We start from the raw sequence: 576,716 nt of genomic DNA, 5'->3' as shown, positions 1-576,716 counted from the left end.
TATTAAGATAAAACACTCAGCACCCACCATTTAAAGGATGAGAGACTGGTTTTAGCTTGCTGCTTCAGGATTTGTAGTCTGTGGCTGAGTCCATGTCTCCAAGGCTGAAATATCATGGCCTCGCGGAGGAAACCTGCTTATGTTATGGCGGCCAGGAAGCAGCAAGAGATGAGAGGGGCCAGAGACAGAAGCACACCCTCCCAGGTTGGACCCCATTGAGTGCCCCATTGAGACCATCCACTGGACCGTCTGAAACACTAAACAAAAATAAACATTGCCTCCTTCAAGATCTGTATACCAGGTATTTGTCCATAGTGATGAAAACCTAACTAATGCATCCCCATTCACTGGTGTATCTATTTGCCCATTTTATTTCTGAGGTGGCCAGCTGTACCTTTGCTGAAATATTTTCACAGCTAACTGGAGTCTTGTGCAAAGACATTCTGGGAAACACCCAACCAGGTAAACATACACTCTTCAAGTTTAAATCTAGGAGAAGATAAAATAAAAGTTTTCTTTAAAATTAAATGACACACTCACCTCTCCTGCTTCTACAATACATCCTAAGGGATGCACACCTTGTCAATATTTATTTTGCAATAAATGAGAGAGTCTTTGATTTCCAATAATGAACAGGAATATGGTGTTACTCCACCATGCTTAACATTCAGTCAGGGCTAATTAGCATTGCTGAAAATTAGTAATGATATCATATTAATGATTTAGGTTTACACGATGAAAGAGACCAGTTTGCATTCATGAAAAACGTCAATTTCCACTATGCCCGTTTGCAAATTGAATAATCAATGTATTTGTCCATGATCATGAAGAAAATCTGTTCATTTCTAATTGTCAATTATGCTCAAACCCGTAACCTTTCATTTTTTTTTCTTTCTTTGCCAACTGGTCTACCCCAATTCAGCTTTGTAGCAGGACTCAGACCCTCAGGATATAAGACCTGCTCGCAAAACTGCCTGTCAGGTGCCGCCTTACACTGAAGGTCAACTCTGCCAAAAGGACAAATATTTATTAGTCCACAGACACATTTTGATGAACCCAAGAAAATCTTCAGACACAAGACCTTTTCACAAAAGACATACATCACAATGCAAAAGCGATATTCAGATGGTGAGATTCGGCGTGTTTTGGGCACAAGTCTCATTTAAAGTATGTACAGGAGGACAAAAACATGTTGCAAAGTACTTAACCCTGATTGTAGACCAATCATAACCAGGTGGAGAAACCCAGTGCTCGAGTCTTGGCATTCAGCCCCACGTGAGTTTATTATGTGTATTTCTTTACGGTCACCAAAGCAAGTGATCCCAAAGTCCAGTGCTGAAAACAATGCCCATTTTCTTATGGCTCTGTGGAAATTCAATCCAGCCTGCAAGTCAGTGGGTAATACCAGCTTGGAGTGGATTCTCTTCCTTTGGGTGGCCAGTGGACAGTGAGCATCCCCCCCCCACCCTTGGCTTTTTCCACAATTAAGCCCTCCCTCCCTTCCTGCCTTCCTCTTCCCTTCCTCACATCCTAGTAATTGAATCACTTTTCTGCTCTTTTACACTTTCAAACACTGTACCATCAGGCCCTCTTGGGGAATCCAGGGTAGTCCCCCTAATTGAAAAGTCAGCAAAATGCATTTATGTGCATCTGTGAGCGCCTCGTTGCACATATTAAGAAGCTCCTGGGTTCTCAGAATGAGGATGTGAGAAGCTTTGCAGAAGGCGGTGCACGTTACTGTGCCTGCCCTGTGGTCCAACAGTGCTGTCTCCTCACCATTCACATCGCCAAGGAACAAAAGATTTCTAATACCTTTTACAGCAACACAGTGTCTGTGGTCAATTTCAAGCTTCCTTTTATCCCTTTGCTTCTTCTCCAACCTTTCTTCTTTCCACCCTTCCTTCTTTCCTTCATTTTGACTGATGACTACCAAACCTACAGCTTCACACATGTCAGGCAACTTCTCACTCGAAGCCACATTCCCCATTCAGAACTGTGTGTCTGATTAATGTACTTAAAATGCTAAACGTCTGCACTGTGCTATGCTCAGGCAAATCTGTACTGTGAAGGGAATGGAATTTGAATTCCCAGAACTCTGGGAGGCAGAGGCAGGAGAGTCACAACCCAGGAAACGTGTAACTTAGTGATATCCTATCTCATAAGAAGAAAACTAAAGAAAGAAAAAGTTCAGGAAAGAAAGGAAAGCAAAGAGTTGAGAATCTAGTTTAGTGTGAAGGTTCCAGGTTCAGCCCCTAGTACTAGTACATAAAAACGGGAAATGTAAACTGAAAGCTTAAATTACTTGCTAAAAATCATAAATACTGCATAGGCAGCGATAGACAGAGACAGGACATAATTTTTCTACATCGCAGTCAAGATCTGTAGCAAATCACTATGCTCTCTCCTTTGCTTCTGAGAGTATCCTGAAAGATATTTAATCTCAAATTATAAAATATGAATGCACCATAATAAGACAGTATGTAAAATTCTTTAAATACGAGCAATTAGTCCATCACACTGATGCCTGAAGAGAAATTTCCTCTGGTACCTCACGGAGTTTATTTAGCAGGCACTACAAACAGATGTAAGCCCAAGAGTGTGTGGCCAATAGATGCCAGTCTCCTGGGCAGAGGGTCGGAAAGATGCACTTAAAGTTGTGGTTAAAAAGGGACCAAGAAATCCGCTCTAACTAGGGGTGACAATGTGTGTATTCTTGAACATGCAATGTGGTTAACTGTACGGAAAAATGGGCAGCTTGTTACGTCTCTATGGCAACCCTGTGGTTTCTGTGTGATGCTTAATGTGGAAATCAAACCAGTAGTGGTCAGAAATAGAGGAAACCTTTGTGACCGGCTTCTGGGTCTGAAACTACCAGACGTGATTCAGAAGCCATCTGAGTGCGGGAAAATATGGAGTCTATACCCACGACACTGACATTACCATCACGCAATGCGCCTTTCCTAGATCTCTACCTAAACAGATGGTAAATATTTTGGTTTATCGCAGCAGGCACTCAAGTCAGTCTGCGGAGATGTGAACTTTGATGGAAACCCCCGAACTAAGAATTCAGGTAGAATGTCGTCACAGCAGCCACAAGACATTCCATGTTTTATTAGCTCCATTTATGAGCTTCATTTAACAGATGAGGAAACTCATCTGGTAAATTTACAAGATAAGGATTACCAGATAAGGATGTACCAGATAAGGGTTAAAAAGTTTAGCAGCTTATATAAATTTCTGTGGTTAGAAGACGCCAACATCAGTCTCTGTCTAGTGCCTCCTGATCTCTTTCTATTCTACCAAAGACATTTCTTTCCAGTTAAAATGATAGGTCTATATTGTTTTCTGCTTCTTGAAATATATAATATATAATGTATATATTACATATTATAATATATAATACATAATATATCACAATATATATTATATTATATCATATGTTATTTATGTAATATAATATAACACAAAATATATAATCCATTGCAATATAATATAATATAATATACATTATGTATAATTATATATGATATATATAACATTATATATAGCTGTATATATGTAGTATCATATATAATTATATAATTTAGTATGTAATACATTATATTATATTGTATATGACATATATTATGTCATATATAATATGTAATATATTGTACCTAATATTATATATAATTGTATATATGTAATATTATATACAATTATATAATATATTTTGTAATATACATTATAATATATTATATTATATATTATATATAATTGTATATATGTAATATATAATACATAATATAATATGTAAATACATATTGTATTGTATATATTAATATATAATATATAAATGTATAATATATAATATAATATATATATAATATATATATATTGCTAGGTTATATATATTATGTATTTTATATATAAATATATGTATAATATATATATATTATACATATATATAACATATAATATATGTTAATATATATGTTAATATATATGTTTATATATATATATAACATATTATATATATATATTATATATATATATATATATATAACATATTATATATATATATTATATATATATATATATATATATATATATAAAACCTAGGTGAGAGCCCCAATATAAAACAAAGATTTTTCTACATGGTTTTGGGGGATCCAGTTCATGGTCACTTGCTTCTAAGGCAGAAACATCATGGTGGATTGGACTGGTGGAAGAAAGCTGCTCACATCATGACATCCCGGAAGCAGAGGGAGAAGGGAAGAACTAAGAAATGGGCATGTGCTCTTGGAGGTAATACCCTAAGTGACCCACCTCCAAGGATGCTATCCTCCACCCAAAATTTGATTAGACTGCTCAACTTCAAAATGGGTTAATCGTGCGATAAGCATTTCTCAGGATCCCATCACTTGCTCACAGCGTTATCTCTGCATACTTGAAACATTTGGCAAGCATTACGAATCTAAACCGTACACTCACGGTTTCAGAGGCATCAGTCCATGGTATGCTTGCTCCATACCAGGATCATGGTGGTGGAATGGTGCAGGACAAGACAGCTGCTTAAATCTTGGCAGCCAGAAAGCAGACTGAGGAAAGAAAGCCAGAGAGAAGAGAGTCAGGAACCAGACTTGGTATCCACGGCCTCACCTCCACAGCTCCCCTAGACACATTCCGAAGTGCTAGGACCCTAGGATTTATTAATCCCGTCTATTTGATGTATCACAAAGAACCATTACATACGACTGTACAGTTTCTACCTACATATTTGGTGGCAAAAGCTTTGTCACAGGCCTCTCTGGCCTTAAGAAGTTCTCTTTTTTATCACAAAGTTGCCTCAATGGGTTTGTAAGAATAAGGGGACATAGCGTTTGCTTTCAAGAAAAATCCTAAGACAACAGTTGAAATTCAGCCAGGGATTAAAAGGTTATGATGTCTGTCCCCATAGAAAATCTATCCTAGATCATAACTTTTTTTCCAAGTGACCTGCCTAATTCCAGGTTCAGAATATATCTTTTTCCTAATGAGTTTCCTACTAGGGTGATGAAACAGTCCACAAAATCCAGCTCAATGGTAGTAAGTTCTACTATTGACTCAGTAAACTAGGCTTCTGCTCCAAAGAAATTCTACTTGCATGTCAGGGATGGTAGTACAAAGCATGAAATTTTTTCACGGCTTTAGACCCAGCTTTGCTTAGAATACCTAAGCAAGAATTCCAGAAATAAAAGGATCAGTATTTGAAAGAAATATGAAGACCGATGTCCAAATTTGTTGCCATGTTAAATCAAGACCAGACCCAAGACTAGTAAAGAATGCAGACTAAAAATCTGTGCTTAGCAGATGTCAGGTTGGAAGTAGAGGATTAGAAACAAGAAAGATGGGTCACTGGTGGTTGACTGACTAAGAAAAAAACACATACATAGAGAGAAAGACAGAGACAAAGAATTTTGAAAAAGGAAGAGTGACATTACTAATTATAAAAGGAAAAAGATAAGTTGTCCTACATCTTCATGGCATTTCATAGCCAAGAACAATAATTTGGAGAAAGTGGACAGATGTGAAGTACTACGAACTCTGGTGATGATCTACTCCACAATGCTGCTTAATAATTAACTCAGAAGTGATGCCTTTGGTGCACACCATGAGTAGCTGATGGGGCTGTTCTGTCTCAAGTTCCTTAACTGGTACAGCTGAATATAATGTTTTTCTGTGTTCTTCAATATTCCAAATCACTGTCAGGCAAGAAGTTATTCTTTCAAATATCAACAAAAAAGTCTCTTTGATTTAACTATGTTGTTTCATGTAATGCAGCCCACAGACATTTGAATAGTTCAACAAAAGATATACATCTTCAACAGAGCCAAATCAATAGTTAAATAGAATGAGCTTCTTGACTAATTCGAGAATTTCACATTGCAACATTTCTGCAACGTTATTAAATATTCACTGCGTTCTCCATAAAATTAAAGTACCCAATTCCAGTTGTTTGATAGGATAGATGATCTTGTTGAGTATACATTGACTTTCTGCAAATTGGAAGTCCCCGAGGTTTTTTTGGTGATGGAATTACAGAGAAATCAGGGACTCAGTGTGAACTTTAGGTCTTTCTACCAATGTATCAGTGTATTGGTCATATTTCCCTTATTGAGATAGAATGTCTAATATGCAGAGGAAGATAGGTTTAATACAGCTTTAGTTTTATCTGGACTCTATTACCCAAAGGCAGAGGCATCATTGCGGAAGGTTTTGATAGAAGAAGGATGTTCACATCATGGCAACTGGGAAACAAAGGGAAAAGATAAGAGCCTAGCAACAGAATACATCCTTCTGGGTCATCTCCCTAGTGACCTACCTCTTCTAAACAGAGCCCTTCATTCTAACAACATATCCAGCTATAAATTCATTAGTGGATTCATCCAGCATGGTGGTATGATCTAGTCATGATCCAATCATATTTCACAGGCCACAGTTCTGATCATATCAGACTCTGCAGAGATATTTTAGAGATAAATGGTAACAGTAGGTCAATTGCATTTTATATCTTTTAAATTTGCCTTGTTTTCAACTTATGAGAGTTATAGGAACATGATCTCATTTTATGTCAAAGATCCCCAGAACTTGGAGTTACCTAAGATATACTGGTTAGAAAGGCCATGTTGATCAGTTTCTCCATCACTGTGACACAGTACTCTATACTGCAATAAGGGGATCTTTAATTTGGTTCACTATTTCCGGGGATTCAGTCCATGGTTTACTGGCTTCATGGAAGAAAATTCATGGCAGACAAGCTTAGTTCAGCAAAGATGTGAAACAGAGCATAGGAACAATACCACAGGAGGAGACAGGGAGACCATATACAGTCCCTAGGAACACACATTCATGACCCGCCAAGACACACACTAGGTGACGCCCAATGCACTCATTCTGACAAAGGCTTAATCTCTTCAACAGTAAGTAGCACTGAAACACAGAATCACTTTTCTTGATGCTCTTTTTAAGCTCTAACAGAATCAGTTCATTCTTTGCAAAAAGAAGAGGAGGTATTGTACAAATCCATCTTCTCCAAAACAAAAATATTAAACAGTGCTAAAGGAAGCAAGTGATCGAAATATTTGCCTGGGTTCTTGAGCAATCACCTAAGCAAGGCAGAGAGCCCTTTTCTAGTGCTAGAGGTCATTCAAGGTGAGTTTTTATTATCCAGTCTTGGTAGGACCATGCAGAATTACTGAAGATTCTCTTTTCTTTTGTCTCTTCTCTTCTCTTTCTTTTCTTTGTTGTGATAAACACAGAAGCAGGTTGATATTCTTCAGTTCACCTCTAAAATACTTGCAAACTCTTCCTGTTTGTGCAGTTTCTGGCAGAGAACTTCCCCCGGCCCCACACAATGGTACCACGCACCACTCCGTGAACTTCAGTGTGGTGCAAATCATGTGGATAATTTTCTTTGTCACCCAGATCTTTTACTGATTGCTGGCCTTAAATCTCACACAGGAGGCTTTTGTTCAGAACCGGTCCGGTGGGTTTTCAGAAAAGAATGTTTTCATTCCATTATTTCAAGCTTGATCAGTCGTCAGCATTATTCACTTTAGGTAGATATGAGCTCCAGGAAGGCACACGTGTGCACTTACTATAGGCAAAGGGAAGTTAAAAGGATTTCAGTGTTTATCCAGCTGGATTTATAATTGATCCAATAGTCACTTTAATGCTGGTACATAATTCAGAGTGCATCGTCATTGTCTTTGTCTGTCTCTGTCTCTACCTCTCCCTGTCTGTCTGTCTCATTCTGTTTCTCTTCCTCTCTTTCTCCCCTCCCTTTTCTCTCTGATAGTCCCACACATCTCAGTACTTGTAGATCAAGTTAAAACCTCAAGGGCTGGCCGAACAAGCAAACTGTAAACACAAGGGCCTTTTGTTGTCCTTGCTTACTGAATCCAGCATTGGCATTGTGTGGGTATTTGCACAGTAGACTCTAATTCCAAACACAATTCAAGATCTGTCTGACTGGCCGCCCTTTTAAGAAGAACATTGCTCAAAGCAACTCCATCAACTCGGTAAGAATAAGCTATTAAAGCCACCGTGTTCCTGATAAATGATCCCCAAGAAGCACTGTAAGTTTGCTGGGAAAAATCATCCAGTGGGTGACCCAAATCTGTACAGCTCCCTTGCAGAAAACACATGGGAAGTCTTGGTGTGGCTCACAACCACAATTCCCAGTGTGCTCTCAGACACCTTCAGAGTGTGACTAGTCATTTGTCATGCAGTGAATTGCATGAAAGAATTCATGATTGAGTGGTGCTCCAATCTGCATGTGCTGCAATGCTGTTTCCAAGATCTGACACTGGGGCCTTATTTAAAGATATGGTGAGATTAAGGTACACTTAGACCCTAAGATGTAGCTGGAACGTAGCAGGAATCATTTCTTTGTAAGATGATGATACAGCCATGGCCAGGGGAACCGTGACACAAGACAAAGACAGCATCTCCAACTTGAGGAGAGAGACAAATCAGAAGCAATAGCCATGCACATGTCTGGACTTTGGAGATCCAACTGACAAAGCTTCCTTGTTTTCCGTATGGTTCATTTTTCTACACCAAAAACAATTGAAGAGAAATGTTTTCAACCTTTGCATTTTCCTCAAGCTCATGTTTTGTAAATTGACAAGAGAAATATGGTCCACGATGGTTTGTCAACTTGTTCAGTGACAGATGATTATCTCAGATGACTTGGATAAACCAACATTCCTTCCCCCAAAAAAGCAGCTTTTGTTAACTGTGTTACTCTAGTTTACCAAAATTCAGTCCGATATAATAGTAAGTTTCTGATGGATCCCAATTGGCTTTTCAAGTTAGAATTATTAACTGACAATCACATTATAGAATGTAGTCTGATTCTTGCTCTTTGCTGAAGCATATTTCCCAGTACAAATAAGTGTTTGCCAGAAAATTTAAACTAATGCACATAATACCTCATATCACTGAACTGATCTGAGGTTTAACATGCTTTAATATATATTACTTGATCCCAAAAATATTATGAAAGAAAGCAGAATATTATTTTTAACCTAGAAACAGGTGACAGAGAGAACTGAACAAATTTAAGGAGCATATAGGAATATTTCAGAGCATGATTTTGGAGCTGATTCAACTTTCTGCAAATACCCTATTCCAGCAGCCCCATTCATCCACCTAAGTTTGAATTTCTTCATCTGCCAATTGAAAGGAAAATCAAAATACAGTTTTGTTGCTCCAAAATGATGAGATAGTTGAATGGACACATTTTCAACTTAAAAACTGGAAAAGAGTCAGTGAATCCTTTTTTTGAGGGGGTCTTTACCCAGGTTATGCGTGAAAATGTCATAAAGCTGACTTCTGAACAGTGCCACTTGAGTCTTTTCTCCCTATGTTTCATTCTCTGATTGTGTGTGACATGACGAACACTTCAGTTCATGACAGACTGCATGAAAAAGTGCAGGACCTTAGCACATTGTGGAGCTGTAAATTTTCAGTGCATTTCTCATGTTTGTGGGGATACTGCTGTAAGCAAGTTAAATACACTGCCACCCTTGCACAGATAAAGCACACAGTTGTGTTCACTGGGTATAATTCCTGGTGGGGATTATAAGCGGTTCTTCCTGGTTTATGAATTCAGCATGCTATTCTTTTTATTGTTATTTTAGAGTACAGGCTTTCTACTGATAAATGGAAATTTTGCTCTAAATTCTGGTTTTGATCTAAAATGGTTGCTAAGCCCTCATGTGCCTGGAATATGACTGGGTTATGAGAGCTTGGGGTGCTTTGTTCTTAGGAGGTTCGGACGTGTCAGGAGAGGAAAACCACTGTGTGTGCGACCCAGTAGGTCATGTCTCTCTTTCTGGCTTTTCCTTTATCTTGGTTACTTTTCTCTTGTTCCTGGGACAAAACATGCACCATCCAAAATGAAAGAGGAAAGGTTGATTTAGCTCACTGTTTGTGCAAGTTTCAGTCCATAATCAGCTGGCTCCAAGGCAGGGTGGCTTAGCACTGGGGCAACACTTCAAGGCAATAATCAGAAGAAAATGGGGGAAACAAGCCTCTTCTCCTCCCTTATAGTGTACACCCAGGGTGAGTGTAGCACTCACAAAATCTCTGTGAACTCCTCTTGCACAGGCTGACTCCTCTTGCAAACTAAGGACTCTGGCTCCCTGCTGAGTCTCTTAGCTAAACCTCTAAACTTCTCAAGTTGACACAGTTATCAACCATAGCACCCTTGAATGTCTCTGCTCACAGATCCCATGGGATGAGAACTTTCCTTCTCCAGACTATGCACCCTATCTTCCTGCCTTGGGGCTGGCCAACTACGGACTGAAATGTGAACCAAAATAAGCCACTCTCTGTTACATTGTGGGCGGCGGGTATTTTGTCTCAGAGATGATGAAAGCGAATAAGGCCCTGAAAAAGCTATGCTGTGTTAGCCAAACATAAGGTCATGCATATTGTGTCTATTGCCCTTGGTGGCATGAGTTGTTTGCGCCCCATGATTGAGCTGTACTCTCTAGATTTGCTTGAGTACCGTATCACAGTAAAATCATTGAGCATTGCCCTGCTCACAATGCATCCACATCAAGATAGAAGACACAGCTATATGTTAACCATGCATTTGAGGCTTGTTCCTGGGAAGTGACTTCTTGGATACCAACCTCACCTAAGTCACTTGAAAAGCTATTCTTGTCATGCTATACACACAAAGCCATCAAAAATGGGATTAGCCTACTGTATTTATAAACATACTTAACACTTCAAATGTTCATTTCCAAAATATTAATCTCTGGAAGGTCATCCATCAGAACACTGAATTCATTGTCCTACTTAGAATTACCTATACACACAGAAAGACAAAATATAAACTTGGCAGACTCAACTAGATTTGCCATCTGGATTTGAGACTCTCTGGTTTCAAATCTCAAATGTAATGTATTTATTTCAAATATACTTTGCAGTTCTTTTGGGATGTGTTTTTGGGCTTTTGAAGACAGTTTCTTTTTCATTTTCGTTTGCACAGTCTGAGTTCATATTTAGACCAGTACCCAGGTTTCCTGGAGACACATGTCCCTAGAAACCAGTAATAAGTCGAATGAACTCTTCACTTATGTTTGCCATCCAACTTGGGAGCTGTTGATGCTGTGTGTGTTCCATTTTTTGTTTTTTTCACGCTCAACTTGTACTTCACATCGATTCTAATCATCTGACCCTTGGTGACACTTGAATTTGAGATCCCTGCCTCAGAGTTCCTGAGTGTCACTTCAGAAGAAAACCAATTTGGATATGTCAAAGAAGGAGCAAGGAGAAGGCAGAAATAAATGAGAGTTTGGAAGAGGAGGAATGCAGCAACCAACATGGATCGTGAGGTTCCTCGTGTGAAGGACCTTGAGAGGATGAGGAAATAAAGAAAAAAATGAAAGCTTGGGTCATTTGGGGCCTTGTTTGCCTGATGGAAGGACAGGGACTGCCCCCTTACTGTAGGGGCATTTGTTTATACATTTAGCAACTTAATGTCATGTGATGGCCTGTTGCCTAGTAATCTCATGTATGGCAACCTAAGGGCCCGAGTCTTGGGGTTTGGAGTCACTTGTTTCTGCAGCTCATCCTGGCACTCTTTCTTCTCAGACCTGGCAAGCAGCTCCTGCAGGTGTGGTGAATTTCCAGCTTCAGTGGCTCCCAACAGCTGAAGCCTCTGATGGACTTAAAAGTACATAAAATAAAGTCAAAAGAGTAAGTGATGGATGAACTGTAGTTTGTATAACAAATCAAAAGATAGTTGGAATAATCTTCGAGCTGGGAAGGGACTGTACAGCCGCCCCCCAAAATGAAAGAAAAATATTAAAAAACGGAATAGCTGAGCTTCTGCAATTGACAAAAATCAGAGAAATTGAAAGAAAATTGTGGAACGTTTTTCAACTATTACTTTCCAGGTCTATGTTATTTTATTTCAGCAAGCAATTTTTTTAGAAATAAACGTTGGCATTCTTTTTGTTTTGTATATATATATATATATACACACACACACACACACACACAAGATAGATAACTATACACACACACACACAAGATAGATAACTATACTACTAATCTCTGTAAGTTCATAAAAAAGAACAGTTTGTTGTGTTTTGCTTGGTCATTTTTTAATGCCTAAATCTTGTAATATGAACATCTACTTTTAAGGTATCAATATGCACGTTGTGATTTATGTTTGTGGCCCCCAGGCCTCATGAGTTTGCATTGTGCATTTGAGATTGGCAATTATCTAGATATTGGATTGGTGGTGTCAGTGCTACACCCACCTAGGGGTGGAGTCAGCATACGATGTAATGGCAGGAAGAAGGTGTGTCTCTCTCTCTTGCAGGTTTCTGCCTTGCTGTTTGCAGCCACCATAAACTGTGGCCCTGCCATGCCACCCTGCCTTGGAGCCAGCTGAGTGTGGACTGAAACCTCCAAAACCTGTAAGAAATAAACCTTTCCCTTTCCAGCTTTGGGCTTCAGGTATTTTGTCTCAACAATGAGTAAAAAGGAACTAAGACAATGCAGTATATTAATTAGTGCTGATTTCCTACTGTTTTTAAATGCTGTAATGATTTTATCTTTTTGTTGTTTTGTTTTTAACATAAAATTTAAAAAGCTATGGTCTCTGTTCTTGTCAGAGGGCTCCTTGCTTGGGGAACCCTGCTTGAGAGCAGGCTGGAAGATTAAGTTGCTCTGGTTTGTGTGGATGGTGTAGGAATTTAAGAGTCAAGGTTCAAAACGTCCGAGTCACAATCATAGAGTCCGGGCTGCCATCTTGCTTTCACAGATGCAATGAACACATATCATTTACAGAAATTTCCTAGAGAAACTGGGGTAAAGAGGATCTTCTTCCCTCAGCCTAACACAACTGTTGACAAAATTGGAATATGTTTTACCCTGCTCATGCATGACTTAATGTTTAATATATTTGTCTGTTGTTCGGGTTTCTGTGATTTGACTACACACATGTTATGGAAAGTAACTCCTTTTCCTGAATAGCACTGGTTTCCTGCTATAAGCAGCAGAGCCTAGAACAATCATCAGGAAGTAGGGAGAGAGATCTTTCTCAGATGAAAAGGGGATTGAGGGATAGAAGGCATGGGAGAGAAGAGAGAGAAAGGGCATGAAATAGGGAATTAAATGTGTGATGTGCACCCTACCAGCTGCACACAAGGAATGCAAACCTGTGCTTCAAACATGTAGTAATAAATACAAAAGATTATACAGCCTAGCTGTGCACGGATGGTCACTTTGGAGACCCCCACCCATATAATTCCATGCTACGGAAAACAAATCAAAAGAAACGAAAGACAGCAGATGTTTGTCAGTAAAATATTGTGAGCTGAGTGTAGCAGATTTACTTGTAATTCTTGCTACTGAGGAGGTTGGGGCTGGTGAATTACAAGTTCTAATCCAACCTGGGTAACTAAAAAAACCTTGTTCCAGAATAACAAATAGAGATAGATAGATAGATAGATAGATAGATACATAGATACATAGATAGACAGATAGACTAATAGATAGATAGATAGATAGATAGATAGATAGATAGATAGACGGATAGACAGACTAATAGATAGATAGATAGATAGATAGATAGATAGATAGATAGATAGACAGACAGACAGTGTTATGGGTTTATCTCAGTGGTAGAACGTTAGCCTGGAACACACAAGGCTGTGGATTCAACTTTTAGTACTGCAAAGAAAGAAAGAAAGGAAGGGAGGCAAGGAGAGAAAGAAAAAGTAGAAATATAGAGAGACAGAGAAAAGGAGAGGAAAGTAGCCAACGAGACAGAGAGAGAGAGAGCAAGGAAAATGTAAGAGAAGAAAAAAAAAAGGATATTATGTGAAGCTAGACCTAAAACTAGCTAAATATCGCGAGAACCTGAGGAAGGAGACCCTGCTGAGGAATTTGTTATATTAAGCAGCAATTCTTCCACGTAGGGGGTGCATTCTGCGCTAAGCCATTATGATGCCAGTGTTCTAATTCCCTCTGGGCCCTTCTTTCTCTGTCACGTAGCAATACTCACGACACCTGGATTCTACATGCAGCCATGTGTGATTCTGAGCCTGAAAACTGATAAGTTGAGAAATTTTGCAGCAAGAGAGACTGTAAAGAAGACAGTGCTTATCTGTACGAGATACAAAGCCATGAGCTGAAATGGGAAAAATAAAGTAAGAGGTGTCCTAGCAAAAGCACACCATTGTGATCATTTCCTCTTCTTCAAAATGTGGAGGTCACTCCACGGAGTTAGACAGGAGCAAGCTTGGGGACGTGTGATAAACAGATTACGTAGTCACATCGTTGAGACATGTTGCCAGCTTTGAATGCAACAGGTCACGTCACTAGCAATGGCATTTAAATGCAACAGGTCACTAGCAATGGCATTTAAATGCAACAGGTCACTAGCAATGGCATTTAAATGCAACAGGTCACTAGCAATGGCATTTAAATGCAACAGGTCACGTCACTAGCATTGGCATTTAAAGGATTGGAGGCATATTTTGGAGTAACAATGGTATTTTCTTTTTATCCTGATGAAACCACCACTGTAGGCTACACAGCCATGGATGTGTGGTTGTGGTCCAAGGTAAAAACACCTGGCGATCTTAGATTGGGTTCAGAACACTGTATCATGTTTGCACAATGATGAAATTGCTTAAACTTAAAGCTCATTTCTCAGAATCTAGTCCCAGTGTGAAGGGACATGTGGTTGTATGAAGACATGGAATTCCTGGCAGTAAAGTTTGTGGGACTCAGAATCCTTTAAGGAGAGTTTCTTGGACAAGTTAGTTTCTTGGACAACATACATCTTATGTACCAAAGATGCCTACACACACTCAAGGGCAATCTCAGCTCACAGCATGTAATGCAGGCATATAATTCCTGGTTAGAAATCGAGATAGTTTGGAAGCACAGGGACATAAAATTGTTTTTGAAGGGCATGAAGATCATGAATAATGCTTGCAACTCAGTAAAGAGCAGAGGAGGAAGTAGGGAAAACCTCTCAGACAAAGATGAAGGAATCCAGAAAGAGAGATGCCACAAAAAACGCAGAGCAGAATGCATTTCAGAGAGCAAAGCAGAATCATAGAGAATATCAACAAGAGGGTGTTCTTACAAACATTTTGGACACTTTTCATTTAGGATTTAGTTTCACAGAGGTGATGGGGGTTCCTTTTCCAGAGACGTGAACATTACTGGGTTGTTGTTTATTAAATGGCAGAGGTTGGAGAGAGAAGAGAACACAATGCAGAGCTTCTGACTGTGTATGCATCCTCCCTCCTGGTCAGCCACCCAGGCCACTTGCCTGCAAATGCATGTGGGACAAAGCAATCATTTCTCCCTGCTCTCGAATCAGGGAGGCTTTCCCCTTGGTGAATGTTTGACTCAGCCCACCCATTACTGGCTTAAGAAAAAGATGCAAATGTTTTAAAATGATGGAGCTTCCCAAAAGCCATGCTAATCTCTACAAAAATCACATGTACCATGCATTCAAGTGCCAGAACTATGTTTTCATGTCTGGTGGCAAGATGAGAAAACCCAATGTAGGATGCTATCGATCTTTGCATCATCGTAAAAAGGAGGCATAAGTGGTAGCTTATGAAGAACAGAGACTTATAGCTTGCGGTCCTAAGGACCAGAAAATCCACATAAACAGACCCATGTGTGATGAGGGTCTTCTTATTGTGGAAGAGCCTGAGAGAACATGGAAGTACCACCGTGTTCTTCCACAAGGGAGCCCGTATCAATCTGCTCAGGAGAGAAGAGGTTGGTCATGAATCCACACCTCCCAAAGCCATTTTATGGAGATTAATTTCCCAATGAATCTTTCTGAAGGAACACATTCAACTCACAGCAGGAGAAAGATGGAAGCCACAGAGAATGTGGCACAGAAGAAATCACCTTTATTGAGGAGCTTCTGCACATTATGGTTTAGACCTCAGATGCCCTCCAGAACTGTCCTGCTCCCAGAAGTGAGCTCAGCAATTGAATATATGATCAGAAAGTGAGGCCATGTCAAAAGAGGGGGGTCATGGAGGTGTCATCTGGTACGGTTTATGTCTAACTCTGGCTCTTCCTCCTCTCTCTGCTCCTGGCTGCCATGACATAAGTAGTTTCCTCCCCTGTGTCCTTCCACCATGCCTTTCCTGCCTTGGAACCAGTCAACCATGGACTACACCAGGAGCCAACATACACCTCTCCAGCCCTGTGTCCCATTGGCCAAGAAAGTGACTGGGACAATATGGTTTATGTGCATCCTCAGAGCTTCATGTGTTGGAAGCTTGGCCACCAGCATAGAGGTGGTGATGAGACGTCCAACCTTGAAGATCTGGAGCCCCCAGGAGACATCTGGTCAGTAGGATATGCCCTTAAAAAGGGAGATACTTTGCTATAGCAACAGAAATCTGTTGGATATATGGCCTTTCATTTTGCTTTGATGTATGTACAGTTTCTGGATTTGAGGACTTTTTGCTGTCTTATCTGTCCAGTAGGAAAATCATGTTGGATGATGAACTTCTCTACCTTGCCATACTGAACATCTTTTGAGGCTCACCTCATTCTTCTTAGTACTGTACTTAGTACTGTTTTCCTTTTGATACCCAATGTGACAAAGAAAGATAATTTCTTTGATTGTAGCATACAGGCATCACATCTAACTCTGATTGAACAATAATCTCAGAGCATGTAAGACTTAATTGAATCATAGGTGCTGAAAAAAATGGTAATTTTGGTGACACAAAAATACGCTAATAACCCTCAGGAAGCAAAGCATTAACTACAAGGCTTTTTTTCTGACGTTTATACTAGTAGTTGAAAAATTAATCCATCTTTGCGTTACCCAAGGGAATTATAAGAAGTTTAGCTACTGTAGATAAAAATAAAATATTCCAGAGTAATTATAAATAGACAGACACATCAATCAATTTTCCTAAAGGGTTGATATTTGCATTCTGGTTCCTTAATTAATTGATACTGTGCACTGATAATATCATTTTAATTTATTCTCAAAGAATAAACATACATGCAAAGATCAAGAAGCCCTCAAATCCATCATTATTTCTTCTTGCTTTATTGTCTGACTTCACTTTTTCAAACCAAACACGTTTTATTATCTTATTGTGCACGCTTTTCATTTTGATCCTCTCTATTGCTGGTACTGGATGTTTAATCTTTAAATTTTCCCATTTTTATTCCAAGGCCGGGATGTGTTCATTGTATTATTTTGACAAGCATTTTATTTGTGGATGGGAGATGCAGGCTTTTTTTCTTCTTTTTAAAAATATTATCTAAATATGAAACAATAACACATCAAGTAATTAGGGAGTAACCTAACTCCTGAAATTTCTCAATCACTCTGTAAATTTTTGAGAACATTAACATTTTCCAAATTGATTTTAAAATATGCCTATTAATTTTTTATCAAGTAAGTTTCTCAATCACTATGTTTCTCTTATAAAATACCTATAATTTATGGAATCCACAAATACATAAATTTTGAGTAATGATCTCAGTAGTAAATGGACATATTTATTTGGGCTCCTTGGCTCTTGGAATGTGTAGAGGTCACACAAATTTCTCAAAGCCACAGCTCTCAAGACAGTGTTTTCCTTCTGTGGTGATTATTTTATATCACCTCAAGGTGGGCAAAACTTGGCAGAAACTTATACAAATTTTGCTTTGTCCTAACAGTTTAAAAATCAACTTTGAGTATTTCCAATTCACAGTGATAGTGTTATATACACATATTTTTGTTTACTTAGAATTAATTTGAGCATTTTCCTGAAATAATAAGCATTGGCGTTGGTGCTGAAGCCTTTGGAATTCATGGCCTGTTTGATAAACCAGACCTTGCTCCCTGTGACAACTGGTTTTGGAGTCAGTTATGCAGGACAAAGAACAAACAAGACCACCATTAAATCACTGTTGTCTTAGCTAATGCAAGTCCTGTATATTTATATTGATATTTTTTTTTAAATTGCATACCATTGTATCTCTAGGTAATTTTCAAACACAGTTGGGATTCTTGAGTCTGTCTAGGTTTGGATTTCTAAGTGGACGATTCTTTTGTTAAATAATAGTAAAAATGCTCCATACAGATAGACAACCAAACTGTGCTTGCTAACTTCAGTCTGTGTATTTATCTAACTATTATCTATCTGTCTATCTATTTATCTATCTATCTATCTATCTATCTATCTATCTATCTATCTATCTGTGTATGTATGTATGTATATATCAATCGATCCATCCACCCTATGTATCTATCTATCCATCTATCCTATCTATCCATCTGTATATCTATCCATCCTCCCTATGTATATATGTATCTATCTATATCCATCTATGTATGTATGTATGTATGCATCAATCTATCCATCCATCCACCCTATGTATCTATCTATCCATCTATCTATCCTATCTATCCATCTGTATATCTATCCATCCACCCTATGTATATATGTATGTATCTATCTATTATCTATCTATCTATCTATCTACCTATCTATCTCAGTATCTATGTGCAGTACAGGGGTTTGATTCTGGGGCTTTTTCTCTAAGCTACCACCACAGCTATCTTTTTGCTTTTCTTTTGAGACAGCTTCTTGGTAAGTCACTAAATTCTCAAGGCTGGACTTGAACTTGGGATCCTGCAGCCTCAGTCTGCTCAAGTGCTGGGCTTAGTAGTATCGGCCACAATGACCAGCTAAAAGTTTATAATTTCCATTAAAAATTAGAGCCTGTGTTCATAGAATGAGTAAATCTCATTTTTAAATCTAGATTGGACCTGTGAACTCCATGCAGCGAAGGGACTTTGTATCTCTAAATCCCATAAAATTTAAGCAGGCAGAGCAAAATAGTGACCTTACTGAGCAACTGGAAAAATTATCACAGAATTAAGAAATATGATGCATGCATGAGTTGCAAACACAATTTCAGTTCAACAGAGAGTGTTTTTAACTAGGAAAAAGTGATAAGATTAGAAATCCAATTAGCCAAATGTTATATAGCCATGAACGCAAGCCCCACAGTTTAATTTTTCACATGTAAAAAACAGCAAGAGATGGTCAACGTGGAGAAAAGTTAAAGAAGGCACAACTTGCATAGTATGCCACAAACAGAATGTGAGGTATTATTTTGATATGACCTTAAATTTTCTAATTATCTTTATTTAACACACTCATGCTATCTTGTACTTATTAGAGGAGAAATATTTTGAAAAAGCAAGAGTTGATTTAGACATATGTTTACAGAGACAAAGAGAGAGAGAGAGAGACAAACAGACAGATAGACAAATTTGGAATACATGTCAAAAGTGGAAGAATTCTTTTGGAAGAGGAAATGGTATCCACAATTTGGAGAAGTGCAGTGCTTCACATGTAAGTGTATTCAGAAGGAGTTGCACAGTCCAGAAAAACATTAAATAGAGAGCAAAAAAGAAAAATATTAGGGAATATCTATTCCTCATAAATCACACGAATATGATAGAAAGAAAGTCTGCCTGAAAACAGTCAAGACAGGACCAAGAAGACACTATCAATATTATCTGTGGGCATTGATCTTAGGAGCCCTACTTTCCTGAAGATTAGTGGTAGTTACAAAATCACTGAATACAAATTAGATAAGCCATGAGCAGCATGCCTAGGGCATCCCAGCCAACTGTCCCTTTTTGGAAAACTAAATAAACAAGTTGAATGTAAAATAATGCCTTTCTGAACTTGCATACCAGGCCATGTTTTTGGTACCGCTAATCTCTACGGGAGAGGAGAGAAGGAAGAAAAAGGAGATTTAAAAATCACAGAGAACTGAAGGGAAAAATGAAGAAAATGAGCTTTCCCAATGCTAAAGGAAGAAGCACGGATTGATGTGACTGGGGAGAGAGGGGATTTAAAAAGATAAAGAAGAGATGTGTCATGGTTTGCACCAGTGACCAGTGATGAAAGTGATAATTGTGCACTGTAAGAATGTATTACTAAGAGAAACAAATTCCTGGGAGCCATCTGTATTCTGAAACACGAAGCTGCAGACGCAGTCCCCTGTGCCTGGAAGTGGCCCTGCAGTTCCTTCCTGAGTGTCACCCTGAAACACAAAACAGCATTCACACAAAACCTGGCCGCCTTCATCCTCTCTGTCACCTCTGAGGTTTTCAGAAGGAATTCCTCCTCCTGACCCACCGTGTACTCCTGGACTCTGGGTTTGGGCGGGATGCCTTCCTCCACTAGGAGAATCTCCAGCATCACCCCACTTGGGTGACACAGCAGCCCAGGAATTTTGTCAACAGCCAAGTGGAGCCAGGTATGTGTTTTTTCTTTGCCTGGCAGCAAGGCACATAAAACCCTGGCGGGGTGGCCTGAGCGGCACTCAGGGTCTGTGGGAAATGCTGCAGGGATCAACTCACTGAACCAGAGCCATCAGCATGACAAAGGACTCAGGGAATCCACCTTCTTTTTTCCTCGTGGAAAAGCTTGGCAGTCAGGAACCACCAGTCTGCAAGGATCCTGCTGCAACCTAGAGACACTTAGCAAACAGCACTCTTTTCTCCCCCTGTTTCAAGAGCAGCGGCTGTGACTGAGGGTGTTTCTGAGTGCCAGGCAGGGCTGCGGCTTCCACCTCCAAGCGTGATCTTTGGAATCAGGAAAGCTGGTTTCCTGTAGGCCCTACTCTGTCTCTGATGGTCCACAGAGGATCCGCTGCCCTTAGAGAATTGACACAAATGAGATCGAACAGAACTGCATATCAGCCCCAGCTCGGTCAGCACCAGGTACCACAGATGCCCCGTCCGGTGCCTGCTGGGTGTAAGAATATATTCTTGGGGCTAAAAGCATTGCAGAATATGCACACCAATGTCTACCGTGGTGCAATTAATAATAGCTAAATCTTGGAAACAACCCATAACCCCATCGACAGATGAATGAAAAAGCAAATATAATTTTCATATACAGTAGAGTACTCCTCTGCCAGGAAGGAGGATAAATTTGCATATCTTTTATTTATTTGTTTTATTCTTTTTTAACTTTTTATTTTAAAGAGATTAAGACAAAAGAGGATATAACAAAACAGATCAGATCAGAACAATGTAAGCAACACAGTACTTCACCACAAGACAACCTGTAATTAACAGTAACTACCATAATGTCTCTTTCTTTGAAGTAGTTGAGCATAACTTCGTATACAATAGTATCAAACATAACAAAATAGTACAAACCCATTCAAGAGAATGAAACTATTACAGGGCATTCAGTACCAAATAACAGAGAATGAACAATGGCTACTATATTATCTCATTTTCCATAGAAAATTTGTTTATACTATCATACATAATAAAATCCAGTAAGATACAATATGATAGAACCAATGGAAACAGTGAAACAAAAGCATGGTAGGACTGGTTATTATAATGTCTTGTTTTCTTCAAGATACCTGTTCATACTATCAAAGATAATAAAATCCAACAAACCAGGATAAACCCATTCCAACTAATGAATGCAAACATTATAAGGCTTCAAAGCAATGTAATGGGGAATCAAGATTACCATAAACTCTTATGTACTCTTACCATTTCTTACACTAGGGAGACTATTCAGTATTCATACACGTGAATTTGATTTATTTTTCTAATGAGTATGGTCTCAAGCTGTGTCCATTTATTTATAAATATCTCAATGTGATCCTTCTTTATGGCTGAGTAGTACTCCATTGTATAAAAATAGGACAACTTTTTTATCCATTCCTCAGTTGATGGACACAGGTTGTTTCCAAGATCTGGCTATTACAAATTGTGCTGCTATAAATATGAGTGCACATATATCACTGTGGTACGATGTTTTCAGTTCCTTTGGGAATATGCCTACAAGTGGAATAGCTGGAACAAATGGGACATCCAATCCCAGCTTTTTGAGTAATTTCCAGACTGATCTCCACAGTGGTTGCACCAGTCTACACTCCCACCGACAGTGCAGGAGAGTTCCTTTTTCCTCACAGCCTCTCAAGCATTTGTTGTTGGTAGTTTTCCTGATCCTGGAATTCTTTCTGCAGTGAGATGGAATCTCAGTGCTGTTTTAATTTGCATTTCTCTAATGACCAGTGATGATGAACATTTTTTCATGTATTTATTTGCCATTTGTGTGTCTTCGTCTGAGTACTGTGTATTTATCTCAGATACCCACTTTTGGATTGGGTCTTTGGATTGTGGGGGTCTGAGTTTTTAAAAATTCTTTATATGTTTTAAACAGAAGTCCTTTGTCCGAGGGACAGTTCACTAAGATTTTTTCCCAGTTTGTGGGTATTCTTGCACAAAACCGAATTTTGCGAATCGAGAGGGGAAACAGGGTTTTAGTGAGGGAAAGAGACCGAAAAAAAAAAAAAAAAAGAATTAATATATATTACGCACAGGGTCAAATTCTCTATGATGCATGTGACTATTATGCTAGCAAATACGTACCAATAAAAAGCAACTTAGTAAAAGAAAGGAAAACACTTTTGGAAAGAGGCCATTTGCACACCCAGCGATGGATGGGATTTTGCTTGTCTTCAGTCCACAGTTTCTTTCCCTCGTGGAGATAATGAACTCTCTGGCATCAATCTTCACTTGGGATGGTGGTCGAACTGGATGCTCTGGGAAGCTGTGATGTTTGTAGGCTTTGTAGAAAGCCATAAAACTAGGTACCGCGCCCCCATTTTTTTTCTTGCATTTTTTGCCTTGCAGCCAAACAGAAAGATTTGGCACCGTCAAGCATGGGAGAGATTTTTGATAACCCTGCTGGGGGTGATTTCTCTTTGGTCCCTAATCAGCCCCCCAGTGTCTTCTCCTCCCCTAACACAGCTTGACCTCGGAACCCTGGAGTGAAGTTTGTAGGGCACAATGCCAGGACTTCAGCAGGGACTGGCGAGCCTTACAGCACACAGCTGGACTCTGCATCCTCTGTGAAGCTCCAATATCCTCCCGGCATCTGAGCGCTCCTCACGTCTATCTGGAATCTTGCAATCCAGCCTAGACAAACACACGGTGGGTGATTCACCCATGATTAGATGGGTGCTGGTCAGAACAGAAAAGCAACACATTTTACCTAATGGTTCCTCTGCAGAGTCAAGGACAGATTCCTCAGAGTCAGCAAAGCATCTCATTGGGAGGTCTACATGTCTTCTATGTGTCAAGAGGCAAGGAGCAGCCACAGATCCAAAGCCAGGCAAAGGCACGAGGAGACCAGCTGACTCTTGGAGCAGACTAGATGCCCTGTAGTGTGTGACATTCACTCTCCCCAAAGAAGCTGCCCCATGGAGCTTGAACCTCAATCAGCCTTGCAAAGCATCCCATATGGGCTCTTGGGAAGACTGCGCCTTGGCTTGGCTGACTGCGAAGATTGATATCGTGTGTGTGAAAAGTGTGTGCTGTGGACATTACAGGACCAGAAGGCCAATTACTACACCCAGGGGACCCAAAGGGAATGAGGGAGGTGAAGGAATTTTACAGGGAGGGGTTCCACTTCATGCCTTACACTGGAGGGGCATTCTATCCCTGAGGGCTTTCGAGTTACATTAAGAGCCCTCTTTATATAACGCAGCTTTAATGGAAAATCCTGCAACCCAGGAGCCACGGCTCTTAGATCCTAAGACACAGTTTGCCTTCATACATTTTCACAGCTCTATCATTAGCCTGTGAGATAAAGTTTGCTATTTAAAACTTATGTCTCTAATTTTGTTTTAAGTGCAGCACACGTGTAAAAACCAATAAAAAGCCTGCTAGATCAATAGCTATCTCTCAACAGGACCCGCTGGCCAATCGATATCTCCAGGAAGGGCATGTCTTAAATGTAAAGTAACTGGCTTATTTTTCCACACAGTATTGCACCATAAAACTGAAGGAAACCTATTTCCCAAAGCCATTGACACTCCTATGCAAAACAGGAGCTTCGCCTAGAAGGTATGAGCCGGTGATCACTTTGGGCTTCTTTTGGAGCTCCTGATGGTGTGAACTGTGCCAGACAGGACAAAGGCTGCCTCATTTCTGCTAGAGAATTAAGAGAAAAGCCAGCATCCTCTACTTTTGCTCAGAGGAAGATTAGATAAGAAAAATTTACCAGGAGCACAGGGGTAGCGTTGTTCAGTTTTTTACTGTGTTTTTTTTTTTTTTTTTTTTTTTTTTCCAATTGCTCCTGGTTCCATCTGCTTGTATTTTTTACCACGCTCTGATGTTCCAAATGTTATTGGAATAAGTGGGTGATTTAAAGAAGGCTATAAGTAGCACGAGAAAGATGCTCCTTTTATTATCCGCGAGAATACTTTTGAGACTCCAGAGGCACGTGATCACAGAAGGACAGAAAGTATACAACAGAGATGGTCTCTCTTTCTTATTTTGTTTCCAATAAGATTAGACCCGATTGCTGGGTATCGGGAGAATTGCCAAATATTTATTTTTAAACATTGCAGCTCTTGGCATCCAAGCTGCTATAAATAAGCGCTTCTTTGGAAAATGAAACATAAAGAAAATCTTAAGGAAAAACCTGCACAGTTAGAATCTACTTGAGCCCAGCGGGAGGAGAGCAGAGGTAGACCAGGTGATAATCTGGCTGCCTTGGCATACGATGGCACCTCATTAGGGGGCTGCTTCTCATATCAATTGTTATCAAAAAAGCCTTATTAGCTGTCATTAAAAACTAGAGCGATTCAAAGCAACACAGGCAGACAAAGCATATAGAATAGAGTTTCTTGGATTGATGTTTTGTTATTATTTCTTTATCTTGATTAGCTGGTATTTGCAATATGCAATGTTTCCATTCCTCTTGGAGGATTGGTTCATGCCCACTGCACATCAAAAACCTCTTTCTATTTTTCCCCTTACCCCTCTCCCCGTCTGTTATTCTGTGGCCCATTTGAGAAAGCTCAGTCTCCCTGATCCTCATAATTTAACCTTTATTTTTCTCTTTATTTATAACTTGAGTTTCTCGTATAAGACAAATCGTGAGATATTTAAGTTGAGGTATCTGATTTATTTCACTTAATATTAAGGCTCCAGGGTTTATATAGTTTCCTCCAAACATTTCAAGTTTCTTTCTCTTTAGGGCAGAACAGGATGATTGGGAAGATTACACAGAATCCTTCTACCGTTTGTTGGCAATATATTTCTGAAGATTTATGGGTGGAAGGTTTCCTTTGCAGTGTAGCAATGTTCGTAGGTGAATTTTGGAATATGATTGCACCAGGGAATTTTTAACTCCATAAATGGTTTAATCCATCCTTGAATTCATAGTTCAGTGGACTTTTCTAGATGGTGAGGCCCAATTATATGATACGGTTATGGTGAGTGTGCCTAAGAGGGATGCACTAGCCCCTGGTCTTTTCTTTCTTGGCTTTTCTGCTCTGTTTTCTCCCTCATTCCCATCTACCTGGCTAACATGAAATGAGCACCTTTCATCCACCATGAGCTGCCACCATGACACCTGACTTGGAGACCGGTGATTATGGGCTGAGTCTTCTGAAACCGTGAGGTAAATTAAGCTTTTCCTCTTTTGAGTGGATATCTTTAAGTATTTTGTTACAATACCAGAAAGTTGACTAACATAGAGTTATGGTTAGAGTCATACTTACAGAGATAAGTGACCATTTAGAGCTCCCAGAATATGTGTGGGATGTTAACATTTTTTTTTTTAAAAGAACGTATTAGTGGCAGCCAAAAAGATGGAGGAAACATTTTGAAGAAGTCTAACAGGTGGATGATACCCCAGGATGTGACTGCTGATTAAACTCTTAGGAAAAGAAGAAGGAGAAGGAAGAGGGGGGAGTGGAGAGGAGAGGAGAGGAGAGGAGAGGACAGGAGAGGAGAGGAGAGGAGAATGGATGAGTGGAGAGGAGAGGAGAGGAGAGGAGAGGAGAGGAGAGGAGAGGACAGGAGAGGACAGGAGAGGACAGGAGAGGAGGGGAGAGGAGAACGGAGGAGAGGAGAGGAGAGGAGATGAGACAGGAGGAGAGGGGAGAGAGGAGAGGAGAGGAGAGGAGAGGAGAGTGGAGGAGAGGAGAGGATAGGAGAGGAGAGGAGAGTGGAGGAGAGGGGAAGAGAGGAGAGAATCAGGAGAAATATTGCACTATTTTGGTATGCACCATCCCCACTCATCTCTGGTGTTATTTTTACCAGTCTCAGTTACCTGTTTTCTGAAGATGAGAAATGCAAAATTCCACAAGTACATTGTTCACTAGTTTTAAATTGCAATAGAGCATGGTGAACTCTCACATCTTCCTTCCCTTTGTGGGAATGATTGTGAGCCATGGCTCTTGTGTAGTGTGTCCACACTGTATATGCTACCTGCCTGGTAGTTATTTAGTTACCTTGTTCATTGTCACCATATTTCAATGTTGTTATATAGGGAACACTTATTTTACTTAATAATGATGCCAAACCATAAGAATAGTGGTATGACCATTAGGATATGCCAAACAGAAGCCATAAGTACTTCCATAAGTGAAAAGGTGAATGTTCTCAACTAAGAGAAACAACCATAGACAGAACAGATTTTATAATGCAAGATGTAATGAACAGATACTCTGAAGAAGAAGAGATACTAAGAAACCCAGTGCTAATTCTGTAGCATTATGCTATAAAATCTAGCAATACTATTATTCACTGATCAGAGTGATATTAGTCTAATCTCTTAAGTTCAATTTCAGCATACGTAAAGATAAGGACAGCTACAACAAAGAGAATGAGATAAACTATGGTAGTCATTATTGTCTTCCCCAATGTAAAATCTTGAAGTCCTAAAAAGCCTTCATCATCCTGTAATGATTTGATTAGTTCTATAATATGAAGTATGCATTTAATGTGTTTGAAGATGGGGACAACTATTTGGAAGAAACTAGAGACAATTAGATAAATAGTGAAGATCTCCAGTGGACTTGCTTTGAAATCTGTATTTCTTTAAATTGTTTTTTTTTTTTTGAACTGTTTTGTTCTGTTTTGATATGTTTAATCTTACCTCTTTAAGATATAAAACAAGTGTGTAGGACTGATAATCATATTACTGAGTTTTTGTTAGATCATTGAGCAGAACTGTTGGCAGTGTCATTATTTGAATGTCACTTTACATACTTTAATTTTGTAACCTGAACAGCTATTGCTTTTTTTTTTTTTTGGTCTTTTTCCTTTTTATCGGTACTGGGGATCGAACTCACGACTGCCTGCTTGCAAGGCAGGTGCTTATGCCGCTGAGCTAAATCCCCAGCCCCCTGAACAGGTATTTCTAAGATGCCAATATGTACCTTATCAACTGGTGATTTCTTACCGTTTATTTTACTGTAATTCTGTATTATTTATACCCTTTTTTATATCCATGTATTTTTTGTTTCTTTCTCTTTAAATAAAAAAAGTTCTACATAGCAAAAAAAAAAAAAGAATTTACTAAGAACTATAGTAAGAATGAGACTTTCTATGCATAATATTATAAGGAACAAAAAAAATGAATTTTTGTGAGCTTTTCTGTCTTCTCAAATTGCAAGTTGTGTGTATATGAGAGAGACCACATTTATATAATTTTCTTTCTAATGCATTGTTACAATTATCTTACATTTCATCATATTTTGTTGTTACTGCACCAAATCTACAAATTAACTGTTATCATAGATGTGTGTGTGTGTGTGTGTGTGTGTGTAAGAATACACATCATGCTGGATGCTAGGCACAACTTTAGCTATTCAGCGAGGTCTTCATTCATAAAGAGGGGTGACCAGGCTGGCCATTTCTCAGTTTTGATGGATGGCAGATTTCTACCTCTCTGAAGGACAGATTTTGGTGAAAGATGGAGACCCTTTGAGGAAAGCTAGAGTCTTGAGCTCAAATTGAGGGATTAGAAATGTTGAAAAGATGAATTGTGATGCACTAATGAGGAACAAGGTTGAAGTCAGCTCTTCTTTGTGAAGTTTGAGCAGGCAGGTACGAGAGGGAAGCTTAGTTACGCTTAATGAAGACTGTGTCTGTCCTTATAGATGCCTTCATGGGATCACCAAACCTCACACCATAAAAGATAGAAAGAACTTCTGAACCAGAGGAGCAGGGGGAAATGCAGTGGAAATCCTAACCTTAAAACTAAGGTCCAGGGTCTTCCATTTGTCTCAGCTGACTCTGGTTCCATCGATCCAGTATTGTCACTCTAACTCCTACAACATACAAATGTGATCTTATTTTGAAAAAACTCCACTGCAGATACACTTAATGATTAACCATGAGATGAGGTCATCCTGCATTCTGGTGAATCCATGTCATGTGCCTAAATGGTACAGAAGATGGTACAGAGGAAAAGAGGAGAAGCCATGTGAAGATGGAGGCAGGAGGTGAGTGATGGGGCCACAGCCCAAGGGCAACTGGAGTCTCAGGAAGTGGAAGAGCCGGGAAGATTCTCCTCTGGAGCCTGCGGAGGGAGCTGGAGATCATTGGAATGGGTGGAGTGGTTTCCATCACAACATTACGTTCTTATTCTGGGCCTAAGAACACATGAATGGAACCTTATTTGGAAATAAAGTCTTTGAAGATTTAATCATACTAATAGGAGATCATGTTGAGGTAGATATGTGATTCCAATCTCTCTCTCTCTCTCTCTCTGTCTCTCTCTGTCTCTCTCTGTCTCTCTCTGTTTCTCTCTCTCTGTCTTTCTCTCTCTCTCTGTCTTTCTCTCTCTGTCTCTCTGTCTCTCTCTCTGACTCTCTGTCTCTGTCTCTCTGTCTCTGTCTCTCTCTCTGACTCTCTCTGTCTCTCTGTCTCTCTTTTTCTATCTCTCTGTCTCTGTCTCTCTGTCTCTGTCTTTCTCTGTGTCTGTGACTCTGTCTCTCTCTCTGTCTGTCTCTGTCTCTCTCTGTGTCTCTCTCTGTGTGTGTGTCTCTCTCTCTATCTGTCTCTCTCTGTATCTCTGTATCTCTCTCTGTCTCTCTCTCTGTCTCTCTCTCTCTCTGTCTCTGCCTGTCTGTCCCTGTCTTTCTCTCTGTCTCTCTCTGTCTCTCTGTCTCTCTCTGACTCTCTATCTCTCTTTGTCTCTCTCTGCCTGTCTGTCTCTCTGTCTCTCTATCTCTCTCTGACTCTCTCTCTGTCTCTCTCTGTGTCTCTCTCTGTCTGTCTCTGTCTCTCTCTGTCTCTCTCTCTGTCTCTCTGTCCCTCTCTCTGTCTCTGTCTCTCTCTGTCTCTCTGTCTCTCTCTCTCTGATGCTCTGTCTGTCTGTCTCTCTCTCTGTCTCTCACTCTGATGCTCTGTCTCTCTCTCTGTCTCTGTCTCTCTATGACTCTCTCTCTCACTGTCTATCTCTGTCTCTCTCTCTGTCTCTCTCTCTCTCTGATGCTCTGTCTCTCTCTTTGTCTGTCTGTCTCTCTCTCTCTCTGTCTGTCTCTGTCTCTGTCTCTCTGTCTCTCTCTCAAAACCTAATCACTTGCAAAGATTCTTCTGTGTGTCTAAACTTGTTATACTTCTGGAAGATAAAATTAGGTGATTTTGAATTGCTTCTGCCATATATTTTTTAATCTCTTTTCTATCGGAGAAATAGAAACCCACAGAAGCCCATCAGTAGGGGTCTTCCCACCCCAAACTCTTGTCTTTTTGCTTCCATATCTCCTTTGGTCCTTTTGTTTCTTTCTTTTCCACTCCAATTTATTCATTCTAACATGGGGCTCTTGTTTGAAATCATCTTACCACATTGTACCACAGTGTGTGATACTCAGTGAGCTCTGGATCTCTATAGTATAGTCTCTATAGTAACAATTAGCAGGTCACATTTACTAAAAGAACTGATGTCTGTAAAAAATGACAAGAAAAATCTCAGCAGATCTTCAGGTCAGATGTGCTCATGCAGATTCCATTTGAAACAGACCACGTACATTTTCTGGAAGCTTAATGCATGTCGCTTAATATGTTCTTTTGCAAGAACAGTGCTTTTGCCTTCATTTCTTTGAGTACAGTGGGTATTTTCACACTCACGGGAGAAAATGTGGATTGAGGGAAGTTGGATCCAGGAAATCCTCTGCGAATATTTGCTAATTGGAAGCCAGGAGCCTAGGCAAGGCGCTGAAATCACACATGCTTGGCTTTTGCTCTAAAGTGGGTCCCAAATCATTAAAGCACGGTCCATCTCTCCCCACCCTCTTTCAGAAAGTTGTCAGGCTGATGCCTTAATCAGATTCAGGCAAACAGCGTTATGAAAATGACTTTCAAAACCACTTCCACTTGAACACTTACTGGACACCCATGCAATGTATTTAGCTACTCATTATTTGAAAGGACAATTTCCAATTGAGTGAGATAGAACTGAAATTCATTAAGTCACAGCTTGTCTTTTGTGGACTCTAAAAGAGAACCCATTTATAAACATGTACTTTTTCTTTTTAAATAATTATACAACATCATTGTCGTTAACGTAAAAAAACTGATAACCACTTCATGATTGTCATTGACATATTTGTAATACCCTCCCTTTTAAGGGAAATTCTTTGAGGCTCACTCTGAAATTGAATATATATATATTTGTAAACTCAGGATTATCAGCCTGTCTTCTGCAAAATCTCTTGTAAAGAGCAACAAGGTGGATGTTTTACAGTTTGCCTGAAAGAAGCAAAGTTAAAAAATACAATGTAGTAGCTAGACAAACATTTAAGCTATACCATTAAAAATTACTGTGTCTCCTTCAACAGCCATGAAGAACAAATGCCTATCCAGGCATGGTGGTGCACTCCTGTAATCCCAGCACTTGGGAGGCTGAGGCAGGAGAGCTGTTTGCAAGTTCGAGACCAGCCTGGGCTAAAAAGTGAGCCCAAGACCAGCCTGAACTGTATAGCAAGACCCTGTCTCAAAAAGACACACACACACACACACACACACACACACACACACACAACCAAACAAACAATAAAAAAATCAAATGCATGGGTGCCAATCCCCATGATGAATATAGTCATCATACCTTATGAATATTCACTAATTAATCTGTATGACATTTACAAAAATACCCAAACCCTCACACGAATGGAGGCAACTCCTCAGGTTAAGACCTTGGGACATAAAGTGCAGCTGTGTGCGTTCAGAATTGAAAATAATCTAGATTATCTCTTTGTAGAGACTTTATTCATATCGGTAATACGAATACAATCGTAATAATTGGCATTTACGTAGTAAAGTGTATGCAACAACTTCACCTGCTCTGTGTTGCTTGATTTCCCCTGGTTTCCTCTCCCCAAGGTGTAATCTAAGTGCTATGGTCATTTTGGACAATGAAGGATACTGGGTGATTTAACTGAATGAGGATCAAATGATTTTTGTCAGAGATTCTCCCAAATTTGACATGATTAGTTCAATCACCTGCTGAGCACAAGACTGAACAGCATTGTTTTGGTTTTACTGACATCATCTGCCATGAGACAGGGATGCTTAACAGAGAAACAATAGTGCATGTATAATACCACTTAATACCAATAATACCAAAGGATAGTAGAAGATAAAAGATACAGAGCCTGGCTTCTAGTAGGAAATTTTCACTTCTTATTTTTTCTTTTAATTCTCTGTACACAAAATCACAGGTTAACTATTGCTGGAAAAGAAGTACAAATTCCATCATAGACACTTTTTCTGCATATTTTTGGATGGTTCTAACGAAAAGAAGATTGAGCTCCTTTTGCAAAAGTTCTGCTCACAGGCCAGACCACAGACACTGACAGTTAAATATTAAATGTCACCAAAATATAGTTGCTTGGAGAATGTTTGCCCTACTCAAAATCATAATGATTTCATACAGAAAAACGATCAGGCTGATGTCCAATGAGACACAGACCTACACGGGAAGATAAGAAATCATTAACTATCATGGCGGAAGACACACGATTAGTTCCTTTGCAATGAACTGGAGAGAAGTTGAATCCTTAGGTATGAATATCCAGCTGTTTTGAAATGTTAGGAACCCAAATCAACCCGATATTACCAATATGTCTTTCTTCCTGTCCCCTACACATGAGACTTCAAGATGAACTGGGAATGTCTGTATACTTTTACCAAGCTAGAAAAATTCTTGCAATGTGCATCTCATTTCCAAGCATTATATTTAAAATTAAATTCACAGGCCACTTGGTTTGCATCACCTGATTTATTCTTCTTTGCTACCACTATGAAGATTATTAAACAGAGAGTCTTGGTGATTATTACAGTAGTTCATTTTAAAAAAGTGAGACATCATAAAATATGAATTATAGATAATGCAAATAATTCTTTGGGTAATAACATTTGTTCTTGGTTATTCTAAATACTTTGTACATGGATCAGCTTTGAGATAAAGGGAGTTTTGTGCTGTTTTTAAAACTACAGTAAAATTTTAAAAAATTATAACAAAATAAATGCCACCTCATTTAGCACTTAACTCTTTTGAGGTGAAGGATTCACTAGGACTGAGCAGCTTGCCTTAATCCATACTTTCCAGAGTTCTTTTGATCTTGCCAATCTGAGTAAAAGCTATTCTATTGCATAGATCCAAGCATACCCATGTTTATAGCAGCACAACCCATGATATCTGAATCTTGGATATAGGACATAAGTCCATCAGGGGATAAATGGATAAAGAAAATGTGGCATTTGCACACAATGGATTACTACTCTGCCATAAAGAAGAATGAACTTGAGATATTTGTATGTAAATAGATGAATCTTGGAACCACAGCTTTAGCTGAAATTCAGGGTATACATAATCTTGAATGTGGCCTGATTTTTTCTTTTTCTTCCTTCCTTTCTTTGTTTCTTTGTTTGTTTGTTTGTTTGTTTCTTTTTCCTTTTTTTGTTTTCTGGTACCAGGGATTGAACTCAAGACCTTGCACTTGTCAGGCAGGCATTTATGCCACTGAGCTAAATCCCTGGCCCATGGCCTGGTTTTTCTAGTATGAGAAATGCAAAGAGCAAAAGAAAATATGGATAATAGGAAGTATTATGATAGTTTTTTTTTTCTTAGAGAGGAAGGTGACCAGAAGACAGAAAGAAGACAGGCTGACAGGATAAGAAAAGACCAGAGACCTGGTGTGAACATATACCAACTTCCCATAATAGAATTTTTTCCCACACTGCAACCATGTACTAATAAAAACAAAAACTGAAAAAAACCTAAAACAAAGCAACAACAGCAAAACCAAACACTTGAGACTCATTTAACAACATGCTCTAGACCCTGGAAGCTTAATTTTATTCTCAGAATGAATTTTGCTCTACAAAATGGATTTGCTTGGTAATTTGTATTTTTTTCCTTTAAAGAAAATAAAACCAAACAAAATGAAAGAGAGCCCATCAAAACAAAACAGTGAAAATGATACAGTACTTCAAAACAAGATAATAGCCAATCAACAACAGCTACCATAATGCCCCTTGATTTCTTCAAAGTAGCTGCCTATGCCATCAGATGTAATCAAATCAAGCAAAACAAAGTAAGAATTAATCAAAACAAAACAATGAAAGTGATACAGTGAAAGTTCAGGATAATAGAAAGTCAACTATGAGTATCATAATATATTTTGTTATCCTTGAAATAGCTGCCCATACCATCAGATATAATGAAATCCAGCAAACCCAAACAGGATAAAACCAAACCACACAAAACAATGAAAATAACACAGGGGTTCACAACAGGACAATAGGAAATTCACAATGGCTACCACTTTCCCTTTTTAGATGTTTCCTCCCCTTTCACCTTCACAGTATATTGTACCTTTTAGTTACTGATAATGTCTTCAGGTTTTTATGCTACTGAGACAACGCAGTATTCACCGACATGAGTCCAGACCATTTTACCCATGATCGCGATCTCAAGTTGAATCTATCCATCTACAGAAGCAGATACCCTTCTTTATAGCTGTGTGATTATCCTTCTTTATAGCTGAGTATAAAGACTTTCTTTATAGCGTAATGTCATAATTTGTAAAGTGATGTCATAATACTAACACTCAGCCTGTCCTTCAATATTGGATTATTTCTGGCAGCTTTACATCCTTGGTGTGTGTTAGAGGCGTTTTTTATGAGCACAAACATGACTTTTGTCTGTATATTTATGATCCATCATAAGTAGATCCATCTTGATGGCTGGGATATAAACATATTGGATCTTAATAATTTTTCTCCTTTTGTTCCATACTATCTTACCTTCCCTTACTCCCTAGATCCTTTTTCCCTTTTAGTTGACATAGTGATTTTTGGGGACACTTGTTTCATAAAACTTAAAACTATAGGACACAGTGACTCCTAAACTCCTACTGAACACCCTGTAGACCCAGCCTGCGGAGAATTTATTTTTCTAAACTTCAGAAATTGGCTTCTCACCTTGCAGAGAGGAACACCGTAATTAAAATTCATGTATTTCCCTCTTGAAATGGTTTTCACTGGATATAAAAAGAGGGAGCACTTTTCACAGTTGAATCTGAGGACTAACTACAAACAGAGCAATTGAGAGAATTTCTGCCAATTAAAAAGTAGGGCACAGTGTAATAACCAATAAAAATAATTTAGAAGTTCTTGGGTCGCACACCCTAACATATCTCTGCAACATGATAATGGTAATGCTAGTAGTTACAGGGAAATTCTTTCCAAGAATAGTCAAAAGGGCTCAGTCCAATAGAACACAATAAGTTGCCTTTTAATGTTAGTTAGCATCTAAATGATTATTCTGCCTTGTCCCACCTTCATAACAAAAGTCCCCTCAGGTGCATTTTAAGGAAGATATCAAACAACTGAAAAATGACATCGTGAAGGAGCCCTTCTTTTTCTCTCCCAAGTATTTTTACCTTTCCCTACGTCATAGCTCCTTGCCTTGTGGTTAATTTTAAAGAGGACCAATGAATCCCATCATGCGTAAAGAGTCTTGCCTTTCAGGCAGGCTACCCAACGACATGATGTGCTTCAAATTACCCTATAGATATAGAAAGGGAATCAAAGGAAGAGAATCACAGGACACCTGGAATTGAGTTCAGATTGTCTTTTCAATCCAGTAACCTCGGAGGAGACAGGACACTTCTATCTAACATGTAAGGAGAGAGTTACACGTGTCAGGAGCCTGACAGTGAAATCATAGCTGGGCTGAAGCAAACAATCCAGAAACAACCATAAATGTGTTCTGGCAGACTCAGGGTCCCTCTCCTACTTCTGGCATCTTAAGAGCACAGTTTGAAACCCCCCGTGTCACACCATTGCTAATGTGTCACCTGCATCAATTGAACATTCTATGAAGTGACAATGTAAGGGTAAGTTTAGGAAACATTTGCTGGAAATGAGGTAAAAATGAAAATCGTATTTGAAAGATGACAGTAGCAATTCATGGCCTTTCTTTCTTATTTGGAACTTGACCCAAAAGTGGAGATAAATGAGAACACGGTAAGGCATGTGGGGATTGGGGTTGAATCTACGGAGACTTTCTCTGGTGTGGAGGACCGATATCTTGCAGGAGCTCATGAAGCCAGTGAGTGCTGGCTCTTGAGTGGGCTTATGTTTGCATCTGCGAGGCAAACAATGCACATTTGCTGATCATACTGCTTTCAATCCCTGTCTGCATCCTGCCTGGGAGGAGATGAATATTTCCCTTGGTAACACTTACACAGCTACAGAATCAGAAGTCTCCCATTGCCTGGTAGAAAAGGTATGCTTCAAGTTGAACGGGGTGCCATCTTTTGAACTGTTCATTGACCCCATTTTTATCCCTCTAAAGAATGAGAGCCATGCAGAACCTCTTCTCTTTGGTGCAATGGGAAAAAATGTCATTGAATTCAAGAGAAATCAGTAAGTCACATTGTCAGGGGCACAATCAGCTTTGTGGAAATGGATCTTGTGTGGGATAAAGCACTCATAAAATATCAGGAGGCCATCAAGGAGATGAAATTTAAAAAAAAAAAAAACCTCTTAAACACTTTCTGCTAATTAAGAACAACACAGGTAATATTATAAATCTCCTAGTACAAGAATGTTGAGAGGTAGGGAAGGCATGCATGCAGACTTAGATGTTAGGACTTTGCTTTCTATGGATGACAAATACATGATAACTTGGAATACCTTATGACGATAACAAACTAACTGGAAATGCTCCTTTCAATAAAAAACAGAGGTCTCTCCAAGGCAAAGAGTCAGCATACTTAAAAGAATGAGAGAAAGAGAGAGAGAAAGACAGGTACATGTGTGATTTTAGGGCTAGAAAGAGTATCTTAGGCTCCTTCTCAGGGATCTAAAGACCTAGAAAACAGACACCAACTCTAAGCGAGATCCTTCAAGCAAACATAGTCTAGCAAAGGAAAAGTTTCTCCCACAGTAGAGGGACTTGGAAAAAAGTGTGTTTGTCTTATGTTGATCTATAAAAATTATATCAGATTAAATTAATAATGATTATGTATGATACAGATCTGTTTGATTCCTTTGACATGAAATAAAGAAAAAAAATGGCATCAAGAAGGGTTAACACTATTTTTCATCTGAAAGCCATTTAGTAATCTGCGGGAAGGACTTTTTTGAAGAGTGCCTATGATTCCCAAGAATAAAACTTGTTTAGAGATGAATTCACAAGCAAAAATCACAATGTATGTGAAGACATCACACAGCTGTCATGAGGGTTGAAAGACCCATAACATGGTTAGACCCACAGTAACATAAATTTGAATTATAAAATTTTTAGTTTCATAAAAGAGAACAGACAGCAGATATACTGTGAGGGAACAACAGATAGATAAGAAAATACTGTGGTCCTATATGTCTTTTTCATTTCATGTTTTTCTAGGAATTTATTTTGTTGTCTTGTTTTGATCTATTTTTCCCTATAATACAGAAAGGATAGATATACATGTGTAGATTCACACATGGGAAGAATTTCTAAACTATTTATGGGAACATATTATATAATACACAATGAAGAAGAGCCACTAAGAAACCTAGAGCTAATTCTGTAGTGTTATGATACAAAATCTAGCAATACTATTGTTCACTGTTCAGAGTGATTTTAGTCTAGTATATTATGTTCAATCTCAGCATACGTAAAGGACAGCTACTATGAAGAGAATGAGAGACATTATGGTAGTCATTATTGACTTCCCCAATATCAGATCTTGAAGACCTAAAAAAGCTTCATCATCCTGTAATGATTTGATTAGTTCCATAATATGCAGTATGTATTTAACGTGTGTGAAGATGGGGACAACTATTTGGAAGAAAACTAAAGAAAATAAGATAGACAGTGAAGATCTCCAGGGAACTTGCTTTGAAACCTGTGTTTCTTTAAATTGTTTCCTTATAAGCTGTTTTGTTATGTTTAATCTCACCCTCTTTAAGATAAAAAACAAGTGTGTAGGACTGATAACCATATTACTAAGTTCTAGTTGGATCATTGAGCAGAACTGTTTGCAGTGTCATTGCTTGAATATCACTCTGTATGCTTTAATTTTGCAACTCGAGCAACTATTTCTAAGATGACAATATGTAACATCGACTGGTGATTTCTTACGGTTTATTTTTCTGAAATTCTGTATTGTTTCTACCCATTTTTTTTCTTTAAATAAAAAAAAGAAAATAGAACTTGGGAAATTGTAAAGCAAATCTTGAAAATTCAACCTCAAGGAGCAGAGGAAATGTCAAATCACACAAGGCTGAATAAAGGAATTATGAATTGGAGGAGTGTGACTACTATATAGAAAGCAGTATGGAGATATCAACAGACAAGCTATGCAAAGAAGGTTTACAATAATAGAGGATGAGCGGAGATTTAACAGCTGATGAAACAAAAGTCTATTGGGATACTAACATGCTGCTATAAAATTTTCCATAGGTTAATCCATAGGAATTTCCCAGAATCAATGTGAGATAATATAACTACTATCAAAAATGCTATATATATATATATATATATATATATATATATATATAATGAATAATGCTATATATATATACTATCAATAATGCAATAGATCGATATAGATATAGGTATAACTATACACCTATACATGTTCTGAGTACAGGGATCTCCTTGTGGTACTCATTAATTGGTTTCAGGAGGTCACCTGAACTCTAGAAATGACAAGGACCAGACAGACCCCTCCCCCACTGGACAGGATACCCAATCATTAGCTAACCGAAACCATCAATTTTTTAATTGTGCATTCAATATCAAACTCAGTCCAAAGGCCGATTAAAATTTTCCTATCAAGTACATGGAGAACTAAATTTGCATAGCTTCAAAGCAATTGATTAGCAAGGGTACAGTATAGGTAGTATAAGACACTTACTGCATAATGTTTCCCATCTTAGAATTACTTTACATTAATCTCAAGGAAAGGCAAAAGCTACATTTTGACATTCCATAATGAAATTGCACAAAACAGAGCAAAGAAAAAAGATCACAGAAGCAAACAAAATAAATAAAATATTATATGCAAAACATAAGAATTATGGAAACACCACCATTCACTGTGGGAATAACAGGAGCTGACAAGCAAAGATTTATTTTTATTGAGTAAATTACTCTTAGAATTTTATATTTAATACTTGTTGAAGAAGAATGACAATAGAACAATGTACTCGACTTGTCAAGATGTATTAGGAAGCCATCAGATTAAGGATGTAACAATGGCATTATACTTTTAAAACTGGAAGAGTAAAATTGCACCAAGAGACAGAATTTAATTCACACATGTATGGAGATATATTAGAGACAGCATGGTCAAAAATTAACTAAGAAAAGTATGAATAAATAAAAATTTTTGTGGAGTGTTTATTCACCAATAATGAAAGAATAGATTTTTGTCTTACACTCTACAAAAAATTTAAATTAATTAATACCTAGGGAGCTTAAAACTGTGAAGAAAACATTTTAAAAATTCAGAAGCAAATGTAAAATATTCATTTTGTGGGCATATAATATTTTTATGATATAAACACAAAAAGAATAAATTATTTTAAAACAACATCAATTAATTTGAGGGGAAAATGATTAATATTCATGCACATCAAAGCTATTATCCACAGAGCACAGACTAGTGCAATCACTGTGGAAATCAGTGTGTAGATTCCTCAAAAAGTTAGGATTAGAGGACCCGTTCAATCCAGCTATTCCCCTTCTGATATCTTCCCAGAAGAGTTAGATACACCTCTCCTCAGTGATACATGTGCACCCATGTTTATAACAACACAGTTTACAATAGCTAAATCTTGGAGATAACCCAAATGATCATCAACAGAGGAATGGATTAAAAAAAAAAAAGATGTGGCATTTTTATACAATGGGATATTACTTGACCATAAAGGAGCATAAGCCGGAGACTTTGATAGGTAAATTGATGTATCATGAGACCGTACTGGTAAGTGAAATAAAGCAATGTCATCTGTGCAAATATCGTATTGTTCCTCTAGTGTGAGAAACTGAAAGAGTAAATAAGGTGTGGAATGCACAACAGATGCTGTGAGGTGGGAAATAATTGCTTCAAAGGAAAAAGGAGCTAGCAAGGAGGAAAGGGGAAAGGAGGGAGAACAAGAGGAATAGAAATGCAGTGGAAATCTTGTTAGTGTGTCTTCATTTATTGAAAAGGCAAATTCATGCTGATAGCAATTGGAGAATATTTTTATGCTCACATTTTGTACTCTGACAATATGCAACATGTTCAGTATTGTTGTTCTCCTATTACTTATGGAATTCTGATTTACCTTTCCTAAGTAAAATAAAGTAAAATAGATACTATCCAAAAAGAAAAAGCTAAATCAATTTGAAGGAAATTTATATTAGAGTATGCTATTTATGTTGCAACTCTATATAATCAAAATGATTAATATAAAAATAATTAGAATATATATGTGCATTCATGTAAAATTACATAACATATATAAATATATTGAGTATGCATAGTGATGTAACTGTATTTATTACTGTTGTCTATTCATATTTATCAGTGAATCTGTTATTTATGTCTTCTAGCACACGTCTGTGGATTTATTCATCTTTCCAGCTTTATAGATCAAAAGATAAATGCATAGCTTCATTTTTAAAAATTCAATAAATCGTGGATTGCTGAAGATAATCCACAGCTTTCAGTATGAAGGATCTAATCTAGGGCACTCACAGTAAGCCAACTCCCCAGTGTTTTTTATTTTTATTTTGAGACACGATCTTGCTGATTTGCCCAGGCAGGGCTCAGATTGTGATCCTCCTGCCTCAGTCTCACAGAGTGCCAAATTACAGGATGAAGGTCATATTTTATTGTAATTAAAATTTAAAATGGTTTGATTGAAGCTTGTGACTACAGTTTATTCACTTTAATTACTGATTATTCTTCTTCCTGAATTGATGCATATACATGTAGAAATAGAAGCATAGATACATACACATATCTGTGTTTGTGTGTACATATAGCATATGTAAAACCCCACAAATTAATAAAAGAATAGCAAAAACTCATTTAGGACCTATGAAGCAAAATGAAACAATGGATGTTTGAAGCTGAAAACCAACCATAGCAATTGCACATGGAGAGATGAGTTGTAGCCATGGGTACTGAAATTCATATTCAAGCAGTAATGAAACTCCTATACAGTGAACAAAATTAAACTACTGCAGCAATGATCGTGAAAAAATTGGCAAGCGACTGCAGAGAGTGTGATGGGACCCAGCCCCTTTGAGAACGAGCTTAAAGATTCTGCAGAGTTAAGAATGCATTATGCTCACCAGTCAGTAGAAGAAAGAGAGACATTTCTACCAGGTGGAAAGAATGCAGGCAACAGTGTCCACTGTGACTTGAGAAATCTAAAGTATAAATGAAGAGCAAAATAAAAGATAGATAATAGGAAGTGGTGAGATAACTCTTTCTCAAAGGTGAAAAGGATCAAGAGATAGCATGAAGGAAAAGAGAAGAGTAGGAGAAAGGGGGGGGGAAGGAATTGAAATGTACCAGCTATACAAAAGGAATGTAAACATGATGTAATGCAAGTATGTACCAAGAGAAAGAAGAAAAAGTAAAAGAAGAAGAAGAAGAAGAAGAAGAAGAAGAAGAAGAAGAAGAAGAAGAAGAAGAAGAAGAAGAAGAAGAAGAAGAAGAAGAAGAAGAAGAAGAAGAAGAAGAAGAAGAAGAAGAAGAAAGAGAAGAAGAAGAAGGAGAAAAAGAAGAAGAAGAAGAAGAAGAAGAAGAAGAAGAAGAAGAAGAAGAAGAAGAAGAAGAAGAAGAAGGGGTGGAGGAGGAAGAGGAAGAGGAAGGGGAAGAATAAAGGGAAGAAAAAGTAGAGAAAGTAGGAGAAGAAGAAAATAAATTAAAAGAAAAAGAAGAGGAAGATGAAGATGAAGAAGGTGATGAAGAAGGAGAAGAAGGTGCAGGGGAGAGAGAAGAAAATCAAGACATGGATAGAGGAGGGAGGGATGGAAAGGGGAAATGATGCAGTAATTTTTGATTTCCAAATGTCCCCCAAAGCCTCATATGGGCATGGGGATAAGCTTTTCAGAGGAAGCTGAATCCAGAGTTTGTGAACAGCTCCTTGTCGAGTGCTGGGATTGGGGATATGAGTGCTACATTCACCCTAGCGTGGGTAGTTTATAGAAAATATAAGGCAGGAAAAGATTTTTTTTTAATAATTTTGCTGTCTTTCACCTTCATGAAATGTTGCCCCTCTGCCACATCACCCTGCGTTGGAGCCAACTGGTTATGGATTGAAACCTCCACAAACTGTGAGCTAAATAAACCTTAGCCCTTTAGCTTTGGGTGTTGGGTATTTTCTCTCAGCAACAAAAGTAACTAAAACTGATGCCAACAGTAATTAAGATGTACTATGCACCCGTGTCAACTCTACATAAAGACTGCAATGGTATGTACTACAAAGATGTATTAATAACAAAATAATGATAATTAAATACTGAATTAAAATGAATAAACTAGGGTGACAGGCACCATGAGAGCCACTCTCAAATTTAATTCTGAATGAAAATCGAGTTTCAGTGTGATGTTAGTTAGGTTTTAAGTATTGATGCTTTGAAAAAGAAATTGTGAATTTATGTGTAAATCGCAAGGTGGATGGATGGGTGAGGGGTAGATAGGATACAGGCCACAAGATTGAAAGAGAGAAATGAGATTCACAGACATAGATTGATGTTAGAAGTAAAGAGAAATGAAGACAGATAGGTAGATAGTTGATAAGTAGATATAAGGTGCAAAGATAAATAAGAAGTAGATAGATAATAGAAAGATGGTTGAAAAAATAGGTAAGTAGCTAGATAAATAGATGGATACATGTTGATGGGTAGATTAAAAATGATTAATAGATAAATGAGATAGAAAGATACATAAGTGGATAGATAGATAAATAGATAGGTAGTTGAGCAGAGAGATATGTAGATGAATGGATGGATGGATGGATGGATGGATGGATAGATGGATTCCTGAATGAATTGATAGAGAGAAAGAAAGAAAGAAAGAAAAAGAAAGAGATGTACTATGCACCTGTGTCAACTCTACATGAGAAGTAAAGAAAGAAAGAATGAAAAAAAGAAAGACACAGAAAACAGATGAATAGGAGACCTGTAGTTGTTAATTCACCTTCCTTGCCTCTTCCATCAGCCAGCAACCACCACAACCTCCCACATCGTGACGTTTAATGGCATCAAAGCACTAACTATCTCTTTCAAAAGCTTGTTTTAGAACATCAAGAAAATTTCACAGGGACATAATTTCCCTCGTGTAACCTGGTTGCTCATTAACTTCAACTATTAACGAGAAATACTCAATGAATAATTTATTGCGGTTTTTTTTGCTTTGTTCACTCATTTTCTTGCCTTTGAAAGTGACCTTTTGTCCTTCTCAATAAACGCAGTGTTTAGCAATACATAATAGAAACATTGTAACTTGTGAATCTGGACTTTTGAGATTCATTGGGAATCATGGGCACATGTTAAGATATACACTTTTCTCATATAGAGAAAAAATTGGGTTATGGCAATTAGGGTGATTTTGTACATCTATTCCAACAGTATCACTAATGTTTCCTAATTTCAACAAGTAACCCTTTTAGGCAGAGGAAGAAAGGAGGGGGAGGTTCATTGTCAGTGCATTTAAATAAATATACCATTTATCCATAAAACCTACTTGTATCTATATATATCAAAGATACATTGATAACTGATAGATGATTAATATAACAGGTAAGTGACAGATGATACATTATAAATGGATAGATACACATAATATAGACATTAAATAGAAACTTATACACCCCACAGTCTTTTACTGTATGCTTTCTTTCACTTGGCTTTCTAAGTAAACCGTATTTGCTATATTTCTATCTTATTTTTGCAGTGATGAGAACCAAATCCCTAACACAGGCTAGGCAAGAGCCTTACCACTGACTGGAATCCCAACCTCATTTTTATGTTTTGAAACAAAGTCTTGCTAAATTGCCCTAATTGATCTCAAACATGATTTTTCAAATAGCTGAGATTGCAGCCATGTGCCACCATCATCTTCTGGAACTTTCCAATTTAATCTTCAAAACAGCTGTGAGGAACAAAGCTTTCATTATACCTATCTTACATGACACTGATTCACAGAGAGGCAAATTGCCCAGTGATGCATAGCTAACAAAAAGTACAGTGATGACTTGAGCCAAGGTAGCCTATTAACACTAGAACTTACCATCATTTCCAGATTTATTCTGTAAGTAGAAGAGCATATCTCAAAAGCCCATGAATGTCCAAAGAGATGGTCACACAAACCCGCCATATTGAATTTAGTTTTGTGTGTTGTGTTTGTCAGCTTTCTGTGGCTATCACAAATAACTCAAAGAGTCCACTTGTGAAGAAATTTTCACATTGTGTAATGATTTTAGAGGCTTTGTTCCTTACTAATTGACCTTACTTTGGGCTTAGGTCAGGCAATCCACAATGGATGTGGACTAATTATATTCACATAATGGCCAAAGGAAGACACAGTGACTGGGGTCCCACATTATCTCTTTCAAGGATACCCCTCCAATTCAATAACTTCCTCCCACTAGATTGTCACTCGTAATAGTGACACTGTGGAAAAAGAACCATGAACTCATGCTCCTTTGGGGTACATTCAAGGTCTGTATGATAACATGTCTCTAAAGATTAATCATCAGCACCTAAATGCAATCCATCTCTGCTGCTCTAAAGACTGAATCAAATCTACCCCACGATGGGTGCATTTACCCTTCCAAGCCATGAGAGGAAAATGAAGGATTTTGCAGAAATGTTGCTTTACTTGCTAGTGATATAGGTATTGCAAAGGAAAACTCTGAGATACATCTAAGTTAATCACCCAGGAGCCACGCTAATAGCTTTGAATCTATTTAAGTAGCTCCTACGTGGAGCGATCTTTATGTCTTGAATATTTTAAGCCCATTATTATCCTCACCAGCTACATTTGTCATCATTCGTAAGTAATGGAAAATGTTTTGCTAACTCCCAAGGTCCCCCGAGCTCCTCTGGAAGCAGCTTGTGTCTTTAATGCTCTTCTTACAAAGGGTTCCAAGTCATGGAGGGGAGCAGGGATTTGGGAAATCAGAAATCCAGGAGTCGGTTTCCCTGAAGGCCTCCCTGCCTACCTTAAAACACACACTGATACACAGGGCTCCAGTCTCTAAGGCCACACTTGATATTAACAAGATAAAATATTGGCACATTAAATATACAGTACATTACTGGGAGAGAGGAAAGGAGGAAACAAGGGAAAAGAAAAATCACATAAATTTGTACATATATATATATATATATGCACTACTAATTCTATTAGTTCGAAAAGATCAGTTAATCCTCATGATCAGATCAATTTTGCATCTCTCTATATGCTAATCTGAGCAACCCCTTTTGAAGGTAACACTATGCAAGCTGACAACCATTGTTAAATTCCTAGCGTCTTGTTCTGAACATCAATACTCTTACTGTCTTGGGTTTGCTGTTGTTGTTTGTTTGTCTCTTTTGCTTTCTGCTTCTCTGGGTCTTTTTGTATCTCAAATAGATAAATATGCAATACATTTTAAGACAACTACAATGCACACAACCACCAATAGCTTCTGCACGAGCAAACACAACATGGAAACGTGGTACGATGCCATGGATGGATGCTCAACTCTGACCAAGCCAATGCAATATACAGTCAGAAGATGAAGAATCCCAACAGTAGATGAGATTCTGCTCATCTGCATCTGTAGTTAGCAAGCCCAGTGACGTAGATGACATTTTTGTGGGATGCTTCATTACAGTAGCTACAGACTCCTGTCATGTTTCCTGGAAGTCAACCTCGAGATCAGCTTTGGGTAAAAGGGATTATTTGATGAATAAGCCAGCTGCTTGCATGTCAAGAAGTCTTTGGCTGTGGGCTTTCTTGGGTGGGGAGGTTATGAACCACACGTTGCTGTCAAGCGAAAATGAATAGCCGCCTTGCACACTCTGTAAAGAAAAGATACTGACAGCATACTGAAATAGCGTTTCCTTGCCCACTGACTTCTGTGAGAAGAAAGCTCTCCAAATTTCCCTTTAAAATAATCCCTCTCTTTAAATTCTGCATCTAAATATGTACTACTTGGCAATTTTAATGTGTTAAAATCAGACTACGCAGTGGTTTATTAGCCTAAATACACACGATCAGGGTTATAGTTTCTAAATCTTTTAATCTTTCCCATATGCAAGGCAAAGATTTATAAACAAAAGACTGGTCACCCTTCCACAAGATTTACTGGTGTAACTTCGAAATCTGTGGCTGGTTTTGCACACATATTTTCCTGGCATCTATATAAATTCTTACGCTTAGCAAGAGCTGATGCATTGCATAATGATTTCTCAATGAGAAATTGAACTGGATTTATTAGCAGGTTTTATAAATCAAACACAAACAATATATAGTTTAAAGTTCTAAAAGTACACATTTATGTACCATTGCTATAAATCATAAGTATCCATACAATCCTTGTCTTGTTTTTTTTTTTTTTTTTGCACTAATCTGGCGAATTTCTGGGTAAATACTTCGTGACTCTTAGTGCATTTCATCTTCATAATTAGAACTCATTATTTTAGTAAATATCTGTCGATTTATGGTGATCTTGACTGCAACCCTTTAGAGGAGCTTGGAAGCCTGCCTGCATATTAAGACTTCTGAGGAGTAAGGGAATGCCCATTACCATAAGAATGTGCAAAACTTGTACAGCAATCATGTGGAATCCCATGTGGAATGCATAAGCCGGAATTTAAACCAACGCCCTTCCCACTGTGAAAAAAGCATCCCTTAACAACTTTTAGGTGGTCATAAAGTCCTACTTTCTGATTGTATGGTGTTTTATAAATGACTGAACCATTTTAATTCAGGCTTCTCTATTTTATTCTCACACTAAGCAAAACAAGACACATAAAAAATGGATTTTTCAAACACAGCGATGAAACCAAAGCTCAGAAACTCAGTGCATCACAGGGATGGGTTGGCAATGGATCTCTTCTCCACTGAGTATTGCACACAAGTGCAGTCAGAATCCAGTCCAAATCAACACACTGTAGCATGACCTGCATTGTAACTGTACCACGGAATTTCTCCGTATGGCCCCTTTGGTTATCCTCTGCAATGTCTCCACACTCAGAGAATTGTTACTAAAGTTTAAAACTTTGAAATTCCATTCTCTTATGCCATCATTCCTGTGTACTATCATTGCTCAATGGTGAGAAACATTTGGACAACATACAGGCAAACAGCACTTTCCTAATTATCCATGCATCTTGCATTTATTGTTATACAAATGACCACTGCTCAGAGAAAATCTCCTGATCTCAGTTAGAAGGAGTAACACACATCCACCTTGGTGGACTTAGACCAGTCTTGTCATCCTTAAAACTGGGCTGTGAGTTTGACAGCTCTCACAATACTCTCAAAGGTCTTATTTTCTACAGTGAATTCAATGCATTGTTCACATCATGAATCATTACAATGACCTATTTAAAATGTCATCGAGTATTAATCCCATCAGGGGAAAGTTCAGGGCAAGGAAACTGTCCAAAAGATATTCAACTTGCAGGACACAGGCACAGTGGAATGTTATCCAGCAGTCCAAATGCACGATGCAGTCCACTTGCAGGAAAATGGACAGAACTTGAGATCACCATGTTCATTGCAGTCTCAGAAGGGTATCACACAGTTTCCTTATTATATGGTATTGGAGAGAGGGATAAGGGAGGGAGAGGTAAGGTGAGTGGGGAAGGGAGAATTCAAGTAGAAGTTTACTAGAAAAGAAGAAGATAATGAAATCAGGCAGGAGAGAAGGGAAAATGGAGCGATAGGGAATAGAACAATCATCTTACCTTCTATGCAGGAAGCATGAAAAGCCAACTGAAATTCAATATCCTGTGTGACTAAGATGCACTATTAAAAATAATGCAAAGGTGTTCAACACACTACACAAACAGCTAACTCCGAATTTCAAAGCACAAAGCAAGGACAGGAAATTTGCAAGTTCAGAATGACAAAGTCAGGCAGAGATTCCTTAAGCTGAATAAACACTTTGTTCATTCAGTGCAAATTCTTGAGAGAAAGAATTCAAGCTATTGGTGATTATATAACATTTACAATTAAAAAAAAATCTTTACAATAGATTTTATGGACTTGGAACTATAAATTATTAAAAGTGTTTTTCTACACATGCATATTTCATTTATGAATTCTTTGCACTCTGGTTTATGATACAGTGGTGTACTGCTTAAAGAAATATTTTTTCCAATTAAGGAGACCGAAATCCCCTGGTTCTGATGTGGAAAACTTTAGTATCTTCCAAGGCCTCTGTCTTGGCTATTAGACAAGACACCTACTGTGTGTTTTCACAGCCATCCCTTGTTATCCTCAAATGTCCTTGTAAGAAAAAAGCCAGTCTTCTGCATCAGGACCACCCCAGTGAGCCCTCATTCATTGAATTACCTATGAAAAGGTCCTATTTCCAAACATGCACATTTTTGAAGGGCTGGGTGCAGCCTCCAGCGTATGACTTTGGAAAGAAATCAGTACAGCCCATGAGCTGAGGCCAGTTCACTGTACCCTGATCTTCCCAATAAATGAATACCTATAAATACCAATAAATAAATGAAACCCTAGGTGGGATGCATGGAACTTCTAGATGAAGACTCTTAAAACTAAATTTGTATAATCAATGAAGTGACATAGCCAAAGCCCCCCAAATTGCCTACATCTAATAAAGGAGAAATTGTGGACCAGTAAGAATTCTCCTTTGCCAAAGGAGGGTATGCACAATGGGGCTGAAATTCTGCAAGACAGCTTAGCAATTTCCTACAAAATTATACATGCTCTTAGCATATGACCAAGCAATTGTGCTCCTAATTATATACCCACATGAGATAAGAACTTTATGTTCACAGAAAGAAAATGCAAGAAAACACATTTGAAAGAATGTTAGGAGTCCTTCTAAAGGTCTTCTGTGTTCTCCTTCTCCTGTGGTCTCCTCCCTGCCAAGTTGTATAAGCAGTGTATCAGTCAGGGTTGACTAGACAAGCATGTAAAATGAGATATTCAAATGGATACAAAATTATAAGATTGGCTTACAGTGGTCAGATAGAGTCGGATGAGGGAGCATGCAGAGGGTTTCAGCATGCCACAGACGGAAGCATCCAGCTCAAGGGCAGGAACTCACTGCAATGTCCCATGCAAATCCATATCAGGAGGCTGATGGATCTGAAAGCTGAACAGTCTATGACCAAAGCTGAAGAGTCTGTGCCAGAAGCCAGGAAAAGACATCCAAGCTGAGGGCGAAGACTGGAGCTCCTCCAAAGAAGCAGCCATCAGCCACTCCTCATTTGCCTTTTATTGTATGTCGGTTGCTCCTCTGAGGTGGGTATAGCACTCACACCGTCTGTGCCCTCCTCCTGCACAGGCTGAGGGTGTTACAAACCAGGGAACCTGGCTCCCTGCTGATCAAACTTCTGATCTTCTCAAATTGACACACTGAACAATATCCTAGAATGGAAAGGGCTGGTCCTCCACCCCAGGAAGCAGACCTGCTTCTAGATTTCTCAAGTGGACACAGTCTATCAACCATCAAAAGCAGACATCAAAATTATTTGCTTATCAACATGGTGATGTCCATAAGAACATGCCAAAACAGCAGTTCTGGTGGAGTTGAATGCATCTGCATTCCTAGGAAATCTCAGAGAGATGTGGGTGAATGGAAGCACAGGTCCTGAGGGGCAGGTTGCAAAGCCTCTGACCCTCTGACAACAGATAGGAACAGCAGACTTGGTAACCACAGATTTCAAGGATATTCACTTGAATGCCTGGGGTGAGACTACCATTTGCAGTGAGATTCTGTCAATTTGCTTTTGTCAGAACAAAAATATTATTCAACACCGGAAGAAAAACATATCTCTCATAATGATAATCCTTTCTTCTAATCTTTAGTAGTTGAAATCAATAGTCTTGATACACTACACGGATCAGGGAAGCCGATTTAATTTGTTGAAAGTTATGAGTACAGTTAGGGTTTCTTTTCTAGTTGAGGGGAACATTTCGAGAATACCAAAATTGTTTTTCAAAGTTCATCTAGCTCATTTTATAAACTGTGTGCACAAGCTATTCAAGTTTGCAGGCAGATGACAAACTCAAAATTCAATTTTAAACCTTCTTCCTTCTATTTAACTTATTGCTTATCATACAGTTTGCATTTTATTTATATATCAAGTTTCTCATGTAAGAGATTACAATAACTGAAATTTAGCAAGGACAATGTTTCTGTAAGTGTGCGTTGATTTTAGTAGAATTATCTTACAGTTTTCTATGCCTTCGATCTGCTAGTCTCGCTGATAATCTGTATTTATGACAGTCAATCAGGACTTATAAAAATGAAACACTAATTTGATGCTAGAATGAAGTTATTTAAAAGAGGAGAAAGATTTGTTATGTGTAATGTATACAAACTGACTCTACAATGAATTTAATCACTAGGTAGTATAAATAAAAATATTTTTACATTTAATTCTTAATTATTATTAAGTACATTTTCATGTTGTCTGAGCTCGTTTCTGTCGAAATGGTCCACTGCAATATTTTTCATGTCTGAGCTACCATGATCATAAACAGCTGCTGACTGGCCCTGTAGTATAAATTACAAAACTACTATTCCCAGAACATTCAGGCAGCTCCCTATGTGGATCATTTTGCTTTCTTCCAAAACATATAACATGCACAGTGTCTTTTTGTTAACAACCTCATGTTTTTAGAAATTTTGCATTTTATTTATGCATCGAGCCATGTGTTGACTGACATACCAGAAGACCAAGAGTATCAAATTCCATCACTGGAGAGAGAGATGCACTCTGGGGGTGCCTGCCTTTTTTTGTTCCAATATATTTTGGTACATTGCTGAACCCCTAGAACATTGTCCTCAAAGGACAGTGTTACTTATTTTGTGCCTGGAAAGGATAAGTCCAAGATGTGATGTTGTCAGTGTTTAGATAAAATTATCTGTGGAAATGACAACTCCAGTGCCATGTATCAGTGCGCAGATTGTCAGAGAAAACCACTAAAGTTGCAGATTCAGGGCAGTGCACTGCCCCATAGATCTTGGCTCAGTTTCACACAACTAAGATAATGGCAGAGTTAACTAAAAATTAAACCAATGTGCTGTGAAGGTCCCACTCAATCCAGCTATTCCTCCTCTGGGTATTTTCCAAGAATAATTGAAAACATCATATTGTAGCAGTATATGTGTCCCCACATTTATAACAGCACAATTTTTTTTTCTTTTTTTAAAATTTTATTTAAAAGGAAAAAGAGAAAAACACAGAACAAAACAAAGTGGTGTAAGGGTACACGTAATACAGAACTACAAAAAAAAAAAAAGACAGTAAGAAATCACAGTTAATAGATTACATATTATCATCTTAGAAATAGTTGCTCAAATCACAGTATCAAAGAATACAAAGTGGACATTCAAACAGTGAGACTGCAAACAGTTGTGTTCAGTGATCCAACCAAAAACATTAATATGGTCAGCTATTTAACACCCCTAAACACACTTGCTGTTGTATCCTTTAGAGCTCTTTTTTTTCCCTCTCTTATTTACAACAAAATTTATACATTTTGGGTTTTATTACTCCTTAGTTCTTATTACTTTTTTGGGGGGGGGAGAATACAGTCAAATATGGCAAAACAAAGCTGTCAGTCAAAACCAAGGATAGACATAGCATATGATGTAAAACAGAGTACAAGGTTATCAACAATGGTTATCAACCATGTCTCTTGTTTCCTTAAAAAGAATTGTCTATCTCATTAGATATTATAAAGTTGGATAAAACAGTAGAGAACAAGACCAATAAAACTTAGGCATTGTAAACATTACAGGACTTCCAAAGAAGACAATAGTCAAACCAGAATGGGCATCTTAGTGAATCTTATTGCCTTCAAAGTAGTTGCCTATACCCTCAGACTTGATACTATCGCACAGAATGGAACAGAGTCTAATCAGTCAAAACAAGATCGTGGGAGTATTACATTTCTTCAAAACAAGTTAATAGGAAATCAAAATAAGTTACTATTATACCTCCTGCTAATTTTTTAAATTTTTCCCCTTAATTAAAACAAACATAAGAAATAACTAAATAATTTTTTTAAAGAATAAGGGAGAGATTGAGATAAAACAGGACATAACAATATAACAATACAGGTCAAAGCATGACTGTTTCAGCAACCTAGTGCTTCACCACCAAATAACCCGACTTAATAGTAGTTACCATAGTGTCTAACAGCACAATTTGTAATACCTAAATCTTGGAGAGAACCCAAATGCCTGTCAATCACGTAATGATAAAGAAGACTGATGTTTCCTTACAATGGAATATTACTCAGCTATAAGGAAGGATAAACTTGAGGCTTTAATAGGTAAATGGACACAACTCAAGTCCATATTCATAAGTGAAATAAATCAGACTCACATGTGTAGATATCATAATTATCTCCCTAGTGTAAAAAAATCTGAAAAATTAACGAGATCCAAAATGTACAATAGATATTGTGAAAACAAAAGGGAAAGAAAGTGGTCCAAAGGAAGGAGCAAAGGGATACAGGAAAGGAAGAAGGGACAGATTGTATGTATACAGGTGTACGTGTGTGTGTGTGTGTGTGTGTGTGTGTGTGTGTGTGTGTGAGTGTACAAGATAGATAGCTTTATGTTATAGATTAAAAACTGGTGGTCAACTGAACACTATCAGAATTAAATCACCTTGGTGTTGAGCATAGATGCTCCACCAGAGGAAAATTGCCAGCATACATAGAGACATGGAAAAGGAGAAGAGAGGCTTTGAGGCATTGTGGGTTTTCTCTAAGTGTTGCTGTTTGAGCTGTTGGTTGACCTGAAGGAGCTCTGGTCCTTATATCAAGCATCACTTCCTGACTCCAGAGGAAAGATGCGTGCTGTTTAATCTCCAGGACAACTTGTGACACTAGCTTCCTTGCATGTACTTAACTATTCTTATTGTCAGAGGAGCTCAGGGCCTCCATGTTGCTGAGGATGGCTGTCGTGCTTTTCAGGACAGCCCTGGTCTTTATTATGAGCATTACTTCTTGACTACGCTGTAGAACCCTCATCCCACCAGCACAGCTCCTTCACCCCGCTGGCATGGACTCTCTGGCTTCCAACACTGACCTTTGGGACTTCCCGGCATGGATCCGTAAAAGAGACTGGCGTGAGTCCTTACTGTGGGCTCTGCACCTCCAGTTGGACTCATGGGAGGCATTGTCAGGAGCTCTGGGTCTTCATCTGGACTCATGTGGGACATTGCTGTGGGATTCAGGCCCTTGGCTGAATATTCTGTCTTTAGTATTATGGATAGATTTCCTGCACTTTCTTGTATTAACTCTGGGTGACCATCATAAAACAATATTATAAATCCCTTGTTCATAATATAAATTCCAGATTCTATTTGTTCCCTGCCCAATCCCTGACTATAACACTATACTACTAATTTCTTTTGGTTCATCAAAAAGAACAGTTTGTGCTTTCCTTGTTTGATTGTTGGATAATTTTCTTTTCATGCCTAAATCTTGTATCTGAACAACTGTTTTTAACATAATAACATGTAATACATTAATGAGTGTTGATTTCCTACCTTTTAAAAAAATTCTTTACTGTTACTCCCCTTCTCCTGTTTTGTTTTTAAAATTAAAAAAAAAAAACTAGAAACAAGAGATTGTTCAAGAAGCAGAAACATGCATGCTTGACATATGTAAAAGTGTCTCATGAAAGTCAACCTGTGAGATTACAAAGCAGATTATAAAACTGTGAATGTCACGGATCCTCCAAAATCCATGGGACTTCAGCTTTTGGAATTTGAGCCATTTGACAATGAACTAAATGCTGTCAACAACCTCTCCTCCAAAATGTGCCAATGCAGAATGTATTTCATTGAATTTCAGAGTTTAAGGAGGACCTAAATTGAACTGATGGATGTGCTGTAACTGTAATTTTAAAAAGAAAATTCTAGCTCCCTTTAGGGATGTTATGAGATTATCATACATTTCTTTCTCATTTTATTGTTACTGTTATTATACTGAATTAGTATCACGCCCATGATTTGATGTACAGAAGTCAGGAACAATAGAAACTTCAATAGAAACTTGAAACTAGAACCCAAATCTATTTTATATTTAAATCCAAGGATTACTTTATTTTTCTTTTGCATAGTTTTAATAGACACTGAACTTTTCAGGAAACAGCTGCCAAGTAATTAGAGGAAAAATTGTAGTTTATTTATTTGGAAACTTACCAAGAGTTGTTAACAATTTCAGAAAAATTCTAGCAGTACTCAGGGTATTTGAATGCTTGGCACCCATGTTATTTTCTATCTTTCTAAACTTTTTAGGGGCACTTTTTAGTGTTATACAGCATGTTGATTCTTCGTACGTGTATATATTTTGGGTGTCTTCCTTACATGAAAGACACACATTACATTTTTGCTTATTGTTTTCCATTTACTTTGCCTTTAGATCATACTTAAAGAAGTATATGGGTGTCTTAGTTACTTTTTACTCATCACTGACACAAAATACCTGATTCCCAAGTTGGGAAAGGAAAGGTTTATTTCTTACAGTTTGTGGAGGTTTCAGTCCATACTCAGTTGGCTTTAAGGCAGGGTGGCATGGCAGGGCTACAAATAGCAAGGCAGAAACCCGCAAGAGAGAGAGAGACACACCTTCTTCCTGCCATTACATCACATCCTGGCTCCACCCCTATGTGGGTGTAGCACTGACATCATCAATCCAAGCGCTAGACTATGAACCAATCACAGATGCACAATGCAAATGCATGAGGCCTGGGGGCCACAGACATAAAGTATGACAATTGGAAAGTCTTTGCATCTCACAAATGTTAGACGTAGTGTCTACTACTATGTGTTTTATGTACTTTGCATACTATGTCTAGTGTCTAAAGTGTCTACTGTAATTTCATTACCACAATTAACACCTGTGTCTGTTGCCGATGATCCTAGTTTATGTGTTTGTTGTGTAACTGAAGGATTTGTGATTTTTATAGTTAAGAGCAATCTTCCTCCACATTTAGGTAGCTCAGGTGGAGAAGAGAAAGGAATATTGCTTCCAAATCAGACTCTTAATATTAACTTTTACTTTTAAAATGATAGGTGTGGCTTACTCCTTTGAGCAAATGGGCTCTATTCCTGTCATGAGTGAAATACTCTTGCAAAGTAGCAAAGAAATTCTCAGGGTACTTACAATTTTAGGCAAATTATATTTTATGCCTTACTACACTCAGTATGAGCAGTCCACTTCCTTCCCATTATTTAAAGGTCGTTGAATAAACTGACTGTCAGACAACTCTTTCCCTTCCATTCTTGAATGCTCTTTTTGCTCAGAAAAAAAGGAATTTCATTAAATATCATCACAAATAGTCTTTTCAGTGGATATTTCTGAGGTCCTTGATTACAAAGCCTGCTTTTTCTACTCCTACAGAGTTTGCAAGTTGCTTCATCAACATCTATGCTTAAGAGAAAACTTTCCTTTCCAAATGATTTCCTACAGATCTGAATGCAATGAATCCAACCAAAGGAATGCTATTTTAGCTTCTTGTGTGTCTCAAGTCACCTTACTGAACACCAAATAAGTTTTATTTCTTCTCACAAAAGCTGGAAAATAGGAGAGTAAAGAGAATCTGAAAAGGGGCACAGATGTGCCAACTGGTTCAAATAAAAATTCTTGCCCTATATTTTGATTCTATTTCTGAGAAGAAAACCATGGGTTCTTAGGAGCTATATACACAGTACTACCTTGGATTGTGAATAATTTGTTCTTGGAGTGCTCCACAAGATAGTAAGCATTAAAAATAGATTTTAACATGAATTGGCAATATCTTGTAATATGAGTCGTACACGATGCCAAATGTCACCTGATCACAGCGGAGTCAACTGTTACTTTCTCCTCACCTTATCCTTGTTTCTGTGCCCGCCACCTCAGTGTCCCTTCCCTCCCCTCCCTTCCTTTCCCTTCCCTTCCTTTTCTTTTTTCTTTGTCCTTCCCTTCTCTTCTGTCTCTATCCTCTGGCTTCTCTCTCCTCTCTCCTCTCTGCTCTCTGCCATCTCTATGCAGGATTATGGGTGATCACCTCTCAACAGCAACAGTTTATGGAGGAAATCTCAACTGCAGAGGAGGAAGAGACAAAGTGTGAGGAATCCCTCACTTCAAATGAGATTAGGGAGATGTGAAAAATGGTGTCAAATTTTGTAGCAAACACCACCACAAGAAGACTGTAGCAGTTGGAGTAGTAAATCTGTTTAGTGACAATACGTTGTCAGATTTCTGCAAAATCCTCCAAAGGAGGAAAAGCATCATTGGATAGGCTCCTTGCTAAAACTGCATGAAAAGAGAACGCTTTCATGGCACCATCAGAGAGCGATGATTCTCTTATGGAAAGTGAAAGTCATCCTACACAGTAACCCTCCTCTCCCTTGCTTACCAGTCACAAAGGTTTTCAAAGTTAAGTGCAGCCTAGTTTATTTTTCTATATAATTTGTATATTCTGTATCATTTTATAATACACAACAGTAAGTATTTTCATTAAATATTTTTGCATTGTGGAATGAATCATTTGAGCTTCCATTATTACTTATGGGGAAACTTGCTTTGCTATGCAAGTGCTTTCGATCATAATCATGTATGTGGAGGGAACCTATGATCACAAACAAAGCCATTTCTGTACAGTACTTTCTTTCTCAAATGTATGTAGATGGCTTCTAGGTTGCATTGATTTTCTTGTGGGGTGCTGAGGATCCAACTCATGGTCTTTTTCACGCAAGACAAGAGAGCTACCACTGATCCATCCCACTAGAAGGCTTGACTCTCTTTGTCCTCCTGAAACCAGTGTCTGTTGATTTTCTTTCCTGCTAGTTTCTGCAATATCAGAAATTGTGCATGTGAAAAATCTCTTCTGGCCATCACCAACAGAAGTCAACTTTAGGTTAGATTCTCTATTATACACATGTACTAAAACATGGACAAATCCTTGATTGAAACCATGCTTTGACCAATGTTAACCATTCTATCACTGACTGCCACCATGATAAAACCTACCCCAAAATTATAGCCTTGCATTCTAAAGATTTTTTTTTCTTTTCCTTGAATCGCAAAATGAAATATGGACCCCATTGTTATGAATACAATTCTCCTGACCTGTGTTTCATGTGTCATCATAGGACTTATAATAAGTGTAAGATAAGGGCTGGGGATTTAGCTCAGCTGCATAAGTGCCTGCCTTGTAAGCAGGCAGTTGTGAGTTCAATCCCTGGTACCAATATAAAGGAAAAAGATCAAAAGAAAAAAAAAAGTGCAAGATATATCATCATAGGCTGGGGATTTAAGTCAGTGGCATAGCACCTGCCTGGCAAGTGTGAGGTCAGGAAATTGCTCCAGTGCCAAAAAACAAAAAAAGATACGTCATCATTAACTGATACTATTTTTAGCACTTCATCTCCTTATAACTTTCATAACAATTTTTTGATGTTTGGAATGAATCCTCTGACATTGGGAGTCAATAACTGTCTCCTAAGGATGCAAAGAATCCCTCCTGTACCAAGCTCAGGGCCATATCTTGGAATTTATCTCATCCCTCCCAAACCTCTTTCCCATGTTCAGAGTGGAAACTGAGAATATATCAGATCTCCCCGCCTAAAAAGAGGTACTCACATACTCTCTTAGGAGAGATGGGATCTAGCATAGAACCCACTACTCTACCTTCAAGGGAAAATTTCAGCCATCGACAACAGCCAGTTTTAGAAGACAGGTATCACACTTTTCCATTACTCTGACAAAGCACCTGAGAAAATCAGCTTAATAGAGAAAAAAAAATATCCAGAACTCTGAGAGACAGAGACAAGGGAATGGAAAGTTTGAACCCAGCCTAAGTAACTTAGTGACTGAGTAACACCTCATTTCAAAGTCAAAAAGAGAAAATAATCTGAAATTAGGCTAGGTATGTAACTCAATGCAAAGGAGTTGGATCCAGTCTACCATACTGTCTTAGTTACTTCTTACTGGTCGCTGAGACAGAATACCTGATGCCCAAAGTTGGGAAAGGAAAGGTTTGTTTCTTACAGTTTTTGGAGGTTTCAGTCGATACTCAGTTGGCTCCAAGGCAGGGTGGCATGGCAGGGCCACAGTCCATGGTGGCTGCAAATAGCAAGGCAAAAACCGTCAAAAGAGCGAGACAAGCCTTCTTACTGCCATTAAGCCACATCCTGGCTCCACCACTAGGTGCGTGTAGCACTGGCACCATCAATCCAATCATTAGAAAGTGAGCCAATCATAAATGCATAATGCAAATGCATGAGGCCTGGGGGCCAGCAACATAAAGTATGACACATACTAGGAATAAAGAAAACCCTGACTACAAGGTAAAAATAAAAGAAAAAGGAAGGACTTCTCCTGGCTCATGGCTTCAGGGTGGTAAGTCCATGGCCACTTAGATCCATTACTTTAGGTCCGTGTTACATCATCATAGAGAGCAGCATGTTTGAGGATCATTGGTTCTTTTCATGATGGTCAGGAACCACAGAAGTAAGGGGGAAGTTTAAGGATGCAGATATCTACCTCAAGGACACAACAGCAGTCCCTCTTCTGGATTTTCCTTACCCCTCTAAAATCATTTAAGAAACCATTAGTATTTTTAATCCATCAATGACATTATAGCCCTAGTGATCCAACCAGCTCCCAAAGCTCCAAATCTGAAGAGCAGTCTACAAAGAACCAAGTCTCAGTGTGTGAAGTTTTGGGGGGCATATTCCAGACCCCAACTCTCATAGCAGGAAGTGAAATGCTAATGCCACCTGCAGAAAAAAAAATTTCTTAAGTTTTTCATCTCTAGTCTTTCTCTATAGACTTTGGAATTGAAAAACAGAAAGAACAACTACCAAGCACAAGAGATAAGAAGACCAAGTCAGAGAAGTAACTCTACTTCCTACTAGAAAATAACGATGATTGGTTAGTCCACAGAGTCCAACTATGGAAGCAAAACATTGCAGATGTTACTTGTTTTATTGATATTAAGTCCTTCACAGGACAAATTAGAAAACAGAATTCAGAACAGATAGTGAGTCTCAGGTATACTGATGGGGAAGATGCTGCCCTCAAGGAGGGAGACCCAATGTTAATGTGGACTTCACTTATAGATGAAGAATTCTAGAAACAGAAAGAGTGCAATGTGCTTCATGAATATGTACCATGATCTGACTAAAGCCATAGACAGTGTTGAGGCATCATGTATTTGCTGAAGAGCAGATGGTCTTATAGAGAAATACAGAGATCTGGGAGCACAGAGATGCTTTATCTCTTTGTATTTCATGGCAGAGGTCCCACCGCGTATGAACTCAGTGGTCTCTAGCTTTAGCAGGAAGAATCATAATTTAATTGAAAAATTAATGTTGTGTTCTACAGCTTCAGAAAAAAGCATAATTAAGAGAATATTAAATTGACTTTAAAAGGACCGTTCTGCAGGTATTTCCTCTGTGACTACTTGATTAAGTACAATGATCATTATTGTGGGCTCCTTGGGATTAATGGATCGTTTTTTAAAAAAATTCTTTGCGACAATCGAAAGTACTTGTGAAGCAAAGGAGAGTGTCAGGAAGATGAAGAACAGTACAACTCTGCATATATTTACCTTTTTCCTCAATGCAATTACAACAAATGCTGCAGGTTTTGATTAGGATTAGAGCCACCATGATTAGCAAAAGGTAAATCACGAAGAATGATTCGGATTTTTCCCTACATAAGGAAGAAAGGAAGTGGCTCATAGGAGAAAAGGACAAAATGAATGAAAACAGAAAGAGTCAGAAGAGATTGTAGGGCCAGGCTTGCTGAAACCACTCGATAAAAGTAGTCTGCATAAGAGCCACGATGAATCTGTAAAGTTAGAGACCTAAACTATGAGAAATGCTGAGCATCAGAAGAAAGCTCCAGTCCTAACTGAACAACAGAACACTCTCCTACCACTGGAGCAGGGAATCATAAGATATATAAACCATGTATAAACCATGTAAAATGCAGCTCTCTCTCATCCACGGAGGCCAAATACACGGTGTCCGTAACTTAAGAAAGAACAGGCTTATGTTTTTCCTTAACTTATCCATAACTTGAGGAAGAAGAGTGGCAGTTCATAACCAGCTGGCTCCAGGGCCAAAGCATCATGGCGGAAGGGCTTGGCAAAGGACAACTGCTCATGTCGTGGAACTCAGAAAACAGAGGGAAAAGGGAGGAGACAGTGATGGAGAAATAGATCTTTCGCAAATTGAGAGGTGATCTAGAGATAAGGGAGAGGGGAAGGGGAAGAAACAAGAATTAGGTGTGTTATGGGCATGAACCAACTCACCATGATGAATGCAATCATTATACACTGCCCTTGAGGATAAATAGGTTTTTTATAACTTTAAAATGAATACCACCTTCCATATCATGCTCCCCGGGTGCCTCACCTCCTAAAGGTGCATTCAGCTACTGAACTTATCAATAGATGGATCCACTGATGGATTTGTCTCCTGTGATCCAATCACCCTCTAAACATATGAGACTTTGGAGGACATTTCTGACATGACCTATATAGCAATTTATAGAAGTAATTGGGAATGTGTTAAACTGTGACCTCTAGTTAATATGCTGATTTACAGCTTCCAACATGGTCCAGTTATCAGATACAAAGCAAAAGGAATAAAAAGAAAGATGTGTAGGATTATTTTCCAACCAATATGGCAGATTCATCATAACTGATCAATATTCTCCCTTGAAAGGAAACGGACATGGAAGAGACACGACATTCTTTTAAGAGACACCAGATTGTGATTAAAGAGAATTACAATAATTTCTAGGTGTAGAAATGCAATAAACCAGATGACCAGAGTATGAATGGAGCCTGTGTTATTATGAACACACACGCCTAAATTTGAAATCATGAACCCTCAAGCCATAAAATATGAGCTACTGTAGAAGAACACAGCTTAGACCTTGAATGATTTTCAATTTCATAAGGGCCTAGTGTAGAATTAGCAACGAAATAAAATACAACATCATCTTTTTATTTAATGATACAAAGTTGGGGAAAAATAATAGAAATGATTGAATGAAATATCTACAACTATGTAAAATTAAATATTGATATATGTATACATATGCTAAATAAAAGCTTAAATACAAGTATGGACAATTGGAAGTGTGTATTGGGATACAAATGAAAGATGATCCAAATCTATAAAAGATAATTAACTAATTAATTAATTAATTTGTATTTTTGAGATACAGTCTCAGTACGCAATTCGGACTGGCCTTGAGTTCACTTTGTAGCCCAGGCTGGCCTCAAACTTGCAAACAGTCCTCCTGCCTCAGCCTGGTAAATGCTGCAGTGCTGGGATTACCACCGTGCCCGGCTGAAAGTGAATTTAAATAATTGATTTACAATAAAAGATCTCTTGCCATTAACCTTCCTCAAAGAACTCCTCACTTGATTGGAACACATTTACCTCATCAGTTTTGCTATTTTGTAAGTAAACTCCTTCCTAAGTAAACAGTGGTGGTTGATGCCACTTTCTGAGCAAATCGGAAATCCTCTTTCTGGGCTATCTCCAGCTCCACAAACAGGGCTGCTTCAGTGTCCTGAAAGGATTCAAGATGTTGACCTTCTGTGGTCATCCTGACTTTGAAGAAGAGTCAGAAGTCACGCAGTACAGACTCTGGTTCATATGGGCAGACAGCACAGGATTTTTATCAGTCCTCAATGACATAGAATGGCAGTGTCCAGGGACATTCCCCACATTCATTTTTTCATTGCTCTTCTCAAAGATGCTGAGGAAAGAGGACTTCTTGAAACTCCTCACAAAGTGACAAAGACATCAGGATAAGTGTATCCCAATGCGGGAAATATTTGAGGAGGGCTCGTGGCAATATGACATATACTATTTACCAATATTTTATTTGATTTTAAATGTAAGCATACACTATCCATTTCAATTAAATCCTTGTGCAGTTAGGGTAGAGGCACAGGATGCTAAAGAGGAAAAATAAAGAAAAAAATTACTCCTGACATATATGGAATCAAAATCCTGAGGGGAAAAATAAACAAGAAAATCAATAACGAGGAAAGGATACTGTTTGGAGAGATCTCATCTTTATGAAAGATAAGAACCTTCAAAGTGATAAAAGCACCATGATTCACAAACTGAATTATCTCAGAAGAAATTTACACTTAGAAACAATAGAGCGGCCTTAGAGATCACAGAAGTCATAGAGATAATATTAGAAGAAAAATCCAGGAGTAGAGAAGGGGCCATGATTTATAAAAACCAATAATTATACCTCCTTTTCACCAATAAGGGAAGCCAGGAGACAGAAAGGAAGCCACTTGCAAATCCTAAAGGAAAGTTGCTGTGTACCTACAGCTGGGCCCTGAGCAGCAGTGGAAATACTATGCTCATCACTCAGGAAAAACAGAAAGCCAATTTCAGGCTGTGTAAGGTGCTTACTTCAGAAAGAAGGAAAACAAGTTGGAATAGACAAAAACAAGAGAAGGGAACTTGTACACATCATGAAACCTAAACAAACGATACCAAGTCAAAGTAATAATTTCTACTTTGGGGAGTATGAAAATTCGCGTAGAAAGGTAAACGGGAGGAGGGACGAACAGGGACAGGAAGGCTTCATGGTCCATGGTAGTTCACGGTAATTCATTCATTCACTTAACGCTTTGGTAGGATTTGTAGATTTCACTTGTAACACTGGGTAAGTCTGTGTTCAATACGCAGCTGTGTCGAGTGGGTCAGTCCAAAGTTCTGATGATTTCCATGTTGTAGAGAAAAGTCCTCTCACAATGTTGTGGTCAGTTTGCTGCCCATTGAACTCTGAGTGCTGATGATTTGTGGTAGAAAGCGGTAGCAGGGACGGATGCATTACTGTAGCAGTGATGGATAGTGTGGAGTCTTGATATGGCAGAACTGGAAGACACCTAGCCGATGAGTAATAGCACACCTCTGGCCGGCTCTGTGTGGGGATGCTGGCCTGGATGACTGCACACAGCCCAGGAAATCGAGCAGTAATGACCTGCCCTGATTCTGTGTAGCACCGTCCTCCTGGCTTGCAGCCTGGGCAGAATAACGCCATGGGTAAGAAGCAGGAAAGCTGAAGCCAACCTGTACTGGAGAAACTCCTTTCTGCTTGAAAAGGAGCATCTTTAGCTATGGGAGTCACCTGTGCACATAATCGTGAGACACCAATTCTTTCAGACTTTCAAGTGAAATCCTAGAGCAACTCTCTCTGGTGAGTCCCGGGTGTTGGGTTTTGGTGCTGTTGAGAGAGAGAGAGAGAGAGAGAGAGAGAGAGAGAGAGAGACACAGAGACAGAGACAGAGAGACAGAGAGAGACAGAGACAGAGAGAGACAGAGACAGAGAGAGACAGAGACAGAGAGACAGAGACAGAGACAGAGAGACAGACAGAGAGACAGAGAGAGACAGAGACAGAGAGACAGACAGAGAGAGAGACAGAGACAGAGATAGAGAGAGAGACAGAGACAGAGAGACAGAGAGGCAGAGACAGAATCAGAGAAAGAGACAGAAAAGACTGAGAGAGAACATAGAGAGAGAGAGACAGAGAGAGAGACAGAGAGACAGAGAGAGACAGAGAGAGAGACAGAGACAGAGAGACAGAGAGGCAGAGACAGAGAGAGACAGAGAGACAGACAGAGAGAGACAGAGATAGAGAGAGAGACAGAGACAGACAGAGAGAGAGACAGAGACAGAGACAGAGAGAGACAGAGACAGAGAGAGACAGAGACAGAGAGAGACAGAGAGGCAGAGAGACACAGAGAGAGACAGACAGAGAATCAGAGAGAGAAAGACTGAGAGAACACACACACACACACACACACACACACACACACAGAGAGAGAGAGAGAGAGAGAGAGAGAGAGAGAGAGAGAGGACTTTACTGAGGCTCAGGAGGCCTGCAGAAGAGTGTCAGATTCCCTGTGGAGTGGCTTTCATGGGGTTGGGATAGGGTGCAGACTATGTGAGCAGATGGACCATCATCTTTGGAGAGGTCTGGAGGGTTTTTTTGGCGCAGGGGATAGAGACTACCTATGTGGATGGTGATGGGGGGGGTGATGGGAGGACCTTAGGTACATTCACAAAAGGGAGCCAGAAGGTTTATTATTTTGGGACCAGAAGAGAACATGGGAGTTAGTGTAGGCGAGATATGCTGTTAAGGGTGAGCGCCATGATGGACTGGCGCCATGTGGATCCCGGCAGAGTGTCACGTGAAAGGAACTCACCACCGGGCCTTCGGTCTCCAACTTGTGCTGCACACTTAATTAATGTGTCCATAGTGTAGAAGGTGTTCAAACTGACTGTAGTTAAGCTTCTACATTTCTCATCATAGGTGAACAAAAAAGCCAGAAAAACCAACCGCATTTTACTCTCTATATCTGAGTCTTAAAACCATAAGACTCTATATCTGAGTCTTATGGTTAATGGATAATAGAACAGAAATAAAGTAGAAGCTTCAAAACTAATAGAAGTACTTCTTATGAAAAAAAAAAAGTCCTCAGAAAGCATACATAGAAATAAACGTGGAAGGGAAAAATAAAAATTGGGAAATATAGTGTAAGTCACAAGAAGCAAGATGGGGAAATTTAAGATGAAATAGAATACACAAGCTTGGGGAAAGCTATTCGCTCATGAAGCTTTACACATGGATTAGTCCATCAATGAGCATGAAACTTGATTTCATTGTTGAGCAGGAAAGAAAGAACAGGTCAGGCCTAGCTGGAGATGGATCACAGGCTGTGGCCTTGGAGACTAATCTGGTCCACTCTGCTTTCTCCCTGCCTCTCTCACTCTGGTTCCTGGACACCCTCAGGTGAGCATCTTCCCGCCACCATGCCTTTCTTCTGCCATATTGTTTCTGCCTCGGAACTAGCCAACCATGGACTGAACCCCCTGAAACCATTAGCCAAAATCAACTTGTCTTCCTTCTGGTTATTCATGACAGGTATGCTGTCATAGCAGGGCAAAACAAACACACTCTGAAAGAGAGATTTTTGAGCTATGCTTCATTAAACATATCTTCCTATGCAGGGAACTCATTAAAACATAAAGGTTCAGACAATACCTGTTCATAAAAAAGAGCAGAAAAGAGAAAAAGTTGTACCATGAAAATAAGACTTGGAACCACAGCATTGTACAGCTATAAATATTACAAAATCTGAACCCAAAATCACAAGAGAGTTAACCCTGGAATACAACAATGATTAATTTACTAGGAAAATACTGAAAAATAATTCTAGTTGATGGACACTGATGTGGACCCAGGAAGATAAATACTACTGAGTGAAAAATGCAGGAACGTAAGACTATTTCACCATTGAGGTGAAAATTGGTAAAGAGTCATAAGTCATTGATAATGGTATGCAGTGTAAGTGTATGATGTCAGATTTAAAAGAAAAAAAAATCAAAGTCACATCAAAATGGCCCCAGGGGAAAAAATCAACAACAGTACATTTCTGGGTGGGTTCATATAATTATTTGACCACTTAAAATGCCAGATTGTGATTCAGATTATCTCCTGAATATTGTATTCCATCAAGACAGCAAAGTTCATCTCTGGTCTTAGGCATAAAGCTTATTTTATTTGTAAAGCCATTGACTGCAAGTCATTTGTTGCTACATTTATGGAATAATTATATTTTCCTATATTCAACGAAGTCAAACTAGAATATTAATTGTATGAAATTTTTCAAATGGCACAATATTCATGACATCAATGGTGTGGGTGATACAGAAAAATACAAAAAGTATGTGAAGAAAATATAGAAAAACATGTTTGAAAAAACTGAAATGACTGAAACTTTCTATTTCCAGACAAGTTCCAGGGTTTTCTGTATACAGGTGCAATCAGCAATGTTCAAGTGCCCGTTAAAGTTAAGAAAATCTGCCACAAACACATTACGTACAGCCTCACCCTAAACATCTCATGATTGTTAAATCGAGTTTAAGTTTACCCATGAAATGCAAACAAAACAGAACATTTAAGGCGGATTAAATTCTAAATCTGAAGCTACATTAATTCATCTTTTTATAAGAGGTTGGTACACCCCTTGTATGCTCAAAACTTGTCCAAAGACGTGCTTTCTCTCGCAATGCCGTGGAGAAACTGGTAAGAATTCGGATGAATTATGTGGTTCCAGTGATTCAGGATTGCATATCTGGTCAAAAGAAAAATTGATTTGTATCCAGCTATGGTGACACTCTCTAGTAAACCCAGCACTTGGGAGGCTGAGGCAGGAGGATCGTTGTGAATTTGAGACCAGCTTGGGCTACAAAGTGAGCTCAAAGCTAGCCTGAACTGCATAGCGAAACTTTATCATAAAAAGACAAAAAAAAAAAAAATTATAGTGATGTGAATGTATTAGGTCATAATTAAAATATTTTCCCATTTGTTAAATTAAGAGACTTTAGTATTTCAAGTCACAGACAAATAAGCTGAGAGACTATGTTTTCTATGATTTGCTGACATTATTACTGAGAATTTGTACGGGTCAGGAAACATCATGCATCCATCTGTATGGTTCTATTCCTAAAAGATACGCGTGTGTCATGGCCACGCAAGTAACATCTCTCATAAATTCATGGAGAAGTTCTGTGACACAGGAACAAAGCAGTAGGTGATATGGCCTCGCAAGTTAAAAGACTGTTTGATGCTGAGCTGCTATGGAGTGTGCTATTCTGAGGAACACAGGCCTCGAGGACTTAATCAGCATTTAACAAAAACGGCAGGTCTCCGATTAAGGGGATGGTGCCAATCAACTTTTGAACTCTGGCCCCTTTTTTCAATTTAATGCAATTCCCTTAACTTGGTGGGGTAATGAGGCATAAATCCATGCAGAGCAGGCACTGGCATGGATATTAGGCATAACCAGAATAAAACTTTTAAATGAGGTTCCTTGATATTTCTTTCTGTACGTATCTTATTATCCTAAGACTTGACCCGCCCTTCTGTGGGTTATCTTAGACTCCCATGGACACTAAATGGACTGAATAAGAAAAAAAAAATTCTCGACAAGAAACCCAAGAATAGCTTTTGCTTGGGAGATTTTTTTTTTAATGCCAGAAATTTCACTGTATCGTACATGACTCAGCCTAAAGCTTCTGAGATGGGTGGCAATTTTTCTTTTTCTTTTATTCCCCCAATACATTCAAGAGTATTCTGACACTGTCATCTATAAATGTCATAAAACACCACTTATTAAACTCAAATGCAAAAATTTCTATACCTGATTCTATTTCAATTTTTTAAAAAAAAACATGAACTTAAATTGGGAATGTTTCTCTGAACACCAACTTGCTTAGAAGGATATGCCATACACTTTTTACCAATATTTTTTTAAGTATTCATATGAGCCAATTATCATTTATTCATGAACTAATATCAGGATACAGACAAAATCTATATGTGTCATTGACATCTGTTTTCCAACATAAAAGTAAGGTCTAGGATTTGCAGACTTGCAATAAATTGTTGCAGGACTTGGGAGTAAATTTAAAATTCTGGTAAGACTGTGAATCTCCAAAAAAGGCAGGTGGACATTAGCATAGCCACACAACAGGTTTCTGGGAATTTCCATGTGTTGGCCCTTGCATTCACTTTAGGGAAAGTTATGTTTCCAAAACATCAATTCGCCCATTAATGCATATATTCATGCATGCATCCATCTATCTGTCCATCCTTTCCTCCACTCGTCCATTGATCTGTGAATGTATCTATAAATCCATGCAGTCATCCATCCATCTATGCATCCACTACGTATGTTTTGAGTCACAGCTCTATGGTGGCCAGCATGCAGACAACCTATGACTGTAAGACTTATGTCATCACTTGTAACATTCTTTTTATGATTAGAGTCTTTCATATTAAATAAGTAGCAAAATGAATAATCAATCTGTAAGACTCTCTAAACAAAACTGTCTCCTAACTGTATTGGTTTGCATATGAAAGTCAGTATTTTTTAAAATTTTTCATGGAAGCCAAGGCACACAGAATATTGACACTCTATTAAAGTGGAAATATTTTCAGAAAAGCAGGACATGAAAGTCTCTACACTCTTTAGTTCAAAATCAAACATATGCCTTTCTACCACATGATCCATAATAAACTATTCACACCAACCTTCTACAGTCTATGTACAATAAATATTTATACCAAATTCTATCCAACTCTTAATGAACTACTTATAGTAACCTTACTATCCAACTTCCTAATAAACTATTTATACCACCTCCTACCATGACATGCCAATAAATATTTATCACTTCTATCACACTATCCCCAATAAACTATAAAGCACCCTTTACTTCATTCCTTATGAAGCATTATTCCAAATTCCTGCATCAGGTACCCAATAAATATTTATACCACATCCATCATCCTATCCCCAAATAAGCTGTGTCCATGCCCTTCATCCTATAATCCATAAAATGCTTACATTTATTCTTTTACTCTATAGCAAATAAATATTTATTCCAACATCCATCATGTTTATCCCAATAAACAACTTCTAGCCACTTTCCTCTCACTGCATTTCAATCAAATATTACTTTGAATTCCTTCCTATTATCAGTAAGCTGTTTGTCTTGATGATAGATCCATGACTTATTTGATACTCATTTTGTGGTAGTGACTTTTTGCCACTCTTACATAAGAGAGAAAGAGAGACAGAGACAGAGACAGCCAGAGAAGAAGGAAGAGGAGGAGGAGAAAGAAAGGGATATGAAGAGGAATAGCAGAAGGAGAAAGGAAACAAGGAACATGAGAAGGAATTGGAAGAAAAAGAGAACAGAGCAAACATGTCCCCTTCAAAGCCATGTCCCCAGTGACTTCATTCATCCAATTGAGACCCACCTTTTATCAGAAGGCACCACCTCCTGATAAACTCATTGAACTATGAAGCTCATTGGAGGATTAGGCATTGATGAGGTCAGAACCCTCACGACCCAATCACATCCGAAATGCTCTTCAGTTCAGAGTCCAGTCTTTAGCAAAACGAACCTTACGGGTACCATTTTGGATCCTAAAAGCAATACTGTTGTTTGCTGTAAAACACATGCTTTGCATTGCTGATGAAGATAGGCTGGCTAATTTCTCCTCTGATTTACTTTATTGAGAAAGATTGCTGGACTGGGCTCAATAAATAAGGGCTAAAGTGAACTTGAGGCCTGGGCACCTTGCAAGTTGCCTGCTGATGGATGACTGTCCCCTGAAAAGACAGTGATCCTCTTGCATTGATTTTTGCATCAATAAAACCAACTGGCATCCAATTCCACATCCAGCCTGCCCTGGAGCTGGTGTCCAGTCTATGAAGTTCAGCCAGGGATTTAAAGGGAAGTCATGTATTTGGCTTTGACAAATACGTCTTAACAAGAAATAGACTTGTTTGCCAAAGCAAAATAATGGATCATTTTGCTGCTTATGATTTTAGCTATGCGTTACCAATCTGACCTTCAAAAATAATGAGTGGATGAAGATGGGATATGTTTGTGTACCAGTTCCTCATGATGGATATATTCATTAAGCAAAATGTCATCAGACATGCAGATGTATACAAAACAATCCAAAGGTGATCTATAGAGGGTTTGACACCATCCACAAGCACAGTCATTCCCAGTGAGGTGGGTGACTTTGTACTGAGTACCTTATGGATAACTGTTGGTTGTATATATAATGTATATTATAATTTTTATCTGCCAATTAAAAATCAATAGGATTACCAGGTAGGGTGATATATTGGTAATCCCAATGCTTTAAGAAGGAGGGTCACAATTTCAAGTGAATCCTATGCAGCTTGCTAATCTAACAGCTTCTGTGACCAGGGAGTTTATAGCCACCCACCATATCCATCCAAGCAAATTTCTGAATTAAATAATTTATTTCAGCTTCATCTTTATGGCCAATTGGGGAAATACTGCTGTTTGGGGGAATGATGGTACCTTCCTCATTTTCCAAAAGGTAGACTTGCTGTTTCTCCTCTCACCATTTCATATGGCTACTTCGGTTACCCCCCAAAACCTGTCTTGACTCCCCCAACCTGTGCCAGTTCTACATCATGGCTGTGCTCGGTAATGGAAGGGGACTTGTGAATTATTAACATTATTTGAATATTGAGCATTAATGAACTTATGTCCCGCCCTTGGGTGAGTCAACTTAGATGCTAGAGGGGGATGAGAAGGGACAAGAGATGTGAAGATTGGAGACAAGACTGGATTCTGATCAAGTCTTGTTTATTCAAAGAAAGAATAACGAATACATAGGGTATTGGGGGAGGAGGGATTTGGGTTCTAAATGTCAGCAGGTAACTTAGCAACAGTGGCGACACGGAGGGTTATAGGTTATAGGTTGTAGGTTATAGGTTATAGGTTATAGGTTAATTTAAATCTCCCAAGCTCAGAAGGCAGGCTGACTAACATAAACCCTGAATGGGCCAAACAGGCTAGGCAAGGAGACTTGGTCTTTCTCCTCTTACCATTTCATACTTAACTACCAAATGGAGACTTAACTCCTAGAGGTTAAGGTGGCTACTGCCTGTTAATATAAGGTGGCAGCTAATTACAGGGCTTCCCACACACTTATACTAAAAAAAACACTGAAGTAACACATTGGGATTATTTTGGTGAGGGTGGTGCTATGGATATATACATTTCTCCAATCTCTCGCTCTCTGAAAGACCTGTCTAGAGAAAAAAATAAACTCCTAAAAGGGCTGAAGAGTTACCAAGTCTTTTCAAGAATCGTTTGAAGGACTCCAAATTCATGCTGATGGTTTCCCCAGCATCTGTGTCTGCCATCTTCCTTTTCCTAATCTCTAGAGAAAGCTGAATGCCACAGCTGTGCCCAGTCACGGCTCTCCCACAGGTTCATTCAAGCATGCAGGTCACACACGTTTATTCAAGAATGCAGGTCACACAGGTTTCATTTTCTCCAACTGTCCGTGCACGGAACAGATTTAGTTGTTCCCCAGCCTCACTCCCCTGATCCCCACATTCCACACCTGGTACCACATATATTTTCAGTGGAGGAGTCTGTCTCTGTGGTATATTTTGTTCATATGACCCTGTTTCCTGCCTGTTCACTTCTGAATGTGGTTTTTCTTGCAAAGTACGCAGCCATTCACACACAGCAGCAGCTAAAATTTTGGATAGTGGTTCAAACACTCAATGGCATTTTGTAAAGAAACAGTTCTCTGTGAAGCTGACAAAGAGAAACACTGATTGAAACCTATTTTTCTTAGCATCAAGCATACAATTATTTATGAAGATGTCACCGAACCATGTACCAATAAAAAGATGCCTCGGAATGGCTATGTCAGATATGCCACTTATTACGGGGTAGGGCGTATTCAATGGTTACTTATTTTAATCTCAAATGCCCAAGGAACAGACTGTGAGTATAGTTTGCAATGCAAGTGAAAGGCTCAGAGAATTCGATAAGGGCTTGCACAGCGACAGAAATACCCATCCACCGATTTGCTCCACGTAACCTCGCCATCAGAAAGTCAGGTATTCTCTGAAACCCGCTGGTATTTTATCATTTTGTGTGATATATGGTAAAATGTAAGATGCAATAACATGTGGTAATTTTTCCGCAAACACTGAAATTGATTTCTAATTTATGAAAAAATGAACACAAAATTTGAGCATTGTAGTATGACAATACGTATCCTGTTTGCACAGGTGACAGTCACACCTGACAGATGTCAAAATGCTGTCGTGCACATCCTATGTAGACATTTCACTGGAAAATTAGTTCACAGCCTAAAACCTGCATGGTAAGGTGCTCTCTTTCCAAAATCCTTTTAAGTTTACATTACTTTTGTGAATTTGAATCTCCCATTTCTTTCTCAAAGAGGATGTGATAATCAATCATTTTGATTTTATTTCTGAATATATTGCCTGGCAATCAAAATTAAATCAGGTTACTGCATGCTGATAATCTCTTGGCAATTCAAGTAACTGGATTTTCACTTCCATTTTGAATTAAAAATGAATTTTTATTGTTCTCAACAATGCATTTCACCGGAATCTTGTGTCTCCAAGATCAGACATTTTTATTCTTCAAGTCTTAAACAGGGAGAAGAGTTGTACAAATTTAATACCTAGGAAGTTATTATCTGAGCAATGTTGACACCACCACTCAACTTTTTCATCTCTGCTGTGTCATAGTGATTAAATAATTCACAATAAACTCATAAGCATTAAAATATAAATGCTGCACATTACATTGTATGCAGTGTATAAATGATAAGCTATGCATTTTATGTAAAAAACATTTACAAAGATTGCAAGCTTAAAACTATATGAAATTCTCTATCACCTGCATCATCATAGAATTAAATAGGTAGAGACAAAAGACATCTTTTAGTTTCAGAGAGATTGAACATACTCTTCTAAAAAATGAAAAGTCACATTAAAAAGAGACATTCATGCATGGGTCATGACTCATAAGAGATAAGCATTTCAACTTAAATATCGACATCAATGCAAGTCTCTTTTTGTGGTTGATTTTTTTGCTCCTTTTCTGTTTGTGATTAATTTTATTGATACATTTTAGAGATGTATAATGTTCACATTCATCAGAGAGTTATACGTGTACACGATATATCTCACCCTTTTGTTTTTTTCTCTCCTCCTCTCAATCTCTCTTCATCTCTTTATTAGCAAAATATTTATTTCCTTTCTTCTATTGTCCCCCTCTTCCTTTCCCTCTCTCCTACTCTTTTTCCCCTTCCGGTTTGAACAGTTTTTTCCTATTCCCCGGTATCGATTATACATTGTGGTCCTCACTTACCCTTTGGTTTCCTCCCAAATCGATGCAAGTCTTGAAAAACAGAAAAAACTGTAAAGATAGACAGCACAGACCAAGTAGCTTCACAAATAGAGAACCTCACACTAACCACCAAACAATGCTCCTGTGCGTTAACAGGTCACCAAATGACAGAGAAATACAAAACTTGAAATTTAAGAGAATGTGGGGTACTGGTACAGGTACTTCTTTGCTTTGGAGAAAGTCAGGAAACGATCCCTTTACACTCATGTTCTAGGGACACTGCTTACTCATGTTTATAGAAGGTCAACTCCTAGAACCTACGTCTTGCAAGTGACCTCTTGGCTGGTCTACTGCTGAGTGGGTGAGGAAAATGTTTTATTTTTACACCATAGCGCGTTTTTACTGTGCCACCATCAAACTTGAGCCATTTCCAGGAAAACGGATGCATGCTGAGACCATCATGTTAAATGAACTCAATCAGATGCAGAAGGTTAAGGGTTACATAATTTCTCGTATGTGACTCAAATATAAGAAGAATTAAAAACAAAGTGAAAAACAGAGGACAAGAAAGAGGCAAGCAGACTTTGTGAAATGGGAGGGAGAAAGAGAACTAAGTAAAAGTGGTTAAGTTGTAATATGTATATGCACCAAATCCCCGAGGAGAATGTGATCACTGTGAATCACAAACATATACCGATAAAAATCTTAAAACGTGAAAGGGAGAAAGAAACACATCCTGCTGAAGAAATACACAAATCCTAACTTCAACCTCTCCACCACTACGAGGAAAGTTCATTACAAGACACAAAATGTGACCTTTGTAATAGAAGAATGTGGGCCTGAGCCAGAAATTCGGCTTACTGCAGGCCCCTGAAATGGGAGGAAATGACCACCCATACCAAATGACGCCACTGTATTTAAAAAAATGAATGAGATGCTAGCAACAGTATTCTAGAGAGTGTAAATCCTCCATTGCAGCAGGAAAAAAAAAATTAAAAGCAGGAAAATTCAGAATTCTATCAGGAAAAAAATAAGTTAAAAGCATAGAATCAACAAAATTTCTACAAAACATAGCAAATTGTTCTAAGGAAAATTGAAAAATCTCAGTGTTTGAGGGTATCACCCACTGGCTAGCAAATATTCAAGTGATCACAGCTTCGTGAGTTGGCCTTAGAGTCTCTCTAAGAGAGAACTTCTCCAAGTACAAAAAAAAAAAAAAATCCAACAATTTGAGGAGAAAAATCTAAAAGAGGTAAACCTCAAAATGTCTCACCTGGTTTTAACTAGAAAACAAAACTCAGGGCAATACACAAAAACCATGAAAAATAAGTATCATATAAGTGTAAATTCATATTGGGTATGAGAACATAAAAATGAGATAATGAAACAATTAAAATTATTGTACCTGAGTTGATCATTACTCAATATGTACAAAAATAAAAACCACATATTATATCCTATGAATATGTGCACATATTTTCATTTGTAAACTTAAAAAAAAAATCACTCCAAACCACTGATCTACATTGAAACTCTATTTATGAACATGTGATACCATTATTTATCAATAAAAGTAATCTTTTTTGTTTTATTCACAGTCTCTTTGACCTGAATTGTTATAAAGAAATATATCTTGAACCAAGAATTCTATGTCAAAGTTGTCAAAATATGTAATTTGGACACTTAAGATTTTTAAAGGGTAGAAATTTCTAGACAATTCTAGACAACTAGAAATTTCTCTTACTAACTTATACCTTTAACTGTCATCAGTTGATTTTTTGGGGTACCATATGGATAATAATGAAGTGTCATTAAATCATTCTGAAAACTCCTTTATGAGTAAGGTAACTTAACTTTTATTTTCCAAATGTTCTAGTCAAGATATCATAGAAAGCTTTTCATACATTTTCTGGTGATAATACCAAGGAATAGATAAACCTTATATAATCTGGACTAATGCAATATCACTGATCAATACAGATATTTATTAACAAAAATATACTTTTAAAAAATAAGAACCTAAACCGGGCGTGGTACACACTCTTGTAATCCCAGCACTCAGGAGGCTGAGGCAGGAGGATCATTGCAATTTCAAGAGACCAGCCGAGGCTACAAAGTGAGCTCAAGGCCAGCCTGCCCTGCATAGAAAGGTCTCCAAAAAGGCAAAAAACAAAAACAAAGAAAACAACAGACCCTAAAGAAAGTCAAAGTAGTCTTCTCTATTTCTTAGTTTTCATAATATTATTTTGTTTCTTTCTTTTCTTATTTTTCCCCTAGAATTGCTAAAGACTGTATCCAGGGCCTCAGGACTGGCAGATAAATACGCTATCAGTGTGTTATTTTTATAGCCCCCTCATTTTTGTCTGCTATGAAAAGATTGAAAAATAATTTTATTATGAACTTATTGTAAGTAAATAGAGATGTTTAATGGTTTGCAAATGAATATAGAATTGCTATAACGTATCTTCATTTTGCAAATATATTTTAGCTGTATTCTATAAACAATTTTAAGTGTACTTAATGATCTGACATAATTTTGAAATAGAATATTGTCTTAGTTACTTTTTACTGAGATAAAATACCTGATGCCCAAAGCTAGGAAAGGAAAGGTTTATATCTTACAGCTTTTGGAGGCTTCAGTCCATACTCAGTTGGCTCCAAGGCAGAGTGGCATAGCCGGGCTGCAAATAGCAAGGTGGAACGGACACACCTTCTTCCTGCCATTACATCACATCCTGGCTCCACCCCTAGGTGGATGTAGCACTGACATCATCAATCCAAGTTAGCAATGGACCAATCACAAATGCACATTGCAAATGCATGAGGCCTGGGGGCCACGACTGTTGTACACAGAGAACAATTCAGATCAGGACATGGAGTTTATATTTTTATAATGGTCACCGGAAGTTAATACAGGAGAATGCAGGAAATCTATCCGCAACACCAACAACATAGATTATTTAGTCAAGAGTCTAAACCCCACGGCAATGTCCCAAATGAGTCCAGATAAAAACCCAGAGCTCAGAACAACGCCTCCACGAGTCCAACTGGAAGTCCAGAGCCCACAAGAAGGACTCACGCCAGTCTCTTTTACAGATTCGTGCCGGGAAGACCCAAGGGTCAGCAGTGGAAGCCAGAAAGTCTATGCCAGCAGGATGAAGGAGCTGTGCTAGTGGGATGAGGGTTCTACACTGGAGCTGAGAAGTCACACTCACAACAAAGACCAGGGCTGTCCTGAAAGGCACCACAGCTGTCCTTAGCGACACAGAGGTCCCGAGCTCCTCTGATGACAAGCACAGTTGGGTACATGCCAGGAAGCAGCGTGACGAGTTCATCCTGGAGACCAGGCAGCACATGTCTTCCCCTCCAGAGCCAGGAAGCAATGCTCGGTGTGAGGACCAGAGCTTCTCCAGGAGAACCAACGGCTCAGACAGCAACTCGTAGGAGAACCAACAATGCCTTCATAACGCCTCAATCTCTCTCCATACCTCCCTTCTTCTCCACCTATTTATCCTGGGATCCCTCCTCAGGTGGAGTATCTTCGCTCAATGCATGCTGATGTAATCCAGCTGGCATTAAGTTGACCACTAGTTATCAAACCATAACAATCCACGACATAAACCATGACAAATATCAACAAGAATAAATAAGGATAAACATGAATCTTAAACATTCTGAAACACAGCTTATGAAATTGGAAAACCAGCTGATACCCTGAAACAACAGAAACGTAAGATAATTCATTTTGAATGTTACCCTCTTTCCTGATGCAGTATTAGGACTTCTCATATGTTTTCATAAATATATTGGATCTCAGAAACCAACTAGGCAGCCAGATTTTGAAGCTGGAATCTGGGAGTTTGTATCCCGGACCCCAAAGTTACCTACTGCATTTTTTTGGGAAGGTTACACAAGTTTTTCAACCCACCCCCCTATTGACTTAGACATGACGCAGAGGTTATAATAGTCCAGATCTATGGGATCTTTGTGAAGAGTAAATGCACAAGATCGTTGGGACACAGCCTGGCACCTAAAATGCACCAGATGTGATCATTAAAAATACTTGTAAATCCATAAAGGAACTCTAAATGCTGCAGGGAAATAATAGGAAAGTATTATCTGAGATTTCAGGAACCATTATGTAGACAAATAGCTCCCTCGTTCCAGTTCTAATGGTTTTATCAATGAATCATGCCTAAATCTTTCATAGCATTATATCATATTCAGTATTTTTAAATAGGTCATCCTGACAAGATTGAAATTAAATCATTCATCTTATTTTTTAATTCAGAATCCTAATGATACTTGCCACTAAGTACATACAGAGTAATTATCAGTCTGCTAGCTATTTACTAACAAAAGACTTTTAAAAAACAAAGACAAGGAGATACGTGTGATTAACAGAAAAATATTACACAATATAATGAAAGACTTAAGCTAATGTCCAGAAAATAAATCATGTATCAGATGCTGGGGAACTTATGCTAGATATCAATTTGAACTGGTGAAGTTTTTCAAGTCAACCAAATGAGAAGCTAGTGGTAGCATTTTATTAACTCTATCTTGAACTCATTTTTTTTTGTTTCCTACAGAAATGGTTATAATGTCATTTCCAGCACTCCTCTGCAAGTTCATTTCAATATTTATCCTCTGAAATGATCCATATGTAGGTAGCTTTGTGGTTTAAAGCACTCATGAGTCTTCATGAATGATCACAAAGGCTCAGAACTAGATACATAATATGGGGGACCCTGTTGTTTTCATGGGATGCTTGACTGAGCATTTCACAGTCTTTGTGTTCAGAAAGGTCACTTGTCTGACAGCAGAGAGTTTTGGTTTTGACTAGGTTATGACTTACTCGTCTTCCCTGTTGAGATGCTGGTTATTAAACACTATATAAATTCAGAGAGAGAAGACAGATGTAGTAGCCTTGGAATAGATCAACTTGAATTTGCCTGATTGCATTTTTTCTGTTTTTCTTTTTTTTTATTTAAAGAAAAGGAAACGAAAAAAAAATACATGGAGATTAAAGAAAAAAAGGGTAGAAAAATAATACTAAATTACAGACAAACAAAAGGTAAGAAATTGCCAGTTGATAAGTTACAAATTGTCTTCTTCGAAATGGCTGTTTAGGTTATAGAATTAAAGTATTTAGAATGACATTCAAAAAAGTGACCCTACAAACCATTCTGCTCTATGGCCGAACAAAAGCTCCGTAATATGATTATCAGTCCCACCTATTTGTTTTACATCTCTAAGAGGATAAGGTTAACCATATCAAAACAGAACAGAACATTTAAAAAAAAATAAAAAACAATTTAAAGAAATACAGATTTCAAAGCAAGTCCACTGGAGATCTACCTTATCTAACTGTCTCTAGCTTCTTACAGATAGTTGTCCCTAACTTCACCCACTTTCTATACTTATTACATATTATAGAACTAATCAAATCATTACAGGATGATGGAGTCTTTTTAGGTCCTCAAGTTCCAAATTAGGGAAGACATTTCCAACTACCATCGCATCTCTCATTCTCTTTGTGATAGCCGTCCCCATCTCTGCATATGCTGAAGTTGAGCTGAAGAAACCAGTCCAGAGTCATTTTAATCAGCAAGCAATAGATTGCTAGAATTTATATTATAATGCTACAAAATAAGCCTCGGGTTTTTCAGGTCTCTTCCTCAGAGTATTTGTTCCTATCCTCTCTGTATTATAGGGAAAACCAAGTCATAACAAGACAGCGAAACAATTTCCTAGATAAACATGCAATGGATAAGACTTACAAAACTATAATATAAATGATCTTCCGTAGCTACTATGTTTTCTCTTGTTATTTTCAATAGATTTGTCGACAACACTGGCTTATTATAGTTAAATATACTATCACCTATTTTTATAAAAACTTATCTTTGACTGCATTGTAGTATTTGAGAGCTGTTACTGATTCATACCAGTATGGATATCCTTTACATCCTGTCATGCTCAGAGTAGTTTCCTCTACTTTTAGGGTTGATTCTAACAGGCATACGGATTTCAAATAGGATCAGTCAAGGCCAACCAATAGTCTTATGATTCAGATACAATTAAGATCAGTCATAGTAAGACAATGTAAGTAATACAGGATTTCAGCTTAAGTCAATAGGAAAGTAAGGATGGTTACCATGGTATAACCTGCTATTTTTGGTTCTAGAGGTCTGTGTCCTCAAATCTGATATGAGTGGACAGACCAGAACAAATTTAATTCAATCTAAATATGGCACTAGGACTACTGTGTCTTTTAAATCGTTATACACCATTAGCAATGACCTCTGCTTTTTTTTTTTAAATATAGTTTCAGAGCTGTCTCTACCAAAGACTAGCTTACCGTCTCTGCCTCCTGTCTGCTACTCCACTTTTCTGCTATAATTTGTCCACCTTATTCCCTCATTCCATGGTCTGCCCCGTACACTGAGGCCTCTCTGCCACTGTAGCTGTAATCCTGATATTTCTTCCTCTCTTTCTCTGTAATGTCCTTCAGCGCTCTCTGTAGGGTTGGATTGGTGGCCACGAACTCCCACAGTTCCTCCTTGTCTTGAAAGTATCTTATTTCTTCATTAATTTTTAGAGAGAGTTTTGATGGATATATGAACTTAGGTTGCATATTTTTTTCCTTCAGGACTTGGAATATTTCTCCCCACTCCCTTCTTGACTTAAGAGTTTGTGTTGATAAGTCTGCCGTTATTTTGATAGATTTCCCGTTATAGGTAACCTGCATCTTTTCTCTGGCTGCTTTTAATATTCTGTTTTTTTGGTGGATTTCTGGGATCTCGATTATTATATGCCTAGGCGTAGATCTGTTTTGGTTGTAGGTAGCTGGCGTTCTGTATGCTTCTTTTATCTGGATATCATTTCTTTTTGCTATACATGGGAAATTTTGCTTTAATATCTCTGTGAATATTTTTTGTATTTCATTTTTGGATGTTCCTGCTTCCTCACTCACATTCTTTATTCTTAGGTTATGCATCTTTTTATCATCTTCCAGTTTTAGAATTGCTTCTTTCTGGTTCCTTGTTATTTTTAAGAGGCTTTTTCTTTCACGTTCATAAGCCCTAAATCTCTCTTCAAGTTTCAGAAGGTTGTCTTTAGTTTCTGTCAAGGCATTTTGCCAATATTCAATGGAGTTTTTAGTTTCCTGATTTTCTCTTTGGATCTGTTTCATGTATTCTAAGTTATGCTTAAATTCTTCAGATGCTTCTCTTTCTTTTCTGATTTCCTCAGTTCTTCCATCTGTGTTCTCTTGGGCAGGGCTTGTCATTTCTTTAATTAATCTCTTTATATCTTGCCTCACTTGGATCAGGAGTACATCTTTAAATTCCTCTATGAGATCATGTAAATATTTTTTAATTTCGGCTGATGCTGAGTCGAGCAATGGATGGTTACTGTGCTTGTTCTCTTCAGTGTTTAGTTCTCTTGGGTTTAATTTCTCCTGTTGAACAGCTGGAGATTTTTTTTTATTTTTATCTCTTGTCATGTTTCTGGTTTCTTTCAGACTGTCCTGGAGTTCTCTGGCCCTCTCCAAATTGCTTAGGGCCTTTCAGAAGCGTGCCGGCTTGAGTTTTTGCTGTCCTCCCCAATTTGCTGTTATCTGGGGTAGGCTGGGATGTAGGGGCGGTACAGTCTAGTCTCTAGCCTCTGTGTCAGTTAGTTCATAAATTAGGCTGTACTTTCTAGTTGTCACTGAGTTGTGACCATTCTGCATCCGCCCATTGGGCCCCAAGCAGAGGCCTGATCTAGCCCCAACAGCTCCTGCCAGTTCTCCCTGAATCAGAAGCAGCTGGGTAATGGCACAGGATTCTGCCCAGGTCCCAGCCGTTCTCTTCCAAACCTCTCTGTGATAGGAGCTCTAGAAAAGCAGATCTGCCCAAAACCAAGATGGCTCCCACTAAGTTCTCCATGCGGAGCTGAAGCCAGCAAGCAATCAGACTCTGCCAGGACTCAAGATGTCTTCCACCAGCCCTCCCTACAGGGGGTCCTGGTGATGTCACCAAGCTGCGATTTCTGCCACCAGGCTAATATGTCTGCACCAGATTCTGTGTTATTGATTTCCCCGTGGTGGCGGGCCAGCTGTTCTCTGGCCAAACCCAGCCGCCGCGGGGTTTTCTATACTCACCAGAGTCCGGTGCAAGTCCCCGCTCAGGGACCGCCACACACCAAGCCGTCCACTTTTCCCCACCTCGCGGCTCAGCGCTGACTGGTCAGATTTCTGTGCACCGTTTAGATTCGAAACGCCAGAGCTCTGTACATCTGCGCTGGTGCAGCGGTGCAGAACTGGCTGCCGCCTGGAGTCTCGATCTGGGTCTCAGTTTCCGCAGTCCCCAAAAGCAACTCAGCTTTTCGTGTTGGGTCCACGAGTCTGTTCGTTGATTTAAGGGTGCGGGATTTGCAGCCTCCGGTCTCAGCACGACTTTAAATCCTCCAGCTGTACTGTCTTGGTTGATAAGGATCGCTATGGATTTGTCTGGTCCTCTCCATGCTGTCTTTTTTTTTTTTTTTTTTTTTTTTTTTTTTTTTTTTTTTTAGCTTTGAGTTTGAATTCTCTGGAGAGATTCTTCGCTCTATCCCCTAGCACGCCGCCATTTTCTCTCCTCCCACATTTTTTCTTATACATTTCCTTTGGATTCTTCAGAATACTCTAGACACAAGAGTGAGAGGCCACAAGAAGATGCAAGTTTTAGGCCAGCTTCCATGGTCCATTGGGGGTTAATGCAATATGATGGATAAGGTATGTTATATAACAGATATTGATTATTACCCATCAAAGGGGCTGGGAATCCAGTACCAGCACATGGCAGATCCCATGTCTTATGAGGGCTGGTTCCTGGTGCATGGCTGACATCTTCTCCATGGGTCTTCACATGGTTAAAGCAGTAGAGAGCTCTCTCGGGTAATTTTGTAAGACTGCCATTCCATCTGTTAGGTTCCACTCACATAATCTCCTCACCTCCTAAAGACTCCACCTCCAAAGATCATAACCATGGAGGTTAGCATTTATCATATGCATTGGATAAATTGAGACACAGCTAATTTATTGTAATTGTGACTGATTGGCTTGGACTTCCAAAACAAAATTGCACTCACTGAGTTATTGGAAGAACAGACTTTGCTTTTTCTTAGTCTTGAAAGTCTGCAATCAAGGCATGGAAGATTCAGTGTCTGCTTAAACCTTTCTTATGCATATATGGTGCCTTCTTGCTGTGTCTTCACATGGTAGAAGGGCCATGGATCTCTCCAGGACCTCTTCTGTAAAGACAGTGATCCCACTCATGAGTCTCAACTCTAATGATCTCATCACTTCTCAGGGGCTCTACTTTTTCTCCCTATCACCTTGAGGACGAAGGTTAAACATAGGAATTTGAGGACACACATTCAATTCATTGCACTGGGGAAAGGTTTGGTAATAAATTGCAGGATCAGTTATCACAGGTCACCATATGCAATCTCATAGCCTGAGTAACTGATAGATAACAGACCTTGGTGCTTCCTGTCCTGGAGGCTGGAGGTGTGCGGTCAAAACATGGGACATCCTGCATCTGGAGGAATTACTTTATGCTTCATAGATGATGTTTTCTCCCTTTGCCCTTGCATAATGGAAATGAAGCTGCTCTCCTGGGTCCTTTGCAAGGATCCTTATGTGCAATCACCTCATCACAGCACTTCCTAGAATCTCCACCTTCTAACACCATTTTCTTTGGGGTTAGAATTTCAATACATGATTTTGAAAGACCATGAATACTCCAAGCACAGCACCAAATTTTAGTAGGTCCTGGTGACATTTGCAGGTGCCAGAGTGTGATCAGTCTTACCCACTTTAATTTTTCTTCTTTTCCTCACCAGTTGCCCATAAAAGCAATTCTCTTTCAGCATTAAAAGCAAAGACAAGAGCCTTACAGAGACTGTTAAATCAACTTCTTACGGGGTGAAATCACTATGACACATATAAGCACATAGTCTAGGGATTCTGCGTCTGTTGCAGTTACTTGATTCATCTGCAAGAACCTGGAAAAATTGGCAAGATAAACACTGTATGCTACAGAGGTATGTTTTTTTGTTTTTTGTTTTTTTTTTTTTTTTTTTTTTTTTTTGGTTGTAATGGTTCAGCTTGCTTGTAAACCCAATTGGGATGAGAGATACCTAGGAGATTATTAAAGCATCCTTCTGGTTATGTCTAAGTCAGTCATGGAGGGTTGATCTTGGGAATTACGTGTGGCCCCAGGTCACTTCCCCCCACTCTTCTGCTTCTCTTGGTCTCCTGGCCACCATGATGTGAGCAGATTTCTTCCAGCATACACTTCTGCCATGATGTTCCTGCTTCAGGCCAGACATCCACACCCCGAAACTCTGCAACCATGAGCCTAATTCATTGTTTTTTATTTACATTATATATTTCAGATATTCTGTCTCAGAGCAAAGCTAGTCAATACATGTGTGATGACATGCAAATCTTTATTAATTTCAGATGTCCAATCAACATATTGTACAGGGTTGGTGTGTTTCTCCTCCATTTATAGAAATAAATCATTACCATTGGAGTTTAAAGGGGTTCCCTTTAGGTTAATAATTAACTTCAGAAAAAATATTGTTAATCTGAAAAATGCATATACTTTTCTGTGTATATTATTCTCTGTAGATAGCAAAAAAATGGGATTTTCTCTGTTTTGTTTTCGAAATAAAAACATAGAAAAACTAATACAATAATGAATTATTAATTTTAAAAAAGAACTATGACCTTATATTGTGATAATGCTCCTCTCAAAGGATTTTGCTCCTTTTGCAATGCTTAAAAGTAAAATAAAATAGAAAATAAATAAGGAGGTTTGAATTTTAGAAGGAAGATTTAGCTTTGCTATTTCAGGGAATGGTGCCCTTTAAAGCCTTGTTTGTCAATATTTAATGGGTATGTGAAACTTGTTCAAATGGAGATTCTATAACGGTCCATATTGGTTTCTGAGATTTTCTATTTCCCACAATGAGAACATTATTCGTCCAAGGCACTGAAAAATGTTATTGGTCATAGACTCTCATGTCAAGTGGCCAGATTTTAAGACGTGTGTAAAAAATAAAATACAATAAAGTATGTACTTTGTTGTGAACAACCAGTATTATGTTGAGGCTGAATTATAAGTGTCTCAATGTCTTCAAAACATGTTTATCTACCAATGTTGGTGCCATGCTGTGCTCCTAAGAGTAAGCTTTATTTATCTCAGTCATTTCATCAATAACGAGTTTTGAAGATAAAGGATAGCTAAGACATTCTTTAATTCCTTGCAATATCAAACAAATATGCATTACAAAATTTTACCTGTAATTTTCAGTACAGCTACTGTGTACCTGGACTCTCCAGGTAAGGAGTCTATGCCATGCAGATTATACAAAAGGCAAGTTGAAAAGAAATGGTCATAAACTGTGTTTGATTTCAAAATACATTTCAGTTATATTCTCACATCCCACAGTGAAATGGAAATTTAGCAATTATCCTATTAATTCAAAAGCGAAGCCATGTTGGTCCTGAATAATATGGTAAGGTTATTTTGACATTGAACAAATTAGAATCTGAAGCATTAAAAGGAGAAAGAGAAATCACGGATTAGTCATGCAAAAGCAGAAGGAAAAATTCTAAAGTGGTTTAATAAAGGACATGAAAGAACACAAATTTAAGAACAATACTGATATTTGCAGTTAATAATATTAAAAATAAAAATATATCCAAACCAAGCTGTTCACCTAATCTCTTGGATTTATATTTAGCATATAACACTAATGAGTTATAAAATTGTTTTGCAATACACATGTTCTCTAACACTTTTTTCTTTGTAAATATAATAAGGCACATGTGATTTTCTGAGTTTCAGTGTTTTGCAACCAGCTAATTAGAAAGCATAAAAATGTATTTGTTAGAAACATTTCATAATACTCAAGACTGTGAAATGATAATTGGATTAAAGATATTTATATAATTTGTCTATCATGTTTGTCCCATTATCTATTAGCACTCTATTTATTAATATTTCATCTGTTATCCATGTATCTCACTATGTATATTTCCACCCATCACTATATCCTGTTTCTCATGTATTTATCCATCTCATTTCTCTCCCACTATCATCCTCTATTCAATTTATCTGTGTATCTCTCTGTTATGGTTCATGTCTGTGGCCCCCAGGCCTCATGAATTTGCATTGTGCATCTGTGATTGGTTCAGTGTCCAGTACTTGGATTGATGGTGTCAGTGCTCCATCCACAAAGGGGTGGAGCCAGGATGTGATGTAATGGCAGGAAGAAGGTGTGTCTTGCTCTTTGCTGGTTCCTGCTTGCTGTTTGCAGCCGCCATGAGCTGCGGCCCAGCCATGCCCGCCTGCCTTGGAGCCAACTGAGTGTGGACTGAAACCTCCAAAAACTGTAAGAAATAAACCTTTCCTTTCCCAACTTGAGCTTCAGGTATTTTGTCTCAGTGACGAGTAAAAAGTAACTAAGTAACTTTCTATGTCTTATCTATTTGTCATCTAAGTCTCTTACCTACTTATCTATCACTTATCCAAACCTTCTCTAACTCTGAAGATGCAAGTAAACTATGTTGACAAATAAATTAAATAATGTTAATTCTCCTTCAATTACAAAGAAAAGGATAATCCCAGGGTTTTTATTTTGTTGGTGTGAGTGGAAAATACAGAATTCCAAGATGTGATATCATGTTCATTTTTCTTTCATGACCACATCAGAAAAAAACCACAGGACTCAGCATTTACCTTGCAGATAATTGTGTTCTGCTACTTTTAATTAAGATTCATTTTCCCTTTCAATTCTATGACTTCTACGCAGTAACTCTGAGGGGAATCTGATGTTTTGTTTTAAAAGCAAATCCCCGAGTCATTCTGTCCTTGTTGGTTTCTGGTTCATAATTTGAGAGTTACTGTCTTACATACCACAGTGCCCTCAACCTGTTGATGATCAATCAGATATTCCCAATTTTCAGCATCTTGCTTTTTCTTATGCAGCACCAATTATGAACACATACATATGTGCAATTTCAAAACGAATAAGAGGAAAAAGACCACAACAGATCATTTCAGTTAGAAATCTCTTTGTGTTGGAAATACATAAATTGATCACTGAGCCCATGCGTGTTGGTTGTTTCTCTTGTCGATGAGATAAAATACCTGACACCCAGAATGAAGGAAGGAAAGGTTTATTTAGCTCACAGTTCGTGGAAATTTCCATCTGTATTCAGCTGGCTCCACGGCCAGGTGACATCATTGAGGGGCAACTGTTCATGGTGACAGAAGTCAGCAAAAGCAATACGAACAAAAATAAGCAAGCCTCTTTCTTTCCCTTGTAGTGTATGCAGGTTTCCTGCTCCAGGGCAGGTGTAAGCACTCACACGGCCAATCCCAGCACCAGGCAATGAACCAGACTCAATCTCTAGATTCAGCTGTTTTCAAAAGGCAAGCCCCTCTACCACGACCACGTGAGATTTGAGGAGGGAGACATTCAGACACAAACCACAGCACTAAACATCAGAGAACTTCCAGACATTTTTATAATGATTTGTAACCAGGAGGAGAAAATAACGCTCTAGTTTGGATTTCAGATGTGAGGTAGTAGTCACTTTTAGCACGCCACTTTTGTTATTAAAATAGCTTCTCTTTAGTTAAGAGATCTGGTGTGACCCTACACAGGATCAAGGGCTGGAAAATGAAGCACAGGCTGACTCCCAAGGACTTGTGAGCAGGCTTCTGACCAAGACACTGACTTGAACAGCAACTGTGGTCAGAAGGTGCCCAGCTTCGTTTAGCTGGATAAAGGAAAAGGGCTATGATGGCTGACTTTCTAGAATTTTTATCCTTTTACAGAAATGAGAGTACCCTAAGTAAGACATTGAAACAATGCAACGGAGAATTAAACTCAACTTGGTGCCTATTCCTCTCTTAACAAATCACCTTGCATTTACCAGAGTAAAACACCACATGTATTATCACTTGGTCTGGAGGTCAAGATCTCACAGCAGGTCTCACTGGACCAAAACGAGCCATTTAGCAGGATTGACTTTCTGTTTGCAATGCTAGTGCATAGGCACAGAAGGTCTTTTTGGGGGCATATTTCAGCTCCTACATTATAACAGCCAGTCAGAGCAAACTGAGTCTTTCTGACATGAAAATCATCTTCCAATCACAGGGACACTAGTGATTACCATGTCCATACATCAGGATTCCTGCTACTAGAGCTAAATATGCCCTGCGTCCACAACTCAAAGGTGCAGAGATATGAACTTTGTATCACTGCTATGGTTTATATCTTGAGTGTTCCCCCAAATCCAAATGTGTTTTGAAGAAGACTAGGCCATGAGGGAGCTATACTGATTAGTGAATTTGTCCACCGATGAGTTCATAGCTGACGTGGGCTTAGGAGGTGCGGGCTGGTTAGATGGGTCACTGGGGACACGACCAGTGTGAGTATATCTTTCTCCCAATCTTTTCTTTCTCTGTCTGCTTCCTGATTACCATGAGGTGAGCATCTTTCTTCCGCCAGACCCATTCCAACTCACTGTATCTGTCACATAGTGAGCTAACCATGGACTCTACCCATGATGCAAAATATAACATTCCCTTTTAAATTGTGGGTGCCATATACTGTATCTCAGCAACAAGGAAATTAAAGGAAGAGACCAAGGACCAGACATCATCCCCAAAGTCTTTCTTTTTTGCCAACTTCCTTCAACTGGGTTCTAACTCCTAATAAGCGCATTTAGCTATGAGCTCATCCATAGGTTAAACCATTGATTAGTAAATGCGTTCTCTATATGTCTCTGCGAGTCTCTGAACCCACCATGTTCACAGTGAAGCCTAACAAACACGTACTCACTACACTTGTATAATTCAAGATCATCTCCTTATCACAAATTTACACAGTGTATTTACACACTAAGCTCTGGTCACCTAGAGGTGGCCACGTAATTATCTGCATCACTCTCCAAAACCCGGACATCCATCCTTCAGAAAGGAAATCACAAAAAGAAAAATATCTTGTCTTCTCCCCTTTAAACACAGAATGGAAATAAATAGGTAAAATTAAATTTAATTTTTCCCTTCCTACCTAATTTGACCTCTCCCTATGCCTTTTGGGAAGATGCTGTGCTCTTCCCTTTAAAAAATATTTCTAAGTTGTTATGTTATGATAGAAAATATAGGAAATACAAATAAACACAGGCAATTAAATTCAGTGTATTTGGCCTGGCTCAAATTTAATAATGTCTAACGATCTACATAAGCTGCCAAAATTTCATTTATGTCACATAAATATGTTTTCCTGGATATATGTACTTTTTAAAAATTGAATGAGACACTAGACACTATATTTTACTTATTTCCTTCACTTAATGTATTCTCAGGGTCCTTGTCAGTTTGTGTCTATATCACTATTGCTATGAGGGTAGCATATTCTATTCTATATCTGTGTAAAATATACAGAAAAATGAATTCTCCCTTGCTTCCCGCATTGCATAGTGGTTATTTTGCATTTAGAAAATATCTGTACATCTGAAAACAAAAATGTTTCATGGTTTTATTTTTCAGAAAACATTTTGAATTACCACAAGCCATATTCCACCAGAAGAATTGTTAAAAGCATTTCCTTTAAAGGCACTGATATTTTGACTACCTTTGGATTTTTTTCTTTGAGAAACAGCTAGTACTTACATAATATATAATGGTCACATTATAAAGGCTATTTCTGGAGTGTCTTCTACTGAGTTGAGGAAGGCTATATTTCTTTATAAAAATCCAGAAACTTAGCCAGGCTCTTGCCTGTAATGAAGATCACTGAAAATCTGAGGCCATCCTGAGCTGCAGAGTGGAACCCTGTCTCAAAGAGACATAACGTAAGTAAGTAAATTAATTAATTAATAAGGGTCCCAGATCCTTGCATTAATTATTTTCTTTCCTATTTTTGCATTTTTATTTGTTGTACAAGCTTTTCAGTGTTATATTCCCTAATTTGTTATAGCTGACATGTAACAACAACAACAAAAAATTGTCCAATTTATTCTTGGACTCATATCCCTTGTTATTTATTTTAATTTGCTTCTGTTAGGGTCTGTAGGCAAAGAGACATATCTGCAAGTATCAACTCCACCTGCTTTTCTTCAAACTTAGAAACGCTTTATAGTATTGTAAAAATTATACTGGCTACATGTATGAAAGCACTATAGTAGTCTAAAAATACTTATGATATTTACACTTTTATGTATCAGTTTAAAATTGCATTCAATTTGAATTGAAAGCCACAAATGTGCTTTATTATGTGTCCTGAAGAAAACTCTGAATTATGACGAGATGCAAATTTCTGTAATATTGTTGACATTGAGAAGAAACACCTAACTCTCTGTCTCTGTTTTGAAAAATTATCCTTTTATCATGTCAGAATTCCCTTCTCATTTAACTTAGAACTATTAGGTATGAATACCGACTTTCATCCATTTCATGTGTGCTATCTAACTCATCAGGGTCATTATTATTTCCACCTCATGACATTAATACAATGAATTATATATTTGGATTTATAATATTGAGTGGCGCTTACATTCCTGAAATTTGTCATGAGAGCTGGTTCTTTTCTCCTCCTCCACCTCCTCCTCCTCCTCCTCCTCCTCCTATTCCTCCTCCTTCTCCTCCTCCAACTCCTCCTCATCCATCTCCTCCTTTTCCATTTCTTCCTCCATGTCCTCCTCCTCCTCCATCTCCTCCTCCTCCATGTCTTCCTCCTCCTCCATCTCCTCCTCCTCCTCTACCTCCTCCTCCTCCTTCTCCTCCTTCTCCTCTTCCACCTCCTCCTTCTCCTCCTTCTTCTCCTCCTCCATCTCCTCCACCTTCTCCTTCTCCTCCTCCTCCATCTCCTCCTCCTCCACCTTCTCCTTCTCCTCCTCCTCCTTTTCACCTCCTTCTCCTCCTCCTCTTCCATCTCCTCCTTCTCCTCCTCCTCCTCTCCTCCATCTCCTCCTCCTCCATCTCCTCCTCCTCCCCCATCTCCTCCTCCATCTCCTCCTCTTCCATCTCCTCCTCCTCCATCTCCTCCTCCTCCATCTCCTCCTCCTCCATCTCCTCCATCTCCTCCTCCTCTTCCATCTCCTCCTCCTCCTCCTCCTCTCCTCCATCTCCTCCTCCTCCATCTCCTCCTCCTCCATCTCCTCCTCCTCCATCTCCTCCTCCTCCTCCATCTCCTCCTCCTCCATCTCCTCCTCCTCCTCCATCTCATCCTCCTCCTTCATCCCCTCCTCCTCCATTTCCTCCTCCTCCTTCTCCTCCTCCTCATTCTTCTCCTTCTCCTCCTCCTCTTCCTCCTTCTCCTCCTCTTCCATCTCCTCCTCCTCCACCTCCTCCTCCTCCTTCTTCTCCTTCTCCTCCTCCTCCATCTCCTCCTCCTCCACCTTCTCCTTCTCCTCCTCCTCCTTTACACCTCCTTCTCCTCCTCCTCTTCCATCTCCTCCTTCTCCTCCTCCTTCTCCTCCTCCTCTTTCTCCTCCTCCTCTTCCTCTTCCTCCTCTTTCTCCTCCTCCTCCTTCTGCTTCTTCTTTCTCTCTGCCTTTCAAAAATTGCAAAGGCAAAGGAATCTTGTGTTGTTTTGACATTTTAAAAACTCCATTTTTATTATGATGTAATTCTTTGAAACACTTCTCAATGTTCTTAGGATCCATTGGCCTAAGAAGCTTACTTCTTTTGAGTCAGTTTTGATCACTTAGGTTTTGCATGAATAACACTTCGGCCTCATTTTCAAATACTATGGAGCTATAGCCCTATCTCCAGGAACCCATCTTAATCATAATAAAGATACATTTGATGTCTTCTAACTTTCTTCCTTCATTTTTGATGCTTGAAATTTTTTAGAATGCATTTCTTAGTTATATAGTTGACCCTATATTTTTATGTTCCCTAGAATATCATATACAGCCTGATTTTATTTTTTTAGATAGATGTGTTCTATTCCATTAACTTCCACTGCTTTTTCTGTGAACCAATTTTTTTCTATTTGCCCTGATCTATACTTACATTTAAAGGTGACTCTTTTCCCATCTTTATCATTTTTAGCAAAAATTATTTGAAAGCTCTTATTTTCCTTAGCATAAAAGACAAGCACACAATGAGATGAAGATACACTATTAGTCGTGTGGACTTTTGTTTTGCAGGCATGATTTGAATATCAACTTTGTTTCTAACCCTAGTGATTTACTTTTTTTTTTACATTTCTGCTTGAAATGTTAATAAAATTTTAATGACTCTGGGTAATACTTGTGCATTCATCATGATGCAGAAAACACGGTTTGAATTCTTTAGCGCGGTACACAGTGTTCTTTCTGACCTTATCCGATGCTGCTTGACCTTCAAACCTCTTGAGGGAACAAATTTGTGATTTCTCAAATGAATCACAAAGCCTCTCTCACACATTTCCACTTGGAAGAATCCACCTCATTCTTCAAGATTTGCTGCATTTTCCTCTCTTGCCTGAATTCTTCCCTGATGCTCTGAATTAGACCAAAACATTTTAGTTTTTCCGGATTTGATCAGAAATTTCTTAGCCTTTGGTGCTAATTTCATAGTGTCCATTAATCATCCTCCCCTCCCCTCCCCTCCCCTCCACCCTGCCCTGCCTTGCCCTGCTCTTATTCCCTTCCCTTCCTTCCCCTTCCCTTCCTTAAATCTTTTTAACTTTTACATATTTATTAGATGCCATATTATGTTTCAGTGCATGTATATTTTGTGTACTTTTTGAATCAAGTTAAACATTTTTCTCCTCAGACATCATTTCTTCATGGCAAAGAAGTTGAAAATCCTGTCTTCTGGTGTTGTGAAATGTATAGCACTTTGTTATTGATAGTCACTCTAATTATAATAATACAGAAATCCTCTATTTAAACTCAGTGTTACATTGATCCTGTGCCCCCACAGGTTAGGCAGAATTGAAAGAAAGGCCAGAAAATAAGAAATAGAATTCAAAGAAAGACCAGAAAATATGGAACACAAAGGGAGGAAAAAAGCCTAAGAAATGCTTGGGAGCAGAGATTACAGTTAAAATTATACCTAAAACAAGTGATACTTCTGACTAAGACCCTATTTCTGGTCTGATACTGTGACAGACTGCTGGAAAACATTGCATTACTTTGGAGTAACATAAATGCATAAATTCTAAGCTTTCTGCTAGTGATTCTACAATCCATTCTAAATGTAAACATTTGGGCAGGAGCACACAGTTGGCAAGTTACACACCCCAGCGATCAGTTTGGAGAAAAGAAACCACCTTTCCCTTTCTTCTGGTTCTGTACTTTCTTCCATTCTTTCAATGGGTCCTCCACTCCAAACATAGAACCCGACTCTGAGAGACTGTTGGATTCGTTTCCCTTGAACTAACAAAGCAATCGTGCATACACAACCACCCTCTACCACCACACTTTTCCAGATCTCTTCCTTTAACCCTTCTGTCCAGCCATCAATCCTTCCCATGAATGAATGAATCCTTAAGATACAAACAACTGGAGAATGGGATTCCCATGGTAATGAAATCCCATAGCACCTTGAACTTCTTGTTGATTTAACTGCTCTGCGGAACACAGCACAACCAACTTCGGGCATCAGTGCATAGGTTATGGAGACCAGTAGGCATATATCAGAACCAGTGGGGAATTTCAAGGTGACTAGTTGAGTCCTCTCAGTCCAGGAGAGAAATATGGAGCCTGTTGAATACTGTGCCTCACAGATACCATCATGGTGTAGGCATCTCAAGAAATAAACCCAATCTCCTAAAACATACTTGGATATTGTTCCCCTTCCTCAATCACTATTCAGCCTCTGCCTCCACTTTTTTTTCTGTAACCCTTCCTTTGACATGATTTTCTGGGGCTGCTATAGTTGCCATATTGGACACACATCTGTCTCAGAAACCCCACCCAGATATAATGAGCTCGCAAAGGTCAAAAACATGCTAAAAGACCATGGAAGAACAGAGATAAAGTTTAGACACTCCCTTACCTCTGTAGCTGATTGGAATCCAGTTGCCAGTTCTTGGCCTAAGGGATTCAGCCACTGAGAAACCAGAAGATCCACAGTTACCAACTTGGGGATAATTCAAAGGGCTCATTTCATGGATGTGATTTCTTGGCCTCCTTGGGGGAAAGATTGATATCACAGACAAAGCATTATGACATCATAGTGGGCGGGGACTCTCTCTAGTGGGTAGGGACTATCAGTAGTGGGCGGAGCTATCACTAGTGGGCAGGGCTATCAGTAGTGGGCGGGGACTCACACTAGTTGTTAAGTAAGCATATCTGTGTCCCCTGAATCCTGATGCTTGGTTACAAGGTGAAGATTAAGGACAGCCATCAGTGCCATTGAGCCGTAAGATACTACAGGAAATCGAAATGAACACAGAAACAAGTATCTCCTACTTCTTCACCTGCTTGTAAGTGATGAAGTCCCCTGAGTGTGTAGAAAGAACGTTTACTAGAGAAAAAAATGTGCTTCTGGATAAAGGTGAGGGCTAAAATGTGACACATTCCATAAAAATGTTGTTATATTTTGCCTCTCAGAAAAAAAAAATAATAACCCTGAAGTTTTATATGCAAAGTTCCCTATTGGGATAGAGTTCACAGTTGCAGATATGGGGAAATGAATCAATCATGGGGGCTCTGACCTAGTCTGGATCAATTCATTGACAGAGTCATAATTTTATGACATTAGCCCAGCAAGGGGATGCAGTCCTAGCATCCTGGGACTTGGAGAGTCTTAGGGAATAGGAATCAGAGTCTGAGGCCACTCTAGGTAATGTCATGGTTGAGTAAGAACCTGCCTCAAAAGAAAAATTAAAACTAAGGCCAGGCATGAAGGTCAGTGCACAGGACTGAATTTAATTCCCCATATGTAAAATATTATCAAGGCTAATGATTTTGATAGTAATAACTTGATGTAATTATTGGGAGGTGATAAATATTTAAGATGGGATGCCTAGTTTAAAGGAATGAGCTTTACAGGGAACTTGGGGACTCTCTGTCTCTCTCTCTCTCTGTCTCTCTCTCTGTCTCTCTCTCTGTCTCTCTCTCTCATGAAGCAAGCAGCTTTCTCCACCCTGACTTCCCATCGTGATGATACTGCCTGACCACAGACCTAAAACAATGGATCAACCAACCACGCAGTGAACCCACAAGATCGTGAGTCCAAGTAAACCCTTTCTCCTTCTTGTTACTTACCTCAGGTGTTTGGTTATAGTCATAGAAAGCTGAAGAGAATAATTTCTTTTCTTGAATTCTGGGAAAAGCTGCATCCCTAGTTCTATGAACAAGAATGGCAAGGTGGAGAAAAGTTTAAAACTAAAAATAAATAAATAAACAACAAAAAAACTAAGATTGATAAATAGACTCACTCTGTTAAAGTCCCTCATGCTGAGAAAATTCTTCACAAAGGTTCAGGGTGTTTCTCACACTCAACAGACCAACACTGATACGCTGTCGTTACCTAAAACCAACACGTGGTTCAGATTTCCTTAGGTTTTATTTGACTATCCGTTCTATTTTCCCAGACCCCATTCATTTCCTGTTATGTCCTTTAACTTCCTTTGCCTTTGAAAGATTCTCATACTCTCTTTGGCTTGGATGACTTTGGCAGATTTGAAGGTATTGCCCGGGTTTATGTGGAATGTTCTTCAGTTGTGCTGTGTCTAATGTTTCTGTCCATTTACACTGGATTCTAGTTGTCTGCAGGTGCAGATAGAGGCAAAGGACCATTTGCCATTTGGTCACACCATAGCAGGGGTTGTGATTAGTGCTGCAGGGTTATCTTTGATCAGCTGCCCAAAGAACTGTTGGTCCTGTTCTTCTCCTGAAAAAATGCAGTTCTGTTTAGTAATAACTTTCATGTATGATTCACACAGATATGTGCAAAGAAAGAAATTCTTATAATTTTACCAATATAATTTTCATGTCCATTGACCATATACTTATATTTATTTATCTGTATCTATAGCTAAACTGGGTCTATAGCTCTTTTTAAAAGACACAGACAGGATAGCTGGGTGAAATGGAATTCACATTTTCATTTTTGGGGCGACTCGACAGAGATTTCTATGGTGGTTTGGTGCTCTACATACCCATAAATCACCTAGAAGAGTTCCTTTTGAGCCACATGCTCCCATTAGAGGGTTCCAGGCACATGCAAGTTTAGAGCACAATTTATAGTAGATAGATCTTGGAAACAATATACATGTCCATCAGCAGATAAATGCATAAGGAAATGTGCATTTATACACAAAATAGTACTACTCTGCCATAAATATAAACTTGAGGCTTTCATGGGCAAAGGGATGCAACCTGAGAACATGTTGAATAAGTCAGACACACAATGTTAAATATTTCATGGTTTCTCTAAGTAGTATTTATGTCTCTGTTTCTCTCTCTCTGTCTCTCCCTCTCTGTCTCTGTCTCTCTCTGTCTCTGTGTCTCTGTCTCTCTCTCTGTCTCTCTGTCTCTCTCTCTGTCTCTGTCTCTGTCTCTCTCTCTCTCTCTCTCTCTCTCTCTCTCTCTCCCAATTTCTCTAGTTATATTCATAACTGTACCTTTTGGTAATATCTTCAGATACAGGTATATCTATATCTCTATTTATCTAGAAATCTAAGAGTTCATAATCCTATATATAGATATTTATATCTGTATCTACAAAATATTGGTATCCACAACACATATTGACTTATTTTACTAATTTATATGTTACTGCCATGGTCACCTGTCATCTGCTGTCTAAAATACCATTAATAAATGGATGCTAGAGATTCAAAATCATTTTTATTCTTGTATCATTTGGGGCATTTAGCTTGTGCCTGTTCCTTTATTCCTAAGTGGAATTTGGTTGGGCATCACATACAATCTTTACAACACATAAGTTCTGTAATATGAGTTTCTAGGAATGGGTTTCTGATGTCACAAGTTGTTATGGATCAAATCTAAGACATCTTCTTAAAGTTTCCTGTTCGGAGTTTGAAAGGTGACTGAATCTTGGAGGTGCTGTATGTGCCATGGTAATTTAGTCCTCCAATGAATTTAAAGCTGACTGTGCTATTATGAATCAAGCTTCATTCAGAAGTGGGACTGTGTCCTGAGCAAGGCATGTATTTTTGTACCCAGCTCCTACCTTGTCTCTCTGCTTCCTGGCTGCCATGAAGTAAACATCTTCCCCCATCATGAAATTCTTTCATAATATTTCTGCCTTGGTGACAGGTGACCATGGACTGAACACACTGAACTGATGAGCCAAAATAAACGTCTCCCTTGTTTCTGTATATGCTTTTTCATTTTGCATAGACAATTTGTTTTCCCTCATTTCTCCCCTTTTTGCTATTCAAATTACTTGATGCTCCTTAGATAGTTTTCTCAGCTGAGCCATTTAATAGTATATATCTCTTAGGCCAGCTATAGGGTAGAGGTCATTCTGTAAGCTCATGTCAAGATGGTGCTTTGAAGATACTTTATGAGTAAGATTAATGTTTCCAGTCAGTAGAATTTGAAGAAGTACAGAATGTTGTTGATCATGTGGGTAGGTTTCTTATTGCAAAGAGGCCCCTGGAACAAAAATATGACTACAGACTGGGAATTTAATAGATAGTAACTCTTGATGGCTCCTAATCCTGGAGGTTAAGTCCAAGGTCCAGGTATGACAGAGGTATGTCTGGAGAGGCTGCTTTCTGAGTCCCTTTGCTAATTTTCTTTCATCATGGAGACAAAATACCCGAGGCTCAAAATTAAGGAAGAAAAGGTTTATTTATCTCACAGTCTGTAGAGGTTTCAGTCCATACCCAGCTGTCTCCAAGTCAGTGTAGTGTGGCTAAGGGGCAATCATTCATGGTAGCTGCAAGCACCCAGAGCAAAAGGGTCCAAAAAAGTCAAAATGGAGGAGCAAGCTACTTGCTCTCCCTTATATTGTGTGCAAGATACCTTCCCCTGGGCAGGTGCAGCACTCCAGCACTAGGCAATGAACTAATCACAAATGCCAGATTCAGCCACCTTTGACAGTCCCATGCCCCATGACCACTTGAGGCTTTGGGGGGACATCCAGACACAAACCATAACACTGGATCATACATGGTGATTTCTTGCTGTGTCTTCACATGGTCAAAGGATCAAGGTGTTCTATTAGGTCTCTTGTTCTAGACAGAGATCCCTTCCACTAAGCTCCACCTTTGGAATCTCATCTGTTCTCAGAATCCCTACATTCTCACATCTCCAACGAGAGAGAGAGGATGCCAATATGAGAATTGGGGAGAGATACAAATATTAAGCTATATCACATGTCAACACCCTGGTCGTGCTACAATGCTATAGCTTTGTAAGATATTAATATTTCAAAAAACATTGATGACTGTAGGTTGTTTGTGTAACAGCTTATGACTGTGCATTGATGTACATTTATCTCAAACATTACTTTTTAAGTTCTTGTCAATCCATGTCTGCAGTAGAGTGGCACCTTGGTTCACAAACTTAATTCTTCCCACAATTTTGGTCACAAGCTGACGTGGATGAAAACTGAGTCAAATTTAATGGCTAGGTTCTATGTTGACCACATAGGGAAATTTATTTTGATTCTCACACTGTTCAGTGTGTGAGCAGCATCACAGCAAGAATGAAGTTTGTGAATCAATACACTGCTGTACATAATGTTGGTATCATTACTGGTAGTTGGTGCATGTATGTAACACATCATAATTCTTTTATCTATTTCCTTTTCTTCTCCTTCCCTGCTTCCTCCACCTGTTGGTCATCTCCCCTTTCATAAAAGATCTTTCTCCCTGTCCCTTCTTGTCTATGCCTATTTCTATAACTGAATTTTTAAAGGGTTGAAAAATGCACTTACTGATGAATGAAAGAGATAAAGGAAAGAAGGGGCAGAGAGAGGAAGGAAACAAGGAAGGAAGAATTGAAAGAAGGAGAGAGATATAAAGGAAATGTAGACGGAATGTAGAAAAGAGAAAGAAAGCCTGGAAGAAAAAAGCAGTGTGACCTCCTTTAGAGACCGGAGCTCAGGGCTGAATTAACACAATCCCATAGCTTAAGAGGTGGCAGATATCAGACACTGACAGCTCACAGACCTAAAGACTGAATCTAAGATCCAGGCATGGCAGATTCATTCTGGTGAGGGCTGTTCCTGGTTTGCAGATGGCACCTTGGTTCTCCTTTACATCACCAATCTCATTCAGGAAGGCTCTACCGCCATGGCTTGAGCGTTTCCCAAGGGTCCCTTCTGCCACCGACCTCATCACATGGGGGGCTGGAATTGAACCTTGTAATTGTGCAGAGACTCATTCAAGGGAAAGACTTAGAAGCAAAAATGATGGTTTCTTGTAAAGGAGAGTATTTTGTCAAAAAATCATAACATTTCTGGCCTTTGGATTGTAGACTGCATCAAAAAATTCTGGTGGCATTTCATATAGCTTAACATCCATCATTTCTCTCTCTCTCTCTCTCTCTCTCTCTCTCTCTCTCTCTCTCTCTCTCTCCTTTCTCTCTCCTGTTTCTCCAGTCAACCCAATTGCTAGGACTCTTGTACCCTTTAAACTATGAGCTTTTGCTAATCATATCCCAGAATGCGACTTCGGTGGGCTGAATAACCATAAAATCCAGGCAAACCTGCAGAACTATGGAAGACAGCATGGGCCAACTGCATCATCGAAGTTTTCAGATCAGCTCAGGTTGCAAAACAAAGAGCTAATAATCAGTCTAGGAATGATTCCTCACTGGATCTCACAACAATTTCAAAATGAAATCAAGCCTTGTTACTATGAGCTAGTTAGATCTGTAAAAGATGATCTGTAAAAGATGATGAGGAATGTGACAACACATGTTAAGATGCATAAAGCGTCTACAATTTCAGTGCAAATGCTGAACTTCTTGCATCAAGCACTTCTTAGAATTGCATTCCTGGGTCCCTAAAATGTATGTGTCTCTGGTCTGTTCAATTGTTCCCAGGAGAAGAGCACTTGCTGTGTAACCAGAAAAGTAGCTGAAAGGATTTCTGTAGTTGTCATGGGTAATTCAAATGAAAATGTATTTAGGAGATGTGGACACAAATCATACCAGAGGATTATCAGCTGGTTTTCAGATTGATCATTCACCTTGCCAGTAAGAAAATATGTGCCTTTACAGTCTTGCTACAATTAATACAAAATATGCCTTTGCATTTTGTACAATTCTATCATCAGGGTGTAGCTGTCATCATCTAAATGCCCCTCCTCTTTAAATTCACTAGCCCATTTTTTCTTGTAGTCCATGGTAACAGTTGCAGTCTGATTTTTACAAGGATAGTCCTTAGTAAAAAAAAAATCTGGTTTTGAAATATCTAATAGGATTCTTTAATTTGAATTTAATATCTTTATATTACCTGGACAAGACTATATACAGAGTTTTTGCTACTCCAGAGATTGTATCATTCTTCAAATATTCTTAGATCTGTGGAAAGTTGGAGATTACAAGGACTTTTTAATTTTTAAAGTTTTCCCAGCACTATGGGAATCTTTCTCTCAGGTCATTGCACAATGTAGGCAAGGACTCCATAACTAAGCTACATCCCTAGCATTTTATTAATCTTCATCTGGAGAAAAGACTTTGCTAAATTGTCTTATTTGCCCTTAAATTTGTAATTCTCATGTCTCCCCTTTATGAGTAGCTGTAATTAACAGTGTGTGCTTCTCCTCATGGTCCCAGAGAGAGGAAAGGAGAGGAGAGGAGAGGAGAGGAGAGGAGAGGAGAGGAGAGGAGAGGAGAGGAGAGGGGAGGGGAGGGGAGGAGAGGGGAGGGGAGGGGAGGGGAGAAGAGGAGAGGGGAGGGGAGGAAAGGAGAGGAGAGGAGAGGAGAGGAGAAGACAAGAGGGGGGAGGAGAGGGGAGGGGAGGAGAGGGGAGTAGAGGAGAGGGGAGGGGAGGGGAGGACAGGAGAGGAGAGGAGAGGAGAAGACAAGAGAGGGGAGGAGAAGGGAGGGGAGGGGAGGGGAGGAGAGGGGAGGATAGGGGAGTAGAGGAGAGGGCAGGGGAGGGGAGGGGAGGGGAGGAGATGGGAGGGGAGAGGAGGGGAGGGGAGGAGAGGTCCACTCTGGAATTTGGAGCAGTTTTACCTTAAATCTGTTTAGAAAAATTTGAAACTTGCATTGCATATCAACTGACACTACTGAATCACCTGAGTATCAGAAATAAATTAATATTAATTAGTGCCAACGGCTCATAATCATGTTTTTAAATATTTTTTAAAAATTCTCAGTGGCATGTGATAACTGGTTGTTCTTTACAATTTTGCTTCTTTCTTTTAAAAACTCAACTATTTTAATTTTTGCCCACAATGCTGAAACTGAGAAGTGTTGTGAGATTGTCAAGCAATCCAGAAAGAATGGAAAGCAAGGCTTTGGAGAACAGAATTAGAGGATGCATTTTTTTATAGAAACTACACCAACAAATAGTCATATTGCTAGACAGGGACCCGTATATGACCTGAGAAGTTTCTCTCGTTCCTCAAATGACTATACATTGTACATATCTCCAAATGTAGATCAAGATGAGGTAATGGTCATGTACCAATTATGCCCATGAATGTACTCATCACATACTACAAACATGCTAATAAAAATAAAATAATTATAGTAATGATAATGCAAGCCCTTTGTACAATGAAAAATGTTTCAGAATTGGAAAGTAGACTTATTTTTTAATGAAATTCATAATCCAATTAAGCTCCTAGTGAAATTTAAAAACACCTTTTTACTTAATATATATTCAATTATTCCAAAGATTATTTAATTATTCGTTACATTTGACTAATACTACCACATTAGCATGCAAATTTGAACATGCCATTCAAATATTGCTTTGCATACATGAGGTTGCTCTAGATTTTTGGAATTTTGTTCTGACATGAATACTAAAATTGAGTTTATAGTTTGTTGAATGTGAAATTCCAAAATGTCAACTGGAAACTGGCAATTTTCTATTGATCTTACTGTGAGACATCTATTTATAAAGAGCAGAATGCCAGTTATTGTATTTTGTAGACAATGAGTCATAGTATATTTGTTCAATTTTTGGATACATATACATTTGGACTTTATTACCTTTTCTTACATAAATAAACTGACTTTAGCATTCTTTCTGCTTTTATAGGCAGCCAATAAAACCTTATATGGACATTTATTTAAAAAGCAACAGGAAACATCACATTAATGATAAAAGACTGGCTATTTCTCCCCTATTATCAAGGAGAAGATAATTTTTAATTTCACCACTACTAGTTGATAATATATTATCAGTTCTAACCAGGGCAGTTAGGTAAGTAAAAACAATAATATAACATAAAATAAAATAAAAAGCATGCATTCTGAGAAAAAGGAAATAAAAGGGTATTGTTCACAGACATCGTGATGATTTTGCACATAGAAAATTCTAAGGCAACAATATCTTCATCCAAACATCTGCTGAATTTGTACACACTTGCAAGGAACTGTCTAAAACTAAAATTAAGAAGGTCAGTGTTTTTACAAGTGTAGAAAATGTCTAAATACAAAAGAATAAAATACAGAATGAGACACGAAGGTTATACTCTGAAAAAGATGAAGCATGGCTCCAAGTAACTCAAGACAACTCAAGTATGCAGAGAAGCATCTTGTGTTTGTGATTTGCAAGACTTTTGTTAAGGGCGCAAGATTGTGCTCAGCCATCTCTAGATACTTTGTGACCCCCATGGGCATTCCCATTCGTTCCAAAATAAAAAAGCTGATCCTATCATTCATATTGGCTCACAAAGGATCTTGAGTAGCCTAATTATTCCTGGAAAAAAATACAATGTTGAGGAACTTGCATTTCTATTAATTATAAAATGACAAGAAAATGAATCCCTGTCATACACTTCCACAGTGGACCACAAAATGAGAGGAAATATTTTCAGTTGCTGTGGCATGCAAGGATCTCAAAAACATTTCACTCAGTAAAATTAAATGTCATAAACTAGCCCATATTTTACGATTGCATTAGTGCAAAGCATCTTATATAGACACATCTCTGGGATTCAAACCACACTTAGGTCTGTCTAACCATACATGGCAAGATGCGTGAACTGTAGAGTTAAAGGTAAAATTCACAGAGTTATTTTGACAGGTGTTGAAAATACCTGACAATATTTTGTCACGATAGTTTATATAATTGTCTTCCTACTAAAGCCCATTAAAATTTGCAGTTGAGATGGCTCAGTAATGCATCCCATAAATTGTATCTTAAAAAGACCCCTAAGGGAAAAAAAATACAAGCAAACACATCTCTCCATCAATTAAATAGTTCTGTAGCTTTAATTAATTTTCATAACTGAATCATTATCCAGGTAATGTTTACTTCTCTCCCCTTGTACTTTATAGCTTCTGTTCTAGGGAGGAAAAACACAAATTCTGGGAATTTTGATTTTCCTTCCCTAAGATAAAAGAATCAATAAATGAATCAATTCTATACTATCTGCATGCACAGCAAAATTTCAAGTTTGATACTATATAATTTTTCTTCTTGTTTCCCAGAATTTGGGGTTAAACCCAGGGCCTACACACTAAAAATTATCTACAATTCTTTTATTAAAATATTTTTTAGTTATTAAATTTTTAAACAGGACCTTATTTAGTTGCTAAGTGGTCCACTTGAGTTTGAGTGACCCTTCCCCTTCAGCCTCCCATAATGCTAGGATTGTGGGCTTGTGCCCTAATCTCTTATGTTATCCAGATAGTATAAAGTGATGATTAGCACAATCAAATCTAATCCTCTTGTAATGGTTGATGCATTGTGTCAATTTGAGTTTAGAAGTTTAAGTGACTCAGCCAGAGACCTGGATCCTCACTTTGTAAACGTCCTGACCTTGTTCAAGAGGTTCATGATGATGCTGTGATGCTACATCTACCTGAAGGAGGTATCTTGCTTACAATTCACAGGAGGAAAAGAGACTTTGCTCTCACCAATTTTTGCTCTAGTTGCTTTGCTGTCTTCTGCCACCTTGAACAGGTCCTCCTCATTCATACCACCTGGCTTTTGAGCCAGCTGATTACAGGCAGAAACCTCCACAAACTGTTAAATAACCTTTCTTTCCTTAATTTGGGGCATTGGGTATTTTGTCTCAGCCACTGGAGAAAAGTAACTAAAACAGAATTTGGTATCAGGAGTGGGGTCTTTGTGACTACTCCTGACCACGGGTTTGGAGAGCCTTTGAGAATGGCTTATGGGAAGAGATTTGAAAAGTTGGAAGATGTTATCTGAAACAATTGTACCAGAATGCCTTAGTTTGTTCTTTATGGGAGATTACAGTCAGAGTTCAGAAGACCATAAAACTGGTAAAGACCAGGCTTGGAAGGTTTCTGCTGGGAAGGACTACACTGGATGCTAGACTCCAGGAGATATGTGTTATGGCTTGGCAGACAGTGTGTCTGCATTTTGCTCATGTTCAATGACTTTGCCTGAGATTAAGGGCAATGGTCTAAATAATCTGGCAGAAGAAATTTCAAGGAAGTCTAATGTTGAGCTGGTAGCATAGCTATTTATGTTGAGAATCAAGAGCAGAGAGCCCAGAAGTATGATTTAAAATGTAATAAGTTTGGCCAGAAGGGCAGCTCCAGTAAAGAGAGAGCAGAGGAGGACTCAATTGCTGAGAAGGACTGGAAAATGAAAAAAAATGATAGCCTGGGGGGCATCATATGAAGAAGTAAGTTTTAACACTTCATAGCTTCAAGACTGCAAAGTAAAAAAAAAAAGTTGCTTTAAGGAGAAAGACACAAAGCACCATGTTCTAGAATAGTGGCAACATAGGAAATTTGTTCCCTTATATACAGAATGCCCAGCAACCCAGGCACTTAACCCCTAGAGTCAAAAGAGAGGAAAGCCTGGCTACTGCTCCAGCTGGCAACTGACCTTGGCATCATCCATGTAGAACTGACTTTATGTGCATGCAGAATGCGAGAGTTGTGGGGCTAAGAAGGCTTCCATCCCAATTTCAGAGGGCCTCATAGGCCAGACAGTATACCCCTGAGAGGGCAGTGTGTGAAGCTCTTAAGGTGAAGCCAGAAATGCAAAGGAGATACCAGAAGTTTGGATGAGCCAGGAAGATGAATTTTCTAACAAAAGCTACAAGGATGGAGCAAATCTAGCCCATGAGAGAAGTAGGAGCCACTACCACCAGAAGTGTCATTGGGGTGGAGCCCCACAAGTCCTTGTAGGGGGTTCACAACTTATTACAGACTGCTGACATGGAAGTAGAGGAGTTAATGTTTGCCCTGCTGAATTTTAGGTTTTTTTTGTTCTCAGTCATTAGTCTCCCCATGTGTAACTTTTGGAACGGAAATACTTACATTGTGCCACTGAATGCTGGAAGTGTTTATCTTTCCATTTGTACTCCTGTAGCTTAGGTTTGCTTTACATCTCAGGGAGATGTGGGGATTTTACTTTTCAGCTACGCTGAAACTATTATGCTTTGGCAACTCTTGTAGATGTACTAAATAGATTTTTCAAAAAAGGGTTTGCATAATTATTTGAGGGACTAGGTTAGAATATTGGTTCTAATGGAATATAATATTAATAGACTTAATATTGGTTCTTAAGGATTGTTAAACTGGTGTTCAAGTTGTGAAATGATAAAGAGTAAGCTTGTCTTTGCATCTGGAACCTGGTTTAAAGAAACATGACTGGTTTCCAAGTTGACAAAGGGGTGAATTGTAATGGTTGACACAGTGTGCACACTGGAGAAGTTTATGACTAAGCAGGGGTGAGTCCTCACTTTGCAAACATCTTCATCCTGTACCACAGGAGGGCACCAGATTATGTGAGTGCTATATCAAGCCTAAAGGGTTTAGTCTGCTTACAATATAAAGGAGGAAAAGAGCCTTTTCTCCACTTTTAATCTTATTAATTTTTATGTCTTCTTCCATTCCTATGAACCTCCATTTCTATGCCACCCTGCCTTAGAATCAGCTGATTATGGACTGAAACCTTCACAAACTGCAAACCAAATAAACCATTCCTTCCTAATTTGGGGCATCAGGTATTTTGTCTCAGCAATGAGAGAAAAGTAACTAAGACAATTCCTAGAGTAATTTCTTATATGACACCCACAGTCCAGTTCTTTGACGGTATGAAATACTCAAATTAAAAGGAGCCTTCCTATCTTCATTGCCAGTTATATTTTTTATAAGGTGTGTTTTGATCTTTATTTACACTGTGTTTTTGTACACACAAGCTGTACACTTATATTTGGCCAAATTAATCAACTTTCATGGCACCCAGAGTTTCTATTTTCCTTTGAAACATCTTCCTCATATCAACACTGTGTTTGTAAAGTAAACTCTGCTGCATTGCATAATTTTTACCTTGCAATTTAGTGGAGTAAGAGGTTAACTAAGATAGGTAGAAATGTGTACCCATCTATGTAAGCATACACATGTATGATTAATTATATTTAGTGAAGGATATATACACAACATGTATCCTTCTAGCGTCAACACTGAGAAGCTTTTATAAATGTTGCTTTACAGTATATCTGTCTGTGTGGATGCCCTACGCTTCTCCCTTACTTTAAATCTGCTTTTCTAGTAGGCAAAGAAATTCTCTTGGCACTTGTATGGAGAATGCCTCCAATGTACAAATCAATTTTATGGTGTTTGATATCTTTACAATATCAAGTGTTCCTCATCAAGAAAAAATAACATGTTTTCCCACGCACTTAATTCTGAATTAATGTAAATCAATAAGGCTTCAACATTTTCTCTAAATTTACTTTGTACATGGCTTATTAAGTTAATTTCAAGATACGTTATTTGCATTTTGTTTATTAGGTAATGCAGATGTCTTGTTTTCCTTCTGTCTGTTCCCTAAACAGTTATTACACTGATACAGAGAAACCGCCCAATGTGGGTGTTAATTTCACAGCTAATCATATTACTTGACTAACTTAATGTCTCTCTTCTTGTTCTCTGCTTTTTTTTTTTTAATTGCAAAGCTAGCCCTCCTGAATATAACAAGTCTGTCACTTCCTTGGTGAGGAATATCTATTTCTTTATCCTACTTCCTGCATTGGAGAGAAAGCCTAGAATGTCATAAAACATTGATACTCTGAAATGCATTATCAGGTAATGTTATCCTGAAAGCAACCCAACAAAATGTCACTAAAAGTGGGCGAGGTAACAAAGGCAGATGAAACAACAGGGAAATCGATTAAGCCCCACAAAACATGGAAATAAGGGAAATTTGCAGAAGAAGGAAATTTGACTCTGTGCTGGTTTGGACAACATGGCAATGGATCTACCAATATGAGATGAATCAACTCAAGATGTTTTTATTCTTTTCTTTTTTTTTTTTTCTGTCAGGACTTTATGGCTATTTTGGATGATCCATAGGATGACACTTCACATGTAGTGCACTCAGGGATCAGATTGAATTTTGAGGATCTCCCTCAAATAAAAAAATGCTTGCCAATGGTGTTTTTTTGGATCATTTCAGTAGTGTAAGTCAATATAAAACCCAATATACAGTTACTCATCTGTTAAATGAAAATCAGTAAAATGATTCATTAAGTATCCATGAGTCAGTTCTTCCAAACAATGAAAATACTAGAATCTGGCTTATCAATGTGCTCATTTTCATTAGAATAAATATATTTCTAAACCTTTAATGAACAGAACAGGGCAGGCACTCCAAATTTAACCACCGAGTTCTGTTCCCATGACTAAGTCATTAACTGAATTGGTCATTAGTTCAAGAGTTGTATACAATATATACATTACAATATTCAGAAGAAAGAAATGGTCAAAGAAATCTCCTTGATAACTTGGATTTCATTTGCATAAATACAACATGCAGTATTGCGATGCATACCAGAGCGCAATTTACGCAGTATAATCAGCAAAAAATACAATGTTGTATAAACAAGGTGTAGTGTATTCAAAAAAACACATAAAGAAGATGTACAGACAGTACAAAAAGTTTAAAATGGTCATGAGTCTGAACAGCACATCTTGGTGGACAGTAAACGTATGCCATTAAATGAGAACTATCTGTACTTACAAATATCACTCCTGTACACACACACATAGACACATACACACACACACACAAACACACACACTGATAGCTATACTGTGCTCATTTTCAAAAACACTGTATAGGGGCAGGCGGTAGTGCAGTCTTTTGAAAGCCAGCTGGCGGTGGCGGCTGCAGGCTAGGAGCTGACGCAGCTTGGCCCGCTTTGAGAGTCTCCAGGGATCGAACTCACAACTGAAATTTAACTTCTTTAAATATACCAGTTTTAAAAAATGAGAGGCTGTTAGAAGGAATAAAAAGGTTGGGACAAATGTATTTTTCCGCATACCTCATTGTAGGTTAAAAGTAAAAGGATGGTAAAGTATATGTTATGCAAACACTAAAACAGACAAAGTATACTCCAAGCAAAATCTGAGGATGCACAAGCATTATATAATAATAGAGGATCAGTTTACCAAGAAGACATTCCTATTCTAAATATAATTTTAAAAACGAACATGAAAGAAGTAAAAGGCACCTAAGTTGGAAAAGAAGAAATTATATTGTCCTTGGTTTTAGATACATTAACTCATACAGAGAAAATTCTACCCAAAAATCTATCAGAATGAACAAATTCAATAAAGTTGCAGGATATAAAATCAACATGCAAAAAATATCAAGGAGGAGGAAGAAAATGGCGGCTTGCTAGAGGATCGGGCGGAGAGTCTCTCCGGAGAAATCATATTAGAAGCTAGAATATGACAACATGGAGAGGGCCAGACAAATGGATAACGATTCTTATTAACCAAGACAGTGCAGCTGGAGGATATAAAGTTGTGCTGAGACTGTGAAGGCTGAAAATGGGAGGCTGCAAATCCCGCGCCTTTAAATCAACAATTTAACCTGTGGACCCAACAGGAAAAGCTGTGTCGGCTTTTGACTGCCCCGCTACACCAGAGGAGATCGTAAAAGACTCTCGAGCTCCAAAGCTAAACACTGTTCCGCACTGTGCTGAGAGTGCACGCCGCGCGGGTTTCTGACCATTCCGCACTGTGCCGGGAGTGCACGCCACGTGGATTTCTGACTGCTCCACGCTGTGCCGGGAGTGCACGCAGCGCGGATTTCTGACCATTCTGCATTGTACCAGGTGCTGCGCGGATTTCTGACCCATCCACGCTGTGCCAGGAGCGCGGGAATGGTGGGCGGCGTGGACCCTGGTGAGTACTGGGGACCCCGTGGCTGCTGGGGTTGGACAGAGAACATCTTGGAACGGGGCAGTGCCTGTCGATGTCGCTCCCGGCCGGCAGGAAGGACACACGACAAAGTCTGGCAGTGGACAACCTTTTCTTTTATTTTCTCTCCGTACAGCCTGCCCTGGGATCGCTCCCAGCCGAAGCCTCCTCTGGTCCGCTCCCCGCGGCTCCTTCCGTGCTTCGCTCCGAAGCCTCTACCGGTCCGCTCTCCACGGCTCCTTCCGGGCTTCTACTTCCCCCCAGGGGTGGCACCAGTATATATACGGATACAGTGTCCAATCATATTAAAGTAAGCAAGGCAAGCTGATTGGCTAACATATTATTGAGCGGGTTGTTTACGCGGTAAGCAGGAAACTAACGTGCTCGATGGGAGGGGTAATCTAACTCAGGCTTTGCTCTTTACCACAGGCTGCATGATCGCTATATGCGGCGGCTCGGCAATGTGGTGGCTCCCAACAAGTGCCCGCCACCACGGGGACATCAATAACACAGAGTCTCGTGGCAGACATTTTACAGTGGGGCAGAACCTATAGCTCAGTGGCATCACTGAGCCCCCTGTAGGGAGGGCTAGTGGAAGGCATCTTGAAATTGGGCAGAGCCTGAGTACGTGTTGGCTTCAGCCTCACACAGAGAATTGGTGGGAGACATCTTGAGTTTGGGCAGTTCTTCTGTGCTGGTGCTCCTGTCACAGAGAGGTCCGGAAGAGAATAGCTGGGATTTGGGCAGGACCCTGTGCCATAGTGACATTAGTCAGCTGCTTCTGGTACAAAGAGAACCGGCAGGAGCTACTGGGGCTAAACCCAGACTCTGATTGGGGCCCAGCAAGTAGATACAAAATAGTCACAACTCAGTGACATCCAGAAAGTACAGTCTAATTTATGGACTGACTGGCGCAGAGGCTGGAGACTAGCCTGTACCGCCCCTGCATCCCAGCCTACCCCAGATAACAGCATGGGGAAGACAGCAAAAACTCAAGTCAGCACGCTTCTGAAAGGCCCTAAGCAATTCGGAGAGGGACAGAGAACCCCAAGACAGTGTGAAAGAAACCAGAAGCATGACAAGAGATAAAAAAAAAAATCTCCAGCTGCCCAACATGAGAAAATAAGCCCAGGAGAAGTAAACACCGAAGAGAACAAGCACAGTAACCATCCATTGCTCAACACAGCATCAGCCGAAATTAAAAAGTACCTTCATGATCTCATAGAAGAATTTAAAGCTGTACTCCTGATCCAAGTGAGGCAAGATATAAAGAGATTAATTAAACAAATGACAAGCCCCGCCCAAGAGAACACAGATGGAAGAACCGAGGAAATCAGAAAAGAAAGAGAAATTTCTGAAGAAGAATTTAAACATAACTTAGAATACATTAAACAGATCCAAAGAGAATACCAGGAAACTAAAAACTCCATTGAACACTGGCAAAATGCCTTGACAGAAACTAAAGACAGCCTTCTGAAACTTGAAGAGAGATTTATGGCATATGATCGTGAAAGAAAAAGCCTCTTAAAAATAATAAGAAATCAGAATGAAGCAATTCAAAAACTAGAAGATGACAAAAAGATACATAACTTAAGAATAAAGAATGAGAGTAAGGAAGCAGGAGCAACCAAAAATGAAATACAAAGAATATTCACAGATATATTAAAGCAAAATTTCCCATTTATAGCAAAAAGAAATGATATCCAGATACAAGAGGCATACAGAACACCAGCTACCTACAACCAAAACAGATCTACGCCTAGACATATAATAATAAAGATTCCAGACATCCACCAAAAGAACAGAATATTAAAAACAGCCAAAGAAAAGATGCAGATTACCTACAATGGGAAAACTATCAAAATAACAGCAGACCTATCAACACAAACTCTTAAGTCAAGAAGGGAGTGGGGAGAAATATCCCAAGTCCTGAAGGAAAATAATATGCAACCGAAGCTCATATACCCGTCAAAACTCTGTCTCTCAAAATTAATGGAGAAGTAAAATATTTTCAAGACAAGGAGGAACTGTGGGAGTTCATAGCCACCAATCCAACCCTACAGAGAGCGCTGAAGGACATTACAGAGAAAGAGAGGAAGAGATACCAGGATTCCAGCAACAGTGACAAAGAGGCCTCAGTGAACGGGGCAGACAGTGGAATGAGGGAATAAGGTGGACAAAATATAGTAGAAAAGTGGAGTAGCAGACATGAGGCAGAGACGGTAAGCTATAGTCTTTAGTATAGACAGTGCTGAAACTCTATAAAAAAAAAAGAAAAAGGCAGAGGTCATTGTTAATGGTGTATAAGGATTTAAAAGACATAGTAGTCTTATGGACATATTTAGTTTGAATTTAATATATACTGGTCTGTCCACTCATGTCAGATTTGAGGGCACAGACATCTTGACCCAAAAATAGCAGGTTATACCATGGTAACTATCCTTACTTTCCTATTAACTTAAACTGAAATCCTATAATACTTACATTGTCTTACTATGACTGATCTTAATTGAATCTGACTCATAAGACTATGGGTTGGCCATGGCTGATTTTATTTGAAATTGGTATGCTTGTTAGTATCAACCCTAAAAGTAGAGGCAACTACTCTGAGGATGACAAGATGTAAAGAATATCCATACTGGTATTAATTAGTAACAGCTTCCAAATCCTACAATGCTGTCAAAGTGAAGTTTTTATAAAAGTAGGTGATACTATATTTAACTATAATAAGCCAGTGTGGTGGTCAAATCTATTGAAAATAACAAGAGGAAACATAGTAACTACGGAAGATCATCTATAGTGTGGTCTTATATGTTTTATCCATTGCATGTTTTTCTAGGAAATTGTTTTGCTGTCTTGCTATGACTTGGTATTCCCTATAACACAGAGAGGATAGATATATATGTAGAAATTCACACATGGGTTTTTTTTTTCTTTTTAATTATTTACGGGAACAGATTATATAATGTAAGATGTAATGAACAGATACTCTGAGGAAGAGACGCTAAGAAACCCGAGGCTAATTTAGTAGCATTATGATAGAAATTCTAGCAAAACTAATGTTTGCTGGTTAGAATGACATTGGACTGGTTTCTTGAGTTCAGTTTCAGCATACGTAGAGATGGGGACAGCTATCACAAAGAGAATGAGAGATGCGTTGGTAGTTACTATTGTCTTTCCTAATTTGGTACTTGAGGACCTAAAAAGTCTCCAATGATTTGATTAGTTCTATAACATACAATAAGTATATAAGGTGGGTGAAGATGGGGACAATTATTTGTAAGAAACTAGAGACAGTTAGATAGACAATGAAGATCTCCAGTGGGCTTGCTACAAAATCTGTATATCTTTAAATTGTTTTTTTAACTGCTATGTTCTGGTTTGATATGTTTAATCTTGCCCTCTTTGAGAAGTAAAACAAATGTGTAGGACTGATAACCATATTACTGAGCTCTTGTTCGATCATAGAGCAGAAGGGTTTGTAGTGTCACTTTATGAATGTCATTCTAAATGCTTTAATTCTATAACATGAACAGCTATTTCTAACATGGCAATGTGTAACTTATCAACCAGCAATTTCTTACCTTTTGTTTTTCTGTAAGTTTGTATTATTTCTACCCTTTTTAAAAATCTCCATGTATTCTTTTGTTTCCTTTTCTTTAAATAAAAAATATTTTTAAAAACCCACTGTATTAAAAACAATCAGTTCCTGACAGTACCTCTAATTCCACCTCCATGCTGTCACTTTTTTCCTGACTCTGTCTTTAATTTTAAACTCCTCCTCTGCATAAATCTCCTTCCCATGTTCACAGTGGACGTGAATATTTCTCCATGTCCATCCTGAGGTATGAATCCAATCCTTCATCCTTGCTGTTGCATCAGTTTTCTAGAGCAGGTGCCCTCTCCTCTCCTCCAGATATGAGCTCCTCACACTAGGTAGCCCTTCTGTGGGTCTCTTTCTATTCCTCGTCCTTCTGTGAATCAATAGAGCTTTTTTCTCTGTCCTTTTATGGAGACCTGTCTACTTCAATCCCATTCTATCCATTAAGGAATGAGTTGACTTGGAAAGAGAAAAAGGAAATATAAGAGTGTTCAATATATTTTAACTTTAATATGAGATGAATGTGATTTGTAAGGAAAATATATAAATCTATTTTCCATAATGAAGGACAAACTATGTGTTATGTTTGGTAAGGCGACACTTGCTGCTGAAATAAATCCCACAATGTGCAAAGGCTCACAGCCCAAGGAGGATATCTCTCTTCCATGTTGGTCAAACAGCACTATTTAGTCTTATTTTGAATGATTCTCTTTCAAGACGAATTAAGGAGTCTGTCCATGTAGGATTGTGACCCATATTTTTGCATCATAGCTGAGCGAGAGAGGGATGATACACTTTACAGGGAAGATTCTAGGAAATATAAATGAAAGGAATTCCTATGCATAACGTATAGTTTCACCATAAGGAAAGTTTCATGCCTGCAATCCACATGCACCGAAAATGAAAACCTTGTCTACATGAGTTCTGGCTGGTGAAGATATACGTTAATTCTAATTAAGAATGTCCTACAGACAATCATAAAAAGTCCATGATATTACTTACCTTAAAATTATGTTCTATTAATATTATGATCTAAATGTGCATATAGGTTCAAGTTTTTATCTTTTCAACAGAAACGTGTCTGTTGTATTTTCTTACTTTCTTTATTCACATTGATCAACGTATTTTCCTTCTCCATCTCTTACCTCCCCCAATTTCCCTCATGACCTTTCGTACACACCAAAAAGTCTTAAAGGAACCATTCACCCACTTTATATCCTCGTCTTAAAGAAGGAAAAAATGTAGCTTAGCCCCATAATTATTTTATTTAAAATCCAGGTTTCATATTCAATCAGCAACAAAGATTCATTTCTGGTGATTGGATTCCTGGCATTTTATTTTTTATGTTACGGAAGACAGAAGTGATTTTCTCACCTGGTTTTCATTATTTCACTTGCTTATGGTTAAATTAAACTCAGGGGGTAAAAAACTATATCTGTATTCAAATATCTTTGCCACAGATTTAGCAAGCACTAGTTGGATAAACATAGAATCAGATTCTTTTTGAATAAACTTAACGTGCTTATTGTAAAGAAGATGATCAGAAAAGTACTAATTGGGTAAAAATCACAATTCTGGTAGTTTGCAATCACCAGAAGTGATTGGAATGCAATGCAACATTGAAAGATAAAGATGATATCCTGAAAGATCTAATGTGTTTTCTTGACAGCACAGTGTAAAATTAATGCTTTTGTGAAACCAACTTCATCTACACACTGTTAAATGCATATACCTAGAAAAGGGGGCAAAATGTAAAACATGATAATAGTCACCTTTCTTGAGTTTCCTTAGCTGTACTGCAGTTGAGTTTTATTTCTGTGGCGTCAACATCACTTGAGCAAGAACCGCAGAGCTGATTAGAAAAGCACAATTGTGGGTGTGTCTGTAAATGACTGACACATAAACCTGCAAACTGATAGGGGAATACCCACCGGGAAGTGGGTGACACCGACCAATAGGCTTGCACCTTGGGCAACCACAGAGAAAGGAGGAGGAAGCATCTCCATTTTGAAACAGCTCTGCTCTTACCATTTACTTTTGGACACTGGTCTGTAGTTTCTTCAGTCTTTAGGAAAGATTTACCACTGTATCTACAGTGAGCTTTCAGGTCTCTGATGGTGAACTGGTGTTGCATCCTTGATCTCTCACTCCATGGTTTACATCTTCCTGGACTGGATTCTCAGCCTCTTCAGTGCACAGATAATCATAGCCAACTCTCTCCAGCCTTTGATGCTGTCAGCATTCCTAATAAATCTTTTTCCATAATTATACATGTTTTCTCTTAGTTCCTATACAGGACCTTAACTAATACAGGATTCTATACCATACAGCAAGCCTATATTCATGGACACTGTCCCTCACATTTCTTTGAGTAGATCTTTTGATGTCTCTTGGTAAATTTTCCACTTTTTTTTTTACAAAATAATGGAAACCTACAATGCAGATCAGCTTTACCTGTTGATCTTTCTAGCTGCTCAGGAAAGAAATAGAGGAGTGAAAATTTCAGGACTCCTTAAATCATCTAGAAAGTCCGGGCTGACCAAATACTGCCCATAAGAAAGTCAAGGCTGTGTGAGGTATGAGGTATGAGCTGGTCAGGTGAAAAACTCTAGATAACTTGAAGAAACCTGATGCTCTGGGACGAATGCCAGCACCACTCAAGTTGAGGTGTTGAAGTCTTGATCCCCTATGGGATGACGTTCAAAGTTAAACCTTGGGAATTATGGTTGGTAAGTTTCATTATGTCAACTTGATTGGCTTGGGGACTACCAAGGAGATTAGGGAACTCTTCTGGGGTTGCATGGGTGGGCATGGCGGTGTAATTCTGCTTTCTACAGATGCTTCTTTGGCCCTTCCCCTCTGCAGCTGTTCACTGCTCCGTCTCTTGGCCACCAAGCAGGGAGCAGCTATCTTCCACCATTGCCATGTTAGTTTTATACAAGCAATTGTCTTTCTTTTTCTTTTACATCACCAAAGCTACTCTATTATTTCCCGCAGGTACCCATTTTGTTGATCAAAGTCATTTCCTTTCAACTAACATTAATAGAAAGAGGAATATGGTGTAAAATTTAAAGTTCAAAGAAGTTACTGTCCCTGCAGTTTGTTATGCGATGGCTGTGGACTTGGAAATTTGCTGATCGCTCCTTGTGCACGCGTGAGGGTTCTCACAGCCATCTAGAATATTCTGAGCTCTGCCTGGCATCATTCTTGGAACCGGTGTTGTTGTTAGAAACAAACTGGTTGGCATTGTGCAGCGAAAAAATGCCACTGGAAGAAATATCTTCATCAGTAGTAGAGAGAAACGAGGAAGATTTCCATCTGAGAATTTATCTGCCACATTGCATACTGCTGTGTTAAACTTGGAAATAATCACACAGACCAGTGGCAACCTGGACGTGTAATAGAGATTGAGAATACAAGAGAGAAAAGGCTAATTCTCAAATCAAGGGAGGCTCTCAAAAGACTGCATTTAAAACTTTGTATGGAAGTAGAATGTGTGGATCAGCCAACTCCATAAACACACCCTGACATAAAGCAAGAATTGTACCTCTTGGGCCACAGTTGGTGAAATGTCCCAGGAGCACGATAATGCTCGGTATTAGTCTCCCTGTTAATTTCCAAACGGGACCACTAAGAGCTATTCTACATGGTACATGTAAAGAGGGAGATGAACAAATTTGAAAAACCCTTTCGTGGACATCCATGACTCAGGAAAAGAAAAGCTGCCTCACCCCTTTCCTGGCATCCTGGAAATCTCTTCCAAAAAAATGTTGATTGGGTTCAACACAATTCTTGGAAGTTGCATTACATAATTTCATAATATCCATTGCATTTTGAAAAAAAAAATCCAATGATTAGGCTCTAACTTGGTGAATTATCTGCAAGCATCGGGCTTTCAGGAATCTTACCTCACTCTAGTGCTTACCTCATTCAAAGAGATTATTATTAAATAATTGATGGGAGCAAGAGATAGAAGGAATCATTATTGTTTAGACAGCACTGGGATCCTGTGCCAGGCAATGACAATAAACGGTGAATGAAGCCTATTTCGCTTTGCATTTTTAGAGCTTGATAAAGGACTGGGGAATTGTGCTAGGTTAGGAAGAGAGCATTCGGGAATATCTAGGAGCACATCTTGGAAAATTCTCTGGAGAAATAGGAAAGGCTTCCTGGTAAAGGTCGTACAAAAATGAACAAAGATGTGGACCTGTAAAGGAGTGCTGTTGGATGTCACTATCATATGGAATAAGAAATGGGAAGGAAGCCTTGTATACTTCTGGAATGGCAGTGAAGAACACATGAAATCCAGTTCTACATGAGATACACTTGGACAGACAGACTACAAGGAACAGTTCCTTCTTTGCAATAGAAGAATGATGTAAGGATTAGGACAAACTTACGTATCACTAGAAAGTGGTGAAAACGCTTAGTAGGATGCCTCAGGAGTAAATTTGGAAGACAGGAAAACCACTAGGAACCTGTAGCTTCATGCAGTTAAGTGCAAAATTAGATTGTTTAGCTGGCCATGATGGTTTACGCCTGTAAATCCCAGTATTCAGGTCTCTGAGGCCGAGGTCAAGGTGGGTTACATAAGAGATCAAGGCCACCCTGGACTCCAGAGTGAGACCTTGTCTTAGTAAAGGAAAAAGAAGGAAACTATCTAGATTGCTTGTGTGAGGAATATTACTGACTGCTAAAGGGCAGAGTGGGTTTAAATGGATAAATCAAAGAACAAGGAGCAGAGAAATTGGGGGTGGGCAGAGGTGAAAATGTCTAATGAAATGAACTGTTTAAAAATAAAAGAAAATTGCAAATCTCTGTGAGATCCATCCTGTAATATGCAAAGGTAGTTGGAGAGCGCGGGTATAAACACAATGGAAAGAAATCCAACATTTTTAATAAAAAAGAAATTTGCTAAAATACTCGAGGCAAAATAATCCTGCAGGATCTTCTAGTAAGATACAGAAAAAGATAGTTGGGAATTAAGGAAGTGTAAATGAACAGTGCAGAGGAAAATATCAAAAACATCATAGAAAAAAAACTAAGTTTGCAAAGGCAAAAATATTAAAGGAGTTTAGTGTGCTTCTTATGAATTTCACGGAAAAGACAAGAATCGGATATATAATATAAGTGGGAAAGATAACTGACCTAAAAAAAAGAAAAAATAGATTATGCCCAGGGTTTTTTCCACAACAAATGCTGAAAGATGATTTTAAAAAAATAATGCACACATTTTAAGGGAAATGCCAGTGGGATATTATTTTGTGGCATATTTCACTCCTATCTGAAAGGGAAGCCAAGTTACTAATAATGAAAAAGCAATGATCATTTAAATATTTACTGTTGATTCACATCAAAAGAAGATACGTGACTTCAAGCTAGTGGAGAATTACAATTCAAAAATAAAGATCCTCATACAAACACATTGACTTAGGAAAAGACTGTCATCTATCTAATAGGAACTAATAAAATACGATTTGACATAAATAAAATCACAATGCATGAAATATACTTGAAAAATGTCAGAAGCAATGCAGCCAGATTTTTGTTAATAGTGACACACTTTGGAGAATCTCAACAGGATGCATTTATTTCTTTTCATTCTTTGACATGAAATTCTGCAGTTTTTCAGCTGTGTGCATTTTGAACTTTGACAATCAACATTGTTATTTGATTATATTAATGTTTTGTTCATCACTATCTAACAGAGTTTTACCTAAATAACCTAAAAAATAAACACCACGGCCGGATGTGCGATGTACCCCTGTAATTCCAGCACTTGGGAGGCTGAGGCAGGAGGATCACTGTGAGTTTGAGGCCAGTCTGGGTATTCAGCAAGTTTAAAGCCAGCTTGGACAACACAGACAAATCCTGCCTCAAAAATGAATAAATAAATAACCAAAAGAAGTACAGGGCATGTTGTCTGGTACTGAACTCCGACAAAAATACCTGCACAAGGTCACGAATGCTGATGGAATCCCCATATTTCTTTGTTTAAAGTCGTGGAACCTATTTTCCTTGTCATGTCTGGTTTTCCCTGAACCAAGTAACTGCTGTCTAGCTTCTGCTCAGGGAATCCCCTTTCTCCCTTGGTCTTCCTAGGGTCCCTATCTATGAAGGTCACTTCAGGGACACCACCATGAAAACATTTCCATGACTTGCTTTTTGTTTTCCTCATCTTTCTACAAGTTTTTTTTTTTTTTAATTATTTCATGTTTACAGCAGAAAAATGATTGCATTTACTGTGGAACGTTCATACATGGTAAAAACATATATTCGCTCTTTTATCTCCCACAAATCTTCTTCTTGGTCTATCCAACTCTTCCCCCGCTTTACAAAACTTACTTTTCCAACATTTTCCCCTTCAATTCTGTTATCCCATCCGCTTTCCCTAAACTCCCTCTCCCCTGCCCATAACCTTTCTTCCCCTAGCTTCTGTGGTTTCTGTCTTTGAGACAGGGTCTCACTATGCAGCTCAGGTTGGCCTTGAGCTCCCACTGTAGCCCAGGCTGGTCTCGAACTCTCAAAGATCCTCCTGCCTCAGCCTCCCGAGTGAGTGCTGGGAGGGTGGAGACTACCACCGCGCCTGGCTGTTTCTACGTTTCTAAATTTATTTTGCTTCATCTTTATTTGCAGTGTATAACTGTAGGGGGTTCAGGGAGACAATTCCATGCAACCAAGGTCATTAAAATTTCTCTCTCTAAACTTCTTCTTTTTTTAAAAAAAAGAGCTTTAGCTTATTAAATAGTATTAAAGCATCATTGTAGGTTACAGTGTGATATTTCGGTGCACATCTTGAATCTGCACTGCTGACGTCAGGCTGGATAAAATTTCCATCTTGCCTATATATTCTTCTCAGATCCTTTGAATCCCTTTCATCTGGTGACCCATCACATACGCAACAAGTCGTTGTGAACAATAGTCTATTTGCTCTTTTGGACAAGAGAGGGAGGGACTTGTGTGTTTGTGAATGTTCCCACACCCTTTTTCCAACTTACCTCCTGGTTGGTTTTTTTTTTTTTTTTTTTTTTTTTTTTTTTTTTTTTTTTTTTTTTGTACCATCCAACTGCAGGAAGGCTTCTAAGTGTTTTCTGGTTGGTACTTCTACAACAAACATATCCTAACTTGCTTTAGATTTTCATGAAAAAAAAAAGTCTCAAAATTCCAAGTGGTCATTTACAAGAGTTGTTTTCCCTTTGAGGCACTCCTCAGGTTCATGGAAAACCTAAGCATAAAAGCAAGGCTTTCCATGATATTTACTTCTTCCAGGATAAACACACCAATCAACGTGATTGGAAATCAATAGGTAAAACCATCAGCCGCTTTAATAACGGACTTCTGGTTGATTGCCTCTATGCGTCATGATTCACTGTTCAAACCACTGCTCTGTGGGTGAGGGTACTTTGATCTTCCTTCCCATCAAATCTCTTTTTTTTTTATGCTGGGCCAATTTCCCCTGAAACCAGCAGTGTGTTATAAAACGCATGTTTATGAAAAACACGAGTTGGTGAAAACCACTATGATAATGCTCTTTAGAAAGACATACGCTTTGAGTTTGTCACTCAGATGCTGACTATAACCATCTGCGAGGCTGCTGTGATTATTATTATATTACGCATAAAGGCAGGACAGCTCAGAAGTATCCATGTGTGACGTCAGGGTTAAGGCTTTGTAGCCTCTCTAGGAGCCCATCATCAGAATGCATCATGGTAGAAAAAAAAAATACACACATATCTTAGACTTTCCATGGTTTTCTGTACACTCCAGGTGATAGAAAATGAATTCACTAATGCCTTTCCTAGAAAATAAAATAATGCATGTCCCGAAACACAATAGAGCCTAATTGTAAAACACAGGTCCCGGATACACTCATAATTAACCATATCTATTAATACAGAAAAAATTCATCTCCGTAGCTTCGTGTTCTTTGGTTTATGGTCATAAAAAGAGAGTTTGGACTTTAAATACCCCTTACTTCCTGCCTTCAGTTTGTCAGAGGTGGAATATGAAAATATTCCAGATTTTATTCTAGAGTCTTTTCTACTCATGACAAAGTAAAACCAAAGAATAGCACAGTACAACATCAGATTCAGGTCATCCGTAGAAGAAAATATTCTTAGACAGCATGCACAGAAACCGGTGGGAATTAGCTAAATTGTATGGGATTAAATTCTAAAGTGTAGAGATTCAATATTTGAGGTGATATCCTGTGTAGCTCTGCATAGTATACAATTGGAGACAATTATGATAATTTGATGCAAGAAAAATACTTTGGCCAAAATTGCATGTTTGGCATTTGTGTTCTTCTGGTGTGGATGTGTTTTATCCAAAAGATAACAAACACATCCATAGAAATATGAAATTATCTTCTAACACTGGAAAAAAAGGGAGCTATTGTCTCCCACTACTATTTAACCACCAGCACAATGGTAAAAATGAACAACAACAACAAAAAAACAACAACAGCAAAAACTCCACAAGAACCATGCATCCTAAAGACATTAAAGAACTTTGGAGAGCACAGAGAAATGGAATTCCCCGGATTGGGGTACGGGAATATCTTTTAAGGAACAAAAAAAAAAAAAAAAGTAATGAGATCATTTTGAAGATAAGGTAAGAACAACCCATCCTTGGACAAACCACAACTCTGGTGTGGAAAACATTTAACCAAACCCAAGACAGACTGAAGCTGAACTAGCATGCCTCAGCCCGACTTTCTAGGTGAATATCCAATTTATTTCTGTGTTTGCAATGTCCACATTCATGGATACAATGCAAGTCACACTTTGAAGGTGATTTCAGTTGGAAAAATGTTCTGGTTTGAGCTCAAAATGAATATGGCTTTCCCAAGAAGGGATTCAGCATAGTCTCTTGAAATAGTGAATGTAAGCATGGTTCTTACTGTTCTGCGTGTGGCTGTTCAGGTCTCTGCAAATTGGAGCAGAACTGATTGCGTCTTGGGAAACTCTGAAAGTTGACAGGACCCTACCTAGGAATCTTTAGGGTTAAAAGTACTTTCATGTTAGACCTCAGACACCGCGACCTACTCCTCTCCCAGACTCTCATGAGTTAAATGTTAAAATTTTCCACGAGCTGCGTGCGTGACAGGTGGTATTACCATGGATTGAATGCAGACACAGATAAGAGAATCCAGCTGTCTTTAATCAGGCTTACTAAAAAGATTTGCAAGTCTGCAAAACAATGCCATCCACTTGCTTTTGAAAAAAGAAAAAACAAAGCCCCATTAATAAATCTGTTTTGTAGATTATGATTATTTTAATAAAATATTTGGTTACATGTGTATTTTAGTGAAAATATTTTGTACTCTATACTCATTAGTAATAAAAATGTTATGCACCTCATGACGATTGTTAGTAAGAATGATTTACATCACCATACAAAGGGTTTATCATAATTTAAATTTAATATGATAGAAAATAATTCAAATGGCTTCTAGTTTGAGAAATACAACATATACTTAAATGTTCTTTGAGTTTCCCCATTGTTTTGCCCTGAAGAATAAACCCCAAGCTTTTGCACTGAGCTATATCCACAGCCTTTTGTAGATCATATTTTGAGACAGGCTGTCCCCCAATACTCATTTGCTCCAGTGGCATCCACCCTTCGTTCCTCCTGCTCAGCGTCCTAGTATGAGGTGAGCAGGCCTGCAGGACTATTCCTTGCTTACAGTTTACTATCTAGGGCTCCAGGGATGTAGCTCAGTCACACAGCACCTACCTGGCAAGCGGGAAGTCCTGAGTTCCATCCCTGGTACCAAAAAAGATTTATTATTATTTATGGACCATAGTGCGAAAATTCACTATAAGCATAAAATGGGACCATCTCAAATCGGGGCAATTAGCATTTTAATGCCATTAAATATTTATTTTTTTGTAGCTAAAGACTGTGGTCTCTCATCTAGATATTTTTTTTAAAAAAATGCACAGTAAAGTACTGTAGTGTACTCTTCTAAGAAGAGAAAGTTGCTATAATGCTAATATTTTGACAACTGGCGAGTTACATTATATCACTTCCTATTTGCTGCTCCCCATGGAGAAAACTCAAAGTTGAAAACCCTCTCTTGCTAGCTTGATATATTTGACTTGAGGATTCCTAGATGAATTGCACTCTGGATACTCTGTGAGTTCTAAAGATCAGTGACCAAAAAGTGATACTCCGAGATCTTTCAGAATGTTTTCACATTTCTGTGTTCTCAGGCAAATTCTATGAGGACGATAATACGTATCAAGAGCAGACCCAAGGAGAAAAAAATGCATCTTGGAAAGTCCACTTATCTGCAGGGGATTGGTTCCAAGCTTACCAGCGGGTGCCTGAAACCATCGTACTAAAGCTATGTATTACATTTTTCGTATATTCCAACCACCATCACCACACAGTACCAAACTGATCCAGCTTTCTGTGTTTTGCGCCCTTCAGAGCAAGACTCTTAGACTTTAAGACTTTGGAGAAAAGTAAAGGGTTATTAGAACGTAAGCTCAGAGATTCTGTGTCCATCCAATAACCACGATGGATACCAAGTGCCAGATGGAGGTGTAGCATGTCTGGTTTGTATATACTCAAAACAGGGATAATTCATGCCCCAGGTGGTGCGGAGTGGGCTGCAGGGGGATTTTGCAATGCCTCTCAGACAGGTGTGCTGTTTCAAACTTATGCATTATTTATTTCAGGAAGATTCTGTGCGCTATTTTCAGACTATGGTTGACCACAAGGAAAATGAATCATTAAATGCAATTGTATACCAAGAGAAAGAAGGTAAGGTTTTATGTGTACATAAATATGATTTGTTTCCTACAGCAAGACAGGTAATTAGAGGTGGAAAATTATGTGACAATCCTACGTTTTACCAAGGATTGTTGAGGATTTTTCAGACCAGTTGCATTGAGCAAGGCTGTGTCTTGTTGCTTTAGAACAATCTACGTTCCATTCTTCCTGAAAAGAGGTCCAGCGGTTAGGATTTGGAGCAGTGGCTCTACAAGGCTGCTTGTGTTTTAAAATGCGAATGATTCCCATGGAGGTACTAGCACAAGACAGGCTCTGACTAAGCAAGTTGAAATCACGTTGTAATTTCCCACAGATCCTTAGATGGTTGTAGATGCTTTAGGTCCATCGATGAGACACTGATGAGCCCATGAACCAGCTGTGAGGGTCTCAGATAATGAGCATCTTCCATGTTGTGCCCCTAGTAAATGTTGGCTTGATGCATTCAAGCCACGTCCTGCAGAACTTACATATTTGGGTATAGATATGTATTTACATGGATTTTCTTTTGTTTCCCTTAAGATGCATTATATGCATTTATTTGGAAAAGACATTTTGTCTACTTTGCAAAACTTTTTAATTTTATGAAGGGTAGTTCAAGAACCCAGTGCAAAATCTTGCTAAGCTTAACCTTATTACACCATCTTTCCAAGAACTTGCCCTCAGCCCAAAGCATTTTCCATAGCATTTAAATATACTCAGAACATTTCCTCTAAGAAATGTGTCATCTCATTGCCAAAGAGTAAGGATTTCAGGGTCTGTCTTGCAACTACAGAAGCTAAATTAATTAGAAGGCCAACATGAGAAAATTATTTTAATCCACATTTGTTATGATAGTCTAAAACATTATTCCATTTTGTAAAACATAAAATTAAATACGGATGATCGCTAAAGTGAACTATTTACTTCTAAATTCATTTAAATATAATTTTAAGTGATTTACATCTTATTTTCCTATCTAAGCACCCAAAGATTTGATTAAAATTTTATCTACTTTGCAATGTGCCATTTTATGCAATTACTGCCTGTTCTCTTTTTACGATTCCTTAAAGGAAAAAAAAATGATGATAATAGATGGATAAAATTGGAGAATTTCATGACCAGGGAATTTCCTCAGTTTTAAAATGCTTACACTTTTTCAAAAGTTGGAGTCAACAACATCAAAAGTCGCAGGCTCAGGGAGAAATGTCAAATTGTATGGTTGATGCTCACCACATCAGATCAGCATGTTAGAATATTATAATACACAGAAAGAAACACATCTACACACACACACACACACACACACACACACACACACACAACACCCCACGTCATCAATTGTTCTGATGGCGTGCTTTATCAGCCATGATGTATTCTGTATTTCTGAGATATCCTTAATATAATATAAATATAACACATCTACAACAGTAAGAATGAATGGATCTGTATGAGGTTACACAGGAACAATTTTAAGTCATATAGAACAGGATACTTTGGTACCCACGATCTTTGGCTCCAAGCTGCATATTCCATGAAGGGATGGTATGTTGCATGCCTTACATTGTCACCTTGGTTGTCACAGCATGAAGCAAGATCCAATGTTTCCAGAAGTGGACCAAGATATTCCCACCCTGGAGCCAGCCATGGACTGTCCCTACTGAACCCATAAGCCAACTCAACTGACCCTCTTTTAAATTGTATATTTCCCATATTTTGTCTCAGCACTAAACTCTAAGGAACACATAAGGCTTTTTTCTTGCATACATCCTCAGTGTTGAACATATATACAGTTATATCCTTTAGAGCCTTCTCTTAGCTTTGCTAGTTCATGGAACAGAATGGTTTGAACTGCCATTGATTGATTGTCGGTCTGTTGTTTACACTTTGATTTTGTAACTTGAACAACTGCTTCTAAGATAACAATATGGAATTTATCAACTTTTGATTTCTTACTGTTATTTTTTGGATTAGTCATTTCTTACTGCTATTGCTTTTGAAATTCTGAGTTATTTCTACCCTTTTATACTTTTTTCCTCTAAATAAACAATAAATAAATAAATTCTCAGAAGCTGGGAATTCTGCCTTAGGAGGGGAAACCTAACAGCATTGAAAAGGAAACATGTGAACATTTGCATTTCATTATCTGTTAGATAGATAGATAGATAGATAGATAGATAGGGAAAATTATTAAAATATCTACAAGAGGGGAGAAGATGCATCATTCCCTTTCAGGAGGAATCTTTAGTTTATTTCAGGGGTCTGAAGATGAAGGAGAACTTTCTAGAGAAGCAAATGGCGAAATCGTGCCATAAGAGGAAATTGAAGAAATACGAGGCAGATTAACCTGACTTTAAGTGACAAGCTTTGTCAATTCAGGAATGAAACATATCCAACTCAAATTGAATTTCATAAGGTGGTGAACATTTCAAAGGAAAACCAAACTGCTAAACTTAAAATAAAAGACTTTCTAGTGCAGTCATATGCCAAAGAGAAGCATTTATACTTCGTGATTATACTTCATGTTGACAAAGTGTAAAGAAAATGAATGTTCTTACGACAGAGAATTTAAGGCATCTTGAATCACTCAGTAACCGGTGCAGAAAAGAACATGATTGGAGAAATGAACAAGGAGGAAATGTGTTAAAGCCCATGACACACACCTCAATGAAGAAAACTTTAAAGTCCCAGTCTTTACCTAGATGCTATTTTGCAGGGCAAGGCTGTAATTGTGTTGATTTAAAACTCAAAGAATTTATTGGTAGATGCATATAGAATGCAGACTGTGACACTGCTTTTAATTGATGTAAGCAGATATTGCTTCTAAACTAAATACTAAGAATCTATAAGAGAAAAGTAAACCTATACATACTAGTAAAGGAAATATGAATCTATAATGCCAAAATCAGTGATAAACAGTTTTTTTTTAAGAATATACGGTGGCCCAGACCTGTGATCCCAACACTCAGGAGGCTGAAGCAGGAGGATCCCCACAAATTCAAGGTCAACTAGGACTATACAGTGAGATTTTATCTCAAAAAAAAAAAAAGAGTTTTCTTCAGCAAAGAAAAATCTTGAAGGACACCATTCCAGCCTTTTACATTTAAACTTTAATTCTGCTCTTCTTAAAGGCCCATATGTATGACAGATGCATACAGAATATGTTAGGGTGATGCTGTTTTTCATCTCATTGAGGGATTTTCACCTTTGTCTTAATCTTATTAACTTTGGGAACATATTTCATATTTTAGTGGCAGCAAACGTGTTGTTCCATTTCCTGACCTTTCAAGAAATGAAACCGTAAAGGCAGAATCAGTGAGGTATTCAAATCAGCTTCTCAGTACAGCTCCATAAAGAAGAAGCATCTGTCAGGAAGATAGCACTGTCCAGAGATGACTCTGTTCTCCACAGTCCTGTGGTTCATGGGGCCAGGTGAGACACAAAAGCACAATTTTGCACAATCTTGTTACAAAATACAAATAGGTACAGAGGGCAACATAGATGTATGAATATTGAAATATATTTATATGTATATATTCTTAAAATTATTGCCATGCTGGGGCTGGGGATTTAGCTCAGTGGCATAAGCGCCTGCCCTGCAAGTATGTGGTTGTGAGTTCAATCCCCAGTACCGATAAAAAAGAAAAAGACAAAAAAAAAAATATTGCCATGTTAAATAGAAAGTGTATACAGTGTTCTTAGGAATAGCGTTGACTTGTATAGGATTTGCTACTTGAATGTGGCTAAAGTTGTTCATTCTTTTTTTTTTTTTTTAATTGGTACCAGGGATCGAACTCATGACTCTGCACTTGCAAAGCAGGCGCTTATGCCTCTGAGCTAAATCCCCACCCTCTAATTTGTTAATTCTTTAGTGGGGATTGAACTCAGGACCTTTACCTGTATCTGCATCCCAGCCCATACTGTATCTATTTTTTTTTTGACACAAAGACTCATTGAGTTTTCCAAAATACGTTCCAACTTGCTATCCTCCTGCCTCAGCCTCCCATTCCCTGCAGAAAGCTGGGATTGCAAGCATGTGCCACCCCCACATGGTTTATTTACAATTTTTTTTTGTCTCTGTGGCCAGTGACTGTGAGCTCCTGGTTGTTAATCACACGACAGATTATATTATGTATGATGAAATGAACAGCTATTTTGAAAAAAAAAAAAAAAGAGAGACATTATGGTACCCATTGATGATTCTGTCTCATCATGCTGTGAAATCCAGTAATGCTTTTATTTTTGTTTAGAGTGGTTTTAGTCTGTTTTGTATTATTTAATTTCAACATACATGAAGGTAGGAACAGCTATTTTGAAGAGAACGAGAGACATTACGGCAGCCATTGTTGAGTTTCCTATTGTCTGCTTTTGAAGGCCTGTAATATCTTTATCACTCTTTTCTGATCAGTTTTATACCATTTTGCTTTGTATTAATTCATTGCGTGTGAAGATTTGGACTATCTAGAAGAAAACAAGAGACATTATGGTAGCCACATAGATCTCCTGTTGTCTTGCTTTGAAATCTGTGTCACTTACATTGTTTTATTCTGATCTGCTTTGTTCTATTTTGTTATGTTTAGTTTTTCCCTTTTTAAAATTAAATTTTAAAAAAAATCTGAGCAAGTCTCATTCCTCTACCATATTGCAAGCAGGCTTGTCTCCTTAGGGTGGGTTTGTCATATCCTATGGTGCAAACAGCCACCCTAGGGCAGGTCCTCTACATTCCTGAATCACTTAATTAAGCATCTAAACTTCTCAAACTCACACAATGAATCCATCACCAAGTCTAGATTCAGGGACCTCTGAAGAGCCCCCTCCTTACCCCATGACTGCATGAGTCTTTGGGGACCCATAACAGGAAGGATGGGCTTAAATACAAGCATTGGCCATTCTGCAAATAGTAGCCATGACAGGAGTAAAGGTTCATGCCGTACATGGGAAAAATAAACTAAATAAACCAACCAGCGACAGAGAAATGAACAAAGCCCTAAACCACTGTTTTGATAGCTGGATTTTTTTTCCTCTTGGACCACATGATCTCCACAGTGAAAGCTGTGTCCTGCTCTGCTCAACACTGATGGATTCCAACAAACTGTGAGTGATTTAACCGATTTTCTAGAATACTCAACCTGCAGTGCTTTTTGCTGATATGTTTTCCCCACGATAATGGCTGAATTATAGTCCTAATCTTCTGCCCGAAATTTGCCACAAAATATACCACTTTTATTATTCTTTCCACTTTATTTTAACACATGGGTAGTCTGGAAATAAAAGGCATCTTTTTATCCATCCCATTCTGGTCTTAGTAAGGTTTATCCATTTAGGGGTTACAGTTCACTGAAAAGCTAGCAAATGCTGCCAGAAACTCAGTGTTTGTTTTTCTAAATAGAATTAAGGATAATGTTTTTTCTGCCAGTTTCTGCTGTATTTTTAAGCTAATTTAGAGGTGCATTTGACTTGGTGTACGACCTCTGAAACAGTGAAGGTGGCGATACATCCTGATTTGAGAGGGGAAGAAATTTCTTACGATTACAACCTGCAGCAATCAGTTGGGAAAAAAAGAAAAAGTGTTGAAAATTTGGGTGCATCATGAAAGAAGGGACAAGAATAAGAAATGTACAGGAAGAGGGTGCGTGGATTAAAGAGCAAGGGCTTGGAAAGGTAGTTCACATCCAAGTGCTGGACAAGCTGAACTCCAACTTTGGAGAGTTAAACCTCCTTTAAGATTGTCTCTTTCACAAACTACGTCTCAAAGTAGCTTTTATTTTGCTGCATAAAGAACAAATTACTGGTGGTCGACTGGAGCTTGCTTATCTCTTTTATGGATACTTCCAACACCTAATTCCTGCTGCAAAAATCACATTATTAACTAAACTGTCAGGACAGATAGCCAATCAGCTCAGCTTCTATCAAATAAATTACCCACATGATCAATGAAGTATGCTCTGATATCTGCTCTACTCTAAGGCGGATAATATCAAATATAAACCCAAAGATGCATGAACAGGCTAAGTTTCTTTCACAGTGTCTTCTTTATCTTCTCAACCCTGAGATACAATATCTGATGCTCATAACTTAAAGGAAGGAAGGTGTATTTTGGCTCAGGTTTTGCAGTCTGTCACTGGCTGGCCCCAAGGCAGAGAGATAATGGAGGGAGAGTTTGGAAAAGAATTGTTCACATCATGGTGGCCCGGAAATTGAGTGATGGGAGGAGCCAGGGAGGCAGATTCACTGCTTCTACTCCATCTCTTCTGATCAGATTGCCCCCTCCTAATAAAAGCAAGCCTAGTACAGTCCCCTAGTACCTGATTAGCTTTCAAAGGCCCCACCTATTGAGCCCATGAGGTTTTTTTTGGGGGGGAAGTCCAGGTGCAAATCATAACATGCAGTTTGAAAGACAAGATAGATATTCCTTACCTAGCCAAAGTTAAATGTACTTTTAAAATTTTCTCTATTTTCTGGTATGCAGAACAATCCCTACCTAATCACTCTTCAGAATAACCACCTGTCCTATAAAGGAGCACAGACAGATTTATAAGCCATTATGCATACAAACACAGCAATGTGATTTACAGACTGGAAATAGATGGCAATCATACACGAAAATGAAAAAAAAATCTGAATAGAAACATAAGGTGAGAGGGGGGAGCTTTGGCTTTTAACATTCTTTTTCATAAAAAAAAGCCTAAGAAAAAATGAAAAATACAGAAACCATGTCAGGTGACACAAATATAGGAAGAAAAGTAAGAGATTAAGAAATCATACCCAAACACAGGCATAGTGTATAGTATTTATTCTGGGTTTTTTCATTGTTACTGTTTTTCATTTTTGCAGTACTAGGAAATGAATCATGATTTTTATACTAAGCTATACCCCAATCTATAATTTATTTTATTTTGAGACCTTACTGGTTTAGAACTTATAATCCTCCTGCTTTGGCTACCCAGAGTTCTGACATTACAAATATGTCCCAATCTTCCTGGTTTCCAATATTATTTTTTTTTACTCACAAGGGAAAAACTGCAAGGAAGAGAAAATTTAGGTGATTCTGCAGAGAAGAAAATCATCCTACTTTATGAGGATAGAAAAAGATAAGTATTGACAGTTATTTGACTCAGAGTTTCATAATAAAGCAACGCAAATTTTCAGGATGAATATATTATAACACTGGTAAGGATTGTGTCTGAATATCTCTCTAAGGCCTCATGGAATCCTGCAGCTTTTTCAGAGGTGGCCGGATCTTTACTGTGTGATGCAGAGATTAGATGCATGTGAGTAGCAAATCAGTGCTCTGATTGGTTGGTCATCGTCCTATAGGATTAAGCGCACGAGTGCTACTTCCGCATCAGTGCAGAAGCATCCAACATAAGGACCAGAAAGAGTCCTGTCTCCTTCCTCCCTTTGTTGCTTTTGTGATCTTGTGGGCTCTGAAATTTTCTCCTCTGTGATGCTCCTCTTCGGAGCCAGCCAATTATGAACTGAAACCTCTACCCTGCTTCAGAGCCAGCCAATTATGAACTGAAACCTCTACACACTGCGAGTTAAAGAACCCTTTCCCCTTATGTTCAGATGTTTTAGTGGTTTGAATGCTTATTTCTTTATGAAAGAAAATGTGGAAGCTGGCTGTCGTTGTGGCTGCCTGTCATCCCAGCAATCAAGAGGCTGAGGCAGTAGGATCACCATGAGTTCAAGCCCAGTCTGAACTACATAGAGAGATCCTGTCCAAAAAAAAAAAAAAAAAGTACCGAGTAAACCAAAAAATTCCAGGGTTCATCCAAATAAATTGTGTATGTTATGAACTAAACATGCCTTGATGTGTTTCTCTATGTGCAGATTGTAACAATCAAGATTGCCGTGTATCTAAAGAATCTGAATGTATTTAAGGAGAATGACTGTAGGCATGGTTGTTTCAGACTTTAATCTATCATTCCAAAGATCATTCGAACTTGTGGTCCTGGCTTAAAGTAAGATGATGCAATTGTATTTATTTTATTTTAAAGAACATAAAACAGAATAAAATCAATCAAAACAAACCAGTGTAAAAGATACAAGACTTCAAGACATTAAAATATCACACACTAGCTCCCCTAATGCTTTTGATGTCTTCAACATAGCTGCAAATGAACTTTGGACATAGTGAAAATCAAACAAAACAGGGTAGAATAGAAACAAAAACAAAACAGGGGGTTCAGTAAATGACTTCGAAACAAGCCTATAGTAAATCCAAAATCACTACCATAATGCATCTTGCTATCTTTAAAACATCTGCTCCTTCCATCGGATTTGACATAATCAAATAAAACAAAAGAGAATAAAAACCAACCCCCCAAAAATAATAGAAATGATACATGACTTCCAAAACAAGACCATAGGGAATCAACAATGGCTACAGCCCTGAGGAGATCCCCCAGATGTCACACTGCATACTGCTATCCTCCGAACTCATGATCAGACCACTGGCCTCAGACTTGCAATGTTAGTGAAACACCAAAGCACCACTGGCATCTAATTACATTTCACCCCCATAGCAATTGTGACAGCCTGTGCTTCTCTGAATAAGCAGGTCACTCACGGTGAGATTGGGGGAAGTTGGTACTTCTTGTTTGCCATCCTGCATGCCAGAGGGGCTAGAGTCTGTGTGTTTCAGTCTGGCAGTGGTCTGCACATGGTGCTGATTCCCAGACTGGACTTCCGTGCTGATGTGGCTTTATTCTCTCTACCTCTGGTCCTCAAGGGGTGCTGACTCAAGGGGAGAGGCTGGGTTCTGTCTGTTTCAGGTTGGTGGTGGCCCACGCATGGAGCTGGTCTCCAGAACAAATAATTTTTAGATTTGAAAGTTTTTATTCTCACTGAACTTTACTTTTTAAAATCAATATGATGTGAACAATGGGTTTCTTCTGAAATATAAACATATACTCTGGTTTCTCTTCAGATTATATAGATCTTTCACCTTTTACTAAAATATCAATGTCAGTTCTATTGGTTGATCTTATGTGTGGTGGGTAGTTAATGAATACAGACATATTATTAACACCCTTAGAATCCATTCCTTCAGGGTAGGCAATCAATAAATGCAGATGAGTTGTTGGCATCCGTACTAGCACCAGCTCTTTGAAGATATTCCTCACAGGGAATATTTAACAAATAGAGGTGTTCAATGCGTAAGAACAAAGATTATCCATAGATGCTGAATTTAGCCACAGTTTGCAATTTTGTAAGTAGAATAGAGAAAAAGAACAAAAGAGAGAAGCCAATTTTTAACTGACCAAATCATAAAGTAATATTAAAATAATGTCTAAAATAATGTGAAATAAAGTAATATTAAAATAATGTCTAAAATAATGTGAAACTCCCAGATTTCTTTTGAAAGTCCTAAATTTTAAATACCTGTTTTCAGGGCTGGGGGTTTAGCTCAGCGGCATAAGCACCTGCCTTGCAAGCAGGCGGTCGTGAGTTCGATCCCCGGTACCGATAAAAAGGAAAAAGAAAAAAGAGAGAGAGAGAGAGAGTAAATACCTGTTTTCTTCTAGAAATACACACACACACACACACACACACACACACACACATATGTAGTACAGGATGTAGAGATGACTTTATCAAAGCAATTGAAATAAAATTTTGAAGGCATCAGAAATCTCAATTGACTAACAAAAGTAACAGATCATTCTTCCCAGTATTGCAATTATTCTGATTCCCATCACAGACACATCAGACAGTTACATCTACCATTGGCAAAGGGTAGAAATAGTTTCCATTGATTCTGGGATAACCACTCATGTTTGTAAAGTACCTGCCTATTGCCTATGTGTATAATTGTCCATCTGTCTATGCCACATGGCCTTGGAATGCTGTCACCTCTTATATTTTCTTCTAGTATTATAGTAGACGTTTTGTTCATTGCATAATTTTTAAAACATTTCTACCGTCTCTGTGGTTATGCACGTTTTTCTACGTTTACATCGCAATATTCACCATGGTTTCTCAGCTCAAATGATCTGGTCATTTTTGGCCAGTTCCTGTGCTGGACATATGTGAACATAACCTCCAAAGATCTTTACTGTCTAACATTCATGCCCATAAATTTTCCATCCATTGAGTGTGCCCAGAAATATAGAATATGACTTCTGTTTTTAGAGTACATACACCTCCGTCTTACTAATAAAATGCCGCTGGAGATTTTCTTGCCAATTTTGAAGAATATAGCATTTATATTCTTAGGGCCACTGAGATGTCTTAGGGTCATTAATTCTCAGGACCACTGAGAATTGAGATTGTGAAAGCTACAAGAATTTAGAATCTTAGGTCTACAGATATGGGGTATGATCAAACTACACGGTAAATGTTTAAATTTTTCAGTATTTATTACTGTGATAGACACGTAGCTATGAGTGTCATAGATCTTTTCCTTGTCTCAAACACACTTATCCCATTTTTACTGCCAGTTTCTAAAGCAGTTCTGTAAGTATTCGTTCTTAAGTATCCTTTCCTGGCCTCCTAAAGTGGGCCTGAATGGATTCAAAAAGTTCACAACGATTTGAAAAAATCAAGGCATCTGTTCATTCACCTTATTCAGCAGATTTGGGACCATGGGACTTCTGCTTCACACCCAAAGTTAAAAGGATTATGAACAGTCAAGACTTAGAATGCATTCAGGATGTCATGGCATCCATCCAACAGGAACGAAACGGCTCGTGAAAGAGGACTTCTCAGAACTGCTTCAGAAAGTGGCCAGAATGATGAGACAAGTATACTCAATGAGCCAAAATTGGGGGAAGGGGATACATGACAACGTGTCTCTTACTGTAATCTTTTTTAAAAAGCTTAATCACTCAACATATTTTTAGAACAATTATCATGCAAAGAAATGAGCTCTGACAAATTAATCTCAGTCGCCTTGTGGTCCTTTGCTCTTCCTACAAAGGAGATCTCAACCCCACCAACACCTCGATAGAAGCATTGGTGGATGCTAAGCAAAAGAGCCTCCCAGGACCTAAACTCCTGGGCTGCAGAAGTGTGCATTTTTATCATCTTTTCTGGGCATGTGGACCATCTACTTTGCTGACAACTACCTGGTCAGTTCAAGACATGCATGAAGCATTTGAAACACCAGAAAATACACCTTGAATGAAAGGCTGAAGGATTTCAATGAAGACAGAACAATAAAATAGTGAATGTGACACACGTGACTTTTTCTCTGGCAAGGAGTTATGCTTGACATCTGAATTTTTCCCTACATGTTAAAGGGTTGGTTCCAAGTACAGCTTTTGGGACGCGATTGGGACACAGCACTGTCATTTCATCAGTAAGTTAATTGTGTTGGAATCATAATTCTAAGGCCCAAGTGAGAGTTTGTGTAAACTGCAGGACATGGATGCCGTTTGGAGGGTGTAAGCCATCACGGGCACTCAGCAGTCTCCTGCATCTGCTTTCCCGTGTGCCATAACATGAGGAGATTTCTTGTCTCCACACACATCCAGCAAGATGCTTCTGCCTTGCCCTAGGTCTAAGAGCGAGAGGTCACTTTACATGGGACCTACACCTCAGAAAACTTAAGCCTCCCCCCACCCCCCGCCAAATCATTCTCCCTTTAAATTGTTTTTCTTGGGTATTTTGTCATCACGGAAAGCAGACTAATAGACAAGACTTCCTTGATCAGAGTTGCTGGCAATGATGTCTAAAACTAAGACAATTAGACCAAAACTGGAGTCTGGAACACTCTTCAGATAAACAAGAGCACAAGATCAGTTAGATCACAGCTGTCACAGTGCTGTCATTTTCCACCTGCTAATACCTCCAAAGCGTTTAACTGTGTTTAGCCTTGACTTCCTTATTTAAAAGCTGCATGATACAACACTTCCAGAGCTCAGATTCTACAACATATGCAATGGAACGACAGCTTTTCAAATCCTTCTCAAAGGTCTCTGTGTCTTAAGCCCTTGGTCATGGAATTCGACTTCCTCTCTAGCTTGCCATAGATCTTGAAGTATTGTATTAATCAGTTGCAGCCTAAATTATGATTCTTATGAACATAAAGTCAATCAATGAATTCTATTGTTCTTCTAGGTAAGTGATCTACCCCTGAGCTACACACTGAACCCTCTAGTCTATTATTTTTCTGATTATAATTTTCATTACTCTGATGGGGAAAAAGCAATACATCCTGGACCATTTGCCATCATCGAGGTTGGGGTAGATAGAGATCTCTCTGTCTCTGTCTCTCTGTCTCTCTGTCTCTCTGTCTCTCTGTCTCTCTGTCTCTCTCTGTCTCTGTCTCTCTCTCTCTGTCTCTCTCTGTCTCTCTCTCTCTCTCTCTCTCTCTCTCTCTCTCTCTCTTTCCCTCTGTCTCTCTCTGTTTCTCCCTTCCTTTCTCTCTGTTTCTTCTTTTCCATGACAGGCATTCCTCCTAATGAGTAGGCACCTGTATTTTTCATATAGGTTACGTTCATTCATTTAGACATCCATTCAACAAACGTATATAACCGAGACTATCATTTCTCCCAAATAGGCTGTTGAAAACTGAGATATTTATTATTTATTTTTAATTTTTAAGTGAATCTGATACTTCCAAAAGGCTCCAGAAGAACTTGTGGTTGTACCAGTCATAAAATTCTACAGCCTGACTGATAAAGAGCCACATCATTCTCATTTATAAAAATGAACAATCATTTAATGGTAAAATAATTTATCGCCCTGTACCTGTAGCAAGCATTGAACAAAGAAATTTTGCCTTTTCCTCTCAGATTTTGCCTGGAATTACGGTGACTATGTTTTTTATAGATAGTCAATGATCTTTTACATTAACATTAGTTTACAATGTACACTCTTAGAAATCAGACGTCTAAGAGTTGAAGTCAGTGGAATAGTACATGTTTAATTCCAACTAACTCCTTAAAGGGAAAGTTTAATTAAGCCTGGAAAATGCATCAACTTAATTAACATTGTGGATTCACACAAGTAGATTCCTACCTTTATCAATTTGCATTAACATATTTAACACAGCCGAGGAATTTTAAAAACGTATTTGATACACTGAGAAGCCATAATTAAATCATTAGAAGAGACAGATTTTAAACACTCAACGTATCCTTCTTCCCAACTATTCTCCACATCCTGCTACTAAATAGATTCCCTGAGTTCACTTTCCATAATACAAAACATTAAGTAAATCTGGTCATCATTTGTGAACCAGCAGATTGTTCATAAGATTTAAAAGAAAATCACAATTACATCACAGACTCTAGCACTGGAAACGGGAGAGACCAGTTATTTTTCTTGCAGATGTCCAGGTAGTCCTGGACCAGCATAGTTTTGGATCCATTATGACTTCATCATACAGTGCCAGTGTAACAAACAATGTACATTATTTTTTATGGTAACTGTGAATTTAACAACAATATAGGCTTTTGTCCACAAATTAAAGAGGAATAATGTTGAGTAAATCCAACAAAGGATGGCTAAATGTGAAGTCATACACCCACTCAGCATGGCGCAAAGGGTTGGAGATACAAAGGGACATAAGATCCATCTCCCCATTCTCAAAACTACTCAGTCTATTCTCAGAAAGGGACTCGGAGAAATTTGGTTCAGTCTGTAACAGTGTCAAGTAGATTTACAAGGACTGTACTTATTCTGCTTAGAGGTCAACCTTTAAGAGGGTTTTTTTTTTTTTTTTCTCTAATAAAGACAGGTTTGCAGCGTCTTCAATATGAAATGTTACAGCTACACAGACAAAGATATAAGTTCACATTCTATTCGGTACCTTTACCCCAACCTGCTTCAAAGGGGGATTTAGTTCGCTTTAACTCATGCAGTTCTCACCAAGGTACTTTTGAGAGAAATTTGACAAGTGTTATGGATTAAAAACTGATGGTCAACTAAATGCCAACTGGATTAAATCAGCATGGAGCTGAGCAGAGATGTTCCACCTAAGGGAAGTTGCCAGCATAAATAGATACGTGGAGAACACAAGTGAGGCATTGTGGGTTTCTCTAAGTGTTGCTGTTTGAGCCGTTGGTTGTCCTGGAGGAGCTGGTCATGAGCAGCTTCCACAGTGTGAGTTCAACCATTGTCATCGGAGGAGCTCGGGACCTTGTTGGTGAGAGTGGCTGTGGTGCACTTTGGGTGAGCTCTGGTCCTTACATCGAGCATCGCTTCCTGGCTCTGGAGGGGAAGAGGTGTGTCGTTTAATCTCCAGGAGAAGCTTGCCACTCTGGCTTTCTGGCATGTACTCCACTGTTCTTATCATCACAGGGACTTGGGACTTCTGTGTCCCTGAGCATGGCTGTGGTGCCTTTCAGGACAGCCCTGGTGTTTATTATGAACATGACTTCTTTGCTGCAGCATAGAACCCTCATCCCAGCAGCACAGCTCCTTCACCCCGCTGGCATGGACCTTCTGGCTTCCACCACTGACCCTTGGGTCTTCCCGCCACGGATCCGTAAAAGAGACTGCTATGAGTCCTTCCTGTGGGCTCTGGACCTCCAGTTGGACTTGTGGGAGACATTGTCATGAGCTGTAGGTGTTCATCTGGACTCAAGCAGGACATTGCTGTGGGATTCAGGCCCTTGGATGAATATTCTATGTCTTTACTATTGTGGACAGATTTCCAGCCCTTTCTTGTGTTAACTCTGGGTGACATCATAAAATAATATTATAAGTTCTGTGTCCTGATTCTTTTTTTTTTTTTTTTTTTTTTTTTTGTCTTTTTCATTTTTATCGGTACCAGGGATCGAACTCACAACCGCCTGCTTGCAAGGCAGGTGCTTATGCCGATGAGCTAAATCCCCAGCTCCCTGTGTCCTGATTCTAATTGTTCTCTGCACAATCCCTGACTAGAACAAGAATTTCCTTTCCAGACTTTTCTTTACTGAAAGCATTAGACAACAATATCCTTCCAAATATGTCACAGTGGCAATTTCAGATTTTGTTCCATGAATACTTGATTTTATTTTATTGTACACAAATGCAAAAACAGTTGTGAAAGCAGCATGATTGCACAACGATGAGAAGATATTAAATGTTACATCCTGACTTCCGGATTGTACGGTGCCACCAAACATCATCTGGATTCTCTCTGCTAGAAGCCGGGAGCCGACCTGAAAGGTCTGTCCAAAGAGCGGCATTTCCCCCTAGCTAGCCAGCTTCTCTGTATCTCTTTTCCTGATCCTTTGATTCTAGCTTGAACTGTGATATCCCTCAAAATAATATCTCAGTTTCATCCCCCTCTTCTAGCTTTCTCAGCAAAGTAGGTTACAGAAATGCAGTAAAAACATTGACATCTAACTTCTAGAGCCCTGGATATTGAAAAATTCCTTTTACAACTTAACCCACGGCTTAAAAGTTCCTGCCAAGATTGCAGAGATTAAAATCATAACCCTCCGGAGCGTCGGCGGTCTAGAAGTTAATGAAGACAGGACTCAAACCCGTAAGGTGTCTTTTCAATTGCTAGCAGCCGGAACAGCTCAGGGTGCATCCATGTGAAGGAACCTTTAAAGAAACAAAACAAAATTTAAAAAAAAAGAAGGGAACAAAACAAAAAGAAGCAGAGAAAGCCACAGTATTATAGCAAAGGAGAGTTGCATAATCCTGTGTTATTTTTAGTCATTTCCACAGCATGAAAAAAATAATAACTAAGGAAAGACTTGAATTAATAGTGTGTGTCTAGCTTCTTAGCAACACGGCCGGCTTTGTAAAATGTGGGGTGTGAGTTCTTGCTTACACATTGCTTGTCTGACAGTACAACAGCAAATGTCCAGCTTTTACTGGGCAGCTTGGGAGGCAGGCAGGGCAGAGAGCGCTGATTCCAGCCTCCCCAAGATCACTTAAAGGGCTTCTCTTCCTCCCCACCCACTCATCAGGCTGCAGAATGTGCCTTTCGTAGCATCCACGCTGAAGAAATGTCACCGCAAAGTTTCTCTGCCTGTCTTTCACCCTCTCTTCTCCCCATGAGACAAAATCGCAAATATCAGTGGGATTGCCCATTTTGTTCTATTCCCACTGGTCGTTGCTATTTTTCCCCTGAAAATCACCTTCTGCTGAATGCAACCTGATTCTTTTTGGCAGGGAATTTCTTCTTTGGGTTTTACATGAGTTGTTCTTTTTTAGAGGGGTACCAGGTGGTGTCTGCCGTGTGACTACATACTGTTTAATAATCAAACCACAGGACTTCTCGTCACCAATTTGCCAAGCACTGACCTTTCCCTGCAGCCAGGACACTCGAAAACCTTCTTTCTAATTATTTTGAAATATACAACAGGATATTATGAACCATGTTCGTTGCACTGTGTGGCAAAGACTCAGAACTAATTCCTCAAATTACATTATAATTTTGTGCCCTTTGACTAATCTGTGGATTTTTTTCCCCCTAAATCCGACGGTCTAAATCAGCAAAAAACCATTCCCTGGCCAAATTTCCTTGTAGGATGTTGCAGAAAAAAAAACACCAATTAGAGTAACAATTGGTGAATTACTAAAACTTCTTGTTGTTGTGTTGTTGATTAATTTTTAAAGTTTTTGATTTTCAATGCTTCCTTTTCCTGATTTAGGGTTAAGAAAATCAAAGAGATAGGAAATATACTAGTTAAGAAAACCAGGCATTTTTTTTTCTTTAGGCAAAACAGAAAAGAAGATAAAAATGATACAGAGTTTCAAAAAGTATGGTAGGAAATTAACACCAGTTAATATTTTGCATACTGTTATCTTAGAAGTAGTTGGATTCAGAAGAGCAATTTGTAATGGCAAAATCTTGAAAACAACCCAAATGCCCATCAACTGCAGAATGGATAAAAAAGATGTGCTATTTTTAATACAATAGAATATTACTCAGCTATAGAAAATGATAATCCTGAGGCTTTTATAGGTAAATGAAGGCAACTTGAGACCATACTCATAAGTGAAATATATCAAATTCACATTTATAAATATTGTACTCTTTCCCTAGTGTAAAATACAAATAAAAATAACTAAAGAGTAGTAAGATTTTTTTTTTTTTCTGCAGACTTTCAAGACACATAATTCTGCAGAGCAAGAACCCCTTCTCATGTTCGGAATTTTGTGGCAGACAGGTCTAGTGAATGTTGTCGAATAGTCCTAGTGAGTTCTGCAAAAGAAATCTGCACACCCTGGCCATGGTTATGACATTGAAGATTTTTATACGACGGGGATTTTGAGGGGAAAATTTATACAGTCTCTTTCCCATGCTGGGACTGTGAGAAGCATCAAAAGGGCTGCTTGCACTAGGATTTCACAGCTCTTCTCTGAAATTATGTGGTACTGAAAAGAATAAAAGTTTGGTTAACAAAATCTTATTCCCTGCCGTGCTATCTTCCCTATGTTTAAGTCACATATCAATACTGGGTCCTGCACTGGTGTGCTTCTTCTAAGACTGTCTCTTCCTAGTATAGATCTTGCAGCCCTGGCTTCAAGCTTCCTACCCAATGGCTCATTCTTAATTGATCGTTTACTTTGTAACTTAATTTTAACGGTGCACACTCTTTGTCACTCCCATATCTCTGCAGTTTATTTAAAAGATCCTCCTACTTTTTGTGGTATTTCCAACCATCTTTGGGTTTTATTCATTTCCTATTGAGTTCATCAGTACACATATGCAGTACCCAATGTTTACACTCTGCGAATTAAGATGAAATAACACATCTTGCTTTCTTTCTTCATCCAATTTCCTTCCTCTCCCTCACTCTTATACTAATTGAATATTCTTCCTTTTCTTTTCTTTTAAATGTTTGCAATATGTGATATCATTTTTAAGCACGCCGAGTGGTTAAGAATCATCTGTAAAATGTGCTGATCTTATCTAGGGCTGAATAGTCCAGAATATTACTCCGGAGATCATGTCCTATATTGTGACAATCTTTCTTTTTCCTTGGCTTTTGTGGGCTCTAATGATCTTTGTTCAAAACTGTCTTGTTAGTTTTCTATCACTGTAACAAAATACCTGAGACATCAGCTTATAAAGTAAAAAGGATTGTGATTCTGAAGGTTACATTCCATGATCATTTGGTCCCACTGGCTCTTTGTTGCAAACTTTGTTTCTTCACAAAGGAACAGTCTCCTCTTGCTTTTTATTTTCTCACATTGTCTTGCAAACTTTATTTTGTTTCTTTACAAAGGCACTGTGTCATCCTGGATTTTTTCCATTGGCTTTTTGGTCTGTAGCAATGCATCATGGGGGAAGTTCACGGCCTCTGGGGCAAGAATTCTCCACTTCCCACAAGCAGGAAATGTCAAGAAAAACAGGAAGAGGCCACTGTCCTATTATACACCAAGTCCCTAAGTTAGCAACAAGTTGTGTTTTGGAAGAGCCCTGCAAAGTCAAGCCCATTCATTGGTCAGACAAAGTGAGTCTGCTACACCTTTGCCACTAGTACACAATATAGAGCTTCTTCTCTTGCTTCTGGTTATCTCGGCTCTGACTGAGCTCTGTACTGGTGTACACTATCCTGCTGCTCAGTGAGCACACAGCACAAGGCGGCAAGGCACAGACCACGTCCTGCACACACCTGAGCTGCTTCTGCTGTGTGTTTGCATCTTCCAAACGTTTTTAAAAAAAATTTTTTTATTTAAAGAGAAAAAAAAAAAAAACACAAAACGAAACGTAAAATGGTACAAGTAATACAGAATTTCAAAAAAATAAACAGTAAGAAATCACTAGTTAACAGATTACATAGTGTCATCTTAGAAATAGTTGTTCAACTTACAATACTAAAGAATACAGAGTGGACATTCAGACAGTGAGACTGCAAACAGTTGTAATCAATGATCCAAAAAAATTTAGTAATATGGTCATCTATCTTACACACTTAAACATACATGCAGTTGTATCCTTTAGAGCACTTTCTTTTCCTTTCTTTTGTACAATGACAATTACACATTTTGGGTTTTATTACTCCCACAGTTCTTATTACTTTTTTTTTAAAGTGAGTACAACCAAATGTGACATAACAGAACAGAGTCAGTCAAATCAAAAGGATGGACATAGTACATGATGTAAAAACAGAATACCAGGTGATCAGCAATGGTTACCATAATACCTCTTGCTATCTTAAAAAGAGTTGCCTATATCATCAGTTATAATAGAATTGAACAAAACAGTACAGAACAAAACCAATAAAACCTAAACATTGGAGACCTTACAGACTTCAAAAGAAGGTAATAGTCAAACCAGAATGGGCGTCATAGTGAATCTTATTGCCTTCAAAGTTGTTGTCTATACCCTCAAACCTGATACTATCAAACAAAACAGAATAGAATAAAATCAGTCAATACAAGATGGGGAGAGCAATACAGGGATTCAAAACATTTGCTTAAATTGTTCTGTTCTAACTTGTGTTATTATGTTGGTATGTCTTCTTTTATCTCAACCTCCCTTTTTTTTAAAATTATTTTTTTATTATTTTGTAAGGGAAAAATTTAAAAATAGCAGGATATATCATAGTAACTTTTTGTTTTTCTATTAACTGCATTTTCCAATCTTGATAAACAGAGGTCCACACCCATCTGTGAAAGTCTGCACCTCGAATGTTCCTAAGGCAGGGACCCCTGTCCTTCCTAATTATGTGCTCTAATGATCTAACTTTCCCCCATTAGGCCCCTCCCAGCAGCTTCTAAAACTGAGCATAAAGTCATTGCCATATGGTCTTTGGGGCACATTCAATTGAAAACCCAAACTATGGCAGCCATCAGGTTATCAAAGGATTCGGAGAAAACCCGCTGTATTCCCTGACTACCCTTCTTCTGGGAGCTCTCACATGTCCCCCCAAATTTATAGATCCACATCCTGATGGCCAGGAACTCAACTATGACTGCAGAGTGGACTCTTGACTGAGAAACTCCAATTCATTTGCAAAGGCTGCTTGTACCTCAAGTTAGTTGTAAGTCCAGACCACCTTTCCCGTAAGAAATAACAGAAATAACTAGAAGGCATTCTCCACCTCCCAAAGCACTCCTTAAGTAACCCTTAATAATAAAAAAGGATTGAATAATATGCATCATCTACCAAAAACATCAATAGTGTTCCTAGCAGTGCCATGACCTAGTAAGTTCTTGAGGTTCCTGGGGTGAAGGACCACAAGAGGATGAGAAAATAGAGAGAGAAAGCTGGGGTTGGTGGATCCCCTTACTCTCCTGATGAAAGAAACTGCTCAAGCAGTGCAACCTGTTTATTTATGCACACAGAAGCATGATGCCAATTTCAACCCCACTGTCTACCAACCCATTGCTCCTTATTGTCTAGGGGCTTGGTGTTTCTCTGGGCTGAAGCAACTTCTTTACATGGGTTGCCCTGGGTGCTTCTTGCTTTTGGGATGGTCATGCCCCAGCCATGCTGCACCTCTGCACGTGTGACCAACGTCCAGCTTCAATAGCTCCCAACATAGCACATCCACCACAATGTTATAAACATAATTTACCAGAACTTACCATTCAAGGTGGCCGACGGGATGGGAGGATGAAGTGGAAGGGGCTTATTGTTTGGAAGGAGAGTTTCCTTCCATAAGTACATCGGGCATAGCAGCTCAGGATGACGCTTGCAAAGGCTTACACATTCTTTTCTGGCATCATGAGTCTTTGTTTACAAGGGGCTAGCACTCAGGTTATAACTCAACATTTTGGTGTTAACGTTAAACCTCAATTCAGTTTGTAATGTGAATTGTTCATATGCAAGGCCACTTGTAACTTAAGGGTCCCGTGTATTTGTAGATGGGGTCTTTGAAGAGGTGGTGGTTACTAGGGTGACTGAGACCCAATAGTCTCAGGGTCAGTATACAAAGAAGACAGAACATAGACACCCAGAAGGGCAACCTTGTGAGGACACAGGTAGCAGTTGACATCTCCCAGCCAAAGGGAGTGTCCTCAGAAGCAACCACCTCTACCTGCACCAAGACCTTGGGCTTGCAGCTTCTAGAATTAGGGTCAGTAAGTGTCTGGAGTTACAGAAACCCAGGCTGTGGGAGTTTATTATAAGACATGACAATGCAACATATAAATGACCCTTCACCACAGATACCAGAGCAAGGCAATCATGCTTAAAATACATCCGGAACATAAAGTTCAAAGCAGAGATGGAGCAAAGAGGTTCTCTTTGGCGGGACTCTGTTGAAGGAATGGAAAGAGAAATAAATTTAAATCATTAAGCCACTATCAACCCACCTATTAAACACACGTACATCAAAGTCAGGCTAAGTGTCCATTTTTTTTTTTTTTTAACACACTGGCTGCATTTCAGTAGATGCAGCACGAACAGGGTATTTCCTTGAGTGAAGAAGACAGCAGATTGGAACCGCACCCGGCTTCCCACTCACAGCTATTTTGACTCTCAAAAGTGCATCTTGAGAGAGACACTCCCTTCCGGTACACTCAGGCTGATGGGCGTTCATACGACAGAACTATTCATCATATTTGGTGAGTAGAAGAAGAAGTCCTAAAATACCCATTTACAGAATTTAGTTAAATGTTTTAAATCCGTGCATGGAATACTGGATGGTCACAAAGCAGCTAATGTGCAGAAGCTTTGCTAATTTTCTGCACGCAGGTGCATGTGCTGGTGTGTATGAATGCACGTGCATTCTGACACGCAAACTGAGTACTTGGAAGTTTAAGAAAAAGTATAGCAGTGATCACTAGAAAATTATGGTCCCGTATCAGATCTCCAAGAATCCCTACTAATTTTGAGTTAATACTTATAAGTCAGTGGCCACTTCATATTGATTCCAATCATCTCCCAGCGATGCTGAACTCTGCAGGGGCTAAAATAACTCACACAGAACTTAGAGAGTCTGAATGGAACCTGCAAATGTCATCCCATCATATATATTGCCCCTTGTTTACCTGCAATGCCTAACACAATGCATGTCCTAAACACTTAGTTGTTTTCATCTACATTATGGGGAGAAATGGGAAAAAAATCTCTGTGCATGGTCAGACAAAAATACGTTTTTAAATACAGTTATGTCCACCTGGGGTTTAGCTCAGCAGCATAAGCGCCTGCCTGGCAAGCCTGAGGTCGTGAGTTCGATCCCCAGTACCAAAAGAACAACAACAAAAATACATAATTATGTCAATCCTCTGGCAGGGGACCCACGGATACTGAGAACTGGCTGTCTTTGACTTTTAATTTATTTAAGAGAAAAAAGACACAGAAAGGAACAACAGAAAGCAAAAGAGACAAACAACAACAAACCCAAAACATTGACAGTATAAGTGTTCGAAACAAGATGATAGGAATTTGACAATGTTGGTTGTGTTGCATATTGTTACCTTCAGAAGGGTTGCTTAGATTACCAGGTATAAACATGGAAAATTGATCTGATCACATGAGTATTAACTGTTCTTTTCCAAGAAATAGTAGTATAGTCATCTTAACGATCTTGCATACACACACACACACACACACACACACACACACACACATATTTATATACAAATTTCTGATTTTTTTTCCTTCTGCCTTTCCTCCTTCCCCTGTCTCAGTTACTTTTCCTCTTTGAGCAGATCTGTCTTATGATACTCTCGGAATTTCTCCCTGTACACTCTGACTTTGCCTAAAAATCACCGGCTAACTGTTCTCTGATTCTTTCTCTTGCGTTATCACAATGCTGCTTTGGACATGACTCCTCCAAAAGAAGCAGAGACTTGGTGAGAAACAGCAACTGGACCGAATGGGCTTGCATTCTGTATGTTGATGTGCCTTGTTCATTCTGTTTAACTCGAGGAAGTTGTTCAAAGTTCACTGAGAATCGATATGCCAATCGTGGTAACATCAACAAGGAGTCAAGTTTCTGCACCAAAGAAGAAATGTTCATCTTTGCGTAAAGATATAAAATAAACAGGCATTCATTTTTTTTTTTACCAGCAATCGAATTCAGAGCCCTGTGCTTGCAAAGCAGGTGGTTGTACCACTGAGCTAAACCCCAGCCCATGGCATTTATTTTTTACCTAAGACACAGACGATGTTGCAGGTGGGGTTAAAACTTGCCCTATGCAAGCAGATGTTTACAGAAGTGTGGATTTCATTACTGAGCATCTCTTAAATCTGTGTATTGTGCTGATAAATACGAACACATCACCCATAGTAATACAAGTATGGCCCAGAGAATGCATATCCTGTGCCCGCTAGGAGAAAAGTCTGAGATTTTCAGGTGCGCAAACTTCAATCTGAATTCTAAACACTTCCCGAGGATGGTGATACTCTTATAATATCCCCCAAGAGCCAGGGATTCCCAGCAGCACTGAGCAGACAAGCTGTAATTGTGAAGAGCACACTTGAACAATTCAAAGCAAAAGGCTTGACGTCTATTTAATTGTGCAGAGTTACCAAAGTGGATATCACATTGATCAGAAGTGGATGTGTTTGTGTTAGGCGGATCTGAATTGGAACTCATAACCTTTTGGACTCATCAACCTCTCTTTGTTGAGCTAGCGTTGGAATTACAGGCAGATACCAAGTTATCTATATGTGGAATTTCTTCTAGTGGAATTTTAATAACCTGACAGCTCCTTACTCCAGAAGCAAGCAATGTCTTTCAAAAGTGGAGCTGATTTTTGTCATGGAATTGAGTCACACTTTACCAAGTTTTGAGTGTTACTGTGTCCTAAGGATAAACTTATAATGATACAGTTGAATTCCATGTGAGCAATTGCCTAATGTTAGGAGTCCAATTTCATTCTCCTCCACTTGAGACGCAGAAGACACAACCTACCGTTTTTCATAACACACCTTTTTTTGGAAAGGAGACAATGGTAGAATCATGCAATGAATTCAAAAGAAGCGCATAGGGTGAGTTATGTGCTGATAGGACTAAGTCTTTATAAAAGGGCATCCTTAGAGACAGGGATGCCCAGTGGAAGGATGCAGGGGGAAGACGGAGACAGAGCTGGGCCAGCTGTTCTAAAAACTGAGAACTACTAAAGACGACCTTCAAAAACAATCTGAAATTTACAAGAAGGCCATAAGCAGATTCTTCCTCACTGTATTTAAACAGGCCTAGTCTTACCCATGACTTGATTTGGAATTCCTGTCTTCCTAAATGATGATATACATACATTTCAGGCAAGATTTATCTAACTCAGGGAATGGAAATAAATATTTCTATGACAAAGAGAGAGGCAGAAAATGTCGCTTTGCTCTGGGGTGTCAAAGCACCAGAATTGCATATGGCTGAATACAAGGAATTTCCCATCACAGACTGGACTTCTACTGAAATGACATTTCTCAGAAGTACAGATGGCCAACGAGAACAAGAAAAAATACTCTATATCTTTGGTCATTACAGAATTGCAAATTAGAGTAATACTGAGATTCCATCTCACCCCAGAAAGAATATCATCGATACACCAAATAGTAATAAATCCTAGTAAAGCTTTAGGGAAAGGGAACCATTTTGTTGTTGGTGGTAAAGCAAAGTGCTACAACCACTAGGGAGATTATTATGGGAAAATAATAAAAAAACTTAAAATACTCAAAACTCAAAAAAAATTAAAATAGGAATTTTATCCTACCCACCTGTTCCCCTTTGGATATCTTCTCGGAAGAGCTAAAGACATCATATTACAGTGGTCCATGCAAACCCACGTTTATAGCAGCACAATTCATAACAGCCAGATCTTGGCAGCATCTCCACAGCTATGAACGGATGCATGGATAAAAAAGAGAGAACTTGAGGCATTTTTAGGAAAATCATTTCACCTTGAGACAGTATTTGTATGAAATAACTCATGTGCACAATTGGAAAATCACTTGGTTTCTCTTTTCTAAGAAACTCAAAATATAAATGAGGAGCAAATTAATAGATAGTAGAAAAAGGGAGAGAGACCTTTTGTAACTGGGGAGATCTAAAGATGGAAAAGAACTGAGATACAAAAATAATTAAGATGTATAATGCACATATATCAACTCTGCAGGAGAAATGTAATGATTATTAAAGCAAATATGGACTAATAAAATATAAAATACAGAAGAAGAAGAAGAAGAAGAAGAAGAAGAAGAAGAAGAAGAAGAAGAAAAAGAAGAAGAAGAAGACAAAAGAAATCACAAATAAATAAGAAGCAGAATAGTAATTACCAAGAGATAGAAATGGGAGAAGAGAGGGGATAGTGATGAGTGGGTAAACTGTTACTCATGGAAGAAATGAATTTGATGGCCTATTACTCATATGGCCTTAGTTACTTTTTACTCATCACTGAGACAAAATAGCTGATGCCCAAAGTTGGGAAAGGAAAGGCTTATTCTAACAGTTTTTGGAGGTTTCAGTCTATGCTCAGTTGGTTCTGAGGCAGGGTGGCATGGTGGGGCTGCAGTTCATGGCAGCTGCCAACAGCAAGGCAGAAACCAGCAAGAGAGAGAGACACACCTTCTTCCTGCCATTACACTGTATGCTGGCTCCACCCCTATGTGGGTGTAGCACTGACATCATCAATCCAAGCTCCAGACAATGAACCAATCTCAAATGCACAATGCAAATGCAGGAGGCCTGGGGGCCACAGACATAAACCATGACACATATGTTGCCCATAGCTAACAATACAATATTGTGTTTTTTAAAATAGCTACAAAGTGTTTTTTTTTTATTATCTCCCTTTAAAGAAACTACAAATGCATGGTATAATGAACATGGTAAATACCTTGATTTGGTCACTACATGATTTTCATGTATATTATAACATCATATCCTATCCCAGAAACATAGTGTATTAGTCAGCTTTTCTACTGAATAAGACACAACAGTCAATGCCCACAGGAATGGTTACCTGGTTCAAGGTTTGAGGGGATTCAGTCCATGGTGGGTCAGTCAAGGCAGAAGGGTTTAGGTAGCAAAGATGCTTGGTTCATGGTAGCCAGGAAGAAGAGCAGGAGAAAATTACCAGAGAGGAAGGAGTCAGAGACCATCTAGCACTAAGCTAACAGCCTTATGACCTACTCAGCCATATGCAAAAGTGTGCTTTGCCAATTTCTCCAGGGGATACCAAAGCAAATCAAGTTGACATAAGTAAGGTTAAACTCTATATATCAACCATGTTGTATGTGCCCATTAAATAATTGTTTAGAGAAGAAACTTTAAAGAAATGCAGTAAACCTCCCAAGAGAAATTGAATTGTATTGTATCCTGGACCTGAAAATTAATCATTACAATTGAAATAGACCCAAGTGCCCAGTTATCACCCAGTGAAGAAACTACCACAAAAATCCCTAGAAAAATACCACAGCCCATGCTCCATTAGGTTACAGCTAAATTTTACTGGAAGTTTGCGATTTTATTTTTTTCCAGGGAACACAATTTTGTAACACGATTCAGGCAAAGTTTCTCATTGACAAAAGTGATTTTCTCACTTGGGGCAAAAAGCAGGCTTGAAAACAAATTGTAAAGAGGAAGAGTCATACATGAAAGATCACAGTCCCTATTGGGTGGGGTGGGAATGCCAATTTTAATCCTTTTTCCTGGAATCACATGCTGAGCCCTCAGCCCAAACCTTTATTGGGTGGCCTCCATGAGCAAACCCATCCCTGCCAGCCCAGCGCACATTCAAGCATGAATACTCCACAAAACTGACCTGCAAGCTGTTTAGACTGGCAACACCAACAGAGATAAACCTCAGAACACATTTCTAAGTATCTCTATTTTGCAATTTCATACTGGGTTCTTGGAAACAAATCCTTGGGACCAAATGTCTCTAGTGTAGCATTTCATGAGGTGGCAATCTTGTTTTCAAGCTCTGAAAACAGTTCACCAAGAGATTGAGCTAAGTGGCTCTGAGAAGTCTGACTCCAGGTTCAATGAAATCAGACTTCCCCTCCCTTCCCCTCCATAGACTAATTTACTGCAAGGACCCACATGGCAGGAACACAGGCAGGTTTGTCTCCTGGAAGACACAGATCTTGTCTGCTGACCACAGGGTTAGTTTGGGGAACCAGGACCAACTTTTCCCATCTTTCTGTTCTCATCTCATTTCCTCAGACCCACATTAGGGCTGGGCATTTAGCTCAGTGGCATAAGCACCTGCCTGGCAAGCGCATGGTTGTGAGTTCAACCCTGGGTAGAGAAAATCAAACTGAGCTCTAGTGAGTTTCCAAGCATTTCTGGGATAACAGTGGTCAGCATTTTCCCTATGGCACTCTCTGGCCACTTAATCGCAGCAGGGATCTGTCTTGTGATCATGGAATCAGGTCAAATACAAGCATCCTAAATGTCTATCCACAGTTGTATATTACCCAGAAAGTGGAGTACAACTTTACTGTACAGAATATACTTCTGTCAGTCATAAGAAAATGGATCCACTGTGAGACTACAATGTTAGGCGACACAGAGCAGACACACGAGCTTAAATATAACATGTTTTCTCCTGTGCAGAAAACCCAAAGCATCAATTAATTGGAGAGCAAAATAAAAGATAGATAATAGGAAAAAAAGAGAAAGGTCTTTTGCAAACAAGAGAATGACAAAGAGAAGCAGCTATAAAGATCAGAACCATAAAATTGAGGATACAGCATACACAGATGCAATGCAGTGAAGAACTATTTCTTTGAAAGGGAAAACACAATTAAAGAAACTTTATCCAGGCTTACCAGGAAAAAAAGGAAAGAAATCATCCATTTAGCACCAATGACCAAAGGAAACTAATTAAGCAAAGTCTGAAACTCTAATACCTTAAGCCAAAATAAACCTTCAGTCTTTGTAAGTTCATTATCCCAGATAGTTTCTTACAGCAAATGAAATCTGACTGAACCAGATCCAAGCTCTCCAAATAACTCTTCTGGCTTCCTATCCGCACAGAAAATGTATGTGACAGTTTTCGGGATTTTTATTTTTCAGGACAAAAAGTCACTTAGATAATGGCTGAATATAGAAAAACATAATTTGATTGGCAGAATCAACACTAAATAAGAGCTAAAAAAAAAAAAAAAAAAAAAAAAAAAAACAGAGCCCAGGTTATAATGCATCATGATTTATATAGTATTTTTTCTTTCTTTTTTTGAGTTTGCTCCTAAGCCGTCCCACATACATGTATTTAGGTCAAAAACTAGATTCTGTCACCGAGTGAAATCCGGGTTGAGCTGACATTAAGTTGACCTGTATAGCATTTTTTTTTAAATGCTGGATTCAACTCAAAGAAGTCTTTATTTAGCTGGCAGCTGGGTTATCAGAGTTTTTTATCCACAGTGTCACTTACATTATGCATGGGTGATGCAGCTGAAAAACACGTAGAAATTAGAATCGGAATTCACGGCACCTCAAAGGCAGCCTACCTCTGCGGCTTTTGTGTTTACAGTCGTGATTACCTAAGCTGCTTCTCAGGACTGTAGGCATCCAACCCTAACCAGTGCAGATAAATAGACTATTTGCTTTGTCTCTTCCCCCAGAATAGACAATGTGCCCATAGTCATTGGGTTTATGAATATATTAACAAAGATGTCGGTTGCTTTTCATGTTTTATTCAATCGGTGATTTTATCAATCTACACTCTAGTATAATATTGCCAAGAAAAGGTACTTATGTGTTAGCGTGAAAATTTCTGAAGGTCATCATCACTGCTTTAGAATAATCTTTATAATAATTAAAAAAAATAATCAGTCCAAGCACAACTGATTGTGCAAGTCGACCTAAGGGATGTGAGTGTATTGTTCCACTGAATGTTTGTAACAAATATTTTGGGCGAGTGTGTTAAGGAACATCTGTATCTGATACAAAAGTTGAAACAGTCTGCTGTGATTTTTACGTGTAGTTCATTATCTTTATAAAAGCCGTTATCATGGATCCAGTTGAAATAAAGAAATAAAATGAAACATACAAATAAGGAATAGTAAATAAGTTTTTATATATAAATATAAAAAACCTAAAGAATGAGTAAAGAATATAAATTTTAAAATGTGCAAAGATGAACGTTTTCTTCAGACAACCAGAGGCTCAAATCAGTGACTGTTGCATTGACTGCCATGGAAACTAAGCTGCATGGGCCTTGCTCTGACAAGGTGAAAACCCTTTGGTAGCCTGATCAATACTCTGATGAGAAACTCTTTTTGCAAGCTTGATGAGATAAGGGCTTGTATTGGAGAATCTTCCAAATCGGGAAAAAGCATGGGCGTCCTCTCTCTCCAGGTGTGAGCAGTTTCAGCAAAACAAGTCTGGTGATCTCAAGCCCACGGCCAGCAAAAGAAATGTGTCTTCCAGTTGTCCAGCTCAAAGGGAACGGTTGTGTGATGAACCCCACCTCAAAGTGCTTTGCAGTGGAAGTTTGCATATCGGAGCTTGTGGCAATGAACACAGCTGGACCACCAGCTTCATTGATCCTTTATGGACTTACCAGAAAAAAAAAAAAAAAAAAAAAAAACAGTTAAGCTGAACTTTGACCAGGGACACAAACCAATTTTGAAATAATAATAGTATGCTGTTTGGAGACTGAATATTGGAGATAGTAATCCCTTAATACCAGAGGGGGTGGACTTTGGGGGCCACTAACTCGGCTGTTAGTTCCATTTAAAAAAGGGCTCGCACTTGATGAAACCGAGCCCACCTGACAGCTCGTCTATTGCAGTCAACTTGGTCTATAACTATTCTTTCACATACTTTATATCAGTTTTTGGTGACTCATAATTACTTACCACATCACAAATGCTTTTTAAGAAGTGTATTTCTTTTGATAAGGAATTCCAGCAACTGGCAAAATCTGTACAGGTATAGTGCACATCTAATATTTCCTTCAATACATTCCCACTGCAATGGATTTGAATCCACAGATGTATCACTGGTAAAGTGCAGAATAGAAACTGATTGTTACATTGCAGTGATAACCGACACGCTATTTCAAACTTTCACCAAACGTGCTGTTATCAATATCGATCATCTGAAAATGTAAGATCGTTTATTAAATTTCAGACTTGTATCATACAACAGAGTCAGGAGAAGGAATGTGACGATTGAAGATCAAACAGTACTTGCAACACAGAAATCTAATCTCTGATTTATTCATTTTAAAGAGAATTAAAGAGCAATAAAATGATGAAGAATTTCAAAGCAAGAAAATAGGAAATTTACAATGCTTATTATATTGCATATTGTTGCCTTCAAATAGTCGCTCAGATTACATGCAATATTTGATTCACTTTGATCGAATTATTTCAAAGAATATGAAGATTTCTTTCCTTATACATACTTGGGTCCCCCAAAATATCAATGAATCACAAAACACTAATAATGTTTATCAGAACCTTAATGTTTGACAGATGACTGTTAAACGTGTTGCATTGTGTGCTCTCCAGATACAGAGAACTATCATTTTATTTCTCTTAGGAATCACACAGTAAAAATTGATAGCATCTTAGGACCAAGACTGGCCATGCCACGCTCTTATAAACAGTTTGCTTATGTGTCAAGATGATGTCTTAATTACTGCCTTATCGTGGCAAATTCTGTTAGCTCACATAAAGGCCACAGCTCATTTATTAAAAGCCATTGCCATTATGATGTGTGTGAGAGAGATAAAAATCAATGTGCTAACTACAAAAATCAATAGATTACCGAGGTTTGGGGGTGAGTGAAAAAAGCATGCAACTAGGGAGCTCTCAGAGGAAGAATGATCTAATATTCAATCTTGTCACACAAGCAAGGTGGCAAGTTTTGAGCACATGAATATGCAAGCCAAGTACTTCCTAAACAGTGTCTACATTTGGGCTCACTGGTGGAAAATACAGTAGTTACAGAACATGAATTGATCAGCAGGATTAATGCAATGGAAGAAAAAATAATCACAAGAGCAATAATGACAGTTTAATTACATATTTACACCAACATATCCACATTGTTTCTTGGCATTAAGTACACAATGTATGCATTTATTAAAACAAAACTAAAGGGGCTATTTATTAAAATAGTTAATAGGTGGGCAGAATAAGTCAGAGAAAAAATATCGGTTTAGGTGTCCATCCAGAGCTTTTAACGCTACACATTCATACACATCATCCTGGTAGAGGGCAAGTCTTAGTTATCTCTCGCTGTGCTGAATTACATAAAAGCCAAGCACTTACAGTCACCGTGCAGGTCCGCTAATGGTCACCACAGATCAGATGTTTCAGAGTGGCTTTGATGAGTCAAAGGCTCCACAGATGTAGTCAAGGAGTTGATGGGTTGTGTTAATGTCTTGATATTCAACAGCAGAAGAATGCCATGTTAAACTCACCCAGGATGTTGGTGGAATGAAGCATATTGGTGATACAAGACGGGAAGCTCTGGGTATCTCTGCCTAGCAAGTAGGGAACAATTTCACGCCCAAGACCATCTGCTATGAAAGGTACCAATGGAGTACTCCACACGACCAATGACATTTTCAAATTCAATCAAGAATTTGAGGTAATATTGGGGAGGTCTTACTGTTGGTGAGCACATTCTCCCCCTCTCAAAAGGGGGAGAAGTTAGACCCTCCCTAGATAATATCCTTCCATATTTGATGAAAATCAATTGATTGAGGATTACTAACCACTCCTACAATCTGTGTAACGTTCTCTAAATCCTGCGTTTTAGTAGCAATATCAAGGCCAATGTTAGGAGCTCTCATGTAGGTCCTAATGCCTAAGGGGAAGTTATCAGGCACCCCTTGGAAATATATTATCTGTCACAAGATATTTGAAATGTGTATGCTTGATGTCTGAGTATATACAACTTCAAATAAAATCATCAAATATCTATTCATAAAAGAAAGACATTTTCTCATGCAAAAATGACTCCACTTGCACAAATATCAATGAGAAAATGATATTATTGAACACAAATGATTAATGCATATATTTTTTTGTTTGTTTTGTTTATTTATTGGTACTAGGAATCAAACTGAGGACCTTGTGCTTGCCCGGGAGGTGCTGTGACACTCAGCTCTGTGCCCAGACCTAATGGATTTAAAAACTAAGAAATCTTATGCTTTAATCTCCAAGGTGAACCATACTGATAATCCTACAGATATCCATTGCAAAATGATAACAACATTATATTAAAATGTTACACTAGAAAACAAATAGGAAGAGACAAATCGAACCACCCCAGTAGGGGTTGGGGAGCGGATAACATACCTGACTTGCTGGAATACATCAGCATGATCATGGTAAGGGAAAATAATGTGATTCTGAACCATTTTATAAACCAAAGAGAAAACGAAAGAAAACATTAGAAGATACAAACAGAAAGTTTGGATTTAGGACAAAACTCATAGTCTTGAAGACCAAAGTGAGGAACAGAGAACAGGGTTACAACATGATAACAAACACACATGACTAAAATATCATAATAATGCCCAACTTGTAGGTAATGCTGAATTATTTATTCCTGTAGTACATAGCTTGAAGTGACAGAATTATACAAGGGTACTTCAAAACCAAGTGTGTCAAGCCGGCTATCTAGTACCATAACAAATATCTCATGTACTGAATTTATAAGATGTAAATGTTAGGTTTAGCTCACCGTTTCAGAGGGATCAGGCTGTGATTAACTCTCTCCAAGGCAGATTCCACGAGGTATCTTTTCCTAAAAGTTTCACCTGCTTCCAAAATTTCCACAATTGAGGACCAAGGCATTTTCCACAGGGGCATTTAGACGACACTTAAAAACCCAGCAACATCTCTTTGGCACCTCTGTTAATAAATGAAGGTGACCAAAAAGAAATAAAAAAGAAGGAAATCATAAAATATGTAGTGTGGTAATTAGTGAGTTTCATCTACCTGATAGGTCATAAAAATAATTAAATCTACACCAAGAGGGACACTGTGTTTTATTCTAAAGGGTTTGTGAATCACTTTCTTCCTCTACTGAAAAGTGAATCAGACCATTTGCACTGAACTATATCCCCAGTCCTTTGGATTTTGCTTTGAGACAGGCTCTTATTTATCCAGGCTATATGTGGGCAGTCTCTAGTTACATTTCAGTCATTTTTAAAAGCTTAACCTCTATACTGCAAAAAAGAAAAAGCTCCCAAATTTCCAGAGCATCTAAACCACAGAGACAATGTGCTCTGACTTTGGTGAAATCACATCAGACATCAGCAATAAAAAGAGAATAAAGAAATACGAAATCTTTATCACCATGCCTGTGACACTAAATTCAGGCATAAGCTACAAAAGACTACATTGACGTATAAGAAATCTAACTATCTAAACAATGACACTGAGACACTTTAAAACATGGGGGAGGCATTAGGTGTATGGGAAACACACAAGCTTCAAAGTGATTGTTAGAAAACTTTGGAAAATGAGTTTAAATCTTTGCCTTACGAAGCAAAGTAAAAGAAATTAGTAAATACTCTGTTTTCTTAACCCAGTTGTAGCTAAACTCTACTGTGACTTGTGAGACGCACACTAGTAGTCCCCAGCTCTTTCAATGGATTCTGACTTCTGATGGGTCAAACAATTCTTTCTTTTCTATAGACAGCATTTTTGAGTTTTGTATTAGTGCATATTTGCAGTGCGTAATGATCTCTTTCCTCTCGGCAAGTTAGAACATGCACAAAACCCTCCCCTCTCCAGCTCTTGATCTGTCTTTCTGGTCACTATTTATGTACTATTTTGCTTTTTATTTGTTGTTTGGGGTCTGTCACGCGAGAACATACACATGCTGCTTAAGCCTCACTGATTTATCTCACCTAACATTATGTTCTCAAGGTGACTCCACTTTACCCTTCTTTTTGGCACAGTAATATTTTATTGTGTATCATCATACATTTTCTTTACACATTCATCTGTTGGTTGGCACACAGGCTGCTTCTAACGCTTAGTTATTACAACCTACGCTGCTATAAACATGGGTATCCATGGATTACTGTAACATGATGCCTTTACACTTTTTTGGGAAAATAATCAGAAGAATAGCTCCTCCCACAACATTTCTAGTTTTAGTTTTTTGAGAACTCTGCATACTAATTTTCATAATGGTGGTGCCAGTTGACACTCCCACCAACAATCTTGAAGTGTTTCTCCAAGCTACCCCATTCCGGCCTCACCAGTGTTTGTTACTAGGTCCTGGGCAATGACATCATTTATGAAAAAAGGGCTTCATAGCTCTTATTGGTACACATGTTGTTCATTTTCCTCCGAATTTTGAGTCACCTCTCCTTCATAACTTCCTTCTCAGCATGCTTCCATTTATAGTATTTCCACCGGCAAAGAAGAGTGACTCTCAGAATGTCATGGTTCATGTCTGTGTCCCCAGGCCTCATGAGTTTGCATTGTGCATTTGTGATTGGTTCATTGGCTACTGCTTGGATTGATGGTGTCAGTGCCCCACCCACAAAGGGGTGGAGCCAGGATGTGATGTAATGGCAGGAAGAAGGTGTGTCTTGCTCTTTGCTGGTTCCTGCTTGCTGTTTGCAGCCACCATGAACTGTGGCCCAGCCATGCCTGGCTGTCTTGGAGCCAACTAAATGTCCACTGAAACCTCCAAAAACTGTAAGAAATAAACCTTTCCTTTCCCAACTTTGGGCTTCAGGTATTTTGTCTCAGCAATGAGTAAAAAGTAACTAAGACATAGAATCACCTTGATTACCACACAAACCTGGCCTGAGAGAATCCAGTAGCCATATGGTACACACAGCTCTGTTGATTTACAACTTCCCTCAAGCACCATGGTATGAGTTTAAGAGGAGCACAATAGGAGCAGGAGGAAATCACTGATGATTCTTTCAGTATATCGATGTTGGAACGCCAGTGTAACCTTCCAGAAAGCATTCTAAGTTGAAAATGGATTCCATAACACCTGCCAAGGAGAACAAATCTAATTCAATGTCTGAAAGCTAAAAAATTAATAATAGTTAAAAGCACCCATCTTCACGTTAGCACAAGTATAGTGAGTGAGCTGCCGCTAATGCCCTGCTTGTAAAAAATCACACCTTACAAGGATTCACCAAGAAGCAAGCCGTCCCTGTGAAGCAGCACCATACCTGGGCCACCAGTGGTGGGGGAACAGCCAGACCCCAGCCACTTCCAAGGTGTGGGCTGGCAAACAAGAATCTATACCCTCTCCCCTTCCCCAATCCCATATGCAACCATGATGGAGAAACAGGCTGGGTGATAGCTACTGAGGTGAAATGCAATTTGATGCTTGTGGTGTTTGGTGTTTTACTGACCTTGCAGGTCTAGGGCTGGTGGGCTGATCATCTTTTCAGAGGAAGCAGTCCACAAAATGGCATCTATTCAGGTCCTATTTTTGAAAGTGATAGCCATTGTTAATTCCCTATTATCTTGTTTTGAAGTCCTGTATCATTTTCATTGTTCCATTGGGTTGGGTTTTATTCCTCTGTTTTATTTGATTTTGTTATATCTGATGGCATGGGCACCTGTTTCAAAGACAGCAAGATATATGATGCTAGCCATGTTGGATTTACTATTGTCTTGTTTTGAAGTCCTTTATTGCATTCATTATTTTGTTTTTATTGGTTCTATTCTGTTCCGTTTGGCTTTTATTTAGTCTGAAAGTCTCTGCAGCTATTTCGAAGACAGCAAGAGGCATTATGGTAACCATTGTGGATTTCATATTGTTTTGAAGTCCTGTGTCACTTAAGCTGGTTTATTTTGATTGATTTTATTCTGTTTTGTTTTCCCTGTTTTTATCCTGTTTAAAATTTTAAAAAAATCACACCTTAATTGATTGGTGAAGGTATAAATTCAACTCCTGACTTTATGTTCTTAAACTGCTTGCTGCAATGTAACTCTTGGGAAAGTGGTTTGCAACTGGACAGCACAAATTAGTTACTGACCTGTGTGACTGTGGCAGCTCCAGCGTGAGATGGTCGCTAGGTTTGGGGTTTGGAAGCAGAGAGGAACATAACAAGATTTGAAGGTGACCTCAATAAATACTGTGGTTGCCTCTTCTCCGACATTATAATTTAATCTAACAATGTAATAATCACATTGAAAGCAGCACCTTTTCCATAGAAGGAGTCTCCTAATAAAATGGACTATGAAAATTCAATTAGAAGCACAAAAAAATTCACCTGAGTATCTTGGGTCTTCCCCGCCAAGCAATTAAAAAAGAACAACATTCATTTAATTATTTTCCCCCCAAATAAGATTATCTGCACAATCCATTTGGCACTCTGCAAACACATTATTGTTTTTAACTCTGCGCTTCCGGTACCCAAATATACATTTGGAGAGCGATTAGGGCGATGAGACTCTGAACATTTAATAGTAGCTAGAATTGGGTGCATTAAAGTTCATAATTGGAAGGCTGGTAGGTAATCATTGGAATCCTTGGTGATTACCGAACGCTGCCAGAGCCCAAGGGTCAACACAATTCTGTGCATTCAGATTCTCTTATAGACACCTTTGGGAAGAGGGGCACCTATAGGCATGCATTTTAGTTAGATGTCATATCAGCATCTTTAAGGACTTGTACTCCTCAATCGCTCTGCTGATCTTTCAGGGGAATTCTTACAAAACCATGCAAGATTTGAAGCAATCCTAGGAGTTCAATGCTTACCAGTCCCTCCTATAGCAAGGTCGTTTAGTTAGGGTTCCCCCTGTGTGGATCAGAAATGCAGAAATCACTCTTTATACCCAATTGAGCATTTGTTAAATTCTGCTTTTTTTTTAATGCAGTGCTGGTGTGTGATACACACAGGTGATGCTTGGAATTGTACCCTGGGTTAGGTTTCCAAGACTCACCATTCATGATGAGAATCTCCTTGGTGTCACTCAGGTGTAGAGCTTTTGCTTAACATGGTCAAGACCCTGGGTTGTGTCTCCAGCACTGGAAAAAAGAGAGAGAGAGAGAGAGAGAGAGAGAGAGAGAGAGAGAGAGAGAGAGAGAGAGAGAGATCTCTTTTGCTTTGATTCCTGACTTTCCTCTACCATGTGTGAAGTGCCACAGATTTCTTACACCATTTTTATAACATTTTGTACTACTTTAAGAGAGTCATCGGCAGAGAATCTGGAATTGCATCTCGGGTGCATTTAAAGAACAGTGTCAAGGACCGATACCTTATCTCCAGTTTTCCTTGGGTAAGAAACCACAATAATTCTGCATGGTCTCTTTCAGTTTCATTGCAAGCAGCACAGCTAGAATGATAAAGTGGGCTTGGCTATATGATACAGCCTCTCTCTTTGCAGGAGGAATTCGAGTTTAATTCTTGCAAAGCAGCTTCTTTGGTTTGCACTCTGTATGTTTTACAAACATTTTTTTTTTGGTCTTTTTCATTTTTATCAGTACCAGGGATCAAACTCACAACCACCTGCTTGCAAGGCAACAAACATTTTTTTTTTTAAATTTCCATTTTAATGATTAACTTCAATGTTTCACTTTGTGGTGGATTCATAATGCTTATATTAATCAACTTGTAACACTCACCTGAACTGATTCAGCGTGATGCTGAGTGTGCAAGGCCTACCTGAGGACTGATCCCAAGAGCTTAAGAAGAGAATTGGAGAAGATGGTGAGCTTTTAATTCTTCTGGAGGAGTTGGTTGTGTTGGTTTTCCTCATATGAACTTGGCTGTTCTCATTGTCAGAGGAGCTCAGGTCCTTGCTGTCACTGAGGATGTCTGTGGTTCTTTTTGGGGGAGCTCTGGTCTTTAGCTTAAGCATCCCTTCCTGTGTTGATACCTCAGGCTGCTGGCACGGATTCTTCATCTCACTGGTGCAGACTTTCTAGTGTCCTCCGCTGACCTTTGGCCTTCCCAGTGTAGATCCTTGATGTAGCCTTGCATGAGACACTGCCATGGGCTCTGGGCCTCCAGCTGCACTCTCGGAAGACATTGTGGTCTCTAGGTCTTTAGCTGGACTCGTGCAAGACGCTGCTGTGGGATCCAGGTCCTCAGCTGGATTCTTGGCATCTTAGTGTGTGGACGGATCCCTGGACTCTTCTACACTTGACTCTGGATAAATACAATAAAGTAATCCTCTAAGTTATGTATCCTGCATGAAATCTTTTACCTTGTAACCCCTGACTACAATAGTCTTTATCATTTAATGCTTTAATGTCAAAAATCAAACATTTGTCATACATTAGTAAGTTTTCCTAGATGTTTTGTGCACTTAATCTCTAAGACAGTTGGGCCAGATAGGTATGGTGCTATGGACCAACCTTTATCTCAATTGTTTTAAATTTAATTTTTAAACCCAAGAATTGATCATATCTGAAGATTTGTCCTGGTGCTAGTTTGGGCTTGCTATACATAATAAGTGTGGTCATTATGAGGAGTCATTACTGTATATATCACATCCTATTTTTTTTTTTTTTGTTCTGTTATATCTCCCCATCACCCTCTCCCTGGATTGCTTGCCCTTCTCCATGAAGTCTTCTTCCCTCTGTCTGATAATCTGATAATCTGGCCTTTATTTTGCCCTTTACTCATGCATTGGGTTTGTCATACAAGAAAAAAACCTGGAATTTAATCTTCAGTGTCTGATTTATTCCAGTTAGCATTAGCATCTCTAGGTGCATCCATTTTTCTACAGATGACCCAAACGGAGCACACAGTGGTGATGGACATTCTCTATTTGTGAATTCATGCCATTAGCCAAGCCCCAAAATCATATGCTCAAGTACTTAGTTAGGTAACATACAGTGTCACAAAGAGACTGAAAAGTTATATTCCATTTGGTATAGGCTGTGTGTTGTAGTTAGGAGTTGTGCAGAGAACAATTAGAATCAGGACATAGAGTTTATAATATTATTTTTATAATGGTCACCAGGAGTTAACACAAGAAAATGCAGGAAATCTATCCGCAACACCAAAGACATAGAATGTTTAGTCAAGGCCTAAGTCCCACAGCAGTGTCCCACTGGAGTCCAGATAAAAATCCAGAGCTCAGGACAATGCCTCCCACGAGTCCAACTGGAGGTCCAGAGCCCACAAGAAGGACTCACGCCAGTCTCTTTTACGGATCCGTGCTAGGAAGGCCCGAGGGTCAGCTGTGGAAGCCAGAAAGTCCATGCCCAGCAAGGTGAAGGAGCTGTGCTGGTGAGATGAGGGTTCTTTGCTGGAGCCGAGAAGTCACACTCACAACAAAGAGCGGGGCTGTCCTGAAAGGCACCACAGACATCCTCAGCGACATGGAGGCCCCGAGGTCCTTCGATGACAAGCACAATCGGGTACATGCCAGGAACCCAGCCTGACGAGTTTATCCTGGAGATCAAGAGGCACACATCTTCCGCTCCAGGAAGCAATGCTCCATGTGAGGACCAGAGCTTCTCCAGGAGAACCAACAGCTCAAACAGCAACTCATAGGAGAACCCACAATGCCTCCATGCAACAACGCATTAATGCCTCAAAGCCTTCTTCTTCTCCACCTATTTATGCTGGCAACTTTCCTCAGGTGGAGCATCTTGGCTCAGTGCATGCTGATGTAATCCAGCTGGCGCTAAATTGACCACCAGTTCTTAATCCATAACACTGTGATAGTGTCACTACATTCTAAGTAAGAAACAAACTGCCTTCATACTTGTCTACCACGCTAACTAAAAATTATTTTTGTCTCAAATGAATGTCTTGATTATTTAACACCTTAGGGAAGCTCAGGGGAAAAAAATTTTTTTTTTTTCATTCTGTTGTTGAGATTTAAGAAAGAGACGGAGGAAGAAATTTCCAGGTATAAAAAAAGCTCATGATATCAACCTGGAGATTAAAAAAAATTACATAAGCTTCTTCCCTAGAGTCTTTTTTTTTTTTTGTCTTTTTCATTTTTATCGATACCAGGGATCGAACTCACAACCACCTGCTTGCAAGGCAGTTGCTTATGCCGCTGAGCTAAATCCCCAGCCCTTCCTAGAGTCTTTTATACTTCAGATTACCAAATGTAGCTGTGATTAGATTCTTTATTGTCACTTCCAAATCAAAACTTTCCTAAAAGGTATCACACAGTGGGTTGCAAAGTTGCTTAACACACACACACACACACACACACACACACACACACAAAATCCAAAGTGGTTCAAGCTTGTCTTCATGCTTGGGTGAAATGGAGGCGGACTTAATAGCTGAGTTCAATTTCAAGGTCTACTGAAAGAGACTGAAGGAGATTTCTATTCAGATAACTGCGGAGCTAGTAGGCCGCCCAATCTAGTTCTCAAAGAGAAAAAAAAGAAGGAAAGAAAGAGAAAGAAAAAAATAATTCCAAACTCTAACCAGAAATAAAAACTGCCATCTGCCTTTCTCTGATGTTAGGGGCAAGTCCACATTATCCTTTACGAATATCTTTCTTTCACGGTATGTGTCTTTGTTTACAGAGGTGAGCTTGCTTATTTCAACACACGCTGTAGTAAAGAAACACCTCGCTTGTGAGGTGAGACTCTGAAAAATAATTTGTGTTTTTGTTCTCATTTTCCAAGTGGAAGAGAAAAAAGAAAAACCCTCAGGGAAGACATCTTTCCAAATGTGCATATGTAGTCATGTATTTGTTAATCTTTTCAACAAACATTGCTAGGAAAAAAATAAAGAGTTCCTGACTTATGAATGTGGTCTGTTCCCCAAGGATGTTCTTAAGTCAGATATTCATTCATGAGTGCATAGAATGAGCCTTATATACCTGTGCCACAAATATACAGTGTAAAGCATAAAATGCGTGCGCACACACACACACACACACACACACACACACACACACAAAATACATGGGTGCTCTTACTGCCCTGTCCTACTTCTGTACACTATCACACTACAGAGTGAGCACACAACCTCACACTGTGACAATCTGTGGCACACAGAGGAGCTAACTTCCTGATGTGTTTGCATCTCTAAATGTCCCCAATGTGTGGTCCGTTCACATCTGCAAAAGCTCCTGTTCTGTGACACTTTTTTCCTAAGGTTGGTATTTCTGGATCATATTCTGACACTGTCTTAACATAGGTGGGATTCAGACAGCTGAACTCAGAGGCCAGATGCCACCAATTCCATCAGAGAGATCCTAGCACGAACCGTGCATAGACTTTTGGTTTTTAAATTAAAAAAGGTATGTTTATTTATTTATTTATTTTTTTGTTTTAAAAACAGAGGAAATTAAAAAGGATAGAAATGATAGAGAATTTCAAAAATAGTAGGAAATCAACACTAGTTAGTACATGAAAAAAATGATCAATCAGGCAATCAAAGCACAAACATTTCTTCTGGATGAACTATCAGAGAATAGCAGCACAGGTATCTATGTTGTGTATACCTACACAGTCATATAGATGAATATTAATATACAAGCAATCTTTTCCCTTCCTCCTTCCCTTCTTTTCCCCTATCCCAGTTTTTCTTTCTTTTTAAGCACTTTCTTTCCCTGTCATTACCACAGTGTCTCTTGGATCTTATTATCCTTTCAATTTTATTTCTTACGCTAGGGAGACAATACGATATTTACACATGTGAGCTTGATTTATTTCACTTATGACTCAAGAACCTCATTGCTGAGTAATCACAATGACTTGTATTTGGAGCCAGTTCTCCAACTTGAGGTCAAGATGAGTGATCTGTAATGTGAAGACCAATTCTACAGTGAAGGGTGTCATTCTGGGAATAATCAAAATGTCAGCACCGCTGATTGGCTCTGGGCCATCAGCACACACACAAAAATCCAAAATAAGTCGTAGTCCAGTATTATTTAAATCAGCATACTCTCTTCATTGCTAGTTCTCTGTTTTTTATCCACAGTAAAATTATTAGACACATCCCATAAATTATAGCTAAATGAGAACACATTGAAAGAAATCATAAGCTCACCATGATAACCATGGCACAGACATCTTTCAAGAATCTCTTAGGCTGGAAAGCCAAAAGTCCTGCATAACTTTTAAAAAAAAATACAGGTTACATAATTTTCATAAATGTTTCAAAACATCAAACTTGAACAACAATGCATTCAGACTACCAGACTTTGAATTAACCTTGGATAAGTAGGGCCTGCCAGTCTGAGCACAAGCCTGAGGATTCGTGGAGAGACAGTCTACGTTTTCTTCTGTCTGTAACTGCGTGGAAGAAATCAACGCTGCGCACACATGGAGTTTACTGAACTCTTTCTTGCTTTTCTTTTTTTCCCATAAAATAAAATATTTATCCATAACCTGCTTCAAATCCAATTGATACATTACTTTACTACAATGTCTAATTCAGCAAGAAGCAGCAAGCGATACTGAAATACCCCAGTCTTCAAAAGGATTTTGTTAAACCTGGCAGAAATGTGGGTTCAGTATATTAAATCCCATCAAAGGGTGAGGTAAATATTTCAAGTCTTTTTCTCTGACCAAGGATGGCAACTGCAAAACCTTCCATGAAATTCACCAAGAAAAGCTGGCTTGGCTTTGGTCTGATTCGTCCTTAATTGGGGAATAAGTGTGGCTTTCTGTAATTTTTCTATTGGATCATGACGGTTAGTGGTTGCCGTTCTATTCCTTGGTATCTGGGATTTTTTTTAAAATTTTATTTAAAAGGAAAAAGAGAAAAACACAAAACAAAACAAAACAAAGCGGTGTAAGGGTTCAAGTAATACAGAACTACAAAAAAACCAGTAAGAAATCACAAGTTAATAGATTACATATTATCATCTTAGAAACAGTTGCTCAAATCACAGTATCAAAGCATACAAAGTGGATATTCAAACAGTGAGACTGCAAACAGTTGTGTTCAATGATCCAACCAAAAACATTAATATGGTCAGCTACTTAACACCCCTAAACACACTTGCTGTTGTATCCTTTAGAGCTGTTTTTTTTTCCCTCTCTTTTTACTATAAAATTTACACATTTTGGGTTTTATTATTCCTTAGTTCTTATTACTTTTTTGGGGGGAGAGAATAAAGTCAAATATGGCAAAACAAAGCTGTCAGTCAAACCAAGGATAGACATAGCACATGATGTAGAACAGAGTACAAGGTTATCAACAATGTCTCTTGTTTCCTTAAAAAGAATTGTCTATCTCATTAGATATTATAAAGTTGAACAAAACAGTAGAGAACAAGACCAATAAATCTTAAGCATTGTAAACATTACAGGACTTCCAAAGGAGAAAATAGTCAAACCAGAATGGGCATCTTAGTGAATCTTATTGCCTTCAAAGTAGTTGCCTATACCCTCAAACTTGATACCATCATACAGAATGGAACAGAGTCTAATCAGTCAAAACAAGATCGTGGGAGTGTTACAGGACTTCAAAACAAGTTAATAGGCAATCAAAAAAGTTACTATTATATATCCTGCTAAATTTTTTTAAATTTTTCCCCTTAATTTAAACAAAGACAAGAAATAACTAAATAATTTTTTTTAATGAATAAGGGAGAGATTGAGATAAAACAGGACATAACAATATAACAATATAGGTCAAAGCGGAATTTTTTTTTTTAATGTGTGCCAAGGACTCATAGAGTATGCATTTAATTTATTGCCCGTTTTCTTGAAGTTGAAACTTATTTAGCAAGTTATAAAGTCTTTTAAATATGATTAATAAAATAAAGCTATAAACTGTAAGAACACATTATCTAAATGCTTCATAATATGCAGGAATCACTAATCCTTTTCCTTACACATTGTATTTTAAACCCTTGACCAAAGTCTAAATTTCTCTTATAATCATCTTTCTTTGACCAAAGATCCTAAGAATCAGAAACTATCAAAGAGGACAGTTGCCAGTCATCACCAGCATTCTAGGCAAAATTTGAAAATTTTAGTTCTCATTTCTACATAGTAGATTGAAAAGTGATGATTCTGAATTGTTATTAAAGGTGTAAATACTAAGAGATCTATAACATAATGGCATGAAAGCTTGGTGTCTTTGAAATGGATCAGATTCTTTGCTGGTATGGTTTCTCATCTAAAAGACACCAAAAATGTAAATAAAAATGAAATAAAAGATAGATAATAAAGAATAGAGAGATAGATTTTTGCAAATAGGAAGCAAGAGATGGGGGGGGTGTAAGTTCAGGAGAGGTTGGTGTGTTGAGTTTGAAATCCCACACAAGAGGTTTCATATCATGTACTGCCAACATGGACAAATCAAATATTAAAAACAAAAATAATAAAATAAAGGAGAGATCCCTATTTAGAAAACAGGTTAATTAGCTTTTCCTTAACTAGGCACAATAACTTCGGGATTTTACATGCATTAATAAATCAAGGGGAAGAACATGACTTAAGGAAAACTCATCAAACATAACCAACCCATAGCTTTTGGAAATGTTTTGCAAAGCACATCTTCATCACAGAGGTGGAGAATTTCCTTAGGAGTAGAGTAAGACCATATTGCATGGCACTCAAATTGCACAAGGCATTTGAAGTAATGTGGGCATGCTGTAAGGTACACATTTGTATTTAGGCTAAATACAAATGCTACTCCATTTTATATTAAGGGTTAAAGCAGCAGGAGCTTTGGTACCCAGCGGGTACGGGAACCAGTCACGGACAGAATCCCAGCGATCACTGGATCACCAAAGAAAGCTGACTGTGGCCTCCTTTTTCTGATCTTCTTAACATAAATATTTTATGCAATAATTAATCAAGTTCAAACCCTTGGCATGCATTCTACATCATCACAGATTACTCCCAGACACATTGTAGCTTTTAGTAGTACCATAGTTCTTGGGAGTTGATCATTCACTCTGCTGGACTTTTCAAAATTGTTAAACACAGGTTCTGTGACAAATTTAAATACATGGTCTTAAAATTCAACACATTATTGTAAGCAGCAGTAAATGTACAAAGCTTGTGTGTGATAAATGGTCGCACTACAATTTATGACTATCTATGATTGTCTATGTCTAATCCAGTCCATTTTAACATCACAGGGGAAATCTAATACAACCTTACGTTAGTATATATCTCTCCCTATGTTCTTAATCTGGGACTTCATAGTGGTATGAGATGTTGACCTGCCTGCAGCTAATACGTATATCTTGGCAACAGTTACTGTCAATAATGGTTCCATATTTTCCAGCATGCTACTGTGCTTTGCATAAAATATTTTTCCCACATACAAACATTGCTTTTTTTTTTTTTTTTTTTTTTTTTTTTTGTCTTTTTGAAACAGGGTCTCGCTATGCAGTTCAGGCTGGTCTTGAGCTCACTTTGTAGCCCAGGCTGGTCTTGAACTCACAATGATCCTCCTGCCTCAGCCTCCCGAGTGCTGGGATTACAGTCATGAGCCACCACGCCCGACAACACAAACATTTCTTGAAGACCATGTTTCCTTATATTTTCCTTGGTTAAGCAGGTGTCCTGCCCTGTAACATACTGTTACACTTTGATCAATGCGTTTTGCTTACTTTTAGCGATTGATTAAGATGCCATTTGGCGTGACAGAAATACGACCATCTTTCAGAATCCCTAAGAGGCTCGCTGTGCACACCAAAATCTACGGTTGCTGATGTCACTCATATAAATGCCGTGGAATTTGCACCAAATGTGCCCATGTCTGCATGTATATCTTAAAGCATCTCTTAGACCTAGTACAATGAAAATGTTATGCTGATGCCTGTCATACTGTGCATTTTAAAGAATGGCCACAGGAGAATAAAGTCTGTGCGTATTTATTACAAACACATTTTTTTCTGTATATTTGCTTTCTGTGACAACATGAATTCATGCAAGCAGAATTCACCGGCACTATATTTTATGATTTGTCTTACAACTCCGAGATTCAATGCAGCAAAGTTTATCAATGTACATTTCCATCATCCCCTATCCTACTTCCAAAGATACTTTCTGGGTTTCTTTTTTTCACTAGTTTGGTCTCTGTGTATGACTTATTTTTTTAATTTAAAGAGAAAAAAGAGAAAAAAAAACCCAAAGCAGTAAAAGGGTACAAGTATTACAGAATTTCAAGAAAAAATATAGAGTAAGAAATCACTAGTTAATAGATTACATATTGTCATCTTAGAAACAGTTGTCCAAATTACAAAATTAAAGCACACAAAGTGGACATTCATACAGTGAGATTGCAGACAGTTCTGTTCAGTGATCCAACAAAACTCAGTAATATGGTTTTCCATCCTACACACTTAAATATACATGCAGTTATATCCTTTAGACCACTTTCTTTCCTCTATTTTATACAATAACAATTACACTTTTTGGGTTTTATTACTCCCACAGTTCTTATTACTTTTTTTGAAGAGAATAAAACCAAATGCGACAAAACAAAACAGAGTCAGTTAGAAGGATGGACACAGTATATGATGCTAAAACAGAATACCAGGTGATCAAAAATGATTACCATTATGCCTCTTGCTACCTTAAAAAGAGTTGCCCACATCATCAGGTATAATAGAACTGAACAAAATAGTACAGAACAAGACCAATAAAACCTACACTGGAGACCTTACAGGACTTCAAAAGAAGATAATAGTCAAACCATAATGGGCATCATAGTATATCTTATTGCCTTCAAAGTGGTTGCCTATACCCTCAAACTTGATTCTGTGTGTGACTTTTAACATCACAAATGAATTCCACATTTGTGTAAGTTCTGACTCTCTCTCTCTGTCTCACTGTCTCTCTCTCTCTGTCATCCCTATTTTCTCCTTCTCGCTCCATCTTTTTCCCTCTCCTCTTTTTTCTTGTCTTAATTTCTTTTTTAAAATTTTATTTCTACCTTTTTCCCTTCCTTCCTTCTTTCCTTCCTTCCTTCCTTCCTTCCTTCCTTCCTTTCTTCCTTCCTACCTTCCTGCCTATTCTTATTAACCCTCCCTTCACATTATTCCCCTCTACTCAATCACATGCATCCCACTTCTTTGGTCACTTTCTTTTTCCGTAAAATACTACCTTTGGCATCAACTATTGACAAAACCCGTGCAACTGAAATCCTAGAAAAAGAGAAAAGAATCCATCCTGCTGACAATTTCAGGAAATGCGTAAGCGGGATGCATTTCGTTTGGTCTCTCTAGGAGCCCGCCAACAGACTGATTTAGCTTGTAAGCCCTTGGGAAGTGTTTGGGCCCAATGAGAAATGGAACGTGCCTGTTCTGGATAAAGAAGAAGGTGGTTTGGAAGAAGCTGGATCACCGGGGAAGTGGGTGGTGAAGGGAACGGGCAGAACTCTGCTCCTTTGAAAGGCAGACTGAGAGGTGCACAAAGAGAGACCTACTGCAGAGAGAGAAGGCTGGATGACATCACACTCCCAAGCCCAATTCTCTGATTTCCAGTGTCCGCTCAGGAACTGCAAACACCTGCTGGGTTGCTGCTAGCTGCTGGGTCTTGAGCAGCCTTTGTGGTGATGTAGAACACACAGGATAAGGAACAGAGATTCCACTAAAAGCAATTCTGGACTATTTCAATTGCTCTTTTCGTGGGCTGGAGAAACAGTCCAATAAGGTTAAACACAGGTTATTAGAAGTGCAGGGAATCTACACGTTAAGATCCCAGTTATATAACAAAAAGCAGATATACTAAAAAGATATTATAAAAATCATTGGAATACCTCGTGTACACTGAAATAAGTCCTGGTGGGACAAGTCTTTGATCTCAGCACGCTGAGGTGTGTGTGTGGGTGATACAGAAACATGATGTGAAGCGGGACGATTGCAGGTCCAAGCCCAGCTTGGACAACTTTGCAAGAATCATCTCAAAATAAAAAAGATGGCTGGAGATGTAGCTCACGAAGCCTTCCTGCATTCATCCCCAGTCCTGCAGGAATATATGGCAGATATGGGCGGTAGCGTTTATGCAGCCTTAAAACGATGATAGAAAATTTGTAGCAACACGGTTGAGCCTCGAAGAAAGAAGGTTCAATGAAATAACCCAGACACAGAAAGAGCCGGCACCACTATTGCTGAGCCTGTGGTCAGAGAGAAACACCACGGCGGCAGAAAGATGTGAATCAAAGCTTCTCACATCATGGCAAGCAAGAAGGGACCAGCATCTCACAGTCCCCTTAAAGGGTCCACCTTGAGTGATCGGCTCCACACCACCAACCCACACTTTCAAGGGTCCACCATCATGGAGTATGAGAGCTCTTGGAGACTAAGAGCTGTGACTCTAGGACTCTATCTCTATCTCTCTATCTGTATCTCTATCTCTCTATCTCTGGCTGGGCTCTAACTTATCATCTTCCCCCCTCAATCTCCCAGCCTGCTGGGATTAGAGGTGTCAGTCATTGAACCTGGTTGAACATAATCATGTGCTTTTTTTACAGAAAACAAATCATGTCTCCTCTCTTAATATGTCAGGCTACATTTATGGAAAAAGCCAGGAGAAAAGCCCTACAAAGACTAGCAATACTTATTTGTGCAGGGCAGACAGGGGCGGTGGGAACACAAGAGTCTCAGTCTCTCTGGGTGTCTCCAAGGAGATTGAAGCAAGGGGAAATTTTCACAGGCTGGAATCAGAAAAAAATACTTAAGATACTGTAAAATCATAATCCTGGGCCACGATGATTCATAATTACAGTGGCATCAATCCATGTCTGAACAGAGACTTGCTGGACAGACGACCTTGGAGAAATGCATTTTGTGTAAGGTTGTGGTGGCCTCCACATTATCTTTTGCTTCTGGGAGAGTTATTTTTGTGACATTCGCTGTCAGACAACCATATTTAAACCCATTCCTTCACAACCTGTTGGCTTTTTCTACTGATTCATTTATCTGACACAAATGACTCCAAGTTGATTCTGGTAAATTCCACAATTATTTCACAGACTGCAGCAGACAGATGATATTTAGTAACTATTCCATCTCATCCCCAGTTGTCTTCAATTCTGTTTAGTAAAGATGAGAATTCCAACATTCAAGAATAAGGGGACTTATGTAAATAGGCACATGAACACCCTCCATTCCCAGAAAAAATAATTTCCAGTGATTTAACTATCCACCCAATTTACAAACTGAAAATAAGTTCAGGGAAACAAGACCAAATTGTACTTTTATGTGATACTGACAACGTGAAACTCAAATTTTAAAAGCTAAACACTAGTATCAAATGCATGAATGGAATTTATAATCCAGTGCAGAAGACACATATGCGTGCACATATATTATTTTTATGGAGTTGGCCAAATTAAGAACTGTTAGAAGGTCTAGGAGCTTTGAAGTGGAAGGGTAAATGTTTCTTAGGGGAGGTTTTTTTGGACTGGCAATAAGCATGTGGAGTAACCCTGAGGTGATTTTGAGAAATGCCTGAGAGACTATAAAAAAGACACGATCAGTCAAGCACAGGTGAGCTTCAGGGCAGTACGATCTGTATTGCGACCTCACCCAGGTACCATGAGTATCGCCAAGTGAGGAGAAACCTTTGTGCTTGTCATAATAACAAAAGAATCTTCACGCAGTTGTTCTGTGGGAGAATGGGAAAGGCTTAACATTCACAAGGGCATCCCTATTTCACCCATGCAAAAACTTTCATGGTATCTCCAGCAAGGATCATTGCCAAGAGCACTGTTTGATGCTGTCCACCTGAAAAGTAGGATATCGCTGTTTATTTTTTTTTTAACCTTCCTTGTTTTAGAGTGAAGTTCCTGCACAAAGTCTGTTTTCATCTCCACGGACACCTTGGAGTGATGTCTGAAGGTATCTCCGATGGCCATAGCATAGGTCGGTCATCGTATTAGCATGTAATGGGTGGAGCCCTGAAATAATCTTTCAGATTCTCTTATCCAATGGGGGACTCCACCCAGCATCAGAGAACAATATAACCACAAGCACCAACAGAGTACAGGTAAATAAACTTGAGTGCAAAGTGTTTCATATGTACCAACTAAAGGAAAATTTTAAATTAAAAGTCTTATTACAGTAAAGGACACTTTCCATGATTCTCCATCAGTAGCTCCCATCTCACTCTGAATGCATTTATCTCAAAGCTGATGTCAGTTTCTGAAACAGTTACACAAGCTCTGTCTCCAGAATGACTTTAATTGCACTGTTCTGACTTTTGAGTGCTCTGAAATCACTAAAAATGTTGACCTTTCACAGCCACTGAACTTGGGGGAAGAGCCAGAAAGTACACAGCGCTGGATCTCATCAATAAGATAAACAAAGACACAGCCTCACAGTTTAACAACCCTGCCTTTCCATGGGATGGACCAGGCAGCAACGTTCACTGTACTTTGTGTGACAGTTTAAAAGACACGTGTGAAAGAAGACTTTCAGAACGGGTGGGGAAAGTGGGATGAATGATGGAATTAAGTGTATTTGAAACAAGGAGGATTAATGGTAGTGTCAATTACAGTAAGAATTTAATTGTTTGTATAAAAAAGGAATAAAAACAATGATACAAAATTTCAAAACAAAATAATAGGAAATTAGCACTAGTTAATATAGAGTATATTGTTATCTTAAACAATCACGGTAGATTTTGATCACCTCTTCTATAGGACTCAACAAATTATTCCTTACAGGGTATTAGTCCTGAAGACTTGGATGATATTCTCTCATATGCTTCTGAGCACACAAAAAAACGAATACAAGGCACACTTGCTAATCCTTTTGAGGCCCAAGGAATTATAGAGAGGTCAAAGCTATGGGTGACAGTTGAACAATTGCCATCAAAAGTGGAAACACTGTCTTCCTGGATGCAGAAATAACAGGTTTGGCTGTCAAATTTCTTTTGGCAGAAAAAGAGCTCAACAGAAATGAGGCAGAGAAGATCGGATGGTAGGAAGAGCTATTTTGGAGAAAACAAGACATTGCAATAGCTAGTGCTGATTTAGTATCATCTTGTTTTGAAGTCCCATCAAGCTTTTGTTCTTCTGTCTCCATCGATCTTAACATGTTGTATCTTATTGGATTTTATTATATATGATAATATAAACAAAAATTTTATAGACAAGGAGATTATACAGAAACCATTTTTCATTTTCTGCTAGTTGGTTCTAAATACCCTGTAATACTGCCATTCTCCTGAATGGTTTTACATTGTCTTGATATGTTTGATGCTACAGTATACGAAGTTATACTCGAAGATTTCAAGGAAAGAGACACTATGGTAACTACTTTTATGTCAGGATATTTTGTGGTGAAACACTATTTTGCTTAAATGGTTATGTTTTGATCTGTGCTGTTTTGTTGTTATGTCCTCTTTCATCTCAATCTCCTTTTTTTATTATTTACTTTTTTATTCTTTTCTTTTTAATTAAAGGAAAAATTTTAAAAAGCAGGATATATTATAGTAACCCACTTTGATTTCCTATTAACTTGATTTGAAACCCTGTAACGGTCTCACCATCTTGTTTTGACTGATTTTCTTCTATTCTGTTTTGCTTAAAACTACCAAGTTTGAGAGTATAGGCAACAACTGTGAAGACAATAAGATTCATTATGACACCCGTTCTGGTTGATTGTTATCTTCTTTTGAAGTCCTGCAATGTCTCCAGTGTTTTGGTTTTATTGGTTTTGTTCTTTACTGGTTTGTTCAATTTTATTATAACTGATGATATAAGCAATTCTTTTTAAGATAGCAAGAGGCATTATGGTAACCATTGTTGATCACCTTGTATTTTGTTTTTACAGTATGTATTACATCCATTTTTTTTTATTTGACTGACTCTGTTGTGTTATGTCACATTTGGTTTTATTTTCTTCAAAAAAAGTAATAAGTATTGTGGGAGTAATAAAACCCATAATATGTAATTGTCATTGTAAAAAAGAGAGGAAAAGAAAGTGCTCTAAAAGATATAACTGCATATATTTTTAAGTGTATAAGATAGATGACCATATTACTGAGTTTTGTTGGATCATTGAACACAACTGTTTGCAGTCTCACTGTTTGAATGTCCACTTTATATGCTTTAATTCTGTAACTTGAACAACTATTTCTAAGATGACAAATATGTAATCTATTAACTAGTGATTTCCTATTGTTTATTTTTCTGAAATTCTGTATAACTTGTATGCTTTTTTTTTTCTTTTTCTCCTTAAATAAAATTTTAAAAAATTCTCTTGGCCTTGAGTTTGCATACATTGTGACAAGTTTTACGGGCTACAGACATATTTTCTTTTAGCCCTTTCTTCTAGGCTGTATTAGGAAGTCTGGGAGTTTCAATCCTCAAACTTTCAAAGTTTCTGCCATCTTTGTACAAGTCAGCTAACTTTCTTTCACTTTTAATCTAATGTACCTGCTGTGTACAGTTTATTCATATCCATTCACTAACCCATATGCACTCACATATGTACTTCAGTAATATTTGTAGTCTACCATCTAATGGCAGCTTACGATCCTGCCCAGTTGGTGTTTCAAAGATTATGTGGGTCAGGATTTGAAGAAGAGTCCAGTTGGGTTCTCTGTTTGGGGCTCTCTGTGACCACTTAGACAAACTGAGGATTCTACTTTGGAGATTCTCTGGTGAAATGTATACAACCTCATTTGGTTGTTGGTTGGATTGGGTTTCCAGTAGCTATTTTCATGATGATTTTAACTCTTCATTGACTACAGGCCATAAGACCACCAGTTACTTGGTAGGCGAGTTGCGACACATAAATTCAGTAAATTAAATCAGCAAGAGATATAGTCAGCCCTCTAGTTGAATTTAACCATCTTTACCATAAAACCATATATTGTGATGTTCCTTCAAAGTTGAGAGACTGTCTTGGTTAAAACCAAGTTAATCTGGGTAGGGGAAGACAAAGGATGGGTTTTCTTACAACGAGAAACTTAAGTGTCCTTGAAGTTGATGTATTAACATTCTGATGGGCTCTCACAATGGTATCAGTGGGATATACTGCAAACTTCAAGAAGAATAATCCATTAAGGGGCCATTACATCATGGAAGTCATGCTCTCTAAGGAGATATTGTGATCCTATCCATTGCTTTTTTTTTCTCTCTTTAGCTTTTAGCTTCTGTCACTGAACTAAGTGAATTGGCTTGCTATATTCTCATTTTTTATAATGCCTGCTTCACTGAAGTAAAAGGGCCAATTAACTATGGACTGCTACCTCCAAAACTGTAAGCTAAAATACCTGTTTTCATTTTATGCGTGGATGGTCACAAGTATCTGTTATATGGACAGAAGAATAATATAAAAAGTAGCATATGTATGTATGTACTACATAGTATATGTCAAATATTATTTATATATATTCTTTTGTATGTTACATGTATAATCTTGACAGGTTGTCTTAGTTACTTTTTACTTATCACTGAGAGAAAATACCTGATGACCAAAGTTGGGAAAGGTAAGGTTTATTTCTTACAGTTTTTGAAGGTTTCAGTGTACACTCAGTTGAGTCCAAGGCAGGCTGGCATGGCAGGCCGCAGTTCATGGCAGCTGCAAACAGCAAACAGGAACCAGCAAAGAGCAAGACACACCTTCTTCCTGCCATTACATCACATCCTGGCTCTGCCCCTATGTGGGTGTAGCACTGACACCACCAACCCAAGCACTAGACAACAAATCAATCAGAAATGCATAATGCAAACACATGAGGCCTGCAGGCCACCGACATAAACCATGACACAGGTAATACATGTTATAAGTAGTATGATTTATATATTTTTGTGTATAGATAGTAAGCAATCTGTATTTTCAAATTTGTTTTTTGTAATCAGTTTATATGCAACTCACTGCCCCTGGAGAGTGGACCAAAAGTTGCCACCTGACACAATGCTTTATTTATTGGATCTATGCATCAGCGTGTGCTATTATTTCTAGATTCCTGTTGACACCAAAGAATACAGTTGATTTTATTTTAATAAGGATCTGAGCCAAGCAGTATAATATGCACCATTATTCTCAGTATCTTGGGAGACTGAGGCCAGAAGATTGTAAATTTGAGCAAAGCCTAGGCGAATTACCAAAGCCTTATCTCTAAACTCAAAGGAGAAAAAAAAAAAAAGATTTAAAAAGAGCTAAGGAAGAGAGCTCAGTATAGAGCCCCTACATTTGCTCCCAAGTGCCATAAAACACTAATTTATATTACTGTGGACACCTCCTGTGTTAAGGCTTCAAAACTCACGTGAACATTTTTCCATGTTTACCCTTTACAACTTCTATATATGAGGAAGCCTTATTTTTAGAACAATTAGAGAATAGCAGAAAAAATCTGAAGCCAGTACAAATGGGAATATGTGTCCTACATGGTTGCCTATAGGTATAATTAGCATTCCCCGTTCATTTCATTACATGTACTTCACTCAACGAGCCACTATTGATATTTTATAATGAAGTGAGATCTGTACTTGTACTTTGAAATCGGTTACCTGCTCTCCCTTAGGTTTCCATCTGAAATACCACCTTGCATACTTCCTCAGGAAGTCATACTTCTGAGTGATACTTCCCCAGAATCCTCGGGGGGTGTGAAATCTTCACCTGTTTTGCTCCTTAAGACTTGAGAGGTTTGAGAAAGGAAAAAAGGCATTTGTTCCATAGAATGGTCCTCTCTGGGATTCGTCATATTTTTCTCATGATCACCTGGGGCTGTGTGAACTTTGGGAGGCAGTCCACAGAGATGCAGTGCTGTTTTTGCCATCACAGTGATGGTATTCATGCCAGCAAATCAGCTTCTCAAGTATTGATGTTCACCATTTTCATTTGGGTGAGTTTGTGTTTAGTAATTTCTCCATCAGAATCTCACTTATTTCTTTGTCCTTAATGTATTACTCAGTTTTCTGTCTCCATGACATTCACAGCTACCTGACATTCACAGTTTAAAAGGAAAGAAGTCTGCCTTTGGCTTATGGTTTCCAAGGTTGCAGTCCATGGTTGGCAGGATCTGAGGCAGGAACACCTTGGCAGTGGGGTTTAGGGGAAGAAAGATGCTTACATCATGGTCATCAGGAAACAGAGACAGTAGGGAAAAGAAAAAAAAAAAAAGAATAGAAATAAAAATAGAAATGAGGATGAGATAATCTCCATGAAAGTCACAGTCCCCAAGCAGTTACTTCCTCCTGCTGGCCTCCACTTCCTACGGGCCAATCAGCTGTGAGGTCATTGAGTGGCCGATTATGACGTCAGCACTCGACCAATCAAATCACTCCTCTGGGTCATGCGTCTCATTTCAACCTGGCCTCATGGGACGTTGGAAACTCTTGTACAAGGCCTCCCTTATACCTCTGCCTCCTGAATGCCATGATGTGGGCAGCTCTCTCTGTTACATGTTTCCACCAGCCGTTGCTGTTTTCAAACTAGCTGACCGAGGACTAAACCTGTGAGTCAAGAACAGAGCTCTCCCCCTTCAAATAGTGAGTGTTGGCTATTGTGTCCTGTAGACAAGAAAGCGGTTTATTGTAGTGCTTGAATTTGGTACCTCTTTGGCCATGTAGAGCTTTTTGATTGATACGTAGATCTCTTGGCCACATCCTCAATGAGGGACTATGTTCATCTTTATTTGTTCTGTGGATTTTATTGGATTGTAAAGCACACTCTACCATGCTGCGTAAATATAGATGTACATACATGAAAACACATAATGTAACGTAGATCTCTAGCACTATATCTCTGTAGATATTCCTATCTCTGTCAGTTTCATTTGTCTCTGTTTCTCCATGATACAGAGGGTTTTCATCTTCCCAGAATGACTGATAATAGAGATATATAGATATCCACATGGCACAAAATACAGAGCTGTATCTATGACAAAGGCCTCAGTGTATCTTCTTAATGCTTTATCTATTATCTATCCACATCTACTGCATATAATTGTCCATCTATGTCTATTTGTCCATGTGTCTTACTTACCTCTATGTATCTACCTACATCTATCTATATTTAACATCTATATTTATACTTTATCTATTACCTATTATCTGCCTCCAACTCTACCTGTATTTATTTTTCTTGATAATTTTTTTTTAATTTGAAAAGGAAAGAAACAGAAAAAAACAAGAAGGCAACAAAAAAAAAATTCCAAAACAATAGTGATTTGGGATTTCAAGACAAGATGATAGAAATTTAACAATAGTTGTTGTATTGCATATTGTTATCGTCAAAAGATTAGCTCAGATCACAAGATATAGGCACGGAAAATTGATAGAACAATATGACCATTAAGTAAGTGTTTCTTTCTTTAAACTAATAGAATTGATAGTACAATTATCTTAGTTATACACACACACACACACACACACACACATATGTGTTAATTCATTTAATTCAGAGAAAAGAGCTTTTATTTTGTTTTTCCACCCATCGTTTTAAAGTACAGTATATATTAGTCTTTGTTAAAGTGATATATTCATTTTGAAAGATTTTTCATTAAAATGTCTGATGCAGTAATTTTGAGACCGTCACTGCGGAATGTCATTTAGAAATGAGCTCTAACTATTCATGACCTCTTACTTAGGATTTGGCATTCTTGGTTTTTTTTTTTTTTTTTGCTATAGCAACACTTAATGGGCTTCTCCTCATCCACGAATGTAGGGAAATTGTGGAGGTGAATACATTTTAAAATCCAGGGCCATTTAAAAATCATTTAGGGTAATCAGGCCCGGCGATGAAATACTAACCAAGGACAGGGTTTAAAATAATCAGATGGAGAGTCAATGCAGTGTGTGTGTGAGTGTGTGTGTGTGTGTGTTACATAACTCATAGTGTTTTCTGGGTCTGAGCTCACAGAAGTTCAAGGACCAATTCTACGTGAAGTCAGGAGATGACGGAAACCACAAAACCATTGTTCCCATTTCTCAGATGCAAAGGTTGGATGAGGTGCACACACAATTTCCTCTTAGAAACTGTAAACTATCCTATTTCTTACAGCTTTATTAAACTTTACAAACTGTTTACGAAATTGACAGGTCTATATCCCTTTCACCTGAATTTTTGTATTTACATATCAGAGAAGTGCATGCATTACTCAGGAAAAACGTCACTTAAGTGACTGGCGTTAATTGGAAATGCATATTTCACTTCCAAATGATTTGGGGTCTACTTTGTGCCCATGAAAAACAAAAGTATATTTAGCAAGTTTGGAGTCTAAAATAAGATAGAATGGAATTTACTCAACTACAAGGGAACGGATATTAACACAATCTTCAATAGATTTCTCTTACTCAGTCTATGTGATTTGTAATCATCTCATTTAATCTAGTTATTAAATCCAAGTTGGGGACTGTGCTACTCAAACACTGCCTCTGAAACAAAGTGTACTGTGTACTCTAGTTGCATTAACTGTATCTAATATTTGTTTATAGGCAGATATAGTTGTAATTTAAAGATCATTTCTTATCCTATCCCCTCTCAAATCTCTTCAAAGTCATCCTCTGAAATTCAGGTCTTATATAAATATGATCACCCCAGGCATTTCTCACCGGCACGCTTGACAGACTTTGGTTTTTCTCTTTTACTTTTTCTCAAGGCTGGGTGGACAATTGCAAATGAAAGCCAGAAATACCATAAATAAACTAACAGATACATAAAAAGAAAATAGAACTGTTCTCATGAGAGCCACGAGTAAAGAGATTCAGGTTTATCTACTTGGGGACAGGGACTGCTTTTGTTTATCTAACCTTGGCATTTTGCAGAGTTCTTGGGGACTAGCAACTACTGTCAGATTCAGTGCTAGTGAGCAAGTGAATTCAAACAATGATCAGGAAACTACACTTAAAAGCGACCCTCCCTGGACCAGGTTGCTGCTTCTGGGTTTTCCTTTTTCTGCCTAGGATTGAACCTATAACTTTCACTTCATCACAATTTATGACTCCATCCTCATCCTCATCACTACATACGAATCCATTTAGAGTCATCCAAAGGTGGTGTATGCAAGGAGAGCTCCAGCCTGCAAAAGTCCTCTCCCCTGGTCTTTCACCCCAAATCTCAATCCTTTCTGCTCATTGTCAAGCTGAAAGTTCCTTCCTTGAAATCCGTAATGGGCGTTCTTTTATCAAATTTTTCTCTTTTTTTAAAGTTTTATTTAAGGAGAAAAAGAAAAAAAAAACAGAAAAAGGGTACAAGTAATACAGAATTTCAAAAAATAAACAGTAGGAAATCACTAGTTAATAGATTACATATTGTCATTTTAGACGTAGTTATTCAACTTACAAAATTAAAGCATATAAAGTGGACATTCAAACAGTGAGACTGCAAACAGTTGTGTTAAATGATCCAACAAAAACTTGTAATATTGTCATCTGTCTTACACACCTAAACACACTTACAGTTGCATACTTTAGAGCATTTTCTTTTCCTCTCTTTTTTTACAGTGACAATTACACATTTTGGGTTTTATTACTCCCATAGTTCTTATTACTTTTTTTTTAAAGAGAATAAAACCAAATGTGACATAACAAAACAGAGTCAGTCAAATCAAAAGCATGGACATACTACATGATGTAAAAACAGAATACAAGGTGCTCAACAATGTTACCATAATGCTATCTTAAAAAAGAGTTGCCTATATCATCAGGTATAATAAATTTGAACAAAATAGTACAGAATAAAACCAATAAAACTGAAACATTGGATACATTACAGGACTTCAAAAGAAGATAATAGTCAAACCAGAATGGGCATCATAGTGAATCTTATTGCCTTCAACGTAGTTGCCTATACCCTCAAACTTGATACTATCAAGCAAAACAGAATAGAATAAAATCAGTCAATACAAGATGGTGAGAGCAATACAGGGCTTCAAATCAAGTTAATAGGAAATCAACGTGGGTTACTATAATATATCCTGCTTTTTAAAATTTATTTTTCCCTTAATTACAAAGATAAAAATACAAAAAATAATAAAAAAGGAGATTGAGATAAAAGAGGAAATAACAACAAAACAGCACAGGTCAAAGGATAACCATTTAAGCAAAATAGTGTTTTGCCACAAGATATCCTGACATAAAAGTAGTTACCATAGTGTCTCTTTGTTTGCAATGTTTGAGTATAACTTCGTATACTTTAGCATCAAACATATCAAGACAATGTAAAACCATTCAAGAGAATGACAGTATTACAGGGTATTTAGAACCAACTAACAGAAAAGGAACAATGGTTTCTATATTATCTCCTTGTGTATAAAAGTTTTTGTTTATCAAATCTTTTTCTAATGTGTATATTTTTCTTTTTGCCAAATGTTACTCCATCCAAATTTTTAATCTAACTCTTTCCTCCACCTAATACTTTTATGCAAAACATTGCTGAAGCATACTCTCAGACCTGGGTGTCCTACGGTATGTTACTATGGAGACCAAATGTCACTCATTCCCAAACCCAAAATCTCTGTATAATTAGCATTTCTACCAATCACCAGCATCTCAAGTCAAAGTCTTCATTTTTCCACAATCAAATCCAATTTTCCTTTGATTGAGCATATTAAAATTCAGCCTAGTCTTCTCGTTTTTCACCACCCACGAAATCCTCTAGTCCCTTCTGCTGTGGAAAGCGATGTATTTTCAAACAGCTCTTAGGATCTTTGGATGAACTCTGCAGCCTATAATCAAATATCGTCTTTTCAATTTCACTCTGACTGCCCTGGTTTTGTAGATGTTGCAGGAAATCATGTTATCCTCCCATTCCACAAGGTCCCTGCCTCAAAGCTCGCCTTTAAATTGTTTCAGAGCAAATAACCATACAGTTGAACCCTTGTGCCATCCCGTCCAGGCTAGGGTGTCAACTAAGACAATTCCGTGAATTCTTATTACTTCTGATGGTACCATCTTTCCTGCACCTCACCTGCCTCGTGCTCTGTGTCTGTGATCTAATTAGCAACTCTACACCATCAGTATATTCAGAGGTCCATTCCTGCGCCACTCCCCTTTGGCTAAGTACCCTTAAATGTGCAGAATACAAATTCTTGGAGCTCTAGACATATTAAATATGAATGCCTTTGTTGAGTTCTGGGGACCATTTAAGTTAGTATTCAAACAGTCGACCTGATCTTTTCTGGTGTATACTGAGATTTCAAACCTTCTGTGTACACTGTATGTTTCTCTTTTCCAGATTTCATTCACTTGCTCTAATTTTCTCTCTGTACTCTTTTTCTTTCCCATGAAAAGCTTGTTTTTCTGTGAAGGATTTTCTTGCTGTTCCAATAGGAAGCATGCTATCCCTCTTGTATGCTTCTGAAAGACAGATCTGTCTCGAAGTAGAAAGGGATCAAGAGCTAGAGGGACAAAGGAAGGCACAGGACAAAAGCAATGAAAATAAAAATGTGTGTCATGAATACGCACCAACTTCACGCAAGGAATGTAAACAGCAGACTTTTCAAATATGTAAAAGAAAAAGAGAGATCAAGACAAGGAGAAATAGGGGAAGAAGGAGCACAGAAGGTAATAAAAAATAAAAAGAAATTAAGATTACTATGTACATGTGCCAATTTCTCACACGCAATATAAATGATATGTACTTTAGACATGTACCACACAATGCCATGAATGGTATACTACATTGGGATTTAATAACTGATGTGTCTCATCATCCCTTTGATTTGGGCATATCCTATATTATATGCATTTGTTTCCATAATGTCCACTAATTACTAAAGTAGTACCCATTCTAATAACACTAAAAAAATCTTATCCTACTTAGTCATATGAGGCATCATTTCAGCCACCACCTTTGTTAAGCTCACAGGAAGTAGGTTCGCTTGACCGTCTATCTGGTATACCAGTGTATCAGTTGGCTGTCCATTACTATAACAATTGCCCTGAGACAATTTTAGAAGAAAAAAGGTTTATTTGTGGCAGGCGATTGAGCTCAGTGGTGTAAGCATGGCAAGTGAAAACTCATGAGTTTGATCCCTAGTATCAAAAAGAACCAGAGAGAGAGAGAGAAAGAGAGAGAGAGAGAGAGAGAGAGAGAGAGAGAGAGAGAGAGAAATAGAAATTTTGACTCACAGTTCAGAAGGGTTCAGTCCATGGTTTCTTGGAATTTAATAACCGATGTGTCTCATCATCCCTTTGATTTGGGCATATCCTATATTATATGCATTTGTTTCCATAATATCCACTAATTACTAAAGTAGTATCCATTCTGGTAACACTAAAAAAACTTATCCTACTTAGTTATATGATGCGTCATTTCAACCATCACCTTTTTTGAGCTCACGGGAAGTAGGCTCGCTCAACTATCTGGTATACCAATGTATCAGTCGGCTGTCCATTACTATAACAATTGCCCTGAGACAATTTTAAAAGAAAAAAGGTTTATTTGTGGCAGGCGATTGAGCTCAGTGGTGTAAGCATGGCAAGTGCAAACTCATGAGTTTGATCCCTGGTACCAAAAAGAACCAGAGAGAGACAGAGAGAGAGAGAGAGAGAGAGAGAGAGAGAGAGAGAGAGAGATTTTGACTCACAGTTCAGAAGGTTCAGTCCATGGTTTCAGGGCACTGTGGCTTTAGGGTCTGAGGTGACAGAGAAGCTTACCTAGAAGCTGCTGTGTCATGATTAACAGACATTAAAGACGAGAGGTAATGGAGGACTCAGGGTGCTAGCACAGCTTTCCGGAATGGACGTCTACCAATCCAGATCCCATCTCTTAAGTTCCACATCTCCGTAGAGCGTCCACCTGGACAATGAAGCCCTGAACCCCTGCACCTTTATGGACTCTCTAGATTTGGTCTGTAGTAGGTAAAACTGATCTCACAACACTCCATCATTAAATATGAAGTCCGGGGCTGGGGATCTAGCTCAGCAGCATAAGCGCCTATCTGACAAGCACAACGTCATGAGCTGGATCCCCAGGACGAAATATAAACAAATGGATGAATAAATATAAATTCCCAGCAGGAAGGATGATACTGCTGCTTCTTCAACACACCTGGCTCTAAAACCCTCCAGCTCCTTTGATGGGTTACATTCTGCTCCCTCAAATACTAAGAACCACTATGGGTTTTGTCTGCCTTCTCCATAGCTGGCTCCTCCAGAGGATGGTGGGTTAAAGACAGTCACACGCTCGTGAACTATCACATTCACACGTCTGGAGAGGCGAATTTGGTCTGCCTGTGATGCTTGTAGATTTTTTTCTATTTTTTTTCCTTTAAATCTCAACTGGGTCACTCAGATGGAAATGAAAATGTGCCTGCCTACCCCTCCCACGTGGTGTATCTCGGGGAAGACATCTGCTACTCAAGCAGCCAACCGACAAACGGAGCCTGAAACCCAGATCTGGTCCTCATTTTGCTGTATAAAGCAGGCATGACCTATTTTCCACATAGGGACCTCTCTTTCTGTGTCTTTATTTTTCTTCCTTTCCTTTTTTTCTTCTTACTCTTCTCTCTGTCTCTGTCTCTCTGTCTCTGTCTCTCTCTCTGTCTGTGTCTCCGTCTCTGTCTCTGTCTCTCTCTGTCTCTCTGTCTCTGTCTCTGTCTCTGTCTCTGTCTCTGTCTCCGTCTCTGTCTTGCTCTCCATCTCTGTCTCTGTCTCTCTCTGTCTCTGTCTCTGTCTCTCTGTCTGTGTCTCCATCTCTGTCTCTGTCTCTCTCTGTCTCTCTCTCTGTCTCTCTGTCTCCGTCTCCGTCTCTGTCTTGCTCTGTCTCTGTCTGTCTCTCTCCTCCTCAGTCTCCCTTCCCCTCCCCTTCTCCTTCTCATTTCTCCAGGGCAACCAACCTTTGCAGAAAATCTCTTAATATCTTTCTTTGCTTTCACCTTGGCCTCCACCAATTCCTTCTCCATAACGCCACCAGAATGATTGTCCTAAAATACAAATCTGTTTTTCTCCCTGTTCCCTACCCACCTACTTAAAATATGTTATTAACTCCTCACTGCCTACTAGATAAATTCTCCCTTTTTAAACGTAGCTCTCAAAACCCGCCATAATTATTGTAAGTCTGTAGGTATTTCTTTCTCTGTGTCTCTCTGTCTTTCTCTGTCTCTGTCTCTGTCTCTGACTCTGTCTCTCTGTCTCTCTCTCTCTCTGTCTCTCTCTCTGTCTCTCTCTCTCTGTCTCTCTCTCTCTCTCTCTCTCTCTCTCTCTCTCTCTCTCTCTGTCAAAATCTGTTTCCTGCCACTTGGGCTAAACACTCGCGATTTCCAAATATCTGCAAAGGACTGATTATTGAGTGATGTAACCCAGCATGCTTTATCAGCCTCTGATTCACCTTCTCCAACTGACCTATGTCTATGTAACCATTCCTTTCCTGCCTGGAATGAGGCTTTCTTGAGTTTTCTTGTGTCTTTATAACATGTCTTGATATCTCTCAATCCCTTTCCCCTTTCTCTTCAAGAAACACTCATCATTTCTACATTTACAGCTCTGGATGGGCTCGTATGTCCCACAGCTTTTGCACAACCTGCAATCACATGGCATTGTCATCGATTTAGCTCTGTTACCCACCACACATCTGTTTTCTCCAAAATCAATTGTACTATGCACAGGTACGTTTACAAAGCTCAGAATCCACGATGCTCAAAAAATACCAAACAACTTTATAAATAAATCTATCAGTTAATTGGTGGATCTGTGACAAACACCATGAGTTACTGGTCTATTACTAACTGGAATCCTCCAATTGAAATATGGTTTCTAACCTTTCAATTAGAATTTATTCATCAACGTTCATATTTACATCTCTCTCTCTCTGGTTGTTATGGATTTGGAGTTAAGGCAGGGTTTATTTACAATAGTAATACGTTAGAAGATTTGTAATATGTAGCAAGTACTGAATGGAATATATACGTTTTAAGATGTCTGCTCAATCATACAAAGGCATGCGTGGATGAACGTACATGTTTGTATTGTTTACTCTATTATATGTGGTTGTTCTTCTAATATTGTCCATATATTTGTGGATGCATGTGCATGAAGGTCAAATGCATTTTCATACTTTCTTAACCTATGGTAACAAACACGTGGCATTGTAAACAATACATGACACACTGTACTTATGTAGAGAAAGGGTTTTATTTTGGTTCACACCCTCTTCTCCTCTCTATCCTCCATCTTTCCATTTCCTTCCTATGTGAGAAACATCTCTCTTCCCGTTTCCTATTATCTCCCTTTTAATTTGCTCTTTATTTACCTTCTAGGTTTCTCATAGTATAGAAACGATATGATAGTGAAAACTAAGCGTCTCTGATTTGTTTTGCTTAGCATGACCGTCTCAAAACGTATTTGTTTTTCCACAAAAGACTCAAATGCACCACTCTTTATGGCAGAGGAATGTTCCATCATGTTTAAATCCTCCCTTTATCCATTCATTTGTTGATCATAGCTAATTTTAGGGGGATGAGAATTGGAAATTGATCTCAGGACCTTGTGCATACCAGGCAGATGCTTGTGTCACTGAGCTATATCCTCAGCCCCAATCAGAGCTACTTTTAAAGTCTGATTCTGTTTGTTGTTTTGTACCAGGAATCAAATTCACAACCTGGTACTTGCCAGGTAGGCGCTTACGCCACTGAGCTGAATCCCCAGCCCCAACTCTGATTCTGTTTACTAAGGTTCAGAGAATACGACCAACGTGTAAACAAGGTAAATTTATCCAGGATAAGGCTTTTGTGGAAATTGTGCCCACTAACTTGGTATCCCTAAACACACACCCAAATGACCCAAGTGTCCAACGATCATCCTTTCAAGAGCTTTGAGAGGAAACGTCAATGATACCATCACACCCAGTGCTCCTGCAATGCTTAGATTAATGGCCAAACCAGGAGGGCATCCTGTATGCAGAGCAGATGACTTTTTTCCTCCATAAATGAATTAATAAACTGTAAAAAAAAAAAAAAACCCAAAACATTTGAGGTCAACGAATATTTATTTTCACTTCTTGAGACCCACTTCCTATAACAACTCAAGGAATCATCACACGGTGAAATGTCGTCTTTATTTATTATCAGTCTTGTTTTTCACCACATCCTGTTTACATTCTCTGTGTGCATTTGGTGGGTGGGCAGAACACACCCTAATTCTTTTGCTTCCTTTCCATTTCTCAAAGATCTCTCTCCCTAGTTGCTATTATCTTGTATTTTTCCGTCTGTTGATAACTTGTGCTTCTCATGTAAGAGAATCAAAGCATGGGATACTAAAGTTTGTGTGTCTAATTAACTTCCCTTTATTATGGTCTCAAGTTGCACGCATGTTCCTACAGATGACTCAAGTGTATCTTTCTTTCTGGGAGACTAGTACTCCATTTGTGTGTAAAACAACTTTCCTCATCCTCTCCTCCATCCATGGACATTTAGGGTGCTTCTTGATTTTCACTGTTATGAGTGGTGTCGCTATAAACACAGGCACAGACTACTGTGATATACGATGAGAGGGAAAATTTTATCTTTGTGTTGCAGAGATAGCAATAGAGAAAAAAAAATGCTGAAATATACAACTAAGCTCGTGAGTGACTAGAACCCAACCAATCTAACTGAAAAATTTTTGTTCAATTTCAAATAACAGTATGATTATAATTTTGCATATGTGTGTGTGTGTGTGTGTGTGTGTGTGTGTGTGTGTGTGTATGTTTTGTTGGTGAATGAAACCAGGCCCTCACACACAGGCTCTGCAAGCACACCCCCACATAGCTGCCTCTCGAACCCTTCAGGAAGTTGTCTGCTGATGTCTGATTTATCAAATAAGAACTTCAGACGTGGCCTCACTTGTGACCAAACTTCGAACACAAGCTTCCATGGCTTCACGAGGAACTGTGGCCAGGAGGGAGACATTTCTTCAACTTCAGAGTGCATTAAAGATATTTCAGTCTGATGGCTGCATCACAAAGATCGCTGAAATGTTTTCATCAAAACCCTGAGTATATCACAGAGAGAGAGAGAGAGAGAGAGAGAGAGAGAGAGAGAGAGAGAGAGAGAGAACACACACATACACATACACACCACACCACACACACACACACACACACCACACAAAAGCAAGCCCCACTTTACAGTCGTCACCTGGACACCAGTAATTTCATACCAGTAATTTGGACATGGCTGTTTCTCCTCAGGATACAGTCCCAGTAACCCAGCGCCTGGAGCAATGGTGCTTCCCCCATCCTCGAATCCCTGGGCGAAAGACCTTAAAGAGTTAAAGATGTGGGCTACTCCCGCAGCAGCCTGTTTGATGTCCAGGGTTTGCGAAGATCCCCAGGCAGCCCAGGAGGATACCTGCCTGTGCACTGGTAGCATGGTGGCCGGTGTGTGCCCTGTGCTCCCACCCTGGCAGCCGGGGCTCTGTGTCACAGAGGCTTTGCACTGGGATTAGCTGCTCTTTGCATAGGTTGTAGCTGTGTAAGAGCTTTCTGTAGTGATGGGCCCCACGGCGGAGATCTATTGGCTGCTGGCTTTGTAAATTTCATTCAGTTTGGTCCAATAGCAGAGGGAGAGCTCCGGAGACAGCAGGACCTGGCTTCTCAATCTCTCTTTTTTCTTGCAAAGCCGGCTTGCTCTCCCATCTCTGTCTCCAAGCCCAGAGCTCTTATTCAGCCGCTGGCTGGCTCCTTCCTGCGCTGATTCTGACGTCTTTTAAAACAATTTTTCCTCTTCTTCATCTTCTTCGATCTTCTTGTGCTTCTTGATTTTTATTTTTCTCTTGCTGGCCACTGACTTTGGAGAACATAAGCAGCTCATTTCCCTCTGACGGTGGTCTCCCTGTCCTTACATTCCTTTGGATAAGCAAGCCCGGCTGGTGTGTGGTAACCTCCTGAATCACCCTCCTGCTGGGCTCCGGTCCCTGGAAAAATCTGGATGAGTACAGCGCAGTCTGGCCACCGATGTAGCTTCACGCTGGCTCAGGTAGGCACGATGCGAGGATGTCTCTGGGTTATCATTAACCTTCTCTCTCTCTCTCTCTCTCTCTCTCTCTCTGTCTCTGTCTCTGTCTCTGTCTCTGTCTCTGCTATTTCTCCCTTCCAAAAGGTGACGATGCTGGAGACATTTGGTCCCCCCCCCTTAGTCTGGCGTGCATCTCTTTTATTTATTTATTTCTCTGTTTATTTTCTGCCTTCGGTTTGGTAAAATTTGGGCAAGACTTTTTTTTTTTTTTCCTCTCCTTCTACCAGCCACTCCGTGTCTGCAGGGTGGGAGGCTGGGAGGGCGGGTGGGTGTGTGGACATCTATGTGCAGCCCGTCATGTGCTGTGAGCTGCGTGCATTCTGCTCCAGAGACATCTCATTTTATTCTGAGTGTTTTTTTTTTAAGATGTTGGGGGGGGTTATAGGGACCATTTGCTGCCATCAGCTGGGGTAAGGTGGAAGAGTATGTGGCGTGTTTATAAAGTAACGCTGCCTTCCGTATGTATAAACAGAGAGAGAGAGAGAGAGAGAGAGAGAGAGAGAGAGAGAGAGAGAGAGAGAGAAATTATCTATCTGCAGTAAGGATAGAGTCAGTTCCCTGCAAAGCAAGACTAATCCTCAAGGCTGGAGTTGATCAAACTGTGGGCATCCCAGTGTGCCCCCCCCCCCCCAGTCTCTGTCTGTATTTCTGTCTCTCCATCTGGGTCTATCTCTTACTCCATCTCTGTCTCTGTGTCTCCCTCCCTCTCTGTCTCTCCCTCGCTTCCTTCCAAAGAAAAAGAGTCAATTACGACCACCCGGGGTGCTTTTCTTTGCTGGGGGGAGCTTGAGGGGTAACCGGAGAGAAACCGGATAAACAGGCTTGGCTGGCTTTGCTTTAAGCGATTTTTTTCCTGCTTCATCTGCTGCCTCTGATGAGAGGAAGGTCTGTGTGAGGCTGGCAATAACGCACTTGATTGATTTGGGCCTGGTCGAGCTGCTGGGGAGCTGTGGGGCGCCCTGTGGTGCTCTTGGAGACCTCAGGCATAGACCCCATCTTGGAGGCTTAGCGCTGGCCGCATCTGTGAAGACGGGGCGCGGATGCCCGCACCTCTTTTCCTCTGTGTGTGCGTCTGGGTGGAGGAAGAGCATGCAGGGGCTGCCGCTGTGTGAGCAGCGCTGCTGGGCTGTTTTCTCTGGGAGCTTTTCCGTCGGGCCAGGCCTGTGCCGGGGCCAAACGCTGGCTGCAGCCTGAAGCGGGGGGAAAAATCCCTTCAGCTTTTGCAGAGAAAACAGAAAAGTTGGTAACGGGAAAGGTTTTAAGGCCAGGCACCCTGGTCCAGGTCTCAGGGGAACCAGGTCCCCAGCTGCTACCTGCAGCCAAGTACCTTTCCGTCCTGGTCATGGGGAGCAGGATCGACCGGTCCCTAAGGCTGGAGCGGGAACAGAGGGTGTCCACCGACCCCCCCCCCATGATCATGGCCAACAGCACAACCCACAGCACCCCCAGCCCGGAGCCATTCCCTAGTGCTCTTTTCACACTGGTCCTCCTTTCTCCCCAGATCCTTTTCCTCAGGCCCACTGCACCCCCTCCTCCAGGCCCCCCAATTCCTGCGCAGCTGGAGTCTCTCTGTTTCAAGGCTGGCTGGCTTGAGGAGCCTTGGGGAAGGAGGTGGGGGGTCATGGTCCAGAGAGAGAGACCTCCGGGAGAGCTAGAGAACTTGACTCAGGGGCTGACTGATGTGGGGGCGCCCCGTCCTGCACCCTGCAACGTACTCCGGGGGAGGGCTAACCGGGCAAGCTGGAGGGGTGGGGTGGGGGGCTGGGGGAGAAAGGAGAGGACAGAGGGAGAAAACAGGGAGGTGGCATTTGGCTGCGGGGCTTGGGGGGCACTGCTGTGGGAGCTGAGGCCCTGCACCCCTAGGCTGCCCCCCCTCCCGGTCTCCAACGCGCCACGGGGAGCTCTCGCGTCTTTCAGTCTGCTGAGCACCCCCTGCGCCCCTGCCCCCCCAATATCTGCCCCGGTTTTTTCATGGCTGGAGGAACCAGGGGGTTTTAGGGGGTCTCCCGCCGTCCCTCCACCCCTCCCACCCCCGAAGCCAGGTTTTGCGCTCTTCTTGCACCCCCACCCCGGAACAGCCCGGCTGCCCGCGCACCCCTGGACCAGGGCGCACGACTCCGGTGCCTGCAGCCAGCCAGACACAGTGCCCTTTCTTCCCGGAGCGGCGGGGGCAGGAGCCGGTGTGTGTGTGTGTGTGGAAGGGGGGGCTGGGGGGTCACCCCAACCTCCTCCAACTCCTCACCCCCAGCTCATCCCAGCACCGCGGTTTGGTAAGAGCTCCCTGGAAACCGATGTCCCGCTTGGAAAGGCGAGGGGCGCGCACAGAGGTCGCCTTCTGCATCACCCCCTCCCCTTCCCCAAAGGATTTTTTTTTTTTTTTGGATGCGGCCTTTCGCGCACCCCCCTCCCCTTCTCCTCTGGCTGCTTCCTCCAAAGCGAGCGGCGGGCGGGGTGTGGGCCTCTTTTGTGTTTATTTTTGGAACCCAGTGCTAACCTGTCTGGGGTGAGGAGGCCGGATCTGCGCGTGTGTCTGTCTATGTGTGTGGGTGGGAGGGGGTGCGCTGGACGCTGCTGCTGGCGGTGGAGGGGGTGCGTGGGGGGTGCTGCTGGGAGGAGGCGTCAGCATCGTCCCCTGTCGTGCGCGGTGGCTGGGCGCAGGGAGCCCGGGAGCTTGCAGCTTGCGACAGAGCTGGGTGCGCGCGCGCGTCCCGAATACAACCCCGCGCTGGCACGGACGGATGTGGGGTGAGCAGAAGGGAGGAGGGAATCCCCCTCTGTCATCCGCACCCAGCTGGAGATATTTGGGGGTGATGGTGGGCTGCGGGGGGGGGTAGGGGTGTGTGTTGGGGGGTGGGTTTGCTGAACGAAACAGGTGCTGTTCTTGCCTGTGGAATCCACAAGATGGTAGCATGGATACTTGATAGCGTTCCGGTTATATATATATGTATTAATCTATTTGGTCACTGGAGTGGTTGGGGGACAAGGGTGCTGTGTCCCTCTCCTGCACTTTTCAGTGCAGGGATCTGTGGTTGGCGAGGTTTGCATCCCAGGGAAGCGATGCCAGGACCTGTTCGCGTGACGTGGGATGCGCGCAGCATCCCAGCTTAGGATCCGGTCTCCCGTGATTTAGGGGTGCTGGTGCGTGCGTGTGTGTGTGTGTGTGTGTGTGTGTGTTCGCGCGCGCGCGCGTGTGTGTGTGGCAGTTCGGCGGGGTGGGGGGTTTCGGAAAGACCCAAGAAAAAAAAAGAAAAAAAAAAAAGTTTACAGAGCGCTAGTTATCCTGACACGGCAGAATGGCAGCTCCGTGTAGGCGTGCTGCGGAGAACAGGACATGCATTCCCAAGCCAGCTCTGACAGGGACCTCTTCGGAGGCTGGAAATTAAATGCCCAGCATCTGAACAAGCCTGGGCTCTGGGGATGACGATCCGAGCAGATTCGGAGCGTGCAAAGGGGAAGCAGGTTTGCACCCAGGCTCAGGAGGCAGAGCCAGGAAGAGGGACGCAATGGCCAGCAAATCTGCATTTTTTCTGTGGGGGGCGCATTGTAGAGTGGAGAGTTATATCACGCCTTTAATTGGCCTCTGAATCCTTCGCAAAGATGCTCCTGGGTAGATGGAACAGGAGAGGGGCTCCTGGCTAAGGATGCCAGAGTTGCAGCAGAGAAATCTCATTTCCAGGAAAATTAAAAAAGAGTGTTAAGATTCCTTGTGCCATGAAAGACATAGGAATTTCATTGAGACTTCTGCAAATTGGTATTTTCTCAGATGTGCTTCAGAGAACTGTGTTACTCAAGCAAATAGAGAGTGAGTGAATATTTATGTGTACAAATGAATGTATCATATATCTGATATATATATAATTATCTACACATGTATCTCCTGCTATATATATATATATATATATATATATATATATATATATATATATATTTGGTCTTTGACATGTAAGGATATAATCAGGACCAACTGTAACCATTTGAAAATTACTTCATGAGTTTCCAAGTCACCAGTTTAAAATGAGTTTTTTTTTTTTTTTCTTCTTCCTTTCTTGAGGACAGAATGCTTTTCCAGTGGGGGACTTACAAATAAGCCCCTTTTGGGTGGTACTTTTCAGGTGCTTGGCTTGGCTTTGCATTTGTTAAAAACTAAGATAATGCCAAATCACCGACCTCAAAACCAGAAGATCAGCTAATTTTTGATCAAATCTAAGCATGGAAAAGCTACTTGGTAAAGTGCTTGATTGCTAACAAAGACAGATAAGTCATATGTCCTGAGGTCCTTAAAGGCACCAGCAAATAGAAAGCGATGTATTTGCAAGATCATAAATTCTGAGCCCTGAACATAGGACGATCAGAAATATGAAGCATTTTCTGTATCTGAGAACTTGGCTTTTAAAGTTCCCTTTGCAGTAATTGGTGGGACCCTCCTGTAGGATTTACACACAAAGCCACATGTATGTCTGATTTGGCAAATAGCATAGCTTTCAGGATACGCAGGGGTCTCTTCAACAACTCGTTATAATATTCTGGTTTCCTCTGTCCTCTGACCAAAAATATGGAAAAGTTCTTTTGCACACAAGTAAACACCCAGGTACGGGACAAAGAGCTTCAGTGTACCCATTTTTTATAGGAATTGGGATTCCATTACTTGAAACTTTCCTTAGTTAGATGTCTGAGGATGGTTGATAATGTAATTTGTTCTTGAAATACATTATTTCTCCATGAAGGCAGTGAAGACTTTAAATTCTGTGCTGACTTTGATCTGAGCCTTGTTCTAACTGTTTACAACACCCTTCCTTACCTCAGAGGAAAAGAGGTTCTTTTAGGGTGTAAAACACAATTGTAAAACCAGGTTTATTTTTACTTTCTAATAAGACACAGTACATTCATGTTCTTAGACTCTTAATTCTCCCTTGGACAAAGCCTCTTATGCTACTCCTTCTGATTTCTTGAAAATATATGGTAACAAATCTCATCTGTAGGACTTTATATAGCTAGGTCTGTATATTCGTCTAAACATGAATATATTCATATATTCTATATATTCATCTAAATATGAATATATAAAAACACTTTGGAGGTGGAATTTTATTGGACTTATTCCAAAGAAGAAACGTCCAATCCCAGCATAACGTAGGCAACAGATGAGATAGAATACACTTTGAAAATCTCATTGATTAAGGAATCAAGTTGAAAGAGACAGATTTTATTTGGGGGCAGTGTTAATAAAATTCAGAAAGGTGAGGAGATAATTCAGGCTCCCACCTGGTCTGTTTTAAACATACTGTGTATTCTATAAATAAATAGTGGCATGTCACACAGCAACTGGGAAGTAAATCTCGTTTACAAATGGATCTTTTTAGTTTGTGATGTTAAAATTGCTGCTAATTTTGGTTTTAGGGGTTGATCTCTGATTGAATGGTGAGAAAGTACAAAGGAAAATAAAACCTCATATCTCAAAATATATGATTTCCTTTCTTTGTTCCTGGGGATTGTTGGAACCTAGGCCCTTTACGGTGATACACATCCCCAATCCATGTTATTTTAAGGATTGCTCTAAGTGGAAGTTGGGATCCTCCTGCCTCAGCCTCCAGGAGAGCTGTGATTACTGGCAGCAGCCATCGTGCCATTTTAAGATTGGTGACGATGACCTCTATGTGACTTTTAGACCCATCTGTCAATCCCAAGATCAAGCTGGCCTTTGTCTTTTTGAGTACAGATTGTATTTTTTCAAGGCAGGGACCAGGGAATCCTGATTTGCAAAATGAAACCGTTTTCAGGGCTGAAACTTGGTCTGGCATGGAAGTTCATTAAATTAACGGGGGTTGTTTTAAATCGATCTGTGTCTGGATCCTTTACAGAAAGAACAAAAATCAGGGAAACTGATTCACCGCAGTAATGCTGATGTTTTCCCAGCGAGGAGAAGAGGTTCTTTGGGGGCAGCTTTTTGTTTTCCCTTGGCATTGGCTCAAAGCATCCTCTTCCATGTTAAATAATCCTACCTCGTCAATGTTTGGCCCTATGGACCGCATGAGGGTATCACATCGCTCTGGAGTCAGCATCGGCTACTGATCCTGTAGTTTGGAACTGTTCTTTCCACTATGGAATAGAGGCACAGAAGAGAAGCCCAGGAGATTCAGATTTGATTCATTACTTTGCAGATTTTTTTAAACTTCTTGATAAACCTTCCAAGTGAGTGGGTTAGGGAAACTCATCAAAATAAGCACTTTTTTTTTTTTTTTTTTGCAAATTTTATCTGTTGGATAGATTTATCTAGATGATCCAAAATCACATGTATAAGAAAGCCAGTGTGCATAGCAGCAGACTCAGGGAAACACAGCCGGAGGCCAGTTTGGCATGCAACGTTTTCCTCACTCATCTCAACTCAAGAGATGAGAGCTATGCAAGGGTTTCAGAAGGGAATATATTGTTCCATTAGTTTCTTTCTTTCTTTCTTTCTTTCTTTCTTTCTTTCTTTCTTTCTTTCTTTCTTCCTTCCTTCCTTCCTTCCTTCCTTCCTTCCTTCCTTCCTTCCTTTCTCTCTCTTTCTTTCTTATGTTTGTATCAAGGATTAGAACTCATAGCCTCTCGCTTGCCAAGCGGGCACTTGTGCCACAGAGCTGTATCCCTAGCCCTATTTACTTTTGTTTTGATGTGCTCATCTTTTACTGAACTTACCTGGTATTAAAGAATTCAGCCGGGTGATATGGTGCATATCTGTAATCTCAGCCCCTTGGTAAGCTGAGGCAGGAGAATGGGAATTTGATTTCAGCCTGAGCAGTGTCAATACTTGATACTCTGTCTCAAAAAAAATTTTTTTTAAAGGTGGGATTGGGTGTATAGCTCAGTGCCTGCAAAAGTCTTGGGTTTATTCCTAGTGCAGGAGAGACGGAAGGAAGGATATTTATATGAAGTAAAGAAGGAAGATAGAGAGAAAAATAGGAAGGAAGGAAAGAAGGAAGGGGGAAATAAAGGAAATAAAAAGAGAAAGAGAAGGAGAGAAGGAGGAAGGAAAAAGAAGAAGAAGGAGGAGGAGGAGGAGCAGGAGGAGGAGGATGAGATGGAGGAGGAGAAGGAGAAGAAGAAGAAGAAGAAGAAGAAGAAGAAGAAGAAGAAGAAGAAGAAGAAGAAGAAGAAGAAGAAGAGAGTTTATTACTGAAGTTGTCTGTAACTGCTGTGTGTGTTTCTTTTAAGAATGGAGACATTCACTAATAACGAGACCTTAATAAGCAGAATGTATGCGTTTCAGGACAGATATCCTACTGTTTATATGTTTCCTGAAATCATTCACTTCTGAATTTAGAAGTATTTCCCACAATGCTTTTGTTCCCTGTGTTGACCATGACAGGATGAATATGATACCTGTGATGAGATCCCACCCTTGTTGCAAGGCTCCCGCTTGGCTCTCTGTGTGGAAGCTTGCTGATTTCAGCCTGTTCTGTGCGTGGTACAAGAGTCACACCTTTCTTTGGGTCAGTCCCCTCGTAGCCCAGTTGAAAGTCTGTTCTCACCACCTCGTGCCTACCCAACTTTGCAAAATACACACGGATGTTTAAAGCCACAAACACTGGGAAGCTTCCCCTAGTCTCTCTATGGTAATCATCACTCTTTTGAATTCAAGCTTAGCATGGACTGGTCATTTGCACTGTATTCTCTTAGGTCATTTCCATTGTCCTCTGGCAGTCTCTGTGGGATATTCAAAATATCCCAACTTTTACCAACACCGAAAGGAACACATACCAAAAGATTTGCAATCATATTTCTTTCCTCTAGCCCATGTACACTTCTTTAAAATCACACGTGCATCCTTTTCCCGGACAGCAAGCACACTTAGGTCTGCAAACAGAAATATGCTGATAGAGGGAAAAGCATATCCTCGGATCCGTGTAGGCAAGAGAGGCCACTTGCAAAAGATATATCTGTTTGCAAATTATATACAGATAATTTTCATCGTATATTCTGGTTAACTATATATTGTATGTAAACAGACATGTAGCCCCTCATACTGTAATATTCCTAAGTTTCCATGCAATCATGTCAGGTGTTTATAACTGCATAGATGTACCTTTATAGAGTTGGACTTGTATATACTTCACGTAATGGATGAAGAAATCCATGATGCGCTTTGTATTTCTACTACGTATGTCTTTCTACATAATTCTGGGCACTATCGCATACAATACATTTGCACAATTTTATTGACCCAGTTTAAAAATTGCATAATTTCTGTGTAATTTTATTGACCCAGTGTCTACACAGTTTTTAAACTCCATCACAAAAGCCACTACTAGGAGCTGATTATTAATATTTGCAATAAGTGAGATCCAACCCATGGCATCACCCATGCTAGCCTTTATGATCTAACTGAGCTGAATTTAAAAATTTGTCCATACACTCATTTTATTACTATTTATTTCTCTTTTATTAGTTCATATTTATGACATATTGTGATTATGATTATCTTACGGAGTTGGTACACGCCCGTAACACATCTCGACTACTCGCCTCAAACCATGTTAACCTTTATCACCTCAAGTAGTCAGACTGTCAACTTTACTAAAAAGCCTGTAAAATCCAGTCCATTTGAATATATAATTCTTTTTCCACATAGAATTATATAGAAAATATATGCTAGATGGAATAAATTTCATACAAAGTATAACCTATGCATTTTCTGTTATTTATAAAACCCATCACCAGCAATTTATTTACATACATAAATTGCAATTATACATATATAAAATTATGTAAACAGATACATGATAAGATTCGTATAGATATGTGATAATATGTATTTGAATAGATGCATGAAATATATAAAGAGGCAGACAGGAAGTGATGAAAAGTAAGTTTTCACCTGCATTTTGCAAAAGGAGCTGGGTTACATGTAAAAAGTTTCCAGTCTGATCCTCGGTAGCTGTATTAATAGTCCACAGGCAACAAATTTGGAGGAAACTGAGAGGAATTAATGGCAAACTGGTGGCAAGCGTGCTGTGTGTTACTTGGTGGAATAACTCATTAATCTGTGTGCTTTTGTGACCTATCCAAGTATCTCCCATCAGTGGCTATTAGAAGATGGAAAATGCTGTTGTCTGGACAGATGAGTTAGTTCTGCTCCTACAGGACCAGGCAGGCGCCATTGAGGTTGCTTAGGACTCAGTAGTCAAGGTCACAGCGGATCAGCGAAGCCCAAGTTGTGCAGTGTGGATGACTGATGGTGATGTTGGTGATGATGGGGGTGGGGGATAAGGATTGATGATGGCTTGGTGGTATTGGTGATGGTGCTGTTTGATTGATGATACTGATCAGTGATGGAGGTGGTGTTAGTGGTGCTGGTTATGATAATGATGATGATGATGATGATGATGATGATGATGATGATGTCTTGTTGGCATACAAAAGTCCATTCTCCCTCTGTGGAAGTGACGGGGAGTTACGTCAACTCTGTGGCCTTGCTTAAGACTAGAAATCAATATGGCAGCCCTTGGCCTGCTCCTTCCTTGAGTTGGCGAGCAGCAAATTTGGTAGCCAAGATATACTTACGTATTGATGGAAAACAGTATCTGAATTCCAGCAGTTGTGGGTCTTTGCCTATGTTCCTTCATTCCTTGGTTCTATTGAGCTTTTTTCTGTACACTAGATGCAGACCAGGAAGCAAATATAATGCTGCTAGTAAAAAGGAGAATCAGACCTATCTGATGCTTTTAAAAATGCCATTTATGTTCAATATTCATAAGTACGTTGCTCATGTGTCTAGTTGTGGTATGAATCACCTTTCCCTCTTTTCTGGTCTGCACTGTATTTCTTTCCTCACATCCTTTTCTGCCTCTTTGTCCTCCATCCTTTTATTTCCTCCTATTTCTTTCTTTTTTCTCCCTTTCCTTCCTTCTTTCCTGTTTGAAGTTCCTCCTCTACTTCAGTCATTAATGGCATCTGAGGAATATATAAAAGATTTTTTAAGAATGAAAGAAATTCTCTAGAAGACCAGACAAAATAGGGAATAGTACATGAAAGGAAGACTCAAAATGCCACAGAAACATTTTCACAACTATTTATATGTGTGTGTGTGTGTGTGTGTGTGTGTGTGTGTGTGTGTGTGTGTTTTACTGGTTACATTAAAACTGTTTTGAACCCAAAGTTACAACTTGATTGTCCATGTAGTACATCCCATGAACAAATGCACAACATATTTTGCTCTGGTTGAGCAATAAATTGATAACCCATAAGATTTTCTTCCTTCATCTATGATTGCAGAGCCATTTTGCTTTGTCTTTTTAAAATCAAAGAGGCGACTTTGAGGCTTTTATAGGTAAATGGATGCAACGTGAGGCTATCTTCCTAAGTGAAATAAATCAGACTCACATTTATCAATGTCGTATTGTCTCTCTAGTATAAAAATAATAAAACACTAAAAGAGTAATAAGATCCAAATTGTATAATAGATACTGAAAGGGGTAATGAATAGCTACTAAAATATAATGAAAGTGAAAGAAAGTGCTCTAAAGGATATAACTGTATGCATGTTTGAGTGTGCAAGATACTCACACCATTACGTTTTTGTTAGTTCATCGAACACCACGGTTTATATTATCATTGTTTGATCATTTTTTATGCTTTGATTTTTACAGCATGAACAACTACTTCTCAGATAACAATATGTAATTTATCAACTAGTGATATCTTACTATTATTTTTTAAATTCCATGTTATTTCTACCTTTTTTCTGTTTTGCTTTTTTTTTCTCAAAAAAAAAAGTACATAAAATCAATGAGCAATGTTTAGAGATTTCAGCATTGTGGAACAGTACTAGGAATTTTGATATATTTTAAGCTAAAAGGCCATGGCGTCATGCCTAATCATCTTAAGCTCCCCTGTCTCTCGAATAATCTTAGTTTTCTACAGCTTGAGATCTTTTCAAATAGTGAGACAACTTTGAAAATAACGTTGCTCATGAAAGGGGACTGGATTGCTTAAGCAGAAGGCATAGATTCCATGGTCTTAAAAGAAAATTCTTCATCGAGAGTTTTTAAATAAATATCCAGAGACATGTTAGCAGTTGATGGATGTGGAAAGGCGGCATGTGGAATTGTGAATAGGGAATAAGAGACAAAACTGATTACAATGCCATCAGCATATGTACCCACTGTCCAAGGTGAATGCTGTCATTGTGCAGTGCAAACATAAATTAAATAAATGTAGGAAACAAGAAAAATTATTTTTCGTTCAAGGACCGTTTCTTACAGAATCTCCCTGCTCAGATAGATATTCTTGGCGGACCTCATACGTTTGATGGGACCTGTTTTGAATTTTACATTGAAAACAGACCCATGAAGACCCATCGGTTTCTTTACAGAGAATTTGAGAAGAAATGGCCTCTAACCTGAGCTCCTCTGTGATGTTTTACTCAAACTCACCCCGTCACGATGTGGAGAATATTCCTTTTCTGTTTTACTGACACAGACCAGAAAGAGAAGCTCAGAGAGAAGGCAGTTACCTTGTCAGGGTTACCAAAGGAGTCATGAGAAATAAGTGTGTGTGTGTGTGTGTGTGTGTGTGTGTGTGTGTGTGTGTTTTCAGAATGTATATTCCAGTGTGTATTTGCAGGAGAATACTAGTGTACTCTCTCTCACACATTATGTTAAATGTTTAAAAAGTGATAGTTGGCTTTTATGCTCATAAATCATTTCAATATTTAAAGGCAAATTCATAATTCTTTAATTTATGGACATAGGACTCTATCAGGTATTAAGGACTACATTGATTTTATCATTTTCAAATAGCAATAATATTCTGTTAAATGATAACATCTTTGGAAACGTGGGCTGCTGACACTGGTTTGTAAAACTAGCAATTCATGTGATGAGAGCAGTTAAATTTTGTCATGATCTTTGTTCAAAAAACCCCCTGCTTATCCCAAAGAATCATTTCCACAGCACACCCCCCCGACGCCCCAGACTTCAGTTAGTAGCTTGCTCTTTGATCTGCAGAGGGTGCTTTAGGGTGGATAGCTGGCTGGCTTTTCTGGTGCACACTAGGAATCCTAGTACACTTGAGAGGCTGAGGCAGGACAATCTCAAATTCAAACTCAGTCTCGGAAACTTATCAATCTAGGGAGGCCTTGTGTTAGATCCACAGTCCCATAAATAAATACATCTAGGGGATTTAGCTCAGTGGCATAAATGCCTACCTTTCAAGCATGCAGTTGTGAGTTTGATCTCTGATCCCTGATCCCTGGTACTAAATAAATAAATGCATACATCTATCTGTGTTAGAAGTTTACGCACTTCTGAAGCTTATGGGTAAAAGAGAAAAATTTAGAATACGATAGTGGATGTATAGCAAACGTGCTGTATTTTTTAAGTGATTTCTACTTGGATGCATATTTTTTGGTAGCTGTGGAAGTTTTGGGGTTATGTGCTAATGTGTAAGCCAACAGGAAGTTAAGCATGGGAATATATAGTTACATAGAACAGAAAGATGTAGAAACAGTTAAGAGGAAACAGAGCAACCATCCAAGAGGCAGAGACAAGCAGAGTGAGGCAGAGATAATTTCCACCATGTAAACCACTATATTGTAGGCTCCGGCATAGCTGATGAAAAATACTGTCTCATCACAGACATGACACTGCAGGTCCATGGTCGACAGTACGCAGTACCATAGCACGGGGTTAAAATTATATGTCCCACGTGGCTGCACCTAAACACCCCATCAGGCTGCCTTGGTGGCTTACGCATCTGTAGTTTGATTGGCAAATTCCCCTTGGAGGAGCAGCTGGAGAATGATATCATGATTTACCAACACAAGACCACGGAGTCCTCTCAGGACAGGCTCCTCGGTGTCATCCTGTGGAAAAGACAGGCACAGAAACACAAGCATCACCTGCTTCCCACCATGGGCAGGTGCTGGAGAACGGCTCTCTTACAGATTGTGACTGGCGTGCTTGTTAACAGAGCAGGGAGCTGGATAGGAGAGGGAGGACTGGAGAGGATTTGCTGTGGTTCACCCCGAAAATGTCCTTCCCCCAAAATCTCACACGTTTGGAAGGTGATTGCGTCATGGCGTGTGGTACCCATTGGCAGTTCATCCCTGGATGAGTTCTGTAGTCAGATTACTATCAGGACTTAGCTCCTGGATACAGGGGTGGGTCACTGCGGTAGGATCCAGTGCCCTCCATCCCTCCTCATTCTCTTTTCTTCTCTCTTTGTTTCTGGCTGCCTGCTGTTGAGTATTTTTCCTCATATTCTTTCATCATGCTGCTCCTGCCCTGGAGCCAGCCAACCATCACCAAGTCCCCAGAACTTGAGCCCCATTTAACCATTAGGTAGAGGGTGTCAGGAATACTGTCCCAGTACTTGTTACCACGAACAAGCACAGGATGGTTCAATGATGATCAGTGGCAGTTTAATAGACGGAGAGTTTTTCAGTATTCTGGAATGTAGTAGGGCCACTTTGGTGGTCGCCAATGACTTTTCTATTTCAAAGTAACTTAGATAATTTTGAACATTCCCGATACAAAGAACTGCCCAATGCCGGAGGAGCACACGAATGTGACATTTATGCACTGTATGCATGAGTTGAAATGTCTACAACGTACCTCTGAGATTTCTCTCTTATCAGTCACATTTAGAGATGGAAAAAAATATATGCGTATTTTCGGAATGATTCTGCGACGGATGGAAATGGAAAACATTTTAATAAAATCGGTGGCGCACACAAGTATTTTTATGCAGGCTCTTAAAGTTTGAACGTGGCAGCATGCTTATTTTTTTTTTTTATTTAGTGCAAAAAAGGGTAAAAATCATGCAGAATTTCAAAAAACACAGTAAGAAATCACCAGTTGATAAATTACATATTGTTGTCTTAGAAGTAGTTGCTCAAGTCACAAAATCAAAGCATAAAATGTGGAAGATCAAGCAATGACAGCACAAACCACTCTTTGAAATAACAAAAACTTAGTAGTGCGGGTATCTATCCTGCACACTTAAACATGCATGCAGTTATATCCTTTAGAGCAATTTCTCTTTCATTATTACAATGGCTATTATACATTTTGGGTCTTATTAATCCTTCAGTTTTTATTATGATTTTTTATACTTAGACAATATTTTTTAAAAGTTCTCAGGAGGAAGTTTCTCAATCACAAAGTGAACTGTTTATGTTTATTATTGTTATTTTTATTAATTAGTTTTTCTTGGTATAGGGAATCAAACCCACAACCTTGTGCTTGCCAGGCAGGCACTTCTGCCTCTGAGCTAAGTCCCTGACCCTATTTTCTTTCTTTGAACATAACTCATAGGCGAGGAAATTCCAGGAGAGAAGTCAGCTGTGGCCTCTTTTCCTCAGGACAAATGCTTTTGCACTGAGAGCTCAGCACCACAACCTGGGTCTCCAGAGCAGTCCACAGAGGACCTGGGGCTCCGTGGTGTGGGGAGCCAAAAGCTGTCCAATGTCAGCGCTCTCTGGGCACCTCTCTGGTGTGCTGCTTGGAAGACAGTTGGTTTTCCCACACAGGAGCCATTGCTACCTCTGAAGCCCTGGAGGCTGGGGTCAGGAGGGAGGGCTCACAGGGGAACTTAACAACCAGAATCCTCTCCCAGAGATATTCGCCCCATGCTGTGATGTCTCTGAAGCAACATGTCCTCTTGGAGCTGCTGTAGAATGATGTTCCCGTACCCCAGAGCAGGCCAGGGGGGAAGGCAGATTGTTCCCCTCCCTCTTCTGTCTCCTGGGGAGCTGCCATCCTTGGAAAGCCAACTTCACTGGGAGGAAAATCCTCTCTCCACCTTGAGGAATGTGCTCAGGTCTCTACTATATAAATATTTGGCTATTTAAGTTCATCTATCTCGGTCATTATAAGGTGATTTCAGGAAATTAGGCATTTGTCATTTTCCTTACCGTTGTTACAAAAACCCTCTATTTTTATTAAAAAAGTGACTACCTTTATAACAAATTTTATGTTTAACTGACATAATATTTGCACACATTAATAGGGCTCAATGAGGTGGTTTGATCCATGTGCATAATATTCAACCGTCAAGTCAAAGTAATTAGTATTTCCATCTCCTTGAGAATGTATTATTTCAGTACTGAGAACCTTCAAACTCTCCGAGTCATTCTGAGAATGTGTGATTGTCACAGAGTAAATATGCCCCACCATCCTGCCAGGATTAATTCTGTGTGTAAGAGGACCATTGTGTTAACACTTTTCAGCACCTTCCATTCAGGAATGTAAAAATGTGGTTATGCAGAGAATAGATTGTCTATATTCAACTTTAAGTGTGTTTAGTTGATGTGCTCATTGTAGGACCAGAAAATAACACAGGAACACGAATTGCTGAATCTTTCAAAAACGCATTTTAGCAATCACCTGTTTTTCCTTTTATAATCAGGGAAACCGAGTCACAAAAAACATTGGTGATTTATGCCGATGCTTTATAACAACTTTTAACGAGATTTAGTACTTAAAATTTCAGCTATTAACATAACACATTTTTCCTCAACTCTTGAGTTTACAAAATCAGAAGACCAACATAGAGTTCACTATTGCAATTTTGAAGCATAGCTTTCTCTGTTGTACAATGGAAATTAAAGCAAGTAAATTATTTTGAACGAAAAGAGCAGAGCATAAAATGAAAAAGATCTCTAACTTGTTACTACCTAGAAGTTTCCTGGTGCTATTCAATTAACGTGTGACTGAGTCAGACACTTTTCCTTTTGTGCCTCTGTCTTGATTCTATACTTTCATCTGTAAGTGAGAACCCAGCATGATCACGCTTTTTGAAGTGTAGAATAGTTGTTTTTGTTTGTGCAGCTTGCTCTATTTCAGAGCGTTTTTAGGAGCATAAAACATTTTCTCAGAGATTTTTTCCTTCTCTGCAAAGGGCTTTGTTCATGCCTTGTACCAATGCAAAAACTGGAGGTTACTCTGCTATCCTCTTTGGAGTCCTGGGAGAAAAATAAATATCTATTATTTTTGGATTAAATGTAAGACAAAGAAAGCCAGGGAATGTTTATACTGGTGGACGGTCACACTGAGGTCTTCACACAGGAAGAGACACAGTCAGGCTGTAGATTGGAGGTTCAATCAGGAGAGGCTGGCTTGTGAGAACCTTACTAGAGGGAAAGATCTGCCTTTGACCTGTCTGTTTCTCAACTAGAAAGTGGCTTTGAGAGGTCTATATTTTTATTCTATTTTATTTTATTTTATGATGATCAATTTCCATCAGACTACAAAAATCAGACTGAGGATTTTCAATCATACCAGGAATAGACCAAATTTTGTTCATGCATGAACAAATCGCACCTCAGCCTTTCTATTTTTGAGAGGAGAGTTTTTGGAACGCGGACCTGTGTGATGTGAAATACTTCCTCTAACTGGTTAAACAATTAGTGTATATTTAGCAAACACAATGATACACCCATTATGAAAATACGATACCTCATAAACATTTAACATCCTGGAATGTTATTCATGACATAGTTAGTATTGAAAGGACTTTTATTTACCTTAGAATTATGTATCGTTGAACAAACAATTGGACTGCTATAGCACTGACTGTTTTGGTTTTGAACATTTCCCATCAAGAACATGAGGATGTTTGTATGGACACAATCATGCATCTTTTAGATTATTATTATTTTTTGTTTCATGATACATTGATATAAGTTGACTTGAAGCGAGCTCTTCCTTACCTCAGTGAGAGTTCTGTGAAAATTTTATTTTGTTGACATTCATCCATACGTCACAGCTTTGATTCCGCAGGATTAAAATATAAGCACTTGCTGGTTTTATTTGAAAGGAAATATCACGGTTCGTATCTAGGTGATTTGCTTCCTTGACGGATTATGGAGATTAATTTCCTAAAATATTTCCTTGTGGGCTGTCATGTGACTTGGATGAGAATACTTCAGGAGAGCTGATTAGATTGTGAAGGTACTAACCTCATCGGTGAGGTAACCAATTGATAAATTCAGAGCTGAATGCCTATCAGGAGATGCAATTTTGTTTTAGGCAGTGGCTTTGAAGACATGAACCTGGGTGCAGTGTCTTCTCTGTGGCTTGTTTCTTTCTAACTCTTTCTGTCTCCCTCTGTCTGGTTCATGCTATGATGTGTCTGGCTTGGATAGGGCAGCCATGGACTGAACCTTCTGAACACAAGTATGGTGATCCAAACTAAATCCCCTTTTCTTTTCATTGTGGGCTTCGGATATTTGGTTCCAGCAACCGTAGAGCCAACAATACTGATTTTGTCCTTTTTCTTTGGGATGCTATATCCTGGCTGTCTGATATTCTTTTTAAAGGCAGTTTTATTTTTATCACAGTTATCATCTGATGGGAAAGTTGTGCAAGTTCTACAGAGCTTCTAATACCCCCAAAAACTACCTGACATCTTCTTGGATCGTTTCTCTATCATAACCCATGAGCCAACATTGATACATTAGTATTCAATACAACTCACTTTATTTGAATTTCATCACTGTTAGTTTTTTAAATGCACATTTAATTATGTATCATATATAATAGAAATAAATATGTATTTATATATTTGAGTATGTATATACCATGTTTGATATGTTCTATACATGCATGGATCACATTTAACCAGCATTTATCCACTGTGACATGTTTTATACATGCAGGGATCAAATTTAACCAACCTTTATCCACTGATTTTATCTCATGGTTTTGCATTCCAGGAAACCATCCAAACCATCAAAACACTACATTTTCCTGTTTCTTTGGTCTCCAATCTTTGACCGAACCATGACTAATCATACTAGTTTTAAGGAATACGTAGTATATCTTCATCTTCAGGGGTGGACCTGCTTGAAATTTCAGATTTGGATTTGTGTTTTGAGGGGACACAGTCTCATGATGCAATACCAAGTGTACAAAATACCTACAAGGCCATTCGTTACTCTTTTTTCTTTTCACGAGCCCAAAGTAACACAAGGAAGCCTTCTCCCATTGACATTTCTATTCCCTTCTGTACACCTCAGGGCTTTCCATAGCTCATGCATAAGATTAAGCAATGTTGTATTGATCAGTTTCCCCATTGTTGGAAAATAAACATGGCGCATACAGAATTAAAGGAGAGAGTGGTTTGAGTTATGGTTTCGGAAGGTGCAGTCCATGGCTGGTTTGCTCCATGGCAGGATTACCGAGGTGATGGGGGTGGTGGAAGAAAACTGCTCTCTCATTGAACCTGGGAAGCCTGGATACCCAAGAGCGAAGCAGACATAAACCAGGGTCCAGACAGAGTCCCCAAGGATATATTCCCATGATCCACCTAGCCTTGCTCAGCAATGTGCTTTGCTAAACTCCTATGTGGAGCCTCCTTGCCTAAAAATACATATTCTTGTGATTTTTCATAAATAAGTGAAACCTTAAAGGAACTTTTTACAATCCTGATTTTTCATCCTGGAATTGTGCAGTGTACTAGGGAGGCACAAAATGAAAGGAGGCATTGAGTTCTTGGTTGTGGAGCATGGAAATAATCCTGTGGAATTTTCCACTAAGGAAGATTTTTCTCTTCTCTGCCGTTTATTTATTTCCTTGTTTATTTTTCATTCATCCGTTCATGTCAGTATAGCCACATAGATACTTGTAATAAAATTCAATGCTGCACTATCATAAAAATCTTTTCTACCTGATGTTGTTTGTCACTATGCCTTTGATGATGATGAAAGCTTTTCTTTTTGAAGGTGGTAATGAGAAGCCTTAATATTTTTTAAAAAAAGCTACAAACAAGACTCATAAGGAGAAACTCTCAGCTCCTTCAGGGGTGTGTTTATCTTTCTGTTTCTAACATTTTCTTCTTTCTTTCCTGTTTTTATTGGTACACGTTTGTGAGCAATGCACGATGTACATTTTTCTCATAAGGAGTCCTCACCTTGACAAGCTTTCCCTCCACCTCCAAGTCCCCCTGTCACTTGCAAACTTTCTATCTCCTTAGTTTCTATTGTCTGCCTTTTATTCTTCCATTCCCTTAGATTTCTCGCAAAAGAGAAGGTACGGTATGGAAGCTGGTGTCTCATGTCATTTAACATGGTCGTCTCTACGTGCATCCACTTCTACCAATGACACATTTAGTCTTCTTCATGTCAAAGTGGAACGCCACTCTTTAGAAACACTATATTTTTGGGGATCCATTGGTACCCCACGGATGCAGAGGCTATGTCACAGATTTAGCCATTAAGAATTGTGCTGCTATAAATATTTACCTTGCAAAAACACCACGTTCCATCCATAAATCTCAGCTGACTGCCAAACTTCAAATCGTCTCGGGTCATGTTTCCCTGAACAATCTACAGCTTTGCTATGCAGAACCAAAGCACACACCCACGACTTGAGAACATGTTTGGATTTATTTCATACCAAACTCATCCTAGTGAATTTTGCATAAATAAGCTTAAAATCGAAGGGACTTAGTAACAACCAAGCTTCCACCAGAATCCTATTGATAACTGCACAAATGCAATATTTTAAAGGATGAGCTCAGCCTCTTAATGTTAGGGTATATTTTAGTATAAAATTTTAATATGCATGCAGGCTCTTATCACTTAGCTACATCTTAAGGAGCATTATTTTTGGAATGCTTGTAACTGGATTCATTCTATCTATAAGTCCTAAAAGCAAACTCTAACCTTGGGAAGGAGCTTTTGAAAGGTACTCTGACTGACGCAGAAAAATATTATGGAGATTTCTAGCTACAGGAAGTACAGAAGTTTTGTAGAACTTGTAAATATAATTTCTTCCAGAAACTTTCTGAATATTTTAAACATAGATTGATGATTTTAATTCATCTACATGTTCATCTGAGTCAGCATACATGGCCCAGCTATGTGTGCCCGATGTAATACATGTGACACTTTCTGATTTACAGCTGTATCGTAATGACATCTTGGCTAAATCTCTATCACACTTGGCCTTTTCTGTGGTGCTCGGGATGGAATCCAGGTTTTCAGACTGAAGTGCCGCCCATTCCTTTTTTATTTTGAGGCAGAGTATCACTAAGTCTCTAAGTAACCCAGGCAAAGCTCAAACTGTTCAACCTTTGACCTAAACGTTGTAGCTTTTGTAAGTATGACACACCTGGGTCATGTGTATTTATTTGTATCTATGTCTTTAATATGCGTGTCTTTATTTGTATGCCTATACTTGTATCCATACATATATCTAATTTAAACCATTAAAAGTTTATATTTCTGGTACTAGTACAGCCTTGACCATTTAGCTTTATACATTTCATTTGCATGGATAATCAAGTTTTTTCAGAAGGTTATATGTTAGCTTATGTATCAAGTACCTCATTTATGAATATTTATATTCAGACTCTCCCTCCCTTTCCTCCTCTCCCGCCCATCCCCGTCTGCCTCTGTTTCCTTCTCTTCCTTCTTTTTCTGCCATTTTTTCCTTTTTTGCTTCTCCCCCTCTCTCCTCTTCTTTTCCTCCTCTTCCATCTCCTCCTTCTCCATCACCTTGTCTATCTCCTCCTCCTCCATCTCCTGTGCCATCTCCTCCTCCTCTTCCTCCTCCTCCTCCTCCTCCTCCTCCTCCTCCTCCATCTCCTCCATCTCCTCCTCCTCCTCCATCCCCTCCTCCTCCATCTCTTCCTCCTCTATATCCTCCTCCTCCATCTCCTCCTCCTCCATCTCCGGCATCATTTCTTCCTCTACCTCCTCCTCTATCTCCTCCTCCTCCATCTCCTCCATCTCCTCCTCCTCTATCTCCTCCTCCTCTATCTTCTCCTCCTCCATCTCCTCCATCTCCTCCTCCTCCATCTCCGGCATGATTTCTTCCTCTACCTCCTCCTCTATCTCCTCCTCCTCCATCTCCTCCTCCTCCTCCATCTCCTCCTCCTCTTCCATCTCCTCCTCCTCCATCTCCTCCTCCTCTTCCATCTCCTCCTCCTCCATCTCCTCCTCCTCTTCCATCTCCTTCTCCTCCATCTCCTCTTCCATCTCCTCCTCTTCCATCTCTTCCTCCTCCATCTCCTCCTCCTCCATCTCCTCCTCCTCCTCCATCTCTTCCTCCTCCATCTCCTCCTCCTCCATCTCCTCCTCCTCCATCTCCTCCTCCTCCTCCTCCTCCTCCTCCATCTATTCCTCCTCCATCTGCTCCTCTTCCATCTCCTCTTCCTCCATCTCCTCCTCCATCTCCTCCTTCTCCATCTCCTCCTCCTCCTCCTCCTCCTCCTCCATCTCCTCCTCCTCTTCCATCTCCTCCTCCTCCATCTCCTCCTCCTCTTCCATCTCCTTCTCCTCCATCTCCTCTTCCATCTCCTCCTCCTCCATCTCCTCCTCCTCCATCTCTTCCTCCTCCATCTCCTCCTCCTCCATCTCCTCCTCCATCTCTTCCTCCTCCATCTCCTCCTCCTCCATCTCCTCCTCCATCTATTCCTCCTCCTCCTCCATCTCCTCCTCCTCCTCCATCTCTTCCTCCTCCATCTCCTCCTCTTCCATCTCCTCCTCCTCCATCTCCTCCTCCATCTCCTCCATCTCCTCCATCTCCTCCTCCTCCATCTCCTCCTCCTCCATCTCCTCCTCTTCCATCTCCATCTCCATCTCCATCTCCTCCTGCTCCATCTCTGGCTTTATCTCTTCCTCTACCTCCTCCTCTATCTCCTTTTCCTCCATCTCCTACTTTTTCTCTTCTGGGAATTGTATCCAAGGCCTTTACACTAACTTGTATCTCCAGGCCACTTTTATTTATTTAATTTTTGAAACACAGTTTTGCTAAATTGTTCATGCTCATTCAACTTGGGATCCTCCTGCCTCAGCTTCCCAGAGCAATGGTTATATATGCATTTATATTATTTCCAAATTATGCTTTCTTCCTCACAGAAACATTACTTGCTGTGCTTTTTTAATTTTTTACTTAGAATGAGAGTTTTCCTTACCTTTTGTTTCATTCATAAAAATTTCATATATGTTTAAAATCTTAGAGAATATTATGGCAGCTTTCAAATTTCCACAAAGAAGTGTGAAACTAAATACAAAAATGAACCCTTTATAACACTCATTCAATTTCAACAAGTATGAATGCATAGCTTCATTTTAATATCTAATCTCACCAATTTCTTCCATTCTTAATATGATACCAAGCATATATTTTATCTAAAAATATATCAATAGCTTAGCCTGAATTATTAGCCTTTAAAAAATATAGCCACAATATCATTACCATTTGTAACATTACCAATAACAGTTCCTCCCTGTCCTGAGCTATATTTTAAATAACATAAGTGAACATTTCAAAAACGTTGTTGCATGACACAAGATCTATGCACTGCGGTAGTCTTGTGTTTCAAATATCTCTTGTTATGTCTCCCTCTGCCTGTTTCTTTTCCTATGATTTCATAGTGAAGAAACTACCATCACCTGTGTCCTACATGCAAATTGCAGAGTGAGAAAAATTCCATTGCAGGCAGTCTTAAATTTATCACATCTTCTTTTGAGACAAGGTCTCACTATGTAGCCCAGGCTGGCTCGTAACTCGCAGCAATCCTCCTGCCTCAGCCTCTCACATACTGGTGTTACATGCATGCACCACTGTGCTCGGGAGTTTATCACATCTTTGTAATGAGATCTGGGCAGTGTGACAGAGTTCTCTGCCCAGAAGCAACAATCATTACGTATAGTCAGGTGTGTTGGGATTTCTGGGCTTGGTGGAACTCTGTTTGATCTGATCAGAGAGCACAGATACGAGGCAAAGAGAAAGAAGATTGGAAGGTTACTTCTGTTCCCCTATTAACACACACACACACACACACACACACACACACACACACACACACACACTGTCTCTCATGAACTGATTCATACAAACACCCGCACACACACAGACTCCCTCTGCCAACTGACAGTTCATCAAATTTTGTCAGTTCTGTTACCATGGCTTCCATAGAACATTTGGAAGATAACTAGTAAATATCAAAGTAATCTGTGCCATTTTAAGTAGCTGGCCATTTTTGCACTGCATACTCAGGAAGACCCCATTTGAAGATTTCTCCGGTGTGTGTGTGTGTGTGTGTGTGTGTGTGTGTGTGTGTGTGCTAAAACTCATCTCCTGTACATGGATTAGACCTGATGAACTCTTATTAGTTGAAGATGAATTATCGCAAAACAGGTGTGCAGAACACTACAAGCTGCACACCTGCATAGCATGAAAAATGTAACTCGTGGCTTGTGTTGGTCTGCACCAGTGTAACTTGGTGTGGATGCAGGGTACTCCACAGTGGGTAGTGGCTATCCTGTGCATTGTAAGATGGTGATCTCTTCGTCTAGATGTGAGTAGCATCTCTGTGTCCAAATTTGACAGGGTGAAATGTCACCAGACAATGTCAGAAGTCTTGCGGGGGGTCAAGTAGGTTCTCAGGAACATTAACTGTTGTAAAATGAAATGTGCTCATGGCGAGTTATGAATAGGGAATGTCATTGTCTTCTGGATTCTATCAGCTTCCACATTTTATACTGGTGTGACCGGAAATGTGAGGTTAACTTCATGGAGAGGTGCTCCTCACCTTAGTTTGGAAGCCCTTCTTTACTATAAACATCAGCTCTGCAAATTCAATCACGTTGAAGTTTAGGAACAGTCGATGGAATGCACACTATTCAACGGGAAGATTGAATTGATTTATGTAAGTGAGAGCTTTAGGGGAAATAGAAAGCAGGGGTGGAAAAAAAAAAAAAGAAACAGCAAAATCCCCGATAAGTATCTTACCGAACAAAATACAGCTAGCTTATCTAAAATTGGGCAAAATGGAGTTGCAAATGGAAGGGCTGCAAACGGCTGACAGCCTCTGAACGCTTGATATGAGGATCCGATCGAGCTCAGATGCCAGCAAATTGTTGAGAGCTGTCACTTATTTATAAGTTATTAGCATCAGTGGAAACATCAGCAAATGTGCCGCGGAGAAAATTAAATTTCAGACTCATTGAAAGCGGTGGGGTATTTTCTGAACGGTGACATGGATTGATTCAAATTAGATTCTCTAGCAAAATAAGAAGTTTTAGTACTCTTGGAGTGACTAGGATATGAATCTATATGGAAACTGTGTTTATAAGCCGTGCACTATTAACCGAACAGACTCCGAATTAATAAGTCCAAACCCAAAGGGATAAATGGCCTTTGAAGTAAGTTACGTGTTTAAGTATTGTTTGTAAATTCTAATCTACATGCTTGCTTTTTTGTAATTTTTTTTTTGGTTAGGTATACAACTAAAACCAGTTCCTTTCATCCGATTCCTATCATGTCTTCTTGCTTATGGATAAATTATCAACAGATGCCTCTCATGTGAAATGCTAAATTCAATTCCACACCTGACTCCCAAAAGTCTGAAAGAATATACATAGACTAATGAATCCTGCCTGGAAAATTCTAATTTGGTGGAACCTGCTTTCTTGCCCTACAGACATGTCTTTACTATTTAGCTTTGGCGTGATGAATCTGCTTTATGTTGATGGAAATGTTCATAAATATATTTTCTTTTTCTCCTGGGGTACGCTGTAAAAACATTTGTCATTTTCTTTTGGAAATGTCAGTAGCCTACTTAGCGTACTGAAACCAGATAATGGAACAGGGCTTTAAAGTAAAATTTTCCAGTAGAAATAAAATAAGTGAGGGATTTAAAATCTGACAAAATACGTGAGAAAATGAAAGGTCTTGTTATGGAGCCAGAATTTTCCACAATGTGTGATACACTTCTGCAAATGGCCCTCTGGTACCAAACAGCAAATCACATTTATCTGGTGGTCATAGTCACCGTTTTAAGCTGAATACATTTTTAAAATGGATTTCAGGGGTAACATGTATGTTGATCTTTTTTTTTTTTATATTTTATTTAAAGAAAGACTAAACAAAACAGAAAGCAGGTAGAAATAATACATACGTTTAGAGAAAAAAATGAACAGTAAGAAATCACTTATAGTTGATGTTTACATATTGTCATTTTACAAATAGTTGTTCAAGATACAAAAAATAGAACATGTAAAGTGGGAATTCAAACAGTGAGACCGCAAACAGTTTTGTTCAACTGTCCAACAAAAACTTGGTAACATGGTTATCAATCCTATACACTTAAACATGCATGCAGTTATCCATAGCTTCATTTATGTTTAGATTAAACAAACTAAAGCAGGTTAAAATCCCTCTGAACAAAGAATAATAGTATTGCTGGATTTCACATCGTGACACTCCATGATCAGCACTGGGTACCGTAGTCTTTTTTCTTTAAATTTAATTTAAAGAAAGACTAAACAAAACAGAAAACGGGTAGAAATAATACATAATTTCAAAGAAAAAAATAAACAGTAAGAGACCACTAGTTGATGATTACAGATTGTCTTCTGACAAATAGTTATTAAAGATACTAAAGTGGAGCTTATAAAGTGGGGATTCAAACAGTGAGATTGCAACCAGTTCTGTTCAACTATCCAATAAAAACTTAGAAACATGGTTATCAATCCTATACACTTAAACATACATGCAGTTATCAAACTCTTCAATTATGTTGAGATTGAATAAACCCAAGCAGGATAATATCATTATGAACAAAGAATAGTACTATTGATGTGTTTCACATTATGACACTCGAGGATCAGCACTGGGTATTTTAGTGTCTCTTTTCTTTTAAAGTATCTGTTCATTTCATCACGTGTCATATGATCAGTTCTCATAAACCCTTTATAAATTCTACATATCCATGAGTCTTAACATGTATTTCTATCCTTTCTATATTAGAGGGAGAAACAAAACAAAGCAAGACAAAACAAAACATATTTGTTGATCTAATTATTTAACATGATCTCAATAAGCAGAAGCGGAAAAAATCACTTTTGTAAGATAAAGAATTCCTGGCAGAAAGCAATCTCTTCCAGCCCCTCATTTGCTATTCTCAATTCCACAATTTTACGTTCCAAATTTGTGTGCGTGAAAGACAGAATGAAGGAAAGACGGGAGGCGGGGAGAGGGAGAGAGAGCGAGGAACGAGAAGCAATTTTCTTCCTCTGCATTGTTGAAGGCTTAGCAATTTTGAGATTAGAGCTAAACAACTTGTGCGTAATCTTCCAATTTGCAAATTTGCAAATCCATCAGTGGTTGTATATTGAATTGTATTCTCCCCTGCAAGATAGACTGAGTTCTGTGCAACCACCAACTCAGCATGTGGCTTTATTTTGAAATAAAGTCTTTGTAGACGTACTCAAATGAGGTCAACACAGTGGGTCTGATGGGTGTTCTTTTAAGAGAAGGAAATATTGTAGAGATATAGGCTTACACTAAGTTGGAGATAGATAATCAGCTGATGGGTGTTCTTTTAAGAGAAGGAAATATTGTAGAGATATAGGCTCACACTAAGTTGGAGATAGATAATCGTGCAGCTATGGAGACAGAGGTAGGAGAGGTATAGTCTCACCAGGAAGCCCACATCAGGATTACTGGCAACCGCTTTGAAAGGGTTAGGAGATACCCCCTCTAGGGCCTTCAGGGTAAGGATGTTCTAAATAACATCTTGATTTTAGACTGAGGCCTAGCAGAGTATATATTCATTTATTTTGAAAGCATAGATCAGCTTTGGGGAACCTATATATCTCTACACAAATCTATTCCTTTTTATAAATTCACTTACTGATTTTAAAGTTCCTCATTGTCCAATAGAGCTTACATTTTCCTGTTACACAAGGTCATGTCTTGGAATATGCATACACTGGGCATTGAATGATTATCCCATTGTGGGGCCGATCCAAAATGGTAAGCCGGTTCTGGACGGACTTGGAAGTGAACTGCAGGTCTCTCGCCCAGCCTGGTTTATCTTCCAAAAGCTCAGAACCTCAGGAATCTCATGCTGTGTCCACTGGTTCTGTATTGGGAGGGTCCATGTTAATCACCCTCCTCAGAGGAGCCCCAGAGGTTTCCCTTCCAGCTCTCCAGAGCAAGTAGGATGGAGACTTCTTCTCCAGGTCCTCCACGGCTCCCACTTCTCCCACATGATTGAAGAGCAATGATGACTGTAATTAAAACTCTCGATCTGAATCCCACTCACCGTAATCCAGGATTACTGATAGGGTGTTCTCTGATGTCAGTCAACTCAGGAGGGACCTGGTTAGACACTGAGATGCGTGCAAACAGAAATGATGTAATTATGGTTCAGAATAATCTGCTATAGGATTCCTTCCTTCCTTCCTTCCTTCCTTCCTTCCTTCTTTCCTTCCTTCTTAGTCCCTTGGAGTCCCTTCTCATCCCTTCTTCCTTCCTTTCTTTCACCTCCTCCTTCTTTCATAGCCATGTATTCTCCTCCTTAAGAATCCTGCTGGCTACTGCCAGAGACAGGAACACAGATAAGCTGCACATCATTCATCTCAGAGAGATCAAAGCCCACACCTGGAAGACCAAACGGTTAAAGGAAGCACCTATACCACCAGGCATGCATACCCCACGTTCTACAATGAGAGGAAAAACCAGACCCAAGAAGTACCAGCTTTTATGTTCTATTTCTTGCATTTAAGTCAGTGCATAGTTATCTCCTGTTGCATAAAAAACAAAACAAAACAAAAAAACCTGTAAGCATAAACCATCTCTTGTATTTCAAAAATTCATGAATTGTGTAGGTGGCTGGCTGTGGCTCAAGGTTATTCGTAATACTGTAATTGAGTTTTTGATAAGGGCTGATGCTTGAGGGCGATGTCAGGAGCTCTTCCCTCCAAGAGGCTTTGGTTTGTGGTCCGGTGGCCTATCCAAAGAGACAGTCGTGCAAACCAGGACACATGGCTTGCTGAGAATGAGGAGAAAGAAAGTGGAGGGAGGGGGAGAGAAAGGAACCAGGAACAAAGCAGCAGCCCTGTGATAACTTGACCAGGCAGGTGATGCTTCTAGTCTCACCCGACCTGGTACTACATGGGCTGAGCTGCAGGAAGGTAAACATCTGCAAACCAGCTGTTTTAGGGGAGTTGTCTTTGAGTGTCATCTATCACGAACTTGCTTCAAAGGAGGTAGCAGACAGCACAGCCAAGGAGGATGATGAGCTTCTGTCAGAAGGGCACAGGACAAAGTCTGAGTAGAAGCATGTTGGCTGCAGGTGGCAGATACAGGTGGTGCTTGTGGAGTGCGCCTTGCGGGTTTTGGACAGTTACTCTGACATAATGGAGAGCACTTCTGTGTAATTCTACAGATCGTGGGGCAACCGAGTTGGGGCTTTTGCAGCCTTACACTGCTGATGGGGAGGCGGCTTCATGATGGGGAATGTGAAGGAAAGTGTTAGCAGTGGGCTGGGCTAAGAGGCAGGGAGTTGATCGCGTGCTTTGAGGGCCAGGCAGGACTTCAGCTATGGCTGTTCTGAGAGAATGGTTGCTCAGGATGTTCTTCAAGGACAGGGAAGGGCGGTGTTGATGGAGCCCAGCGAGCCACTGAGAGGAGAGCGAGATGCTTGATTGCCGTCAGAGACCAGGGTCATGTCTCCCTTCAGGGAAAGACAGACCCCTGAAGGGTGGGCTGAGGTCTCCCTCTGAATATGCTGTGGGATATAAATATGCAGGAGACCCGTAGAAGAGATGCTATCACTCTGCATGCTTGCAAGAGTGTGCTATTTCCCAGTACTCCATAGTATCTTCCTGGCAAGTGCGTGTTTCTTTGGAAAAGTTCATCAATTCTCTAGACCAGGATTTTGTTAGCCATTGCAATCATCACCCCCAAAACCTCTCTATTTCTTCACACAAGGACCTTCAAGCCAGGAATTCATACTAAAAATCCTGCCTGTATTTCCTCTCTTGCAAAGAGATGTGTTTTAGCCCAGATGCAAATTGGTGACTAATCGCATAGTCTCACCCACCTCATTTTGCAATCAGAATCATGGAGAAAAGTTAAGTTCATGAATCCAGACACCACTGTATTTTTAGTTATAATATAGATTTAGTCATAGTGTGTATGTAGTAATGTATTACTTATGACTTACAGATCTATTTATTCTATAAATACATAAATGTATAAGTAATATACTTATTATTAATCTATATGTAATGAGATTTATATCTATGTAAGTAAGTGTGGATAATGTATAAGCAAATATATATTAAAAATAATCCTTTGTAGAATCGATAAATATAAAATGCAAACCATAAGTGATATGTCCATATTTAGACATTATTTATAGCATGCATTTATCATTTTCATATCTATTTGCTATTTATTATAATGACCTATGCATTGCTTATATTAATATTTATTCTATAAATATATAAATATGTGTATATTTATTTGTCAAGCACATGAAAAATAAAAATGTGCTTAAATGTAAATAACCATGGATTTTTAATTATGAAATAAATACATCTTGCTTAACCCATATATGCCTTGATTTACATATGTATTTGTAACTGAATTTGCATTAGTGCATTTGCAAACAAGATGCTTTTGCAAACATTGATAAATATATTTTATTTATAAAGAAATACGCACTCGTGATCATCTCTCTCTAGATATCAGTCTATCCAGATAGCTAGATCCCACCTGTCTAGCTAGCAATAGACCATCAGTGCATAAAGCTACTTTGCCAATACCTGTGTATCTCTGTGTCCATCTCTGTCTCTCTTGTCCATTGCTGTGTCCACTGATTTCTTCTCCACCTTCTTCTCCAGCTGATTTTTGTAACCAAGCAACTGTGCCTGGATGATTCTTAAACTGACCTGAGGGGGCACCCGCAACCTGTAAACCCATCTCCTCCCTGTTCGTCATCCCAGCTTTGAGCATCACCCCATGCTTTCCTTGAATCCTAACCCTCACACGTAGGTTTGCACCAACTCATGTTTCAATGGTCACTGTCATCCAGCACACTCACACACGCCCTCTGTCCACTCTGACCTCTCTCACCAGGTCTACCCTGCCCTCCCAGCTGCCCTGCAGAGAGCTCTGCTTCATTTTTTGGTCCGACACTCAATTTCTACGTGTCCTGCATGGCCCTTCTTTCTCTCCACATTTGCCCTGTTGTCTGGCCAGAACTTCTTCCCCACGCAGCCCATGTTTTGGACACAAATCCTCACTCTTTCCTTTCACAGACGGACACAAATTTCCAGCCCTGTTCTTTTCCAGCCATGATACCTTCCAAAGTCCACTGTTCATTTGCTCAATGTGTGCTTCACCGTTCTGTGAATATCCAGGAGACGACTTTTTTCCTCTCTGAGCAACGCTTTTAAAATTATTTTTTTTTAATTTTAAAGAGAATGATAATAATAAAATTACAGAATTTCAAAATAAGATGATAAGAAATTAACAATGCTTATTATATTGCATATTGGTATCTTCAAAATAGTTGCTCAGATGACCATATATAGGCATGCAAAATGGATCAAACCATACAAGCATTCAATGTTCCTTTCAATGAGCTAATAGAATGAGTATGCAATTGTCTTAGCTATCGTGTGTGTATATATATATAAATATGGAATTATATATATAATTATATATATGTATATATGTGTGTGTATATATAGAAGGAACTATATATAATTAAATATAATACAATATAATTATATAATATATATTATATATAATAAAATAGATAATATATTATATAATAAAATATATAATATATATGATATGATATAATTATATATAATATATAATATGATATAATTATATATTATTATATATAATATGTTATATTATATATTATATACATATATAATATGTTATATTATATATAATAATATATAATTATATATAATAATATATAATTATATATAATAATATATAATTCCTTCTATACACACACACACACATATATATATATATATATATATATATATATATATATATAAAATTTTCCCCTTCTTTACTGATTTCCTCTATTGTAGTTTTTATTTTGTTTTGAGACGTTTCTTTCTCTTTCACAATATACCTTTTGGATCTTACTTACTTTTTCAGTTTCTTACACTAGGGAGACACTACTGTGTTTACACATGTGAGTCCGATTTGTTTCACTTGTGGGTATGACTTCTAGTGATTTTTAAAAGCAATTCCTTCTACATCTTCCGGAATAATAAGCTGTGTTAGGCAATTACCTCACTCTAAAAACTCCAACAGGTGTCCACCCCCCTCTAGCTCGTGCACTCCACTCACAATCCCAAACTTGGTTTTCACATCCTCTCTCTGGCAGTTCCGGCTCACTCTGCATTGGGCATGGCTGGGAATGGCTGTGCTTGGCATTGCTTTGATTATTCTTGTGCTTCTTGGGCTCTCTTTCAAGCTGAAATAGAGAGGTACGCCCGCCGCTCTGATGCATTTACACCGTACCCATTAGTCTAACACTTAAGGTTGAAATTTGGTTACTGAATGTTCCCTTCTCCAATGACCTATCAGGCGTGGTTTGGATTGATTTGGGCATTTACAATTTCAGCGAGAGTGGCCAGGAGACTTGATACTTCCTTTGCTGAGACTTTCAGGGTTCAGTTCTGCATTGATTTTTTTTCTCGTATTTTTTATTAGTACATTTTGATTATACATATTAATGGAATTCATTTTTGCAGATTCATGAGTAATTTTCAATGTTCCATTTTCTGCACGTGTGTATTTGTAGAGGTCTGTGGGAGGAGTGCATACCTGAAGGATGCTTGCAGGATACATGTGCCCTGCAGAGATAACTCCTTCAAAGAGACACACAGTTGTTTGTGACTGCTTGACATAAGTGTTAAAAATGAGTTCTTCATGACTTTTATGTTTAACCTTTTGTGATAAGCAATCTTTATTGTCTTGAGAAAAACCTATGTTTCCAGTAGAGTAAATTTCTACCTCCCTTGGTGTGTTATGGAAGGATATGTATGTTCCACACTAGTTCCTATCCATCTGCCTTTGTCTGACTCTGCTTCCTGAATGTGATGAGCTGACCCACTTGGCTGTGCCACAGGTCTTCACTGTGATATTTCCGCCGGGTAAGTCTGGTTGGATCATTTGGCTGTGATATATCCAGTCCCCAACTACTTCCTCTTTGATGATCTTCTGTTATAGATTGAGAACTGGTGGTCAACTTAACCCCAGCTGGGTTACATCAGCATGGCACTGAGCAAAGATGCTCCACCTGAGGAAAGTTGCCAGCATAAATAGGTGGAGAAGAAGGAGGTTGTTAAGGCATTATTGCTTTGTTGCATTGAGGCATTGTGGGTTCTCCTATGAGTTGCTGTCTGAGCTGTTGGTTCTCCTGGAGAAGCTCTGGTCCTCACACTGAGCATTGCTTCTTGACTCTGGAGGGGAAGACGTGTGCTGCTTGGTCTCCAGGATGAAATTGTCATGCCTGACTGTGCTTGTCGGAGGAGGAGCTCGGGGCCTCCGTGTCGCTGAGGACAGCTGTGGTGCCTTTCAGGACAGCCCTGGTCTTTGTTGTGAGTGTGACTTCTCGGCTCCAGCGTAGAACCCTCATCCCACCAGCACAGCTCCTTCTTCCTGCTGGCGCAGACTTTCTGGCTTCCACCGCTGACCCTTGGGTCTTCCTGGCACGGATCCATAAAAGAGACTGGCGTGAGTCCTTGTGGGCTCTGGACTTCCAGTTGGACTCATGAGAGGCATTGTCCTGAGCTCTGGGTCTTCATCTGGACTCCTGTGGGACATTGCTGTAGGGTTGAGGCTCTTGACTAAATCATCTGTCTTTAGTGTTGCGGATAGATTTCCTGCATTTTGTTATGTTAACTCCCAGTGACCATTATAAAAATAATATTATAAACTCCATGTCTTGATCCTAATTGTTCTCTGTGTACAACCCCTGACTACAGCATCTTCATTGACTATCTTCAATGACATAAGCTGAGCAGCTTGGTACCCCCACAACTTTCTGCCCTTGGAGCCTTTCGGCCATGGACTGAATCATTCAAAACCATGAGCCAAAACGAACCATTTCTCCTCCAATTCGTGTATGTCATGGCAGATATTTTGGTAATTCATACGCCTGTCCTTACATTCCTCCTCCTAATTCTGAAATGCTTCATCGAAGTTTGGCTTCTCGCTACCCTCCCAAGAGTTTTCACCAACCTCTTTGGTCTGATATGGTGAGTCACAGTTTTCCAGCCCCATCCCAGAGTATCCTGTGCTTAATGTCCAGCTGAATTAGTCCTCTCTGAGGTTATGATTCAAGGAGATATCTACCACATTAGCATGTCTGCATGTGGCATTTCTTTGGTCAAGGACATCCTGCGCTTATGTTCCCTCAGATAAGCTGTCTTCATTTATAGCAAACTGCTTTTATTAAACCTCAACAGAACTTGAATTTTATTTCAAGAATTTTGTCTTCTGTGTGTTCATGCATGTGTGTATGTGTGTGTGTATTCATGTAGGTCACAGCTAAAGTTACTCTGAAGTCTCTTGCAAGGTGCAAGCCATGAGTGTGTTCATGATCAGTGCACATGGGTTCTTTACTAAAGGAATGAACTCTTGGGAGACAGTTATCTCTTCATGGATTGACTGAGTAAAGGGAATGTCTTTATGGTAATTTCCAAGCACTGACCCCTCCTTAGCCTGTACACAGAGTAGAGAGGCTCCCAGGGAAGATGGTCATGAATCCTTTCACTCTCCATGGGACATGGGTCTTCTGGGATCATTCAGCGTCGTATTGGTAAAACAGTCTGATTTACAGAAAATGTGTTCATTTTTTCCATGTAATTTCTTTCCATATGCCTGTGGATGCAGTCTGCAAATTAGAACACTATTTTACAAATTTTTATAGCATATGAAAGTGATAGCATTTAACAGACTTCATAGTTTGAATGTTGACTTTTGGTCTTTGTCTAAAGGACATGCTGTCTCTGTCTCTGTCTCCGTCTCTTTCTGTTTTCAGCTCTCCGTCTCTGTTTCTGTCTCTTTGTCTCTCTCACTCCTCTAGTTGCTATTTCCTTGTCATCTTCCCTGGATCTTGCTTATCTCCCTTCCCCTCCTCCTCCTCCTTTCTGTTCCTTTTCCCCATCCTGTTCCTCCTCCTTCCTTCTTCTTTTTTGTTATGTCAAGGACTGAACCCCGAGTTACCCCCTCAGCCCTTTTTTATTGTTCTGTTTGAGACAGCATCTGGTTATGTCACTAACTTGCCCAGGCTGGGCTCAAAGTCAGGACTGTCCTGCCTCAGCCTCCTGGAACACTGAGACTCCACGTGTGGACTTTGTGCTGTACAGTAGGAGACAGGAGACAGCTCCCCCAATCTATCTCCAAGTTCATCAGGGAGAACGCAGGATCATGTTAGTGTAATATCACTGTGTTTAGGAAGTGTGGTTGTTTATTACATTGAATATATTTCAGCTGACGTTGTTTTTAACACACGACAACGGCACTTAACCACATTCTACATCGAAGAGCTTTTCTACCCGCCTCTTTGAGTCATTTTTGTTCACTCACCTCCTTATCCCCAGGGTTTTTGTAATTTTGTTTTCTATATATTTTGTTTTATAATTTTGTTTTCTGTATATTGGTAAAGGTGCAAGAGTTTGGTCAAATTTCTCATTCGACCCCGAGTTACTGCCCCGTGGATTGAAAGTTCTACACTTTAAGACTGTGAAGGATTCTGAATTTTTATACTTTACATTCCAGTGCTGAAGCTGTAAATCTGCTTTGCCTTGTTTATGATTCTGCTGCTCAGGGGATGGGTGACTGAATCTCTGTGATTTAATTTTGTTTTGAAGGTTTGGGTTGGAACCAACAGTAGGGTTGTAAATTAATTTTTTGAGAGTTCATCCAAGTCTTGGGATCGCTCTGGGGAAATAGTGCAGTGTAAAATTAATTATCCTTTTTTTTAAAAAAAAAACTTACTTAAAAATTCTAAATAGGAGTGTTCCTCTTTTCTCTTGGTTTCTTGTTTTTTTTGTGATATAAAACATGAACGGAGTGAAACACTGTCTAACTTTGATTGAAAGAGACTCAGACAGATAAGAATCTCACGAAATATCCAATTTTCAAAATGAATATAATTGGAATGGAGTTCTACTTGAGAAAGGAAAATAAAATTTAGATAAGATAAATTAAGGTCTAAAATTTAAATAAGCTAAATTAAGTCATTCTTCTCAACCTGAATATATGACACATTCTTAGACTTAGAATGGCCCCTCTATAACCTAGTGGGAAGTAATGTTTTCACCTGTACGATGTCTAGTTATTGTGCTCAACTGATGCATTAAAGTTAATGTGATACGTCCCAATATTCTTGGAGACACTGAACAGGTCACTGATTTGAATCAAATCTCCATAAATAATGGACGTTCCTTGGAATTTGTGGATTCCAAAAGGCTCGTGAACTACCTTTAGGTTTTAAAAATAACTGTACATTTTCCTGTTTGCGTGCGTGTGTGTCTTCGTGTCAACCTCCACGCCAGCATTAGTCATAAGTGACGTCAAGGCCTTGGCTTTCACCGTGACATTGGCCTCTGGAGACCTCTGAGTTCCAGGGGTGTGTTCTAATCCTTCGGCATGGGGCTCATACCGATGCACCCGCCTCTCACCTCTCTACCCTAAGAAGGTCATCCTCAATGTCATTGCCTGAGCATTTGTCTCAGCTGCCACCTCTTCTGAAAATCTCTCTCTATTCCTCCATCACCTTGTAAAATATTAAGCTTGTATTTTTATACCAATCTCCCCCAAAAGACCTTGAGATGAGGCAGCCAGCTCCTTCCTTGATATCTGCTCACTTTCACCGGCATCTACTCAACAAACCCTAGTGCAATCATATGACTTACAGTCTCCAGACAATATTTATTAGAATTCTTTTGCTACAAAAAGGAGGAAAAAAAATCTCTTTACAGTGTGAACATCCTTCGTCCAAATATCTGAAATCTGTAACGCTCCAAAATATAAAGCTTTTTGAGAGCGGGGTTAGTGTCAAAAAGTGCAGAATTGCACACCAAGAACTTTTGTTCCATGCACAAAATTATTAAATATATATAAATGCACATCTAAGCTTTATATGTAAGAAATATGAATGAATTTCTTTCTCATGCTTCTGTTCCACCCCAAGTCTCTCATAACATATTTGCATAGTCTAATTTTTACAAAATGTAATGTAAAACCTTTCTGTTCCCAAGAATTTTGAGTAAGAGATATGTGTCTCGTAGTATTATTAAAAAAAAGAAAGAGTAACAAAGCTATAAGCCTTGATGGATATGTTTCTGTGTTCCTCTCTCATCTCCTAGGTTATTTTTTAACCTACTCCAGTGAGTGAGCTGAAATGGCTGTACACATCTCCCCAGATCCCCGAGTCTGTGGCTGTGCAGATGAGATCACATGGAGAAACCTATTTGAAAGCTTGTCGTAGAGCGGACAGGTCTTTCTTAGCTTCCCCTACTCTGATACTTCAAGAGGTAGGTATGCTTTGACTAATGTTCTGCACTTATTATCAGTCATTAACCTAAGAAATCACTTTAATGGTAGTGACAGCTACTACTACGTTAGTACTTTGTAAGTATTGGCTTAGCTTATACCTCCCTTCTTTATTTAAAATCTCCATCGTGCATATGATAGGCTGTTTCTGAGAATCCTTTTATGTAACTCAAAGCATTTTGTTTCTTAATGTAAAGTGTATGTCATGAGGAGTTTTCTGTATTTGTTAGAATACACTTTTGTGCAAAAATTAACCTTTCAAGGCATAATTCAATATCAATTTTGTACTATCAACCATGTGGTGTTCTATTTTGTCTCTGTGGTTGTCAATTTTCAATTTCATAGTAAAATGTAGAAGTGTTTTCACACCCATAATTTATTCTTACCCTTGCATATATTTTGTCACTTACAAGAAAATATCTTCTAATTAGCTCTAAATGCATGAAGTACTTGCCAAGCCGTATCTCAAAGTGACTCTGACATAGCAGATCAGGACAAAGACTCGGTTATTTGGTTGCAGTTGTATTGATAGTATGGCCATCCATTGATGCCACCAGTTAGCACCACAATTGCCCGCCTTGTGTGGGTATTAAAGAGGTGCTGTTTTCAAGGTTCAGAGCTCAAAAGACAAAGGTGTTCCAGAAGAAGACTGTGTCATTGGGAACTGATACATGCTGTTAGTTAGCTTTTGCTCAGTGTCAGCAAAATACCTGAGATAATCAACTTCATAGGGGAATATTTGCTTTGCCTCATGTTTTCTATAGGATCATGATAAAATAGTAGCATAGCAAGTGATGTATTATGGTATAAAAAATAATGTTCACCTCATGTTGATGGGGAAAGCAGAGAGAGAGAGAGAGAGAGAGAGAGAGAGAGAGAGAGAGACAGAGAGAGAGAGACAGAGAGACAGAGAGACAGAGAGACAGAGAGACAGAGACAGAGTGAGAGATATCACAACACTGACCTAACCAGTGGTTACTTTTCTTACAACTGCATCTCTTTCCCAAGGGTACCAAACTTTCAATACGCAGGCTCATGGGATATAGAAGATTAAAGTCATAGCACACAGGAAAGGTCATCCTTTCAGAAGAGATGCATACAGCTAGAGCAGAGGATTGGAAATGCTGGCACCACAAAGAAATGATCAGCACAGGAGATGGTGGAGATACTACCCAGGCATCCAAATGGTGGACCGTGCATCATCAGTGTGTACAAGGAGGGTATCAATTTAAATTAGCAAAACACATAAAAAGACACAGACATTGAGAAAGTATTTAAATCTTGGCTATCCAGGAAGATCACCCAATTAACACTGAGCATAGGTATGAGAGCGAAACAGAGAGCTAAATAGGGTTGACAGATTTCTGACATTTAGGGCAAAAATTTCAAGTACAGTAGTCCTACGAAGAAATGCCATGGAAGAACAAAATTCTTTCCACCAAGTGTAAGTAGGACAGGCAACTCAGCATCCAGTCCTCTATGATACATAAATTTGCTCCTATCAGATTTGAAAAGAAATGACCAGACTTGAAAAGAAAGCACGCAGAAATGCAATCAGTATTTCCATCTCACTTTTGGGTCCCTACATAAATGTAGATAGAAAGTCAGGCAAAACCCAAAATTTAACAGCTAAATACAGTTGGATCTGACTGTATCTCAAGACAACTAAGGGGGTCTGTCAGCCATAATTCACACTCCTGTTTTTGTGACACTATAAATCACTCAACGTGTTCAATGCTGACCTACTAGTTGCATTGTTAACTATGATAGCAATAATAGTTACTGGGAGAGAATGTAGCTTGATGCCTTGAAAACTGCATGGTCTCTGTTTTCCTAATGGTCTCTAAGGCCTCCTGATCCACAGCCTGCCAAATGTACCAACTCAGGTCTGAAAATCAATTTTTTTTTTTCCCAACGTAGAATCAGAAGTGCTAATCATGTCCCTGTTTGGCTGTAAAAAGGTCACTGAAGGCGGCTGTAATTAGGGTGGTAGTTAAGTATAAATTCATTTCCCAAATACATTGTAATCAATATCTAAGAAATGCATATTCATAATTAAATGCACGGCTTGCTAGGAGAAATAGAAAATGTAATTAAAATCAAATACCTTTTTGACAATTTAATAACATACTGGCTCATTAACTATGGAACCCAAAGGCTTTATCTTTTTGGTGCTAATATTCTGCAAGTTGTGTGGTCAACAGAGGACGATATTAAATGGTCTGGCCTCCCGTTCTGCAAGCCAACCTTTCTTAGAAATACAAAATGAAGAGTTGACAAAGAGTTTTTGTCTGTCAACTATCTCTCACATAATAATCTGTCTTGTTACGATTCTCATTTCTAAGTAGGAGGGTGACATGTTTCCTGACAGTCATCCTTAAAGAAAAGACTCCATTGCAAAATGATCCTCAAAAGTGGTCTAATTTTGGTAGCATGATTACTACACAAACAAGAAAACCAGGAAAGTAAGATAATCTTAGGTCTTATCTACTATGATCCAACTCCACAGGAGGCATACTATTGATAGGATCACTACTTTTGGCAAACAAATGGTGGCTGAGATGCCTACAGGCTCTCCTCCCCATTGAAACGAACTAGAACTAGATCTAGCTTAGATAAGCACAAAATCGACCATCTTCTAAGAAGTCTAACGCTGACAGCATTCATGCTGATAAACCACATACCGGTCACCTTGAGCTGTCTTCTTTCATTGATGCTGTATTTTCATACTCCATGTGTGCTGCAAGTGTTGGACTCAGCACGGCTCAGCACGGCTACGTAGGAGTTCTGTCTTGCAGAGTTATCGGCCTTATTGGGGAACCAGAAATGAATTAACCCACTACGGGCTAGTTCTTGTAACCCCCACCTAGGAATACTCAAAGGAAATCTAGTGTTGTCTTGGGAATAATCACATCTTTTATGGGATAGAATATTATATATATATATATATATATATATATATATATATATTTTTTTTTTTTTTTTTTAATTTTCGTAGGAAGCAACGTACTGATGATGGAAAAAATAACCAAGTAAATATCTGAGGAGTGATTGTCAAAGGTTCTGTGTCGACCAGACAACGTAATGGTGAGTGCTGAGAACGGTTTTTGCTTTCACTGTTTGATCTATTTTTCATGCCCTTGTCTTGTAATCTGAGCAACTCCTTTCAAGATGACCACATGCAATATATCACCTGTTGTTAACTCCTAGGATTTTGTTTTGGAATTCTGTATCATTGTTTTTATTTTTGTTGTTGCTGTTGTTGTTTAAAAAAAGAAATGCTCCAAAAAAGGAATAAAGACCGATGATTGCAAGATGGCCAGGAAGATATTATGGGATGTAGGAGTGTGGCCAACCTGGGTACTGTTGTGCTGAGACTCTCTTGGCTAACTGGAGAGGGGTTAGCAGGGAGCTGCAGGAAAGGTGCATGGCTGTGGTGCTCACGCTGATCTGCTGTAAATCTGACAGCTTTGTATTCCCTTGGGCTTTCATTTGTTTGCTTCTGGTGTGAGCTGATATAGAAGATGGAGAATGTAACAATTTCTGGGAACACTGGATTAGATCCTCTCTGGATGGGAAGTCAGGTCAGACACATTGGGAGAATCCAGAGATCTTGCTGTGCAAATATCACCTGCAGTCCTGCATTGGGTGGGTTCCTTTGTACCCCTTGGGTGTCTCGGGACTCTGCAGTGACCCTTGGGAAAAGTGTCCAGCGCAGGACTGTTTGAACTGGAGGATGGGAGGACAGATTCTTTACCATAAACTCAGCAGATGGATCATTCTTTAAGTGTCTTTTCTGGATCATTAAGAGGTGGGTATCACAGCACACAGTCTGCCATGTTGTGAAGTTACCTAAGAACCGAAAACCCTTAGGGTCTGTATGATCCCTGAGTTCTCCAGATAACCAACAGGAAGACAGAGGAATCCATTAGATGATCATGCATAGAAAATGATCTCTGTTCTTGAGTCTAGAAGCTAGAATTCAGTAGGTTCTTTGTATCCATGTTTCAGAATCTCATGATTCCTCCAAACTCAGCCCAAAGATTCGTGAAAAAACATTTTACACGTGTACTGAACGTGTACAAGCCAGTTTACCATCACCCTTCTCTAAGTAGTATGGTACAACACTTTCCATGGCACTGCATGGTAACAGACGTTGTGCATCACCTACAGATAATTTAAGGGGTAAGTCGACTTGGATTTAAGGTGCTCAGGAGGATGTGTACAGGTTACATGCAAACCCTATGCCGTTTCATGTAAGGGCTCAGGAGTGCACACATTTTGGTGTGCACCAAAAGCTGACGGCTCTGGACCAGTTAGAATGCAGAGGAGTGAATGTTTTAATAGGAACTTCAGAGGAGACTAAAAATATTGAAAAAGGATGCATCCGTCAGTCTTCCAGATGAGTGGGATTCTCAGAGGCACGCATACAGTTTTCAATTGAAATGCACGGAAATCCTAAGGGGTCCAAGTTCTTGGAAAGAGCTGAGTTCTTCCCTAGTCTCATCCTGTAGCTGGCTAATTATCCACGTTACTTTCCTGCTGCTTGCCGTGTATTTACGCCATTATCTACCCTAATGACCCTTTTCCCGACAGAGTAAACATTTGGCCCATTCGCTGTGGGAAGAGCTGATAGAAATTAAAAAGAAATAAACAAATCACAGTCCCGAACCTCTGTTGACTTCTTTTAAATTAGGTGTCTTCAGCTCTGTTAAATCAGCCTGGGAGAAGTCTCATGACTTGGGTGGTTAAAAAAATACAATTGAAATTAAGAAAATCAGAAAGCAATGATCTCTCTGGCACTTCTGAAATTGTCCAGAACGACCTGTAGAATTTCTGCGTAAATCATGTCATCATCCACCATAACTAGCATGCAGGCTGCTTTTCTATAGGAGGTACCAATGCAGGGCCAGGTCCCCGATGTACTGTGTATAATTCCTTGGAAATTTATGCTTGGATTCACTGCGTACTCACTAGTAGCTTTGTTCTAAAATAAATCTCTCCAATGATCCACTGGTGAAAGGGTCCATGTCGGGCTGTCCGAATGGGTCCAGCCTTTGGTCGGATCCTTTTTAGCCGTCCCCCTAACACAGGCACCCAGAATAATCCTGTTTTTCTAGTGTATGCTGAGGGCCAGTCAGAATGTGCCATCCATTTTGCTGTGTAGAAACTGGAATTAGACAACAAATCAAGGAAGGGAACACAATTTAAAAAGTTTCACAGCCGTATGAGCATTACAGGAATATTTCACAGTTCCAAATTGGGACCCTTGTACCCCCAACAAGGCTCAGCACACGTATTAGTGCATCCAGAGTTAATTCTAGGTTTCCGTAGCTCAGCTGCCTTTCCATCCCTGGAGGTAATATGTATGATTCTCCTCTTCACCATGGGTTCTGGGCATCATCGGCCTGAGGAACTGCCTTCCGTCCAGCGAATTCTTGGTGTCCTTTGCTTTTTGTCAAACCTAATTTTTTCAGTCTTTCCTCAATTGTAGGACTATCTAATTTGACTTCTCTACTACACTTTTCTTTCTGCCAAAGTGAACTTTAAATGCTTCTCCATTTTTTTTTTTTGCCATAAAGAAATGTTAGTGATTCTTCAAAGATATTTTGTGATGTATAAACCAGTCACTTTATCTATCTCTTTATCTATCTACCTTTCTATTGTTTATCTATATGTTATCTATTTATCTATCTTTTACTATCTATATCTATCTATGTACTATCTATCTATCTATCTATCTATCTATCTATCTATCTGTATCTACTTATCTGTCTACCTACCTATCTGTCCATTTTGCCTTTAAGAAGCAAATTTGAAAGTTAATCACGATTGAGAAATGAATCAACTATTAGTTCTCTTTGTCACATACTGACTGATTGTATCAAGCGTATCCAGCATACACACACGGTTTTATTTATTTATTTTTTCATCTAGCACACACAGCTAAACAACCTTGTCACATACTGACTGATCCTATCTAACATATCCAATATACACACATGGTTTTATTTTTTTCCCATCTAGCACATACAGCTAAACAATCACACCCCTTAATGTGAATCCTTTTGTCTCCTGAATTATTCAACCATTTTGCTTTTGTTTCTGTTTTTATTTGTTCCATTTTGCAAGCCAAGAGGTGTGAATAAGTAATGAAGTTTGGGGGCTCTGAGGAAGGATCCGTCTTCCTTCCCAACCCTGAGCCTTGAGAGCCTTGCCACTCGAAGCTGCAAGGTTGCAATCATTTCTGGAGTCGCAGAGCAAAGAACATTCACTTTAATATAATCAGGCTGTCCTAATTCCAAGGAGAAGCAGCACTGATAGTTCTGCCTGAGGCCGGGCACTGTGGCCAGCTCGCTGCTTATCACACGACAGTCACATTATGAAATCCAACAGCAACGTTACGTAAAATGCACCACCAGGGAAAGGAGATGGTAATATTTGCATGGAGAAAGACTTGGACTTTGGAGCCATCTGAAAATGAGGACATGGGTCATTATCTGCAGTATCCCGAGACCTGTGTCTGCTACTAATTTGGCTTAATTAGCAAAGGGATCATCTACTGAAGAGGGGAGTGCATTAGCAGGAGGGAGTTGGGACAGTTTTGGGTGACTCTTGTGGAGTATTGATCCCAAGTGAGAAATTTTCATATTGGACACTGTGGATGGCTTGGCTGATGAAAAACAGGGTCTCAGTCTTATATTTCACAAGCCTCTGCTGTAAGAGCTGCAATCACTCTGAGCCCTCAGTTGGAAGGATTCATCCAGCCACTGTTTAGTCAGCTACTATTTAGCTCACCTTTGACTACTGCATATTTGATAGGGCTAGAATGTGGGGAGACACCCATTTGTTCCTATTGAACGTGAACAACTTGTGATTGTACATTGAGTACAGCAGCTTAAGCAGTGCAACGAATACATTAAGCGCCCACATGCTCGAAAATTTCAACTGATGCCAGTTTAATTCATTTAAAAAAAATCTATAGTTGACTGAATACTTTCTTGCCCCCGTTCGGGCAAGACAGTAGTTTGAAACGATTTTGGTAATTCTGTTTTACAATTTAGTTTATTGCTAAGATGCTTTGGGCTGAATGAACAACTGAGGGTCGGAAACATCCTTTTGTGACATTCCTGAAACTGTATTTTTTTCATTTGTGGGTCAAGTGATCAAATGTCACACTAAGCATAGGAAGGGTCAGTATTATATGGGAGAGAATTTGGGAATAGGGTTAAGATTCCGGGAATCATGGAATTGTGAAGACTAAATACAAGTCCGTTTGGGGATTTTTCCTACTATATCCAAATCTAAACAAAACTGAATCTTTGCCTAAACAACTACAGCACAGAGTGGCAAAAAAAAAAAAAAAAAAAAAAAAAAAAAAAAAAAAATATATATATATATATATATATATATATATATATAAAATAAAATAAAAATAAAAGTATTGTAAATCAGTGTAACATTCACCTTGCAATGTAAGAAGCCAACAGTTTAAGAAATAACATTGACAGGGTTAGAATCGCACCACAAATACTTGTGACATGCTTGAAGGACATTTCAAAGACAAACCGCAAGACAAATTATGATTGAAAAACTTATCTGTTCAAGTCAAAAATAAGCAGTATCTGTACACTATGCAAAAGTTATCTACCATTGCACAAATCATTTAAGTTTCTTAATACACAGGTTTAGGGCATATTATTTACGTTCCTTGTGGGAAGCCATGTATACAAGTACACAATGCATCAGTCTCCCTATCTCTTATGATCTAGTTTCCATTTTGATCTTTATTATTGTTCTAGGTTTCTCTTGTAAGAGAAAAAAAAAACTGCAGTATTTATTTATTATGCTTAAAAAAATTTTTTTTTTTACAGAATTTGGCATGTGATTTCTTTCATAATCATCAAGGTCACTTGAGCAAGGTTCTTTGTTTTCAAAATAGCCCTTTTAAAAAAAAAAACTGATCCTTAATCTGGTCATTCTATCACAATTCTTTGATCGCCTCTTGAATTATGGACAATGACAACTTTTTTTTTTTTTGTCTTTTTCGTTTTTATCGGTACCAGGGATCGAACTCACGACTACCTGCTTGCAAGGCAGGCACTTATGCCGCTGAGCTAAATCCTCAGCCCACACAATGTCAACTTTAAAATTCCTGGGATCTTATCATTCAATTTTATTCCAGCAATTTACATTTTTAGAATCTAGAAATTGAATAGTATGTTGTATTGATATTTTGGCACATGGTCTCAATTCTACATTATTCCTTAACCATTCATTTCTAGTATTGGTAGTCAACATTTTTCATTATTAGGCAAAATGTCACAGATCTCAATGTAACCACTGTAAATGTTTACTGTGATAGAAGCATGATCTGTGTCTCGATTTCAGTCACACTGACCAGTAGTGGACACCAATCAGTGGTGCCCCTTCTAATCTGGAATGAGGTTTTACAAAAGCTATCATAATAGTGAAATCTTAGAAGCACCACATATGAACATCAGTAGACAAATGAATAAAGAAAATGTGGCATTTACACAGCAGAGAATACTAAATAATATGACATGAAGGACAGATTTGAGTCATTTGTAGGAAATAAAATGTACCTGGAGACTACAATATTAAGTGATATGAACCCAAGATTTGTTTTAACTTATTAAAACAGAAGTGTGTCTATCTTAGAAAAGTTGTTTTCTGTGCTCAAACTTTAATAAAAGATGTTGGTTCGTAATGAGGCCAGCATTACTGCAAAATGGGTCCTCCTAGTTCACTGCTGACCAGGGACTGTTCCCATTCAATTTGTAAAGGGTACTGGTGATATATCATCTCTATCAGAGAGAAGAGAAGTGGGCTGAAAAGAAAGGATTTCTTTGGACACCAGAACCCTGGGTCTCTGGAGATAGAAATTCTAAGAGCTCTGTACAGAAAGAACGAAAAGAAGGAAGGAAGGAAGGAAGAAAAAAAAGAAACTTATTTAAAAGGACTATTATTAGGTCAGTATTTCCAAGAAGCCCCTTGACTAGAGACTCCCCTGAGACCCTAGCGTCACCCACTTATGATGTCACTTCCTGCCAGTGGACTCCTCTATGATTCTACTTCCTTTGCACCCCCTTATGACATCACTTCCTGCTGGTGGTCTCCTCTATGATTCTACTTCCTTTTCATGGTGGTAAGGAATTGTACCTGAGAAGATGGTGGTATCCAAGCATTTGTGCAGAGGTGGCTGCCTTTATTTGTTGATGGATCATGTATATTTCTTAACATGAGGAAGCAAAAGAGGTATAGTTTTTTTTTTTTATAGGAACTAAAGGGACCATTAATTTGAATAACCTACAATGGTATGTTAAAAGCATGTAGTGAATACTTAAATACTTAAAAGTTAGAGTAACCTTGAGAGAATAATATTGAATGAAATACATCAGACACATAAACTTAATAATAAATGGTTTCACCTAATGTGTAAATAATTTCAAGTGTAAAATCAAAGCCAGTAGGATATAGATTTTCTACGTAGAGGAAAAGGACCAGGAGATGGAGGCGTAGAAGGCATGAAAATATGTGTTATATTTGTGTACCAACTCCCCAGGATGAATATAATCATTGTGTACTGCAAACAGTTACTAATACAAAGTTTTTTTTTTTGTTGTTTTTTTTTCTTTTTTTTTAATGTCAAGAATAGGATTAGTGTGTTTCAAGCAAGGTAGGGGGGTATTGTCAATGTGTCTTTTAATATAATAAGCTTTTAAAATTTATTTAAGCTTTTACCCTTTTTTTGATCATACCCTGTATAGTTAATTTAAGTAAGCCTTTCAAACTGCACTGAAAGCCATTTCCCATTGTTACTTATTTTATTATTATATTATTGCTAGCTCTGGATGGTAAACCTTTGATTATCTTTGAACATTTGACAGGAAATACTTTAAGTAGCTTTGACTATAGACGTTGGAGTTAGATCTCCTGTTTTCTTTTCAATATCTGGTGAAAAGACTTTTGTACTTTCTTTGAAGAGGTAAAATGTTGATTATGGTGACATGCAATTATTTTAAATCTTATGTATTTCTTAGTTTCAACTGGGTGGCAAAGGTACAGCGTATATTAATATGCCATTCACTCTTTCTTTAGAACATGTTTTGAGCCCACAATGATATAGTCAACGGGCACAACTTGACTAGGGTGTCCCATATTTTGCAGAGTTTAGGTGACAAGTAAAATACAGAGATTTAGAATGAACCTGAAGGACATTTCCGCTCTTTTGTGATTTTTTTTTTTTTTTATGTTTACTTAGGGGCATAGTTTGTGCTTTTTCTTTTATCCATGTCTCCAACTTAAATTATTTTCTTATCAATAAGATATTGTCTACTCTCCCTCTTGTTTCTGGTTTCTTTCTGCCAATAGGATAAACACAGAATGGGTAAAAGAAGCCCAGATATATAACTAGATCATCTTGTACTATGTACAAGCTATTTATGCATAAGCTAATTTTTGGTTGGATTTCTGGAGAACCAAAAAAACAAACCCAGCTAGGCATGAACGACAGACCCCTATGCACGTCCTACTTCAGTGTAAGTCAACCATGACCTCTAAGTTGGCAACCGCTTTTGGCAAACGGAATTTAATTGGAAAACAGTCAGCCTCTTTCATTACATTTCCATTCAGGCTTCTCTTACATAAGAGTGCCAAAATGGAATATCTGTCCCAGAGACCCAATGGCCTGCCAAACCTAAAATATTTATCATCTGACCCTTTACAAAAGACATTTTTCATCTGTGTTTTTGAGGACATGCTATGATTCTTTGGGGGATGAGGAGCAGTTCATAGAGAACACACCAGGTTTGTAAGTGAATCCATGAATCTGTCCATTTGAAAGACAATATTCATGTAGAATTTGTTATTACTGAGAATAAAATATAAGTTCTCATATGGAGAATTCCAGTAAGGCATTTTGCTGGTAAACTAACTCATAGAGTAGGTATTTAAAACTTGCGTTGTGGGTTGTGTGGCTGGTGTCTTTTGCTGCTAGCTATTGAAGTGATAGATTCTGGTTATGTTACAGGAAAGTCTCCTTATTAAGTGGATTGATCATGGAGAAATTTCTTCTTTCTTATTGTTTATTTCTTACGTCAACCCATTTGTTTCATGATCTCATAGAATTAGATCGCTGTGAGTTTTATCCTGCCTCACTACACTTTTTAATGAACTGCATTTTATGCAGTTAAAACCCAGGGGTGGGTTCATTCCAGCTTTCATGTATGTGAGAATCTGAGAGCACTCTTCCTTGAAGTGAATATTTAAACCCATGAGGCATAGGAATTGCTTCGTGGTTCTGCATCGTGATGGTGGTTGTCACACCCGGCATGCTGCGGACCTCTAAATATTAATGAAATACATTTAGAAGCATGTAGCTTCTGATTCTTTGCCTAAAATTTTTCCCTTCTTCCTTCAGTTCCTGGAGTCACTAGTGAGAACACAGTGTTCACTTGTGACTCAGGGGCTTGACTTATTTAAGTTTGATATGCAAGAATGGAGAATGTGAGAATTGCAAAGTTGCAGAGTATAGCATGATCCAAGTGAGGATTCTTCCCGCACCCCATGGGGTAGGACTAGGGTTTGCTTTTGTGAATCTGCTCAGTGTCCTTTACATAGGGCTGGAAATTTAAAATAGGGAAATTCCATCCTATCCTTGGTGTATCGAATGGGGAAATTCCCTCTCTGTGCTGGATAATTGCAAAACAATGCGCTCAACTCAAGAATCATTTAAAAATTACTATTTTTATTAATCCATGTTTATACTATATATTGTTAGTTTCAGGATGGAGAGTCAGTGAATTGTATATATGTTAATTCTTTGTTTTTTATTTTTGACACTGGGGATCGAACTCATGACCTCGCACTTGCCAGGCAAGCACTCGTGCCACTGAGCTAAATACCCGGCCATACTATATTTCTTTTATTTCTTTCCTTCCCTACCTCTCCCTCCTCCCTCTCTCTATCTCCCGGTACCTTTCCTATTTCCTGTTATCATCTATTTTGATCTTTTGGGTTTTTCAATAAGAGAATCCGTGTGATATTTAAGCTCATGTGTTTCTTCACTTAATTATGCTCTCAGGGTGCATCCATTTGCCTAAAGATTGCACAAGTTCATCCTTCTTTAATGCAGAGTAGTGCTCGGTAGTGTGGTGTGTAAATACATTTGTATTTATTCTCTGCTCAGTTCAGCACCTTAACAGGAAGTGGCATGTGCGCCATCAGTTACGTCCCCCGAGTTGAGCAGCCCAGGTGATTTAGTGACCTGTGCCACGTGAGTCCCCTCACCTGTGCACATCCCCTGACTGTGAAATGAAGCCACAGGGATACTCGGTATCAGTTTGGCCCAGTCCTAGATCCTGTCTGCCTGAGGATGTCTTGAATATTAGTCCAGACCTACCCAGCCTCTGCAGTCCTGTTGCCTTCTGCATAAAAGCCCTACACAAGTCTTTCATGTTCAAGGAAAAAATATTGTTAATTTACTCCATGATATTCGTACTTCAGTTAGCCAAACATTTTGTTTTTCTTCTTGAATTTTTTATTGCAGATGGGAAATCAATGAACACATCATCTTCTGGTGTTTTCCTCTAGGTAAAAGCTACTCGCAGTGATTGTTGATTTGGAGCTTATTAATTATCTTATTTGCAACTGATTCACTCTTCTGTATATGAACAGAGTAAATACAAATTAGTGAGCACTGACTTGTCTATAATTAAGTCTGCCACATGGACTTCTCTTTTAGCTGCCATCTATTCACCCAATTACTTAGAAAATGTAAGGCTTCCTTGGACATGGCTTCCTCTTTTGCTTGTGCTTTTAATGGTAATCGATTGGCTTGTTCAATTATGCCATTCTGGGAAGAAAACTAGCAAATAAGCCAATGGGGTCAGGTCAGTGACTAGAAGAGGACTCCATGTCGGGGTTCCATGTCCCCATCAACTTCTGACCTCTCAAAGATTTGCAGATTCAGCACCAAGGAAAAGTGAGAGCTTTGAAATCCCGTGAAAGGTGTTCACATCACGTTCATTATCAGCCCTTGGCTGCAGTCTTAAAGTCATGAGTTTGTCACACACATCGACTAATGTAATTGTCTGAGCAGATATCCTAGGTGGAGTTTTTGAATTTTAAACCCAATGTGGACACTCATTCACTGTATCTTACTCATCACCTTTCTTGCAATGAGAACCAGAGAGACACATTGTAAGTTAGAAATGTCTCTACATGCTCAGAAAACAAAAATCAAGAGTTCTCTGTCCCTGAGGCTTTATAGTTAGAAACATCAGGCTATTTTACCAACAGGACAAGCACAGTGCTCATGACGGGTTTGACAACCAATGAGTGGTCCCAGATCCTGGTTGGCAGGTGAAGGATACTAACAGACCTGGAATTCCTGGACTGTCCAGCCAGAATCCCACCCATTTAAAGACTCATTGAACCTGACCTCATCCTCCTTTAAAGTGAATAGAGAAAATGTGTGGTCATTTCTTATTTATTTATTTATTCATTAATTCATTTATTGATTCATTTATTTTGGCAGGGTCTCAGTATGTAGTTCAGGTTGGCTTTGAACTCACTATGTAGCCCAGGCTGGATTCAAACCCACAATGATACTTTCTACCTCCTCCTCACAATGTGCTGGGATTACAAGCCTGTCCTATCACATCAGGTCTTAAGTCATTTCCAGCAGAGAAGCAATCTTGGTTTTCCCTAGTAGAAGATCTGTAAATGGATATACCATCTTAAAAGGAAACCAAAATAATGGATTCTTTGGATTTAAATAACTATATTTTGCAAAGACATTTGGAAATAATTGGACTTTTCAGGGCTTAGCCATAGTATGCTCTCACAAATCCTGCACCTGCCCTCAGGGACTATGGGAGTTTATCTAAAGATAGATGTCTTTCATTTGTGTGCAGTCTGTATCTGGAAATACAGTGTCAGTCTTCTGTATTCCCAAGATACTCTACCAGTCTTCTAACTTCAAGGGGAAGTTAAAATCTTTTCTCTCACTTTCCACAGTGTCCTGATTTCCCATTCTCATCACAGCACACAATCTCAAGACAGTAAACTGCACAACACACACAGGCAAAAGTTTTGGAGGTCACGAGTCTGAGCATTCTGTGGCTCAAAACCCAATATTGGGCAGCCCTAGATCCTTAAGAAGGCTCCAGGAGACCCTTGTGGTCTCTTTTCCCACCTTGTGGAGGTGGCCAGCATTGCTTTTCATCTTCCTCTTGGACTTGGTCACCGTCTGTCCCTCTTCTAAAGATCTTGACCCAGGAAAATCCATCCGTCTGCAAAAGCTCAAATGAATCACACCTGCAGAGGCCCTAAAGGTAACCTATTGGAAGCTCTGGTGCATGGAGATGGGGAGCACATTGGGCTGGTGCATTATCAGCGTGTGTTGTGCTTTGGCCACTTGGAGTTACCACTCTTGCACTTGGAATCTCATTTGAAATGACCTCTGCACTCTCTAACTCTGCTTCCCTCTGTCCAAGGCCATCTTGATTCTCTTGGATCCCCATGCTCCATCTTGCTTGCTACAGAAAGTCCTTCCTCTCCTCCCTCCTGCCCTCCAGAACTGATGGAGAGTGAGCCTCAAAGACAGTTGCCTGGGCCAGCACGAATTCCTCCAGATGACTGCTCGAATGTCACTTTCTGCCTCATGGATAGCCTCCTCGCGGAACCAGCTGGGTCAGCCCCCGACACTCATGTCTCACTGGGTCACCCCTGTCTCTTTGTACACCTTCCTCTCCGTTGTTCACCTCTGCAGGGCTCCACCTTGTCCTCAAAGTGATTCCTTTATATATATAATTTACTTACTTTTAAAAATTTTATTTAAGGAGAATAAAATCAAACAAAGTAAAACAGAAAAAAAAAAGTGCCCATCAAAACAAAAAGATGATAGTGATGCAAAATTTGCAAACAAAGATAAGAGGAAATCAGCAATGGCTACCATGACGCCTCTTGTTAGCTTCGAAATGGCTGTCTGGACATAATAGTATCAAACAAAATAGAACAAAACAAAACAGTGAAAATGATACAGGACTTCAGAACAAGATAATAAGAAATTGTCTATGGCCACCATAATGCCTCTCATTATCTTTAAAATAGTGCCATCCAACATAACATCAAACAAAACAACACTGAAGAAAACCACAACAAACCAAACAAAACAATGAAAATGACACAGGACTTCAAAACAAGTTATAGTTATAGGAGATTATAGTTATATATTATAGTTATTGGAAATTAACAGTGACTACCATAATGCCTCTGGTTATCTTCAAGATAACTGTCCAGAACATCAGACATAAGCATGTAAAAATAACCTAACAATACAAGAACGAAGTTGGTTCTTTACGTCAGTCATTAGCTTTTCAGAAATTTCAGGTGTGTGACTTCTAATTTGTACTGTGTCTGTGTCTCCTAAACTTGTTCCAAGTGGGCTGGAGGTTGGAGACTGTGCTTTGCTCCTTCCTCTTGACGTTTTCCTGGGTTCCTCCAAATCAGCCCATTGCTGCATCCTGGGTACGTCCTGCATTGGCTGCCAGGCCCTGGGTATTGTGGATTGAGCTAGGAACCTGGGTTCCTGTGATCCGGAGTTCCTGGAGTAATTTCCAAGGAAGCTTTCACCACCAGAGCCACATCTGTACTTCCTCAGGTAAAAGGACAGTCATATAAATACTCTACTTACTTGTGTTCGGATTTTGTGACTGTCTGTTTGTGCTGCATGCTGATTCTGGGTCCTAGATCACCAAGGGCCCTCATCTGGAGATGCCTGTCTTGCTGGAGTAGTTCAAGGTGGCACAGGTCAGCTGCTGTTGACACAGGAGTAGACACATGTGTGTATGTGCCCTTTGCTTCCCTTTCCTCTTCTCTCAAAGCCATCCGGGTTCAGGCTTGGGGCTCCATGCCAACGACCTCACTTTTGAGCAGAGATTAACCTCCCACACAAACCTGGAGGAACCCAAACAAAATATATACCCTCCAGCAATAATCAGTATCTCGTCTGCTGCTTTACATAACGGCTTCCTTCTCTGCCAGGCTCACGGATTCCCTTAGGAAATGACTCATATTTCTCAAAATTCCTGTGTTTCCATCACTGCCCCCCCCCAATAATCCCCTGGGTTTAAGATAAGTCTCATTTTACTGAAGCCTCTGTGTCTCACATACTCAAGATCTACGCATTGAATTAGTACTAACATAAAATGGTGGCACTCATGACAGTTGCTATCCATGTTTCTCTCCTTGGCATATCATGTTTTATATCTCTATTTCTGCATGTTGGGTCACTTGTGCGTCTGTGTCCATATAGCAAAACAGACTAGTAAACAAGGAAGTAAATGTTTGAGGGTTGTTTGCACCAGCTGCTAAAATTTATTAACTTCTAGACACGGCTGTCAAGAGAGGTCAAGTATTCTGGTGACCTTAGCTCTTTTTAATTCTGCCCACAAACTCAATCTCAAATATCCTTCATCGCTTTGGACCCACCAGGGAAAGAGAGGCTTAAGTACCCTTCTAAGCAGAGAGAGTTATGTTTGCTATCAGCGAGACCCAGCAGAGAAAATGCCTCTGGTTCCTCATACAATACTCTTTTCCATTCAAGGATGCTTTTTCTTCTGCCTTCCTTCGAGAGAGAGAGAATAATGTAGGGCGCTGTGGTAGAAAGGATCTGATAACCTTGTGCCTGACGGTTTGACTCTGCTCAGGGCAGATACTAAAGAGTAATGCTTTGAGAACAACACCCAGAAATGAAAGTTAACATTTAAAAACAAAAAGGCTGTCAGGAGCTCACAGTTTCTGAAGGTCACATGGAAAATAGCTTAACTGGATCTGTAACCATCCTGATCTCTCTCTCTCCCTCTCTCTCTCTCTGTCTCTGTCTCTCTCTCTGTCTTTCTCTTCTCCTTCTCCTTCTCTCTCTCTCATACATAGCCAGTTTTTTCTCACTACAATTCTGCTCCTATTTTATATGCTTACAAACAATATGCATTGCAAACACATACTCATGTATTATAAAAATGTTCAAAAATAAGAAACAAATAGTTGAACAAACATTTATAATACTATAGAAAATAACCTTTTAGAATAAAACCATTTTTCTAAAGACACGTATTATTAGGTTTTCTTTTTTTTTTTTTTTTTGGTCTTTTTCCTTTTTATCAGTACTGAGGATCGAACTCACGACTGCCTGCTTGCAAGGCAGGTGCTTATGCCGCTGAGCTAGGTTTTCTAACACCAAACCAGGTAAACGCATGAGGACTTCAAGAGCTCTTGGCAATAGGATGTTTGTTGTACTGAGCGTTCCCTGGGTATTTGCAAAAATGGTAGCTACCTCCGCCCTGGTCTCTAGCCATCATCACAATTAGAAGTCTGAAAGTCCCCAGGAGATGAAGAAGCAGGAAGAGAAGAAACACAATGTGACACCAGCACATACTGTCACCCAGTTCCTCCGTCACTGTTTCCAAATGATTTTCATTCCAACTTCTGTGTCCGTATGGTGACCTTGGGATTGCTTTCTGGTCTTGGTACACTGCTCTGTTTAGTAATGGACCTGAAAGACTGGGTTACAAGGGAGTGAGCGTCACTTCTCAGACAGTGAAATAAAAGGCAATAATATAATGAGACCTAAAGCCCATATTGCTCAAATTGGACCATTAACCATACATAGCCACTCTGCGTGCCCAGTATTGATTTCCAACAGAGTGCTGTCATGGCAACAGGGCATCCGTGTTCTGAATGTCAGCACACTGTCATTTTTAAGTGACCTATTCTGTTTATCTTTTACTGACACATGGTTATTATGGACACTTACGGGATAACCGTTCCACTCGACCAGCCTCTCATTCAGCTCCTGAATTCCATGTTATCTCTTTAGGCGGTTAACCATCACAGAGGCTGGCAGTTTGGTAGCATTTCATCTTTGCTAAGGCATCTTCTGATTTTATAAAGTAGTATAATTGTTAATCCATGTTATTCATACAAGTGTGTGGAGATTATGGTGCTGTTCCCACACATGCATCTGTTATGTATTCATTCTGCTCAGCTAACTTCTGTGCTCTCTCTGTCTCTCTCTCTCTCTGTCTCTCTGTCTCTCTCTTGATCTCTATCTTCTTTCCTAGTCTGTGATCACTTTTCTCTACTCTCTTTCATTGTAGTTTCCACACCTCTGAGAGAGATTATATCACTCTCATATTTGGGTGTCTGGCTTATTTCCCCTAGCCAATGTCCCACAGTTCCATTTAAATGGCTACAAATGTCAGGATTTTATGCTTCTTCATAACTGAGTAATACTCCCTTGTGTATGGGTGCCACACGTTCATCCATTCATAGGTTGACAGGCACTTAGGTTGATTCCTGACGTTAGTTATTGTACATGGTGCTCCAGTGAACCTGCTTGTGCAGATATTTCTTTAGAATGGTGACCTTCTTTCACTTGGGCATGCTTGTTATTTCTGGGTTATAAGACAGCTCTATTTTAATTTTTTTTTTTGGAATCACCTTCCTATTTTCCACAGTTTCTATACTAATTTTTATTCCTACCAAAAGTGTCTAAGGTTCTTTTTTCTCAAAATGATTACCAATACTATCATTTACACACACACACACACACACACACACACACACACACACACACACAGTTTGAGAATAGCCATTCTAACTAAGGTGAAATGGAATCATTCAATTCAACAGTTTTTCTTTTGTACTGGAGTCAAACTCAGGACCTTGTGCTTGGCAGGTGGGTACTTATGCCACTGGGCCATATCCTCAGCCCAAGATGGATTCTCATTGTACTTTTAAAATGCATTTTCCTAATGGCTAAATTTAGTGAGCATTTTTAAATATATGTTATACACTATATCAATTGCATTTTCTGTTTTGTAAAGCATTCTTGGCAAGTCTGTTTGTCCAAAGTTTGATTTTTGTTGTAAATAGTCTTTTTTGTTGTTGTTTCTGAGTTCTTTATAAATATTGCGTATTAGTACACTATGCTCTGAATAGCTAGTAAAGATTTTCACTTGTATAAGTTGTCTCTTTCCTCTGCTGAAGCAAAGTGCATCATTTCTACATTTCCTATGCAGAAATTTTTAGTTTGATGAACTACCACTTCTTGGGCCAGGGATTTAGCCAGTGACACAATCATCTTCCTGGTAAGCATAGTCCTGAGTTTGATGTCCATTTTCAATATATATATAATATATCATTTTCCACTTCTTGATTTTCTTGTTTGCTCTCACCTGCAATCTACATGGCCTGGCAATTTTCTCAACTGCTGTATCCAAGAGCTGTCTGCAGCATTAGTTTCCTATCACTGCTGCAGCAAATGATTGCAAAGACAGTGTCTTAAGATCTCAAAAAAAAATTGTTATTCCTTGAGCATTCAGAATTCCAACATCAGTCTCGTCAGCCGACATCCAAATGCGTTGTCAGGACAGAATTCCTTCTACGGTCTGGAAGGAGATGTGTCTTTGCTCTTGCGGGTTGTGACAGCTGGCACTGCTCCTTGTCTTAGGATCCAGCCCCCCTTTGCCCTCTCCGTTGGCAATAGAGTTCTCATGATGCCATCTTCCTGATTCTTTCTTCATGGTCTTCATCTTTCTCTTTTCAAGACCCTTGTGATGAACCCAGGGAAATCTCCCCTATCAAGGTGCATCATTTAGCAACCTCTATCCCATCACGGCCTCATTTTCTTTTCCGTATGTAGAGACAATCAGAAATTTCCCCTCTACCCTCAAAAATGAACTGGCAGTAGGCTAATCGATAGGAACAAAAGCACTAAACTCATAAGATCACAGTGATACAGGACTAAAGAGCCTTCTAAATGCTGAAGATCTAAGCTATTACCATTGTGCTTGCTTCTAATCTCAACAATCTAGGAGGCTGAAGCAGGAGGATCACAAGTTTGAGCCCAGTCTGGGCAATATAGCAATTCAGCACTGTCTCTTAATAAATAAAAATATTAAAAGTAAATTATTTCATGCTGAAGATGTAGCTCTGTGTCAAGATGCTTGACTCAATAGCATGATAGGAGAGGGGAGAGATAAAGACAGACAGACAGAGAGACAGAGGGACAGAAACAGGAAGAGACAGCATCAGAGACAGACAAAAAGAGAGACAGGAATTCAGGAATGTGGTAAATTCAGGGAGAATTGCCCATTTTTCTGCTTTGGAGAAATGAGTCATGGACCACCGTGTGGAAGTATAGCTAGACAAAAAAGCTTTGATGGAGTGTTGACAGACTAACTGGCAAAGCCAGGAAAGCCCATCTTTGCAGATATCCTTCAGCCTGTGTGCCATGGAGCAAGCCTCTCTCTGGAAGGAGGATTCTGTATCTTCCAATCCAATTAGGTACGTCAACTGATGTCTGTACAGTCAGCTCTTCCACCGAAGTGTGTATGGGGTGAGTTACAATCACTCTTAGGTTTCGTCACTTGATTTAAAGAAAAACAAATTCTAGATTCCATCACGCACTTGCGGTTAGGAGGAATTTTAGAGTCTGTGGGTTGCCACACGGAATAAGGAAGGCAAATGAGAGGGGAGCTGGAGAAGATCAGGGACTCGCTTCCACAGTGGTGTCTGAGCTCCTCATGCTGAAGTACTGGTTTCCAACCCTGATGCACAGAAGTGGCTGTGAAAGTTAAATTTCGTTGCGTCAACTTGATTGGCTCTGGGAGATTGGTGGAGCATATTTCTGGGTGTGTCTGGGTGGGTCATGACAGAAAGATCTTGGCATCTGTATCTATACCTTGATACATTCCTCTTTGGCACTTCCCTGTTCTATTTCTTGAACACCATGAGCAAAGCATTTTTCCTCTACTGGACCCTTCCATCATGATCTTTTTGCTTTGGCACTACTGTCTATGGACTGAAACCTCCCAAACCGTAAGCCAAATACAATCATGTCCTCCTTTAAGTTTTGATGCAAGCAATAAAGTTGGTTAATAAACTAACATAGGTTTTGAGTGTTTGCATATAGGTTTTGTGGAGGACCATGACTCTGGCTGTTGCAGTTAGCATCTTGATTTTAGAGCTGAGAGACCTGGGTGTTGAGAGTCTAGTAACTCTGGACCCTAGGTGAGTGATCCAGGTAAAACGAGGGGCTTAGCCAGTATATTCGAGCAAGGAATAGACTTGTGTGAATAGTGGCTGAACCAGCGTGAGATACCTCTGCTCATTTGACTCTTGTAAATTCAGTATGAAGGAAGAGAATGAAGACCTCTCATAGGAAATTAGGAGGAAAATTCACAAAGATTAACAGGAGACATTGAAGCAGTATTGTACCAAAGGGTCACCCTAGTCTGAATATTTTTGTTGTCAGGTGGGTGTAGGAATAATAGACTCCAACTGTCTCAAAATCTGAAATGGCCTGGTGCTTTTATCTCTCCTAGATGCCATCAAAATTCTATGAGTTTTCAGAAAAAAAATAGAAATCGTGGATGACCCTCCAAAATGGAGGATACCCAGGAAGTTGCTGAAAATTCATCATACATTCCTTCTCCCATTTGGTAGACTCTGTATCTAACAGGAATTTTGTAAATGAACATATTGACTACCTAAGGTTTTAAGTGACATTTCCAAGAAGCCCACAGAAACATTCTTGATACTACTTTTTTGTTTTGAGGACCATGGCTTTTGTTTCGAATATCTTATTTTGCTGAAGCATTTTAAGAACTGTATTAAATTGCAGAGAGACTGATTTAAAAGTCGAAGGCCTCTTTTATGGTTATGATTCTTATTGTTATGTTAAAGCTGCCTGGTAACTTTGAGGTGGAAAAGGCATTAATTGTTAAATTACTTTGAGTAGAGAGCTAATGCAGTACTAAGAAGAGATTTGATAGGTCAGAGGATAATCGCACAGGGAAAACATTTATCTGTATATATATGAACATACATGTGTGTGTGTGTGTGTGTGTGTGTGTGTGTGTGTGTGTGTGTTGACTCTGTGGTTTGAATTTGAGCATTGACTCCATGGTTACGTTGCAAATTTTTAGAGCATTGAAATTCAATTCTTCTTCCTTAATTAAGAGCAGTGATCTTTCACATAATTATACTTATGTAGAAAATGAGAAAACCATGTCTTTGACCTGGAACCCTATTGCTACCTAACTATCATGTCCCAGGTCATGGCAATTTCTAAGGATCCAGTGCCCATTATTACTGGCCACCTCCCAAAAAGGCAAAGAACTTGCTTTTCTTAAATTGCAACAGCGAACCTGCTTAGGATCCGTGTGGGAGGCACTCAGCAATGCACTTAGCAAAATTAGGCTTCCCAATGCAGTGGTGCTGTGTTTGCCAAAGAGATTAATCAGTCCTATTTTTAGAAGAGCATTTCCAGTATAGAAAACAGGAGGAGGTGAACTCTTCTTCGGGGGAACATGCATAGGATACAATTGTCTGCATCTCTGACCCTAAACGTTGGAAGGTTAATCCTACCCTGTTGATCAGATAAGTTGTTGGAAGTCTTTGTTTTGCAAATTCAAGCATGGCAAGATTGTCGGATCCTGCTGGTAGATCTGTATAACAGACCGAAGCTGACAGAAACATCTGCGATCCAGGTTATAGTGTCTGGAGTTGTTGGGAAAGTGCGACACAATTTGTTACTTCCATGGGCAACTATATTTTACTCTCTTTGAGAATGTCCTTGTATTTTCTGTCCTTGGGAAAGGATAAGGTTTTCCTGTGTTGGGCTCCTTAGGGTTGACCCCATCCAAACAAAGATTGTGGGTGGGGAGGGATGGATGGGCTGTATCTTTCCAGCTGAATAGCTGAGGCATCCTGGCTTTATTTTTTATTTCTAAGTACATATTACTGAGGTACAGTGATTATATTCACCTTGGGATTTCCATAGATCGGCACAATTGATTTTGAACCTTGTGATTTCCCTTATTCCCTTCTTTGCGAATTCCTTTTCTATCTCAGCGAAGATTGTTTCTGATTTTTTTTTTAACATGGCTCTTTATTTTACCTTTTAAATTATTTACATTTTGTGGCTCTCATATTAGAAATTTCTTGGGATTTTTTAAACTTTTCCCACTGAGTTATTTTACCTAGCTCTACGATCTCAAGATCTACCCATTTCTCTACAGGTGACTCCAAACTGTCCTTCTTCATGACAGAGTAGTACTCCATCACATATAAATCCTACATATTCTTTTTTTTATTGTAACCACCCTGATCTCTCTCTCTCTCTCTCTCTCTCTGTCTCTCTCCCTCTCTCTCTCTTTCTCTGTCTCTCCATCTCTCTCTCTGTCTTTGTTTCTCTCCCTCCCTCCCTCCTGCCTTGTCCCTCTCCTCTCTCTCTCATACATAGCCAGGTTTTTCTCACCATAATTCTGCTCCTATTTTTTTTTTTATTGTAAAGAGGATAACTCCAAGGAACATTAACACAACATTTCAGAATAAACACAATCAAAACAAATCAATGTAAATAACACAGGACTGCAAAACATTAAACAGTCAACAGTAGCTACCATAGTGTCTTTTGTTTTTCCAAAATAGCTGCAGGTACCTTTGGACATAGTAAAAAATCAAACAGAACACAGTAGAAGTAAGAAAAACAAGACAGTGAATGCAATAAAGGACTTCAAAACAAGCCAATAGTAAATCCAAAATGGCTACCATACTAGATCTTGCTATCTTTGAAATAGCTGCTTATGCCATTGTATTTAACATAATCAAACAAAACAAAAGTGAATAAAACCCAACCCAACAAAATAATGGAAATGACATAGGACTTCTAAAACAGGACCATAGGGAATCCACAATGACTGCAATTCTCAGAAGGAGATCTCCCCCAGATGTCGCACTGCATACTGCAATCTTCTGAAGCCGTGCTCACACCCTAGACCTACAATGTTAGTGAAACACCAAAGCATCACAGGCATCCAATTGCATTTGACCACCATAGCTATCCTCACAGCTGTGCTTCTCTGGATCAGCTGATCAGCTGGTCACTTACAGGGGTGGTGGGGCATTTGCCAGCCTGTGTGCTGGAAGGGGCGGGGGCCTGACTGTCCACACCTGCAGCAGCCCGCACATGGCGCTGGTTCCTAGGAGGAGCTGTCTTCCTGGTGAGGCCATGTTCTCTCACCCTGCAGTCCAGGAATGGCACTGACTCACAGGAGAGGCTCGAGTCTGGCTGCCTCCACTCTGGCAGTGGCCAATGCATGGCTCTGGCTCCCAGGTGGAGCCAGTATCACATTTTCTTGATCCATTTATCTGTTGATAGACCTGGAGGCTGCTTCCAAGATTTAGCTGTTGTGAGCTGTGCTGCTGTAAACATGGGTATGCATGGAGTACTGTAGCCAGGTGCTCTTACAAAGTGGTCATTTTAATCCATATTTCTGCAATGTCAAGGGCATGGCATTAATGCTAACTGGACCCTAGTCAGGAGCTTGTAGTTGATAGCAGCTGCAGGTGTGTGAGAAACTAAAAGATCACATCTCCAAGACAGGAAGCCAGAGAGACCCCAGAGTCCCACAGTCCCTTCCAAAAGCAGTACCCTGTTGTCCTAGACAACTCCAGTGACTCCCTTTGAATCCAAAACAATTGCTGTGACTTTGATTACTTGGAGACTCATTTCCTTTACTGATGTGTAAAAGGCTGGCTGGGGTATTTCCTTCTCTCTTCAATTGGCTCTGAGTATTGCAAATAAGGCCAGCCGAGGTGCTAATGTGCAAGGTCTATAGCCATCAGACAGTCCTGTTTCCTTGCATGGTGCTCTCCACAGTACAGGATTGAGCTGGTGAGATGTTAGAGCAAATAGCTCTGGGAATGTCAACTGGGTAAGAGCCTCAAGATAAGAGGCTATGCCTCCCCAGGGCACAAGAGTGTGCATATCACAAACCAAAGTGATGGCCCCCAAAACAATTCCACTGTTGCTTTATTTGGATTATGTAAATTGAACCTTCTGCAGATCTTTATCTCTGTAAATTACAGAAATGCCATTCTTGTACTTGGCCAGCCAGCTCAAGTTACTCAGTAATCCCCACCATCCTCTCTATCACTCATCCCTGAGCGACCCAACTTCTTCACAAGATAATAAATTCTGGGAGAGCCCTAGGACCGAGGCCTTTGTATGCATGTCCTCACAAGTGTTAGACTTAGGACTCCTTGACTGCCCTTAACTTGGAACATGTCTTGGTGTCTTTACTCTTGAAGTAGGTTGGATTGGTGATGGTAGATTGGAATTAACTTGCTAGGATTCCAATGATGTCCCGATGGGATTATAAATATAACCTTTTGGAATGTGAGGAAAGCTAGCAACAGGATTACAATACTTGGGTGACTGACCTGGATATTTGGGTTTACAATACCCCATTAATGCGAGCGCCTCTCACAACAGACCACCTATTAAAGATCCTACCAACTTCCAATGTCATCTCACTAAAAGCCAACTTCCCCCAATTCACAAACCACACACTCTGACCACACTCAGAAAGAGCCCTGCAGCACCAATGAGCTAACTCCTTATTTGTCTTTTGACTTTGGGCCTGAATTTTGCAGATCATATGATTCTATGTTCCCACAACCGACTCATCAGTTGTATTGCTGGTTGTATTTTTTGAACATGTAAAGGAGATCACTTGCTTTCAAAGACTCCTGGCCAGAGTGGAAACACCCAACACCTGTGGTCATGTAGACCTCTCTAGGGGAACGATGGGTCAGTTAGATGGCACTTCAGTGATGAAAGGTATCTGATCAAAGTATTTTGACATACTTGCCTACCCCACTGGGAAGCCTCTTCACCAGAACACACACACACACACACACACACACACACACACACACACACACAGATAAACCAAAATATAGTGGCATGACAATACATGGGAATAAAGCATAAAAACAACACTAGTTCTCAGTTAAACGTCCTTGGCCACTGTTTAATGGACTAAATCTGTTTTATGGAGAGAAGTAAAGGTCCCTCATCAAGGTAGCTTAACAGTAGATAATGTTATGTTACCCTCATGATGTTATTCTTCTCAAAGTAAGTCGCAATTCAGGTCCTTGTCTTGTAGGTGCTATTTGGAGCAGATGGGGAAAAGAAAGTCCAAATTGTTGCAGATATACAATGCAAAATGGCATGGTGCCTGCCTTTATTTTAGGAGGACTGAACACACATTATTATTTTTTTTTTTTTGCTTTTTCTTCATTTAACTTCTTAGAGAACTCAGTTCATTCCAGGCATGATGGCATGTACTGTAAATCTCAGCAGAGGACCTTAGATTAATTGTGTGTTGCTCTTGGGAGGGATAGTGGTACTCCTCTGGGAAGCTGAGGCAGGAGGATCGCAAATTTGCACTCAGGCTGGGAGACTTAGAGAGACTTTGTCTCACCATAAAGCCTGCATAACAAAGGAAAAAACAGACAAACAAAAAACCCTAACAAATACCAAAAATTTGAGAGTTTAAGAAGGTATTTCCAGATAGTATGGCCAAAGTATATTTTCTCCCCAATTCCACAGAAAACTGAAATTAATACTGTAAGAATTTTACTCAGCAAAAAGCACCCAGGAGCATCAGGTTCAGTAAGCGGAACAGGAGTCTGAATTGACTCTTTGGGAGGAGGGAAGTATATAATCTTTCCATAGAAATACTGAATTGTCTCTTTTTTCCTCTCCAACATGGGGAAACATCTGTCTCCAAGTATATATAATAGGTGGAGCCTATTTGGTTAAGCAGAACTGGCAGGAGAATTATCATAATGGCATTTGCATGGAGCATACATGAATTAAGAATGTGTGATACCTAAATCATTCCACTGATTGGCTTTTCATAGTACTGGTGGATTATGGGAAGGGTCCTCCTGATGGTAAATGGCTCCAACCAATCAGTGTATAGCCTGTGTGGGAGAAAAGGGAAAGAGAGGTTCACTGCTGTGTGCTTTGGTGCCTCCTGCCTATCCTCATGATGCGCTGCCTTGGATGTGAATGACCGTGAACTGAAATCTTTACAGTCTGAGCCAACATAAGCCAAAATAGACTCCTCCTCCTCCAACTTGTGGGTGTTGGGTATTTGGTTTCAGCAACAAGCAAATAATGAAGACTGCATAGAGTTTGTACTGAAGAAGCAGAGCTAATGTATCTGTTGTTAGCTAAATGTTCCAAGCATCAAAAGATCTGTACTTCAAAAGATCAGAAATGCTAGACATAGAAAGCACCACGGACTCTGATCATAGAGATTGAAATCAATGTCATTCTAAAGAGCAATTGCCAAGAAATTTCAGACTGGCTGATACACAATTGTGTACCCATAACGGTGGTTTGTTTAAAGACGAGCTACATATTCCCCTGTGGTCTGTCTTGGTCACTGTATTGTCATTGAGAAACAGAACCAAATAATACAATTTAAAGGAGAAAAGATTTGTTTTTAGTTTTGGTCCATGATCAACGGGCTCTAAGACAGAAGCATCATACAGGCAAGTTTTGTGGAGAGGAAAGATGCTTCATTCATGGCTCTCTGGAAGCAGACATAGAGGGGAGGAGCTTGGGAAATACACACACGTACACACACATACACACACATATACACTCTTTCAAGTCAAACCACAAGGACCACCTCACACCAAGTCTGAGCTTGTAGCAGTGTATTTAGCTTTTAAATTTATTAATTAATGAATACACTGATGCATACGGTACCCCTATAATCTAGTCATGTATCACATGAGGAAAATATTTGGGGGATATGTTAGATTGAGACCATATCGTGGTCCCGTGGAATGGCATGAGCTAGCGATGTTACAGCTGTCTCTGTTTTCCTAAGAACACATGAGTTTTTTTGGCATCATGGTGAGCTCACTGAATGGTGTATTTTTCAGGAGGTTTCCCCTCTGTTCAACTGTCTGTGACTTTGCAGAAATGCTTTCAAGAGCTTGGAGCAAAGGAGTGAGAAAAAAAAAAAAAAATAACCCAACCATGATAGGAATCAGAGTGCCATTAAAACCTTCACATCTTTCTTAAAGGATGAGAGCCAGAAGTTTTCACAACTTTAAAGAAGAAAAACTGACTAGTGTGACTTGTGCTGAACCAACCCATCCATGGGTAGGCAAGTCAAGATGTCTTTTTAGCCACGAAACTTTTCAAGAGATTTATCTCTTCCCCACTCTTCTCCACAGCACGGTTGGCTTTTGTGTTGCCTTTGAGAAACACAAGAAATAATGCAGGGATACCATGTCTAAGGAAGCGTGGCTATCACAAAAGAGAAGTTGAAAGCACTTAGATCCCATTTGAGTCTTGGGTAAACATGAGCTCCAAAGGTTTCTGGGAAGGAAATAGAAAGATTTAGCTTAGGTGAAGGAGTCCTTGAGTTGGATGGAGTTCTCCTGGAGCACACGCAAACTGGATCCACAGACATACTGAATAGCCTCAGGAATGGACTAGAAGTACCAGGGAGCACATTCTGAGGAGCCGATCTGAGAGTTTTAAATAAAAACACGTGCATGGAGAGACTGTCTTGTGTTTTACAATGAATTGCTTTTGTTGAAATGTACTTGTGATCTGGCTTTTAGGATTTCAGGCATGACTAATTAGTTTTCCTTAAAAAAAGACTAGAATAAGGGTAAGTGGAGAATAGATATGAATACTCTCCTTACAATACCAATACCTTAGGAAATGAAGTGTCATTACGGTGACATTCACCCCCCTCCCTGATATTCTGACTTGGCTTGGGAATACAGTCTAAGCAGGAAGTTTTTTAATTTTTCCCTACTGATTCTAAAATGCAGCAGGGTTTACAAACTGTAGATCCAGTTACAGCACATTCTTTCTGTAATTAAAATTTTGCACAATGTCTTTCAACCTGGATACAACGCTTTCTACAAAACTAATAAAAACGCTAATGTCTTGTATGGCGCACTTTGTTTTCTGGCTCTCCAACGTGCCTTTTGCAGGAAACTTTAATCACTTAGCAATGACCTAATGCTGCTTCTCAATCCTTCCGTTTTCTGGTTGTTTCTTTTCTGTTGTTCTTTCTCTTTGTACCCGCATCACACAATGACCTCCTTTGTGGCTGAGCTTTCCTTCCCTGCAGGAAGCCTTCTGTGCGGATCAGCGGCCCCATGCCAAGGCCATCCTTCTAAATCGCTTCTCTTTCTGCAACCCAACAGTAGGTTGGATGGAATATAATTTGCCCCCTTCACATCTTCCCGGGGATTCCTCTCAAGTGGTTCCTTTGCTGGACCTCTGTGCATTCCGCGCCTCCTAAACGCGACATGCCCCTTAACACAAGGGCCAGAGACATAATCACCAACCCTAGAAGCCCATTCTGTGGTCCAGCACGCTTGTGTCAAAGCCAGAGTTTCTTTCACGCTAATCTGGCCCTTCCCAGCCCCCTATGGTGAAGAGGCTTGAGGGGGCTCTAACAAGCACCCACAGTTATCAATAGAACACTAACTTACACAGGGGGCTGGCTCTGGAGTTTTTGAGTGTACCTTTCTGCCTGATTAAAACCAGCCTGCTTGCATAACCCGGTTTCCCAGCATCTAGGACTCTTTGTTGTTAAACAAGAAGCCAATGACTTAAAAAAGATTTGCTGTCAGTGAGTCACACAAACTCATTAAGTTCATGTAATGCTGACATATGTCACGGGCCCTGTGATTTTCTCCTTGGGTCTCTTTCTTGAACTGTGGGTTGTGCTCATTATCCAACTCTTTCCCCGGCTTTTGGAGGTGTTTCTCTCAGACTCTGGGAACTGACCCTTGCATCTGGACCTCCACAAGGAGGGACCCTGTAAGGAAGGACCACCATGTGCTGAACGAATAAGGTCCCTTTCTCTCTTGATTTGCTTTTGCTTTGGATGGGCATTTGTTTCCCGTTTTTGCATTCTCGGGATGTCCATAAAGCTAATGAATTTTCAGTGTTCTTCCCTGTACTCCTGAAAGCTTTTGATTTGTGCAGTGCATTAAGTTAAACGTCCAAATGGTCACATTAGCTGTCCCCGTTGGAAATGGTAGTCATTTAAATCTAGCGTGCACAAACTTTGGGGGGAAATGGCTTCTATTTTTTCTCTCTTTCTTTCTCTCCTTCTCTATTCTCTCTCTGTCTCCCTTCCTCTGTTTCTCTCTCCCTCTCTCCTTCCCTCCTTCTCCCTCTCCAGACTTGGTACATTTTCTTAATGACCTGCCTGTCCCAAAGAGCCAACACTGTACATGCAAATTATTCTCTATTTATTCACTTCTTTATTTCAAAACTTTCTGGATCTGTTCACCACGGGGTGCTCCAACACAGGAAATCTCAACAAGAAGCCACTTTTTCCTTATCAGTAGCTTTTCGCGGGGGAGGATTTGCCGGAGGATGATTTCATATTGGGATTGTATATATGTGCCTCTCTCATCGTCTAAACTCACACAGTCTGGGGTAAGCCGATTGCCAGGGCCACGCTGTCAGAGAGTGTGGTCCTGGGATAATTAAATGTGGGGGAAATAGAACAATCATGGCAGAAGGCTTAATTGGGTTTAATTGGGTTAAGAGGAACAGGCCAGAGTGAAAAATTGCCCTTAATAGGAGGTCTAAAAATAGCTCAGGAAAGCGTTAATTGCATAAAATCCGTGACATCTGATTATTGTACTTGGGAAAAAAAATCACACTTTATTTCCTCATCCTACTGAAAGAGGTCACGGCCAGAAAATAACAAGGCATCTTCCCACATCTGTATTTAAGCAAAGCAAATGGGTGGTTTGAGCGGATAAGGGCAGTTAGGTTAGAATTCAGAAGACAGGCAAATGATACCCCGAGCTCTTCTGGGTTTCAGGAAAGGAAAGGTCCTTTCCCAGTGCTCATGGTACAGTAGCACAGACCCGGTGAGTTTAAGGGAAACAGTTTTATTTTAGCTCATAGTCGGAGATTCCAGATGGAGGGACTATAAGAAGTGATAGCCTTTAGGCTGGCTGAGTTTGGGGGTGGTCAGAGAGACAGGGAGGAGACAGGGCTGTTCACATGAGTGTGTCTGTCTGTCTCTGACTCTGTCTCTCTCTCTCTCTTTTTCTCTCTCTGTCTCTCTCCCTGTCTCTCTGTCTGTGTCTCTGTGTCTGTGTCTGTCTGTCTGTCTGTCTGTCTGTCTCTCTCTCTTTCTTTCTCTGTCTCTCTATCTTTCTGTCTCTCTGTCTCTCTGTCTTATTCCTGGGGAGCAACCACTATTTGGCCATAGAGGTTCCTTCCTGGTGACCTTAGCTAATTGGAGTTAAACATCAATGTTAGATGAAGTTCCGTGGCAGGGAGGATTAAATTTCAACACAGGGGATAGATGTTGGGGGCCAAGCCCACACACATGTGGGTTTGGCAGGTGTCTCCTGGATATTCTGATTTCAGATCCGTCCTTTGGCTCTAAACCTAGCACTACGACAGGTAGATTACATGCTAGATGAACTTTTATCCTCAAATCTAGATTTCTTTTTTCTAACACTGGAGATTGAACTCAAGTCCTTCTGCATGGTAGACAAATATTCTAACGTTGATTTACAGACGAAGCCATGGATTTTTAGTTTCTCTCAGCAAACGCCAAAATATTCCCCAGTATAATGTGCTAATTTACATTTTCGTCAACAGTGGGTGAGAGTTCTAAAGAAGAATTTAATCATTCGTATTCTCTCTGTCTCTGTCTCTGTCTCTCTGTGTGTCTCTGTCTCTGTCTCTTCTCTGTGTGTACATGTGTAAGACAGTTTTCTTGTTTGGGTAGAATACATATGCCTTTTCTGAACAATAATATATATAAACTATACGATAACATTAAGCTCAAAAGAAAGCCATTCATGGTCTCTGTGATTTGAGATGCCACCTTCCATATATATTTTTTCTTTTACTATATTGGTACCTGGGAGTTCTATTTCTATCATTTCCTTTGTCTGTCATGAGTTGATTTGTCTGTTCATGTACCAATATCCAATGGTTCTCCACGCGGACACGGTTTTAACGTTTGCTATGCTGTGTCTTCCTGGCAATGTTTGCATGTGAATCTTTCCCTGTCAAGTTTACCATTACTGTGTTCAACTTCATGAAATAGCATGTTGTAATACTCCTGGAGGTATCTTAACTTTGCAAGTGACATCTTTAAAAAAACACAAAAGAAACTGGTTTTATGAAAAATTTCAAATTACATGTACACTGTGCTATAGAAGACCCATACTTTTTTTTTTTTTTTTTTTGTCTTATTCAAAAGCTGGGTCTAAGAGGTTAGTAACGGGAACAGTATCAACGAAGACGTGCTCCTAATAGTATTTTATGAAGTCTGTGAAAGCAACACTGTATGTTATAGTCTCATTTGGAGCACTTGGTAAATTCCACTTCTGAACGAGAGACATAAATATGGAAAACTTTTTTCAACTTCCATTTGGCAGGACCCAGGGTCTTTATCAAACACAGACACTTGCGTGAATTTGAGTTTTTGAACTTTGTGTAGAGAGCCTGTAATTGTGAACTTCATTGGCGAAAATGTTATTTTATTTTATTTTTTGCAAGATGCCAAATCTATATTTCTGTCCACATATAATAACATAAATGTAAGCTGAAATATATTATAAATAAAATAAGTAATGTCTACTGTTTCGGCAAGTAACAATTAAGTCAAGATGGGGTGAAATAAATAAAAATTCAACAAATTGTACTTCTTAAATGTCCTGTTGTCTCAAAGAAAACCACACCAAAGCAGTTGTATTCCAGCAGTTAATACTGATGGCGAAAAACACATTTTGAAGTATGACAAAAAGGCTATTAAAAACTTGCTAATTTTATGCATTCAGAAATGCAGCTGGAAAAGATAATATGAAACCCCAAAACATCTCAGTATAACACAAACTGATCGGTTTTCACATAGCTTTGGTGACTTTTTAAAAACAAGAGTCTGAAAGAATTGGTAATTAAGGCTATTTCAGAGAAATTGGGGTCTTGGATAAAAGATGGATCATGATATTTTTTTTTCCTGCGCTGTAAAAGAAAGCCAAGGTCCTAACAATTTAATATTTAATCTATAAAAAGTTTGAGTGCCCTGGCACAGTAGCCCATGCCTATAAGCCCAGCAACTCAGGGTGCTGGGGAAATGCCTCCTGAGAAATGCAGAATTCTGGGTTCACCTGGATAACTTAGTGACACTCTGTCTCAAAATATTTTTTTAAAAACTGGCCAAGGATATAGCTCCAGGGCATGGGGTTTGCCTAGTGAGTGTGAGGCTCCGAATTCAGTCCTCAGCATCAGTAAAAGAAATACAATTAAAAACCACCAGGCGTGATGGCCATACCTGTAATATCAGAACTCAAGAGGCTGAGTCAGGCGGATTGCTGTGGGTTCAAGGCCAACTTGGGCTACAGAGGGAGACCCTGCTTCATTCAACCATGAATACAGTGCAATGCAATGCAATACAAAGCCAGGGTGTCTCAAAATCAAGTATTAAATGAATCCCCTGTAATGACATTTTGTGGCCAAAATGCATTCTTTTGAGTTAATTATACCTGATTATCTTGTCTGTTTTTGCAGGTAGATTTTCAGGCAGTATGTTTGACACTGACTTTACCCTGCTGGTATCCAGTGTCTTGTCTGTTTTTCTATCTTTCCCCTTCATTTTGAATCTCTCTTCTTCCTTTCTGTCCTCCCTTACCAAACAAAATGTGAGACACAGACTTTTAAACCAAATCTCCCAGGGATGTTCAAGGTTTTCAAGATTTTCTCTTCTCCAGAAACAGAAAGTTAAGTTTTGATCCAAAGACTCAGTGAATGTTCTTCTTTGGGAGAAGGCAAAGGGGACCATTTGAAAAAGGTGTTAGGGTCATGAACTTCAACGTGGAGGATGAATCTAATTTTCCTTCTGGGTTTATAAGTGGCTCTCTAAGCTTTCTGGATGCTGAGCCAAACTCCTGATAGGACAGAACGGAAGAGAAGTTTCATTTGAGTCCTGTTTTCACAGGGTTTAGTCCCTGGTTAGCTGGCTTTTAGGCTGGCACATCATGGCGGAAAGTCCTGCACGAGAAAAGATGCTCTCTTCATGGTGGCCAGGAGTCAACAATAGGGATAAAACCAAAGAGGGTGAGGGTCAGCGACCAGAAATAGTCACCTGGGTCTCACCTCCATGCTCCATCCAGATGCCCTCAGAAGTATGGCTTATTAATTTCCTAGGTATCTCTTAATTCTAGAATGTTAACAATCAAGATTAACCTTAATATACAGCATCATGCTTGAGGTGCTGAAAACTTGAAATGTGTGGAAAAGTAACCGTGACCTTGGCCTTTACAGCCATAGGCCATTTGTCACTTCTAGTGGGTGTGTTCGCAAAGACACACAGCATAGAAGCGTCAGGGCTGTCCATCTAAAAGTCACACAGAAATTGTTACTCAAACATGCAGAGCCTTCCATGCTACAGGAAGCCACTTTCTCCAATGGAATCAAGCTTCAGAGAAAAAGGAAAACATTCTAAAGTTCCATCCAGGTTCCATATCATTTACCTGGTCCTCTGGTCTCGGCTGGGGAAGGTTCTGAATGTACTCTGCTTTCTGGATCTTGCCCAATTAATCAGGAGAGACAGTGAACAGCAAATGAAAATCTCCTGGTTAAGATACACAGAGATACACTTCTCATTAGTACCCACGTGCTGGTCTCCCCAGTCTAGAGGTACAGGGGTATCTGTGTCAACAGTAGCTTAAGGGAGTCCAAGTGCGCACTCCCTATACACCCCTGCTAGGCAGGGTGACTTCCAAACTCCAGATCCAGCTGTGTGCCTGATAATTGAATGACTTTTTTCTGTCTCAGGCTTGTTTTTTTCCCTTGGGGGAGCCCCTCACTAAGCGACCCTTTATCTTAATAATTCTCTTTCCTGTGCAAGCATGAGACTCCGGATAATAAGATGCTCTTCCTCCACCTGATAGTACCTCCTCAGAAAGCGTTTCACAGAAAATGCTCCTGAAAGGGAAGGGATCAAGAGTTACCTTTATGTTATCACCCTGAATGGTAACTGCTTGCTGATGGGAATTCCACTGTTGTTTAACCTGGGCTTCACAGTAGAAGCCTTTGGTAGGATTTCAGTGACTAATGATAGTTTGCTGATTTTCTTCAGTAGGATATGTATTATTCTCAGTTTGTGTATGCTCCTTGCAGATACATATGTATATCTATACATTCAGAATGCATACATGTATGTGTATATATCCACATGCACATACTTACAGAAATAGTCCTTGGTAGTGACCTATTGTTTGACCCATTTTACAGGTAGCAAAATGGAGAGACCCACAGTTGATATTCCTTGCTGCTGTTGTAGATGGAATTAAACTTGCAGTATCTGGGCCATTAAGGTCCAGGTGATAATTTCCTAATCATTGCCTAATTTTCTTTTTTTAAATTTTTTTTTTTTTTTTTGGTCTTTTTCATTTTTATCGGTACCAAGGATCGAACTCACGACCGCCTGCTTGCAAGGCAGGTGCTTATGCCGCTGAGCTAAATCCCCAGCCCCTTTTCTTTTTTTTTTTTTAATTTTTTTTTTTTTTTGGTATTGCCTAATTTTCTTAATCAATTTCCTAATCACTCCTTTTGAGAAGTGATTGTTTATTGCTTGCCTGTGAATTTTTCTGCAGATCAATCTGCAACCTGTTCTGGACAGGAAAACCAGAGGACAATGGATAATCATCATGACACGTCACTGTGGTATTGGTAATCTATACCATTAACAGTGTTGACTGTGGTAGCTGGGGATTTACAGAAATGCCAGGGGAATCTTCCCCGATCCAAAGGCATTTACCAGCTTAACATTTCAGTTGGTTACTTGGGAAAGGGATATTTACACACTGACTTCACACACATTCAAATATACCAGTGCATGTACAAAATGATACACAAAATATCTTCATATATCATCTGTATGTAAATCTTTCCATTTATTTATTTAGTTATGTTTATTAGTCCATGCTTACAGTACATGTGTTCAGGCCTCCTGTAGACTCGGTACGTGTACATAATCCATCGAAATTCTTTTTTTTTGTGGTATCAGGGATCAAACTCATGACCTTGTACTTAGCAAGCGAGTGTTTGAGCCACTGAGCTAAATCCTCCGCTCTTTTTATTCCCTTCTCTTTCTCTCCTTCCTCTCTCCCTAAATCTCTTGATCCCTTCACTTTTGAGAAATACCTTTCCTCTTACTTCATGTTATCTATCCCTAGTTTTGTTCTCCATGCATAATTAGCATTGCTCATATAAAAGAAACCATGCAATATTTATTTGATGCAACATTACACTCTCAAAGCTTACTCTACAAATGACTGAAGTTTATTTTTCTTTGTGACATAGTGCATTGTGTGTAAATACCACATTTTCTTCACCTAGTCCTTTGGTGATAGACAAAAGTAAATTTCTCCAGGATAGCATTGAAATACATATAGATATAGATATAGATATAGATATAGATATAGATATAGATATAGATTTCATCTATATCTATCTATCTATCTATCTATCTATCTATCTATCTATCTATGTGCAAATTATTATCTCTGTGGATCTGTGGATCTCAATATGTCCCCAGTGTACTGTAGTATTACACTACCAGACTCCTATAGCTAATAAAATATAATATGGTACCTCAGTTCATGGATAATTTTAAGAATAATTTCATTTGCTAAGAGAAGCATTTCTCAAAATTTTGTTTTTGATTGTGGTCATCATTCCCATGGCAACAGAAATTTGCCTATCTTTTCCAGAATCATGAAACAAATTAAATTAGTGAACTAAGATACCACTGTATAATAGTCACTCTAATACATGATGGAATGTATAAGCTGTGACTTATATATAATGCAGAATTTTAATTAGTTTGATTATCTAAGTATTTGGATATTACTTTGACTTTATATGTGTGCCTTTACTATATGAAAACATACTGTAGCTATGTAATTTTACGGATATGTTTTTGGGTATCTGTAAGTGTACTTCAGTTCAATTACAAACTCATGACATGCATCCACAAAATCGTGTCTGAGGTGAGGAAGAAAATTTAATTCTCAGAGAGTGATTAATCCAACCAATCCTGTAAGAGAGCTAATGAATACTTACTCTGAGTCTCTCATTGGATTGTAGTGTGGGGGAATCTGCCCACAGAGCTGCTAAGTGCAAAACTATACACTTTTTTTTATTTAAAAGGAAAAATAGAAAAAAAGAGAAAAAAAAAAAAAAGAAAAACAAGTAATACAGAACTACAAAAAAAAAAAAAAACAGTAAGAAATCACCAGTTAATAGATTACACACTACCATTTTTAAACGGTTATTCAGGTCACAGGATCAAAGCATATAAAGTGAACATTCAAACAGTGAGACTGCAAATAGTTGTGTTCAGTGATCCAAACAAAAATATTAATATGGTCAGCTATTTAACACACCTAAACACACTTGCTGTTGTATCCTTTAGGGCCCTTTTTTTTCCCTCTCTTTATTACAACAAAATTTACACATTTTGGGTTTTATTGCTCCCATAGGTCTTATTACTTTTTTTTTTGTAAGAGAATAAAATCAAGCATGATAAAACAAAGCTGTCAGTCAAAACCAAGGATAGACATAGCACATGATGTAAAACAGAGTACAAGGTCATCAACAATGGTTACCATAATGTCTCTTGCTTCCTTAAAAAAATTATCTATCTCATTAGGTATAATAAAGTTGAACTAATCAGTAGGGAATAAGACCAATAAAACCTAAACATTGCAAACCTTACAAAACTTCAAAAGAGGATAATAGTTGGACCAGAATAGGCATCAATGTGAATCTTATTGCCTTCAAAGTAGTTGCCTATACTCTGATACTTAATACTATCATACAGAGGGGAACAGAGTCTAATCAGTCAAAACAAGATAGTGGGAGTATTACAGTACTTCAAATCAAGTTAATAGGAAATAAAAAAAGTTACTATAATATATCCTGCTGGTTTTTTAAAAAAATTTTTTCTCCTTAGTTTAGAAAAGAAAAATAAAAAAAAAATAAATAATTTTTTAATGAATAAGGGAGAGGTTGAGATAAAAGAGGGCAGACCTCCCAGACTGCATGATCGACAGCTTCTTTTGAGTACTAAGTCTTGTTGTCTTTGGAAGCTCCTGTGGCATCTTCCTCATAGAGAGGACTTTCCCTCCTCAATGGCCTTCTCTATTCAATCGTGTCTTCTTTGGAGATGAGGGAAACAATTCTCTGACATGTTTATGTTGAAAGCAATTTAAGAGCTCACTTGTCCAAAAGTTAATTTTGCAGTTGATTGAGAAACCCAGGCAGCTAAGTCACTAGACAAAGAACGCTTGCCTAAATATAGCCCAAAGAGCAGCAGAGTTGGATTATTCTCTGCTTTCCTGTTACAAGTACAGACCTGGCGTTTCTCATTCAAGCGGGTAGCCTTTGCTTCCATCTAGCAACACGATTATAGAGGAGACATTGATGTTTCCCTGTTGATTTTAAACATTGAAGGTAGCATGAGAAATTCAAGTTCTAAAGTCACACAGTAAAACTGAACAGGTGAGCGTCTCTCATCTCAATTTGCATGGTGAAATAGTAACAGTCATGAAAACACGATGTATCCTTGGTACATTAAGATGCATGGAGATTCCTCAAAAAAACTAACTTAAAATCCCATTTCACCCAGTTGTTTTTCTGGTTGACAATGTCAAGTAAATCCTGTAACAGAGACCTATGCACACTTATGTTTATTATAGCACAACTCACAGTGGCTAAGTCTTGGAAGCATGTATCAATATGCATTTTTCAATAGACGAATGGGTAAAGTAGTGTTTACATGCAGTGGAGAACTATGCTGCCATAAAGAAGGATAAGCTAGACTCATTTCTTGGAAAATGGATGCACTTTGAGATGATAAGACTATGTGATGTACAGCAGGCATACAATGCTGAAATACTGCATAGGTTTCCCTCTAGGAGAAACATGAAATATAAATAATTTAAAGAGCAAATGATACAAAAGAGTTAGCTCATCTTCAGATGGGAAGGGATATAGAGGTGGAAAAGACAATGGGGGAGGGGAAATACAAAGAATTACCACATGATTGTCGATGAACCAACTCTCCACGGTAAATGCAATCATTTATGAACTGAAAATACACATTAATAAAACAAAAAATAACATGATACCAAGGATTTAGCTCAGCAGCATAGAGTCTGCCTGGCAAGCACAAGGTTGTGAGTTGGACCCTTGGTACCAAAAAACCAAAGAGATTTTGCCATGCATGATGGCACACACCTATAATCCCAGCACTCGGGAGGCTGAGGCAGGCAGATCACTGTGAGTTCAAGAGCAGCGTGGGCTACATAGTGAGCTCAAGGCCAGCTTGAGCTGCATAGCAAGACCTTGTCTCAAAAAGACACACACACACACACACACACACACACACACACACACACACACATTAAAAAGCCATGTAGGTAGCATGCTCTCTCACACATGTCCACACACTCCATTCAATATGTTAAGTTTGTGTCAAGTCAATATTTTCGTGGCTGAAGCAACATCCTTTTCTCTCTATCAATATATGTTCTATTGGCTCAAAACAGAGTGTCTTAAATTAATAATAAAAATCAAACACAGAGGTCCCACTGAAGCCTCCGCCTGCCGAGAAGCCTGTGAGCGGCTTCCTGCCCACCTCTCAACGGCAAATCCCAGCCCAGAACCTGGTGGGACAGCTCCCATGTGATCGGACTCTTTAGAAAAACACAACTCTAAGCAATATTTAGATCAATAAGAGCACAACATCTACAGCCTGCTTTCCAATTTTAAGGTTTATCTACCTTGAGGGAAGTCTCTATAGTTCATTTATTTTTTTGTGTGTGTGTTTTACTATGCCCACATTAGTTCATTCATTCAGCTGAAGAATATCCAGTTTGTTATAGTGCTTTGATGCTATAAATACAAGAGTGTAAAAAAAAAATAACATATACGTAAATAAGTTTATATATGCACCCTCTGTCATCCCCCTTAAAACCAAGGTTTCATTTCTGCAGTGGGAATTACTCACATAGACTCTTTCATATGAAGCCTGAAAACATTAAATGAAAATATTACAGTAATGAGTGATTCATGAGTTTTAAAGAGTATGTCATGTTGAGTAGCATAGTGATATTGGGTACCGTTGTTCCTTCTGGCTCAGGGTATGAAGAGTCCCCTTACTGGGTATAGCCACACCACTCACACTATGTTCCATCAGACACTTAGCAGCCCCCTTGGGTATGAGACCACAGACACCTTATTGTAGGATTTGTATTCGAGTGGACCTTGTGTTACCTAGTAATACGTCTAGTGCTATACCACAGTGTCTACTTCCCTTGCATAGTTATTTTTTGTACTGCAACACCTCACATCCTGCCATGCAGAACGATGGCTAGAGTACAGTAAGTCACAGAGAGAGAGAGAGAGAGAGAGAGAGAGAGAGAGAGAGAGAGAGATGCAATGCATAACTATACTTGTAAGTTATTTCATTTAGATTTAGAAACCAACCATGTTACAGATGCTAATATCAAGCACTCAGTGACATTTTAATATACTAATCTGTGTGCTAGATTGGGATGTGCCCAAAATGAATAAGAAAATAAAAGCATTGCAGTCAGGGACAGACGGTTTAAAGAAAACGCTAGCTTCTAGCAGGCAGGAACTATGTCTTTTCTCCCATTGTGCCCCCGTAATTGTGTGTGTGTGTGTGTGTGTGTGTGTGTGTGTGTGTGTGTGTGTTGTTACAAGTCAAACACAGGACCTCTAACAACATATAACCTTGCTCATAAATTGTGATTTTTACGGAAAGCTTACATGGTCTGGGAGTTTGTGTCTTCTCGAATTTCCTGTGTTTGAAATCTTTAGGCCCAGTGCAGTGATGTCAGGAGATAGAGGCTTTGTGATGTAATAAGATTTTGGAGATAGACCCTCATGGGTGGGATCTGTGTCTTATCTGAGATTTCACGGAGCTCCCTGCCTCCTCCACCATGTGAGTACACAGAGAGCAGGTGGCATCTATCACCTAGGATGTGAGCCTCCCCAGACAGGGGAGCTCCCATATGCTAATACTGGATTTCTGGCTCCCAAAACTCTGAGCAAAAAAAGGAAAAAAAAAAAAAATATATATATATATATATGCATATGTGTCTTGTCTGACTGCAGGAGTGAAACAAACCCACCTACATGTTAGACTTGGCACAGCCTTTCACTGCTTACTTGTCAGGAGACCCATGCTTTACCCTGAATGATGTCTTTGCTTTTCATGACTCCTGAGGAATTGCCTATCCAAAAAATCTTGGCTCCAACCCATGGAAGCCATTTACACCTCTCCCTCGGGAAAGCGGAACTTTTTGAAGCCTCCTCTTGGCAATTTCCATTCTGAACTCCAAGACTCAACTGCTTCTTACCCCTGAAACTTCAGTGGATGAACAGAAATAAAGCTATCGGTGACAGGATTGATTCTTCTCCTCTTCCATGGTGAAGAATGCCTTGAGGCCACAACTTCTGCCTTTTTTATTTCTTTCTCCAATCAATTGATAGCAGAATGCCTAGTTGCCAAGTGCTATAATTTTAATAATATCTCATTTTAAAAATGGGTAGTATTAGATGAACATGCAAAGGACTCCGAGATATGACAAAGGTTATAGGTTATAACCTTGCTCATGTAGGTGATGAAGTGAATGCCAGAATATTAAATAGAAAAACAAGACCTAGCTGGCTCTGGCTGTTAATTGAATTTTGAACATAGATTATGTATGTTTGTGAGTGTGTGTGTGTGTGTGTCACTGAACCAAAAAATTAGATATTCACCTTGGTAACACATGCATAGAGCTGTGTGTAAAAGAGCTGTGTGTTTCAGAATCTTAACACAAATCGTGTTCAGTTCATATCATTCAATGCTTCTGTCCCTTCCCAAAACAATAGCACACCTGTTTGCAGAATACACACAGTTTTGTAAAGAGCTATTGTGGGGTTGCACGAGGGACAGCTCAGCAGGAATGGGGTGCACGCTGTGGGACTGGAGTAAAGGCTAGCATCTATTGCTTTTTTCTCCTCTGGCGCCCTGAGAAGAATGTGAATTGAAAATGGATTTTCCTTTTGCCTCTTACGGCCAACAGATGAGCTGGCTAAGATGGCTGGAAGCAGCACACTGGAGAGGATGCTTCAAGTCGTATATTCTTTTACTTTTTTCTACATTTCTGTTTTCTAGGTCTAGCCCACAGAAGAGCAGGCTGTAAACACTCAGGAGCTAGGATTGTGTTGATTATAATGCCCACGTAACTAGGAATATTGGATCAGGGCCTGTCTTAAATATGCATCTTAAAATTTAACCTACCTCAATGAAAATGATGCACACACTAGGGCTAAAGTTTCTGCAGTTTTTATTTCTAACAATTTCCATTCCGACAGTCCTGAATAATTTGAGCTTTGTGTTACCTGCAGCCTCGCACAAAACAGTGGCTCTGCTGAGGTTCATCCTAACATCTTCAGATAAGTTATAAATCAAGCTCAGATCCCACTCTGCAATGGCACTCTTTGGGGCAACTTTTGCAGCGCAAACACACTGTCCATCTATCATCACTTCCAAATGATGAATACACAAAACAATGAGAAAGAGTCCTTTGTCGCTGATTTTTTTTATTCATCAGAATTTGGGAGATTCCTCTAGTCAAGTTCACTTTTGCCTTTGAGAAAATTAAAAACGTGTCTTTTAAGAAAATTAAAAATCTGTCTAAATTAAAATTTATATTGAAATTAGGTATCTGTTATAATCTACATCATCTTTAGGCGCATCTTACATCTATATATTATCTATCTCTCCATATCTAAATTATAGGTTATTTATCCTATCTGTTGATCTGTCTATCCATGCACTGTATATATGTATGTATGCATACATAAATGTATGTATTTATCCATCTATCTCTCTTATCCATCTACTCTCCCATTTATTGATCCATCCATCCATCAACTCTTCTATCTATCCATTAATCAATCTATCTATCTATCTATCTATCTATCTATCTATCTATCTATCTATCTCTATCATCTATGTACCTACTATTTACTTACCCTTTCAAATCTGGTGTATATATGTCTATGTATGCATGTATCAATCTATCTACCTAGCTTCTTATTTTTCTATCTATTTTTAGCATTTAAGCTCCCATAAAACCCTTTCTAGCCTGTGAAACTCACATGGAATATCTTTTTTCCTTTGCTCCCAAGGATATGTTTGCTGGCTACATTTCCATGATTGTTTAGGGATGATGATTTACCTTCACAGATCGAGGTTTCTTACAATGTTGAAAATCTGGATGTTGGCATGTTTTCGGGGTGCCATATATACATGAGGAAAGATACATGTATGCACATGGACACAGAGTTTATTTCGATCTTTAAACCAACCTAGTGATGCAATCACTTAGCTCACCATTGTAATTCTTTCCATGACTTCTTCATCCCGTGGTTTCATCATGAGTTATTTTTGCCTTCTAGGGTTCATTTATTAATATCTAAGCTGGGGGCCAGGCCAGACTTGCTACCCAGCACCTTATAAGGCATGAGAGAGAGATACCCCAAAACAAAGAAGGAACGGCATCCTTTAACATGTCAGTGCTGTAGCTATTGCGATGCACTGGGCTTTAGACCATATTACTGACATGCAAATTAGCTGATTCAGAAAATATGAGCAAATCTTAAAAAGTATAGTGCTTGTGCATATAACACAGATCTCACAAGTGTGAAGAGACCCTGCCTCTTAAAAGCATCAGGTTTGTCATCTGTCATTATTCGTCAGAACCTGGTAGAGATGCAGAGTTATAAAACACCTGGTCATAGAGCTCTAAGCATGAAGCCTCAATGTGACCCACCTGGGTCTGTCATAAACTCTGTGTGACCCACAGATATTCTTTTCCATTGTTAAATTGAAGAAATTATGCACTGGATAAAATCCGCTTTTTAATAATCACCTGGAGAAATGTACCCACTGAATACCTCACAGATGAAATTCTGTATCCTGAAATGCACATGGTACTTTAAGTATACTTTTTCATTTTGTCCCCAAAAGCTTTAAACACCTAAGTAAGGGGACACCCAAAGAATTTAAACTTGATGCTCTAAAGCCTGCTCATCATGAATTGTTGGTAGACAGCAGGTTTTTACATTGTATCCCTCTACGTACCCCTGTTTTGACCAGATCACTGTTTCAACCCCAGCCCATTTGTGTGTCTCTCACACCAGGTACCCTTTGCATATGGCACCCTTCCCTGCTCTGTAGGAGGGACACACCATTTTATTGGAAGTCAACAGAGGTATATGCCCATGTCTCTTTGACCACAGGAAAAGTGTTCCAAGACCCAAGACTCAAATTTCAGTTCAGATTTGATGTAAGTCACTGAAGTTTCCTATTTCAAGAAAGAAAGCAGTAGAAATAAATGAGAGTCCTCGTTTAAAAACAGACAGGATTTCAGGAAAACGCAAACCTTCACATATGTCATCACCTGTTTCTTGTTCTTGTCTGTCTCTTAATTATGCAGAAATTGAATCACTGCCTGGCAGACGACCAAATGGTGTCTACGGGAGAATTCAAAGATAGAAGCAAACCTATAAATCAGGCATTTGGTGGAATGCTATTAGTCATTTTCCAAGTAACAATCCAGAGTTTAGTGTCTTTGCTTTCAATTCTAATTAGCTCTGCCCAGTATGCTATATACTATAGGGCGGCTGCTTGATATGTATCTAGCTTGTAAAAAATTAGCTTTTTGGTATATCCAGGTCCACCATTCAACTGAATGAAGCACACACTTATGACCTACTGAAGAAATACTCTGAAACACCCCAATGCTCTTGTAAACTTACGTGTCTACTTTTGAGTTAAAGAACACTGTTTTTGCAGGTATTTCTTTGCAACTCCCGATGAAATGTTCTCCGGTCCTGCAATCCCTAAGAGGTCATATTGTCTGCTGGTGCACAATATGCTCCGTGGCTTTAAGCACAGCAATTTTGGGGGGATGCACAAATCTGTATAGAGATACATGGAGGAGGTGATCCCACCTCCTGCGGTCAATGGGAGGATGTCATGGTCACTTTCCTGTCACTGAGATACAATACCCAGTTGTCATGATTTAAGGGAAGAAAGTTTGTTTTGGCTCCCAATTCACTCCACGGGCTGCTGGTTGGGAGACAGAAATGGCACGGTGGGAAGACATGTTGGACAGCAGCTCATATCACAGTAGCCAGGAAGCAGACAGGGAAGAGAGGAGACTTTTGAGGTCACACCCCTGGTGACCAATGTCTTCTGACCAGGCTCTACTCTGCAAAAGCACCTCCAGCTACAGAAGGCATCCACCACTGGCTGCACTGATGAGCACAATGATTCCATGATCCAACCGCCAAAGAGAACATAACAGCATATTAACACAGGTCAGAACAGAACAATTTAAGCAACACAGTATTTCACCACCAGATAACCCGACATAACAGTAGCTACCATAGTGTCTCTTTCCTTGAAATATTTGTATAACTTCATATAATATAGCATCAAACACAACACGACAGTGTAAAACCATTCAAGAGAATGAAAGTATTACAGGGTATTTAGAACCAACTAACAGAAAACGAACGAACAATGGTTTCTATATTATCTCCTTGTCTATAAAAATTTTTGTTTATACTACCTCATATAATAAAATCCAGTAAGATACAACATGATAAACCGATGGAGACAGAAGAACAAAAGCTTGATGGGACTTCAAAATAAGATGATATTATATCAACACTAGTTATTATATTGTCGTTTTCTTCAAAATAACTGTTCATACCATCACAGACATTAAAATCAAACAACCCAGAATAGAACCATTCCAATTAATGAAAACATTATAAGGCTTCAAAGCAAAATAATGGGGAATCATGTTTACCGCATACTTTTATGTATTCTTACCATTTCTTACACTAGGGAAACTATTCGGTATATATACATGTGAGTTTGATTTATTTCACTTATGACTATGGTCTCAATTTTTTATAAATATCTCAATGTGATCCTTTATAGCTGAGTAGTACTCCATTGCATAAAAATACTATAATTTTTTAATTCATTCCTCAGTTGATGGGACACTTAGGTTTTTTCCAAGATCTGGCTATTACAAATAGTGCTGCTATAAACATGGGTGCAAATATATCACTGTGGTATGATGTTTTCAGTTTTTCTAGGAATATGCCTAGAAGTGGAATAGCTGGAATAAATGGGACTTCCAATCCAGCTATTTGAGAAATCTCCAGACTGACCTCCACAAAGGTTGTACCAGTCTACACTCCCACCAACAGTGCAGGAGAGCTCCTTTTTCCCCACAGCCTCTCCAGCATTTATTGTTGGTGGTTTTCTTGATCCTGGCCATTCTTTCAGGAGTGAGATGGAATCTCAGTGTGGTTTTAATTTGCATTTCTCTAATGAGTAACGATGACATTTCATTATTTTTTATTTATTATTTTATCTTTTGTCTTTCTGAGACAGGGGCTTGCTCTGCAGTTCAGGCTGGCTGACATTCAGCTAACTTTCTAACCCAGGCTGCCCTGGAACTCACAGTGATCCTCTTGCCTCAGCCCCTGAGTGCTGAGATTACAGGCTTGCTAGAGTCACAGAGGGTAATTCCAGTGTGACACCTGCCTTTTGTAAGAGCTACAGCAGCATGAAAAATATACCAACCAGTTAAGGCCTGAAATAACACACTGATAACAGCATCAATACCAATTGACCAGCTCTATAGGGTGTGCATGAAATGCACTGTCTTATCCGGTGTGGGGTACAGACCTGGAGCCTCATCTACTAGCAAGGCTGAGGTATTAGGATCTCAACTTCAAGCCTAGTTTGGGCAGCACAGTGAAGACTTTGCCTCAAAAATAAAATAAAAATGAAATGCCCTGTCTGTTATTATTATTTTTTTTTTCAATTTGAGTCTCAGAGCAATGTAATGTACTATCTAGGCATTTCATTGAACATAGCAAAATGGGTTAATGTCCAAAGCTTTATCTAAGAAACATTCACACCTCCTGAAATCCAGACTGGCCCTAATGTGTTTCCATTTTTTCCTACACTGGATGAGTCTTGGTGAACCTGCGCGTACTCCCTTAGGGAAAAAGCACCATTTCTTCGAATGTCTCAAAACCATTATTTTTGACACGTGCATCTATTGCTTGATTAATCTTAAAAGCCATAGTCAATTGGGGTGAATCTTTACAGTGATTCGTGGAAACTGTGTCACTTTTGGGAATCCATCCATAATGCTCAATAGATATATCTTATAATTTGAACCATTTTGAAGATAACAATATGCAATAAATTAACCAGTATTAATCTCCTTTTGTTTTGAAATTGCGTAATGTGGTTTTTATTCTTTAAGAAAAAAAAAAAAAAATGAAACAGCGGGCCAGGGGTTTTAGCTCAGAGGTGTAATCACCTGCCTGGCAAGTGTGAGGTTGTGAGTTCAATCCCAGGTACTAACAAACAAACCAAACCAAACCAAAACACAGCATAAGAGCTTTTGTGTATTTTTTTAAATGCCCTGCACTGTTCAAGGAGGTGGGGTGAATGGCACAGGTGTCTAAACTTTCTTTCTTCCATTCAAGATTCTCAGTTCCTCACTGGGTATGAATTCCAGAAAGGTTCTTGTAACTTGCATGGCGCAGATGGTCGGTGTCTAGACGCTGGCTGCTTTGGCTTCACGATGTCTGTCTCTCTCTTTTTTCCTCTAGGCTTCTCTGGAGTTTTCCTAATGAGTTCTCGTGCTCGGGAGGTGCTGCATGGTCACGGCTTGCTTCTTCGGGAGTGCTGCTGTTAGCTGGTGGCATCTGCTTGCAGGAGTAGACAGGGGACCTGTGCAGCCATGGATCGCCAAGAGCAGTGCCACCCTTCTTCATAACATGGGGCTGTGCCTATGAGCACTCGGAGAGCCCTCCCCACAGCGTTCCACAGCTCCTGGGTCCTCTTCTGCCTGGACGTCCCTCTGTCCCCAGCATCGGGCCCCACGCCTGGTTTTGTTTCTTTGAAGACCTCTCCCTCGGACACCTGCGGATGTGGAAGAGAACAATGTCTAGGCCCAAGGGACTCTTATGGCTCCCCTTGTTCTGCACCCCAGTCTGCATCATGGTCAACTCCAACGTCCTCCTGTGGATCACGGTGCTGGCCATCAAGTTCACGGTGATCGACAGCCAGGCACAGTATCCAGTGGTCAACACAAACTATGGCAAAATCCGAGGCCTAAGAACACCACTGCCCAATGAGATTCTGGGTCCCGTGGAGCAGTACTTGGGGGTGCCCTATGCCTCGCCTCCCACAGGAGAGAGGCGGTTCCAGCCTCCCGAGCCCCCATCCTCCTGGACAGGGGTTCGCAACGCTACTCAGTTTGCAGCTGTGTGTCCCCAACATCTGGACGAGCGGTCTCTCTTGCATGATATGCTGCCCATCTGGTTTACAGCCAACTTGGATACCCTGATGACATACGTGCAGGATCAGAACGAAGACTGCTTGTACTTAAACATCTACGTCCCCACCGAAGATGGTAAGTGTTTTGCTGGAAAGGAAGGCAGTTAGCTTGGTCTCGCTGCCTGGCAGATGGATTCTCCACTGATCTTGTGTGATGTCATGGGCAGGGTGGCATTAACATGTATTTATCTATCTATCTATCTATCTATTTATTCATTCATTCGTTTTCTGACTCCCACTGTGTATCACAGTGACATAAATGTGTTCGACTTGCATTTACCAAGTAGAGGAAGAAAACAGGAACTCATGACTTTGGACTGTTTTTTTTGCAGATTGTCTTAGCTAAGGCTCGGGAGTTTCATGGCAGACGGTACTTGGTACGTACAGGTGCCATGTCACAGGTTTATACCCGAATCATCCCAAAAGTCACCAATGCATAAACCGAAAGAATTAAACACAGTTCAGTTCTCAAGTTTGCACAGCGACAGGCATAGGGAAACTTTCCTTCTGATCAAGGGCTCTCTAGGTTAGGACATTTATCGATTTATTTATTTATTGCATCTTAAGAGGGAGAATAAGATGGTTTGCCTTCAGGATTTAATATGTTGGCTTCTTTATTTATGCATTTGTATATTTATTGACTCTCAAAATAGAAGGCAAAATGGTTGTTTTCAAACCCCAAAGGAATATGGAACAGTACTAACTGGATTTCATTGCTTAAAGTTCCCGTTTGGTTGTTAAAGTAAATTTTGGTGTCATTTTCTTTTCCTGTGATGGAACAGCAAAGGTACACAGTCAGAGGAATTCAGCTGCATTGTAAACTGCGCTTACTTATAAAAAGTCTCCTTTTGTTTTTTTAGAAAATACCAATAAAAAGTTTTCAGAACACTGCATGCATCGAAGGCTAGAGCAGTTTGTATATCTTCATGTGTCACGATTTCGAGTTAAAAGTTTTGAGAGCCATGATGAAAACCATGCAATGAAAACCTCCTGAATCTAAAGGTAGTCTTTCTTAGCTACCATAGAAACTTGAGCACGTCCTTTGCATATTTTTGTGGGCACGTCCCCCCCCCCCATCTCTTTTGTTATCCTCTGATCCTTGAATGCTGTTTTCCAGTTAGTGGAGCTCGGTGTGGCAGGTATCAAAGGAGGATGCACAGAAAGAAATGAAAGGACATGCTTTACTACATGCCTGGTTCCTGGCATGCTGCCCTGCGGTGATGGTGGGGGAACACAATTGTCTTGCAAAGTCCTGGCCTTGGTGTGATTCACGGAATGGGGCTGACACTGGCTCTTTCCAAGCTCTTTTCCAAGCTCCCTGGCTGCAGAGGGGCCCTGAGTGGTGGCTTTGTCCTCCTGTGAGAAAATGAGGGAAAGTCGTCAGAACTAATTAGAGTCCTCGTTTGCTAGGCCACCTGGGCTGTGATTTTTCCAACCAAAAAGCAGAAAAGACAGAAGCAAGCCCACTAGGGAAAGTGGTACAACCCGACTCCACAGAAAAGGATTTTTGTTGCTCTCAAAACCCATAGGATGTGTTTCTGCTGCCTATAAACTTGAGATCCTGTAGGGCCAACCTGGGAAACTTCAGATAGGAAGCCAGGTTCTTAATACAGACGCCTTTGGAGCCCAGTAGACCACCCAGGAAGGAAAATCAATAGGCTCTCAGATCTCACAGCCACGGGGTGCAATTGTGTGCTTTGTGACCCAGATAGAGCCTCTTTCCACAGTTCCTTGTGCTTCAGTGTTGAACTGCAATCAGGAACTGTAGGAAAAAAAAATACAGAAATAATACTATATCAGGGGAAAGAAAAAACAATATCGGTTTAATGACAACTCCATTCCCACTTCTTGAGAGATCTTTTAGGCTTTCCAGAGTCATCAGCACATCGGTTTTGGAGAAGCCAATCAGAAGTCTAATGGGGGTGGAAAAAAGCAGAATTGATCTCCCTCTAATATGGATGTAAATATTGGAATTTTCTGGCTAGCGTTCGAAGCTGTATCTATGCTGGTGTGTCGGCGTAGAGAATTGTCATTCATCAAACTATTAGGTCAGTAATCTAAAGGGTTTTTCCCCCCATAATTATACCAACCTAAGAATGAATGGAGGGGATTAGGCAGTAATTACCCATTATTCACCAACCGAGTAAATGAACACACAGAGAAAAACACACGAGGACTTCTTCGGTGTCAAGATGGTCTTCCCCTAAAAGCAGTGACCTCATTCACATGAATTGTATTTCATAACATAGTCCACAATATAGGAATATGAGAGATGCAAAATTCACAGTTTCGCTTTGATACTCCAGCAAATTCTTTTTCTGCCTTGATCTGTTTGGCTCAAGTATTTCCATTTTGATGTCCACATACTACGGAGGTACATCAGCAATGCCAGTGCAGACTTTATTTAGTTAAGCATGTGTCAATCTAGAAGCATCGTTGAGGAAATTTATGGGCTGTATTTTGAAATATTTTTATTAATTTGTATTTGGAGTACATAATAAAAACGTTCATTCTGAGGGACTGGTGTGCGTACAGATCACACAGGGATCCTCTTTTGTTTCTCTTATCATTTCATGCTGCCCCAAACCCTATACACCTTCCTTTCTTCTCATTTATCATCTTTTTTTTCTATTGTTGCTCTTTAGATTATATAAACTGTGAAGGTATTTTTACATAGCATTTATTTCACTTAATATTATCAAAATGTGGTGTGTCATTTTCATATAAGAGTTCAAATTTTTCCTTTAGGACAGAGTAGTATTCCATTGTTCATAAATACCACATTTTGTTTATCTATTTTTCTGTGAATAAGTCTCTGTTCCACTTCCAAAGTATACCTATTATAAATCGTTCTGCTTTACTGACGGATATGGATGGATCGCTGTACATCCTATCTAAGTTTTTTGGGAAGAACCTTTTTTTAAAATTTAAACTTTAAAAAAATTTTACTTAAAGAGAAAAAGAAAAGAAAATTTAAAAACACAAAAAAGAAAAAAATGATAAAAAAGTAGAGTACAAAATTCAAAAAAATATACATCAATTTGAAAAAATTCACATCATAAAATCACCAGTTGATGCATCACATACTGTCACCTTAACAATAGTTGTTAAACTTACAAAATCAAAACATAAAAAAGTGTCTAGACACTCAAACATTGACAGTGCAAACCCTTCTGTTTAATGATCTAACAGAAATTCAGTCATATGGTTGTCTATCTTACATACTCTACATACCGTTATGTCCCTTAGAACACTTTCCTTCCCTGTGGCTTTTATAGTATCTATTATATACTTTTTGGATCCCATCATTCTATTGGTTCTTATTATCGTTTACACTAGAGAGACAATGTGATATTCACTAATGTGAGTCTTGTTCATTTCACTCATGAGGATATTCTCAAGTTGCCTCCATTTATATACAAAGACCTCAAGAGCATCCTTTTTATAGCTTAATAATATTCCATTGTATAAAATACCACATTTTTTTCCATCCATTCTGTGACTGATGGACATTTTGTTTGTTTGCAAGATTTAGTTGTCACAACTGGGCTGCTGTGAACATGGGTCACATATATCATTGTGACATGACCTTTTCAGTTTTTCTTGGAAAATACCCAGGAGGGAAATAGTTGGATTGAATGGAACTTCCAATCCTAGTCTTTTGAGGAATCTCCGTACTGATTTTTTGGGGGGAAGATTCTTAAATGAATTATAGCTGAGTCAAAGAGAATTTCTATTTTTAATTTTCCTGAGGAATCTTCATTCTGGTTTCCATAGTGACCATATTCATTTTTATGCTACTAACAATGTAGCAATTTCTTTTTTCCTCACCCTGTCACGTGTATGTTATTGCATGCATTGATTTATTTTTGAGTCTTTGATGATATCTGCTGTTCCTGGAGTAGCAAGATATATTGTCTATTCAATTTGCAGGCTTGTAATGGTTAACTTAATGAACACTTTGTCATGTGCTTACTGGCTATTTGCCTTCTTCCTATGAGAAATATATCTATTCTACCAACAGGCCATTCTTTGGGCTTTTTATTTTTTAAGATTTATCTTTTTTTCAAATTTTAATTTAATTTGTTTTACTTTATATACTCTGGATATGACTTCTCCATTTTTGTTGTGTGACAGTCTTATGAAACACATTTTTATTCTGCAAAAGCAGAATGAACTTAAAGCTCCTTTATGACAAATGTGATCTGGCTGGAAGTGAGTTTATTAGTATATGTTAATATTACCATTTATTAGCATCTTGGGTTTTTTGCTTAAATTATTCCTACCTGAAAAATGTTATCAACTGATGCTCATTTTCCTGGGTTGCTTGTTTCTCTGTGAGGTCCAATGTCAGGCTGATTCACTGCCTTTGAACTGCACGAGTAACCTTTTGATAGATGTTCAGATGAAGTCAGAGAGACTCAAGACAATCAGGGGTTAGAGTAGGACAAATGAAGGCCGTACTATTAACAGGCAAGGATGAAGCCAGGATTTACATATCTACTTCATGACTGTGAGGGAGGGTGAGAGAGAGAGAGAGACAGAGACAGAGACAGAGACAGAGACAAAGAGACAGACAGAAAGACACAGAGAGAGACAGAGACAGACAGACAAAGATACAGAGAGACAGAGACAGAGAGACAGAGACAGAGAGAGACACAGAGACAGAGAGAGACACAGAGACAGAGACAGAGACAGAGACAAAGAGAAGTATTTTGGGGGAGTACAGCAGAGCATGTTGGTGGCTAACCCAGTTAATTAGACATAATGCAAAAAACCAAATCAAATTTAATTAAAAAAAATCATATAGCCACATTGGTTCATACATACATATAGCTACATTGGTTAATAACATTCATGATTTCTGTCACTCAATAGGTAGATAGACATAGAAAGACTAGCTGTTGAAACACCCAACTTCGTGGTAACAACTTTAGTACTGTTGATCAATTACTGAAAGAACCAACTTTTTAAAGAAAAGCTTTAATAGAAATGGGGTGAGAAAATAAGGAGGAATAGCTGACATATTTTGAATGAAATACCAGGCAAGATATCTTTTGGAATATTCAGTGGAAGAGAAAAGGCCATGGAGGTGTCCAACATGCATTATTAGGGAATGAACAGAACCAGATGACTACCGTCTACAACATGAAACATGCGTCTGCATCACGTGGGGATGCTTGGGATGGTCCTGCCTCATCCTCCCCATATGTCAGTTTTATAGGCAAGTGCCTGAATATGTATCTTAAATTTTGTCTTTTGAATATTTCTACAAGGCAGCAGCTCTTCAGTTCTCTCCCAAGAAACCAAAATAAGGAAATAAATTTAAAAAAAATCAAACAACTGTCAAAGAAATTATCCTTCTCTCCATGTTTGAAGATAATAACAAATAGCATTATCATTTCTGCAGAAGTGAAATTCTATTGTTGCCAGCAATGTGATTAAAATAAAAAATGCTACAGATGCGATGATCAAAGACTTGGTATTTTCTTCAATGTGGTAACTCATATTTTTGATTCTACATTGTAGGCTAACACTAAGACCTATTCAGTGAAAGTCTAGAAACTCTGAAGACATGTAGACAGTGAATTCCAAGAAGTATCATTAAGATCTTTCAGGTTCTTTAGAGGAACAGAGTGATAGATAGATAGATAGATAGATAGATAGATAGATAGATAGATAAAATGCATGTGTGTGCAATTGATGGACTGGGTGGACTAACCAGATCAGAGGCAAGAGAGTTCCCGGTGGCTATCTGTGCACTGGAGAGACAGATTAGCTGGTAGCTATCTACTCCAGTAAGCAAGAAGAGGAATTTGGGTGTTCCAGATCTGAGTCTCCAGGTTTAGCAGCTCCCTGAAGTTATTGGCATGATTTGATACTGTGAGATTGAAGGGGCTGAAGTATGATGTGTATAGGAGATGGTTGTAGGAAAAGAGGTTAGAATCAAGTTTACAAATACAGACTTACTTCCTCTTTCTTTTATTTCATATGGGCTGCAATCTGATTGGACGGTGTCTCACTATTAGAGCAGGTCTTGCCCACTCAGTTGGATGTTTTACATGTCAATCATCTCTGGAACCACGCCCACAGACACGCTCCTATCTGATAGCCACAGCTTCATTTGCTCACAGACACAAACAGCAAACTTAAGAGGTGAGAAAACAGAAGCATCTTAATTAAGGAACAAAGTTTTTTGTGTGTAAAAATTCAGAGAGAAATCACTTTTAAGAGAAATTGACGTAGATAATGAGGCCAAGTCATGTCCTAAAGGAAGCATTCAAGCATTCGATTTTAGAAGGCATGCATCAAAAGACGACGTGAAAAATGGAGAACATGAACCCAGAAATCTGTGTACATTAACAAGTGCCACACCTTATTAAATTCCACATGAGGTGGAGTTTTGTTTGCATTCTCACTGCCATGAAAGGAATGATTTTAAATTCTCAGGGGCTCTTGACTTTAAAGCCCTCTAGGGCAGAGGTCTCCAACTTGTGTGGCTCCATGAATAATTGAGTGGAAGACACTTTGTCTAAAAGCTGAGGACAGTGCTTTCAGGGTGATTCAAAGGGTCGGGGCGCCCCTACTGTAGAGTAAGCACGTTAGTAAATCTGCTGTATCATTGTCTGATCACAGAGAGACAGAGGGGCAGGGATTTGAAAGTCTTCTTTTTGATTTTATAATAGAATGTATTCACATCACTTATTGATTGCCCTAAATTTAACTCAACATGTAGACAATTAATAGTGTGGTTTTGCATGTTTCCCAAGCTCTCCTCCTGTCTGGAATCTCTACAAATATTTCCTGAGTGAAGATCCCATGGTTTCCAAGTGAGAAATCTTCCTCATCTCACCTGGCTTTTCTTGTGAGAAGACTGAGGCTCATGCTGTGAAGCTATCAGAAGGGCAGTAGAATACTAAAAGGGTACTACAGGCTGGGCGTGGTGGGACACGCCTGTATTCCCAGCACTTGAGAGGTTGAGGCAGAAAAATCACTGGTGTTTGAGACCAGCCTTGGCTGTAAAGTGAATTCAAGACTACCCTGAACTGCATAGTGAAAACTGCCTCAAAAAGACAGAAACAAAAGAGAAAAAAAAAAAAAAAATCACACATAGTATGAAATATTTTGAAATCAGACGAGAGAGGAGTGATACATATGGAAATTTACAGAGATAGAAGTTGTAATTGAAATCCTGAATCAGTGTTGAAAGTCCTCTTTCAGGGGGTGTGAATATAAGATGTGATCAAGAATCTAGTGGGTGTTTCTGTTACATTAATGTGTGCAAGGCTCAGAGAAACATGACAGCATCCTCATCCTCCTGATTCCCTAGATCTAGCCAGAGTTGGCCAATGCACAATCTCAAAATATTCAAGAAAGGCCAATATTTTGAATCCATTCAGAACATCAAGGCAGCCAGCATGGTGCAACAAAAGACCCTCACGAAAGAGACCTGCTTCAGAAAGTGGCACGGATGATGAAATAAATGTATTTGAAGCTAGGGTGAATGTTTTGTGTGGGATGCATAGCCAAGTGACCTATACTTGTAATTTTTAATAACGGAATCATTCACCAAAGCATTTCCCATGACGTCTCCCAAAACCTTGAAAAATGGTCACAGATACTTATGTCTGGATCTAGTCTTTGTTCTGACAATGACTCCCCTCTGTCTGGTAAGGTTAAGAAGTATTTGCTTGGCTTGGTGTAAGCACTGTATCACTTTTACAATCCCCTCTGGGGAGAAAGGGTTCCTTCATTCCACAGGGGAAAATCCCAGAGAAAAATTTCAACTGGATTCTTTGTTGCAAGAGCCTGCATCTGGACCACGAAAAGAATAGGTAAAATTGAGGTTTTCCCAAAGACGGCAGATGGCTAGGACTAGATAAAAGAGGACATTCCTGGGGACAGATTGTGGGTGGGTGGTAAGCAGGAACACTCTTAGTTCAGTACCAGAAACAAAGTGTTTTCCAGCACTGAATGTATTCCAGGCGTTTGGGGGTTTTATCGGATACAAAAAAGAATTGCTTAACTTGGAGAGATAGGTTTGCTGTTGCCAGACAGACTCTGGAGCAGTGCCCACGTTCTAACCCTTACACCATGTGGCATGTCCCCATACACACGCGTTTTGATACTAAGACTTGGAAAAATAGCTTCAAGGGGTGGAAGAGATTCAGGTCACTGGTGGAACTGTGTGTCCCCATCATCTGAGCTAAGAAGGAGGTGAATTTATCCTGGATGATACAGCTGAGCCCGCTGTAATAACAAGGTCTCTTTCCTGTGAAATCTGAAGAAAAATAGGGTCAGAATGGAAAACCATCAAACCGTTCCTGGCTGGCTTGCAGGGGTGGGAGGGTTCCTTCCCCTGGCGTGAGTGAATGGAGGTAGCCAGAATGTGAACTTTAGTCCTTTTACCTGAGAGTTCTCACAATTCTTTGATGTTGCAGCCTGCAGCATCATAACAGTGATTTGTTACCATTTTAATATCCAAAGTCCATAGTAGATTATATGTCGTTCCTGTAAACCAAACCATTTTGAACCTCCTGAGTTCCTAATTATTCTGATATTATACTATGATTTCTTTCAACTTCCTTTCTCAAGAATTGCTAGTAAAAGACACTGCTGTCTTTGTAACTCTGGGCGGTTCCAAACTGTTGCTTTCTTTTTTTTTTTTTTTTTTTTTTTTTTTTTAATTTTATTTAAAAGGAAAAAGAGAAAAACACAAAACAAAACAAAGCGGTGTAAGGGTACAAGTAATATAGAACAACAACAAAAACAAACAAACAAACAAAAAAAACAGTAAGAAATCACCATTAATAGATTACATATTATCATCTTAGAGATAGTTGCTCAAATCACAGTATCAAAGCATACAAAGTGAACATTCAAACAGAGAGACTGCAAACAGTTGTGTTCAATGATCTAACCAAAAACATTAATATGGTCAGCTATTTAACACCCCTAAACACACTTGCTGTTGTATCCTTCAGAGCTCTTTTTTTCCCTCTCTTTTTTACAACAAAATTTACACATTTTGGGTTTTATTACTCCTTAGTTCTTATTACTTTTTTTGGGGGGGGGGGAGAATAAAGTCAAATATGGCAAAACAAAGCTGTCAGTCAATACCAAGGATAGACATAGCACATGATGTAAAACAGAGTACAAGGTTATCAACAATGGTTATCAACGTTGTCTCTTGTTTCCTTAAAAAGAATTGTCTATCTCATTAGATATTATAAAGTTGAACAAAACAGTAGAGAACAAGACCAATAAAACTTAGGCGTTGTAAACATTACAGGACTTCTAAAGGAGACAATAGTCAAACCAGAGTGGGCATCTTAGTGAATCTTATTGCCTTCAAAGTAGTTGCCTATACCCTCAAACTTGATACTATCATACAGAATGGAACAGAGTCTAATCAGTCAAAACAAGATCGTGGGAGTATTACAGGACTTCAAAACAAGTTAATAGGAAATCAAAAAATGTTACTATTATATATCCTGCTAATTTTTAAAAATTTTTCCCCTTAATTAAAAAAAAACATAAGAAATAACTAAATAATTTTTTTAATGAATAAGGGAGAGATTGAGATAAAACAGGACATAACAATATAACAATACAGGTCAAAGCATGAGTGTTTCAGCAACCTAGCAAACTGTTGCTTTCTTGCTGGAGGAAGATACGCGCTCTGGTTTGGGAGCGCACTGCAAACCATCTCTCTAAGGGAGACACCCGAGCTTTGCTCTCGTTACATCAAATAAATTAAATATCCAATGCAATGGATGCACCTATTGGGTGCTGAAAAATAATCCAGGAGCACTGATTTTTCAGGCTTGAGAAACAGGTTACCAGAGATGGTGGCATTGAACAACAGGCCGCAAGATATCCCAACTGTTCTCTTATTTCACCATGGAATTTCTCTTCTGAGGCAGCTGTAGCTCTGAATGTCCTCCCCTCATGCTTTCCAGGACTGTTCTCTAAACACTTAGAGCCCTCTCCCCTTGCTCCTCCACCAGGAGCTCCGCTATGGTGTTGGGGTCTGTGCCTAGGACCCCAAGTTCATAAACGAGTACATTACGAAAACCCAAAGGAACAAGACAAGCAGCATGATATTTAGGAGTGAAATTCTCAGCAAAGCTGGTGTCTCTGCTAGCAGGCCAGCTGGCCGACGGATGCTAGGCAGCCCGTATTTAATCAGAACAAGCAAGGTGTTGAGCAGACCATGGAAGAAACCTGAGCAGGATCTTGGGAGGGTTCAAGGACCCCTCAGAACAACAGACGATGCTAATTAAGGAAAACTATCCAGAAAGTCTCCAGATGGCCTCAGCTGTGGCCTTTCTTATCCCATGAAGTGTCTCCTCATTCTCAGTGCAGCCATGCCCAGGTCACGCCACAGACCTGCATGTGTATTCAATTTCAATGGTTCCAACACTATGGTCTTGCACAGGGGTTCTCTGGCTTCCTTTGAAGATCCTGTGTTCATTCCCTGAGCTCAGCTGGGGAGAATGGCCACAGATTGCTTCCTTGTCTTGCAAGACGAGTCTGCTAAGTGCCAACTCAGTGAATCTGTACTGTGAAGCTGACTGTCCGAGCCTTAGTATCCCGACGTGTCCAGTGGCTTTGGGCTTGCAGGTTGAATGAAGAACAGGAGTAACATAAGTTCCCTGTAATCTGTGTCTGCTGTGACGTAAGCAACAGCAGAAAAAAGAATCAGAAACTCTCACATAGATTTCATGGGTTTCAAAGGTCTAAAATATTTATGAATCCAGTGCTGAAAAGTCATCAGTTGTCTGTAATGAAACTGTCTTGTCTTAGTAGATGATTGACCAATGACATCAAAGAACCATTGTTTCTGGCTTTTTGTTTGTGTGTGTGTTTCCAAAAGGGAATTTGGAAGGAGTATCATTTATTAAATTTATTAATGTGCATTTCACTGTTGTAAATTTTCTTTTGTATCAGTAGATGTTTACCGTACTTGGTAACTGCATGCCTCCCGGGGTGTTGGTTCACATATGTAACCCATCAAAATTCTTGTTCTGTCCCTGTTCCCTTCCCTGTATTCAATCCTTGTTCCCCCTCCCGTTTGCAAAAGATCAGTCTATTTCCCAGTATTCTTTATTTTGCCCCTTAGTTTTTCAAAGGAGTAGAGTAACATTGTTCTTTTTATTTTTTTTAAAATTTTATTTAAGGAGAAAAGAAAAAAAAAAGGCAGAGAAAGGGTACAAGTTATACAGATTTACAGAAAAAAAAAACAGTAGGAAATCACTAGTTAATGGATTACATATTGTCATCTTAGAAATAATTGTTCAAGTCACAAAATTAAAGCTTGTAAAATGGACATTCCAACAATGATACTGTGCAAACAGTTCTGTTCAATGATCCAATAAAACTCTGTGATATCATTTCCTATCTTGTACACTTAAATATACATGCAGTTATATAGTTTAGAGCACTTTCTTTTCCTCTCTTTTGTACAATGACTATTACACATTTTGGGTTTCATTGCTCCCACGGTTCTTATTACTTTTTTTGGAAGAGAGTAAAACCAAATGTGACATAACAGAACAGAATCGGTCAAGTCAAAAGGGTGGACATAATAGATAATGTAAAAACATAATACAAGGTGATCAACAATGGTTTCCATAATGCCTCCCGCTATCTTTAATAGAATTGCCTATATCATTAGTTATAATACAATTGAACAAAACAGTAAAGAACAAAACCGACAAAACCAAAACATTGGAGACACTGTAGGTCTTCAAAAGTAGATAAAAGTCAACGAGAATGGGCGTTATAATGAATCTCATTGTCTTCACAGCTGATGCCTAAACTTTCGAACCTGATACTATCCAGCAAAACAGAATAGGGGAACATCAGTCAAAAACAAGATGGTGAGAGTAATACAGGGCTTCAAATCGAGATAATGGAAAGTCAAAGTGGGTTACTATAATATATCCTGCTATATTTTCCCTTTAATTAAAAGGATAAAAATAAAAATTAAATAATGGAGTGGAGATTGAGATAAAAGAGGGCATAACAGCGAAACAGCGCAGATCAAAACATAACCATTTAAGCAGCTTGAATTCCTAATATTAGTCATTTTGAGCCTAATTTCTTACATGACCTGGTTAGCAACATCCTGTTTGGAAATGTTCAAGTTTGAATCTAGCAAAGGTTTAGATAGTAACCCTGATCCTTTGATTCTGAAATTGTTCATCAGGAGTTAATTTCATTTCTACTTTGGCCTACTCGAAAAGAGTTCCACTGTATGTGCATAGTAGCCAAACTTAAGCCAAAAGCCGAGTGTATTCCTCACAGATGGTTTGGGCCATCAGCTGTGGAAATATGGAACTATGCAAGTTCCCTTCTCTCAGTTGGATATTTGACATTGTGTAGACATAGCATATGAAAACAGATAATTATCAATGATCATTAAAAGCAGATCTCTGTGACATGCTTTAATTGAAAAGTAGTTCATATTTTAGCAAGCACTGTGAAACTTGCTGTGGATTTCTGATATCGTGTGTCTGTCTCTTAGTGTGGAAAGTTTGCACCAGTGTAGTGTGGTAACATTCGCAGCTTTTCAGATTTACCGTGTTAAGAATAATATAATTTGCTTTATGTGAATTGTGCCTACAGGCGTCATTGAGAAAAAATTGTGCCATGAATTGCTACTGTACTGTTGTGTGAGATTTAATTCAATTTGCAGCGTAAATTTCTTTCATAATTTGAATAGATCTGAACTATCTAGCAGCGATCAAATGTCTACGTGATCACGCAGTACACATGATAACAAATACTTTTCTTAAAAACCATCCAAAATAGAAATTGTACGTGCAAATCAGGCTTCTGGAACTTCTGAATGTTTTTAACAGTTAACTATTTACTTGTGGGCAGAGTTTGGCTTCACAGAATGTACTATAATTTTATTCTCTGTCGGAAGATTGGCTTGGAATTGTCATTTATATCCTATATTCTTTAAGCCAAACCATTCAAGTGGTTTAAATTCTTAACCTCTTCATGTAGTGAAAGTTGTAATGTTACAGTTCTCCACCCTCTAAACGCTTTCTTAGGATTGCTGGGATTCGGAGATCAGTTACTGTATGTAGTGATTCTAGTAGACGGCATCCATGTGGCTCTATATCCCTCACGCTGTGTTTATTGAGCTTTGGTCTCATTACATTACCTTGCTTTGGAGAACTGACTTCTTGCTTTGTCAGAAACCATGGTGCAGAGTTAAGTCCTTCCCTTTGAGATCTGCTGTTTGCATCTTCTCCTAAGCCATTGTAATGTCCCAATGAAGTAGTTTACCAGCTTCTCCTTGAGGATTAAGAATTCCTCCTCTTGGTTCTCTGACAGCTAATTGCAACAAAAGCCAAGGCAGTTGGTGGACTTGTGGGGTGCACACCTGCAGACGCCAGAAGATTCATGGCACACCAAACAGCACCTCTCCTAGCCGAGCATGCCAGTGAAAACCGCTAATCTCAGCACTCTGGGAAGCCGAGGCAGGAGGATCCCAAATTGAAGCTCATTTGGGACACTTTAGGTAATTAGAAAGAGAGAGGCAGGGGAAAAGGAAAGAGAGGGATGGAGGGAGAGGGAGGAATGAAAGAGAGGAGAGGAAGGAAGGAGGATGGGGGGAGAGAGAGAGAGAGAGAGGGAGAGAGAGAGAGAGAGAGAGAGAGAGAGAGAGAGAGAGAGAGACAGAGAGAGAGAGAGAAGAGAGAACACCTGGTGATATAGCTCAGTGTGAAGGCCCCATATTCAATCCCCAGGGCCCCAAACTTTTAATAAATAAATTCAATCAATAAGCCACATAGAAAATATAAAGACCAGTGAAGCAGACAAAATCCCAGAGCGATCTATTCTTAGGTATTAACCGTCTCTGGTCTCTGTCTCATTATTTTCCTGTGTTGTCCTCTACTGAGGATGCCTGTCTGAGTCTCTACAAATCAGAACATGGTGACAGATCAGAGAAAGAAAAAATGGGAAAAACCATCCCTTTTGATTTTATGTAATCCAGGACTCCTTATTAGTCAAACTGGGTGGGCATTGATGTACGTATACACTATGGTATTGCTGTGTGTGTGTGTGTGTGTGTGTGTGTGTGTGTGTGTGTGTGTGTGTGTGTATGTGTGTGTGTGTGTGTGTGTGTGCATGCAGGTGGTTGTCCATGTCTGTGGTGCTGGATGAAATGCACAGCAGAAGCACCCCCAATTCAGTTGAGATCCAATGAGTAACAGTTTTGGGGGCAAAACCAATTTCTAAATGTGTGATCTCCTCCCTCGCCCTACCTTCCCTGTAGTGCAAAAAATCCCAGCATCTAGCCGGCATCCTCTTGGATTCTGTCACTCGAACCCTGCATATGTTTCTTCCCCAAGAGCAGAAGGCCGCAGAAGGTGCCAGCTTACCCGAAGGACACAGCTTTCGTGATGGTCTTTGCCAAGCTGTGGAAATCATGCTTTCATAACCACCCACTTTCTTCCTCCTTAAAACTGATGCCTTTAGCTTCACTCTGCTCCATCGGCTTCTAAATGGTGACATGATCAGTCATCCCCAAGCACACACATTCAATACCCCCCAGCACCCCTTTGTTTTGCATTGATATAAGCCCAACTCAAGCCCATAAACTGACCGCTCTGCTCCTTGTAAACCTGTGTGTTTTCGTCTACCTCCCATTCCTTATTCCCATGGAAACCTTTTTGTCAACTCAATTAATAATTATGGATGGATAAATCACGGTATTTGTCTTAGCCAGTGCATTGAATCAGTCCCAGTGGGAAAGCCAAGGATTATAAGCACGCTTCTGGGAAGGAAATGAAGCCCACTGCCTTGAGCTGTGGTGTAAATGTGTCCCTCTGAGTCGCATGGTTGGCATGTCAACACATATTTTGAGGTGGGACTTTTGGACCATGGTGAGGCATAGATGTTGTCATGAAGATGGGGTTTCCATGATTGCCTTAAGAAAAGGAGACCTTAGGTATCTTTCTAGCCCTATCTGACCAAGCACGGATGCTTTCTACTGAGATAACATGCAGCAAGTAGTGCCTCTTCGGGTGCCAAGCAGATAGTACCCCAGCTGTTAGCTTTTCCAACGTGTAGAACTTTGAGCTACGTAATTCTCTACTCTTGATAAATTCTATGGCTTTAGGCATTTTGTTTTTGAGATCAACTATGGAACAAGACCACCCGATAGTCATCTAAACTTAATTTTCCTAGAGGATTCAGTCACCACCAAGTGGTCTAGGATTGTTCTAAGGTATCCAGGAAGTAAGTTTTCTGTTCAATGTTTCCTTAGATGCACTAAAACATAAAATATGTGAAATATTAGAAGGGAGAGTTAAACCTTGGACAAAACTCTTAGAGGGTGCAATGGTCGTATAATTTTACATGCTGAGTATTCCGCAGGGTACTTTTGCATTTTTACACTTTGACAGTGGAAGGTTCATTGTTGTAATTCCAATTGAGGGAATCCAGATGGGTATGATCCATTTTAGCAGACGGTGCAACAATATTCAATCCAAAGACACAATGGCGTATTGTTCTGAAATTCACATGTACCATTTTCTTGCCTGGAATTTAAATCATGAACCTAGAGAGCTTTCAGGTTCCCCAATACTTTTCTTATCCAATAAGATATTTCATTCTATCCCATACGTATTCCATTAATCCAGATGAATAAAGAACCATGTTAAAATATCAATAGTAAAATGTGAAAATGTTTTAAGTTAAAAATTGCATCTTAGAATATTAGTTTGCTCAAAAAGATATGCTTAGGTAAAATTTTTGTTGTAACTCAAATGGGATCACTGACATCAAATTGCACCACAGAACATTTTATAAGGAGCTTTGCATTGTATGAGTGTGTAGAAGACAATAATATATATATTCCTATGTTTTTGCAGTATTCTATAGAGCGCCTAGGACCTACCTACTAAGCTACATCCCCAGACCCTTTCATTTTTATTTCTACTGTTGTTTAAAATTTTGAATCATAGTCTTGCTTAGTTGCTGAGTTGTCTGGGTTGAGCTCCAATTTGAGATCCTTGTGCCTTGTTTGAACGGTAGGATTACAGGAATGTGCCCCCATTCATGGAACTGATGGATATTTTGGAGGTAATTCCACCTCTGTTGAATGAAATGTTGACCCACTGTATTTAAAAAAATGTAACCTGTTGATTTCTTGAAACTACACGTGGATTAGTGAACTGGCTGTTGTATGTAACTTTTAGGGAGCTTCCGCAGGGATTTGCTAATCTTCATTTCTATCTTTATCTCTGTATCTCGATCTCTACCTCTCTCTGTCTCTGTCTCTGTCTGTAACTCTATTTCTGTCTCTCTGTCTCTGTTTCTCTGTCTCTATCTGCATCTCTATCTCTCCATATATATCTACATCTCAGTGTGTGTCTACATCTACATTTATATATGTAACGCAAGTGACTTGAGAAACTTTGCTTCCTGAATACGATTCTGGAACTTTGCCCAGACACCAGTGATGCAAGCAGTGAGATCATCAATGATAGTAGTATAAAATATGCAAATGAAGAGGAGTTGTCAGCTGGGGAGGTCATTAAATCCAAGCTCACCCACAAGACAGTATTTCCCTGATCATTAACCCTAATAACCCCAGCAGAGGAAATGAAACATTCTCTCATGAATCCCTACGTGTTGAGTGTAGTCGTGGTTTTAATAAGGTCACACATCCCTGTAGAACATAAATCCCTTGAAGATTCAGAATTTTCAGATGAATGCCTGGCTTTTCCACGTACCTTGGTGCATGGAAGACATTAGTTTCTGAAAGCCAGTAGTCTTTGGAATGAAGCTTTCTTCCAACCAGGCCGAAGGATGTGTTTGCAGCTCTGTGCAGAACTCATTTCATTGTTAGAAACAGCTGGGGATCTTCGCCTGACAATCTCCAGCTGCACAGTGGAAATCTTTCTAAATGTTTTCTTCCTTCCCCCTCTAGGGTGCCTCAGAAATCTCAAAAGACATGACCTTACACTCTTTCCAGGTAATCTTTTGTAAGTGTTTCCTTGCAAGTTGCTCTGGGAACATTTCTAAAGTGCTTCGGCTAGGCTATGAATTGATTCTCATGAGAAGATCTGAGAAGAGCGAAATACATCCCACAGCCCACGTTAGCTGTGCATTTGGTCTGTTCTTCAAGCTGTATATCACGAATACACCTGCCGTTCACGTTAGAATTTTATTATAAGTGTGTTATACTCTTGCTTCATGTAGGCTGTGCAAGGAGCCATGTGGTATTATAATTAAAAAAAAAATATTTTACATGGCTTACCTCTGCTGGCTGCAAAATTCCGTCCACATACCCCATAACCATCTGGATTCTTAGCTATCTAATTTCTGCATAAAATTCTCAAAGTACAACACTAATCAGCAGCAATCAGACCACAAGATGGCTTGCTGTGTGTTTCTTCAAAATGATAAATCTTGGTGGGAAGGCCAGATAAAAGTTAAATACAACAGCCTGTACAGTAATTGGTGTCCAGTTCTGAGATAACAGTAGTTTGCATTTGTGTGGGCTACCATTTCATTGAATGGAGATACAATTATCTCCAAAAGTATAATTAAAGTCCTTAAGTTGGGGGAGACCTAAGTTTTATTGAAAAATTTCCATTGACTTCAGGGAAATTACATTGTAAGAAAATAAATTGCTATTGCTTTAATTCACCTAGTTTGAGGTTGTTACCACAGTGCTAGGATTTTACTCCCACATGCATTATGAATTTTTTTGCCTGTGAAGTTTGCAGAAGACTAAAGACAGAATAGGTATGGGCTCCATTCCTCGTGCCCAAAATGTCCTGTAAGTGTTTATTACTTTCTCCTGGGGGGAGCCCTTTCAATACTGTTTTATCCCCAGGCTCTTCCTTTGGTTACCAGAGAAGCAAATCTTCATCTGTATTGACCCAAGGCAAAGATGTTCCAACTAAAAGACATTACTCTTGGGTATGTACTTTCATCTCTGACCATAGACAAGATCTAGGACCTGGCATTTGTCAGATGAAGGCATATTGCTTCCATAATTGTGTTATTTAAGTTTGTAACTTGCTTTGTACTGTTATACCCTTTCTAACGTTTTCTTAATTTCCATGCTTTGGTGGAGCAAAGAGTCATGATGGACAGATCCAATCAGCAAACTAAGATCAGTCTCAGGAAGCAGAGGCTCCATGTTCAGTCCTGCCAGTGATCATGTGACCTTGGACTAGGGTCTTCTCTAAGCCCTCATGTCATGGTTTAAGTCTAAAGCATCACCCTAAATTATCACGTGTTGGGAAGATTATCGGATCCTGGCAGCACAGTAGTATTCGGTGGGTTAGTTCATTTCTGAGTTCTTGGCTGACTTCCTGTTGGAAGGTGGAAACAGGTTAGAGGCAGCCAGCCAGGGGCACAACATGACCTGAAAAGTTGGTCACCATTCCTGGCTCTTTTCTTGGCTCTTGGCTTCTGGGCCACCATGATCTTCACGATGGTCTTCTTCCATCTTGCTTTTGCTTTGGAACCAGCCAACTGTGGATAGAACTGAACAACACAATAAACCTCCTTTGATTTGGTGCTGTAAGGTATTTTTTCCTACTGACAAAAAGTGAGTAAGACCTTCATTATTTCAGATTAAATTCCAGCTGTGGCCAACAATGATGGACTCACGAGAGTCCAGTAAGCCAGACAACCCACTTAAGCTCACACCCGGAATCCTAATACAGACATTGCACAGCAATGACTCTGTTGTTTGAAGCCACTGAGTTGGAAGTGATTGTTGTGCAGACATTGATCATATGTGAATCAGATGGGCTTTAAAATATTGGCTAGATTCTAATCCCGCTACCACATCAATACTCTCAGTATGGAAAGGAAATGTTTTAGACCAAATAACTATAATTATTTAATATAACTTAATGACAAGTGAAAGAGTGTCACATCAAATTCACATGAGGGGAACCATGAATTCACCGCCTCAGCTTCCTCAGAATTCTAGACAATGTTGTGGCTTCCCAAGTCTAACCTGATTTCTTTGTGTACGGAAAGGAGACACTTGCAATTGCATGTTGGATGCATTCTCCTGAATTGTAGACACAATGAATCCATTTGCAGCTATCATTAGGGAGATGCAGAGAGGGTAGCTTTCCAAAGGAAACTTCAAGTGCAAGCCATCCAAGGCTATTCCTACCAAGGTCTATGGATATTATTATGAACAACAACCAAATAGTAATGCAAATAGATTCGCAGGGCAGAGAATGAGCTAGACATGTGCTAGGAGATCTCTACTTCCAGTTACACAGGAATACCTGGATGTTGGGAAATGGGAAAGCTTGCTTGGCACTTGTTTTGTGAGCACATGGACTTCTTAGTTCTATCTAGTACTTAAACAATGGGAACCTCTGACCGATGAGGTATTTCTATCACAACGTCATGTAAGTTTTCAGGAGAAGGTTTTATGTGTGAGTCAACTTACAAAGTGGGTCTGGGGAAACCTGACATAAATTGGGACAAATTTCAGCAGAATGAAATCATTCAGATCGTTACCCAGTCAGGCATCAGGTGGGCACCCAGTTTTCCTCTAAAGAGCTCTGCAGGATCAAGGGGTGGTCATCGATCTTCCTTTGCTTCCAAGACTGCTCTGTTAGTGTATAAGTGACCTCAGGTCTCCATATGATGGTGGCAACTGGCCTGGGAGGGTTATGTAGCTGTGTCCCTTCAAACCAACACCATCTGTGTTCTAAGTAGATTGATTTTTATTCCATCATTGCCAAGAACCCTTCTGTGACTTCCACAAATGTCCTCCCTACCAAATCTACATCTTAGAGGCTTTGCTTCCAGCTTGGTATTTTTGTAGATGATGGAGTGTCTTAAGACGTAGGGCCAGTGATAAGTTTTAGATAACTGACGCTTTGCATCTGAGGAGGATCGTGGGATTCCAGAGTCTTTCTCTCCTTGTTTGCAAATGTGGTTTTATCCCTTCTTTTTGCTGACCATACATGGGAAGAGCTACAGCAAATCAAAATCTCCATGGAGTACAATACAGCAATTTGCAGGGAAATGAGAGAGACCACCTGCCAGGAATATGTGTCTCAGATTCAGAGAGTAACAGTACACCAAGGATATATAGAAGGGAGGAGACCAGAGCATTTCTCATAAAGAAAAGAACATGCTCAAAACGAAAGCTTGGAAGCAGAGTTTCATAAGGGTTACTCTCAGCCATGCATCCTTTCAGAGCCTGAACGGCTGAGATCTAGCATACAGTCTAATATCTGAGGTCAAGACTGCAGGGTCAGGTAATTGCAGAGTCATCCAATGAGCTGCAGAAAATCAGGACCAATACAACCAAAGCAGAGAAGCCAAGCACGGTGAAGCACTTAGCTCAAAGTGCTTATCTTAGTGCAGAAGGATGCCAGCCATGAACTGTGTCTCGCCACTGCCTGTGTTTGCAAAAGAACTTTATGGAACATAGTGACTTTCATTTATTTGTGCATCTGGGAAGGCTGATTTCAGACGGCAGTGGCAGAAATGAGTAATTGCAACAGGATCCATAAATCCTCAGTGTGGAGGACATTTCCTGTCTTGTCTTTCTTAGAGCAGGTTTGTTGACCCCTGCGGTCAAGGGCACTGCCATGATGGAACCTTCCGGTTCTCACAGGAACACAGCGCCATGCAGAAGCTACTACATTCTCTTCTGTCTTTAGAAAACTGAGGTTCAAAAAAATGTAAAAACTCATTTCATGGGGTCCACAAAATGCAGACCCAAGTTTGCTTTATAGGGCTAGACCCAAGATGACCTAGGTGCCAATGTGTGGCAGTAGGCAGGTCAGTGAAGACACACAACTCAAAGAGGTGTGAGCTTCAGATGTTCACAATCAAGCCACGTTCCACAAAACATTAATAGCACAGTGGCTGTAACCACGCCATCGTTGAATGCATACAGGCTATTGTGATAGTGGATTATGATGCTGATGACAAGTTAAGTGCCAGTGATGGTAACACAGGAATTACTGACATCCAAGATGGGAAGAGGATGGGAGGTTTCTTAGTTACACTGATCAATACCTGACGCTCACAGCTTGCAGGAGACAGGTTCACTCTGTCTGTCACCTGTGGCCCATGGTTAACTGGCTCCAAGGCAGGAAGTCATGGCAGAGGGGCAGGGCAGAATACAAACTGCTTATGTCCAGTGGCTGGAAAACAGAAAAAGAAGAAGGGGGCACAGGAAAGGGAGATGAACCCTACCATGATGGGCCCCTCCCCCTGACCCACACCCTCCAATCAGGTTCCACGTTCCATCATGTGTTAGTTACTTTTTACTCATCATTGAGACAAAATACCTAATGCCCAAAGTTGGGAAAGGAAAGGTTTATTTCTTGACAGTTTTTGCAGGTTTCAGTCCATACTCAGTTGGCTCCAAGGCAGGGTGGAATGGCGGGGCTGCAGTTTATGGCAGATGCAAACAGTAAAGTGGAAACTGGCAAGAGAGAGAGACAACACACCTTCTTCCTGCCATTGAATCACATCCTGGCTCCACCCCCAGGGGGCTGTAGCACTGACTCCATCAATCCAAGCACTAGGCAATGAACCAATCACAGATGCATAATGTAAATGCACGAGGCCTGGGGATCACTGACATAAACCATGACACATCATCCAGACAGGTATTAACTCACCTGTGGACTAATCCACTGATAAGCATCCTGCCTGTGTGATCCAGTCAATTCCCCAAAGCCACGTTGGTGAGTGCCCAGGGCTGTAGAGGAACATCTAGGTGTAAATCATGACCAATGAGGGGAAAGTATAGGGGGCAGGTGTAATGGTTGATTGATTGTCAACTTAAGACATTTAGAAGTTAGCTAAATTGGCTTAGCATCTCTACACCCTATAGAGGACCTGCCCTAGGGTGGCTTATCACACCGATGGGATAAAAGAGAAGGAGGAAGGATGGATCAGATTCTGTTCTTTGGAGGAGCTGCAGTGTTAGCCTTCAGTTTTGACATCGTCTCTTGGCTTTTCATGCAGATTCTTTGGCTTCTGGCTTGTATCCTTCAGCCGTCCAGTGTAGATAGACCCTTTGGCTTTCTGTCACAGGTGGACTTGGATGAGACACTAGGGTGAACTCCAGACCTTGGATTGAACCCTTCTGCCTCCAGTGTGCACGTTTCCTCATCCAACTCTGGCTGATGGTTGTAAGCCAATCTTGCCATTTCTTGTATATTTATATATCTCATGTTGTATCTGTTTTCTCTAGTAAAACCCTGACTGATATGGCAGGCAAAGTATAGATGTGAAACAGTTGTATATACATGTTCCAATTCGTCCAAGTTGAATTTAATTGTTACATATCACAAATGTAGGCCAATGACAAAAGTGGGTATCGTGTTGACTGATGATGTTGGTAGTGATGGTGATGTTGAGGGTGGTGGTGGTCGTGGTGGTGGTGATGATGGTAATGCTGGTTATGACACTGATGCTGATTGCTATGAAGATGGGGACATGACAATCATGTTGATACCATGAAGGTAGCAGTTCTTGTGGTAGTGTTCACATTCTTGGTTGTGATAATTGTATTCATGCCAGCAGTGACCTGAAGGTGAGCCCAGTGGCACCCATGGTGGTGGACAAAGACAGTGTCACTCAGTATATGTTTGCAGTGACCATTTCTCGAGCTCTTTTCTTCCATATCATCCTCCCATCTTGCTGAGTTAGTCTATTTCTCCAAAGTTGCATGGCGCAAATTAGAAAACTGACCATTCATCTTGCTTTGTAAAATGTTTCTATTTTTTATCTTACCAATTATGGAACTCATGCACTGCTTAATGCCTGATTTATTTTACTCAGCGTCATGATCTTAGAATCCACTCATTTTCCTATATTTTCTTTATTGTTGAGTTATTCTCCATTATTTATATTTTCCATGTGTTGTTTATCTAATCAACTATTGGTATGCATTTGGGTTGCTTCCAAGAGGTAACTGTTATGAGATGTGATGCTCTAAATATGGTATGAATGTGTCATTGTGATATGACAACTATAACTCTTTTGAAATTATACCAATTAAAAAGGAAAAAAAGAAAATAAGATCTGAGAGGTGTTAGATCTTTAACAAAATTCAGTTTCCAAAACAGTGATGTAGAATTTGGATTCAAGACCCCTTTGCTCTTTCTATGTGTGTAGAATGTACATACATATGTAATTTCTTTAAAAGCAATGAAATCAAATCTAACCCATTGAAAAGAAACACCATCTCACCTATTACACTGCAAAATAAAATACAAGTGCTAAAGAGGTCATACATAGCAGATTTCGTGTGTAACAGTTTCAGAAATTTATACCTATTTGTGAGTTGAAGGATGCACTTGACCAGAAACAAAGATCTATTTTGATAGAATTTTTTAAAAACTGCACAGAAACATATGCCTAAGGATTTGTATTTCTGCATTATCTTTGGTAGAAACAATGAAAGACAAAAGTAAGTGGAAGAAAATTTGCTGTGTATACCAGAATATTTCCCTAGAATATAGAAGAGTAATTTACTAGAGAGTGAGTGAAAATCAGCCTGGCTTGAATTCTGTTTCCTTGTGGACTTTTAGGTTTTTTTATTATTATTGGTTATCCTGCATCAAGTAGGTTGTGGGTGTTGGTCACTCTCAGCCAAGCTATGTCACCAATGATTGCTCCACATTTTCTCCATCCTATACTAGAACCTGCAAACCCACAACTGGGCAGCTGGGACTTTTCCAGCATAGAAGAAGAAAGCCAGGAGATGGAACACATCTTATCCCAAAAGTTCCCATGTAGGTCCTTGCAGATCTTCTGGCCATGATGTGACTGAAGACCGAGCTTTGTTTTCATTGGCAGTTTAAAAAATTGAAATGATGTTAAGGGGAAAAAAAACTGATTCTAGACAAAAAGCGACTTCACCCTTTTGCAGGGGTCATTTGACAGTAACTGGGGGTATTTTCGGTTGTCTGGATTATTGTTGCAGTTGCCAGGTTAGTACAGGGAGAATCCTTGCCAGAGTCTTACAAGGTAGCTGAGCACACCCACAGCATAGAGTCATCCAGCCTCCAGGGTTTAACCCTTTGGAGAGAGCAGGTCTATCAAATATTATTCAATCATTTTTAAGGCTGATTGTAAATTTCAACTAAATGATAAAATGCAGACATCTGATCATGCTTAGAGATGTTTTAGCTCATCTCAGTGGGCCAGTATCTGCTCCTAGAATCTTATACGCTGAGGCCAGGGCTGTTACAAACCCTCTAGGCAAAGCTCAGATTCCTCTGCAAGAGAATATCTACCACCACGCCAGAGAATATCCACCCACATGGTGGTGGTGCTTAGTCTGGGAAACTCAGTTTGAGTCACACTCTGATTTTTAATTCTTTATTCTTTTTCATGCTTGGTTTAGATCCACAGTGCTCAGATAAAAAGTAAGCTTACCTTCCAGAATTGATCTGAGAGTGTCAGAGGAGATGCTTTTGTGTCATGACAGAGGGGTGTACCACTGTCTACTCAAAAGTGGAGGGTAGGGTTGGTGCTCAACATCTATGGTTCTACAAACAGACCCTCACCACCACAAATTATCTGGCTTCAAATTTCAGTAACTCCAAGGTTGAGCAATTCCAGAAGAAGGAGAAAAAGAAAGAGAAGGAGGAGGAGAGGAAAAGGAAGAGGAGGAGAGAGGGAGGAAGGGAGGAGGAGAAAAAGAGGGAGGAGGAGACAGCACAAAGGAGGAAGAGGAAGAGAATCTTAAATCGTTTATTCTTGACATTGGCGAGCTCGGAAGAGCATGGATTAATTGCACTTCGGTCCGCACCAACGTCCGATAGAGCTGCGGAGGGAAAGGGAGGAGAGGAAGAGGCTGACAGTTCTTCACTGCTTGCTAAATGCCTGGCTCTGAAGAAGTGTTTGTGGGGGGACACACATCTATTATCTTATTTATCGTGTTTGGGATTTATCATAGTGACAGCTTCAGTCTCATGAAGGAATGTTTTTAAGCAGCAAAATGACAAGTCCTGATTTGCATTTGGAGATTAATTACTCTGACTGCCAGTTATTTGTGAACTCGCTCAGCTTGGCCTAAGTGGATGTCTAGATCTTGTAATTTGATTTATTCTTTGGAGAGGTGCTCTGCCCTTACATTTTCTTGGCCCTCTGCCTGCGTTTCTGACCACGTTTCGTTGACGACATGTCATTTCGAAGAGCCATCAAACAAGTGAAAATGAGTTAAGTTACTGGACAAGCTGGCCAATGAATTAGCTCTCAGAATATCGGTACGCCAAGGTAGTTTATAAAGAAAGAGTAAATCACAAAGGAAGAGGAGCTAGGCAGATAGGAGGACTTGCTCTCTCTGTCTCTGTCTCTCTGTCTCTGTCTGTCTGTCTCTCTCTCCAACAGAAAGGATCAATGTAGAAATATCCCTCTGAGCCCTCTTTTACCCTGCTTATCATATCTGGCTCCATGTAACTGCTGCTTAATTTTCTCAAATCAAACTGAGTATGAAAGATCAACGTGTTGAGTCCATTCAGGACATTGAGGCAGGCAGGACATGAACCTTTCATGGGGAGGCCGGGCTGGAGGAGGAATAAGTTTGTCCATTCATTTGGAAGACACGGTGATTGATTGCGCTGGCTACAAACATAGGCTGCGAAACTTTTATCCTTACTCTGAATTTGAGCACTGTGATGACACTGTAACTGAATACCCATAAATTCATTTAAAAATAAAACATGCGTCTTTCCTTCTCTGTGAATAAAGTCCACTTGGTATTGTGCTGACTACGATTTAGCCACAGACTTTCCAACGTGAGACAGTTCTTCAGAAGCCCCTTGTACTGAGCTGGGCTTATCACTGGGAAACAAGAAAAAGAAGATTATTTGGCTGTTTTATATATAATTAGGAAAAAAAGTGCACGTGTAAGACTATCAAGGATGCACCAAAATTGTTTCAAATCAAAAGAGCTCTTCAACCATGGAACGGATAAAAAAGATGTGGTATTTTTGTTCAATGGAATATTATTCAGATATAAAGAAGGATCATCTTGAGGCATTTTTAGATAATTGGAGGCAATTTGAGACCATACCCATGAGAGAAATTAATGAAACTCCCATTTGTAAATAGCATACGATCTCTGTAGCATTAAAGGAAACTTGAAAAAGTAATACGATCCAAAATGTACAAGAGACAGTCTGATAATGAAAGGCAGAGTGTTTGAAAGGAAAGAACACCTCGGAAATGTGACAGGAGAGAGAGAAGAAGGGATAAGATTACATGTATAGGGGCTGGGGATATAGCTCAGCGGCATAAGCGCCTGCCTTGCAAGCAGACAGTCGTGAGTTCGATCCCTGGTACCGGTAAAAATGAAAAAGACAAAAAAAAAAAAAAAAAGAAAAGAAATAAAAAAAGATTACTTGTATAAAGGTACTCACACAGAGATATATATGCAAATATATACAAGATAGATAACTGTCCTGCTGATCTCTGGTAGTTTATCCAGAAGCACAGCTGGTGCTTGCAGGGTCTGATTGGACACTTGCTTTAGCCTTCATCTTGTAACCTGAACAGCTACGTTTAAGATAACAGTATGCTGTATATTACTACTGTTCATTTCTTACTATTTTTTGAAAGGCTATATTGTTTTTATTCCTTTATTTCTGGTTTGCTTTTTAAGATAATAAATACATAAATGGCTCCTCCTCAAATATTTTAGGAAGTCACCGTGCGAAGTGTGAGACAGGCTTGAATTGAAATAAATGGTGAGCTTCTAAATTTGTATTTTAAAAAATGGATGACCGTGAGAGAAACATTGCCATGTATCCTCCGCAAAATCCTCCCTGCAGCTTTTCACACACTCGTCCTGGACTTCTTCAATTTCCTGCAGCAGTTCTGGAAGTGCTGTTTTCTGAGTGTCTTTCTGGGGTGTGATCAAATCTAGGGAACTGGGCACGCCGCCCATTTCCATCCAACAGAAACAAAGGACGATAGAAATATCCCTCTGAGCCCTCTTTTACCCTGCTTATCATATCTGGCTCCCTGTAACTGCTGCCTAATTTTCTTTTTCTTTTATTTAAAGAGAAAACAAAACAAAACAGTCAAAGTGTACAAGTAATACAGAATTTCAAAAAAATATATACAGTAAGAAATCACTAGTTAATAGATTACATATTGTCATCTTAGAAATAGTTGTTCAAGTTACAAAATTAAAGCATACAAAGTGGACAATCAAACAGTGAGACTTCAGAAAGTTCTGTTCAGTGATCCAACAAAAACGTAATATGGTTTTCTATCTTACACAGTTAAATATACATGCAGTTATATCCTTTAGATCACTTTCTTTTCCTCTCTTTTTTACAATAACGATTACACATTTTGGGTTTTATTACTCCCATAGTTCTTATTACTTTTTTCTTTTTTGAAGAGAAAAAAACCAAGTGTGACAAAACAAAACAAAGTCAGCCAAATCAGAAGGATGGACATAGTACATGATGTAAAAACAGAATACCAGGTGATCAACAATGGTTACCATAATGCCTCTTGCTATCTTAAAAAGAATTGCCTATATCATCAGTTATAATAAAATTGAACAAAACAGTACAAAACAAGACCAATAAAAACTAAACAGTGGAGACCTTACAGGACTTCAAAAGAATGTAATAGTCAAACCAGAATGGGCATCATAGTAAATCTTTTTGCCTTCAAAGTGGTTGCCTATACCTTCAAACTTGATACTATCAAACAAAACAGAATAGAATAAAATCAGTCAAAACAAGATGGGGAGAGCAATATAGGGCTTCAAATGAGGTTAACAGGAAAACAAAAAAGTTACTATAATATATCCTGCTATTTTTCAATTTATTTTTCCCTTAATTAAAAAATAATAAGAAAAATAAATTAATTTTAAAAAAGGAAAAAAAAAGGGCGAGATTGAGATAAAAGAGGACATAACAACAGAACAACACAGGTCAGAACACAACAATTTAAGCATCATAGTGTTTCACCGCCAGATAACCTGACATAATAGTAGTTAGTTACCATAGTGTCTCTTTCCTTGAAATATTTGAGTATGACTTCGTTTACTATAGCATCAAACATACCAAGAGAGTGTGAAGCCATTCAAGAGAATGAAACGCCTAATTTTCTCAAATCAAACTAAGTATGAAAGATCAACGTGTTGAGTCCATTCAAGACATTGAGGCGGCCAGGACATGAGCCTAGGGACCCTCAGGAAAGAGGACTCCAGAGCTGCCGCAGGACGTGCCCGGGAAGCTGGGATGAGTATTTGAAGTGACATCAATGCATCTTAGTAGAAATTTTTTTAAAAAATAAGTTCAAATATTAGCTGTATTTTTTAATCATACTTCATAAATCAAGATTTAGCATCATTGAGAAATATAATCTTTTACGAACTTCTACACTGAATATAAATAAAACCTATGAACATTTTTTTGTGCAGTCACAATAAAAAATGTCCACGGAGAAGAATAGTAGCTAGGATGTATCCTCAAGGAAAAGGTTTTAGGGGTGTGGATAAAACTAATCAGTGTTCATTGACGTGGGATTTGTCATTAATTTTCCATATTCCAGATTAGATCAAGAGCCAGAGAATGAAGCCTAATTCATGAAAACCGGCTGTAATTTTGTCCTTTTAAGACCGTGACCTCTGATCAAATAGAGACAAAAGAAAAAGCAGCTGATTTTATACTTTGCACTTATTTCTGTCATGCTGCGTGAAAGTGGAGACGATGTACAGTTTTAATATGTTTTTCATGCACAATGATTACAATTGTTGCCAGCTTTATAAAAGGAGCTGAGAAGGGTTATTCCAGTGATTTCTTGGGAGCACATGGGAAAAGATGGATGTCATTTGCATAAGCATTTTAATGGGATGAAGTGGTAGCTGTAAGCCTTCTTTCTTAGTTACTTTTTACTGTTTGCTGAGAGGAAATACCTGAAGCCCAAGTTGGGAAAGGAAAGGTTTATTTCTTACAGTTTGTGGAAATTTCAGTCCACACTCAGTTGGCTTCAAGACAGGTAGGCCTGGCTGGGCCGCAGTTCATGGAGGCTGCAAACAGCAAACAGGAACCAGCAAAGAGCAAGACACACCTTCTTCCTGACATTACATCACATCCTGGCTCCGCCCCTTTGTGGGTGGAGCACTGACACCATGGATAGAAGCACTAGACAATGAACCAATCACAAATGCACAATGCAAACTCATGAGGCCTGGGGGACACAGACATAAACCATGACACCTTCAAAACACAGAAAGCAGCTTGTTGTCAAAAGTGTGTTTTCAATCTGTGTCCATAGTTCTTTATGCCAACAAAAGCAACAACCAAATGGCCTTCACCTTGGGGGCATTTTCGTGTTTCATACACAATTCAGATGGGATCAGGTGAGGTAGGTTTCAAGTATTATTTCAGTGTGATAGGGTGAGGTTTCACATGGAATTGTGAAACCTAATTAAAATTTCGCCTGTAATTTCAAAATGGTGAAGCAAGCTTTCACGTGGCAGTCCAATATGCTAAGATTACATTTCACAGATGGTGATGTGAGGTTTTACACGTGACTCCAGTTCCAACAGGGTAAGATAAGACTTCCTATAGAATTCAAACACGGTAGGTTAAGGTTTGACATATAATTTGATTACTTAAGATAAGGCTTCACATATAATTCAAATATGCCACGGCACGATTTTACCGTATTCTTCCGATATGGTAAGAAACAATAGAGCATTGCAGAACCCAGTAAGACTGACGTTTGTAGTGTTTCAGGTTGTATGTTTAAGTCTATCTTTGAGCAGATTGTTGTACTGGGTGAGATATAAAGTTTAAGTTCAGTATTGTGTATGTGGATATCTACTTTTCAGAGTATCACATTATCAAAGAGGTAGTCTTTTTCCTGAGGTAGGTTTTTTGGTGCCTTTGTCTTGGATCAATGGACTGTAGATAGGTAGACTTGGTTCTGGATTCTCTGTTCTTTTTCACTGGTATTTATGTCTTTTTGGAACTAGTCCCGTGCCCTTTCTTGTCAGGATGGCTCTACTGTTTGTATGCGAATCACATAACACCTCAAGATCACCTCGGCTGAATGGGGCTTTCATTCAGACTAGGTGCTTTTCCAAAGATGGATGGATGAAAAAATAGGGAATACTACTCAGCCAGAAAGAGGAACGGAATGCTGAAATTTCCAACAAAATGAATAAAAGCAGAGAATCAACTCTTGAGTGAAATAATTCCACAATTTCTTACTTATATGTGGAAGCCAAATGGAAAAAAGGTGGAGAAAGAGAAAAATGAGGAAGGAGGAGTCCAAAACCAGAATGGTAGTGCAAGCTTGTATCCCAATACTTTGGAAGGCTGAGGCAGGAGGATGCAGATTTTATCCTAGCTAGGGCAACTGAGTGGGTTAGTAAGAGTCTGCCTCAATCTAAAAGGTTTTAAAAAATCTCTGCAAAATTCCTGAATTGAATGCCCAGTACCATCCCCAAAACAAAAATAAAAACACTAGCAAAAATCTGGGAATTAGTCTGGGCAAACTGAGGCTGGAAAAGGGGGTATGTAGGTGAAAATAGAAGAAAGAGAGGTTAGCTTTGATCCATGTCAAAAATCGTAGTAAATATGGTGATGTTGCAGGTAGGTTTGAAATTATTACCCAAAACCACACGAGTGAGTACAATGAAGCAGTTCAATCAAATTAAAATATTATGGGGCTGGGGATTTAGCTCAGCGGCATGAGTGCCTGCCTTTAAAGCATGTGGTCATGAGATACCCACTACCAATTAAAAAAATTAAAATATTGTAAAATCAGTGCATCTAGTGAGATGTAAGGTAAAAAGGTATTTTCAAGATTAGGGGCCTTTTGCACAGTTGACATGTAATTTAAAAAAATGCATTCGAGTCAGAATAATTTTTAAATATATCCGTGCCCAAAAGCATTAGTTTGTTTGGCATAGCTGTGGATAGCTCTGTGCCTTTACATCTGCTCCTGTCTCCTGTCCAGAACATTGTAAGGAAATGAAGCTCAAATTCCTAAATATTCTCTCTATTATCACTTAAGAGAATATTTTTTTTCAGTAAGATCGATTTAAAGTCTTCCTGTGAAGCAAATCAAATATGCACGAACTTGATGTGTCGGGGGCGAATGTTATCATGTTGGATAACTTTGCATTGCTGTTTGGGAGATCATTGTATGCAACATGACATGAGGTATCAACAGAAGCGGTTAGCTAAATCTGTTTCCACAAAGCCCTCCTGGCCTTCCCAGCCCTCAGCAGCATCCCCGTGTGTCTTGTTGTCCGTCCTCAGCAAGGATATTTCACTTTGTCATGGATATTCCTCTGCTGCCTTCCTTGACTTTCCTATCTTAAACATGCCCAGCACAAACTGTTCTACTGGTGGCCCAGATTACTTTACTGGAGCCACTAAACTCCTAAAGAAGGCAGAGATGATGGGAATTCAGTCAGATTCACAGAAATCACAGCTCAGAGACTCGACCTATAGCAGGTTGGCCTTACAAGGAAGACGTCGGTTTTCACCATTTCTGTTATGCTTTACAGAAATACATCCTTTTCAGTATCTTTAAAAATCACTGTGATTTATAAGTCCATTAACTGTAGATTTAAAACACCTAGTCCCATGATGGCGGAGGCTTCAAAAGTGTCATCACCTTTCCAGGAGCCAGCGTGTCAGCAGGCAGGCAAACTATCAGCCAGGAATCTGGGGAGCTTTGAGGAATTTTACCCCCAGAACGAGATCAGGAAAAGGAATCAGGGTCCCTGGCCATTCTGTGGATTTTCACTATGCTGTGCTTTAGAACAGTGGAACAATACTAATAACCACAGCCAATAAAAGGCAATATTTTAATGCTGCAGAGTGTCAAAAAATTAACGATCAGGAAACACTGTTCATATTATGAATGAGTTTGAGTGAAGTGACCATGTAACACGCTTTGCAGTTGGAAAATTTTACTGGTCTTTCATTTCTCCCTGGGTAGGTAAAATTTCATCTTGCTGCTCAATAAACCCAAATCTTCTGTGAATATGTACACACATATTTCATATATACATATAGATCCATAGATACATATAAAATATATACATGTGTGTTTCTTATCTATTATTATGCATATCCATTTTTATATACTCATTTATGAATACATTTCATATACACACTATACACTTATTATTTGTGTATGGATTAATATACGTATATCATGGAGCCTTGTATTTTATGTATGCTTATAGTTCAGATATACATACTGCATGTATACATGTATATATTTCATATATATATATCTTACATAACATATGCATATTTCAAATATACATGCATATATACTTTATGTATTTCTTTTTCATGTGCATATGAAGTACAAATTTATTGTTTGTTTATTGTAAAACTATGTAAATCTGGTCTCATTGTGATATGAATTAAATGAACAAGTTTCCAAAATATTTAACACTTGAATGCTCTTCAAAAAAGTACCATCTTTCCCCCACAGGTTATTTCTCTATGAACCTTAAACTATTTTAAAGCAACATACAGTGCCTTATATGAATGGAGATCCCACAGAGACTTGGAATACGAAACATTAAAATTTTATTGCGTGATAATATTGAGTGATGGTGGAATTCTCACAGCTAATAACTCAAGAAATCTGAATTATCCTATATTCTATCGGTCATTTGTGGTTTCTCCTGCACCATTCACCTTCCATAGTGCTTCTTGGTTTTATTTCAGTTTGGAACAAAATAATAACAGTTGGCTGATGACGTGTAGAAAGACCTTCAGTGATGTAAACCAAAAATACGATTGAGGAGAGAAGACCATACGTAAGGATTCAAATCTCCTTTTTCCTCTAAGTAGGGAACCCTTGCTTCTTCTAAAAATAGTGTCATTTTTAAGCTTTTCATCACTAGATTGCAATGCCCCAGAAAATCACTAGATTGCAAAACTGAAGGTTTACTTTAGTTCATAGTCAGAGAGCTCCCCTTCACAGATCACTTAAAACTGTAGTTTTGGGGTGCTAACCACTGGAAATAATATGAATGGTGGAGAGTCCCCGTGTACCAAGCTGCTTATCTTGTGGTCAGCAAAATGAAGAACAATATACAGGTCGACAACCCATAGCATCCTGGAAGGCATATTTTTAGTGATTTAAAGCTCTCCCCCAAATCTTTCTCCTAAAGTTCCCTAATAATGCCATCTTTCAGAAGTCTTTAATGTATAGCACTTCACCGGGCATTTATGATTTGACTAAGGCACATATCAGCCAAAGTAATTCTGTTTGACCACAACGTCATAAATACACACTCCTGAATGTTTTCTTACAAGTCTTATCATTTCTTTGTTCATGCATATCTGCTCCATCTACATGGTGTTCTCTTTATGTGTGGTGTGAGGCAGGGATCCATCGTTAATTATTTTTCCCCTCAAGCAAGGAACCAATGTAATTTTCTCCCTCAAGAGAATAGAGAAGCTATCCAATAAAGAACCACAACAATTAACACACCACATGCACTGTATTTTCCCAGTATTTGTAGCACCAGTCAGGGAAATATCTTTTCCAGATCAGGAAAGATAGCACACAACTTCCGGAACTGAGTACAGAGAGCGAGCATGTTAAATCAAAGAGAAGAAACACTACAGAAGCACATTTTCTTTGTGAGCTTTGTAGGAGGGAGTCATCTGTCATCTGTAATGCCAGGGTTCCCTATGGAGATAACCCTGGATGGATGTGCCTGGGAAGAACCTGGAGATCGTAGGCTCCTACTTTCCACATTGACTACTAGACAACAGTGCATCACAAAGGGACCACGTTTTAACGTTGGGCACTCACGGAACCTTCAGGAGGTGGATCTTAACAGAAGATCCTTCCATCCTTAGGACTGTGGGGCCCTGTTCCTCTTCCTTTCTGCCTAGTTTCTTGTTTCTTTTGCATGATGTGAGCAGTCTGTAGTGCCCACTTGGAGGCCTAGAGGCTCCCAGCTGCGGCATCTGGAACTGTCACTCAAGCTGAACCTTTTCTCCTTACACTTGGATTGCCTCAGGCGTGTCATCTATGTAAAGGTGACTGATGTCACAGTGGAGAGATGGAAAGGAAGATGACACACACATACACACACACGCACACGCACACACACACACACACAATCTGCAGACTTCTAACCTCCATCAGATTTACAGACCAACCTACAGCCTGGTCCAATGCTTCTCTTCATTTCCTGGTTTATTTCTAAGAACTGTGAATCCAATAGAATTCATGCGCCTGTGATTTTATCTTTAATATTCTCCTTTATTTTGTAGAAATCTGCTCATACTTGATTTAGATCAGCATATCCAATGTTGCCAAAATGCTGCTTTTTTTTCCCCCCAAGATATGTGTTAAATTAAAAGACCACTTAAAAACAATGATCTCCTCAGGTTATTTTAAATAAATCGCTACTAATTGAAGTATATTTTCAGGTGAACTAATATAATTATTTTGGAGGTACTATCCTTGAGTACATTCCTTAGCCCTCGTATACAATAATTCCAGTTTTCTTTGTTTATTGATCCCATGCATATGTATTTTTTTTTGATTCTGTATTATTTCTACTATCTGTTAAATTGCATGGTTTCTGTAAAGAGAAAATTATTTACACTCAATGATCATTTTTGGTGTTCCCTGTTAAAATTTGTAGTTTACATTTCCTTTTAATTTATTCAGTCGTATCTTCCAATCAAACCCAGAACCAAGATATTTTAATGGGAATTGCATAAAGTCTCTTTGCTACATAAAATACTGGCTGATTTATTTAAAATAAAATTTTGCCATATACTCATAATCAGAATCTGGCAATTACCCATGCTTATCAGTTTTCACCATTGTGAAATATTTTCTTTTATCGTGAATAAGCTTTGAATATTTTTCTTTTCCTGTCTCCATGACTGGTTATATGATTTTCAAGCTTACTTATATGCTTTAATATAATTTTTAAAATCATTATAAATTTAAGACATAATCACTTTCGAATGACAGAAAACATTGCCAATTCTTGTTCTGCTTTGTTTATATTTCATTTAAAATATCTAATCTTGCATTGTGATAATTTTTAAATTATCATAAGCTTAAGAAATAACCACTTTTGAATAATTGAAAACATTGCCAGGATTTGTTCTGCTGTGTTTATATTTCATTTAAGTTATCTAATCTTTTTTGTAAGTTAATTGGATTTAAATATTTCTGAAATCATGCGGCCATTATTTGCTGCAGATATCAAACTTAAGTAATCTGTACAAGAAGATATCACTAGAATTTTTTATTACATATTTATTAGTGAAAACATCAAAAAGCTATTGCTATATAAAGTCAGTGAAAATTTTCTTATTTGTTGGGTTTTGTGGGGACGAATTTTATACATTCAGTTGTAGTATCAGCTTTTATTTACTTAAATTTCTCTTTTTAAGTTGCTTTCTTAGTTTAATCAATTTGTGTTACAGTTTTAATAGGATTTCTAGCAACATTAAATGTTATTTTATATTATTAAAACTTTGGATCGTTTGAAATTGTCTAGCGTGATTTCACCATTTGTTTCAAGTTTACTTGTTATATTATTTCTTCTGCTTAATAAGTCTTGCCAGGAACTTGTTTATATTATTAAGTTTTTCAATAAACTAGCTTTCATTTCTGTAATTAGCTCACGTACTTTTTTCTTATTCACTGATTTCTGCTCCTATCTTTATTATAAATTGCTTTCTGATTTACAGGGCTTATTCTGTTTTGGTTTTCTCTGCTTCTTTATATAGCTCTATGGTTCATTTATTTGCAATTATTCTTGTTATCTTGTAAATGTATTTGATGTTTTAATTATCTCTCTGAGTATTTCTTAGACCCGTCAAGATAAATTTTCATGTAATACTAAGTGATCACTAGATTGCATTTATTTGTGCTCTCCATCGGTTTAAAGTTGCATATGCATGCTTCCACACATTTTCAATATGGACATTTTTACCTACATTCACACAGACATACACATCTTTACAAGTGGAAGTTAAACATCCCTTACCAACTGCTGGGACTAGACGTGTTTCAGATTTTTTTTTATCATTTAAATTCTAGAATTTACATATTGAGCTATCTTGGGGGTGCACCTCCAACTAAAATACAGAATTCATTTGTGTTTTGTACACAACATCTATACATAATGTGAGGGTCATTTTTTACAATATAGTTAATGATATTTTTTAGGAAACAACGATACATGGTGTGGAAATTTCCATTTATAATATCAAGGCAGGGTTCCAAAGTTCTCCGGTATGGAGTGATTTGGATTTTGGATATTTGAGTTAGGATCTCTCTCTCCCTCTCTCTCTCTCTGTCTCTCTCTCTGTCTGTCTATTTCTTTCTCTCTCTCTCTCTCTCCCCCATTATTTCTGTCCTTCATTATACTACTTACGTAGGACTCAAAGTAAAATCTGTCCCTGTGTTATTTTAAAATTACACGTATATGCTACATATATACATTTGTGTGTGAAAATTTAGCCTGTTTACATTTTTTTGTGTGGGAGATCAGATCTTTTTTAGTGTGGACTATTAAAAAATTTGGTATCTTCATGAACCTTTGATTTCTAAGAGGGTCAGTTTTCAGAATGTCATATTTTAACCTCTTGCAGTATTTAAATCTTTTATCTTCAAGTTTTTATGTGATGTATATTATGTTCTGAGTGTGTGTTTGTATATCCATGCATTTCTTACAGACCTTGAAAATTTCTTAGTAGGATTTCACATGAATGTGCTGTTTACATATTTTATATATTGTATTCATTGCCAAGAGTTATCATCCAATGTTGATTCTTATTTTTCTTTTTTTTTGTGATGTTGAAGTTTATTTTTAATATAATTTTGCTTATTTTTGTCTTATACTGGATATTTCTAGCATATTTTTCCTTCTGTTTAGTTGTATACTAAGTATAATTGTGTAGTTATAGTGTTTATGGATAGCTTTTATTGCTTCTATATACGTTCTTTCTGTCTTGATTGTTTTATATATATATATATATATATATATATATATATATGTATGTATATATTTGCTTTCTGTAATGTCCATTGTTTAAGATTTTTAAAATCTATTTTATGTTTAGTGCTTATTTCATTTTTCTTTTGTTGGGGAGGGGGAATTTGTCAAATTTATCACACTTCCCAGGCTCCTGAAGTATTTTTCATACTTCTGAGCTCCATCTCTGTGGTTGGTCTCTCAACCATTAGATAACAATTAACGTGCATGTTTTGATTTCCTGTCTCGTAGCTTAGGTCCTTTTTTAGTTAGTGGTTTTTAGGAATGGAACCCAGGGCCTCATGCATGATAGGCAAGAACTCTCCTGAGTTATACTCTGACCCTCTGCCCTTTTTATTGTGTATGTGACACTGTTTTTATCCGCTGTGTTGTGATGAGATCACGTTTGCTGTATATACTGTTTACATGCGTCGCGTGCAGTTGGGACATTTACATCACACACCCTGATTTCTTTTTCATCCTCTTCCGCTCCACTTTTTTCTCCTTCCTCCATCTCTTACTTTCCTTCTCTTTTGGTAACGATCCTCTTCACTATTTCCCATGACCTACCTTGTATTTTTCTCTTTATTTCTGTTTTGTGTGTCGCATGTGAGAGAAACTAAGCAGCAGCCCGGCTTGTGTGCCTGATTTATTTCATTTAATATTATGGTCTCAAAGTGCATCCATTTTCCTACAAATGGTTCATTTTTCTTTCTTCACGGCAGACTAGTACTCTCTTGTGTATAAATGCCCCATTTTCTCTATTCTTGCGTCTGCTAATAGACATATAGGTTCCCTGCAAGACGTAGCTCTGATAAATTGTGCTGCTATAAACAACGTTAGGCGTGGACCACAGGAATATGACAGCTCATCTCCAGCTGATTCCTAAACATCATTTGGAGGACTTCATCTGCTTCTGGTGTGTGTTCAGCACAGAGACTCTGAGACATGAGAGGTGTCCAGTGACTTATTCAACGGCCAGAACTCAATTAGATGACAGTGGATCCTTGAAGCAGGGAAAGGCTCCCTTTATGTATTGCTCTGTGTTTGTGTTTTGAGATTCTAAGTAGATCAGCTTATATTCTTGTGTATCTTGCCTACACATCCCTTTGCATGGTGGCTCTTTTTAGAAAGTCTGTGCATTCCCTCACAGATACCAGCATGATGGGGGGATTTTGCCAACTGGAAGGTTTTCGTTGCTGTAATCTCAGTGGTGTATCATGACCTTCTGGACTCAGCAGTGACCATGAGATTATCTTCAGGAAGGAGGAGAAAAGAATCTTGGGAAACCCTCTTTCCTGGTCAGCTGTCAGAGGGACATGAACTTTAGATATCCCCGTCCTGCGTGGCCTCAGAAATGAACTCACGTCTCTTTTAGCGCTCTGTAAGCCATACTGTTTTTCATAGTGATAACAAGAAAAAAAAGTACATAGCTTCATCCAAAAAACGAGAAAGAATTTAAGGAACTGCCTTAAAAACTGGAGTGGAAAAATTTGATCACTGCAATGGCTGATACCACCCTTGTGTCTATAAATAAAAAGGAACCAGTGTCCAGATGTCATTTTTTTAAAAAAAGGAATTACTTCTGGCTCCAAGAATCCTCTCTCACATCTTCCCGCCTTTCCATCTGTTATTGCCAACTTGTGGGCCAACAAACCTACCAGTCTGGGACTCCTCCATTGCCAATGGTTCTCTTTCTATGCCAGCTCGTGGCGTCTGTCTCAACTCAGGGTGCATATTTACATTTGGCTCCCTATTTATTTCACATATTCTTCCTTCTTGATATTTTGACAGCTCCAAAGACCTGAACTGAACCTACTGAGTTTGCTTATTTTTAAAATCAGGGATTGCACAAGATCTTAGCTATATTAGTCATGCAATCATGGAAACAAAGTAATCTTGAATAGTCTAAAATATTAGGTTTTCAAACCTAAGCTTTGATATACGGTATGATTTCTCCTCCTTGCTCCTTTTAAATGAATGATTTTGTAATTTTTATTGAAGTTTCTGTGGCATCATTTTAGATTCCATGACTTTTAAGAAGCCTTTTCTCTGTAATTTAAAGATTGTACATATCTCTGTTTGTAAAGCATTGGGGAATATATTCACACGTCTCCTAGTGGATTTACTTAAGGATGTAAACTGTTTCCTTGTTGACTAAGAGCTGTAAGTGTAATGACTATTTGCAATAGGAGTTACTCACAGGAGTACTTGCTGCCTGATTTTTTCGTGGGCTTGTACTAAAGAAAATCAAGCAAGTGTGGAATTTCATATTTATTCATCTTTTCCATTCTTCTCCCGGGACCACGTTGTATTCATAAAAAGTGTCTGCCTAGATCTTTCTTCATCCTGCAGCCTCTGATTCACGTGCTTGCTAAAATTCTACTCGAAAGAACAAGCCAGAGAATATTTCCACTGTCAAGAGTCAAACACTGAATGGAATCTCTTTAAACGATGACACTTAGGTGCCCTGATTTCTGCAGATTCCAGTTAACTGACTGGATCTTCGGGGCTAATAACTATCTATCTCAAGAGGTCTGCCTCGGTGGTGCATTAGATTCAACAAGTCTCTGGCACAGTGTGTGTTCTTCTAGAGAATTTGAATTCATGTGTGCAATCCATGCCTAGCTAGCCCCCAGGTAGAAATATCATGGCAGACGTGCATGGCAACTCAAGAAAGCTCACTTCCTGCTGGCCAAGAGGACCCTCGCCATCAAGTCTCCAGAGAGAGTCCCCCAAGGTCATGTCCACGGGGACTCTCATCTGCCATCTGGGCCCCACCACCTACTAGCAGATTCAGGCATGGAATCATCCATGGATGGATCCACAGAGGAGCACAACACCCCCATTCCAATCTCCTCTCCAAGAATCTCTCAATGCCGTCAGACTGACAGTTGACAGCACACTGTGATTCGCAGACTAACGGATTAACAAACTTATTGTTGTTTTATTTTAGAAACAAACACAAAAGAATAAAAATGATGATATAGAACTTAAAATAATAGGAGATTAACACTGGATAATATAGGAAGCATTGGGCTGGGGATTTATCTCAAGGGCAAAATGCCTGCCTGGCAAGTGCAAGGTCATTAGTTTGATCCTCAGTATACACACACACACACACACACACACACACACACACACATATGGTGCATTGTTGTCTACAAGGTGACTACTTCAGATCATAAGATAGAGGCATGAAAAATCAAACAATATAAAAATGGAAGCACAAACTGTTCTTTTTAGTAGTAGTATAGACATCTATCTTGCATATGTGTGTGTGTGTATATATATATATATATATATATGAATATACATATCTATAATCTTTCTTCATTTTCTCCTTTTCTCTGCCCCAGTTGCTCTTTCAATAACTCATAATTTCATCTGTAAATATTGCATTGTCTCTGTAGTGTAAAGAGCTGAAATAGTCAATAAGATCTAAAATGTACAATAGCTATTTTGCAAGTGATAGGCAAAGATAGTACTCAGAATGAATTTGTAGTTTATCTTGAGAATGCATCTGTTTGGCCAAGTGTCTTGGGTATTGTCAGTCTGTGTCTCTGTCTCTCTGTCTCTGTGTCTGTCTCTGTCTCTGTCTCAGTCTCTCTTTCCCTCTCCATCTCCCTCTCTCTCTCTCTTTCTGTCTTTCTCTATTTCTGTCTCTCTGACTCTCTCTCTGTCTCTCTCTGTCTCTCTCTGTCTCTGTCTCTCTCTGTCTCTCTCTGTCTCTCTCTCTCTCTCTCTCTCTCTCTCTCTCTCTTTCTCTCTCTCTCTCTCTCTCTCTCTCTCTCTCTCTCTCTCTCTGTCTCACTCCATGCATTACTGTTCATCTTTTTGGGTACTTCCAGTAGGAAGATGAGCACCACATATGATTGTTGACCTTGAGTCTCTGCTCAGGCCTCTTATAATGCAATATTGTGTTATTAATAAGAGACGATAGGCTAAGTGCTGGATGTCATACCAGGAGATACTTGCACCATGACCCCTGCAGCAGTGTTTACTTTGAAAACTCTCCAGCATTCATAGACCTGTCCCTCCTGGTCCATTCCAGAGATGTCCTTTTGATTGCTCCCTCTGTTCGATGCAATGGAATTTATATAGCAACACTGATCAGTGACAAGATGAAACGGCTAATTTTTCCCCCTCAGGGAGTTATGTGTTTAATCTCCACTGTGTGCTGTTTTTTAGTTGTGTTACTTGTCATCATAAATCAATATAAATATCCTGCTATTGTCAGTAGCAATAAAACCAAACATGGTATCTTCATAACAATGTAACAAATAGATTACATCTGGGTGACTCATGATCTTTCAAACCCTTGCCTGTGTTGGCTTTCTTGAAAAACTTGTACAAAATGAAGAATTCTGGCTTCCCAGGAAAGCTGAGCATGCTTGCATAAAAACCTACATTTCCATCATCTCTTGAAAGTACAAACCAACCTGGATTTATGTTGGTTCTCCTTATGCTTTGATTTATACAGGTACAAAAGTGGCAAGCACTTAGCAGGCATCTTGCTTTCAATTTTAATTTCTTACCTTCCCCTAAGGCAGTGGTATGGGGTATGCTGTCCTTGTTTGATTCTGGCAGAACCATTGAGTCACTGATTCCAGACTTCCAGAAAGCCATAGCACCACAACACAGCCCCAGATCTATTGTCCATTGTGTTTCTAAGCTATGCACTTAGGTGGGTTTGATGCATTCAGTCTATTCTCAGCTTATGATTCTTTTCCAATTCCAATGGGCTCGAGGATAAGTAGCCTCACTTCATGTTCCTTCATCGGGTAAACATCAATGCAAGAGCCTGTGAAGACTTACTCACATAGAAAGTGCAACCCAGCATATAGACGGGGCCAGTCTTGCCGTTTTCTAGCAATGCATCTTTACAGGAGCTAAGTGGTTTCCCATGCATAGTACTTTCGTATCTTCAGAGTATACATCCCCAGTGATCAAATCGCCTTTGTCTAGACTCAACTGGTAAATTCTTCACCACTCCTCCACATCAGCCCCCTGAGGAACGAGCATCTGTCCCCTGAAATAGCCAGTGACAGATACACATCCAAACAGTATCAGTTCCCAAGCCTTGGACTGGGGATCCCTTACATGCTATTTTCTCCTTCATTCTTAAGTATTTAGATATTCAGTCCTCCTTGAATTGATGCACCTTTTGATATGATTGTGCTGAGCTTTTTGCATCAATATCAAACATCAACATTTTGGAGAGTTTTCACTAATTTGTATCACTGAGCACTTAAAATCATTTTTCTGTTAATGTTCTCATTGGCCAATAAAGTATAGATTTCTTTTCTAAGTAGTTACTGATATGAAAAAGAAGAGGTTTTGGATCTCATGATTGTGGGCTGATTTATTCATACACAAAAGTAAGTGACCATTCATCCACCAAATATCCGCAGGTCCTTTTGTTCATGGTGTAGTTGGGAACAAATCACATTATGATTTGTGCTTTTCCAAATGTGCTTAGTCTAGTAGCCAAATAACAGAATAGAGAAAAAATTTTTCTTTACCTTCTGAAGCATAAATCAACACACAAATTAACATCTATTAGTTTAGGTCATAATTCCTGCTTTTGGAAAAATAATGTAAAAGTATGTGCAGACCAATAAGGTTGAGAGTTCATGACTGTGATTGTTTCAGATTGGTTGAAATGGTCATACCAGGATCTGAAGGTAGCATGTGATCAGTGTTCTAGGGCAAGAGTTTTAAGTGCAAAGATTCTGAAGTAGAGGATACCTGGATGCTGCCGGGAATACCCAGTGGCCAGTGAGCCTTGGGAAGAAAAAATGCAGAGGGAAGAGAAAGGTCAGTCAGGGAAACATTGGGTGTTAGTCTATGTAAAATATTAGATGCATGCAATGGACTTAAGTTTTCCATGATGCAGTGTATAGCCACGGTAGAAATTTGAAGAGAAAAGCAATGAGGTGTCTCTTCCATTTTTGTCACATAACTCTGCATTCTGCTTGGAAGACATCAGCACATTTAGGGAGACTGAATTCGGTACACTGTGGAATAATACACTCAAGAGAATAAGGCAGCTTCTGTCAGATAACTAGCAGGGGTGCTTGGGCAAGTTTCTAGAAAATTTTGAAAAGTAGAGCCAACAGCTTGATAACTCATGAGAGGCTGAGTGGAATGCAAGAGAGACCAAAACAAAGGGAACTCTATTCATGCCTACGATAATTGGAAAGATGAGAATGCCATGTCCTGAGGACTGGAAGATTGTAAGGGGAGTAGTGTAAGGGGAGGAAAGTTGTGTGGAGAGTAGTTGGAGAGGGACATTAAGATACACATGACAGAACTGGTCTAGATTGGAGATCAGCTCTCAGAAGATGGCACGGGACAAGAGAAGTTCTGAGAGCAAATCAAATGTCAGTGTAGAAGTTTAGGAAGTGTGATTGAAGAAGAAGGGGGAGGGATAGGAGGATGAAAAGATGATGAGGGGTAAGGAGAAAACAACAGAAAGAACAAAATGGAGAAAAAAAGAGTCATTGGGAAGGAAAAGAACGAGGAGAAGGAGAAGAAAATGAGGAGGAAGGCAGGGGAGAAGACAGAGCCAGAAAGAGAGGGTGGCGGGGTGTAAAAGTGTATCAATAAGACAGCACATAGTGTTAAAGATCACAGATAGAGGCACAGAAGAAATGCAGCTGGGCCTGAAGAAAGACATGGAGGAGGCATAAAAGAACGGAAAGTAGGCAAAAGAGGAAGAGGAGAAGGACCAGAAAGAAGGAGAGAGGGAGAAGCCAGGAAGTACATTTGCATTGCCCCTCCTGTCACATTTCAATGCAATTTTTTGGTTTTTCTCTCGTCTTGCAATGCACTCATGGACCTTGGTTGTCATGCTTATCTTCCCGAGTTTTAAGCCCAGGTGTCGGAACACACAGGTCTGTGTTGATGGATGAGGAAGAGGAGCAGGATCCATTCATGGTCCTGATCTGACATGACTGATATATCCTCTTACTGTGGTTTTCCAAAGCAGGTCCCTGTCTTCTGGATTAGGACTGCAAGGAGCGTACAAATCCTGTCTAAAGGATAAAGAGCTGACAAGGTCAGCGGGCTAGAGTGATATGTGACCATGCTATGGATCTCTCCCTTGAAGGTCACAGTGACCTTGACAGGAACTATTTCACATGAATGCTGAGGTCACCAGTTGTTAAGAGGAGGCTTGAGAAATGCAAATAGAAGCTGAAAGCCAACTTTGCAAGGAATCATGGTATAACAAAAGCAGCGACATGAGGTCTTCCATAAATTTAGCAACTGGGTGTTCCACAGAGATTTATAACGATGCCCCAAATTACCATAGGTTTGGGTCAAATACCAGTGATTGGGTGGAAAAAGGTAATAAATATGCAGGACTAGGAAAATTAGAAGCACTGACAAATACGTAGCCCCACCCCGTGAAACATGGTGCAACCACAAAGCTTGATTCTTGGAAAGAAGGAAGAAACATGGCCCCCGTGTCCAGGGAAAGAGAAATAGCAGCCATCTTGGTTGAGATGCAGAAGACTTGGGTTCTTTGGAGTTGGGAAGAGATCTTCTTTGAATCTGTTTGTACTTTATCACATCAACACATGAGTGTGAAGCAAAAGGAGAAAATGAGGGCCAGCTCTCCAAGGCATGGGTGCGATAGTTGAGGCTTTGTTTCTGCCATGTCCGCCTGCCTCAGTTTACACAAGGCAGAAGCTGCTTTGGTCACGTGAGTCTCTGTGTGTTTGGGGTACTGAGAACCAACAACTAAGAAATACATGGCATTCAGCAATGGCGTGGACCATGCAGTGTTTGGAGACTTGTGGACGCTCCAGGACTGACACCGTCAGGTATGGGACAGGGAAACAGTAATGGAAGCCCGTGGGATGAAGATGTGCTCCTTGTGGTCCATGGATAATCTCATTAAACTCTTCTATTAGCACAGCTGTTTTCACAAAACATCCTTATCCACGCATGAAGAAACACTGTTTCTCTTATACGGAACTCATCCCTAAATTATTCCAAAATGGCGACTTCCCAGCTAGCTTTCAGATACCAATTCATTCATCCATTGGAAACACAAACACACACTGAACACACACTAAGCACAGCTGCACACTTAGAGGAAAATGAAATACAGTAACTGTAAAACTTGTATCCCCAGAAACAGTCAAAGGTCTTGGCATACAGTGCAATGTAATAAATGCATGTTGAATTACAGTGGATGGGTAGATTGTACAATTCTGCCCTTTTACAATGCTTATTTGCAGTAAAAAAACAAAAAGCATCACTTCCTCCATTTATTTGTATGTTCTAGTTTTGAGCCATGGTCTCATTAATTTGTGCAGAGTGGGCTTGAACTTGTGATCTTCCTGCCTCTGCTTCTTAGTTGGTGAGATTACAAACTTGTGCCACCGTATTTCAGTTGCCCCTTGAGTTTGAGAACACAGAGAAATGGTCCATGCTGAAGAGCTGGTGTGGAAGGACTCTCTTAGGAAGATGTCCCTTGCTCAGCTGTTGGAGGACGCCTGCAGTTTAATATTGGAGAAATTTTGGCTTACGGTTTCCGGAGGGTTCAGTCCATGGTCGGCTGTCTCTGCATAAGTACATTGTGGCATAAGGAGCTGGTGGAGCCAAGTTACTTACCTCATGGCAACCAGGAAGGAGAAACAGAGATGAATAATGTGAGACCATGGTAGATTGGGTAGGAACCATCATCCAACCCATTTCCAAAACTGTACCTCTGAACACATGAGATCTTGGCAGACATGCCTTCATCTGAAGCATAACTAGAGATCTGCTACATGTCCTCCTATCTTGCAGGAGACACTGAACCATTTTTAAAATGGTGCATGCTGAGGAATTATCAAATCCCAGGGAAATGATGCTGAATACCTTCTGGAGGCCTTCTGAAGAATTTCCAAGCGTTTGTCTGGGCTTCTTTCTCTCCTTCCTTGCAAAAATAATGGGAGACCTTCCTCTCTGTGCTTTTCTCTCAGCTCTGAGTACTCCTGGCTTCCTGTTTTCTGGTAGCTGCTATTTCTGAATGCTTGGCGGTTGCTTCAGCAAGATTCGGTAATCACTTCCTCACTTATGACAGGACCGCTTATTCCCATCCACCTGTGAGATGCTTGACCCAGTGGTGCTTTGCTTCTGCTCCCAGAGACTGAAATTCCTGAGAACGAGGGGTTATTTTTGTTGAACCCGCAGAGCTGACCTTCAATGAATACTTTCCAAAATCTTACGCAGTTGCTAAAATCGGCAGATACTCCAGTTCCTTGTCTAAAATGGCACCACATTGCGTGGAAAACTAAAGAGTTTTCATGACTGCCAGTTTTTTTTTTTTTATTCCACAATACAGGGTAACTGCTATGCAGGGAATCTCCGTATTACTCAGGTATAATGATCTTCGATATCTGTCTGTTCAATATAGAAAATATTTTTTAAAAATCTTATTTTCACTTCAGATTGAGCTATTTGAATCTAGGCATGAAAAAATGTACAGATTCAAAAAGTCGAAAAAGGATGCATTGAAAACTCTGTTTAAAAAGAAAAAAAAAACTGTAAAAGCAGAGTACCAATTTGCTTTTTTGGTGTTTGTAAAGAAGGATGGGTCGAGTACCTTGTGTATCCAAAACACAGCCTGGCTGTTCTTATCTACGCTTCTGTGATCACAGAAGACTCGACTGTCTGCTTCCAGCTCTTAATAATCAATGCATTCTACATTCTATTTTTTAAATCATCATTCACTGCAATTGTATGAATTGCTGCCAAGCCAACTGAAATCATATTTCCTCCGCTACTTATCCCTCCTCTTGAAATTACCTGACGCTGAATTATTAAATGGCTCTTTGCCATTTGCTCAGAAATAAAAAGAACACATTTCTTTCAACACACAGGGTTATTCCTAAATTATTTTTTTTCCTCTCAGGAAACCATTTGGAGATGAAGATGCTCTTTAAAAAGTAGCTGCAATTTTTAAAAAATGTGTGTGTGTGTGTGTGTGTGTGTGTGTGTGTGTGTGTGTGTGTTGAAGTGAGATACTGCTGTCCGAAGCCAAAGCCATCAGGGAGAATTTTGGGGGTTTTAATGGAATGTACTGCTGTGTAGCATTTTATCACCAGGATTTGACTGATTTGTAAGATGACAGTGATTCAGAAAGGCAGAAGGCTGGGTAGCACATTTATTGATCTTTCCCTAGGACGGAAGCACTCATGAATTACACACCTGCTTCCCACACTGTCACTATCCAGAACTTCACCTCAGTCCTGTGCATTTTAATGATCGTATGGATTAAGAAAACATCACTGTCGATGTCCGCTCCCGGCCGGCAGGAAGGACACACGACAAAGTCTGGTAGTGGACAACCTTTTCTTTTTATTTTCCTTCTCCGTACAGCCTGCCCTGGGTTCTCCCAGCTGAAGCCTCCTCTGGTCCGCTCCCCGCGGCTCCTTTTGTGCTTCAGTCTGCCCCAAAGCCTCTACCGGTCCGCTCTCCGCGGCTCCTTTTGGGCTTCTACTTCTGGGCTTCTACCTGGCTTCTTCTTCCGCCCAGGGGTGGCACCGGTATATATACGGGTACAGTGTCCAATCATGTTAAAGTAAGCAAGGCAAGCTGATTGGCTAACATCATCAGTTGCCAGGCAGACTATATTGTTGAGCGGGTTGTTTACGCGGTAAGCAGGAAACTAACATATTCGATGGGAGGGGTAATCTACCTCAGGCTTTGCTCTTTACCACAGGCCGCACGTCCGCCGCGCAAGGCGAGCTATCACAGACGCGGCTCCCAACATCTCCCCCTATTTTATTTTTTATGAATGTGCGCATCGTAGCCCTTCCTGGACTGGGTGCAGAGGCTTATGCCCTATGTGTAGGTCCACCGTAGGTCCTTGGCTTAGACCCTGGTTGGCCATGCCATGGTCTGCCAAGGCCCTGAGGCCCTCGTCCTTTTTCTAGGGCCAGGCACAAACTGGACAGAACCTGGATGCACACAAGCTTGCACTCATTTCCTCTCCGTAAAGAAATCCCCTCGGAGAGAAATTTAGACCTGGGCAGCATCTAACAGTCCAGCGGCTTACGTGCAGGATGGGGTAGGGCCTGGCTTAGGTCGAGTCGTGCTGGGGAGGCACGCTCTTACCCGTCATTGACTCACCTACCCTGCTGTGTATTGTCACCTTATGGAGGAGAATGAGGGATGCCCGCCATATCTAGACTCGGTCGTGGGCCAATTGAGCAAGCCATGCATATGCCTGAGGATCTTCTTGTCCATTTCGGGCTACTGCTATTTCTATTCATCTTATTGGTTGGTCTGTGATGGATCTCCAGTAGGGCAGGTCTGATCTTCAGTCGAGGGCTTTGTTGCCCGTGTCAGTCTCTCCGGTATCCACAGTGGTTCTCGTCCCGGTTCCTGTGGGAAAACACAAACCGCGCCTCGGTTCCAGCTGACCACTGGATCTGGGCCCATCCATTGTCCTGTCAGGACATCTTTCCACTTCACCCACCCTTTATGGTTGGGGGAAGGGTTGCAGTGCTCCACAGCTGGGGAGCGATTATCATTATTTAAATTTAAAAAATTGTGTGTGAATAGTGCCATGGATAATCGTGCCTTTGGGGGCAGGCCTTGGCTTACTCCCCCTTTTTGTTTTTTATTTTTTATTTTTTATTTTTATCTTTTTCGTTTTTTTTTTTTTTTTTTTTTTTTTTTTTATTGGTACCAGGGATCGAACTGGCGATTGCCTGCTTACAAGGCAGGCGCTTATGCCACTGAGCTAAATCCTCAGCCCCCTTTTTCCTCGACCGGCGTTTTTCTCAGCCTGTTCGGCAGAGAACTCTGTGTACCAGGCTCGCCAATCCAGGTAACTACCCGAGGGCAGACACGCCTTTGCCAGCTGAATCCAGTCCGCGGGGGTGAGGGGCCCAGAAGACAGGTTTTCCAGCATGGCAATGGTGTAAGGCGCAGTCGGCCCAAAGGTTGTAACTGCATTTTTAAGTTCTCTAATCTGCTTTATCTCAAAAGGCTCCCATACATTGCGTCCCTGGCCCATAGCTACTTGTACAGGAAATATCCCGTAGGGGCCACTATCTATCCCAGGTGGATGTACCTCATGAGACAAGCGTCCCCCCTGCCAAAGCCGCCTGTAAAAATACCGACCCGCCGGCGGCGGAGCATAAGACAGCGGCCGTGATTGGGCGGAAAATGGGGGCCCGTGCATCACTTCCTGTTCTGGCGAAAGGGGAGAGAGCTCCCAGGCGGCCGCCTCGTGTCGAGGAATCGCCTCCGGAAACGGCCCCCAAGGTGGGGCGGAAGGCTTCGCCTCCCTCTCGCGCCGGGGAGCGCTCAGGAGCTCTCTACTCCTCCGCAGACCAGGTTGAGCAGAGCGCAATTCGCGGGGCAACGCTGGAAAAGAACCCTGCAACTCCTTATTGAGCGACTTAGGCTCCTGACAGCTGGTCTCTTTGGCCTCCTTGCCATTCAACTTTCCCTCGTCCTCGGAGTCAGACGACTCCGAGGCTAGAGCCCCGTCCTCCTCCTTAGCATCCTTGTTCCCCTTGACGGACCCCTCTCGGGAGCTCCCTGACTGGGCCTGCTCAGATACCCTGCGTACTTTTGTAAGCTCTTGAGAGCTTTCTCCACAACCACCCTCGCTCTTAGTGTTGCTACCTAACATGTTTCCCATCTTTTAATATGTTACTCACCGCGTGAGGCCCAAGGAATCCGCCACTTACGCGTGAGCCTGAGGGGAGTCTAAAAGCCCTGTAGGTGCGCGCCACCCAGAGCCCAGGCTTATCCCCAACTCACCTGTCTCGCAGCTCTGTACTGGAGCGTTGTCCACTTCCACGTCTCGGGGGTGATCAGTCCCCGGGCGGGCCTCCAAATGTCGATGTCCGCTCCCGGCCGGCAGGAAGGACACACGACAAAGTCTGGTAGTGGACAACCTTTTCTTTTTATTTTCCTTCTCCGTACAGCCTGCCCTGGGTTCTCCCAGCTGAAGCCTCCTCTGGTCCGCTCCCCGCGGCTCCTTTTGTGCTTCAGTCTGCCCCAAAGCCTCTACCGGTCCGCTCTCCGCGGCTCCTTTTGGGCTTCTACTTCTGGGCTTCTACCTGGCTTCTTCTTCCGCCCAGGGGTGGCACCGGTATATATACGGGTACAGTGTCCAATCATGTTAAAGTAAGCAAGGCAAGCTGATTGGCTAACATCATCAGTTGCCAGGCAGACTATATTGTTGAGCGGGTTGTTTACGCGGTAAGCAGGAAACTAACATATTCGATGGGAGGGGTAATCTACCTCAGGCTTTGCTCTTTACCACAGGCCGCACGTCCGCCGCGCAAGGCGAGCTATCACAGACGCGGCTCCCAACACATCACTCCCTTTGAAGGTAACATTGCCTGAATTTGATTACAATTGGGTGAAAGAATAAAGAAAGGTAAGCTTTGTAGGGAAACGGATGCACCTTGAGGTCATAATGTTAAGGGAAATAAATCAAACGCACAGCTTAAATATTGCATGGCTCCTCTTAACCCAAAGCATAAAGGAAACCTAATGTATAAATAAAGGGCAACATAAAAGTACATGACAGAAAGCAAGAAGGATAAGCTTTTCTCAAAGTGCAACAGGATGCAGAGAGGGTGAGAGAAGGGAGGGGAGGGGAAGAGGAATACAAAAATTAAGATGTGTAAGGTGCGTGTACCTATGCTATGAAAGGACGGTAAATATTGTGTACTGCAAAGCTGTACCCAGAAACAAGTGGAGACAATCAAAATTTGGGTGGAAGATTCATAAAGCTGTAAGATGATTTATAAAAGGATCTGTGGTGTGATGGATACAGGGACCAATTTGCCACGAGGAGTGTTAGCCTCATGCACGACATATATGTACTCATACAAAAAATCAAACATGATCTGCTTTGATTTTTACTTGGCCTGATCCTGGTTACCAATGAAAGAACCAAATAATTAGAATGATATCAGTTTTTAAACTCTGCTAGCTCAAACCATCTAACATGCAATTGTATAAATGTATATAAGCATCTGTGTATATACACCCACATGTCATTGGTATATGTGCTGGGTATATGTGTGCATACACTTGTGAAATGTGTATGTGAGTGTGTATAAACACAGGTATATGAGTGCATTCCTGTGAATGCATTTGTATGTGCAGTTCTCCCTGTGTAAAAGCATATGTGTGAAAGGGTACTTTCATGTGCATAGATGTTGTCCTATGTGTGTGCAGTGTGAAAATGTGTGTGTTTCTGTGAATGTGTGTGCCGTGTGTATATATGCATGCAGGTTTGTAGGCTCGTACATGGGGTATGTGTACATGTATACACATGCCCATACTAGTAATCATGTCAGCAGAACTAGTTCTAATGCACTAGCTATTTATAACTCACAAACACGATTATTTAATTCCATGTGCTGATTCACAGCAGTTTGTAAATAAATATTCATCTACCAATGTGGATTAATTTTTAATATCCAGACAAAGCCACGGTATTCCAGAGTACCTTGATGATGACCACAAATTGTTCTGATTTCAGATTTCTTACACAATTATAATCACCTGCATGTGTTTACCCGTTCATGTATGTGTAGTATATGTGACCATATACATGTGGCATCTATTTGGGCATATAGATTTGCATTGCATTGTCTTCAGTTACATTGTGTGCAGGTGTACACATGGAGACGTATGTATGTGTGTAAGTGTGACCTATGTGGTGTGTACACGGATGTGTGTATGTATAGTGTGTGTATTTGTGGCTGTGTGCCACTGTGGAAGTGACTGACTTTATTAGTTTTTGTCATAAATGTTTCACAACATTAGAAATTAGCCCATTAGAGCTAATTACAGTAAGGGCTGCATATATTAAGAAAAATGACAAGATTTCCACTATGTCCCCAACGAGCTTCTCTCATGGAAAGTGTGGCTTTTGTCTCAGGCTATCAGTGAGAGTTTGACTTTGGAATTTGTCTACATAGTTTGTATGAGGAAAAGACACTCAGTAAATTGACTCAAGCCATTGCTATATTAAAATGACTCTTCCCGCATTCGTTCTAAAAAGCCATTGAGAGGCTCTGAGGCTTTAAATCCATGCTGATACAATGGAGAATAAACCCAGGAAGTGGGGCAAAGCGGAAAAGCATGGTGATTATTTGTCTTAATGGAACTTGCACTAATTCTGCAGAACTGTACAATAACCCAGATACAGTTGAGCTCCATCTGTTACTCATGTACCTTTTAGAAAACCAGGCACGTTGCAATATGGATCAACTTTTAGCATTTTGCAAAATCCACAGCACTCTTAAGGATCCCCTAAAAAGGTCCCATTCTGGACCATTTTCATAGTTGAGGATTCCAGATTTAGTGTAACCTTGTAGTGTCTCAGAATGCTTTTCATAGTCTGTATCTCATACTTTAACTGTAGACTTCGTCTCTAAGTTTCTTTAGTCACTATTTTCTATTTTACTTTATTTTATGCATCAGTCTTTGTTCGCAGTACGTAATTACCACCTTCGTTGTGTGGGATTTTTGCAAGAACAGAATACATATTTATTACCTTTTCATCCTCTTTCTCCTCTCTCTATCTCTTGATCTCCTCTTTTGAGAAAAATATCTCCCCTATGTCCTGTTGTCTGGCTTTTCTTTTGCTCCCTGCATATATTTTCGATTTCTCATATAAAAGAAACCGTGGAATATTTAATGTTGTGTGCCAATTTATGCCATGTAACATGATAGGCTCAAATGCACCCATTTTCTTATAAATGACAGGTCTATCCTTCTTTAGGACAAAGTAGCATTCCACATTTTCTTTATCTGCCCACCTATTGATAGGCATATAGGCCTCTCGTGAGTTTTTGCTATTGTGAATTGTGCTATTATAAACATGGATATGCACAGATCCCTGTAACGAGATGTCCTTACCTCTTTAAGGAAAGTTCATAGAAGGAGGATATCTACTCAAATGTAATTTCTAAGGTTACCTTTTTGAGAAATCGCCGTATTAAAGCCCACAGTGGTTGTATAACAGTACTAGTAATTTTAGATTTCTAGCAGTCTTACATTTTTCGTTTACTAAATTATTCAAGTTGAAAATTTGATATGTAGCAATGCAGTGGCCCCTGTTTTCATGGTTATTGATGCCAGTGGACACCAAAGCCTACAGACACTCAAACCTCTCAGAGAAAATGAGATAGCATTTGAATATAGCTCATGCACAGTCTTCCTTATACTTTAAATCATCTCTAATTCACATCGAAAATAGTTGTTTTCTTGGGTGTTTTGTGGGCTGCTGAGGAAAACTGCCTATTTGTTCCACACTGATGGAAGGGTTTTTGTTTTTCCTTTCTCAGTATTTCCTCTGCCATTGGTTGAATTGACAGACAAGGAACTTTGCACACTCGTATAACGTTCTTTGGAGGAAGTATTCTCTGCAGTAATCTTTAATCTAACTTCAGTTTTTGGTTGACCTTAGTTGAGAAGAATGTATACATTCCGTCTTATCCCTCCCCCCATTTTTGCTTCTATTAAAATCTTACATAATTGCTGCACATTAAACATAAATAATGAATAATAAAGCAATCATGATGATGATGATGATGATTAGTAGTACTAGCATGACTAGTTGCAGTACTAGTGATTACTGTTTTTGTTATTTTAGTGATTGAGAACTCGAGTTCTTGGGACTGATGTAAATCCTCAACTCTGCTTAAGAATCTTTAATTGTTTGCCTCTGTTATGAGACAGGGCTTCACTAAGTTTCTAATTTGCCCAGAAAAAATTTAAATGTGAGGTCCTCCTGAGTGATCCTCCCAGGTGTAGAGATTACAAGTGTGCGGCATCACACCAAGCTGAACCACTATTAATCACTTCTTGTTATTAAAGATCTCACAGGCTTGGAATTAGGCCACATGCTTGCCCTTTAAAACAAAACATTTTTTCAGACAAGTTCTTGTTACATCTCTTGGTTGCCCCAAACTGACTGTTTGTATTTGCAGTCTTTCTTTCTCAGCCTTGTAGAGCGTTGAGATTGCAGGCATGCCCTGTGATGCCCATGTCAATATTTATAATTTTAATTACAGAAAACCTGCATATTTTACAGATGTCCTCAGTCCTGGTGGACTGACCTTGATCTATTCCAGGGTCACATTTCCTGCTCACATCTTTAGCTCCTGTGTGTCGATGATTTTCAAACCTTGCTTAGCTTTCATAATTTGGATTGCTTTGAAGAATATCTGCAGTTTATTGTGGAGATTGCCCCCGTGAAGGGTTTGTGTGATGCTTTTCCCATGAGTATGCTAAGGTCATTTTTAGGGAGGCAGAAGATCGCAGAAGTCACGTAGAAGTCCAGGGGACGCTTTATCATGGTGATCTGAGTTCTTATATCCATGGGTTACCCCACGTGAGCGTTGACTGTAAGTTTTCTGTACTATAAAGACAGCCCTCCTCCTCAATTCTCTCTGGGAAGGAATTTCCATGTACAGCCCACATTTAGATAATAGACCTTCATCTCCCCCTGCATCAGGATGCAGCATCTAAATAAATTATTTGATATTTTCTTGCATAGCCAATCTGTCAAGTCTCCATTTTTGTTCTTTATTTAAAAGTAGAGTCGTGCGTATTTATTTTGTACTCTGCATTATGGGATTTCATGTCACATATCTACTGATTTGAGGAAATAGTCTACAGCACACTTCTTTGCATGTAGATAAAGTACTGTCATACTAACAAAGCGTCAATCGCCATTTCCACCTGCCCATGTGCTTTTGGCAGACGGAGAGTAGAAAGGTGGACTGGGCAGCCCTGCAGCCGAGGGGCCAGAATTCTGTGATTTCTTGTTGTGTATCAGAGAATCGTTTCTTTGATGCTTGAGTGCAGAGCTCCAGGGAACCATCCCAGTTGGACGACTCTGGAATCCCCACCGCTAACCTGGATTATCTCTGAAGCTGTCTCTCTGGGGGCATCCCTGCCCTAATTAACAGAAGTGGATTTGGATACACATTTGTACTCACACACACAAAAAAGCCATTATTTCAAAAGAGAAATGAGCATTAGATTGGCCAGTCACGTTTGCAAAATTTCCCATGTTGCTTTGCTTTGCTATTTTTTTTTTAATTTTTTGGACAGATTGTGCTAAACAAAAGAGAAGCCAATGAACTGGTCCATTAATATTTCCCCTGACCCCTTGAAAGAAGCAAGAGGATTATACTTTGCAAGGATTTGCCTGAATAGAGACAACTTCACGAGCCAGGAAAGCTTTCCTCTGATAAACTCGTCCCTTTCAATTTGTGCTGATTACAGACTCCTCTTTGTGCTCAAGGCAGAGTTCTGGGCCTTGAAGGTCAAGTGTTTCAAATATTCTCATAAAGGGCTGACCACTTCTGAGCAGCAGAGAGGAAACACATAGTTTCATTCCCAGCTCTGCAGCTCCACAAGCGGCTTGGAATCACAGCCTCGGTGAATTCAAGCCTGAACAGCAGAATAAGCAGAATGTTCCAAGATGGTGAGAAAAACACTCTCAACTATCTCCTTAGAGAAATCAGAAGTACACAGTACATGGCACTGTTTAGGATAATGGTACCTCAGCAGCATGGTGACTTAAATATCATTACCTCTATCAGTTTCCATATACAGATATCTGCAAATTCACATGTTCTCTATATATGTGTGTATCTGTCCACATTAAATGGTTAACATTCAAGAAGTAAAATTTGCCATTTTAGCTAATGGAAAAAAATACTAAGAGATAAGTAGCATTCAGTACATCTACAATGGGATCCTTACTGTTCTCTAGCTCTTCAGTTACAGAAAGGTTAGGATCACTCTCCTGTTAAGCTCTCTCTAATTCCTCCCAACTTCCCTTCCCACATGGGCACCACATCTGCTTTCTGTCTATCGACTGATGTATTCTTGACATTTCCTATTAGTGGAACCATAAAACTATGCAGCTTTTTGACTCCAGCTTTTTGACTCTAGCTTTTTTTTTTTTTTCCAGTGAGAACAATGTTTTTTGGCTATGTCCAGTTTGTAGCATCAATCATCTGGTGACCAACTGACCATTTCTTGTTCAGGTGCACAATGCTCCATTAAATTGCTTGTTTTCTATGCATGCATTTGTTGATGGCTTCTGTTTCTCTTCCTTTTTGCCTATGCTGAATAACACTGCTGCGAATCTCTATGTGCCAGTTCTGAATTCGCAGTGTTTCTACCTCAGAAATGTCAGTGGCCTGTTTTTATATTCTCCTGTAATTAATGCACTGTCGTTCAAGTTGAAGACAAGATCCGAAGACCAAATTTCCCTCCTGTCTGCCTCTAAGACTAGATATAATCTGAGTCATACCCTGGTTTGGGCTCGCTGTAGAGTTCAGTGGATAGTGCTGTGATTCCTTAAATTCTAGGGTGGACCACGTGAAGCAATGGATCCATCCTCAGACCTCTGTAAATCCTGACTACGAGCTCCCCTCTCCAAGGTCTTGGTCTCCCAAACACCCAGGGAATGTGCAAAACACATTCAAGTTCTTCTAAAGAGATTTATGTTCATTTATTAAACAATTAGTGTAAGCATGACAGACGTGACTATGCATACAGATCACATGATTTCAGGCATTGAATTCTTTAAATTATTTTATCTTATCTGAATTATTCTTGCATGCACATTTTCCTTCTCTTTTCTGCAGTGTAGGAGCATGATCTCTATGGCCTTTGCAGAGAAATCCAAAACCACCCCATTGCTATTTTTTCTTTAGGGATAGGATATAACTAAGTGGCCTCATGCAATCTTTCTGCCTCTTACTTCTGGAGTACTTAGCTTGTAGGCATACGTCAACACACTTGGCTGAACTGAGATTTTTTTTTTTTTTTACCTCCCTCAATTAGCTGATTTATTTTTTTTTATTCCCAACAGAAGTATCTTATTATGCATAACAATGCTTGTCCCCAATTACTGTGGAGGGAGGATTCTTTGCCTTCCTGGATTCTCCTTCTCTCTGTCTCTGTCTCTGTCTCTGTCTCTGTCTCTGTCTCCGTCTCTGTCTCTGTCTCTCCCTCCCTGGACTGTTCTCCACACCTTTGGTCATTGTGTGGTTTTGTTGTTCTGAATTTGACTTTGTCATTTACTTCTCACAGCCCAAGTCTCATCATTTAAACATTCTTAGGGCAAAATCAAAGCCCAAGGGAAAAGGCTACAGAAATTGTTTTCTTTTTCCTATGTGTTAGTTTGCATTGCCTACTAATTTCTATCTGAGTGTCTGAACGGAGAGAAAGAGAGAGAGACAGTGGGAGAGAGACTGAGAGATAGAAAAACAGGAAGAGACTTGTGATGTGAGAGAGACAGAGACAGATAGACACACACACACGCACATGAGTTAAGCCAAAAAATACAGACTAGCAAACATCTGAGATAGATATTGGCCCAAAGAACACAGAATCTCATATGGATTTCACTGATACCCACCTATAAATGTAGTAAACAACTTATGTCTCCTTAAATAACACTCTCTAAAATACTGGGAAGATTGTAAAATAAGCTAATTACTATGCAAATATCACTTTGTCCTTACCTACAACTGTAACATTTTATATCTCTGTTGCTAGAAATCGGTACCTACTTGTAATTCCAAGAACGCTCTCAGCCACTTGGTACTAAGTGAAAAACAAGTGTTGGCTCAGAGGAGAGTTTGTGGAGGAGGTGAGATTTGGGATGAATTATAGCAGTTTTGGAATGCAGAATACAGAGAAATGCCATATTGGACAATATTTAGTAAATCCTGAAGTGAGTAGGCTATTAGCGTATCTGCATAGAGATGCACATGCATAGACTGAACACACAGGAACTCAGTGACCCACACAGCCACTCAGAGATGTTCTATAAAGATTCTTTTCTTTGGGTAGCCACAGATTTCAACAGTGTTACATATGACGCTATTGTGACTTCATGAAGGATATCATCATAGTGCATAGTTGGCAGATATTATGGACTTCTGTGTGATGCTTGCACGGTTTAGTTATAAAATATCCTGCAAAAGTCACGTGTGTTCAAAAGTGGGGACTCTGGAAAGGGGTTGGGTAGTGGGGAACCCCGTACCCAGCACTTGTGGGTTTGAGTTCACAGGTTAATTTCCCTTAATGAGCAGGATCTTGGTTGCCATCGGTGGGTCACTGTGAGTGACCTTGAAAGGTGTATTCTTGTCCCTGGCCTCTCACCTTGCTGACCACTGTAAGTATCTGTGGTTATAAAGCCCTTCTGCCTTGATGTTTCTGCTTGGACCCAGTCAACCATGGACTGAATTGCTCTAAACCGTAAGCCAAATTTAAACCTCGTATGTTTTGAGGTACAGATGACTCAGTGACATAGTGCTAGAGTAATAGGTATTGGTATTTTAAAATAAAATACGACATTTTCAAATGAAACAGTGAGGTACTACATGTTCATACTGTTTTGTTTTGGTTTTGTTGGGCACCAAGGATCAAACTCATGACTGCATGCTTGCAAAGCAAATGCTTATGCCACTGAGCTAAATCGCCCAAGTTCATATATTTTAAGACGGGTTTCCAAGGCATTGACTTCCAATAAGGAAAACACAGCAAGAAAATACATGTAATAAGGAAAGCAAACTCCAGGCATGGCAGTGCCCCTAATATAAAGTATATTTTAGCATCACCAGCCTGTTAGCGTGGGTACAGTAACAGAGCTGTATTTCTTGCAGATAATACATGTGTTACGATTAGGTTTTTGATTTCTCTTCCACCTCAGTCTCAGCCTATCCTCATTGTGTGTGATCACGGATGATGTTGGTTCACTGCTATTGATCTTCTTCAAAGTATTTAGTTAAGGCTGTTTGTTACCCTAAGATAGAATTTTTGGGGCTTCTAATGGAAGGCAAGAAAATTTGGTATATATATCTCAAATTGGATGAAATATACCAAAAGTGGAGGCACAGGGGAATGGAATAGAGAAAATGATAATTTTCATTGATATTTAAGGAAGATTAATTTAGCCTTTTCCACCAAAATTCAGCGATGTTGAAATCCCTTACATATAATGGACTTGTATTTGCACATCTTATAATTTTTCATCTTCTCCTGATTCTTTAACAAATATCACGTCAGGGCTGGGAAGTTAGTTGTTACACTGCATTGCTCAGGAGACAGAGACAAGTTAAAAGCGTCTCATTGTTCATTACAGGCTTTCTGTTCTTCCAGATATTTGAAACCTATCATTAATTGCGTACATGCACGGAGAGGCCATCAGTATGCAGGGTCAATGATGCCCAAGGCAGAAAAAGACAAAAAGCAAATCGTTTAGTTGGTTCAGCCTTGGAGAGAAGACCACAGTGTTTTGTGATTTAACTTTTTCCTCTTCTCCTTAATAATCTTTATGCATGTTCCATGAAAGTTGTAAACATTAATTGACAATCTGACTATGATTTCTTGTTTTCTGAACATTTGTGTAATGTGAGAAAAGGTAAATCATAAATTGGAGTCAGGGTATCTCCAGTGTTGGGCTCACGCTCAATGTGAGCGCCACCTTCTTTCAAGAAGTGTGTGTGCCTCTTTTCATCAGTAACAATTTCCCTAAACCTGATTCTCCTAGGCAGCTTCCTCTCTGAGAATATCAGACTATTTTATGTTTAACAGAGTGATTTGTAATCAGTATGAACTTACATGATGGTTGTTGGTTGGTCCTTCTGAAAACTAGTCTGAGCATGGCAATGTCTCTCTCTCTCTCTCTCTCTCTCTCTCTCTCTCTCTCTCTCTCTCTCTCTCTCTCTCGCTCTGTCTCTCCCTATCTCACCCTCTCTCTGTGATGATTAGATGGATGGATAGATGATAGATCTAGAATGGTAAATTGATAAAGATAAAAAGATTGCCTTCCGGTTGCTGGCTACATTTTGATGGGATTGGTAGATCAGTACACATCTAAAAATAAAAAATAAAAGAAACACAGATATTGGAATATAGTATATATATATATATATATATATATATATATATATTTGATATGTATATATATATCAAATACATTCTGAAATAAAATTTTTAAAAAGTTTAAAATATACATTCTGCATAGATTGACTTTTTAAAATTTAAGTGAGCCCATGACTACACATTTTTACCATAAAATTAAGAAAGAATACATACACACATATCAAAGCTGAAATCCAGGGTCCAGGCATTGCAGTTATGTAACTAACTGGTCAAGGCTGCCTCCTGGGTCACAGATGACACCTTCTTTCTCTGTCTTTATGTCGTGGAAGGGCAGGGAGCTTTCTGGGGTCTCTGATGTGGCACTGATTCATGCCTGAGGCTTCACTCTCCTGACCACATTATTTTCCAAAAGCCTCAATTCTCAGCTTGGGTTGACGTTGTCACCATATACAGTTGGAGGGGTCAGCGTACAAATATTGGAACCATAGGTATGTGTCTATATGTCCACCTATCTGTCCATGCACAAGTTCTTCAATCTATCTGTCTGTCTGTCTGTCTGGCTATCTGTCTATCTATCTATCTATCTATCTATCTATCTATCCATCTGCCAGTTATCTACCTATTATTTATTAATGTATTTATCATTCATCTCTCTGCATTAATGTAGTATAAATTAATCTCCCATCTATTGATACAGTTCCTGAATATTTATTTCATGGGATGTGTCATTATTTCCAAGATTGTTTTAGGTTTTAAGATAAGATTACCTTTCTGATAAATTGCTTGTGGGGATATCTTGAGGAGCACTTCCTCCTTTGGGTCGGGAAGATTTTCATTTTACTTATTTAATCGTATGTTTCTGTCCCTTCCGATTGCCTGCTTGGCATGAAACGTTTTCCCCCACCTCTCAGAACTCTGAACGATGTGCTTCCTCCTCAAGGGCAGCCCGTGCCTTCTACACATCAAGCATAGTGATAACGTTCGTGATGGTCATGAGGAGTCCGAGCTCTGTGCGTTTCAGTGAATGCCCATTTACTCTCTGCCACTGCTTTGCAAAAGATAAACTCCCACAGCACTGAGAATATTTTCCTCGGCTGCACTCAGAGTGTCTAGCTCACATGAGGTGCCAAACAAATATTTGTGAAGTGCGGGCATGAATAATTGAATCATAGTACTTCACGGGCATTGAGTGGCTTAAGATTCTCCACTCTCACTGTCCCCGATGCTTTGTGTTCTGTCTACTCCTGACTGGTGGGAGGAAGGATTGCCAAGCATCTCTGCCACTGGCTTTTAGTACAGATGGATCTCACTCCATTAAAGTCTGACTGAACCGTACCTGCACCTATTAATTCTCCTGTGCTTAATATCAGCCCAACCAGAGGGTAGCACTTAATGGACTGCAGACCTTGCCTTTACTTTTCATAAAACCAAAATAAGTGCTTTGCTCACACATAGCCACTCACAGTCAGTTTTACACACCAGCTCGTGATTGTGTGTGCAAACCTGCTTTGCCTCTGTGCATAGATGAGAAATACAGAGCCTGGGGAGGAATTTTGTGTGGGGTCATCCTTCTAACAAGAAAGCCAAGGCAAGTCTGGGATCTTCCATATGACTTCATACACTAACCTCTGATGATTTTTTTCTGTATTCTTTGCATATGAAAGCCTTAATGCCAGTTTATATGGTTTTCTTCTTTGCCACAGATATTTAATGAATGTGTGTGCTGTAGAAGACGTTAGACATAATTTTTGGTGATGCAAGAATATAGATCTTTTTATCCCAGTCAGCCTTGAACTGTTGATGCTTATTCATGAATAGATGGAGAATTCGTTGGCAACAGAAGACAGACTTCCTGCTTTGAAAAGGAAGATTTCTATCTGAGGAGGCAGGAGCAGGGGATCCCAAGTTCAGCCTGGGCAATATAGCAAACTTGTGAGCCCATGTCTCAGAATTTATGACAAAAATAAGGCAGAGGATGTAGCTCAGTGTAAAATCAGGAGGTTAAATTCCTAGTATCACAGTGTGTGAGGAGAAAGGAGGTGAGGGAGAGAGAGAGACAGACAGACAGAGAGACAGACAGAAACAGAGACAGATAGAGACTGAGACAGAGGAAAAAAGAGATAGAGACAGATAGAGATAGATAGAGATAGAGACAGAGACTGAGCCAGAGAGAAAGAGAGACAGACACTGAGAAAGACAGAGACAGAGAGACAGAAATAGACAGAGAGACTGAGACAGAGACACAGAGAGACAAAAACAGAGAGACAGAAAGAGGGAGAGAGAGAGAGGGAGAGAAATATAAATAAGAATGAGAATCAGGCATGAATTTTAGACCATGTCAGAAGAAAATACTTTTGTTAAGAAATATGTTTCTCCCCAAGCTTTCGTATTTCTCAAGGTGCACCACAGTACTCTGGTATGTGCTTGCTTTAAAGAAAAAGTTCAGTGTTTAAAAAAAAAAATTATTGCTGCTTCAGAGGACAATGGCCTTTTTAAGAAAATTATTTTAAAGAGGACAAAATAGAAAAACCTAAAGGCAAACCAAAAACAACAGACAATGACAAAAATAAAGACCATAGCGATATAAGATTTCAAAACAAGATGATAGGACACTAGCAATAGCTGTTATATGGCATGTTGTCTTCAAAATAGTTGCTCAGGGTACCAGATACAGGCATGCAAAACTGATCAAATAGCACCATTTCCTTTGAGCATTTTCCTTTCCTGTCCCTCTATCTAATATAGTTGTTGAATATTATTTACTCTTCCCGTTTCTTATACTAGCAAGGCAATAGAGTGTTTATGGGTGAGTGTGATTTATAGAACAGCACTTTGGATTCCACAAAAGTTTTAGGAGGACTCAAGCCAGGTTTCTTTGCTATTTATTTTTGTCCTCATCATGTGGCTGAAAACTTGATAGAAATAGATATTTCTGCCGCTGTGTGTTGACTATCCCAAGATCCGTTCTGGGCAGAAATTGGAGTTGACATTAAATCACACTACTTGCTTAATTTGTTTACTGAAATATTATGAGCACCTCCTATGCACTGGTCATGCTACTATGTACTCTGAGTTAAATACTGAGCAAAAACGATCATTGTTTCCTGTTCTGTGTGGCTTCTAGCCTATTGCATCATTTTCTTCTTCCACTAGGGTGTATTTATCAGTGTCTAGAAAGAATCCGTATTGTCACGACAGGAATGTGTCACTGACATCCAGAGAATACAGCTGCGCGCTGCTGTAGAACACACAGCCCAGCCCCGGAATACAAAGTGTCCCCAGGCAGCCATATCCACAGGGCAAATTTCAAGCAGCTCTGGTGTAGGGTCAGTAGAGTGAGCAAAGATAAAATTAACAACTCACCTTAACTGCAGCTGCCAGCTAAGTATCTGGTGTTTGCAGAGCTCATTTTGGGGCCTTCTGATGTATTCAGCTGAATACATATTGATGGGGAGAAGGCGGGGTTAAACTTACAGGTTCAGAGAAATCATTACTGGGACGAAATCTAGCTGGAGGAGAGAACAGCATCCACTTAGATCGATGGAGACTGGGGTAATCCAGGTCCGAACTTCAGGGGTTTTATCCAAGGTTTAGGGTTAGGAAAGTAGGCAAGAGAGAAATCTAGAAAAAATGCAGGTAGCAGTTTGCATTCTGCAGGATTTCTGGGAAATAAAGTATCCAGGCAGCACACAGTATGTGGTGCAGTCTGGATTTTTACACTCTTTTAATTTTGTAAAAAAATATACAAGCTTTGTGTCAACACTGAGCTCAGCACTAGACCTTGTAGATGCAATAAACAATTCTTCTTTTTTAATTTAGAGGAAAAAAATCAAAACAGATAGAAGGGGAGAAATAATACAGAATTTGAAAAACAATTCTTAACTACTTCGAAGACCACAATGTGGAGTATATTAACTAGTGTGAATCTCTGATTGCTTTCCTGTAAAGCCTGTATCACCATTGATTATTCTTTTTTGTTTTGCTTGTAAAATTAAAACACTAAGTTTTTTCTCTTAAAACCTCCAAAGAGAAGCATTTTTTAAAATTAAGGTCTCCACTGTGATTCTCGCCTATTCCAACTAATGAGAGCTTCTGTTGATGAGAAAGATGACTTTTGTCACTTTGTGAAGAAAAGTAATTAAATTAAAAGAAATAAACAATTCGTAAATAGGCTCTGTCTTTGGAAGTTCAAATTCCCAGCCCCAAATTCTTCGCTGGACAAGGGTAGTGATTATCCAGTGAGTGACACTCTGCCCCTCAAAACTTATGCTTCTCTTAAGCATAGGTCTTAAGGCATTAATGACCTTATTTTCTTCCCAAACTTTGGGCTTGCATAATACACTCATCGCTATGTGGGTTTTCCTTTTTTTTTCTTTTTTTTTAATTTGTTGCCTGCCCAAGGAAGACTTTTATGGCACACAGACTGCAAATGTTTAGGATACATGGTGAATATTCAGGTTGCAATCACACAGAGTAAGAATTGGAAAAAACTTCCCACCACCTTGAACCCTTGAGTCAGTTTAAGAAGCTATTGCTAAACTACCTGGGTGGGTGGGAACCTCTTTGAACTCGGAACAGAGAATCCTGTGACCTCGGTTCCACTTTGAAAGATAAACATCAGGCAATATATGTCTAACTCAAACTAAGCCTTTGCTTTTCTTTTTATGATTTCCTTTTTCACTACCTCTCTTCCTCCTGGTAAACAATATCACAGATTTATTGGTTTTTTTTCTAATTTTATATTATGTTTATGTTGAAATAATAAAAAACAATTGGCTTGGATTCAGAGTGTGCACAAAAAGAAAACTGACAAAATGTGACAGTATGAATTCGTCTGCAAATTAGGATATTGAAAATGGCGCAAAAAAATCAAAATCAAATATAAAAAAAAATTAAAAAAGGGAAAACAGGAAGCTCCAAAACTCAATAAGATACTCAGCTGAACTTTGCATACAAACAGGCAAAGCAAGATTAATGAAACTCCTCAGCCCCAAACTTCTAGAACACAAGCAGACCTGTGAACGTGAGGGTATAATCCACATATTCTCAATAACGGAGCATAATCGGAAGGTGCTCAGGAGCCTGAAAACCCACAAACATGGCTCCCAAGCCACCCAGTCCTGATACGGTCTGTTGTAGTCAGGGGTTATGAAGAGAACAATTAGAATCAGGACACCGTTTGTAATATTATTTACAATGGTCACCCAGAGTATAACATACGAAAGTGCAGGAAATCTGTCCACAACACTGAAGACCAGAATATTCAGCCAAGGACCTAAATCCCACAGCAATGTCCTGCATGAGTCCAGGTGAAGACCTAGAGATCATGACAGTGCGTCCCATGAGTCCAGGTGGAGGTCCAGAGCCCACGAGATGGACTCACTCCTGTCTATTTTATGGATCTGTGCTGGGAAGGCCCAAAGGTCAGCGGTGGAAGCTAGAAAGTCTATGCCAGCGGGATAAGGAGCTGTGCTGGTGGGGTGAGGGTTCTATGCTGGAGCCAAGAAGTCACATCCACAACAAAAACCAGGGCTGTCCTGAAAAGCAGCACAGCCGTCCTCAGCGACACAGATGCCCTGAGCTCTTCTGACGATAAGCACAGTCTGCCAGGAAGCCAGCATGATGAGTCTGTCCTGGAGATTCAATGGCACTTCTTTCCTCCTGAGCCAGAAAGTGATGCTTGATGTAAGGATCAGAGCTCCCCCAAAGTGAGTCACAGCCATTCTAATCAACAGGATCCCAAGCTCCTCTGATGACAATAGTGTAACTCACCCTGGGGAAGCTAGTCATGAAGAGCTCCTCCAGGAGAACCAACAGTTCAAACAGTAACACTTAGAAAATCAACAATGCCTAGCTTCTTCTGCACATCTCTTTATTCTAGCAACATTCCTCAGGTGGAGCATCTACGCTCAGCACCATGCTAATTTTATCAACGTGGGGTCAAGTTGACCACCAATTTTTAATCCATATCATCGTCTACTGATAACTTTAAGCTTTTTAATCATTAAATAAACTTTGTGTCGTAATTAGCCTGGTTTTTGGCCTGTTGCACGCAAAACAACGTAACATACACAGGATGGCCTGAGGTGCTGATGCAGGTCATAACTGGGATTCCAAGGGTTTTCCTGAGTTTACACAGGGGGGAAAATGGCTAGACTTCAGAGCAGGGCAACCCTGTAGCAAAGACATTCTCTTGATTTTTTTTCTGTTTCTCTATCATTGCAGCTGTTTGGGTATGCCTTAATCCCCCAAACATTGGCATTTTCCAAAGAACAGTTGGTAAAGACCATGCTTAAAGTATCAGTTTATTGAGTATGTACTCAGGTTCAGATCTGGGAGGATTTAATCCGTAGACATTTCAAAATATGTCATGATAATAGATGTGAGAAAAATGAAAGGATAAGAAAGTGGCTGATTTATTATCAAAGACAGCTTCATAAGAAGATATAGTTATAAAATAAAAGAGGGTTTCTCGTCGTGACATAAAGAACAAGTCAGCAAAGAAACCATCTTGTTTTATTTTGTTTTTATTTGTCTTGGTACATGTTCCCAGTGGGCAGATCACAGCTTCTTGCCTTTTCTATGGTCTTCCTTCCCTTTCTCTTCTTGTTATTTGTTAAATTTCTTCTTGCAAAATATCTCTTTCCCTATTTCTATTTGTGTTTACTTCACTTTTTATTTATACTTTGGGTTCCTCATATGCGAGAAAACGTGTGATCTTTAAGCTTGTGTATCTGATTTGTGTATTTCAACATTATGGTCTCAAGGTACATCCATTTTCCTACAGAAAGTTCAGTTTTATCCTTTTTATGCGATAGTAGTGTTTCATTGTGTGTAAGTACCACATGGTTTTTATCCATCCCTGTGTTGGTGGACACATAGTCTGCTTCCAGTATTTGGCTATTATGAATTGTGTTGCTACAAGGATGGATATGGATGGATCATTGCAGTAGTGTATAATTTTATTTTTTCATGAAGATATTTTGAAAGGGCATAGCTGGGTCAAATGGAATTTCTATCTCTAGTTTCTTGAGGAATGAAATGCAAATTAAAACAACAGCGGTCTTCCATTTTATTCTAGAAAGAATGACTATTATCAAGAAATTGAGTAAGACAGATGCTGGGGAAATGTAACAGTGTTAATGGGACTGGGTATGATGACAGATATACCAAATTAAAATAAGGACACAAAAATCACTGCAGAAGTGAAACTGAGTCACAGAAATAGATGGAGCATGTACATGGAAAGACAGAGAGTGTGTGTGACAATTTTCAACCTTATATCAACAGCCTGCACTGAAAGACATATCTAGAATATTGCATGCAAAATGACACGAGATTCACATTGGCTTCATCAGTTACAGACTGGAAAAATTTTACCATAGCGTGAACCATAGCCTGAGCATAACCATGGTTGCAGTGAATTAAATGAAATAGTACTCAGTATATTTAGTGTTTTAAAGCATGAATAAATTATAGCAGTATTTAAAGTAATTCCGACATACGAGGACACACACTTTAAAGTCGTCCATGAATCATACAAGAAAGCCCACAAAAATGAGAAAATATTGTGAAATGAATCAGAGGTGCTGTAAACCAGTAGTTCGACAGAAACTTCATGTCTTTCAGAGTCTTCATTTGAGAGAAACAAAAAAAAAAAAATTAGAATGCATTCTCTCACCTTAACAACAAAAATGAAAGGATAATTTTTTATCCCATGTACAAACTGTTCCTATGAGGAGGGGAACAAGGGAAGGGATGGGGTAAAGGAAAGAAAGAAAATGAAAAGAAAACAAGAAAAGATAGAAACCAAGATTCTGTAAATAATGAGAGACAGATTGGTTGAAGGAACTGGAGGGTGGGGACAAAAGCATCAGCAAGATATATCAGGTACAGGTGCAAATTCCCTGTGATGAATGTGATCCCCGTATCTAAGTATACCAATCAAATACAAATTTTAGAAAATGGAAAATAGATGAAGATTACACCCAAACCAAATAATAGAGTGGGTATATTGCAGATGCCTGAATAAGAATATAACTCTCTCTACAGAGACTGCTTCCAGAAAGTGCCATAAATCCTCAAGTCCAAAGGTATTCATGGTATATGAAATACCATGACACTTGAACAGACATCCTTGTCTATATTTGGAGTCATCTCTAAATGATTTGTAGTATCTAAACAACGTGACTGCTGTGTGACAGTGATTTTCTCACATCGTTAAGGAAATAATGGTAAAATAAAAATGTTTGTGTATATTCAGTAATTACATATTAGGGTTCTTAGTATTTTGCAGTCTGTGTTGGCTGAATTTAAAGCTGTGGAACTCACAAGTTTCTAGGGCTATCTACACACAAAATAGAGAAAAATAAGACATGTGAAAAGGTAAATAATATAGTGACTCTCTAAAAAGTGCCAAAAAGGAGAAAAATGTAAGTTTTCCTATTAGGAATGCAACAAGTCCTACCGTTTCCAGTCTCTTAAATATTCAAAGATGAAAAAAGGATATTTTGTATATTTTTGTGTCACTAAACTAAACCATCACTTTTGGAAAGGATGCATTTCCTTGCAAAGGAATTCACTACATTCAATAAAAGATAATAGCCAAATGATGATTTTCTGTTTTGTAAAGAAGTTGATTTTTGTAAGTTCACAAAGCCTCCTTGTCAACCACTGCTCACGCTTCAGATCTCATTGTTGGATTGGTGAATCACACCCAAAACATATGTATGAACCAAGTTGTCAGTTTATTGAATGTGTTTGGGAAATACTGAATCAATGGTTTTCTAATTTATTTTCTGCAGTCCTTGTAAGTCTTAACAGCAAAACCTTGCAAACATCAAATAATATTATATTATGTGGAATAGAGTAAGTCATCATAGATAAAATTCAAGAGCTGATTTTATCCATAAAATAGGAGAAAGACACATAGGGCTGAGGGATAGAATACAGATAGACAGTAGACATCCATGAACAGGTAGACTGGTGATCGATGATAGATAGATAGATAGAGATATAGATAGAGGCTAGAGATCATAGATAGGTAGATAAGTAGATGATGAAAAAATGGGATGAGAGTTAATATAGATACAGACACTTAAACACTTAGAAAATTCATAAATATTGCTAAATAATAGAATAATATTTAAATAAATAATGACAAATAAATGAATGTAAGGATAAATCCATCAAAAATAACGACTATTTTTCTCCTAAGGAACATATTTTGCGCCTCATTGAAAACTTTGTGAATTTCATTCATTCCTTGTACTATACTGCAGGAATGGTGTCTACACCCTGTTCATAAAAGAGGACCACATCTGGTCAAGAAAACAAAATCAAACCTTGGTGGAAATTCAGCCAGTAGGAATAGGAAAAAAAAAATCCCTTTAATTGAAGAAGTGAAATTGTGAAAAAACTATTTCAGATTTTACATAGAATAGTAAGTCTCCTGGTTTCCCAATTTAAATTCGCAATTGATTAGCTATACCAGAAGCTTTACGAGAAGCTTACCATAGCAATACCCAGGAAAGGAAGTTAATATATGGATTTGGAAAAAAGAGAACTGTTGGTGTTCCTAGAACTGCCTTTATTTGGTTATGTAAAAATACTAAGATATTTACCAGCAATAAAAATTAATAAAGAATTTAAGAAAGTTCTCAGAGTGTAAGACACATGCAAATTTACTTCTGTTTTTAACAAGAAACAGTTGGAAATGGAATCTGGAAATACACCTTTAATCACAAAAACCAGAAGGGCATGATATTTAGCAGAGTGAAGTGGAAAGTTGAGTAAAGACATAGATTTATGGAATCTTTTTATCAAAGAAGGGGGACTTCAGGAGGCTGGTTAAAATGTCGATTAACATATAAAGAATTTATGTAGAACTCATGATTTAAGAATATTGAATTTCAAAGACATTGATAGAATTTGGCTGTATTTATATGAGTCTACAATATTTGGAATTGTTTAGTGTAGAAATCTAGCATTCTTTGAGTTAATTTATTGCTAAATGCAAATGCATCTGTTCAACAGGACTATGGTTCTCAATTATAGATAAACAGTCATCATGTTTTTATCTAGGATATGAAATTAAACACATTACTTATTTTAAAAGCCATCATGTGTGGAAGTAATATTTCAAAACTTTTAAACCAACATATTATTATCATTAATTCTTTGCCTCTTTAGAAGTTTTAAGATCCAATTAACATTTACTTACACATTTAGAAATTTTAATTGACACATGGTAATTACACTTATGAGGCATATGAAAATTACTGGATAAATGCATGCAGCGTGGAGTATTTAAGAAAGGATCATATTTTCATATCTGCAAACAAATCCTGGGTCTTTGTGGTAGAATTTTCAGCCTTTTTTAATTATCCTAAACATAGACCAGATTAATTCAGACTATACTTAACCCTGATGGATTATAGAACGCTAGATGTAATGTTTAACAGTTTTTATTTTTAAACATTTTATTTAAAGAGGAAAAAAAAAGCAAAACAGAAAAAAGCATAGCAACAATATAGAATTCCAGAAAAAAACATAAACACTAAGAAATCATTAGCTGATAAATTGCACACTTAGTTGTTCAAGGTACAAAATTAAACATACAAAGTGGACATTCAGTTAGACCTCAAACAGTTCCGTTCAATGATCCAACAAAAACTTAGTAAGATGGTGATCAATCCTACCCACTTAAACATACATGCAATTATATGATTTAGAGCACTTTCTTTTCCTCTCTTTTTTACAATGGCAATTACACATTTTGGGTTTTATTATCCCATGGAAATTCAAAAGATCATGAATACCTACTTTGAAAATCTCTACTCACCTACAATGGAAAAACAGAGTAAATGGACAGATTTCTAGAAACATATGAACTACCAGAGCTCAATCAAGAAAATACAGCAATTTTGAACACTCGTTATTTAATTTTGTGCTCTAATTCTTACTTTGGATTTTACAAGGAAACAGATCGACTTGATATTTTTCTGGTTGTATTATTACACGTTTTTAAGGATGATAGTTCACATTCATGTGTTTTCAACTTAATATCATGCAAAGTACTTTCTCAGGCCATCACAAACTTTCAGATTCACAAAGTAATTCCCTCTCTGGCTCTCTCTTTTCCTCTCTTAGTCCATCTCCTCCTATATAGTTGAATTTCTCTACCTCCTGCTCCTTTCTTAAACCCTGATATCTTGAGTTCCTTGCCATACCCTGTATATGTTGACCAATAATCTCAAAGTAAACATCTTTTAGAGAAATTAAGCAGTAAATATTGTGGCCGACAGGCAAAATCCGTGGCACAGTGTGAAAGTATTTTTTTTATATACGCAAAGGATCAGGCAAATGGTACCTTCTTCTTTGCTGGTAATATCTCCTGATCTGGCTTTCTCTTCTTGTGACTGTGTGTTTATGTGCAGTGACCTATCATTACTTACACTTACACTCTGCTGAACTTTAGCTTGTTATAAACTCCAGAGACAGCAAGGAAATCACTCTCGGGGTAATGCAGTCATCCACTTTTGAAAAAGAGCTTAGTGGAAACTGAAACTCTGCACCAGGCTGTTACGAGCGGTACCTTGATTTCACTGTTACATCTCCTTCCTAAGAGATTTTTTCTCTCAACTGATATTCTTTTTAAACATCTCCGTGGAATGCAGCTTTGGTGATTAAGAGGAGAGATATTTATGAAATTGGTATTTCTATGAATGCCATCCTTTATGAGGACGCTCATTTGTGCAATTAGTGTTTACATGAATGTCACCCAGTTATGTTGTTTTTCTTCAGGATTTCATGTCCTTTGTAAGCTCTCTAATGCTACACCAGGGGTTCGCAGGGTTCCACCCTCCATATATGAGGTTAATTGGTGCAAATCCATCTCTGATAACGAGTCTACTCAGTATGAGGGACCAGCACATGACCCATACAAGGTCAAGATAATACACTTACAGCCTGTGTCCCTGTCTTCCCACAGTGTCTCTCTGGAGATCCTCAATATAAAGATCTCACTGCCTGGAAAATATGATGTTTTTGAGATGTGTTTTCATAGCTAGTCAAATTTAAAACTGCAGTCATTAATCGATAGCTCCATGCAGGCACCTGCCTTTCCTGGGGTACACATGCTTCGGTCTAGCCAGTTACATCGCTGGATTGCTGACTTTCTCATTCCCTGGCTATGTAGATGGTCGTGTCCTAGACACTTATACTTCTAAGACCACAGGCTCAGAGTTGACTTCCGGGAGCATCAGCTGCCAGTGGCTCTCCACAATTTTCTGCCTTTGGCCTTAAATTTCTCACCCAATGACATTTACCTGTCCACTCTTCCATAAGGTGTGTATCCTAAAGGTTAATGCTGAGAACAACCCTAGAAAGGTTAACAGATTACCAGGAAGAACTTCACAGAGCCTTGTTGATGTCTATAATTCCAAACAACAAAATCAAACCCAGGATGATGATTCCAACCTTCAGGGAAGCAGAAACAGAAAGATCCTCCATTTTTCTCAGGCTTGAGCATTGTACTTAATCCAATTCTGTCTCAGAAATTTAAAAAAGGATTGTAGATTGTCTTGGTTACTTTTCTTTCATTACTGGGACAAAATACCCAACACCCCAAAGGAAGGATGGAAAGGTTTATTTAGCTCACTGTCTGTGGAGCTTTCAGTGTATAATCAGCTGGTTGCAAGGCTGGGTAGCGTGGCACAGGGGCAACACTTCAAGGCAGCAGCCAGAGCAAAACCCACAAGCAAGACACTTAGTGTATACAGGCTACCCCTGATCCCACCTCCATGAAGCAGTCACCCCATCTCTGTGTCCTCCTCTTGCGCAGGATGAGAATATTTACAAAGTAAGGATCCTGGCTCCCTGCGGAGTCTCTCAGTTAAATTTCTAAACTGCTCATGTTGACACAGTGTGTCAAACATACTGTAGACGTAGCTCAGTGTAAAAATTTGAGATGCATTCCCCAGGAATTCCACTTCCAAAGTGCTGGCTTCTTCTCGGGGACTGGTTCTTACACCTCAGTTTGCAGTCTCAATGTGACACCAACAGTCAATTTCAGTTGATTGTGACATCACAAGGAGCACCGTAATGTAGAGGGAATAAGCTGCCTGGTAACAGGCTGGTGGCTTTTAACCCCTCAAACCTCCAAGTTATCAGTAAGGTAAGCTTTTGGAAGGTTGCTTTATGCCCAGAACCTGTTGGACCTATCCTATGGTAGAATCTGTCCACAGAGGAAATTTCTTCCTGATACAGGTGCTATAATACCAAAGTTGTTCTTATATCTACAGAAAGTCCTGGATGAAGGGTGAATTTCTCCATTTCCATAATGAAATGTCAGTTATCCTAAATTGTGGCAAGTTTCTCTATGTCCTATTAGATCTCCTAAGACATCAGTGCTGAGTATCTCCTTGTTTGGGTTTGAATGAGTGATGGTTAATTCTAATTGCATCAATTTGAGAGATACTTAGTATAATTCAGTATAACTCGTATTATAACTAGGTGGATCAGGACGTATGACATCGGAAATTAATTCTGATTTTTCTCCCCTTTCACTCTAGCTCTTTTGTTCTCTGCTTCTGAGACAGTTTGAGGTTTAAGTTTTCCTTAACCAAACTCTTCCTCCATGATCTTTCTGCCCTGGAGGCAGATGATGGTAGACTGAAATCTTGGAAAACAGGAGCCAAATTAAACTCTACCTCCTTTGAGTCTATAAGCTTTATCAACACAGTTTTTGACATACCTTCCTTTACAAAGGAAGAGAAAAACAAAATTAGCATCCGTACATAACCTCATAGTTAATGGAATACAGTTTGGCATTTTATGGGAATTTCTACTTAACCTAAATCTACAGTCTGCTTTTGTATTCACAAAAAAGAGGTCTGGTCAAGGAAAATTCCAACAATTCAGCAGTTGAGAAACTGAATGCAAGGATAGCTCATTGTCATGATCTGCTGATGAGTTTTCACGTATCAAATATTGATATCCTTTCAGTTCATGCAGCTTCTTTATATTTTCAAGATGAATACAATTTTTGTCTAAGTAGTAGAATACAAATGTTTATGTGTGTGTGTGTGTATCTGACTGGGTAGCTGGTAGATAGATACATAGATAACAGATATACAGGTGTATAGATAAGTAAATTGTTACTAAAAGGACAAAGCAACATCAAACTTGCTTTGGAAAAAGTAACTGGGGACATCACGTGTTCCCCAAGTTCACACGTGCATCATCTACTTTCCTCAATCAGAGCCTATTTCCTAAATTTTATCATCTTTCAATAATCTTGTTAAATTCTAGATCGAGCAATGGGTTAGCAGACCAATAAATATATAACTGTCCTGTCTCAAAGCTCCCAACTCTGAGCAGTTACACCTTGGGCACCAAACACTCAACACATAATTTCTGGAGGACATTTAAACTCCCAAATATAGCAAAGGTCGTCTTTATTCTGTGACAAGAAATGTTAAGAGCAAGCAGCCAAGTCTTTTACCCCAAGGAACCTGCTGTGTAAGTGTAGGGCCACATTATGATCCAATAATCAAACAAACGAATCCTAAACCTCAAAATGTATTGAATGCTACAGACAGAGTTGCAATCACTAACAAGCAGTCTGACTGTATCTTTTATTCCCTGACGTAGTGGATTTTGGCAAGAAGGTTGAATTAGTCCATTAGACAATCATAAAATGATCTACCATCACCTGTTCACACATGCAGAAAATTGCTGATGTGGAACCAAGTAAAGGATTGAAGGCTTGGGATGAGCATGGAAAGCATTGGACACCTGGCCAAATCCTTCAGGTTCCTGATGAAGACTATTAAGCAGACAGTTTGCAAAGCCAGCATGGTGATTTTCTTCTATTCCTATGGGTAGAGATGAGGAATGGCTTAATAGTTATAAATTCATTCTTAGCTACTTGAGAGATGCTTGAGTCTTGGACTAGAATGGCCAAAATGAAGAAAGGTAGAATGAATCCATTTGAAAGGGGAAACAGCACTGTTATGATTGCCTCTCTTGTGTTTTGGGACGACAGGATGGAAGGTTAAGCTGAATCATGTGTGGATCGTATGCTTGGTGCCCTAGGTTAAGAGAGAAAATACTAGAAGACACACATGGTCTATATCAATGTTCACATGAAAGTTCCTTCTTCCTGTCTCCATGTTTTGTTCTACCATGATACCTGGATAAGACAGTCCTCAAAGAAGACAGGCTTATCTAACTTGTTCTCCTGGAGGTTGGATTCTAAGATCACGGCACTGGTGTTTGGTGAACACTTCCTTGATGCTTCTTAACATAACTGAGTGCATCTCAAGGGGAAAACCAGAAAGTGTGCTAGATTGTCCCTCATTCCCATGCCAATGGGGCTACTAACCCCATATTAGTGGGCGCAACCCCCACCACAGCTAATCCTAGTTAATTCCTAGAGACTGAATCTTCAAATATCATCAGCATGTAAATTTGAGAATGTATTTTTAATATGTGAACTTAGAGAGAGAGAGAGAGAGAGAGAGAGAGAGAGAGAGAGAGGTAGAGTGAGTGTGTGTGTGTGTTGGATGCATGGGTAAACCTCATACTAGCAGGTCCATCTCAACTGAAATTATGTAGGGCATTATCTTTTGCTGCAAGGAATTTCTTTTCCACGTGTTGTGAATTCTGTTCCATTTGAATGAAAGAGTTATCAGAAAGTAATAGTGCAATATATCGCTGAAGTAAAGTTCAATGCAAACATAAAAATTTATGATAAAAGATAGATAGTAAGTGAATGTTAATGTGCATGATCCACATTGGGAAGGAAACTCAGAAAAGGGTTACTGTCTACAAACTGCTCATCTCTAGTATTTCTACACCATATCCAGCTACAGAATCATGAAGGGTTAGTCAATGGGTCGATAGAGCACCCCTTAAGGGCGACACAATAAAGCCATGTTTGTAGACATGAGATCTTCAGTTGACATTTTTAACATAAATCATAAGAGATGTTGAATTTTGTTTCCTTTAAACATGCAAAATTCAATCTGGTGATTTAGGTGTGATTGTAATGTCAACTGGAAAGATAAAGATTTTATACAATAAATCATGACAGAGCCTATATATATATATATATATATATATATATATATATATTTGATAGAATGCACATTTCATATTTCTCTAAAAGCATTAATCGATAATTTACAATACAATATTTTTGAACGTTAAATTGCAAAGCATGGTGACACATCTTTCCTGGTATTAATAGCTCACATTTTTCCTATCTGTTCCTACGTTTTTGAAGACACAACAGAGGTATCCCCAGGCAAAGTGTAAAATTACAAAACCAAGCATTACATCACTGAAGTAGATCAAAATTTTTATTGAGATGGATTCAACCCCAGTTGGACTGTCAGGATAACACAGTCTAGCAGCTGTTCCTGTCTCTAGACTATTAAATTCCAGGTGGTACCTGAATCCTGTCGCACTCACACCTACATGAACACGGACCCCAAGGCTGTGTGATGTGAGCATTATCCACAGGAGATCAGCAAAAAGCCATGCCTCCATTGTTATTTTTAAACAGCATATTTTTTGAATCGTTTGATCTGTATGAACCAATGAAGAACTGAAGTCTGCTGGAGCATTTCAGATTGAAGCATGACATTGAACTGACTCATGATTATTGGATTGTATCATCGCGAGTGCTCCTGTCGCTCTGAAAGAAGAATGTTAGTGATGACAGAGTTCAATCGTATTTTATTGTCATTCTTCCTGACATTTCAAAAGCTAATTGACCCTTTCACTTGATTCATTATTATCATGCAACAAAAAGAATGTGAGGGGCATGGTCTTGCCAGTTTTCCAGAGAATAACTTAGTTCTTTACTCTTAACAATGAGTCTATTTGACAATTTTTCAATTGTCAGTATTTGACAATACTCTCAATAATGAGTCTGTTTGACAATTTTTCTTCCCTGGGTTTTTTGTTTCTCTAATTTTTTTATTGTGGAAATAATTGTTGTAATTACTAGAATGGTTGAATTTCATGACCAGTTTATCACTAAATCGAATTCCACTCTTGGGAGGAGTTCAGTGAATCCAAAGTCTGAATAAATAAAATAAAATGAATATTGAATAAACATACTGGAAATTGCACATGCTATAATATGGTTTGTAATATTAACTAAGATTTTTTAAAAGATTCATTTTGCTTAATTTCATTGAAAAGTTTACAGTTTAGATTTCATTTTATGCTCAACATTCAATAGTTAAGCATTTAGATACTAACATATAATAAAATATTTTTCTTGAACGTATTTCAAATAATTAACATTCAATACATTATTTGTGATAAAAATTATGTCAAAGATTTTAGTGCTTAAATCTCCACAATTTTAAAGGCTAAAATTTTTCCCCAAAATAAATATTACTATGTATTAGCAAAAAATAAAAATAAAAAATGAAAGGTTTTGAAATTCAAAATAGAAATTACTTTCTTTTAATTGTGAAGTACACCTAGATGTAAATAAGTATACATGTTCATTTTCTTTGCTATATTTTGTAAGTTCATTGAAAGATGTTTTTATGTACTTACTATCCACATAAACTTGGAATTATAGCTTTGTTTTCATTGTGAAAAATGTTCAAATCACTGTGGTACCTATCTAGTTTAATTAGAAATGTTGAATAGCAAATAGTTCATGAAAGGTTATGGCTGTAGCTCAGTAAATGAGTGTTTGTCCAGCAAGCACAAGGTCTTGGGCTTTGTCCTGAATTTTGGAATGAAGGGAAGGAGAATTAAACATCCACTCCTTTTTCTCAATCATGGATCCACACACATAGTATTGGGCTCTACCTTTACAGAACAGGTGCAGTGTCTTCCCTGAAAAGGCAGCGGTTGCATGAGGCTTTGTTCCCTGCATGCTGCCGGCCTCATCATCCGGGGTTCCAGCCAGAGATGATGAAAAATGGCTTCCACAGGAGCTCGAGAATGAAACTGAACAGTCTTGCATTTTCTCTTGGCATTTCTTGGATGCGTAAAAAGGTCAGATATGCAATTTAAACAGTTCTATGACAAATGCCACATAAAAAATCAAATAGCTTTCATGGACTTTTCTGGCCAGTTTCCAAAGAGTGCTATTTTTCACCTTGTGCGGTTTGCAGAATTTGCTTTGTACGACAAGCTTGCCCCTCTCTGCCCTGTCGTCAGAAAGATTCTACATAATAGATAGGCAGTTTGTGTGTCAAAGAAACTAGCAAAGTAATAGTAAATGTGAGAAATTGAACTCTCCAAAATTAGTGAGATACCTTGCAAAGGATTCTATGGAAACTCTCAAGGAAGCCCACTAAAGAAGTGCATTTTCTAGAACTCATCGACATAACTGCTACCCAAATCAAAGTAAATCTGTTGTTTTTAACTGTATTTTTTTATACTTTAGCCAAAAATCTCATTAGCCAAATGAACACTCTCACAATTTGGTAGATAAAAGATGAAGTAATATAGAGTTTTGGAAGGAGTTGATATTATACATAAAAAAAATCAAAGTGAGATATTCTGTCTGTGGTATTTAGGTTTCCATGAATCTTAAATATATGTAGAACTGGACAGAATGATGCATGCCTGTAATCTTAGCACTCTAGGAATTTAAGCCATGATGATGACAAGTTTTAATCCTAGCCTAGGCAATTTAGGGGCTTAGTGAGCCCTAAAATTTTAAAATTAAAAAAGCTCTGAGGATAAGCAGATCAGTGAGAAAGCCCTAGGTTCTTGCCCCAGTATGATGAAAAATTTAGTTAAAATTCATATATACAAATGCCTATTGCAACTGAAAGCTTGGTCCTTAGGGAACCATGTTAATAACTTCATACATTTATACCTCAGAGGGTAAAAGCCTCTGCACACGAGAGTCAAGGATTGCTAAAGGAGATAAAACCACAATTTATTTGACTCTCACACATTTTTAAAAAGTCTTCAACATCAATGCAAATCATATTTTAAAATTGCAATGCAGCTTATGAAGCTATTCTCTATATGAGAAAGCAAAGTTACTGTACTTGAGAAAAACCGCCCTGGGTGATCTGATGTAGGCTCTGCTGAGGAGGTCATTTCTGCCAAGATCAATCTGGTAAATGTTTGATTGTGTGGATGCAATGCATGCATTCAGATAAATGAAACCAACTGCTTCGTATTTGCCTGACGGATTGATGAAGTATTGAAGGGTCTGTCTCATTTAGACTCACACTGATATTTGAGTAGAGTCTGAGAAATCCCAGAATGCTTTGCTGGGGCCCCCTATTACAGGAAAACCTACTCAGGGGATATATGGCTTTTGAATGGTTTCCCTTTGTTGGCAAAATCCTCATGATTACTTTGGGAGTAACCCATAAGAGATGTGAAAATATACTGCATCCTTTACACCATCTTGGCTTGTATGATTTGAGCTTCACGTGCCAAAAAACAAACATAATTAAGGAAGTTTTTCTCCTTCCCCTAATTTTTTTTGACACTTAGACCTTTTCAAGCTACCCATGGACTTGTATTTCGAATTATCTTTCCCAAAACTAGCTTGTTTATTATGCACCTGCTATTTTTAGTATTATATGTCCGTAAGAAGTAGGCTTAATGGGCATGCTCTGTGCTTTTTCGAATCATTATCTGTCCACTAAAATAATAAGAGTAATAATAATAATCACTGTTGCATTAATTTCACCACGTCTGGGAATAACTTTACCCTGTCCCAGATCACGCTTTCCATGCCTGGGTGACAGCTCAGCCTTGCCTTTTGCCTGCCTGTAATTGCTTTCCAGAAAACACTGCTAGCTGTCAATCATCCCACAAGAACAGGCACAGGAGTCAAAGGGAATGATTTCCTAATGATACTGGCTTGCTGTGTATCACTCGCAATCATGTATTTGAGGCTGATCCTTCGCAGGCACGTTGTGTGGACAGAATCCTCCAACTCAGAGAAATCCTCCAAAGGGCTATTTAAAACACATCAGAAAACACAACCAGTGTTTACACAAACAGAGGTTCTGTCTACATGCACAATACAGAGTGAGTGCCTGTTAGGAGAAAACCCACATATTAATAAATACCATGACCAGCAAAAATTGGAGTTTAAAATTGGCTCCTCTGAATTGTTGGACTCCATCGGAAGAGAATTTTGGATTCTTTCGATTGGATGATATTAAAATGATCACCATGAACTCCCAAGGTGTCCAATGATGCTATATAAGCTGTATGGTACTTTAGTGGGTGAGAGTGGATTTTACTTTGAAAAGAATCTGACCTAGAAAAGAAGGTAAATGCTTCTGATTGTGAATATCAAAATGACTCATTTGGACTGCCTTAAGAACTTCTCCTTAGCATACAGACAAGCAAACTTTTTGTTTTTAATTTCCAAGATCCTACAGTGTCATTTGCATAAGACCCTTCCTGTTTGTGTTATCCATTCAAATTATTTCCCTATGCGTTATGAGCCCCTTGAGACCCAGGATTCAGCCCCTTCTTGTCTTCAGTCAACTTCAAGTAAAGAAGATGGCACAAAACAAGTCATTTTTACAAGGTTGACGGAGTACATTTTGGTCCCACGGATCATACTTAAAATTTTACCTATGCTGCTGGGTGTTATAACACACACCTGTCATTCCAACACTCAGCAGCCTGAGACAGGAGCATCGCTTCGAGTTCGAGATCAGTCTGGATTACAAAGTGAGCTCAAGGCTAGCCTGAACTGCATAGCAGGACGCTGTCTCAAAAGAAACAAAAAACCAACTTGTGTAACTTGAGATAAATGAGCGAGATTTTGGAAACCCCCGACCAAACTGCCTAGTGTTGAAGGAATGGTTTCCCACTAATGAAGACAGCTTTATCCTGTGGTTTCCCTTTGATACGTTCCCCAGTGACTCATGGGCTGGATCACCAATGCAGCAGTGTGTGGAGGTGGATCCAAGAGAGAGGTACCTGGATCACAAGGTTCTGACAACATGATCATCGAGCACAGCAGCCTTCTTAGGAAGTGGGCTGGAGCTGGATGGAGCAGATCACTGATAGCTGTCCTCCCAAGGACACATTTTATTCTTATCCACTTTCTTTCTATCCTCTTTCTCTGTCCAGTAAGCTTCCCTGGATTTACAGCCCATGACTTTGTCTTCTTGATCTCCTTTCTGGTTCCCATGATCCACCATCACCATTCCCCCATGATGCTCTAGCTTATGGCCATGGACCCGCTGATCATGGACTTAAACCAAAGATCCTGTAGCAATTGTTTTTCCTCCTTGAACTTGGTTTTCTACAGAACTTTTGTGCAGACACAAATCTGAATCACGGCAAGTAACACATGTCAAGAAAGAGAAATTCCTTTTTCCGTGGTCAACAAGCAATCCAGAAGATAACATGAGTCACTCCTTTATAGAATCAGCCCAAAAATGGCAGCCATAGTTATTGACTGCTGGTTGTGATCCAAGTCCAGTGATGTCTCCTGGGATATTCATGCTTTTATGGAGCAGGTCTCTTTGGATGCCTATCAAGGACACTATCTAAAAGTGTCACAGTTAACACTGCTACTTCTGTCCTGCCATGATAACCATGTTATAATATGGGGAAATTAGCAGGGTTACATCTGCTCAAAAAATATAAAGGTGGGAGGGTGTCTTAGTTATCTTCTAGGAGTTGAGGTAAAATGCACAATGCTCGCAACTTAAAGACAACGGATTTATTTTGGCTCACAGTTTTAGTGCATGATTGGCTGATTCCAAGGCAGACACAGCATGGTGTGGAAGGACCTGGACAGAGGACTCCTGGTCAACCCAGAATACAGGAAACAGAGAAGGAGAGGAAAGGCTGGCGTCAGACTGCAGATAATACACATTTCATGTCACACATCTGGTGATCCACCTTGGGTCAGGCTCTGCCTCCCACTGCAAACGATGCACTCATCAACAGCCTGACTGTCCCATGAGCATAGTGCCACCATTATCCAGTCACCCACTTGTCACATGAGGTGCTGAGTGGGAATTTTAGATCTCAACCATAACATGGCCATAAAGCCCTGTTAGAATAATTGCATCAGAATGGGGATTGGTGCTCACTGCTGTGGATTTGTGTTAAAGACGCTAGTTAGGATGGACACCTCTGCTAGCTGGCCAACATGGACAATGGTTAGCTCACTGTATCCTCACAGTAGTATCCTGAGATGAATCAGTTTTCTGTTCATTCCATGACGTACGCATGGAAACTGAGATAAAAATGAGTAAGTAGCTCCTTGAGATTAAGGATGCACATGAAAGTCTTGTATCCAGTATTTTCTGGGTGCAATCAGTACACCCTTAATGTCCTCTTAGTCAAAGAAGATAACTTATTTTCCTTGCTAGCCTTTACCAGGAAATTCCTGATTTCCTTAGCTATGCTTCATGTATTACTAAAATAGCACCGTATAATCACATTCCTTGATGCAATGCATAGCATAATTTTTTTACTCTCAAGAGAGATTTTGTTAGCAATTGAAGGTAATGAATCTCACCTCCAGGGCTGAGATCATTGAGGAATGTGCCACACCCTTGTGTGTATACCAGTTTGTGGCTGAGACCATATTATTTCAATTGCTGCTAAACAATTTGGGACAAAATTGTTTCTTCATTCTATATCATAAACAGAATGGCAATTTGAGCCAATAGCTGTGAATACTTCCTGTCTTGACAGAACTGTATTACGTAGAGACGGATTGGCTTCCTACTGCAAGAGCTGTCATATAGCACTTAAAACTATAGAGATGAATAGAAGTTGGTTTAGAGAGTATTCTAAAATTGCGTTCTCTCATTCTTCAAGTCATTCATCAGTTCGTGCGTTCATCAATCCATCCACCACTTCATCAATCCACTTATCAGTTCATTCATCCATTGATCCATTCATCCATCCATCTGTCTGTTCATCCATCCACCCAGCCACCTATCCATCCAATTTTTGGTGTTCCATTGACCAAGCCTTTAAGAATACAACACCAAAAGCAAGTGCTTAACCCTGTTTTACCTTGATGGAGGTAGGAAATAAAGCAACTATCAGATCTATTTTGAAACAGAACTGTGTATTGTGATCATGGTTATGTGGAAGATAAAACTATTGATAGCTGCTGGTTTGGGTGATGGGAATTCTGGAGATGAAGCACTGTACTTCCCAGCAGGAAGATGTGTTATTTAGGACACTACATGAATGTCTTACTCTGTCTTTTTCTTGCTAGCACAAAATACTTGTGACTACGTTACTTAGAAAGAAAAGAAATTTATTTCTTTCAGTCTATAGTCTAAAACACACCATGAAATGTATGCCATGGAGGAAGGATCTCATTCTTAGAGGAGATTCTGTGATCTTCACTTCACACTGGTTATCCAAGGGTGAGATAGTGAAAATGTGGCAGAAGGAGCTTTTGTTTCTTATAACAAATGACTTTCTTTTATAGCACAGGCATTGTGGATTAAATTAACCCATCATCACCCAGGGACCCTATTGCCAGAATAAACAATGATCACTGCCCAAAGATCTCAATGCCAGAACACAATTAATATATAAAAGTAAACCTTAAGTTTTTCATTCAGAAGTTGAAGGGGGAGGAAGCTGAGGCAGAAGGATCTCAAGTTCAGCAACTTGGGGAGACCCTATCTCAAAATTCTGAATAAATAAATACAAAGGAGCAGGAGTATAGCTCAGTGTTTAGTGCAGTCCTGGGTTTCATCCACACTACTAGAAGAAAAAAAAAAAAAAAAAAAAAAAAAAAAAAAGAACAGAACCAAAGTTTTGCAGTTAGAGTTTGTAAGGAGAACACTTACACATGAAACACATAATATATAGTATTATTTATGACCATCACCCAAGGAGTCAAATACAAAGAAATTGCATGAAATCTGTCCACAATACTAAAAACCTAGAAAATCCAGTCAAGAGCGTGGATCACATAGCAAAACCTGCACAAGTTCAGCTGAAAACCTAGAGTCCGTGACAATGCCTCTCACAAGTCCCAACTGGAGATCCACAGCCCACGACAATGCCCCATTCAAGTCAGCTTCATGGATCTGCACTGGGAAAGCCCAAAGGTCAGTGGTGGAATCGAAGTCTACACAGGCAGGGTGAAGGATCTGTGCTATCAGGCTGAGTGTTCTACGCTAGAGCCAAGATGCAATGCTCAAAATAAGGACCAGGGCTCCTCAGAAAGTATCAGAGCCATCCTCAGTCATAATGAGGTCCCAAGATGATGAGAACAGCTTAGTTCATATCAGAAAGCCAGCATCACAGGGTTCTCTTAGAGATAAAGCAGCACACATCTTCCCCTCTAGAGCCAAGAAGTGATGCTTAAATTGAGCACCAGAGCTTCCCCAAAGTGAACTGCAGCCATTCTCAGCTACAAGGTCCTGAGCTCCTCCAATGATAGCACCAAATTCATGTAAGGGGAACCAGCATGATGAGCTCCTCCAGGAGAACCAATGGCTCCAAACAATGGCCACACTAGTGAGAATCCACAATGCTGCTCTTCCTCTCCAGGTCTCCTGTTTATGCAGGCAACTGTCCTCAGGAGGAAGACAGGATAGTGACACTGCAGAGAAACTAATTTTATTGAATCACTTTCCTGTGGACAGTGATCTTAAAAAGTATTATTTATTGGAAATTTTATTTGCAGTTTCCAGAGCTGGGTCAGGGGTAAAAGGAATTGTCTCTTGACATTTGTAGAGAGAAAAAAAAAATGCATATAGTCCAAAAAGGAAGGCATATTTTCTTCCCAATCCCTGGCTTTTCACAATCCAAATTTATGTGTTAAATTTGCCTTTTTGGTTATGTCGGTGGGTGGATGGATAATCAGCTAAATGCCTCTGAAGCAGAAGGAAGCCAGATGAAAAATTAAAAAAAAAAAAAAGATATAAAGAGAAATTCCAAATTAATTCTAAGTAAAATGTTGATCAGCCATTTTGTAAAAATGAGTAATTGTGGTATTTAAGAGTATGACATTTTGGAATGTAATAATATTGATGGTAAATGTAATGACAGGAAATATCATACCAGGAATATTTTAGCAACATGATATAAATTTCTCTCCATGTGTCAGTTACAGAAACGTATTATAAACAATTTCACATACACACCTGTCTAAGTGTTAGTTATAACTGATTTTACATCACTTTTTTATAATTAAAATGCATGCAGAATTGAAAGGAACAGTTAAAGAAATATTGTTAAATGTTAAGAACTGAACAGACAAGAAATAAGAAGGCTTGACTTCATACATTGTTTCTGGTCCCATCATAGATGATGATAAAACTAGCCCTTCACCCTTATGGCATCTGTTTAGAATGGACACCCTAGAAAATAGGGCAAAATTGCTTTGATGAATTAAGGAAAATATTCCTACTGAATTTGAGGTGCCCTGTATTCCTTGTGCAATCATAAGGAACCATCATGCTGGTTTCATTAATAGGCATTTTATGTTACTGGAACAATAGGAAGTAGGTTTCAGAATGGTCCATTTCTTCATCTGGAACATTCTCCATAGCAGTAGGTTGATTGTGGATAGTAGCAGTGTTTCACTAAGCATTCAACCATGAATCCACCAAAGAACAGACTAGAGCAGTCTTGTTTTGAAACCTTTATTTTCTCATTGACCATGCTGTTCCTTTGATATACCTGATAAAAAAACAAGTGGAATTAGGGCATTCTAACTATATAAAATATGTGGTTTCCTGAAACACTAAGCACATGGGTGAGAGACATTGGAGAATAATCACATGCACAAAAGATCTTCATTTGCAAAGAATTCTATGCTGACCACTTTCAATACATTGCATGCCCTGTATAGCTTTCCACAGTAATGTCTCAAAATTCATTTATAGAGCTGGCTGTACTGGCATGTATTTTCCACTTTGAGATTTTCTGGTTCAGAAAACTAATGTCTATTGTAATGGCTTCTAAGTTACAATCCATTCCCGCTCCACCTACATTAGATGAGCAGAGGCTTAACCTTCATTCTGACCTGTCATGTAGATATTTTGATACCACAGTGGAATTCAGCTGAGCCTACAAATTTCTCAGGCTGATTTTTAAGAGATAAGTGAAGAGTTCTGAGAATATGCAGTTTCTGCCTTGAGGAGTCATTTGGTAAGGAAATAAAATCTGTAGGAGAAATAGAAAACTCTTCTATTCTCTAAGAGTCTCTTCTGATATCATGTACCCTGCTTTGGGTAACATTCAAAGCCTTTGGTCTGTACTAAGCCCTTATGTACAATCACCTTTTCTTGTGACACACAGGGAATTCTCTAAAAAAAATGCAGCTGTGGTCATATTTATTTCTTTTAGGAAATACTTTCATCATTCCCTAATCAATAATACTGCTGCATCAAGTTGTTTGGCACTAGGGAGCCGTACTGTGGAACAGTTTTCCACATACCAGGAGTACATGGACAGTTTTGGATGGATTTATGTAATTTACATTTATTTCCATTACTATTCCTTGGTAGTATATAATTCAAAAACTCTGTAATTTTCCTTCATACATAATCAGTGAGAACCCTGAGTTTGTTTCTCTACAATGAGTCAATAGTGACTGGAGTTGATGGGAACCAGTGATGCTTGTGACATGTTGCTCATGCCCAGCTTATTCTGTAATCATCTTCTGGTCTGACATCCGATGTGTCTTAATTGGTACTTGCCTTTGACTGATGAGATTTTGATATGAGTCTGGAAGTAGTTCTTCATGATCATCTCTATGCAGTCCTACCACTTTGCTGATATTAACCTGTCTTAGCAGACACTCACCAGGGCTAGCATCACAGCTTCAGCTCTATCTAATATCATCAGACATTAGATTCTCCTAAGAAGCATGCAACCTATATCTTTTGCATGGACCTTTCACAGTATAGATCAGTGTCCTATGAGTATCTAATGCTACCACATATCTGAGGGGAGGTACAGATTAAGTGGTAACTAAAACAAATATTTGTAAGTAGAAGTGAAGCTTTACTACCACAAGTCTCACTTACCTCCTAAAGGGATACCCAGCTCTATGTTTGCAGACCCCTACTACAAACATGATACTAAGTCTTTATCTATGGTCACTCAGCTGATGAAGACTTGTTAAAGGACCTCAGACACATTCCTTTATGAGGCAAAATACCTGGAATCCACATTGCAGAGTTACCTGTCTCCTTCTAGGTCATGTGTATCCATGGGAACTCAATGGTGCCCATTCCATGATCTCTCTGTGATGTTTAATTTGAACAGCTTTGGCTATCTGTATGACCACCTTGCTTACATATACCTTTCATCATTTCAGAGATTTACATTCACTAGATTAATCAGAAATAATTATTTAACTACTGGACCTTCTGTTGGTATGATCATAATTTTGCATCCTTGTCTCTTGGCATCCTGCGTTTTGCTTTGATTTTCCACAAATCCATATGAATACTATGAACTTTGTGCACAAATATTTTTTTTCTCTTTTTAGTTCTACTTTCATTAATTTTTTGCCATGATCCAAATCCATGAGCTCTTTTGTTCTCTGATTCCCAACTTTATTAGTTGTATAATGTGAGACTTTTTCCTTCTGTCCCCAATGACCAAGGTAATGGGATAGACTCAGTTGTTCAAAGAACCTGCTGATAAATTGCTCACAAGACTTTCAGTGTTATCCTTAATAATCTATTGAGTTCTATTCTTTTGAGCTGAACAGTGACCTGCTAACAGTGCAACAGGGCATGATGGTTCACAGATAGTCAGTTCCTTATTAGAAAAGAGATTCAGTACCAGAAAGAACCCCAGAGATCTCACACAACCCAGTGAGTTTGTGGCCTCAGGCTTCCTACACAGCAAACCTCGGAATAATTTTTGCATCTCCTCTGCTCTCTGTTGGAGACCATAGAAGGTCTTCTTAGGAGGTACTTAAAGGAGGTGCTGGTTCCTGTGAGTTCTGGGGTATAAGGGTCAAGAAAGCACTAACCCATGTGATTTGAAACCTTAGAAAGATCTCCTTACAGCTCAGGTGTCTCCTGTGATGATGCTCGTTATAGCCCTGACAGCAAATGGAATTCTTTGTCCTCTATTACTCTAAGTTGGGTGATATCATGGTGACCTTTGATATGTCTCACGATTCTCCATAAAAAAATCTTAAGAAGATGCCCAAAACTCTACAGGGAGAACTGATACGAACTACAGAATCCTGAGTTTATGTGAGTTCCCAATTTTCACTTGGATAACTTTTTACTTTCTTTGTTTATAATCATTTCCTAAACATTACTCAATATTTAGAACTTGCATTATTGACTTTCTAGTACACATTACATGTTGTAATTTTTATATTTTAAATTGTAATAATATAAATTATATATATATATATATTTTATAAAGGTACCATCTCACTTCAGTGACTTTGTGCAAATGTACTTTATTTCATTCTGAATCCTCCTCCTGCTCCTTTGCAAGTACAGGAAGCTGCATTTTATGTACGTCTGAGCTTCTGACCCATGTGAGTTTTGTTGCTATGTTGTATCTACTGTAGACACCACAGTCTACTAATCTTTGTCCTGCATAGTGTGGGATACTGCTTTTCCACTGTAAATTCTCTTTGATTAACATTCTCTTTAATTTGTGCTGCCTGACACTAATTTGGCCAGGATAGCAGTGGTTCTCTTTGCAAAACTCCCCACTGGGAATAATGCTAACATCTCACATAAATCTTGAGTCTATAACTAGTTCTATTGTGCATGCAGTACTAGTATGATGATTCTGTATGATGCACTAATTCATCCCATTGTATCATTCTGAATCTGTCTCAAATACTGCAATATGTGCTTTTAGGTCAAAATGCATGAATTCCTAAAAGAGTATAAATTTCTTTCTTTGTTTTTCCAAAAGAAGGCAGGAGATAGTGCTGGGCTGGTGTTGTGCAGAACCAAAGGAGTGCAAATGTGATTTGATTTATGACCTTCTAGAGTGAGCAAAGAGATCCTATGTTTAATTGACTACTAATGGTAAGGCGGTGGGTGGAGACTCTGGTTTTATGATGGCTGAGGTCAGCAGTTTGTGGTCTGGGTAAGAAACAATTAGTCCTACCGTGGGGAGAAAATGCTAACTTCCACTAAACTCACACGGCTGTCACTATGAGGTATTTGAGCTGAGACAACGTGTCGGAGAGGAGGCTGCTTGGTTATAACATGGGACTCAGTGCAGTTAGTTGTAGTTTCTGGGCAGATGCTCCTCTCCTAGGCACATACCATGAGCAGAGGTGGGACAGAAGCTATGAGACACTTTGTTTAAGAGATGCAGGGGAACCTGCAGGGATGTTTGAATCAGCTTTCACAGTGGTTATGACAGCTGTACAGAAGAAGGCCAGGCACAGGTTCACCCTCTAGATTCACTGTGGATGCTAAGCATGCTTTAACACTCACAAAGTGAGGAAGCGAGCTCCAGGTTCCCTGGGTAACTCTGATTTCATTACACAGACGACCTTCTGGTTAGGAGATCAAGACTACCAAATACCAAAACAAAACACAAGTTCCCACCACAGTTTGTAGGAGAGCTATTAGTCAAAGTTCATGATTAAATCCTAACAGCTTGCCTTAACATATGTTTTCATGGACCAGGATATGAGGGATCACACTACAGATAAATATCCCTGGCATCTGATTACTCAAATTGCCTTCAAATGCTGGACAAAGCTTTCTCCTCTGGTTCCTGTAAAGGCTAGAGAACACATTGACCTCCTCAGACCAGCTTCTTAGTTCACAAGAAAAGCAAAATTCAGAAAAGATCCTGAATATCTTACTTGGTTTTCTGTTTCGTTGCTGAGACCAAATCCCTGACACACACAGTTTAAAGAAGTAGAGGTTCATGTTGACACCTGATTTCCAAAGTTTCAGCCCATTGTTGGATGGCACCAGTAACATGGCAGAAGGATTTTGTGGGGAAAAGCTGCCCAGTTCATGGAAGTGAGCATGCAGAGAGAGCTAAAAGGGAACAGGACAGAAAGCGGATGGAAATGATACTCACCTTTCAAATGCACACCCCAAGTCACCAGTTTCTTCCAATCAGGCTCCACCTCTGCGTGTGCAGTTCAGCAATCCTCTCATCAGTGGATTAAGCTGTTGATGAACTTAGCACCCTCAATAACTGGGTCTTTGGGGACATTAACCATTGAAATCACAACAATGAGTTTGACACGGTGGATTTCTCAGTGTTCTCATTTGGATTAATCGTCAGCTGTGCACGTCACTGAACTTACGTGGTGGGGTCTCCCTGAAGACACAAATCCATGGATGGTGGCCAGTCGTGTATTATCACTTTCTCAGCATCTTCATTCCCCTTGGGCAGTGGGCCCTGCTCCCGCTGCTAAAATCCAAATATTTCTGAGAATAAAGCAAGGAGAGCTTCTATTGATGTTGGTATATTTCTGAAGCCACCTCAAAAACAAAATGATTAATTCGCTTTTTTAAATTCGTGGTACACATCGAAGACAGTTATCATGGAGTTGATACGTGCAAATAACACATCTTCATTTGTTTTTGCTTTTTCTTTTCCCTTATTTTTCTTTGCCTCTCTTTCTCCCTTGCTCCCTGCTCTCCCCAAATCGTGGTCTCTCCCCATTTTTGAAAGCTCTGTTCTCATCACTTTTCCCCTCGTTACTCTTCCATCTCCCATCTGTTGTTACCTCTTCCACTTGACAAAGATCTCTATACTCCTCACCTCTCCTTCCCTCCCCTCCCCTTACCTTTCCTCCTCTTCCCTCCCTTCCCTTCCCTCCCCTTCCCTCCCCTTCCCTTCCCTTCCCTTCCCTCCCCTCCCCTTCCTCCCTTCCCTTCCCTCCCTCCTCTTCCTCTCCCTTCCCTTCCATTTCCTCCCCTCACCTTCCCTTCCCTTCCCTTCCCTTCCCTTCCCTTCCCTTCCCTTCCCTTCTCCTTCCCTCCCCTCCCTTCTCCTTCCCTTCCCTCCCCTCCCCTTCTCTCCCTTCCCTTCCATTTCCTCCCCTCACCTTCCCTTTCCTTCCCTTCCCTTCCCTTCCCTTCCCTTCCCTTCTCCTTCCCTCCCCTCCCTTCTCCTTCCCTTCCCTCCCCTCCTCTTCTCTCCCTTCCCTTCCGTTTCCTCCCCTCACCTTCCCTTCCCTTCCCTTCCCTCCCCTCCCTTCTTCCCTTTCCTCCCCTCCCCTTCTCTCCCTTCCCCTTCCGTTTCCTCCCCTCACCTTCCCTTCCCTTCCCTTCCCTCCCCTTCCCTTCCCTTCTCCTTCCCTCCCCTCCCCTCCCTTCTCCTTCCTTCCCCCCCTCCTCTTCTCTCCCTTCCTTCCGTTTCCTCCCCTCACCTTCCCTTCCCTTCCCTTCCCTCCCCTTCCCTTCCCTCTCCTCCCCCCCTCCCCTCCCTTCTCCTTCCTTCCTCCCTCCTCTTCTCTCCTTCCCTTCCGTTTCCCTCCCCTCACCTTCCTTCCCTTCCTCCCTCCCCTTCCTTCCCTCTCCTTCCTCCCCTCCCCTCCCTTCTCCTTCCCTTCCCCCCTCCTCTTCTCTCCCTTCCCTTCCGTTTCCTCCCTCACCTTCCCTTCCCTTCCCTTTCCTTCCCTTCCCTCCCCTTCCCTTCCCTTCTCCTCCCTCCCCTCCCTTCTCCTTCCCTCCTCCCCTCCCCTCCTCTTCTCTCCCTTCCCCTTCCGTTTCCTCCCCTCACCTTCCCTTCCCTTCCTTCCCTCCCCTCCCTTCTTCCCTTCCCTCCCCTCCCCTCCCTTCTCCTTCCCTTCCCTCCCCTCCTCTTCTCTCCCTTCCCTTCCGTTTCCTCCCCTCACCTTCCTTCCCTTTCCTTCCCTTCCCTCCCTTCCCTTCCCTTCTCCTTCCCTCCCCTCCCTTCTCCTTCCCCTCCCTCCCTCCTCTTCTCTCCCTTCCCTTCCATTTCCTCCTCACCTTCCCTTCCCTTCCTTTCCTTCCTTCCTTCCCTTCCCTTCCTTCTCCTTCCTCCCTCCCTCTCCTTCCCTTCCCTCCCCTCCTCTTCTCTCCCTTCCCTTCCGTTTCCTCCCTCACCTTCCCTCCCCTTCCTTCCCTTCCCTTCCCTCCCCTTCCCTTCCCTTCTCCTTCCCTTCCCTCCCCTTCCTTCTCCTTCCCTTCCCTCCTCCCCTCCTCTTCTCTCCCTTCCCTTCCATTTTCCTCCCTCACCTTCCCTTCCTTCCCTTTCCTTCCCTTCCCTTCCCTTCCCTTCCCTTCTCCTTCCCTCCCCTCCCCTTCTCCTTCCCTTCCCTCCCCTCCCCTTCTCTCCCTTCCCTTCCATTTCCTCCCCTCACCTACCTTCCCTTCCCTTTCCTTCCCTTCCCTTCCCTTCCCTTCCCTTCTCCTCCCCTCCCCTCCCTTCCTTCCTCCCTCCCCTCCCCTTCTCTCCCTTCCCTTCCATTTCCTCCCTCACCTTCCCTTCCCCTTCCCTCCCTCCCTCCCCTTCCCTTCCTTCCTTCTCCCCTCCCTCCCCTCTCTTCTTCCCTTTCCTCCCCTCACCTTCCCTTCCCTTCCCTTCCCTTCCCTTCCCTCCCTCCCTTCTCCTTCCCTTCCCTGCCCTCCCCTTCCCTTCCCTTCTCCTTCCCTCCCCTCCCCTCCCTTCTCCTTCCCTTCCCTCCCCTCCCCTTCTCTCCCTTCCCTTCCATTTCCTCCCCTCACCTTCCCTTCCCTTCCCTTCCCTCCCTCCCTTCCCTCCCCTCCCCTCCTCTTCTCTCCCTTCCCTTCCGTTTCCTCCCCTCACCTTCCCTTCCCTTCCCTTCCCTCCCCTTCCCTTCCCTTCTCCTTCCCTCCCTCCCCTCCCTTCTCCTTCCCTTCCCTCCCCTCCTCTTCTCTCCCTTCCCTTCCGTTTCCTCCCCTCACCTTCCCTTCCCTTCCCTTTCCTTCCCTTCCCTTCCTTCCCTTCCCTTCCCTTCTCCTTCCCTCCCTCTCCCTTCCCTTCCCTCCCCCCCTTCTCTCCTTCCCGGCCTTCCGTTCCTCCCTCACCTTCCCTTCCGTTCCCTTTCCTTCCCTTCCCTTCCCTTCCCTTCCCTTCCCTTCTCCTTCCCTCCCCTCCCTTCTCCTTCCCTTCCCTCCCCTCCCCTTCTCTCCCTTCCCTTCCATTTCCTCCCCTCACCTTCCCTTCCCTTCCCTTCCCTTCCCTCCCCTTCCCTTCCCTTCTCCTTCCCTTCCCTTCCCTTCCTTCCCTTCCCTTCCCTTCTCCTTCCCTCCCCTCCCTTCTCCTTCCCTTCCCTGCCCTCCCCTTCCCTTCCCTTCTCCTTCCCTCCCCTCCCCTCCCCTTCTCCTTCCCTCCCCTCCTCTTCTCTCCCTTCCCTTCCGTTCCTCCCCTCACCTTCCCTTACCCTTCCTTCCTTCCTTCCCTTCCCTTCCCTTCCCTTCCCTTCCCTTCTCTTCCTCCCCTCCCTTCTCCTTCCCTTCCCTCCCCTCCCCTTCTCTCCCTTCCCTTCCTTCCTCACCCCTCACCTTCCCTTCCTTCCCTCCCCTTCCCTCCCTTCCCTTCCTTCCCTTCCCTTCCCTTCCTCCCCTCCCCTTCTCTTCCCTTCCCTCCCTCCCTCTCCTCTCCTTCCCTTCCGTTTCCTCCCTCACCTTCCCTTCCCTTCCCTTCCTTCCCTTCCCTTCCCTTCCCTTCCTTCTCCTTCCCTCCCCTCCCTTCTCCTTCCCTTCCCTCCCCTCCCTTCTCTCCCTTCCCTTCCGTTTCCTCCCTCACCTTCCCTTCCCTTCCCTCCCCTTCCCTTCCCTTCCCTCCCTCCCCTTCTCCTCCCTTCCCTTCCCTTCCCTTCCTTCCCTTCCCTTCCCTCCCTCCCTTCCCTTCCCTCCCCTCCCCTTCTCTCCCTTCCCTTCCCTTCCCTTCCCTTCCCTTCCCTTCTCCTTCCCTCCCCTCCCTTCTCCTTCCCTTCCCTCCCTCCCTCTCCTCCCTTCCCTTCCTCCTCCCCTTCCCTTCCCTTCCCTTCCCTCCTCCTTCCCTTCCCTTCCCTTCCCTCCCCTCCCTCCTTCCCTTCCCTTCCTCCTTCCCTTCCTTCCCTTCCTCCCCTTCCCTTCCCTTCCCTCCCTCCCCTTCTCTCCCTTCCCTTCCCTTCCCTTCCCTTCCCTTCCCTTCCCTCCCCTCCCTTCTCTCCCTTCCCTTCCCTTCCCTTCCCTTCCCTTCCCTTCCCTTCCCTCCCCTTCCCTTCCCTCCCCTCCCTTCTTCCCTTCCCTCCCCTCCCTTTCTCTCCCTTCCCTTCCATTTCCTCCCCTCACCTTCCCTTCCCTTCCCTCCCTTCCTTCCCTTCCCTCCCCTCCCTTCCCTTCCCTTCCCCTTCCCATCCCTTCCTCTTCCCTCCCTTCCGTTCCCTTCCGTTCCCTTCCCTTCCCTTCCCTTCCCTTCCCTTCCTCCCCTTCCCTTCCCTCCCTCCCCTCCCTTCTCTCCCTTCCCTTCCCTTCACTTCCCTTCCCTCCCCTCCCCTCCCCTTCTCTCCCTTCCCTCCCCTCCCCTTCCCTCCCCTATCTTCATGGTTCCTCTCTCCACATGTGTCTGAGCTTCCTGTATTAGACAAACTATGAAATATTCAAGCTCCCAAGTCTCATTTCACTATATGTCACAGGCTCGAATTGCAACCATTTCCTTATGAATTTTGCACAAACACCACATTTTCTGTGCCCATTTGTCTGTTGATGGACATACAGGCTGTTTCCAAGATCCAGCCATTGTAACGTGTGCTGCTACAAACCTGCAAGGATCACTGTAAGATACCTAGAAGAGGAATACCTGCGTCAGATGGAATTCGTATTCTTAGTTCTTCTATGAATCTTCACATTTTACAAAATGAGGCCAATGCGTCACAAAGATCACAGGCAGCTGGTATCCCAAGGATCTCGAAAGCATGAATTTAAGGAAACCATGCCTTCAGACCCATGAAGTGGGAAATGGGAAAATTGAATGGCATGTGGTTTGTATGATTTTCAGAGATTTGTTTTCTATGTTAAGAGCTGTTAACATGTAGGGCAAACTTTCCTCCACTGTTCCCACATATCTTGGGGATATGAGTTGGATTAATTTCATGGAGCCTTAATTTTGAGGTAACTGCAACCTACAGTGGGCATATTCCTAGCTTCCTCCCACCAGTGCTCAAGAAACGAAAATAATCCACAAGACCGCAGGGTGCGTCTCTTTTTTCACGCAAGCATGAGGCCTTGGGTGCCAGATGGCTCTTACTATCTTGGGATGAGATTTCTCAGAAAACTGTTGTTCTCATCTGTGGTGCATATGGATGCGCTTGGTTTTTTCCATCAAAGAGAAAGTTTCGTTGCCAAGTGTATGCCAAGTCTCTGGAAAGTTTACATGCAGAGAGGAAGAGCAATATTATTAAAGCAGATCACATTAATGTTTGGGGAAAAGTCAAATTCTCACTGTTAGTCTTTTTTTTTCCCCTAGCTATTTGAATATCTATACTGAGTCTCTAACATTTTGGAGTTTTGTTTTAAAGGAATTTTATACACTTTTGTGTGCAAATGGTGTTAGCATCTTTACCTCTTAGCTTGATTTGCTGATTTGGAAACATTAAAGTGTGGGATTTGTTGTGTCAAGAATTGTGGACAAAGACAAATTCTACTGTCCAACATGGTCCTGCATCACAATAGACCTGCCCAGGTCCTTCACACCTAACCCAGTCAAGCTAGTGCATGCTTATGCTGCTCTCCTGAGGAAAAGAGATTCAGGAGGATCACAAGTTCAAGTCCAGCATGGGCAGTTTAGCAGTATAAGGAGACCCTCTCTCAAAACAAACAAAAAGAGAAAAATAAAAATGGCTAAATGTAGCCAATCATGAAGAACCTTGGTTTTATTCTCAATATTGCAAAAACAATAGCAGAACTATAATTGGCTATCTCCCTTAAGGCATAAAAACACCCTCTGCTCGTGCGCGTACACACACACACACACACACACACACACACAGTAACTAATTCTGGTTTTCTTATCTACATGACCAAACATGTCCTTACTAGGAAAGCAAAATTTATCCACAGGTACCATTCATTGTGTTGACCTAAAAGTAAATACTTATTGTCCAAGTGACTGACTCTAAGTATCAAGGGTAGCAGAATCCATTCAAGCTCTTTAGATGGGCTGTCAGTTATTTGGGAATTTGGAAATAACCCATCGATTTGAGATTTTGTTTTGATCCAAATCAGTAGAGCTGGGAATGAATTTTCTTGTCTCTTTAGTTTTCAGGGAATAAGAAATCCAATACAATCAGAGAAGGAGGTCATTTTCAGTTTCACTTCAATGCATAAGTTTCCAGGACGTACTTGCATGTCTATTTATTCATTTATTTTGATACCATGGATTGAGTTCATGACCTCACAGTTGCCAGGAAAGTGCTTGTGCCGCTGAGCTAAATCCCCAGCCCTTGGCATGGCTTTTTAAGTCATTCATTTGTAACATTTTTTCACAAATGGAACGAGTGAGTTGTTTGTGTAGGTAATGAGAACAATACTGTGCAATGCATAATGAACTTGATTGTTGATAAATGTCCACAGGAAAATAAAAGGCAGAGGTACTGGATAAAGGGTGAGTGGTACCTGAGCTACTCTTGGGAGGCATGACCTGGGACTTTTGTGGATGCTGAAATAACACATCACATCAAATTAAAATGGGATTCTGCTTCCATCAGCTTGAACCAGTAATTGACTAAAGCAATGCTGGAATGGGTGGTGAAGGAATGGAGGAAAATAAGACCTTTAGTACAAGCATAAATGTAGTGTACTTGCGTGTGTGTGTGTGTGTGTGTGTGTGTGTGTGTGTGCGCGCGCGCGCGTGCATAGTGATCTCCTGGATTCTGATGCCACCTTTACAAAACCATATAAAATGACAGTGAAGTAGAGGAAAATACAGCTTAAAAGTAAAATAAGAAAAGAGTACACATCAGAAGGAAAATTGGGTATCTTAGCTGGATATGCAGATCCCCAAATTTGCATCCAGGAAGTACAATTTGCATTTATGTGTGCAGTGGTTTTTTTCTCTGGTCACTATTTAGACGGTGGATAGAAATACTACCATGGAAGACTAATCTGGAAGCAACACCAAATCCTCCACAAATGGGGAGGCATTGTTCACAGAACAGAAGACTGAGAACTGATAAAAAAGGAAACTTAAACAGAAATGAAAAGTGTGTGGTGGAAAACATGGAAGAGAGTGAAGAATTAGGATGAAACCTATTGGCCACTGGGGATATCAGATAAAAGAAGAGCATGTTCATATATGTCTTCCTCACTTCATTGCTGTTGAAGAACAAAACCCACCACGAATTCAAAGAGTTGTTTTCTTTTTAACATTGTTTTGAGGCAAGTCAGTCTACCAGTAGCTGCCTCCAAGGAGGAAATAGCTTGGTAGAAACTTGGTATGAAGTAAAAAATGTGTTCCTATCATGGTCTTCAGGAAGTAGAAAGGAAACGCAAAAATGGCGACCACAGGAAATCCCTTCCGGGTCACAACCGCAGTGACCCGCCTTTTCCAAGTAGGTCCCATTTCCGGAGGGCAACTCTACCATAGTCCCCTATTTAGAGCTCGGATCCTCCAGCTATAGTTTCAATCACCTTCTACAACCCTGCTCGGAACACAAGAGCTCTGTGGGAATTGTCCAGATACAAATCATGAAACCTGCACCCATAATCACTGAGAAGAAAACAGTGTGATGTTTGCAACTCTGAATGAAACAAAGACAAAGGTTTATGATGAGCATCCCATACAATGAAATGCCATGTGAAAATGTAAATATTTAGTAGAAACTCTTGGATTAATTTGATATTATACAAAGGGACCTGTTATAAGTACTAGTTTTAAAAATTGAGCTTTATAAATAGTACATAGTAGCGCATTCCTAAAATTCCAAAAATTCAGGAGATAAGTCAAGGTAACTGTGCTTTAAAGCTCAACCTAGTATGAACCTGTCACATAAAAACAAAACAATTCATCAGCCCAGTTCGTTAGTACTTAATTGTAATATAGCATATTTATATTCCTTTGGTGGAGTTTTGCATACACAGCAAATTTTAATTTCTTTTTTCTTCGTCTTCCTCTTCCCTGTGTCTTTCGTTCTTTCCTTTATTTTGTGGATTTTTGTTGTTGTTTAGTTGTATGTTCACAATAAATCACTCTTACAATTGTTATGTGGAGCTGGTTTTTAATTATTTATTGTACCCCTTTTTCAACCCTCACCCCTGACTTCTTCCTTACATCTCATTCTGGTTCCCCTTTGAAAAAGATATTACTTCCAAATTTCTATTATCTTTTATTTTGCTCCTTAGTTGTTTTTCAGGTTTCTCATCTATCAGGAACCGTGTGATATGTAAGCTGGGGAGACTAATTTATTTCAGGGAACCCTGTAATCTTAGGTGCATCCATTTTCCTAAAAATGATTCAAATTGGTGCTTTCCTTAAAGCAGAGTGGTACTTTGTTTTGTGTAACTATCCCATCTTCTTTATCTATTCATCCGGTGATGGGTTTATATGCTGTTTTTAAGAATTAGTTATGAATTGTAATGATATAAACACGAGTTATGTGTCACAGTGTTCTGATATCTTTGACATAGGTGTATTCTAGTTAATTAAGAATCTTAAAAAGTGCCTGACAACCATAACGTAACTGTAATTATTTCTGTCTTACTTGTTAAATGACAAATAATTTAATGTTCAATGCATTGAGTTTTTATACATTTAAATACACAGTAATGTGTTTTAAAAACTCATGTCAAAGAAAATGAAAAGCCAATTTCGGCAACAAATAATTTGGTTATCATCTTCTGACTGTGGTAATTTTTTGGAAGGGAGATATTTGCAAAGCAAAATTTTGTCTGATTGTTGCAAGTAGGCAAAAATTTCAGAAACAACTTATTTTGAATTCTGCTCTAAAAACCTCACTTGCAATGTACGATAGGGCACTGCCTTCCTATGATATTAACTGGGTAGGAGGCATTTCAATTACTTGAGTTATTTAACCTAAAAGTCTTTAACCTCCTTCCACAAAAACTAACATCAGAAAATATGATATAAAAGTAACCCTGACATGCCGGCATTCCTAGCACTTAGGGAGGCGGAGGCAGGAGAATTTCATCATGTTTAAGCCTGGCCTGTGGAACGCTGGAACTTAATGAGATCCTGTGTCAGTGTTTTAAAATGAACATATGAAACCACATTTTGGGGTGTAGCTCAATGTGAAGCTCCTGTCTTCAATCCCTCGTACCACACTGACTAGGAGAAAGATTAAATGGATGATGATGATCATGTGTGAATGAACTAATTTTCCTTCCTTAGCCTTTTCTACAGTTCCTAGAGCTCCATAAAGAGCCAGTGTTAGCTGTAAATAGGAAGCAATTGTCATTTTTTAATCCCTCCCCCTTTCCCTCTACCCCCACCCTTCCCTCCCCTCCGCCTTCTCCTTTTCCTCTTCCTGCTTCTTCCTTCTTCCCTCCTCCTCCTCCTTTTCCTCCCCTCTTCTTTCTCCTCCTCCTCCATCTCCTCCATCTCCTCCTCCATGTCCTCCTCCTCCATCTCCTCCTCCATGTCCTTCTCCTCCATCTCCTCCTCCATCTCCTCCTTCTCCATTTCCTCCTCCTCCATCTCCTCCTCCTCTTCCATCTCCTCCTCCTCCTCCATCTCCTCCTCCTCCATCTCCTCCTCTTCCATCTCCTCCTCCTCCTCCATCTCCTCCTCCTCCAACTCCTCCTCCTCCATCTCCTCCTCCATCTCCTCCTCCTCCTCTATCTCCTCCTCCATCTCCTCATCCTCCATCTCCTCCTCCATCTCCTCCTCCATCTCCTCCTCCTCCATCTCCTCCTCCTCCATCTCCTCCTCCATGTCCTTCTCCTCCATCTCCTCCTCCTCCATCTCCTCCTTCTCCATTTCCTCCTCCTCCATCTCCTCCTCCTCTTCCATCTCCTCCTCCTCCTCCATCTCCTCCTCCTCCATCTCCTCCTCCTCCATCTCCTCCTCCTCCTCCGTCTCCTCCTCCTGCGTCTCCTCCTCCTCCGTCTCCTCCTCCTCCGTCTCCTCCTCCTCCATCTCCTGCTCCTCCATCTCCTCCTCCATCTCCTCCTCCTCCGTCTCCTCCTCCTCCATCTCCTGCTCCTCCATCTCCTCCTCCATCTCCTCCTCCATCTCCTCCTCCATCTCCTCCTCCATCTCCTCCTCCTCCATCTCCTCCTCCTCCATCTCCTCCTCCATCTCCTCCTCCTCCATCTCCTCCTGCTTCTCCTACTCCTCCTTCTCCTTCTCTCTCTTCTCCTTTTCCTCCTTCTGCTTCTGCTTCTCCTTCCTCTCAAGTCCACCTGTTTCTTCGTAGATTTTTTTACATCATTGCATGATTTCCATGACTTTTCTCTTTCTCTTGGGGACCACAGCTCATCTCCTGCAGATCCCTACTTCTTCAGACACCTCTGTGTGTCCTACAAATGCACAAGTGAACAGACTTCAGCTAAAACTCCCTCCCCCTCTCCCCTATGTGCAGCTCTTCCTGATTTAAGAAGAAACGCCTGCCATTGAATTTCCTGGAAGGAAATGGTTCCCATAAATAAGCTATAGCAAGAAAAATGTGCTAAAATTCCTTCTGGAAATTGAGTGATGATCACAGGCATTTGTCCTTCTGGGAGAAATATTTTTCTGCTTCATAAATAATCCTCAAAGTCTTTTCTTTTTGGCAACTTTGTGATGGATAGACAGTCCAGGACAGGCAGTAGTATGGAAATAACTTTCTAGCAACTCAGAGAGCTCATGCATTTGATCAGATAGTTAGATGGCTGTGTGCGAGTAACACTGATTCTGACTGAGATTGTGTCTTAAGCCAGGCCAAGTTTAAGAGGAGATTTAAAAAACCAGTTTAGTACAACTCACCTGGAGAAAAAGAAATAAGAATGGCTGGAAACTAAACAGGACCAGAAGCAGCTGAGTTCTGCTTTTCCAATCTCTGAAGGACGTGTCTAGAAATTGTATGTTTGCTGAACCACAGTTGATATGTTTTCTTGATTTGCCTTTAAACAATTATTCAACAATATTAAATCAAATCTCATTATCCTGAAAACTTCCAACTCTTCAAATCATTCACCCTCTGAGGTTTTTAAAGTATTTTATTTGAGTGTCTTGTATACCAATACAGTCATGGACATTTCTTTAAAACATTTTTTTCTCAATTCCGTGCTTGTGGTACATGATGTTATATTCCTGGTATATAGTCATGTCATGCACATAACACAGTTGAGTTTGTGTTTTCAACCTCCGTCCCCCTTCCCTTCATCTCTATTTTATCTTTTTGAATGATTTTTAACTTTTTATTTTATAAAGCAAAACTGAAAGATACAAATGATCCAGAATTTTAAAAAATAGTAGGAATTTAACATCAATTAATATATTGTATATTGTTATCTTAGAAGTAGTTATTCAGGTTATATGATCTAGGTACAAAACTAAACAACACATAAATGAAATAAATCAATCTCACATGTATAAATACCGTAGAGTCTCCCCAGTTTAAGAAATCATAAGAATACGTAAAAATTTATGGTAATCATGATTCCCCTTTACATTGCTTTGAAGGCTTATAAGTTTTTCATTCATTAGTTGGATTTGTTTTATCCTGAGTTGTTTGATTTCGTTATCTGTGATGGTATCAACAGCTATTTTGAAGAAAACAAGACATAATAGCCAGAGCTGATTTGATATCATCTTCCTTTGAAGTCTTACCATATGTTTGTTCTTCTGTTTCCATTGGTTCTATCATGTAGTATCTTATTCAATTTTATTATATGTGATACTATAAACAAATTTTTTATGGACAATGAGACAATAAAGTAACCATTGTTCATTTTCTGTTATTTGGTTCTGAATGCCTTGTAATGCTTTCATTCTCTTTAATGGTTTTGTACTATTTTGTTATGTGTGATACTACTGTCTATGAAGCTATGCTCAACTATTTCACGGAAAGTGACACTATGGTAGCTACTGTTAATTATGGGTTGTCTTGTGGTGAAATACTGTGTTGCTTAAATTGTTCTGTTCTGATCTGCTTTGTTATGTCCTCTTTTATCTTAATCTCTTTAAAATGAAAAAATAAACGAGACAGTGCAAACTGTTTTTGATGTAGTAACAGGGATTAGCAGTGTAGTTATCTGTCTTCTATGCATATATATATACATAGAGTTACATTGTACACCTGCATGCATATAATCTCTTGTTCCATTTCCCATTTGAGAAACATCTATCTCCCAACTTCCTATTACCTATCTTTAATATTGCTTATTATTTAAATTTTGGATTTCTCTATAAGCAAAACCACGCAAGAGTTAATCTGGTTGATGTATTTCTAAGCATAATGTCCATAGTGTAACATGTCACAGTGATTTATCATTATCACCGTGCTACTCTAAGATTCAAGGAGATATCAAACGTACAACTTAGAGCAAACTTTCCTGCCAGTAGGATTTGTAGTATTCTACAATAGTAGAATGCTAATAGGATTACTAATAGTACTGGGTGGATGACAATTAAAAGCAAATGGGGATTAAATGCTGTGGCGTTTTGGCAGGCGTTGTGTTCTGTGAGGTATTAGAGGAAGTTGAAGAGTCTCAGAATTGTTGAACAATTTGCAATTTTCTAACAGCGGTTTCCTCCCAGTTGTCCCAACACGGGCAAATTGTGAGCAAAGATTTGACGGAAGGGAGTCAGGAAGACATCTAAGCTGTATATTATAGTTAGAGACAAAAGAAAATTGAGAAACCCTGAGCCTGGAACATTCCTGCCATGTTTTGGGAAAAGCAAACAGAAAATTGTGCTCAGAGTAGAATCAATGTCAGTGATACACCTCACGTGCCACACATAAAAGCTTCAAATGTTATTCCATGTTTTGAGGAAAGTGCTTGAAAATATTTCAGCTGAGGAGGAATATAACCAGCTGTGCATATAAAAGCGGATGCTTCCAAGACATTCAATGACTCAATATGGTCTATTGAAAGCAGAAAATGAGAAATGGGTGAACAGAAGTCTGGTGAAAAGGTCACCCTGAGAAATTATAATTGTTACGGTCTTCTTTCTTCCATATTTCAAAATAAGATTTGCTATTGATTTGGATATAGCGTGTAGGAATAAGAATTTTTACCCAAGTTCCTGAAAAGATGGAATTGCTCAGTACTGAAATTTCTCAGAAGTGTCTGAGAAAAAAGAATGGACTTGAAAGTATTCTTTTTAAAAGTCTGCAGGTCAATGAACGGAAAACTGACTCCCAGAGAGTTGGATGTCAAAGCCTATAGTTTGAAAATGAGATCTGGTCATCAGGATCCTGGCCCTTTAGAGTGTTTGGAAATCCCTAAAGCTGAAAGAGTTAGCCTGCCGAGTCCTCTAGGCATAGAAAACTAAGTACCCAAGCCAGAGGCTGGCCTTGCGCATATTGTGCAGTTTTACATCAGGGAAATTGAAGATAATTAGTGGAGAAATAGAATGGAGACCCAGGTGATGGGACACAAGGGTGCGGTGGAGTTTCCCTGAAACACAGAGCTACATCAAGCCAAGTTGTTGACAATGAAACAAAATATATAGACACACAGAGCTTATGTTGGAATTATGTTCTGCATGAGTTGCAATTTTGGGTGGAGTCTTGCTGATAGAAACCATTTTGGAATAGGTTTTAGATATTGAGAAAAATGGAATTGGAGATTATATACATAAATGTGAGGGTGATATTTTCATTTTCCATAAAGGAAAAAAATTTAGGAAGAAATAAAAGTGTATGTACACCCAGGAGAAAATCACTCTGTTGTTTCTAAATTAATACCTGTAATCCCAATCCCTGGAGAGGCTGCAATTCAAACCCAAACAAAGAATTAGCAAAATTACATCTCTTAGTAAATATTAAAGGGTGGATATGTAATTCAGATCCAATTCCCTGGGTTCAATTTGCCCCTAACAGGAATACAAGGATGAAAATGGAATTTCAACACGAAAAACAAACAAGACACAACAAACAACAAAAATAACAGGTACAACAACAAAAAGATGGGAAATCTAACAACACATCAGTCTTCTGTAATGACAGGGCATTTAGAACCAACTAACAAGGGGCTGGGGATTTAGCTCAGCGGCATAAGCGCATGCCTTGCAAGCAGGCAGTCTTGAGTTTGATCCCTGGTACGGATAAAAATGAAAAAGACAAAATAAACTTTAGAACCAACTAACAGAAAATGAACAATGGTTTCTATATTATCTCTTTGACTATAAAAAAAATTTGTTTATACTATCACCTATAATAAAATCCAATAAGATACAACATGATAAAACCAATGGAGAGAGAAGAACAAAAGCTTGATGGGACTTCAAACAAGATGATATTATATCAGCACTAGCTATTGCAGTGTCTTGCTTTCTTCAAAGTAACTGTTCTTACCATCACCAACAATAAAATCAACACAGAATAAAACCGTTCCAATTAATGAGTGAAAGCTTTATAAGGCTTCAAGGCCACATAATGGGGAATCATGATTACCACATACTTTTATGTATTCTTACCATTTCTTACACTAGGGAAACTATTCGGTATTTAAACATGTGAGTTTGATTTATTTATGCCATTTCGTTTTAAGGTAGGAAATAGCAAGAAAACTTTATCTCAGTGAAAATTGGCTGGCTTACATTCTGATCTCTTGGGGCCAGCATCGTATTCTTTGGTCTGAGCTAAAGATCTTGAGTCCTTTCTTAGAACCCACCAAATGCTTGTGACATCTCATTAGTTACCACCCAAAACAAAGAATGTTTAGGAAATATATTCTGTGTACCACAGGTGAAGCAGAAGCTTGTAAAGAGGTGCTGGCCTGACGTCGCCTGCAGAGAGCTTAATGTTTTGTTGAGAAACCAAAACTATAGCAATTAAGGAATAAGATAATGTATAATTAACTGCCGGCTTGTGTGGGGTTGCCAATTAGAGAATGATGCAACACAGACATCTTAAGGTGCTGATTGTAGGTTTTAGACAATGGTTGGAAATTGAGGGGAGCATCCTCAGAGTGGGCGGTAACCCCTGGAATAGCTATGTGCTTTTCCCTGATTGTTAGTCTTTAAATAAATAGTGTTATACTTACTATTGTCTCACGGAAGAGTTGGCTTCTCTTCTTGTACCCAATAATCTCTTCTCTTTGTAAACAGAGAGATAGAAACTTAGATGCATACAGATCATGAATGCCCCTTTGCGGGCAGATCAAGCTTATCTATAAGCAAAGTCAAATGGCATTCACTATTTTATTTCTTGAAATTTCTCCAAATCCTCCATAGTGATTCTGGCCCACTGTTGAGTTTCTAACTCTGGAGTCATGTAAAAATACCAAATGCATGATTTTTTAAGTAATTCCAAAACTGAGTTCCCTCTAGTCACATGGATTCCTTGTTTTTTTCTCAAGTAAAATACATCTCTGTGATTAATCTTTTGAAACAACCAAAGTGGTGTGTATCGTGATTACATTTGTACTAAATTTTTATAGATTCTTTCTGGAAAGGATGTAAATTTATTCAACATATTAAATCAGTGCCACATTCTGTTGGACAACACCACTTAAATCTTTTATTATTTTTAAGTCAATTATAAAATTGGCAAATTTTGTTCATTTTCCCATGGCTGGGATAAAATGCCTCACATGCTCAATTTAAAGAAAGTACTGATTTATACAGTTCTCGGTTCTGGATGGGTCAGTTCATGGTTAGTTGGACGCATGAGAGGTGCATCATGGTGAAAGGGCCTGATAGAGGAGAGATGCTCACCTCACGGTGGGCCAGGAAGCAGACGGGTCAGTAGAAAACCACTGGGAGATGAACAAATTGAACAGCATACTCCAGTGACTCCCCTTCTCCACAGGAAGCCACCTCCCAACAGCATGCTCTGCCTTGCATCCACCAGTCACCCAATCCACAGATGCATATGGCGCCCTCAGGACCTAACCAACACTCCCAAGAGTCTCACAGTCTAGTCAAGTTGGCAACTATGCTCAACTTGTTTGGCATGGAATTTCAGATTATCTGTGAACATGAAATATATAATGTAACCCTACAGCATTCATAATCCATTCTGGTAAAACCACTCTCACTGACTTTGATGATAGGTGGAAATGTGAAATACCAAATTCCTGAGTATCCATGCATGGTTTTTAAAATAACTGCTGATTTCTTTGGACCTTGTACTTTACAAACACAAGGTATCCTTACCTTACTATGTTATACAAATAAAACTCCTCTTAGAATGTTCCACTTTTGTAAACCTGTCAGGTAGGAGGATAAGCATGTAAATAGGATTTGCACCAAATAACTGTTTTGTACATATTCGCTTGCTTTTGTTTTCTCATTGGATAATTAATTTCCATAGAAGTTTTTGTGACTGGTTTGCATTAATTTTAGAAAAAAACATATTCATTTCAAAATCATAAATTAGGAGTGTTTTAAACACATTGTAAGTTGGGAAACCGAAATCCGCAGAGGGGACTGTGGTTCATTTATCACAAAGCTCAAAATTAAATCTCTCTTATTTACAAATGCCTGTTATTTTATTTTTGTAGGCATGTGCGTATGCATATATATGGCTACTTTTTGACTTACAACAGCACTCAGTGTGAACCATGATAACCTGAAAATGTCCTACACTAGAAAGGCATTGGTTTCACCAATGCTGCTAAAGATCTTTCCTCCAGAACCAGCCCACTGTAGAGTCTCTACTGTATATCTCCCTCTTGATCATTGGCCTGAAAATAATCTATGACTCTTTGCTTTTGTCCAGCGAGGAGATAAATTATTTACCTTTTATCACTAACCACAGAAAAGGTCAAAGTGTTAAACATGATTTCTACTGAATACAACTCAGTTTTATATCACTGTAAAGTGAAAAAGTAAGTCAGATTATGCTTATCTGATGTCTGTGTGACATACATTTGTTAACAACGGTCTGATACAAGGCTGGGTTTGCTCTTCATTGCACCCACTCAGAAGAAATTTTGCTCCAAAGAAAATAAAGATTTTGTGGCCCACAAAATCTTGCTCATGTGTGGTAATGTACTTTGCTATTGGATGTTTTCTGTACTTCACAACTGAAATTTTATCTTCAGATGATGGCTTGATTGGAGTTACTCTTCGGAGAGCATTCAAGTTATGGCTTTTACATAGGAGTTACTTTAAGCTCTTTTCAGTGTGGTTTTATTTATTGTTGACTTTAACTGTCTTAGTAATTACACAGTTCTTTCTTTTCTCTTCTGTCTCTGTTTTTTCTATATTTCTTCTCCTCCTCTACCTCCTCCATCTTCTCCTTCTGCTCCTCCATCTCCTGCTCCATCTCTTCCTCCTTCTACTTCTCCTCCATCTCTTTATCCTTTTCCTCCTCCTCCATCTCCTCCTCCTTCTCTTCCTCCATCTCCTCTTCATCTCCTCCTTCATCTCCTCCTCCTCCATCTCCTCCTCTTCCATCTCCACTTCCTCCTATTCCAATTCCTCCTCCTTCTCCATCTTGCCCTCCTCCTCCATCTCCTCCGCTTTCTCCTCCATCTTCTCCTCCTCCATCTCCTCCTCCTCCATCTCCTCCTCCATCTCTTCCATCTCCTCCTCCATCTCCATCTCCTCCTCATTCATCTCCTCCTCCTCCATCTCCATTTCCTCCTATTCCATTTCCTCCTCCTTCTCCATCTCCTCCTCCTCCTCCATCTCCTCCTCCTCCATCTCCTCCTCCATCTCCTCCTCCTCCATATCCTCCTCCATCTCCTCCTCCATCTCCTCCTCCTCCATCTCCTCCTCCTCCTCCATCTCCTCCTCCATCTCTTCCTCCATCTCCTCCTCCTCCATCTCCTCCTCCATCTCCTCCTCCATCTCCTCCTCCATCTCCTCCTCCTCCATCTCCTCCTCCATCTCCTCCTCCATCTCCTCCTCCTCCATGTCCTCCTCCTCCTTTATCCTCCTCCTCCATCTCCTCCTCCATCTCCTCTTCCTCCATCTCCTCCTCCTCCTCCTCCTCCTCCATGTCCTCCTCCTCCATCTCCTCCTCCTCCATCTCCTCCTCCATCTCCTCCTCCTCCATGTCCTCCTCCTCCTTTCTCCTCCTCCTCCATCTCCTCCTCCTCCTCCATGTCCTCCTCCTCCATCTCCTCCTCCTCCATCTCTCCTCCTCCTCCATCTCCTCTTCCTCCATGTCTTCCTCCTCCATCTCCTCTTCCTCCATCTCCTCCTCCTCCATCTCCTCCTCCTCCATCTCCTCCTCCTCCATCTCCTCCTTCTCCATCTCCTCCTCCTCCATCTCCTCCCCCTCCATCTCCTCCTCCTCCATGTCCTCCTCCTCTTTTCTCCTCCTCCTCCATCTCCTCCTCCTCCTCCATCTCCTCTTCCTCCATCTCCTCCTCCTCCTCCTCCATGTCCTCCTCCTCCATCCCCTCCTCCTCCATCTCTTCCTCCTCCATCTCCTCTTCCTCCATCTCCTCCTCCTTCTCTTCCTTCTTCTCCTCCTTCATATCTTCCTCCTCCTCTCCATCTCATCCTTCTCCATCTCCTCCTCCTTCTGCCCATTTTCCCTCTCCTCTTCTGTCTCTCTTCCTTCTTCTTCCCCATCTTCTGTCATTTCCCTCCCCTTCATCTTCTCTTTCTTTTCTCCTTCTATTTCTCATTCCCCTCACTCTTTCCTTTTCTCCCATCTTTCTCCTCCTAGTCCTCCTCCTCTATGCCTCTTACTCCTTATTCTTGTCCTTTGATTCTGTGTCTGCATCACCTTTTAGAATTGTGTGATCAATTAACAAATTAAGTAGATTTTGTACTGTTAAGACCCATGAAACCAAATAAAGGTTGTTCAAGCTAAATTAACTCAAGTTCTGTAACCATGACAACAGCATATTCATAAAACCTGTCCCCCTTACATACAAACACCTAGAATCACCCTCAGATTTAGAAAAAGAGACAGAAAAGCACTTCATAATTTAATGTGCTTTTCGAATGATAAGCTTGATATTTGAGTCTCTTACTCTGTTTTACACATGCAAGTGAGTGCTTGCCACCTCCTCTTTTGAACACTTGGGGACACTTCAAGATTCTGTGGCCAAGTCTATTTTGTGGTCTTGAAATTTGACTACCTCAGACTCTCCAATATTTATTCTCTCTCTGTCTCTGTCACCGTCTCTCTCTGTCTCTGTGTCTCTGTCACTCTGTTGCTCTCTGTCTCTCTCTGTTTTTGTCTCTGTCTCTCTGTCTCTCTCCTTCTGTCTGTCTGTCTGTCTATCTCTCTCTCTCCCCGTACCCCCAGTATTGACAATTGTACCTAGCACCTTAACAGAAATTCATCCTTAGCCAGCATTTTATTTTTATTTTAAGACGAGGTCTTGTTAAGTCTCTCTGTTGCTCAAACTGGACTGGAATTTGTGATCGTCCTAGAGTGCTGAGATTACAGGCATGAGCACCAAATTACATTTGCAGCAAATCAATGACTATTTACATGTATTTCTCACCCGCACAATTGTTCCTTGGAACAGTTTTTGTTTCCAACTATGAGCTTGAGATGAGTTTGAGATGGTGACACTGTATTTCCCCAAATAACCTTCAAGTTCCAAACTGTCACAAGGCTGTCTCATGCCAAGGTAATGATAGTGTTGCTATGCTTTTTACGGTGTTTGAGTTTGTTAAGCTGTCATTAAATATTTTTGTCATCTTCTCCAAATCAATTCCCCGCAGAGGAGAAATGTATTGATATTTAGAAAGAGAGAGCCAATCACAGCTGACATGTGCACAATCTGGAAATGTTTTAAATCTCATTCTTAAGTTCTCATTCTTAAACCACTGTTCTTCCTACTTAGAAAAATTTGGAAACCATGTCCAGAGCTATGCTTGTGAGATTCGTAAATGGAATTCGTTTTCACAGAGTCTGCCACCTCTCAGTGTCTGGCTCAAAGTTGCTAATGGATCCCCTGTCACTGCTTCCTAATTGTTTGGTTTCAAAGCATTAGTGCCTGTTACACATTCTCACTTAAGTCTTCCATTAGCAAGTTTCCTGGCATTTCCCATAGAGATGGGGATTCTACTGCCTACAACAAAATAGTGTAAAAACTTGTATGTTCTCTGATGCTCATTTTTCCTTGGTCTTATATTTTTACCTTTAATACTGTATTTCGTTGACACTTTGTAACTATATCTGTTTATGGGATACAATGCTATATTCCGTTTAGACACACATCCTATAGAAGGTAATGAGCTATATCCAAATTTGTATAAACACACAATATTTAAGATGATTGTGCTACAAATTCTATTAGTCCTTGGAACAAAACAGTTACTATTCATAGGTTTGAATAAATTTTGCATGTGTGTGTCTGGTGATGTGATGGAATCTTGAAGATCACTATGTAAAATAACAACCTTAATTATGTTCCTCCTTGTGTTGAAGGCCTATATCATCATTGTTTTGGGCTCTTTTCTATTGTTATTTATTTGTCTTTTTTGTTTGTTGTTTTTCTAGTAATTTGTTTTGTTTTCTTTCTTTTTATTTTTCTTTCTAATGCAGAAAGGATAGGTATACACACAGAGGCATATACATGCCTAGAACTTCTCCTAAACAGTTTATGAGAATCGATTTTATTATACATGATGGTATGAACAGCTATTTGAAGAAAAAGACAGATTATAGTATCTATAGGTGGTTTCCTGTCATCATGCTGTAAAATCCAGTAATGCTTTTATTTTTTGTTCAGAGTAGTTTTAGTCTGTTTTGTATTGTTTAATTTCAATATACATGAAGCTATGGACAGCTATTTTGAACAGAACAAGAGGCATTATGGCAACCATTGTTGATTTTCTTATTGCCTGGTTTTGAAGGCGTGTAATGCCTTTGTTACTCTGCTTTGATTAGTTTAATATTATTTTGTTTTGTACGAATTCCTTGCATGTGAAGATATAGACAACTCTCCTTCTCCTCCTCTTCTTCTTCTTTTTCCTTTTCCTTCTCCTTTTCTTCTTCTTCTTTTCTCTTTCTCTCTCTTCTTTTTTCTTTTCTTTCCTGTCTTCCTTTCTTTCTTTCTTTCTTTCTTTCTTTCTTTCTTTCTTTCTTTCTTTTTTTTTTTCTTTTTCTTTTTTCCCTTGACATAAAATGCATTTGGAAAAGAAATAAAAAATAAAATATATACTTTTATCTTCATTCTGAAATGGTAATCATATTATTGCGTGAAGAGAATCATTTGAAACAGAGTTTTGCTTTTGAACTCCATTTCAATATGGTGAAACTGAGAAAGAAAATACCTTAGTTATCTCTCCGGTGATACGTGATACCTTAATCATCAACAAAAATAAAAAGTTTTGCTTTTATTAATGTGTTTTCCCGATTGTCGCCATAATGTTTTTATTTGGAGGTAGTCATTGCTATTGTAATAGGCATTGCTTTTTCATTAATGCCAATGGTTTATGGCAATTATTGGTTGTAATTTGCCGATGCAGTTTAGTGATTATAGATCATTTCTTCTTCTGGAAATTATGTTGAATAAAAAGTTTATTCCAGAGTCATCACAAAAATAATTTGCCAAGCATCTTACCAGAAAAAGCATACCATACGACAATGCTTAGATATGTGGTTGTTAGTCTTCCCAGTAATCATTTTTGTCATGGCAGTGTAAGTGTCCAAATGACGTAGACTATTTCTTCTTTCTGTATGGTACCAAGCAAAACCGTTATGGAATTCGCTCACACAAAGCCCAGTGCCAAGGCCTGGAAGGCTCTTTTTAAAAGGCCAGAGTTAATTTGGCTTATTTCATTGGAATCCTATTAAAAAATCCAATGTTTTCTAAATGACGACTGTAGATATCACTTATGCTACCCATCAAAGAGGTTGCCATCCTTCTAGATCAAAAGCTTAGTTGTATATCTGCAGCTATGGCATGGAAGGATTTGGTTTCTTTAAAAATAAAAGTCTCTCTGCCACATTTCTGAGCAGACCGTGTGCCATCTAAGTGGTGGGAAGCCCGTTGGCATGAAGCCGTCTGCACACGGCTGGGGAATGCTTGCCACAGCTTTGTGATCCTCTTAGCCAGCATGCTCCTCGACTTCTAGGCTGCTGCCTGAACAGCAAGTGGAGAAACACGATCTTCCTAAATTGCCCACAAGCTGCTAAGTGAATGATTTGTGTTCACTCTAAACTAGTGCTGAGAGTAGAAATCCCAGCTCCTCACCGAGTTATTACTCCACAAACGCACCGTGCAAAGCTGCAAGCAAATGCCGCTTCATTGCTGAAGCATCATGCCTTGATGTGGATTTCTGTGTTTACATACCAGAAGGGCATCGCCCTGGCTTGGCAGGCGACTCAGGTGCGGTTCTCTTGGGAAATCTCCATCTCCAGGCTGGGCTTTCCCAGCCATTACCCGCTCATATGACATGGCGGGTGTTCAGAACCATTGGCAGGGTGGGATGTGCTTTGGAATGGATGCAGACGGCCAGATGTGGATTTAAATGAAATGCAAGCAAAGCAAAAGATCTGAGAAATGTTTGCCAAACCCTGAGCAAGACTCTAACCTTGTGTACACACTGCAGTGTGATAATCATTTGCAGGATCCAAAGCATGCTTGGAGTTCATAGCTATGTTCAGAAATAATTCTCCTGCGTATCTGTCTTCTCTGTTATTCAGACAGCAGAAACTGCTGTCTGATAGAGTGTACTTTTTAATCCCAACAAACGTTATAATCGTAATATAACAAAAGCGACCTCCGGGAAATGCATGTGCACACGTGGCCATCCTGGAGACATGGAGACAGTCGGATGTGGCCAGTGCTTTGAGCAGATGGTCATGCTGCCCCGAACACTACAGGGGCCACAGATAACAGACAGGCTGAGTCCCGTGGAGATCACTAGGCACCAGATGGCTGGCTGGTGCCCACTGGCTTGTCTTCAGCTTCTTCCTTCCTGGGGTCCCTGACCCAGGAGTTCCCATTCCTTGAAACGTGATGAACCTGTGGGGTTGGTTACACTGATTACCCAATGACATGAGATACACAGTCAGGGAGCAGACAGACAAGGAGCAGGCATCTAATGCCCAAGGCTTGCTGGGGCTGTGCCACAGATGATCAAAAATGCCCTGGCTCTGCAGCTCGTGGACGAATGCAGGGTTTCTGAGGTCAGGAGCCTGAGCCTGGTGGAGCTGGGTTCCTTGCTCAGTGACACACAGAGATGTCACTAAGGTCATAGCTGAGCACTGTTGCCTGCTGGATGTCAGAGTCCCGTTCCAAATACACTCAGGTGTTGGCACAGGTTCCTTCCCTGTCTAGGGTCCAGGTGGCCCTTTGTCATTCATTAAAGAAAAACTATTCCTCGGGATAATTTTCTTTAACATTTAAATAGTTTCAAATATGTAACATGAATGAGAAATGTTATGAATAAAATCTTTGTCATTGTTCTCAATGATACATTGTGTCAGTTTGCAGAAGCTTAAACTGAGTAATCCAGGACTTCGACACCCTGGAGTGCAGAGCACATGCCCTTGCTGTCCCGGGATACTTTGTAAACATCCTGAGCCTTTGCAAGAGGAGGGCACAGAGATGCTTGCTCTGCCCCCCTTATGCTGTGGCTTCTGCCTTGAAGTGTTGACCCTGTGCCAGGCCACCCTGCCTTGGAGCCAGCTGATTATGGAATGAAACCTCCACAGACTGTGAGCTAAATAAACCTTTCCTTCCTTCATTCTGGGCATCAGGCATTTTGTCTTAGCAACAAGCAAAAGAAGCTAAGTTAGTAATCGAAGCCCACGATATGAGAGAGAGAGAGAGAGAGAGAGAGAGAGAGAGAGAGAGAGAGACAGAGAGAGAGACAGAGAGAGAGACAGAGAGAGAGACAGAGACAGACAGAGACAGAGACAGACAGAGACAGAGACAGAGACACAGACAGAGAGATTAAAATTGTGCTATGTCAAGAGAGCTTAAACTTTACTTTTATAAAATAACATGTATTCTTTACATGCATATTTTTATGTTATCATTGATGCTCTCATACTTGTGACATTGAGGAATATTTAATCTACTATAAACCTCTTGATTTCCTCAAAGATTTAGCCTGTCTCCTTGATGGAAATATTCAGAATACTTTACCAAGAGTTTAAAAATGAGTAGTGAAGTATTGTTCTTTATGATCATCCTGCATTGCAACATCATGTCAGTATTACTTGCTCCAACCAACGTGTGATCTGATGCTCATTATCCAGCTTCTTTATATGTACTGCTATAGCCTCTCCCCATCCTCCAGCGATCATCAATCTTCTTTCAAATTCTGTGAGATCAACTCTTTTAGGTTCCAGTTTGTTAGTGAGAACCTGGAATATTTGTCTGACTGATAATCAACAAGTGAATGAAAAATACTCAAGAATTTTAATCTAATCAGAACGAGGTATCACCCACTTCCATTTAGAATGTCTTTATCAGAAAGACAAAGATAATAAATCCTGTTTAGGGGGCCGTGAAAAGCAGCCCTGATACGCACTGTGGGTAGAACGTATGTTAGTGAATGCAGTACAGAAATAACATGAGATTCTTCAAAATACCAAAAAGTAGCACACAATCCGTTACCCCACACCTGGATATGCATCCCAAGGATATGAAATCTGCATTGCTATGTTTATTACCGTGCTAATAGCAATAGCTAACATTTGGGATCAGCCCATGTATCATGAATGCATACAGAAAATCCATTTTTTATACGCAAAACACGGCACCATTTGGACATTTAAGGGTGAAATTCTGTCAGTTGAGCCAACATGGTTGGTACTGTTATTAGGTTAAGGAAAATATCTGTGTTTTGGCTGTTTTGAGTTGAGTTGTTAGCTCTTTTAGAAACAGCCAGCTCCCTGTATGTGACTCTTTTATGGATTTTTCTATCTTCTCATGGCCATTAGAAGAATATCTTGCTGCTGGGCCTCTGCTGATAAAGAATGTCAAGGTTGGGATGAACCTCAGATGGAGAATGTTTGCTTGGTGTGTTGGCTACTTTTCTCTCATTGCTGAGAACAAATACCCAGTGCCCCACATTACGGAAGGAAACATTTAGTTCACAGTTTGTGGAAGTTTAAGTCCATAATCAGCTGGCTTCAAGTCAGGGTGGTGTAGCACAGACAATAGTTCATGGCAGTGGAAGATACCAAAGCAACAAAAACAAAAAGTGGAGGACTATGTGAGAAGACTTTCTGTCCCTGTATGTAAGCTTCCCACTCTAGGGTAGGTGTAACACTCACATACATAATCCCAGAGCTGGACTATGAGTCAATCACAAATTCTAGAAGGCTGCCCCCATGACTGCATGGTTCTTTGCAGAGACATCTAGATGCAAACCATAACAGCTAGTGTGAGTAAGTTTTAGATTGAATCCACAGCAATGTAAGGAGAAAGAGAGGGAGGAGGGAGGGGATGAGGGAGGGGAGGAGGGAGGGGAGGAGGGAGGGGAGGAGGGAGGGGAGGAGGGAGATGCAGGGCATTGCAAGGGAATGGGAGAAGGGGGAGGGGTAAAAGGAGAGGAAGAAGAACAGGAACAGGATTAGAAAGGTAAGAAAAAACGAGAAAGAAGACGAAAAAGTAAGAGGAGAAAAAAAATAGAAGTGGAAGGAGAAAAAGACGCAACAGGAGGAAAGTGGGAAGGAGGTGATGGAAGAGGGTGAATCAGACTGATAGCCATGAATTCTAAGAGTTGCTGATTTCTAGGATCGTTTTCAGATGATTTCTATGCTCCTAAATCCTAAAACTCCCATGTATCAATTCCGTGGATTCCATGCTAAATTTCTATAAATTGAGTGTCATGCAATAACAGAAAATTTTTCTTTTTTTGATACCAGAAACCAGAACTCTCAAATCCAGTAAGGGTAGTGTTGTAGTCACGGCTTGTACACAGAGAACTACTAAAATCAGGACATGGAGTTTATAATATTTTTATAACGGTTACTGGATGTTAATACGCGGAAATGCAGGAAATCTATCCTCAACACCAAAGATATAGATTATTTAGTCAAGAGCCTAAACCCCATGGCAATGTCCCACATGAGTCCAGATAAAAACCTAGAGCTCATGACAATGCCTCCCACGAGTTCAGCTGGAGGTCCAGACCCCACAAGAAGGACTCACGCCAGTCTCTTTTATGGATCCGTGCCGGGAAGACCCAAGGGTCAGTGGTGGAAGCCAGAAAGTCCATGCCAGCAGGATGAAGGAGCTGTGCTGGTGGGATGAGGGTTCTACACTGGAGCCGAGAAGTCACACTTACAACAAAGACCAGGGCTGTCCTGAAAGGCACCACAGACATCCTCAGTGACACGGAGGCCCCGAGCTCCTCTGACAACAAGCACAGTCAGGTACATGCCAGGAAGCACCATGACGAATTCATCCTGGAAACCAAGCAACATACATCTTCCCCTCTGGAGCCAGGAAGCAATGCTCGATGTGAGGACCAGAGCTTCTCAAGGAGAACCAACAGCTCAGACAGCAACTCATAGAAGAACCCACAACCCCTCAAGACCCCCCTTCTTCTCCACCTATTTATCCTGGCAACCCTCCTCAGATGGAGCATCTTCGCTCAGTGCCATGCTGATGTAATCCAGTTGGTGTTAAGTTGACCACCAGTTCTCAATCCATAACAGGTAGTATCAGATCCTTTTGAGGTTTAGAAGGAGCATAAATGCAAAGCCATTCTCTGCAGCTCTGGCAGCTCTCCATAACCCTCGCCATTCTGTGCATGGATCCTGTCAGCCTCCTGTGTCTTCCTAAGCCCTCTCATTTTCTTACAAGAGTACCAGTCATTGAATATGGGGCACGTTGGAAATTGATTCTGCTTTCATCTGCAAGGGATTAGGTAATTACATTTGCACAGTCTCTATTTCAGGATGAGGTCACCTTCTCAGTTTGGAGTGAGTTTGATTTTGAGGAGACAACCCACCCACGACAGACTCCCAAGATTCCTTCTTGGTCAAACGCTTTTAGACCTGCCCACTAACTTAATGATTTCATTCACTTCTCCTTTCCTCTCTATGACGCCTAGCTCAGAGCATCTAGACCTAGGAGAAAGTTTCAAGAAAAATTCTTTGGGCTCTCCAAGGAACTGGATCCATGTCCAGTGGAAAGTGAGACAAAGAGATAGCTCGATGGTGATGGATAAAGGGAAAGATGGATGGGCCAATGGAAATAAAGTTGGAGAAAGAGAGATAAAGGAATTCACATAAGAAAGACACAGTGATATAGGTAGGTGATACAGAGAATAGATAGATCAAGATGACAGAGATAGAAATATATATATATATATATATATTTTCATAGATACATATATACAAAGATACATAGATCATAGGAATATATAGATACGTAGGGAAAGCTACAGAAGTAGAGAGAGATGCAGATAGCCTTAGGTAGATAAAAAATAACAGGAAAAATAGACAATAGATACATGGATTGTCTATCCACATCTGTCTCTTTATCTCTCATCCACATTTTGTAAATACACACACACACACACACACACACACACATATATATATATATATATATATATATATATATATATATTCTGAGAGTTTCATAGATACATAGATACATAGATGCAAGTATAAGTGTTGTGGCACCTTGTCGATTACTAATACTTTCCTAGTAAGAATTTGAAAATTTGTCTTTTGCATTTTGCTGGAGGTCCATGCAGCAGCAATTTCCTAGCAGCTAGACCTGGAGGACCTGGTTTCTATCTACAGCATGGCAAAAATTAACTAAGTAATCATTGAACACTGGAGGATACTGCAGCCTTCAGGAGAGCAAACACATAGCTTTACCATTCAGCACCTGTAGACTTCGCATCTCAGAATTAATGCATCGTAGGAGACACTAACCATGCTTGTTATTGATAGAGTTCTGTGAGAATTTAGAGACCTGGGAGTGTTCTTGGGACTTCCAAATCCATGGACCTCTGCTGTATGCTGTACTTCCAACAAGGGGATTTCATCATTAACAGATTCCTTCTATTGCAATAGTTGACTGCATGAGATTGGCTATTTTATGAGCCTCTCCAAGGAAACCAAAAGTTGCTACGGGAAATGAATTGGAGAACATTATTCTCAGTCATAGCCTTAGAAAGAATCAGAATCAAAATGATGCACAATGGATTCTAGAGCATCTTTAAGATTTAAAATGCTATGTCCTTGATTTTTTTCCTTTATTTTTTTACTTTAATCAAATATTCTGAGAGTTTCTACTGTGTTATCTGCTTTTGTAAAGGAGTCAACATTTTACCTGTGCTATCTCCAGTGCGTTTGTTTTGATTGGGCTAGAAAATTAAATATACATACAAAAAAACATTACCAAAGGAAAATCATGTAGATGTCTTTCACACAAATGTAACGTGACATAAAAGAGCCCATAGAAAGAAAATAAACCAGCCCCCAAATGGCACATCCTAAATACATTTATGGAATATTAAGCAAAGGAAGTGATTGTGCAAAGACACCTAAAAATACATGTACAGGCTGAAGAAGAACATGAATGTGATTATCATGGTGTGTTTCTGCAGAATCCTCTACCGCCAGATTCTCTTAGGTGTTGAAGAGGGTGTACCTGTTCTAGCTGGACATAGTGGGACGCCATTGGGATTCCAGGTTTGTGAGAGGCTGAATCAGGATCATAGCAAGTTCCAAACTGCATGAACTTTTCTCCTAATACATGGAGCGTGTATTCCATGTGACAGATTTTAGTCTCCAGCCTCCAGGAAGACAACAGTCCCTTCTTCTAAAATAGATTTGCCCAAAACAATACTTAGGTCAATAAGGAACACACATTTTATGATGCTCTGCTTTAATTTTTCCTGTGAACTCCTGAAGACTTTTGCTTAACATCATCCATGATTTTAATCGATGTTTTATAATTTTACAAATATCTCTGTGCAAATAATGCTCAGTTGACATATTGCGATGGTTTAGTAATGTCTTTAAAAGGAAGATTATTCTGTGTCTGATTTATATTAATGTCCTAAGTGCTTTGCAGTTCTTCTTGGGCCCAAAGCAATTCTCTTGAGCAAATCTTTTGAACAATTCTCTATTTGTTAGTGTAGGTGTTTTGTTTTTTAATTTCATTTGTTTGGTTTGCTGTATGCATCGGGGAGGCTTACCCTTCCATACTGTTTGTCTTTGAAAATACCTTCCCAAGAGCAGATCACCAAAGTTTTCATAAAAGTACATAACTAATTTGTTCCATTATCCTTTGCAATTTTAATTTTAGAGATCTCTAAATCCAGCGGTGTGTGTGTGTGTGTGTGTGTGTATGTGTGTGTGTGTGCTTGTAATGGTCCTGTAGATTTTGGGGAAGCTTTGCTTCAACAAAACAATCTTGTGCATCCTTCATGAAAGAGAAGAAGGTTGATTGGGCCACACAGAGAGTAAAAGTTAGTGCCTTCATGCTTCAAGAAATAATTCCATCTGACCCAGCTATTCCCCTTCTGGGTATCTTACAGAAAGAGTTGAAGACATTCTATTAGGGTGATCCACATACACCCACATTTAAAGATTCACTACTTTTTATCCAAAAGTCTTGGAAGCAGCCTATGTGCCCATCTACAGATGAGTGGGAAAGAAAATGTGGTGTTTATGCACAGTGTAGTATTACCCTACCAAGATGAATGATACATTTGAGTCATATGTAAGAAAGTAGATGCACTTTGAGACCATATTTACAAGTGAAGTAAATCAGACACACAAGCTTAAATGTTATATGATGCCTCTTAGAAGACAAACTGAAATTTTGAATAAAGAGCAAAAGAAAGCACAGGTAATGGAAAATTGGGAGATTAATCTTTTCTTAATCAAAAGGGAACCATGAGATGGAAAGGCAAGGGAGACAGAGGTAGGGAAGGGAAAGTCAAAATAATTTAGATGTGTTATGTACAATCCCAAATCCCACAATTAATGTAATAATTGCCCACCGGAATTGTATGTCAATGATCCTAAAACAACAAAAAAAAAGAGATTAGGATTCCTAAAATATCAATTCCACGTAACACTCTGGAGAATCATGACCCTGCAGCCAAGCTGTTTCATCTTTTAACATATGACTGATTTATGTCAATAATTGTTAGGTTTCTGTGTCTAGAGCATTCAGACCCCAGCTGGGGATTTGGTGAGCCAGTCTGGAGTGTTTCGGTGCATGTCTGCATAATAAAATCGGGACCAACCCCCCTAAACACACACACACACACACACACACACACACACACACACACACACACACCAGAAATGTCTTCTTTGTTAAGATATCCATTATTATTGGAATGTGAATTTGTTCCCCGTAGTCACAAGCTAAAGTCCTGGACTCCAACTAGTAAACTTTGGGGAAGTGAATGGTTTGTGAAGGTTCTTACTTCATGTGTTGGTGAACCCATCGATTGATTAATGTTATGATGTACGATTCAAAGATGATTAAAACTGAGATCTCTGTTCCCTGGTCAGTATGATATGGGCAGCTGTGCTATGTCACTATGTTTCATCATGACATTTCTGACCTTGGAGACAGAAAGCCCTGGACTGAGTCTCAACCTCTGAAATCATGAGCCTGATTAACACACTCCTCCTTTACGTTGAGTGTCAGATATTTTGTCACAGTGATAAACCCTTGACTCACAGAGTAGCTCTGTTTGGTTTGTTTTCTACCTGAAGTTTTGTTTGTTTGGTTTTACCTTACCAATTTACACATGGATTGCCAGAATGTACACTGACATGGAAGAACAATGTGAAAGCCATTTTGCTGTGTTGTGTTCTGATACACAATGTATTTGTGGTATATGTGTGTGTACGTGTGCTTTCATAGATGTGTATACTGTGATGATTGTACTCAATTTTAGTATTATAGTATATAATCACTTATGTGGAAAAAGTATATGTATATTCAACATGTCAGTATCCTTTATTAATAGATGATATCTTTCTCATGAATAAATATATGTTGCTTACAATGTCAATCCTAACTTGTGCAAATTCCCAGCAGTGTACTCATTGTTGTCATAGGCTTATCTAATCCAGGATTCATCTTGTTCTAAGACAAAATTATTGTAATTTTCTCCCTCATCAAAGGTTTAGGTAGTTGTGTTATATATTCACTGAATTTGTTTATGAATGTTCTTGAGTCTGAAGCCAATGCTTCTTCACTGACCTGCATCCACAGACATTTTTTGTGTTTCTTTGTTTAGTTTTTATGAGACAGAGATCAAGACACTTTCTAGACTAGGTTTTGTCTGAAGTTGAGATCCCTCTGCCTCAGCCCTCCCAAAGTTCTGGAATTACAGGCCTGCACCCCCACACTCGGCTGCTATTGGTACTTTTTAAGAGGATGATGTCATACTTACTATTATTAGTAGAATAAATTACATGATGACAGCATAAACACCTCCTTTACTGTCCTCTTGTTGTAATTGTTTGTAATTATGTATTTGTTTTATTCAGAATCAATGGAATATTGAATTTCTTTCCCCAAATTGTACTGAATATTTTAAAGTAATCAATAAAATAAAAGTCTCAGTCATATTGTTGCTTACATTCTGTTAAGGAATGCAGAATACACAAATATATATAATATTATATATATGTATATATAATGAAATTCAATGTAAAATATATTATCTACTATATATTAGAATATATAATATATTGTATATTATATAATATGCCTATAATATATTTTATATTATATATGAAATTAAATGTAATATGTAAATATAATACATATGAAAGTTTATATTCATATGTATTACATTATATATGTATATGCATATAACACTATGCATATATAATTATATCTGTATATATCCTTTCACATATAATATTTATATATAATACCTACTACATTACTTTTTATAATTTTTGCATTTATGTAATTGATATTAGAACATTTATTACTAACATTAAAATGGTCTTTTAAAATGTACTGATAATCATATTTATGAAGTGATTTCATGTAGCGGCTTCATATTGCAAGAACTAATAAATTGCTCATCTTAATTTACTTAGTTTAGTCCCTAAGATTTTAGTAATTAGTAATTAGTAATTAGATTTTACCCTGATTAGTAATTCCTGTATGCCTATGACTTCACTTTTTTCCGTTTCTCTGATGTGTTAATTTCCCCCTAATATTTTATCAGCATGTTAGGTAGAACCAGCAGAGAATGGTCCTAACCGTGACACTGCCAACTATATTTGCTTTGCAGTTTTTACCATCCACGTCTTTCCTTTAACTGCTAATGAAATAGCAAATGCTCTGTTTTTCTGTGTCATCTTCCACATCCTCAGGTTAAAGCAATCTCCATGCTGCAGCCCGGTGAGATGTATTCTGCTTTCTTTCAAAAACCATCGTATTTTGTGCTATTTATCAAAGTGGCCCTGGAGGAGAGAGGTGCACACGTTGGTGTGTCACATACTGACCTTTAGAGTTTCTTGTCGCTGCTCTTGAAATTGCATTTTGGATGCGGAAGAATTAATGAAACTCTTGTCTTTGCTTGGAGACCCCCAAGGCATTCCCACCTGCAGAAAGGCCCTCAGCTAGGGCTTCTGGTAGGTTTCCACTTATGGATTGTTTGCCTGGAAATCTTGCCGGATGTGCAGACCCTTTGATTCCAGTCTCAGACTCCCCAAAGCCAAAAGGGAACTTACTTCATAGAGATCCTAGGGGGAGCGTCCCCGAGATAAAATCAGCTGCATCACTGTATGCAAACTCTGATTTAATGCTCAAGTGATAAAATGCCCATTTCTGACTTGCAAAGCTTGACCTGGCGACTACTCAGACTCAATTTTTAATCTAATTTTTCCCAGTTGGTGCGTGACATAGCTAATCTCTTGTCTTGCCCTTAACTCCATCTCTTGATCCTCCTTCTATTTATAAAATCTGTCTCCTGTTTCTTATTATCTATCTTGTATTTTTCTCTTTAACTGTTTATCCTTTGGGTTTCTCACATCACAGAGACCATGTGACACTTTTTTTTTTTTTTTTTTTTTTGGTACAAGAGATCAAACTCATGACCTCAAGTTTGCCAAGCAGGCACTTACACTGCTGAGCTAAACCCCCAGACTGACCATATGACTTTTAAATATATGTCTGATGCATTTCACATAATTTTAAGTTGCACACAGTTTCCTAGAAAATACCCATATTTCCCTCTTTATGGCAGAGTAGTTCTCCACTGGGTGATAACATGACATTTTCTTTTTTTTTTTTTTTTTTAATTTTATTTAAGAGGAAAAAGAGAACACAAAACAAAACAACGCGGTGTAAGGGTACACATAATACAGAACAAACAAAAAAAAAAAAACATAACAGTAAGAATCACCTGTTAATAGATTACATATTATCATCTTGGAAATAGTTGCTCAAATCACAGTATCAAAGAATACAAAGTGGACATTCAAATAGAGAGATGCAAACAGCTGTGTTCAATGATCCAAAAACATTTAGTCAGCTATTTAACACCCCTAAACACACTTGCTGTTATATCCGTTAGAGCTCTTTTTTTTCCCCCTCTCTTATTTACAACAAAATTTACAAATTTTGGGTTTTATTACTCCTTAGTTCTTACTACTTTTTTTGGGGGGGGAGAATAAATTCAAATATGGCAAAACAAAGCTGTCAGTCAAAACCAAGGATAGACATAGCACATGATGTAGAACAGAGTACAAGGTTATCAACAATGGTTATCAACGTTGTCTCTTGTCTCCTTAAAAAGAATTGTCTATCTCATTAGATATTATAAAGTTGGACAAAACAGTGGAGAACAAGACCAATAAAACTTAGGCATTGTAAACATTACAGGACTTCCAAAGGAGACTGTTACCCATTCATCTGTTGATGGATATGTATTGGCTGCTTCAAAGATTTAGGTAATGAAACACATAACCTTGTATATTATTGGAAGGAATAAAAACTACTCAAACTACTATGTAAATCACTGAGAAGACTCCTCAGAAAACTAAAACTAGCAATTCCATTAGAGTCAGAGGTTCCCCTTCCATATATCTTCCCAGAAGTGTTAAAGACATGACATTACAGTCTTCCATGCATAGCTATGTTTATAGCAACACAATTCATACCTAAAACTAATTTTAATGAGAACTCAGGACTCAGCAGTGTAACACCTGTCTGGCATGTGCAAACTGCTCAGTTCAATTTCCAGTACCACACCGGGGGTGGGGGAGAGATATTCATTGCCACATGGAGTTACTTTGACATATGAACCATCTATACTATTGGAGCGTAAGAGAAAATGAGGTTTGCCTTCTGAGATTTTATTCTAATTTTTGTGATTCTTCAGCACTGAGTCATGGGCTATTTTTCCATGAACTATTCTTTTCCCTTACCTTTTGTTTCTATAAACTTAAATTTTGTGGTATTTGAATCCATTGACATAGATGTTGGAGTTGGGAGGAATTTTTATTTAATAATTTTCATGTAATAAAGTAAGGAAAAAACACACTCTTCCTTTCAGGATATGAGTGTACATAGACACTGCTTTTCTCAGAGAAAATGTGGAAGGCAGGGTGTCGTTAGGGGGCATAGTTCCCCACTTTGTGACCCCACGAGTCTGTAATTTTCCTTTATGGTAAGAACATAACATAACTCTTGAATAGAATGAATTTTTCTCAGCCTTGTTCAGGTGATTGGTGGGGAGTAACCCAAATTTAAACTTATCTATTTGGCTGCTCTGGTCTGGCTACAATGATGACATCATCTTCTGTGACTGGTTTATTGAGTAGCTTGCTATTATTGAGACAAAATACCTGAGACACAGCTCAGAGGGTTCCGTCCATGGTTGGCTGCTCCAAGCCAGAAACATCATGGCGGAAGGGTGTGGTGAGAAGTAGAGAAACCATTACAGAACCAGAAGCAGTATACTATTCCAGGTCATGGAACCCCTGTCTCCCACCACACTTGGCTGGCTAACAGCATATGTATCTTTGAGAAATGCACTGAGGACGTAGTGTTCCTCTAACCCAACCACACTTTGAAAGTCCCACTTTTGATTATATGGGTCTTTGGAGGGATATTTTAGGTCAAATGATAAATGATAACATGGAAAATATTATTTGGAGATACCTAGATACCATAGTGGAAGATGCTAGTTATCGTAGGATCCTAGAGACAGAGGATTTTATCGAAATCTATTTCAGATATTAGTCATCAGATTTAGCTTGGATCTCTTGGTTTGTGGAAAGAAACAGTATTCGAATATAGTTTAACTGTTTGTCATATTCTTAATAAGTCTTCTTTACAATGCAGAGTATTTTTTATTGAATTCAACCATGTTCTTTTTCCTCAACTACAAGTAATAATAGTGAAAAATAATATCCTTAACCTGAGGGTGTTTTGCAAATACTTGAAGTTACATATAATTATCAAAGAACGGAAGTCATTAAGCTAGCAATTACTTCTTGGTGTCACTCTTAAAATAACATGTCTGTTTAAAAGAAGAAGTGATTTCGTGTAAACACCTAGAGAGATTTTCAGCTTACAACTTGGCCAGAAGCCAATGTTTTATGGATTTACAATAGAATGAAATGATTGGCTTAGAATCATTAAGTGTATGAGATTAAAGCATTCATTAAAGAAAAGCCCGTTATATAATCACCATGCAGCAATATTTTACAAAGCCTTCTAATGCTACTGTAAATACAGAAGGATATTGAAATCGAGGCAAATTATGGATCATTTGAATGATTTTAAAAGCTCTGTGTTATTTCACGATTATGGAATTACCAACAGATTCCGAACCTTTGAGTATAATCGCTTGCAGTGCTTAAAAAAAAAAACCAAAAACAACAAACCTCTATTGTTGCCAGTGGACTACTCTACCCGAGTCACAATAGGACTTCAGAGGCATTTGCACTCAATTTTTATTAAAGAAAATCTCTTTTTAATCAGTGCCAAGTGATTGCATCATTTAAAGGGGGCAGTGTGATAAATTCAATACATATGTTACTTCAAATCAGTATTGTTTATCAAGTTAGAGTAAGTAGCATTTCTCGGTCCTTAAACATTTACTTTTGTGTTGGGAGCCATTTAAATTTTATCCTTCAGTGGGTTCTCTCATTCTCTGTCTGTCTGTCTCTCCTACTTTATTTGAGGCGGTGTCTCTCTATGAATTTTAGGCTGCTCATGAGCTCACCATGTAGTCTAGTCTGACTAGAACTTGCTTGATTTTTGTGTGTCAGCCTCCAAAGTGCTAGGGTTGCAGGCAGGCATCACCACACCCAGCTTAGCTCTACAATCGGCATATACTTAAACCTTTTAAATGATCATCACTGTGTTGTACCATAAAACGTTAGTGCTTATCATCCTAAGTGTATTTTCATTCATCCCTTTATTATTTGTCCCCCCTAAAAGTAAAGGGCTCTAGTGGAAACTATTCTATTCTTTACTTACTTTTGGTGAAACTTTTTAACTCTCACATATGAGTATGGTCATGCAGGATTTGTTTTTCTATTCCAGATTAGATCACAGGACAATTATGGTCTCTAGTTCCATTCACACTTATTGGCATGATGGGATTTCAGTGTTTATATGGATGAATATCATCCTATTGTGTGTTCAAGAACACATTTTTACATATTTCTTTTCATCACTTTGGACTATACAATCCAATGTATAAAATGAACCTCATCTATGTAACAATGCTGTAAACATTAAATCACCATGTCTAATCACAAAAATGTCACCTTTATTTCTTGCTTGGGTTCATTAATCTCTTTGCATTTACCATGCTTTATTTTTCAAGATACATTTCTTCTATTACACTTTAATTTTCAAATTCTATTTCATACATTCCCTAGAAGAATGGCTCTTTTTTCTGAATACAAGTCGTTTTTCCTCTACTGAGGTATTTAGGTATAATCCTTAAATTCTTTAGCAAAGGGATCATCACCACCAAAGCTATAATCATCCTTGGGTTGCATACTTTGTTTTAGGAAGTGAAATTAAATCCTTTTTGCCCTTATTTGAGAGCTGTCAAAAAAAATAGCACCAGCTGTTTGATAAATAGATGCCATTGTGTGCCCGTGGCCTGTTTAGGTTCTGGGTTTGAATCTTAAAACCACAAAAGTTCAGAGTGTTGTAAGGACTCTTCCTACAGTGGTGTCTGCTAAAGTAGTGGTTTTTAGGCTAAACTGAGATGCAGTGGGGACCACTGAGGCAGGCAAGGTTGAAGGAGGAAACAGCGATAACTTTATTGCACACCGGGTGTGGTCCAGCCAAGGGTGAAAATTCCATTGGCCCTGAGCAAGGGATGAAGGCATGTTTGTATAGGGGTGTTTAGGTAGGGTGCGAGGTATTACCGAGAGGGATGCAAAATTTTGAGTCTCTGAGTAGGGCTCTATGGCTAGGTGATAGACAGTGTTGGGTACAAGGGGTGCCAGCAAACACAGCATCTCGTTGTTTTTGTGGAACCAGCTGTTTTCAGGTTGAGCTGTGTGGGGCAGCTACCAGCTTCCTGTTGAATGTCATACCTGCCCCTCTAGGTGCGAATAACAGATCTCTTTGGAGGAGTTTTTTCTCTCCTAGTTGGGCGGGGGTCTAGTTCAGAACCCTGAGGGTGATAGGAATGCTACCCAGAGTTTACGTTGTTTACTGTTCAGATCACTGTCCTGCATGCAATTATCAAGATTTGCATTTGAGTCATTCACATTGCCATGGTTAAGTGACTGAAGTGGAGCAGAGACCATTGGAACCATAGAACGATGCCCTCACGTCCACTTTGTCATTGGTAGCATTCAACAGACACAAGGATTTGCAGTAGGGCTAAGAATGGGCCACTAACTAAGTCGCTAAGGAGCTCTACAGCCTTGAGATATGGCATCCTCAGCTTCTCTTCCGTGAATTTCCCATTTACAGACTGCAGACACTGAGGAAGATAACCAGAGAATTTTTTGGAGAAATGGATGATTCTGGAGGTAGGGGTGATCAGCTCAGAGCAACTTAATGGAATCAGAAACAAGGAAACTCTATTCAAACACACACACACACACACACACAATGCAAGATAACAATGTACTAATGAGACACTCACAAGACCTACACACACACACACACACACACACACACACACACACACACACTGATGAGAGTATCCATGATGCTCTGACCCAAGTAGAAAAGACTCCTTGATGTCCTTCCTTGAAAATGATTTAAGCTACCACACAAATATGGTGCTTTGGGGTTATAAGCCAGAGTCTTAAGTACATCCTCATAATTCCCTACTCATGTAAATAACTATTATCTTGTTTCGAAGTGCTGGATTCTGTCCATTGTTTTGTTTTTTTTTGCTTGTACTCTGTTTTCTTTTGTTCGATTTTACCATGTCAGCTATAGTGAAGATAACTAGAGGCATTATGGTAACCGTTGTTGATTTCCTACTAGCTTATTTTGAAGTCCTGTAATGCTTATGCTATTTTGTTGCAAGTGGCTTGAATATGTTTTATAACGCTTGGTTTTATTCCATCTAAAAAATTATAAAAAATAACCAAATAACTGATGAATGTGTTATTTTCCTATTGCTGCTGCTATATAAAATCACCGCACAGATTTTGACTGGTGATAATACAGATTTATCAGCTGCCTGAAATAGGCATTTTCTTATTTACTTGTGTGCTCTTAATAGATGAAGAAATCACTTGCATCTCCTTGGACCAAAATCTGATGGTCACCAGGACTGTTTTCTACCAGGATCCTTGAATGGAAATCTTTTTTCCTGCCAGTATAGAATGGCCCCCAGTATTTCTTGGCAAAAGGCTCCTTCTTGATCTGAAAAGTGAGCAGTTTAGGATCTGTTGTACTCAGGGGTTGTAAGGATAACAGTTACTTATAGGACACAAGATTTATAAAGTTATTTATGATGATCACCCAGAGTTATATACAAGAAAATGCAGTAAATCTATCCAGAACACCGAAGACTTAGGAAAATCCAGCTGAGGTCCTGTATCCCATGGCAATGGCCGTCCTTCGTGAATCCAGCTGAAGACCTAGAGCCCATGAAAATGCCTCCCAAGAGTCCAACTGGAGGCTGAAAGCCCATGATGATGACACATGAAAGTCCATTTCATAGATCTACACTGGAAAGGCCTAAAGTCAGTGGTTGGAAGCTACAAAATATATGCAATGGGGTGAAGGATATGTGTCAGCAGGTTAAGGCTTCTACACTGGAGCCAAGAAGCAATGCTCCAAATAAGGAGCAGGGCTCCCCTGAAAAGTACCACAGCCATCCTCAGTGACAGTGAGTCCTGAGCTCCTCCGATGAGAGAACACCTAGTTCATATCAGGAAGCCAGCATGACATCTTCTCCTGGAGATTGAGCAGCACATATCTTCCCCTCTAAGCCAAGAAGCAATGCTCAGTGTAAGGACCAAAGCTCCCCTAAAATGAACCCAGCCATTCTCAGCAACAAGGTCTTGAGGTCCTCCAGTGATAACAGCCAAGTTCATATCAAGGGAGCCTCCATGATAAGCTCCTCCAGGAAAACCAACAGCTCCAAGCAACAGGATTTAGGAGAACCTACAATTCTATTCTTCGTCTCCAGGTCTCCTTATGCAGGCAACAGTCCTCAGGTGGGCCCTCTGCGCTCACCACCTTGCTGATTTAGTTCAGCCAATGTTAAGCTGACCATCAGTTACCAGTCCATCCTTCTCTGATGGGATCTTTGTCTTGTGTCAACATCACTGGCTCCATCTCATGATGCAGAATAAATTCTTCAAGTCAGCAGCTACCTCCATTTCTCCATGTGCATCTCCTCCATTTCTTCCCTTGGAACATAACCAATTCTGAGAATGCTAATGTGAAGAACTCCATGGTGGTGGAAGCTCTTCCCACTGCCACAGGAGCCTTGAGACCAATTTTCCATGCAGAAGGCATCCAATTCATTTACAGACCTCTTCCCTCCTCATGGAGATAGAGCACCAATCTGTTTTTCTAGGGCGTGGCTCTTCACAGTAAATTCCTTCACGCACAGTAGAATCAGATGACGGGGAACAGAGAGACAATATATTTGAGGGTGCAGAAAAACACAAACTTAGCCAGCTCCTCGTGGTTTATCAATATCCATGTGAGATAGAAGAAGGCCACTTGATGTCCATCTTCCTTGTGGAAATTGACAACTGCAGCTTAACCATGAAAAACAACCCTCAGAATCAGAGTGTGGATGGCTCACCCAACCCCTGAGAAGAACTCCCCAAAAGCCCTGTAAGAAGTCACCAAAAACAAGAAAGGACTCAGAAATGGTCACAGCTTGGAAAAGTACAAGGACACATATTAAAATGTACAGTGACATCTTGGAACATAAAAGGAAGTCAACCCTAAGGACATCTTAACTCAGCTTTGGTAGTTCATATTTCTAGGAATCATTTCTAGGAATCTGTCCATTTCCTCTGTGTATGCCACCATATGTGAGTAGAGATTTCCACACTAGGTGTTCATGATTGTCCTGGTTTATGTCAGTGGCCCCCAGGCCTCATGCGGTTTGCATTGTGCATTTGTGATTGGTTCATTGCCCAGCGCTTGGATTGGTGGTGTGAGTGCTCCACCCACCTAGGGGTGGAGCCAGGATGTGATGTAATCGCAGGAAGAAGGTGTGTCTCTCTCTCTTGCCTGTTTCCTGCTTGCTGTTTGCAGCCGCCATGCACTGTGGCCCCGCCATGCCACCCTGCCTCGGAGCCAACTGAGTATGGACTGAAACCTCCAAAACCTGTAAGAAATAAACCTTTCTTTTCCCAACTTTGGGCATCAGGTATTTTGTCCAGTGATGAATGAAAAGTAACTAAGACAATGATTTTCTGAATTTCCATAGGATCTGTAGTAATTTCACTTCTTTCATTCTTTATTGAAAGAATTTGAGGTTTTTTTTTTTCTTTCTTTGGATAATATAATAAAGAAAGGGAAAGAAAGTGCTCAAAAAGAAAGAAAAACTGGGATAAGGGAAAAAGAAAAGAAAGAAAATATTATATGTATGAAGGTATACATATTTATATGTATGTTTACAAGATAGATTACTATACCACTAATCCCTGCTAATTCATTCACAGGAACAATTTGTGTTGTCATTGTTTGATGCTTTGATCATTCTTATGCCTGGATCTTGTAACCTGAACAACTACATCTAAGATAACAATATGCAGTACATTAGCTAATACTAATTTCATCCTGTTTTTGAAATTCTGTATCATTTCTTCTTTTTTCTGTTTTGCCTTCTTAAAAAAAAATTTAAAAATAACCTAATGACATCTCAGTGCAGCAGGAAATTTAATGATAGTATTTTTGCATAGGATTATTGTAGAAAGCAAAGAGACTTAACTAAAGTTAGATTTTAAAATAGAAAAAAATCAGGTAAAATGCATGTTATAGCTTTCTGGGCTACCACAGATAACTACAAATTGAAATCTCTCCCAAAACAAAAAGTTTACTAAAAACAAACAAATTTGCCAAGATAATTCATTTCTTCTCAGATTCTCAGTTTGGACTTCAAGACTCTAGTATAAAATATTTTTGAAAAGCTGTGGAAAATCCCTCAAAATTAAAATTTGCCAGATTAAAAATAAAACACAAAATATCCACAAAGTTGTTATTTGCATAGTCTCACCGGGCTCCTCTAGAAAAGGAATCCAAGTCGGGAGATTAATGTAAGTAATCAGGTAAAAAAAAAAGATTTCTTTAAACTTTCTTTAGTGAGAGCTTCCTGGGCTGAGGGGTTTTAGTTGCACTATAAAGAGCACATCATGAGCTGGGCGAGGTGGAGCAGGCTCATAATTCCAGCTCTTTGGAGAACTGAGGCACAAAGACTACAAGTTCCAGCCACCCTTGAGCAATTTAGTGAAGCTTTTTTCTAAAAATTAAAACATAAAGACACAGTGGAGTATTTTTTGACCTTAATGCAAAATAAATGTTAGTCATTTGTAAGAAAACAGAGTCACTTTGAGATCCTAACGTTCAGTGAAATAAATCAGACCCACAAGGTTTAATATCCCATGACTTCGCTTCAATGAGAATCCCAAGATATAAACAAAGAGCAAAATTAAAGACAGACAGTGGAAAACAGAGAGAAGGCTCTTTTCCAAAAAAAGCAAGAGGGGAGGAGAAGAAGAGGATGAATACAGCATAGAGCTGTGTTAAAGTCACACACCAAAGCCCCACAAGGAAGGTAACTGTTATGTCCTGCAGTGTGCTGAGGAATACTGAAAAAGAATAGAATAATCATTCCATAAACACACATATGCAAAACAGGCTGTGAATACAGCTCAGTGTCAATCTCATAGCTTCCATCCCCACTACCAAGAAAAAGGGGATTCAACTAGTGAATACGTAGTCTGAGCTGTGTTTGATGCATAAACTGTAAAGATGAACACATGTACAATCTGAAAATTACAAAGATGAACAAATCTAAAAACAAATCTAAAATCTAATCATTAAAATGTTTATTGGAGGGACCAGTCACACAGAAGAGATAGTATTAATTGCTAAATCTGTGATTGAGCTATAGGAAGTGTCTTATCTCACTGTAACAATAAAAATGATAATATTTTGCATTACCAACCCAATGTCTCATGCCTCCTAGGCAACCCATACAGCCCTGCGCTAAAGCTCTACGACCTCTCATTTATTTATTTGTGGGACTCACTGCTATGTGAAGTCATTTGACTTGCATCTCACAGTATAATCAAAGACACTCACACACAACTAGTGGAACAAAGACTGGAAATAGAGGAACCTGACCCATCTTTGATCTTTGGACAGGGCATTCAAAGTATTTCAAATGTCAGGAGTAAATTTCCAGGAAGATGCATTTAAAGGAACCGCATGCTTGTAAAAGAGTATTTTATCTGCACAGTCCAGGTAGAGGAAAGATACAGTAATGGCTGGAGAATATTCAGAGAACTATACCACTGTCCATAATTTCACTCTTAATTATTATGCGGACCAACACTTATTAATTGCTTAGTGTATGCAAGATAGTATTCACAGTATTAGAATCAGGAACTTTGATATAAGGTCCTAAAAATTTTTCTGGATATGTGTCTAATATTTTTTTTCTCTTTATGTGGTAGTATAGAATAAATCCTAAGTCCTCATGCTGAGCTACAGCATCAAGTCTTTCTTTCTTTCTTTCTTTCTTTCTTTCTTTCTTTCTTTCTTTCTTTCTCTCTTTTTTGAGATAAGGTTTTACTAAGTCACTATAGTTGCCCAAGCTGGGCTGGAAATTGAGACCCTCCTGCCTCAGTTTCGCAGAGTGCTCGTATGACAGGCATGCACCCCATTATCAGGCTTTAGGTCCTTCTTAATTCCTAAAATTCTTGATAATTAGATTGAATCCAATCACTTTGTGTTTACTGTTTAGAATTTAATTATGATAACCTTTTTTTATTTGTGGAGAAAACAAAGCAGAAAAATGGTAGAAATAATACATAATTGCAAAAAAATTAACAGTAAGAAATCACTAGTTGATAAGTTACATACTGTCATCTTAGAATAGTTGTTCAAGTTACAAAAGTGGACCATACAAAGTGGACATTCAAAGAGTGAGATGTGAACAGTTCTGTTCAGTGATCCAACAAAAACCTAGTAATATGGTTATCAATCCTACACACTTAAGCATACATGCAGTTGTATCCTTTAGAGCACTTTCTTTTCCTCTCTTTTTTACAATAGCAATTACACATTTAGGGTTTTATTACTCCTGCATTTCTTTTTACTTTTTACACTAGAAACACAATGTGATATATATAAAAATGATTCTTATTTATTTCACTAAGGATAGTCTCAAGTTGTCTCCATTGATAGTCTTATTTTTAATCCACAAACTCTTTAGGTAATTCATAACCTTTATTGAGGCTTCCTTTATTTTGATTTTTGTATTGTGATTGTTCTATTAGTTACTTCAAAAAAATATTAGTTTCTCCCTTATGGATAGGCAAAATAGTGGTACCTGTAAGAAAATAAATTTCGGGCTGGGGATTTAGCTCAGCGGCATAAGCGCCTGCCTTGCAAGCAGGCAGTCGTGAGTTCGATCCCTGGTACCGATAAAAAGGAAAAAGACAAAGAAAAAAAAAATTTTCCCTCCATGTTAAGGTAAAGCTATTGCAATTCTTTGATTTATAAAATATCAAATGCGGCTAAATAAGTTATAAGTAACTGGTGTCTTAAGTTTGCATTTCTGGAAGTCAACAGCTTATCCTCACAACTGTATAGAGAGGTATATTTTGGTTTCTGGAGTTCTGGAGTTTCCATTCATGATCAGCTGAATCCGAGGCAGGCACATCATGGCAGAAGGACATGCTGGGGTAAAGACATTCATCACCACGGTGAACTTGAATCAGAGACAAAAGAGAAAAGCTAGGTACCAGCACACATCCTTCCTTGTCATATGTTCCGGTGACCACATCCAATCAGTCTCCTATCACCTAATAGTACAGTCAACCATGAACTCATCCATAAGACTGTACCTCCGTGATGCAATCACCATCCAAAAACCAGACCTCTGAACGTACTAAGCTTCTGGGATGCACACTAGGTCTAAACCGTGACCTCTGGTCATGAGATATACTTATGATCTAAAATGAATGTATTGTTTTGTTTTGCTTTGTTTCACTTGAATTGGGTTGTTATTCCCATTTGCTTTCTGTTTGCCCAAATAACAATTAGAAAATGAAAAAGTCTAATATTTCATCAGGAAGGGCGGGGGATTATTTGAGCCAATTGTATTGGTATACATACTTATTATTTTATATAAAAACAATCATGCCAAAAACAATCTAAAGAGCCATTGGCCTGAGGTATCTTTCATCGCTGATATTTCTGCAATTGATATGATGACACCTTTTTTTCTTCCCAACACAGTAGAAAGAGACATAGCTGTGGTTGGGCCAACCAGAGTATTTCATAAGGCATAAAAATGTAGGTTACATAACTTGGAATAGCTTTATAGTTCTTAAGTTAAAATTTCTAAGATTTTTATGTTTTTGAGTCAAGATCTTGCTATGTGTTCCATGCTGGACTTGAGTTTGTAGCAAATCTTTGGCTTCAGCCTCATGAGTGCTGTGATTACAGCTATGTACTACCCTACCAGCTTCTTAGGTTATTTCTTAATCTTTGGTTAAAGCTTATGTTTCACACACTAATACAGCATTTTCTGACCAGGTCTTGTAGAGCCGGCCAGGCTGGACTCAAACTCACAAACCTGCCTCAGCCCCCTGGGTCCTGGAAGGATAGGTGTGATCCTGCATTTCTGAGACTTCTAATGGAGCTAAATATTTTCTTCTTTCTCAATAGATTGAGAAACTGTAAAGGCAGATGACTATGTGCAAATACAGGTGAATTTCATTTTAATTGTTTGAATATGTAGACATATGTCTCCAATTCAGAAACATGCACAAGAATGCAAAGTCTTTATTTGACTGCTGCAGACAGAGGAATCACTTTCAGTTTTCAATAGTTTATATTTGTCGGTCACATGACAAAGGGGATTATCCTATGGCAATCAGGCCTTCATAATATTTTCCCCACACATTAAACTTTCAAATGCAAATGGAAATTCTACATGTAAGTCACAGTCTTGCCTAGAAAAGGAGATATTACATCATAGTTAGAATTGGACAGCAGAATTAAAATTTCTCCAGTTTTTCTTTGCTAAGAGGGAAGAATAAATAGAATGCAGAATTCATTGGGTTTTAGATAAATGTCAAGAATTATCTCGTGGCAATAACCAATTTCATTTTAAACATGAAATTTCTAGGTAATAGGTGCACAAAAAATATTCTCCAAAATGCAGTATTAAATGTCCTTGCTTTTGAAGTGAACTGATTCAGTACCAAGCTCTTAGAGATTCTTTGGGAGGTAATAGACTTTATTAGCTAAGTGTTCTAAGAAATGGGAAGACAGATGTAGTTCTATTCAGATTTGCCTTTTATTTCCAAGAACAGAAGTATTTCTGTAACAGAAGCTGGCGGGGGGGGGCTTGAATAGCATAAAATTAAGAGTTCTTTGATTTTAATGAGAAACACCGGCTTGTGCCAGGAGACCTGTAAAGCATTTGCATTTATTTCAATCATGCCCTGAGAAAGTGTGAAATCTGTACTTCATAGTTCTAGGAATATCATATGGAAACAAATTTTCCCATTTTTATTCTCTGGGTACTCCAGATAGACAAAATAAAACAATACACAGAAAAACGTGTCATTCCATTACTGCAATGAAACATATTTGAACCAGTTGATAACTAAAAAGGTGTAGAGTTTGCTTTTCCTGTATTCTGTTTAACTCAAATGTCAATCCAAGGTAAACTGAATGATAAAACTCTTAAACGCTATAAGAAAACTGCCTTGTATTTCCAAGTGGTACTGGCTGTAATATAATATCTCTTCTCAGTATGAAATAAGAACATGTAGCTTTGTATTTGTGAACTTGAACAAAGAAAGCTTTGTGCATTCTGGGTCTCTGCATATAGATTTATCATGGTTCTTTATCCTCTGGATAACTAGGACTCATTTATGATTGCAGGAATGAAGTTACAGTTAAAACCATCATTTATGCCATCAGCCACTGTATACTTAATGTCCTATGCATCAGTGCCAGGATAGTCTTGTAGTAATTACAAGTTAAAGAATAATATGACTAAAAAATAGTAAGGGACCACACTTTGTTTTCTTGTAGTTAACAATCTCACAAGTAATCAGTTATCAAACAAAACATATTTTAGCACAAAAAAAGCAAGAAGGAAAATGCTAGCTTCAGTGAACACTAGAGGAACCCAAGTTCTACTGAGCTGTAGACTATTATAAACAGAGAAGAATGACTTTCCAAGGACATAGAATTTAAGGTAAAGGATAAATCATAGTTGGTCCCATGAATTTGTACTTTGCAAGATGATGGAACAAAAAAATGTCCAAAACTCCTGATGATTTGATGTGACAAAACCATGTCATGGTGATGTATCAGTTAGCTCACGCTGCATAAGAAACAGCCCCAAAACTAACCGTTTTAAAACCATAATTCTCGTTGAAAGCATCTTTGTTTGTTCATAATTTCTTAGTGTGGCTCATGCTCATCTGGGAGCATTTCCACTCTGAGGTCAGTTTGTTCAGTATAGGTGACATCAGAAAAGCACTCTATCAACCTAGTTATTTTTCTGTGCCTTCCATGAAATACCATGCTCATGCAAGACAGTTTGGACCTGTCCCATGGAAATTTTGTTCTTTTAAAAAAGACACCTTTGATATACCATAAGATGGGTTGTAAAAGATTCCCTAACATTGATGATAAAAGGGCTTTGGCTAGAAATTGTAAAGAGCGCTTAGAATTCCGTAACTAGCTGAAAATGCAGATTTTGTGGAAATAGACACAATCTATGACTAGACTATCTATTGACTAGATATCCCACAAAAGATAATAATGCCAGCTAAAGTGTTCAGTATCATCATTCATTAACCAAATACAAGTTGAGATCACAGAGGGACCCAGTTTCTACTGCACACTCATGGCTGTGACAAATTAGGCACCCACACATCTTGGGGAGGGTTTAGAGAAGACACAGCCCTGATACTGCTGTTGGGAATCTCAAATGATGTAGTGTTTTCTTTATTTTTCATTGCTGAGACAAAAACCCTGCCATGTACAACTCGCAGGAGGAGAGCCTTGTGTTTGTTTATAGATTTTAAAAGGTTGTGTCTAAGCTGAATGGCTCCAAGGCAGGAAGAGGATTGGGGAAAGCTGCTCACATCATGGTGATCAGGAAGGGAAGGTGCATATCAGGAGCTGGAGTGGAGAAGCCTGGGCTACATTGTGAGAGACGCACCTCTACCTGTCTCCTAACAACATAGTTAGATATAAGCTCATCACTGAATTTATCCACTCATGACTGCAAGATTCCCCTTACTTACTCATCTTCCCAAAGCTCCACCTTGAAGGTAGGCAATTATTTTTGCCATTCGGCACTTGAATTGATACATGCAGAGCTTTCGAATAGTAACCTTTAACCAATTCTTTAAATATATTTGTCATATGACAAATAAATTTCTTATAGGTATTTATGCTTGGGGAATGCAATCATATTCATACATATTACAGACAGACACACACACACACACACACACATACACACACACACACACACACTTGGGGCACAGGAATTCACAGTAGCATTACTCCTAAGAGCCAACAAGTACAAATCGTACAAACATCCACCAAGAAACAAAAAGGTAAACGAAAATGTGTTCCACCTTTAGGATAGGGAACTTGTTAGCCATGGGAAAGAAGGAAATATTGTGAACATGAATGTTAAAATGTTGAAAATGTTAAATAAAAGTTCCAGAAATAAAAGACCTCACTACACAAATGTCTACTTTTATGAAATGAATAGAAAAAGCAAATTTTCCAAAGAAGGAAGGAAGGAAGGAAGGAAGGAAGGAAGGAAGGAAGGAAGGAAGGGAGGGAGGGAGGGAGGGAGGGAGGGAGGGAGAGAGAGAGAGAGAGAGAGAGAGAGAGAGAGAGAGAGAGAAAGAAAGAAAATTAGCAAAGAAATTTTAGGAAAGTGGTGAAAATATTCTCAAATCGAATTACACCAGTGATACACAACTTCATACATTTGTAAAAATCACTGAGTCTTTACACTTGAATAGATCTTTTTCTTTTGTGCATTTCATTGAGTAAGTTTTGTAGAAGAATGCTGCAAAGTACATAAACCTTACACTTTAGTTAGCAAACATCTTTGGTAAAGAATCTGAGGCAGTGATTTGTTGAGGATGGGACTTCCTTTCCAGGTGCAAATAATGCTGCAAAAATTGTCAAAGCATTATACGATGTGGGAACATTTTTTTTCAGATGGATTGGGAATGTGTTCCAAGCACATCTTCAAAAACTGCCCCAAATCCTTTAAATTTTGTGCAGTGATATTGAATCCATCAACTTTGGTACCAATGACTTGGGAAGAAAAATGCGATCTGTGGCACAGGCCAGATCATTAGGCTGGACCAGCCAAGGTGTAAGGGTAGAGTATTCACAAACCTGAAAGGATGCTAGATTAAGTCAAAAAGTAACTTTGTGATCCTTGAACAACACCTCTTACCATCTCTGAGATACTGCAATAAAGAAAGATACTGAAATATTACAGGATCACATTGCATAGAAAAGAAACAGGTAATCACGAGAACACATCTTCTGTGATCTATGTTGCCTCTTTTAGCTCTCAATTTTATCTCAGTTTCTATGGAAATGTAAAAGAGAAACACAAATTCTGGTTCTAGGAATTAATTACAGTGTTTTCAAGACCTCCTTTGAAAAGGGTTTGTTTCCTAACAAGCACTGGCAATGGAGCGGGCCATTCATCTTGCATATTTCTTTGGGAAAGACATTCTTTCTCTTTAGACTTTATAATATCATTTAACTGCTTCACACCAGTACAAATTTCTATAACGAGCTAATAATTATATAAAAGTGACATCAATATCAAGATATACCCTAAGGCTTTGGCATGAGTGAGTTTTAATGAGGAGCTTTTTGTTTGTTTTTCCCTCTTTCTGTTTTTTTTTTTAATTAGGGAATTTTTTACTTAAGGAATTTCACATGTGATTTCTTTAATACTCATCAAGGACATTTTAATGAGGTTGTCTTTGGGATCAACCTTTCTGAAGCAACTTGGTGCTTAATTCAGTGTTTCCTTGCCACAATTCTTTTTTGTTTTGTTTTGTTTTTGTTTTTGTCTTTTTTGAGACAGGGTCTCACACTATGCAGTTCAGGCTGGCCTTGAGCTCACTTTGTAGCCCAGGCTGGTCTCGAACTCACAAGGATCCTCCTGCCTCAGCCTCCCGAGTGCTGGGATTATAGGCATGAGCCACCACGCCCGGCTGCCACAATTCTTTTTTCTTCACTTGAATTATAGACAGCCACAACTTCAAAACTCCTGGGATTTTATCATCCAAATTTCTTCGGCCAATTTATATTTTAGGAGTCTAGAATTTGAATTTCACATAGTACTGGCATTTCACATGATCTCGATTCTGTATTATTCCTTAATCATCTATTTATGATATCAAAAGTCAATATTTTTATTACTAGGCAAAATATTATGGGTCTCATCATCACCACTGTAAATGTTTGCTGTGATGCAACCATGACCTGACTGGGTTTTAGGCACACTGACCAGTTTTGGACTCCACTCAAAAGTGCCCCTCGTAATTTGGTGTGAGCCTTTGTTTTTCCCTTTCCTGGATCATATTCATGTATTCATCCTTTCATGCAGAAGTTCATCTTTCATCAGTGTATGTTGGGGTTTACCATGTGGAGTACCTGCGTACCTTCTGGTAGGTGACAATCTTCCATGCAGGTGGTTCACCCCACCATAAAGACTTTTGTACGGAAAGTTTCGTGGTGAGTGTCCTCCTCCTGAGGGCTCCAACCAGAAAAATCAAGAAACTCTGCAATGTTTTTCTACCCATCCAGCTGGGTCTGGTTGGTTGCTCACCAATTTGGAGCCACACAAAATCAGTAGCATGGAGCCTTTGTGGCACAGGACAGTAGCAATTTCAAAACTGTGTTTTCACAACATCGTTAAGCTCCCGTGCGTTACACGTCAATGAAGACTGTTTTTGGCTCGCACATTTTCTCACTGTGTATTAAACCAACTCTTCTCATCCTCGCCTTGTAGGAAGTAGCTGATTGACAGTGTTCAAGTTACTGATATTTGGATATATACAGAGTATGCCCAAAAAAGTGGGTGAAGGTGTTTGCAACAACCAACCACAAGGAGTTCACTCACAATTCAGCGTTTTAGCCATATCTATCTGGAAAACACAAAAACAAAATGGGGAAATAAATACCAAGGGTTTAAGAGAGTTGGGTGGAATGATTTAAGAGTCTGTTGATGTTTTGATTACATTGAATTTTCCCTGCAGATATCTCAGAATCAAACAAGGTAGGTGACTTCCAATTTTGTTTGTAGATTCACACAATGCTTTTCCAATAATATTTACTGTGTCAAACATGGAAATGTGGTATGCAGTGCTTCACCATGATTGTATACATTTTGCACAAATAGTTCTTTTTAATAGAATAAAGTGTATCAGGCATGGTGGTTCTCTAACTACTAGGTAAAGGGAAATATGATTTAATTAATATAAAAGATATCCAAAATTTTAAGGAAATTTTGCATCTTTTGTTTTTCAGGCATGACACCAATGTCAGTTTTATAAAATGCCGTTTAATTACCTGATGCTTGTAGTGTTTCAATGTGTTTTTGATTTTGCTGTGGATTCTCTTAACCAAAATGTATCACTGCCGTTTCAAAAATTCATTTAGATTATAACATGTTAAAATTAGGAAGCCGTTGAATCCTTCATATATATTTCTTTGAAAAATATGCAAAATCTCTTTTCTAGTATTTTTATTTTCTGTTTTTAAAAAATATTCATGTTAGTTTTTAGTTTCTTTTTATTCTTTTTTTTTTTTGCAACAGTGTCATTTTAACCCCAAAACGACATTTTCACAGAATAGCTAATAATTTTTACCAGTAACATTTTGCATTTATTCTTCTTGATATGTTTATGTTCCTATGCTTTTTGTACTGCTGTATTTCATTTTTTTCCCAAAACCAAATGTAACAGACTTCAGCTTTTTGTGTTACATTCTTCTTCTTCTTCTACATTTTTTTTTTTGTTGTTGTTGTTTTTGTTTTTGTTTTTTCTTTTACTGGATAATATCTGTCTCTTTTCTGGATTTTTGGCAAAACCACTGTTTTTGAATTCTCTTCCCCCCCCCCCCTTTATTTTCCTGTTCAAATGACCCCAGGAGCCAACAGAAAGAGAATCGCGGATGATATAACCAGTAATGATCGTGGGGATGATGAAGGTATTTTTTTTTTTTTTTTTGCTTTTTCAAAGCTTGACCCTGGTGCATGATTTTATTTGTCTCTTACTTTTTCCATTTCAACTAGTTTTTTCTTTTTTTGTTTTCTTACCCTTACTTAAAAGTGACACACACTAGTGTGTTTCTTTGTTCCCTTCTTTTGAAAACCACTGTCCTTTATAATTCCAGTTACCGTGTAGAGGCCTGGAAATCACTGGACAGTTAAAATAAACATTGCTTCTAGTCGTAAAGAAGTAAAAAAGGCAATTTATAAAGATACCCACCTTTTTTACTTTTTTAAAAAAAAGTTTTGCCTTGATCCCAAGACGAGAAAATGGAATTTTACAACATGCATGCATAATGTCCTTCCTTTCTTCCCAATCTTCTTTTGTGAGTACTATGTTTTGGAACCTCTTTTTCCATTCTTCTGGACAGATTCATCAAAAGTTATTAATGATGAGGGTATTCGGTGGGTGGGGAAGAGATGTGAGATTTCTTTTTGTTTTGATTTTTCTCTCTAGACTGATTTTTAAGGTTTCAGAGGTTCTACTCACAGTAACGTACACTAAAGAGTATGTTAATGAGACATTACATTTTTCCTTTAGGGCTGCCTTTTAGCAGAATATAAAGAAAAAATTAAAAACAGATTCCCATATCACACGAATTAAAAACATGGCTAGAGGTTTAGCTCAGCTACATAAACAGCTGCTTTGCAAACACACGGTCATGAGTTCAATCGCTGGTACCAAGCAAAATCAAAACAAGCAAGACAGACCTGAATGGTACCTCTATGGATTGCTTTGTTTTTACCATAGCTTTCTGGAAAATATCCCCAAACCTTTTTATTTATTAATTAATTGTTTGTTGGCTTGCTTATATTTTTGGCAATATTATATTGCCTTTGAAGTTCTTCAAATTGTAAAATGATTTTTCACAAAACTGCGATTTTTCACAAATCATAAAAGATTTTTCTTTAAAAGGTGGATTTTCTGTGGTACCCATTCTGACACTTTATTGAGTCGCTTGCAAAGAATAAATGGTTTAACAGAAAAATATGGGAATATGGTAATGAGCCTTTCCGTTTTGGATTGGCTTACAGGGTGAGTCAAAACATTTTTTTCCCCCCAACCTGTCCAGCAAAATGTCTAGAATTTCATTTCTTTACATTAAAGGGTAAGAACCCTGAAGAACTCCTGTGTCTTCCAGGGAAAAAACAATTTGAGGCTCACTCCTTTTGAAGTTCCTGACAGTATCTTTTTACCAATTTCCAGTTTGGGTGCATCCCATGATTTATGACATAAATAAACTCTCTCAGGAAAGTAGGTTTTGCCAACATTGTTGTACTTCTGATCTTTTAATGTTATCAGCATTATACTTCCTGATCTCTAAACTCCTAGGTGGTATCAGTGCCCCAAATGCTACCTAAGTGATCTCCAATGGCATCACAGTCTTGCAATCTACACCTGCCTGAACAGGTGGACTTGCCCCCATCAACACTGATATCCCCAACACTGAGCAACACACTCTGCTCTTTGTATTCATGATGTCTGCTTTGACGACCAGTATCTGTTTTCACAATTTTCTTGCAAAACCACCTTATAACCTTAAAAATACCATCTAATTTTTATTCAGGAATAGTTGGATATATTTTTCTTTCAAGTTTGAATGCATAAGGCGTTTGACATTTCCTTCTTCCTGTTCTAGAGAAAATTATGTGTGATTCATGAGTAGTATGCTGAATTACCCTGAGTTATTTTCCAAGCAAACATCTTCCATCAATGCTTGAAAGTTTCTTTCTCTTTTCCGTAAGTTAGTAGCTGACAGCTGACAGTGATAAAACTTTCAAAAAGCACAAATCAAGAGCCAGAAATAGAACATTATGCAAAGTATCCCTCCTTATTTAGACAATGATCCTCCCTCCAAAAACAAACACAATTTGAAATAGCCGAGTAATGTATCTCTAATGCCAAGGATTTTTTACCTTATATTTAAATTTTCTATGAGAAAATTTTTAAAATGCTTTTCTGCTCTCCACTAAGTATCAGCAATGACTTGAGAAACCTATATGCTCTTTTTCTGTGCATTACTGTAAGCAGCGGGTTTTGTGACGTGCTCTCCCACCTCCAAAGAAATGGTCATGATCATTTGCTCTGATCATTGCCACACCGATGCATTTCCTTAAAACTCCTTTCTGGAAAGAAATGATGGTCACCATTTGATCTTATCACATTCCACCGCTCATGAAGATCACCTCATTTATTTGAAATTACATTGAGATGTTTCCTGGGTAATCCTGTGTGTTAAACAAAATAGAACAAAAAAAGATAGATAGAGAGAAAATAAACAGGCAAGATACATGAGGTGTCTTCGAACATTACAATTATTTAAATTGTCTGAACTCATACACATACATCAGTGTTAATATGGATGTGGTCAGTCTTTCTAAAAATCAAATGAGAGTCATTAGACTGGCTCATACCAAGCAAGTTAAATAAACACAACTTTATAGACAAAGGTCCTACAGATGGCCTTGGGTTTTCTGTCCACATAGACCATTGTAAAATACTCTTTCTACCTGTTCATTCATTAAAATAACACAGTGACCATGAGAAATACTCATTCATTACAAATGCACTGGGGAGTTTATGTTCCCTATGCAAACATAAAACAATACCCTGGTTGCATCTTGAGTCTGATCTCTCTTGCCATAATTCAGGATGACAATGTTATTTTTGTCACTTCAATATATTGAGACAACTTGAGTCAACAAAATAGAACAAAGATATTTGGACCTTTTTTAAAAAAATTCTTTCCTTTGGATAATTTTTAGCATTTTTTTTTAAAAAGGGTCATCTGTTCTATATTAAGTCTGTAATTTCACTGTTATTTTTATGTGTTGACTCCACAATTTTTCACAAGTTAACAGGGCATCAGTGTTTGCATTAATTTTGATTTTTAAAGATAATTTACCATTCATTTCTTTATTCGAGGACCAAAAGATATCTTGTCAAGGAAGCCATCTGCTTCTTCGATTTGAACTATATTTCAAGGTTTGAGCAAAATTTGGAGAATATGTATTCTATCTCAAACCATTTAAAAAAATTTTTTCTATACACATTTAAACAGAAAGAGAGGGAAACGTATTTCAAGGGGAAATATTATCCCACAGTCTTTTGCTTCTCAAAGTATAATTTACCTGACTAGCAAATATAACAACCTTAGGTACTACCTTCCAAGTATGTTCCAAAGAATTACATTCTTCATAAAACAATGGATCACCTGGTTACAGTCACACATCAAAGTTTACATATCTTGTTTGGAATCATGGGAAGATGATTGGCCAGGACAGGTTATTTTTGTGTGTCCTCATTGATAGTCTAGGTTCAGGTGAGCAGCTAGAAAGAGCTGAATGTGTTCATACACACATGTAATCGCAACCCTTTGGGAGGCTGAGGCAGGACAATTGGTATCTATTTGTCTGATTTGTTCATTGGTGGCTGGATCATGCCCATGTTTTAATCTAATAAAAAAAAAAGTCTAGCTGTAGTTCAGTGCCAAGCTCCTGGTTTCAATCCCCAGTACCACGAAAGCGATGAATACAATTAATTCACGTGAACACCAGGAAAATCACTGAGGTTCTTTGGCTCCTCCGGGAGCATTGTCATCTGTGTGATTCTTTATTGTGTGTCCTTACTTGAATTTTTTTCCAGATATCCATGATCAAAACAGTAAGAAGCCAGTGATGGTGTATATCCATGGTGGATCCTACATGGAGGGCACCGGGAATATGATCGACGGCAGCATTTTAGCCAGCTACGGGAATGTCATTGTTATCACCATTAACTACCGCCTGGGAATATTAGGTAAGCGCTTAGTTCCCCCAAGAATGCAGGGAAAGTTCTCCTTTACCTGCTGGCTTTGTGGCTCTGTTCCTCCAGCTCCTGGAAAATCCTGCTGTACTTTGGTGATGTCTTGAGCAACTACCTTGTTTTTCGTGATTTCTTTGGAAATTCCCAATGTTTCTGTGGTTGCTGTTATTGTTGTTTTAACAATTTGGGGTTTTTAGCACTGTCATCTTATTTTTATTGAATCCAAATCCCTCCTCAAGGCAAAGGAGCCCGCAGAGACATCCAGAAAGGATGGAGCTCTAATCCAAGGAAGTATTCTCTTGAACACATGTCGTGAGACATAGATTTGCATCATGAGCCCAGATTCGGTTATAGAATAGTTGATGACAGCTGTGGATGTTGGTTTTTTTCTCTCGCTGAGCAGAAGTACTGATCATTTTATGTGCAGGAAAGCACTTTGGCTTCTTTTCTCGCTAGTTGTGTATGTATGTCAGAGCTTCACAATCTCAGGTGTGACGCTGTGATTGTGTTTGTACTGGATGACACATCTCTTAACTGAATTTGCCTCTGTATTCCAACATGGTTAATGGGCATGAAGTCAAGAAAATGCAACATTCAGATATTTGCTACATTTTCTTACAACTGTGATTTGGAAAGTTACGTACTGATTGATAGAAGGAATTCTAGATTTGGCCTTTTCCAGGGTGTTGCCAACTGTTGCCTAGTTCAACAAAGATATTTACAGGCTTATGCAAGAATCACATGTTTGCATAGCAAAAATTACTTTCAAACAGTGCAGAAAGTAGCATTTTAAACCATATCACTAAGATAGAAGGATGTGCAAGGCACAGAATCGCGATGGTGTGTTACAAAATGTGAACTGAATTAGATGGGTACAGTCTAGTCAAACAGGAAATGTGGCTGGGATTGTTTCCTCCAAATAAATAATGTTTTTTTGAGTACTGGAGATCAAACTCACAACCTAGTGCTTGCCAGGCAGGCGCCTATGCCACTGAGCTAAATCCGCAGCCCCTGAATAAGTAATTATTACCACCCACATTTTTTGTTTCCCTTTGGCTGATTTAGTTTCCTGTTGAGTGACTTTTTTCATTTCTGTGTGGAGACTAACCAACTCATCAGAGACCCCAAGAGGTGGTAAGGTTGCTCATCCTCATGGATTGGAAATCTAGCTTGAAAATACAAAACTCAAGTGTCCCTACAGTTGTGACTCTGGAAAACTTGGTATAGCACTGAGCATTTCCCATTGCTTTTTTCTGCTGAAGGAGAAAGCCAAAAAAATGTACTTGGTGTCAAGATTCTTAGTCTTTCAACTTTTATTTCCTTTCTGTATTTTGCATTTTTTGGAGCTGTGTGGAAGCCCAGCTGGGACAATTCCAGCTAACTTTTGAATGGCTGTATGAGTATTTTCATAGACTTCTGGCTTGCTGCTTTGGTGACTTGTGTTTCCAACAGGAAACTGTGTTGCTTGATGCTTCACAAAAGGCTCATTCTACGACAGAGGTGGGCAAGAAACTTTGTGTGAGATCATTGCTCACACGCTCTTTTCAAAAGGCCCCATGACTCACACTTCAAATGCGCTTTGGGAAACTGAGTCCCCTAAGTGTTTCAAAGCACCATCGCCAAGGAACACAGCCTTGCCTTGGTTAAAAAATCACAAAATGTTGTGAGTGATGGAAAGATTTACTACAGGGTCGGCTCTCAGAGAAATTCATTTCCTTTTCTGTCTAATGCCAAATGACATTAAGCAGCTGAGTACTGTGATTCCTTAATTGGTTTTGCTCATTCTTGAATCAAAATAACCTGTGATGGATAAGCCTATTTTTATGAGGAAAACAAACCAAAAATAAATAAATAAATAAATAAATAAATAAATAAATAAATAAAACATGTTAAAAAACAGGAAGGGTACTTTTTGCTCCTGGGAGTTTGAAAAGAAACGGCAATAACTGAGCTGTGACAGCGATCACAAGGATGTAAAAGAAGCGATTGAGTTCGTCTATGCCGGGCTATTTGCATTCCGTGGATGAGTCTGGGTGACAAAGCTCAGAGTCCCACAGACTCGCTTTTATGTGATGAGGTGCGATGTGCCAGCTCTGCAGATGACTGGGGGGAGCCCAGAGATTTTCCAATGTGACTTGCTTTATCTTTGCCACCAATCCTGCATTTTCTGTTTTCTTCTCAGGCAGCGTTTGGGCAATGTTTACGCTTTTCTTTTTGGTTACAGGAAATGGCTATGATCAGTCCCGAGAAATAACTTGCAAACCTCTGCTACCCAGACGTTTAAAGCAGTGTCTCAATGACACGGCATCTGCCAAGGATGCACCTTAACGGTAGCGTTCATGCTTAGCATAAGAATCGGTCAATCCGTAAATAAAATAGGACATGATGACCTGGCATGATCATTTCACAGGGTGATCTTAATAGAAATGGAAAGAGTGCCATCCAAAAGCCAGCAGTTTATTCCAATTGTTTAGTGCAGTCAATGTGCGTGTTCATTGTTTCCCTGAATAAGGAAAGGAAAGTGTTTGAGGTCATCTTTGACATTTTATGGGAGATAAACTATCTTCTTACCCACAAGAGAGAGCTAAAGAGATGAACTGAGCTAAAAATGATAGCAGTAATCTGGAAGTGGAAAGAACACAGATTTTAGGGTGAGAAAATCTTCTCCTTCTGTGTTTCTATCTCACGGCATTCAGAGAATCAACCACCTTCCTGATTCCCTCTCCTTTCAAACCGAAAGTTATGGCCTTATCTGCCTGTACAGGTTATTCTATGGTATTGACATGCACAGGTCCAAAACATTATGCTGAATTCCGTAAGTTTGTACTATATGCTATTATTCATCAATGAAAAGTATATTTTCAATATTTTTGAAAAGGTTTGGTGGATTCATGTAAGTGACATTTTTATAGCCCATGAGTAAAACCACCTTCTAATTATTCATATAGCTGGACATCAGGTTAGTACTACTGTTGAACCATCAGTGTTATTTCAAGTGGCCTTGTGCTTGCCATAACCAAAAACTATCAATGATCGTTGTCTGAACTGAATAATCTTAGTTAAAAATAAATGCTCAAGAGGTACTTCTAGACTTCAATAATTCCGGTGATCATTACAATTGATTTTCTAGTATGAAAGGCTGGTAGATACCACTCTGCTAGCCAGTAACTACATTATTTTTTAACCGACCCATCATGCATATGATTGTTTCCAATCTGCTAAGAATAACCAGGGATCCTCCTGGGTAACTGGGGGCAAATCAGCATAAGTTACTATTAGACAGATTAGAAGTGATTGAACAAGCGTGCTTATGTTTACAGTGTGATTGTCTTGTAAACATTGCTGTTAATTCAGCTACATAGTTTGGTCAAAAGGAAGGAATATATAGCTAAAGTTGTGGAGCAACCGATCTTTACTAATAACCCAGTAAGTTTTCTATCCCCAGGATGCATCCAGCTCTTCTATGCAGAAGCAAACAGGGCGGTGCCCCCCTGAGCTGTGTGGGTGGGAGCCTTTTCAGCCTCTCAGCCTCCAAATCCATGCCAAGCGCTTCCCTCTCCTCCCCCTCACAATATCTGTATGCATCATTTACTTCAAAGAAAACTAGAGATCAGCATAGACAATGCAGGCCCAGAACAATCCCCAGTGGGAGTTAAACCCAGAGCTCAAACAGGATCATTCTTTTAAGGTCAATAGAGAATCCCTATCATTTCCCAGACCTTGCCCCTAGCATTAAAGTAACTCGAGTATTTTCTACTGTGTTTTTTTTTTGGTTTTTTTTTTGTTTTTTTTTTTTAATTTTATTTCTGGAGAAAAAGAAAAAAAAAAAAAACAGAAAAAGGGTACAAGTTATACAGAATTTCAGAAAAAATAAACAGTAGGAAATCACTAGTTAATAGATTACATATTGTTATCTTAGAAATAGTTGTTCAAGTTACAAAATTAAAGCATATAAAGTGGACTTTCAAACAGTGAGAGTGCAAACAGTTCTGTTCAGTGATCCAACAGAACTCAGTAATATGATTATCTTATACACTTAAATATACATGCAGTTATATCCTTTAGAGCACTTTCTTTTCCTTTCTTTTGTAAAATGAAAATTACACATTTTGGGTTTTGTTACTCCCACAGTTCTTATTACTTTTGTTTTTTTTTTTTTTTTTTTGAAGAGAGTAAAACCAAATGTGACATAACAAAACAGAGTCAGTCAACTCAAAAGGATGGACATAATACATAATGTAAAAACAAAATACAAGGTGATCAACAATGGTTACCATAATGCCTCTTGCTATCTTAAAAAGAATTGCCTATATCATCAGTTATAAAAAAATTGAACAAAACAGTAAAGAATAAAACCAAAACATTGGAGATATTACAGGACTTTAAAAGAAGATAATAGTCAACCGGAATGGGCGTCACAATGAATCTTATTGTCTTCACAGTTGTTGCCTATACTTTCAAACTTGGTACGATCAAGCAAAACAGAATAGAGGAAAATCAGTCAAAACAGGATAGTGAGAGCAACACAGGGTTTCAAATCAAGTTAATAGGAAATCAAAGTGGGTTACTATAATATATCCTGCTATTTTTTTTTATTTTTCCCTTAATTAAAAAGATTAAAAAAGTAAATAATTTAAAAAACGGGATTGAGATAAAAGAGGGCATAACCACAAAACAGCGCAGGTCAAAACATAACCGTTTAAGCAAAATAGTGTTTCACCATAAGATGTCCTGACATAAATCTAGTTACCTTAGTGTTTTTGTTGTTACTTTTTAAAATGATGACCAAAAGACCTTTGATGGACTAGAGAATGATGTGCCTAATGATTATTTTCTGTAGAAATAACTCAAACTTATTTGTGTATGGGTCAGTTCCCTGAATCCCAATTAAATCGGCCCACTTTGAATGAGGTTCTATTTTAAGCTGGCTCATTCTGCTGTAGGTTAATGAAACTCCAGACCTGGTATATGTCCAGTGCAAATTCATGTTCTCTGAAATCGAAGACTCAATTGTAGGAACAGTGGAGGTTAAGAACTGAGTTTATTTATTGAGAGAAAGAAAGCTTCTGTCTGAGAGAGACACAAGGGGTCCCCTAGTGGGTTGCCAAGGACCCTGTTCTTTCTAGGGACTTTTATAGAGCAAAATCATGAGGTACGTTCCAGGTGGGGAGAACATGGGAACCGGCAAGGTGGGCAGGAGATGGAGAAGAACTGTAGACAATCAGAAAGATTAATTGCTCAGGTAAAATTGATTACATCGTGGATAAATGGGGAAGCCAGTCATCTAGTAAGCAGGCATACATACAGAGCAGTGACTTAGTGTAGGGGGTTGGGATGGTGACTCCTGGCTTCCTCAGGGTGATGGAGAGCTATTTAGAATATCAATTCCTGGTGCTTATCCTTAGGAAGTATGTGGGTGCATTCTCTGTATCCTTTATGTTGAGGTCTGGCCCACAGCAGGAGATATCTGTCTCCCCCACAGTTGCAAGGTATCTGGTCCTCTGCATGGGGGCGATGGAGAGCCAAGCCCTATCTGACTGCCTAGTATTTTTGTCTCATTCAGCTGCCTATAACAATTCTGTGTCATTAAAGAATTTTTTCCAGCTTCGCTCACAAAATATGACTACCCTATAAATCGATACTTTATAGATGCTCAAATTCATTGTGGCTTTTACAGAGCCATAACCATTTGCTTTAGGGCCATATCATTGAGTACTTGCTCCCTAGCCAGCAGGCAGATCTTGTAAAAGTTACTTTGCTTAATCTCCTTAAACTCCCTTAAATGGAGCCATCAAGTCTTACCCAGGAGAAGCTGAAGGCATCTCAATACTGAGCCCTAGTCTTGCTTGAACAGCTCTCCTGAAAATCAGAGGTAGGATTCAATCTTGAGTCTAAACAAAGCTGAAAGCTTGGCTCTCACCACTTACCTCCAGCACTGTCTCTCACTATCAGGTATGAAGTATTAAACTCCAGCATGTGTTAATAAACCAGATATCTCTTCTGCACAATATTTTCTATAATCCCCCACACAGGAAAAACATGGACATGTGGATTGAACCAGGTACAATATGGTCATGAGATTCATTTTCATGAAAGCAATATCAATCATGCAAAATCATAGTAACATCAGCCTGACCAATAACACTGGACACACTGAATTCCTCCTGCCCCCTTCCATTCTCATTTCATGAGGAAATTGGGTACCTAGTGACCAGTTCTCATCTCCTTCCCTGCCTGCTCTGTGTTACCCATGAATGGAGACCATTGAGCTCAATGATCCAGCAACTCGAATGGATTTCCTATTGGATGACGGGTTTATGGTTTTGAAAACAGTTTCCCACATTGGTTTCTATTGTGAAAATATTCCAAGATGATTCAGAATACATCGCTATTCTGAAAGCTGGCCCGTGCCCTCTGGAAATTGTGTTTCTTTTTCAGGTCATGGATTGTGCAAACCGGTTTAGGTGCTTTGGAGGCTTAAGGATGACTGTCATGCCGAAATGATCTCACATAAACGCAGTCATGTGCACAATATAGACAGTGTTTCACATGGAGGGCTGATGGCTGGTGGCCTATGCATGCTTTGCAAACAATTTCTATTCAGGTCTCCTTGACGAGGTATTTATTTCTTGCTATAAAGGATGGTGGGTCTGCTGGACTTTGGGACACCCCTGTGCCATCCACCTGAATTGTCCCACTGTTCTGCTTGTGATCACTAAGTGAGTCCTTGGACAATGTCTGGAAATCACAGAAGGGAACCATTTGGGTCTGCACAGGTACAATCTGCATTCCCCAGGTGAAGCATTGCTGTGGAAGGATTGAACATCGTCAAGAGTGTTATGGGTCACTGGAGCAGGTCTGCCCGAGCCCGCTGACCAGTGTCTGTGTCTACTTCCTGTGCAGTGGATGGTCCACCCTTCCTCCTCTCACTGGAGAGTCAAGGATGTAGCTTTCCAGGAGATATCTCCACCGTTTTATTCTAGTTTGTTTCTGTGTGTGTGTGTGTGTGTGTGTGTGTGTGTGTGTGTGTGTGCGCGCGCGTTACTAGAGACTCAGTTCAGGGTCTTCATTGATTATTGATTGATTATCGTTTATTTGTAAAAAAAATTGGTCATAGTCTTGCTAATTCTGTAAATTGTTCTGGGTTAGGCTCTAACATTCCACCCTCTCACCTTAGCTTCCCAGAGTGCTAAGATTACAAGTCTCTGCCACCATGAATAGATTTATAATTAATTTATTTAGTTAGTTATTTTTCCTAAGGTCTCTTTATTCTCTTTTCCTTTCTTTTAATGTTTCATGAAAGATTTCTTTTAAAGGATCCACGACACCCACCTTATCTACCAGGGTGAAACTCTCTAAGCATCTAAGCCAGGCTTGGTGGCACAGCTCTTGGGAGGCTGAGGCTTGAGAACTGACACAAATTCAAAACCACTTTGGGTGCAGGAAGCAAGCTCAGTGCCAGTGGAGACAAGGACAGAGATGCAGTCAAAGAAAGAAAGAAAAAGTGGAAGGATGTGGAAACGCTAGTCATTTAGGTGTAAGTTAGGAGATCAAGAAAATCTGAGAGCACTTTAAAAAAAAATCAGCTCTCTTGTATTCTTTCTGTGGGCACGTCCAGTGTGCGCTGAGTACCCGCGTGGAGACACTGTAATTATGTCCCCTTGTTCCCGTCACCCACTGACTTGGACAAGCCCCTCAGGATGGGCAGAATCACGGTCTTCCTTTGCAATCGTGACAATGGCTTGAGCTTTCCCCTCCCGTCCCCTGCTGGCCAGCCCTGGCCACTGCCTTCTTTGGATTTGCTGTGCAGAGAAGAAAGAAGGTTGGGGTATCAGGGTGAATGCTGGGCTCTCTGGAGCTGATTCTGTCCATCTCAAGGGACTTACCCAAGCCAGTGTCCCATTTCTGCTCCCATGGGGACACACCACAGTAATAGAGGGATGGTCTTGTCGTGGGTGATGGGGAGCACGTGACAATCAGGCTCTGAGGTCTCCAGGACAGCACATCCAATGTGCAAAGCATTGTGAGGGTGAAGCAGATTGGGCAAAAGTGGGGGGAAATGGAAGCGTAACTTTTGCACTATCTTCATGCTTTGGGGCTTAGTATCTTCCCTACTCTCCTCCAAGTGTCATCACCAAAATCTCTTGAAGACTTCCCTCCTATTTCCTGGAAATGTGGACTCTTCCTCTTTCTAAGCATCTTTCTAAATCATCCTAAGATCAATAACAGAGGACCATGGTCCCTTTCCTTTGTTCCATGAGATTAATCTTTTTAGATTGTGCGTGAGGGTGAGACCATGCATTACATTTACCTGCCTTCTGCACTGGATTTACCTCCTGTAATGTGTTGACCCCCAGGTCTCCCAGTGTAGAGGCAAAGGGCAGGATGACCTTTGCAAAGGCTGAGTAGCACCCTCGTGTGGCAGGAAGCACCCTCTCTTTGTCCGTTCAGCCACTTAGTTTTGCACTGTCTTGGCTTATCATGGATCTCAGGATAAGAAACAGAAGTGCATGTATCTTTCCAAGCACTTAAAAAAAATCTCAGAGGCACAAAACTCCAACCCTCCTGTGCCGTACTGCAGAGAATCTCCTTCATTTACATGTATTTATTTATTTACTTTCATTTATTGATTTATTTTTGTGGTACTGGGCATCAAATTCAGGACCCTGTGCTGACCAAACAAGCACTACAGCCACTGAGCTAAATCCCTGGCCCCTTCATTTACATATAAATGATCCTAGTCTTATATTTTTTCTTCTTTCATTGTACCAGGGATGAAACTCAGCACTTCATCTGGGCTAAGTAAACCTCTACCAGTGAGCTACACTCACAGCCCTTTATATTTTAATATTTTGGGACAGGATCTCCCTAACTGGAATTTGCAATTCTCCTGCCTCAGTCTCTCAAGTAGTAGCATTGCAGGTGTGTACCACCATGCTTGACTTGACTCAGAATTTCTTACAACAAAGCGAAATTTTATTTTTTAAATGTAGCCTCATATGCAGATTTTAAAAACCTTGAACACATCCTACAGTAAACCATTGCTTTCAAACACAACTATCTTTGTCGAACATGTACTTTAAGTGGATTTTAATAGTCGATTTAGTAGACTATTCCTTGAAAAAATAATCTTTTTTTTTTTTTGGAAAATTGTACCTTCAAAATCAGATCATTTATTCTGAAAGGTACCATCACTTCTATCCAAGGTACTTTTTCTTCATTTGATGTTTGGTCTCCTGCAGAGATGGTAAATTGTTTGTAATGGATGAAAAAGCAGTAAGTTTCCTCTCTCTTGCTAGAGAACAGAAACACCTGAGAATTGGTCTACATGTGAGCAATCCCATGATGAAGTTTATTTATATTCGTTAGCAATGGATGCCTGTAGAAATTCTGAGGAAGGCCTAAAATGGACAAAATACATGAACTTGATTGTTGTGATATGGGAACTCAGATTCTGGATGATCCTCCAAGAAATAAAAGCTATCATGAAAACCTGATCCATGCAGACAAATTAATGAATGGTGCATTAGAGTTTCTAGAGTGGGCTTCAACTCATTTTGAATTCCCAGCCCTGAGCTCAAATGATCAGGCAATAAAACTACATTTTCATGTTCTCATATAGCCACAGCTGGTGATTTATACCATCTACCTGAACTCCCCTGGGTACAGGTATGTTTCACAATGGAAGGAGTCGTGGACCTCTTCCATGGCAGCTGGAAAATAAAAATGAGAATCAGAGAACTGACCACTTAAGGGCAGAGAATGGAAAACATTCATGGAAGAAATAATCAGTTCCTTGGCAAAAATCTGATTGAAATAAGTTCAGGAGAATGCAAGAAGTTAAAGCTGAAATTCTTTGAGCATGCTTTCTAGTGAAGAATCAGGAAACAGAATCAAGGGAACAGATCAGCACCTGGATAGGCAAAGCAGGAAAGAAACACTGTCATATTTTACTATGTGAGAAATAGGAGCAGAGCAGTGTGCTATTGGGTATGATTCAACAAGGAAACAATTCCTTCAGGGCTCGGATGGTTTGGGCAGACCGGTCTTGTTCTGAAGTTGATGGTAGGTGTTCTGGTGGGACTCAGCCTTAACTGACACAATCCTTTGCTGAACTCCTTTCGGAGCAGAATTTACACTCTCATATAGTTTTGTGCTTTCATGTGAATGCTGTTTACTTCTTTTCACTAATTTTTAAGCTCCTTTAGGGCTGAGTTCATAGCATATATTTGCTTTGTCTCTTGAGTATTTACCCAGATAATAAGAATTTTCTGGATGATTAACCATTGACACATTTTTTGCTTGGAGTTGCAAAAAAGCAAGCTAATTAACAGAGGAATGAATACATTTACTTGAAAATTATTTCTTTCGATTTAAGCAAACTCTTGATTCTCGAAATCAGTGAATCCCTCATTTTAGATAAAACATGTTTATTTCTAGTTTTTATATTCAATGCTTCTTCCTTTTTCCATTGAACACCAAAATTTCTATGTGCTTTGAAACAAATGTCTGTAACTTTGTCTTTATTTCTGGATCTTTATCCTATGCAAGTTATCATAAATGGAAATTTTTTGGTACATGCATGTCTTCATAATTAACAATCCTCATATCTTTATGGTGTTATCAGATTCTGCGTAATTTTAAAAGTAGCATGGCTGTAATATGTAATTTTTCTGCAACTCTTCATATGATTTGTGGTAAAAACGTAATCCCTTCTGATTTCCCAAGACCTAAACTACACTTTTGTCAAATGGCCTACATAGATCTGAGAGGATCCTATAATCTGACCGAATGAATTTTCTAGGACTGCCATGACAAATTACCACAAGTATCATGGGATAATACAAGAGGAATCCCATTCTGTTCCCTTGCACAATTTAGGGGAACAGAACTCCAAAATCAAGATGGCAGAAGGTCTGATGGTCTTTGACAGACAGCAGGAAATGATAGTTCCTTGAATTTGCAAGTGCCAATGGCCCTGGTCTTTAACTCCATCTTTCAATGATCATGTCATTTCAACTAAGTGTCTCTCCTTTCCCTACAAGGGTACAACTCATTGGATTTAGAGCTCACCCTAAATCTAAAATAATTTCATCTTGAGAGCCAAATGCACTGTATCAGTGAGATCCTTGTGAGGATACACTCACTTTGTGAGATTTAAGGTAGATATGATTTGTAGAGAACCCTATTCAACCCTCCTGCCTTAGCGAGTTTTTTTTAAATCACTGAGACCACAGTATACCTGCAAGTTAAAGGGGAAGAGAAAGTTTATTTCACTTCAGAATTTGCATATTTGCCCAATCATCGTTGCCTGGCTCCAAGGCAGGCTGAGATGACAGAGGGCATTGCCGAGGAGAAACAGCTCAGGCTGAAGGCATCCAACCAGGAAGCAGCAAGCCATCCCTTTGCCTTTTATCCATCCAGGCCACCAGCCTTTTGGTTGCTGGCACTCACACCAGAATGGGGCTTATGCGTTCAATGAAGTCACTCAGCAACACTCAGAACTGTGCTAATTCCAATCAGTGGACTAATTTAGCAGCACTCACTTTGAATGTCAGGATAACCTATCCTAAATCCAGTCAGTTCCAGAATGCCCTACCTGTGGGTACAAGAGACTTTGGAGGGACATCCAGATAAAAGTCATGCTTTGACTTTTACCATACCCTCCCTTCTCCTGTGGTTCAGGGTTGCAAAGCACAGGTCCTTGAATCATGTGTCTGCCATGTTCCTCACACACATGAGGATGTCTGTGTTCAATTCCTGATTCTTACAATTTCCTGCTCAGTGTTACAAGTGACGAAAACAAGCACTTTCCCCTGTCGGCGGGAAAGCTGGTAGCTTTTCTTCAGCAATATAAGTAGGGCTGTATTTCATACTTTCTTCTTACATCAAAGGCGATCACTATAAAGCAAACAGTTTTCCCTTGTTATCATTTCATCTTTTCCTCTGGTAATAAAATCCAATTGCTGGGGCTCATTAACGCTGTGTTTTGGAACAGTACACTTGGGCACGGGCCACTTCAAAATGGTGTTTCCTAAGCATTCATATAAAATATTAACAGTGCGTTTTTTTTTTTTTTTTTTGAAGAGATGTATTCAGATAGACCTCCAATTTTAAAGTGAGTCACGGGATTTTAATGCAATGGAGGATCTGACAATGCATCCCAATTTCCTTGCAAATTTGTTTGTTACTCTGCCTTCTTTACATTATATGCAAAATATAAGGTTTGTGAGGTGCTTTCTTTTTCTTCCAGTTCTGGGGATTGAATGCTGAGTCCTTTCACTGAGCTATCTCATGACTTTATTTTTAATTTTTTTATGCTTCAAGACAGGCTCTCACTAAGTTATCTAGGCTGTGCTCAAGCCTCTCCCCTCTGCCTTTCATGGGCTAGTTTTACGCATGAGATGCCATGCCACACTTGTCTTTGAACTTTTACTGTTATTCCACACTGCAGTGACAAAATCCACCCAATAATCTACTCTTTCCTCAGGAATGATTACCTAAGACACATACACACACATGCACGCATGCACACACACACAACTTTTACTATTGTTAGACAGGAAGGTAATTGTGTTATTTAATTGAAGTATGCTCACAGACCCTCATTGGTAGCATGAACTTTATTCTGATCGTATTTGACTTTATTTATTTATTATCCGTTCCAAGGATCGAACTCAGGACCATGTGCTTGCAAGGCAGGTGCTTACGCCGCTGAGCTAAATCCCCAGCCCCCATATTTGACTTTAAAACTTTCAATTCTCTGTCATAAAGCAAGGGTCTCATGCCCAATGTGTCCAGAGGACAACAGTATATATTTCACTTTTGCAAAAAAAAAAAAAAAAGGTCTCTTGCTAGCTGTTCTGACCAGGGGGCCTCCATCTGCCTCCCAATCCATTGATAATGAAGGACTGTTTTCAGAAGGAGATGCATGTTGTTGCAATGATAAAGGGCATTTGTGACCCAAAGAAAGAGGGTAAGGATATTTTTTGTTTTGTTGGATGCTCTATCTATGTATAGAAGCATGGAGTCCTGGGTATGTTTCTGAGCACGATCAGTTCAAGGTGAACTTGTCTGAGCATGCTCAGTTTGAATTGTACCTGTCTGAGCATGCTCAGTTTAAAGTGTGCCTTTCTGAGCATGCTCAGTTGAAAGTGCACTTGTTTGAGCATGCTCAGTTTAGTGCACCTATCTGAGCATGCCCAGTTTAAGGTCATAGGTCACAAGTTTAAAGATGGCAGACAAACTTCTGGTTGTGAGCTGATCAAGGTTATAGAGCATGTGTAGGGAAAGCAAATTTGGGGCACACATTTTTCTGGGTGTCCTCAGCACAATATAATGAGGAGCCAAATTTACTCTAATGCATCCAAAAGAATCGTTTAGACTGATTACTTGAGGTTGGATGATTCCTGGTAAGTTTTTCTTAAAATTTTTCAATTTAAATAAATCTATAACCTAAACGATGTAATTTTCTTTTAAATGAGTGATGATTTTTTTTCTTCCAGGAAAGTATGAGTTTGCCCTAAATGCATGCTCATAACATCATTGGCCAGACATCCTACATTACACTTGTATTCATGTTTCAATAGCCAATTGCAAAGTGTCAGAATGACTACTGTAAAGTCTGCAGGTTTCCATCCCCTATCACAAGTATATGAATTTATATCCTAATGTATCCAGATCTTTGGAGATTCTACCAACCTACAGAGAGAAGAAAAGTCAACAGTAATGATTTCTTTTTTCCATTGCTGTCATCTCATGATACCACCAATAGACTGTCTAACCAGTGTAAATAAGAATCTAATACAGGGAAATTCTTTCCTTTTCCTTAATGTTCTAGAATAATGAGAAAGAATCCTACCATAGAGGCAGGGATACATAGTTCTGGGTGGATGTTAGCTGCTAGAATGGATTGATTTCAGTGAAATAAAGTTTGACTTGCTTTTGGCCAATACTTGGTTCTTACTTACCGTAAGTGGGGAGAATTATTGGTTTAAATATAAAAAGGTGGGTAGTATGACCCTCACCTGATAGTTACCAGCCCTCTCACCAATTTATCTTCAGTTTTGTGTGGAAAGAACACTGTTGTGGTAGACTTTATACTAAGGAATAATACAGAAAAACAGTACAAATATGATGTAGAATGTACACTACAAATATTTACATCCAATGCTCTTGCTGAGAAATGTGTGTCTTTGATACCTTTCAATGGCATCAGTATTGTGATGTTAGAAACCTTTGCCCTTTATAATTAACTTTGAGATTCTTCTTTGAGAAATAGAAATTCTTTCACCTCAAAGGGAGTGATCACTGTATTGACGTAGGAAAATAAATGTTATAGTATTTCTGTTAAAGCCATAAAACATAATCAGAATGTGGAATACAAGAGACAACAGGTACGGCAGTCTCCCCACCAGTGGATTTATTCTGATAGATGGATATCTCTGTGGTGTCATCTTGGACATTGACAGAGCTTAGGGTTCATAGGTTAAAATGCCAGTTCATGTAGAAACTTCACAGGGGTCATAAAGGAAGAAATTCTGCAGCAAGCACCTGCCAGAGCTCTTAATAACTGCATTTAATGTGTCTCTGTACATTGCAGATAAAGCTTCTTTTACCTCTGCTTCCCCCTGGCCTTCCCCTAGCAGACTTCTCTACTTTCGTAAAAACAAATTTTTAACCATTTATCCACGCTCCGTAAATTCCCATTTCCTCATATCCTGATTTTGCATCGCGTGTAAATAACTGAACGATGGTCCTTTGGCACTGCACCTCAACTCCGAATCCCCACACGATGAAAACCATGAGAAGAGAGATCACAGAAGACAAATACATGCTGGGGAGTTATGATTTTGATGTGTCCATTCTGCTGATGGAAATTGGATTCTTTCTTTTGGTTGAGGGAAGGACCCCTGACCTTTTGGAAGTTGTTATGTCTTTAAACATACTCTCACGGGCCTTAATGACCAACCTCATTTTACAGCTTAAGAAACCAGTGTTTGCTTTCGAGGTTCATGAAACCTTGTATACTCTTTACAAAAAATAGTATGATTGCAAATCCAGTCTGTGACTCTATTGGTCTTAGCTACTGTTGAGTGCAAATGGCTGCATTTATTCAAAGCCTTTGAGATGTCAGCTCTCCAAGGCCATGCAGAATGGTTTGTTTGACTCCACCTTGCTTCTGGGTTGCTTCCACAAACACAGTTAGAAATCTCAGTTGCTCACGTCTTCAATTTGTATATACATTTGTTTCCATATCGTTCTGGTCTAACGCATTAAGTTGCATTTTATTTTTTAAAAAATAAAATATTAGAGGTTTTATTAAAGATGTGGAGAAGTTAGAGGTCTTGTTCATCACCAGTGAGATTCTTGTGCAGCACCATACCTGCAGAAAACAATATTGTGATTTCTCAGAAGAATAAAAACCTGAACATGGAAGCAAAACATAATCCAGAAATTCACTTTCTGGCTTTCAAAAGTTTTGAAAGGGTGGACTTGAAATGATGTTTGAACATTTAAATTCATAGCCTCATTTTATGATATCAAAAGATGGAATTATCATACCTTTCATTAATAGGTGAAAGGATTTTCAAATGTATATGTTTGTATTTTATAAAAAGTAATACACATATATAAAATTTATGATATTCTGTGGTAGAGCTGAATTATATCTCTTTGACTAATATTTGTTTTTAAGGATAAATTGTAAATTTCAAGGGTATATTATATAGTCCTTTAAGCGGGAGAAAATTCTATCATATCTACTGAAAAGATTAACCCTAATAACTTTACACTAAGAGAAATAGCTCAGTCACAAACAATAAATACTGTATCACTCTACAAATAACTATTCTTTATTATCCATGCAACTATTTTCTGTGGTTTTAGTAATTCTTTATCCATGGAATCCTGAAATATTAAATAGAAAATGCCAGAAACAAGTAACTGAGAATTTTAAACTTTTGTGCTGTGCTGAGTGATATATTTTTTTCCCAGTCCAGTGCTGAGTGATATATTTTTTTTTCCCAGTCCCAGGAAAACTGAGACAGTCTCACTACATTGTCCAAGCTGGGCTCAAACTGACACCTAGCTCCAGACAGCCGACAATTTGAACTGTCTACTTTTCCCAAGTATCAATGGTGTATAGCTTGCCCTCTCATTAGTCACTTGAACATAGAGTAATTGTCTTTTTTTTTTTTTTTCCTTTGTACTGGAAATCTAACTCACGACCTTGCACTTGCCAGGCAAGTGCTTAGCTACTGAGCTCTATCCTCAGACCTCAGAGCAATTTTTTTAGTGCTGGTATGCAAAACTTTATTTTACTTAATATACAAAGTACAGTAATAGTAATCATGGCTAGCAGGTGAGATGTGCAAAATGAAGTTGTTGTTTTAAATGAAAGGTTGCAAATCCTGCAGTTCAGAAGAAAAAGAATTGAATCATGAGATTGCTAAGATTATAGTAGTAATATAGTATAACAAGAGATCCACATTGTAATGAAGTTTTATGAATCCTTGTGAAGCCCTCTTAGCAGGTCGCAGAGGTGTGTTGTATCTACTGTATTAAATTTACCTTCCTTTGTGAACAACTCACACTTTGGAAAAACAAGTTATTATTTGACATGTACAGTGTTCAGATGTCACTTTTAATCTTTCCCAGTTAGAAAGGAAATCCCGTGATCTTCCTCATTTGCACATATAAATGACTTCTCAAATTTGAAAAATCATGATTTTAAACTTAGATCTTAAGAGACATACTTGAATTTTGCTCTTTTCTGTTGATCTCCCTCTAGTGGACCATATTTTTCCTTTTGGAGCTACGATCTCTAAATCCAGGGTAGCGTAAATCATTGGAGACAGTGGAATCTAGCTATGAAGGCACATGGCTCTCATCCCAGCAGTCTGGGAAGCTGAGGCAGGAGGATGACAAGTTCAAACCCAGCTTGGGCAAATTATTGAGACCCTGTCTCAAAGGAATGTTATCAATGTCTAGGAATGCAAGGAGAAAAACATGGGTTCAACCACAGTGATGTACAAATACACACTCACATATACATACACAACCAAATAAATAATAAAATCAATCCCAGTTGAAGAAGCCTTTAGCAAATGCTCAAATGTGTAGGGTTTGGTGTCAATAGGTTTGGAGATCAGAGAGGGGAAGAGAGGTTCACGGGTGCACACAACCTGAACTTCTTTTCTTTCAGAGTTTTCTCTAGAACCTATTTCTCAAACCTCTCCTGCTGGACCAGAAAGAAACACCACGCAAAACACCCCTTCCCCATGCTAGCACCCCTGTCTTCTTTGGAAAAGCTTAAGTTTCTCCAACCTTTAGAATCCTCTCATTTCTCCCTTATTTCCTATCAAATACAACATTTTCACTTCCTTTCGTCTTTGCAAATCCCAAGACCTCCACAAGTAAACGAAGCACTGAAATACTGCATTTTGGGGGAAGGAAGATACTTTTCGTGACTATCTAAATGGATAATGTTTCTTGGAGAATTATCTGGGGTATTGGGACAGCTTTATTTTCCATTTTTCTGTTGAAATTACTTTTCTATCTAAGATGCAGTTGTCTCATGAGAGATCCTCAGTAAAGCGGGAGACACAATGTGTTTTATTTATAAATTTTTGTTTTGGGTTTATTTTCAGTGCACAAGGTAGAAGTTTGGATGAGGGTTTAGCAGTGATTTCAATATTTTGAATGCACTTTTTTTACTTAATAGATGTCTGCTGATCTCCTATGTGATGGGAAGCTAATTATACATCTTCTCAAATTTTAGGAAGTTTTAAGTCTGATGGAGAAGTAAGCATACATGATAGGAAACTGCCTTTGTTATAAGATTTAAACCAACACAAAATTTAACCTTTGCAAGCCTGGTGACAGAGGAGCTAAAATACTCCTGTAGGTGTCAGCAGTTTTTTGTTTTTTGTTTTTTGTTTTTTTTTTTTTTTTTTTTTTACAGGCCTCCCATTGCAGGCAATTTTAATCAGTCAATGATTCATGTTCCGTGGGTGTGTCCGTTAGCTTTCTGTCACTGTAACAAACACCTGAGATAATCAGCTCAGTAAAAAGCAACGAGGTGTTTTGGCTTAGTTTGGAGACCTGTGATTACACTTCTCTGTTCATTTGGGATATTTCATGAGACAGGACTTTGTAGTGAATGTCTTAGCTCTGTCATTGCTGGGATAAAATGTTCAGTGTTCACAGCTGCAAGAGGGGAGTTTGATTTTGTCTTACGATTTTTAGAGGATTCAGCCTATCGTTGGCTGATTCCAAGGAAGAAAGGGCCATGTCGCAGGCATCAGACAGGGCAAAATTACTCGCATCATGGTGGACAGAAAATGCAAGACAAAGGAGAAATGTACAGGGAGGGAGATACACCTTTCCAGGTCACACCCATGTTAACCCATCTCTTTGACCCATCCTGAGTGCCTAACAACACATTTCGCTCCAGGCTCCTCAGGCCTGTAATCCTCTGAGGATCCTAGTTGTACAGTGATCTAATCTGCCTTCAAAAGTCTCACCTCTGCACACATGAGCCTTTTAGGTGGACATTCTAGATTTTAACCAGTGTATGTTTTGGAGGCAAGGGATGGACCTCAAGGAGTCCATTAAGCAAAGAGGTGGAGAAGCAGTGGCTGAGATCCCAATAACCTCCTTGAGAACAAATGACCCAATGTTGTAACTTTCTGTCATGAGGCCCCAACCACCAATGAGCTAACTTCCTCTCTTTAAGCCCCAACCCAAATGATCTAACTTCCCGTCTCTGGACCCTACATCCAATGAGCTAACTTCCTCTCATGAAGCCCCACCCCAAATGATCTAACTTCCTACCATTGGGCCCCATCCCAGGGTGCTAATTTTCTATGGCTAGGCTCCACACCCAATGAGCTAACTTCCTTTCATTAAGCCCCACCCCCAAACAATCTAACTTCCTGTCACTAGGCCCAACATCCAATATACTAACTTCCTTTAATGAAGCCCCCCCCCATAAAAATGATGTAACTTCTGGTCAGTAGGCTGTACCTGCTCACCAGATAGGATCTGGAAGATACCACATCTTAATTACTATACAAAGTCTCTGGAAGAATCTAGTAGAAGTCTCATTCAGTCTATACTCAGTATTTTCTATTTTTAAAAACTATGTCACCAGAAATGCTCCCATGGCTTTAGATCATTCCTCTACTTGTCTCAAATGATCAATATTGTGGCTACTTTTAAATGAAAACGGAAGTGTGCTTTATTTCCAAACCCTTCCTTCTGAAGCCATGAACTGTCCCTTTTGCTAAAGCTTTTATTCTGCCTGTAGAAAGGATTTTCTCATCATTATCTATGACGACAATTCTATGACCAGAAATGTGGTCATCTCTTTCAGATGTCTGGACCTTTCTCAGCATAAGGAAAAGTACTTTTAAATGATGCCATGTCTTAGTAAGCAGGTTAACTACAGGCTCTTTGTTTATCTGTTTATTTCCTTGTTTTTCACTTTACTTCATTTGGCATGGCTCATACAATTTCACCTGGAAACTTCTATCGTGGTTATATATTAATACTGGCTTCCTGGAATGAATGATTTATTCTGGGACAAAGAACCAACTTTTACTTTAGTCTTTTGGGGAAAAAAAAAAAAAACAAGTTTTCATATGCTGAAACCAAGAAATTCATTTGGACGTTATTTTCTAGATAAAGTCATGATATGTCTGGGTAGGAGCTTACCTTAGTTTAAACATGCTTTGAGAGTATATTTAAATACTGTCTGTGTCAACACTCGGTATTTCAAAAATGCTCAACGTGTATCAGCTTTTGAATGTTAGCCCTCTGGAAAGAGATATTTCCAGATTCCATTTACATTCATTGGCAGAGTATCTATGATGAGACACGGGTAGCTGATCGTTGTATGTGCCAAATCATTTTATGAACTGGAATTGATCCTTAATCCTGGATTTGAAGTCTTCCTCTAACCTAAACTGATGAAAAAAAAAAAATTGAAAGATGCAAATTTCCTATGCTGTTTTGTGAAATAAAGCCAAACAAATATCTCCGAGATCTTTGGTTAATTAAAAGTGTATTTTAAACTATGTACATAAGTATGTATATTTCTCTTATCAGGGTTTACAAAACCATGGACATAATTGGCATTTATGATAAGAATGACTTTCCAAAATAACGCGTTTGTAAATATCCCTATGAAATTCAAAACTTTACCAAAATAACTAACGCAAAAACACTCTTCATCGTACATATAGTAACATATTGACTATAACAACTACTAAGGTTCTGAACGTTGCAGTGTTTAAATTATATTGTGAAGCATCACTTGATCATATTAATATATAAATGCTGTTATCACCAGCCTAAACAACCCGGCTTCGTTATGATGGAACATTTTGTATACTAAAAATTGTCCACAAGTTTAGGAAAAAATAGGCTTTCTCCTTTTATTTCTGACTTTTTTTCCCCTTCATTAGGACTAAGAAATGGGGGCAAACCAAACAGGAAAATTCAATTTAACTTTCCCCTTTTAACTAAAGTAACAGAAATTATTAATGATAACAGTTACTACAAGGTGACAAAAATTTCCAGGACTCCCCCACAAATCAGTTCCCCTCTCTGCCTACACATTCATACCATCATTCTCAGCTCTGTGTGAAGCGATTCTGAAAATCATTTATCATGAGTCTCTGAGAAGTCTGAGAACTTTCCATGAGCCCCATCCAATGAAATAGCAGGCTCATAAAAATGTGATACAGTGTCCTCTGCTGATTTATCACTGGATTTGGCAGCATGAGACAGCTGGCTCTTGCCCCAAATAAAGAGATCATGCAAAGTGAACTTCAGATTGGAAGCCAGGTCTTGAAAGCCACAACTGAAGACACCCAGGAAAGAGGATTCCAGAGCTGTTGCAGAACATATCAAGAATGACACGAGAAATGTGTTTGAAGCAAACGGAGTATTTTACGGTGAGTTACTGGTAATGTGTCTTTTCCCATAGTTTTTATTTTAACTTAAATGTGTATCTCATTTTTCCCCATGAATCCTCACGATTAGATGCTTGGTCATGTTTGAGATTTGATTCATCGTCTTATCATTTCTATTAAGATATGACTGTATTTTTTCTCGTCTTGATCATTACCCAAAGACTTTACTTTTGTGTTGATCAATCTTGATTGATTTTGCCTGTTCTTAACCTGTGACTTAAGAAAAAAATAAGGTAATGAGAAAACATCAGAGCATGGTGTACAAGACAGGTATATCTTCTCAGTTTCTAAAGGTTAGCAGAAGGATGAGGTGGTTGGTCAGGAAACATTTTTCTGTTGCACAGGTAACTGGGAACTAAAAAACCTGAGTAACTTGTTCCAAAACCCGGGCAGCAGAAGCAGGAGCACTGAAATGATGATGTGTTTACACAGACTGTGTACAGTGCAATCAACTCTGTAACCTTCCCGATTTTTCCTGGCACCCTGAATACCAGGTTGCAGAAATCCATCTCTTTCTGTGATCATACTTTCTCCAATTGTTCTCATTGTTACCATGCTCTTTTTTAAAAAAAAAAATTAAATTCCCAGAGGCTAAATAAAAAGCAGTGAGTACTTATCAGAGGCACCCTCTGGCAGTCAGACAGGTACCATCTCCATTTTGCGGACTTGAGGCACTTTCAAGGCGAGAATGCCCTGCACATTCCAAGAGAATTTCTTCCTCCACGTTGCTTGGCAATGGCCAACCCAAGCTTCTGATTGCCACTTCTGCTGCTGTTTTCTCTGTGCCCTGATAAAGCCTTGCCTGAGCCATATTGCAGCTGTCACCTTCATTATTAAGGCCTTGTGTTCCTAACAGAGTCTCTGAGCTTAGCGCTGATAGCAAAAACTTTTTGGTAATCATGAATTCCTGCTCGTTACAAAGGCTTCCTCTTTACATCCACAGCCAGAGAAACACACAAGCCACATATCAGCGGAGGGTCAGAAACTCACAGGGCCTTAGTTTGCATTCCTTACACTGCATGCAAACCTGAAACATGCACTTGGAATGCCGCGGGATAAATTTATGTCCATATCCTTTTCTTTTTAATCTAAAGTTCTATAGGACCTGCAAAAACAAAACAAAAAGAGCCAAAAGGTATCTTCTAATTTTGTTTCAATTTAAGACCCATTGTTATATCTGTAAGCCTTAATTTTTTAACCTGAGGGATTCTAGTTTTTGAAAGAATCCTGTGGAGATAATACTTGTCCTTTACTTAGCAATTTGATCACATATATTTGTTCTGGTGAATAAACATAGTTCATTTTAGATAAGTTTGCAACGAAAGCAAGGCTCTCATACTTCTTTTAAAAGATGTCATAGGACTTAAGTTTTCAAGAAATGTTTGAAGCTTCTAGGGCACTGAATTAGAAAGCATATTGATATTATTTAAGTTCTTTTAAATAGACATTTTGTAATTGTGTGTGTGTGTGTGTGTAATGAGGAGCTGAGGGGCTGGAACTCAGGGCATTCAGGCTACATTCCAATTCAGTTTTTCTCCTTTATTTTGAAAGTATCTCCCTAAATTTTCCAGATTGTATCAGCAATCACAAGCTTCCTGCCTCAGCCTCCCAGAGTTCTGGAGTTACAGGCATGTAACAGCACACCCTGCTGAGATACAAAACTTTACACTTGATTTTTTTCAGCTCCATAGCTGATCTAGTGGTGTTTAAATCCCTGCTGAGTCTATGCAGATGCAGTAGTTTTCAAGCTTTAAAGAAGACTAGTGGGAAGAATTTGGTAGGAGGAAAAATAGATGTATGTTTCCTTTTTTTCAAACTAAGCCTGCTTTATCAACAAAGATCAGTGAGTAAATTAAGGCAAAAAACAAAAGCCCCTACTACAAGAAAGCCTGATGTCTTTGCTTGCAATGTGGAGATAATGCACTCAACTCCACAGCACCAACTAGGCAACTCTGGCAGCCTTTTTGATAGAAGTCACTAAACCCTGATATCTACATTTGGATTTTAATAAAATGAAACCTATCAAATACTTTCATTTGGGCCATATCCAAGGCAGATTTTCCTATGGGTATTTCCAAATGGACCATACAACAGTGACTCAAATTATTTTTGGCCAAAAAATTCTGGAAAATGCACATTATCTCAATTTGTCTTTTTTATCTATTTATTTTATTTAATTTTTAAAGAATCCTATTTAAAGCAAATAGATAATGCATTTTTCTTTACATTTTATTTTTCAAATCTAGCTGATGAGTAGCTATATTGTGTTCACGGATGAAGAAAGAGAAGCTTTGAATACAGAGAAGTTCTGGGAATAACTTTAAGCTCATTCTCCAAACATCTTTACGTAATTTAACATCAAACGCAATCATTTTTGTTTCTTGTAATGCAGTCACAAAGTGCTTTTTTGTGTAGGATACTAGTGCTAAAATAGGTTTCTGAATAAAAAAAAAATTTTTCAAGGAACTGTGGGTAACATAATATGACTCACTAATGAGGTAGATTTCTCCCAGGAAGCAGAATGCTGTATGTGATGTAAAGAGACAAAGAACAGTTTCTATTAGGTACTGAGCTTGGCTGTTGTTGATGACAGTCCCTGACACGGTTTACAGGACAGCTTGAGTTGAGGTCACCATTTCAGGGGGCTCAGTCCATGGTTGGCGGGCTGAAGGCAGATATATCATGGCGGATGGAAATGGTGGATGATGGGGAAATATACTGAGCTGATGGCTTCCGTAAGCAGAGTACAGGAAGAGCTACAGAAAAAGGAAACAGGATCCAGATACACTCCCTCAAGGCTCTACCTCCATGACCCTCAGTGACATATCCAGAAACGGGCTCAACTGTTCCCAGGAGGTGATCAAGCCAATCTAGGTGATCCATGGAGGTTCACCACCATCAAAAGGTGTTGCCCTCAGCACAAATAGAAAAAGATAGCTCAGAAGTTCATCATCCTTCTTGTGTGCTAATCTATAAGGTAAACCAAGCATAGAATCTCAGCTAAGGAGCTGTTGGGCATCGGTCTCTCTGGGTATCATCTGTAAAATGGACATAACATTGAACCCTCAGAGTTGGGCACAAGGACATTCTTAACATTCTTATCTAGAATCCCCTCAATAATGCTTATATATAGTACAAAAAGCATTATGCAGTGCGTTTGTCAGGAAAAGCTATATGCAAGTAGGGTGGGACTCTCCTTAGCTTACACACGTAACCCTAAGGCTTGCAAAATGTTAATTAAGCTGGGTGTGGCATCACACACCTGTAATCCCTGCACACAGGAGGCTGAGGCAGGAGGATGGTCACAGATCTGAAACAAGCTTGGCCAGCATAGTGCGGACAGCCTGAACTATGCAGCATGACTCTTTGTCAAAGAAGGAGACAAAAAATATGAAGGAAAAAAGGAAGGAGAAGGAGGAGGAGGGGAGAGAGAGAGAGAGAGAGAGAGAGAGAGAGAGAGAGAGAGGAGAAAACAGAAGAAACCTAGAAAGTGTTAAATAATATTCATAGTCACATGCCTGCCTGATCAGCATGGCAATGACACTGAGATTCATGTGTGGTCCAAACGCTCCATCCTTTAAATAGGCTGAGACAGTTTTTACAGAATGGAGATGTTGGATGGTTTAAAAGAAATCACCTGTCAAATCTGGTCTAGATCTCAAAGGCTTTTTACTAAGTAGTTCTTTGATGATTCGTTAAACCTCAGCTCATTCTCCTATACTGTCCCAGATTTTAACTGTGCTCAAGTATTCCAGCTTTTCTTGATTCAAGTGTATTAATTTACATTTTTCATAAGTGGAGGGAATGTTAATAGAGAGTTGCCTGGGGAATGTCTCTGGATCCTTAATAGCAAAAGAAAAAAAACCTCAAGTATGCTTACAAAATGCAGTTAAAACCTCAGGCTGAAGATGTTACCGAACCTCAAATTTGGAGTTGTAAAGTTATTCTATAAATTCAGTATCATTGACATCATATAGATGATATATTTGATTCTAATTTTGTTAAATCAGGTAAAGAAATTGGGAGTGTATACCTAGAATTATTCTCAGAAGTTTTGATGTTTCAGACATACAATCTAGGAGCAATATCATAGTTTGGATGTTAAGTAAGTCTAATATCATAGATTTATGATATATACTTAAAGAGCTGATAGCTATACCTGGAGAGACACAGAGAAAGTTCCTAGAGAGATTGATTTCAAGTTCTATCTCTATACATCATTTCTTATTGTTCTTAATGTAATGTAAATGTTATGTCAAGAGCATTATATTCCTTGTGAAATAAAAAAAAAGGAAAAACAGTATGTCCATGTTCTATTCAAGAAATTCATTCTCTGTCTCTGTCTCTGTCTCTCTCTCTCTCTCTCTCTCTCTCTCTCTCTCTCTCTCTCTCTCTCTCTCTTTCTTTTTCATTTTCGTTTCTTTCCAGGGGGACTGAGCTCATGTCCTCCTTCCTGACCTACATCTCCTGCTGCTTTATTTTAAGACAGGCTCTCTCTGCATGCTAAAGTGCCTACGCTCACCTTGCATTTGGCTTCCTCCTGTCTTCCTGAATAGCTGGGAGTTGAAACATATTTTTCTGAGTGTGATTTCATGTACCGTATATTTCCAAATATTTCTCAACTGTAGTTGATTGAAGCCCATCCAGTATAGCACCTACAGATATATAGGGCTGATCACACCTTGAGGAACCATCTTTATTTTTAATTATTTATTTATTTATTAATTTATTTTTGCCTTTTTTTTTGAGACAGAGTCTTGCTATATGCTTCGAGGTGGCCTTGGACTCACTTTATACCCCAGGCTGGTCTCAAACTTGCAATCATCTGCCTGCCTCAGCCTCCCAAGTGCTGGGGTTACAGGCGTGCACCACCACCATGCCAGAGAAACCGTTTTTAATACTTGCATGTTTAGGTTTATAGAGGGAAGAGGATGACTTTACCCTTCTTATACACTCTCTAAAGTCTGAAACCATACAGAGAACTTGCAAAAAATACCCATACACAATAATCTTGTAGAGAGAACTTGAGTCTGGAAATCTGCTCCTGAAGATCTCTAAACCGTCTGAGCCCCTCTCCTGCCTGGTCTGCTCACCCTGCCCATTTCCCTGTAGGCATTTTCTGGTGGTTGGGGACCGGAACATTCTTGCCCAGAGCTCCTCAATCTGCACCCCATCCCACTCCTGCCTGGTCTCCCCGAGGCCGTAGCTCCTCCCATCCGTCTGATCAGCCCTGTCCTGCTCAAAGCTCTGCCTCAGAATCTCTCCCTGCTGTATAAAGAACAGCCTCTTTCCTGGCTGGAGAAGGTTTGCTACCTGCCTCCAGGCAATAGAAAGTAATTACTTTGTGCATGGATGCTCTTTAGGAAGTAAAGAAATATTAGGGCCAGCAATTTTTGTCACCTCAGGTTTTAGGGAACACTTACTGAACTCGGTCACCTAAGAAGCTTATACATGTATTATACATAAAAAATTATATAGTCTTTAGATGTGTTTTATTGGTGTGCATGTTTTTTATGTATGTTTATGCACTTGGAGATATAGGTATCAATCCAATTATATATGCCATGATGCATTACAATTATAGTTAATGTGCCCTAGGTAACTTAAAGGGTTTAATGTGTTTTTCTACTTAAGGAGAATTTGCAAGAAAGATAAAGCCCTCAGGTGAGGCGGATTGTGCCTGTAATGACAGCACTTTGGAAGCTGAAGCAGGTGGATTGCAAGTTCATGTCCAGCATAGACAACATAGTGAATTAGGAAGACCCTGTCTTCAAATATAAGAATAAAATATAATTAAATTAAAAGTCTCGTGTTCAATTTTCAGTACCAAAAGAAAAAGAAAGAAAAGCTAAGTGTTCCCACCCAGTGATATTTAATTGTGAATATCAATACGAAAATTATGCAGTGCAAAGAAATAGGTTTTTTGCGGTTGTAGTATTCATTGTATTTATTTTCTTATGACGTGTATAATGCATAATGTTTACATTCTGTCTGTGGAGCTGATGTAGGTACACATTTTAATTCCTTTATTCCCTTCTCTTTCCTCCCTCTCTCCTTCCTCTGTCTCTCAATATTATCTGTGTGCTAAACATCCATAAATTTCATTTTCCTCTTTGAGGAAGATCCCCTATTTCTTATTATCTGCCTTTTATTTTGCTCTTTCTTTATACTGTGGGTTTCTCATGAACAGAAGCCCTACACTTTTGGATTTAGCTCAGTGGCATGAGCGCCTGCCTGGCAAGCAGGATGTCATGAGTCTGATCCCTGGTACCAAAATAAAAGTAAATAAAATAAAGTCTAAAGCTTTGAGGATGGGGATTTAGCTTAGTGGCACAGGAGCTTGCCTGGCAGGCTCTAAGTCATGAGTTGGATCCCCAGCAACATAACAAAAAACAAAACGCCCTGTAGTATTAAAGTTGCGTGTCTGATTTACTTTGCCTAACATGACAAACTCAGGGTACGTCCGTGCAAACATGTATGCTGGTTAAACAGTGCAAATGGGGTCATAGGATATGCATTGCCTGCTATGTTATATATTTAATTTGCAAAGATATTTATAAATTTTTGTCTTTGTGCCATGGAAGATTTTCTCTCAGCAACAATGTGTTGTGGAAAAAATATGTGTGTGTTATAAAGATCTATCATTCATTTTCCAAGTTTAAAAACATACACACGTATTTAAACCCATGAAATTTCTAAACAAATATATATATATATATATATATATATATATATATATCTAAAATCTAAAGATTATATATATATATATATATATATATCTTTAAGACAAACCCTAGATAACATTTTATATGACGTAGCATTTTGCTTTGTATATGCATCACTGTAGTTCGGAAGCTGTGTGTTCTCTCAATGCTCATGTGTGGAAGGCTTTGTCTCCCCCTGGTGATGGCTTTGTAAAGTGTGCCCTACTGGCAGGAAGTGTAGGCATGAGGGGTTGGCCCAGAGACCGGATGTTGGAATTTCAACCCCTTCTTCTTCCTGTTTCTCTGTTTTACTTCCTGGGTCACGACAGTGAGATCTGATACCACTCTCCCTTGCTCAAAGCAGTTGCTCAGTCTCTTTTACCTGCAGAGGGACCTATTTGTTTAGAAGAATATTTACTCTCTGGCTCCAGGCCTGGTTCGACCACGCACTTCCTGCCATGTATATTGTCTCAAAGACATAGGACCAGCCAGTCCTGAGCTCAACGGTGAGCCACAATGCAACTTCTTTTCTTTAAAAGTTAATAACCTCAGGTATTACCTTACAGTGATGGAAAACTATTACATGCACACTCTAATATTCACAGAATATGACTTTTTGTTACCCACACTCCATCTCCCTTTGCCCTTCAAAACATGGATGTGAGAAGAATAAGAACTGAAAGCCTTCCAATATTTGTATCAGAGTTGCAAACTAGAGTAACTTCTGAAGACATTGTCTTATGGTGATCACGTTCCTTTTTATGGTTCTGTTGTAAATATGATACCTGCTTGTACTAATTTGGGTTCTCTGGAAGAAAACTATTGTTAGAAAATAAGTGCATCATTTAGCAAGGTGAGGGATTAGGTAGGCTTACAGAATGAGAGGTGGAAGAGGTCCAAAATAGCCATTGGTGTTCTGGAGCGACCAAGGACCCAGGAGCTGCTTGACCCACGAAGATGGCAACTTCAGAACAGGAGGAATCAAGGATTCAATTCTGGTCCGAGGTCAAAAGACTTGAAAATTTTCAACGCAGAGTCTGGTGCACATCTATGTTCTAAGACTGCAAAAATCATATTCCAGGATCCAAAAGCAATGACAAAAGCTGGGTGGGGCTCTTCCTACATCCCACATTTCCTCTTTCTTTCCCTTTTTATTCCATTTCGGCTACAAGGGCATTGGTTGGAGCCACCCACATCTATAGTGGGTCTTTCTACTTTGATTTGCTGGCCTTCATGTCAATCATCCACAGACACACTCAGAACTGTGCTTCACTGGTCAGTTAGGCAGTTCTTAATCCATTCAAGTTGACACAGCCTGAGTAAAAGTCACAGTACTGAAGATGACATTACTCAGTCTTCACAGGCTTTACCCATCTTCCTCTCTGCCTCTGAGTCAGTTTCCATTTTTTAGAAAAAACATAAACTATTATTTCTGTGAGCAGGTGTACAAAAATGGATTCTTTGGAAATGGCCCTTGTAAATGGGAACATCATCACAATCACCTATTCCTGCATCAAGAGGCTGACACTTCATTACTGCTAGATAAATGCTCCTGCTGCTCTTAACTCCCTGTTTCTAATTGAACCAGGAGCAAAGCAAAAATGATGGAAGATAAATTTGAAATCCCCGAAGACAAGGATCAAGGGAAAGTTGGATCATAGGCTTTAAAATAAGACTCCAATCCGAATGGGCTCCTGTGAGCTTCACAGGAGTAAGAGTCAAGAATAGAGAGAGGCAGAAGATGAGTGCTTGTGATTTCTTTCTGATGTTTTCTTCATATGAACCCAGCTGCAGCCTTGGATATGCAAGCAGGGTCCGGTTCTCAAGGGAAATCATTCAGCCATGGCAAGCGTCAGAGCTGCCTTTAATCTGGCTTTCGAGGCAAAACTGTAACTTAACTTGTGATAAGAGCCACTGAACTATTTATGCATGAGCTGTGTTATAAGAAGACAAGATATCTCAGCTCATGCATGCTGCAGGATAACAAAAACGTTCCAGTTTTTGTGTTCATTCACAGAAGTGCAGACCAGGCGGCTCTGCCTCTGTGAATCTGCAAGTGTGGAAAGTGCATGTCTAACTCATGTTTTAAGCAAAATACGTTAATATGCATGGTGTTGGAGCAGTTTTTAATATTGTTCTATATCTCTAAAGCACGAAACTCTTTTCTCTTCCTCCTGCTTTCCTCTTCTCTTCTCTGCTCTTTTTTCTTCTACTTTTCTTTCTCTTTTCTTCCTTTTGTTCTTTTTTTCCTCACCACTGAGTTTTGAACCTAGAATTTCATGCCTCTACAGATGTACTGTACAACTAGTTTTCACCACTCTTTGGGCTTTTTCTTAAGCCAGCCATCATTCCCTTTCACCTCATCTCTCACTCCCTTTTTCCCTTCCTCCCTTCCTTTCATGTTTTTCAATACTGGGAACTTAAATCCAGAGCCTTTGCACTAACCTGTATCTCCAGCACTTTTTGTTACTATTGGTGGAGCTGGCATTGGTTGGTGTTGGTGGCATTGTTTTGACACAGCATCTCACAAAGCTGTCAGCTTCCTCAGGATGGTTACAGTTTGTGTTCTTTCTACCTGACTCTCCAAATCCTGTGATGACTGATTGGGGCCACCACAAATGGTAGGTAACACCTGACTTCTTCTAACTTGGGCCATATGGACCTTCATAGGAGTCCATGTTCATGATCAGTATGAGTTAGGCCTTGTTTCTTCACCTGGACAACTATTTTTGAAGCTAAATGTAACCATGAGCTCACCCCAACCATGAGGTCACCCCAACCATGAGATCAACCCATTACCCTTTTAGTTTCTAAAATCTCAACATGTGCAGCTGATCAGCATTGTTCTGCCTTTGATTAGATTCAGCTACTTAAGGTCGAACTGAGTTTCCATTTTGTTCAGTATGTTGAACTGGCTACAATTTCTGATTTTCTGCATAGAAATAAATTGGAAATAGCCAATATGGGTGGCATCTGCTCTCACTAGATTCCCATGACCTCACCCTCCATCCCTGCAGCTTTCCTGTCCACCTAATGGAAGTCCCTTTTTTTTTTGTAGTTAGAGGTTGTACAGAGAAAAATTAGAATCAGAACATGGAGCTTATAATATTATTTTTATAATGGTCACTGGGAGTTAACACAAGAAAATGCAGGAAATCTATCTGCAACACCATAAACATAGAATATTTAGTCAAGGGCCTAAATCCCACGGCAATGTCCCACATGAGTACAGATGAAGACCCAGAGCTCATGACAATGCCTCCCACGAGTCCAGCTGGAGGTCCAGAGCCCACAAAAAGGACTCACACCAGTCTCTTTTATGGCTCCATGCTAGGAAGTCCCAAAAACGGTGGAAGCCAGAAAATCCATGCCAGCAGGGTGAAGGAGCTGTGCTGGTGGATGAGGGTTCTACGCTGGAGCCGAGAAGTCACACTCACAACAAAGACCAGGGCTGTCCTGAAAGGCACCACAGCCATTCTCAGTGACACAGAGGCCCCAGCTCCTCCAACAACAAGCACAGTCCAGTACATAACCAGGAAGCCAGTGTGAGTGAGGAGTTCATCTTGGAGACCAAGCAACACACGTCTTCCCCTCTGGAGCCAGGAAGCAGTGCTCAATGTGAGGACCAGAGCTTCTCCAGGAGAACCAACGGCTCAATCAGCAACACATAGGAGAACCCACAGTGCCTCAAAAGCTTAGTGCATTAATGCCTTGATGCTCTCCACCTCCTTCTCCACCTATTTATGCTGGCAACTTTCCTCAGGTGGAGCATCTTTGCTCAGTGCCATGCTGATGTAATCCAGCTGGTGTTAAGCTGACCACCAGTTCTAAATCCATAACACTTTCATTTCTTGTACGCTTTCCCTGGGAATTCAGCCTTTCACAGCCTCCCAAATCCCTTCTGCCCATGGAGGTAACTTTGTGCATATTGCCAGCCAAGACAAATGAGGCCAGTACCCTCATGGAACTTCATGGCAAGCTCCTTTCCTTCATAGGATTGACTTACTTAACCAAGGAATTTGCGTCAGGTAACCAAAATGCCAGGCAGGAATTTGAGAGATGGCAGGATAGAGGGAAGGAGATGGACACCCCCAGTCACCCACCTCCTTCAGTCAGGTTCTACTGCCCAGCATCAGCCCCAGCTAGAATCCAATGATTAGTGGAGAAATCCACTGGTGAGTACCACACCTCCGTGGTCCGGTCATCAATTCATCAGTCTTTGAAAGGACTTCTAGTTATAAACTAGAACACTCTGCAATCTTTTGTTTCCTCATCTTTAGCTGAGATTATCAACCCAAGGCCAGGTGCTCATAGATATTAAGCATCCAGTTTTGCCTATTGCAAATTCTTCTTGACTTTCAATGTTTTTCACTCTTCTCACATGGGCAAACAAAAAGTGGGCAGCTGCTGGATAAGAAAGAAATGGAGACCTGGATTCTTCTCTCTCGAATAGTCCAGGAAGAAAAAGCATACAAACCAACTGGATGCCTGGTGCATCCAGGGTCCGTGTCTTCTGGAAGCAGCCATATCTGAGTTTTGTTTTGATTTTGCTTGATGATTTGAGGAACAACATTTCTGACCATGTTGCACCCTTCAGAGGACCCATCATAGGAAAGTTAATTTGAGGTGATCCCCTTCTGCCAAAGATTCCATTCACTGTTGACTTTGGGTGAATGTATTGTCTTCACTCATCTCCTCTTCAAAATGCCTGCTTGTCTGTCTGTCTACCTATCTATCTATCCATGTATCTTATTTTACAGTCCATATCTGCAGTCTACAAGATTTTCCCTCCTTGCATAGAGCTGGTAGATGTGCATAACACATCATAATTCCAATTTCATTACCTTCCACATATTCCTGCCTTTCATCTTTGGAAAAAATCTCTCTATTTATTATCATCTTTTATTTTGCCCTATGTTTATAATTAAGGTTTTGTTTATAAAAGAAGCCATGTGATATTTAAGCTTGCATCTTTAATTTTTTGTCACCTAACATTATGCTTTCAAGTTTCATCCATTTTCTTACAAATGGCTCAAATTTATGACAGCGTAGTTCTCCACCGAGTATGCATGCCACATTTCCTTTATCCATTCATCTGTGGGTGGATGTGTGGAACATTTGCAAGATTAAACTATCGCAAGCTGTGTTGCTATAAAAATTTATGTACATGGATCATTGTAAATGATGTCTTTAACTCTTTGGGACGACAGATGAAAAAATATCTGGATAAATTGAAATTTCTTTTAGTTTATGAATTAAGCTGGGAAAACTGATTAACCAGGTAGAGAAGAATATAAATCTACAATTCTCAAGAGGTACTAAGGTAAAATAAAATTAGATCAAAAATCCCAGTGTTAAAATAGAAACACTTAGCCTGCTAGAAGATACAATAGGTTAACTCTTGAACACATTGGCATAGGCAAGAACTTCCTAATCACATAGTAAGCAGTACCAAGAACCAGCAAATGGAATCATATCATGTTTAAAATCCTTCTCACAGCAAAGGAAACATCAACAGAATAAAGAGAAAACCTACAGAGTGAGATAGATTTTTGGCTAGCTGTTTCTAGGACATGGGACCAACATCTAGGCTACATAAAGAACTCAAAAAAAAAAAAAATAGACCACCCCAAATAACAGACCAAATCAAAACTGGGCAAGTGAGATGAATGGATCCTTTTCAGAAGCAGAAGTATCTTTTTTGAGCAGGGTCTCTTTCTAGATAACCAGGGACCGAACCACCAATAATCACGAGACAAAATCAATCTCTCCTCCTGGAGGATGTGAGTGTCAAGATATCCCAGAGATAAAAGCAACGAAGCACATATTGATGATTCTCCTCAACATCCTACAATATGGAAGACAGTTTCCCATAGTACACAACCAGCCAGTCCCTAACGTTATTAGGACAGACACTTAAGATTTTCAAGTTAAGATATTGCTACACCTGATACATTTTGTCAACTTGGGAAGTTTAGAAGTTTAGCTGAGAGACCCAGCAGCTAGGATGCTAACTTTGTCAACATGCCCAACCTGTGCAAGAGGAGGACAAGGAGATTTTTGCCCGTGATAATTTCCCCAGGCTGTGGTGTGGCCTGCTTACAAAATAAAGGAGGAAAAGAGTTTTCTCTTCTCTACTTTTGTTCTGGGTGCTTTTACTGTCGTCTGCTGCCTTTAAGCCAGCTCTGTCAGCTGACTATGGACTGAAACCTCCACAAACTGTAAGCTAAACAAACATCTCCTTCCTTCATTTTGGATGTGGGTTTCCCCCAGATCCTCCTGAATTAAAACCAAGGAGAGAACCGAATTTTACCCGTAATCCTCCTGCTTTTGCCACCCTACAGAAAGCACAGCGGAAAAGTTCGTGTGTCATTAAGGTCAGTGGAAATGGAAAAGCTGAATACCAAATACTGAAGGAGTCAGTGTTAACGTTATAAAAAGGGCAAGAAATTGCAGGATTCAGGCCAGCCTGAGCTGCATAGCTAGACCCTGTCTCCAAAAGACAAAAATAAAAAAGGAGATAGAAAGCTGCCCATCTTCAAAACAGAATTTTTCTGCTGTCTCCTTACGCTTTGTGGGAATGATCAATAATTCTTCTGAGGAGACCACTTAACTTTCTATCCTTTACATTTTTCTCTGCTCTAAGGGTGTTTCTCTATCACACACTCAAGTTTTCCTTGTTTTATGGGCAGCAGGAGAGAAAGGGCTGGATCCTTGGGGAACGGGCAGAGGAATAAAAAGAATCTCAGTGTGTTGTGCAGAGGAACCTGATGACCGCATGGCGTGTGAGCCTTGTAGGTCGCAACCACTGTGCAAGGCTGAATCAGAGCCTCGAGCATGCCACCAGGAAGGGCACAGGAGGAGGAGGGAAGGGCAGGGAGGGAAGGGCCCCAAGTAAAGACGCGAGCTAGAGGAGCTCCTGTGCTCTCCGTGTCTCCCCATGTCTCTCCCCGTCTCTCTGTGTCTATGTCTCTGTCTCTCCCCCACCTCTGTTTCTCTCTCCATTTGTCTCTTGATTTCCAGTCATTATCTTCATTAATGTTGATAGCAGACTGTCACAATGACTTGTGCTGTGGAAATACCCATTCCTTTAGGCTGGTGACGCCTCCTTCCTGCATCCCTCCCTTCCCCTCTCCTCCCCTCTGTCTCCTCCCCTCCCCGTCCCTCCCCTCCCCTCCCCTTCCCATCTCTTCCCTCCCCTCCTCTCCCCTTCCATTCTCATCTCCCTTCCTCCGTTTCTTGTTCCCTTCTTTCCTCCGTCTCTCCCTCCCTTCTCTCCCTCCCTTCCTCACCAAGGTCTCACTTATCTCCCTGTAAGTGACCCAAGCTGGCCTTCAAGCTGCCACCCTCCTGTCTCAGCCTCCTGAGTAACTTTGGATGCATTCTTGTTCCAACAGACCTCTGTCTTTTTGACTTTCCTCTCCCTCCCCAGTCACTCCCAGGTATTGAGGACTGGTACCAGGACTTTATACTTGGCTACGTCTTGTGTTCTCTATTTCTGTTCCTTTCCATTTGTATTTCTTTATTATATATGTACCTATTTCTATCTCTTCTCCCATCTACCCTAGGCTACCCTATCTGATTATTCATTTATTTTCAGACCTCGTGTTTCGGTGCTAAATGATCCACACCAAGCTCGAACATGCAACCTCCCGGATTCATCTCCCCAAAATGCTGGGGTTGCAACCATGCCTGGCTCATTTCACTCACCTTAAATGGTTCCTCTTTCTCAGCCAAAACTCTCATTGCAGTAAAGTAGTTTTACACTACTTTACTGCAGGACTAATTTACCCTAAGGTCTGTTTAAAGTAGCTCCTCCTGTTCCATGTTGTGACTGTGTGCTTCTTAGAAAAAGTTACAACCCCTGCTTTGATATTTAAAAAAATACAAATACACAGAGTTGATTGTCTTTGTAGTGGGAGCGATGGGCTCAATTTTGTTTATAGGTATCAAAAAGGTATCACAGTGTCATTTACTGAAATAATCACGACTGAAATCTATCAATTTCTTTGTCTTTATATTTTCTTTAAGATTTTATACCCATGCAAGGTACCAAGTGCAATAAACCATCTTTCTGTTGTTTTTCATGAAAGTCTTTACTAGCCTCAAATCTTTCACGTTTTGATATAAATTCCCTGTGATTCCTCCTTGGAAAACACAGATCTGATTTTGAGTTCAAACTACAATGTATTAGCCACGCAGGGTGGTGCATGCCTTCAACCCAGCACAAGGGAGGCTGAGGCAGGAGGATCACCACAAGTTCAAGGCCAGCCTGGGGTATAAAGTGAGTTCAAAGATAGTACATATGTATACATACATACATATATATGTATATGTGTATATATATATGTATATATAATATAGTATATATGTACATATGCAACTGTCCAGTTATGTATACATATATTATATATATATATATATATATATATATATATATACATATGCAACCGTCCGGATACACACACACACACACACACACACACACACACAAGATAGGTAACTATATGACTAATCTCTGTTAGCTCATCAAAAAGAACAGTTTGTTGTTTGATTGTGTGATCATTTTTTATGCCTAAATCTTATAACCTGAAGAACTACTTCTAAGATAATGATATGCAATATATTAACTACTGTTAATTTCCTATTTTTTAAAAATTCTGTATTCCTTTTATCCTTTTTTCTGTTTTGCTTTTTAAAATAAAAAAAATTAAAATGCTAGCCTGAACTACATAAAGAGACAAAAATAAATGCTGTGTATCTCTAGGTCAGTTAAAACTTAGGAGGTATCTTTCAATATTAAGGAAACAGGTTTTCAAAAATGTATTTTTTCACACTTTTTAAGGCTTTGTTTTTCTCCGTGATGCTTTCATCATCCTCTAAATAGAGATCATGCATATGTTGTCTAATTGTTTGGTAGGAAGTAATCTTCACAATTGCAAAACTTACCTTTTCAAACTGAAATGTAAATACCATTACATGTTTCTTTATCATTAATTTTACAGCCAAGAAATCAGTAAAAATTTCTTATTCTTCAAAATTGTATTCGTGGACCTCCCCCTCCTCTCTGACTACACACACATTTGGTATTTGCTTTTCCATCTGTATTTTTTGCCTTTACGACAGTATTTGAAACCTTCCCCTCATTGTCAAGTGAGCCAATACAGGGAGTTGTTTTCTAGCTTCTGCATTTCAATGGTGATATTTCCAATATTTAAAACATTGAGCTAACACTTGCTGTGCAATTTTAGTTGAGAATTATCAGAGTAGAAAAATTCATTTGTGCTGTTTCCTTAATATAATTTTTATACCATCATTCTATTGGACTGTTTATTTATAATTTTTTTCTGATTGTTGAAAGTTGATCACATTTCGTTTTATTTTGTTTATGTCTGCTCTTTGCATGCTCCACGCTGGAAATTGGACTCATGACCTTCACACCAAGCTGCATTTCAGACTTTGTTTATTTGGTCACTCAGGGAGTGTTTCATTTGTTTTTCATAGTTGAGAAAGGGAGTCACTAAATCCCTAGATTGCCCAGGGTAAGGTTTTCCTAACCCTCCTGCTTCACCCTCCCTGAGTACAGAGATTATCGCCATGCACCAATACGCATTTTCCAAATCCTAGTGTTGAACCTGAAGCAAAAGTTATACCAGGATGCATTAGAATTGATGGATATATCCAAGGTTTACTGTCTCTTGAGATGTTTAAGGTTGTATTAACGAATGGAAATTTAGCCACATGGACCTTCCTTACTAACATGAGATTTTGTCATTTTTGTCAAGCTCTAAGTTTTCAAGGTGGATGGTCTTTCCATTTCTTTGAGGTTTCCAAATTTGTCACAGTACAGCAATTAGTGCCAGAGATGGGGAGCGCAGGGTTTCCCAAGGGTTAGTCAAAGGCTCTATCCCAGAGCTAAGTCCCCAGTCTGTTTAGCTCAAATTAATCATCTTTCCTCTGTAGCATAGGTTTGGACCTGTTATGCTTTGAGTAGTATCTCTTGCCCGACTTCTATTTGGCTTTCTTTTTGATCATGTTTGTGCTTAATTCTTGTATTATATATACTAATACCATAGCCCTGTCTGTTTTTCCTGAGCACATTTTAATTGCATCATTCTGCTGTTCCAGTAACACCTCAGGTTAGATTTTTTTTTATTTTGTATTTTATTTATTTAAGGAAAAAAAAAAGCAGAAAAAAGGTTCAAGTAATGCAGAATTTCATAAATAAACAGTAGGGAATTACTAGTTAATAGATTACATATTGTCATCTTACAAATAGTTGTTCAGGTTACAAAATTAAAGCATACAAAGTGGACATTCAAACAGTGAGACTGCAAACAGTTGTGTTCAGTGAGCCAACAAAAACTCAGTAATATGGTCATCTATCTTACACACCTAAACACACGTGCAGTCATGTCCTTTAGAGCACTTTCTTTTCCTCTCTTTTGTACAGTAACCATTATACATTTTGGGTTTTATTGCTCCCACAGTTATTACTTTTTTTGGAAGATTGTAAAACCAAATGTGACATAACATAACAGAGTCTGTCAAATCAAAAGATGGACATAGTACATGATGTAAAAACAGAATACAAGGTGATCAACAATGGTTACCATAATGCCTCTTGCTTCCTTAAAAAGAGTTGCCTATATCATCGTTATAATAAAACTGAACAAACAGACAGGACCAATAAAACCAAAACATTGGAGACATTGCAGGACTTCAAAAGAAGATAATAGTCAAACCAGAATGGGCATCATAGTGAATCTTATTACCTTCAAAGTAGTTGACTATACCCTCAAACTTGATACTATCAAGCAAAATAGAACAGAGTAAAATCAGTCAAAACAAGATGGTGAGAGCAACCCTAACACTAACCCTAACTCTACTGTCATTCTCTTGAATGCTTTTACATTGTCTTGATATGTTTGATGCTACAGTATATGAAGTTATAATCAAATATTTCAAGGAAAGAGACACTATGGTAACTACTGTTATGTCAGGATTATCTTGTGGTAAAACTCTATGTTGTTTATATTGTTATGTTCTGACCTGTGATGTTGTGTTGTTATGTCTTCTTTTATCTCAGTCTTCTTTTTTATTATTTATTTTTTGTATTTTTGTTTTTTTAATTAAGGGAAAAATAAATTAAAAGATGGCAAGATATAGTAACCCACTTTGATTTCCTTTTAACATGATTTGAAGCCCTATTTTTGTATTTTAAAGAGATTAAGACAAAAGAGGACATAACAAAGCAGATCAGATCAGACAATGCAAGCAACAAAGCATTTCACCACAAGTCAACCCATAATCAACAGTAACTACCATAAAGTCTCTTTCTTTGAAATAGTTGAGCATAACTTCATGTCCAATAGTTGAGCAAATATAACAAAACAGTATAACTCCATTCAAGACAATGAAAGCATTACAGAGCATTGAGAACCAAATAACAGAAAATGAACAATGGCTACTATATCATCTCATTGTCCATAGAAAATTCGTTTATACTATCACACATAATAATATCCAATAAGATGCAATATGATAGAACCAATGGAAACAGAAGAACAAAAGCATGGTAGGACTTCAGAGTAAGATAATACTAAATCAGCACTGGCTGTCATAATATCTTGTTTTCTTCAAAATAGCTGTTCATACCATCACAGATAATAAAATCAAACAAACCAGGATAAAGCAGATATGAAGACTCTTTCCTTCTTTTGTTGTTATTAAGAACTGTAAAAATGGGAACATGAAGCCCTCACATGCACACCTCTAGACTCTGCAGTCCAGGTAATAATTGTGCATTTCAGGTTGGTGCCCCCGAGGTGACTGTGCCGTGCAGGCGTGGAATAACTCGGGGTCATCCAGGGACCAGGACCGTTTCCATTTCCTTAGTCATTCAGCTTTCCTCGTGTTGGAAATCTTCAGCCTCCTCTTTTACTGTCCCTTCTGAAAATACAAGCAAGCCTGATACGCCATCATCACCCTGATGTTCTGCGGCTGGAAGGCGTCCCCCTAACCCAGCAGGTTTTTACACCTGTGATCCGAGCTTCTCCTTTGTACCTCAATGAAAGTCAGTGTTCTACTCTGTACATCTAAGCCATCCGGTTTACATTTTATCATGCATATCTAAAGAACACGCGAGTTGAGTCTTCCCATGCCTTGTCTTGTTAATCTGTAACCACACTGCCAATCCATCCACATCAGAAGAAAGGACAGAACTCTGTTCTCCTTTTTGATACCTAAATGACATTTGACGGCTGCTCTCTACTGTGAATGAATAACATTTCACACTTCTCAGAACAACAATTACTTTTCAACCCCATGTGCATCTACCTTAGTTCCTTTTGAGATTCAATGAGCTTTGCGCTTTTAGAATTTTTATGCCGTGTATATTTATTGGGTTTTATATTTATTTATGTTTCGTACCAGGAATTGAACTCAGGACCTTGTGCTTACCAGCCAGGTGCTTGTGCCTCTGAACTATATCCTTGATCCAATAACAAGTATATTCATATGCACGCATGAATTTGTGTATTTTATCATCATTTCAAGATATTTCCTTTGCATGTGATTTTGCCAACATGCACAACATCTCTATTTGCCATACATGTTTCTATGTCTTGTGTGGAGTTGGCCCATGTACACAGCATATCGTAAGTCCTTTTTAATTTCCTTTACCTCCTCTTATAAGAACATTCCTTGTTTCTCTTCTCACTTGTAAAACACCTGTCTCTTTGAGTCCTAATATCTGTATTCCATTTTGCATTTCATTTCCAACTTGACTTTTTCCTCCAAGAGAAGCTGTACAATCTTTTAGCGCATGGGTCTGGTGTATTGCACCGATCAATTTTAATTTGATCTCCTCACACTGATACCAGTCTGATCCTTATTATCGCTTATAACTTCCGCTCTGTCTGGAGCTCTTTAAAGAAAATTAATAGCGATCTCAAAGAGGTTTCCAAAGCTAATGAGCTGTGCAAAAGCCTCAGTCCTCTTTTCTGAAAATGACCCTCTTCTCTTGAAGAGGGTTTTTCTTTTCCACTGCATTTTAATGAAAAACTGTTTGCTTCCTCATAATAGAAAAGTCACTGTGTTCTCAGGATTATGGTTACTGTCAGAATCCAGCTGTCAGTTTACACGCTATTCCTTTTAAATGTTACATACTTTTATAGTTAATTTCTGTAAATCCCTTAAATTTGAGGTTACCTGTTTTTGATTTCTCCAATTTTAATATGATACCATGGAATCTCAATGGAACCCGTAGGCATCACGAATTTTCCTACTGAGGAGTTTTACTTAAATTATGACAACACTCAGTACTGCTTCAAATATCACTGATATATTCTGTTCTCTCTTCTAAGATATGTTCTGTTATTTTTTTCACATACTTTATTTAATAGATTATTTTTACTATCTGTATGTAATTTCAATAATTTTTTTCACTTCTATCTACAGCACTTTCCATGTTGCATAAAACCCTTATTTGTATTAGATATTTTCCTTCTGCCTGTGAAGTATTTCTTTCCATTTCCTGTACATACATTTGTATTCTGTGGAATATTGTGTTCATTTTTGCTTTCACATTGACCTCTTGGATTATTTTCTTTCTTTCTTTCTTTCTTTCTTTCTTTCTTTCTTTCTTTCTCTCTCTCTCTCTCTCTCTCTCTCTCTCTCTCTCTCTCTCTCTCTCTCTTTCTTTCTTTCTCTTTCTTGTGAATTGAACTCAGCACCTCACGCTTGCCAGCCCAGGCAGGTGCTTTGACACTGAGCTGCACCCTGAGCCCAGCCCGTTGGATTTCTGTTTCTTTGCTGACCCATGTCCGGTCTTGGTCTTTGGTCTCCTGGACTAAAGCGTGGTGTTCTAACTTATGCATTATGTAAACACCCTGTGCTTTGCTTATTGGTAACTATTTTTTCTATAATTCTTACTTGTTAATCTTTGTGTAATTACGTTGGGTAGTTGTAATCATTTCTTCTCAAGTTCATTCATTTTCTGTTGCATTCTGTCTTGACCGACTGATTATTCTATTTTTTATTTTTTTATTTATTTATTTACACATTTTGGATTTTATTACTCCTTAGTTCTTCTTACTTTTTGGGGGAAGAGAGAATAAAGTCAAATATGGCAAAACAAAGCTGTCAGTCAAAACCAAGGATAGACATAGCTCATGATGTAAAAACAGAGTACAAGGTTATCAACAATGGTTACCAACAATGTCTCTTGTTTCCTTAAAAAGAATTGTGTATCTCATTAGATATTATAAAGTTGGACAAAACAGTAGAGAACAAGACCAATAAAACTTAGGCATTGTAAACATTACAGGACTTCCAAAGGAGACAATAGTCAAATCAGAATGGGCATCTTAGTGAATCTTATTGCCTTCAAACTAGTTGCCTATACCCTCAAACTTGATACTGTCATACAGAATGGAACAGAGTCTAATCAGTCAAAACAAGATAGTGGGAGTATTACAGGACTTCAAAACAAGTTAATAGGAAATCAAAAAGAGTTACTATTATATATCCTGCTAATTTTTTTTAATTTTTCCCCTTAATTAAAACAAACATAAGAAATAACTAAATAATTTTTTTAAAGAATAAGGGAGAGATTGAGATAAAACAGGACACGACATTGTAACAATACCGGGGATCAAAATTACAACTGTGTGCTTGCAAGACAGGTGCTTATGCCACTAAGCTAAACCCCAGCCCCTGGTTATTCTATTCTAATTTTATTTTATTTTTGTGGGCAGTGCTGGCCATGTGCACGGTAGGCCATGGCTGTGTCACAGCTACACCTGAACCAGCTGAAACGGAATTTTAAGGCAGGCTTCCAACCCGAGTTGATTTCCTTCCACATCATTGTTAGAGATAAATAATGGACCATAAATTCAGTACAAAAGTCATCCTGTCTCCAGTGTCAGACAATCTTCTCTGTTTCAATTTCTCTGTGTCTCTCTGTTTTAGTCTGTCTCTGTCTTTATCTGACTCTGTCTCTCTCTCTCTGTCTCTCTGTTATGTCTTTCTCTGTCTCTGTTTCTGTCTGTCTCTCTGTCTCTCTGTCTCTGTCTCTGTCTGTCTCTGTCCTGCTTCTTTGTCTTCCTCTGTCTGTCTACCTCTCTTTCTGTCTGTCTACCTCTCTGTCTCTGTCTCTGTCTCTGTCTCTGTCTCCCTTCTTTCCTCTGGGCAAAGCCTCCTATTCCTTAATATCAGATACACCCTTAATTCATCAGTTCTTAATTATCTTTTTAATTATGTCCCTCTTTCAAGCCATTTCACTTGACACTTTATCCTTCATTTATCTTAATTTTTCCCACTTTTAATAGCTGTTCACTCCAGGTAGGCATTTCCCTGGTCTTTGCTTGTACATTCTTCCAAAGTACATACGATCATCATGCTTATCTGCTTTGTTACCCTCTCTGAAAATGTTTTCGTATCTTTGGTGGCTGGCTATTATTAGGCACATTTTTTTTCTTTTTTGCATGCTTTGTCATGTGTCCAATTTTTTCAGTTTGCTTTTGTATTAGGATCTGTCTGTCGTGTATATGATCATGTTCCTCCTAGGGAGTCAGTGCATAAACAAAACACATCTAAGTTTCTTTCTGGTCCCTTCTTTTTGGCCTCCTTTCTTCTCCAGAAGATCTATCTCCCTCTGCATCTAACTATATTTTATTGATCTTTATTTTCTTTATTGAATCCTATGTATGTCATTTATTTGACTTAATAATATTGCCTCCGTGTTCATCGACTGTCTTACAAATGGTTTCAGTTCATCTTTATTCATAACAGCGTAGTACTCCACTGTGTAAATACAATTTTTTCATCCATGCGTCTGCCACAGGACATGCAGTTCCTCCTCTAAGATTTAGCCATCGTGAAATATTCTATCTTTACAACTGTACTGTATTTCGGGGGGCAGGATTACTGGAATGAATTGATTTTCACATTCTGTTTCCTTGCCATGCAGTATGATACTATCATTGAGGCTTCTTTCCCAACTCAGATCTCATCTTCTCTGAGCTGATGAGATGTTGGAGGACCTGTAGGGTCCTGCAAAATGACTTTCTGTAATGTTGCAAAATCGCACAGATTTATTTCTGATCATGGAAAAGTCAGATGGAAAAAAACCACGTCCGACCTTTTCCTGTCTGGATAACCCTGTTCCCAATTACCCTGATTCTGCCACCTTGAAATCCAACTTCTGCACAGACAGGTCACAGGGGATCATTTTAATACCCTGCATGTTTAATTTGTGCCCAATAAGAGGTGTGAATTACCTGGTCTGAAAAGATAACGGGATCCTCATTTATTCTCCATGTACCACAAACGACTCAGCAGGAAACACCCATTTAGGATTTCACAGAAATACAGTGAACACTTTATTAGAGGAATAGTCTCCTAAGACTAGTTCAGAGTTCGCAGAAACTCCACTTTATTTTACAGGCACTAATATAAATTTAAGAAGCAATCTTTTCTCTAAGAACTCACACTTCAAAGGAATTTCAAACAGTTAATCATCAACCAGGAAGACAGCAGATGCGGTGTGGATTTTAATTAGGATTTTAAAACGCCGGGGTTCTGGATGAAAAGAGACTTTCATTAAAATTTCTCTGTGAAGCGTTCAACCGTGCGCTTGGTTTTTCCAAAGATTCTTTACAGTTTTCAATCAATATTTGAGCGTTTCCTGGGAAATGCGTGTTTAGCTAGTTGGGTTTATTTGAACATGTTTGTTCTTTGCAAATGCATGATTAAAAGCCATTTTTTAGAAATTCACATAAGAATGCTTCACCGATGAATTATCAAACCAGCGTTTCATTTAAAAATCACATATTTGCATTTTTTCCTATTCAAATATGGCCACATATATATGCATAATTTTACGATGTGGATCACTGATCTTAAAGAGGGGTGATGGGTTTGTTGCCAGCCGTTCACTGATCTGTCTGAAATCAATCTAAAATGTGGCAATCATGGTACAATTTGGCATAGTTACCATGGGAGATAAATGATGCAGGATGAGGCAAAGAACTTTGCAAGCTTCTGTGCGTACATTACCTGTGCCATAAACAATGGCCCTGTAATCATCTATCCATTGATTAATCCCCAAACAGCCAAGTTATGTTCAGAATCCAGGCTCTCTATAAAAGAAAAATAGCACATTTTGGTGAAAAACTCCAATTTCTTAGGGTCTTAGAAATAATGTATGTTTTCCAAGGATGCAAATTAAGCTCATGTTGTGATCATTTTGAATATTTGACTTTGGTTGGAATCCTTTCAATTTTCACTGACTTCATCCTACTGCAAATTAGATGTTTAAAAACGGCCAGTATCTTCTATGCATTACTAGCGGAGTATTCTGGTTCCGTTCAAGGGGAAAATGCGCTCGGATTTCTCTTGTGCAAATATAAAGTTCTCGTAACAGAACTGAGTGTTACAGGAGTCCTACTTCCCAGTTTTCAATATAATTTGAAAGAAGAGCCATGCAAGACGTTAGCTGCTTGTAAACAAATACTTTTGGAGAATGGTGGGGTGGTGTGTCACCTGTCACCCTGAAACTCGAGGAGGCTGAGTCAGGTGGATCACAAGATCGAACCCCACTTGGACAATGTGGCAAGGTACAGCCCCAAAGTAAAAAAAAAATTAAAACAGAGTTGGAGATGGAACTCCATGTGGAAACGCTTGATGAAGTCTTCAGCAGGAATACAATTAGAAATGGGAATTTTTAAAAAAATGTTCATAGTGTGCCAGTGATTTAGCTCAACGGCATTAGCGCCTGCCTGGCAAGCGCAAGGTCATGAGTTCGATCCCCAGTACCAAAAAAAAAAAAAAAAAAGTGTTCATAGTATCCAAGAAAATCTCAGGCCAGATGTGTTAACACGCACCTATAATTCGAGCATTCAGAAGGCTGAGGCAGGAGGAATGTTGCAGCTTTGAATCCAACCTGGGCTGCCAAGTGAATTCAAGCTCCCGAACTGTGTAGAGATACTCTGTCTCAAAAAGACAGACATGCACATGAGAAGAAAATTTCAAAACACAACATTTTCCCAATACCTGCTATGTATGGTTTTTTTGTTTCTTTGCTTTAAAAATCTCTAGTCCACCCAGAAAAGTACTTTTCTACAGGAACAGAAGGTTGAATGAAAACCATCAAACGAAGAAGTCCACTGTTGACGAGGACTGAATATTGTTAGGAGCTGCATTTTGTACAAAGTAGTCTGCAGATTGACGATGATTCCCAAAGCAAAACCAGGCAGTCTCTTATTCCTAGAAACGGATATCTTAAAATTCGTATGAAAAAGAGTAGCACAGAGAAATCTCAAGGCAACTTCAGACAGTATGACCCTGCAAAGCTTATTGTGCTGAGAAAAGCAACTTAATACAGACTGATGTCATGAAGGCAGAATAATATTGGACAAAAATTACGAGACAGAAGTAGGACATAGTGGAACATACCTGTAACCCCAACACTCGGGAGGCTGAGGCAGGAGGATTGCCATGAGTTTGAGGCCAGTCTGGACTATAAAGTGAGTTCAAATCCAGCCTGAACCATATCGTGAAACCCAGCCTCAAAAAAGACATATATATATATATATAAACATAGGCCAATGGAACTGAACCAATTCTAGAAAGAGTACTACTCATCAATAGAGAATAGATTTGTATTACTTTTTTTGTGTGTGTGACACAGATTACATTGAGTGGGGGTAGTTTTTAGCCTCCAGTTCATGCTTTCAACTATCCAAATAACATAAAGACAAACTATTTGAATAAAGAAGAACATTTTAAACATCACACCTAATTTACACCCCGCAAAAAAGCATCAAATTTTCTATTTCTTTAGCATTTGAAAGTATTTAGTAACATAACACACTTTGGATATTAAACTAGTGCAACTGCATGATTGGTCTCCCCTTGAATTCTCTGTTGAAGGTCAATAGAAAGGTTTCATTGGAGAATGTCTTAATTTTCATTTTTATTAGTACACATTTGCAGGACCTCATTGGAAAACTTAAATGTGATGGACACTGAAGTCTGTTGTAATAGTTTCATGTTTTGGGGGAAAAAATCCTTTGTCCTGAGTATTTTTTTTTTTTTTTTGCAAAATATATTTTTTGACTTGAAGAGCATTAACCTCATTTTCTAAGAAGCAGGACCATTTTTCTGCCTCTTTTTTGAATTAAAAATTTACTTGATAAGCGAAAAGGGTGTGGATTTATAATATAAGACATGGCCTTTTGAAAGACGTAGCCTCTGTGAGTCAGCTAAAGGCACTTAAATACCATTTACGTCACCTCAAATACTACTCATTTATTTATAGTAAGAACCTTAAAATCTTCTCTCTTACCATCTTTCAAGTTCATAATACATGAATCAGCACAGCCTCCAAGTTACCCAGTAGATAGTTCATATTTAGCACCTTTTCGAATTGTGTATTTATCCAGCGAAGAATCCTTACATTTTTGAGTTAAAATTTTTACCGACTATGTAATAGACATCTACTTCTGTTTCTTTTGCTGCTTAATTGTTTTCTCCTTGGGATCCAGCCAGTCTACACAGATTGTTAAAGAAGTTTATTTCCCTTCCACTTTCTGTATAATCTGTGCCCTTAAACAGGAGGTGAATGAATTGCATGAGAAATCCCTTAAACACTGAGATATTTCTTTGGGTGCCTGGGTTGCACGTTGTTACAGAACTGTTGGGTCTGGGGGGGGGGACCTCCTTTTTGCTCAGCTGTGTTACTGTGAATTTAATGCTTCCACTACTGAGGGGAAGATGTACATCTTTTAAAAAAGACAACTTTTCCAATATTCATCCTATTTGTCATAAAGCTACAAATCAGTGCTAAGCAAGGTCACCTTTCATAAGACTTCAGTCTCACAGTGAGAAATTTCACACGGAGTTCATCTGTCAGTTTTCCCCTTGAGAAAAAGCACGAGCTCTCAACCTGAGGCTCCTGCCTTTATTAGAACCCAGCAGAAAAACAGGCTGGAAATCTTCCAAACAACAAAATATGCAAAAGGGGCGGAGGCTGAGACTAAAATAGCTTCAGCACTGTGATGCACAGATCTTGACAAATCTGAGCCTGGGCTCTTCTGTTGTCAAGTGACCTAGGATCAGTTTCCCAGACAGGAAAGGACCATGCTCATATCCCCTTGGAAGAGCATGAAAAGAGGAAACAAAACATGGTATCCAAAAGGTACAAGTCTTCAAGGTCTCACTCCCTCTTGAAAGATGGGTGAAGTGATTTCCCAACGGGAGACAGCAGGATGTCAGGAAGGAAATCTCATTCCTTAGCAAATAAGCTTCCTTGAATTAACCTAGGATGGTTTCCCAGGATGGCACACCCGTGTACGAAAAACCGTGAGCTTTTCCAATGTTTCTAGCATTGATTTTTTGCTAGCAAACTTCAGAGGGCTTTGACTTTCCTGAAGTCAGTAGCCTCAGACAGCAGGAAAAACTTCTCAGAAGCAGTTCACTATCCAAAAGGATTTCTGTGCCTTTTAGACACGTGACAGCCTAGAACAGATACAGCCCTCTGCCTGTTGAACTGTGGGGTCCTTAATTTCAGGGAAGTCTCCTTAAACAGAACAAAATCCATGGCTGGTGGATGATACAGTGCCTATATTACCTCCCAGCATTCTAGTAGGCTGAGGCAGGAGGATTGCAAGTTTGTAAACTGCCTGGGCAACTCAGCAAGACAGTCTCAATATCAGCCCCAGAAAGGACCTACTATGGAAGCCATTGTGACACCGCCCCTGGGCTCTTTCTCCAGGACTGCAAACCCACACGCAGACAGGAAGTGCTCAAGGCTGACCTTCAAGGGTGGTTGTCTACAGCTGGGATTTTGAATTTCCTGGGAATTTCAATTTCTGTCTCCTGGTTCTTTTTCTCATTGATATTTTGCAGCAGAGGTATTTTAATTGCTGGCTCCATATGCGTGGTCTGGAACTGGTTTTATGAGTGGGTTTTGCAAGAAAGAAAAGAAAACTTCAGATAAGGATCTTTTGTTACCCCAGCCCCAATGTTACTCTGATCATAAATATGCATCAAGGTTTACTCCCAAAAGGAGAAAACAACAGGTTTTTTTCCTTTACTTTTAGCACGTAACTGTCTTTACCTGCCTTTTGTCCCATAATTTATGTGATATTAGCTGTTATACACTACTGTAGAACTTTAATTCTATCCAGGTAGTTTATGTAACAAGTCAAGAAGGTGTTCATGCATTGTTTGCTAAATTACAATAAACTGATTTTGTGTAGTACCTCTGTAGCATTTCGAGGGACTGTGTCATGGTTTATGTCTGTGTCCCCCAGGTCTCATGAGTTTGCACTGTGCATTTGTGATGGTTCAGTGTCCAGTACTTGGATTGATGGTGTTAGTGCTCCACCCACAAAGGGGCGGAGCCAGGATGTGATGTAATGGCAGGAAGAAGGTGTGTCTTGCTCTTTGCTGGTTTGAGCTTGCTGTTTGCAGCCACCATGAAGCCCAGCCATGCCCGCCTGCCTTGGAGGCAACTGAGTGTGGACTGAAACCTCCAAAAACTGTAAGAAATAAACCTTCCTTTCCCAACTTGGGCTTCAGGTATTTTGTCTCAGCGATGAGTAAAAAGTAACTAACACAGACTGTGATTCACTTTTAGTCTTTCTCAACCTCTCTGTCTTTTTTTCCTCTGGAAACCTGAGTTAGATGCATTCAGATTATTTTTTTTTAAACACTTAAACATGTTCTTTTAGGAAGATGGTGTGTGTGTGTGCGCGCATGTGTGCATGCGTGTGTGTGTGTGCATGCGTGTGTGTGTGTGTGTGTGTGTGTGTGTGTTGAGGGCTGGTATCGGGTGTTGAATCCAGGACCCTATTCCGCATCCTCAGCCCTTTTTTCTGTTTTATTTTGAGACAGGATCTTGCTAAGATCCTAGCTTCCCTAGATAGATGTGGAATGTGAAATCATCCTGCCTCAGCCTCCCAGAGAGCTGGAATGACTTCTTAACCACACCACCCACACTTTGCCTTCGACTTTTGATTTCTTTCTTTTCTATGACAATGGTGAAAATTTGTTAGTCTTTAAAATCTATTACATCATCATTTCCTGTTAATTACCCACTCTTGTTTTTTTTTACAACGCAGCCAAATATTAATTGGTTTGTAAGAGCACCTTAATATGGGAAACTATGATTTTTAATATGTTCCAAACTTAATGATCTCTCTTATTTCAATTGCTGCATTTTCGTATGTGCAGAGTGAGTAATCTCTTAATTGAGCAGAGCTCCTTTTTATAAGGTCCTCATCTGGTATGCAGTTAAGCAGAGACTATGGCATAGTATTTTCGTTGTGGCATTTCTTATTAAAAACAACTACGTTGCATCCTGATGTTCCATTTCAAAGTTTCCTGAGGATTTTTCACCCCATCCTTGCTATGAGACACCTTTCAATTGACAAATTAGGAAACTGAGGCTGCTAGCTGTACAGTATCTTGAACAAAATCTCAGGTTACAAGTCTGAAGCTCACAATTCAATGCTTTAACTACGCTATTTTTCCTCCATCCTGGGCCTCACAGATGGAACTCCCAGTTGACTGAAATTAAAATAAATCTTCCTATCAGAGACCCTATTTACCTGTCCTCCTTCTACTCAGTAGCTGCTTCTTTCCAGTCCAAATAAGCTGAGGAATTTCTTCCTCCATCTGCCCACTCATTAACCAGACTCCTCAGATTCCTTCTCTTCCAATAACAGCCACTTTATCAGCCTCCTGTGATGTCACGGTGGTGCGGGCTGTGACACAAAAATCAGTGACACAGCCTGGGATGGTTTCTGTCTTAGTTACTTTATGCTCATTGCTGAGAAAAAAATATCTGATGCCCAAGTTGGGAAAGGAAAGGTTTATTTATTTCTTACAGTTTTTGGAGGTTTCAGTCCACACTCAGTTGGCTCCAAGGCAGGCAGGCATGGCTGGCTGCAGTTCATGGAGGATGCAAACAGCAATCAGGAACCAGCAAAGAGCAAGACACACCTTCTTCCTGCCATTACATCACATCCTGGCTCCACCCCTTTGTGGGTGGAGCACTGACACCATCAATCCAAGCACTAGCCAATTAACCAATCACAGATGCACAGTGCAAACTCATGAGACCTGGGGGACACAGACATAAACCATGATAGTTTCTAAGGCACAGGTATCTGATCACAGGTACCTTCTTGTGTTTGTGTCTCTCTGCTTCTTGTCCTTCATAATGTGAGCATCTTTCCTCCTCCATTATGATGCTGATGCTTTGTAGACAGCTTACCATGGACTGAATCTCCTCCAACTATGATCCATTGTAAACCTCTCCTTTCCCAGATATATTGTCTTAGCTATCAAAAACTGTCACAGCAGTTTTTTAGGTCATCCTGGGCAAACTATTTCAGTTTTTAGGAAAGACAGTTATAAGAAACGATTCCACTAAAAAAGAGGAAGAAGAAAAAATTACCATATGGAGAGGCAAAATTACAGGGGATTTGAGGAAATGAAATAAATACTTGAAGTTCTAGGGATAGTTGGATTTTTTTTTTTTCTTAACTAGAATGATGAATGAGAAATACCTTTCAAACTATACATCATTCAGTAGTTGGCATTTGTGTGTTTGAAACCAAAGTATTTTGTTGTCAATTAACTAAATAGAACAGGATGTGTTAGACCTTATTGTACATAAATATTATTTTTGCTTTACCCATTCATCTGTAGATGGGCACATAGGCTGCTTCCAAGATTTGTGTATCGAAAATTGTGTTTCTAGAATCAAGGGTGTATGGATCACTGTATTGTAATGTCTTTAAGTCTTTCCAAAAGATACCCAGAAGGGGAACAGCTGGGCCAGATGAATTATTTCTTGAAGCATGGAGGAACTCACTTCTAATTTCTCTCTGTATCTCAGCCAACTTTCTTGTCTTTCATGAAGCCTGTACTTGATTAACTTGTTGAAGCAAAGCTTCCCAAAATTCTACAGAACCATTACAAGCACACACACACACACACACACACACACATATGACTTCAAGCACAGAGATTTAGACATATACATCAATGTGGAGAGGATTGTTACCATATATGTTATTTAAACATTTTCATCCACTTGTTGTGTTTTTTGTTTGTTTGTTTAAAATAGGATCTCTATAATTCACGCTAGGCTGGAACTCACTGTATAACCCAAGTTGATTTCAAAATTGTCTCAGCTTGGCAAAATTTAGGATTATGTGTGTCCACCACCACACCCAGCTGTGGCATGCGTATATTTTGTAGACAATGTTGCAGTTTGGTTCTCCATTGCCTAAAAGATGCCTCAGAGAGGCATCCAGGGTGTGTTTGAGACTAAGAAAGAATATTTCTTTTAAACAAAGTTGAAGTTTTGTACTAGCATGCTTACTGCACCTCACTTTGGCCCCTAATAAGAATCTCCTATGCTTTCAGAATTTGTGTTATGATTCAGCTAATAAATATCTTGTCGCTCTGACCCAGAACAGAACGTACCTCAGTTGCATAATAGGAAAATTGTCTACCAAGGCTACTTGTGTCTAATATAATTTCCCCCCACTATTGTGTCTGCTACTGGAATAATTATGCCCCCAGTGAAAATGAAGGACAGATTAGATGATGCCCTTTAAAGAAATCTGTCATCTCCTTGCAAAAAAGAAAATGCCCCTGACAAAGTGATCACTGACTGACTTAGTGTACTCCAGCAGATTCCTCTGGACTCTTAAAATTTCCCTCGGCCACTACTGCAAAATCAGAGAGAACAGGATGATTCATAATCCATGCAGAAAAGTCTCAGAGCTGGTGAGAAGAGCAACAGGGGAAACGTCCCAGCAGACCCAGCTTGCTGGTCTGGCCATGGAGTTCTTTATCCTCTTCCCAGAAAGAGCTCAAGGGTCAATTCTTGGAGGGCAGCTGTGGAGCTAGATGGGAAGACTGGTGATTGAGACTAAAACATTTCCTGACACTACAAACATTTCCTGACACTACAAACGATGGGGGCAGGTTCTACAGTGCCCGTTCAACCTGGCTCGTCCTCGTGCAGAAAAGCCCAGGCGTCCTTAGCAACACACAGAGTCTCTGCACGTCTAGGCAATCGTGATTTGAGAAACCAGGGAGCACCACAGTTACAGGCCTCTTGCTTGTTGCTTGAGGGGGCTGAATGGAAATTCCTCCTGTGCTCAGAATGCCTTCTGATATTAGAAAATGTTTCTCGCATAACAGAAATCTTGATATTCAAGTTGGTGTGTCTTGTTTATCTTACCTCACACTGGCATCTCAAGGAGCATGCATTCTCCTGAAACTTGTGTCTATGATTCGTGGTCCTTCTGAGATTCTCTAAGCCTGGGACTGTAATATTCTGACCTTCTATAGTTCATCTTTTTAATTATCACCAACTGCTCTGACTGAAAAATAAGATAAGCAATCATCCTGATTTCTAAAGGCACAAATCTGCAGTGAACAGCAGCTGTAGATGGAGAGGTGAGAAACCTCCAGATTATTACACATGACTGCCTTGTTCATATTATTTACCCTAACAAAGTTAGAAGTGTGAATTTCTTAAGGTGTGCGTGAAAGACTCTCTGTACCGCTGCAGAATAGATGCACAAGGGAAAATAAATTACATAAGAGAAGATTTTCATATTAATTGCTTGTGAAACAAAAGTTTGATGTTGTTAGCCTGAAGATGTACTAAGTAAATCATTCTAGGCTAAAGGTTTTCTTGGAGGGTACAAATGAACATAGTAATATTAGTAGAAAATCTCACGAAAAGTGTTTTAAATGTTAGAAGAGATTCTTCCTAAGATTACAGAAGACAAAGCTTTGCCCAGAAATTGCTTATTACTGTAGGGAGACTGAAAATTAATTTCCCTGAAAAGATGTAAGTAAGGAATTTTAGGCTAAAGGCCTTGTAGAAACCTACAAACAGGATTCTAGACCTAGAAAATCTAGTAGAAAATGCTTTGAATCATGAACACAAAATTCTTACTAAGATTAGTAGAAGGCAAAAGATCATTCAGATATTGATTATTGTTGCCTAAAGATAAATCATAATTAGGTAGTTTTTTTTTTCCTTACTGTCATTCTCATGAGATACTGCTACATGGTGGTGTTGAATTCCTAGTCACAACCAACACAATGCTCAAAAGAACAATTTGTGAACACGGAGAGAGAATTCAAAAGTTTGGGCACCTCTACAAGGGTGCCATCACTAAGGTGGTCTCTGTTCAATCTTAGGAGCCTAACAGTAATAAAGTAGTCATTCAAAAAGACATACTTAGAAAACAGAAAACCAACCAAAACAGACAAAAGAAGATGAATGTGTTCTTAGATATCTTTGAATCATATTCTGTAAGTTCCCTAGCGATAGCCCTGATTCCTCAGAGACAGGGATTAATTCATGGGAATTGATTTTCTTTTCAAATGTCAAAACGTTTATAATGTTGTTGGGACATAATACTTGACATCTGGAATGAAGGGAGGAGAGTTTTGTGTTGCTTGTGGGTTCAGCCCATAGCACGGGATTTCAAGACAGAAATATAAATCATGGTGCAATAACATGATTGAAAATGATACTCAGTTTTTGGACCCCTAAAAATCAGAGGGCAGAAGAACCAAAGACAAAGTGCCAGGGGCCAGGTGTACCCCAAAAAGTCACACGCCCTTGACCCATTTCTCCAAATAATCCCCATCTCCTAATTCTGCATTCAGCCACGTGAACTCTTAAATGCATGAAGGCATTGCTGAGTTCAGTGTTATATTCCCAGTGTTATATATCCACTTACCTCTCCTGGAGTTTCAGACCCCCAGTCAAGTGGAAGATCAAATTAACCAGCCCAAAGTGACATAAGCCATCTATGTTCACAAAGGAGAAGGGGCCAGATTCAGTACAGACAAAACAAATGGAGGAAAATCTCAGAATGTACATGCACACAGGAAATGACGTTGAATGCATGGATCTAGGTGGAACAGGAGAGCATAAGAATCCATTTTCCAAATCCATTTTCCACAAAGTTCATTGTCTTCCCTGGTGTCATGGTTTATGTCTGTGTCCCCCAGGCCTCATGCGTTTGCATTGTGCATTTGTGATTGGTTCATTGTCTAGCGCTTGGATTGGTGGTGTGAGTGCTCCACCCACCTAGGGGTGGAGCCAGGATGTGATGTAATGTCAGGAAGAAGGCATGTCTTACTCTTTTGCTGGATTCTGCCTTGCTGTTTGCAGCCACCATGAACTGCAGCCCCGCCATGCCACCCTGCCTTGGAGCCAACCGAGTATGGACTGAAACCTCCAACACCTGTAAGAATAAACCTTTTCTTTCCCAACTTGGGGCATCAGATATTTCGTCTCAGTGACAAGTAAAAAGTAACTAAGACATCAAGTATCTGGAAACAGTCTCACCTACATCCTTATCAGAAGAACTGAATTACCTAGAACAGTCAGGCTAAGCAAAAATCATCATAAAAATACCACACCAGGCACATCGTCTGCTTTTTTCTGGCCTGAATCTTTGGTTTTTCCATTGCAAACACTCATGCATCTGCACCCAGTGACTTAATGGTTGCTGCAGTGATGGGCAAAGCAACCTCTAAGTGGATTTTTCCAGTGTAGAATTAAGCACGGGAAGAAAGGCTCCTACTTTAACTAGACTGGCAATCAGACTTTGGTAGCTAAAATGAGTGACCGCTCATACCGAGATCTATAAAATCAGAGGACTGATGCAAGAAGCCAGGGAAGAAAACCATGTTCCCCAAGGGTGCTCGGGAATAGAAATAAACCAGAAGGCGTTTTGTGCCACCAAGGAGAACTTTGCGTATCCTGCAGGAAATTATCTTTACCTAGAAATACTCGCCTTCATGCGTGCTCCTGAGGTCTAAAAGACAGCTACTCAGCCTGCCCACTTACTTCGCTCCCACAAAACTCACTCGAGCACCGTGACAGACAGCGCAAATAATTTTTTATAATCTCTTTTCTTAAAGCGCATTATCAGCTTCCAATTTTCTCCTCCCCTGAGCAAGGATTTGTGACTGAAAGTCTGTGTGCATCTCAGAGGAGTGGCCATAGCATGACTGTGCTTGTGTCTGAGCAGTTTCAGACTTTGTTTGTTGTATATTCTCCAGTTTTTTTTTTAAATTTTTTTAGACTTTTTTACTAGTATAAGTTTGCAGAACCTGGGGATTCCATTGCTTGTGTAAATTGGTACACGTGTATAACACATACTAATTCTTTGGTGTGCTTTTTCTCCGCCCTCCTCCCCTCCTCTCCATTCCTCTATCCCTGCCCTTTTGCAAGAATTCTATCTCCAAACCCGCCCTTAGCTCTTATTTTGTTCTGTATGTATACTTTGCTTTTCTCATGCAAGAAACATGAAACCATGCTCTATGTTAGCATGCGTTTCTGATGTAGTTCATATAACATTATTTTTAAAAAACACTTGCATGCACCATAGAGAAACAAACAGAGAAAAAAAATCTGATGGAAAGACGTAGATGCACTTGTCCCCAGAAAAAATATCTTTCTCCTATCAATCCTACTCTGCTGGGGAGTTTTTATGTTGATATATCTTCCATTCCCTAGGTGGATAATTACAAGAACAAGCAAACTGACTGCAAAGAGATGATGTAATGATTTACAGGAATTTCTATAGTTTGCAAAATATGAGACACGATCATGGTGTTTCATGGTATCTTTCAAAATAATTTGCACTAATTCAGAAATAGTATCCTGCTGCCATCAATGTCTTCCCAAAAACTTAATTTTCAAAGCAAAGCTGAAGTTCTGGACATGGTTCTCCTTTAGTAGATCTTGGTCTCAATTATCTGAACTCGTCTCTTGGTTTGTCATCTTCTTTGGCGTCCAGCTCCAGGGAAGGGAATCAAATCCAGGTAGTAATGTTACATACACAAACCGAGTTCCCTCCAAAGATAAGATTTTGGTTTCTTTGGCCACTGTTTTAAGTGCCCTGTGTGGCAGGTGCCTGCTTGGGAATAACCTGTGTCACATCATCAATAAAAAACAAAAGACAGAGTTCTGCTATTCTGAGCTCCTTTTGCAACAAGTAAGTTACCCCTAACCCCAGGTCATACTGCAAACATTAGCATTTTTATCTTGGATCAAGTCCGGAGAAAAAAAGAAAACTTGGGATCTAGATAAAAAGACCAAATTTACCCCGGGGCTGAGGATGAATTCTTACAACCCTCACTGTCTGTTGTACTTGAGATACTCAAAAATACACAGTGCAGGGGCTGGGGATTTAGCTCAGCAGCATAAGCACCTGCCTTGCAAGCAGGCAGTTGTGATTTCGATCCTCGGTACTGATTAAAAAAAAAAAAAAAAGAAGTACACAGTGATGATGAGTTTTGTGGGCACAGGGAACAGTGGAAATGCTCCCACAGATTCTTGCACATTTGTCATGCAGATGGGCCTGCGTGTGTGTTTCCTATCAGGCTGATTTTCTCCTCCACATTTTAGTCTGATGATAGTTGTCATTTTAGTGATACTGGGCATGCCACTGCTCCAAAACTGAGTGGCATCCCCAGCTTTATTTCAATTGTGATTAAACATCTTGATAAATTTCCCCGGCTGACCTCAAATTCCAGGTCCTCCTGCCTCAGCCTGCCACAAACCTGGATTACAGGTATGCACATCACAACCTCCCAATTTTAAACAGTGGAGATTTGCACTGATTTTTTTTTTTTTTCTTATTTTATGTGATGGCCAATTGCCCAAATGATTCGGGTTGGCTTTGCAGGAACCCAGTGAACACTTGCCATTTTTAAAATGATGCATCTGCTACATGCTTGGTTGACACGGTTTGCAAGGAGTCTTTGCGACCTTTTAACTTTTTCTGTGTGGTTCCTACCCTTTATGTATTTTGGCGTCCTATTTCAGGTGTTGCTGAGGTGAACACACTTCAGCCGTGAGAGCACGGCTTAATAAACACACTTGCTGTGTACTTCCTTGGCTTGAATGGTGTTTACTGATGGATCATAACAGAGCGACGTGGAGAAGCCGATGATGCTTCTTCGAGTCGGGCTAAGGCGCTGTTTCTACTGAGGACACTAGGATTTCCATATTGGAATTCAAGGCACTCTCTTCCTATGAATTCTAACGCACTGAGAGTTTCAGGAGCAGAATGTTTTTTGGAGAGGACAAACGTGCAAAGCTCAGCAGCTTGAGAGTAAAATCAAGCTGATTGTCTAAGTGTTTATTAATATTTAAGCCAGGCTGATACAGGATCCAGCATCACCTTGGTGCTGTGAAAAACCTGGGTGTTTTGGGTTTTGGGTTTTGCGTTTTTTTTTTTTTTTTTTTTTTTTTTTTTCTTTTCTTCTCTTTTCCAATCTTCATTCTGTCCTGTTTGGCGACAGCAAATTTGCTTTTATCTCCTCTCTTGTGCAGTGAACATAAAGTCTATGCCATGTTTTTCCTGCTTAACAGACTCAGTGAACAGATGACCCAAGATACCTCTTTTTTAAAATAAAGCCATCACTTTTCAATTTGGATGGAGAGAGGAATCCATGATTAATACCACAAGCAGGGACCCTGGTGCGTGGCTCAGGTAGCACATTACCCAAGGGTGGGCGACAGTCCCAGAGGACAGAAATTCTGCTAAACAAACAAGGTGCTACAAGCTGCAATCTAGTCACAGAGGGGCAAACGATTTCTTCCTGATTATTTCTCCTGGGTTTTTGGATGCAGGCTGTTTTCAGGCAGGTGAACCAAATCTGTCTAGCCACTTCACAGGGATTTATTTCCTTGAAGATTTCTCTTACTTCTTGCTTGAATATTTCCTTTGAAAAGAGGTTTTCTTTCCCTCTTTTTCTGCATGGTAGAAGGGATAGATGAGGATCTGGAGTCTCTGTCTCTGTCTCTGTCTCTGCCTCTATTTCTCTCTCTCTCTCTGGCTGTCTCTCTCTCTGTCTCTGTCTCTGTCTCTGTCTCTCTCTCTGTCTTAAAGATACCAATGCCATTCATCACGGCTCCACTTATATTTCCTATAAGTGTGCCACAGACTTCATGACCTCCTGCAATCTCTCTTATACATCATATTTCAATCCTGGATTTGGGAAGGGTACAAACATTCGGTCTATATAGAGATGCTGTCTTTCTGCTTTATAGCTGTGTTTGATTTTCTCCTAAATCATCCTCATGTCAATTAGTGCTCAATTTTTGGGTTTTATTTTACTTTAGTACATGTTTGCAGTACAAAATCTGTGATGTGTCAGTGGTGAATGTACATAACACACCTTAATTCCTTTGAGCATTTCTTCCTCCTTCTTCTCTTGCAAAAAAATCTTATGTTCCTTTTTCCTGTTAAAAATCTAAATTTTCTAAGTCCATCCACAACAGACACATTAATTTTTTATGTCAGAAAATGTGGAGAAACAGCCACACTATACAATTCACATAAAAAGTAGATAGCAGTAGAATAAGACAAACCAAACTACTCGCGAAATAAATTTTGCTCGTCTATGCTAGCAAATTTCAAATCCGAATACGCGATCATTGAAATAACTAAAAAGAAATTTTTAGAAGGAAACAATTACTGTGCATAAACTCTTCTGCTCTTTGCATGAAAACACACTCAACTATGTTTTTCCAATATTTATGATTCTACATCCTCTATTTTATTTTGTTCTCTATGCGGAAAGCATATTTGCACAATGATATTTAATTTTCCTAGGATGAATTGGCAAAAAGCTTTGCAAATGGATTAGCTCCCGTCTCATCCATAACTTTATATTATCTTGATAAAACTGGCTCCTATCGTAGAACTGGGTTCTTGGAGCCTTAAAATGAATGTTTTGATTTGTGTTTCTCCAATGACCGGCTGCGTTGAATGTTTTTTGATATATTTATTTGCCATTTGTGTTTCTTCAGCTCAGATGCCCATTTTTGGGCTGGGTCTTTAAGTTTGGGAGGTCTGATTTATTGCAATTCTTTACATGTTCTAGATATGAGTCCCTTGCCTGAGGAACAATCGACTAATCTTTTCCCCACACTGTGGGTTGTCTTTTCTCTCTGTTAATGATTTTTTAAGTGTGCAAAAGCTTTTCAATAAGACGGGATCCCGGTTGTGTGTCTAACAGATATGCAAAATAAGAAAAAAAAATTGTTCAAAACGCAAGGGAAGCCAAAGAGGAGAGAGGAGAAGGACAATAATAAGGAAGGGAAAACACAAAAAGATAAAGGATGGGTCAGATAGAAACAAAGCTTTGTAAATAAGACAGGAGAATGGGGAAGAAATGGGAATCCCAGTATATATGATGTGCAGGCCCAAATTCCCTATGAGCAATATATCACTATGTATAGATAAATGGTACCAATAAACTTTATTTCTATTGTTACCAGCAATTAAACTCACAACCCCGCACTTGCCAAACAGATGCTTGTGCCACTAAGCTGTATTCCCGGCACCAGTAAACTTAATTTATATATTAAAAAAAAGGAGATAGGCCACAATCTCTTTCTGCCCACCCTGGAAGGATCCAGCATGCAGGCAATCATCCAAACCAGAGGACAGTTGCTTACCAAACAGCAGATCTGCCAGAGCCTTATGCCTGGACCTCTCAGCCTCCAGATCCATGAGCAGTAAATGTCTGTTTTAAATAAATAAATAAGTCGGTGTGTTTATTGAATTAGATTTATTGAATGCATATTACATTCATCAAGGCTTTGGTACCTTAGGTCTTATACAATTAAATGCATTTGAATTTCCGCTTCCGTTTCCTTTACAAAGAAACACACCCACTGGGGCCACCCTCCCAGCATCTGTTCAGAACCCCAGAACCCCGCAGGAGTGGCTGGCCTTAAGGAGGGCAGCTCCTCTGTGTATCACGGTGCACCCAGTGCAGACGCTCATGGTTGCAGAGTTGAATTTGTGGTTTCTGCTTCACCAGTGTACAGCAGTAAAGAATATTAAAATAGGACAGTGAAAACAATGTACTCCAAAAATGTATGAACTCCATGCATCTGAAATTTTCTCATTTAACAGCTTCAGACTGTTGTAAGCCCTACTTTAGCTAAAGTAATGGAGAAGTTACAGATATGGGGAAGTCTTGTCTCTCTACCCTTTGTATGGTTTGTAAGTTTCTGTCTCTCCTAGAATTCTGAGCAAAATTATCTTTTTGATTATCATATGCATTAGCACAGGGCCAATGACCTAATCCAAAAAGAAGGGAAACACAGGTACCAGATGGCCTGGAGTGAATTGCTTTGAAACTGTTCATGCATCCATTTGATTGGCTCCTAATATACCTCAGGAGGAATATTCAAGTTGTGTGCATGACTTTTACACATACCTAAACAATGAAAATCAGCCCATACCCAAACTGTTCCAGTGACAGGGTTGGAAGACTTAAAACTATCTTTCTTCTATGTTACAAGGTTTCTGGGTGATAAATGCTACTCCAAGATACCTCCGTAGGTCCCCTAAAATGTAAAAGTGTGTTTAAAGTTTAGAAATGACTCATATTTTTTTTCAGGATGCACGGCAAAGAACGGCTTTCTCCACCTTAATGGGATTTCAAATTGACACTGACATTTCAGTGAATCAGAATTAGCTTTTTTCTTTTTAAGCTCCTGTGTCTTATGTAAATGGCTGTGCTGACTTTTATGGAAGTGAGTATTCCAGAAAATGTCATGCAACCTAATATAAAACAAGTTAACATTCTCATTTTTAAGCCTTTAAAGGAGTATGGCGTTAAAAGATAGATTTTTCTTGTTTTTGTTTAAGACCTACCCAACCAGTGTTGGGTTTTCTGTGGGTGGGAATTATTTCAAACTCTAGAATTCAGCACGTCTGCCTCTTTTCAAGATCGAATTGAAATTTAGAGGTATTAGTATAATTTACTGACGTAAAAACTGCTCTAAGGAATCAAAGCAGTTGTTAATGGGTTGATGATAGGTTTGTGTTGAGAGCTATAAAAGCTTTTTATTTCCATCCAGCTTTACAAAAATGGCTGTTAGACTCTGAAAATTAATTTATCAGTTAAAAAGTAGTTATTCATGCCCAGTGTGAGTGCTAGCCTTTAATCTGAGCTACTTAAGCCTGAGACAGATGATAGTGTATTCAAACTGAAAATGGGCAACTTATTATTATTATTGATATTATTATTTATCTTGTTGTTGCTGTGATTGTTCAAAACGTTGTCTTATCTTTTAATGGGAACACTGTTTTGCATGACTGTACCTCTTTGACAAAATAAAAGCAAATCACCCACTTAAATCTGAAATTCATTACCGAAGTGAACATTTTACACAATCTCATCAGAAAACTATATTCCTAAGAAGATTAGATGTTACAGAAGACTTAAGTCTGATGTATCAGTTTGCAAACCTGATACAACCAAACCTTAAGTATGAACTCTGGGGCTGGAAATCCAGATAAAGATACCAATCTGGCTAGAACGTTTAAGACGCTCCCTAATTTAAGAAGAGAGAAAAGAAATGAAAATTGAAATGTTTATCTGTCTGTCCATCCTGTGCATTCTCCTGAACTCTCTCTTGTTTTCCTTGAGATGTCTCTCAATTTCTCTTCTATCTGACATTAACTGTGTCTCTAGAAAGCTAGTACACTACTTAGAAAATATAAGAAATTAAATTTTTCACTTCATTTGGCACCATTTTCATAAAATGTATTTGTAGAATACCAAACAGCATCACAAAGACTTGGTCTTTAACTTCATTCTCCATCAAAATGGGATGTTCTTTGGAAGTACCTAAATTTTTCTTTGGTTCACTTCCTCTGATGGAGGCATTGCATGTTTTCAAATGCTCCCTTAATCTTCCCATCCTGTATTAGACAGCTATGTTGGGAGCCCAATATCCAACTTCCAGGACCCAGAGGAGGAGAGATTTAACTTGACTCATGGTTTCGTGGGATTTGGTGCATGGTTCTCTCGCTGGAAGATAGAGACACCATAGCGAAAATGCGTGGAGGAGCAAAAGCCTTTACATATGGCTTGCAGGATGCTGAGAAAGTGGAAATGAGCCAAGGAGGAAGGGGTTAAGGGAGAGATGCAGTCACCAAGGTCTTAGGCCCATCACTCACCCAGAAATCAAAGTGTGCTGCATCACCCACTCGGGAAATTCTCAACCCAATCAAGTAGACATAATCGAGCTTCACCCCCACATTCTTCATAACGTTCAAACACAGAAGTGCATAACTTGGTAAAATTCTTTATAGTATAGTCAGGGTATAGTCAGGGTTTACTGGAGAAATAGATACGACACAAAATACACGGATATCTGAGAAATTGCAAGACTGGCTTACAAAAGAAGCAGCAGTCAGCCCCTCCTCGGGTACCTTTCATTGCATGCAGGCTGCTCCCCTGGGGTGGTTGTAGCCCTCACACCCTCTGTGTCCTCCTCTTGCACAGGCTGAGGATGTTACAAACCACGGACCCTGGCCCTCTGCTGAATCACTTAAACTTGTGACCTTCTTAAATTGAAAAAATGAAAGATATCCTGGAATAGTAACACTGGTCCTTTACACCCCAGGATGCTGAGCTGCTGGGTCCCTTAGACTTCTCAGTTGACAGAGTGAATAAACCATAGAACTCTGTACTGCCCGTGTCCTTCATATCTTTCTGAAATCCCATTTTGCAGCTTGGCCATATACCTGCACACAACTCAACTCTGTATGTGTTGAGTCTTTGGGACTTTTCAGGGGAAAAAAAAAAGCAACCGTGTTAACTGCACACAACTGAAAATTGCTGACTTCCGTTTCTTAGTATGAAGGTGACATATGATTTATTTATTTTTATTTAGAGAACAAAAGCAAGCAGAAAAAGGGTGGAAATAATACAAATGTCAAAAAAGAAATCACTAGTTGATAAATCACATATTGTTATCTTAGGAGTCATTGCTTGAGTTTCAAAATCAAAGCATGAAAAGTGGACAATCAAAAATGACAGTACAAACTGTTCTGTTTGATAAACTATCAAAAACTTAGTAGTGTGGTTATCTATCTTACATACTTATACATACATCTAATTATATCCTTTAGAGCACTTTTCTTTCCTATCATTATCTGTCTTAGTTACTTTTTACTCATCGCTGAGACAAAATACCTGATGCTCAAGTTGGGAAAGGAAAGGTTTATTTCTTACAGTTTTTGGAGGTTTCAGTCCACACTCAGTTGGCTCCAAGACAGGCAGGCATGGCTGGGCTGCAGTTCATGGCGGCCGCCAACAGCAAACTCGAACCAGCAAAGAGAAAAACACACCTTCTCCCTGCCATTACATCACATCCTGGCTCCACCCCTATGTGGGTGGAGCACTGACATCATCAATCCGAGCACTAGACAATGAACCAATCACAAATGCACAATGCAAACTCATGAGGCCTGGGGGACACAGACATAAACCATGACATTATCTCACTATCTATTATACATTTTGGATCTCATTAATCTTCCAACATATTAAAATATATTTTTATATTTAACATATTAAAATGTATTTTTGTGATATCCAGGGTAACAGACGTACCGTCATCAATTAAACTCTTCTGTTCTTATGGGTTATTTATAAGTCAGGTTCCCATGCAAGAAAGCAAATCATAAGAACAGAAAATAAATTTTATAAAAGCTTTGTGCCTTTATTACTTTGGGGATCAATCTTTAAAAGTTAGAAGCTGATGACACAGCAGTGCTACCACACTTTCAAAACAGTGTCACCGTGATAAATTAGAAATCTGTCACCAATTAACCCAGGCGTCCACAGCTAACTCCTGGTCCTTGTTGACAAAATGCAAACTGAGAATCTTCACACAAGATCAGCAGTGCCCCCCAGTAAAAATGCAGATGGCGTCCAAAAGCCACTAAAGTCACCAGCAGGAAATCCACGGGGACATTTGGAAGCTTTAAGGATTTCAAAATAGGTCCTGATTATTGCATTTTGACCTTGTGCTCTGCTTCTGGGGGAAGAAGCAGTGTATGCACCCAACCAAAAGAGAAATGAAATAAATAACAGCATAGAAGGGACCATTTTGTCTCCATGTGTGAGTAACACTAAGCACTCTATACATAACACCGTATGGGTGCAACCAAGCAATATGGAGGATGTATACATTTTTAAATACTCATTACAGGGAAACAGACATTGCCTGGAATCCTGTCTCCAAATTCACGACCTCACTTTGCACAGATTTTACACCATCCTGGCCACTTTATGCGGCATCTGTCTTGGTTACTTTTCTCTGGTTGCTAGGACAAAACACCTGACACCCAAAATGAAGGAAGGAAAGGTTTATTTAGCTTACTGTTTGTGGAAGTTTCAGTCCGTAATCAGCTGGCTCCAAAGCAGGGTGGCCTGGCACCGGGGCAACACGTTAAGGCAACCACTAGCAAAAATCATGGAGGAACCAGTCTCTCTCTCCCTTAGTTTATGCATGTTACTGTTCCCAAGTGAGTAGCACTCACAAAATCTCCCTGCCCTCCTCTTGCACAGGATGTGGATGTTTACAAGGTAAGAACCCTGGCTCCCTGCTGAGTGTCTTAATTAAATTTTTAAACATCTCAAGTTGACACAGTGTATCAACCATAATAGCAGCTGTGGAGGCTTCTTTCCTTTGATTGAGTGGTCATGGTTTGTGCAATTCTGAACTGAGTCAAAGTACTCATCTTTCATGATCTTTCTCTTTGAGGAAGACCCAGGAGTCTGCAGACAGGGCCAGATCCAGTGGTTGAGCGCACAGCTTAATGTTTTTAGGAGATGTCTTTCTGTTGAGTGTCACTCAGAAGCAGCATTCACTGTATATTTGATCACACCTGGGAAAGAACCTCAGGAAAGAGCAACCCAGAGCTCCTGCAGAACAACCATGGGATGAGTATGTCCAAAGCCAGGGGAATACTTTAAATAAGATTTATGCAAAAGCATCTTTTCTGATAATAATTCTGTTTTAACATTTTTATTGAACATGGTAGTTCTTGGTCACGATGAACCTGTTATTTGCTTGTGTATCGAAGTCAGAAAATCTATTTTATTACTAAGGCCGGATGCATCTCCACCAGCATAGCTTCTTATAATTACTGTGTAAGAAATATAGTTTAGGGGCTGGGGATTTAGCTCAGAGGCATACCCACTTGCCTGGCAAGTGCGAGGTCCTCAGTTCAATCCCCGGTACCAAAAACAGACAAATAAACAAAAAAGACTAATGAAATACAGATTATTCTCCAGATGACTGGTTGTACTTATTCAGGACAAGTGTGAACTCTCACTGATGGAGCTAGAGGTACTCAGGGTTGAAATGTTTTAGAAAAAATTTCCATACTTCTGCCAATGAGATGCAGAAACCCAAATCCATCCATCCTTTGACAGGGTTCACTATCTATAAGATTATACAAGAAGTACAGATGACCAGTAAATACATGAAAAAATGGTCCAGAATTTCTGGCCACTAGACAAATGCCAGTTAAAACAACCCAGATTCTATCTACCTCTGAAATAACAACTATTATAAAGAAATTAAATACTAACAAATGCTGTTATGGGTGTGGAGAAAAAATCCTTCTATATCATTGGTGGAAATATAAAGTATTATATAACCAGTGTAAAAATCAGTATGGAGATTGCTCAGAGTCACAACTAAAAATTCCACTCAACGCAGCTCATCCCCAATAGGTATCTTCTCAGAAGTTTCCAGGATGATACATTACAGTAATCCATTCACACTCATGTTCCTGAAAGCACAACTCCTAACATCCACATCTTTGAAGCAGGCAAATGAATGGGTAAAGAGCGTGTGATGTCCTCATGGGAGGGTAAGTTACAGCTTCCTCATCACGGTACTAAGTGAAACAAATCAGACGCACAATCCTAACTATCACATGGTATCTCTTATACGAGAAAACCAAATTACAAATAAAGAACACCACAGAGGACAGATGATATAAAAACAGGGAGTTAGATGTTTTGCAGATGTTTAAAATTTGTGTTGCACATGGTACTTCTTAGATGGGTGGATCTGAAGGAAGAGGATAGCAGGGAGGGGAAGAGATAATTAAACCTTGCTGTGGACATCTACAACCCTACACAAAGAATATGATCACTGTGTCCTGCAAACATGCAAGTCATAAAGGAACAAAAATCTAACAACAGAAACACATTTCCAGGTGTCCACTCAGGAGGTTTTCTCTTTGCCTAAAGTCAACTTTTCAATTAAATAAACACCCTTTCGTCACACTTAGAGACCCAGGGGGCATTGCAACTCTAAGACAGCATTGAGTAGGACAGTACATATGACCTATTTTGTTTTTGCTAGTGATGTCTGATAAAGGGCTGTTTTTGTGACTTGGGTTCTTGCAAGAGTTGCAGAAAGAAAATGCATTGGAGGTGTAACTAAACACCTCCTCGTTTTTGAGGCTTCCTGTTACTTGCAAAACAAACCTAAACTCATCCTGGAGCAAACCGACTTCTGTAATCCTGGTTCCAAAACATGGCCTTCCAGATATCACTTGGGGCAGCCCCTCCGGCTAAGCCTATGAACACCTCCGCCTACCCTGCGTTACATAAAACCGTGGTTGACTGACTCTCTGGGATTTCCAGAGTTTTCTTTCCTGTATGGAGAAATGCATTATGTGTTTGCTGTAGGCAAATCTTCAATAAACCACGACTAAGCCAAAAGAAGAAGAAAACAAGGCAGAAAGGTGGTTCAGCTGAGGATAAGTCAGCGATGTGTAACAGGAAACTCACATATGGTCTTCCTTACTGATTTTTGGAAGCCACCTTGTTCTGGAAAACTGTTTTTTTAAAGAGATGCTTATAATATAATGAGCACTGCATACGGTCTCCCAAATCAGCAAGGAGGACCAAGCATTCCGTCGGAGAGCACTTTGGTATAACCATGGCATGGTTCTGACTCCCTAAATGGTCTCCTGTAAGCAATTGCTTCCTATAATTTCCTTTTTCAGAACTAGGGTTTGAACCCAGGGTCTTCGAGGTGAGACACATCCATACCTGCTATTTTTTTTTTAAACAACACTAAGTAGATTAAGTCTCTCAGGTTAGGGGTGAATTTGCAATCCTCCTGCCAAAGCCTCCTTGCATGCTGAGACTACAAACACGCACCATGATGAACTTCAACCTAGAGTTTATGCATAGCACTCAACATATTTGCAGTGAAACAAAGCACTCTGGGGGTTCCCTGCTAAACAGGTGGGCTCACAATTCTTAATATTCATGGGAAAATCCACTCCCCATTTTCTTCCTCCATGTACACTGATAGAGCAAAAGAAAGATGCATCTAATTGGTATTGATGGAAACTGATTAAATGTAACGTAGGATTATTGAAAGAGAAGCTCCATCTTTGGGAAAGAGGAAAATGGGTGATAGAATATGAACTGCGTAGAATACGTGATAGAATATGCGCTACATACAATATTCTGTGATAGAATATGAATTTGTGGCCTTTGGTGGCATGTGCCTCCAGTCCCAACTATTCAGGAGGCTGAGGCAGGAGGATCACTTGAATCTAGAGTTCTGTCCTGGCTTCTGCAAAATTGTGAGACGTTTCTCAACACAACACTGTGCAAGTCCAGAACATTTCTCGATAGACTAAACAAAGGAATTAACCATTTAATATGAATTTACCAGGGCAACTAATGTAAGTCTTGCCAAACACCCATCTCATATATAAATTTGTAAAGTTCAGCATTCTTGTAAGACCTGGAAGCTTACTTGTCTATTAATTTGTACTCTTGAGTGCAGTAATACAATTGTGAATACTTGTAGGCGATAATCAATGAGTGTGTGGCTGTAGCCATGAAAAATACCTGAAAATTATAACATTAAGTATTTTTAAAGTAAGTATTGTATACAATGACAAACTTTCTTGTTTAACAAACTAAATCTGTTACTTTGTTACTAACGGTGTGCATTGAATTATGTATTACCTGTGACATGTATGTTAAGCACAAAGCTTCCTGAACCATGCTTAGGTGAAAACCTTGTAAATTCTAAGTCAAGGAATACATAGATCAGTGTTCTTTCCGATGCTCAGGTTAGACAGTTCTGAACCGTCTCCCAAAATGCAGCACATGTAGAGAATTTGTACCATAATTTGCAGAGAACCCGTACATATATGAAAATTTATTGATGCACTAATTTGCACATGATTATAGAGGCATGCTCATTATCATTTTGTTGCTGTGACTAAATGCCTGACATAAAATTTAAAGAAGGAGAGATTTAGCTTTTCTCACAGTTGCAGAGGGTGTACTCCATGACCGGCTGCTCCACGGCAGGAGCATCATGGTGGACAGGTGGGGGGGAGGAAAGATGCTCACATCATGGTGGCCAGGAAGCAGAGAGAGAAAGGAGGAGCCGGGGACAAGAACACAGCTTAAATGTAAGTGAAGCTCCTGCCTCATTGTGGCTCATGGGTGCAGAGGGTGCAGTCCATGGCCAGCTGCTCCAAGGCGGGAGCATCATGGTGGATGGTGTGGGGAGGAGAGACGCTCCCATCATGGTGGCCGGGAAGCAGGGAGAGAAGGGAGGAGCCGGGGACCAGGACACAGCTTAAAGAGGGAGCTCAGTGTGGCTCAGGGGTGCAGAGGGTGCAGTCCATGGCCAGCTGCTCCAAGGCGGGAGCATCATGGTGGATGGTGTGGGGAGGAGAGACGCTCCCATCATGGTGGCCGGGAAGCAGGGAGAGAAGGGAGGAGCCGGGGACAAGAACACAGCTTAAATGTAAGTGAAGCTCCTGCCTCATTGTGGCTCATGGGTGCAGAGGGTGCAGTCTATGGCTGGCTGCTCCAAGGCAGGAGCATCATGGTGGACGGGTGTGGGGAGGAGAGATGCTCCCATCATGGTGGCCGGGAAGCAGGGAGAGAAGGGAGGAGCCGGAGACCAGAACACAGCTTAAAGAGGGAACTCAGTGTGGTTCAGGGATGCAGAGGGTGCAGTCCATGGCCTGCTGCTCCAAGGCAGGAGCATCATGGAGGACGGTGTGGGGAGGAGAGACGCTCCCATCATGGTGGCCGGGAAGCAGGGAGAGAAGGGAGGAGCCGGGGACCAGGACACAGCTTAAAGAGGGAGCTCAGTGTGGCTCAGGGGTGCAGAGGGTGCAGTCCATGCCCAGCTGCTCCAAGGCGGGAGCATCATGGTGGACGGTGTGGGGAGGAGAGACGCTCCCATCATGGTGGCCGGGAAGCAGGGAGAGAAGGGAGGAGCCAGGGACCAGAACACAGCTTAAAGAGGGAGCTCAGTGTGGCTCAGGGGTACAGAGGGTGCAGTCCATGCCCAGCTGCTCCAAGGCGGGAGCATCATGGTGGACGGTGTGGGGAGGAGAGACGCTCCCATCATGGTGGCCGGGAAGCAGGGAGAGAAGGGAGGAGCCGGGGACCAGAACACAGCTTAAAGAGGGAGCTCAGTGTGGCTCAGGGGTGCAGAGGGTGCAGTCCATGCCCGGCTGCTCCAAGGCAGGAGCATCATGGTGGACGGTGTGGGGAGGAGAGACGCTCCCATCATGGTGGCCGGGAAGCAGGGAGAGAAGGGAGGAGCCGGGGACCAGAACACAGCTTAAAGAGGGAGCTCAGTGTGGCTCAGGGGTGCAGAGGGTGCAGTCCATGCCCGGCTGCTCCAAGGCGGGAGCATCATGGTGGACAGTGTGGGGAGGAAAGATGCTCACATCATGGTGGCTGGGAAGCAGAGAGAGGAGGGAGGAGCCGGGGACCAGAACTCACCTTCCAGGTCACCCCAGTGCCCCCCTCCAGCCAGGCCCACCTCCTGCAGCATGGTCAGCCAGGACCTCACCTCTACATGGATCCACTGTGGAGCCCGGCACCCTGTGATCCATCAACTTCCAAAGCCCACAGCTTACAAACACATGAGATTCAAGGGGGCCATTTTGGATCTGAACCATAATAGATATTTTCTAATTCTGTTAAATTCTCTCTCTCTTCTATGTGTCTTTCATTATTTTTTTCTCTACCTGCCCACCTTCTCTCTCTGTGTGTGTCTGTCTCTGTCTCTGTCTCTCTCACAAGCACGCCTTGTGTGCACTAAGCGACATGTTCGGACACCCTTGCAGATCTCAGCTCTTTTCCATTGGAGGTGGCTCTCTGTTTTCTCTTTCATTAGACACAAACAGAGCAAGCGGGAAGCCCTGACCCAGTGTCATGTTTGTACCCTGCAGCCTTCTAAATCAAATGCCCCACAATATTTTTCGAACCTTCTATCAAGTTGCCAAATATTGTCTCTGCCCTCTCCCAGCGAATAGTTGGTCCTTCCCTTAATGATTCAGGTTTGTTGATGGACTGAATCAGTGGCTGGTGTTGGACACCAGCCTGTGACCAGGGGAATTGATACTTACTCTCCATGACATGCCCTCCTTCCTGAAATAATACATTTTTTTTCAGGAAAAGTTAGATATTGACCAAGAATATAGACCATTCCAAAATTGGATCAATTTACTCAGCTACATTTTTTCAAAGGTTATTAGACTCTGCCCTTTCATTTTCTTCCCAAATTATGATTCATGTAAAAATGAGCCATCTAGAAATAGGACAGGTAACCACAGCTTTTATCTGTACACACCTCATTAGGGTATGACTTAGACTATCTTGCAGATGTAAATGCCTGTGTATTCTAATTGCATTTATGGTGCAACATTTTAAAACATATTTTTATCCTAGCAATTTTTTTTCTGTACTACTGGCTGCCAGTAGTACAGAAGGTTTTATTCATGATATTCAGGAAAACTAATATGCTCATAGGGAAACTCAGGTGTAGTCTGAAATATTCAAAGCTACACTGTGTTGTTGGGGGGTTTTGTTAGTTCATTTTTATTTTCATTTTATTTTTCCTTTCTTAATACTAGGGATTGAAGCCAGGAAGACTCTTCTACTGAGTAATATACTCAGTATATTTCTTTCTTTCTCTTTTTTTCTTTCTTTCTTTCTTTCTTTCTTTCTTTCTTTCTTTCTTTGTTTCTTTCTTTCTTTCTTTCTTTCCTTCGTATCTCTATAAGTTGCCCAGCCAGGACTTCAATTTAAGATTCTCCTGTCTCAGCCTCCTAAGTAGCAAGTATTACAGGGGTTCACCTGGATTGAATGCTTTTTGTTTCCAAACATGCAAGCAATATTTCTGAAATTTCTAAGCTGTGTGTTTCGTGAGTCTGGCCTTCAAAAAATTTTTTTTCCACTTTATGTGGGGTTTTTGGTTGGTATTTTTGCTATTGTTAGTTTTTGCCTTGATCATTTTACTTTAATAAATATGAAAACACTTGAGAATTTTAAGAATAGCCTTGCTGCAGCTAAGAGTTTGCAATGATGCATTTCTACCAAAAACAACTGAACCGTCCTGGTCACTTTTCCTGTTCTGCATTTTGAAGTGTTATTGTTTGGGGACCAGTTTGGATTCTAACATGCAGTTTCATTTCATTGATATTGTTGTTACCTTTCTCAAGTCCTTTGAGATATTAAGCAAGAGTGAATTCTTGTATTCCCCAGTAGAACAGAAATTACCATTTTTTCCTACAAGTTCAGCAGAAAACTTTACTTCTTAAAGAATAAAGTTTTCTTTGTATGAGTAGAAAATTGTTTAGATGGAGTGAATACTTTCCTTTACAATCTGTAGAACAACAAGGATGTAGATTTCTATTGCTGATAAACAGTTGTTTTTATGCATGTATTTATTTATCCTTTTATTAATACATGTTTCAATGCATTCACCCTCCAGGGCCTTTGCATAGCATTTTGATTCATTGTGCTTCACTTTTTCTCCTTGACTCCTGTCTATTTGCACAAAGTCTAGTTGGCTATCTCTTACTAATTCTGTTTTATGTTGCTTTTTAAATTATTTCTACTTTGGGTTCCTCATGTGTCAAATCATGCCATACTTGAGTGTTTGTGTCTGACTTACTTCACCAAATTTTAAAGTCTCAAAGTGCATTTTATTTCATGCAAATGACGCTAGTGTGTTCTTTATGGCACAATAGTACTCCATTGTGTGTAAGCAGCATTTTTTGTTTAACCGTTCATCATCCATCGATGAAAATGTAAGTGCCTGCCAAGATATAACTATTCGAGCCTGTGATGTTGCTCAATGTCAGGTCTTGAGTTAGATTCCTGGTATAAAAAATAAGTTATAGTTATTGTGAGTTGCCCAGCTTTATATATATATGGGTGTGCATGGATAATTGTCATATGATGTCTTTAACTCTTTGAGGAATGCATCTAGGGGTGGAATTGTTAGATTGAGTGGAATTTCTAGTTCTAGTGTGATGAGGACATTCCTCATGCGTTTCCAAATTGTTTTTACTAGTTTACATCCTCACCAACCTTGTGGAAGGGTTCCTTTTTCCTTGCAGCCTTCCTGGCTTTTATGTTTTATTGTTCATTTATTTTGTGATGGGAGCCTTTCTCTCTGGAGTAAGAGGAAATCCCAGTGCTGTCAGCTTTACATTACTTTTCGTTTTCTCATTAAACTATTAACACTTTGCTTTTCTCATGCCATAGAAGCTAGCTAGAGTCAGCTTTCCGTGTCTGATTTATTTCACTTAGCTTTTTGCACAAAGCTCATTTTCTTTCTGACACATCAGCTGTGCCTCAGGAAGGAGGGCTGTTTTCATTATCACATACTAAAGAAAAAATAAAGGCTCCCTTGGGGTGCGGAGTGGATGCTGTACCTCCATCTGGTTATTTTTAGCTGAGCCTGAAGCGTTGTTGCTAGTGGTCAGAATTTAAGCCGGGGAAAAAATATTGTTCAGTGTCATGAGATCAGAATTTCGGGGAGTGTGCTGAATGCTGTGGTCTCACATCACCCTTTACAAGTTGTACTTTTCCATTTGAAAATAACTTGTACCTTAAATGTTTGATTAACTTTAAGGACATGTTGTCATCTGTTTTGAAGACACGAACCACATAGTTTGTGCTCTTGACAATCTTTGAGTTAAACAAAATTGAAATTAGTTCATAAAATACCATGTGCATCTGTAGGCCAAGATCAAATATACTTGTGTGTTTTTGCTTCAGACTGTAGAGAAACGTTTGAGTAGTGATAATGTCTGCTATCTTTGGATTACAAGGCAGTATAGAATCATTGTATAGCAATATTACAGGGTAACACTCCCTAGTAATGAATGCCATATTGACTCATCATTTGTATCAATGCATAAAGTATTGTATATTAAGGCTACATAAAAGCAATATGTAACATCTTATAGTAACAGTGTAGAGAAATGTTTCATAATAACACTGCTTAGTAGCAATATATGAAGCATCCTAAGGTATCAATACATAGTAACATTCTATAGAGACACTGCTTGGAACCTTCCTGGAGTAAAGCCACACAATAATGATGTGGCATCAGCCTGCTGCAACAGTGTATCTTAACACTGTGGTAACACAGCTTTTCAGTAAGATGCAGCAACCTTAAACTTCCATAGCACCACTGCATGGTTACTGTAGGGTAACACTGCTCAGTAACGTTTGCCAGCAACAGAATAACATATGGCCACAATATATAGCAGCATATGGTAACAATTTATATTAACATATTTAGTAACAGTTTACAGTAGCAATGTATACTAATGTGAAGCAGTGCACTATCTGGTAATCTTGTATAGCAACACTGCATAGAAACAGTGCCCCATAATATACAGTAACGACATCTGAACACTGTACATGAGAAATGTAGAGGACCAGAACACAGTAACTACATACCAGCATATGGAACAGCTTGTAACAACAATGCATAGAAACACATTAAAGTGACATTATACAGTAACACTGCAAAGAAAATACAGTAGCAATCACAGGAACATGTCATAGTGATGACATAGAATAGCACTCACATCTTATAGTAAACTGAATGGTAACATTGCCTGCCACCACTGAACCCAAACATTGTATATTAATATCACACACTATATAAGCTCAGTGACACAGTGTATTATCAATTGCATAGTGATTGCCTAGCAGTAATGCTTTCTTGACATCATGTAGCAACTCTGTGTGCAAAACATAATGTGAAAAAAACAGTTACTGCCTAGAAACAATGTATAATAAAATATGTTAAAAATGTAGGATTTTGTAGCCACAATGTATAGCACCACTGGAGAGTGAAAGTGTCATTAACATCACATAGTAAATGAAATATCAGCAGTGTATGCCAACACTGAATAGTAACAGTATACAATAAAAACATCCTACCAAGACAGGGTACTCACAAATTCAACCTCAGAAACGAAACAAAGTGAGATATTTAATAAGCACTGTCATCACAGCACAAGTGGAAATTTCCACACCTCCAGTCTTTCCTTCACCCGAATATTACAAAGATGTTGTATACAATCACCCTCAAGGCATGTGGATGAGTTGCGTTTGCACCAAATCCTTTCCCTGTTTGCATTTAGGTGCCATCTGAGAGACATCCGATTGTATATTTAGAAATATTCTAAAGTCTGATTAAATAAATCTGATATCCAAAACGTGCAAATTACTGATACTTGCCCTGTATTTCCTCTCTACTCTGGATAGCACTTGAGAATTACTGGTAGGTCACAAGAGACAGATCAAGAAACGGCGAGAGAGAAAGGCAAATCCCTGAGCCCTAACCCACAATGACACCAAGCCATATTTATCAAGAAACAGTCATTCCTCCTTGTGCCTGGCTCCGCAGATGGCTGATTCCCCCCATAGCCTTTCAACCTGCCAAACATTGATTATATTCCTCTCTAAATTTTCCAGATAATTGAGGACAAAATGGAGCTGAGATTTTGGGTTTTCACAACTGCTATCTGCATTGCCCAGAACCCGTGGCACTACGCCAGCCTCGTCTGTTCCGTGGGTTTCCGGGCGGGAGCATAAATTACAGCTTTATTAGGTGGAGCACACATGGCTGCTGGCCACGGGAGGCTCTCCACGGGCCTGTCTTTGGGGACAGGCAGGTTCTTCTCATTCTTGTAGTATCCCTGAGAGAATAGATATGTCTTTCAAGGACACACACTGCCTTGGGCACCCTTAGGGCATCTCTTGCATTGTTCCTAATAATACACTGAACTCCGAAGGTTTTAATGCTTCTGCTCTTAGTATGAAAACCATGTCTAGAAATCATGCACAAACCTGTAATCCCGAGTACTAGGGAGGTTGAGGCAGGAAGATTATAGGTTCAAAGCTAGCCTGAACATCTTAATGAGATCCTGTCTCAATTTCTTTTAAAAAAAATGATAATAAATAAAAGTCATGGGGAAATAAAAGACTAGCTTACTGGCTAAGTATTCCATGGTCTGGTCCTCAGTATTGAGAATTAGGGGGTGGGGGACCATGAATAAACCATGTGAAATCTACCCAGACCAGTTGTATCAGAGCCTACTCAAAAGAATTGAGTATCTTTATTCATACTGTACTTTTTGTTCACTGGTTTATTTATTTGAAGGTTTATGAGGAATGAACCCCAGGCTTTGTCAAGGGCTACATCCCCAGTCTTTTTTAATTATCTTCTTTCTTTTTTTTGAAAAATAATTACACAGTTTCACTATGCTTCTAAATCACCAGTGGCAATCATCCTGCCTCAGCCTCTCAGAAGTCCAGGATTGCATGCAGGTGCCATCACATGAAGCCTTAATTTTTTCCTTAACCTGTATTAACTGTAGCTGCTGATAGAATTTGGTGAATTCTGTACACACATGCAACACCCAGCTCTGCTGTCCTCCCGTGGAATCTAGATGCTCCTCTTCAGTTAGTCACGGGGATGTCTTTTGACTGAACTTTGGACAGTGTTGCATGACCACTAGGCTCTCCCCATGGCTGCTGGAGAAAGGGGTTCCTTCTAAACATCTTTAAGTAGCATCAGCCTGCACGTGTGACTAACAAGACAAAGACCTGTGCATGTGTTGATTCGATGGACGTGCGGAAGCAAGGTGGATTTCGTGGGCTGGTCACCTTGTATTTTATTTATTGAGTGACTAGCAATAGAGTGTAGAGTTTCATCTTGAGCTGTGTCTTTGAGGCCGGGTTTCACTAATTCACAAATCACATGAGCCAATTCCTTTAAAAACGTCCATTGACTATATTTAACATTTACAGGTTAGAAAACTTACTGGAGAACACTGATACACCTTTTGAAGAGTCCTTTTCATGTCTTTGTTCTATGACAGTTGAAACAGAATCCGAGATCTTTGCAGGAAGCCACCTCCCTGGTCATTTTTCTTTCTCTTTTCATTTTCAATTCTATTTTATATCGACCCAGACCCTGTCTTAGTTGCTGTGTTGTTCAGGTGGGGATGAAAATTCTGATCCTCCTATCTCTGCCTCCCAGCACTGGGATTATGTGTTTATCTTCAGAAAGACTGGATTACAAAGCTTCCGATTCATGCCCCAATACACCGGCTAGCAGCACAGTTTAAACAGAGTGTGCCTCCCAAGAAAGACACATCTGTACCCCATCTTTTCTAAGCAACCTCACCTTGTGCACCTCTGTAATACCCTCATTTTCTTCACCATGTGCTTTTTGGGGTTCACCAGCGTTCTATAACAGTGTGCCAGCATTCTCTTGTCTAAGCTGTTTATAACTCATCTTTATTTAGCTGCTTCCCTCTGCCCCCAGTGGCCCTGGAATGTGTTCCCTGTGCATCTTTTACCTTTTATGTATAACTTTTTGTCCTTCATCAGCACTGAGCTCTCCTCCAATCTTGTTTTAAACCGCCTCCAGTGGGGACCTGTTCCCAGTTACTCTACAAAGCTTCTTGATGATCACCTGGGCTGTCTTTCCTAACCTTGGAGACTTTACCCTGCTTCCTTTGGCAGAATTTCTGAAGCCATTGGCTTAGAGCATTTAGGGAGGTGATAGCATTGGATTTTCAAGTGGGTTCCATGGGATGAATGGATGAATAGATCTGTGTGTGTGTGTGTGTGTGTGTGTGTGTGTCCTCAAATTCTTGTGTTCAATCTTCACCTCTATGGTGATGGTTTTCAGAGGTAAAGACCTCATAAGGAGCTAACGTCCTGAGCTTAGGCCTCATAGATGGAATCTGAGCCCTCATAACAGAGACCCCAGGGAGCTCCTGCCACATCCACCATAGGAGGACAGAATGAGAAGGTGCTATCTGCTGTCCGTGCTGTAAAAAGCAGCCTCATCAGAAGCAAGCTATGCCATCCTGGAGCCGAGACTTCATCTTCTAGGACTGGCTGGGTGCCCTCCAAAGGCTGCTGAGTGTCAGCGCCCACCCGGGATGTTGCATTGCACGGGGCGGCCCTGATGGACTGAGACAGGGATAGACCAGCGCAGGGACCTCAGCCTCCAGGACTGGGCCCCGAGGGCTGCTGGGTGTCAGCGCCCACCCGGGATGTGGCATTGCATGGGGCGGCCCTGATGGACTGAGACAGGGATAGACCAGGACAGTGGACTTCAGCCTCCAGGACTGGGCCCCTAGGGCTGCTGGGTGTCAGCACCCACATGGGCTGTGGGATTACACAAGGAGACCCCTATGCACTAAGACAGGGAGAGACCAGCATAGGGGACCTCAGCCTCCAGTACTGGGACTACTGTTCAAAGCCCACCTATACTGAGGAATTGCAATAAGTCAGCCAGGGGTACTGGAAATTCGCAGAGTCCAAAAAAAACCAGATCACAAGCTCATGCTCCATTCATTCCCACCTAGTAGACAATCCTGGGAGTCAGGCTTTGTATAGATTTATGCAAACTTGGTTTTTTGCCTTTTTAATATAAAATGATGACCTCCCAATGAGTGCATTTATTACTCCCATTCTTAAAGAACATGAATCTGAATATGTATTTCAGAGCTACATATTATTTATAATCTTGGTACAGTGTAATTTTCATTGGCTAGAAAAGGTCACAAAAAATAACATGTTTTGAAAATCATTTTCATTTTGTTTAGATGTAAATTATGAACAGCATTTCTGTTTTGTGACCCACCCTTTGACATTCCCATTGTTTGAGTACTATTTTTGTGCTATAAATTTAGTAACTCATATTCCCACAGAAAATAACATTTTATATAATGCTGAATATATATATATATATATATATATATATATATATACACATATATGCATACATATTCCTTTGAAAATGAAATTTCAATGAGCTTTTCTTCCTTTTTATTAGTGTATATATTCACGTACACTTAGCTTTGACTGATTTCTCCTTAGTTTCAAATGTGATTGTAAAACTAGAATTTTTTAAAAAAAAAATTCTTCTGTCTCTTCGAGTCTCACTGTTACTTAGGTTAGATGTGTATTTATTTCATTTCCTACTTCAATATGTTTATCTTGTGTCCTGTGATCAAGCTATCCTGTGAATGCCTGCACCGTGAACATAAGACATGCAGAAAGGATTTGTGTTACTGTGGGAGACAACTCCAGTCACCCCCTTTGAAGGCAGAACATTGATGTACCTTTGATTCTATGGAGATTTATTTCCTTATACTGATAGGTAGAGAGCTGGCAGGGTATTTCTTCTCTCTTTGGCTCTAAGCATTGCAAATAAGGCTAGCTGGGGTATTGATATGTACTCAAGGCAAAGAGTGTATGAGTTCCCATGGCACAAAACTTTATATATCAACAACCTCCTGAAACGATTCAGTTGCTACCTTAGTTGAATTATGTAAATTGATCCTTCTGCATGTCCTTAATTCTACATTTTGCAGAGATACTTTTCTCCCCAACTGGCTAACCAGCTCAAGTTACTCGTATAGTTCCCCCCATCCTTACTGTCACTCATCCCTGAGCCACCCAGCTTCTTCACAAGAGAATAAATTCCAGGAAAGCCCTAAGATCGAGGCCCTAGGATCTGCTTTTGGCAAGGTGAAAGCACAGTTTGTGTTTAACCCTCCTGGGCTGCATCCAGCACATAGACTCTTAGTAACATGCCAAGCACACTATGTCTATGTAGCTGTGATTGGTTAATTCCAATGTCCAATTACTTCCCAGAGCATGAAGTGCTGTGATTGGTTAATTCTGATGTCCAATTACATCCCTGAGCACAAAGTGATGTGATTGGTTAATTCTGATGTCCAATTACATCCCTGAGCACAAAGTGCTGTGATTGGTTAATTCCGATGTCCAATTACATCCCTGAGCACAAAGTGCTGTGATTGGTTAATTCCGATGTCCAATTACATCCCGGAGCACAAAGTGCTGTGATTGGTTAATTTGATGTCTAATTACATCCCTGGGCACAAAGTGCACTTGGAACTGCTTTTTACCCTCTGCTTCCTAATTCATCTTTCAAAGTGACTGCGGTTCCTTGAATAACCCTTTGTCCCTCCTTTATTTAATTCAGGAAAGACATTGCTCAAGCGTGTGCCTACAAGTTAGGTCCAGAACACACCAGAAAATATCCCCCAATATTTATGCCGTCTGGCTGTCTTTTCACTGGCTTTTATTTTGCATATCCTTCCTGAGGAGTTGCTGCATGTTGACCACACATCTGAATTCCTAGCATCCTCTCCTCCTCCCCCTTCCCTCCGTCTATCTTTTGGTCAATTTCCCTTTACAGAAGATCTATCTTCCTCCTTTCTGTGAGCCAGCTTTTGTTTTGCTCTGTCCTTGTATTCTGTGTTACTCCTAGAAAGGAAACCATGAGATCTCTCAACTAATGGGTCTGATTCATTTCCCTTAGAATTAGGGACTCTAAGTGAATCTATTTTCATTCTATAGACTGGTGTTTATCCTTCTTTATGGCAGAGTAGAACTCCCTAGTATATAAATACTAAGTTTTCTTTATCCCCTTGCCTGTTGATGGACAGTTCGGTTGCTTCCAAGATTCACCTATTGTGAATCACACTGCTGTATCCATGGGTGTGCATGGAACTCTGTAATATCGATTATCAAAATCAAACACCTATGTATTCATCAATTGTGCTTCCAAACACCGAGTCACCAACCAAGCAGGCATTGCCAGCCTTCCATCTCCTGCTAGGATCTTTTGCAATAAATAATATGTGAGTCAATCTTTTTTTCTTGTTCCTGGCACACGTGTTATTATTTTTTTCCTGGGGATTGGAATCATGCTGTACATGTGTTCTCAGTAAATTCTTGACACATACTTTGGGGGCTTTATCTCGAAAAGGTGGAGTATTTAATCAATCTGCTTATTCAGTGACCTTCTTAGTCCTACACACATCTTCTGCTAGAACTTCCATGCTTTTTTTTTTAAGGGTGCAAAATTAAACACGACAAAACAGAACAGAATAGGACGTAAGAAAGTAATGTAAGAGATATAAATTTCAAAGCTAGGCGACCTGAGATCTTCACTGTCTATCATATTGTCTCTTGTTTTCTTCCAAATAGTTGTCCATGTCTTCACACCAAGAGAACTGATACAAAACAATATAGTATAAAACTGATCTGAACAGAATGAGGAAAGAGTTTTAGGTCTTCAAAACCATACAACAGGGAAGTCACTGGTGGCTGTCGTAGAGTCTCTTGTTCTCTTCAAAATAGCTGACCATACTCTCATGTATATTGAAGTTCAACAATACAAAACAAGCAAGGAGGGAGGGGTAGCTTGGTTTCCTGAGCTCCAGGTCCCAGCACGGCTGGGTCCCGGTAAACGCCATGGTTCCCTCGTGGGCCGCCACATGCTGTCACGCTCACAGCCGCTCACCAGCGCAGGAAGGGGTCGCTTCAAGCTGTGTCTTTCTAATGAATTAACCAACTTCTGAAATTGCCAACAGACCATAGAAAGACGTCTCTTTAGGCTCCTGCTTGAAACCAACAGAGTCGGGAAGCTGCTGGCCTTGATTCAGGGCCAACTTCCATGTTTTTATGCATGCAATTTTCTTTCTTTCTCATTGCATTTATCATTACTTATTGTGACTTTTACATGCCAAACTGTAGAAATAATCTCTGCTTTTCCTAGGGTCATTCTATATTTTGTTTTGAGACAAGTTTTGGCTAAGTTGCCCATGCTAGAAAAAAAAAAAAAAAAAATTGCATCCTTCTGCCTCAGCATCCTGGAGGGCTGAGATTTCAAGCACGGATCCTCACTCTCCAGGAACCCAGAAATCCTCACCATATTTCCCAAAATACCCTGCAGTCTTTCCTAGCCATTATTTGACAAAATGAAATGAGGGTGCACATGCTGCCTTGCAATCCAAATTGGTTATTTTATTTATTATATTTGCTCTTTTTTTTTAAGTCAAATGATCCTTTTTTCAACTACTACTAAAAATATAAAACAAATAAGTCACTTAATAGAATTTTTGGCTGATTTCTTTATTTTTATGTATGTATTTATTCTGGACCTGGAACTTCATTGAGTGTGGGATGATATGCAATGCTGGTATCTATCCAAATCTGGCATATGTTTATGTGCCATTCCTTTGGGTTCTTAGCAGAGATCAGGCACAGAATTTGAACTCTCCACAGGCCCTGATTCACAGAAAAAGAGGTGAAACTGTCTAGGGTTTTATTTTGCTTTACTTTTTTTTAGAGTCCTGGGGATTGAACCAAGCTCCTGTATGCTGAGCTTCATCTCCAACCCATTTTTATTTGTAGCTCTATTTTTAGACAAAGTCTAGCTAAGTCCTTAATTTGGTCAAGCTAGATGCAAATTTAGGAGCTTCTCTGCTTCAGCCTTCCTGAATGATGGCCATACAGCTGTTTTAAACTACGGATCTTGAGTTTTTGTTTTCTTTTTTGTTTGTTTGTTTGTTTGTTTTTGTCTTTTTTCTTTTTATCGGTACCGGGATTGAACTCACAACCGCCTGCTTGCAAGGCATGTGCTTATGCCGCTGAGCTAAATCCCCAGGCCAGATTCTGAGTTTTTTGAGCAGGCAAGAATCCTTGGAAGGCAGCCAGGTTGGACAAAGAAACTCTTTGCATTATAGAAAAGCAGAAATACCTTCACCGAGGCAAAGAGTGTGAGCTCCCCCTGCTCATTCGAAACCAAGGATTCCAGACCCATTAGGGCTGCCATGCAAGCAGGAAGCCTCTTTGTTCAATTTCTGTGTGATTTCCATCAACTGTCTTGAAAGGAATTGTGCAGTGATCAGTGTCAAGTCTGAAGGCGGTCTCCACACACACGTTTCGCTCTGGAAGATTCCTGGCCAGCCTCTGTTCCCATTGACTTCATGCAGGTATTCAATCCATTATTTGCTCACAACGAGGCTCCAAAATTTACCTGATAGATGTTCCAAGATTTTCAGTGGGTACCTCAAAGTCCTGAAGCAGAGTGATACATATGTTGAGATAAGGATCTAAAATATTTCCCATAGTCTCATGTGTTGAGACTTCCCTACCTTGGAGTATCCAACCATGGACGGAGTAGCCAACCATGGACCGAGCATCTGAAACCATGAACCGGAATAAACCATCCCTTTTGTTTGTGGGTGTCAGGTGTTGCATCTCAGTGACAGAAAAGGGACTAATATCAGATACTCAACAAAGCTCTGGCACACTTCCCCACTTGAAGACAGCACTCCAACCCAGCAACAGTCTCATTTATGAGACAGGTCCACGCCAAATGAATAAGAGATGGTCATGTAGACTTGGGATCAACGTGGAACAGAGTGATGATTCATCACACAAACAGAAAATGGCAGGAGGCATCATCCAGCCACTCAGAATAGCAAACACTCAAAAACACAGGAACTGTACAAGTTACACTTAATGATATCAAATTGATTGACTTGGCAGCTGCTTAGGGGATTAATAAATCACACTCCTGGATGTCTGTGAGGGTCACAAGATCATGACCTTGTGGACTCTATATGGTCCCCAGATCCTTCCACTTCTTGGTTCTCTAGACACTCTTTTTCCTATGTACCAGATTTTTTCTTGCATGATTTTAGCACAATAAGATATGCTTTCTGGCTGAGTTATGTCTGTTACATGAGTTGCAGCTGGTGTGGTGTATGCCAAGGGAAGCTAAGTTTTGCTAGTCTCTAATAATAAGAATGAACTAAGCCTGCCTTTCCTGTCCTTGGATAGGCTGTCTGGCTATAAATTTTAGAATTCTCTTTATCATAGTTCAGTGTGTGGATAGGATGTGGGCACTGGATGGGGGACGTGGCTGTGACCTTAGAAGTGGGGTACATCAGTACCCCGGTGATCTTTCCCTTGATCTTCCCTCTGATCATTAGACAGGAGGAACCTTCCATGCACCAAACTCTTCTCCCATGATGTGTCTGCCTTGGATCCAACCAACCGTGGACCAACACCATTAAAATCCTAAGTCACATTAAACCTCTCCTCCTTTGAGTTGTGAACATCAGAGATTTCATCTCAGCAGTAGGACAGGGTACACGATTGGAGAAGTGTTTGGCATCTCCCCTTAAAAAGGACTCTGAGTGGAGTTCCAATCTTGCATTCTCTGTTATTTTGCATAATCATAGTTTAACTTTTTCTCTTCACCAATTACCAGTGTGTCAAAGACAGATACATTATCATAAATCAGCCACTTGGCAATATTCGCATTTTTAATCAGTTTGCAATCAGGCTATGAACAAGAAGAGAACACCTTGAGGGATAATTGTGTTCTTTAGAAGTCTTGACTTCTTAGGAAGAAACTTAATGACTTTTCCCCTCTAATTCTCTCTTCCAAAAGTTAAATGGCTATTAAAAAGCAAAAACTATATTATAGTCAAACTCACTCTGACCTAGAGAGGGGAATTTTTATTTGCTTTGCTTTGCATTAATTTGGTCTTTGAGTTTTTCCTTCTGCTAATTTTGCTCGTGATAATTTCACGGAAAATATTGCATTAAACACAAAATTGTAATCTCTCCCTGTCTCTGTCTCTCTCTGACTGTCTCTCTGTCTCTCTCTCTGTCTCTTTCTCTCTCTCTGTGTCTCTCTCTGTGTCTCCCTGTCTGTCTGTCTGTCTGTCTCTCTCTCTCTCTCTCTCTCTCTCTCTCTCTCCCCCCCCTCTCTCTCCAAGCTAATAACAGTTTATGTATGGTTCTTTCTCTATTAACTCAAGCCACGCAAGAATGAATTTTCAAGCAATCACCTGGCTTTGGTGATTTATTATTCCTTCACCTTATGCTTTAACAATTTCTCCAGGGCTATCATAGCTTATATAATAGAATGATGAGAGAAAATGACTTTTGCAGTAATTGCTGAATGCAGATCCAAATGTTCTCAGCTGAAAACAGCAAACCAAAGAAAGGAAATTTTCTAAATTATAGAACCAAGTGGTACCACTATGTGATAGACTACTTTTCATGTCCTGAACATCACTGGAAATCCTTTGAAGCAGCCAGTCTTCATTAGGATATGACTGTGTCATTTTTCTCTATTTTTATTAACAATGCAATAGTACTTGCATGATTTTACTGAAGGTAACAATATTAGCCTCTTTTAACACAGTAAATGTAAGTCAAATTGGAAGGCAATGTTTGAACCATCTATTTAAGCCTGGTAAATTCTCTGTTACAGTGGAGTTCGATTAAGAATTAAGCTATAATAGAAAGCTTAATAAAAAAAAAATGTGGACGGAAGATAGGAAAGCGACTTTTTAATCTGCCTCTGCCCTCAGTAGTAAGGTAACTTTCAAGTTAGAAGTATTGATTGAATCCATGAAATATGTGTCTTTATCTTCCTAAGTATTAAAAATTGAAGATTTTTTTTCAATGAAATGCAACCCCTAGCATAGGACACATATGAGATGCAATGTATTTGAGCATATTTAATGTTTGAACAGTGTAATCTTTCTCTCTGAAGTCTTTTAGGATGCTGGGTTGCCTTCTTAGAAATGATGAAATGACATTTTAAAAATTTTTCTGTTGTTCCCTATTTGTTTCTCAGCAATGTTGGACTGAATCATTATATTGGTGCTATTTTGCCTCGGCAGGACATTTAGCTTCAGGAAAGACTCTAAAAAAAAAAAAAAAAAAATGAGCATCGAAGCAGAAAAAGACCTTCCACATAGCTAAAAATAGGGCACCCTTTACAGGTACTACATCGTGCAAAGAGGATATTGTTAAGCAAACCAAGTTTTTTTAGGTGTTTCTTGCTGACTAATTTTGGGTTTTTGCATTTTATTTTATTTTTATTTTACCATATAGCTAACTGCAGACTCATAACCCTGCAGGAGACCTTTATCCTTTCCATCATTATGGTATAAAGTGATAGTCAGGAGGTCAGGTATGGTGACAACTGTTTGTAATCTCAAGATTTTTGGTGATAGATGCTTGAGGGTAACAAGTTGAAGCTCAGTCTGGGGAAATTAGCAACTTAGTGAGACCCTCCTCTAAAACAACAATAACAATGACTATATTAATAACAATAATTATATGGAAAACCAGAAGTGTAATATTCCTTTTTTTTTTTTTACAAAACAGAAATATTAAAATATATGAAGTGTAAAATAATTGAGCATTGCATGGAGAAAGTTAAAGAAAAATCAGTTCTTTGAGCATAAGACTTCCTAAGCAAAGGATATATTTTTTTATTTAAAGAGAAAAAAGAAAGGACATAAAAAACAAATCAGTAAAAGGATATAAGTAGTACAGAATTTCAAGAAAAAAATGTACAGTAAGAAATCACTAGTTAATAGGTTAAATATTGTCATCTTAGAAACAGTTGTCCAAATGATAAAATTAAAGCATTTAAAGTGGACATTCATACAGTGAGATTGCAGACAGTTCCGTTCAATGATCTAACAAAAGCTCAGGAATATGGTTTTCCATCCTACACACTCGAACATACCCGTGGTTATATCCCTTAGTCCACCTTCTTTTCCTCTCTTTTTTACAATAACAATTGCACTTTTTGGGTTTTATTACTCCCACAGTTCTTATTACTTTTTTTGCAGAGAATAAAACCAAACGTGACTAAGGAAGACAGAGTTAGTTAGAACACAAGAATGGGCATAGTAAATGATGCAAAAATAGAATAGCAGGTGATCAAAAGTGGTTACCATTGATTGTGCCTCTTTCTATTTTTAAAAAGAGTTGCCTATATCATCAGGTATAATAGAATTGATCAAAACAGTACAGAACAAGACCAATAAAACCTACACTGGATACCTTACAGGACTTCAAAAGAAGATAATAGTCAAACCATAATGGGCATCATAGTATATCTTATTGCCTTCAAAGTGGTTGCCTATACCCTCTAACTTGGTACTATCAAACAAAATAAATATAGAATAATCAGACAGAACAAGATGGGGAAAGTAATACTGGGGTTCAAATCAGGTTAATAGGAAAACAAAAAAGTGACTATAATATATCCCGCTATTGTTTAATTTAGTTTTCCCTTAATTAAAAAAAAATGAGAAAAATAGATTAATTTAAAGAAAAGGGTGGAGATTGAGACAAAAGAGGACATTGTAACAGAACAACGCAGGTCAGAGCCGAACCATTCAAGCATCATTGTGTTTCACCACCAGATAATCTAACATAATAGTAGTCACCATAGTGCCTCTTTCCAAGGATATTTTTAAGACTGAGATATTCTTTCAGATTACTTGGTGGGATATGGATGCTGTGATCTCTTGCACCTAAGATTACAAATGAATACAAACTCTCAGTAAGTTTACACATTCCTCCTACGGGAAAGGTATATGTGCGTATGTGTGAACACCGATGAATTTCCAGGACATCCAGCAGTTTGCACAAGACTTTTACAGTGACAGTTTTAAGAACCTCACCCCCAACAAACTCTGGATTCACAGTTTTAGAACCTGACCCTAATTTCTAATGGGAGTAAAATCGTTTGGTCGTAACACCCAGCATCACATTGGAAGTCTAAATTAACCTCTCTGAGCTTGAACCCAAAGTCTAACTTGACCCCAAATCTCTATCCTAACCCTTGCACGCTGACCTTTAATTCTCCATTTTGCACTCTTAGATGCCTGTTTATGGTACTTTGACTGAGCTTGGAACCCCATCCTTACTAGTTGTTTGAAGACATGAATTGTAAACCAAATTCCACGTTAACCTCACTTCCTAGGCACTCAGTGAACTCAGGAAAAGATAACACTACCTAGACGTCTAAATACAAGTATCTCCACCCACAAATCTGGGTGTGACTTACCCATCTCTGCAAATTCTATAGATCATGCAGAATTGAACAAATTCTCTATTGCATTTTCTGGAAGACTGGTATTCTTGACAAAATGGTACTAAAATACTCATTTACAATAACTGTGTGTGTAGACTTTCAGGTAAAATACGCCTGACTTTGACCTGTGATGTTTCAATTATCTGCGACCATAATCCAGAGGTAACACTGAGGTTCTGGGTCTTGAATATGACTTTAAACCCAAACCTCCGTGTCTACAGGAACCTATACACCTTCTCAAGCATTGTTTCCCAGTTCCAAAAAGGGCATTAAAAAACACCTCTGTGTGTGTGTGTGTGTATGTGTGTGTGTGTGTGTGTAGATTAAATAGAAGATTTCAGGCTAGAAAGTAGAAGTATTCTATCACCATGATGGAAAAATCAATCTTCCCCATTGAACGTGTCTTCTAAGAAAATTTTCTTCCTGATTTTCTTGCTTGGTGGTTTCCCATGCCACAGATTTTTAGAGCAAATTTAGTACTCTTTAGAGTTTGGATTCCACACTTTGCTGCTCATGACTTCACAAATAATCCCCCAAAATGCATGTCTGTCCCTAGCAGGAATTTTGCCTAAGCTTCACTGAAATCACTTTGCATACACAGGGAACCCTTTAAGTTCTCAGTGGTGTCTCTAAGCTGTGCTCACCATGTGAATAATTGCTGTTTATCGATTTCAATCACACAGCCAGAATCCACAGGAGAGACGGCCCAGGACTTTCCTGGGAATCACTTGTGAGTTGAGGATTCATGTGCAGAAATCACCAAATGAAATGCATCATAAGTAATATCTTCTCCAGGCTGCCAATGGAGAATGGTAGAATATTAGATTTTTAAGAAATCATTTTAATAAAAGCCTTGGGAACTATTAATTGAGATTTAATTAATTGATTAGCTCACTGTAGTTAATATGAACTCACACTTGGCACATGGCTAGGAAACGTAACAGCACAGAGTGTATGTTTTTTTTTTCCTTCCAGATAAGCAATTATTTGAAATAATTGAGAGTAAACCACAAACAAAAATTCATAGCTTCTTGGGGATCAGGAAATGTAAGATAGTGGATCGTGAGTGTTTTTAAACTCCTGAAAGTATGTATTTTATTGGATATGTCTCCCTGGTTTATACAGTCTTATTTCCAGTGTCTTTTGCCAAATTTAATTTTACAGAGAATCATTTGTTTGTGTACATGAATAATGAAGGGAATGGCTTTTTGCATATGACCTGAATTAAAATTACAATATTGTGAACAGTTTTGAAGGCTTCTTTTTATCAATTTCTTTCCTTTAGAGTCACATTTTCTAATCACGCTTATTAGCTCCTTCTTTTAATAAATATTTTGTCTACAAAATTGTTTCAATCAGCATACACCTGATAGTGATTTTAGTGCAACTTGTTTTTGATTTTTATATAAAAGATCACTCTATGTGCATCTTAGGGCCTGGAGAAATTGCCCAGAGGGATTAGAATTTTTAATCCTCCTGACTCAGCCTCACCGGCGTGCCGTGGTTACAGGTGTGCACCACCATCCGTGCCTGGGAATTTTTAGTAAATATTAGCAATAAATGCCATGAATTTAAGAATGTATTACATGTGTTCGTGGTGAGTAGCCATGACTGTGCTTGAGGTAATGATTGCTTTGTGTTCTATACAAAGCACCCTATACATTGACAACAGTCCAGTAAAACTTTTTTTGAAGCTGGAAATTTGGTCTCAATTTACCGTTTTGAAAGTTTAAATTGATGAATATTTGTACATACCTTTTCTTGATAAGTGCTGATGTATCTCTATCTGAAAATTGTACTCTTTGATGCTTTGTGTACCTATTAGGAAACACACTCAAAGCTCCAAAATCTGTGTGGGTGAGATAATGTTATACATCCATGAACAGTATGGAGTTTTGCTTTGCTAATTCCTAAACATCTCTGGACCAAATATAATTGAAATAAAGATACAACTAGGATCTTAAAAACACAAGTTCTCAGACAATAGCATCGTATGTAGTATTTGTAGCATATGTAAATCACCATTTTCAGATTAAGAAATGTAAGTCTTGCTGGCTGATTGCACAAAATCTTAAAGCATATTCTTCTCCCTTATCATTGTACATCATTAATGGTTTATGCTTAATTTGTTCACAAACTAAATTATACAATGGGACTTTCCAACATTGAACTACATGAGCTAGGTGATACATCCTTAAATTCATTGTATTTACTGTTAATTAATTATGTTAATTATTCATTGTATTTACTGTTAATTCATTATGGGTTGGTTTTTTGTTTCTCTGGGCTTATTTTTTTTTTTCATTTCGCTGCAAAATAAGAGACTGTCATTTTCTTCATATATACTGATCTTTCCTGACTTTAGTGCCCACGAACAATAGCTCCAAAGAAAGTGTAAGGGAATCATTTTTTCTACATTCTGAGGGAATCTCTACAAAAAATGTTTCATTCTTTAAAAGTAATGGGCTTCCCAAGAAGACCATCTGAGCCTAGTGACGTCTCCAACGTATTTGAAAATATCATTTATTCCCTTTTAATTTGTCAAGATCTAATATTATTTTCACACGTCACACATACAAAACTGCGTATGTAAACATTGCCCTGGTAAATATCTTTTTGTCGACTCTTGCGTGGTCTGGGTTTTGTGCATTCATTTTTCTAATGCCATCAGAAAAGATAGATTGAGGAATTTAGCAGCTCCAAAGAACAACTGTTGGCTGTCTTAGGTTCTGTAATCAGAAATGCTGAAGGCTTGATTTACATTTCCGTTTAGGATTATGGCGGGCAAAGTGTTGGCAGGATCCTCTTCTTTCTGGTTACCATGGAGACGCATCTCCTGATGCTTCTTTTAATTTTTCACTGGTTTCTTTGTGTTTCTAGTGTTGGTTGTATGATGTCCATATAATGTATAGATATATGCATCACCACATTTTCTTTATCCTCTAAGACATTTTAAACACAAATTTCATGAAGTTAAAGGCAGCCTTTACTTTTCATATCTTGTACGACGTTCTTCTCAAATTCTTTGCAATCTTACTGTGTGTTTTCTCACTGAAAGGTTTAGAGCTAGTCTTTGTTTCCCCAAACGAAGTGATCGTATCTTCTGCACATTCCCTGAGTCAGTAACATTTCTAAAGTTTTTCCCATGTTTATTTCCTCCCTGAGCCATGTCTTCTTTATCATCTAACATCCTCTCCTGCCTTTGCATGAGTCTTCCTCTGAAGACTGCTGGAATTTTCCTATTGTCTTGCGTATCTCTAGATGTCATAATATCACTCCTACTTCAGGCATTGTAGAAGCTCAATATACAGCAAACTAATTTGCAAAATCAAAACAAGGTCTTGTTATTGTATTGTTTCAAGGGTGTTGTAATTATTTCATCAAGTACACTCTCCTGTTGTATTATTTCCCTCCTTCTGCATGCTAGTGTGAGAGTGTCCTTCCCAATGATAAGCTGTCATCCCTGGAAGGTTACTTCTTGATTTTTATTCTTGCTGGTGGCTCTTACAAAGGGCATCCCATCTCCCCTTCCAATGTAGACTTTTGTTCTTTTACTGTCATCCTGAAATCTACATTGCTATCATTATCTTCATTGTGCATAAAATTTATTTCACACTCACTGTGTGCACTGAATATTTTTGCCTTTTTTCGTCACCTGCTTTGAAATTCATTTCCTTGAGTACATTCATTTTTGCATGCTAAATACTTTATCAATCTGTGGCAATACGGCTTATTAGAAGGTATATGTTATTTATAGATTCAGCATGTTATACCTGCATTTATGTTTATATTTTTACATGCACAGGTTTTCTGCGAGATCATTTTGGATTTTTTTTTAAACCAGGGTTCAAACTCATGACTTTGTGCTTGCCAGGCAGGCCCTTAGGCTGCTGAGCTAAATCCCCAGCTAGTTTTTAGCCTTTGCATTTATGTTTTTCTCTGATAATAAATATCATCATTCTCATAATACATTTTGGTAGCATGTAAAGCCAAATTGAAGTATCTACATATTTCTTTAATGAGGTTAACACAGGAGGTGATTTGGAGCCAGGCTCAGGTGTTCATATCTGTACACTCAGCTTCTCACGTGCAGAAGCATGAGGATCCTGAGTTCAAGACTTGTCTCAACAATCTCATGCGACCTTGGCACAAAATAATACGGGTTGGGGATATAACTCAGTGGAAGAATGCTTACCTAGCATGTAAGTTCTCAAGTCTTTAAATCAATATTAGTGTCCTATTTGATGGAGGAGGACAGGTGGCCTATTAACCAGATTTCTTTTAGGAATCAGGTGGTGGAATGTGCTCTCTAAATTTTTAACCAACTGGGCCAATGTGGGTGAATGTTTTAAGCAATGTGAATGAATATATCTTGCTCCAGAGTTTAAGGATGCATGGGGAGAAAAATATATGGTGATTCGACAGTGATTAACATTTTTGATGGAGAAAATCTTAGAGTGAATTTAAACTTTCACTCACTGAAGTCAATGCAGTTACGTCTTCTACACTCTGCAGAGTTTACAGACTCTCAGATCCACAAAAGTATACTTGTGTACCGCAAATGCCGTTCAGAAGAAAACCCTGGGATGGAAAATATGTATTTGTTATCCCAACACTTGTCAAAGTCTGTCTAGTGGGCTATCATCTCCTCCTGAAAAAGATCCCAGAATCTCCACAGACATCTTCCAAATGCTCCTTTGGGGTATATCACAGTACCAACCATCATAACATATCACCACTCGACTTTGCATCCCCAAATATTTAATGACTCATAGTGACAGCTAAAAAGACAGAACCGTGTGTATTCAGAGCCCGTGATAGGATTTTTGATTGCCGGCTCAGTTTTTAAGCAAAATTCTGGGATGAGCTCCAGAGATCCCATTGCACCATCTCACCATGAAAAGTGAAGGAATCCATATTTTATAGAACTATCTGACTTAACTACTGTTTATACAGCTCTGTTATTTTGATCCAGCATAACAGAGCCATGTGGCCTGGAACTGCAGTCATGGGTGTTTCATTCAGTGACAGCATGTCATCCTTCATGGTGGTTGAGCTGGTGTCCAGCAAAGTTTACCAATCGGGAAAGGGTCAGTGATGGACCCGAAATGGACCACTTGATCCAGGAATAATTTTAAAGGGGGAATAGAAGAACTGAAAGAGGATGGTCATATTTGGAGCACATTCGTTTCTTCTGCCATCTAGATAACATTCATGAGTATTTCTTCTTCATAAGTGTGGTCTCTGTGCATTTCATCCTCACACAGCTCACACGAATATCACACTCAGCAACTGCGTGAGAGGTGGGCTCCCCGCTTCCCCCTGAGCCTATAATATCTTTGCTTGTCTTTGTTCATGAGAGCTAAGCCATTCTCAGGGCAGATATTTTCTACAATTGATGGAATTACCATCCACTAGGTGATTCATTTGTGCACCTGTGTTTACAGCAGCGCAATTGATAACAGCTAAATGTTGGAAACAACCCAAATGCCCAGCAACCACAGAATGAGCAAAAAAGGTCTGGTGTTTTGATACAGTGAAATATTACTAAGCCATAAATAAGGATAAACTTGAGGCCTTTATAGGTAAATGCTGGCCATTGGAGACCATACTCATAAGTGAAATAAATCAGACTCACATATGTAAATATCGTACTGTCTCTCTAGTGTTAAAAAAAAACTAGAAGAGAAACGAGATCCAAAGAGAGAGAGAGAGAGAGAGAGAGATTTTCAGGGGAATTCATAAGTATGCATTTTTATTTGTTTGTATTGGTTTGTTTGTTGAGATAGAATCTCACTATGTATCCCAGACAGGTCTGCAACTTGAAGTGATCCTCCTGCCTCAGCCTAACATATCCTCAGATTTCAGACATCTGCCACCATACCTGGCTGTGGAATGGATCATTATGTGTAATTCTGGGTGCTGTGACCCATGTAACCTACCAGGAATCTTATTTGAAATGTGACCAAATGACAAATTTCATCTCCACACCCCAAATATTCCTTCACTGACAAAGGCTATGTACATGTCCAAACTCTGCCCAAGAAATAGAAACTACTACATTCTAAAAAAGAAAATAAAGATTACATAAAAGAAAAGGCATACAAAGTGATTAATGCAGATTATTCATGACCCTATATATCCTGTCTTGTTCTCACACTATCACAAAATATCTAATTTACCAGGACAGCAAATCTTTTCAATTTGCTTCCCATATAAAAGATAATGAAATCACAGCATAAGAAGCAGGAAGTGAACAGGACTAGGAACACACACAAAGCCTAGATCCTATTTCAAGCTTTTGGTACTATCTTTAATATGCTTTTGTAAATTAGTGCATCTTAATTATAAAGAACAGTTGGATTCATTTTGTCACAGCTGGGCATGGCTAAAACATACCCTGATTATTTTCATTTTCCCATTATCTTCTTTCTTTGCCATAGACTTTGCCCTGATGCTATGCCTTTTCTATAAGGGTTTCCCTTTTAAAATTATGTCCTCTGTGTATCAGTCTTTCTCTCTCTCTCTCTCTCTCTCTCTCTCTCTCTCTCTCTCTCTGTTTCTCTCTCTGCCTCTCTCTCTCTATCTCTCACTCTACATATGAGGGAAGACTTCCATCACTTGTATTTCTGTACCTAATTTCCTCCCAATCTCTCCATTTGGATGCAAATAACAGAAAAAAAAATTTATTTTTTCATGGCTGTATAATATTCCACGTACCATACTTCACACATGCCTAGGCTACTTCAATAACTTGTACCTGATGAATGACATCACACTAACAATACGTATGCCTATAGTATCTGTTCAGACACACCTTGTTTTCTGGGACAGGAAGTCCCCAGACAGCAAGTTGGTCTTGTGTTGTGGCTGTCATATTGCAGATATCAGCTGTATGGGGCACTTGTTGGACCCATAATTTCTCATTCTTGGGAATTATCCCAAGAATGGGGGGCGAGCCATGCTGAATAGCTGTGTCCATATCTGATGTTTATTGATGTGGGCAGGTGCAAAAGTTTTTCTTAAATGAACGGGACCAAGAGATGCAGATGGAGAGGGTTAGGGGAAAACAGAAGGTGGTCAGACAAGTTGAGACGTCTTCCTGACACAACCAGCTCCACCCAAAGAAGGTGATCCTTCTAAACCGCACACAGGGACCAGCAAAAATGTAAAAAATTCAGAGTCACACTATGAAATCTGTGTGAAGTGACACTCCTCTGTCCCACTCCTCTCCTGGAAAATTTTCAGACTCAGATCATTTTGATACTCAAAGCAAGATTGCCTGGGAGGGTGTCATCAGTCCGCTGAGACAGCTTTTACTCAAAACCTGTGTGTTGAAGACATGATATCAAAATAGTATAAGATCATACTGTGTGTGCTTCTACCATGGCTGAGCCCAAGGAGGACAGGAAATAAATATGAAAAATATTCTCGTGCCTGGCTTCCAAAGGAAAACCCTTAATCTTGTCTGTGTAACTTCAAGATTAAAGCTTTTAGGAAACAAAGATATTTGGCAAGATTTAGCAGGCAGGAAGATGTGGGTACCTCAGAAAGCTGATGAACGGGAGCCAAGGATTTAAAAGCACAGGACGATCTTTGCTACCAAGTTGGAGACGGTTACACTTCGTGGAGGAGAAGTAATTTAAAGTATGCCTGGGCCACTTAGGAAGACTCTGTCTTAGGAAAATAAAAAAGGCTGAAAATATAGCTCACCCCTGAGTTTAATCCCCAGAACTATGAACCAGCAATAAAATTAAAAGTTAGTTAAGAGGGAAAATCAGTGCCTTCCATTCATATGAGCTATAAGAAAAAAAAGTTTCTATGGAATGAAATTCATTCTCAGGAATGAATTTATAAATTTTAAAGAACAAGGGAAATTAAGAGCAGGAAATATTTTTTTAAGAGAGAACAGAGAGGCAGGAGGGGTCCCAAGTGGGTTGCCATTGAGTCCACTTCTCAAAGGAAGATTTATAGAGCAAAATCACGAGGTGGGTATAGCATAGGTCACAACTAGGATCAAACAGAAAGATTACAATTAGAGCCGCTTATGTAATATTGATCCATGGAGAAGCAGGTTGCCAAGCATGGTGCATTCAAGAACAGGACCTTTATAGGAAGGGCTGGACAGGAGGACCTGGTCACTCACCTGGTGATGGAAGTCCAGCCAGACTTTCTTGGACCAGGTGATGCTAATTGTAGCATAACTGTCAATTTATTGCTTATCCCTCAGGGAGGCCTGTAGACCTGACCTTTGCATCTTCATTCTGAGAACTGACCTTTACAGATGCAATCTTGGCCACAGCTTGGATGGTGTCTCTTCTTCCACACCGACTCACTCAGGTGCCCAGCCCTGTCTGACTGCCTGGCATTTCTCCCCCTCACTCTCTATAATAATTATGTCGGAATAAACCAATGTGAGAGACATTTACTAGATTACCAGACGCAGAAGTACACTAATATTGGACTGTTGAGCCCAGCAACTTCTAAAAATCAGTGATGAAAGGCACAGAAACAACACAGCACAGCAAAGGTTTGCCGCTGATTTGCCTTCTATTTCTCTGACACTCTAGAAATAGAGGGCAGGATCCAAGGAGGAGCCTCAGGGTTTCGCCCTGCACAGCTGGATTTGTGTCCCCGCTAGGTGAGTAATGAGAAAGGAAATGCATTTGGAAGAAAATAAATATGCTGAGCTTCGTGGGACCCTCTGAGCTTGGAGAGAAGGATGTTAGAACCGGGATTCATGTCACAACTCTAACGAAATGCTGACTATTTCAATGATACGATTTGAACCTGCAGACAAATGCATGCACTGCCACGCGATGGCTTCCACTGTAAGAATTAACATCCATTTGCGATGGTCTCCTGTTCTCCTCACCCTGGTATTTTTAAGAACATAGGCAAGCAAGATATTGATTCTCTTATGCTATCCGTCAGTTAGGAATATGGGCCGGGTAGAGCTATCTGAGTTTGGCTGAGCGCCAAACTTAGTCGCAAAAAATCTTTCTCCTGGTTCCTGTACAAGCTGTACATCGACATGCATAGTTGCCTGCCGGTAATTTCCTTGATTTACTACCAAAACTCATAAGGATGCCTCAGAAGTTTGTGGCTGTATTTTTGCCAGAGTTATCCTTTATTGCATTTTGTTCCTTTCTTCCCCAAACTATTCCAAAATCAAAAAAAATACATTAAGGCTGAGCTCTCTGTCTGGATTCTCCTTGGGATGATATCTTCATTGCTGTCCATATTTAATCTCTTTGGCTTCTCTAACTGTCTGGTGATTATTACTAAGAATTTAGAATGTCAGAGTTCATAAAGAAGAAAATTCTTCTAACAAAAGGAGCATTGGTGATAATCTGTCCCCTGATCACACAAATATGTATTTGTATCTATACGTACAAAAATAGGAAAGTAGGAGAATACAGAGCCAAACTTTCCTTGGAAAACATGTTGACTTGTTACAGTGATACATTTTGAACATCTACAAGAATGTTATGCATAAATAACAGAAAATGATACACGTACAAAAATGCAAATGTTAATCAATATAAAGAAAAGTACAAATCTGCATGCTATGATAAAGACCATCAAGATACAAGAAGAGTACAAATCTTTATCCTATGGTAAAGATCATCTCACTGTCCTTCGCTTCAGTGGGATGAAATCTCCAGCACCAGCAACTTGAATAAAGAGAGGTTTATTTTGGTTCATGGATTCAGAAGGTTCAGTCCATGGCTGGCTGCTCTACGGCAGGAGCATCATGGTGGACAGTGTGGGGAGGAGAGATGCTCCCATCATGGTGGCCGAGAAGCAGAGAGAGAAGGGAGGAGCCAGGGACCAGAACACAGCTTAAAAAGAGGGGAGTTCAGTGTGGCTCAGGGGTGCAGAGGGTGCAGTCCATGGTCGGCTGCTCCAAGGCAGGAGCATCATGGTGGATGGTGTGGGGAGGAGAGACGCTCACATCATGGTGGCTGGGAAGCAGGGAGAGAAGGGAGGAGCCGGGGACCAGAACACAGCTTAAAGAGAGGAGTTCAGTGTGTCTCAGGGGTGCAGAGGATGCAGTCCATGGTCGGCTGCTCCAAGGCGGGAGCATCATGGTGGACGGTGTGGGGAGGAGAGACGCTCCCATCATGGTGGCCGGGAAGCAGGGAGAGAAGGGAGGAGCTGGGGACCAGAATACAGCTTAAAGGGGGGAGCTCAGTGTGGCTCAGGGGTGTGGAGGGTGCAGTCCATGGTCAGCTGCTCCAAGGCAGGAGCATCATGGTGGACGGGTGTGGGGAGGAGAGACGTTCCCATCATGGTGGCTGGGAAGCAGGGCGAGAAGGGAAGAGCTGGGGTCAGGAATTCACCCTTCCACATCACACCCCAGGGATCACCTCAAACCAGTCCCCACCTCCTATTGAACAGTCAGCCAGAACCCCTCAGTGGAGTAGCCCACAGGTCAGTATGCTGCCCAAAGGATCTAATCACCTACCAGTCACGTGAGACGTGAGAGAACTTTGAAATGTAAACAAATACCAGGACACAGTCTCGTTCTTCTAAATATTGCTTTAAAAAACACACTTTTCCTCCACAATTTCCAGAGGGACTAACATATTGTCAATTGTTTGTAGAATTCTAGGTAATAAGTGGAGAAGAAACAATAATATCAAGAAACCATTAACTTAGACATCCAGATGAAATCAGCAGGCTTGAGACACCATCACCACTGGTTTATAAAACATCAGTTGGGAAGTGGAGAGGATTCTTTTTTTGAAATGTTGAGATTACCTGGCACCTGAGTCCAGTAATCATTTAAGTGTATTAACAAAAGAACAAAAGACTGTCTTATATGACTGTTAGCTGTTTATGAATAATCAGTTTGTTAATAATCAGTTTGCTGTGACCCAGTGCTTTTGAAATCATAAGTCATCCACGGTAGTAAGCCAGGAGTCTAAATTTATCAGTAACAGAAAGGAATCTTTATTTAAAGGCACCAATAAAATAAGAAAAAGAAATTGGCCAGTGATACTTGAATTAGGTACAAATGCTGGGTGTTATCAGAAAGCTCTGTTTAATTATGGTGGGCATCAGAGTTTTTGTTTCTTTGTTTTTTCTTGGGACAGTGTAACTTGAAAACATAAAAAGGGCTGAGAATATACAATTTCACTGGGGGAAGAAAACAGGATCTTTCTTGGAAACTGAGTATCAGGAAGTGTCCTTTTGAAAATCAGGCATGATTTCACATTCACCAGAGTGGTGCAGACACAGAGACTCCCCAACAGCCAGTTTCACGAGAGTGGAGAGTTTCCACCGTTTAGAATAAATCTGGGGGAATTACAGTGTTATCTGGCTTTTGTTTCTATCTCCATTCTTAATTAAATATGGCTCACAGTGGGTTTGCTTACTCTGATGCAGAATACAAATCTACCATACCAAGAACTGAACAAAATAATGATTAAAACCTTAAGAACTTGCGTGCTCACTGGACATGGCGACACACACGTGTAATCCCAGGGTTCTGGTAGACTAACTCAGAAGAATTTATCCATTCGAAGTCGAGCTCGGCCAATTTAGTAAGAGCCTGCTGTGATCCCAACATTCGGGAGACTGAGGCAGGAGGATTACCGTGAGTTCAAGGCCAAGCTGAGCTACAAAGTGAGTTCAAGAACAACCTGCACGGCATAGCAGAACTGTCTCAAAAAGACTATAAATATACATATATATATTTAAATTTTAGCAAGACTCTAGCACAGTGAATGGAAATCAATCCCTGTCTCTCTCGCTGTATCTGTTTTTCTCCACTCTTGTCTCCTTCTCCTCCTCCTCCATCTCCTCCTACTCGATCTCTTGCTCCTCCTCCATCTCCTCCTCCTCCATCTCCTCCTCCTCCATCTCCTCCTCCTCCATCTCCTCCTCCTCCATCTCCTCCTCCTCCATCTCCTCCTCCTCCATCTCCTCCTCCTCCATCTCCTCCTCCTCCATCTCCTCCTCCTCCATCTCCTCCTCCTCCATCTCCTCCTCCTCCATCTCCTCCTCCTCCTCCATCTCCTCCTCCTCCATCTCCTCCTCCTCCATCTCCTCCTCCTCCATCTCCTCCTCCTCCATTTCCTCCTCCATCTCCTCCTCCTCCATCTCCTCCTCCTCCATCTCCTCCTCCTCCATCTCTTCCTCCTCCATCTCCTCCTCCTCCATCTCCTCCTCCTCCATCTCCTCCTCCATCTCCTCCTCCTCCATCTCCTCCTCCATCTCCTCCTCCTCCATCTCCTCCATCTCCTCCTTCTCCATCTCCTCCTCCTCCATCTCCTCCTCCTCCTCCATCTCCTCCTCCTCCTCCATCTCCTCCTCCTCCTCCATCTCCTCCTCCTCCATCTTCTCCTCCTCCTCCATCTCCTCCTCCTCCTCCATCTCCTCCTCCTCCATCTCCTCCTCCTCCTCCATCTCTTCCTCCTCCATCTCCTCCTCCTCCATTTCCTCCTCCTCCATCTTCTCCTCCATCTCCTCCTCCTCCCTCTCCTCCTCCATCTCCTCCTCCTCCATCTCCTCCTCCTCCATCTCCTCCTCCTCCATCTCCTCCACCTCTTTCTCCTCCATCTTCTCCTCCTCCTCCATCTCCTCCTCCTCTTCCTCCTCTTTCCCTCTGTCCCTACCAGTTATTAATCTGAGCCAGGGAGAAGCAGCTTTTAGTCATGAGATTGAATTTTTGCAAACAAGACTGAGCTTGCTCACCTTGGCATCTCTATTTTTAGCCCTTTCTAACCTTGTCTATCAGATCTGGAAACCTTGAGACTTCTGATGCCTATGAAAAGAGACTGTGATGCGTGCATCCCACTGATTCAAAATCAAATAAATGATGAAATACTTATAAATATGGAAATATATTCAAATGTATTTACCTGAAAAACCTTGTAAACTCACATGATTATTTTAATATGTAACAGCTAATTATACATATTTAATATGTAATGTGTATATATGGAAACATACATGCAAATATATAAGTATAAATAAAGAATATATTTTAAACTTTTACAACTTATCTTAATACATATAAGAAGCAGTTGATAAAATTCATGGATTGTCTCTGCTTTAATCACAGTGGTTGTACTTGGGGCTGAAGATAGACATTTGGTAAACAGAATGAAAATGAGAAGGCAGTAAGACCAAGTATATTTGCACATTTATTTATGTGTTTCTGAGTTTGTTTGGTGGTACTATGGGTTGGACCTGTGCACATGGTAGGCAAATAGTCTAGCCCTGAGCTCACCACTCAGCCCTTCATGGGACCATAGATACTCATTCCACAGAATTTGTTTTTTCCCTTATTAAGGAAGAAAGAAAAAGAAAGAAAGAAAGAAAGAAAGAAAGAAAGAAAGAAAGAAAGAGCTTTAAAAACAAAACAATACACACTATGCTATAGCATCTATGGGCAAATCTCCTTTTGAAGGTGATGACCATTGTTAATTCCTTATTATCTTGTTTTGAAGCCCTGTATCATTTTCATTGTTTGGTTTGGTTTGGTTTCTTTCTGTTTTGTCTTGCTTGATTTTATTATATCTGATTGCATGGGCAGCTATTTCAAAGATAACAAGGTACATTGTAGTAGTTATTTTGGATTTCGTATTATCATGTTTAGAAATTATATATTGCATTCATTGTTTTGTTTTTATGGGTTCTATTCTGTTGTGTTTTTTTTTTTTAATTTTACTATGTCCGATGGCATGGGTAGCTATTTTGAAGGCTACCAGAGGCATTATGGTAGTTGATTTCCTATTATCTTGTTTTGATATTCTGTATCACTTACACTGTTTTGCTTTGATTAGTTTTTTTCTGTTTTATTTTGCTTGGTTTTATTCTCTTTAAATATTAAAAGATGAAACAAAAATTTAGAAAGGTCTGGGAACATAGCTCAGTGAGAACTAGGCTTCAAACTCTCGTACCTAAATAATTAAATTAAATACTTAATAAATTAATTGATCAATGCAGTCTAAAAGCATGGAAATGCACTGTTCCCTCATGGAAGATACCTCCTAAAGACTGGTTGGGTGACCACTGATATACATTTCATGCCATGAGTTAAAAATATCATGTTTTTGTTTATATTTTTCCTTGTTGTTTTTAAACTCTTAGCTAAATTCTCCAAATGTATTGATATGCACTAATTTCATGCAAACATATTCATAAACAGCATCAAATGCATTCTTCAAAATACAGCCCAAGGGCACACACTGTCTAAGCATCTTCTGTGTAATTATGAAGCTAGAACCTAAGTAGACTAGCAGCAATTTATCACGTTGGAGTTATTTCAGGTATTTGAGGGACATGGTCAATTATACACAGGAAAAAAACGAGTACAAAGCATTGCTTCTGGTGGGAAAGGACCATCCACCTGACAGACACTTTTCTCCTATGGCAAGTGACACAGTTTATTTCGGTTTCCTCGCCAAGACTCCACTATGAGATAAATATCGCTGTGTTTCCCATTTCACATATGAGAAAAACGAGTCTCTGAAATCTTGAGCACCGTGACCAAGGCTTTACAAAAGATCCCAATGCAAAGGTATCAGGCTCTGGATCTAGTTTAGGTGACAATTCTGATACTGTGTACATACATGTGCCCTTAATGTGAACCTGTGAGTTGTACAATAAAAATGCAATAAGCATTAAGGGTCTGGAGAGAATGGAGTTAAACGAGGGACATTTGGGGCAGCATCTGCTTAGTTACAGGAAGAGTATCAGCGCTCAGCTGTCCAGGGATTTTCTGCTTGGCAGGGTTTAGCGGTCCACCGGCAGGGGTCGCTGTGCTGCACAGGGCCGGTGCAGCTGGGTTGAGGGGAGGATTTCAAGGCAAATTTGTAAATGCCAGCTTTGTAGAAAATCTCCCAGACATAGCAGAATGCATATTAATAAAAGAAAGAGACAGATAGACATAATATACATATTTTGGACATCATTAATAAGTCGTATGCAAAGCTTGCATGATAAGACACATAGAAATGCATGGTCCTATGTGGTAAGATGGCTTAACATGTTATGACCCTTGAAACTCCATGAATACGTTTGTAATTATAGCACATGTGCCATGTGGGGGCGGGTTTGATTGTTGAAGGAGTCACAAGGCTGGTGTTGTAGCTCAGTGGTAGAGCGCCTTCATAGCATGCATGAGACTTTGGTTTTCATCCCCAGCGATGCAAAAGATAAAAAGTTGAGAGAGACAGAGAGAGAGAGAGAGAGAGAGAGAGAGAGAGAGAGAGAGAGAGAGAGTCATTTACCTGGAGGCAACCATACTCTCATGTTGTATTTCTGTCATTTTATATCTTATATGTCTCTTTTATAATAGTAGTAAAGGTGTATCGTGTTATATAGTCACCAGGGCGATGCTTTCTCTTGAGACACACTCATAGTCCTTATTATTTAATCTAGATAGTGACCTACCGTATGGATCCAGCCTGCAGAATTCATTCACCACATTTGTGCATAGAGCGTGACTTACCTGTTTTGCTGGATTTATTCCATTTGGTTTCAGTGTTGCAATCCAGGTGAATTGTAGTTCCATGAGCAGCTCTTTTGATCTATCAGAAGAACGGTGTTTATGGAAGGATTTATTGAGAGATGTGGGGTTGCCCGGTCTACGCATCCAGTGCTGATGTTCATGGATTGTATCCACCCCTGTAACTGTACCGATGATGGGATTGTGAAGAAACCAGAAAGGCATGCAACCCCTGAAGTGGACGTGACTTGGAGAATGACAGTTTGTAGCTTAGGCTTTGGGATTCATTTCCATAATTCACCAATGTTCAGGAAAGGCTAGCTGTTGTTATTGCAAGGAAAGAGAAGGGTCAAACTTAAATCAACGTGGATTAGAAACATGAGGGAGAAGCAAAGCAAAATATGAGGATTGAAAGTTTCCACCCAGTTTAGGGAAATTAGTGAGACTTTATCTCCACAAGAAAATGGAGAGAGAGAGAGAGACAGAGAGAGACAGAGAGAGAGAGAGAGAGAGAGAGAGAGAGAGAGAGAGAAAGAGAAAGAAAGAAAGAAAGAAAGAAAGAAAGAAAGAAAGAAAGAAAGAAAGAAAGAAAGAAAGAGAGAAGAAAGGAAAAAAGGCAGATGGACAAGGCTGGGTTATAAAGAAGAAAATAAAAAAAGAAAACTCAGTCAGAGAGACTTGTTACAAGATTGATTCATAAATGTCTTCACTTGAAGCTGATGTATTATCTTCAAGTTTCAACCTACACCATACAATAAACAGAATTTTTTATTATTCTTTATATTGCATTTTATTATTCTTTATATTGTTTAGTATTCCATCAATGTCAGATTTTGAATGAACATAATTTCAACTAAATTGCGTTACAAATGCCCCTAGCCCCATGAGAGGTACTTGAGTGAGACTTTACTATATTTTATGAAAATGGGTGCTATCTAAACAGTAATTTAATTGGAATGACATTTGGGAACGTCTGGGTCTGCAAAGTTACCAGACAGACTCTGCTGACATAGAGAAATAGATCTGGGTTTTGTGTAATATCTGTTTGGCAGCTTGAACAGATAGAAGACAGGCGAGATACTAGTGTTTCAAGTTAAAATAATAAATCAATTCAAAAAGTCCTTAAAATAAAATGTTGATTACAATTTCTATTGTATATTTTGGATCTTATTATTCTTTCATTTTATTAATATTATTATTTATTTTTTTCACTAGACAATAGGATATTTACAAATGTGAATCTGATTTATTATCATATGTATGTACATGTGTGCAAGAGATATAGATAACTATACTAACAATTCTGTTAGTTCATCGAAAAAAAAAACAGTTTGTGTTGTCATTGTTTGATTGTTTGATGATTTTTTTACGCCTAAATCTTGTAACCTGAACAATTACTTCTAGGATAACTATATGCAGTATATTAACTGGTGTTGATTTCTAGCTGGTATGCATGTGTGTGTGTATGTGTTTGTGAAATTCTGTATTATTTCTATCCATTTTTGATTTGTGTTTTAAAAATTAAAAAAATGATTCTCAATCAGCCATATGTGCGAAGTCTGCATAATTTAAATGTCTAGCTTTATTGAATTGGCCGTGGTGGTTCAAGACTTTAACCCCAACACTTTGAGGCTGAGGCAGGAGCATCTGTGTGAGTTCCAGGTCAGCTTGAGCTACATACTGAATTCAAGACCAGCTTGCTCTAGGGAGAGAATTCCTGTCTCATGTAAACAAACAAACATAAATAGATAAGGAAATAACTAAATAAATGCATGCTTTCCTTTGATTCCATCTTGTGCAAATGATTTTGCTAAAGCATAAATGCTTCTGAGCACATAATGGTTTGACCTTGCAGTTAATGAATTCATGATTGACTTCTGATGAGTGTTTTACATCTGTTTGCCTGAGTTTCATTTTTTTTATCCTTGTCCAGTAAGTCTTAGGACACAGATTTCTTCCAGGGCATCTTGTATGTGACCTTGAAACTATTTTATTGAAATATTTCAGCCTTGTATTTGCCCCTAAACTGTCCAAATATTTCAGCCTTGTATTTGCCCCTAAATTGTTCATGTTTGGGTGGTTAAATATCCACACATGTACACACACACACACACACACACACACATACACACACACACGGTTATATGTATTGTGCACACATACCAGCTCCACCTGAATGCATGCAGTGGTGGAAATTATGGTTTCTTCTTTGAGGAATCTTTTCTGTGAAATATTTTAAGACAATCTCATGAATTTAGTACATCTCCTGTATGCATTTTTTCTGTTCTTGTTGATTCCCGTCGAGTCCCCATGAAATATTGCATCAGTGTAGTTAGTCACCTGCTTTCTGTCAAAGAGTCTGTCCTGTGACTCTTACTGTCTAATTTAGGGGAATGTTTTGACAGTCATTTTTCATGGCAGAGTAGTACTCTGTGTAAATGTCACATTTTCTTCATTCATCTTCTGGTGGACATGTAGACTTTATCCCAAGATTTAACTCTTATGGGTTGTGCTGCTATAAACATGGATATGCATGGATCACCGTAATATGATGTCTTTAACTCTTTGGGGAAGATACCTAGAAGAAGAAGAATCGCTAGAGCAAAAAGAATTTCTATTTTCATTTATTTGGGGAATGCTCACTCTAATTTTTTTTTTTTTTATGTGCTTGTAGCAGTTCACAGTCCTCCCAACAGTAAAGAGGGTTCCTTTTTTTCCTAACCCCTCCCCAGGCATTTGTTTATTTGATTTCTTGATGATTGTCATTTTTTCTGGAGTAAATTGGGATGGCAGTGATTTCAGTTTGCTTTGCTTTATTTTTTTTTTTATCTGCATTTCTCTGATGCCCAGATCTTGAGCAGTCTTTATCCTGCAGGTATAAGGACGTCTCCCAACATTCATGTGCGGAAGCATGAATACCTCTGTTTCCACAAACACTGGCTACTCTCATTTTTCTTCTTTGCCCAAAAAAGTAAAACTTAAGAATGTAAATCTGTAGAGTTCCTGGTGTTTACAAACCTCGTCTCAATAGAAATTATAATTATAGCATTGGAACATTTAAGATGAAAGATGCCTTTGCCAGAAAAACTCAAGTTTTTTGTCACCCGCATCCTTGATTTCTGTTAATATGTCTTACTGGAAAACTTACTTGTCACGATTAGGTGTCTGTGGCAAACAACTTATTCTTTCCTTTAATCCTGGCTCCTCCCCAAGATGCTAATAAGCTTTCTCACATCTTAGGTCTGATGTACACAAAGCACCATGGTCTGCAGAAGCTTAATCACTGCAAGTAAAATAAACTTGGTATCTTTCCTTCCATGCCTGAGACAGGACCTCTGCCTGGTTGATAGTTTAAATTCAAAACAGAAAGGAAAAAGAGAAAAGCTTTCTTGTAGTTCGATGGAACTGCGTTTGCCTGGCATTCACACAGACTTGGGTTCGATCCCAGTTTTAGCTAAGAAAGCAAAGCAGTTAAAGGAAAAATCTTTAATACTTCAGTGAATGCAGATTGTGTGGCAGAAACTATGGGGTCTTGTAACAACACATCCTTGGTTTCCTCCAAACTCAGAGATGCAAAGAGTGAATTGCTTAGCTGACCTGTGGGTGACATCTTTGGAAGGAATTAGCATCACAACTAGCATGATCAAACGTGTTCATACTTGGTGTGAAGAGAGTTTCCGTCCCCAGCAAAGAAAGATTCACGTTCTTAGCAAATTAGCAGAAGGTTCAGTGACTAATGCAATTGGTGACACAGAATATTTTTGGCAAGAAACTGTAATTAGTCCCTGCTAATGGGACAGCCTTCGGGGTGAGTGAGTTCTGTCTGTTCCTGGATATCACAACATGCACTTCCTGAATGCATTCACCACCAGAAAGGGAGAAGGCTGAGCTCACGGCATTCATCTACAATCCACTGTTTTGTCCCTACATCATAGAAAACAAAAGTGGGGATTTCAGCACCGAGTTTGGAGTTTTTAATTGCATTTTGTGAAAAAACAAGCCATCGTGTGGCTTAATTCTGAGACAATCCATTCATTTGAGATACGTCTTTGACTCAGTAGAGATCAAGAAACACTTGTGTTGTACTCAGGGATCACAAGCGGAACAGTTACACACAGGACACATCATTGATAGCATTATTTTATGATGGTCACCCAAGGAATCAAATACAGAGAAAGTGCAGGAAGTCTGTCCACACGCAGAAAAAACGAGGAAATTCAGCCAAGGGCCTGGATCCCACAGCAATGTCCTGCATGATTTCAGGAAAAAACCCAGAGCCCACGACAATGACCCACGCAAGACTATCCCACAGATCTGCACTGGGAAGGCCCAAAGGTCAGAAGTGGAAGCTAGGAAGTCTGTGCCAGCGGGGTGAAGGAGCTGTGCTGGTAGGTTGAAGGTTCTACACTGTAACCAAGAAGTCACATGCAAAACAAGGACCTGGGCTGTCCTGCAAACTACCACAGCCATCCTCAGGAACAGCGAGGTCCCAAGCTCCTCCGATGATAATGACCGAATTCATATCAGGGGAACCAGCATGATGAGCTCCTCTAGAAGAACCAATGGCTGTGAACAACCACACTCAGAAGAACCCACAATGCTACTCTTCCTCTGCAGATCTCTGCTTTTGCAGGCAACAGTCCTCAGGTGGGCCAGCCATGCTCAGCACCACGCTGATTCAGGCTGAGGGATCTGCACTGGAACCAAGATTACAGTAAAGACCAGGGCTCCCTTGAAACGCACCACAGCCATCCTCAGTGACAGTGAGGTCCTGAGCTCCTCCGGAGATGAGAACAGCTGAGTTCATATCAGCAAGCCAGCGTGACAAGCTTCTTCTGGAGATTGAACAGCTCACATTTGCCCCTCTGGAGCCAGGAAGTGATGCTCAAAGAAAGGACCAGAGCTCCCCCAAAGGGAAACACAGCCATTCTCAGCAACCAGGTCCTGAGCTCCTCCAATGATAATGGCCAAATCCATATGGCGGAAGCCAGCATGACAAGCATCTCCAGGAGAACCAATGGCTGCAAACAACCACACTTAGGAGAACCCACAATGCTACTCTCCCTTTCTAGGGGTCCCTTTATGCTGCCAACTTCCCCCAGATGGGGGCATCTTGCTGATTCGGTTCAGCTGGTGCTAAGTTGACCACTGGTTACCAATCCAGTATAGCATGCACATTGACTTTCTTGGTCCTTGATTGATTTGCTTATAGATTTTTGAAGCTGGGGCTCTATAACTTCCTGAAATGCCTCCAGTTTGGGTGGCAAAATATGGTTCCAAAGCTGTCTTTTTGATGTGTGCTATATTGGAACTCAGAATGGGTTTATCTCCTTATAGATTTGATTTGTAGATGATTAGGACATAAAGTGGGTTTTTTGTTTGCTTGTTTTTGAGGTACTAAGAATTGAATCCCCAGGGGTCAGGGATTTAGCTCAGTGGCATAAGCGCCTGCCTGGCAAGTGCAAGGTCTTGAGTTCGATCCCCAGTATCCACCCCCCAAAAATGATTGAAGTCTTGACACTAAACTACGTTGTAGCCTTTTTTGGACTATTTTTTTTTTTTTATTTGAAGGCGGGATCTTCCTTTATTGCTAAGCTGCCCAGGTTGGGCATGAACTTGGAATACTCCTGACTCAGCCTCCCAGAGTACTAGAAATACATATGTGCGCCCTCATGTTCAGCAACTTAGGAAGCACTCATTGGGGGGGAAACATCAGATTGGAGAAAATGTAATCATATAGAAAAGAAAAAATATATATAGTTGTCTGTTTTGAGGAGAGTCAATTAGCCATGTGAAAATGTTAAATTGCTTACAGACTTTTATTTCCTCTTTATTTTCTTTCTCTTTCTTTCTTTCTTTCTTTCTTTCTTTCTTTCTTTCCTTTTTATTTTCTTCCTTTTTTCTGTCCTTTCCTCCTCTCCCTTTCCTCTCCCCTCTTCTCCTCTGCCTTGCCCCCTCCCTCCAGTCCATCCTCCCTCCTTTCTGTCCTTTCTGTCATGCTCCACCAATATAAATTTGCACCTAACGTTAAAGCTGGTTCACGCCAACAACCTGCCCTGCCGAATGCTTTGGAAAACACGCACAATTTGGGACCTGACAAGAAGACCATATTCTCCCTACAGAACAACTTGCGGACATGCCAGGCAAATTGTCTTTCCAGGTCAAAGTGTTTTTGCAACACAGAAACAACAGGGAACTAGAGAAAATAAACAATCTCCTTTCCCACAACCAATGCAAAAATGACCTTGTGTGCAAATTCTAAGGGCGAGTTCCTGTATGTGCAACTTGGGTGAAATCCAGATGGTCAGCTGGGTGGACACTCCATGCTTACCCTGTTTGTGGTGCTTGGTAGAAACCTAAGCTGCTACGTTGGCTTCTAAGTGAAAGAATAGGGTTTGAATTTTGGTATGAATCACTAATTTTGGTGTGAATCACTAATTTTTTTCTATTTAAAAATAGAAGACCAGGGCACTTCTTGTATGTTCCAATCCTTGGGTTTGATCCCAGCTCTGGAAAAAGGAGATAAATGGGTTAGGGGAGAGACATGTGTAAATTTAACCAGGAGTGGGGTTTCACGATTTCCTGTAATGTACTTTGAAGAATAAAAGAAGTTATTTTCAAATATCACCAACTCAACAGAAAAGGGTTGACCTACATATTTGGATACACATACTTTTTACACACACACAAATACACTCTTTTCTTCCCTGAGTTTTTTCTTGTACAAGCCAGCTCCATTTTTTTTTCTCCTCAAATGAAACAAAACTATGCCCAAGAATGATCACTGGAATCTTTTCTTTCTAATTTGAGACATTGGGAATTGATCTCACAGCCTTTGTGCACGCCAGGCAATTTGTATACCATTTTCTAGTATTACATTATAAATATTTCAGGTCATTTTCATGTTCTGTATTAGTCACTTGCAATATATATGGTGGAGACATTTTGTTACAATGCCAACAAAAGTATTTCCCCAGCATTCATATATAATATGATTCTCCTGCTACCAAGAATTTCTCTGCAGTGTGCTTTCATATTTATGGGGCAGGTGAGGTGAACAGAGAATGAATGAAGAGGTAAGATCTGAGATGTGTTTGTGGAGAGCAGAGACGTTTACATGCATCTCGTAGCTCCCAGTAGCTCACTCTGGGTTTGGGTTTTGTGTGTCTTTATTTGCAGGGCTGGGCTGGGTCCAGGTGGTGCTCGATCATGCTAGGTCAGTGCGCTACAACTGTACTATACCCTCAGCCCTGTGTTTTTTATTTTGTGATTTCTTTTTGCAGGTTTTTTAAGTACCGGGGACCAGGCAGCCAAAGGTAACTATGGCCTCCTGGATCAGATACAAGCCTTGCGATGGATCGAGGAGAATGTGGCAGCCTTCGGCGGTGACCCCAAAAGAGTGACCATCTTCGGGTCTGGGGCTGGAGCCTCCTGTGTCAGCCTGCTAACCTTATCACACTACTCAGAAGGTAACCGAGGTGCCCCGGGGTGAGGAGGAAGTGGGGGGCGTCTCACTCAGTAATTAGCCATGCACTGAGTCTGTACTAGGCCAATCCTTGTGGGGCTCGGTGGGGTTGGCCATGGTCTCTCTGGAAACTTCAACAGCTTGTCCAGGAAATTGCATTCTACTGTGTTTTCTTCTTCTACTAAGTCACTTCCCACCCTCACGCCATGCTACTGGGGCCTCCTGCTTGGTAGTTAAGCCCTCAAGCACTGAAGTACATCCCTAGCTTTTTCATATTATCAGAAAAGAAATCTCCAAGTTGCCCGGCTGAGCTCAAACTTGAGATCCTCCTGCCTCAGCTTCCCAAAGCACTGGGATCGCAGGTATAAGCCACCACCCTGGGTTTAACATACTTTGAACAACGTTCTTTTTTAATTTTTTTCCTAATTAAAAAGTAACACAACGAAATGTGAGTTACAGTGATAGAAACAGAATAACTTAGAAGTTAGCTTCTTGTTGCCGTTCTGATATCTTTGGACCCATCTTGAACTTTGGTGATGTCTAGGATAAAGTTGAAGGGCATGAGGTGATGGATCTCTTGGAATTCACCGCAGGGTGGTTCTCGATCATTCTAGATAGCGAGGATACCAAGAGTCTCAGGTCCTCAATTCCCTTCCACAATGTGGAGCACAATACGCTCCCTTCCACAGAACATACACACAACCTCTCAAGACTGAAATCATCTCCGATTGACTTACAGTATCTATCCCAGTACCCGTCCATGGGAACAGTCGCATGGTTTATGGGAACAGAGACAGGAAAAACTCTCTACCCACTCAGTATGGACCCAAGCCTACACAGCTGTTTTCCATCTGCCTGTGAATAAATCAGCACACAGACATCCCACAGAGAGAGCAAAATACAGATGGGAAAAAGAAAGTAAAACCCAGTGTTGATGTTGGAACCCGGTTTACAGATTATGCAGACAGCTTGAGTCCTGTGCTTTAAAGATTCGTTTCTCTTATTTTAGGCCAGTTCTTAACATCTCCTGGAAAAATATGCTGGATTTTCTTAATTTCTTTGCTTATTAGCCCATCTCTGTAGGACATACAACTCATTTTTTTTATATTGTTACATCTCTTTTCCTTGCCGTGTTCCCTTTCCGCCTCCAGCTCTTGGGCTCCTTTCAACTTGCAAAAGATCTGTCTCCCCATTTTCCAATTTGTACCTTGTATTTTGCTCTTCATTTAATGTATACTTTGACTCTCTCATGGAAGTGAAACCATTTGATGCTTAAGCTTGGGTGTCTCATTGGTTTTGCTTAACATTATGGTCACAAGGTGCATCCATCTGTCTAACCCTCACCCTCACCCTAATGCATTTTATCTTTCTTCATGACTGTGTAGTACTCCATTGTGCGTAAATATCACCCGTGTTTCTTAAAGAATATGTCTGCTGCATACACGTAGATTTTTCTAGATATTGAACAGTAGATTCTTTCTGTATTTCTCTCTTTTTCCTCTCTCTTCCTCTAGGTTATCAGGAGGCTAAGGGACTTGCTAAATAAAATTAGTATCAGGAGCTAGGAATTATTTGGTACACTCTCCAGTGAGCAGTAGACTGAAAATTTAACCAGACTATTTTGAGGGATAAAGGAAGTAAAAACAATGAAATTTTTGACATATTTTATATCAGTTTCCTCAGAGAATCCATATGGATTCTGTATCACAAACATACAGCAATAAAGAACAAAAAGCAACTATACAAAACTCACCGGAATAGATCAGAAACAGCATACCAGTGTAAAAATTTAAAAAAAAAAAAAAAAACTAAAACAGAAAGCCTAAAGATCCCATGGCATGGAATAAGCAGGAGAAAAAGCTAACAGTATCAGATGAAAGCCCTGACTTCTAGGATGTAGGCAAACCCACAGCGCACACGCTGCCTTGAATTATTTGTGTCTGTTCCAATAAGTGCTCAGCGCCCTGGTGCAGTTGCCAGCCAGTGATGCATTTTGCTCTGTGATATCCTTGGTTTGGCAATCACACCACACGAATCGTAACTGCTTGCATCAAAATTATTCGAGACGTGAATCTTTCAGGGAACCGTTTGTGTTACCACATCAAACCTTCTCATCAGCACGCATTCTGGAGATTGAACGGGGGGCTTTGCATTACCCCACAGCTACATTTGCAGCCCCATTTGATTTTCTTTCTGAAGGGGGTTCTCACCAGCTTCCTCCTGCTGGGCTTGGGATCCTTCCGTCTGAGCCCAAGGGTAGCTGGGATGTGTGCAGGCTTCCCTTTCCTCTCTGTGGCACTGTGGACTAGTTTCTGGGGTTTAGTGTCCCTAGATTTATTTATTTTTTAACAAAATGCCATCATCAATGATTTTTTTTAATTTCTCTGAAATCTGAATTTTAATTAAATAATTTTTTTCACAGTTAATGAGTAGTAGACTGAAAATTTAATCAGGATATTTTGAGGGGAAAAAAAGGCATGAAATTCTGACATATTTTGTATCAATTTGCCACAGAGAATCCAGATGCATTCTGGATCACAAACATATAGTGATAAAGGAGAAAAACAGCCACACCAAACTTACTAGACCAGATCAGAAAAAGGCACTGATGTAAAAATAAAATTTAAAAAACACAGAAAATGCAAGATTGAATGGATGAATCATTTCTCATCTAGACCTCAATGGCATTTTTTCATTTAAAAAAGCTACACTCATCAAAGGAAAGAAATGATTCATAATTTTTTTAAAAAATGGGAAATTAACACTAGTTAATACCTTGCATATTATTATCTTAAAATTGTTGTTCAGGTTAGAAGATTTAGGCATGAGAAAAATGATCAGACAATCAGAGCACAAACTGTTCTTTTGGATGAACTAACAGAGATTCGTATAGCATAGTTATTGTATCTTGTATATATATGCACACGCACATGTGTTATCTCTGTTTTTCTTTTTTTTTTTTTTTTGAGCCCTTTCTTTCCCTGTCATTTTCACAAGATCTATTGCACATTTTGGATCTTATTATTCTATCAGATTTTTTCCTACACTAGGGAAACAATATGACCTTTACACACGGGTGTTTGATCTATTTCCCTTATCGGGGTGATATCAAGTTGCCGCCATTTACCTTTAAAGTTCTCAGGTCCTCACTCTGGGCTGCAAAACCTGAGCTGTCTTCCTGGGCGGCATCCCCAACAAGCTTCGGCAAGTAACCAAACACAAGGAGGCCAGATGAATGGCAGGGCAGGCAATCACTATTGAAATCCATAGGTCGGAGGTGATTATGGTCTGGAAAAGCCTTTGCATCTCACGTTTCTCCAAATCTCCTGTTGCAAGCCTTGTACAATAGGATCAAAATGACCCTAATGATAATAGGGATGCACCCTGGCCTGCTCAAATTCAGAATCCTGTTGCTAGGTATCTAGTCTAGTAAAACCAAAATAAAGAGGGATAAAATACGGTTTATGAAGACGTTCATCCAAATATTGTTACTCCAGCAAAAGAATAAGAGGAAAAGCTTAAAGACTGGCCAGGAAAGAGTTATAAGGAATAGTGAGCTGTTACTCAAGGATATAATAAGTTAGAAATTACTCCTAGAAGACGCACGAGTTTGAAACACACTTTCAGAAGTAGGGCAGACATACATTGAGCAAAGGTACACACCACAGGATCATCAGAAGCTGAAAACGTGGTCAGGAAAACTTACACTAATTACTGGCATACTCATTAGGCTAACGTAGTTTCCATTTAAAGATACGAATTATGAGGGAATTGTTTTTCTTCATCCTGTTTTTAGAATAAATCGATCATTATGGTATTTCTGTAGCAGCAAAGTAGGTGCTTTACTAACTATCTATCTCTTTATCTCTCTGTTATGTATCATCTATATCTATGTATTTATCATTTCATCCATGTATCATGTATCTATTATCTACCATCGATTATCTGTCATCTATCTATCTATCTATCTATCTATCCATGTATCATCAATTATCTGTCTATCTATCTATTTATCTATCTATCTATTTATCTGTCATCTATCTATTTATCTATCTGTTATCTATCTATCTATCTATCTATGTGCTCTCTATTGCTGGCCAATTTCTCCGAGTAGTTTCGAGCAGAAAAGAAATCCCTTCATCTGTCTCCCTCTATCTCTCTAATTCAGGTTGTTTTACCTTATGATCACTTCATGTTAAATATTTTTCGGGTCAAACGCAGACACGTTTTGTTTTAGGTGTTGTAAAGTATCAATCTTCACAGTCAAACGCTGTAGATCACACACCTTTCTGATGGAAATGGTGCCAGCACGGACTTTAGTACCATACTGGGCAAAGCCAGGTGGCTTTAACATCTTAGTCTTATGAGACGCATCTGGGCACTGTTCCTGCATTTAAAATCACATCTTCCTGATTGCAATCACTTCTCTCCATACCTCACTGCCTGCAGGACCTTGCAGCTGACGGGGCAGAAACATGCAAACTCTTCAGGGCTAGATGCCTGTGGGGAATCAGGCAAAGACAGGAAGCGAGCTTGTCTTATTGCTCCTGGTTACAAAGCAGAGGTTTTTATCTTCCAGTGCGTGCCCACCATACCCCCAGTGTCTCCGCAGTTTTTAAAACATCACACAGTTTTACTTCTCAATTTCGCATTATTCTTCAAGTCTCTCACACAGTGTGAGCGCCAAGAAATGGGTCAGAATAAAATACACAGAGCTCCAAATTGAGACAAATGCAATTTTGAAATAAATGACTATGTGTGTGTGTGTATGCATGTATACTTTTGCGTGCCCAATGTAAGTTTTTTTTTTTTTTTAACCAGAATTACTTATTTTGAATCAGTCACAGAATGACTATGAAAGTAATGACCTTATTTTGATTATAAAAGGAACCCGCCTGAATGCACATTTTAAAACTGATGCTGTCAGAGTTTGTTTCCCACCATCACATTGGTTTTTGCCTGATTTTGCTGTGAAACCCCCAAAAGTCTTGGACTTCATAATTACTCAGTGCTTGCAATTAGCGAATGGGGTGTTCCACCGATTCTGAGAATTATTTTCGCCTGCTGTCTGGAGGCAAAATCCACACCAAATTGTGCAAAGATGAAGTCACCGCTCTTGTTTTGATTGCTGCTGAAACTCAATGGGTCTTTGTTTTAATGCTCTTGGGGGTGTATATTCATTCATGCGTACTATGTATCTGTGTGTGTGTGTGTGTGTGTGTGTGTGTGTGTGTGTGCGCGTGCACGTGCGTGCAGAATAACAGCCAATACAATGAACTTCCAGGGCGAGAATTTTTATGCATGGCACTGGGAGCCAAAGCCTGCACACAATTTGGACATAAAAGATGATTTGCATGTTTTAATTCTGTTGTTGCTTTTAGCTGCTGCTTAAAAAAAAAAATTAGATGACTTCTATTTTTAAACTCTGATGCATGCATATATTTTTATGCATGCAGCCATGTATATATGTATGTGTGTGTGTGCATGTGCACACGTGTGTGAGAGTGAGTGTGCAACAGAACATTCCCTAAAAGAAATGTCTAGGGTGAGAGGCAAGAGAAACACAAAGGGTCAAAGATGCCCAGCGAAGGCTGAATGCTCCTCCAGCAGAGAACCTGGACAATGACCGCCTTCTTTGCCCTGTGAGAGGCCCCTTCTCTGTCCCCGAGTGAGCTTGGCTTTTCATTTGCATGTCCACAATGTCGCACCTGCAGGGCTCTTCCAGAAAGCCATCATCCAGAGCGGCACTGCCCTGTCCAGCTGGGCCGTGAACTACCAGCCTGCCAAATACACTCGGATGTTGGCAGATAAAGTGGGCTGCAACATGCTGGACACCACGGACATGGTGGAATGCCTGAGGAATAAGAATCACAAAGAGCTCATTCAGCAGACTATTACCCCAGCCACCTACCACATCGCCTTCGGCCCCGTGATCGACGGGGATGTCATCCCGGATGACCCCCAGATCCTCATGGAGCAGGGAGAGTTTCTCAACTATGACATCATGCTGGGCGTGAACCAGGGAGAGGGCCTCAAGTTCGTGGATGGCATCGTGGACAACGAGGACGGTGTGACACCCAATGACTTTGACTTCTCCGTGTCCAACTTCGTGGACAACCTGTACGGCTACCCGGAGGGCAAGGACACCTTGAGAGAGACCATCAAGTTCATGTACACGGACTGGGCTGATAAGGAGAACCCAGAAACACGCAGGAAGACCCTGGTGGCCCTCTTCACCGACCATCAGTGGGTGGCCCCCGCGGTGGCCACCGCTGACCTCCACGCCCAGTATGGCTCACCCACCTATTTCTATGCTTTCTACCATCACTGTCAGAGCGAAATGAAGCCCACCTGGGCGGACTCAGCCCACGGGGACGAGGTCCCCTATGTTTTTGGGATCCCCATGATCGGCCCCACCGAGCTCTTCAGCTGTAACTTCTCCAAGAATGACGTGATGCTGAGTGCCGTGGTCATGACGTACTGGACCAATTTCGCCAAGACCGGGTGAGCTCTAGTTCCCATTTCTCTTCCGTCCTGCTCCTTACCATGCTCATCTCTTTATTGCAGGTTAGCGGGATCTTCTCCAGCTCACAGGCCAACATGCATGGAATATCATCACTCATTAATCTTTTTTTAATAACAACATCTATAGGAAACCACCCCCCTCCTTTTTTTTGCAGTATTAGAGATCAAACTCAGGACTTCAGACGTACTAACCCAGTGCTCTAAGCCCAGCTAGATCCTTAGCCTTTAACCCATATTTTGACTCTTAAATAGATTTTTTATCAAACAAGATTATTATTATTTTTTTTTTTTTTGAGGGCTAGTAGCTGGTTGAAAACTCTGCAGGTACTTCTGGGTAGTGCAAGATTGACATATATATTTGACAGCTCTATTGAGCTGATTGTGGGGTTTTGCAGCCTAGTTATGACCCTGTTTCTTTGCCTAACTAACAGGGTTGTGAGGCACAAGGACCTTGAGAAACTGGACTCGTTACACAGCCATAGCAATAAGGAAATCTCATTGGACTTATACAGAAATACTAATATGTGCATTTGTCCAGGCATTCACAAATAGATCGCAAAGTGTCTTTATGTATACCTTACACATATGTACATTCATGCGTATATATGCAGATACAAGCACATATATATTTGCAGAGAACATTTGCACCTGCCTTGTGTATCTATAACCACCTCTAGAGGAGCTACAAGCTTAATCAAAGGTCAGTGTCTAAGCAATCAGTTCACCCTTATCCTGTGCCCCTAGGGGGCGGTAACAGGGAAATCTGTATGTGTCCAGTAGTGACAAATCTTTTTTTCCACTTCTTTTTTTTTAAAATTCTTGTATGAACTTGAAGGTGTAGAAATTTCAGACCCAAAGAGTTGATTGTATGTTTAGGGAGAGACAGAGAGACTGACAGATAGCTTGATCTATTGAAATAGAAATAGATGGGGCCAGGGATTTAGCTCAGTGGTGTAAGCATTTGCCTGGCAAGTGTAAGGTCGTGAGTTCAATCCCTGGTACCCAAAAAAAAAAAAAAAAAAAAAAAAAAAGAAAGAAAAAATAGAAATAGATTTTCTTTATATGACATATGTCTTTTACTTATATATCTATATGCAAATCTGTCCATATATTTGCAGTCATATGTGTATAATTTAATGGTCTGTGTTTACAAAATATAAACATAGCAAAAGCAACACATGCAACCTGACCTAACAGTGTTCTACTAAGCAGTACGATATGCAATGGAGGATTGAGCCACTAATATGTTGCAAGATTAGCAACACAAGCTCATCTGTTTTTGTTCTCTTCTGTCATAGCATAATTATAAAAACTAATGAGGTGCCCATCTCCTCTGCCTGCCTGCCCTGAACTAATTAAGCTTCACCGCCATGTCCTGACTTAACAGTGAGGTCCTCGAGGCATAGCAAGTCAGTAAACCCCCCAGCAGACCTCAGACTCAGACTGTGCGAAGCACTTTGTTTTGGGGAGCACTGCCAGGAGGTTTTGGGGGGATGCCAAAGGCCCAATGCTTCCATTTATGAGCAAAGTGTCGATTTGTACAATGATTCCAATTTTTGTCTTTTTTGTCCTTTTAATTTTTTTCTTGACAAGGAGTAGATTAGTACTGTGGTCTTGACTAAAAGCATATATACAGATAGGGAGAAAATACATGAGAATACCAACCTTCTGGGGTCAAGCTTCCTACATGTGGTCTAGGGGACAGGATCGGGGTACAGGTAAACAGGATGGAGGTCTGGGCTATGACACAAAGTTTATTTCCTCACCCACAAAAGGAGGAGACATCAAGGAAGTCATCCAGCTTTTTTTCTTCTGTCTCTAATTCTAGTTTTCATTATGGGGTTCAGGCTGGCCTCAAACTCACAGCAATCCTCCTGCCTCAGCCTCCAAAGTGCTGAGTTTACAGGCGGGTGTGTTGGGCCATCACGTTTTTAAAGTAATGCTTTTTATTTAGCTTCTTAGGGCTGCCTGAGAGATCAAAAAATGCATGCTTTGGGGGCTGGGGATTTAGATCAGCAGCATAAGCAGGCAGTTGTGAGTTCAATCCCCTGTACCGATGAAAAGGAAAAAGACCAAAAAAAAAAAAAAAAAATGCATGCTTTCCTAATGACCCAGCCATTCCTCTTCCAGACATCTTCCCAAAACAATTAAAACATCTCACAGGGGTCACGCCAGACTAGCTAAACCTTGGGGGCAGCCCATGTGTCCATCAGCTGATGAATGCTTTTTAAAAATGTGTTACTTACACACCATGGAGCAACACTCTACAATAAAGAAGGACAAACCTGAGTCTTTTATAGGAAACTGGATGCACTTTGAGACCGTAATATTAAGTTAAGCCAATCAGGCACCCAGGTTTAAATAGCATGTGTTTCCTAGTCAACGTCTGAATGAACTAAAAAGCCAGATAAAAGACAGACCATCGGGAACTTGGACGGAGATCTTTGGCAGAAGGAAGTCAACAGCTAAATGCACAAATAGGGAGCAGATGCAAAGAGATTTAAAGATGTATTATGGGTAAGTACTAACTGACAGGGGAAATGCAATCAGCATAACAGCACGCATACAGAGCCTGCGACAATGAGCCTTCTTTGCTACTTAAATCTACCATGAGCCCAAATCCACCTAAGAGCTCCTTCTGAGTTGCCGCTGAGGAGTTCAGCCTGCCTTCGTTGCCATCTTGCTATTGAGCATTTTTCTTGCAACTGTTGTGGGTTTGCATGGTTGAAACAAGGTCTTGCTATATAGTTAAGGGTGACCCTGAACTCACTAGGTAGCCCAGCCTGGCTTTGAACTCATGGAGATCCTCCAGCCTCAGCCTCTTGAGGGCTGGAATTGCAGGCGTCCACCCACAGCTTAGCCTACCTTTCCTTAAAACACTTGCTTCTTTCTGTCTGCTGGGTTCAGAAGTGTTGAAAATGAGCTTTATATGATATAACAGCTAGACTCATGATTCACACTTTAAAAAAAGCACCCCCCAAAAAAAAGCCAATAAAATCTCATTAAGTCTCTCTGATCGCTCAGGTCTCAGAAGGAATAAACGAATGGGTGGATGGAGGGAGACAGGTTAAAGGAAGGGAATAGGGACCAGAGGGGTGGCCACAGGAGACAGAAGGGAAGAAATAAAGCGGGCTGTTTGGAAGGATTTGGGTGCCATGATAGCAACCTCTCTCCAAGCCATGAGAGCCATGGCTTCACTCTGCACACCAAAGACCTTAAGTCCTCCTGAAATTCACAAGTGGGACACTTGAGCTGTCCCAGACATCAGAAGAGCTCACATCTGGATTTATTTTTAACTTTGTTCCCCACAATACCATCTTGGTGCGTCAAGTGACTTTTGTGTCTGGATCGCTTTTAAGGCCGTGTCTACTTGTGAATGTGTGGGCATCCTAAGGTGGACTGGTATCCAACCACGGCGACATCTTTACAAACAAAACTGCAATACAGAAAAAGACCCGTGAGGACTGCAGGTTGCATTTTATTTGTTGTTATCCATCCACGTTTTTCGGTACCAAATGATTGCAATCTTCACGGGAAGCTGGCTCAAGTGTGGAACACAGCTTAATTCCCTCTATGTTCCCTTCTCTCTCTCTTCTCCATCCATCTTTGGTCCCTTACCTATGTGCAAAAGAGATGACTTCCTGTTTCTTAATATCTGTCTTTTATTTTGCTTTTTGAGCTACTTATCCTTTGGGTTCTTCATACAAGAGAAACCAAAGGCTATTTAAGCTGCGTATCTGATTGATTACACTTAGGGACTCGAGGTGCATATATTTTTCTATATATCCCCCAAAGTTATTTTAAACTAAATAGCCTTCTGGCGCCTCCTAGTGACTTGGAGGAGGTACTGAACACCTTAGATTGTGTGTGCACATGTGTAGATAGGATGCAGATAGATAGGATGGATGGATGGATGATGGATAGATAAATAGATAGGATGCATAGATAGGATGGATAGATGGATAGATAGGATGGAAGATAGATAGATTGGATGGATGGATGGATGGATGGATGGATAGGATGGATGATGGATAGATAAACAGGATGCATAGATAGATAGATCGATAGATAGATACATAGATACATAGATAGATAGATAGATAGATAGATAGATAGATAGGATGGATGGATAGGATGGATGATGATAGATAAATAGGATGCATAGATGGATAGATAGATATATAAATAGGATGCATAGATAGATAGATAGATAGATAGATAGATAGATAGATAGGATGGATGGATAGGATGGATGATGATAGATAAATAGGATGCATAGATGGATAGATAGATATATAAATAGGATGCATAGATAGATAGATAGATAGATAGATAGATAGATACATAGATACATAGATAGATACATAGATACATAGATAGATACATAGATAGGATGGATGGATAGGATGGATGATGATAGATAAATAGGATGCATAGATGGATAGATAGATATATAAATAGTATGGATGGATGGATGGATAGATAAATAGATAGATAGATAGATAGATAGATAGATAGATAGATAATTTCACCTGGCAGTTGATATAGATTATGAAGTGGTTAATTCCTATATTGATTTTTAAATGTTATGTTTTTATTGCACAAATTATCTTATAACAAGGTTCTCTGATTTTTTTTTTTTGCAGAAATCCTAGTATGTATCTGTAACTAAGGAACCACAGCTCTTAAAACTGCATTTGACTATGCCATCAAGATTACATTTTAAATAAAATAGAGCAGATGTTTCTGAAGGGCTTTACAATGCAGAGGGAGCCAGGTCTTGGACTTCTTTTCAGGAAGATGCGTTTGTTAAATGCTTTCCATTATGACCATCTTTCCTTTTGCTCAAGAGAATGAAAACACTTTGTAGGCTGAAATATAGTCCTGAAAATCAAAACAGCAGTAGTGCACTTATAGATCGCACTGGCTTTGTAGTGTTTGACAAAGAAAGTGACTGGCACTTGGGTAATCTCCCAGAGTTTATCTTGGTTTAAAAACTCCGGCTGTGCGTCTTGAAGAACTTTAATAATAGACAGATCACGTCAGCCCCGAGCTGACTTTATCTGGATGTCCCAAATCCAGCCCTCTGTTCTTTGAGAACAAAATAAATGTGTTCCTTGGCCTTTGAAACAGACACTGCATGCTTGCAAAAATAGCCTGAGAGCCAACACATCCAGAATATTTTCTATTTTTTTTTTTTCCTTAACCTGGATTCCCAGTGATTAATACAGGACCAGTGTCAAGTAGACCCAATTCAATAAGATCAGTGGAAAAAAAAAAATAACATGAATTCTTACCCATGTCTTTTAATGTTTGCTGTTAGTTCATGCTTGCAATATACAATAATTATATTCATCCTGGGAGCTTGGTAGATGGATATAACACATCTTAATTTCCTTTTCATCTATTTCCTCTTATCCACCTCGATTTCCCCCTACCCCTTGGTCCTTGTGCCATTCACCAAACATCCATCTCCATTTCTTTCCAATTTTTATCACTTTGCCCCCCCCATTCATTTTCAAACAATAAAAATAAATTAAAAACTATCCTAGGCATATTCCATTTACATGTAAAAAAGAAAATGAAGACTTATACTGGCAAGTATGGGCAAATGAAATATTAAATCTAATCAGTCTCTTTCAAAAAACATACATACAAAAACAGTAAATGAAAATCAGGTTCTTAACATTTGCGTTTTCAAATTAATTGTATTGGTATGTTTTGGATCTGCATAGTGAATACATTCATCATAGGAAGTTTGTGTCTGTGCATAATATATCTTGATTAGTTTTGAATATATTTATGTTTGTAACCAAAGAGGAAAACAAATGGTATATGACCCTATAAACTTCCATATGTGTGTGTGTGTGTGTGTGTGTGTGTGTGTGTGTGTGTGTGTGTTTTCATTCGGTTAGTAAAAGTAATATTACATCAACTAGTGTGTACTTAAAGTGTGCAAACTTTACTTATGCTTAGCAGACTTCACAGCATAGATATGTCTATTGTAGACCTATCCACGGTATGTAGCCAAATCAGTATACAGGATCCCCAAGTGTCCCTTGAATACATGTATGCAACATATAATGTGACATTGCATATATTGTGATAGAGACTACATAATATAGAGTGTACTTACATTCCACATAAAGTATGCACATTCTGTATAATATGCTACAGAAAATACAACACCCAGAATACTCGTGTTAATTATACATCATATGCAGTACACAGACAGTTGCCAACATGTGAATGCTTGCTTTGTGATGGTCTGATGTCCTGTTTTTTAAGTTCGTTGCTCTACACAACTAATATGTATGCCAAAGCGGACTTTTAATTTTGATCTCCTAGTCCTTGGCTACTAATATATAGTCAATATTCTTCCAAGATACTGGATATTCAATGTGGTATCCAGTTAAGATATTCTAAAATTAGGATGTGTTTATCAACTCATAACCCTACACAAATCAAGGAGAATCTAAACAGTATTCAGCATATAATTATCCTTGAATATCATATGTAATAGAGAATAGATTTGAACACACCATACAGGTGTGTAGAAAGCCATAGATTTACACTGGTTAACACTGCCACATTATTGTGATGGCTTCTTTCTTTAGAAATATTTTACCTGTTCTAAAGTATGCATCTGAAGACAAAAGATACCATTTCTTGACCTTTTCATGCAAGGCATATATTTTTGTTTTGTTTTTTTGACATTTTCCTGTATCTCCCATGCCCGAGATCCTTAACCACAAACCAGACCACTAAGGCAAAGCCAACCGAGACGGACAAACTTGTTCAGATGTTCACAGGTACAGCATACATGCTTGTAAAGCTGGGTGTGCTTTTCACACCTGTAATCGGAGTGCTCTTGGAGGCTGAAGGAGGAGAATTGCAAGATTGATTGATGATTGGTTGATTGATTGACTGATTGATTTTTTTCATTTCATGGGCAACCCAAATGGATTGATTGAATCTTTACAGCACATAATAATTGGTGAATCTTTCAGGGAGCAATTCTGGTCCCCAGCCTTTGACTATAGAAGGAAATAGGAACTTACCATCGTCCTGCAAAGAGGGGGTGACCTGAGGTAAGATGTTACAGCACAGAGAACCAAGCAGACTTGTTCAAGTCTGCATTTCAATGTCTTCACTAGGTGACCCGGGTGGTGGAGCATCTCAAAACCTTTCTGACAAACATGTGGAGCTCTGTGAACAGCTCACATCACAGTCACACTGAGGGAAGATAGGAGAGGATCTGTCTAAACAGAGCTGCAAGCAAACCTGATCAATTTTTCTTTTATGTTTTGTGGGTTATCTCTAAAATCTGCTGATGCACCCTTCGCCTGCATTCATTAGTGCAGATAAATCAGTGAGATGATTTTTGTGGCTACAGCTGCCAGGCACGTGGGCGTCCAAAGTAAAGCTGAGTTTGGGGTGTGATGGTTTCTTGGTAGTCTAAGTGTGATGACATCACCCCATCTACAAGAACCACTTCTTATTTTTCATGAAATATTGCTTGATCTTTTTCTCGGTGTTTAAAAGGCGTCTGAGCATGTGTTGATCACCCTTTGAGGGAGCAAATACCTGATATGTGCATTTGCAATTTGCAGTTATAAAGCTTATGCTTCTTCCCTTCCCTGCCTCTTTACCTGTCTCCCTTCCTAACTCCCATGGTTCAGTTCTGGTGTTTCAGCCTGGCTAAGAAGCACACTTCAAAATGATCTAAAATCATGCAAACGTTCTTAGGACCCTGTAGTTTTCCTTTAAAGGCTGAAGACACTTTAGCACGTTTAAAAAATAGCAAAATGCAATGTAAGTTCCTGTTTCGTATTACTTATAGTTTCTGTGACTATTTATTTATGCTTACCGCCATGCAATAATGACTCAAGTTCATTACTCTTTATGGCAGGGTAGTACTTCATGCTGTAGAAATACCACATTTTCTATATGCTTTCATCCGCTGCTGGACATCCAGGTGACTGCGTCCAATATTTTGCTATTGTGAGTTGTGTTGCTGTAACATGGCTATGAAAGGGTCACTGTGCCATGCTGTCCCTAACTCTTCGGGAAAGGTGCCCAGAAGGGGAAAATCTTGTTGAAATGGGATTTCTATATTTATTTTTAGGACTATCAGGGTTGGCATTGACAGAGCTTCTGATAGTTCACATCACCACCAAGAGGCTACAAGGCTTGCTTTTCCCCTCAAAGTCTCAATAGCTGCTGTTATTATGTGGATCTTTTTTCCTTTTTATTTTTAACAGACAGAGTCTCACAGTGGTGCTCACATTGGAATTGATCCTACTATGTACAGCAGGCTAACATTGAACTTATGAGGATAGCGCTGTCTCAGCCTCCCGAATGCTGCTGGGTTTGCGGGCGTGTACCACCTCACACCACTCCTCATTTAATGTCATGATGATGACCATTTCTTCCAGTATAAGATAGAACATCAGTGTTGTTGTGATTTGCCTTCCTCCAATGGACAGAGATGTTAAACATTTTTTTGATGGATCACTGGGTCTTCTCTTGGAGCAGAGGGTCGTCTCATGGACCAATGTGTCTAATGAGAGGACCACATCAGGAAAAGGCCAAATCCAAATGGTTGCAATGCTCTGGAAGAGAGCAGACCGTATCTGTATCTGCTCAAACCTCTTGTGCTTCTCCGTACAAATGCAACAAACGCAATGCAGATCCTCTTAGGATTCAGGGTCGTCCTTGCCCGATGGGGAAGCTGATCTTTCTTCCTTTATTTATTTTTCTTGTCTCCCACCCTAGGGATCCCAACCAGCCCGTCCCCCAAGACACCAAGTTCATCCACACCAAACCCAACCGCTTCGAAGAGGTCGCCTGGTCAAAGTACAACCCCAAAGACCAGTTGTATCTGCACATCGGCCTGAAGCCCAGGGTGCGGGATCATTACCGGGCCACCAAAGTGGCTTTCTGGTTGGAACTGGTCCCCCACCTACACAACCTGAACGAGATATTCCAGTACGTCTCGACCACCACCAAGGTCCCCCCGCCAGATATGACATCGTTCCCTTATGGGACCCGGAGGTCTCCGGCCAAGATCTGGCCCACGACCAAACGCCCGGCCATCACTCCGGCCAACAACCCGAAACACTCCAAGGATCTGCACAAGACGGGGCCCGAGGACACCACCGTGCTCATCGAAACCAAGAGGGATTACTCCACAGAGCTGAGCGTCACCATCGCGGTGGGGGCCTCTCTGCTGTTCCTCAACATCCTAGCTTTTGCGGCCCTATACTACAAGAAGGACAAGAGACGCCACGAGACCCACAGGAGACCCAGTCCCCAGAGGAACACCACCAACGACATCGCCCACATCCAGAACGAGGAGATCATGTCCCTGCAGATGAAGCAGCTGGAACACGACCACGAGTGTGAATCCCTGCAGGCCCACGACACCCTGAGGCTCACCTGTCCTCCAGATTACACGCTCACCCTGCGGCGGTCCCCAGACGACATCCCGCTCATGACACCAAACACCATCACCATGATCCCCAACACACTGACGGGCATGCAACCTTTGCACACCTTTAATACCTTCAGCGGGGGTCAAAACAGTAGCAATTTACCACACGGACACTCCACCACTAGAGTATAGCTTTGCGGTCCTCCTCCTCCTCCTCCTCCTCCTCTCCTTCGGCGCCTGTAGAAGACATCAAGAGACACAGATGGAGAAAACAAAAGATCCTCCAACATAGCAAAGCTTTTCATCTCACCGATTTAGGATGACAACTCCAGCCAACACATAATAAAAAAACCAACAAAAAAAAACCCAAGAAGTCATCTTGTTTGCTGAGACCCGCCCTCCCCCTTGACATTCTCCTGAGCTATTGGATCAACTTCTCACCCTACAAAATGTGAAAAGCCTCCATTTCTCTTAGATATACTGCTTTAAAAATCCTCACCATTCCCCAAAGACCGCCCCTGTCTTTTTCCCAAAACACCTGCATTCAGACTCTGAGGTTCCCAGCGTTCACGATTAGGAATTCACACTTCTGGAACCCAGCGAGGGACATCGAATTTGTTTTTTTTTTTTTTTTACTTAAAAAAAATTACAATTGAAACAAACAAAAAAGATAAGTTCTTCACGTGCCATACCATGGATGGCTCTACTTGAGAAAAAAGAGTATCTGAAGATTTTTTTTCTTTCTTTTCTGTTTCTGTTACCCGGCGTACATAAAGAGTTGTTATCCAGAGAGAAGGCAAAAAGTAAAATTTTATCATTAAAATAAAAGACTTGACTATGCAGAAAAAAAATAAAGGAGAAAAAAAAAAAAAAAAAAAACCTATAGCATTCTGTGCAAAGAGCTGGTTTGCCAGCCTGAACTATATTTAAAAAAACTTTGTAAAAATAAAAAAAAATTGTATATAGCTGTGAGTTTAAACCAAGAAAAACCACACGCACACACATACACAGAGGGAGAACAAAAGGAAAAAAAAAAAAAAACAAAGCTTTTATTGATGTTTTCAGTTTGAAAGAGCTTTTAGCAAGATTGTGATTTTTCATTGTGTTCTGAATGTATATAAATATAAATATATATATGTTATATATACATTGGTCATTCCACCTCCGTTTCTTCCCAAGCAAACTACAGCAACACCAACAAAAAACAAAGCTTTTGTTCTTAATTATTTGTGGTCAAGCAAACAAACAATTTGTTCAGTACCATTCATGAGAAGGTGTGGCATCTTGCAGAAGATTACTCGACTTTCTGGGTGACCTGTCTGTGTTCCCTCTGGAGTCACACAAATGCATGAAACAGAAATATCCTTATGGAGACTGTTGTTTTTATTTATTCTCTGTTTCTGTCTCTCTCTGTCTGTCTCTCTCTCTCTCTGTCTCTATCTCGTCTCTGTCTGTGTGTCTCTGTCTCTCTCTCTGTGTCTCTGTCTCTGTCTCTCTCTCTCTCTCTCTCTCTCTCTCTCTCTCTCTCTCTCCTCTCTCTCTCTCCAAACTTATTTTCTGGCTCGAGTGTAGCCTTCCTGAAATCACCATGCAGGGCTGAAATGTTCACGCACGCACGCGAATTCAAGGGATAGACACATACATGCAGCCTGCCAGGAAGGGTTGTGGGGGAAAAAAAAAACAAAAAAGAGAGAGAAAAACATAATATAGGTCTCATTCTGTCATTCTTGCCCTCTGAATAGATGTAGGAAGAGTTCCTTCCCATCCTAGAAGGTTGCCAAACAGGAAAGAAAGCCGGTCTTTGGAGGAATTGTGCCTGGAGGGATCAATACGTCTTTGTGTCACAGGCCAGCTGCAGGGTCTCTGCCGTGGGGCCGACTGCTCAGCCTCTTTAATCAGCCTGGACCGGTTATGCTTTCTGCTTATTGATTAGCAAGCAGCTCCCCCCCTGCACCCCACAATCTCCCTATCGTTGATGGGATAAAACATACGCTTGTCTTAATAATCCCTTTGGGCAGCATTGACCAATCAAGGAACGACCCATCAAAAAGGCAGAAAAAAGAAAACTAGGATCTGAATCCTTTGCTTGGGTTTCCCAGTGCATTTAGACAGTGGCATAGTCAAGGAAATCAGTAGAAATTACTGGCCCACTTTGAACAGGCAACCTGCAGATTTGAGCCCTGCAATGTTTCATGGTTTTGTATTATTATTTTTCCCCCTTTAAGGGATGTGTGGAGGGTTATAAGGTAGGCTGAATACAGTATTTCTGTCTTTCACATTTGACTGCTTTGCCAAGTAACAGTCACCAAAGACGATTGCAAAGGCTGGATTTTAGGTATTACAGGAATCTAGTTTTAGAAGCTAAGGTCCAGGTGGCATTTTGCATTAAAAAAAAAAAAAAAAATGGTCCAGCTGCTTCCATTTCCTTAAAATAAAAACGTTTGATGATTAAAATGTTTCCTACACTGAAACTGTAGTGATAGCTAAAAGTGTTTAATCTCTAGGGAGACAAAAAAAAATTTAAAAAAGAGTTCTTAAGAATACAGAAAATCCTTCAGTCAACCCTGTTGCATTCGTGGGTTTCAGTCAAGAGTTATTCTCTGTGTACATAAACACGTGGAACGTTTTGCGGGCAATTTAAGATCTGTGAAGATGTCACAAGCCTTCCTTTACAATGAGATGTCATAGATAAAAATGTGTCTCCTCTCATTTGTCATTTTTCCCTAACTATTTTGCAAGCCATTTCCTGCAAGCTAGCTCTCTGCCCAGCTGGTTTAATAGCAGACAGACAGACAGCCGGGATGGTTTTGAGTGTACGAGGGTTCGGATCGTTCGTAATGTGCATTAAGTATCTGTTTTGCTGCAGCTAGCAATATGTACAGTCATCCGTCTGTCAGCCTGGTGGCATTCGGGTAAGGACACGGTTTCTGTTCCGTGAATCACTTTTGCTTTTCCGGAGGATTATGATCAAAAGCAATTTACTACATCGTAAAGAATATCTTATTTCTACATGGAAAGAGGTTATAGAAACTTCATAGAGTTCTATGAGAAGAAAAAAAATATACTTGCTATCTATAAAAAAGAAAAAAAAGGAGAAAAAAATAAAAAAATACTTTCTTAGGCTTTTATTCTGGATCTTCAAAGGCACGCAGGGTTTAAATGGTTCGTTGGGTTATTATTTCGCGATTTTGGTTTTTTTTGATTTTTGCCTTAAGTATTGATAGAAGATATATATGGCTGGACACATATGTATAAACTTTTCAGCAGCATTTTTAATAATAAAATATCACGGTATTTTCTAATGCTTTGTGCAAATAATTGTGTGTCTATTCTTTCTTTGTAGGTGGTGTATTTTGCTCTCATTATTATATTTGTTTCTTTATGGCATGCCTTTATTGTCCTGAAAGTGGAACGGGGGCTTCTTCAAGTGGATAAAAATTAGTGTCTTGGTTTGGCCTGGTGCATATTTTTTTTTTCCTTATTTTTGAAGCAGTGCCACTGGCCTTCACTTGGCCAGTGGGGTCCTGCATGATAAAAAAAGTATTCCCAACACTGCTAATTCTGACAGCCTTGTTTGATATGCAAATGCCTTAAGACTGTCACACTGGGAGCATGCTGTGACTTGCCTTTCAAGTGACAGCGAGAATTCCCCCGACCCACTCTGCAGGACGGCAGCTGTGGGCACGACACGCAGATGCCCATCCTAGAGTCCCCTTCGCTGGCTGGTCTCCCACATCTCATGTGACAATCTTAGCAGCCCTGGTGTGCAGACCCCTGCCCAATTCGCCTTTGACAGTGAGGGAGGTGGGCAGCTGGAGGTCTGGGGCCAGAAGGGAGGGCGCAGAACGCGATGGTGCTGGAGAACCTGGGGCCTCTCAGAGACTGGGCTCCCTCCAGCAGTGTGTCTGGTCTCGCTCGGGAAGTCATGTTCTCAGAGGTTAAATCTCCAGTGGGGTCAGAGAAAGAACAGGACTGTCAAGGTCCTCTGCATGCGTGACCCCTTTACCATGTCAGTGATGGTGGTTTTGGTGAAATGTGTGTATCTGTGTGTGTGCATCTACCTATGTATCTACACACATACACACACAGGCAGTGTAGGTGCACATATCACACACATGTACCATACATATGCATTAAGTGTATGATATGTGTACACATACATTGATATACGCATATATAAATAAACATACGATAGGTATAGATTACAACATATTATCCACATATATAATAACATTAATATATATCATGTGTATGTGCGTGCATGTCATGCATATATGTATATATGGCACATACATGTGTATATACATGCATACATAAATATACATGCACATATACACTGAGTAAGCACACATATATGTAGATATGCTTATAGATAAAAGAATGTGTACAGATACACATATAAACACATGTACATACTTCACACATATGCAAATACATATGTACTGTAATTTTTTTATTTTCAAAAAAAGGGTAGAAATGATACAGAATTTTGTTTAAAAATGGGAAATTAGCAATAGTTAATATATTGCATATTGTTATCTTAGAAGTAGTGGTCCTGATTCGCAGACTGAGGCATAAAAAAACTAGTGAGCAATCAAACAATGAAAGCACATGCACACACAAAAACACACACACACACACACACACACGTGAATATGCACCTGTATGTGGACATTTATATATGTACAGATATAGCTGTGTTTTCTTGTGTCTGCACATGTGTTATACGTAAACATATATACACCTGTTTTGTACAAAAACATGCATCCACAGAAATTTATATCCTTGATGGTTACACTATTAATGTGTGCATACATGTATGTATACTTTACGTGTGCACATATATGCATGGCCATGTTCCTTAAAATCTCCAAGATAATCTTTTCATTGTGTATAAGCCCATGGATGAGCACATATCATATATGTGTATACATATAACATATGTGCATATATGTATATGCTGTGCATATATGTATATGCTGTGCTTATGTAATAAACATGTGTAGACATTGCTCTGCATATAATACACAAAGGCATATGTGCTATTCATACACATTCATAGGTATGTGTGTGCTTTATATTCTTGGTGACTGTATTTTGCATTAAATATGTACATACCTGCACATATAGGCACAAAAATCATATCTGCGCATATATACGCATGCTGACATAAATACACACAGAAACATGTAATAGAAATACCATCTTAAAGGATCCACCTCTAATATTTGAATAAGCATTAGCTTAAACAGCCTCCTTTTCAACATTTCAAGAATATAAACCCTTACGCACTCATTACTGCCTCCTGCAGAATTCAGAGTACCCACACTGTAGATCCTTGGCGAGCCTGCATGGGGCTTGGGGTCACTGCCAAAAAAAAAAAAAAAAAAAAACAACAAAACAGATAAAGGTCCTCTAATCCTCTCACCCACGGGGTAGGCAGGGAAGAAGCCCAGTAACAATGAGTGGTAGTGGGTGCTGGTCATAGTACCCTCCTTGCTAAGAAAGGAGTAATCCCAGGCCCTTACCTTGGTCTCTGAAGATAACGAACCATTTTTCCAAAGGCCTGGATTTCACCTGTAAGCCACGACTTTTGGAAATCGGTGGGCGAGAAAAAAGGACAAGATGGTTCTCCAAGACAGAACACTTTCTCTTCCAAGCCAGAGGACCTACTAAGTAGGTTGGGCAGTGTGCCTTGTTTATCATCGATGAAAAATATTGAAATCATTTGCAAGGGAAAAAGAAACGTCACATTAACCACCCCCAGCAGATCCAACACAAGAAAGGCCTACTTTGTCACAATGCAAACTGGGAAACTCCAAACAGCATCATAGAGTGCTGTGACCATCTTTGGGTATTCAAAACTACCTCCCAAGCAGGACCACTCTTAGACAGGCGGGGTGCGATTGGATCAACTACAAATTGCAGGAGGTGGCAGATATCGCATGCTTTGATGATTTTCCTACTATTTTGTGAGGTGCACACCTCAGAAACCAAGAACATGATTTTGAAATAGGATGAGAGGCGATTTTAAGGAAGTTAAGAAGCAGTTAGTGAAATCTCTGCAAAGTTAAAGTTAAATCTCTCCAGGTGCCCTGGAGTCCTTTCTAGGAGTAGTAGACACAGGAAATAGAGAGATACATCAGGGAGCAATAATTAAAAAACACTTCCACAGGGCGCGGTCGTGCGTGACTTTAATCCCAGCGCTCTGGGAGGCTGAGGCAGGAGGATCACAAAAAGGAAGGAAGGAAGAAATGAAAGAAAAGAAAGAAAAACCTTAGACCCTGTTTTAAGCACATATTCCAGAACTTGTAAGCACAGTGCTGAAGGATCCCTTGGGCCCCCACAGGTGCTGCTACTGTTCATCCAGGAAGTTAGATGTAGAAGTGGAGAGTGCAGTTGTCTTTAATCCACAGATGCTGGTAAGTAAAATGCACCTCAGGGAAACCAGGGCATCTTTCCTGAGGGTCTCCACCCACGGAGCCTGCAGGCTGCCTCCAGGATCCCAGAACCATGCGTGCATGAACTAACATACCTTTGCGCTGCGTCAGGAAGAACCAAGTCAGTTTAACAACAGGACTGCTTTGTCTTTTCTCCTTTCCAGAACGTCTTTGAAATGCTCATTTCATCTGCCTTTTTTCCCGCTTAGAAAAAAAAAAAAAAAAAGAAATCTAGGTGTTGGAAGGAGGTAAAATTGCAAATGTCTGTTCAGAGAGTGCCATCATCCTAGGTAAAGAAGGACACGGGTAGGGGAGAGAGGTGTTGGAGAGAGAGAAGGGGAAGGAAAGGGAAGGAGAAGAGGGGGGTTGTGCATGCATCAGTCCCCATCCACTGTGCACGTAAAATAATAATAATTAAGAGACAAAGAGGTGGCCTCCGAGGGAAAGGCCATCACCAGTCTGCCTTGCCACAATGTAACCCTCAGGCACAACTCCAGAAAAACCACAAACAGTTGCACGTTCCCTAGATGGCACAGGGTTAGGAACCTGGGGAAAGATTACAGGTTGTTCCCTGTCTGGCCAAAGAACAGAAAATCTTAGAAAAGACAGGTGTCCTTTCTTACGAGACAGCCTTCAAGAATCCTTCTTGGAGTCTTTGTTTTTTTAAAAAGACGAGGCAAAGTTTTGGGGACAGAGCTGGGATCAATCACAGAGCCACGGATGGCGAGAAAATGTCACTTATGTCTTCCTCCAAATCTTAGACCATAGGGGCTTGGACTGCAGTCTAGCGTTTCACAGAACTAGGAAACAGTGACAGAGATTTCTGCTACCCTGGATAGGAGGCTAAAATATTGCCCATTCAAAGCTACAATGCTGGGCTGTACTTAACTGCAAATATTAAGAGTCGTTACACATGCATAGTAAAATCAGCCAAATCGACTGCTTTGTATCATGTGTTAGTATTACTTCCAAAAAGCACTATTATTTCCTCTGGCAATATGCATGATGTGAGCCCATAATGTGGACACTGGATTTGCTTCTTATTTCAAGACTTTCAAAAATAACTTGTTGCAAGTCACACAAATGCACTAGTTTGTGACTAAGATACAATCTACAAAAATACATGCGTGGGAGGTTTTGTCACTGCGAAAACATCAGAGGTTTGGCTTATTTGCACAGACCTGAAGGGTCTAGCCCAGGACACATGTAGGATGTATGGTATTTTGTGTTAAAGCTACACAGCCTGGGATGCAAACTATAGACAGCTGTCACCCAGTGGTATTTCTGTATCTGGACGTCTCCAGACACATGATAATTACTATGAAAATATTAGGCAACAGTATTTCAGCTTTGTTACAGTCTTATGAGATCACTATTTTGTATGTGTCTTGAAATATCATGAAGCAATTCATGACTGTATAAAAATAGCAAAACCCAGGGATTTTACACTAAATTACAACTCCAAGTGAGTTAGGACCTTGCTAATCACACCCAGCTGAGCAGGCTGCACACCAATTTGCAATCCTCCTGCCTCAGCCTCCCAGAGTGATAGGATTAAAGGTGTGCGCACCTTCCCTGGTTTATGGACACCCTTTTAAAACAAGTACCCAGTGCTTCTGTTTAAACACAGTGACCTGACCATTTATAAAACATAAAATCATTTTAACGTTTAAAATGTCCTGATCCAAATGTGTTGCAGAAAAGTCTTTAAAACAAATTTTACTCGGGTTTTAAAACTATTGAATCCATCATGTAAAGAGTAAGATCTTGCTGGGTGTGGTTAATCACGCCCATCATCCCAGCACTCGGGAGGCTCAGGCAGGAGGATGGTTGTGAATTCGAGACCACCCTGCACTACAAAGTGAGCTCAGGCCAGCCAGAGCTGCATAGCGAGGCACTGTCTCAGAGGGACGAAAAAAATAAAGTTCCAAGTGAAGGAAATTGAAATACAGTGGGGTAAGTGAATTGAATGAAACATAACATAGCTAGCATTGAACATACATGCTTACCAAATATTTAGTAAAAGACCTGTTTACTACAGATTTACATCCTCTGTAGACATTTTAGACAATGCAAAAGAATGCAATAAGGCAAATGCATTTTGGAGAATGGAAAACATGCAAAATACAAGTGCAAATAGTTACTGTTATCTCCACCTGCCTTGAGCGCACCCGCACTAACTTAAATTTTTACCTTTCTGCATATAAGAGCCTTGCACATAATTGAATCTGTCCAGGGTAGATTCAGGGTGCTTAAAGGATTTGGTAGAATGACAATCTATGTTTTAATTTTTTCTCGTCGTATTTCTTTATATTTTCCTTATAGTTCTAGATTTATTTTTGCATCATTAAATATAGGGCTCTGAATGTTGCCGAAATGATATTGTTTTTAAAAAATTTTTATTTGGGGCTGGGGATTTAGCTCAGCGGCATAAGCACCTGCCTTGCAAGCAGGCAGTCGAGAGTTCGATCCCTGGTACCGATAAAAACGAAAAAGACCAAAAGAAAAGTTTATTTAAAGAAAAAAAAAGGGGGGGGGGTAAAAGGGTACAAGTAATATAGAATTTCAAAAAAATAAACAGTAAGAAATTACTAGTTAATAGATTACATATTGTCATCTTAGAAATAGTTGTCCAAATTACAAAATTAAAGCATACAAAGTAGACATTCAAACAGTGAGACTGCAAACAGTTGTGTTCAATGATCCAACAAAACCTTAGTAATATGGTCATCCATCTTACACACCTAAACACACTTGCAGTTGTGTTCTTCAGAGCACTTTCTTTTCCTCTCTTTTTTACAACAACAATTATATATTTTGGGTTTTATTACTCCCATAGTTCTTATTACTTTTTTTTGAAGAGAATAAAACCAAATGTGACAAAACAAAACAGAGTCAGTAAAAACAAAGGAAGGACATAGTACATGATTTAAAAACAGAACACCAGGTGATCAGCAATGGTTACCATAATGCCTCTTGCTTCCTTAAAAAGAATTGCCTAAATCATTAGGTATAATACAATTGAACAAAACAGTATAGAACAAAACCAACAAAACCTAAATATTGCAGACCTTACAGGACTTTAAAAGAAGATAATAGTCAAACCAGAATGAGCATCATAGTGAATCTTATTGCCTTCAAAGTAGTTGCCTATACCCTCAAACTTGATACTATCCAACAGAACAGAATAGAGTAAAATCAGTCAAAACAAGATGGTGAGAGAAACACAGGGCTTCAAATCGAGTTAATAGGAAATCAAAAAGTTACTATAATATATCCTGCTATTTTTAAAATTTTTCCCTTAATTAAAAAATAATTTAAAAATTCCAAACCTGAAACTCAGAGTGTGAAGGATTTAGCACACTGCAGACAGAGTCAAGGAAATGCTGAACATAATTTCCAGTGCCCAAAACAGGATACATGAACGTCTCTATGGTGTTTGCCAAACATGCAGGGAGATGGAGTTTTGCAAAGGAGTAGCAATTGCATGATGTTAAACACAACAGCCGAAAATGCTCTTGGACTGTCAAGGTTTCCTGTGTACACACACTGTGAAATAATCAGCTAGTTTAATCACCTCATGGTTCCATTCCCTGTGTGTTTCCAGTCTGAAATATGTCATCGACTGACCAGTGTGCAACGGAGGATTCTGCCTACTGTATTACACAAGTGTAAGACAGAGTACGGTGGCTCACATGTGTCATCCCGGCACTCGGGAGGCTGAGGCAGGAGGACTGCTGTGAGTTCGAGGCCAGTCTCCTCTACATAGCAAGACCCTATCTCAAAAAAACTATATTATAACATTTGAAAAATAAAGACAAATTTAAAAGTATTTACAATTTAGTCAAGGACATAATCTACATCTACATAATGCTTCTACTTAGGGAAATAAAAGGATCCTGCCTTGAAGTTCTAGGGTGTATTTCATGCAGTATTTATCATGGCAATTTCTTTCACCACAAATAGTTTGCTAAACATTGTTCCGGATGTTGGCATATTTCTAGAAGAGAAAGAGTCAACAGGATATTTAGTTACTTTTTTCATGCCGTTAAGCTACAATTTTATCATGGATTTTTGTGGGACGTTATAGAGGGTCCGAGATCTACCATTCAATATCCACAATCTCCAATGGACCAGAAAGATTTGCAATTTATTTTATTTTATTTTTTTTAGATGCTGGGATATTTTCTCCCGCAGAGTGAAATACCTGGGACATAGCATGCAGCTGTAAATAAAAAAGAAATCATTTATTTTTCAATCACGTTTTGTATACGTAACTGACAGGTCATTATATAGCGTAATTTTTTATTACACCTGCTTACCACACAGATTCTGGTATGATGTTTCACAGTTTCTGTTCATTTTAGGCCCTGAAAAAGTTTCACATTTTTAATTTTTTCAAAAATTTACTTTTATTAGTATGTGTTTATAGCACACAATGATTACCTTTATCACGGGGAGTTAATATACATTTCGAAGCATGTCAGAATTTGAATTTTTAACATAGGGATGTTCAAACAGAAATAAACTTTAGCAATGTTTTTCTTTTTGTGTGTGTGTCTTTTTCATTTTTATCGGTACTGGGGATCGAACTCACAGCCCCAGCAATGTTTTTCTAAACTAGGGAATTGTTTTATAATCTTAATTACATGTATACTGTGCTCTTTGCACGCTCAAAATTGAACATATTTTTTAAGATATAAATTTGTTATTTCAAGTATTTATCTATTAGAAAGCATGGAGATGCCACATTTCGTGTTTTATATTAATTATCAGAGTGAATGGGAAAAATAAATATTTCTACCATGTCGTATAAAGGTTTGCAAAGGATTAGAGACAGGGTGACCCTAAGGAAATAATAATAAATTGTAAAATTTGTTTGTTTAAAAAATGACAGTTACGACCAAAAAACAGACTCTGGACATCTTGTCCCAAAACTGGATCAAATAATTCAAGGAAAGAGGCACTACGGTGACTACTATTATGTTAGATTATCTGGTGGTGACACACAATGATGCCTAAATTATTCGGTTCTGACCTGTGTTGTTCCGTTCTGAACTGTGTTGTTCTGTTACAATGTCCTCTTTTATCTCAATCTCACCCTTTCTAAAATTTATCTATTTTTTCAATTAAGGGAAAACTAAATTAAAAAATAGCGGGATATATTATAGTAACTTTTTTGTTTTCCTATTAACCTGATTTGAACCCCAGTATTGCTCTCCCCATCTTGTTCTGTCTGATTTTACTATATTCTATTTTGTTTGATAGTATCAAATTTGATGATATAGGTAACCACTTTGAAGGCAATAAGATTCACTATGATGCCCATTATGGTTTGAGTATTATCTTCTTTTGAAGTCCTGTAAGGTCTCCAGGGTAGATTTTATTGGTCTTGTTCTGTACTGTTTTGATCAATTCTATTATACCTGATGATATAGGCAACTCTTTTTAAAAATAGCAAGAGGCACAATGGTAACCACTTTTGATCACCTGGTATTTTATTTTTGCATGATGTACTATGTCCATCCTTCTGTTGTAACTGACTCTGTTTTGCTTAGTCACATTTGGTTTTATTCTCTTCAAAAAAAGTAATAAGAACTGTGGGAGTAATAAAACCCAAAAAGTATAATTGTTATTGTAAAAAAGAGAGGAAAGGAAGGTGGTCTAAAGGATATAACTGCAGGTATGTTTGAGTGTGTAGGATAGAAAACCATATTAATGAGCTTTTGTTGGATCATTGAACAGAACTGTCTGCAATCTCACTGTATGAAGGGCCACTTTATATGGTTTAATTTTATAACTTGGACAACTGTTTCTAAGATGACAATATGTAACCTATTAACTAGTGATTTCTTACTGTATATTTTTTCTTGAAATTCTGTAATAATCCTTTTGCTAATTTGTTTTTTTTTATTTCCTTTCTTTTTTCTCTTTAAATAATAAAAAAAATCATACACACACACAAAAAAGTTCTGATGAATTCTATGAAAATTGGAAGGTTTGTTGTGTCTCATCTAGATTTTCAATTTCTTTCTTTCTTTTTTTAAATTTTATTTTAAACAGAATAGAACCAAATCAAATGAAACAGAATAAAGCAAATCAGAACAGAGCAATGCAAGCAATCCAAGACTTCAAAACTAGAGAACAGGAAATCAACAATGACTACAATAATGTTTCTGCTTTTCTCTGAAATAGCTGTCCATACCTTCACACCTAGTAAAATCAAACAGCCATAAAACCAATCAAAATAGAAGAATGAAAGCATTGTAGGACTTTAAAAAAATAATAATAATAGAAAATCAACCATGGGTACCCTAATGTCTCTTGTTTCCTTCAAAATTGTCATGCACTCTTCTTTTGTTTGTTTGTTTTGATTAGTTTTAGATGTTTTGTGTTGTTTGATTTTATTCCTTTTGAAGGTATGGAGAGGGATTTTGAAGAAAACAGGAGACATTATGGTTTTCAATCTCTTAATGTACTTTCTTTCCTGAGAGAAGGGCAGGTCGTGCATTTTGTTGTTATTGTCGTTAATTTGTTTGTTTGATTGCTTTCCTCAAGGTAAAATCCATTTATAAGGATGCTTCCACCAGGGTGCATGGTGATGCAAGCCTGTAATCTCAGCACTCAAGAAGGTGAGGCAGGAGGATTGCTGTGAGTTCAAGGCCAGCCTGGGCTACTTAATGAGTTCAAAGCTAGCCTGCACTACGTAATGAGACCCCATCTCCTAAAAAGAAGCAGGCAAACAAATAGAAAAAAAAAAAAAAAAAAAACAAGCAAACAACACATAAAATAATAATACTTCCTCGTCCCTTCATTTTATCCCAATTAGCAAAAAAATCTCAGTGCATACTTAGCAAATTATCATGCTAAAACAGAATGATAATGATAATGACTTTACATCTACTTTTCATTATAAAAACAGAAAAGCCTGCACCAGAGATATATTTGAAGTGACAACAAAGAGATTTCAAGATACTCAGCGAGGATCACGGGGCTAAAAGAAACCCATCAAATCAAATATGCCCCAGTGTGGTCTGGGCGAAAACCGCATGATTTCTTGGGGGAACTTAGGGAGCCACAGAGAAGTCTTTACTCTGGGAAAAACACATTATTACTTGTCTTATGATTCTGTCCCAAGAGCAGTTTGTGACAGACTTTCCCGGATGAGGGTCTTTGTCTTGAAATCACTCCCTAACTTCAAAGGGTGAGGAATGCAATGTGTCCCTTTAAAAGCAGCAAAACACACGATATCATGCACCGTGCGTCTCCCTGGCCCTGCACAGCCTCATCTGACATCCTTTCCCGTCTCTGGAGAAGCTCTGGAGTCCTTTTTCCTGAGGGTCTTCGTGAGTCGGGATCAAAAATAAACTGGACACTCCTGCTCAGAGCCACCCTACAGAAAAGCAAGTTCGTGAATACAAAACGCCATGTCCTCATCCATCTTAGTCTGCAGACCTGGCCTGGTGTGACATCCAGCTCTTCTCCAAATACCAAATAATCAGAGAACGTCAGGGCTCTCTAGCCACTGGGTCACTGAAGCAACAGCAGTGCAATTGAGAGCCTCAGAAAATGAGGATTTCCAGCTGGGTGTGGTAGTGCACGCCTGTAATCCCAGCATTTGGGAGGCTGAGGCAGGAGGATTGTTATGAGTTCCAGACCAGCCTGGGCTGCACAGTGAGCTCAGTGCCAGGCTGAACTGCATAGCAAGACCCTGGCTCGGAAAGACAAACCTAAACAAAACAAAACAAAAATAAACCAACAATAAAAATCAAGGACTTCCAGAACTGCTTCAGAGAGAAAGGACAGGAGGAAGACAGACAGGCTGGCCGTGTCACGCCTTCCTTTGAGTGGGACTGACTGAGGGTTTTCTTTTCCTTCCTCAGTATGGGGCTTCTACAGAACCCTTGCTTGTGTTTTTCTTCATGAGCCTGCAGATAAATTGTTTGATTTCCCATTCCACAACTGCTATTCTGTCCTGTCCAGCTGGGAGACAGGACAGGCCAAGAGCTAAGCTAATTGGTGTCGCTGCCTCTTTTAAAGTCACTCGCAATTAACAGTGACCAGACAATATGTCTTTCAAGCAGGTGAATCAGCAGAGAGAGGCGTGTTGATTTATTGGAATGGACACATGTCCGCTCCCCGCCCAAAAGACCAAAGTGCCACAGCCAGTGAGCTTATTTCAAAGCTGCAAACACAGACAATTGTCATCAGCCTATTACAAGAAGGACAGAATATTAGAAGTCAGACAGACTTAGAGTCTCCAAGGAGGATTTGCTGAGGAAGAATGCTTGTTTATTGTGCAAACTTTCAGTCTGAAAACACCTGCTAGTGTTGATTCTCTGTGTGGATAGTAGAGAGCATGATCGAGCCCGGACTCAGGGAGAAAAAGTGGAAAGATTCACTGTGTTACAGCTTTTCCGTGACTCACTGGGACCGAGAAAAATGTGCAAAGCACCTCCCGACCTCAGGGGAGAGCCGCAGGTTCTCTGGGTGCCGCGTGAAGCCTGATAAAGGCTAATGCTGGTGGATACATACAGAAGAGGAGCAGACGTATTGGTATAACTAATGTCGGGCCCCAAGAGCTGCACAGGGAATTAGAGGCTGAAGTTACTTCTTTGATCACCGACAGGACAAACCACAGGTCACTAAAAAGGAGACCATGTTTGCAGCGTGGTGCAGGCTTAGCTAACCGTGTGCATCTGTAAACACGCAGGTGAGAGGTGTCATCCCAAAATAGTATGCATATGTGCGTGAGGTCTGATGTTTATCTTTTCCACTATAAATAATTCTATGCCACATGCAGAAAACAAAGATGCATGTCAAAATATACTGATGGAGAAATACATTTTGGAAAACATAGAATTAAAAGAAAACATCCTCTTTGCCTTTCCTAAGTGCATTTTGTTTTATAGATGTCAGTGTCGTTAGAATTGGTTGAATCGAGCTATTTTCTCATTTTAAAGGAAAAAAAAAATGAAGGGCCGGATGTAACTCAGTTCAGAGGACGTGCCCTATCTCTTATTAGCAACCAATAACAATAATTAATAATAATAAGAGAAGGATTTGGTGACTCAGGCCCGGGATCCTGGGATTTGGGAGGCTGAAGCAGGAGGATTCCTGGGACTTTGAGGGCAGCCTCACAGCACAGTGAGTGCATATTTTAAAATATTTTTTATATTTTAAAAATACAAAAGAGGAAGGAAAAGATAAAGGATAAGAGTGAAAGACAGAGAGAGAGATAGAAAGAATGTGAGAGACAGAGACAGACAGAGAGACAGAGAGGATTCAGACAGCTGAGGTCGTAAAGTAGGTGGACTCTGTTGACTGCTTGCAGCCCAGGTCACTTTCCTTGTCTGTCCCTCTCCGCTGGACAGTACTGTGCTAGCTAAAACGTCAACATCTAGCCAAAGATACACCAAAAGCTTGAACTGGGGAAAAAAATCCCAGGGCTCCAAGGAATAGAGTGCATTTTGAGGTTCATTTCTAGGTAATCCTGGAAGAAATCATCTGGGGTCACCTTGTTGCTGGAGCATCTATGTATGGTCACTTCACCTTAATTTCTTTGGTTTGGTTTTGTTCCTCTCTGTCCCTTGGTGCCCTCAAAGCAGCAGGCGGCCAGGTCCTGCAGGGATGCACAGTAAACACCAGGCGTACATAATCCATGTCAGTGTAATCAGAAGAAACTCATGACAGCTCTTAGAGTCAGGATGCTCAGCTGAGAATTTGGGAACCCTCAAAAAATGTGACTGAGCTCGGTGAAACGGGGAAAGAAGATAGGCTAGGGGGTCTCCAACACGGTGGGTGCCTGGGGTGCTGGAGAAAATTCAAATCCACTAAGGCGCTATCACTGGGATTGTTAGGAAAAAATAATCATTGCCAGGCATGGTGGCACGGGCTTGTAATCCCTGAACTCTGGGATTCTGAGGCAGAAGGATCACCAGTTTGAAACCAGCCAAGGTGACTAAGAGACTTGTCTATCAAATATAGAGAGAATATATATTTATGGACCAGGAGTGTAACCCGGAGCCGAGGCCCAAAGACCAAAACCCAACCTTAGCCTTGAACTCACTATGTTGTCCAGGCATCCTCAGAGTTTACATCCTCCTGCCTCAGCTTCCAAAGAGCTAGAATCACAGGGATTCATCCCTTACCCACTTGACTTTGTTTGAAACTTTAGATTCCTTTTATACTCTTAGAAAACTACAAAGATTCATTCACCTCACATGCACCTTTTCTTACATTTCTATTATTAGCAAATGTTTGTACACCTGATGATTCATCTAGTTGATTAACACATCCATTCCATGAAATAATTATCATGTATTCCTCTCACATAAGACTTTATACTAAGCAACAGCACCAAATTCCCCAAGCCTAGACCTGACAAAATACCATTCTAAACTCAACCTTTGTAACTTTGATTTATATTTTTTACATTCATTCATTGTGTGTGTCTTTCTGTGTTTGTATTATTTCATTTGGCATAATAAAACTCCACAGCCAGCCATGTCATTGTAAATATCTGAAGTCCCCCAATAATTAAGCAACTAATCGGTTAATTTTTGCACTGGGGCTTGAACCCAGGGCCTTCATGTTGAGTGATATCCCTTACTATTTTCTTTAGATTGCCCAGTCTGGGCTTAAACTGTCAATTCTTTGCCACAGCCTTCATGAGTACTAGAATTAGAGGTGTAGTCACCACCGTCATGTCCCTAGGACGAATACCAGTCACAGCTTTCAGAAGCACAGGATTACTTTGGATCCTGGGTTCAGTACATGGTTGGCTGCTCCAAGGCAGGACCATCATGGTGGATGGGTGTGGAGGAGGAAACATTCCCACATCATGGTGGCCAGGAAGCAGAAAGAGAAGGGAGGAGCCAGGGACAAGAGCACAGCTTAAAGAGGGGGAATTCAATATGGCTCACGGGTGCGGAGGGTACAGTCCATGGTTAGCTGCTCCAAGGCAGGAGCACCATGGTGGATGGGTGTTCAGGAGGAAAGGTTCCCACATCATGGTGGCTGGGAAGCAGAGAGAGAAGGGAGGAGCCAGGGACCAGAATACAGCTTAAAGAGGGGAGTTCAATGTGGCTCACAGGCGCAGAGGGTGCAGTCCATGGTCGCCTACTCCAAGGCAGGAGCATCATGGTGTATGGGTGTGGGGGAGGAAAGATGCTCACTTCAGAGTTACTAGAAAGAAAAGAAAGAAGGGAGGAGCTGGGGATAAGAACTCACCTTTTCAGGTCACACCCAGTGCCCACATCTAACCAGGAACCACTTCCTACAGCACAGTCCGCCAGGAACTCACCCATGGATGGATCGACTGAGGAGCCCAGCACCCTCTGATCCATCACCTTCCACACACTTGATACAGGACAGGGCATTTTCAGTCCAAACCATCACCTTGCTGTGTTCCACAATACCCAGCCACCCGTCCTTGTTAAAAATCCAAATTCTCTCCCACTATGGCTACAAACCACATTATCTTGAACACTCAACCATTGGAGCATCTTTGTGTCAATGTCACTGAAGCCTATTTTTAAAAAGAATGAAGATATTTAAGTCATAAGCCTCTAAATATTACCACCTTTGGGACCTGTCTTGTGCCTTGAGAAATAACCTAGAGCCTCCCAAAACACATTGAATTGATATTCATGTAGCAAATAGGACCCTTTCAAAGAATTGAGCCACAGGCAAACCACCGCTTCCAAATGTGGAAGGATTGTATCATGCAGTCACAACATCTCTCATTTTTTTCTGCAAGAAGACCAAAGGCTAGGTTGTCCATATTTTAGAAGTGATTCTTCCTGGTTAAAAATGTGCCCTTCTCCATGATATGGTATAATATATGGCTAAAGGTGTATGTGTGAGTGACATCAGAAAAATATAGTACACAGAAGCATGCTTGTATAAACAACATGCTTATAGATTCATAAAGAGTCACAGCCCGACAGTACAAATTAGCGTACTTTTAAGACTACCTGTAAGGAAATGTGATTCATGGTGGAAATAAATAAATCAGGGTCACCATATAACTGAGTAGTCTCTGATTTATATACTATCATCCATCCTGTAGCATACTGTGTGTTCCTAATCTATTTTACTAAGTGAGTAAAGATACAGTCTGTGTCTTAGAACTGTTGTGTTGGGTTTTGCTGTGTTATGTTTTGTTTTGGGAAGATTCCAGTTCAAGCTAAGCGCTGAGTGGTTCCTTCCACCATTTTCTTTTTCTTAGGCTGGGAAAGAAATATTTTGATCTGGACATTTGAGCTTTGCCTTGGATCAGCCTGATTTCAATTTCTAGCTCCTATCTCTTGGATCAAAGTTTAATTTTGGATGCCAGCTGCTTGATGTTGATAAATGTTTTATGTTTTTCATCCCTGCCTGCTCTTGGGGGGCATTAAGCCCAAGAAGGCCCTTACACTGAGGCACATCCCCTGACCCTTCTTGTATTTTTTTACTTTGATACAGGTTCTCGCTAAATCACTAATTTGTGCAGATTGGGCTTGAACTTGTGATCCTCCTGTGCCTGTCTCCTATCTATCTATCTATCTATCTATCTATCTATCTATTAAATATATGTTATATTAATGAATATATATTCATCTATATACATTATGAATATATTTATATATTTATTAATATGCATTTTAAATATTTTTCTATATTAATGTATATGTATCAATATGCATTTTACATATATTTATATATCTATTAATATGCATCTTAAATAGTCATACATTTATTAATATGCATGTTAGATATATTTGCATATTAATCAATATATATTTATTAATATGCATTTTAAATATATATTTATTAATATGCATTCTAAATATATTTATATATTAATTAATGCATATTTATTAATGTGCATTTAAATATATTTATGTATTTATTAATGTGCATTTTAAATATAATTATATGTTAATTAATAGGTATTTATTGGTATATGTTTAAAATGTGTTTATATATTGGTATATGTTTAAAATATATTTATTGGTATATGTTTAAATATATATTTATATATTTATATTTATATTAATTAATATATATTTATTGATATATGTTTCAAATATATTTTATATTATGTATTTATATTTTAAAATATATGATTTGAGTATCGACGTCATAAACTCTATATGAACATATATAACTATACACATACACAGAACTATACATAGAGAGATACAAACGATATATAACTACTTCTCTACTGCCTAATGCATTCATATTATCATCAGAAATAAATATTTCTGCAAAGCCAAAAATCACACATCAACGCCCTGTGCTCCATGAAGGCACCGGACCGGGCCAGTAGGTGGCGCTCTCTGTCCTGTGTCCACAGTAGGCAGCAAAGTTTTGAGGTACAGAAAGGGGACCAGGGAAGGTTTCAGGTTTCAGGAGGGGGTGTGCAGGAAGGTCTCAGAATCAGCGGGGGACAAACCAGGAAGCAGGACACCTCGTCCATCGTCCTATGAGTTTGGCTGGAGCTCAAAGTCCATTCTGCACACAGGATTCCGTCCAGGGTAACCTCATTTCCTTCAAAGAGGAAGACCCCATGCATGGCGGGATTGCATCTAGATCTGTAAATACTGCTTTTGTCCAGCAGACCCAGGATTTCACTCTCCCTCAGCAATGAAGTGGAACTTTTGACAAAAGTCTACAAAAAGAAAATCTGGCTAATAACCTCAGAAAATCTGGCTAATATCCTCAATGTATCCACTCAATGGTCACTTTTGACCAAGGAGGAAAGACATAAGAATTTTGTGATCCCTCAAGCTGCAGAAATTTCCACAATTTTGAGTGCAACGTGGTGAGCCCACCCTGGTTAGCTCCTGTAAAATTCACCGAAGGAAAAGACGTTCATTATTGCAGGATGATGCTGAAAGGCCCAGCCTTGACCACGGTTCTTTAAAAGAAATGAGACCCCAAATTAGCATTTATGACATGACATGTATTGGCAGCCCTGGGAAGGTTGTCATCAATAAAATCACCGATGCTAATGTAGTTTTTTTTTTTTAATAAGTAAGTAAATAAATAAATACATTCATTGAAATTTTATTTGCCATTCTGCCTTACATTGCTATGTATTACTCCAAGCCACAGGGAGAGTGATTTGTATTTCAGTATAATAAATTTCCACCTTTAATATTTGATGATATATTTTTGTCATATTAATTTTTTATTCGTATTGGGTTTTTGTTTGTTTCTTAGTATATCTCTGCAGTATGCGATGATTATGACTCTCACCATGCACTAAACTAAATTATAGTCAAAATGGATCCAAGATTCATGCATATGACTCTATCAGATTATAAAATTTCTCTATGATGAAAAAAGCAACCAACACAGGGCAGAGTCAATCTACTGATTTATTTTCCTTTTAAAGCCAGAGACAATAATATTGCCAAGAACCACGTGTTGGTATGGTTTTTTCTTTTCTGGAGAGTTTTTCTTAGAAACCAGTCTAATCAAGGAGTGTTTCATTAAATCATTTTTATGTGCCTGATTCTCCCCGTGCTGTTGGGATACACCCGGTGTCAAAGAGAGAAATAATTTTAAGCCTATTGAAAGAAGAAAATAAAACAAAATAGATTGAAAACCAGCTCGGTCTTCTGATTGTGCTTTAAATGATACAAGACTTTGAGGCGTAAGTGGGCAGATTGGAAAGAAACGATCCAAGTAAAAGTGATATTAGAATTAATTTCCAACGGACCAGGAAGAGCCAGTCTTACAGAGGGGCAAGAAATGTTTAGCTAGAGAGAACTCTGACAGGCTTGGCTCAGACATTTATCAGGACAGGAAAGTCCTCAGAGGCTGGAATGCAGGGAATTGGCCAGGCTGTAAATTCCAAACAGAAGCACATGAATGCTTTTATTGTCTTGGTGAAAGACTGATAGATTGCCCAGTAACCTTTTTTATTGCTCTCCGTATAGTTTTAAAGTTTCTTTTAAGGTGGAATCCACTGGCTCTGGTATATGGCAGGAAATTAACTCAACATGCTTGAGAGAATGCAGGAAAAATCCACCTGCATTTCCTTCTCATCCAGTTAGAGGTCTTGGGTGCAATCCTCTGGCTTTGCTTCCTGCATTCTGCTTTGGCATTCCTAGACCGTGCCATGAAAATGTTAAATAGCTCTCCGGGTCCCCTTTAACTCAAGAGTGATGATAATCCCATTATCTCTTCTGTTTTTCCTCCCACGGCTGTGCAAACGGAGAGGTCATCATTTCTACAGCTTGAGCACTCTCCCGTCCTGAACAGACTTAGCACAACTTTTCAAGGGAAATCTTGCCTAAAGCATTGGGGCTGAAATTTCACAACAAATCTCCTCCTTCACTGCTGAGAGAAAAGACCCCTTGTCCCTTCTCAGCTGTTGGTTCTCTTGCTTAACGCTAGTGAGGGCACTGGGGGTATCTGCAGACACAGTCCACTAACACAGAACTGATGGCAGTGTCTTTTGCTACCGTCATGAGCAAAAGCTCAAAGCCTCTTCCCTGTAATTTAAGTCTGCATTTTCCTCATGTCCTGACTTGCTTTGGGCTTGTTTTTTCAGCAGTGAACAAGAGTCAGGGAACATCAAAGCAAGGGAAGAGGGCGTTTAATGTTTTATTTAGAGCCCTCACTCTGTTCAGAACAGGTTTTGATGAAAGGAGCCAATTACTATTTGCATAAGTAGCTTCCAGGACTGACATAGAGCCCATCTGTGGAGGACCCCACTTGCTTGTTGATTGCAAATCCCTAATGAACGGTAATTTCATCGAGGGAGGATTCTGAATTATTGATTTTGATTTTCTGGGGGTGCTCGCGGTGTCTCTGACCACCCTTTCCCACAGACGCATCTCTTTCCCATAAAATGCACACCAGATGATGGAGACACTTAGCTCCAACATCAAAAGGATGCCCATCCATTCTCCAGCTCGTCCTTTTCAGGATAGGGCAGGAATATATTAATTCCTATTGGAATTCAATAAAGGCTAATTTGGAGACAAGGAAACCACTGTGATCATCTAAGGTATACCCCAACTTATTATATTGAAGGTTTTATAGTCACATTATGAGATTCAGGAAGATGATCATGTGGCTTGTAATCTCAACAACAGATTAATGCAAGACCTCATAGGGCAGTGGGTTTGAACGAGTTGGGTACTGACCGGATTAACAGGTCACCAGCAGCACCAACAGGTTTTAAAGACAATATTTAGTCCTCCATTCTTCCTCTTCCCATTCTCTTCCAATCACCCTTTCTCTTCCACCTCCCCGCCCATTCCCTTCCTATCCTTTCCATGCCCTTTCCCATCCCTAAAGAAATCCGAGGTCCTGCCACTTTAATATTGAGTTTTGTCTCCCTGAATGGCACCTCCTATGAATTACCATTTTTATACTTCATGAATTATCCCCATTTTGCAACTTAACAACAACAACAAGCAAAGTCAGTCATTTTCTCCCATATCATGCAGCGGGTAGGAGTGTGTTTCATTTTACGGATTTCTCAAGAGTCACGTCAAGGTGCTGGCTGTCCTGGGATCTCATTTGTAGCTCAACTGGGCAAAGACACACTTCTCAGCTCTTTAAGTGTTGGGATTTCCTCCTGGACCGTTGCCCTGAAGATCTCAATTGGCAACACTCTGTATGGGCTGCCACTAGAAAAGACCATAGGTAGAGAGGCTTGTGTCATGCTTGTAAAAATTGAAGACCATTCTGTATCACCATCGGAATGGTTTGCATTTTAGTTTCTCTCTCTGGCTTGCAGGTAGACTTTAAAAAATAGTCTTTCCTACACACTAAAGAAGGGAAATCTCCAACTTCTCCTGCTTCTCTTGTAAGGACACTAATCCCATCATGGAAGACCCATGCTCAGGACATCAATCACACACATTCATGTCTTGACTTTCCCGTTCAGATGGCATCATGTTGGAGCATGGTGATTCAACATCAACCATGTATGCAAAAGAAATCAGACTGAGTTCCCCCCTGTACCTTGTCTCTGGGCTTCTTGTTGTGTGTTTTGCTTTGTTATTTGCCATGGCGGGTGTTACGATTTACATATAAATTGACCCCCAAAGCTTTCATGGGCTCAGAGATGGGGATTTTGGATGGTGATGGGGTTACAGGGGCACTGCAGTCAGATGATGCCTGATTAAATCGTTTTTTTTTTTTTTTTTTTTTTTGAAGTAGACAGAAGTATTTTTTTTTTTTATTTAAGGAGGAAAAGAAAAGAAAAGAAAAACAGAAAAAGGGTACAAGTCATACAGAATTTCAGAAAAAGTAAACAGGAAATCACTAGTTAATAGATTACATATTGTCATTTAGAAATAGTTGGTTCAACTCACAAAATTAAAGCACATAAAGTGGACATTCAAACAGTGAGACTGCAAACAGTTCTGTTCACTGATCCAACAAAACTCAGTAATATGGTTATCTATCTTATACACTTAAATATACATGCAGTTATATCCTTTAGAGCACTTTCTTTTCCTCTCTTTTGTACAATGACAATTACACATTTTGGGTTTTATTACTCCTACAGTTCTTACTACTGTTTTGAAGAGCATAAAACCAAATGTGACATTACAAAACAGAGTCAGTCAAATCAAAAGGATGGACATAGTACATAATGTAAAAACAGAATACAAGGTGATCAACAATGGTTACTGTAATGCCTCTTGCTATCTTAAAAAGAATTGCCTATATCATCAGTTATAATAAAATTGAACAAAACAGTAAAGAACGAAACCAATAAAACCAAAACATTGGAGACATTGCAGGACTTCTAAAGAAGATAATAGTCAAAGCAGAATGGGCGTCATAATGAATCTTATTGTCTTCACAGTTGTTGCCTACACTCTCAAACTTGGTACTATCAAGCAAAACAGAATAGAGGAAAATCAGTCAAAACAAGATGGTGAGAGCAATACAGGGTTTCAAATCAAGTTAATAGGAAATCAAAGTGGGTTACTATAACATATCCTGCTTTTTTCCCCTTAATTAAAAGATAAAAATAAAAAAGTAAATAATAAAAAAGGAGATTGAGATAAAAGAGGACTTAACAACAAAACAGCACAGGTCAGAACATAACCATTTAAGCAAAATAGTGTTTCACCACCAGATATCCCGACATAAAAGTAGTTACCATAGTGTCTCTTTCCTTGAAATCTTTGAGTATAATCTTTTAGACATTACGAGCTAAGTGTCCAGGGATACAGCTCAGAGGCATAAGTGCCTGCCCTCCAAGCATGAGGTCCTGAGTTCAAATCCTGGTGCCAAAATAAACCTCTTTGCCTTGCATTGTGGATGCCAGATATTCTATCTCAATTACAGAGCAAGAAAAGATCCTGGAGACATCATTTAGTGGAACTTTACCCCTGAGATGAATCCACAAGCCTTTAAAAAATGTCTTAACTTTTAATAAGTAGATCTCAGAAGCAACCAGAATGCCTTTCCGCTGAGGAATGGGTTTAAAAAAATGTGATATTTTTATACAGTGGAGTTGTCCTCAGCTATAAAGAAGGATCACTTTGAGGCTTTTATAGGTAAACGGATGAGACTTGAGACTATACTCACAAGTGAAATAAATCAGACTCACGTGTAAATACTATATTGTCTTCCTACTGTCAGAAACTGAACAAGCAAATAAGATCCAAAATCTACAACACTGGCATAGGAGAAAGGAGAAAAGAAAAGGTTATAGACTTGTTTACAAATACATAAAATAGCTAAGATGATTATACTGCTCCTATTAATTCTTAGAAAAGAACAGCTAATACTCATACGATTAGATCAAGTTTGCATGACTCTAACTGTTAATCTAAGCACCTCTTCTGAAGCTAATAGTACCCAATGTTCGAGCCATTGTTAAATTCCCATCAGCTTGTTTTGAAAGCCTACACTGTTATTACTTTCAATATTTTGTTGTTCTTGTTGTTTGTATGTCTCCCATTTTTTGTTTTCTGTTTTTTTCTCTTGTTTAAAATAAATTTAAAAAGGATATTTTATGTTTGAGTTCTCCAGTCTGGCCTTCAACTTATGTACCATGAACCTCCGCAGTGAGTAGCCAATTTCTTGCAAGGTGGTAGGGTACACAGCAAAATTAAGAACCAGAGACAAACAGCAATGCAGCGGGGATCTGCGATGCCCCCTATTCAAGGAAGACAAAAGACCACCAGGCAGCCAGAGCCTCCCCATCCAGGCTGTGGTTCATGAGTAACCCGCTTTGCAGCCAGTTCTGCTAAGGTACTTTTTCTGGAGTTCCCCAACGCCTCAGCAGAAATGTCATCTTGTCTCCCAGCTCCACGATCACACAGACTGCTTCTCTGGGCTCAACTGGAGCATGGATGAGGTGCCGTGGTAGCCCACCACACTTGCCTCTTCTACAAAGATAGGGATACAGCCTTGGCCAGGCTCACAATTCAAAGCGAAAGCCAGGTTAGGGAACTCACCCCGTGTACAACCAGCTCTGTTTGCAAGTGAGCACAAGCACATTATGTCTGGGGGAAGGTGTGTCAGTGTTACACAATTAAAAATTTTCCTGGTGCAGTCTCCAAGCTGCCGGGGGTGCACTAGACACCCCAAAATCCAGCATCATTGCATGGCTTGGATACAGATGCTGATGGAATCAAATGCTCCACTTAGAAACAAAATGGAAAGGATTCCATTGAGACTTTTATAGGTAAATGGATACAACTTGAGACCATACTCATCAGTGAAATAAATCAGGGTCTCTTGTAAATACCGTATTGTCTCCCTAGTGTCAGAAATGGGAGGAGTACATCAGATGTGAAATCCTCATTAAATACGGTGAAAGGGTAAAAATCTGCTCAAAGTTGAAAAACAAAACTCAAGGAAAAGGACAAAATAAGGAAGGGAAAAGAAAAAATATATAGATTTATATAAGCACTCTTAAGATAGCTAAGATGATTATGCTGCAAATTCTATTAGTTCTTGGAACAAAATAGCATTCATAGAACAGGATCAATTTTGCATGTTTGTGTCTGGTGATCTCAGCAACTCTTGAAGATCACTGTGTATAATAGCAACCCCAGTTAGGTTCCCACCACCTTGTTTTGAAGGCCTATATTGACATTGTATTGGGATTCTTGCTAATGTTGTCTTCTTTGTTTCTTCTTTTTCCAGTAATTTTTTCTTTTGTTTTTCCCTCTAATGCAGAAAGGATAGATGTACACGTAGAGCCTTGTACATGCCTAGAAAGTTCCCAGTTTATGAGAATCGATTGTATTATGGGTGATGAAATGAACAGCTACTTTGAAGAAAAAGAGACTTTATGGTACCCATTGCTGATTCCATAACGTCGTGCCGTGTAGCCCAGTAATGCTTTTATTCTTTGTTTAGAGTGGTTTTAGTCTGTTTTGTATTGTTTAATTTCAACATACATGAAGTTATGGACAGCTATTTTGAACAGAACAGGAGAGGTTATGGCAGCCATTGTTGATTTCCCTATTGTCTGGTTTTGAAAGCCTGTAATGCCTGCATCACTCTGTTCTGATCAGTTTTATGGTATTTTGTTTTGTATGAATTCATTGTGTGTGAAGATATGGACAGCCATATAGAAGAAAACACAAGACATCATGGTAGCCACAGTAGATCTCCTGTTGTCTTGGTTTGAAATCTGTGTCATGGTTTTCTTCTGATCAGCTTTGTTCTATTTTGTTTTACCTTCTTTAAAATAAAACCATAGTAATAAAAAGATAAAAGAAATGGATTAGAAAGAATCCCATAAGGCGTACTTAAAAAACAATTGCAAAAGGACATAACATTGTGTCTGCTTTATTGCATTGTTTTAGAGGAAATTTTCAGAGCAGTCAGCAATGAGGGGGTCACACTTGGCAGAGATCTGAAGGTCTGCATTTGGGGATCATGGGAGACTGTTAGCAGTGAGTCACAGCTGACTTCTGACTCCCAAAATTAATATTATTTGAATGAGTTTAAACTGGACAAAGATACAGTGCCTTCTCTGGGATTGTAGCTCATTATAAAGCTCTTGCCTAGCATGCAAGAGGCCCTGGGTCCAACCCATAGTCCTCAGAAAAGACAATAAATCAATCACTCATTTCCTGTCTAAGTCTCAACCTGGCATCTACCATGGGTTTTAACTCCCCAAGCCAAAATATCTCCTTTTTTTATTATTTACTTTTTTATTTTTATCTTTTTAATTAAGGGAAAAATTAAAAAATAGCAGCATATATTATAGTAACCCACTTTGATTTCCTATTAACTTGATTTGAAACCCTGTATTGCCCTCACCATCTTGTTTTGACTGATTTTACTCTCCTCTGTTTTGCTTGATAGTACCAAGTTCGAGAATATAGGCAACAACTGTGAAGACAATAAGATTCACTATGACGCCCATTCTGGTTGACTATTATCTTCTTTTGAATTCCTATAAGATCTCCAATGTTTTGGTTTTATTGGTTTTGTTCTTTACTGTTTTGTTCAATTTTATTATAACTGATGATATAGGCAATTCAAGATAGCAAGAGGCAGTATGGTAACCATTGTTGATCACCTTGTATTTTGTTTTTACAGTATGTACTATGTCCATCCTTTTGATTTGACAGACTCTGTTTTGTTATATCACATTTGGTTTTATTCTCTTCAAAAAAAGTAATAAGAACTGTGGGAGTAATAAAACCCAAAATGTGTAATTGTCATTGTACAAAAGAGAGGAAAAGAAAGTGCTCTAAAGGATACAACTGCATGTATATTTAAGTGTATAAGATAGATAACCATATTACTGAGTTTTGTTGGATCATTGAACAGAACTGTTTGCAGTCTCACTGTTTGAATGTCCACTTTATATGTTTTAATTTTGTGAGTTGAACCAACTATTTCTAAATGACAATATGTAATCTATTAACTAGTGATTTCGTACTGTTTATTTTCTCTGAAATTCTATATAACTTGTACGCTTTTTCTGGTTTTTTTCTCCTTAAATAAAATTTAAAAAAACAAATAATATTTTGAAGCAAAATATGATTCCCTGAATCAAGTGGTAAAGAATGTTAAGCAACCCAGTGTAAAAAATAAATTAATACATAAATTAACATAGGACAGAGGATCATCCCACTTGGTTCCTTTATAAAACTAGATGTTTTCTGAGACAGCAATGCACGGCTCTTGCCCTGTGACTTTAGCAGGTAAAGCCAGTGTAATTCTTCAACTTTTAAATGTTAAGTTTTCATTTTTAATGAAAGAATTAAAGCAAAAAACTCATATATATGGATAGCACGTTCTGGCTTTGATTTTCCATGAATGCATTGTGGAATACCATTAAACACGACTATCTCTTCAATCATCTGGAGCTTTTTTCTCTTGGAAATGCTGGAAAGTTTTTCTTCTGGCTTTTGTGGTACACAGTGTGCAATCCGTATTACCAGTAGTCTCCTATGTGGTAGAGACTTGACCTCGCTTCTCACCTGACACACCGTGATTGATCAACCTCTCCTCATCCTCTCTTCCCTACTGCAATTCTTCTGACGGAAATCCACTTGTTGGACTTATTTTGTGAATGTCAAACATGAACAGTCAATACATTTCATTTTACTTCAAATTTAGTGCCACCAATCGGCACCAATCACATGGCCAGGGGAAGGGTGTACAAAAACTCTTCAATTATGCTTACAGCTTTTTTAGAAATCTAAACTATCTTAAAAATGCCCCTCAATGCACTGCTCCCTCCTGAGTTTTCTAGAATAATGTTAGTTTTGTCTTTTTTTTTTTTTTTTTTTTTTTTTTTTTGCCATTAGTGTACTCAGCTGGCTTTCTCAAAAGTTCCCATAAAATATGCTGTAATAATTAAAGATCTGAGCAATCAGGAAAAGTGTCTGATATTATTTTGTAGTATGAGAGTGACCCTTAAAAAACTGGGGTTGGTCAAGAAAAACTTCTCACATTTAGGGGCCATGAAAGAACTGCATTTCATGATAAAGAAATTCAGTGGTTCGATTATATGAACTTCCAAAAGCATGCATCCCAATTCATCAACCCAAGGTTACTGGTGATCGCAGATGATGTATCATCAGCCAGAGGAGCAGGGTAATCTTCCTGAATTACTTACTTCTTTCTGAAATGTATTATATATTGTTGTATCATTCTTTAAGATTCAAAGTTTGCATTACATAATGTTTACTTTCTTGGCATGGAGTTGGTGTATGTATATAGCACATTTTTTTTAACTGGGGATCAAACTGATTATCTCACACTTACCAGGCAGGTGCTTATGCCACTGAGCTAAATCCCCAGCACCCTCTTGACGTACTTATTTGCCATTTGTGTATCTTCATCTGAGAACTGTGTGTACATTTCAGATGCCCATTTTTGAGAGGGTCTTTGAATTTGGGGGGCTTGATGGCTTTCAATTCTTTATATGTTCTGGATACAAGTCCTTTGTCTGAGGGATTGTTGGCCAAAATTCTTTCCCATTCTGTGGGATTTCTTTTAACTTTGTTGGTGATTTCTTTTGAAGTGCAAAAACTTTTTAGTAATATGAGATTCCAGTTGTCAATTTCTTTGAAATATTTCCTGTACAGTTTGCATTTTATTTGTGCATTCTCTGCCTATCCCATGTCTCCAAGATTTCTACGTACCTTGCCCTTCAGTAGACTTAATGTTTCTGTTTTAATATTTAGATCCTTGATCCACTTTGACTTCAGTTTTGTGCATGGTATTAGGCATGGGTCTATTTTCAGTCTTTTGCATGTGGAGAGCCAATTTTTCCAACACCATTTATTAAAGAGGGTCTCCTTCTTCCATCGAACAGGTTTAGCCCCTTTGTCAAATATCAGGTGGTTGAGTGTCTTTGTAGTAGTGTTTGCATCTTCTAATCTGTTCCACTGATCCACAGGTCCATTTCATTGCCAGTGCCATGCTGATTTTCTTACTGTGGCTTTGTAGTACAGTTTCAAGTCAGGAATTGAGGTGCCTCCTGCCTTGCCTTTGTTTCTCAGAATCACCTTTGCTATTCTAGGTTTCTTCTGTTTCCAGATGAATTTTAGGAATATTTTCTCTAGATCTGTAAGATATGTTAATGGTGTTCATGTTCATAGCAGCATTATTTGTGATAGCTAAATGTTGGAAACAACCAAAATGCCAATCAGCCACAGAGTGGATGAAAAAAATGAAATTTTATATAATGGAATGCTACTCAGCTATAAAAAGGATGATCTTGAGGCCTTTATAGGTAAATGGAGGCAACTTGAGAATATTCTTATCAGTGAAATACACAAGTCTCATACTGGTAAATAGCACATTGTTTCTCTTGTGTGAAAGATAATAACTGACAGAATAATGGGATCCAAAAAGCATAACAGAAATTATAAAAGTACAAGGGAAGGAAAGTGATCTAAAGGATACAACAGTACTTATAATGTATAAGATAGATGCCCATATTTCTGAATTTCTGTTAGATCATTGAACAGAGGGGTCTTCACTGTCAGTGTTTGAGTGTCTAGCCACTTTTTATGCTTTGATTTTGTATCTTTAACAACCATTTTTAGGATGACTAGAGATTTTATGATGTTAATTGTTTTGAATTCTGTATTATTCTACTTTTTTCTATTTTGTTTTTTAAATTTTCTTTCTTTCTTTCTTTAAATAATTGGGAAAAAAGAATGCATGTGCTACTTAAGTATTTGTATTTGATTTATTTCACCAAACACCAGGTGAAATACGCATCTCTTTTCCTTCAATGACCCAAGTTCACCCAGCAGAGGAGTGCTGCACTATATGTAAAGGCTGAATTCCTTTATCTATTGATCTATTGATGGG

General features: G+C 39.5%; 2 protein-coding genes, 2 non-coding genes and 1 pseudogene across 7 annotated transcripts; 1 reads left to right on the top strand and 4 right to left on the bottom strand.

Annotated features, from left to right (window-relative positions):
- Nucleotides 1-186,500: 186,500 nt before the first annotated feature.
- LOC134474585 (uncharacterized) lies at nt 186,501-191,222 on the bottom strand. The gene is made up of 2 exons (XM_063242989.1): nt 191,022-191,222; nt 186,501-189,717 (listed from the first exon to the last, which is right to left on the bottom strand). The coding sequence occupies exons 1-2, from the start codon at nt 191,151-191,153 to the stop codon at nt 189,271-189,273; spliced, it is 579 nt and encodes a 192-aa protein (XP_063099059.1). The 5' UTR covers nt 191,154-191,222; the 3' UTR covers nt 186,501-189,270.
- Nucleotides 187,953-548,798, top strand: Nlgn4x (neuroligin 4 X-linked). Of its 4 annotated transcripts, none has more exons than XM_063242985.1 (8): nt 187,953-188,488; nt 224,670-224,837; nt 227,855-227,943; nt 272,582-273,387; nt 418,766-418,918; nt 529,354-529,539; nt 535,250-536,039; nt 544,839-548,798. In XM_063242985.1, the coding sequence occupies exons 4-8, from the start codon at nt 272,901-272,903 to the stop codon at nt 545,686-545,688; spliced, it is 2,466 nt and encodes an 821-aa protein (XP_063099055.1). In that variant the 5' UTR covers nt 187,953-188,488; nt 224,670-224,837; nt 227,855-227,943; nt 272,582-272,900; the 3' UTR covers nt 545,689-548,798. The 4 variants fall into 4 exon arrangements, with proteins under 4 accessions (XP_063099055.1, XP_063099058.1, XP_063099057.1 ...); XM_063242988.1 differs by lacking the exon at nt 187,953-188,488 and adding an exon at nt 188,920-188,937; XM_063242987.1 differs by lacking the exon at nt 187,953-188,488 and adding an exon at nt 190,596-190,797.
- Nucleotides 233,174-233,306, bottom strand: LOC111754838 (small nucleolar RNA SNORA1). The gene has a single exon (XR_002789512.2). It is a non-coding gene; the product is annotated as a small nucleolar RNA SNORA1 (small nucleolar RNA).
- LOC111754835 (small nucleolar RNA SNORA1) lies at nt 413,274-413,404 on the bottom strand. Its single transcript, XR_002789510.1, has one exon. It is a non-coding gene; the product is annotated as a small nucleolar RNA SNORA1 (small nucleolar RNA).
- LOC111754836 (small nucleolar RNA SNORA2/SNORA34 family) lies at nt 500,223-500,347 on the bottom strand (annotated as a pseudogene).
- Nucleotides 548,799-576,716: the final 27,918 nt, after the last annotated feature.

Source organism: Cavia porcellus, unplaced genomic scaffold (genome assembly GCF_034190915.1).
Source record: "Cavia porcellus strain 051 isolate PalLab524CR breed Dunkin Hartley unplaced genomic scaffold, mCavPor4.1 scaffold_33, whole genome shotgun sequence".
Taxonomy (NCBI): Eukaryota; Metazoa; Chordata; class Mammalia; order Rodentia; family Caviidae; genus Cavia; species Cavia porcellus.
This window is presented reverse-complemented; position numbering and strand designations above follow the sequence as displayed.

What these genes read in the sequence shown, in the direction of transcription:
- LOC134474585 (XM_063242989.1), bottom strand. Translation starts at nt 191,153, where the DNA reads ATGCTGACGCCTCCTCCCAGCAGCACCCCCCACGCACCCCCTCCACCG. An exon ending in GGCCTCCTCACCCCAGACAG is followed by an intron (nt 189,718 to 191,021) that starts GTTAGCACTGGG and finishes CCCCCGCTTCAG; the next exon opens with GCTGCAGCCAGCGTTTGGCC.
- Nlgn4x (XM_063242985.1), top strand. Translation starts at nt 272,901, where the DNA reads ATGTGGAAGAGAACAATGTCTAGGCCCAAGGGACTCTTATGGCTCCCC. An exon ending in CTTATCACACTACTCAGAAG is followed by an intron (nt 529,540 to 535,249) that starts GTAACCGAGGTG and finishes TCGCACCTGCAG; the next exon opens with GGCTCTTCCAGAAAGCCATC. An exon ending in ACCAATTTCGCCAAGACCGG is followed by an intron (nt 536,040 to 544,838) that starts GTGAGCTCTAGT and finishes CTCCCACCCTAG; the next exon opens with GGATCCCAACCAGCCCGTCC.